The sequence below is a fragment of the Tenrec ecaudatus genome, chromosome 8 (genome assembly GCF_050624435.1).
Source record: "Tenrec ecaudatus isolate mTenEca1 chromosome 8, mTenEca1.hap1, whole genome shotgun sequence".
NCBI classification, from domain to species: Eukaryota; Metazoa; Chordata; class Mammalia; order Afrosoricida; family Tenrecidae; genus Tenrec; species Tenrec ecaudatus.
The window spans coordinates 58413713-58958402 of record NC_134537.1 but is presented as its reverse complement, the minus strand read 5'-3'; the positions used below and the strand labels follow the sequence as shown (position 1 = coordinate 58958402).

Genomic DNA, 544690 nt, shown 5'->3' with positions numbered 1-544690 from the left:
TTAAAGGATGGAAAATATATATCCAGCTAACAGCAGTCATAAAAACCAGGAGTAGCAATATTAATTTCAGACAAAATAGACATAATGAGAGACACAAAAGGTCAACTATATATTCATAAAAGCTTTAATTGAACAAAAAACATAACCATAATATGCACCAAATGAAAGATCTCCACAATACATTAATCAAACATTTACAGAAATGAAGAGACAAATAGACCATAGTATGGTAACACTCGGAGACTTCAACCATCACATTCAAGCAAAGATTGATGAACTAGAAATAAAATCGTCAAAGATACTAAGGAACTAAACAACACAGTTCATTAACTTGACCAGTTAGACATACAGAACACTTCACTCAATTTCGTATTTTCCCTAGTGCTCACAATATCTACTCCAGAGTAGATATTTTACACCATAAAGCAAACAAACAAAAACAACCAAACTCACTGCCACCAAGTGTATGCCAACTCATAGTAACCCTACAGAACAAGGTAGAACTTCCCTTGTGGGTTTCTTAGACTGAGCTCTTTATAAGAGTAGAAAGCCTCATCTAGGAAAATTGGAAAGATTTCTAGAAATGCATTATTTACCTAAATAACCACAGACTGATTTGGAAAATTTTAAGGCTATCCAATGAGAAGAAATATATCTAGTCATAAAGAAATAAAAATCTCCCAACATCAACAGTCTGGGAGCAAATGGTTTTACTGGGGATTTCTACCAAACATTAGTAAGCCTTCATGAACTATTTCATAGAACAGTAACAGACAATATGCTGCCAAACTCATTTTATGAAGCAAACTCATTTATTAAGCCAGGCAAAGAAATCAGCATAATTGAAAATAAGTAGACCAATATCTCTAATGAATGCATATGCCAAGGTTTTCATTAAAGTCCTAGTGAACATAAGTCAACAAATTATCCAAAAAATACATCATGATCAAGTAAGAATTTATACCACATATGCAACAATAGTTAAATATTAGAAAAACAATCATCATTCACTACGTAAACAAAAAACAAAATGTAGGATAAAAACGGTGATTATGTCAATCAATACAGAAAAGAAATTTGATAAAATTGAACATCCATCCTTGATTAAAAAGTTAATAAAGTAGGAACAGAAAGGAAATTCCTCAACACCGTAAAGGCCACACATGTGAGTCCAATGGCTGCCATCTCAATTAACAGGAAGAAATGAAAAACATGTTTCCTTCAAACAGAAACTGGACAGGTTGTCATTTATCACCACTTTTATTTAATATATCCCTGGAAATGTTTACCATGCCTCTAAAACATCAAAAAGATATCAAAAGCATCCTTGTTGGCACAGAAGAAACAAAACGGTATTTGCAGATGATATAATCTTGTATCGAGAAAATCTGAGAGATTCAATTAAACCAATTCTGGAACTAATTGAAAAATTTGGCAGTGCAGCAGAGTATATGACCAACATTGAGAAAAACAGTGAGATTCCTGAATAGAAAGAAAGGCGATGCCAAAAAAGATATTAAAAGAATAATACCATTTACCATAACTACACAAGGGATAAAATATTTAGGAATAAATCTTACCAGAGAAACAAAAGACATAGAGAAAGATAATTACAAGACACTCTTACAAGATACAAACTCACATAAACTCTTTTAGCAAGATTCAGAAGAATAGAAAATAGTAAATGCTACAGAGATGTGGAGAGTTTGGAAACTCATACATTTCTGATGAGACAGTAGAATTGAACAACAACTCTGGAGATCAGTATGGTTCTTGCCTAAACAAATGCAAATAGAATTACTTTATGATTTTGTAATCCCTCTACCGGGTATATGGCCTAAACAAAATAAAGAATACAACACGAATAGATGTATACACACCTTTGTCTATTTCAGCAATTTGCATAAGACCAAAAAAGATGGGAACAACCAAACACTCAGATATAGAGGAACAGATAAACAAACTCTGATATTTCATATAATAGAGTGTTATGCATCAATATAAAACAATGGCAATTTTCTTAAACAGCACCATACATGGACAAAACGAGAGGTCATTATGCTTAGCAAAGTTAGTTTAAGGCTATGAAGACTGAGCCCAGGTATGGATCGAGATGGGGGCAGGGAAAGGAGAGAGACATAAAATTATAGATGCAGGAGTGAGAGAGGGTGAGAGGTAAACAATGAGAGAGAAACATATTCATCTGGGTGGGGGTGGGAGCTTAACAGGATATTATTACTGTTTGATTTGATTTGACTTGTTTTGATTTGATGAGACTCACTGTGCGATGACACAGATTTAACAAAAATAAATAAGTAAATAAAGTTAAAATTTTTAAAGAGGGTTTTAAGACTTATAGTCCTTAAAACCCTCTAGATTCCCCTCAGATCTAAGCATTGGTCTGATTGGCTAAAAAAAGAAAAGGAGGAAAAGTAAAAGTGGAATTGAATCCTTTAGTGACAAAGAAGTTCATTTCAAACACGAAAAATAGTATTTATAAGAAAGAAATAATTTCATGTATGCTGGTGTCTCTTTAGAAGTTGATCACTCCTAAATGCATCGATGAAACAGAAGACTGAAGGTCCCTACAAGCTTACATTCCAATATCCATAGGCCAGGCAATGAAAAGTACAGAGTGAAGAGAAAGAGACAGAGTTCTGACAGAATGTCTATTTATAGTCTGGAGGAAGAACCCTGATGTTTCAAATTATTGCTTGATTATATTATGGAACATGCTTGTGTTCTGTCAGTTATGTTATAGCAAATGGACTATTATTTGGCCAGAGCACTAGAAGCCATATTCTAGATAAGTTGGCACATAAAATGAATCCTTACAAATGCCAAGTGCTCAAAACTGTGCCTGGCATAATGCAATACATAGGTTTTGCTACTCTGATTATTAGTTCAGGCTTTGATTTTTTGAGTACATCTTCTTGGTTACCAACTTCTTAATAAAGTGTGAAGTGGTTTTGAATTGAAAAATGAGCTGTATTTATTTCCTACTCATGCCATTGGTAGGAGCCCTGGTGGCTAGGGGGTTATGCATAAGGCTGCAATTTGAAAGGTCTGAGACTCCACAGGGAAAAGATGACGGGGCTTTCTATTTGCATATAGAGTTATACTCTGGGATATTCAAAGGAGCAGTTCTGCCCTGTACTACAGGGTCGCTGTAGTCAACATTGACTTGATGGCAGTGAGTTTGGTTGTTTGGGCAATGTTATTGAGTCAATATTCACTCCTACTGCCCCCAGAGAACAGGATAGACTGCTCCATAGGGTTTCTGAGACTGTAAACTTTACAGAAACACACAAGCTCAGCTCTCTGCTTAGCACTGACCTTGTGTCAAGCAGCCCCAAACTTAACCCATTGTGCAACTGGGGCACCTTATTTCAAGAAAGACATAGAAAATTTCCCATCAGAAAACTCTAAGAAATTGAGAGTTGTAAAATAATTTGCTTGAGTTCACATAGCCAGTAAGTTGTGAAAGGTTTCTGTTGAATTCTCAAGCAATATTTTCATATATTTGACCTCTTTCTACTTATCAGGAACCCTGGTGGTGTAGTGGGTTATGAGTCCGGCTGCTAACCGAAAGGTCAGCTATTTGAACCCACTAACTGTGAGAGATGGATGAGGCTTTTTGCTCCAGTAAAGATTTTGCAAACTTGGAAAATCACAGGTACATTTCTACTCTGCCCTATAGGGTCACTCTGAGGGGGAGTGGACTCAATCACAATGAGGTTTGAGACTCTTAGGCAGAGAGTATTGCTGGAGCAGAGGGCTGCTAATAAAAGAGCTGGTAGTTTGAATCCACCACCCATTCTGGGGGAGATAGATGAAGTTGTCTGCTTCCATATATACTTACAACCTAGTGAACCCTGTGAGACTCTGTCCTACAGGATCATTGCAAGTCAGAATCGACTTGATGGGAATGCATTCACATAAGAAAATTAACCTCGCTCCTGGAATTTGAAACCTGGATTGACTAACACTTGTGTTTTATTAAGCTGCAGTCCAGTGAAGTGAGTAGCTTTACTATAGATAGGAAAAAGAAAACAAAAACAAAGCAAAATCACAAAAAAAGATGGGACAATCCTATTGTAGAAAACCAACTACTCCTCATTTTCTCTGCATCTTGTCGGTGTAAAATCTACACTAATGTCTTGTAAAACCTCAGAATAAAATCTGAGTATTAAGTATTAAGGATATTACTATTATTAAAGTATTAAGGATATTACTTCTATCTACACTAGAGACATGTCTGATGAATTGATATGTCTGTCCATATGTGGCTAATTAATAAACTGTGTCTTGCAGATTTACTAGAAGACGCTAGAATTTCCAAGCGCCCTTGATTGGTTGAACTATGCTTTATTTTGTCTGTAAGCACAGTCACCTGACTCCTAGTTCTTAATGTGTGTGTGTGTGTGTGTGTGTGTGTGAAAGATGTTGGTTTATGATGCATTCATCTGAATTATAACCAACGGTTAAATTAAGCATTATGCCATTCTTGTATTATTGTTTTCTGTCAGGCAGTAGACTTTAAAAGTGAAGAGAATTGATCTGAATTAGATTTATAACTCTCTTTGTTACTTGGTGTGCAACTTCATGTGAGTTGCCCTAAGCTTTCTTATCTTGTTTTCCTTGTCTGTCATTTGGTGTTGCCCTACTTTACCAAGGACGATAGCCTTTCCCAGAGACTAGTATCTCCTTATAACAGGTCTGAAGTCTATAAGACAGTCTCATCATCCTTGTTTTTAAGGATCATTCTATTTCTTCCAGGACAGATTTGTTTGTGCTTCAGGCATTCCATGATACTTTCCATTTTCTTTGCCAGCCCCATAAATATCTATCAATTCTTCCTTGGTCTTCCTTATTCAACAACCAACTTTTACATGCACATGAGTTGGCAGAAAATACCATAGCTTGGGTCAGGTACATCTTAGTCCTCAAAGTAACCTTCTTGCTTTTCAACTCTTTAAAGAGGGCTTACACAGCGGACTTAACCAAATGCAATGCATCATTCTATTTCTTGACTTCTGCTTCCCCAAGCATTGATTGTAGACCCAAACATGATGAAATCCTTGAAAATGTCAATCTTTTCTTCATTTATCATATTACCCACTGGCCCAGTTGTGAGGATTTTTGTTTTCTTTATATTAAATTCCAATCTATAGTGATGGCTTCACTCCTTGATCTTTATCAGCAAGTGCTTTAAGATCTCCTCACTTTCTCTGCATCTTGCAGGTTGTTAATAAGCCTTCCTCCAATCCTGGTGCCACATCCTTCTTCATGTAGTCTTCTCTGATTATTTGTTCAGCATGCAGGTTGAATAAGTGTGATGAGAGGATGCAACCTGTATGCACACATCTCCTGATTTTAAACCAAGTAAATGCTTGTTGTGTTAGCACAACTGCCTCCTCTTGACCCATGTACAGGTTCTACATGAACATAATGCAGTGTTCTCACATCCTGATTCGTTTTTATTCTTCTTACTTTTATTGAGGACTCTTACATATCTTATCTATACCTTCATCCAGTGGGTCTTATAACTGACATCCTGATCTTTGTCAGGTCTATCCAAAGCTTGTTATAGTTCACATAGTCAATAGAAATCAAGTAAACATCTTTCTTGTATTCTATGTTTTTAGCCAAGATCTATTTAACATCAGAAATTATACCCCTTGTTCCCTGTCTTCTCCTGTATGTGGCTTGAACCTCTGACTGCTCCCTATCAAAGCAGCATTGTGACCATTGTTGCTTGATCTTCAGCACAATTTTTTTTGCATGTAATATCATTGATACGGTTCTATGATTTGAGCAGGCTAACAGGTCACCTTTCTTTGGAATGTGTACAAATATGCATCTCTTTGAATCAGTTAGCCATGTTTCTGGCTTCCTAATTTCCTAGCACAGACAAATAAATTCTTCTAGTGCTTCATCAGCCTGTTAAAACATTTCCATTGGTATTCCATCATTTCCCAAAGCTAATACTTTCAGTGCAGCTTGGACTTCAGTATCATTGGTTCTTGCTCATATGTGACCTCTTGAAATGTTGGAATGTCCTCTAGTTTTGGGGTGGGGGGGTGGTACAGTGACTGTGCATTATTTCCATCTTCTTTTGGGGGTACTTGACTAGGTCAGTGTTTTGCCTATAGAATTTCTCAATATTGTAATTCAAGGATTGAATATTTCCTTGTTTTTTTCAATATGCTGAGTATGTTCTTCCTGTTTCCTTTTCTACCTCTAGGTCTTTGCACATTACATTATAATATGTGACTTTGTCTTCTTAAGCTGCACTTTCACATTTTCTCTTAAACTCTTTTACTTCGTCATCTGTTCCATCTGCTTCAGCTACTATATGACTAAGAGCAAATTGCAGAATGTCTCCTTATATCCACTTTGATGCTTTTCTTCCTTTCCTGTCTTTTTAATGACCTTTGTGTCCTTTAGGTATGATGCTCTTGATGTCCTCCCACAGTTCATCAGATTATCTTTCAGGAGTGCTCCATGCATCAAGTCTGTTCAGGTGGGCTAGATCCAAGAGCATATTCTGGATCTCATAAACTTGTTTTAATTTTCTTCAGTTTTGACCTGACTTTATACATGAGGAATTGGTGGTCTGTTCCAGTCATCCCTTGATTTTGGCTGCTAATATTGACTTTCTCGATCATCTGTTTCCACAGATGGAGTTAATTTCAGTCTGTGTATTCCATCTGGACATATCTATGTGTATACGTATATGTAACCCTTTTTTTCCTTGTTGAAAGGGGGTTTTGTAATTAAGAAGTCATTGGCCTTGCAAAATTCTATCATGCAATCTCCAGCGCTGTTTCTATCACCGAGCCCATATTGTCCAAATACTGTGTCTTTCTCTTTGTTTTCAACTTTTGCATTACAATTTCCAGTAAATATCAATACATCTTGATTGCATATTTAATCAAGTTCAGACTGAAGATGTTGGTAGAATTCTTGAACTTCTTCACCATTAACTTTGATGGTTAGTGCATAAATTTGAATAATAGCTGTATTGATCCAGTTTCCTTGACTGCAAACAGACATAATCTTATCACAGGCAGAATTACACTTCAAGATGGATCTTGAATTGTCCTTTTTTTTGATGAATTAAAAGTCAATCCTCTTGATTCTTTCCTTCCCAGTATAGTATATCATAAGATTTTCTAATTCAAAATGTCCAAGACTAGTGTATTTCAGCTCACCAATGCTTAGAATGTTGATTTTTATGCACTCCATATCACTTTTAACAACTTCCAATTTTATTAGATTCATATTTCTTACATTCCAAACTTTGATTTTAATTAGTGTTAGCAGGCACTTCTTATAATCTTAAGTCATGCCCCATCAGTATATGAAGTGTCCAGACTTTACTATACAGTCTGTTATTAAACTGGAATGTCTGATGAAACCTGTTCACTTTGGGTGATCTTGATGGAATTTGAAATACCTTAAATACCAGTGTGAAATATCTTCCAGCATCACAGCAACACACAATCCTCTACAATACAAGAAACTGAAAAACAATTCATTGAATATAAGAATAGTAAGGAGAAAATATCAAAGTACATTATTCATTATAAGTGTCCATTTTATTGTGTGAAACACTTATTCCAATTTTATATAAGATGTCCCATGGGATCTAGTGATTAAGAAAAAAAAGCCTTAAAAGTTCTGATGTGGAAGTGTGTTAAGCTGGGTTGTCTAGAGACACTCATATATGTATAAGAAAGAGCTTTCTATCAAGAAAATGTTGACATAGTAAGAAGGTATCGCAGCTCAGTCCAAATCAAGTACATAAGTCCAATGCAAACTAGGGGCCTCTTCAGATGCACATAACCATGATGCAGAAAGGTGAAGCAGAAAGCAGCAAGATCACAAGCCAAGTCTCGTGGATCTAGATAAATGGAATCATGGCACAAAATCAACAGCTCCAAGGGTGGGATGGCCTACCTGGGTCTTGGAGGCAGGCAGAGTTGTGTACTAGTAGGCAAGAAGGCCAAGAGACTGGGTGGTTCCACGCTTCTCTATTTGTAAGAAGGCTACACCCCCAAGGATGCATCATCAGGCTGTGACCTGATTGACAGGCTGGATTCTACCCATCACTTTCTTAAAAATTCAGGGTGACATAAAAACATCCAATTTCTGTAAGAGGACTTAGCAATATGCTACACACTTGGTCTGGTCTTCAGTTTCTGGGTGAAATAAAAAGTTTTGATGAAATTATGATATTAAGGTAAGCACTTCATTAAAAATGCTTCAGGTAGGAAATTTGAAACATGAATTGTACATGCTCAGCATCTTTCCCTACCTGAACCATAATTTCCTTAAACTATGTGTCTATAAGACTATATACTTCTTCCAAATACATTGGAAAGCTGAGTATAAGACACAATCATCTTCATGTCCAACTCTGCATATACTCAATGACTTTCAAAACAACTAGGCATTTCACTGAAATGGTTGTAATATGGGGATAGAATATCTGACTAAAAATAAAGTTATGTAGTAGTTATTTTGTGGTACATAGTTCAGTCTCTCTTTCTATCTTTCTCTCTCTATTTCTTCCCTCCTTTTATGCCCCCATCCATCCATCCATCTATTGAACCATTCATCTATCCCTTTCCTATTAGAAAGCTGTGCTTGCTCTTGACAGAAAACAAATATTCAATAGCATTTTATTTTAAAATAATAATAATTAAAAAAAATAATAATAATAATAATTTTAATTAATGTATAAACTAAAGTCGTTTCTTAGTCAGAGTACATTTGTTATGCCTAATTTTCATTATATCTAAAGCTGTAATATCATTACATGAATGTATCTGCATATAAATAAAGTTGCTTTTATGGTGTAGTAAGGCAAATAATGAATGATAATAATGGTTTGTATCGTTAGGGTTCCCAAATTAAACATAGGACACACAGTTAAATGTGATTTTCAGATAAGCAACAAATCATTTATATGAAACATGTTATACAATTAAATTAATCTAATAAAAATAATTTATTGTTTATCTCAAGTTCAAATTTAAATATGTATCCTATAATTTTATTTGCTAAATTTGACCACTGTAATGCAGTAGGCAGAATTTTAAAAGTTTGCTTCCAAGATTCCACATTCTACTGCCTTAGCGTTACAGAATATGATAAACTATTACTCAGGGATTATGTAGTGTGATAATGCAATGTTAGTTTAAAGACAGGAAGTTTCCTGATGGGCCTGATCTCAGTACATGTGGTTTAAAGGGGAAAGAGAAACCCTAAGCATAAGAAGTTCTCAATGCCTCGGGCTGGCTAGGTAGCTAGAGGAGGCCACATGAGAAGGGATCTGGGAGCCTCTCGAAGTGGGAGTGGCCTCCAGCTGTCAGTCAGTTAGGAAGGGAAGGCTTCAGCTCTGCAACTTATGGAAAGAATCAAACTTTGGCAACAACCTGATTAAGCTCAGAAATGGGTTCTTGCTCAAAGCACTTAGACAAAGTGCAGTCCTGTGGACGCTTCATGTACCTGCTGAAGCCTGCTTGGCCAGCCTGTAGTAACACGTGCTAATATGTGGTATTGTGTTCAGTCCCTAAATCTGCAGTGCTTTCTTATTTGGCAACAGAAAAGAAATGTTCCTTATATTTATATTATTTTTAAAGCACTTCATTTTGGTTTTTATTTGATTTTTAATATAAGGGAAACACTCTAAGTATTATCGCAATTTTATATATTACATTGATATTCAGAGAAATTAAATAACTTGTCTAATGTCTTTAGCTGTAGAACCACAAATTGGAACCAGATTTTTAATAAAATTTTAAAAACCGAGAAATGTTGGACTAAAATATCCAAATAAGGTATAAGTATTGGTGAGACTCTGGATGATCATTTCTGCTCTTCACTTCTTTTATGTTGCTATACATTTTCTAGATATGGAGACCATTCTTTTGGTGAGAAATTTCCTTACTAGAAGCATAAGGGAAAAAAATGGTTGTTTTTTTTTTTTTTAAGAAACGTGTTTTAATAGAGGATTTAAAACTAAAGAAGGCGTGAGCCTGAAAACCCAAAATCAAAAAGCTTTGGGGAGATTAAAGATCTATGCATCAGATACTTGGGAACATTTCTAAATTGTTTCTGTCCCTCTGGTTGTAGAATTAATCTGATCAAAGTAAATTTTCAAAGTGGTCTATGCCAATCCGCACACTAGGTCTGTGCACAGCTGAAGAACAGGGTTAGGAGGAATTGAGCTATTGCTAATAGTCTGGTCTAGAGGGGCTTTGGGAAATTAATCCATGTTTTCATGGCGAAAGAGGACAATCTAGAGCATGCCGGTGGTGGCTTAAGGGTTTCTATTGCTGGGAGACACTGTTGCCTGAGTTGGAGCAGTTAATTACTCACAAGAGTCACCGACTCAGAGGGAGGATTGCACCATTTACCCTCTTCAGCTTCTTCTGATTCTACAAGAAAATGCCTTTTCATTTGCATGGTCTCCCATGCAATTGAAGAATTGATGCATTTGAATCGTGGCGCTGGAGAAGATGTTGAAAGTACTATGGACTGCTAAAGAACAAACCTGCCTGTGTCTGAAGAAGTAAGAGTTCTCTTTTGAGGCAAAGATGGGAAGACTTCTCGTATACCTTGGATATTTTGTCAGGAGAGCCAAGTTCCTGGAGAAGGACCTCACGTCTGGTAAAGTGAAGGGCCGGTGAAAACAGGAAGGCCTTCGATGAGATGGGTTGGCACGGTGGCTACACCCATGGACTCAGGTATAGGAACAATTATGAGGATGGCGCAGGACCCTGTAGTGGTTCCTCCTGTTGTGCACACAGTCACTATGGGTTGGTGCCAACTTGATGGCACCACAACCACAACAATGAAACAACAACAGCTCAGGAGTGCACGGTATTTGCGATAGAAGAGCCAGTTCTGCCCCTCACAACAACTTAAAAATTACTCAAAGCAATGGGCTTTTACACACAAACAAAACCACCATTATCTGAATAATAGCCTCTAAATATTCCTTTCTGTTTAAAAATTTTTTACTTTAAAGTCTCATGTATGTACTGAAAAACCTCATGTGGATTAGAGAAACAGTTTGCCAATCTATGCTCTAGTTCATGACCCAGAGACTCAAGAGTAGCCTCTCTTCTCTCTGCTTCTTTTAGCCTAGTCATTAAGATCATACGCCCGAGAGGCAGACAAACTTGAGTTGAAATACCGAATCTAGAAGGAATAGTCTGTGATTTTCAGCAACTTTCTCCAAATATCAGTTTCTATATCTGTGAAATTGAGTGATAACCAAACTCATAGGGTGCTGTAAACGTTAAATAATGCATCAATTATGGTTGCATTATACTTGGAATGTATTATATTTGTAATAATTGTCATCTCCTCCCTCTACTGATTTAATTACTACCACTTGGTTGTATTATAATTATCTATTCTTTTAAATTTATCTATTAATAGGTACAGAAGTCCCCAAATGCTGCAAAGGGTTGATATACTCAGTTGCTAAACCCAAACTTAAGAGTTATGAGTCCAACAAGAGGTGGTGCAGAAGAAAAGGCTGGCAATCTAATTAAAAAAATTAGCCATTGGAATCTCCTAGGAAAACAGTTCTACTCTGACACAGATGAGCTTGCCATAATTCAGAATTGACTCAAAAGTCACTGCCTTATCAGGCTGCCAATAAGTTGGAGACTAGGTAACAAATATCATCTCAATCAATTTCCCTGAACATCTAGCATGATATCTGGCACATAATAAAACAAAGAAACAAAAAATAAATAAATAACTTCACTGCCATAGAGCTGATTCTGACTCATAGCAACCTTATAGAACAGGGTAGAAATGCCCCTTTGAGTTTCCAAGACTTTGTTTATGGGAGTAGAAAGCCCAGTGTTGTTCCACAAAGTGGTTAGTGGTTTCAAACTGCTAATCTTGCAGATCAAAGACTAACAAAAAAAAACCAGTACATCACCAGGGTCACAAGGCAGGGATGAGCCAGCTAGGGCTCAGTATAACACAGATGGAACGCACACCTCTCCAATTCTGTAATGCTTCTTCACCTTTCCGCACCCCACCCCCCACTGCCATGACCCCAGTTCTAACTTTAAAATCCAGCTAGATTGTAGCATGTACACTAGTACAGATAAGACCTCTGAACACACAGTATCCAGGACAATGATGGGAGTAGTGCTACCCTGAGATTATGGGGAAGGTGGGGGAGAAAGGGAGACCCAATCACAATGATTGATGTATAAACACTCACCCACCCCAGAGGGACAAACAGCAGAAATGTGCATGAAGGAAGACAGCAGATAGTATAAGATATGAAAAAAAAAATTATAATCCATTAAGGGGTCACGAGGGTGGGAGGGTGGGAGAGGAGGGAAAAAAGAGGAGCTGAAGTAAAAGGCTCAAGTAGAAAGGAAATGCTTTTAAAATGATGATGTCAACATATGCAGAAATGTGCTTGATACAATTGAGGTATGGATTGTTATAAGAACTGTAAGAGCCTCCCATAAATGATCTATTTTAAAAAATAATAAAATCAATAAAATAAAACATTGGAAAAATAAAGATCATCTCAGGGCAATAGAAAAAATAGTAGAGACTTTGTAGAGAAATTGGCACCCTCATCCATTGCTGCTGGGACTATAAAACTGCACAATGACTGTGGTCAGCAGTATGAGGTTTCCTCAAATAAGTGGAATAGAAATAGCATATAACCCAGTCATCTCTTTCTCAGGACTGTAAACTAAAAAAAGAAGCAAAAATATGATCATATATATGCACATCCATGTTTATTTCAGTATTCTTTAAAATAGCAAGAGAAAGGAAACCACTAAAATGTCCATCAGTGGAGCAATGGATTAAAAAACTCTAGTACGTACATATCGTGAAATATTATACATCCCTAAAGATGACTGATGAAACTGTCAAATGCCTCGTGACACAGCTGGATATAAAAGATAGTATGCTCGGTGAGAAACCCACATTTATTTGTTGTTTAAATATATATATATATATATATATATATATATATATATATATATATATATATATATATATATATATATATATATATATATATACAATAAAAATACAAATGACCTTTGGCCTTCCCAAATATTTTCAGAACTAAGATGTGCCTGCCGTAGGCCACGGTACTTTCAATCACCTCATATGCATGTGAAAGTTGGACATTAAAAAGCAAGACAAAAAAGACAATATATTTGAATTGTGGTACTGGTCAAGAATATTGCAAACCATCATGGACTGTCAAAATAAGTTACACATCTGTTTTGGAAGAAGTACAGTCATAATGTCCCTTAGAAGTAAGGAGGGCAAGACTCGGCGTCACATACTTTGGACGTGTTGTCAGGAGAGACCAGTTCCTGGAGGGCATTATTATTCTTCGTAAAGCAGTGGGGCAGCCAAAACGAAGAAGACCTTAGACTAGATCGATTGACTGAGCGGCTTCAAGGACAGGATGAAACATAAGAATAATTGTAAGTATGGCCCAGGACTGGGTGCTGTTGTTTATTGTGTTGATATGAGTCATAGTGACTTGCCAGCACCTAATAACAACAATGTGCCAAGTGAAATTAATAAATCCCATAAATATAAATACTATACAAGACCACAATTATTAAAAAATAATTAAGGAGAATGATTTTTATATCTGAAGATGACTTTGATGGCTATGGAGAAACGGGAGCAAGTAGTAAGGGAAAAGCAGGGAGTAGAGGAAAATAAATAAATAGAAAATATTAAAAGAAAAGCCTTGAATGGGAGTGGACTTCATGTCAAAGAGTTTATTTATGTATTTATTTTATGTGTCTCCATTCACTCTCAACCTTGATTAGCCTCCAGAAGCATCTTTCCAAAGCTCTCTTGTATCACTCCTATTTCCATGCCTGTCCTTCTTTGACTAGAGTTCTCTATATATTTTCTCTTTATTTGATTCTAAAATCCATGAAAACCCATTTCCTTTGAGTCCGTTTTGACTCATAGAAATCTGTGTTACAGAGTAGAATTTCTATATAGAGTTTTCTCAGCAATAATCTATAACTAAGATAGATAGATAGATAGATAGATAGATAGATAGATAGATAGATAATAAGTTTTAAGACCTTTGATGCCTGTTAATGCTCCACTCTGAAAGTAATTCATGTACATCTTTCAGGGGTCAGTTTTCAAGTGACTTTTCTTGTAATATTTCTCATAGCTCATATCTCCAGAAACAGGTGGAATTCTCACCCCTAGGAAAAATATGAAAAATATCACCCAGTTCCTTTCTACATACCTTTGTACTTTCTCTGTACAAGAGTAGTAACTTACCTGCTGGAAACTTTGGAGAAAGAGTAAATGAATATGTTCTTTCTTCATTTCCTTAACTTTCCTGTGTGTTGTGACTGTCCATGAGTTGCAAGTGTTGATCTCTGTTTCTACTATCTGAAGCAACAGGATCAATACAGAGACCACTGTTGGTCAACAATTATTTTGTGCAACAGTTATTTTGTGCCTGGTTTGTAGGTAAATGTAAGTTACAATGATCAGAAGTTGGGAGCTCATTTATACCTTGAATTCAAGTCAAGTTCTCTAAACCATTATAACTAGTAATATAGCTATTATGTTGAACCATATTTGATTTCTGTGTCTATTTCTCAGTTGGCTTCCAAAACTCTACAGAAGCATGGGTTCAGTTTGACAAACTCACTACACCAAATTTTCATGGTATACCTCACACTTAATGTTTTCAGAAGCTTTCTCCCTCTTTAGACAGACAGGCATTGTATGGGTTGTGAGTGAACTTAGTGGATTCAAGTCCCAATTGTGTCATTTACTAGTTATATAACATATGGAAAGTTACATAACTCCTTCCTTTCAATTTTTGCCTATAAATGTATTTTTGTCTATAAAATATCTGCCTTATAGGGTTGTTGCTATGTTTAAATGAGTTAAGGGATGGGTAATAACTGAGACAAAATCTGGCAGGTTGGAAATTCACAATAAAGTATTATTAAGAGCACTGGGTCTTAGTGAGGTTAGAGGTGAGGTCTATATTTTTTTATGCTACTGCTCCTCTAGGCCTATCACGCTGTAGTTGTATGTAATAAACACTTGTTGACTGGCTAACTAGGAAGCTTTGTGGAAGAATGAGTGATCTCTAGCATATCAGATGCCTTCTCTAGCTTGCAGAATAATATTTTTAGTCTAAACTCATTCCGGTTCACAAACAAGGTGGAGATGACCCAGATAGTACACTGCAGCTACTTCTCCCGTGCACATTGACCTCCTTTCTCAATTCTCTTTGCTGACTTGCAGCCTTTATCTGTTCTTTTCCCCCATTAAGAATGGGAATGATGTATAGCCATTACTTTATGTATTTCATGAGTCTAATAGACCATGTTAACCCCTCAAGGTGCAAACAGTTTATATGTTCAGCTGAAACCTGAAATGTTGGAAATTTGAGTCCATCCATAGAATTCCTCAGATGAAAAGTCTGGCAATATGATGGGAGGCCAGGTGTGGAATCAGCCATTCAAAACTCTCAGGTGCAGAATTCTTCTCTGACACACCATGAGTAAGAGTCAAACAAAAACACAGTACATGTAATACATTCCGGCATCAGATGCCAAACAACTGTGTAAGATAATAGATTATATCTTTAACTATGTCATAAAGTCCTTGTGAGAGCTTGAGTTGGTCCTTTGATCTTACCAGCCCCTTTCTATCACCTTTAACATATGAGTAAGATCCCTTCCCCCATGAATGTCCTGTTAGGCTAAGAAATTGTGAACATCACAGAAAACATGTCCAGAAATTCTTATCAAAATGAATTCCCCCACTTTACCAGTTACCAGTTTCTGTCAAGTGACCCCATTGTGTTCACATAGAACTGTGCTTCATCGTTTCCAATGGGTGATTTTTCAGAAGTAAATCATGTGGCCTTTCTTCTGAGATTCCTGTGGTTGGACTAGAACCTCCAACCTTCCAGTTAGCACCCAACCATGTTAACTGCACTACCTAAAGCTTCCTTCACCACTTTATTAAATAAGAAGTACAATTTCCTCCTCAGTGGGGTTTCTTCACTAATGGGACATTCTTTCAACACCAAGCATAAATATTTTGGTTTTATACTCCATCTAGTGGTTACAAATCTGAAACATTTAAATTGAGAGGGGTTCTCCCCTGTCCTCTTTACTATCTGACCTTATTTTTTCCACCTTCTTTTAAATTTTACCTTAGTCTTATGTTGAGATGTCTTATAAAATGCAATCAAAAACTAAATGGAGAGAAACTATTTAAGTTCTATTTATTTATATAATTCCCCCCTCCTATTAGTTTCCTTGTAAAACTTATTTCCACTGAGGAGACTGGAAAGAGTAGGCTAGTAGGTAAACAGTTGACATTTATTCACTACTGTATTACAGTCTTGATCATAGTGTTACCTGTTCTAGAAAATATCAAAGGATGTTAAAGTATCTATATAAACTTAGGAAATATTGCATTTAATAATATAGAAGAGAGAGGAAAAAAGAAAAAGGACAAGGTCATCATAAGATGGAAGTGACCGCAAGAGGATAATAAAATATAAAATGTACACCACTTACTGTGAAGGCTAAAAGAGTGGTGCTAACATTTTCTTGTTGCTAACTCCTGAAAACAGATTTCATGATTACCAAAGGAAAAGAAACCAAATATTCTGATGAAGCACAACCATCTGTAAGAAATTATAATGCAACTATTGCCTGGTAATTATCAAAGATTGCCCAATGTTATATGGTGACCTATACCTTCCACAATGCACTTAAAAAAATCATTTCATTGGGTCTTGTACAACTCCTATCACAATCCATACATACATCCATTGTGTCCAGCACTTTTGTGTATTTGTTTCCCTCATCATTCTCAAAGCATTTGCTTTCTACTTGAGCCCTTGGTATCAGCTCCTCATTTTTCCTCTCCCTTCCCGCTTCCACATCCCCCATGAACCCTTGATAATTTATAAATTATTACTATTTTGTCATATCTTACAGTGGCTGACGTCTCCCTTCACCCACTTCTCCACTGTGCATCCACCAGGGAGGAAGTTATATGTAATCCTTGTAAATTTTTCGCCTTTTCTCCCTCACCTTCCTTCCACTCTCCCGATATTGTCACTCTCACCACTGGTCCTGAAGGGTTCATCTGTCCTGGATTCCCTGTTCTTCCAATTCCTATCTGTACCAGTGTATATCCTCCAGTCCAGCCGGATTTTAAATGTACAATTGGAATCATGATAGTGGGGGGAGAGGAAGCATTCAAGAACTAGAGACAAATTGTATGTTTCATCATTGCTACGCTGCATCCTGACTGGCTCGTCTCCTCCCTGCGGCCTTTCTGCAAGGGGATGTCCAACTGCCCACAGATGAACCCTGGGTCTCCACTGCACACTCCCCCTCATTCACAATGCTATGATTTTTTTTTTGTCTTTGACACCTGATACCCGATCTCTATGATGCCTCATGATCTCACAGGCTGGTGTGCTTCTTCCATATGGGCTTTGCTGTTTCTCAGCTAGATGGTCACCTGTTTATCTTCAAGCCTATAGGACCCCAGACTCTATATCTTTTGATAGCCAGCACCATCAGCTTTCTTGACCACATTTGCTTGTGCACCCGTTGTCTTCATCAATCCTGCCAGGAAGGTGACCATCCCAGACTGCCGACTTATTAGAAGAAAGTGTTCTTGTGTTGAGGGAGAACTTGAGTAGGGCCCCACTGTCCATCTGTTTCCTTAATACTAAACTTATAAATATATGTTCATGGGGCGATTTTCCACCATATCATATTTAAATATATTTACATCTGTGTATGCCTGTATTTAGATTTCTATAAATGACCTTTGCCTCTTAGTTGTTTCCTCTATTTCTTTGTACTTTCCTCTCATCCCACTATCATGCTTAGCCTTCATTTGGATTTTAGGAATTCTTCTTGGTTACATTGTCCTTGATCCAGCCTTGCCAGACCTCCTAAACACTCCTTGCTACTTATTTTGGATCACTTTTTGCTCCCTTGTCCCTGGGTTTGTCAACATCCATTTAGTTTCCCCCACCTCCCCCTCTCCCATGTCTCCCAGAACCATATCCCATTGTTCTCTCTTCTGGCTTGTTTATCCTGCCCATCCCTTCCAGGTAGACATGCAGTGACAACAATATGCACCATCACAGGAAGAGTGCAATGAAGCAACAATAGAAAACAAAACAATAACTACAACAACAACAACAAAAACCCTATAAACAGACTAAGGATATAGCTCAGTTTTACCTATATTGATTATTTGTCTATTACAGTTTGTTTTTCCATACACTTTGTCTCTATCAATACTTTTTAGATAACAATTCCATTTAAAATCAATTAATTAGAATATTATACCTATGTATAAAAACCACCAATACTTCAGTTCTTATAACAAATATAATACATTCTAAGTCCATTAATTACACTTAGAGCAGTGGTTTGATCTCTGAACTTATGCATCTGCTTGATTTTCAAAATATTTCTTCATGACATGATTGAAAATTCACGATGGTCTACAAATATCATCTGTGTGGTCCAACTCTGGTTAAATGAAGTGAGTAATTTTCAAACAATTGTCTAGTGGGTAAACCATGAAAATGCTAAATATTTACAGACTCATCACAGGGTGCTGGCAACAGTGCCTGGACTGTTTCTTAGAGCAAATAAACAAAGACCCTCCTATGACTTACACTTACAGGATTTCTCAGCCAGCTCCTCTTCACAATGACTATATACCACTCATTTGCAGCCTCATCTTGATTGTACTACTGCTAAGTTATAAACAACAGTTTAACATTGACAAGAGTTCTTCGCTTTTTCTTTCAACCATGTGTTTAGATTATATGAACTTTTGTGTTTATAGCAGTTAGTACTCTTTGCTTATTCCATCTCTAAAGGCCACCATAATGTTTGCTTTTGCTCATTATGGCTGTTTTTTTTTAAAAAAATATTTTGCAAAGCATTACCACTAGAAAAATATTTAAACCAGAGAAAATAGTAAACTGATCAAGTACTTTCATCTGAAATGAGAATGTCTAATTTTTAAGAGATTTGAACCTGGTGGAAAAATTATTTCATGAAATTTTCAAGACCTAAAATGAGCTTAATTTCTTGAAATACTTCATTGATTAACTTACAAAAACCATATCCATTGCAAGAATGAAAAGTTCATCTGTGAGTCTCCTTGATTCATCCTAGAATTTTACAGCTAGTGATGATTGTAGAATTCATCTATCTCGTCAAAATTCCACATTTGACAAAGAAACCAAGGTCCGAAAGATTAGTAAGGGACACGTTCCACGACCCTGAGACTTACTGACAATGTGTTATGTTTTTCTAAGACTAGCCTCCTAGCTTTCCTGATAACATCATTTCTAAAAATAGATTTTTTAAAGTTCACAGAGAAAATTGGTTTTCCACTCAACAATTCATACACATTTTGAATCCTGACATTGATTGTAATCTCCACAACATAAGAATATTCTTCCTCCTACCTCCCAGTAATGACTGGTTCCTAAGTACTAGTGAGCTCAAATGACTGAAAATCATATGGTTTGATATGCCAGGAATGACACCATCAAGAGTAATGGTTTTGCATTTGTAGTCCAAAAGAACTATTTTAAAGTACAATGCCATCTATGATAGAACTATTATTCAATTTATGCACCAACTACAAAAGCTAGCGATGAAAAAAATTAAAGAATTCTAACATCTCCAGGCAGAAATTGGTCAAATATGCAATCAAGATGCATTGATAACTCCTGGCAATTGAAATGCAAAACTTGTAGACAAAGAAGGGACAGTGGTTGGAACATAAGGTCCTGGTGATAAAATGATAACTGTCGATTGCATTATAGAATATTTCAAGAGTGACAACTTGTTCATGTAAATACCTTTTTGCAAAATACAAATGGACAACACATAAACAAATGGAACACACAGAAATCAACTGTAGTAAGAGAATAAAGTTGACTACAACTGTGGTAAAAGAAGAAAGAGGGGCTCAATATTTTCATCTAAAATCAGGCCCAGAGTCTGATTGTCGAACTGACCATTAATTGGTCATATGTAAGTTCAAGTTGAAGAGGAAAATATTAAAACAAGTCCATGAGAGCCAAAATATGACTTTGAGTATATCCCACCTGAACTTTGAGAATGTCTAAAGAACAGATTTGACACATTGAGCACTAAGGACAGAAGGCCTGATGAGCTATGGGAGGAAATTAAGAGCATTGATCATGAGAAAGCAAAAAGTCATTTAAAAGGCACTAAGGAAAGAGAGCATCAAATGGGATGTCGGCAGATATTCCAAACCTTGCTCTTTATCTTAAAGTACTCAAGGCACATGGAAGAAATGATGACATCAAAGAACAGACTAGAAATATCCAAAATGCAACGCAAGGAGGCAAAATATAATATTATAATGAAATGTGAACAGTCTTAGAGGTAGAAGCCCCAAAATGAAGAACAAGCCCAGCTTATCTTAATCTGAAAGAAATAAAGAAAAATGCAAGCCTTGATTGCAATATTGAAATATTCTATGGGCAAAATATGGAATGATGCAGGAAGCATCAAAAAAAATTTGAAATGATATGCAGTTACTATTCCAGAAGGAACTGGTTGACATTCCACTAGTTCAGGAGGAAACATAGGAGTAAGAACCAATGGTAATAGAGGAAGAAGTTCAAGCTGCACTGAAAGCATTAACCAAAAACAAGGCTCCACGAATGGATGGAATACCAATTAAATTATTTCAACAATCAAATACAACACTGAAAACACTTATTTATCTATGCCGAGAAATTTGGAAGTTAGTTCCTTAGCCAGTTGACAGAAAGAGGTCCATATTTGTACGCCTGCCAAGGAAAGATGACTCACCAGAAAGCACAAAGAATATAATAATATTGATATAACATGCAAGTATATTTATTTCTGAGGATAATTCAAGAATGTTTGACAAGTTGCTGCCAGAGGTTCAGGCCAGATTCCAAAGAGAATATGGAACAAGAGTTATCATCGGAGATGTCAGATGGATCTTGGGTCAAAGTGTAGAACACTACAAAGATATTTACTTATGTTTTATTGACTATGCCGAGGCATTCGACTGTGTAGTTTACAACACACTATAGGTAGCTATGACAAGAATGGGAATTCCAGAACAATTCCTTGTACATAGATCAAGAAGCGGTTGTGGAATCATGATTATCAGAGAATAGATTTAATATTTTAAGGATTTAATTTCATTTGTACCTACAATCAAATCTGCTGCACAAGACCTCTTTAAAGTATTGAGATCAAGCATGTCACTTTGATGACTTATGTGCCATGATCTTTACAACTGCCTCATATGCATATGAAGTTGGGACAATGAATAAGCAAGACTACAGAAGAAATTATCTGTCTGAGAAGTACAGTGGAGTACTTCTTATAATTGAGAATAGAGAGACATTGTCTCGTGTATTTTGACATATAGGCAACCCCTAGAAAAAAATCATGTTTGGTAAAGTGGAGAGTCAGAGGATCAGTGAAAAAGTAGGGGACCCTCCACGGAATGGATTAACACAGTGGTTGGAACAATGGTTTCAAACATAACAACAATCATGAAGATGTCACAGAACAAGGCAATGTTTCATTTTTTTGTACACCGGGTCACTATGAGTCAGAACTGAATCAACCTCACCTAACATTAACCACAGCAGACACTAAGTAACTTGGAGTTTTGAGAATCTAAATGGTATATATGTTTCAGCTAGGCTTATTCATTCCCTAGATATGGGTGGAAATATTACTGCGCACTCTTCAAAATGCACAGGGGGAAGAAATAATAAAGGCTATTGCCAAGAAGTCAAATTCCCATTTAATGTGACCCAACAGGAGAAAGTAGAACTGCCCTAGAGAGATGCCAATTCTGTAAATCTTTACGAAAGCAGACTACTTTTCTCCCACTGATCAACTAGTGGACTTGGATCATTGACTGTTCAATTAGCAACAGAGAGCCTTATTAATACATTATCAGAATTCCTTCTGGAATAAGGAATCTGTCTCCATCCTCACTGTCTTGAGTTGATTCCACATCATATTGGTCCTACTGAACAAAATAGAATGGCCTCTGTGGGTTTCTGAGGCTGTGAATCTTTACAGGAGTAGAAAGTTTCATCTTTCTCCAAGGAGAAGCTGGTGATTTCGAACTGCTGGCCATATGATTGGCATTTCAACATGAAATCTAGTGTACCATGAGGACCCCTGGAATAAAGGATGGGAACAGGAAAAAAATTCCTCCTCACAAGTATGCTTCATGTGATCATATATATTTTTAAAAACCCAACTAAAATAATGTATTATATATATATAATGGGTGGAAACATGAGTAAGTAGGGAGGGGAGCATGACAGAATTGCTTCCAAAGAACTGCAGTATTTAGAATCTCCTGTTTTAGAGTTACGTAGAACTGGTTTCAAGTTCTGGCTCTTCCAGCAGTGGCATTTTGTCTAGATTATGTCATCTTGCTGAGACACAATTCTTTATCTATTAAAAATGGAGTAATAGAATCTCATACTACTACTGTCTGAAATAAAAGAGAAAATGGCCTGTCACACTATGATTACTTGGTAACACAGTTAGGCACACCTGTCAGTATGTCATATTGAGGTTTCTTGTGTGTTGTGATCTGGGAAGTTATTACACTGGGATTTTAAATTCTAGCAGTATTACCCATGATGGACAGTCTTTACAGAACTGCCAAACTAAAACTAGGAAGGAATCCCTGACAATCTATTTGCAAAACTTATCCAATGAAATCCTCATGGATCACAATAAAACACCATCCAACTTGTTTGCTTTTGGACATGTCATATGAAGGAATCCATCACTAGGGGAAGAAATCATCCATGAAGTAGATAACCATCAAAGGTGAGGGCAACTTGGGTGAAATAATTGGTACAATAGTCACATGCTGGTTATTGAAAGGATGAAGCAGGACTGGACACAGTTTTGTTGTTTTATACTTAGGATTACCCATTATAATTTGAAGTAAACTCAATGGAATTTGTCTGCCTGACTATGTATATGCATCTAATGTGTCTCCATACCTGCCTACCTACATACCTAATGTAGGTAGGGGGTCATCTAGATAGATACAAGTCAGCTTGAGGATGCAGTGAATGTATTCAATTGTTTGTTTGGCCACTGTTCCTTGGGTGGTGTTGGGGAATTCAAGTCACCTCTCCAAATGTCAATCTTTTCTCTATAAAATATGGAAATTACATGATAGTATTCTTTGCAGCTCCAACATCCTCAAATGCTTCAACCGAGTGTTACCTTCCGTGGAACTTTCCTTTTCAATTAGGTGTAAAGGACGTTACTAGAAAAATTATTGGAAAATAAGAGATCATTTAGGATTCCACTCTTCCCCTCTTCTAAAAAATCAGCCTTGTTTTTTCAGAGCACAATAAAGAACTAAAATATCTCCTAATCTTCACACATTCTGTTTGGTCACCCACAGTATTACCGTTACTCTTTGCAGTCTCTGCACTTTATTTTTAAAATGTCAAATCAACTTCAACTTGACATTTAAAAAAGTACATTAAGAAATGCAGACTGCTTTTTGGATATAAAATTTTTATGGAACTATAAAATATAAATAAATTTCAAAATTTATACACCACGTACTCAAGTAGAGAAAGAAGCTAAATTTTTGTGCCCAATTTAGTCTTCTCTTAATAAGTATTTCAACAACAGTGAGACTGGTTTCTTTACCCTTTCCTTTTTGAATAGCAGGAGGAACACAGCAACTTATTCTGAAAATCTTGAAGAGGTATTGTGGGTGCTAAGAATAACATTACCTTTCCAATCCCTAGTTTTGAAAAGTTGGTTGCCATTTAATGGCCCAAACTAAAACTAGTTGTCAAGTGTGGAAAATGCATATACTAAAATCACCTTTTTGGGAGCTACCATCTATGATAGCAACTATATTTATAAAAATAGTCTTTACAACTCTTTAATCCTTCCTTGAATTCTATGCTCTTCAATTCACACCACATCCAAAGGGCAGCTTTGACTTCCTTGAGGGATGCATACTGTGTTCCTTATAAATGTTCTTTGAGTTTAAGAAATAAAACAGAAGTCTGAAAAGACAAAATCAGAGCTATAGGGTGAGTAAGGAAGGTTTTCTAATGATACTATCATAGCTATTGAAATTGGGATATCACATGGTATGGAATTTCAATTTTAAGTGAACTTAAAAAAATAGTTTTACTAATATAAAATTGACATATAATATACTTACATAGTTAAGTTGCTTTTAAAGAGTTGTATAACCCTACCCACCCAGGGTAATTAACAACAGAAGAATGTGTGAAGGGAGAAATCAGATATGAAAATTATAGTAATTTATAATTTATCAAGGTTCATGAGGGTGGGAGGGGGTAGGGAAGTAAAAATAATGAAGCACTGATACCAAGGGCTCAAGTAAAAAGAAATCATTTTGAAAAGACTCATGGCAATATATGTACAAATGTGCTTGACACAATGGATGTATGGATTGTTATAAAAGTACCCAATAAAATTAAATTTTTTAAAAAGTTGTATAGGACTTCTGGAAAGATGCCAACACATACCAGGGCACTCTGCAGGAATGAGCCAGGAGAGTTACTAAGAGGGAAATTCAACATTATCGGATTTCAGGAGCATCATAAAGATAAGTAGGCACAGATCCACAAGGTTTTCAGGGGTTGGGGGCTTTAGGTTTACCACAGTGGAGGCCAGCTAGGGTTTGACCTTAGGCCACCACTGTAGGCCAGAGCTGGAATCATTTGGAGTTAGTGTAGGAGCTTTATCTCAACACAGCTACAGCTTGCCACTGTCTCAGGGCAGGGAATAAACCCTTAACCCCACGGTCAGGGGTCAGGGCTCGGCTATCTTACTAATTTTGTTTCCCTCTCTTCTCTCTATCACCGACAGTCTCAGTGGGCTTAGTATTTTTCTCTCTCTTTGTATCTTCCATTTTCTCTCACACACCACTATCAACTTCCAGACCACTCCCCTTAGCCTAGAATGCTTACACCTGCACTCCACCCAGCTGAAAGAACTACATTCCATGCAGCGTAGCCTGAGGCTGGAGAAAGCCTGCCCACCCTCCACCAGGGATATTCTGCCCAACTTCTTCCCAGGGAATTTCTGCTTGTTGGGGGAGCTCCTATCTGTCCTCTGTGGTACCACGGAATTTGGGGAACTTCCTCCCAAATGCTTTATTACCTCACATGGCCAAAGGCAGCTCGGCCAATAGTCGCCAATGTTCCACGCTGCTGCTGACCCACTGCCCAGCATCGGCAGTGATTTACCTGACCATGGCAATTCTGCCCACCATTTGTAATGCCCTACAACAAAGCAGGCATTCTGTGGTAGATCCCTTGCAGCGGGTATCCCCACACACCTTCTGGGTTGCCCCAAGCTGCCGTGGGCCACACCATCAAAGCTTCTTTTGGGATCACCCAGTACAGCACCATCCTTGTGAGTCCACGACAACCCAACCAGTGTCCTCTGAGAGGAACATCCAACTTTCCCACTAACTAAAAAGGTTGTCTAGGGAAATAGTGAAAACACAAGAGGATAAAGTGGCAGGTCAATTCCACAGTGAAAATAGCTGCAGGCAATTTGAAAAAACAATCCTGAGTCTCCCAGAGATAGCCAGTGCTCTTCGACTCCCTGGAAAATGGCACCTGGCTCCTCTAAAACAACGCAACACAAACACCAATCAGCCCCAATGACCTCAATGAAAAAACAAGAGAAACAAAAGGCACTGACATATGATGTTCTGAACCTAATGACATGCATAGAAGAGGCAAACACTGATTTTCCACAGAAAGAAATTTTCAGAATGCTGCTTGGAGTTATACAGAATATGAGGGAAACAATACAGAAAAAGGAAGAAATAATAGAGGAGTAAAGTTCACACACCAAAATGAAATATAAGAACTAAGGGAGGAGATAGCAAAAACCAGTAGCAGACTCCTGAACCTCGTGAATTGACTGGAGGAAGCAGAGAACTGAACCAGTGACCTAGAGGACAGCCAAGAAGACCTTAAAAATTGCAAACAAAAATCTAATAAGATCATCAGAGAAACTGAAGAAAACCTATGAGCTCTGTCTGATGCTATGCATAGGAACAACATCAGAATAATTGGATAATCAGAGGAAGATACAATAAAGAAGTCATCTGCAACAATAGTGAGAGAATTCTAAGAGGAAAACTTCCCCAGTTTAATGAATGAAAACCAGGCAACCACTCAGGAGGCTAAAAGAACACCAGATAGACTGGATCTCAAGAAGAAGTCACCAAGGCACATAATAGTTAAACTATCCAACTTTGAGGAAAAGGAGAAAATCAAGAGAGCAGCTAGGGAAAAACAAAACATCATATATAAAGGTTCCCAAATAAGAATATGTTCAGACCTATCAGCAGATACTATGAAGAAGAGGAGAGAGTGGAGTAACATATTCTAAAAATTGAAGAAAAATACCGCAAACCCAAGAATACTCTACCCTGCCAAATCTTCTATCAAGATGGAAAAGTAAGAGTCTTCCTAGACAAGGAAAATCTCAAAGAATATGTTAGAAGAAACCCAGCGGTACAAAATATCCTTGCTTACCTAGTATATCAGATGAACAGTACTCACCACATATAAATAAGACACCGCCACATAGAACAACCTCACCCAGATGGCAAAAAAGAGAAAAGAGTCCCCAAGATAGCATTTGCTTAAGGGTGAAAAGCAGTAAAAAAAAAGTGACACACACACACATACACACACACATGCATAACACATGATAAGAAAGGGAGATAGGAAAACACCCAACACAAAAAGTATAAAATGACATTACAGAGTCAACAGATGGAGATAATAACCTTGAATATCAATGGACTGAACCCAGACATTAAAAAACTGAGGTTAGTCGACTGGATTAGAAAATACAACCCATCAATCTGCTGCCTACATGAGACACACCTCAAGGCTACAGACAAAAACAGATAGAGAATCAAAGACTGGAGAAATGCATACCAAACAAACAGCATTTCAAAAAAAGCAGGGGTTGCAATCTTAATCTCAAATATAATTGAACACAAAGTGCAAAGCATAAAAAGAGATAAGGAGGGACATTATATAATGCTCAAGGGAATGGTAGACAAAGAAACATTAAGTATTTTAAACACATATTCTCTGACTGAGAGACCCACTGAATACCTCAACCAAACATCCCAAAAGACGAAAAAAGAAATCACAGCCTCAACAAATACAGTGGATGACTTCAATACACCGCTCTCTGAGAAAGATAGATCACAGGGAAAAAAACTCAACAAGGAGGCTCGAGATCTAAACACTCCAATGAGACAATTTGACCTGTTAGATATTTGCAGAATATTTCATCCAAATATAAAAAAATTCGAAATCTTTTAAGGTCCACATGGCATATATTCAAAGATAGACCACATGTTGGGGCATAAGGCGAATCTACACAAATTTAAACAAATATCATAGAGACCTCTCTCTCTGACTTCTGTGCCATAAGGTTGGAAATCAAAAGGAAGATGAAGAAAACAAGATCAAACAATTGGAGGATGAATAACTCTCTATTTCAAAAGGAGTGCATATTAGCTCAGATCAGAGATGAAATTAGGAAATTTCTAGAAACCAACGACAATGAGAACACAACCAAAATTTATGGGACACAGCAAAAGCAGTTATCAGAGGAAGTTTCATAGCAATACATGCACACCTGGAAAAGGAAGGGAGACTCGTGATTGATATGCTGGTGCAAAATTTACAAGTAGAGCAATGTGAGCAGGACAATCCTACTAATAGCAAAAGAAAAAAATAATAAAATTCAAGGCTGAGATTCAGGAGAGAGAAAATAAGAAAACTATGGGAAAAATTAATACTGCTAAAAGTTGGTTCTTTGAAAGGATAAACAGAATCTATAAACCCCTGGCAAGCCTAACCAAAGGAAGGCAGAAACAAATTTCAATAGCAAGAATAAGAGATGAAAGAGACCTTAATGAAATAAAAAAGATAATTACACAATACTACGAAGGATTGTACTCCAATAAATTCAGCAACTTGGAAGACATGGACAAAATATTAGAAAAACAATCCCTCACTAGATTATCACCGATGGATGTCAAGAATATCAACAGACACATAGCAATAGAAGAAATAGACAAGGTTATAAAGGAATTACCAACAAAAAAATCCCCTGGACCAAAGGGCTTCACAGAAGAATTCTACCAAGCAATCAGGGAAGAACTGACACCAATCCTACACATACTCTTCCAGAACAAAGAAAATAAATGGCAAACTCCCAAAACTCCTTCTATGAAGCTAGTATAACTGTGATACCAAAACTGGGAAAGAATCGAGAACTACAGACCAATATCCCTAATGAACATTAATGCAAAAATCCTTTACATAATACTGGCCAATAGAATACAAAAGTATACAAAACAAATAATTCACCATGACCAAATGGGATTCATACTAGAGATTCAGGGATGGTTCAACAGATGAAATACCATTAGTATTATTCACCACATTGATAAGAAAAACCTTAAGAACCACAGAATAATATCGATAGATATGGGAAAAGCATTTGACAACATCCAATACGAATTCCTGTTTAAGACACTCGAGAATATAGGAATGGAAGGGAAATTGCTCAAGACAATACAAGCTCTATATGAAAAACTCAGCAGTCAAACTATTAGGGCCATCAATGAGGGAATTAGGACCAACCTGAGAACGCTGGCTCAGGGAATATACAGGCTATCAGAAATAGGGAAGGACACAAACACAGAGGGGGCACAAATTGACAAGTGGGATATAGGGAAGATAAAGCACCTGTGTACATTGAAAGAATTCACCAGTGGAGTAAAAAGAGAGCCCACAGACGGGGAAAACATCTTTAGCAATGACACATCAGACAAAGGCCTTATTACTAAAATCTATAATACTGGGCTAGCACTTCCAAAACGAAAAAAATGAATTGCTCACTGAGGAGGTGAGCAAAGGACCTGAACTGAAGTTTCACAGGGGTAGAAATCTGAAAGGCCAATAAACATATGAGAAAATGTTCCCAATCTTTAGCCATAAGAGAAATGCACATTTAAACACAAGATAGGCTACCTCAAAGGTAGTCTAAATCAAAAAATCAGAAAGCAACAAGTGTTGGAGGGACTGTGGGGAAACAGGAACCCTCACCCATTGCTGATAGACCTGTAGGTATGTACAGTCACTATGGAAATTGATTTGGCGATTTCTAAAACAGATGGAAATTGAACTACCACACAACCCAACAATAGCCCTACTGGGCATATACCCAGAAGAGGCAAGAAAAAAACACGGCTAGACATCTGTGCTCCAATATTCATCGCAGGACAGTTCATAATTGCAAGGAGTTGTAAACCACCCAAATTTCCATCAACAGACGAATGGATTAAAAAATATGGTATATATATATATATATATATACAATGGAATACTACGCATCACTACAAAACAGTGATGAATGTATGAATCACATTGCCATATGGGAAGAACTGGAGGAAATTATGTGAAGAGAAGTAAGCCAAGCACAAAAGGATAAGTACAACATGAGTCTGCTGAGGTAAGCTTTAAAAAATTGCAAACGAGTGTATAAGGAAAAAGGGAAAAAGATACTGTATACAAATATTCCTGGTGTGAGGTCCAGGTAGTATGGCAGAGGCCATACGTACCAGGGATACGTATGGTAGCCAACTAAAAAAGAGGGAGAAAAAATGGGGGGGGAAGGATATGTGTAGCGGGGGAACATGACATTAACCCATCCAAGAGGAGGGTATTGTTTGTATCTCCACAGGGAAAGAAGGACCAGACGTAAACCCGGTGCTCCAAGATGTGAACGCAACATACTGGCATGGCGTAGGGAACCAGTGGAGATGTCTGAGGGACCGGCCCCAATCCAAACTACATGGACACCTGCCTCCACTCTCAGAAGAATTTATTTCAGAGGACAGCACTAAAGCTGCAGCTCAGGGGGAGGGACGTGTCTGATTAGAGCACACAGGAGAAAATAAAGGGGGAGGAAGAGAGAGTGGAGCACAACCAGGCCCACCAATCCTTGAGGACGATGTCCCCGCTCAGAGCAACCAATCTGCAGATAAGACCATATGGATGGCGCCACTGTGAGACACGACACCCCACACTGACCCATATCCCTACAGGAGACAACACTCGAGACACAGTGGGGAATTGCTCCTGATCTGACTACACCACACCAAGAGACAACACTAAAAGCATGCAACAGAACAGCAAAGGGAAGAGAGCAATGAAGCCCCCAGGGAATACCAACAATAGACTTTGGGGTCAGGGCTTGGCACCCCATTAGACTCAACTGGAAAACACTCCTAAAGGCCAACCAACAGTCCTTGAACTATGTATAGGCTTTTTTATTTTTGCCATTGGTTTATTGTTGTTTTGTTTTCATTGCTTTCTTTTGCTCTGTCTTGTTTTTGTGCATTTTATTATCTCTACAGTTCTGTCTAAATAAAATAGTCTGGATGAACAATCTGGAGAAAACAATGGTACCAATGATTCAAGGCGGGACATATGAGGGAGAAAATTGGTGGGAAAGGAAGTGGTGTTAACAAACCCAGGAACAAGGGAACAACAAGTGATCCAAATTCGTGGTGAGGAGGGTATAGGAGGCATGGTAGGGTGTAATCGTGGGTAATATAACACAGAGGAATGACTGAAATGCAAATGAAGGCTGAACATGATAGTGGGAGATTAAAGTAAAAGAAAACAGGAAAGAAGTAGGAGGCTAAGGGCATTTATGGAGGTCTAAATAAGGCATGTAGATATGTAAATATATTTATACATGAGGATGAGGGAATAGATCTATGTTCATATATTTATAGGTTTAGTATTAAGGTAGCAGATGGACATTGGGACTCCACTCAAGTACTCCCTCAATAGAAGAGTACGTTGTTCTCTTAAATTGGCATTCCATGATGCTCACCTTCCCGGCACAATTGCTGAAGACAAAGTGGGTGCATAAGCAAATGTGGTGAAGATATCTGATGGTGCCAAGCTATCAAAAGATATAACTTCTAGGGTCTTAAAGACTTGAAGGTAAACAAGTGGCCATCTAGCTCAGAAGCAACAGGCGCACATGGAAGAAGAACACCAGCCTATGTGATGTCGAGGTGTCAAAGGGATCGGGTATCATGCATCAAAGAACAAAAAATCAAATCATTGTGAATGAGGGGGAGTACAGGTTGGGGACCCAAGACCTATCTGTAGGCAACTGGACATCCCTTTACAGAAGGGTCATGGGGAGGAGACAAGCCAGTCAGGGTGCAGTGTATCAACAATGAAACATACAACTTTCCTCTAGTTCCTAAATCCCCCCCCTCCACTATTATAATCCATATTCTACCTTACAAATTTGGCTAGACCAGAGGATGTACACTGGTACAGATAGGAACTGGATACACAGGGAATCCGGGACAGATGTCTCTTCAAGACCAATGGTGGGAGTGGCGATACTGGGAGGGTGGGGTGGAAAGGGGGAACCGCTTATAAGGATCCACATATAACCTCCTCACTGGGGGATGGACAACAGAAAAGTGGGTGAAGGGAGACGTTGGACAAAATAATAATATTTCACAAATTGTCAAGGGTTCATGAGGGAGAGAGGAGCGGGGTGGGAGGGGAAAAAATAAGGAGCTGATTCCAAGGGCTCACGTAGAAAAATGTTTTTAGAATACTGATGTTAACAAATGTACAAATTCGAATGACACAAGGATGTATGTATGGATTGCGATAAGAGTTGTATGAGCCCCCAATAGAATGATTTTTAAAGAAGAGATGTATCAGCCACCAAATAAATGATTTTTTTAAATAAAGAAAAAAAAAGAGTTGATATACATCATCATAATCAGTTCTAGTACTTCCTTCTCTCATGTTCATTATTTACTTCCCAGTTCCCTCACCCCAAGCCCCTAGCCCCCGATTAACCATGGTGTCTGTTATTGTCTCTGTGCATCCACTCCATCTGTGCTTCAGAAACTGGGAAATCAAAGAGAAATGATTTAAAAACACAACAACAAAGCAGAAAGAAATAATGCTACTGCTACTGATAATTCTATCAAGATAAAAAATTAAAATGAAGAATAAAAAAAGACCATCAGCCATAATTATTTTTAAAAAGCCAGCAAAGGTTAAGAGGAAGGTCAACTGAGCAAGTATCATACTCCACAATAGTTCCATTCACCATAATCAAGTTTACAATAATTTCTGTGTGGTAGCAAAGCAGTTCACATCCCTTGACTGCGGACTTAGGTGAACTTCTAGGCCTTAACAATTTTCAGCTCTACGACTGCCAAAAGTTTTGCACGAAAACCAAGTAGCTAAAATACCTGATTTTTACATCAATCTTTTCAGTGAATGGTAGTTCATGAAGATGGTTTTACACAATAAAGCATAACCGGGGATGAGTCTTGGATTTACCAATATGATCCAGAGAGCAAGGTACACTGAAAACAGTGACATCTGAGGCCAGTTAAATTCTGGAGAGAATGGTGAGCTCAGAAAGTGTTTAAGATTTTTTTTTTTCCCCAACGTGACAATGCTTGCTTCTACTCCATCTTCAAATCTTCAAGGGTGGAAAATGGTTGTCCTATGAGAATTTCAATGGGAAAACATATCCAGCATCCCTTTAGGCCAGTTCTTTCCCCTTGAGACATCTGGTTCACAAACTCAAAGATCATTTAAAGTGAATGCAGTTTGAGTACTTCAAGAATGCTAAAACTGCCCCTTTGGTGTGATATAATTCAAAGAGGGAAGAATTCTTCAGGAAAGCATTAGAGAAATGGTCAAGTAGCCAAGAAGTTTATCGACCTACATGGAAGATATGTCAAGAAACAATAGCTTGACATTTTAATGTTTTTATTCAATAAGTTTTTTTCTGATTTTATAGAAAACTTGCCTTATCTTCTTTATATCAGTCTTTTAACTGAACTGTAGTTAAGGTTTAAATTATGCTACTTCTAGTCTGTATTCCACATAAACATATTTAACAAAAATTATGAACCTTTACTGAGTCCCAGTGAATATTCAACTGGAATAGTGATGGACAAACTTTTCTGTAAGGACACATATCACATTATTTTATATTTTTACTTTAAGGGACACAAAATTTCTTGCAACTACCTATTTCTTATGTTAGAGTAAGAAAGCCTCTCCTGGGTTCCAATAAGACTGCTATCAAAAAAGAGGCAAAGACAAATTGGGTCATGGATCATAGTTTGCTCACCCCTCGACTAGTGAAGTATACTATTTCATTCATTGGATGAACTCATTTTTTTAAAAAGGAATATATAGTTGAACATTTTCCAAAATAGTAGCAAAGTGTACTTTTGCTAATAAGTCTTTTTGTGTGCCTATAAGTTTCATTTCTTAAAAAATAAGCTTTGAGGGGCAATGACTGTGAAACACATGATACAAAGTGAAAGACCACCTTTCAGAAAGGCTTGCCTATTAGAAGAGAGAGCGGCCGTGTTAGACACCTAGGGGTGCAGTCTATGAAGCACACGAGCACATACGGAATGGGAAGTCATAGACAACAGAACTCAAGGAAGGAAACAGTAAGACATTAGAAGAGTTTTAATGTTGGAAATAACTACTTAAGGATTTTTTGTTTTGTTTTGCTTTTCTTTAGAGGAAGCTTGAAATTTTGTTCAGTCAAATTCATTGTCTTTTTCCTTATAAACTCAGGGTTTGGTATTATGGTTAAAAAAGTTAACCTCCCAAAAGAAAATGGAGGCAAGCTCTAGGAAGCAAAGGTAAAGAGAGGGATATTAATAGAGGTGTAGACTTATGTAGATACATTAATCCATAAAAACAGAGGTATTAGTCTATGTACATACATTTATAAGGGAATTTATGAGGCTGCAGACCGGCCTTGGGCCTCGGTTCATACCTTCCCTCAGTACAAGAACACTTTGTTCTAACAAATTGGCATTCTGTGATGCTCACCGCCCCCTCCCCGCACCCACATGATCGCTGAAGACAAAATGCATAGGCAGATGTGGTGAAGACAGAGGATGGTGCCTGGCTATTAAACGATATAGGGTCTGGGGTCTTACAGGCTTGAAATTAAACAAGTGGTCATCCAGCAGTGAAGGAACAAGCCCACATGGAAGAAGCACATCAGCCAATGCAATCATAAGGTGTCATCCAGACCAGGCAACAGGCATCAGAAGATTCACAAGAAACAAAACAAACAAACAAACAAACAAAAATTTACTGGTGAGAATGAGGCAGGTTGGAGAGCAGAGAACCAAAGCCCATCTATGGACAATGGAACATCCCCGCACAGAGGGGTCACTGGGAGGGGATGAGTCAATCAGGGTGCAGAAGAGCACCAATGGATTTCACAATATATGTCTGATCCCATAAGACCTCCTCACCCCCCCACTCCACTATCATGACCCCAGTGCCTCTTCCCCCTCTGGTCTAGACCAGAGCATGTATACAGGATAGTCAAGAGATAAAACTCATGACACATGGAACCCAAGAACAGGAATGGGAATAGCAATACCAAAATGTTAGGGGAAAAAGGGAGAGAAGTAGGGAGTGGGGTACTGATCGCAATGAATGGCACATAACCACATACCCCCATCCAAGGGGAAGAATTACAGACACCAGAGGCGAAGGGAGGCAGCGGTTGATGTGAGATTTGAAAATAATTAACCATCTTTAATCTATCAAAGATCCATGATGGTTGGTAGGGGTGGGGGGAGAGAAAAAAAGAGGAGCTGATCCCAAGTGCTCAATGGAAAGTAAATGTCTGGAAAAGAACAATGGAATAAATGTACGAATATATCAGATACAATTGATGTATGGATTGTAACAAGAGTTTTGAGAGCCCCCAATAAAATGATCTTTTTTAAAAAATCAACTAAAATCTGTTGCAAAATAACTCCAAAACATTTAGCCTCCAATATATATTATTAAATTTATTTTATATGTTTCTCAAGTGCTATTGAATCTTCTTTCTGTTTTGTTAAAAAACTTCACTGGATTTGTAATTAAATTTGTGGTTTGTTTTCAAACCCAAACTTTCTTACCCAGTTATTCTCCCCCTTCCCTGTTCTCTTGTTTCTTTATAATCTCCCTCCTTGATTCTTGCTTTCCCTGCCACCAGAAATTAAACTACCTGTTATTAATTAACTATAATTTCTCAATGGTTTTAGTGTCACTTTTATCATTTTACTGATTATCATATACACATAGTTCTGTTTTTTAGCTATTTTTGCTATTCCATTAATGTATGACCACATATAAATAATATCTATTTTTTATAATGATAGTTTCATTATGTTTTAAAATTCCTACCAGTCTTTTTTCAGTGAGTTGTCTCATGATCATCAGTAATTAATTCTGATTCATCTTTGAGAAAACTAAGTTTATAAAAGCCATTCCAAGTTCATTGAGTGGGGTTGCCCACTCAGTGGGAAACCTTCTGCTGTGGCCTATGAAAGATATTGTGTGCCTAAAAGAGAACAAAGCCTCCAGTTCCAGTAGTCCTTAGCACTCAGCCTGGATCACCAAGGTCTGCATAGAAACTAGGTGCAAGGTGTTCAATTAGGAACGTAGTATTGGCATCTTCTCCCCTTGGTTTCTATATAATTATTGTTTGTTTGTTTTTCAATGAGAGGTTGCTACTCCTTGTTTTCCTACCAATAGAAATGTAGTATTATTACATGGCCCTGCTTGATGTTCATTCAGAGATCATTTGAAGATATGGGTGCTATAGCAAAGTGTGGTAAAGAAACCAGATGCTTCCCAATTATCAGAAAGAATAGTGTCTTGGATCTTGTGTTAGTCTGGGTAGACTAGTGAAACAAATTCATAAACACACATGAGTATACAAGAGCCATTGAACATGGAGAAAACATCCCAGCCCAGGCCAGATCAAGTCCAAAAGTCCAATATTAACTCATATGTCTGATATCAATCTATAAAGTCCTCCTCAGACTCATGAAACACATACAATGCAGCCAAATTCAGGATGATCACAAGCCAGTGGGTAAAAAGTCTTTTGGTCCAGTGCCGTTGTAAACATCCCAGCGCTGGCAGGGGTCTCTCTGTGGCTTCTCTGGCTTCAGAAGTCTGGTTGCATCCATGAGGCTTGTCTTCTGCAATGTCTCCCAGGGAGTGGCAGAGAGAGGGATGTTTTCCACCTCCATGGAGGAAGTACCAGATTTCCCAGAATTCTCAGGAGAAGGCCAGGCCCACACAGAAGTCTCATTGACTATCTCCAGATTGACAGCCTAGACTGCACTCCTACACTCCTAATCCTTAAATTGACACCAGAGTAGGTGACTGCCACCGGCCTTAAAGGCTTGTCTTCAAACAAAAGGATTATCAACTAAATCCACAAGGAAGAAGCACATTAGCCTGTGTAAGCCAAGGATTGTAAATAATATAGCCCAAACCTGAAAGAGAGTGGTACAAAGATTAGATTCTGAACCTCCAGCTTGCAAAAGCTAGATATGACAGTGGAAGCCCGAAATCCATTTGCAGGATTTTGCATGGATTAAGCTTCTGACAAATTCCCTCTGAGCATAGCTGGCAAATGAGAATCGCCTTGTTATGAGACAGAGAGCATTGTAAAGTAGACTCTGTGAGACATAATTAGGTGAAAATGTATTATCTTATCATTCTATATCTGTTTTGACCCATTTTAAAGTTGTCTCAGTCTTTTTAAAAAGTAAAGGGGAAATACACGTGGTTTCAGGCACTGGAGAGTCCTCTCTGACCATAGACCTGTGATGTGAATAGTCTTTCTGTCATGCAGAATGCATTAGAAAGTAGAATATTGCAGATGCAGATCAGTTAAAATTTGCCATCGTATCATTTAATCTCCCCTTTTACCCATTTAACATTTGTTTTAACTTTTAATATATTCTGCTCTTGTTTCAGTTGAGGTTTTTATGTTTTACTTTTTACTGTTGTTAGTTTTTGTTCTGTAATGTTTTTCTGTATGTGAAATCCAGGATAGATAAATGTATAAAGATAGTAACTGGATTTATGGTTCCTGGAGTTGTGTGTCCCATTTAACTAAGCATTATTAACGGGAAAGTTAATATGACGACTACAAGAACAAAGAAAATGTTCTAAAGCTGATGATGCTTGCACAACTCTTCCTTGTGTGATTGAACTGTTGAATTGTATGATATGTGAAGAATTGTGTGATATATAAATAAAACGGACCTTAACAGCCATTCCAAATTTTATAGCAATTTTATTAATTTGTAGACTTATTAGAAAGAATAACATATTTTCAATAATTTTTAATAGTTAAGTTTAAATTTAATCTCAAGGTTTTAGGTTAGTTCAGGTTAAAATACAATTTAAAGACAAATATCATTTTGTCCCATTTTTTATTTGTTCTAGTTTCTGTTATCTTTTGCTTTCTTTTGGATTGAAGTTTTTCTGCATTTCATTTTGTTGTTGTTGTTGTAAATCATATTATTGGGGGCTCATGCAACTCTTATCACAATCTATATATACATCCATTAGTCAAGCACATTTGTACATTTGTTGCCCTCATCATTCTCAAAACACTTGCTCTCTACTTAAGCCCTTAGTATCAGCTCCTCATTTCCCCCCTCCCTCGCCGCTCCCACCTCCCTCATTAACCCTTGATAATCTATAAATTATTATTATTTTGTCATGTCTTATTCTGTTCGATGTCTCCCTCCCTTCAGGAACTTTTCTGTTGTCCATCTCCCAGGGAGTAGGTTATATGTGGATCCTTATAATCCATTGCCCCTTTACACCCCACCTCCTGTCCACCCTCTGGTATAGCCACTCTCACCACTGGTCCTGAAGGGATCATCTGTCCTGGATTCCCTGTGTTTCCAGTTCCTCTCTGCCCCAATGTACATCCTGCAGAGATAATACTATGCACACCAAAAAACAAGACATAACAGACAAAGTGACAAAAGAAAACACAATGATAACAAAAAAACAGTGACAAAAAATGAATAAATAAAACATTTTAAATAAAAGGAAAAACCTGTAAATAGTTCCAGGTCTATTTGTGGACCTCTAGGAGTGCCCTCCAGTAGATTCTGATGGTCTCAAAATCTATCCTTTGCACTCCCTCAGGACCTACCTGCTCTGTTCCCCCTGCTGCTCTGCCGTGCACCCTTAGTGTTAAGCCTCAGTGTGGTGGGGTCAGACTGGACCAATCTCAACACTGATTCTCCAGTGTTTTCCCCCATAGAGCCATGGGACGTCATGTCTCATAGTGGGACCAGCCATATGGTTCATTCTGTGCATTGGCTGTTCTGAGTGGTTATATTTTCCTCCAGGCCTGGTGGGCCAGGATGTGCTCCACTCTCTCTTCCTCCCCCTTCATTTGCTCTCATTTGCTCTGATCAGACATGTCCCTCTCCCTGAGCTGTAGCTTCAGTGCTGTCCTCTCAAGTAAATTCTTCTGGGGGGGAGGGGCAGGTGTCCATGTAGTTGGAATTAGGGTCAGGCCCTCAGACCCCTCCACTGGCTCCCCATTCCATGCCAGCACAGTGCATTGACATCCCGGAACACTGGGTTTAAGTCTGGTCCCTTTCCCTGTGGAGATATAAACAATACCCTCCCCTTGGGTGGGTTAGTGCCCTGTTCCCCCACTACCCATATCTACCCACCCCTTTTAGTTGGCTACTACATGTACCCTGTGGATTTGGTCTGGCCCCTGCCATACTACCTGAACCTCACCTCAGGAATGTTTGTATACAGTAGCTTTTTCCCTATGCCCCTTTTGCATTTTTTTACATTTTATTAGGGGCTCATACAACTGTTATTACAACCCATACATATACATACATCAGTTGTATAAAGCACATCCGTACATTCTTTGCCCTAATCATTTTCAAAGCATTTGCTCTCCTCTTAAGCCCTTTGCATCAGGTCCTCTTTTTTTTCCCCTCCCTCCCCACTCCCCACTCCCTCATGAGCCCTTGATAATTTATAGATTGTTATTTTGTCATATCTTGCCCTATCCGGAGCCTCCCTTCCCCCCCTTCTCTGCCGTCCATCTCCCAGGGAGGAAGTCACATGTGGACCTTTGTAATTAGTTCCCCCTTTCCAACCCACGCACCCTCCACTCTTCCAGCATCCCCCCTCACACCCCTGGTCCTGAAGGTATTGCCCACCCTGGATTCCCTGTGCCTCCAGCTCCCATATGCACCAGTGTACAACCTCTACCCTATGCAGTCCTGCAAGGTAGAATTCGGATCATGGTAGTTGGGGGTAGGAAACATCCAGGATCTGGGGGAAAGCTGTGTTCTTCATCGGTACTTCATCGCACCCTGATTGGCCCATCTCCTCTCCTAAACCCCTCTATGAGGGGATCTCCAGTGGTCGACACATGGGCCTTGGGTCTACACTCTGCACTCCCCCCTTCATTCACTATGGTATATATATATATATATATATATATATATATATATATATATATATATATATATATATATATATATATATATACCATAGTATATATATATATATACCATAGTATATATATATTCTTTTTTTTTTTTGCATGATGCCTTATACCTGGTCCCTTTGGCTCCTCGTGATCGCACAGGCTGGTCTACTTCTTCCATGTGGGCTTTACCTTTTGCATTTTTTAAGCTTACCTCAGCAGACTCATGTTGTACTTGTCTGCTTGTGCTTGACTTACTTCAGTTAGCATAATTTCCTCCAGTTCTTCCCATGCAGCGATGTGCTTCTTACATTCATCACTGCTTTTTAGCATTGCATAGTACTCCACATATGTATGTACCACAGTTTTTTCATCCATTCGTCTGTTGATGTAAATTTGGGTTGTTTGCAAGTAACTCTTTGCGATTGTGAACTGTGCCGTGATGAACATTGGAGCACAGATGTCTGGCCGTGGTTTGTTTCTTGCCTCTTCTGGGTACATGCCCAGTAGGGATTGCTGGGTTGTATGGTTGCTCAATTTCCATCTGTTTTAGAAATAACTGAGTTGATTTCCATGGTGGCTGTTCATACCTACGGGTCCCCCAGACATCTAGTGTAAAGTGTGACTCTTCATTTATTAATGCTATTCATTATTCCCTTGGAAATACTTTATAGTTTTATTTTTAAACTGTGTATTTTTTCATATATTTATTCCAAAGACGTTCATATTTTTGTACAATTTTGAATGAATCATATTTCCTTGTATATATAAACTTTTAATGATAGCAGATACAAAGAAAATCATTGGAATTTTTGTACATACTTTTGTAATAGTGAGCTTACTAAACTTTCATTTGCTCTCATGGTTTTTCAGCCAATTTTCATAGGTCTTTATATAAACTATTTTCATATATTATTTTTTCTCCATTTTTCTCATCTTATTAGATTTTAGAGTGCTTTTAGAAAAATAGCAAATAAAGTTGTTATAGCAAAACATATTCTTCTTTATATATTTGTGTTATTATTACTTTTGACACTTAATATGAGGCTTGCTATTATTTTAAATAGATATGCTTTATCCTGTTAAGACAATATCCCTCTAATCACAGTTTATAAAGGATCTCTTAAAGTTACACAAGTATTTTCAACTTAATTGACATCTGTCATTCTTCAAGGTGAACTTCTGGTTCATCTGTTTTGATTCATTGATTTATTGATGTGATAAAGAATAGAAATATAATAACTAGTATTGGACTAGCTATATCTTTATTAGTTCATTTTGTATTGCAATATTTAATTAATATGTTTGCATCCATATTTATAAATTTCATATAATTATTTAAAATTAGAGTAAAATTAAAATACCTTTACCACAAGATATATGAAATAAAAGAAAATAAAATTGCAGGTTGATATTTTTCTTTTAAGATTTATTTCATGAGTGTATTGGTATAAATAAATAAAATGTATGGGAGGATGTATAGCTTTGGTGTAGTTAATTACTGAATCTGACTCTTAACCTTCAATTTTGTGTTGTATTGTACATCCTGGCCTCTATGATAATAGTTATACTCACTGCCACTGAGTCACTTGATTAGCAAAACTGAGTAGAATATCATCTTTCTCCCTTTGGAGTGAGTAGTGGGTTCAAACTGATGAATCTTGTGGTTAACAGTCCAATGCATAACCTAGTATACTACTCAGTCTAGTAATTTTTAAAAATGAGAGATCCCCATTGTCTTTCTGCACCTCCCCCAAATTCCACCCCACAGCCTTGCTTACTTTACCCCCTAGCTCAAAACACCTAAAACCTTTCAGTGTGGCCTTCATTAATTGTTCTGACCTCAAAAATGCTCTTAATTTGCTCCCCAAATTGTCAAAATAATAATAATAACATAAATATATAAGTATTGTCTTAGATCTGCAGATGACTTTGATTGCTTCCACATATGGGATTCCTCAAAAGTTTTGTGCTAATCAGGACCATATTTATAATTATCCAGCAGGATTTCAGGGGCACTCCATCAGAAATGTCACCCCTACGAAGAAGAAAATATGGAGAAAATTAAGAAGGGATATTTTCCATTGAGTATTTTTTGGAAATATGTGTATGATTCAGTGACAGACACTAACACCCAGAAGAAATAAAGGTTCTTTCTCTCCTGAGGAAGAAGTAAGAGTGCCATTTCTCAGAAGATACCTGATAAAGTATGCATAATAAATTAAAATGCCTGGCACATCCAGGAGTAAACACGAGAATTTTCCCACAGTCTTGTTTAGGCATCATCTTCAACAAAAATGTCTCTCTGGGGGAAAAACGTGTCTGCATTTCTGCTACCGTGTGTGAACAAATCATTATTTCATAAATCAGAAATAGGAAATGGGCCATGTTTTTAAATTAATTCATTGAACATCTCCAATTACTATTTTCAAAGCCTTGGCTTTGGCAAAAGCTCAAACTGGCTTTGTCGGCCATTTTTCCCTTTAGTTTTGAAATCCATGTGCATTAAGGAAAATTGAATCATGTTTTTGATTAATTTACACTTATCTCATCAAAATATTGTTTTTAAGTCATTTGACCTTCAAGAAGACTGGTGAGCTTTCTTAGCAGAACACAAATACAAACACACACAAATATGAGAGAACACAAGCTCTCACACAAATCCTTGGTTCCATAGAATCATGAGTAGTCATTATCTATCCCCGTCGATCCATTGTTTAGCCCATGTACTAATAGCTTTATCTGGTAAACCATGGCATTTAATTGCATTCTGTGGCAACAGGAAGGTTGATTTTTCACTCTTCTGTATTTCAAAGTAGCCATATTTAGGCTTCCCCACAGCAAGCATTTGCCTACGTCTGGACTTCATGAGCACTCCGGAGGGCTGATGTGAAGCAGCTGACACAGTTCCACCTTCCATCAGTTCAATTAACAACATAAAACAGCTGGTTTTAAAGGTGCATTCCAATTAGATTGGTAGAGATGATGAAAAAGAGCTGGGAAAAGGTGGGACAGGAGCATCTCCACCGAGATTAAGGGTTAAGGGAACCTACTTAACCTATGGGGAGGCATTGGATTGGGTGACTGTGCTGGCTTTATTTATTTATTCATTTTATTATTTTAAGCCTGAGCCTGAAGAAATTACTTACTTGAAATTCCATCATGGCAAACATATCAGAAGGGTTTCAACTACTATAGTATACAATTGAGAGAAGCAGTAAAATATGTGGACTACTTAACATTATGTCTCAGATTAGTGAGATGAATTCAAAGCCTTCTGGAGGCCTATAGAATCTTCATTCTATACATATTTTTAATAGGCAACTTGCTCCCATATGTCAGGAGGGAATTTGGAAGGGTAGTAAAAGAGACAGAAGAGGGCTTGTAATGTGTACAAATGGCGTATTCTTTCTTCTTTCTAATATAAGAGGTAACCACTGGATATTTCATGAGCTCAGTTACCATGTTTTACAAACCTCGAAAAACGTTGTCATTGGATCAATTTTGACTCATAGTGATCTTATGGGACAGAGTGTAACTGTCTGTAAGGGAGGAGATCTCGCGCTGAGTTCACACTGCTGCCCTTGGGGTTAGCAGCACAGGGAAATCCTACACCACCAGGTTTCCTTTTGTAAGCCTCCTAGGTAAAAACCTGCACTCAAAGAAAACTGGTTTTTGGAAGTCTTTAGACGTGGCTGGATGACAGGATCTTTTGTATGAACATCTGGTTTCCTATTGTTAATATGGCATTCCTTGTTGTGCCTCATTTCTTCACAACTTGTGCCCTCTTTTGTCAGGGAAATGGTCGTTGTGAATTGTTATGATGGGTGACTTTGTCAGACTCTAACTTTTTGAATATTTTGCATTTGTGAATATTTAAATTATTGAATATTTGAATCCTACTTCTGGACTATTTATAATGTTTCCTAAGTATTCATTTCCAAATGAAATTATACTGTTCTAATTTTGCTTAAGATTAAATAGTATTTATATTTTTCATCTAAAGTTTTGAAACAGAGTACCACTTAATGATTTTTATTTTAAAAATACATCTAACAACCAATTAGGTTAAGTATTAAATAAATTTTGGAGGGGAAATCTGGTAATTGTTTGATTTTACCCATCCTATGTATAAATTTTAGTGTTTTACAAAAAAAGAAATATTTACTGAAACTTATGTTCTTTTTAATTCTAATTGAAATTACTATTTTTAAGGAAAATAAAACAAAAAAAGGCAATAATTTCTCACCCAGTAGAAATGTGTCATGTGAACTATACATATTCTCCATTGATAGAATTTTACCCCTAGTTTTTTTAGTAGATGTGTGTTTTTTAAATCATAGCAATTCAGAAATGTTACTTTTTTAAAGCAAAGACATTAAGATATCTAAAACATTTGAACTTTGTTTCTGATCCCTCAATTTTACTCACTTCAAAGAAAGTTTTTTTTAATTCCTGCTTTCTCACTCATGTGCATTCACCCACCCGCTTTTCCTCTGGTACTGTGACCAGGATGTCCTAGATCTGCCCTATCAAATAAGGGATTAGCTCTTACTGTTTTTGGTGCTGTCAAGCTGATTCCAACTCAACAGCCATATAGAGCTACCCCACAGGTGTTTTCAGATGGAAATCTCTATGGAGCTAACCACCTGGGGTTTTTTCTCTTGAAAGGTTCCGGCTAGACTCAAACTGCTAACATTCTGTTTAGCTGCTGAGCACTTAACCATTGTGCCACTAGACTCCTTAAGGCTGTTTTTAAAAGATTAAGCAACATCAGTTCTCATCTACCAGAACAGTGCTATTCTCTCATCATAACTTTTATAACAACTGTGTTAGACTAGGTTTTCTATACATATAAAAAGTGATATTTATATAAGTTTAAGAAAGAACTTTATATCAAGACAGAATTTTAAATCATGAAAGCTTCCCAGTCCAGTCCAAATCAAAGGTCCCATGCTAGCCAGAGTTCCCTTCAGATTCATGTGCCTGTTAGTGGTCGAAGGAGGAAGGTGAATCAGGAGTTGGGTGATCACAGGCCTGGGTACAGAATCATGTGGATTCAAGGTCCACTGTAGGATGCTGACAGCTGGCAAGGACAGAAGACCACATGGGCTGCCGACTCTAGCCCTGGAATTAGATGCAAAATCCAAGAAAGTAGAAAGGTGAAAATGAGCAACAGAGAGCTCAGTCTTCCTCAGTGTTTCTCATAAAAAGATGTCACTCCCCAAGTAGACATGACCTGATTGAGAAGATGGAATCTATCCTAGCTCTGCACAAGAACCTTAATTTGACATAGATTTTGATCGTCACAACGTCACCTATCATCTACTATGGATAACATTGTAAAGACTGGGAACTCCAGAATCCTTCATTGTGTTGGTGAATAACTGATAAAAGGAGCAAAAGGCAGAAGGAGGTATTGCAGCATAGTTTAAATCGGGTTAGGTGCATGGGAGAGATGCATACTCTACTCAGTCAATCTGTATTGTGAGCGACTACTCTGAGAAGCGGGGCTACGTGTTGAAGAGTGGCAGCAGCATTGGAGGAGGGCTTATCAACAACTTGCAGTATGCAGATGGGACAACCTGGCTTGCCGAAAGCATCTGAAGCAAATGCGGGTGAAAATCAAAGGCGGCCGCCTTCTGTAAGGATTGCCACTCAATGTAAAGGAAACACAATGTTCACAACTGAATCAACAGACATAATATCGCAATATACAGAAAAATTGAAGTAGCTAAGGATTTAATTTTGGACCCACAATCAATATTCATAGAAGCAGCAGTCAAGAAATCAAATGATTGGTTTGGCTTAGGCAAACTCAAAATACCAAGCCTTGCGTTAGACACACCTTAGAACTCCAAGCTGCTTTTTTGTTCTTTAACACTTGAAAGAGGACTTGTGCCCAACAAAATATATCATTTGATTTCAGTTTCCTCATATGCATGTGAAACTTGGAAATGAATATGATGCATTTGAATTACAGTGGTGTCGAAGAATATTCAAAGTGTCATGCAGTGTAAGAATAAGCAAATCTGTCTTGGAAAAAGTGGAGCTGGAATTTTCTATAGAAAGAAGGGTGGAGATACTTCCTCTCACGCAGTTTGTACATGTTATCAAGAGACCAGCCCCAGGAAAAGGACAACATGCTTTGAAAAGCAGAGGGCCAGTGAAAAAGATGAAAATTCTCAGAGATGGGTGTGTGGTGGTTAGATTTCAAGTCAGTCTCTGTGTGGAGGAAGGGGTGTAGTCCAAGCTCTCAGTTAGGTCTAACTTGATGATATGGGGTGTGGACTCTTCATAAGTGAGGCACCGAGAGCTTCTCTTTTGTGCTACCTTATTTGTTGGCTCTTGCTTGCCTGGTTGCATGTCTGGCTCTAAGTGTGGCAGCCATGTGTCCTGCTGATCTAGGGAGCTGTGATACCCTGGCATGTTCTTGTGGATCTTGGGTCCTCATGACTCTGCACCCATAGACCAGTGATCTCTCAGCATCTTGCTTCACCTTCCTACTTTATCTATCAGCAGCTGCATGAGTATAAAGAGGGTTCAGACTAGCATCAGACTTGTGGATTTGAGTTGGACTGACCTAGGAAGCTTTCTTTTTTTATTATTGAGATAACCTCTCATATCATACAATTTAATTGTTCATTTTTATTAAGAAGATTTGTGCAACCATCACCACAATCAGTTTCAGAACCTTTTGTTCTTGTGATCATTGTCATTGGCTGTCCGTTTCCCCCCATTCTCCCGTGCCATGCCCCTAGGTGATTATCAATCCAGTTACTGTCTCTATAAATCTACTTATCCTGGGTTTCGTATAGAGAAAATCGTACGAAATACAAATAGGAAGTGATCAATCAAACAAACAAACCAAAGAACCATCAACAATAATGACTAGACAAAGCATAGACCTCATTCCAAAAGAATGCATAAAATATTAAAAAGAGAAAAACTTGAAAATGGGTCAAAGGGATATTAAATGATAAGATATTACATTTAACATCTGCCATAATCAAATTTTAATGCTCTCTGTCTGATAGCAATTTAGTGACATTCCTTAGCTGTGGTCAAAGGGGATTGACCAAAGACTTAATTTAGAGGCCATGTCATAAGGCCCTATTGTTCTTAGATTGGGGTAGAACTAAGTGCCAGTGCAAAATCTATTCATAAATCTGTGGTTTATGAGTGTCTCTGGTTCACTTTGGAGACATTGCCTTCATTTTATGACAGAGAACATTACAAATCATTCCCCTGAAGAATAAGGGCATTCCATGGACAATTTCATTAGTTTAGTCAATCGTATAGAATTTAAAACACAGTGGAGAAAAGGAAAGTATACATTTTCAGACCACAATACATGAATTGTTGATTTACACAGATTAAACTCTTGAGTGGCTGAGCACTAAACAAACAAAAGGTGAGTTGGTGATAGGGGGAAGCTGTCGATGCCACTCATTCACAAAAGCCAAACTATGTTTAACAGATTAATACATGCAATAAGAAGCACGCAGGATATTAAAATAGTAAATATGTGGTAGTCTTGGGCCAATTCATTGAGTACCCTCAAAGAAGGAGATGCTAACCAAAGTCCAACAACAGTCAACTTCATAACCCTCAAATACCTGTCATCACTCCTGCTCGCTCACACTGGGGTTTTCAGCCGCGAGTCCAAGGGAGTATGTTAACTCCTTAAATCTACTACAGGTGCGTTTAAGGTGAAGCCCATTTCACTTAGTGAGGACATCATATTGAATCCTTCTGGTGTGGTAAGGATGTTGTGTGTCTCAAATGAACAGAATCGAAAGTGCTAGAAATAAATAGACTCCACCCTGGGTTACCAAGGATAGGAAAGAAACTAGGTCAAAAGTGTTTAATTAGGATAGTATACCGGGTGTGTTCTCCCCTTTGATTGTTTATAACTAATGCTAAGCATTTTTCCTAGTGGGAGATTGCTCCTCATAGTTGACCCAGTGTAAAAATGTAATCGCCTGGGAGCTTGTGGCGTCAGTGCGTGCGGCCGTGTCCATGGAGAGAGGCTGAGCAGTTCGATCTCCTGCCGGAGGCACCAGGGCTGCGAAGATGTCGGCTTCATTACTCCGAGCCACCGTCCGGGCTGTGAGCAAGAGGAAACTGCAGGCCACCCGGGCCGCCCTCACCCTGACACCTTCAGCAGTACACAAGATTAAACAGCTTCATAAAGATAAGCCTGAAAATGTAGGTTTGAAAGTTGGTGTTCGAACCAGGGGTTGCAATGGCCTTTCTTATACTTTAGAATATACAAAGACCAAAGGAGATTCTGATGAAGAAGTAGTTCAAGATGGTGTCAAAGTGTTCATCGAAAAGAAAGCACAACTCACCCTTTTAGGAACAGAAATGGACTTTGTAGAAGAGCAATTATCCAGTGAGTTTGTGTTCAATAACCCAAACATCAAAGGAACGTGTGGCTGTGGAGAGAGCTTTAATATGTGAAACCTCAGGACTCTGCGTCTGTGAGCTCCAGGGATGTTCATGGGAACCTCGGGCAGAGAAGGAAATCACTGACTGTCACGAGCGTAGATTCACAGTGTCTGGCTGCCTTACAAGGAAAATAAAAGTAAAACATTTGAAAATGAAGCCAGTGTGTTGAATTCAAGAAGAGACACTTGCATTTTTAAGGGACAGGGAATGAGAAGTCATTACTCTTTGGGGATCATTTTCTGTTCTGTAAAGGAAAGGAAAAAAGAAACCCTACCCTACAATTAACTCTTGCATCCTTGCTGTTAACCAGTTTCATCTGAGTTGCCTTCATGGTAGGATTCTGGAAACCCATTCTTGCTTTGTGTCCACACATTAGGCCTTTCTTGAATGACATGAAATGTGCAACCTTTTAGCATTTGCTGACCAGTTTGGTGGCCCTTAAGATTCAAGAGCAAGAACTCTCCTGACTCAGGTCCGAATGTGACAAGGAATTGTTTTCTACCCAAACTTGGCCCAGCCTTTTTACATTTTTATCAAAAATGTCATTGCTGATGTCTCATTTATTGCCAGTTAGATGAAACCATTGGACAAAGACTTCCTAGAACTGTTGTGCAAAATAGTTCGGGTGTTAGTATTGAAAGGAAAAAAACATCACCCCACTTGTCTGCTTTTCATCCATTCCTCTCATCACCATTGGCTTCCTTGACCAAAAAACCAAGGGCAGGGCAAGGTGGCCTTTAGGAGTTCGTTCAGTAGCAAAAACTGAAGCCCAGAAAGCCAAACCCCAGGGAGCTGAGGCCTAGACCACCGCTCCTTGTGTTGCAAGTCCTGACCAGAGGCCAACTCTCCCAGACATCCTCTTGTAAGTGCCTGTGCCCTGTGCTCTCAGGCAGGTAAGGGAATTAATGGATGGCCTGGCAGCTTGCTCTCATCCACATATTTTATAAAATTTCTTAGTAATTTGATATAGATTGTATTAATTTTCTTTTATTCCAAGTTGGAAGAATTTTATTGTAAAACCCACTTATGTGAATTATTGCCTTCTTTTTAGAACTATAAGCAATGGTTTATGCCACAAGCAAGACCTAGCAGTCCAGTTAGTTCTTTTGAAGTGTATCGATTATTACAAAGCAGAACGTGGCATGCTTTCCACAACTTCGCAGCATGCTTAACATCTACTGCAAAAGTTCAAACCTAACGTTTTTGTTCCCAACTTTCCTTTAGTTTTCACTTAGTTCATTTTGTCATTTAGTTCTTAATTTTCCTGAGATTGCATAGAATTGTACTGTGAATTGCCAAATATACTTTTTTAGAGCGTTGATTCCACTGAATTGAAGTCGTGTTGTGAACCTTCATATTTGCTACTGTTCACTCTAGTACCTGGCATGGGTGCAGCAAATCTAGAGCTTTATACATTTGCTCGTGAGTTGGTTTCATGAACGTAATTGTATGGCCCACTTAAAATTTGTGCAGTACCATATCATGGAGAGATTGAGTTTAATAAAAAAGAAATGTGGCTTCTTGGTGATTGTAAAAAAAAACTGTAATCGCCTGCTTTGAGATGTACAGATCCCATCTCCCCCCATGTTTACTTGAGTTTCCAGTAAAGTTCCTATTTCACTTTGGTAGGAATTGTCTGTTGATTTTGGGTGACCTTTGCACAATGTTGTAGGACAATAACTGAATGATATTCTATCATTCCCTCCATATTAAAAAAAAGTCTCCAATTGAGGTGAGGTCTCCTATGTTAAAGCGGTTTTAAAGAGGAACCTACAAAGGAGGGCTGCCCTTTTGTCATATTGGGGTGGTTTGTGTGTTGCTGTGATGTTAGAAGCTATCTCATTGGTATTTTAAAAGGCAGTAGTGTCCCCCAAAGTCAACAGGCTTCAGTACAACTGTACTAAGAACAGACTAAACTCAGACGTGAAGAAGGACTAATCTCCCCACTTCAGAGGAAGTAGGCCCTGAAAACCCTATGCAGATAAGGTTTTGAAATGCTGTCAGATACTGAAGACCTAATGAATGGAAGCAGAACATTGTTGAAAACAGTGCCTGAGTTTGGGCCGCTCCTGTCAGAAGGCACTCAAAGTAGGACTGTGAAGGAACTGACTTGTCAAAGTAGAGTTAACCATGGTGACATGAAGCTGTTAAAGCCTGTAGAGGTGCAGTTTTCAGGATCTTCATTTGCTGATGGGGCACCACTCCAGCTACAGAGAAACAGCTGCAAAACTCTACTAGTGATTGGAAATTGGAATCCATGAATTATGAATCTAATAAAATTGAAAGTGGTCAAAAGTCAAATGGAAAGTATAAGATTGATATCCTAGGCATTCGTGAGCAAAAATGGAATGGGACTGGCCATTTTTAATCAGTAAATAATGTGATTTACTATGCCTGGAATAACACAATCGAGAAGAATGGCATACAATTTATTGTCAAAAGGACATTACAAAATCAGTCATGAAGTACAATTCTGTCGGTGATAGGATTATATTTATCTGCCTTCAAGGAAATCCAATTAATGCACTATTATTCAAATTTATGCACCAACTGCAAAAGCTAGTGAAGAAAAAAAATTGAAGAATTCTGCCAACAACTTCAGTTAGAAATTGATCAAATATGCAAATTGATTAAATCTCAAATTACCAAAATAATTATTAGGGATTGTAATGCAAAAATTAGAAACATAGATGAAGAAACAATAGTTGGAAAATATGGACTTGATGATAGGAATGACATTGGAAATTGGAAGATATAATTTTGCAACAACAAAGATTTGTCATAGTAAATACCTTTTTCAACAACAGAATACCTTTACTAACAATACACATGAGCTACTCCAGATGGAATACACAGAAATCAAATTGATGTTCAGGTCAGATTCAGAAGAGGACATGGAACAAGATATATCATTGCTGATGTCATGTCGCGCGCTCAGTCTCGCCAGCAAGAAGGACGCGCCACAACAGGATTCTTCCACAGGCGTTTAATGCGGGTTCGATTTGCAGATGCGGAAAAAGACCCCGAAGCCCCAAACTACTCCTGCTTATATGCGCTCTATGGGAACGTGCTGTGCATTGATTGGTGCGTTCGCCAGAACCCTTATTAGCATACTCCAGGGTGGAGTTATGACTACATCATCTAAGCAGTGCGCATGCTCTAAGTGGTTGTTTACCACTTAACTGGGCCACCGCCCTGACTGCCCGGCGCCATCTTGTAATGGCGGCGAGAGCTGCGGCTTCCCACATCTCCTCCTTTCTTATTTATTTTAGGCCTAATCCATCGATCCATCCCGGAGCCTCCAGCAGCCCCAGGAGATCAAGATGGATATAAGAACCCAAATCTGGTCACCCTGATGCGTGCAATGAGCAGAGCTCCGCATGGTGCAAGGGCTGGCCAAGATCCAATTTCTGTCACTCTTCCCAGTGCAATGGGGTCTTCCCCTTGGGGTGCGAGAGCTGACAACTTATGGGGGTTAGTTTTCTTTTAACAAAGAAAGCCAAAGATCATGGGAACCACCGCGCTCAATCGCTAAGAGCGCCTGCGCAATGATGATCTTGTCACGCCTTTGCTGAACTTTAAGTTTGCAGAGCAACCATAGCAACAACACTCCTCCACAGCACATTATTGCAGCAAATGTAAACACTCCCACCCACTCCTTAAAGTAGGAAAATGCAGATGAAAGCCAAGAAGAAAAATTTTCAAGGGTAAGGGGTTCCACACGTGTTCCATTCAACCGGACAACTTGATTCAGGAGGTCTTCTTGCAGCTGGTTCAACTCTTTGGTCCATTGTTCTGTGAGATACTGAGAAATATTAGCACTCAATGCACTAAAATTATCAGATAACACTGGAGTGATGCAAAGCGCTGTGGTGGAAGAGACACAGCTTAATTGTACCATAGTGGTAAGCTGGTTGATTTGCTGCTGGAGCAAATCTGTTTTTTGATTTAATAATAAAATGCCAGAGGTCAGATGGGCATCCACACGCTGACATTGCAGTAACGCTTCAGCGGTTTGAGACACAATACTGTTCTTAATTCCCTGTGCTACCGGGGCCCGTATCACCATTAGCGTCAATAGTAGCGCTGGATGGATCGCTGTCCTCTTCATTCTTTCTGCTCCCACGATCTTCATCCTCCTTCTTAATTAGTCTCACCAGTCTCTCTGGCACCCAGATGGGGTTTTCTTCTTCCTGTGGAAAAACACAAATTGCTCCCCTGGACCTGATTAATATGGGGTCCGGGCCATACCATTTGTTGTCTAGGACATTTTTCCACCGGGCCATTTCCTTTGGTGGCTTTGGCCATTGCCCGTGTCTGTCTGCAGCTGATTGGCCTTTCTCATCCAAATTTTAAAAATTTAGGGTGAAAAGGGTTAGAGATAAAACCATTCTAGGGGTAGTGACCGTCACAGTCTCTATTCCCCCTTTTTGCTTTGATAAATATTGCTTTAAAGTGCGATGACATCGTTCCACAATTCCTTGCCCTTGGGGATTGTACGGCAAACCCGTGAAGTGCTTCACTTGCATTTGCAAGCAAAACTGTCGGAACTTGGTGGAAGTGTATGCAGGCCCATTATCTGTTTTTAACATGGTGGGCTTGCCCCATGCACTCCAGGCTTCTAAGCAGTGTTGAATTACTTGGCTGGATTTTTCCCCCGTTAGGGGTGTTGCATGTACAATGCCAGAACTGGTGTCCACTGACACATGCACGTACTGCAACTTTCCAAAAGCAGATACGTGGGTAACGTCCATTTGCCAGATGTCGAGAGGACGGACGCCTCGAGGGTTTACCCCGACCGAGGGTTTGGAAATAAATTCTGCACACTTGGCGCACTGCAACACAATAGTGCGAGCCTCTGCGCGAGTAATTGGAAACTTAATGCGTAGGGTGGCAGCAGGCACATGATACAGCTCATGAAAGTCTTTAGCAAGTTCAAAGTGGGATTTAGTTAACACAGGGAAAGCTCTTGTAGCTTGATCAGCCAAATCATTACCTTTTACCATGGGTCCCGGGAGCAAGCTATGAGCACGTATATGCTGAATATAAAATGGGTGTTTTCGTTGCAAAATACATTTTCTAATTTGAGACAAGATGTCTGCTACCTTGCTGGATTGCTTAATGTAGCCAGCAATTTCCAGCTTAGACACCGCGTTGACCACGTAATGGGAGTCAGATATGATGTTAATTGGCTCCGTGAATTTCTTAAAAACTTCTAAGACCACCAAACATTCTACTAATTGGGGTGCATCAGCTAAAAATTGTAATGTAGTCACTTGATCGTTTATTACATAACATCCTTTGCCTGTTTTAGAGCCATCTGTATAAATGTCTAAAGCTTCCTTAATGGGGTTGTTAACAGTGACACGGGGAAAAATTACTGGATGAGCAGTCACAAATTGCAACAAGGAATGTTTAGGATAATGGTTGTCTATTAGTCCATTAAAACTGCATTTAAAAATTGCCCACTCATCCGTAGTGGCGCACAGTGTAGAAACTTGCTCACTAATTCCACGGGGACACAGATGGTTCTAAATGTCCTAGTTCTAGCTGTTACTTAACTAGCCTTTGTGCCGCAATTAATTTTTCTACTGGGAGCGGCCACTGTGGTACCCAAACTGGCTCTGCTGAGAGCCACGGAATGGGTAGCGGCTCCGCAGTGGCCCCTAGGAAAAACCCAGACCTGTGCGATCTTTCTTCACTGCTACCTCTACTGGTTCAGGACGACCCTGTAGGTGTTTCCCAACTCCCTTTCCCGGTACATATCCCATTTTTTGCATAAGTTCTTGACTTATAGGTGAGTAATCATTGGTTAGTACTAATCCTAGGTCTGTCAACATGTCCCTTCCCCACAAATTTACAGGTAAGGGGAGGACATATGGTTGGAACTGGCCTGATTGTCCTTCCTCAGCTTTCCAGTGCAACCGTCTGGTGCTTATCATAGGCATGGATGCATACCCGAGTCCTTGTAGAGACTGTGAAGATTGTGTTACCGGCCAGCAGGAAGGCCACCATTTGGTGGATATAATGCTTTTGTCTGCCCCTGTGTCTAATATACCTTCAAAGGTTTTCACTTCAATGTCCAATGTCAAAGTTGGGCGTTGATCTAACTGCACTGAGAAAAAGGCCCCAGCTTCTCCTGATGATCCAAAGCTCATTTTTTCTCTACTAACTTTAGTACTTGGGAACAGTGCATGCTTGCTAGGCAACACCAAGAGCTGCGCGATACGGTCTCCAGGTGAGATGGCATATATTCCTCGTGGGGAGGAGCACATTGCCTTTACTTGTCCTGTAAAATCCTGATCAATGACTCCTGGGTGCACAATTAAGCCTTTTAAGGTGGTGGAGGACTTACCAAGCAGCAAGCCCACGGTGCCTTCTGGAAGGGGACCATAAAAATCCATAGGGATGGGCTGGCATCCCTGCTGTGGCGTTAGTATTGCCCCATACATTTGCGGGCCCTGGGGACGAGGGCCCCGCTTCCCGTTTTTTGGCTCCTAGTCATTTTGCTCTAGGGGGCGCCCCTTGCTATCTTTCACAGATCTGCATTCGTTGGCCCAATGTCTACCCTTACCACACCGAGGGCAAACTCCCGGGGTCCTTTTGGTCCCTATCCCATTTTGACTCGTGGTGCCAGTAGGGCAATGTTTTTTAATGTGTCCTTCCTTACCACACTGAAAGCATTTTAGGGGGCCTCTTTTTTGGGCCGCCAATACTGCAGCAGCCAATTCTGCATTTGTCAAAGGACCGCCAACTTCCCTGCAAGCCTTCATCCATGCCTGCAGTCCTTTGGACTTCCATGGCGTTGTAACTGTTCTACATTCTTTAGTACACTGCTCAAAAACTAACTGCTCAATGAGAGGCATGGCTGTGTCCTGATCTCCAAAGATTTTTCCTGTCGCTTCCAACATACGGGCGACAAAATCTGAGAAAGGCTCAGTAGGTCCCTGTATAATTTTAGTTAAGTTACCTCTAACCTCTCCTTTATTAGGCAAGGTCCTCCATGCCTTGCTCGCGGCAGTATTTATTTGTTGATATACCTGTATTGGGAAGGCTGTTTGATTGTTAACCCATCTTCCTTGACCTGTCAGCATTTCAAAATTCCATGCGGGTTGCCCCGCCGCGGCATTTTCCCTAGCCTGAGCCATTAATAGGTCCTGCCACAAGGATTTCCACTCCAAATACTGTCCTGTTGTCAAGACTGCTTTTGTAACAAAAGTCCAATCAGCAGGTGTCATAGCATTGCCTGTAAGTCTCTCAATCAGGGACTGAGTATAATTTGCATTGACACCATAAGATCTTACTGCTTCAGCTAAGTCCTTCACTTGCTTATGCTCTAAAGGCGTATGATAACGAGCATTATTCTGGTCCTCAAATACTGGGTACATTTGTTGTATTGCTCTGTGGGTACCGGGTGGGCAAAAGGAGTATCCACACCCTTTCTGCCTGTTCTCGCTATAAGGGGGTGGCGCGGACGGGCTCACAGCGGTTACTTGAAAAGCATTATACCGTCCCTCCTCGTAGCGAGCGGCTGCCTCCTCTAACTGTTCCTCTTCTTCCTCTGATAACTCAAGAAGCTCTAGTTCTCGCCTCGGGTACAAGGGCTCCGAATGGCGGGCACGGCTCTTCTTTTGATCAACTTCCTCTTTTAATTTTAACTGCGCAGCCTCCTCATTTTTAACAGCTTTGTGCTGCTTCCTACGAGCTCCTTGTTCTTCCTCCCGCTCTGTTTCTGACATGCTCTCCTGAACATCTTCTAAAGCCTGCTGCCCTTGGCACAATGGCTGCTCACACTCTTTGTCCTCAATGCATGCTTTCACTAGCTTCCAAATGGGTCTAATCCCCGGCTTCAGCCGTCCGGCTTCAGCGGCTCGGTCTATGTCTCGCCCTAGCTTATTCCAGCTCGCGGATGTTAGCGAGCCTGTGGAAACAAACCATGGTGCTATCTCATCTATGTTTTTTACAAATTTACACAAAGTCTGTTCTGAAATTTTTAATCCTCTTTCTCAATAGGGCATCGAGAGCCGTAACCATAGTCTTTATTGCCGCGTTCCCCATGTTGCCTGCTTATGTATACAAGGACTTAACACACCGGCGCGCACGGATTTATCTACACCCGATTTATGCGCGATAAAGAAAAGGCGGCTGGCTGTTCGCCGTTAAAACCGAAAGCGGAAGTATTCACACGCCGACACTTAAGCACCAGCAAGCGGCTTAACAATCATTCAGGCTCATGTCTCTCAGAACTTACCGTTTCTTCCCACGCCGTGCGGTTCTGAATCCTCCCTGATGACAGGGGGTCTCCGCTCGTGCCGGAGGTAGTCGTTCCTGGGTTTCGGCACCACTTGTCGCGCACTCAGTCTCGCCAGCAAGAAGGACGCTCCACAACAGGATTCTTCCACAGGCGTTTAATGCGGGTTCGATTTGCAGATGCGGAAAAAGACCCCGAAGCCCCAAACTACTGCTGCTTATATGCGCTCTATGGGGACGTGCTGTGCATTGATTGGTGCGTTCGCCAGAACCCTTATTAGCATACTCCAGGGTGGAGTTATGACTATGTCATCTAAGCAGTGCGCATGCTCTAAGTGGTTGTTTACCACTTAACTGGGCCACCGCCCTGACTGCCTGGCGCCATCTTGTAATGGCGGCGAGAGCTGCGGCTTCCCACAATGTCATATGGATCTTGGATGAAAGCAGAAAACTTGTTTACTTGTGTTTCATTAATTTCTCCAAGGTATTTGAGTGTGTTGACCATAATAAACGATATATTATCTTGAGAAAATGGGGATTCCATAACATTTAATCACATTCATGCAGAACTTGTCCGTAGATCAAGAGGCTGAATTTGAAACAGAACAAGGCAGTACTGCATGGTTTAAAATCAGGACAGGTGTGCATCAGGGTTGTATCCTCTCACCATACTTAGTCAATCTGTGTGCTGAGCAAATAATCAAAGAATGTGTGGCATCAGGATTGGAGGAAAGCTTATTAACCTGTTATATAAAAATGACAAAATCTTGCTTACTGAAAGTGAGGAGAACTTGAAACACTTGCTGATGAAAATCAAGGATTGCAGCCTTCAGTATGGATTATGACTCAATTTAATGTAGACCCAAATCCTCACAACTGGTGACATCATGATAATTCCATAATTGGTGCTAATGGAAGCAGTTATCAAGAAATCAAAAGACTGCATTAAGTAAATAGGCTGGCTGCATGAAACCTCTTTAGAGTACTGAAAAGCAAGGAAGCTACTTTGAGGACTAAGGTGTGCTTGACTCAAGCTGTGATCGTTAGGTCTTTTGTGCCAACATGGCGCCTGTAAGAATATATGGCTGAATTTTAGCCTGTCCATCAGGTCACAGCTTAATGACCTCCTTTGGAGGTACACCCTCGATAAATGGCTCTCTGGAGGCCAGTCCCTCTCTGTCTGTCTTCACCTTTCTGTTCACAAGCCACGCTGAGACCAGTGCAAGCCCTGTGATGTAATCACTGCAGTTGGAGCCACAAAACTCTGCACCCAATTGACCTGCGATCTTCTTGCATTCTGCATCATTGCATGTGCTTGTGTGAGTCTGGAGAGGGTTTTATGGACTAGTGTCAGACTTAAGGACTTGAGTTGGACTGGCATGGAATGATTTATTGATGCATAAATACTATACTTCTTGATATAAAGCTCTTTCTTACACATATATAAGTGTCACTGAATTTGTTTCTCTAGTCAACCTAGCCTAACAAACAAGGCATGCTATTTTCCATTGCCTTGTATGCATGTGAAAGTTGGATGCTGATTAAGGAAGACCAAAGAAGAATCGATGCATTTGGAGAAGAGTATTGAAAGTACCACGACCACAAATAGGACAAACCAATCTGTCTTGGAAGAAGTACAGCCAGAGTGGATTTTAGAGGCAAAGATGACAAGACTTAGTCTTACATATTTAGTACATATTGGCAGGAGAGATTACTCCCTGGAGATAAACATGGTGCTTTGTAAAATGGAGGGCAGTTAAATAGATGAAGGCCCTTAATAAGATGGATTAATACTGAGTGCAACAATGGGTTCAGACATTTTGCAATGGACATGTATGGTATGCATGGAGCTAACTCAATGGCACCTAACAAGAACAACAAAAAGGAGTGGTATATGGTTCATAAGTAATGTACATAATCGACATTGGACCTCTACTCAAGTACTCCCTCAATGCAAGAACACTTTGTTCTAATAACCTGGCATTCTGTTATGCTTAGCTTCCCGACATGCTCACTGAAGAAAAAATGGGTTCATAAGCAAATGTGGTGATGAAAGCTGATGGTACCCGGCTATCAAAATATTTTGCCTCTGGGGTCTTAAAGGCTTGAAGATAAACAAGCAGCCATCTAGCTGAGAAGCATAAAGTCCACATGGAAGAAGCACACCAGGCATCAGGCATCAAAGACCCAGAAAAAAATATCATATCAATGTAAATCAGGGAGAGTATGGAGTGGAGACCCAAAGCCTGTCTGTAGACAATTGGACATCCTTTTACAGGAGGGTCACAAAGAAGAGACGAGCCAGTGAGGGTGCAGCATAGCACTGATGCAACATACAACTTTCTGGTAGTTCTTTAATGCTTCCCCGCCCTGCCCCTAATCATGACTCCAATTCTACCTTACAAATCCAGCTAGGCCAGAGCATGTACACCGGTACAGATAAGAGGTGGAAACACAGGGAATCCAGAACAGATAACCCCCTCAGGGACAATAATAAGAGTAACAATATCAGGAGGAGAAAGGGAAGGTGGGGGGGGGGCAAGAAAGGGGGAGCTGATCACAGTGATCTACATATATCCCTTTCCAGGGGGACAGACAACAGAAAAGTAGGTGAAAAGAGACATCAGTCAGTGTAGCATTAAAAAATGATAATTTATAAATTATCAAAGGTTCATGAGGGAGGGAGGGAAGGAGGGAAAAATTGAGGAGCTGATACCAAGGGCTCAAGTAGAAAGCAAATGTTTTGAAAATGATGATGGCAACAATTGTACAAATGTGCTTGACACAATGGATGTATGTGTGGATTGTAATAAGAGCTCTGCAAGCTGCAAAACTTATTTTAAAAAGAAGAAATGTACATGATGTGAGAGTAGAAGTTTGTCTTTGTATTGGTTCCAATTCTTATAATAGTAAGTAAACTAATGCAATATGTGTGCTTTTGTAATTTACTAATTTCACTTAACATGATGATTTCTAGTTGCTTCAATACCATGAGGTGATATTTGGTGTCAACTTTTGCTTTTTCTTGAATGTAAGCATTTTTTAAAAACATTTTATTAGGGGCTCATACAACTTTTATCACAATCCATACATATACATACATCAATTGTATAAAGCACATCTGTACATTCTTTGCCCTAATCATTTTCTTTTTTTTTACATGTTATTAGGGGCTCATACAACTCTTATCACAATCCATACATATACATACATCAATTGTCTAAAGTACATCCATACATTCTATACCCTAATCATTTTCAAAGCATTTATTCTCCACTTAAGCCCATTGCATCAGGTCCTCTTTTTTTTCTTCCTCCCTACCCACTCCCCCCTCCCTCATGAGCCCATGATAATTTGTATATTGTTGTTTTGTCATACCTTGCCCTATCCGAAGTCTCCCTCCCCCCCCCTTCTCTGCCGTCCATCTCCCAGGGAGGAGATCACATGTGGATCCTTGTTATCACTTTCCCCTTTCCAACCCACTCACCCTCCACTCTCCCAGCATGGCCCCTCACACCCCTGGTCCTGAAGGAATCATTCACCCTGGATTCCCTGTGCCTCCAGCTCCCATATACACCAGTGTACAACCTCTGCCCTATCCAGTCCTGCAACGTAGAATTTGGATCATGGTAGTTGGGGGGAGGAAGCATCCAGAATCTGGGGGAAAGCTGTGTTCTTCATCGGTTATATCTCGCACCCTGACTGACCCATCTCCTCTCCTAAACCCCTCTATGAGGGGATCTCCAGTGGCCGATAAATGGGCCTTGGGTCTCCACTCTGCACTTCTCCCTTCATTCACTATGATATATATATATACACACATATATTGCATGATGCCTTATACCTTATATATATACTGCATGCATATATATATATATATATATATATATATATATATATATATATATATATATATATATTGCATGATGCCTTATACCTGGTCCCTTTGGCACCTCATGATCACACAGGCTGGTGTGTTCTTCCATGTGGGCTTTGTTGCTTCTGAGCTAGATGGCCGCTTGTTTATCTTCAAGCCTTTAAGACCCCAGACACTATCTCTTGATAGCCGGGCACCATCAGCTTTCTTCACCACATTTACTTGTTCACCCACTTTGGCTTCAGCAGTTGTGTCAGGAGGGTGAGCATCGTAGAGTGATAATTTAATAAAAGAAAGTATTCATGCATTGAGGGAGTTTTTTTTTAATGGATGCATATTATTCCATTGTGTGCATATACTAGAGTTTCTTTATTCATCCATCTACTGGTGGGAATTTGGAGTGTTTCCAGCTCTTTGCTAGTGTCTGTTTGTGTTCTTTCTCCTGTACTTAGGTTTTATGCCCCAAAGAGGTATTGCTGGGCCATACGGTACTTCTATTCCTACTTGGACAGGTTTGCAATCCCACTTGCAATGTTTGTGAGTTTCAATCTCTCCACATCATTTATTGCACTCTGTTTTTTGTTTGTTTATTTTAAAATTTTGTTATATTTCTGGGTGTACCATGTCATGTCATTGTTGTTTTGATTTCTATCTCCCAACTGATAATCAATATTTCCTTATATTTTTGTTTGCCATAAAAATTTCTTCTCTGAGAAAGCTGATGGTGCCCGGCTATCAAAAGAGATAGTGACTGGGGTCTTAAAGGCTTGAAGATAAACAAGCAGCCATCTAGCTCAGAAGCAACAAAGCCCACATGGAAGAACACACCAGCCTGTGTGAGCGAGTGATCCCAAAGGGATCAGTTATCAGGCATCAAAGAACAAAAAAATCATATCATTGGCTGCACACCTCCATGATAGGATCGCTGAAGACAAATGGGTGCATAAGCAAATGTGGCGAAGAAAGTTGATGGTGCCCGGCTATCAAAAGAGATAGTGTCTGGGGTCTTAAAGGCTTGAAGGTGAACAAGCGGCCATCTAGCTCAGAAGCAAAAAAAGCCCACATGGAAGAAGCACACCAGCCAGTGCGATCACGAGGTGCCAAAGGGACCAGGTATAAGGAATCATGCAAAAAAAAAAGAATATGTGTGTGTATATATACCATATTAAATGAAGGGGGAAGTGCAGAGTGGAGACCCAAGGCCCAAGTGTCGGCCACTGGGAGATCCCCTCATAGAGGGGTTTAGGAGAGGAGATGGGTCAGTCAGGGTGTGAGGTAGTACCGATGAAGAGCACAGCTTTCCCCCAGATCCTGGATGCTTCCTCCCCCCAACTACCAGGATCCGAATTCTACCTTGCAGAGGTTGTACACTGGTACATATGAGGGCTGGAGGCACAGGGAATCCAGGGTGGATGATTCCTTCAGGACCAAGGATGTGAGGGGCGATGCTGGGAGAGTGTAGGGTGAGTGCGTTGGAAATGGGGAACTGATTACAAGGATCCACATGTGACCTCCTCCCTGGGAGAGGGACGGCAGAGAAGGGGGGGAAGGGAGACTCCAGATAGAGCAAGATATGACAAAATAACGATGTATAAATTACAAAGGGCACATGAGGGAGGGGGGAGGGAGGGGAAAAAAAAGAGGACCTGATGCAAAGGGCTTAAGTGGAGAGCAAATGCTTTGAGAATGATTGGGGCGGGGAATGTATGGATGTGCCTTATACAATTGATGTGTGTATATGTATGGATTGTGATAAGAGTTGGATGAGTCCCTAATAAAATGTAAAAAAAGAAAAGGAAAAAAAAGAAAGAAAGAAAAGAAAATGATTAGGGCAAAGAATGTACAGATGTGCTTTATACAATTGATGTATGTATATGTATGGACTGTGATAAGAGTTGTATGAGCCCCCAATAAAACGTTTAAAACAAACAAACAAAAAATTTCTTCTCTGGTCAATTCTCTGCTCATATATTTTGATCACCTTTTATTTAGACCATTTTTTTTCTTCTTGCTGAAATGTGTAATTCTATATATTTTAATGATTATCCCCTTGTGTATTGTATTGTTGCTAAAATGCTTCTCCTTTCTGTAGTTTCTCATCTTACTCTTTTGATGAAATCTTTTCATAAGCATAACTGTCTTATTTTTAATGAATCCAGGAATCTATTTTGTCTTTTAGTGTGAGTGACTCCTTTATTATGCTTAGTCACATGTGTATGCCCTGAAATAGTGCCCTTAAATTTTCCCAATTTTCACATTGACTATCCTTATAGGTTTGGGGTTTCCATTAAGCTCTGTAATCCTTGAATTTGTTTGTGTACATGGGTGTGATGTGGGTCTTGTTTAATTCTTCTGCAGCTATAGATAGATCCACTTTTCCCAGAATTAGTTGTTAAAGAGAGTGTTCTTTTCCAACTTAATGTTTTGGGATTTTGTTAAAATCAATTCTTTTTAGATGGATACTTTTATTTCTGGGTTTTCTATTATTTTTCAGTCATCTATGTGTCTATCATTTTGTTCATACAAGGCTGTTTTGACTAATAGATTTTGAGGTCAGATAGCTTGAGACTTCTTATTTTGTTCTCTTTTTGAGTTCTTTAGTTATCCTTGGTTTCTTCCCTCTCCACATGAAGTTGATTATTAATTTTTCCATTTCTTTAAGAAAGTAGTTGGGGTATGGATTGGAATTGCATTGCATTTGTAGATTAATTTTGATATTATTGACATTTTCACTATGTTGAGTCTACCTATACATGAACATGAAATATTCTTCAATTTGTGTAGGTCTCTTTTGGTTTCTCATAATAATATTCTGTAGTTTTCTTTGTTCGGGCAATTTGTTCCTTTGGTTAAGTGTACTCCTCAGTTTTTTATCTTTTGTGTGGCTATTTGTGATAGTTATATAAACTGTTGTCAATTTGAGGAAATTACGAGTGAAGGGGTATTTAGCCTGTCAATCATTGTATAGCCAGTGAGGCCTCTGTGTGGGCATGACCTTCCCCTGAGGGTTCTGGGTATTCCTGTATTTCCTCCTTGGAGGCGGAAGCCACTCTCTCGACTTGGAGACTTTACTGACAAGGCTCACTCTCTGCGAGACATTTCTGGTGAGAAACCACATGGACCTACCCTGATGTAGCTCTGGGAGCTGGAGAAGCGATGTGGAGAGCCTTGCTAGAGTTGATATGTTTACAATGCCATTGGGTCCACAAGACTTCCTATCCACTGGCCTGTGATCTTACTGCATTTGGTGTTATTGTATGTGTTTTGTGAGTCTGAAGAGGAATTTAAAGATTGGTATCAGAAACATGGGCTAATATTGGAATTATGGACTTGATCTGGACTGGGCTGGGATGTTTTCTCAATATTCAATTGCTCTTATATATAAAGCTCTTTCCTATACACATATGAGTTTCTGTGAATGTTTTTCTTGTCTATCCAGATGAACACACTATTGTAAATGGTATTGTTTCCTTAACCTCCCTGGTGGTCTAATTATGTCAGAAATTTTGTACCCAAAGTGGTACATTCTTTTGCATAAAATTTGTTGTTTTATATTGTAGGCCTGTAATTCTTAAGAAATTACTCCTTTTAATCTCTCTAGTAGACATTCCAGGTATGATAAAGTTTAATACACAGTTAACATTTACCCTGAGCCTCACTCGGGATTACCGCCGGGGATGTTAAATGTATTTTTCAGAGCTTTCTGCAGCGGTATATAGGACTCAAAATGATTTCTGCCTGTTAAGCTTGTATCCTGCTATTTTACCATTCCCTCCTTTTTTTTTTCCTTTTTGCAACTTTCTTTTTATTGAGTGCTTTGAGTTCTCTCTATGTAAAATTTATTATATGCAATTAACAAGAATTTCACTTATTTTCCCAATTTTCCCTTGATTTCTTTCTGTTTTCTAATGTTTTGGTCTAACATTTATGGTAATCATATGATTTTATGTCAACTATACACTCCTGACTAAAGTTGGAGTCAAACCTACCTATTAGGAAACAGCCTGATGGTCCTTCCTTCGGGGGGGGGGGGGGAGAGCATCTCACAAAGTGGAAACTGGGAGACAGAAAGACCCCTTTACTCTCTCTCCCACTTTACCTTCCTGCTTACTGGCCACACTAAGAGCTCCAGGATCCCTGCCTTATTCCAATGACCTTGGATCCATACAACTTTGCACCTACTGGCTGTGTAAGTCTGAAGAGGGACTTAGCAACTAGTAACAAATTCATGGACTTGAGTTTGACTGAGTTGGAATGCCTTCTTGATATAAAACTTTTTGTATACTATATAAGCGTCACTAGATTGCTTTCTCTAGTCAACCTGGCCTAACAGATTTATAGCATGGCTTTGAATACTAGCGGTGATGGGGGTAACCTTATGTAGTTCCCATTATCAGATGAAAAGTTTTCAGTCTATTTTTTGTTGACTGTGATGTTGGCCATTGGATTTTCATTTATTATCTTTATTCCTACTTTATTGATTTTTTAAAAACAGAAATGGTTCTGCATATTGTCCAATTGTCCAATATATTTTTCCATCTATTGATGTGATCATACGATTCTTATGCTTTATATTGTGTATGTGGTGGATCATATTGATAGCTTTTTGAATGTTGTATCATCCTTGCATCCCTGGTATAAATCCCACTTGGTCATGATGAATTTTTTTTTTTTTTGGATAGGTTGTGGAATTCTATTGGCCAGGATTTTGTTGAGAATTTTTGCACTTATGTTCATGAGACATATTGGTTTGTAGTTTTCTATCTTTGTGGAATCACTTACTGGTTTAGGTATCAACAATATGCTCACTTCAGAATGAGTTTGGGAGTTTGTTGTCAGTTTCTATATTCGGGAATACTTTGTGTCGAATTGGTGATGGTTACTCACTAAAGACTAGGTAGAATTCCCTTGTTAAACTATCCAGTCCTCTGCTTTTCTTGGTTGGAAATTTCTTGATGACCTTATCTATTTCTACTTTTGTTATGGATCTGCTGAGGTTTTCTACTTTCATCTGTGTTAGTTTGGGAAGATGGTGTATGTCTAGAAATGTGTTCATTACTTTCATGTCATTAACTTGCAGGAATATAGGGTTAAATGTTATTTTTATTTCAATTGGGTCTGTTGTGATGTTTCCCTTTTCAACTCTGATTTTAGATGTTTGCCTCTTGTATTTATTCCTTTGTTACCCTTTGTTATTTGCCTTTTTGTTTGTTTCCTTCCTTTTCCTTTCCCAGTGGAGTTTCAACTTTGTTGATCCTTTTGAAGAGCCAACTTCTTGTCTCCTTGATTTTTCACATTTTTTTCTGTTTTCCAGTTCATTTATTTCTGCTCTAATTTTTATAGTTTTTCAAATGTTGTTGGAGGGATTATGCTGTTGTCCTTGTTCTAATTGTTGCAAGTTTTGTACTAAAGTGTTGATTTTGGTATTCTCATTTTTCTTTTTTGGTGTTCTCTTTTTTCAAGTGTTCATTGATTGTTAAAAATTATCCACTGATAACTGAGTTCCAAAGGTTTGTTTGTTTTGAGTGACTTCTTAAATTCATGTCTTATTTTGACTAATATCCAGTCTTTAAAAATAGTGTGCTGTTCAGACTCCACATGTTTGTTTTATATGCTCCTATTCTGTCTACTGTTGATTTCCAGTTTTGTTGTATTGTGAACTTAGAAGTTGGGTTGTATGATTTTCATATGTTTGAATTTCTTATGACCCAGTACGTGGTCCATTTTAGAGTATGCACCATACACTCTTAAGAAGATTGTGTACTTGTTTCTTGTCTGTTAGAGTGCTCTAGATATAGCTAGGAGGTCCAGTTGTTTGATTGTAGTTTGTATCTCTTCATTTCTCTGTAGAATTTCATTCCTGATAATTTATCTTTCCTTGAAATTGATGTATTAAAATATTTTACTATTATTTGCCATCTGGTGATTGCTCTTTTCAACTTGTATTTGGTTGATGTATTTCGAGGGTATTTTGTTGGGCATGTTTATGTTTATTAGGTCTATATGTTCCTAAACTATTGATCCTTTATTCATTATGAAGTGCTCACTCTGTCTCTCATTATGTTAATTGCTCTGAATACTCTTTTATCGGAGTTTAATATTGCCATACTTGCCTCTTTTGGTGCCATTGATTTGGTAGACTTTTTGCCATCATTTGACTTTTAGTCTGTTTTTATCTGTGAGTTTGAGGCATGGCTCTTGAAGGCAGCAAATTGATCAGACTTGTTTTCTAATCCAGGAGCTTCTCTCTGTCTTTTGATTGGTGCATCTAGTCCATTGACCTTCAGTGTTGTTGTTATTATTATTCAAATTTTCACTGTTATTTTGTAGTGTTTGTGTTTGATACTTTTTGTACATGGATTGATTCATGTCTTTGTTCCCCTTCTAGATAATTGTTACTCTGTGTGTTTGTTTCTGGGTGTGTTGTCCTATGTGATAGTCTCATGTTTGTGTGCTGTTGTTGATTTTCTAACCATAACATTTATAATTTAGTTAATATTTTTTTAATGTTGGCTGTTTTGTGAGTTCTTTTAGTGTTTCCTTGTTTGAAAAAAACCTTTACTTCTCCTTTGTATTTGATGAAAAATTTTTCTGGATATAGGATTCTTCATTGGAAGGTTTTTTCCTTCAGTGTGTTATGTGTTGTTCCATTGCCTTCTTGCCTACATAACTTCTGTTGAGAGGTCCAAACCTATCCTTAGCAATTTTCCTTTGTAGATGACTGTTCTTTTTTCTTTAGCTACCCTCAAGATTCTTTCCTTTTCATTGAAGTTGAATAAATTGAGTATTATATTACTTAATTGCAGTTTTGTGTGTGTGTGTGGAATCTATTCTATTTGGGATTGTCTCAGCATACAGGAAAGTTATTATCTCTTCTTTTGTCATGTGGGAGAAAAATTATTCCATGATTCTTATTTTATTTTCTTTGTAAATTTGGTTGTTTCTTTCTTCTGGAATCCCAGTAAGATTTAGGTTGTTAGCCTTGTTGGTGTCCCATGTCATTCTCAGACTCTCTTGGGTTTCTTTAGCTTTTTGGATTGAGGGGAAGGTCAGAATAAAATTGAGGAGAGTCTATAATTGAAAGAGCAGAAGTTGGGTGGTGAAGAAAAAAAGAATAAAGATTAGGGGTGGAAAGAGTGCAGGAGTAGGTATTTGATTTGACTGTTGTTAAGGAGCTCTAGTGTTATAGGAAAGAACACGTGGGTGAGACTACATACATGGGAGCCTGCATTTGCCAGTGTCTAGGATGAGGGAGAAAGAGGTTCCTATGGCTTCTGAGAATTTTTTTAAAACTTTGTTTCTATGAGTCACAATTAATTTGGGGGTACTTAACAATGACATTTGCTAAATCTCTGTATGTACCAGCAATAGGTGGCTGATAATATTTGATGCTCTGTTCTAATGTGTAGGTACTACATGTTTATTTAAAATATTGGAGATAAAAATTTTATATTGGTCTGTTACATAAGAGATTCAGAGTTTCCTACAAATAGCCACAAAATATTAATTGTCTTTAATTTTCAAGCAAAGTCTATAGCAATGAAAATTTAAATATTATTCTTTCAGAATGGTTGGATTCAGTTATAGTACTTAGATTATTTGATTTACCTATACACACCTAGTAAACATTGGATCAATTATTTCACTGTAAAGTATATTCACATTTTTCCTTGCTTGATCATTCAGCAAATATTTGCTCATTTCATGAGCAAATACTTCTTGAACACCCATTAAATGGCAATCACCATTCTATGTGCATAATACAATATTCAACAGAAAAGAAAACATTTTGCCTCATAAATCTCATGAACATTGCATTCTATAGATAATAAATAATAAAGTTAATAAATAATTAAGTAATACATTAATCCTTTACTGGTTGATAAATTCTGTAGAGAAAAATAAGACAGAGCAAAAGGTAAAAGATATAAAGTGTGGATGTGTGGGTAAAATTGTTGGTTCCTTAGGCAAATGGAACAGAACCCAAAACTTCCACTATTCATGATCCGTGGGGGAATGTTGATTGCTCAGCCATTGGAGCTGATGAAGTTATTGCTGGCCTGTCTCCCTGCCTAAGATAAATGGACACTTGGCTCCTGTTCCCTGACTAAAGCTACAGATGGCAGCACTTTGCAAACTTATTAGTTAGTTCATGTTCCCAACCCTATCCTCTGCTCCCATCTGCCAATAACTTGGCAGATGTGTTAATGATTTTTTTCAAATCTTCAAAGAATTTTGAACTGTCACATTGTATAATCCTGTCACAAGTGGCAGGTTACATGCAGGAAAGATAGTTAAGGCTGCCTTTGATAAATTAGGGACCCTAGAGTGTATATAATGCAAGGGACCCCTGAGCCTCAACCTTTGGCTATCCCTTTTGCATGTTTTCTCTTGCAGATTGTACCCTCTCAAACCCATTTTATTTGTAAGATAAGAAGTCCCTATTTTATCTTACAAGTGGATGTTGGGTATTTGCTACAGAGTGATTACAGATCTGTTCCCCTTCCCCCCCACCCTCTTTCCCCTTACTCTCATTATTGGTCCTGAGGGGTTTATCTGTCCGGGATTCCCTGTGTTTCCATCTCTCATCTGTACCCACGTACGTGCTCTGGTCTAGCTGGATTTGTAAGGTAGAATTGGGGTCATGAGAGTGGGATAGGGAGGAAGCATTAAAGAACTAGAGGGAGTTGTACGTTTCCTCAGTGCTACACTGCACCCTGACTGGTTCATCTCTTCCTTGTGACCCTTCTGGAGATGTACAATTGTCTACAGATGGTCTTTTGGGGTCTCCACTTCACACTCCCCTTCATTCACATTGATATATTTTTTTGTTCTGGGTCTCTGATGCCTGATACCTGATCCCATTGACACTTCATGATCACATAGACTGGTGTGTTTCTTTCATGTGGACCTTGTTGCTTTTCAGCTAGAAGGCCACTTGTTTATCTTCAGGCCCCTAAGACGCCAGATACTATATCTTTTGATAGCTGGGCACCATTTGTTTTAATATCCTGGCATTCCGTGATGCTCACCTTCCTGACACAATTGCTGAAGACAAAATGGGTGCATAGCAAATGTGAAGAAAGCTGATGAGTGATCTTAAGCAGAGCTGAACACCCTTTGGCCCTTCACCTTCTACTAGAGTAGAATCCTACATCTTGCTCCTAAATGTTCTTTTGCATTGTCTGGTGATCCCAGGAGCTGTCAACGAACTACCAATGGTGGATTCATTTAGCTGATTTCAAGTTTATTTACTTCTTGTTAATGAGCTGTGCTCTAGTCTATACATCTTCTGCACTTTCACCCCATCATCTTACTTCTTGTTACTCAACTTCCACAGATACACATTTCAGCAGAAGCCTGACTACATTCAGACTGGACTAATCTATTTTACAGCAGAGTTCATTTCTTGATATTAATCTATTTCTATATAGAAACACATACAAGGGTCACTAGTTTTGCTTCTCTAGAGAACCCAATCTAGCAAAACAGTGAAGCCCAGAAGAAACTCTGCTGGTCCCACAAGTATGTATTCATTCTTATTTCAAGGCCCAAAGCCAATAACAAAATAAGCATCTGACTTCACAAAGATTCAGACTATTAAATATTCAAGTAGCTAGTATATATTCTAAGTTGGCTTAAACAGTTTAGATTTATTTTGTTCTTATGTGTACTAATTCAGTTTACTTTTTTATGTTGTTGCTGTTAGATGCCATTGAGTCAGTTCCAATCCAAGGTATCCATGAATGCATTATCAAGTCTAAAAATTTAGAATGTTGTATTTAGGAATAAACTCTCAATTTTACCTCTATCATTGTTCATAGTAACTGAACTTGTACGTATCATAGTTTATGATGTTCATACACACATACTGTATTAGCTTGGGTTTTCTAGAGAAACACAACCACGACACTCATATATGTATAAGAAATAAGGACCTGATGCAAAGGGCTTAAGTGGAGAGCAAATGCTTTGAAATGATTAGGGCAAAGAATGTACAGATGTGCTTTATAAAATTGATTTATGTATAAGTATGGATTGTGATAAGAGTTGTATGAGCCCCTAATAAAATGTTTAAAAAAAGAAAGAAAAGAAAGCCCACACAAGCCCAGTCCAGCTCTAGTCTGGGGGTCAATACTACTTGGAGACACTCCCTAACTTATGCAGTTGTGGACTGATAAATCAGGAAAATGAAAGAGGAGGTGGGAAGATCAAAGGCTTGTGGAGACAGAACTGAGCTAAGCATATCTATGGCAGGGAACATGGTAGGTCACGAGCATCTCCTAAGGGTTGGCAGGCCACATGTTGTCCACCAGTCAAATCTCATTTCCACAGTTAGAGGAAGAGGAGAAAAATAAACTTTCAGAAATCAGAATAAAGGAAATAATAAAGATTACAAATTAATCAGGAAACAGAAAAGCAATGGAAACAAATAGACAAGAAACTAGCTCTTGGAAAAGAATAACAGTGGAAACCAGGGAACAGTGCAATCTGAATAGATGGCTGCCTCAGGTGTTGCCACTTCTAAATCAAATTCCTCTAGCTCCTGGGCAATCATATGATATTCAGGTGCCATCTTCCTCACAGATCCTGAAGTCCCCGGGGAATACCAAAATGAGACTTTGGCACCAGGGCATAGCACCCCATCAGATTGGACTGGAATACACTTACAAAGGTCAACAAACAGACCTGGGACTATTTATAGGCTTTTTTGTTGTTTTGTTTTCTTTTGTTGTTTGGTTTTGCTCTGTCTTATTTTTGTGCTTATTATTGTCTCTGTATGTCTATCCAGATATGATAGACAGGACAAACAATCCGGAGGAGAAAACAATTGGACCGATGGTCCTGGGGGGACATGGAACAGGGGGAAATGGGGAAAAGTAAGTGGGTGTTAACATACCCAGGGAAAAGGAACAACAAGTGATCTAAAATTGATGGCAAGGAAGGTGCAGGATGCCTGGTAGGGCTTGATCAAGGGCAAAATTATTGAAACTCAAATGAAAGCTGAACATGATAGTGTGACAAGATCAAAAAAGAAATAAAGGAAACACCTAGGAGGCAAATTGGTATTTATAGAGGTCTAAATACAGGCATATACATATGTAAATATATGCATATACAATGATAGGAAAATAGATCTATGTACATATATTTTTATGTTAAGTATTAAGGTAGAAGACAGACATTGGGCCTCTACCCAAGTACTCCCTCAATGCAAGAACATTTTGCTTTAAAAACTTGGCTTTCCTGTATACATCTCCATAAATAAGATGTAATGAGTAAATAAGGAAAATTATAAAATTAATATAATAATTGCGACAATTTTTAATCCCATCAGCAATGTATCTGAGAGTTTGTGTGTTTCACACCTTCACAAAAATCCAATGTTGTTAGAGCTTCAAATATTGGGCAATTCTATAAATGAAAAAATGCATTTCATTATTTTCTTTTTTTTTTTTTGTTTGTCACGCTTAGATTTTATTATTCACTGCCTGCCATCGTGTATATGGGGATAAGGGGCTGAAGGTTCAAACATACGCCCTCCCTTCCCACCCTCCTCTCGCCACGCAGACCCTCTTCCTTTGTAAAGAGAAGTGATGGAGGGATGGAGGGATGGAGGGATGGATGGAGGGAGGGAGGGATGGATGGATGGATGGATGGATGGATGGATGGATGAGAGAGATAGAGAGACAGAGAAACAGAGAAACTTCGCGCAGGAGGGCCTTCTCTAGGCTCTCAGAGTGACTGGGAGTAGGAGGGAGCGGTGGCCGGTCCCACCGTGTGCGCCATAGCGCACGCGCGCGCGGCCTAAGGGACTCCCAGTGAATCCCCCTAGCGGCGACGAGGAGGACGACAGGATCTCTTCTAGGCAGCTGCTGGTCTACCCACCTCTCCGGGGGGCGGCCCGGGGTTCCTGGCCTCGCCCAGAACCCCGGGCCGCCCCTCGACTTTTTCCATACATATACGTACATCAATTGTATAAAGCACATCCATACATTCCCTGCCCCAATCATTCTCAAGGCATTTGCTCTCCACTTAAGCCCCTTGCATCAGGTCCTCTTTTTTTCCCCTTCCTCCCCATTCCCCCCTCCCTCATATGCCCTTGGTAATTCATACCTCGTTATTTTGTCATATATTGCCCTATTCGGGGTCTCCCTTCCCCCCTTCTCTGCTGTCCCTCTCCCAGGGAAGAGGTCACATGTGGATCCTTGTAATCAGTTCCCCCTTTCCAACCCACTCACCCTCCACTCTCCCAGCATCGTCCCTCACACCCTTGGTCCTGAAGGTATCATCCACCCTGGATTCCCTGTACCTCCAACCCTCATATGTACCAGTGTACAGCCTCTGTCCTATCCAGCCCTGCAAGGTAGAATTCGGATCATGGTAGTTGGGGGGAGGAAGCATCCAGGATCTGGGGGAAAGCTGTGTTCTTCATCAATACTACCTCATACCCTAGTTAACCCATCTCCTCTCCTAAGCCCCTCTATGAGGGGATCTCCATTGGCCGACACTTGGGCCTTGGGTCTCCACTCTGCACTTCCCCCTTCATTTAATATAATATATATATACACATACATATATACATATACACATATATACACATACATACACACACATATCTTTTTTTTTTTTTTTTTGCATGATGCCTTATATCTGGTCCCTTGGGCACCTCGTGATCGCACTGGCCGGTGTGCTTCTTCCATGTGGGCTTATTTGTTTCTGAGCGAGATGGCCGCTTGTTCACCTTCAAGCCTTTAAGACCCCAGACACTATCTCTTTTGATAGCCGGGCACCATCAGCTTTCTTCACCACATTTGCTTGTGCACCCATTTGTCTTCAGCGATCCTATCATGGAGGTGTGCAGTCAATGATATGATTTTTTGTTCTTTGATGCCTGGTAACTGATCCCTTTGGGACCACTCGATCACACAGGCTGGTGTGTTCTTCCATGTGGACTTTGTTGCTTCTGAGCTAGATGGCCGCTTGTTTATCTTCAAGCCTTTAAGACCCCTGTCACTATCTCTTTTGATAGCCGGGCACCATCAGCTTTCTTCACCACATTTACTTGTTCACACACTTTGGCTCCAGCCGTTGTGTCGGGAGAGTGAGCATCATAGAGTCCAATTTAATAAAAGAAGGTATTCATGCATAGAGGGAGTGTTTGAGTAGAGGCCCAAGGTCCTTCCGCCACCTTAATACTTGACCTATAAATATCGACACAAAGATCTATTTCCCCAACCTCCTATATATATATGCATGTACATGTCTTTGTCTAGACCTCCATGAATGCCCTTTGACTCCTAGCTCTTTCCTCCATCTCCCTTGACCTTCCTCCTGCCCTACTACCATGCTTCATCGCCCCCTGGGCTAGAGTATACCTCTTCTCTAAGCAACCTTACCCTTGATCATTTCCCATCAGGCCTGCCACTCCCCCTTCTCTACCCTTTGGGGTCCCATGTTTTTCCCTTGTCCCTGGGTTTGTTAACACCACTTCCTTACCCCCCCTACCCCCCACCCCAAGTCCCCCCGGAACTGTCGGTCCCGTTGTTTTTCATCCAGATAGTTCATCCAGCCTGTCCTATTCAGACAGACCTGTGGGGTCACTAACATGCACGAAAACTAGACAGAGGAACACAAAGCGACAGTATACAACCAGACAACAATACAACCAAAACAAACCACTGAAAAAGAACAGAACCAAAACAGTTCACAAGAGAAAAGCTTGTAGTTAGTTCAGGGATCTTTGCTGGCCCTTAGGAGCGTTTTCCAGTCCAGTCTGTTGGGGCACCACGCCCTGGCCCCAAAGTCCGCTTTCAGCATTCCCTGGGGACCTTGCCACTCCATTCCCTTGCTGTTCCGCTGCACTCCCCCAGTGCATTGCCTCGGTGTGGTGGGATCAGGTCAGGTGCAATTCCCACACTGTGTCTCCGGTGCTGTCCCCTGTATCGCCCTTAGTCACTGAGGGGCATCATGTCTCATAGTAGGGCCAGCCATGTTGTTCTCTCTGTGGACTGACTGCTCTACTCAGGAACATCATCATCACGGCCTGGTGGGCCAGGCTGTGCTCCACTCTCTCCTCCTGCCCCGTGATTTCTTCTGTCATTTTTTTAATAGTTTGTTTGACGAAATTTGCCGCACCATTATTAGGTGCGTAAATATTCAGTATGCTTATTGCTTCCTGGTTTACTGAGCCTTTGAGCATTATGTAATGTCCCTCTTTGTCTCTTTTTATGTTTTGGATCTTGAGATCCATTTTGTCGGAGATTAAGATAGCCACTCCTGCCTTCTTGGAGTTACCATTTGCTTGGTAAACTTTCTTCCAGCCCTTTATTCTCAGCATATGCTTGTCTGCTTGCTTAAGGTGTGTCTCTTGCAGGCAGCAGATTGATGGGTTATGTTTTCTAATCCAATCCTCCAGCCTCTTTCTTTTAACATATGAATTGAGCCCATTTGTATTCAAAGTGATTATTACAATCTCTGGCTTCATGGTTGCCATATTCTGTTTTGTGTTTTGGGTCTTTGCCTATCTTCCTTCATATCAGTGTACTGCGTTTGAGTGGAGGGTTTCTATCCTGTCCTCTTTTCCATCTGAGACCGTGTTGTCCTGGTGCGTGTTGCTGGCATGTTGGCTTCTAGATGGAGATGGGCTATATGGTGGTCTCCTGGAGGTTCTAGTTGGAGCTTGATCTTCTGGCCATAGTGAGTCAGCCAGTATGTTCTGCAGGGTCGGGTGACTTGCAGTATATTTTTTGAGTTCTTCCTTGTCCTGGAAGACCCTTATCTTACCCTCTATCTTAATGGATAACTTGGCAGGGTATAGGATTCTGGGGGAGGCATTTTTATCTTTCAGAATTTGGAAGATGCTGCTCCATTCTCTCCTCCTCTTCATGGTTTCAGCTGATAAGTCTGAGCATACCCTTACCTGCGCTCCTTTGTATGTGACTGTCTTCCTTTCTCTTGATGCTCGTAGAATTTTCTCTTTTTCCTCTAATTTGGATAATTTTACAATTATATGCCTTGGCGTGTTCTTCTTGGTGTTTAGCTTAGCCGGCGTCCTCTCTGCTTCCTGTATGAGAGTCGGATTCTCCTTTGTTAGGTTGGGGAAATTTTCTTCCAGGAATTCCTTTGCTATCTTGGCGGTCGATTTGTGTGTTATGTTGTGTTCCGGTAGACCGATTATTCGAATATTATTCCTCTTCATAGCATCTGTCATTGATCTCAGGCTGTCTTCTGTTTCTTTAATTTTCCTATCTGATTGTTTTTCTCGCTTGCTTCGTTTGTTTTGAGCGTCCTCGAGTTCACTGATACGGTTCTCAGCCTCCTCAAGCCTAGATATAGCTTCTGTGACCTTTTGTGTGGCCTCTGCTACCTCCTCTGTTAGTTTCTGCAGTTCCTTTTGGTGGATAGTATTCATCCCCTCTATTGTGGACTTCATCCCCTCTATTGTGCATTTCATCCCTTCTATCGTTGCATCCTTATTTTGGTTTTCTTCTCTTAGCTCCTGTATTACTGCAAGCAGAGTTCTGAAGATTTCCTTTTGTGGCTGATCTATATCTGTTTCTTCTATGAGTGACGTTAGGTCTGTTAAAGTGCCTCGTTTTTCTGATTTTTTTGTTGGGAGTGATGTGGTCTGTTGATTTTTCCTTGATCCTTTAATAGGCCCCATGCTTCTGGGAGACAGGAGTAACCTTATTGTGTGGAGGCTCAGGCCACTGTGCCGTCTCCTGGGGTGGCTGGGGCGGGCTGCGGCAGGCTTAGGGCTGGCACTGGGGACCCAACAGGACCCCAGGTGGTGAGAGCTGGCTGGAGCTCACTGAGGGCTCCTCAGGGACTGCAAAGCCGAGACTGCAGGTGGAGTGTTTGATCTGCCCGGGCTGTGAGCGGGCCCCTTGGATAGCTGCGCAGGCAGCTGCGGGACACTGCAGGGAACAATGGTGTTCGCTCTCCGCCCTTTTGGCGCGAAACCGCAGGGGGTAATGGCGCCGGCAAAGGAGGCTTGGCGCGAAACCGCAGGGGGCAATGGCGCCCTTCCTCTGCTCAGGCTCAGAGTCGCGGCCGCCGGGGTCCCCGCAGCACCCTGGGGAGGGCACCTACTCTTGTGCCTTGCGCAGGGGGGGGCCCTTGGTGGGCAGACTCAGCAGCGCGGGGCGCGGCGCTCCGCGGAAGCTCAGGGTCCGGGACAGGCGCGGGTTGGGCTATGGCTCCTGTTGGCGGGAAGTGCTCAGCGCAGGGTCCCCGCCAGGAGTGGAGCTGGCGCTAGGCTGCCAGGGGCTGGCGGGGGCGGGCGGGGGTGGGAGGCCAGCGCACGGAGGGCAGGTGGAGAGGTCCGCGGCAGCGGTGCGGGTGGATGGTCCCCCGTGGGGGTCGCCAGACAACCCGCGGGTCCGCTCCCCTGAGCTTGGATGAATGGAGGGAGGGACGTGGGCCCGAGGGCAGATCGCTGCCCTGCGGGGAGAGGGGAACTGCGGGAGAGGAAAGCTTCTCTCCCCGTGGGGATCCGCGTATGGGGAGTGGGGAGTGGGCCGCTGGAGTAGGCAGGGCAGGCAAGTGGCTCTGGGCTAGGCGCCGGGTTTGGGGATGGAGCCTAAGCCGGTCGCCAGTGAGCTCACGGCAGCTTAGTGGCCAGAGATGTCCCACTAGTCCGGTCCTCTTTCACCTAGACCCCTGCTCCGGACAAATACGTGGGGTAGGACTGGGGTGCTGACCCAGGGGGATATTTCACTCACCAGACTCTTACTATTCAGCTACCTGGTCGCCAATCCCGCTTTGTTTGGAGGAGCTCTCAGAGTATGCGGGTGTCCCTGTCGGCCATCTTCCTCTTCTCCTATTGATGTCGACTTTTTCCTTCTCTTCTTTCCCTCGCCCCTCTCCGCCGCCCTGGTCGACCCGGGCCGACCCAGGGACAGGGAGACAGGCGCGCCCGCGCGCTTCTTAGTCGGCAGGGCGCATTTCATTATTTTCATTTGAACTTTTCTGATTACTACTGACATAAAACTGAATTGATGGTAGTGAGTTTATTACTTTTGTTTGTTAAATTTATTCGCAGGATATTTTGGATTGATATGGTGGCTACAATAGCGAGATTCAATATGGCAGCAATAGTGAGGATGATACAAGACCAGGAAAGGTTTTGTTCTACCAATACCATAATGGCCTATTTGGATTTTGTGATCTGTTTGTGGCACACAGTTTTCACAGTTTCCTATTGTCTTTGTCTTCTTGATTTAGAGATTTCCAATGTTATACCTTTAAAAATAATAATTTCTCTTAAAGTTGTTTTTTTAACCCACTGGTGGATGGTCCTAATTTTATATGATGCTAAGTCAAAAAGTATTGCTGCTAAGGTCCCAGTTCATCTGAAGGAGCTATTAAAAAATGGAAAAGAATACCATCTTTCAATTCCATTAAAAAATCATTTTATTGGGGCTCGTACAATTCTTATCACAATCCATACATCCATCCATTGTGTCAAGCACATTTGTATTTTTGTTGCCATTATCATTCTCAAATCATTTACTTTCTACTTGAGCCCTAATATCAGCTCATTTCCCCCCTCCCTCCCCACTACCCCTTCCCTCATGAACCCTTCATAATTCATAAATTATTTTGTCACATCTTATACTGTCCCACGTCTCCCTTCGCCCATTTTTCTCTTGTCCATACCCAAGTGAGGAGGTCACATGCAGATCCTTGTAATCTGTTTCCCCTTTCTACCCCGCCTTCCCTCCACCTTCCAGGTATCGCCACTCTCACCACTGGTCCCGAAGGGGTCATCTGTCCTGGATTCCCTGTGTTTCCAGTTCCTATCTGTACCAGTGTACACCCGCTGGTCTAGCCAGATTTGTAAGGTAGTATTGGGGTCATGATAGTGGGGGGAGGAAGCAGTTAAGACTTAGAGGAAAGTTGTATGTTTCATCATTGCTACCTGGAACCCTGACTGGCTCATCTCCTCCCTGTGATCCTTCAGTAAGGGGGTGTCCTGTGGCCTACAGTTGGACTTTGGGTATCCACTCTGCACTCATCCTCATTTACAATGATATGATTTTCTGTTCTTTGATACCTGATACCTGATCCCTTTGACACCTAGTGGTCACACAGGCTGGTGTGCTTCGATGTGGGCTTTGTTGCTTCTGAGCTAGATGGTCGCTTGTTTATCTTCAAGCCTTTAAGACCCCTGATGCTATATCTTTTGATAGCTGACACCATCAGCTTTCTTCACCACATTTGTTTATGCACACATTTGTCTTCAGTGATCATATCGGGAAAATGGGCACCCACTGATGTGATTTTTAGTTCGCTCAGAAGCATTAATTCCATTTTTACATGAACATTTTGAAACTGTTGCTTTTGCCTGGGTTTACTCTAAACAAAATGTGTTTAAGCATATCTCTGAAATCAGTGAATAACTATACACATGTCTCTCTTGTTATCTTGCCCTTGATAATGTACATTCAAGTAAAAGTTTACTGGACATCTTACCAAATGACTAAAGCTTTAAAACAAGTTATGGGAACACTGCCTTATGTAAAACAAAACACAAACTAAAATTTAGATTGATTTCAAGAATTTTAAGGAAGGTCAGATAAACTTCAAAGATTAATTCAAGGCAAAGGATGAAGCTCAGTCTGTGATGGTAAGCATTTCTCAGAGATTCCAAAGGGGTCACCTTGAAAGATTTTATTGAAGGACAAAAGATTATAATGAAGAAGTTGTAATAAAATGGAAAAGTGCATTGCTAATAAAAAAAAAAACATTAGGAATGGTCATTGAAGAAATTTTCACCATCACAATGCACCTGTACATTCTCTGAGAGCAGCAAAGGCTGTGAGAATTTCATTTCGAAACCTACCCTATCCCTCTATAGCCTCTTCAAACTTCTTTTTTGCTCCCCCAAATTCTAATGAAATTTTAAAAATAATATGCTTTGTGACTAATGGAGTGTATAAACCTCAGTCTCCACAACGCAGAGGGCAACTGGTAGTTGTTGTTCTCAACTACTAGTGGGAACCTCTATGAGTCACATTAAAATATCCTAGAAAGCGTGGGAGAAAAATGTTAAACAAAATTCAAAATCATAAAAACATCAGGCTTGTTGGACAAATAGAGCTGTGTAGAACACTCAGTTATGTCCCTAAGTCACAGTCCAGGTGTAGAAAAGAACTCAACACTTCACCCCCACCACCATGGCTCAATTTGCAGCCAAACAATGGACAGATATGTAGGGAAACAATGACATACCTTAGAATAATCAAACATTTGAAATCCAAAGGGCAACATTTATCCAAGACAAAGCTCAGAAGGGTTAGAAGAGGGGGAGAAAAGAAAACAGGAAATAAAGGGAAACTTATATTACATTGTAAGAATTGTAACTGATGACAAGAAACAAACATGTATCAATTGCTGATTAGAAACATGATTTGCTCTGTAAATTTTCATCTCTATAAAATTCATAATAACAAGTTCAAAAAGTAATATGGTTTGAAGCCTTTGAGCATATCATAACTGCAGTTTGAATGTGGTATAAAGTGCACTGAATTCTTTGGGAAAGTTTAGAGAGGTGAAAACACTACTTCAGACATATATAGACTTAGATGGATGATATGTTGAGACAATAGCTTCATATCTTGACATATTTGCTTCATAAGCATTTCTATACTTTTGTAGCAATAATTTTTAATCTTCTCTCATATTTCTTACTTTTGATTATGTAAAACTTTTAATTCTGGTATATTCTACTCTCCTAAAGCTTTACTTAGTTTAATGCCTTGGAGTATAGGCAAATATCTTTCTTGTATTCTCTGCTTTCAGCTAAGATCCATGACATTGGCAAGGATCTACCTTAATCCACACCCTCTTCTGAATCTAGCCCAATTCTCCAGCAGCTCCTTGTAAACGTACTGCTGCAACCATTGTTTGTATGATCTTCAGAAAGTTCTTCACATACATGTGATATGTGTTAGACAGGGTTCTCTAGAGAAACAAAACATTGACACTTATGATTTTATATCTATATGTAGATATATGACAGATAGAGCATGAAGGAACATAACAGTTAATTAGTCTACACAGCAGTACAGAGGGCTTAGTTCAACTAATTTCTGTGAAACAGTTAACATACTAGAAGTCCTTCAACTCATAGGGCTGCTGGATCCAAGATCAAGGAAGCAGACAGCCGAGTTTTCCCTCAAGCAGTGCAGGCAGTTCTGCCACAGGCAGCAAACAGCAGAGCGGGTCACCAACAGTCAGCCAGATGACAGGATCAAACTGTTCCCAGCTCAAGCGATGTGTACACCAGCAGTGTGGCGAAGCAGGTCTTGAAGGAACCTCAAGTTCTAGGAACATGGTCCATGGGTTGGGTAGTGTTGATCACAAGTGGAGGCAGAGAACTAAGCTAAGGCAGCCACACACTGGTCTGATCACCAGAGAGCAAGAAAAAGAGAGGCGGGGCTTGCTGAGCCACTTATAACTTTGCCCTCCAATCAAACTGTGACCTTATGAATCCCACATGTTTCTATTGGCCAGTTTGGCATAATAAACCTACCTATCACATCATATTAATGATATTGTCCGATAATTTGAACATTCTGTTGGGTCACCTTTCTTTGGAATGAGTACAAATATTAATCTTGTTCAATTAGTTGACCAAGTAGCTGTATGCCAAATTTTCTGGCATAGACAAGTGAGTGCTTCCAGTGCTTTATCAGCTTGTTGAAACATTTCAATTGGTGTTCCATCAACTCCTGGAGCCTTGTCTTTGGCTAGTGGTTTTTCAATGCAGCTTTGTATTTCTTCCTTTGGTAACATTGCTTCCTGTTCATACTCATATACTATCTATTGTAGTGGTGGAATATACACTCTTTTTTTTGGTAGTTATGCTGTTTATTCTATCCTCTTTAATGCTTCCTGCATCGTTCAATATTTTGCACATAGAATTTTTCAACATTGATTCGAGTTTTCTTTGAGTTGTTTTCTTCTTTTTTTACATTTTTTCTTTGAGTTATTTTCAATTTCTATTTTGGTGGATATTTATGTTTGGTTTAAATTCTTGATGGACTTTTTCATCATTTTTATCTATATATAATCTCTTTTTTTACTTTGGTGAATCCTTTTATGTTGACTCTTTAAAGTGTTAAATAAACAGATTTTGTTTTGGTATTTGTCCTTTTTTCCCCCTAAATATATAATACTTCAATTTTCTGAGTAGTACTACTTTAAGGGTCTATTATACATTATATCCAGATATATTAAAAAAATTTATTGTTTTTACCATCTAACATGCTTTCTCTTTCTTTTGCCTTTAAGTTCTTTAGATCTATTTTTGTTCCCTATTTAATTCCTATGTTTTAGAAGTTATAGTTTCCACTTCTTAATTTATATTATGTACACTATGAATAGTATTTTATATAAGTCACTCCACTGTGTTCCTGCCTGCAGTTTCTGTTGAGAAGTTTGAACTTATTCTTACCATTTTTCTTTTGTACGAGACTATTCTTTTTTTCCTTAACTTCCCTCAGGAATTTCTTCTTATTTTTTAATTGTTCAGATGAATGATGATACGTAATGGTGATTTTCTTTTGGAGTTTATGTTTTTAGAGTTGTCTCACCTTCTTGACTAGTAGCTTTCTCGATTTAGTGATATTGGGGAAAACTGTAGATTTTTTTTTCTTTATCTAGAATTTTGATGAGACATAGCTTGTTTCTTTTTTCTTTCTTTCCACCAAAGAATAATATACATTTTATTGTTGAGGTAAAATAGCTTCAGAGTAAAATAATTAATAGCTAGCTTTGAAAATCCAGTCCAAATTTATTGGCACATATTCAAAATGTTATCCTAACTTCATTACCATGAAGTAGGTTCCAACTCAGAACAACCTACGGATAGGATAGAGCAGAACTAGCCCATAGGGGTACCAAAGCTGTACTTTATTTTAATCATTTTATTAGTGGCTCATGCAACTCTTATCACAATCTATACATACATCAATTGTGTAAAGCACATTTATACATTAGTTGCCCTCATTATTCTCAAAACATTTGCTCTCCACCTAAACCCCTGGTATCAGCTCATTTCCCCCCTTCCTCCCCACTCCATCTCCCTCAAATACCCTTGATAATTCATAAATCATTATTTTGTCATTTCTTTCTCTGTCTGATGTCTCCCTTCAACCACTTTTCTGTTGTACGTCCCCCAGGGAGGTCACATATAGATCATTGTTATCGGTTCCCCCTTTCTAATCCAACCTCTCTCTACACTCTCAGTATAGCCATTCACACGACTGCTCCCGAAGGGATCATCCACTCTGGATTCCCTGCATTTCCAGTTCTTATCTGTACCACTGTACATCCTCTGGTCTAGCCAGATTTGTAAGGTAGAATTGGGATCATGATAACGGGGGATGAGGAAACATTTAGGAACTAGAAGAAAGTTGTATGTTTCATCGTTGCTAAATTGCACCCTGACTGACTCGTCTGCTCCCTGAGGGGATGTCCAGTGGCCTACAAATGTGCTTTGGGTCTCTACTCCACACTCCCCCCCTTATTCACTATAAGATTTTTTTGTTCTGATGATGCCTGATAGCTGATCCCGTCGACACCTCGTGATCACACAGGCTGTTTTGCTTCTTCTGTGTAGGCTTTGTTGCTTCTGAGCTAGATGGCTGCTTGTTTACCTTCAAGCCTTTAAGACCCCAGATGCTATATCTTTTGATAGCCGGGCACCATCAGCTTTCTTTGCCACATTTACTTATGCACCTATTGGTCTTCAACAGTTGTGTCGGGAAGGTGCGCATCATAGAATGCCAATTTAATAGAATAAAGTATTCTTGCATTGAGGGAGTACTTGAGTGGAGGCCCGATGTCCTTCTGCTACATTAATACTAAACCTATAAATATATGAATATAGATCTATTTCCCCAATCTCATATAAAAATATATTTGCATATGTACATGCCTTTATTTAGACCTCTATAAATGCCCTTTGCTTCCTGGCTCTTTCTTCTATTTCCTTTGACTTTACTCTTCTCCCACTATCATGTTCAGTCTTCATTTGGGTTTCCGTAATTGTTCTTGGTTACGTTACCCTTGATCATGCCCTACCAGGCCTCCTACCCACTCCACACCACCGATTTGGATCACTTGTTGTTCCCTTGTCCTGAGTTTGCTAAAACCCCTACCTTTCCCCCCACCTCACCCTTTTCCATGTTCCCCTGGAACTGTCAGTCCCATTGCTTTCTCCTCCAGATTGTTCATCCAGCCTATCTTATTTAGACAGACCTGGGGAGAAAATAACATGCACACACACACACACACACACACACACACACACACACACACACAAAAGACAAAGAAAAAGCAAGCAACAATATACAAAAAAAACCCACAAGAACCGCAACCAATGACAAAAAATGCAACAAGAAAGAAAAGCTTGAAGTTAGTTCAAGGACTGTTGGTTGGCCTTTAGGAGTGTTTTCCAGTCCAGTCTGTTGGGACACCACGCCCTAGGCCCAAAGTTTACCTTCAGCATTCCCTGGGGACCTTGCCGTTCAGTTCCCTTGCTGTTTTGTTGCAGCCCCTTAGTGTTTTGCCTCAGTGGGGTGGGATCAGATAGGGCGCAATTCCCACAAGACATAGGTTGTTTCTTTGGGTCGTGTCCCACATCCTCAGGATTTCTTCTGATTCTTTCCCTTTTTTAGTTGATCATTTCTCTCCTTGGTTGCTGCCAGAGAAATTCTTTGAGATAATTTCTTCAATTTTTATATTCTTCTATTTTATCCCTCAGATCTTTTGCCATGATTCCTAATCTTTATATCTCATTACTTATCCTACTAGATTCCCTTTGGTTTACAGATTTTAGTTTTTCAATCTCTTCCTTTGTTATCATGAGTGTTCTCCACATCTCTTGAAAGGACCTGAACACCGTAATTCTGAGTTTTGTTTCTGGTAGTTCTTGGGCCTTTTTCTGAGTACTCCATTAGGTTTGGGTAATTTTTACTTGCTTGTGTTTGTCTTCCTTGTTTATGAGGAAGGGGCTTAGTATACTTGGCATCATGGAAGAGCTATTAGCAGTGTGAGAGCTGAAGAGTCATTCAGGAACTCTTTCTTGTGATGTGAAAGAGGACTAACAGGAGCCAAAACAAGTTATAACTGTGGTAGTAGAATGGAGAAATGAGGATGACAGAGATGGGTATGAAGGGACAGTGGGGAGAAGGGAGAGAAAAGAGAGAATAAGTAGTAGTCCTTTGAGTAGGCCAACCAATTTGTAAAAACAATGGAAAATTATATTTAGGGCATAATCAAAATTAATAGAATATTCCTGTTAGAATTAAGATTGTGCTCTTCTAAATCAAGACTGTTATATTTTTGTTTTATAGCATAATTCTGAGAAAAAAAACTTACCGTATATTCTTGAATATAAGCCGACCCAAGTATAAGCCAAGGTACCTAATTATTACCTGAGAAACCAGGAAAACTGAATGACTCGAGTATAAGCCCATGGTGGAAAATGCAGAAGCTATTGGTGAGTTTCAATAATCAAAACAAATGAAAATTAAATTACTAAAAATTGAGACATCAGTGGGCTAGTGTATTTAAATATTTATTTTAAATAAAAACATCAATAAAAGGACAAGTCCTTTAGCATTAGTAAATCAGCACAGTAAGTAGAAAATAGGTTCAACAAAAACAATAAGGTATCAACAATGATACCTTAAGAGTACTATTCCCTGAGCTCAATTAGCAACAAAGCTAAAATGTAAAGAGTTAAAATCCTTCAAAACTGGATTCCTCATCATCATCCGTATCCCCATGCAGAGCTTCAGCTGGTGTGAGGTCATCATAGACGCTGTCCTCACTGAGATCGCCGTCATCACCATCACTGCTGTTATTTTCATACAAAGCACAGTCTTCACTGACATCCATAGCATTACTAATACTATGTTTCTGGAAGGCACGTCATACCATGTCTTCTGGAATGTCTTCCCATGCATCTTGAACCCACTTTGCTATTAACTCTGTCAGGCTTCACGAGATTTCCTCCTTTTGTTAGTTGGGCTTGACCAGGTGACATCCATTCATTCCACATCCTTTGCACATCCTTTGCACCACGGTCTTTAAAAGGCTTATTCAAAGATACATCCAGAGGCTGCAGTACAGATGTAAGCCCACCTGGAATAACAGCTAAAGTAACTTTTCTAGATTTTGTCAATTTTTTAAATGTCATCTGATAGGTGGGCTCTGAACATATCCCAAACAAGTAACGATGGCTTTTTATTTAAGGCTGTTCCTGGTTGTCGGTTCCAAATTTCTTCCAGCCATTTTTTTTTCTGTCTCACTCCATCTAACCTTTAACATGTGGATGCACAGTAATTCTTGGTGGGAAATTGATCTTTTAAGGCAGGGTCTTTCTTTTAAAAATAATGACAGGATGCATTAGCCAAACATGATATAACATGATATAACAACTATAAAGTATTTTTTTGTCCATTTCCTTTGGTTTTGAGATAAATGTTTTTTTTTTTCTCCTAAACTTACCACAGTTCTGTTGCTTGGAAGATCAAAAGTCATGGCAGTTTCATCCATATTCCCAATATCTGCCAGGTCATAAGTTTAAATCCTTCTTTGTTTTATAACAAATGACTGGAATGACATATGGTAATTTTTTCTTCAAGGTCTTGTGGCAATTTCTGGGAAATCTTTGTTCTTTGTCTCAAACATAGGCCAAACCTATTCATGAAGCGGGTACAGCATCCTCCTGATGCTGCAAATTTTTCAATGCCTGGTGCTTTATGTCATCCTTAGCCATTTGGAGAGCATGTATGTGGATTCCCACGCGTGTTACACAGTAACCATGTTGATGACACTCCATAACCCATTTATGCAATTTACTCTCTAGTGCCCCAAAAAAGACGCTAAACCACGACGAACTTTTTTAGCTTTTGGAATCTGTTTCAATTCAGCCTTCGTTTTCCGCCACCCTCGCACTTGGTTTCCGTCAACACAGAATTCCCTACTTGCAATACTGTTATTGTTCTCTTCTGCTCTGGACACAACCTTCATTTGGAAACCAGGGTTTTTGGGTTTGTTTTTTTTTGGTTCAAGAGTATCCATTTCTAATAGGATAAAAAAACAAGACTTTGAAAAAGAACTTTCATGGTAATGCCCCTCCCTCCCCCACGATGTGTTAGCTGGGAGGATGGGGGGGAGTCCCTGCGGGCGGGTGATACAGGATATGAATCAACACAGAGATCAGAGGGGAGAGACAGAGCTCAGCCACAGACACATTCTTACCAGTTCAGCTGCTGGTGTAAGTGAATCACTACGGTTGCTTCTGCGAATTGGAGCCATCCACGTCATAGGACCGCTCTGATTGGTTAGACATGAGTAAACAAACATTCAAAGCCCTGCAGTGTCAGTGGGGCTTTGAATGGACAGTGGAGAAATGGCAATCACCCACGAGATAATAGGCGCTCGTCCCGTTATGTTGTGGGAGCAGGCAGCGAGATGTTATACCTTGCCGGGGTACCACTGACCCGTGTATAAGCTGAACCCCAGTTTTTCAGCACATTTTTTGTGCTGAAAAACTTGTCTTATACACAAGTATATATGGTAAATCAATATCCCCTGAATTTTTTCTCTTCTCTGCACATCTGCACTTTAAAAAATCTTTTTTCATAATTAGAAAAGTCATATAAATACTTTTGAAAGTGTAGAAGTCCAACTTGTTCTTCCAAGGATGGGCATAATGAATCCACTTTGTCAGTAATCTGTTGCTTTTTTTTTAGCTGTTTTTAAGTCATTCCTGACTCAGAAGGATTCACCCCGTCTCATGGGGAAGCAAAGCAAAACAAAATGTTGTCCAATCCTGCATTATTACCTTTGTTTTTTCCAGATAAATCCACTCTGATCCACAAGGTATTAATTGGCTGTTCTTGGGAAGTAAATTACCAGAGTTTTCTCTCTAGAGGTCTTTGTCTGGAAACGTCATTAAAACTTGTTTAAGAAAACCAAACACAAGCATCAATTGGCAAATAGATGGTGGCTGTGTATGAGGCTGGAATTCATACACAGGTCTCCTGCATGGAAGTTACAAGTGTACCCACCACGGCTATTGTTCCTGGTTGGCTGCCAATCTGCTAAAAGCTATTGCACAACCAAAGTCTATGTTGAAACACTGAAATAAACTTTTAGGGTGATCATCAAACCTGCACTTCTATATTTCTAGATGTTTTAAATAAAGTTAGTATTCTTTTTTACTTAGCACTGAAGTAAAAATTTACTACAACAAAGAGATTCTGTATCATTTAATGAAAGATAAATCAACAATATAAACACACAAATTTACAGAGAAAGGATCAACTTTAGTACATTTGGTAAAAGGTGTTTCTTATTTAAATGTGGTAAAAAAATAAATTCAAGAAACTTAACTGAGAATTTTCAGACAACAGATAATGACATGGGATTTTCACTGAATACTGATGAAATAAAACTTTCGGTGCTAATTTGTTGTTTAATAATGCAAAGCCATATACATACTTCTTATTATGCTTTTTTTTGCAATTCATCCAGTTTGTGACTGAATTTTTAGTAAACAGTGTCGAGCAGAAGCTTTGATAAGAGGAAATTAAAAAAATGATTTTACTTCACTTGAACTGTTAAAAAGGAAAGACACAGATCTAGCTTAGCACAAGAAGAAAGTAATCAGACATTTTGAATGGAGGCATTGAAATGGTAGCTTTGCTTAGAGATGGCAATGCCTTAATGTATACACACACACAAAAAACAAGTCAGTCTTTGCTCATGCAAAACCTTGGTCTTCTGCCCCAGTTAACAGCAAGCTATAAAATGTGTGAAGTGATTCCAGCTGGCATCTGTGGTTCAGTATGATCCATTTAGTAAGACTGAACGAGGCTTGTTAACCTTTTTGATGTGAGTGATTTCCCCTGAGGACAGAAAGAACACAAGAAAAAAATGAAAACCAGAAAACAGAATATGGTAACTGAAAATGTGTTCTGGTAACATGTATTTATTTATTTATCGAGCTGAAATTTGTATATGGGTTAAAACTGCACCCTTGAGGTACATCTTATTTCAAACATCATGATAATGATCCTCCCTTTGTCCCTCTCTCCACCAACATATCAAACAGGATGACCCACATCCCTCTTCCCATGAGTTCTCCTCCCTCATCTCCTTCATCCTCACTGCAACAGACTGATGATTTCACAGCACAGATTAACAAATCATAAAACATGTCCATAAACACTTCACTAAGGCTTAGTGATGATGCAATACCTAAGTTTGCAATTGTTTATAAATCTGAGTTACAACAAATCCTAGTAAGCTGCTCTGAAAGATAGAGACATAAATGTATTTTTGTTTAATTTCTGATATTAATGTTGCATTAACAAATATCTAAATTTATACAGGGTATAGTTTAATTTAACAATGTGCATTTTGAGTGTGTGACTGGGGGAAGTTTGAGAATACCCTCCCTGTCTTATATCATGAAAAAGGGGTCCCCGTACACCTATTTCAGATTATAGAAATCCCCCCAATATTTTCTAATGATTTCTTTTTAACATAAATAATCTCATTATTTAGATTCCACATATTGTGGTAACACCTATAGTATATTATTGTTAATCTTAGAGATCTTGCTAGTCAACATTGTTCCTATTAATTATAACTATTCTAGAAAGATAAGATATTTAAAATTTCTGATCAGGATAGTGGAGTAACTGATTTTTGTTCAAACTCGCACTTTATATTTGCTATCTAAAAATAGATAGTCCACTTACTGAATCAAATTTTACTTCTAGATAATAAGATGTATAGGAAGATGAAAAGCATTTTTGGTAAGTGTATGGGTTTAGAACACCTCACCCCATTGCAAAGCCCATGGTGACTCGGGGTTTGATAATAGTGTAGTGCTGTATTGGGAGAGAAATCATCATGTGTAGCCACGGTTTTGGAAATAACAATATGTTTGAGAATATTTCCAAGAACAACGCTTCTTTACAATTGATAAGGGCCCTTCTGCTGACAACAAGAAGAGCTATGAACATTACGTGGTTTTGTTTTAATTTTGGGAAAAAGGTTTGCTACTTAGCTTTTACTAACTAATAATGAAAGAAGAAAGGTATATATAAAATTTAAAGTATATTTATATAATTAAATAGGAAGAAAATTATTTTTAAAAGATATTTCCCATTGGGCTATCTTTTAGTAAAGTTGTGGCCAAAAATTTTACATAAGAAGAGACAGTTTGAGTAGATAGTAAAACAAAACAAAAACCAATTCACTGCCATCAAGTCAATTCTGGCTCATTGTGGCCCTATAGGAGAGGGTAGAACTACCCCTTCGGGTTTCTGCGACTAAGTCATTATGGGAGTAGAAAGTTTCATTTGTCTCTTATGGAGACGCTGGTGGATTTGAACTGATGACCTTGTTCTTGACAGCCCAACACACAGGCCATTATGCCACAAAGGTTTCTAGACCAGATGATAGAGGATTGTTAAAGGGAGTGAAGTGGAGGATGGCGGTCTACAAAAGGGGGAAGAGAATGCATGGGTGGAGGGATAAATTATTGGAGAGTTTGGTGGTTTGAACTGTTGAATGTAAAGTAGATCATCTGAAATATAAGGCTCCATCTAATTTATACTCTAAAAATAATAATAAATGACAATCTCACCTATTATTCTGGAACTAAAGATATGTAAAAAGTAAATGGTTGATTTACCATTTGAGTTGGAGAGTGAGCAACTGAACATTTGGAAGAAAAAAATGCATTCATATAGAGCTCTTCTTACCTTTCATTAATTTACAATTATAAACTTATTTGCAAATTGATTTGATTAGAGGAATACTTTACTTCTTTTCTTATCATCACATTCTGGGATAATGTTTATTATTGTACCTAAATGCTCATAAAACAATATACTATGTTCTACTAAGTGTATTACAATAAATTTTTCATAAATAAAAGAATAAAAGAATGTTTGCTAATAAGATACCTTTCTTTGCAATTTACATTATTTCTGTAAATGATATATGCATCTATTGCCACCGATCCTCCATTTCATTTTCCTCATCCATAAATGGGAATGATAACAGCAGCTGCTAGGGGAGCAGTGATATTAGGAGGGTAAGGGAAGGCAGGGATGGGTGGGAAGAGGGAACTGATCACAATAATCCACATATGGCCTCCTCCCAGGGTGGGAGGAGAGCAGAAAAGTGGGTGAAAGGAGACGGCAATCCATGCAAGACATGGGGAAATTTTTAAAAAATAAGTTATCAAGGGGATGTGGAGGAGGGAGGAAAAAAAATGAGGAGCTGATACTAAGGGCTCAAGTAGAAAGAAAATGTTCTGAAAAAGTTGATGACAACATATGGACAGATGTGTTTGACACAATGGATATATGTATGGATTGTGATAAGAGCTGTAAGAGCCCCCAATATTTTTTTAAAAGCTTATTTAGAAGTATAATACATGCAAATTGCTTAAGATTATTCTTCAAATACTTTGTTTACTCAGTTGATGTTGGTTTTTATTATTAGCTAAACTCATCAGAATACAGAGACACAAAGTCATTATTTTGACTAATTAACTACAAACTAATGGAAAGATTGTAATTATCCTGCTTTTTATCTCAATCTCTGGTGAACAGCTAATTAAGTAATTTTGGAATGATAAAAATAAAACAAAACTAAAACCTCTTTATACACAGTTGAAGACTATTTCTTGGAGCCCTAGTAGCACCATTGCTTATGTGTTGGTCACTAACAACAAGGTCTGCTGTTCGAAACCACCAGCCTTCTGCTTCTGCAAAGATTTCCAGCCTTGGAAGGGCAGAAGGGCAGTCCGACTGTATGACAGGGTTGAGTGTGTCAAAATCAACTTGATGGCAGTGCATTGAGATGAGATGCTATTTCTAACAGAAAGGGACATCAAAAAGCTCATGAAAAAGATCCACTATCTTTAACTCCATTTTTGCAGATAGTTTTTGAAGTAATCCTCATGACTGTATTGTCTTGTGCTCTTAATATAAATGAATGCACGTATGCATATATATACATATTTATTCAAACTGAAAACTTTACCTTTAAAAAGTGTTTATTCTTTCTAATGCACTTTGTAAGATGGAAGGTTGAGGCTATTCTTATATCGTAAATTCTTACATAGTGGAGAAGAAGGGCAGAGATGGTATGATAAAATTCTTTCTATTATAGCTACAGATTAATGTGAGTTGGCTCAAACTATTGGGACATAGTCTGAAATACCTATAATAAAACAGTAAGCCACTTACAACTTACATTAAAAATTTTAAACTGTAGTGATGATCGTAATTTAATCAAGAATAATACAGTTTAATTTCTACGTTCCTCTTGGAAATTTAAAATTACAAATGCTTGGCTTAGAATGAACTTCATTAAAAGGTGGTGAGGTCATCTTGTTGAGCTCTTGTCCTAGGATGTACGTATGTGACTAGTACTGCTGATTGTTCCCCTTGATAGTAACTGAGCCATGGCTATCATATCAGGGAACTGTTCTATGAGTCAACAGATTAAAAAATAAAAGTGAGCTCTCCCTGTTCCACGAACCAAGCAGCTGATATGTGAATTTCATTGTTTTCCAATAAAAACACAGTGTGGTTTAGAGACTGGGTTTTACATTTCTAGTACCATTTTATTAAGGTCTCCTTATGGTCTTTGCTGGTTGAAATTATCGGTGTAATTAGTGCATTTGGGTTTGTTCAATGTCTGCTCTTATAGCCCTTAGAGCTTGATCCAGAGGTGGGTTGAAGAGCCATGGGATTTTTCCTAATATGAGTTTACTGTGCGATACTTGCTAAATATATAAAAAGACACAGCAGGAGGCTTGTATGTATACACATAAATGTATCCACGTTTATAGATGGATTAAACTTAGATAAAGCTATTTAGTGTTTAGCATTTTCAAATGTCCTACTTTAATGTGGTGGTGCTGTTGGGTAAGTGTTGGACTAACTATAAATTCAGAATGCAAATCAACAGCCACTCTGAGGGAGAAAGATGGAACTCAGAAACTCTTTATAGGGTTGCTATGGGTCAGAATCAACTTGATGGTTGTGGGTTTGGTTTAGGGCTATTTTAATGTTGGAGTGCCTGTGTGGGACAAAGACTTAAAACATTTGGTTGCTAACTGAAAGGCACCTTAGAAGAATGGCCTGGCAATGTTTCTAAAACACAATCTTACAAATGTTGCTGTCCTTTTCTCAACAGTATTTTTAATTCTATACCATTGGCTAAATCAGTTAGGGAATTAATACAATTACCACAGTCTCATGAGGATTACTTATAATAATCCCCATAAAACGATAATGATTGCTCCAAAGCAGCCCGGGGCCATCTATAAATTTTAGATATATACATGGATTTTGAGTTTATACTTAATCATAAGTCCAAATCTAATAACAATTTTATTTTTATGACATAGCCCAACTCAATATTTGTGTTCTTGAAGAGATCACAAAAGCTATGATTGCTACAATAAAGTGTGGTAAAGAAATCAGACGATGATCAGGTATCAGAAAGAATAACATCTGGGATCTTAAATTCTTCTCTTAAAACAAGCAGCCATCTAAGCAAGGTGTCAGCTAAGTCCACGTCGAAGCAGCACACCAGTATGTATGATGTAAATATGGTAAATAATAAGATACAAGATCAGAGGAGAGAAGTGTATTAAAACTTAAATTTTGAGCACTGGGTTTGCAGAAGGTTATGGATAACAGTGAAAGTCCAAAATCCATTTACAGAATTCCAACTTCAATTCAGCCTCTGGTGAATCTCTTCGGACCATTACCAGGGGTGTGAGTAGGCTTGCTGTCATGGAGAATTCAATGGAAAGTGGACTAATGTGGATGTAGTAAAAGTACAATCTTACACAGTATTACTCGCTCTCCCTTTTGATCCATGTGAAATTTATTCTAGCTTTTATTATTTTCTGGTTTATTTTGAATTCTACGGGGCGTTATTGTTTGTTGGTTTTGATTTCCTCTGTTGTCATTTTCTTTATATGACACACAGAATAGGTAAATCTATTGAGACAGTGACTGAATTAATGTTTTCTTAGGGTTATGGCAAAGGAAGTTGGGAGTACACGGGAAGCTAACAATGAGTAAACGGATGAAGAAAGTGTTCTAAAATTGATTGTGGTGATGACTGCATAGCTCTTCAATGGACTTAAGCCAGTGGATTGCATCGTATATGAATTATATGTCAATACAACCGTTAACTATTTTTAAACCTAAGGAGAATAGTGATACACTTGGATTCCTTATGAGTTGGAATTGACCTGACCACACAAAGCTTTTATTTTGTTTTTTGTTTTGTCTGTCGGGTTATTTCCTCCAAGAACAAGTACAAAGTATGTGGTTGTTACATAATCTGGTATAAATTTGAGAGGATTATAAGTGAAGGGGTGGGGTCTGTCCTGTTAATCAAGATATAACCAATGAGGCCTCTGGGTGGGTATGGCCTTCTCCTGAGAATTCTGGGAATACCTGGATTTCCTTCTTAGAGGGAGTAGCCAGCCTCTCATTCTCTGGTAGTTACATAATCTGATGTCTATTTGGGATTTAAGAGTGAAGGGGTTCTGTCTACTCTGTCAATTGGGTCATAACCAATGAGGGTTATGTGTTGGCATGGTCTTCTCATGAGAATTCTGGGAACTCCTGTATTTTCCTCTTTGGATGCGGGAAACAGCCTCTCTCTCTGCTGACTTCCTTTGAGACTTCCCTAAGGAGAAGCCACATGGAGACCCCTGCTAGCACTGAAATGCTTACAATGCCACTGGATCCAAGACTTTCTGGCCACTGTCCTCTGATCATCCTGCATTTGGTGTCATTGCATGTCTTTCATGACTCAAAAGAGGACTTTATATATTGGTATAGGACATATGGGCTAATATCAGACTTATGGGGTTGGGCTGGACTGGGTTGGGATGCTTTCTTAATGTACAATTACCCTTTATATAAAACTCTCATACACATATGAATATCTTCATGGATTTGTTTCTCTAGTCTACCCAGACTAACACATTCTTTTGGCTCACACCCTTGGAGACTCTCTACTGACAAGGCTGACTCCCTGCAAGACATCCTTGAGGAGGAGCCACATGGACCTACCCTGATGGAGCCCTGGGTGCTAGAGAAGCCACATGGAGACCTCTGCCAGCACTGAGATGCTTACAATGTCACTGGATCCACAGGACTTCCCACCCACTGGCTTGTGATCTTCCTGCATTCTGTGTCATTGCATGTGTTGCATGAGTCAGAAGATGACTTTATAGATTGGTATCGGATGTATGGGTTAATATCAGACTTATGGACTTGATCTTGACCGGGCTGGGATGTTTCCTCAATATTCAACTGCCCTTGTATATAAACCTCTTTTTTATACACATATGTGTGTCCATGAATTTGTTTCTTTAGTCCACCCAGGCTAACACATTACAGTAGCATGCAAGTGGGGTACTAGAGAAACAAATCGTGAATATGGAAAAAGGATGTTTGTTTGATTTCTCCCTCATGATAGTATTTCTTCTTTGGCTAGTCAGATATTTCCATGCAGTTTGCTGGGTTGTTTTCTGGAAAGAACACGGAAAGGTAAAGTTTTGATACTTTTCATTAGTTGTAGTCTTTGGTTATGCCTGTATGAAATAATGAAGATGAAAGTTTTTAGTGTATATTTTGAGCTCTGGGTTAGAAATCACCTCTAGAATTTCTCAGAGACCAGGCTGGTTAGAGAAAAGTGTTGGCAGAAGGTCAAATGGCTGACAGAAATCCTAGATCTGGTTTAATGCTGTCAGATACCTAATCCCATATTTTTGTATAAATTGAATAGTTTAGATAAGGATTTAGATAAGCTAAATAAGGATTGAACTTGACTGTTTTAAGAATTTAGTATATGATTCTACTTCCTTTATACTGATTTCTTCTGCTTATTATTGTGGATTAAGGATTTCTAGAAATGATTTGGGGAAGTATGAAAATAGAGTTGGTAAGTGTGCTTACCTTGAGCCAGTAATAAGATCTTTAGATGGGTTTAGGACACACCTGCAAAGGAGTGATCTGTTGTAGTTACATAATCTGGTGTCAATTTGAAAGGATTATGAGTGAGGGGGGGGGGGTTGACCTGTCAATCAAGATATAACTAATGAGGACTCTGTGTAGGCCTGGCCTTCTCCTGAGAATTCTGGGAATTACTGGATTTCCTCTTTGAAGGCCGGTGACAGTCTCTCTCTCTCTCTCTCTCTCTTGGCCACTCCCATAGAGATTCTCTACTGGCTAGTCTGACTCCCTGTGAGACATTCCTAAGGAGAAGCCACATGGACCTACGCTGCTACAGCCCTGGGTGCTGGAAAAGCCATGTAGAGACCTCTGCCAGTGATGAGATGCTTACAATGCCACTGGATCCACAGAACTTCCCACCCACTGGTTTGTGATCTTCCAGCATTTGGTGTCATTGCATGTGTTTCACGAGTCATTAGAGAACTTATAGATTGGTATCAGACATATGGCTAATATGAGACTTGTGTACTTGATCTTGACTGGGCTGGGATGTTTCCTCAACATTCCACTGCTCTTGTATATAAGCCTCTTTCTCATACACATATGTGTGTCAAAGAATTTTTTTCTCTAGTCCACCTGGACTAACACATATAGGAAAGATGTAGATGGCCCCAGTGTAAACCAGATATAATCTGTGCTTGAGGATTACCTTCTCCTGTGCTATGCTGTTATAACAAGAAACTTCCAAGAGATCTTGCTGTACACACTTGCTCCTGCCTTTCACACAAGGTCCAATTATTTAGAAGGATGGATTTTTGCTTAAACCTGAATTCTGCTTTCTGCCCTCTCTTCCTTGTTTTAAATCATCAAAGCTTAACTTCAGGTTCAAATTATTCTGGGTAGCTAGTTAATTAACAATTTTCATGAAAGCATTGAGTGCACATAGTATAAGTATCCAAGAGAAATTGTTTCTGTTCATGTCTTCTGTCTTACAAATGATATTTTTCACTTGAGTGTCTTATTACTTCTGTATTCTCATATATGGAGCAAAGTGGGTGGTCCATAGTCGGGGTTCCATAATCATTGTTTCTCACTGGATGGATCACTGAAAGGATCCAATGAGTCTAGATATATCAGTGCTATCAAGTACGGAACACAGAGCCCCAGGCACATTACCACTTGTGCAGGTAGCTGGGAGCCTAGATTCTCTAAAGCACACCCAAGTTCTCAAGCACAATGGAGCCATACTGTGAGAAATGCTATTGAACTTTGGGGAGAAGTTTCATTGAGTAGAATGGGAGCAATCTACTCACATTTTAGTCACTGAGAATTCTTAGGAAACTCTAGGATTGAATTAGCTGCTCTCTTGATCAAAACCACTATATCATTTCAGTTTGAATGGCAACTTGAGACTTAATGATATTACCAGGGGAAAATAATTGCCCAAACTAAATTTCATTACAAATTTAGTTATATTGCACATCAGTCGATTTCTATCATGCTGCAGGGAATCTAAAATTGTTTTCTTAGGGGAGTTATCACTAGAACTAGTTTCAATATAACACGATGGATGGGCAAATGTGAACACCACAATGATAAATGAGATGAATTTCAGATACATGAACATAAAATGCTCCCATCTTAAAACTTCTCCCAAAATTTCAATAGTATTTCCCAAAATATTGTTCCATTGTACATAAGAACCTGTGTCTGCTTTAGGGAATCTAGGCTCCCAGCTACCTGCACAAGTGGCAATATACCTGGGGCTCTGTGTGCCGTACCCGATAGCACCGTTAGATCTAGATTCTACTGAATTATTTTATCCAAGAAACAATTCAATGTATAGAAGAGAGGATAAACAGTTTACTCTTGATAGGACCATTGTATGTTTGCTTGTAAATCTTGGTAAAGAAAATCATTGACTTAGAAATTCTCCTCACTTAAAGGTGTTCTAGGAAATTTCTAAGGTACATAGGTGTTAATTCGCTTACAATTACAAGCAATAAAATCCATAGCATTCAACCAGAAAATCCATAACAAAGTACTATTTAAGGTACACAGTGGCACATACATAAATTCCCAAACTTTCCTCTTATAATTCTCATTCTGCTTGTATATTATGATTTACTTTTGTGCGAATCAATCACCTTCATGGTACTAACCCACAACTGTTCAGTCAATTCTAACTTACAGGACAAAGTAGAACTGATTGAACACCAACCTCTCCCCCCAGTTTTTCGAAGACTGTAATCTTTATAGACAGATGCCAATGTTGGGTGGTTTCCAACCCCTCAGCATTGAGTTAGCAGCTAAGCACCTAGTCACCGTGCCATCAAGCTAAGCACCTAGTCACCGTGCCATCAAAGCTCCTTGCTTTATGACAAATGTTTACTTAATAAGCAGCCATCTAAGTGAGTTGCCAGCTACATCCACACAGAAGAAGCACACCAGACCCTGTGATTCACAGATTGTAAATAATAAAATCTAAGACCAGAGGAGGGAACAATTTTAGAGCTAAAAATTTTGAGCATCTAGTATGCAGATGGCTATAGGTGACAGTGAAAACCCAAAATCCATTTGCCAGGCTTTCACATGAATTAATCCTGGGATGAAGCACCACAGACCATTGATCAGGGATGTGAACAGCCTTGCTGTCAGAGTGGCTTGGAAAGTGGATTATTGCAGATGGGGTTAGGTTAATAGCTAACACTTTATCATTTGATCTCCCTTTGACCTAGTTAAATTTTTTTCTAGTTTTTAATATTTCTGCTTTCTTTTTTTCATTGAGATTTTTCTGTTTTATATTGTTACCATTGCTGATTTTACTTTTTGGGGGGTACAATTTTTTGGCATGTGATTACAGGATAGGTAGACAATAACTGGAATAATGGTCTTCTGGCTGGGATGGGGGAAGGTAGCAGAGGTCGTAGGGAGTAAATAGGGAGCTAATAGAAATGAGTTCAAGAAAAAAGAAAATACTTTAAAATTCATTGTGGTGATGATTGCTGTGATAGGTAGGTTTATTGTGCCAACACATGAACACATGTGGGATTAATTGAAGGGAGGAGAGATAAATGGCTTTGTGAGCCTCGCCTTTCTTTTCTCTTGCTCTTTGATGATCAGACCACTGTGCAGCTGCCTCAGCTTGTTCTCTGCCTCAATTTGAAAGCTACACTACCTGTGGGACACCTAACCTGTGGACTGTGTCACTGTAGTTTGAGGTTCCTTCAAGACTGTGTCACTGTAGTTTGAGGTTTCTTCACCACACTACTGGAGTATACATCTCTTAAGCTGGGGACTGTCGGGCCCTGTTATCTGGCTGACTGTTGGTGACCTGCCTTGCTGTTTGCAGCCTGTGGCCGGATAGCCTGAACTGCTCTACAAGACTCGAAGGAACCAGTATATTAGCTGTCTCACGGAAGTAAGTTTCACTGAGGCCATTTGTACTTCTTTATAGATTAATTATCTGTTTATTTCTTATGATATATATATATATATATATATATATATATAAAATTATTAGTATTTTGTTTCTCTAGAGAACCCTGTCTAACATTATTGGTACTGAGAGTGATTGTAGAGAAATAAAACCATAAACACGGGCTTCATAAATTGGCTCTCCAGCCTGATAAGGCTTAACAACACTGATAATGCTATTTCTGTACCCAAAGGCACGAATAAGTCTGCCACTTTTACTAATCCATGGCGTGAAATAGCAATCCTAATATCTACAGTATCGCCACCGATAGATGGAGGTGCTGGTTAGGGTGAGGCTCTGGGAGATCACATGTTTGGTATATTGCAGCAGTTTTGTCCAGATGACAAGATAGGGAAGCTGGTTGGCTGGTCCTTCTTGCAATGGAAAGTGTGATTAAAGAGAGGGATGATCTCAGAGCCTCAGAAGTGTGCCTCAGGTGCCGAATAACAGACCTAAAAGCTTCCGCCGGTGCTACAAAGGAGAGTCTTCTCTCCCCTAGTAATAGAGCTGACATTGCTGAGAACCAGGTCCAGAATCGTATCATGCGAGTGGCTGAATCACTATTTCAGCTGAATTGCAGATCTAGAGCAGCGTCTGATACTAAAGGGAGGGCGTTGATAGGAAACATTTGGGACCCTGAAACAGGATGGGAACATATGGGCTGAAGATCCAGAAGAGGAGGCTATTGAGCCCCTAGAAACAATTGAGCCACCCCAGTCAAAAGATCTACTCCTCCCAGCTGAAGGTATTAATTCACTTTCAATAAAACAACCCACACTTGAGCAGATTAACCAAACTGTTCAAGCTGAAATGCCAGGTGGGGCTGCATCTGTAGTACTGCCTGAGGGAGATGCCTTGCAAGGCATTGCTGAGAGAGAGCACCCAGGAAACACCCTCACCACCCATTATATCCTCTAGACCTGTCATGAAAATTAAGGCTCAAAACGTTCCTAAAGATAACAGTCAAATGGTTACTCAGGAAGAGGAGCTCTATATGAAAAAAGATCTCAACTTTTCTAATATGTAAAAGTAGAAGCCTGGGGAATATCCCTGGGAATGGTTACTAAGGGTGTGGGATACTGGTGTAAGGAATGTAACATTAGACCAGACTAAGTTTCAGGATATGGGGCCCCTAAGCACAGATTCTTCCTTCAATGTCTCAACAAGAGAGGTTAAGAGCGGATCTAATTGCTTATTTGGCTGATTCACTGAAGCATGGGCTGCCAGATGGCCTAGATTAGACCAACTTGAGGTACCTGACCTACCTTGGTACACTGTAGAGGAAGGCATCCAAAAGCTTAGGGAAACAGATATGCTGGAATGAACCTATCAGAATAATCTCATAGACCCAAAAAGGGGGTGTCCTTAGGACATACCTTTGGTCACAACCTTAAGGAACAAGTTTGTGCAGTGGGCCCAAGCATCTCTGAAGACTCCTGTGATCGCTCTTTTATGTGCACCAGGATTAACAGTGGGCACTGGCCTAAGCGAACTCTGACATTTGCCCACAATGGGGCTGATTGGTCCCCGTGATGGTAGAGGGCAGGTGTCAGCACTGAATCAACAGAGACAGGGTGGGCATGGTTATAATAGACAACAAGTTTTCAATAATAATCAAAGCAACCTGTCTCGTGTGGAATTATGGCATTGGCTACTTAGCCACAGTGTCCCTAGGAATGAAATAGATGGGAAGCCTACTAAATATTTACGGGATCTGTACAGGCGAAAGAATGGTAGATCAGGTGAACATCAGAATAGACAGTCACAATCGCTCCATCAATTCCCAGACCTGAGCCAGTTCACAGACACACCACCCCTTGCATGAGGGGGAGGCCGGGTCCCTTTGAAGGAGGACCCTGCTACATCACTCAAGGTTTATACTGTTAGTCTTTCTTCCAGCCTTCCCCAAAGGGACCTGCGGCCTTTCACAAGAGTGTCTGTTCATTGGAGGACAGGAAATAATCAAACTTTTGGGGGATTACTGGAGACTGGCTCTGAACTGACACTAATTCCAAGAGACCCGAAGTGTTTTGAAGGCCTAATGGTCAGAGTGGGGGCTTATGGAGATCAAGTTATCGATGGAGTTTTAGCTCAGGTCTGCCTCATTGTGGATCCAGTGGGCCCCCAAAACCATCCTGTGGTTATTTCCCCAGTTCCGGAATGCATTATTGGAATAGACATATTTAGTAACTGGCAGAACCTCCATATTGGATCCCTGAAATGTGAAATGAGGGATATCATGGTAGGAAAGGCCAAGTGGACACCATTAGAACTGCCATTGTCGAGAAAATAGTAAGCTAAAAGCAGTACCACACTCCTGGAGGGATTGCAGAGATCAGTGCCACCATCAAAGACTTGAGAGATGCAGGGGTGGTGATTCCTACCATATCCCCATTTAGCTCACTTATGTGTCTTGTAAGAAAAAAAGATGGATCCTGGAGAATGACAGTGGATTATCCTAAATTTAACCAGGTGGTGACTCCAATTGCAGCTGCTGTTCCAGATGTGATTTCATTGTTTGATCAAATTAATACTTCTCCTGACACTTGGTATGCAGCTAGTGATCTGCCCAATGCCTTCTTCTCAATATCAGTCTTGAAGTACCACCAGAAGCAGTTTGCCTTCAGCTGCTAGGGGCAACAATACATTTTCAAAACTCTCCTCAAATGTTACATCAGTTCTTCTGCCCTGGGCCATAATTTAGTCCAAAGGGACCTTGATCACTTGTCTATTTTGCAAAATGTCACACTAGTCCATTATGTTGATGACAGTATGCTCACTGGACCCACTAAGGAGGATGTATCAAAGACTCTAGATTCATTGGTACATTATCTGCATACAAGAGGTTGGGAAATTAACCCAGCGAAGATTCAGGCATGCTCCACCTCAATAAAATTTCTAGGGGTCCAGTGGCATGTAGAGATATTCCTATTAAAGTGAAGAATAAGCTATTGCATCTGCTCCCCACCCCCAACAACTAAACAGGAAGCACAACGCCTAGTGGGCCTCTTTGGATTGTGGAGGCAACATATCCCTCACTTGGGCGTTCTACTTCGACCTATTTATCAAGTGACATAAAAGACCTCCAATTCTGAGTGGGGCCCAGAATCAGAAAAGGCTCAACAGGTTCAGGCTGCCATGAAAGCTGCTTTGCCACTGGGACCATATGATACAGTTGACCCGATGTTGCTAGAGGTGTCAGTTGTAGATAAAGATGCAGGGTGGAATCTTTGGCAGACCCCTATTGGTGAATCAGTAGACTACTGGAATTTTGGAGTAAAGTCCTGCTCTCCTCTGCAGACCACTCCCCCTTTGAAAAACAGCTGTTGGCCTGTTACTGGGCCTTGGTAGAGATTGAACACCTCACCATGGGCCACCAAGTCACCATGAGGCCTGAACTACCCATCATCAACTGGGTATTGTCTGACCCACAGAATCATAAAGTTGGACATGCGCAGCAACACTCCATTGTTAAATGGAAGTGGTATATATGAGATCGGGCCAAAGCAGGACCTGAAGGAACAAGTAAGCTGCATGAAGAAGTGGCCCAAATGCCCACATTCTCCACTCCTGTCACATTACCTTCTTTCTCCCAGTCTGCACTTATGGCCTCCTGGGAAGTTCCTTACCATACTTTAACTGAAGACCAAAAATGTCATGCTTGGTTTACGAATGGCTCTGCACGATATGCAGGTGCCACTCGTAAGTGGACAGCAGCAGCGCTACAGCCCCTTTCTGGGATCTCCCTAAAGGACACTGGTGAAGGGAAATCTTCCCAATGGGCAGAACTTTGAGCAGTGCACCTAGCCGTTCAGTTTTCCTGCAAGGAAAAATGGCCAGATGTGAGACTGGATACTTATTCATGGGCTGTGTCTAATAGCGCGGCTGATGGTCAGGGAATTGGAAGAAACATGATTGAAAAAATGGTGACAAGGGAGGTGTGGGGAAGAGGTATGTGAATAGACCTCTCTGAATGGGCCAAAAAGGTAAATAAATTGTATCTCATGTGAATGCTTACCAAAGGGTTACCTCTGAAGAGGAGGACTTTAAAAATCAAGTGGATAAGATGACACGCGCTGTGGAGACTTGTCCTTCCCTTTCCTCTGCCACCCCTGTCATCGCCCATGGCGGCAGAGATGGAGGTTAGGCATGGGAGCAGCAACATGGACTTCCACTCACCAAGGTTGACTTGGCCACTGCCACTGCTGAGTGCCCCATTTCCCAGCAGGAGAAACCAACATTAAGTCCAAGATATGGGACCATTCCTCAGGGAGATCAACCAGCAAATTGGTGGCAGCTTGATTACATAGGACCACTTCCATCATGGAGGGGACAGTGCTTTGTCCTTACTGGAATAGACACCAACTCTGGATATGGATTTGCCTTCCCTGCACGCGATGCTTCTGCCAAAACTACTATTCGTGGACTTACAGAATGCCTCATCCACCGGCATGGCATCCCACATAGCATTGCTTCACATCAAGGAACTCACTTCACAGCAAATGCAGTGTGGCAATGGGCCCATTCCCATGGAATCCACTGGTTGTCTCATGTTCCACATCATTCTGAAGCAGCCGGCTTGATAGAACGATGGAATGGGCTCCTAAAGACACAATTACAGTGCCAACTAGGTGGCAACAACTTACGGGGCTGGGACAATATTCTCCAGGAAGCTGTATATGCTCTAAACCAGTCACCAATATATGGTGCTTTGTCTCCAATAGCCAGAATTTATGGAGCCAGGAACCAAGGGGTGGAAGCTGGAGTGGCACCACTCACTATTACTCCTAGTGATTCACTTGCAGCATTTTTGCTTCCTGTCCCAGCAATCCTGTGTTCCTCAGGCCTGGAGGTCCTGGTCCCGAAGGAAGGAACTTTCCTACCCAGAAACACAGCATGGATTCCACGGAACTGGCAGCTGAGAATGCCCCCTGGTTACTTTGCACTTCTCATACCTATGGATCAACAGGTCAGGAACGGTGTCACTGTCCTGAGTGGTGTGATTGATGGAGGTAAAGAAGAATCCAGGAGATCCCGTAGGCTGACTCTTAGTGCTACCATACCCTCTGATTAAAGTAAATGGTAAGTTACAGCAACCTAATCCTGGACATCTAATGACCCAGACTCTTCAGGAATGAAGTTCTGGGACACTCCAACAGGCAAAAAAACCCAAAAACAAAACAACAACAAAAAAAACCCACAGCCAGCTGAGGTGCTTGCCAAGGGCAAAGGTAATACAGAATGGGTGGTAAAAGAAGGTAGTTCTACCTATCAGTTACGACCATGTGATAAATTTCAAAACAAGATTTGTAATTGTCAGTGTATTTTCTTTATATGTGCTTATTGAATATCTTTCCTTTGTTCATGTAGGATATATCAGATACAATTAGACTCAGTGTGTTCTCATTTATATGTATGTTAAGTGTAGATGCTTATTGTTAAGTGTATGTGATTTCATTAATGTCTGGAAATTATATATGGATAAAGAATTGTGTACAGGTGCAATGTTGGCAAGGGGTAGATTGTGATAGGTAGGTTTATTGTGCCAACATGGCCAATGAACACATGTTGAGTGGAGACATAAATGACTCAGCAAGCCTCGCCTTTCTTGTGTCTTGCTCTTTGATGATCGGACCAGTGTTGCAGCTGCCTTGCTTGTTCTGTGCCTCAATTTGCAAGCTACACTGCCTGTGGGACACCTAACCCATGGACGGTGTCAGTATAGTTTGAGGTTCCTTCAAGATCTGCTTCCCCATGCTACTGGAGTATACATCTCTTGAGCTGGGGACTGTTGGACCCTGTCATCTGGCTGACTGTTGGTGACCTGCCTTGCTGTTTGCTGCCTGTGCCCGGATAGCCTGAATTGCTCTACAGAGGACTACCTTCTAGAAAAAATAATTCCTTCTTACTTGTTCTTATAGACATTTGGTGGCACAGTTCTTGAGTGCTCCACTGTTAACTGAAAGGTCTACAGTTTGAACGCACCATCCAGTCCATGGGTAAAAGATGTGACAGTCAGTTTCTGTCAAGATTTACACCCTTAGGAGACTATAGGGCAGTTCTCTCTGTCCTATGGGTTGTTGTGAGTCAAAATTGACCGAAAGAAACTGGCTTATTGGTATCTTCTTGAGTTAATGAATGAATAAATATAATAATGATAAAACAAATAGATAAGACACAGTCTTTTCCTTATAACTATGCATTCAATTTAACCAATAAATATGTTATTTCATAAATGTATCATGAGAAAATAATTGTGGTGGTAATTGAAGTGTGCTTACCACACTTTGATCAATAAAGATAGCTGAAAGATAATAAAGGAATAACTTAAATGCCTAGCAATAGAGGATTAGAAAAATACAATATGACCAAATACAATGAAAGGAATTTTGAGTAGTCATTAAGTAGGACCATGTAGAAAAATATAACATGGACTATAACTGGGGTCAGCAAACTGTGACTCAAGAGTCATCTAGGGCTCTTTCAGTATTTACATGTGGCTCTGAAGTAAAACTGAAAATTTTAAAGATTATTTTTCAGAAAAGGCTGATTTCATTGGCTTCTAAAAGTATATTTATGACTCAAGTAATTTTCAAATTGTGAGGGATAGGATTCGTTCTTCCATTTCAAAAGTTTACTGACCGTCGGCTTAAAAGGTACTTTAAGTATAAAAAAGCATGTTTCAAAGCATATTTAATCTATAGTGCCATATATATGTCAAATTATAAGAGTAGTTTTTCTACTACATAAAAATATTCGATAGAAACTCATTTTAGGCTTGAGTGAAATGTAAATATCCGCCAGCGTATAAAGTGTAGCACTGGCCTTCAAATGAAGCCTTACATGTCAACGCCTGTGTGCCTCTCGTTGCATCTCACTGTCTAGGCAAATGTCCATGTCTGGTTACATTAACCAGCGACCCCATGATGGGTGTTGAATGATAATTTAATTATAGCTATCTAAAATGTGCACTCTAAAAGAACTAAGAACTGTATCTTTCTCATAATTTTCTCATTTCAATAAATTATATGTTTATGTTTAAATTGATTCTTTTTAATATTTGTTATATAATGTATTAAAAGTTCAGCAAATAAAACTTGATTTCATAATCAATTAAGTACTTCTGTTAGAATTCTTTTAACTTGAAAAGCCCTGTGCATAGGAGAGGTGAACAAAGTAGAGGGTAAGATAGTTAAGGTCTTGTCTTATCTTTCTATTGATATTTAAAAAGGCTCTGTAAAAAATGTCTTATTGAAAAAGAGTAAAAATCTAGATGCGTTCCTGAGATTTAATAGTAAAACTACCTAATTTTCTACTTTTCTAGCCCAGTGCCAGGCTAATTTAATATCCACTTCACTCAAAACAAAGAGAGAGGTAAATAAGAGTTAGCACATTTGGACTGAAACGATAGTTAATTTGTCCACTCTCTCTTTCCTTCATTTCCTGTTGTTCCTTTCCACGTATCACAGTAGAGGCCGTGGTATTGTCCTCGGCGGGTTGGACGGGGAACGTCAGGTGTGATGGTGATGTGGCAAGAAAACTTGTTGTCATAATTAGTAAAGTTCGTAACTTTGTCAAAAGAAAACGTAATTGCTCTCTCTTCTGGTCTCTGGTTTGGGTGGCAGCAACAGGCATCACGGCAGACACGGCCAAGTCCAAGAACCTCGCCACACACAACACGTTCTGAACATGGCACAGAAATGGCATCAAGAAGCTCTGACCACAGTGATATGAATCTCTTAAAGGGGAGGGAGAACTCCAAGTTCCTGAGGAACATGCACGTTTCCAAGAAGCACAAGAAAGGCCTGAAGAAAATGCAAGCCATGGATGCTTGAGCAGAAGCCATCGAAATTCTTGTAAAGCACTAGGCAGTTAAAACTAAGAGTCCAATGGCTATCAACTAAAACTTAGTTTACAGGCCTACATTGCCCATCCCAAGCTTGGCAAGTAAGCTTGTCATGTCTGAGGCTCTGCTGGTCAAAGTAAAGTCAAACCACCAGCCAAGAATCCTACTTAAGTCCAATTTCTCAATGGTGCACAGGCTCCTACAGAGGTTACATAACAGAGTTCTCCGTCTGAAGACAAGAGAGGCAACTGTGCTTCCTAAGCTGCCATCTGCACGAAGCTGATAACTCCCTGTGCTATTTGTACACACAGTCCTGAGACAGGAAAGAAAGAGAGAAAGGTCAATTCAACGAGTATAACATTTGAAGGCATGATGGAGCATGGTAACTTTTGAAAGAACTTCAGAGATCTCTGTGGCACTCAGGAAAAAGAATAGATGAGCGAACCATTGAGGAGGATTTCTGAGAAAACATATCAAGGAGAGAACATTACAGAAATGAGAATTATTTTTATTCCACCAGATTTGGGCATAATAAAATATTAAGAGCCTCTAGAAAGAATGATGCACATTTAAAAAATAACATTTTGCTTCTAGACCTGGCTTTGTTGCCATAACTAAGGGATATCAACGAAGGGGTTTTGCCTCACTCTTCTCTGTGGTGATTTGTGAAAGGGAGCGAACATCTGCCTCTCGCTCCAGATCACCGGGTCTTTAAACACCAACCTGAGCCAAAGGAATGGGTGTCCCTGGGAGAGTCGTAACAAGTTCTACAATTGTTAGCTATGTGTCTAGAGTGAAACACTGCTACCATTTTCTGGAAACCAGACTATTAAAATTCCATGCTGGACCACGTTCCTAAACTTCCTCAAGATGACACAAATGGAAAATAGATTCAGAATTCCGAAGGGAAGATCACCAGGCGATTAATCTTCTACCAATTGGAAAAATATCAAGGAAGCAGAATGGATCAATGGAAAGAAATTTGGGGACAAAATTGGATTATGTCAATGCCATCTCCTTTCCTAACTGGAATGATTAAGTAGCTTCTCTAACCCTTCAGCTATTTACATACAAAGGGGTTAAATAAAGGTTAAGAATACTTCCTTTACAGACAAGTTCAATATAGGAATGAAATGAAATGCCTAGTTTATAGCCAACGGTGAATGACTGTGAATTAGGATCTTTGCCGGCACACTTCATTGCCAATGCTCTGCTTCCTTCATTTCCTGAGTGGAAGTCATCCTATGGGCCTCTCTCTGTCTAGCAAGGTACTCTGGACCTAAGACATCTTTAAAAATTTTTAAAGACCCTTTTCCCCCTCAATTATATCTACCCTCTTAAAGTAAACACACTCATTCTTTAATTTGTGTTAAGATTATCTTACTGATCTTACAAAAATATTCTAAAATATATTACAGTTGGCTTTCTTGGCTGAGAGAAATCCTTTAAATCCAACTATATATTTTTCTCTTTGAGAAACCTTCTTATCTTGCCCGTGATTCTCCAATACCAAGAAGAAATCATTTACCTTCTACATGTTATTAAGACATAACAGTGTTTGGAACATAGTCGGTCTTACATGAATGAACTTTGAAGGTGTCGATGTTTAAACTTCCCACTTTCTTTCATGACCAGTTAGCTCTTTTTTAGATTTTGTACTGTGCGACAGATGTGATGCTATTTTAAGAGTCAGGGAAATGGGTTGGATTTCAGAATGCTATTGGGGGAAGTCACCGTTCTGTTTCATCTCTGTTATCTGCCTCATTGTACATTATGATTTTTAATCACACCGCACAAATTTCCATTGCAAACTCAAGAACAACCTGCTGCAAGCATTACATTAGAAAATAATGGATCCAAAGAAGTCTTAAACAATGCACTGAGTGTTGTGCAAAATTCTAGGGCTTCAGCAAAATCTCAACTGCTTCTTTGACATTGTCTTCATCGCTATAGGGCATGTTTGAAAAAATACCATATTTTTTTGAAAAAATACCAGATATTCCTGTAGAATCAGCCAAAATTTTGTGAAGTGCATAGGATAGATAATCTCTGGAATCCCTGATTTTCCCCACATTTAATTCATGAAATCACACTGAATCGTCAAATATGTATTCATTTTTAAGTCTTTCAAATAATGCATATACATGGTCACAATTAGTAATTCAAAAATAGAAACAATTATCATTTACCACCCCAAGGATCCTTGAAGGAAACTGAAAACAAGAACCACATTTTTGTTAAATCCAGTTTGCTAACATTTCAACATACACAACCCAATTTAACTGATCACTACAGCAAAAGCCACAGCACATGCACACACACATACACACACCTACATATACACACACACCAGCACCAGCACCAGCACCAGCAGCAGCAGCAGCAGTAGCAGCAGCAACAGCAGCAGCAGCGGCAGCAACACCATGGAGTTAACCACACAATTCAATAGACAATGCAGACAAACTTGAGTATAAACCAAGATTTTTCTACCTCTTTTCATAACAGGTTAGTGCTGGCCCTCAGTGTTGGTGTACAGTTTTTATGGCATGGGAAAATAGGGAGGTTTCTGCCCTATAAAAATAAATGTGTTGAAGGCTTTAGTTTGAGCTTACACATGTCAAAGAATTCCAAAGCACTAGCACAACACACAAAAAGGAATTCCCCAAACAAATATAGCACCAAACACATGGCAAGAGACTGAGGAAATAGTGACAGGAAAGACTGGTGCCCGGCATTATTTTTGCAATTGTGTTCAATTCCTTTATGAAAAACAACGAGAAGCATTCTAGTGGGTCTTTGGTGGGACACATCTTGCCACTAATCACCATTCATACCAAGATTTTTGGTTTAAAAATTTTCAAGAATCATTTCCTTATTGAAGAGCCAGAGAGCACAAGACCCTCGTTCAACTTGATTTTGAAGCCTACAGCGAGTTAAAGGGATGCCGTGAAATGCATGTACTATCTGTAAGAAGTACATAGATAAAAATGAAAATATAGAAGGAAACGGGCCCTGGTGGTGGAGTGGTTACACAAATGACTCTTAACTGGGCGGCAATGCGAAACCACCAACTGCTCCCCGGGGAAAGCGGAGGCTTTCTTCTCTTGGACCACGTTACAGTCTCAGAAACCCACAGGGACAGTACGACCCATCCCCGAGTGCCACCAGAAGTCAGAATTGACTCAATGGCAGTGATTTGGGGGGGAAGGAAACTAACTGCTATTCCTTCACATTGTGCATTATAAAAATGCACGTCTTTCCAAGGGTGAGTTCTATACATTTGTCTTTCATACGTGACATCTTTCTCTAGGCTGGAAAGGGAAAGTATAGGAAGATAAAAACAAAGTGCTCGAAATTTGAATGAAGGCAAGATATAAACCTCCAAGGATGCCAGGTAGCTAAAAGTGTTACACATCTTGGCTGTTTCACTAGAATTCATTATTTGCAATTCCTCAAAGACGAAAACTTACCACATTGTGTGCAAATTTCTCAAAAGATGTTTTGCGCTCCATTGAGTATCCAGACTTATATGTATGGGGTCAGGGTAGGGCAAAGGGAAATAAAGAACATAAAAAAGAAAGCAAGAACAGAGCAGAAAGACAAGATGATGAAACGATGTATCGTGAATCCCATGCTCAAATTGCAAGGTCCAGTGACATAAGATAAATAGGAAATCTTGTCATGGGGCATGGGTTCTGTTTTCATTGGTGCTTTTATTTTTAACACAAAAAAAATTCTCATGTGCAAAAAAAAGTGGGACTTCAAGCAAAATAAAATTGAATTAAACAAAGTAGTTATATGAAGCTTTTATACTGATATATGCTATGTAGGAATGTTTGAATCTCTTTCATACTGATATATGCCATGTAGGAATATTGGCATCTCTTTAGAATGGTCTTCTAATTTTCTATCCTGGCTAAATTCCTGTAAAAATTGTCCTGTAATTCTATAGAACATCACTAGCCAATAAAGCTTTCTCAAAGGCTTGAAATGGTATTCTATGTCTGAGGCAGAAACTTCTACTGGTGGCTATCGAACCTATGAAGTTTGGCTGAAATTTTATGTAATTTAAATTTAAAACCCCATATGATTCGTGGCTACTTTATTGGACAATGTAATATTGAGTAATTAATTCTAGTTACAAAGGAAATGAACCTAGAAAAATCTCATTTAGCAAAAATTAATTGTAGAAAATCATAGTGTTATTTCAAAAAGCTAGAATTTCTGAAGAAGTTGTTGACACGGTTAATATTTGAAAGTTAATAATGTGTGATGTTGCGGTCTAAATCCAGATAGCCACACCATGCTCCATTGCTTGCAAAAGATGCGATGAACATTGAGACTGAATATAAAATTAATTAAATTAAGAATACTTCTGAAACTCTGCCTAAAATGAACTTATTTACCATATTAGGTAAGTAGTAGTCATTATAGGGATAATAAATAATTCAGGACAAATGACAAATTAAAGTATTCAAAGTCAAACTATATTTGGCTACAATCATTCATAAAAAGTGGCATTATTTTTCATTTGTGCAATATGTTACCTAAATACTCATTTGAGCTTACTGAACAAAGAACAGCCTCCTTAACTTTTAAATTACTGACATTATTTTCTTTATTGAATCTTTGATTTCCTTAAATTAAAGAAGACTAATGTGAAACGTGAAAATAGCTACTCATAAATACTGGAAAGCATAAATATTTGCAGAAACAAACGAAAGACTAAAATAATCAATCAAAAAACAAACAAACACCCCCCAAGAAAATGGCCCTTAACAAATGCAAAGGTTTGGGGAGGGTCTTGGAATACATTCACTTACCATTTGTCCAATACCCTGGGTACCAGAGTTAAATACTCCAAATAATTAGCATTAAAAACTAGGTCAAAAGGACAGAGCCCAAATACCTTTTTCTTTGCCTGTAGAAGCTCCTGATAGGCATTGGATCTTATAAAACGTGGGTACGAATCACTTTTCATAAGTTTGTAAATGTGCTCCTAAAAGTAAAAATAGTTAAGATGCTTTATCATTTCTCAGGATGGAAATCAGATGCTATGAGATTATATGCAACTGAAAAACAAATTTGGTAACAACTGGACATACAAATGATACTACTGATAATACCTTATGTTTATGGAACATGTAGATCATAAAATTCATTCTTTTATTCATGAATCAGTGCTTACATTGGCTTGAGAGTTAAAAAAGACAAGTAAATCACACCCAGGCATTTTTAAAAAAATGGGCTTTGGCTAATGAGAAAAATCACGAGGTCATGTCAAAGCAATGTGCTGATTTACATAACTCAGATGACAACGTAACTAAATCGTTGCTGCCGGTGGGTGGCGTGGAGTCAGTCCAGACAGCATGAAACACTGTCAGTTTGGCTCTGCCCTGACAATTTGTGTAGTTGAGCCCTTTGTTGTAGCCACTGTGTCAGACCTTCTTTTTTAGGGACCTTCTCTTGGTCTCCTCCATATCCAAAGGAACGGAGACGAGTCTGACTCTCCTTGCTTCTAAAAGGAGCACCTGGCTGTATTTTCCAGGACCGACGTGTTTGATTTTTAGACATCTATAGGACTTTCAAGGTCCTTTGCCAGCACCATTACTCAAATGCATCAGCTCTTCCCCAGTCTTTTAATTCAAGGCCCTCCTTACAGATGCTTTGAGGTGAATGCCATGGCTTAGGTCAGGTGCACCTTAGTCCTACAAGTAACATTCTTGCTTTCCAACACCTTCAAGTGCTGATCCCGTGACTCCTGCTTCTATGAGCAGTGATTATGGATCCAAGCAAGACAAGAACCTTGACAACTTCAATCTGTTCTTCCCTTCTCTTAATGCTACCTATTGGTCCAGTGGTGAGGATTTTGGTATTCTTTATATTAAGTTATAATCCATATTGAAAGCTGCCATCCTTGATCTTCATCAGGAAGTGCTCCAATCCTCTCCACTTTCAGCACACAAACTGGCACCATCTGCATATTGAAGTTTGCCTTCCTCCAAACCATTTTTCATGGGTTCAGTTCTTCAGATTATTTGTTTAGCATACAGATTTCATAAGGAAGGCGAGAGGAAACAACCTTCATCTACACCTACCTTGAATTGAAACCGTGCTGTCTTCCCTTGTCTGTTCATCTAACTGCCTCTTAATCCATCTAAGGGTCCCTGGAACAGTGGGTCAGACTGTGATGGATTGTGTATTGCTATGATGGCGGGAGCTCTATCATTTGTATTTCAAATAGGAACATTGCCCAATGTGAACTCATTTTAGCAGATCTTCCAGAGTAAAAACAGACTATGAAAAGGAATAGGCTGTCCACTTCTGAGGAATTAGCCACTGAGAATTCGTCTTCCCACTCATAGTCCTAGCAATGGAACAGATTGTTGTGAGCTCTGAATATCTTGCCAGCCCAAGAGAATGCCGTGAAGTCAAGAGCGAGCAGTCATCCCGAATACTGAATGTATTCAAATACAGGACTCAAGGAGAAAGAAAATGTTCTGAGAATGCTGATGGCAACAAATGTACAAATGCGCTCAACACAATGGATGGATGGATGGATTGGGATAAATGTTGTATGAGCCCCCAATAAAATGATTTAAAAAAATTTAAATTGCAAAAAAATATACTGAATGTAGACGACACTGACCACATTACTTATATCTTTTGTGCAAAGGATGTAGAAAATTATTGTCCACATCTATTTTGGTGTAACAAATTCTGTGATGTACAGTTGTCAAAGTTCCCAATTCTGTGTGTTTTCCCCCCTTTATATTAGTGACAGACTAGTTCAGTATTTACTATTTTCTTCTTCAATTTAGACTGCAAAGTTATATTTTAATTATTAATAATGGTATACGAAGAAGTATTAAAAAATACATTCGTAAATCAGTCTGAGTCCAATCTGAAGACATTCTGTTATGGTCTATTGTTGCCCAACCAAATCCACTGGCATTAAGTTGATTCTCACTCACAAACATCCTGTGAAATGGCATAGAGGGTTTCTATCGGTTTCCAAGGTTACAAATAATGACATAAGCAGACAGCTACCTATTTGTCTCAAGAAGCAGCCAGTGAGTTCCAATGGAACTCAGCCAGTGCTTAGTGAACTGGGACAGCAAGCATTCTCTCTTACAGCTCTGAGAAACTTATTGGGCTTCTTAGTTCTAGCCCAGTGAAATATCCCTTTTCAACTATATGAAACTATAATGGACGTTCTGTTCTCTTTTTGTTTGCAGAATGTACCTCAGTTTTCATGTTGTCAAACAAAGCAGCAATAATTTAGAGTTACTTTAAATCTGCATGGAGACAGCCAGGGTTAAGTCTCAAAATAGAGTCAAACTTTGATTTTCAATACTACAGTTAAATTTATAACTCTATTAGAATATGTTTTCTGAAAATTTCAGCAATGACTTGCTTTAGAACCAATATGTTTAATCGAGCTCCTCTGGGTATATTATTCAAGATCTATTTATAATTTAGATAATAAATAATCAATCTATCTCCATTTACTCAAGTCCTTGAAGTTAATTTTCTAATCTATAAAGCATGCTTGCTGTGAGGATTTAAGAAATGATAGACGTCTAGTGGAGTATGCACTGTGCATAGTAAGGGCTCACATATATTTGAGTATATGCCAAGCATACATCTAAGTACTAGTCTATAGTTTTAGTAGGTAAGTTAATTTTCACAAAACTCTTATTGAAGTAGATAACCTTTATTATATCCATTTAACATATAAAGAGACTAATGAATGGAGAACTTATAAGATGTCACACAGTAGGGTCTGGGTAGGACTCAGCAATTTGGATACAATATCTGGTTTGTTAATATGATATCTCCTCTAAAAATATTACAGAAACTTGTGCTACTATATCTAACAAGGAAAACTTTCATCAAAATTAGGAGCTAAATAACTAAGCTTATTTAAACAAACAAAATAATTAGAGGGTCTGGTGATATTTTTTGTACAAAAATGCAATTTTCATTTACTCGAGGATACCAATAAGAAAGGATACTTTTTAATGACAAGAAAAACAAAGAAATATTCTTTTTAAGACTTCAGGAGGGTCATTCTAAAGATTTTGCATATTGTTGGCTCTAGAAAAATGCTTCCAATTTTATTTTTAACTGAAAAAAATATATAAATCAAGTAATGAGCAGGGCTATAAATTTTGTTCTGTCCCCATCCCCATGCAATGATTTCCATGTGGGAAGCCAGAATAGAGGCACAGGGAAGCCCGGCTTAGCTGTTTAAACCAGTGTTTTGTGTGTCTTTTCTTAAAAGAAGAATTAATTTGTTTTAAGTAAAAATAATGGAATAACATTTACATGTCTCATTCTTTGAGGTGTAAATGTTCATTAGGTAATGCTGCTATTAAAAACAAGGGTTTTCTAAAGTCGATTGTCTTTTCTAAAAGAAATTTGCCAAATCATGAAGCATGTATACTGTGGTTTAAAAACCAATTTCAACACATCATGGGGAAATAATATCCCTTAATTATAGATTTGCCATTCTGCTTGAGCCACACTTTTTTAAACAGAAGACAGAAACTCAAATAATTTAAGGAGACCATTAGAGTCAGTTAAAGAAAAGAACGCAAAAACATTGCTATGAGATGTTAAAATTTCCTTTTAAGTTTTTCATGTTGTATATTAACTTGGGACATGAATAAATCCCCAAATCAATATTTCATTTTATGACAAGAGACTAAACTGGCTTGAGTTTCACATAACTTGAAACTTACTTAGATCTTATAAGTCATAATAATGAATAATTTATGAAAAAGAACTTTGACTTTCAGAATCTCCATGTTAGAAGACATTACAAAAGTAAAAAAAAGTTTCAAATGTACCTAATTGAAGGTGTCGTCATCATTAGGTAAAGGGTTACTAACATATTAGATAATAGTGTAGAAAATGAAGTAAAAATTTTCAAATGTACAACCTCAAAAATTTTCATAAAAATATTCAAAGTTATAAAACATGTCCAGACATTAAAAACGTATCCACTTTAAAGTATTTCTTTTCTCTTCTAGATCAATTAGAATTGCTTTAAATAAAAATAAAGTCTTTCAATTGTCCATATTCCAGGAACATATTCGTGACATATGTAAGGTTAACATGCGGACCAACCTGAGCATCTTCAAATGTATATCGTCCAGGTTCCTTCACAGTCTGCGTGGTCTTGTCATAACTCTTAGAATCCAGGTTAATGGCGCTGGGGGCTCCTGGAGCCAGAAACTCTTGCCAGATTTCCTGAACTCGGGAGGGGACATCGCTAATGGGCCTTTTCTTCAGGTCTTCCACCGCGAGCCAGAATCTGTGCAAAACGTGATACCAAGTATTTACTCGACAGGAGAACCAGTTACAAAGGCTTGTAATATGTGCCCATACAACCTACAATTCGCAATAATGCATAATAAAAAAAGCTTTGCTATTTGTTGTTGTTATGTGCTCAGAGGCGTAAAATTCTTTAGACCCACCCATCCACTGCCACTATTAATTTCAATTAATTTCCATTTACATAAGTAGAGAGCTAAATCTTTGCAGTTAGCAGTCCAATGCTTACCCAAGAGAACCAACAGGACACCTTCACACCCTTCATAAGGGAATTTAAACACAAAGTTACATTCTGCTGAGGATTCATACTGGTTGCCAAGAGGTCTTGGGAAAGTGATTCTAGACAGAATGACATGACACAACGACTTCCTCAAAGTGCGGAGACACTAGTAATACCTTCCCTACTAGGGGACACATGCAGCGTTTTAAGTCTTTCCTATATAAACCCATGCAAGCCCCCCAACAGCTGTAAAGTGTAGTTGCTATCCTTGCCTCCATGGGAGACGAAAAAGTAAAGACATATGATTTATGTGGCTTATTGGCACTGTTTCATTTGAGTGTCTTACCTAGAGTTTGTGCCCAGACAATCTTCAGAGAATGACTAAGGGGTCTACACTCTTGTTGCACTGCTCCCTTAGTAGACCAGTGCCTTCATCATCCTCATCGTTACTGCCAGCATTTTAATAACAGGATGGAAAGTGTGTCAGTAGAAATGCTCTCAGGAGCACAATGTGCAAACAATGCCTATTTTGTTGAGTTTCCATAGATTAGATAAAATTATTCATGTAAAAGGCACTCTGAAGTACCTGACATATTTATAACTCACTGCAATAGAGTCAATTCCAAATAACAAGGACTCCACAGAACAGGGTAGAACTGCCTCTGTGAATTTATGTGACTGTAATTTTTTTTGGGGGTGGGGGTGGGAGCAGAAAGCTATCTTTGTACCATGGAGTGGCTAGTGGTTTTGAACTACTGACCTTGCAGTTAACAAGTCAACGTGTAACCCACTATGCCACCAGAGCGTCTTGATAGACTCAATAATACATTTGATTGTCTGAGTATAAGTACACACGCATTTAGCGCATCTTCAGAATCCTAGTGGTGAAGTGAAGCTACATTTGGGCTGCAACAAGATCAGCAGTGCAACTTACCAGATGCTGTCTGATCCCATGACATTTACAGCCTTGGACATGCTATGAGTCAGAATCCACCGGAAGGCTGCATTTGAGCTTGTTTCATTTTGCTATATTAGGTAATGGGCAATAGTGGACTCCCGCAACACTAATGGAAGCACTCAGGAAATCAAATGACATATCACATGGGACAAATCTACAGCAAAAGACCTTTGAAATGTCAAAGATGTCATCTTGAGGACTCGTGCGCCCTTGACCCAAGCCGTGGTATTTTCAATGATCTCAAGTATACACAAAATAGGACAATGAGAGAAGAATTGGGGAATTATGGTGTTAGCAAAGCAGAGTGGCTATGCCACAGACTTCCAGAAGAACAGACATGTCTGTGGTAAAAGAAGTACTGCCAGAAGTTTCCTTAAAAGGAAGGACTGGGAGTCTCTGCCTCACCTCATTTGTACATTATCAAGAGGGACCAGACCCTAGAGAAGAACAAGATATTTGGTAAAATAAAAGTTCAGCAGAAAGAAGTAGCCCCTCCATGATACGGACTCACACTGGCTAAAATGATGTGCTCCAACATGGCAGCAATTACGAAGATGGTACCGGATGTGAAGTATTTCACTCGACAGATTTTTGCTGTGAGTCAGAGGAGGAGATGAGTCAGTCAGAGTGCGACGTAGCACCGATGATGAATACAGCTTTCCTCCAGTTCCTAAATGCTTCCTCCTCCCCCTCAGCCCCCACTACCATGATCCAAATTCTACCTTGCAAGTCCGGATGGAGCAGAGGTTGTACACTGGTGCAGATAGGAGCTGAAGGCACAGGGAATCCAGGGTGGATGATACCTTCAGGACCAGGGGTGTGAGGGACGATACTGGGAGGGTAGAGGGTGAGTGGGTTGGAAAGGGGGAACCGATTACAAGGATCTACATGTGACCTCCTCCCTGGGGGACAGACAACAGGAAAGGGGGTGAAGGGAGATGCCGGATAGGGCAAGATATGACAAAATAATAATTTATAAATTATCAAGGGCTCATGAGGGAGGGGTAAAAAGAGGACTTGATGCAAAGGGCTTAAGTGAAGAGCAAATGCTTTGAAAATGATTAGGGCAAAGAATGTACAGATGTGCTTTATACAATTCATGTATGTGTGGATTGTGATAAGAGTTGTATGAGTCCCTAATAAAATGTTTAACACAAACAAAAAGAATGTAATGATATATTGTAAAATATTTATTACTATTTACAAATAAATGAAATTTTGTCGAAGAAAAACCCCCCACAAATAACAAGGTGCTTTGACTGAAAAAAGGAACGAACAAAAACAGCAACAGGGTGTTTTTTTTAGAAACAACTAGTTGTCACTAAGCAGTATTCCATGACGTGTCCTTTTGTCATGACACCAGAAGAAAATGTTCATAGGAAAACCCACTCCCAACAATAAGAGGAACTTAAGGACTGCAGCGTAGAAAAAAAATATTATTTAAGTGCAATGCTGAGCCCTGCTGGATAACTTGACCATTTTTTTTCCTTTTCAGTTTGTCACCAGACACCAAGGACAAAGCAGTTTGCTTCAGATTTTGGAGTATTAGGAATAGCTTGTTCTTGGCTTATTGAAAGCCTAGAATGGTACTTACTAGCAGATTAACCTCAAAAAATTGCCTAATCTCCTCCAGTCAGCTTTTCTCATTATAAAAGTATCTAGATGTATGATAATTGGGAATAATGAATGCAAACAAAGAGTCTTGAATACATTTAGAAGTAGTGCATATAAAATATGTCATAAAGTAGGTGTTCAAGATGTACTATATCAATCCATCCATTTGCCTTTCTATATTGTCTTAGAATAAAGACATTTGATAAACATATAGTAGACAAATCATATATTTAAAATAGGGCCCAGGAAAGTGCTTGGCAACTAGCCGAAAGATCAGTGGTTCCATATCAACAGCTGCTCCACAGAAAAAAGATGTGGCAGTCTGCTTCTGTAAAGATTTAGAGTCTTGGAAACCCTATGATGCAGTTAAAGTCTGTTCTTCAGGATTGTTATGACTTGAACTTGATCTAATGGCAATACAAGCATATCTGTAATCTATTTTATATGTAATAATAGCGTGAAGAGTAGTGTGGCATAGAATTATCAATGTAACCATGAACTCAGTTTGCATATGCTGTTCTCTTTGGTCCCAAGCTTATTCCTGCTTCCTTTTTATCCCCATAATTACCTTCTTCACATTATCCTAGAAGGTCTCATCCTAGAAGGCATTTCCCCTAGAAAGCCTTTGCTACTATCCAGCTTTGGACTAGGTGACCTCTGCATTTCTCCTATTTAAATGCCCATGATTTCGTATAGTGACGATGTATTTTCTCATTCGTATCCTCCACCAGACTATGATTGTAATAACAGTATTTGGTTAGGCTTTATTCAGTTCAAAGATGCTATTGCTTCTCAGCCTTTTGGCTAAAATCAAGTGCAGGTAAGTGATGCTGATGAGGAGCATTATTTGTTTATTTCTTCATCATGATACCCATTATGTCAATATTTTCAAATACATTAGAGAATTACAATAAATCCACCTCCATGAAAATGCTAAAATTATCCTTTATTTTTGCTTTATTTGCATGCATAATTGTATTTAATAACTGATGAAGTGACCTCTTTATAAAGCATATTATTTGCCATATCCAGTTACAAAAAGAAAACAAAACAATTAAGCAACTGCAGACCTTGTAAATGCCTGTAAAGAAGATTCTGCTTACTCTATGAGCCATCTGCCCAAATATTAGGCAGTTCTGAATGATTTGGTATCAGGATCTGTTAAAGGCTCTGAAAAGAAAGTGACACAGCCTGAGACGGTTAACTTCCAGTGACAATAAATGAAGGCTGAGATTTTTCAGCAAATGAATTTCTTGGACCTGTATAAGTAATGTAAAAGTAGCAACAAGTATTTAGATTTCAAACAAATTATGCAAAAACTATTAAATTATGGAAAGTTATTCAATTTCAGTATCTTAGGCAAAGCCATTGGAATTCACCGCAATGTTCCACATTTAAAATAAAATTTTCAGATGTGTTTTAAGTTAGATAAACTTCCAAACTTCCAAACCAATTCAGAATAATGTTGATATTAACTGGAAAGAATGGGCACATGTGCGCATTAACAGCTCAGGGTGCCGATGCTTTCAGCTGCACATCCATTGAACTTCAACATCTGTAAGTCAATGAACGCCTCAGTAGGTTTCTCTCAAGGTACATAGGCACTCTGCCTCTTTGTCTCTAACTTATTTCAATGTGATATAGAAAGACGATCAATATTAATAAATAAGGAATATTTTAACTCCATAAATATATTTATTTTTTTTATTTGGGAGCTCTTACAGACATTATAACAATCCATAGTTCAATTAATCAAGCATAATTGTACAATTCCACCACCACTCAGGAACCATTATTATATTATACATTTTTATTATTATTGCTGTATCTTACACCATCTTATGTATCCGTTCAACTATCATTCTGTTATTTGTTCCCCTCAAGTAAAGTTACATAGTCATCATTGTTATCAGTTTCTCTTCCCCCTCTAACCCCATTTCTGTATCCTCAGGAAATCATTACTTCCTTTATTAATTCTGAAGGGTTTATCTATCTTGGATTTCATGCATAAAACGATCTTCATTGTAAAAATGACATATGCAGGGCTAACAAGATTAATGAGATAAAACTAAGACCATAATAGTAAGCGGACGGAATTATAAAGAACCAGAAGGGAGTTATGTGTTTCATCAGTGCTAGACTACACCCTGGATATATCATCTCTACCATGTGGCCCTTCTGAGAGGGACTGTTTAATTTCTTATGGGTGGGTTTGACTTTCCACTTTGCCTATGCTTCTTCATATCAATTTGATTGCTTTTTTTTGAAATTCTGATTCCTATTCCCATCAACACCTCGTGATCACACAGGCTGGTGCACTTCTTCCATGTGAGCTTTGTTGCTTCCCTGCTAGATGGCTGCTTGTTTAGCTTAAATCCTTTAAGGCCACAGATGCTATATCTTTTAATAGCCAGGCAACATCAGCTTCCTTCACCTTGTTTGCTTACACACTCATTTTGTCTTCAGCGATCCTGTTGGGAAGGTGAGTATCATACATTGCCACATTATCAGAACAAACAGTAAGATTTAAATAGAAGCTCAAAGTCCATTTACTTCCTTGTATTTATATATATACACACGTATATATGTTTGTATATATATACCCATCTTTATATATTTACATGTATACCTATCTATATATAATTTTTACTTTCTTTTTTCCTCTTTTTCTTTTTTATTTCTTTCCTCCAGTCCCACTATCATGTTTAGCCATCATGCATCTTTCAGTAATTCCTCTCAGATATATTTCAATTGGTCAAACACACCAGGAAAGCTACCCTTCCTCACCATCATTTGCTATCCCCCTGGCCCTGTCATTTTTGACTCAGCGCTCCCCTCCTTCCCCCGCCTCTCCCATACTTCGTCCTAACCCGCCCCACCCCCACAACACTTGGTCCCATTGCCATCTGCATGGATTTCTTATCCTGACGATCTTATGTAGATACTCACCAAAAGTGAACAAAAAGAGACCCTACAACTAGTTCCAAGTTTAACGCTTGCCTTGACCCAGAGTAGATGAGTATCCCTGTTACATAGTGTCCAGGCCCTGATGTAATCCATCAGTCCATTCCCCTTTTCTTTCAGAGATCTGGATCCCAGGACCTCGCATTCTTGTCTGAGGAGCAGAAATCCCATTGCTCTTCCTGCAGTCAAGGATAAGGAGTGGTCTAGTGCCCCAGCTCCCCCTCCTGTTACACCTTTAGACTTTCAGTGTGGCCCACTTGGGAATATCCCCCAACCAGTAGAGAAGAGGTGCCAAGTGCTTCCCTACCCATCCCTCACCCCACTTCCATCAAGTCTACAAGCCAGATTCCTCAGGGACTTGTGTCTTGGCTCTCATTGCTGGTCTGGTGCGTTTCTTTCATGGTTTGTCCCCATGGGTGGGTCAGACTGAACACAGCCCCTGAACTTTACCTTCAGGGTTGTCTCTGTAGCCATCATCGAGGGAGGGGCTTCATGTCTCCAGCAGCTAGCCTGCAGCCCTCTCTGTGAAGGAGCTGCTCAGAGCAGCAATGCACCCTCAAGGCTTGGCACACCTGAATGAGGTCAACTCCTCTCTCTCTGCCTTTCCTTGCAGACATAAACAATAACCCCCCCCCCTTAGCTGGATTAGTGTCCCGTTCCCCATTACCATCTTTTTTTCTTCCCCCACCCCTCTGTGGGCCATAAAGCATATAGGGGACACCGGGGGTGGGGGTGGGGAGATGTCTTGCCACACATTTGCTATTGGCATCTTCTTAATTTTACCTTTTCTTTCTTCTTTATTTTTTGATGGCATATTATTCTGGCCATTGCCAGAGTGTCTGGTCCTCAGTCCAGGAACTGTGTGATATGTACATTTTACCCTATGCCTGTTCCGCTGTTTGAACTTACCTCAGTGGACTCATGTTACACTTGTCCTTTTGTACATGGCTAACTTTGCTCAGCATAATATCCTCCAATTCTTTCCACCAGATGAAGTCCCTCATCATTTCATCACTGTTTTTAAGGATGTGTGTATATACCAGGATTTTTAATCCATTTGTCTATTGATGAAAAGTTAGACTGCTTCCAGTTCTTTACATTGTGAACTTCACAGCAATGAACATTGGAGGGTAGATGTCTGGTCATGGCCTTATTTCTTCTGGGTATATGTCCAGTAGTGGAATTGCTGGGCCATCGGGTAACTCGATTTCCATCTATATTAGGTATCACTAAATCACTTTCCACAGTGGTTGCATATATCTATAAGACCACTAACAGTGAATGACAATTCCTATCTCACCACGCCTCCTCCAACATTTGTTGCTTTCTGGTTTTTTTTAATTGGACTATCCTTTTTTGTGGTAAGTGGTATTTCATAGTTGTTTGGATGTGCATTTCCCAGATGGCTAATGATCAGGAGCATCTTCTCATATATTTATTGGCCATTCAGGTTTCCTCCTTTGTGAATCTTCTGTTCATGTCTTTTGCCCATCTTCTCAGTAGGCTATTCTCTTTTTTTCTTATTGTAAGGGCGCAGGGTTCTGTAGAGTTTAGTAATAAGACCTTTGTCTTATATGTCATTACTAAATATCTTTTTGAGGAGTGCTTTGCCAATTCTGAGTTTTTTCCCTTTTCATATAAAGCTGGTAGTCTGTTTTTCCATTCATTGAAACATAATGTTGGTATTTATATTGGTAATGAATTTAACCTATATAGCACCTTAGGTAGGATTGACATCTTTACAATATTGAGTCTACTGATCTACAACCGTGGGATATTTTTTCCATTTGTGAAGGTCCCTTTTGGTTTCTTGTAATAATGTTCTGTAGTTTTCCTCATACAGATCTTTTGTGTTTATGGTTAGGTAGATCGCTAGATATTTCAATTTATGCTTGGCTGTTGTAAAGGGTACTACTTTCTTTATTTCTTTTTCTGTAGTCCCATCTAAGTCCATAAATATTTTGGGGGCCAATCTTTACTCTGTGAAGTATTTGTCTAAATATTGTATTTATGCATAGGGTCCAGATTTATATAGTGAGAACAGACAGTGTCAAAATTAATCACTGCATACAACAAGGAATGTTTGATAAAATTTGCATTGGGTACATTTTATACCTCTATCACATGGGAGAAATTTAATATGCACATTTCTTCATGGCAACGTTATCTGAAGGAGTGAATTATTAAGTGTCAGATCATCTCTCTGGCTTACAGTGGAAGGTGTAGAAAATATGTCTTACCTTAAGTTTTCTGAGCTGAATTCTGACTCCAGAAATTTAAGAAACTGTTCTCTCCCAACTGGATCTTTTAAAGCTTCATCCATACCGAAACCCCACCGTTTCACTCTCTGCTGGCTTGGTTCTTTGCTATAGGAGATAAAACAAAGCCAAATGTATTCTTCTCATTACAACTCCTATTTTAATGTTATTAAATTTAACTTTGAAGTCATATATACTGTGAAGATCCCAAGTTTAATTTGTTTTTAAAAAATTTTCCTGTTGATCACTACATGAAAATATAAGGAGGCGGATATAACGTTTTAAAGAAGCATATACTACATGTTCTACATGAAAGATCTCTTGTTTTTGCACCAATTTTATGAGATATGTATCTTTTCCATTTCCATTTCATTAAGAAGGAAACTGAAGCAAAAGGAGTGTTACGCATTGCCAATGTGTCAGGCTGTTAAAGGTAGACGATTTATCAGCTAGTATACTATCCAGTCTTGTGGGGGTATGCTTTATGGGGTTCAGCAAAAGGCACACTAGGGACCAAGAAGCTCTGCTGTCAATTAAATGCATGACCTAGTCCTGACTTGGTCACAAAAGGATGTGGTCCCAGCTTCCTCAAGTACATCATTTATAAAGCATGAATGAAACACTGGCTGGAGCAGAAGAAACCACAACCACCAGTTGCCATTTAGTCAAATCTGGTTCCTGGTGATCCCAGCAGTGTTAGAGTAGAACGATGTTCCATTGGGTTTGAAATCTGATTGCTCAGAAACGGATCTAAAAGACCTTGTTCCAGAGGTAGTCTCTCTTCTGAAGCATCATTGATGAATTCACATCATAAATCTTTTAGTTAATAGTAAAGAGTATTAATGATTTGCATAATCTAGGAATTCCTTATAAAAATTGAGGCCCATAAATGCAATCAAGAGAAGTTCAGTATAGAACTAAATACACATTTTGTAAAGAGCCTTTTTTTGACTCTGTCAAGTTTATGGTATAACTCATGAAAGCAATGGGCTCTTCTAACTTACATGTTTGTTATCTCGAGAGGTCAGCCTCTTATCAGTTTCACTCAGAGCATTTATGATAAATTCATTTTGTTTTAAAATTTAATTTATGAAATACTTGAATTGGACCTAAGTAGATACAGATTCAACATTAATTTTGAATGAAAGCATGGGATTTTGACAATGTGAATTTTCAAGGAAGCAATGAGTTGAATTTCAATTTAAAAGCAATGAGCTGAATTTCAAGAACTGATGATTCCCAACTTTAACTAGTCCATCTTCAAAACCATTGCAACTCCGATTTTATTGCAGTCTTTCTAGCAAGACAAATTTCAATGCAAATGTCTAAGGAACAACACTCATCATCTTAACAAATTTATATCATGGACCAATGTGCACAAGTATAAAATTACATTTTCTAGTTAATTAATTATAGGTTTCTTCCTATATCACCCAGGCCATGAAAGGGAGTGATATATTTAGAAAGAGAAAAAATGCCCATACCTTGCTTCAAGTTCCCAGAAAGTAGTATCATCAGACAGCCATGGGTTAGAAGGGTCAGGTGGCACAAGAAATGGGTCATATTCTAAATACTGTTCCGTGTAACTTAGTAGACTAGGGAGAAGTGGGGAGGAAAGGTTTTTTTAGTTCTCTGACTGAGATTAAACTCAGTACAAAGTAAGAGAAATGAGATAAAAGTATCTGGTAAAGAATCCTGTTAACTTAAAACATGAAATTCAATGGTAGATTTTACATCCTAGCAACTTATATGCATCAACATGTGCACAATGGCAAGCACATGCAGTTAGGCATCCCCTCTCTTTTGACACTTAGGCCAGATGAGTCAACACTCCTCTATTAAAATGGAGCCAAATAGAAGAGGTCACTTTAAGAGAAGTGTTGAGTTAGCTCCAATCCTAACTAGCCCAGTGTACCCATAACTGAATTGATTGTAACCAACGTGGAGAAAGAAGGGGAAAATATTTGACAAAGAAATTTACATGGGAATCACTGAAAAAAAAAACAAACAAAACTTCATTTAAAAAAGTCTGTTTTAAAAAGAAGTAAAGAAAAAAAGATGAAATGAAATGGGGAAAATATTGGAAAGGAAAGATTTGATCATCAGTTCCCAAAGCTGAAGAATATATTGACCTTATAAACTGATTTAAAGGAAAAATAGAAAATACTCCTCAATTACTAATTCAAATTCTGACATCAAGCAATCACTGAATGGCATATATTCAAAAGAATTAAGAGAGAGGACCCAAGTTGCTGGAAAGTAATCAGTAAATTGAATGTATCATTTCTTTCAACTGCAGTATAACTCCCTGGAGATATACTCCATAGGATTCAGATCTCTTAAATGCCCTTTAGCTATTACTCTACAATGATTAGGACATTTGATTTCTACCAAGAGAGTTATTTGAAAGGTTTCTAGGGTGGGGGCATTCTTCCAGGAATCTGATTATTTGTCTCTGCTCCTCTCCCATTTCTCTTATCATTTTCAACTTATATTACTATTATTTGAAAATAAACATTTATGTAAATATTTTGAAATACTTACCTATCAGCAACTTTTGACATTTTTAACCGATGTCTATCTAATTGTATTTGCCAATATTTTATCTGAAAAAAAGGCTATAGATATAGTTACACAAATAATGATGTTTTCACACCTTTCATTTCTAAATTCTAACAGAAGTGGGTAATTTTTAACAAATGTGTATTCTAAGTCATAGTTTTTAAAAATGGCTTAGAAAATATTAACAAAAAATTTAAATCAGATTGAATGAAAGATGACCAATATCACTTTACAATGGCAACAATTTTTTGGTTTTATTTCTTGCTTCAGAGAATTGTGTATTTATACTACATATTTCAGCAAAATTATATTTAAAGTTTTATGAACTATTTAAAAACATCAAATATAGAATCACATTTTCTCTCAAGTATTTAATTCAAAAAATAACTTCCTTTTCATTTATTAGTATAATTTAAAAGTAAAGTCTACTACTTAAAAGTTTTCAAAAAAGCATCAATGACATGTGTTGTAAAATAATTAATTCTATCAATAATTCTTGAGAAATCTTCACATGAATAATAACACTAGAAAAAACCTTTAATTAAAAATACTTGGAACTACTTTTCTTTCATGGTTTTATAGATATACTAATAAAATATATTTGTTATTTATAAATACCATAATATTTTAATAAAATAATAAAAATAGAATCAAATGAAAATAAAGTTCCATGGTTCATCTAACCAAGAGATTGAATTATGAAATTATATAAAACCCAGAATTTTATTGTGAGTTAAAAATTAGAATCCAAACTATTAACTAATGGTTGGAAGAAGAAGCAACATGTATCATGAATCCAGTGCCAGTAATGGAGAAATTTTATGAGGTTTATAAAAGCCAGAATTTGCTAAGAATTGCTCTGGGGAAAATCATGTCATATCATTGGATGGAGGAAATGCATGACTCTATGTTTCCAACCAGTTGTCCTTTCCATTTTAATACAGAATCCAGGGATACAAAACAGCTAAAGAGTTTGAGATTTCTATAAATCAGTGATGTTTTTATTTAATTTGAGATAAAGGATATGAAAATTTAAGATAAAAAAGCCTTGAAAATTACTACCATACATTCATACAAATTCAGATAACTAGACAATTTAAAACTAAACAATTTCATTCCTTAGTAATTAAAATATTCTACAGGCTACAGTAAATCATGTTTAAAAAACCAACTTTCAAATATTTATTATTAACATTCCTTATCTGATCTTCACAGGAATTACTTTTATGGCCAAGTCATTTTAAAAGTTGACCTACCTGTTGGTGCAACTCATCTTCTGTTGGAGGCTTAGTTTCTGGGGTGTGTGTGTGCGTAGGGCTGTGACTTCTAATATCATTTTGTAAACCATAGACAGACTATATTGAAATTAAAAGAGGTATGTCAGTATAAAATTTCATTTACAAATTCACAGACTTCCTTTGTTAAATCTTCAGAATGTGTGAAAGTTACATAATTTTATGCCAACTTGAAGATATATAAAAATGTAGGGGTGGTATCCAAGCTGTCAATCAGGTCGCAGCCTGATGCTGCCTCCCTGTGGACATGGTTTTCTCATAATAAGGGCCTGGAGACCCTCCCCTTCTCTCTCTACCTCGACTTTACTGCTTGCTGGACACCCTGAAAGATGCCAAAGTCCTGCCATATTTCCACGAACTTCAGCTCCGTGCGACTTTGCATGCTCCAGCCTGTGGTCTTCCTGCATTCTGCATCCTTGCACGTGGCTGTGTGCGTCTGAAGAGGGCCTGATGGACTAGTGTCCGACTTAGGGGCTTGAGTTTGACTGGGCTGGGATATTTTTCCTGGATATTTAGTTAATTCTTGATATTAAAAATATGATCTTTGCATAGAAAAGGAATGGAGTACTGAAAAAGAAAGCCGGGTGAGGATTCTGATTATTATTTGGTTTCTGATGTTAGAATGAAAGACATTCCAAAGTACTCCTCAAGTAAGGAGCCTTAGCATGGGCAGCCACTTGTAGATATCAGTTAACCTAGAAGCTGTCCATAGTCTTGAATGCATGATGCCACAGCGCTTCTATATTGACTTTTTAAAAGGTCAAGCTCATTATTGGAGAAGACAGGTTTCGGTTTTTGGTTTACTCAGAAAGTCCCACTGCTTACAAGTAAAAACGATATAGCTGAGAACGTTAGGGAATCTTAAAAATTCATCCTTAATCCAAAATGTGAGATATCACATTGGTGACATCCTGGGGGAAACCAGATGAGTTATTTTTAAAATATCTTAAGTGCTATTACTTTAAAATGCATAACTTACCATGCATTAGCGGACACTTTAAAGCGCTCTGACGAACACAATAAGAGAAACCCTAGACTACTTATAACTGGTCACTAGTTTAAACCCACCAACAGTGATGTGGGACAAAGATGAGGCTCTCTTCTCCTGTGAAGATCTACAGCCTTGGAAACACTATATAGGGTCGCTATGAATTGGAACAGGTCATATGGTAACAACTTTGATTTATCATTCATGAAACTAGAAGCAAAAATTATCAACAAAATCCTAGTCAGCCTAACCAAACAACATATTAAAAAAATAACACATAAAAAAAAATAACACATAATGACTAAATAGAATTTGTACCAGGTATAACAGGATGACTTGCAGTAGAAAAGTAATTATCATAAGTGACAGCACAAATAAATCCATTTAATAAAATCCAACACCCATGCTTGATAAAAATGTCCAACAGCAACAACAAGAACAACAACAAATGAATAAAATAGGGAAACTCCCCAATACAATTAAAAGCATATAAACAAAACCAATGCTCAATATTATTCTCAGAGAATTTGCACACATGAAAAAGAGAAGGTTGCCCTTTATCACCACTCCTATTCTATGTTGTATTGGAAGCCCTAGCCAGAACAATAAGGCAAAAACAAAACAAAAGACATCCAAAATGGCAAAGAAGCAGCAAAGCTATCTCTATTTGCAGATGGATTGATCCTTTGCATAAGAACCACTACTACTAAAAAAAAAAAAAGAACCACTACTAATCTCAGTCTGTCATGTGGTGGTGCCCTGTGTGTGGCTGTGCAATCAGAAGCTGTGTCACTGATATTTCAAACCTAGCAGGGTCACCCAAAGTCAGCAGGTTTCAGCAGTCTCCATATGAAGACAGTGATCCATTTCAGAAGGATTAGCTCCCGAAAACTTTATGGATAGCAGCAGGCCATTGTCAGAGAGAGTGCTAGAGGATAAGCTTCTCAGGTCAGAAGGCACATAAAATATGACCGAGGAAGAGCTGCTTTCTCTGAGTTGAGTTGAGCTTAATGACATGGATGGAGGAAGGCCTGAGGGAAGAAAGCCTTCAGGAACTTCATTTGCTGATGGGGAACTAAAAATCTCAATAACCTATGAATAATTGTTACTTGGACTGGAAGAAGTATCAATCTAGGAAAATTAGAAGTCAAAATGAAATGGAATGGATGGAGATTGATATTCTAGACATCAGTGAACTAAAACAGAAAGGCGCTGGCCATTTTAAACCAGAAAATCATATCGTCTACTATGCCAAGAATAACAAATTCTAGAAAAATACTGACACATTCATCTTCAAAAAGAATGTTTCCAGATTTATCTCAAAGTACAACCTAATTTACTGTGATAGGATAATATCTATCAGCATACAAAGAAATTCAGTCATTACAACAGAAATAAATACCATCCACATTTATGGACTAACCACTAAAGTTAGTCGTAAAGAAAATGAAAAATTCTGCAATCTTCAGTATGTAATCAATCCAGCATTCAGTCCATTGACAATTACTGACAATGAGAATGCAAAAATTGTAAACAAAGAACAATAGTTGGAAAACATGGCCTTGGTGATAGAAATGAAGGAGGCGGTTGCATGACAGACTTTGGCGAGACCAATGGTCCTAAATATCTTTTTAGAAAAGCACAACACACAAAAATTGCTCCAGATGGAATGCATAGAAATCAAACTGACAAGATCTGTGGGAAGAGGTCACCGAGAAGCTCAATACCAGCAGTTAATCCGAGGCTAATGGCTGACTATGGGAAGAACATCAATTCCTTGTATGTAATATCAGGCTAAAGCTGAAGAAAACTTCAAACGAGTCAATGAGAGCCAAAATACCACCTTGAGTACAGCTCATCTGAATCTTGATGGTACCTCAAGAAAAGACTTCTAAAGCTCTAAAGACAGAAGACCTGATGAGCTGTGGGAGGAAATCGAGAACATCGTTTATGAAGAAAGCAAAACGTCATTCAAAAGGCAAAAGAGAGAGAAGAGGTCACAGTGGATGTTCGAAGTGACTTTGAAGCTTGCTCTTAATCCTAGAATAGCCCAGACAAATATAATAAATGATCAAGTAAAGGAGCTGAACAGACGTTTGGAAAGGGTTGCTTGAGAAGACAAAGGAAAATATGGCAATAAAACATGCAAAGACCCAGAGTTAGGAAACTGAAAGAAAAAAAAGAATATGCTCAGCATATCTTAACTGAATAAACTGAAGAAAAAATTAAGGCACAGGACGCAATATTGAAATATTCTATGGCCAAAATATTGAACCATGCAGGAAGCATCAAAAGATGAAGGAAAAAATACAGAGTGACTGTATGAAAAAGAGCTAGGAGTTATTTCAGCATTTCAGGAGGTAATACATGAATAAGGTGCTGAAGGAAGACGTCCAATGGTGCTGAAGGAAGACGTCCAAGCTGAGCTGAAGGCATTATCCCAAAACAAGGCTCCAGGAATTGATGGAATACATGTTGAAATATTTTAATAAGCTGATGAAACACTGGAAGCATCTGCTTGCTTATCTCAAGAAATTTGGGATAGATTGCTGCCTGGCCAACTGAGTGGAACAGATCCATATATGTACTACTTCCAAAGAAAGGCGTCCCAACAGTATGCTCGAATTACAGAACAATATCATTAATAGCACATGCAAGTAAAATTTTACTGAAGATCACTTAACAGTGTTTGCAGGAGTACATTGAAAGAGAGCTGCAAGAGGTTCCGGCCAGATACCACAAGGATATGGAAAAAGGAACATCATTGCTGATTTTGGATGTACTTAGCTCAAATCAAAGAACACCAGATGCCCGGCTATCAAAAGAGATAGTGACTGGGGTCTTAAAGGCTTGAAGATAAACAAGCGGCCATCTAGCTCAGAAGCAACAAAGTCCACATGGAAGAACACACCAGCCTGTGTGATCGAGTGGTCCCAAAGGGATCAGTTACCAGGCATCAAAGAACAAAAAATCATATCATTGACTGCACACCTCCATGATAGGATCGCTGAAGACAAATGGGTGCACAAGCAAATGTGGTGAAGAAAGCTGATGGTGCCCGGCTATCAAAAGAGATAGTGTCTGGGGTCTTAAAGGCTTGAAGGTGAACAAGCGGCCATCTCGCTCAGAAACAAATAAGCCCACATGGAAGAAGCACACCGGCCAGTGCGATCACGAGGTGCCCAAGGGACCAGATATAAGGCATCATGCAAAAAAAAAAAAAAAAAGATATGTGTGTGTATGTATGTGTATATATGTGTATATGTATATATGTATGTGTATATATATATTATATTAAATGAAGGGGGAAGTGCAGAGTGGAGACCCAAGGCCCAAGTGTCGGCCAATGGAGATCCCCTCATAGAGGGGCTTAGGAGAGGAGATGGGTTAACTAGGGTGTGAGGTAGTATTGATGAAGAACACAGCTTTCCCCCAGATCCTGGATGCTTCCTCCCCCCAACTACCATGATCCGAATTCTACCTTGCAGGGCTGGATAGGACAGAGGCTGTACACTGGTACATATGAGGGTTGGAGGTACAGGGAATCCAGGGTGGATGATACCTTCAGGACCAAGGGTGTGAGGGACGATGCTGGGAGAGTGGAGGGTGAGTGGGTTGGAAAGGGGGAACTGATTACAAGGATCCACATGTGACCTCTTCCCTGGGAGAGGGACAGCAGAGAAGGGGGGAAGGGAGACCCCGAATAGGGCAATATATGACAAAATAACGAGGTATGAATTACCAAGGGCATATGAGGGAGGGGGGAAAGGGGAGGGAGGGGCGGGGGTGAAAAGAGGACCTGATGCAAGGGGCTTAAGTGGAGAGCAAATGCCTTGAGAATGATTGGGGCAGGGAATGTATGGATGTGCTTTATACAATTGATGTACGTATATGTATGGATTGTGGTAAGAGTTGTTGGAGTCCCTAATAAAATGTAAAAGAAGAAAAGAGAAAAAAAAATGATTAGGGCAAAGACTGTACAGATGTGCTTTATACAATTGATGTATGTATATGTATGAACTGTGTAAAGAATTGTATCAGCCCCAATAAATTGTTAAAAAAAAAAAATAAATAAAATGAAAAAAAAAAAAAAACACCAGAAATATGTTTACTTGTGTCTTATTGACTATTCAAAACCATTCACCGGTGGGTATCATAAAAGACTATGATAACATTGAGGAGAATAGGAATTTCTGAAAATTAATTGTGCTCACGTATAGATCAAGGGGCAATTGTGTCAAAAGAGCGATGGGATAGTGCATAGTTTACAATTGGGAAAAGTGTGCATAAGGATTGTATCCCCTCACCATACTTATTCAATTTGTATGCTGAGTAAATTATCAGAGAGGCTGGATTATACGAAGAATGAGCCATCAGCATTTCATTGAGGACTGCTTAGTAATCTGAGTTATGCGGACGACACAATCTTTCTTGCTGAAAATGAAGAGGATTTAAAACACTTGCTGATGAGGCTCAAGGGTTGTAAACCTCAGTAGAGGGTTGTAAGCCTCAATGTACAGAAAGTCAAAATCCTCACAACTAGAGTTCTGGTAACATGACAAACAGAGAAAAGATTGAAGCTGTCAAGATTTCATCTTGCTTGGATCCACAGTCAATGTTCATGGAAACAGTAGCCAAGAGATCACATGATGCATTCATTGGATAAATGTGATACACAAGAACTTTTAGAGTGCTGACAAGCATGCATGTTACTTTGAAGACTAAGGTGTGGCCTATCTAAACTATGGTATTAAAAAAAAGGCCGTTGACAAGGAAGATGGAAACAGTTCACAGATATAGGTTCAAAGATAAGAACAATTGAGTCTCGGGGAGGAGACAAGCCAGTCAGGGTGCGATGTAGCATTGATGAAAAATACAACTTTGCTCTAGTTCCTAAATGCTTCCTCTCCCTGCTCCAACTATCATGATCCCAATTCTGCTTTACAAATCTGACTAGACAAGAGGATGTACACTGGTACAGATAGGAACTGGAAACACAGGGAATCCAGGGCGGGTGATCCCTTCAGGACCAGTGGTGTGAATGTCGATACTGGGAGGGTAGAGGGAGGGTGGGTTGGAAAGGGGGAACCGATTACAAGGATCTACATGTGACCTGCTCCCTGGGGGATGGACAACAGAAAAATGGGTGAAGGGAGACAATGGACAGGTCAAGATATGATAAAATAATAATTTATAAATTATCAAGGGCTCATGAGGGGGGGCAGCGTGCAGGGAGGGGAAAAAGAGAACTTGATGCAAAGGACTTAAGTGGAGAGCAAATGCTTTGAAAATGATTAGGGCAAAGAATGTACAAATGTGCTTTATACAATTCATGTATGTATGAATTGTGATAAGAGTTGTATGAGCCCCTAATAAAATGTTTATACCAATTGAGAAGGCAGTGCAAGACTGAACAGTATTTCAATCTGTTGTTCATGGGGTCACTATGAATCAGTAGCCACTTGATAAGATCTAATAACAACAATATATACATGTGAACATTTGACATTAAATAATGAAGACTGAAGAAGAAGCAATGCATTTAAATCATGGTGCTGTTGACGAACATTGAATATGTTATGGACTGCCCAAAGAATAGACATTGTCTTAGAAAAAGTACAACCAGAATGCTCCTTAGGGAAAAGGCATTGTGAAGTTTTATCTCACATCCTTTGGACATGTTATCAGGAGACACCAGTTCCTAGAGATGGACCTTACACTTGGTAAAGTAGAGGGGCATCCAAAAAAAGAAACTTGACAATATGGATTGATGCAGGGGCTACAACAATGATCTCAAGCAGAAGAACAATTCTTAGAATGGAGCAAGACTGGCCCTTACTTCATTCGTTGTACATAGGGTCACTGTGATTCAGAACTGACTCCATGACACCTAACAAGAACACTACATTGAAAACCACATAGCAACACAACAAGAAAATTGCTGGAACTAATGGGAGGATTCAGCAAAATGTCAGCGTATATGTCCAACAAGCAAAATTTATTAGAATTCATCTCCACTAACAAAAAGCACTCTGTAAAGAAAATCGGGAAGATATATAATTAACAAAACATAAATTTCTTAGTAATAAGTCTATCCAGAGCCACAAAAACCTATAGAAATAAAATTACAAGCAACAAAAGTAGACTTACATACCGGGATAAGAAGAACCACAAAAATATTTTCTTAAACAAAAACATCAATATGTGAAGTTATTTTCTCAAGGCAGCCTCCATCTAGGTCATAAATTCCCAAACTTATTTGGCCTACCACCCTTTCAAAAGTATAAAACAAAAGACCTCAGTCCTACTCTAAGACAATGAAGAAATTTTGTGCTTTGTACTATAATCCAGGATCAATTTTAGGTATCTGATTTTTCAGCCCACCTGCACCTCACTCAGTTTCATTACAACACTTTCCCGCCAGGTGGCAGCATCACTCACTTTGGAAAACATTGGTCTAGATGTGTACACATCTGAAGTTGGTGTTTCCATCATTCGAACCCTTTCCCCCCAAATTCTGCAGTCTTTGATTCACACCGCATATAAAGGGCAGTTTTGTTACCCTTGAGAATACTGGATTGTGTTCTTTGAATTATAAAAGCAATTATCTAAAGAGGTGAAATCAATGTTGTCGCTTGAATGAGGTAAGATTTCCTAATGGTGAGGCAGGGAAGCTTTCCCAGTAAAATTCTTATAGGCAATCATTGCTTACCTAAAGGAATGAGCAGGTGTTTGTTATGGAGGGAAAAAAAACAAACAAAAACTTCAGTGCAATTTTCTTGGCCTTTTCCCACCAATGCAGTTTGCAATTTTCTTAAGATTTCTTCCTAATTAAGACCCCATGACCATCCCATGTCCTTTGAGAAGGTCTATCAAGATTATTCCTTTGATAGATTTGCAAGAGTTAAAGGCAATCAGATGTAACTACTGTTCTATGTGCAATCCTGCAATAACTGTGATCTATAAGTGGATGCATGCATAGACATGTAAGTAGAAAAGTTTATTTACTGTCATGAATGGAAGTGTATATGTCACTTGGATCAAGAGGCCTGATACTGTGAAAATGTCAATACCACTAAAAGAAACCTATAGCTATAATATATTCCAGATATAGATTCCATCATCAATTCCTTAATGACCTGGAAAATTCAATGACTAACTTTATGTGGAAAAGAAGTAGACCTCAAAGAAGCCAAACAATAATAAAGAAGAACGAATGAAGAGAACTCGCACTTTCTGATCTCAAAACATTCTCCACAGCTAAAGGAATTGAAACAGTGTGGTACTGTACATTGACATATATATTGTCCAGTGAAATAACGTTAAAAACCCAGAAGTAAATCTATCTACCTCTGGATAGTTGATCTTTGGAAAAGGACGTACACTTATTAAATGGAAAAGAGGCACATCTACCCTGATTTATTTGCTGTTGATGATGAGTGATATGGCTCCTGATTCATTTTTCTGGCTGTGGATATCCAGTGTTATAGAATCATCTGTTAAAGAAATGCTCTCCTTTGCAAAATCTAAAATTACAGAAATCATTAATGAATAAATAGGGAGTAAGCTCAGAGACTTTAACATGAGGGAGCCCCAAAAAGTTTATGGAACATTTCCATTTAATTTTAATTTAATCTTTTCCCCATGAATTCCTAAAGACCCTTCATATGTAGAATGAATAATTTACCAAACATCTGAAACAATACAAACGATGAGAGACAGACTAGATGGTTGGCATCTTGAAACAAGTCTAACATGCACATCCATGAAAAGACATCACCAAATGAATAAAAAGAGAACCTAGCTTCAGGGGGATAATTCCTGGCAGCATTGTATTGGAAAAGAGAATATTTTCTAAAATTTATAGAACATTTCAACACATGTAAACAACAGCAAACAATCCAATTATAAAATTGGCAGAGTATACACTTCACCAAAGAAGATACTGAGGGGCTAAAGAACTCATGAAGAAATGTTTGACATCATTAGCCGTTCCTGCCCTCTGCTGCCAATCATGAGTCCTAGTGGCCCTATAAGACATAGTGGGATTTCTCCATAGGGGATACATCTTTACAAGGGCAGACAGCTTCACCTTTTCCCTTTAGAGCTGTGAGTGGGTTAAAATGCTGACTTTGTGGTGAGCTGCCTAATGCAAAATCCTATACCACCAGGACTCCACAGAAGTCAGCAATGAGTTCTATCAGAGCAACAATGGGTTATATCACACCTCATCATTAATAGTAATGTTTAAAAAAAAGAACAAAGAAAATAAATACTAGAGAGGATGCAGAGACTGGGAAACCTCATTCACCACTGGTGGGACTGTGTGGCAGTTACATAATTAACTTGCAAAGGGGTGGAGTTGAGCCTGTCAATCAGGTCACAGCTTGATGATCTCATTTTGGAGGCGCAGAGGAGATAAGCAGCTCACTGGAAACCAGACGTACGGAAACTCTCTGCGTCATCTTCCTGCTGACAAGACACATGGAGCTGGAGGAGCCACATGGAGACCCACACTAGCACAGAGATGCTCCTACCACCACTGGATCCACAAGACTTTCCACCAACTGGCCTGTGATCTTCCGGCATTCAGCATCATTGCGTGTGCTGCATGAGTCTAAAGAGGAATTTATAGATTGGTATGAGACCTATGGGCTAATATTGGACTAATGGACTTGATCTGGACTGGGTTGGGATGTTTTCTTAATGTACGAATGCTCTTTGCTATACAGTTCTCTCTTACATGGAAAATCACTGTAGGAAATGGTGTTTCCTTTAAAAGTGTGTCATAGAAGTACCACACAATCCACTATCCTATTCCTGGGTATGCATCCAGACAAAAGAGAAACACAAATGGATACATTCACAATACCGCATAGCAACTAAAGCCAAAAGAGGTGGAGACAACCTAAGTAACCATCAAGAATGAATGAATAAACAAACTAGGTACATACACAGGATGGAATACTATGTGGCACTGATGAATGACAGAGTCTGCGAAATACCTCATAATATTGATGGACTTGGAAGTGCAATATGACAGGATAACAGCTATCCAAATACAAGGAAATCTAGCCAACATCCCCATTATCCACTAAATACAAACACTAAAGCTAGTGATGAAGAAATTGAAGGATGTCTTAAGTCTGAAATTGGTCAAACAGGTAAGACGGTACAGTCCAAGCAGTGTTTTGTTGTTATATACAAGGATATTAAAACTCCGAATCAACTGGATGGAGCTTAACGACAGACAGAAAGTGAATGATTACAACTACAAATGCATAATGGGGACCCGCGCTCGGTGGTTGCCACGCCGGCAGTCTGGGGGCGCCCCTCGCGGGAGCCCGCCTCCACCTGGGGCGCACATCCAGCCTGGGCACGCGGCGCTCGAGGGCTGCGGGACCCCCAGGGCCCAGCCCGCCTCCCCAGCGCCCGCCCCCACCCCCCAGCTTCTCCCCCTGGAGGCGGAGCCACGGCGGCCGCCCGGGACGCGGATTGCGCCAGAGCCTGAGCCGAGCCCAGCCGAGCCCGAGCCGCCACGCACAGCTCCCGGGCTTCCTCCCAGAGCACCGGCGGTTGGCGGGCTGGAGGGGCGAGGGCGGGCGAGGGGGCGCGCCCTGGGGTTGGCGCTGAAGACAGGACCCTTGGCCACAGGGGGGAAATAGAAATCGGGGCCTCAGAAGAAAAACTTGAGGAAGAGTGTGTACGCTTCTAAAGGAAATGAATAAGAAGAGGGATCAGAAGGAACTGGAAAGATTAAATTCTGGAGTTCTGAGAATGGAGCGCCTGGGTGATGATGCAAGCAGTCCATATTCTTGATTTCCAACCAAAAGACTGGAGGGTCCTGTCTTCCCAGCGGTACCTCTGCAGAAAGGCCTGGTCATCACCTTCTGTAAACTGAGACATTGAAAACTCCAAGGAGCACAATTCTACTCTGACACACAGGATGTGGCCCTGCGTGAGAACTGACGCGATGTTAACTGAGTAGCTGAGAATGTAAGCTCCTGAAGGAGGATGGGCATACTATTATTAGAACTCAACCTTTAAGCGAGGGCTTACTCATAGTACATATTCTTAGTATTAAGTAAACATTTTTGAACTTATAAATAAAATTGTAGATATTCTCTGGTAATGAACAGATAGATCAGAAGTAGCTATCCATTATAACAAAAGAAAATTTTCCGTATATAAAAATATACTAACTTTTAAAGATATCCTATGAGCAAACTTAAGAAATATGTAAGTGGTCAATATAGGCTGAAATTATATTATTTTCTAGGCAAAATTGTGCAAGCATTTAGGTTTTAAAATAAACATAAGCAAATGTGGTGAAGAAAGCTGATGGTGCCCAGCTATCAAAAGATACAGCATCTGGGGTCTTAAAGGCTTGAAGGTAAATAAGTGACCATCTAGCTGAGATACAACAAAGCCCCCATGGAAGAAGCACACCAGCCTCTGTGATCACGAGGTGTCGGTGGGATCAGGTATCAGACATCAAAGAACAAAAATCATATCATTGTGAATGAGGGGGAGTGCAGAGTGGGGACCCAAAGCCCATCTGTAGGCAACTGGACATCCCCTTACAGAAAGGTTGCGGGGAGGAGACGAGCCAGTCAGGGTGCAGTATAGCACTAATGAAACAAACAACTTTCCTCTAGGTCTTTAATGCTTCCTCCCTCCCCACACCCACCCCACTGTCATGATCCCAGTTCTCTCTTACAAATCTGGCTAGACCAGAGGATGTACACGGGTACAGATAGGAACTGGACACCCAGGGAATCCAGGACAGATGAACCCCTTAGGACCAGTGGTGAGAGTGGCGATACCTGGAGGGTAATGGGAAGGTGGGGTAGAAAGGGGAACTGATCACAAGGATCTACATATAAACCCCTCCCTGGGGAACAGACAATAGAAAAGTGGGTGAAGAGAGACTGTCGGACAGTGTAAGACATGACAAAATAATAATCATTTATAAATTATCAAGGGTTCGTGAGGGGAGGTGGGGGAGGGAGGGGAAAAATGAGGAGCTGATACCAAGGGCTCCAGTGGAAAGAAAATGTTTTGAGAATGATTGAAACAAATATACAAATGTGCTTGACACAATGGATGTAAGTATGGATTGTGATAAGAGTTGTACGAGTCCCCAATAAAATGATTGGGGAAAAAAGCAAAAGAATAGCAATGGCGAATAACTGATCCATTTAGAAGGCTTTGTTATATTAATTAAAATAAAAATGCCTCTTTTAATATAAAAAAAGAAAGAAACTTAAGTGCCTAGAAAAGAACGATGGCAACATATGTAGAAATATGCCTGATACAATTCATGTATGGGTTGTAATAAGAGTGGTAAGAGCCCCCAATAAAATGATTTTCTAATTAAAAAAATATACATAATGGGTTTGACAGAGGTGGCCTTCAAAAAGTTCATGGAAAAATGGAATTGAAAGATAATAGAATTTTTCCATGAACATTTAGAAACCCCTCATATGCATTTATGTGCTGCAAATACATGCATGAAAAGCTACATGAATGGAGACACATATGAAAAGTTCTTAGTCATAGATAGCAAAGCACCCTGAGAGAATCAATTGCTTAGCTTTATGTCTCAGGGTCATTGTCTTGGATGCATAAATGTTAAATAGAGTAACATTATCCAACAAAGATGTAATACATCTTCCTTTGGTGACTAGGGACTAGGGTCTTTTCTTTTTCTTTTCTTTAGCTAGGGTATTAGAAGCTTCTAGTGGCCATCTGAAGTACAATTGTTGGTGTTTACTTGTCTGATGCAAAAATTGAAGATGTTTGAAAATAATTAGTCTAAAGTATTAATTGACCATTCAGACCTCAACATCCATGACTCTGAAAGCAGAAGAATCAGATGATGCTTCACCACTATTACTGATATACTAATTACTTATACTAATTTCTCTGAAAGAGATCACAATAGGAGTTCCTGGATTAAGTGGAATAAAAATGAGGACACAAATTAAAAATCAGTCTTACTGGTCCAATAGAGATTGGTGGAAGCTCTTAGATATCATTTAAGTCTATAATTGAAGAGGCCTCCATAGTTTAACATTCATACACAGGTCTACAATGTGAACATTAACATCAGTATCAAGGGGGTATGCATTCCTTAGAAAAATCAGCCAAACAAGGTCAATGAAAAGCAGCATTTACACAGGGGTAAGGTTCAGAAGGCAGGCACGGAGAGCAAAGAAAAGGGGAAAACACCTGAGAGCGAAGAGTGTTGTTTTATTGTGAGGACTGGCAGAACAGGAGGGCCACATCAGCTGGGATCAGATTTTTGAGAAGGGCGAGGGGAGAATGACTGTTTAGTGGCTGCCATGCAATGATATGACAAGGTCCCCACAACTAGCAGACCTTCCTACCACATACTGATAAGAAATGAAGTCAGGAAGGGAAAAGGGGAGCACACAGGAGGTACCCCCCAAAAAGCATAGCTCTTTTCCAATGCAATGTATTTAATTTGTTTTTCAAAACAACCTTATCACTTTCAAAATACTCTCCATTACACTTAACACATTCATCCAGTCTTCTATTCCATTCTTGGAAACATTTTTTAAACTCATCTGTTTGGATGTCTGAGAGCACCTCCCTTGTTTTTTTTCCTCACCTCATCTACATCTTCAAATTGCTGTCCTTCCTTATCCAACTTCACTCACAGGAGCAATAAGAAGTCCCATGGAGCAAAGTAAGCTGAGTAAGAGAGGTGTGTGGAGCAAGAGATGCAAGCTGTGTTTTGCCAAAAAAACTGGTACACTGAGATGGCTGCAAGAGCAGGTGCATTTTCATGGTGGCAAAACCCTCCCCAATCTGGCCTTTTTGTCACACACTTATGTAATCTTTCCATTACCTCTAAATAGAAAGCTTGGAAAAACTTCATCATAAGCACCTGTGGGCATACTGAGAGTGCTTTCGTTTACGGCAGGTCTGATGTCCAGCAGGACTAGTGGGAGGATTGTGGTGAGTGAGAGGACCCAATGTGGCCAGTGCCTGCCGATTTCCCACCCCCTTTGGCCTTATCATTGCAAACGGGGCTCCTGCACTCCCAGGGCACCAGCCACCTGTCCCAAACCAGCATGGCGTTCCCTGCCTATTGATGCAACTGGTGTCTGCACCAATGCCAGGCACCACAACCATGTGGAGGCTCTCCCCAGACACCTGCACCAAGGCGTAGGGTTTTTCACCCTTGATCAGCACCCCTTCCTGTGGCAGTGAGGCCTCCCCCACATTTGCCTTCTATTGGGCATCTTAACAAAAAGAAAAAGGCTGCTAATTGTGGCCTAACAGCCCAGTTCAAAGCATCCCAGGGGCCTGCATACAAGCTCTAGCCCACTCCAGTCACTGAAACTCCTCACCACTGTTGGCCACTGAATCACTGTGGAACCCTGACTACACAGTATCTAACCCACCTCTATGCTAAGCCACAGGCAGCCCCCAAAAGCACCCTTATCAGTAACACAAAGAAAGTTCATTGCCCCCTGGTCTCCCAAAACATGGCACCGATATCCACAAAGGGGTCAAGGAATCAGCAGCTAACCACATCACTCTCAACAAAAACCAAACAAACAGAGAAACAAAACACAACAGCAGAGTTAATGATGCTCATAGAAGAATTACAAGTGGATCTGTCACAAAAAGGAATATTCAGAAGGCTCCTTGGAGTAATACATGAGTGGAGGGAAGCAACACAGAATAAGAATGCAATGATAGAGGTGATTAAGTCTACAATTGAGAGGATAAACTCCACAATAGAAGGGATGAAGTCCACAAACCAAAAGAAAATACAAGTGTTAGTGGCTGAGGGGGCAGAAGCTACAAACAAGATCTTGGAACTTATGAATAGACTAGAGGAGACAGAGAACCATATCAGCAATCTTGAAGACACTCATGCAGAGTTCAGCAAATTAGAAAGACAGTCAAATAGGATAATAAAAGAGGAGGAAGATAACCTGAGATCAATGACAGCTGTTATGAAGACGAACAATATTCAAATAATTGGTCTACCAGAGCAGGACACTACGAACCATTCAACAGCTAAAATAGTGGAGGGATTTCTGGAAGCAAATGAATGAGAATAAGAAACTCATACAGGAAGCAGACAGGACACCAATTAGACTAAACCCCAAGAAGAACTCGCCAAGGCATAAAATAGTTCAAATATCCAAATTCGAGAACCAAGAAAAAAAAATTTTAAGAGCAGTAAGGGAATGGAAGAGGATCACGTACAAGGGAGCTCAGGTAAGAATATGCGCAGATCTATCATGAGAAATCATGAAGAGGAGGAGAGAGTGGAGTAACCTCTTCCAAAAGCTAAAAGAAAAAAAAAACCTGCCCAAGAATCCTCTAAGTTGCCAAAATATCCATTAAGATAAATGGGGAGATAAGGGTCTTCCAGGAAAAGGAAAAAGTCAAAGAATGTGCTGTAAACAAGAAACTCTGTGGAAGATACTGGTGGACTCACTATGGTCAGAGGACCAACATCCACCAAACACAAGTAGGAGACCACCATATAGCACAACTCCATCCAGAAGCCAACATGCAGACAACAATTACCAAGATAACAAGGCCTCAGAAGGAAAAGACAACAAGAATGAAGTCCCTCATACAAACACAGAGCACTGATATGGAGATAGGAAAACACCCAAAACACAAGACTTGGGAAGACAGCAATGAATCCACAGATCATGATAATAATTTCCAACAGCCTCAACTAATATATTAAAAGAAAAAGGCTGGAAGACTGGTTCAGAAAATATAACTCAATAAACTGTTGCCTACAAGAGACACATAAACTAAGCATAAAAGTCTGGCAGGAAGAATACCAGGCAAATGGCAATTTTAAAAAAGCAGGGGTGGCAATCCTAATCTCTGATGAAATTGACCTCAAGGTTCAAACCATAAAAAGAGAGAAGGAGGGGCACTATATGAAGCCCAAAGTACCAGTAAACCAGGAACCAGTTAACATGTTGAATAGTTATACTTCTAACAATGGACTGGCAAAATTTGTCACACAACCTATTTGAAAGTTGGAAAAAGAATTCACAGATTTAACAATCAGAGTAGGTAACTTTAATACACCACTATCAGAGAAAGATGGCTCACTGGGAAAGAAGTTCAGCAAGGAGGTTATAAAGATAAGCAATACAATTAGGCAGCTGAACCTGATAGACATTTATAGAATTTTCCATCCCAGAGCAAAAAATTTCACATTCTTCTCAATCTCACATGTCTAATTTTTGAGAATAAACCACATGCTGAGATATAAACCAAGCTTGAGTAAATCTGAACACACAGAGATTAGGTTACTCAGATGTCATTCTCAGATCACCATGCCATAAAGCTGGAGATTAGTAAAAGGATGACCAGAAAAACAAGGGCAAACAACTTGTGGATGAACAGTAATCTTCTGTGAGTGAATGGGCACTGGCCCAGGTTAGAGGGACATTAGGAAGTTTCTAGCAACTAAAGAGAATGAGAATACAATGTATCAAAACTTATGGGACACTGGGAGAGCAGTTATCAGAGGGAGCTTGTTATCAATAAATGCACATATGAAAAAAGACGAGAGGCTTATGACTGATACATTATCTTAAAACCTCCAGCAATTAGAACAGAGTCAACAGAATAACCCCTCCAATGGCAAAAGAAAAGTATAAAAATCAGGACAGTGGGAGAACAAAAGAATGCCGCACAAGATTAATTCAGCAAAAGCTGCTTCTATGAAAGGATCAACAGAATTGACAGACGACTGGTGAACTTAACTCAGGAACGGAAGGAGCAGTCATCAACAGCCTGGATGAGGGATGAAATAGGTGAAATCACAACAGACCTCAATGAATTAAAAGGATAATAACAAAGTACTATGAAGGACTGTGTTAGTCTGGGTACATTAGAAAAACAAATCCACAGAAACTCATATAGATAAGAGAGAGTTTTATATAAAGGGTAAGTGCATATCAAGAAAACATCCCAACCCAGTACTGCCCAAGCACACAAGTCCAACGTTAACCTATACGTCTGACACCAATCCACAAAATCATCCTCCATCTCACAATACACACGCAATGATGCCGACCTAAGGAGGAAAGCCGAATCAGTGAACGTGTAAGCTTTCAGCACTGGCAGGGGTCTCCACACGGCTGCTCCAGCACCCAGGGCTGCATCGGAGCATGTCCATGTGGTTTCTCCTCAGGGATGTCTTGCAGGAAGTAAGCCTTGCAAGCTGAAGCAGGAAACTGGCTAAGGCACCCTGGTCTGACTATCAGAAAGCAAGAGACCCGAGAACTAGAAAGGCAAGGCTCACTGAGCCATTTATCTCTCCACCCTTCAATTAACCCCACATGTGTTTATCGGCCAGGTTGGCACAATAAACTTTAACTATCTCAGACTGTATTCTAATGAATTAAAAAATGTGGGAAGCATGGATAAATACATGGGAAAACAGTCCCACCTTAGATTAGCCCAGACATAGGTCAAGAACCTCAACAAATTCATTCCGAATGAAGAAATAGATATGATTTTCAAAAAGCTACAAAATAAAACCAAACAAAAACAAAAAAGAAACTCAAAAAGGCCTGAGACCAGATGACTTCTCAGGGGAATTCTACCAAGAATTCATGGAAAAGCTGACACTTATCCTCCCAAATTATTCCAGAGCATATAAAAGGATGGTAAACGCCCAAACTCAGCCTACAAAGCCAGTATAACTTTGATACCAAAACAGGGCAAGGATCCCACAGTTATAGAGAAGTACAGACTGATTTCTCTAACGAACATAGATACAAAAATCCTTAACACAATATTGGCCAAGAGAATACAAAAGGATATGAAACATATCATCCACCATGATCAGGTAGAATTCATCCCAGGGATGCAGAGATGGTTTAACACCACAACTATTATACACCCCATTGATAACAAAAAGTATAAGAATTACATGATAATATCAATAAATGCAGAAAAAGCATTCAACAACACCTAACAACCATTCCTAATTAAGACACTCATAAAGCTAGGAATGGAAGGAAAATTCCTCAAATTAATACAAGCTATCTACGAAAAGCCAACAGCCAACGTCGTTGTCAATGGAGAAAGGATGAAAACAATCCCACTGAAAAACGGGGCCACACAAGGATGCCCCGTGTCCCCATTTCTATTCCATACTATACTGGAGGTTCTAACTAACAACATAAGACAGCAGAAGAACATTAAAGGTAGCCAACCGCGAGAGGAGGAGGTGAAACTATTGCTATTTGCAGACATGATTCTGTACATTGAAAATCCGAAAAGCTCCACCAGAGGAGTACTTCCAGTGATAAAGGCACATGGAAGTGTGGCAGGATACAAGATCAACAAACAGAAGTCTATCAGTTTGCGATGCACATCAGATAGGATCATGGTAGAGGAGATCAAAAAGGCAGTACCGCTCACAATAGCCAAGAACAGATGGATATACCTAGGAATATATTTAATTTAAAAAACCCTAAAGACATATACAAGGAAAACTACAAGCCTGTACTGCAGGAAGCCAAAAGTGACTTCCACAGAACATTCCATGCTCATGGATTGGAACACTCAACATAGTATAGATATCAATTGTACCCAAAGCACTTTATAAGTTCAATGCTATTCCGATTCAAATACCAAGAACCTTATTCAAATAATTGGAAAAACTGACCACCAATTTCATATGGAGAGGGAAAAAGCCCAGAATTAGCAGAGAACTCCTCAAGAAGAAGGACAAAGTTGGAGGACTCGCTTTACCTGATTTTAACACCTACTACTACACAGCCTCAGTGGTCAAAACAGCATGGTATTGGCATAATGACAGATACTCAGACCAATGGAAAAGAACCCAAAGTCCATAAATAAAACCATCAGCATATAGACAAATGGTCTTCGATAAGGGCTCCAAAAACATCAAGTGGGTGCTCTCATTAAGTGGTGCTAGAAACAATGGATATCCACATGTATTAAAATGAAACATGATATTTACCTTGCCCCATGCACAAGAACAAGCTCAAGGTGGATAACAGACCTAGAAGTACAACCCCAAACCATCAGGACCATCAACAAAGGAATTGGGACTAACCTAAGTCATCGGCCCAGGGAATTCATAGCATCGCCGCAATCGGGAAGTGTATACACACAGGTGAACTGGAAACTGACAAGTGGGATTTAATAAGAATAAAAGACCTGTGCACCTCAAAAGACTTCACCAAGAGGGTGATAAGGCAGCCCACAGACTAGAAGAGGAACTTTAGCAATGACACATCAAAGTGCTTATTACTAAAATCTACAAAATGCTCCTGGCCTGCACAAAGAAGAGTTAAAACCCTGAGGAGGTGGGTAAAGAACTGAAAAGAAATTTCACTAGGGAGGACACCCATATGGCCAATAAACACATGAGAAAGTGCTCCCGATCATTTGCCATGAGAAAAATGAAAATTAAAAGAACCACGAGATACCATGTAACACCCTTGAGGTTAGCCCTAACCAGAAAGTCAGAGAGCAACATATGTTAGAGGAGATGTGGCAAAATAGGAGATCTCCTCTACTGCTGGTGGTTATGTAGATATGCACAGCCACTGTAGAAAGCGATCTGATGATATTTAAAGAAAATGGAAATTGATTTACCTTATGACCCTGCTATCCCTCTACTGGGCATATACCCAGAAGAGATCAGAAATAAAACACGAGTCGTCTGAGTCCCAGTGTTTATTGAAGCACAATTTACAATCGCAAAACCGCTGGAAACAACCTAAATTTCCATCAACAGATGAGTGGATTAGTAAACTCTGGTACATACACACAATGGAGTACTATGCAGCACTGAAAAGCAAAGATGATCACATGAAACACGTCACTTCATGGGAAGAGCTGGAGGAAATTATCCTAAGGGAGGTCAGCCAATCACAAAAGAACAGGTATAACATGAGTCCCTGAGGTAAGTATGATCAGCACAGTAGGTATAGAAGGAAAGACACTTATCTCACAATATATAGGTGGAGGCACAGGCAGTCAGGTGGAGGTCAGACAAAACCCAAGGAGGTAGATGTGAATCCAACATAGAGAAGGGGAGGGGGGAAGGAGGAGGGAGAAAAGGAGTGGGGGGCTGAGATGATGGTATGGGGGGAACAGGGCACTAACCCACCTACGGGGAGAGTAATGGTTATGTATCCACAGAATTGGGAGTGTGCACACAGACCCCACCATGGCCCACCAAACCAGGAGGGCAACGTAATCATGTGGAGGATTGTATGAAAAAATTGGGCTACAGGGCTGGCCCCAACCAGAGCCAACCTGACCCCTAGCATAGAATTATGTGTGACAAAGAACAACACTAATTCAGGTGGATGAAAGGAGCTGACTTAACACACCCACACGGAAGCAAACAAAGAAGGAAAAAGAGAAAGGGTCAGTCGGCCTAGACTCCATACTGACACCCCCAGCCTGGAGGATGATGTCCCTGCACGGAGCTGCTCGGCACAGAGAAGACTGTAGGGCTGCCAACAACTCAAGACATGTTGTCCCCTCACTGGAGCGTGATGCGACGGTGGACAATAATGTGGACGCATGGTGGGGAGATAATGTGGCCTGAATCCCCCATAGAGGAACAAACCAAGAAGGGAGCATAACAGATCAGTAATTGGAGCAAAGCCAATCCACAAAGCCCCTAAAGAGGCCCCAAAATAGACTGCGTTAGGAGGGGCAGACCCCGCAACTCTCCCAGGCCCAGGGGACAGAGATTCATAACGGCCAGCAGACAGACCTGGAACTATGTACATTTTTGTTGTTGTTGTTTATTTTTTCCTCTTTTAAATCTTTTGTTGTCATATTGTTTGGTCTAGGACATTGCTGGTTTGTCTACTTATGGAAGACAGACATGGGGAGCAAGCTCAGGGAGATGGCAACAGGGCCAGTGACCTTGGAGGGTCTTGTGGGGAGAAAGTGTGGAGGGATGTGGGGGGAAGGGTGTGGTGAACCAACATCACCATAGACAGGGGAACAACTAGGGGATGAAAACCAACAACTAGGAGGTTATAGAGATCCTGTGGGTATTAGAGCAACACCAATGTAGCTGAGATGGAGTACTAAGAGGTGGAAGAAGGGGGAACATGATGGTGGGGCAGGAGGAGGCAAAGGGAAACAGCTAGGCTCTAGGAAGCAAAGCTAAAGATAGAGGTATTAACAGAGGTGTGTACTTATGTAAATACATTAATCCATAAAAATAGAGGTATTGGCCTATGTACATATATTTATAAGGCAATACACTGAGGCTTTGGATGGGCCTTGAGCCTCAGCTCATACCCTCTCTCAACCCAAGAACTCTTTGTTCTAACAAAATGGCAGTTTGTGATGCTTACCCCCAGCCCCCAACACAATCACTAAAGACAAGATGTGTACATAAGCAAATGTGGCAGATAGCAAATGGTGTCTGGCTATTTAAAGATAAAGTGTCTAGGGTCTTAAAGGCTTGACGTTAAACAAGTGGCCATCTAAAAGTGAAGTAACCAGCCCACATGGAAGAAGCACACCAGCTGGTGAGTTCATTTGGTGTCATCAGGACCAGGTAACAGGCATCAGAAGATTCATAACAAACAAAAATGGGGTGCTGAGAATGAGGGGTCAGAGCAGAGACCCAAAGCTCCTATGTAGACCATGGAACAGCCCCCCACAAAGGGGTTGCAGGGAAGGGATGAGTCAATCAAGGTGCAGTAGAGCACCTACGGATCATGCATTATACCTGTTTCCTCACCCCCCACTATCATGACCCCATTGCTGCTTCCCATTCTGGACTGGACGGGAACATGTACTTAAGTATTGGCAAGAGATAAATCTCATGACACAGGGAATCCAGGAAGAGGATGAGGAACAGCAATACCAAAAGGGTCGGGGGAATGAGGACAGAGGAGGGGTTAAGGGGAAACAGATAGAAATGAATGGAACATAACCATGTCCCCCCTCCATTTCAGGGGGAAGAACAACAGAAAGCAGTGGGGAAGGGAGACAGTGGTTGGTTTGAGATATGAAAAAATAACAATCTATCATCTATTAAGGGGTCACAAGGGTTTCTCCCACTTGTAAGCTGTGCTCAACATCACAAGAGTTTCTGTGGCATTTTTCCTGAGCAGGAAACAAATTTCACAGCCCCACAGATGGTCTCTTAAATCGGCCATCACAAAAAATGAGGTTAAAGCAAAATTGCTTTTACAAAAAAAAATTCACTGTGACCAGATAGAACCTTCCCAGGCGATGCCACTGGGTACACTAACTCAGCCAGTGCAAGTTGCTTGCTGCTCACCTAGGGTGGAAAGTGCATTCTATGATAGCTCCACCCAGCGACACTCTTTTCTGGTGTTGAGGGCGGGGTGACCACTTGTGCATGTCTTGAAGACATGTGCATATCTGTTGGTAGATAAATGGGAGAAACAACTTCCAAGCAAGGAGGTAGGGGTTGTGGGGTAGGGTGATGGTGATGTGGATTATTAATAATACTTTCAAGGACCCTTGGAGTCCTTAAATGGAGTATGCCTGGTACTGTGCTCCTAATAGGCCACATTGGTCCGAGTTGATGTACACTCCCTGGGAACCCAGGCCATGTGTCATAAAACACGTGAATATTGATCCCTGGATATTCAAAGCTCACAACACATCCCACAGGTCATAGCAGAGGGATGTGATGTGGAAACTCCACTAGGTAAATTAGACTCTATCTCAAACACACCTATAACCCGAAGAATTAAGGCTGAAACGACATGGTTTATGTAGGAATAGAACACGGCTGTACCAAGAGTATTTAACTGTCAGTAGGCTGAATAGCATTTACCTGCTACTTTGAGGCCCTACTTGCTGTAGTGAGATATGTATTGTTCTGGCAGACCTATGTCTTATAATGGCAATGAATATTATTGTAAATTTTGCATGTAAGCTTCCCATTGTTTATGTAAATAACACCCAGTCACATAAGGATTTATTCTGTATAATAATGCATATATTGAGATTTATAGTTAGTCTACTCTTGTTTAATCTCACTTTCTCAATTGCGTTTTAAATTATTACCATGGGATAACCAATCACACCATAAGCAGAAGCTCCTTATGCTGTAGGAATATGATTTATAAGATTCACTACCATAAAATAATAAGGATGTCTCTCAGGTTAACCAGAGGCAGATAAAAATATAGATTTAGGAATGGATTTTGGTCTCACACCTAATCCTAACACTAATCTGAAAACAATTAGTTCTTATGACATGGCCTTGCTCTATACTCACCCTCATGAAAAAAAACATGAAAGATATGGGTGCTAGAGCAAAGTGTGATGAGGAAATTTGATGGTGCCCCGCTATCAGATAGAACAGTGTTTGGGGACTTAAAGACTTGTTTCCAAACAAGCAGCCATGGAAGAAGCCCACCAACACCTATGCTCCATGGTTTATAAATTATATAATCTATAGAGTCACTGCGTTTTAACTCAAATGTACTAGGGACTCTCTGGGGTGCTTAAAGACACTGTGTCCTTATGATGTTTTCCAAATTCCGAGATGCCCTGTGTACACAGAGAACACAGCTGAATTTGTTAAGATAAGCTTAGTCACAAGGAATTGTTTGTGTTTAGAGCAATTTTATCACGGTGTTATTATTACAGTATGCATAGTATGCACCCTTGCCTCATCAATATGTAAAGCTGTACATTGGAAATAAAATGTGCCTTTCGGTCATCAGTCCACTGGCCATTCATTTTCTTCAGGTCGTCATGCACTGCAGGACCATACCGCTGGATGGCAACAATAATCCAAACCCAAAGGAGTAAACAATGTCAGTTAAACTTTGAGACTCCGGTATGCCGAAGGCGATGGATGACAGTGGAAGTCCAAAATACATCCACAGAATCTACGCAGGGAATAAGCCTCTGATGATTTCCTTCTAACCACTATGGAAGGACAGGCGTAACCTGGTTGCCAGACAGAGAATATTATAGAGGGGATTACAAAAGATTAAAATGATAAGGCTGACTTGAATGGTTAAAATGTAGTCATTTTACCTCCCTTTAGATACACTTTATGCATGATCTGGTTTTTAACATTTTCTGGTTTTGTTCATATTGAGGTTTATCTGTGTTGTACTTTGTCATTTTTGGTAGCCTTCTTTACTGAGTTATGTTTTTCTATGTTTTGGGATATATGAAACTCAGGATGGGTGAATCTATAAAGACAATAACTGTAATCGGGTTCATGGAGGGTGTGGCAAGGGAGTGAGGGGTAAGGGGAGCTGATATCAAGGAGTACAGGAGGCATAAAATGTTTTGAAACTTATTGTGGTAGCAACTGTACAACACTGCTTGATAAGACTGAATTATAGAATGGGATGCTAACAGATACTAACACAATGGTTTCAAATAAAACAAATGCAATAAAATATGTGTGAATTGTTTAATGGAAAATTGATTAGCTTTGTAAACTTTCACCCACATCACAGTAAAATTTTTTGAAAATCACTGACTGTGATCTACTAACTGTACATATCTAATGAAAGATTTTTTAAAGTATATTAAATTGCTGTCATAGGTTAAAATATTATAAAATATCTTTATCCTTTGCTCCCAGATATTATCTAACTTGAGCTAATATTAATTACTATATAGTGTCATTAATTAATAATTTTGCTGATTTATTTAAATAACATTCATGTAAATATTTTAAAAATACATTAGAATACAGAGATACTAAAATGCATTTAAAAATACATTATATAAACTAATACTATACATGTATATAATTATGTCAATGTGTGAGTATAAAATATATACACAATTTTTTTTATGCTAGCAACTAAGCCTATAAACTGTTTGTACTATCCAGGGTCTCCCTATGATAGAGGAACTTTGCTAAATCTTTTGAATGAATGATGAATGCAACATTCCAGTTCCTAACAAAATATGTGCCAAAATAGCAATGATAATGATTCTAACATATAAACCACTTTGTGGCTTAGAATTGTATAGTCATATATAAAGTCACATCATAATCAGTGAATATTTTAACAAGTTAAATATTTCTAATTATGATAAACTGTGTTTATCAATAGTGAGAAAAAATGTTTTGGTTGTAGCACATGAGAGTACCCATTCCATTTATTTTAGCATATTTCAAAACTTTCCTATTTCAGGTTTCATGTAATTTCATTTCATTACTATATAACTCTGCAGAGAGACCCTGTATCTCTAACTGTATCATGAATTTTACCTTGCTTTTCCTCATCTCCCCCCAACCTCACAGTTAAATGTGGGCTCATGGGATATAAAGAACAGGATTGTTAACTGGTGCCTTTCAGATTTTTAGAAATAAATGAAATATACACTTAAGTTCTATCTTGCAAATCCATTTGCTTCTCTCAAAACCACAGTATAGCTCGAGGAGTGTCGGTAGGGCAAACAGTCTGCACAGTGAGTTACGTTTCAGAACTCAGAAAGCAGGGAGAGGCAGCTTGATGGATTGTTGGAGGAGCAGATGACATGCTTGAATGTTGTTCCATAGGCAGGTCCTGGCATACTCAGAATGGGTGTGTGAGCAGAGGATGAGAGGTGCTGAGTGGGATAGTCCCAGGAGTAACCCCAGGGGCAATCAGGATTTCTTAAAAAAAAAAAATCTTTCTGAAGATGTAAAATAGTCTATTGCCTTTGAAGAAGAAACAATAATCTGAAACGTTTGTCACATTATATTGAAACTTGTTTTCCTGTACCTTGATGAATCAATTGTTCATATAGATGTCTTTGAAATGTAAACACATATATTAAAATACTTGCTAATTAAAAAGAAAACAAAAATGACATAATTTCCTAAATATAGAGCCATGATTTGCATTAAACACTTTTCTTTTAATAGCTTGAGCAGCTGGGAAAAAATATAAAAAGGTCCAAGGAACAGAGGACTTGGAGGGCTGCATCTGAATGGGTTTTGTACGCTTTTCCTGTTGGGTTCTTTACCACAACAGCAAGGCATATTGCCTTCAAAAAAAAAAAAAGAGAAAGAAAGCCTCTTTGGTGTATACTGGGGCTTTTGAAGACAATGCTCTGCTTGTAGGGATGGAAGGAAAGACAAAAAAATTAAAAAGTGCATTCCCAACAGCTACTGTGGAAAATGCTATTGTTACCTAAGAAAGTCTGTGGTTCGGACAAATGATTAAGGCTCAGCTACTAGCCAAACGATTTGCTGTTCAAAACCACCCAGAAACACCTCGGAAGCCAGACCTGGAGAGCTGCTTCCGAAAGCAGAAAACCCCACACAGCAGTTCTACTATGATAACACGCAAAGAGAAGCAAACCCCAAACAGAGAAAACCATGTTTGGAATAGTAGAATGCTTTAATCCAGTATTTTCAACCTGTGGATTCAGAATGACATAGACCCTAAATTTATATGTGTATAAATTGAATAGGATTGACTCTGTACAAATTGCTTTAAATGAAAGCTGCAACGCATTTTCAAGATTATTTAAAAACATCACTGATTTCAGGATCTTAGCCACAATCCTCACCCCCCTCCGCCACTTCCTAAAGTATTTTCTCGCTTATCAGACACTAAATATACAACCACTATCATATAAACGTTGGCCCTTAGTGGTGCTGTGGGTTAGGCATTATCAGTTCAAACGTACCAGCTGCTCCTGAGGAGAAAAATGAGTCCGTCTGCTTCTGTAAAGATTTACACATTTGACAACTCTGTGTTACGCGTGAGGACACTTGATGACGGTGCGTTCTGATATTATATGACTAGCAAACTCCCAGTGGCTCAATGCGAAAAGTCTGGGGATGTGGACTGAAAGGTCAGTGACATGAAGCTCCCTGCCACTCAAAGAGAAAACAATTGCTTCTGCAAATCATATGCTTGAGAAAATTGTGGTGCTCAAAAGAAGTCCTCAGACTCTACCTGTAGTTTGACATGGTTTACATCTCTCTCATTGTTTTTACCGATCTGCTTTACCGAATCTAAGGATTCCTGGTTGCACTGTTTATTAAGTACTGGGCTGCTAACTACGGGGTGGGCAGTTCAATTCTACCAGTTGCATCAAGGAGCACAGATGAGGCTGCCTGTTTCTGTGAAGCTCTAAAGGCTGGGAAACCCCATCTAGGGTCATTACGCATTGGAATCAACTTGATACCAGTGGGGTGGGTTGTTGGTTTTTGTGGCACAGTGGTTACACATTGGTCTGTAAACTGCAATGTCAGCAGTTTGAAACCACGGGGTACTCTACTGGAGAAAGATAAGAGAAAGGCAGGACTTTTTTACTCCTGTAAAGAGTTACAGCTTCAGAACCCCACAGGGGCAGTTCTACCCTGTCCTATAGGGTCACCATGAATTAGCGGACTGTGAAAGAGACAGTCTTCTCTGCGGATGGCTGGCTAGTGGCAGGGGAGAGAACCTTCTCCTCCTGGTCTCCTGTCAGCGCTAGTTAGCACCACCAAGGCGCCTCAAGAATCAGTCAAATGAGAGAATTAGGAATCCACGGGTGATGCAAATCATGAAGCAACCAGCTGCTGCCAAAATGGTAGCAGTTTGAGTTCGGATCTCAACATGTGGGTTGCGATCCCTTTTGGGATCAAACGACCCTTCCACGGGGCTCACCACAACACGAGAAACTGTATTAAAGGGTCGTAGCATTAAGAAGGTAGAGAACCACTGATTAAGAGCAACCTTGGAAGAAATTCTTGGTGATTTGCTTCCGAAAGATCAGAGCCTCGAAATCTCTGGGGCACACAGTTCTACCTCAATCCACACGGGTTTGCTCCGAATCAGAATCCATTTAACAGCAGAGGGAACCATGTCCCTGCGGAGAGAAAAGTGGACTGGAGCCCAGGATTGAGGCTCCAGGGGTTTTCCACAGCGCAATAAGGCAGAGTAAGTACTCCACAATAGGAGAACATGATGCTTTCTTTTTGTAAAGGCGAATGTCATGTAAAGAGTGCTTCTTATTATAAGAGCTGTAAGATCCCCCGATAAAATGATCTTTAAAGAGAGTGCAGCTTATTCTTACCAAAATTACCACAATGAAGATTACCTTTCGGGTTTTGTGTGGATTTCTCATTCTGGAGGACTTCTTAATGTCCACTTCAGTAGTATTTACACATCCAGGCTGGAAATGGAAAAGTACAGAGATACAAGAATTTTTACAAGGAAAACGAGTGCATTGTTTCTATTCAGTACATTTCTCTGTAGGTGAGAGACTCATTCACCAGAACCTGAGCAAATGCCAGGACAACAAAAATCACTGGCAGCTCTTCTGAAACTATCACAGCTAATTTATGAATTAAAAAATTATTTTGCTGAAAATGTATTTTAAAAAACAAGTAGCCATCTCAACAATTTCTACATGTATAATTTGATGACATTGATTACAGTCGTCAAGTTGTACAACGACTATCACTTATTCATAACTATATTATTCTTCCATCATTAACATAAACTCAAGGAGCCCTAAGAACAAGATTTCCCTTTCCGCATTCTCCTATCCACTTTTGTCACTATACATTTGTTTATTTCATAAAAGTGAGGTCACCCAATGCCCTTTTTTGACTGACTTAGTTCTCTCAGTTTAATCATTTCAAGGTTCTGTTATAGCAAGTATCAGAATTTCATTTCTCTTTAGGGTGAGCAATCTTCTATTGTACATATTTCCATTCATCTACTGATGAATGCTTGGGTATTATCCAAAGTACTTCAGTGAATATCACTGTACAAATTTTTATTTGCATTCCTGAATTGCCCCAGTTAGTTTTTTAAATTGTAGTCAGCAATAAAATAAACTTTACCATTGTAGTTCTCACACTTTGAAACCTACATTATCAATAACTCCAGAGGAATGGAAAAATAGACACTTGGTCTTTGCTAATGAAAGTTGATGCTTGTATCTATACCTTCTAAATGGACAGATTTAGCATTAGGGCCTATGCAGATCAAATGAGCAACATCCCAGCTTTACCTCTATGCTCATTTTCCCTCAGATTGTCTACTCTACTCTACTCCAGCATGACAGTGATTACATGCACGCTTGCTTTTTCCAAGTTTGCAAACCAAAATGGCCTTCAGTTGAGGCAGCCCATGTCCCATTATACATTTTAAAGTAATTGTGAAATTTTGACACGGATGGTATTTATTTTTCATAGAGAGAACGTACATAGATATGGTGGTTAAAATGTGAACTATGAAGAGACTGGAACTCAATGTACCATGCTTTTACCCATAAAATTTCAACTTTCATTTTCCATTCTTGGAGGCTAGTTAATTGTTTTAAATCAGAGAGTATTGGCATCCCATGATGCACACCTCCCCAACACAATCGCTGAAAACAAATGTGTGCATAGCAAATGTGGTGAAAAAAGCTGATGGTGTCTGGCTGTCAAAAGATACAGCATCTGGGGTCTTAAAGATTTGCAGGTAAACAAGCAGCCATCTAGCTCACAAGCATTCAAGCCCATATGGAAGAAGCACACCAGCCTGGGTGACCATAAGATATAGAAGGGACCAGGTATCGGGCATCAAAGAACAAAAAAATCGTATCAATGGGTGCCCACCTTCACGATATGATCACTGAAAACAAATGTGTGCATTAGCAAATATGGTGGAGAATCAAAAGATATAGCACCTGGGGTCTTAAAGGCTTGACAATAAACAAGCAGCCATCTAGCTGAGAAGCAACAAAGCCCACATGGAAGAAACACAGCTGTGTGATCACAAGCTGTTGAAGGGATCAGGCATCAAAGAACAAAAATCATATCATTGTGAATGAGGGTGTGTGCAGAGTAGAGACCGAAAGCCCACCTGTAGGCAACTGGATATCCCTTTACGGAAGGGTCACGGGGAGGAGATGATCCAGTCAGGGTGCAGAGTAGCAATGATGAAGCATACAACTTTCCTCTAGTTCTTAACTGCTTCTATCATGATCCCAATTCTACCATACAAATCTGGCTAGACCAGAAGTTGTATATTGGTACAGAGAATAACTGGAAACACAGGGAATCCAGGACAGATGATTCCTTTAGGATCAGTGGTGAGAGTGGCAATGCCAGGAGGGTGGAATTGAAAGGGGGAAGCGATTACAAGGATCTACATATAACCTCCTCCCTAGGGGATGGACAACAGAAAAGTGGCTGAAGGGAGATGTTGGACTGTGTAAGATATGACAAAATAATAATTTATAAATTATCAAGGGTTTGTGAGTGGGGGGAAGCGGGGAGGGAGAAAAAGGAGAAGCTGCTACCAAGGGCTCAAGTAGAAAGCAAATGTTCTGAGAATGACGATGGCAACAAATGTACAAATGTGCTCGACACAATGAATGGATGGATGGATGGATTGTGATAAGAATTGTACGAGCCCTCAATAAAATGTTTTAAAAATAAAAATCAGGAAGTCTGAAGGAGAGTAAAAACCTCAATCTGCCACAGTGACTGAGAAAACAGACTAGCTTTCAGTTGCCCCCAAGCCAACAGGCACAAAACTTCTTTTTAACTCTAGGAGGGGAGGAAGACAGACAGGAAGGAGCAGAGGGAGGAGGGAGGAAGAGGGAAACAGACAGGAAGGGTAGGAAGGAGCAGAGGTCGAGGAGGAAGAAGCACACATAAACCAGGAAACAGAGAAAGGAGATGAAAGAAGAATGCATGTGATCTTAAGCCAAAAAGGGACCTTAGTTATAATCTTTAGAAATGGCAGGAAGCTAATGATTAATTACACAGGTTGTGTTTTCCTTCATTTTTAAGATTCTGGCAGAGAGTTTAGACATCTGTGGTCTTAGTAAAAAGCACCATGTTACACATGGTTTAATTTCTCTGTTTTTTTCCGAAAGATTGCAAAAGTCATCATTAACCCTGGGGTGCAATTCCAGAGGCACTGTAACTGAGAAAAGAGGCCTTCACAGAGTTGCGAGTGTTGGCAAGAACCAAAGAGCAGTGACTGGTGCTATCAGAGAATCGTTAGGGAAGGAACTGGTCTTCACAGACATGACAAGCAACAGGGATGAGGCATTTTGATAATGAGCGTATTGAACATTTTCCTTAAAGACAGCACAGTCACTGTCACAAAACATTGTGATTCTAATAAACCACACACAAAAAAAGCACACAAAAACCCAGCATTAATATTGTAATGGCAAAGAAAGTAATGAAAACATTTTCTTGATTTATTTTTTGGAATAATTACATGTAAAACATATATACACACTACATACATATTACATTATAAAAATTAACTAAATTATAAATTTGGTTTGTATATTCAATTAAGAATGAAAACAGCTTGCTTATGACTATAATCTGCTTGTCTGTTTAGAAAGAAGGGAAAGTAAAATCCTGGCTGTACTTTATTTATTAAGGGATACTGAGCATTCACTTAGGTCTGTGGTTGATAAATTATCTGACATAACTGATTTAAGTTTTCTGTTATGGGTTTTAGGAATCTGTAGTGAATGTAATTTGTAGGCAGGCTTCACTACCACTTATCTAGGTGTAATAAAGAAAATGTTTTAAAAATATTGAAATGATGCATTTTCATTTCATATTCAATTTGTATTTCTTTGAAGTATCCAATCCTTAATATTTAGCTATTACAAAAGGGGGCTCAGATTCTTTCTACTGTTATATAATAGCCAAGCATGGCAAGTAAAAGAGATAAGCAAGCTTTCCCCTTATGTTAGTTATGGGGTGGGAATAACTAAGAAAAGTGTACAGTAAAAGACAAGCATGTCCCTCATATCTGCAGGGAACCAGGAATCAAAGTCAGATCACTTCTATCAGGTGGGAACCCCAGGTGCGGTGGGAAAGATGAACAGAAACACACAGAAAAGTTTGGGGGAGGCTACACATGTGGGGTGGGTAAATTGTCTCATGACCCTAGAGGACTCCCGATCACATAGAGCAGAAATCCAAATAAAGGAGGAGCTGGCAAGAAAGATGCCCATGGGGCCAAGTTTCCAAAGACGTCTAGGGACTTGACATTGATTGCACGCCTCAACAAAGGCCGCAGAGTTTCTGAAATGACTGCAGGACAGGAGTCTGAGGGGGGACAAAGGTTACATGGGTATGGATCCACAGCTAGAAGCAAGTAACTAGACATACAACCTCCAGCAGCGACTGCAGATGGTGCGTTAGCATCTGTTGCAGTACTCCCGGAGCCCACACCAGCCTCTAAATTCACACCCAATGAAACCCAGAAATGCCCTGTGGAATCAGCCCGCACCTTACTGCATGATCATATAAGCGATCGAACACTATCCAAAGTGGAAGAAAACTGAAAATGTGACATTCATCAAAAGCGATTGAGTTATTAGAGATTACTTAAATTACTGCATGTTAGCACATTAAATTCTATCCTTGAAAAAGCTATCTGAGGAACATAGATATCTATGGAGTGCAAATTGATGAAATCTCAAAATCTTGTTTAAATTTTTTTTCTTGTCATTTTATTGGGGACTCGTACAACTCATCTCAATCCAGATGTCCATCCATTGTGTCGAGCACATTTGTACATTTGTTGCCATCATCATTCTCGAAACATTTGCTTTCTACTTGAGCCCTTGGTATCAGTTCCTCACTTTTCCCCCTCCCTCCCCACCCACTATCCCTCATGAACCCTTAATAATTTATAAATTATTATTTGTCATGTCTTATACTGACCAACGTCTCTTCATCCACTTTTCTGTTGTCCATCTCCCAGGGAGGATATTATATGTAGATCCTTGTAATCAGTTCCCCCTTTCCACCCCACCTTCCTTCCACCCTCCAGGCATCACCACTGGTCCTGAAGGGATCATCTGTCCTGGATTCCCTGTGTTTCCACTTCCTATCTGTACCAGTATATATCATCTGGTCTACCCGGATCAAAATTCCTTCTTAATAAGCTATAAATCTAAATCAAGCTTAATACTATATGTTTGTTTTTATTGTGATAAAAATATATGTGCCAAATATTTGCCAATTCAATATTTTTACATGTACAATTCAGTGACATTGATTATATTGATCATGCTGTGCAACCACCAGTCATATTTGTTACCAAATTTTCTATCACAGTGATTTTCCTCCCCCTCCAGGTGAGTATTTTCAGTGGGGCTACAAATCGAGGACACAACATTTGAGGACATAATAAGATTGTTCCCATAGAATGTTTCTGACAGAACGTCCCAATAAGCATTAATATTTTAATCCTCAAAGTTTAACGTCTGGACTTTTATATTTAACACATCATTAACTGACATATAAACTTTATATTAGAGTAAATTTCTTTTTTAAACACCAGTAATCAAGTTAATAAAAAGCATTCAATCTAAAAATAAACAGTACTACAGACTAACTTGAGATATATTATGCAACCCTAGTCCTATCCTAGGCAAGTAAAGGCTTCTAATTCAAAATTTATTGCTATGAAACCCAGGACTGATGAACCTATCGAGACAACAACTAGAATAAGGTTTCCAGGAAGGGGCGGGGGTGGGTGTTGGGTGGGGAGTGGGAGTAAAGGGGAGCTGATATCAAGAAAAGAAGACAATGATTTGAAATTGGTGGCAGAAGCAATTGTACAATACTTCTTGGTGTGATTGAAGTATGCACTGGTAATAATATCTGCAAGAGCTCACAATAAAATGGTTTTGGAAAACAAAATTTATTACTAATAGTTACAATAATAAATTGGACCTGAGATTCTTGCCAGCATTATGGACCTTCGGAGTCTTTTGCATACAAGTTTTGAAGCACCTTCCACGTGACTGCTAATGGTTAGATAGAGCTATAGCATCTAAGAGAAATATGGGACTCGAAGATTAGTCTGTCTTCACCACCCAGTCAGGGGCTGTGTTATATGAAATTCAACAAAATATCTTGGCGCATTTAGCTGGCTGTCATGTCTGTAGCTCAAAATGCAGGATATATAAAGCAAGTTGGCATACTGGAATATTATGATCAACATAACAGAAATCTATTTTTAAATTTCACTTTTAAGTAGATTAAACTCAAAAGTCCATGTATATCTTTAAACAAAGGCAAGTATGTATTGAAACATACATAAAAGTACCATTAGTTGACATCAGTGCCAAGTGAAATGCCATATATAAATTTGTTTTCTGCAGCAATAAATATATCTTCTCAATAAGATAAATAACATTACCATGACCGAATAGGAACCGGATAAAAATATTCAAGAATGTGTTATTTGCTGGATTTAGGAGGAAGCGCATATGCGCTTATTCATCATATATACTTGGGCCATAGAAACCAGTCCCTGGAGAAGGACATCCTGGTAAAGTGAAGGGCCGTCGGAAACGAGGGAGTCCCTCACCGACAGGGATCGACCGTGGCTGCATCAATGGACTATGAGGCTGGCACAGACCGTGCAGTGCTTCCTTCTGTTGTGCATGGGGTCGCTCTGGGTAGAAGCAGACCAGAGTGCACTTAACAGCATTTTATTGAAGAATTTAAATGATAATGCAGTGCCCTTTATATTGGTCTAGAAGGCCATCAGGAGAAGGAGTAGGTTTTTTATCTCCATAAAGACTTCGTGTCAGAAAGCAGCAGGGGCGGTTCTACCCTATCCTATAGTTGCTATGAGTTCAAATGGACTTGATGACAGTGAATTTGCGGGTTGTGGTTTGGGGGTGGGGGGATGTTCTTTTTTTTTGTGTGTGTGTATTTGTTTCTTCAAAGTACCCGTACTAACACACCAAGAAACAAACTCACTGCCGTCAAGTCAATTGCAAGGTAGAACTGGCTCCTGTGACTGTTTACCATAATAGAAAACCTCATCTTTCTTCTGCAGAGTGACTGGGCTTTGAACTCTTGACCTTGTGGTAAGCAGCCCAATGTGTAACCACTATACCACTGGTTACTTTGGGAGGGTTGTTCTTTTTCTTTTGAGAGACAATCATGTTATTTCTAGTGATTCAGAAGCAAATTTATGCTCAACAATAATAAGCAGTGTTGTAACATTATTGTAATACTATTCATTAAAACATAGAATTCAATAACTTAGACCCCATTTCTGAAGTAGCAACACACATACCCATTAATTTCCATTCAAAATGACCCCATTCGATAGAGTAGATTTCGCATTCATGTTTTTGAGACTTTAAATCATTAGAGGAACAGAAATCCCTACTGAATGGCATGTTCAAACTCTCGAGCTTGTGGTTCGCAGGTAAATGCATGCTCCACTTCACTACCAGGGCTCCTTGACCTAGCAAAAGGAATTTATTATTGAGGAACATTACCCACAGTGCTCATACAAGTGTCTTAATGAGTTACGAAACAGAATTGGAATTCTCTATTGCTGGTTTCCTTATTGCTATTTTCTTTTAAAACATCTAAATTCCATCTAGTTCTTCTCATGGTAAAATATATTCTCATTCATTGCATTAGGAGCATCATTATATTTCAGAAAAATGACGGACCATTCAGTGAGCTGCCTCACTAAGAGACAGTAATGGAGTGTGGCTTCCGCCAAATTCACTCGTGGTGGCTTTGAAAAGCAGCGTTCTAAAATGGCAAATACATGTGGAGGCAACTAGAGCTTACAGTTAGAAATATGCACATACTTAGAAGTTACATGATTCTGGGAAAATTAAAATTTTAAATATCATTGAGTTCAAATATAATGACATAATTAAAAATAATCCATTCTGTAAAAAAGTTTACATTTGAAAATTTTAATTTGACATACACTGTACTTGAATGAAAACAATCCTTTGTGTAATTATAGATTTTGGAATTTTTAATCTGAGGATTTTTTAAAACGATTCTTTTAGCTTTTTATTCTATTCTGGGGCACAGGCCACGTGATTTGGCCTCTAATCTTTGCAGCCCAGTGACCCAGGCACTTAAAAACTCTTATAAATAAAATTGAGGATATTGTTTGGGACAATTAGCCTGTAGTTCTTTCCAGTGGCCTCCTTTAGAATATTTACTCATTTGATTGCTGCCCATTTTCATTTTCGGAGTTCAGATTTTGATAATAATTGCTATGGATGCCAGTGGGTCAAATGTTTGTCTTAGTTTATAATGTACTTTATATACAAATATAACAAAATTAAATAAATACACTTAGATATTTAAAACACCTATAACATAATTAAAGTACTGAGGAACAGAGGTGATTGTAACTCACAGCAAATGTATAGTGCACAGTAGACCATCCCCCGAGTCTGAGGCTGTGCATCTTTATGGGAGCAGAAAGTCTCATTGCTTTCCCCGTGGGTTGACTGGTGAGTGCACACTACTAACCTTGTGGTTAACAGTTCGACACATGCCCCAGTGCACCACATGAGCTCCCTTTTAACCGAATAATATAGTAATAATAGGAATTATATTTTGATGAATAACACAAATTAGTGCCTATTTATTGTTATGAACCATTCATGTATGTGGAATTTTTAATATTAGAGGCCATAAAGTGGTTTATAATTATGGGTTGTATGTACATAGGGTTTCCATAACCTGAGCTTGCCTATATTCAAAAATGACTGGGATTTTGGTTGAAGCCACTAGGAGAGGGAGTAACATCTACAGAGATGAGGGAGACTGGAACAAAAACAAATAAAAAAAGGAAGACTCAAGGAAGAATTTTGTGTTGTGTTTATAGAGAATATTAATATTTATGGAATCCATCAATTGGAAATATGTGCAGCCGCTATGATGATTAATGATCCACAGCATATTCAATATAAATACTTGTACAAATGGGCTTCCAAAAGTTCATGGGAAATTAGAATGAAAAGCTAATGGAATTTTCTCAAACATTTTGAAGCCCCCTCATACATACCTCTTCCTGATCCATTATTTTGCATTCTTACGTTTTTGCGTCAGCATCAGTTACATGAAGGTCTCAATGAATGTGAATCATTAATACCTAATAGCCAGTTACAAATGCCTGGTGGCGCTGCCTTCCATTGCTCAGACCTCTGCTACACTTGTTTAAGACATTGTCCAGTGAATCTTGACATACTGCCTCTATCTGTTACTGCAGAATCAGATCACTTTAAGCTAACATCTAAGAACTGCCTTTCAATGGCATTCTTTTTGTGTGTGTGACCACAATTCAGTAGTAGGAGAAATACAACCAGAATCCTTCCTACAACCAACGATCGTGAGACTCCATGTCTCTTACTTTGGACACATCATCAGAAACACCAATCGCTAGAGAAAGACATCACGTTAATAAGGTAGGAGGCTAGTGAAAAGGAAGGAAAAACTCAAGGAGATGTTTGACACAAAGGTCACAACAATGGGATCAAACATATCAAAGCTAACAGAGATGCGTGATCTTTCATTCTGTTATACACAGTTGGAACAAACTTGGTAACTAACAACAACATGTCATAAAGAAACAATTATTATCAGAATGCTAGAGTCTCAATAAGCTACCAGGTGAACTCTAAAAAATGTTTGCTTACAGGTTTTCTATGATCGCTGGTATTATCCATGGTTAATATTTGGCCTTAAAATCCTTACAATATTAGCAGTTAGAATAGCAATAAAGTTAAAAGAAAAAAACACTGGCTAGAGCAAATATGAACTCACTAGGGACGAGACAAAATCGCATTGCTTTTGTATTCTGAGTGCCTTGCACAGCCTTTGCTATGTGATAAATGCCTATCAAAGAGAAGGCTTTGGTATGGTAGTTTCCACCTTCACTGAATTGTTGAACATCTGAGTCCCTCTAAAACAGTGATTGGATTGAGTGGGCTATTTCTACACGAGATTAAAGGTCCACATGCAGGTGTGCAGGGACTTTATATTTCTTCTTTGTTAGTATCCGCAATGAACTAGCTGGATTATGTTTAGTGTGTCATCCACACAGGTGGATGACAAACATTCTATGATATTTTTTCTTCAAAAAAGCATAATGTAACATGATGACATGCAAATATTTTTATTTATTATTTCAACAAATCATTTTATTGGGGGCTTTTACAGCTCTTATAACAATCCATACATCAATTGTATCAAGCACATTTGTACATATGTTGCCATCATGATTTTCAAAACATTTTGAGCCCTGGGTATCAGCTCTTCTCTTTTCCCTTCCTCCCCCAATCTCCCACTCTCATGAATCCTTGATTAATTATAAATTATTATTGTTTTCAGATCTTAACCGCTATCTCTCTTCAACCACATTTCTGTTATTCATCCCCCTGTGGGAGGGGGTTGACATTGATCATTGCAATTGGTTCTCATTTCTCCCCAAACCTTTCTCCTACCCTCATAATATATCTACTCCAATTACCATTGCTGAGGATTTTACGTGTCCTGGATTCCGTGTGTGGAGAGCTCTTATCTGCACCAGTGTACCTGCTCTGGTGTAACTGGGTTTGTAAGGGGAACTGGGGTGACGATAGTGGGGCAGGGGGAGGATGCATTAAAGAACTAAAGGAATGCTGTATTTTATCAGTGTTATGCTGCAGCCTGGCTGACTTGTTCTTACTTTTGACTCTTCTGTGAAGGGATGTCCAACATCCCTTCAGTGAAAGGATATCTACAGATGGGCTTTGGGTATCCACTCGACCCCCATCATTTGCATTGATATAATTGTTTCCTTGATGCCTGATACTTGATTGTGTTGACACCCCATGCCTGGATGGTGTGCTTCTTCCATGTGGGTTTTGTTGCCCACTTGTTTAACTTCAAGCCTTTAAGACTCCAGACACTATATCTCTTAATATATATATGCATATTTATATAGATATATTATATAATATAATGTAATATAAAAGCTGGGCACCGTCAGCTTTCTTCACCACATTTACTTATGCAACTTTTCTTCAGTGATCTTGCCCAAAAGGTGAGCGTCTCCAATGCAAGGTTATTGGGACAAAGTGTTCTTTTATGGAGGGAATACTAATTGAGGGGGGGGGGGGCGGAATAAGATCCCTGTTATATCTTACAGCTTAACTTGTATGCTCTATCTTTTCTTGTTAGCCAAAAGGTTGGTGATTCAAGCACAGGAGTATGACTGCCTTCTCTTGCATTTTCATGGCCCATGAGACATTTGATAAGCACTGGAGAGTAGCGCTTTACTCAAATTGTGGTGCTATTCCTCTAGTGACTCAATGATGAGAAGCTGAGTAGCAACACAGAGCTTAATACACTCAACCAATTCCAGTGGCCACTGAATCAACCCAAACTCAATGCGATTCCATGTGGTAGAGTAGAACTGTGTTCCACAGGGTTTGAAGTGGTTGAGTATGCAGAAGTAGATCACTAAGACTTCCTTTTGAGGTGCTTGTTGGTTTGAGGTGCGTCAAACCTCTGATCTTTTGGTAGCAGGAAAGCATGTCAATTGATTGCACCACCCAGGGCTTACCATCAAACATTAAAAAAAATTTAACTTCACTCTGTATGTTGAGTATTGGAAATACATAAAACCTAGACTTACTCTCTAATGGCAATGAAAACCCTTCCAGTTTAAAAACTCACTAGCAAAAAGCAAGAAACTAGATGATACTGAATAGGTGAAAACAATTTTTAAGGGATTTTATACATCATTAGCTATTGTTAGTACTAGTGATATAAATAATATGCATCAAGCAGTGAATAGAACTAAATAATTATTTTGTATTTTAAAAATTAATAATTGGAAGTTAATACATATATCATATAAATAAAAGTCTCACTAATACAAATAACCACCACTCAGTTTGAGTACTTAAAATTGCTATAATGTACTTAATTGTTATAATGAGTAGCAATAGACTAGAAAATGAAAAGGAAGTCCATAAAACCATCATCTATTAGAATCACAAGGGTGAGTCAAAAGCACTGCTGCACAACATAATGATGGAATGACTGTGGCGTTCAATGACAGCCCAATGTAAACAGCAACAACAAATGATGGAGAGAGATTGGAACGCTGATACAATTCTGGTGGGTCTATAAATATTTACAACTATTGTGAAATCCAATATGGCTCTCCCACAAATTATTCTGAATAGGAATCTAGCAATACCTCTGCTGAGTGTATACATCAAGAAAGTAAGAGCTACATCATGAACAGACATATACATCCCCATGTTCGTTAGAGCACTGTTCACGATTGTAAGAAGCTGCGAACAGCCCAAACACCCAGCAGAACAGGAAAACAAACTTGGGTACTTAAACACGATGGGCTATTGTGCATTGCAAAAACCAATCATGAAACCAAGAAGCACCTTATTACATAGGTGGACCTGCAAAACATCATGCTAAGTGAAGTTGATTACAAAAGGATGAATATCATGTGAAACACTATTATAAGGGGAAAAAGAAAGCCAAGACTTAGATTTGCATATCAAAGGGAACGGAGTTTGGACATTCAAAGGAAGGCAGAGAAAGGGCAGGAAGACGAAGCAACAGACTAGAAAGTTGTCAGGTATTAATTTGGGTGGAAGAAAAGATGAAGTTCCAGAAAAGTGATATGGAAAATCAGAGTAGGGGGTGGGATAGAATATGGGGGAGCAAGGGGCTGATGAGTGGTTTGAACTGATGGATGCAGAGTTGATAGCCTGAAATGTAATCCTTGCACCTAATTCACACACATGCATGTGTGTGCACTCACATTAAAGAATCACTGGAGACTGAGAGAAAATAGCCACCATCGAGGAAACACAGAAGGAGCCCCCGTACGTCCAGGAAAGAGCTCAGCAAGTAGAGCTCCTTACTTCAGGAACACAAACTCTCCTCTTGGAAACTGGGCGCACCAAGATTTCTCTCTCTCTCTTTTAAAAATCATTTTATTGGGGGCTTGTACGCTTATCACAATACATACATACATACATACATACATACATTGTGTCAAGCACATTTGTACATTTGTAGCCATCATCATTCTCAAAATATTTGCTTTCTACTTCAGTCCGTGGCATCAGTTACTCATTTTCCCCTCTACCTCATAAACCCTTGATAATTTATGTTATTATTTTGTCATATCTTAACCTGTACCACGTCTCCTTTCACTCATTTTCTGTTGTCCATCCTCCCGAGAGGAGGGTATATATAGATCCTTGTAATCGCTTCCCCTTTTGTACCCCACCTTCGATCCACCCTCCCAGTATCACCACCCTCACCACTGGTCCTGAGGGGTTCAACTGTCCTAGATTCCCGGTGTTTCCAGTTCCTATCTGTACCAGTGTACATCCTCTGCTCTAGCCAGATTTGTGAGGTAGAATTGGGATCATGATAGTGGGGGGAGGAAGCATTTAAGAACTAGAGGAAAGTTGTATGTTTCATCATTGCTACACTGCACTGATTGGCTTGTCTCCTTCCTGCAACCCTTCCGTAAGAGGATGTCCAGTTGCCCACAAATGGCCTTTGGATCCCCACTCTGCACTTCCTCTCATTCACAATGATGTGATTTTTGTTCCTTGATGCTTGATACCTGATCCCTCCGACATGTTGGGATCACACAGGCTGGTGTGCTTCTTCAATGTGGGCTTTGATGCTTCTGTGCTAGATGGCCGCTTGTTTACCTTCAAGCCTTCACACTTGATCTTAGCCAAAAGGCCGAGAAGCGATACTTTCAAGCCTTTAAGACCCCAGATGCTTTATCTTTTGATATTTAGGCACCATCAGCTTTGTCCACCATTTTTGCTTATGTACCCATTTGTCTTCATTGATTGCATTGGAGGGGGGGCACATGATATTGAATTTTTGTTCTTCGATGCCTGATACTAATGCCTTCCACAACGCATGATCACAGAGGCAGGTGTGCTTCTTCCACAGTGGACTTTGATGCTCCTGAGCTAGATGGCTGCTTGTTTACCGTCAAACTTTTAAGACCCCAAACTTATGATAGCCGGGTACCCTCAGCTTTCTTGACCACACTTACTTATGCCCCCATTTGTCCTCAGCAATCATATAGGGAAGGTGAGCACACATTGATATATTTTTTCCTTCTTTAATGCCTGAAACCTGATCCCTTCAACACCTCGTGATCACATAGGCTGGTGTGCTTCTTCCATGTGGGCTTGGCTGCTTCTCAGCTAGATGGCCGCTTGTTTATCTTCAGTCCTTTAAGACTCCAGATGCTATATCTTTTGATAGCTGGGCACTATCAGCTTTCTTCACCACATTTGCTTATGCAACCATTTGTCTTCAGCTATTGTATTGGGATGGTGAGCATCGTGGAATGCCAGTTTAATAGAACATAGTGTTTTTGCATTGAGGGAGTACTTGAGTGAAGGCCCAAGGTCCACCTACTTTAGTACTGAACCTATAAAGATATGCACCTAGATTTATTTCATCATAAATATATTTACATATGAACATGCCTGTATTTAGACCTCTATAAATGCCCACTACCTCCTAGATTTTTCCTCTATTTCCTTTGACTTTCCTCTTGTCCCACTGTCATGCTCAGCCTTCATTTGGGTTTCAGTGTTTCCTCTCGGTTACATTGCCCTTGGTCACTCCCTACCAGGCCTCCCACACCCTCCTCACTGCCAATTTTGGATCACTGGTTGTTCTCTTGTGCCTGAGTTGTTAACACCACTTCCTTTCCCTCACCCCCCGTCTCCCATGTCTCCCCAGAACTGTTGGTCCAGTTGTTTTCTCCTCCAGATTGTCCATCCAGGTATGATCCCTTCTTGATTCGCTCCATTTTGGCGGATTCAGACCGTGCTGCTTTCCCACCATGTAACCCCAGAAATGTCCTCTGTCTCAGTCTGCTCCAATAAGAGGGCAGCATGACACATGCTGTTGTCATTTGCCCAGTCCTCTGTGTCCCATTAGCTCCCAGCAGGGCGGTCATCCTCTGAGCATCATGTGCCAGCATTGGGCCCAGTCTGACTCTCTTTCTCTTCCTCCCTCCTGGCCGGCCTCCATGTGGGTGTGGCATGCTAGCCTCTGTCCCCAACCTGTCCAGGGAGGAGGTCCGTTTGGCTCTGGTTGGGCCGGCCCTGTAGCTCTCTCTTTTCATGCATCCTTCCATGTGGACATGCTGTCCTCAAGGTTTGGTGCTTCATGGGAGGGTCTGCATGCCCTTCCAGGTTCTGCAAAGACAAGACCAGCCCTCTTTGCCTGGGCTGAAAGTGAAATGAAAACGGGGGAGCAGGGCACTAATCTCTCCCTTTTTTTGTTTGTTCATCCCCTCCCAGACATCTTAGGAAGTCGTTGTTGTGATAGGTGCTTTTAAAGAAGACACTGATGATATTAAGTTTTCCCTAGCCATTGGAACTAACCATTGCGTGTAAAAACTAGAACCTTAGTAGCAATACGTTTTTACTTACCCTGTGTCCTTGAATAGCAGCAACGGGAAAGGAAGTGTAACTTTTCTTTAAACAAATGAGACTTCCTGTAATAGCTCAATTTAGTAATGGAGAAGGACCAAGTCGTGAAAAGAGGGGATGTATTCCACTGCTAAATTAAAGGCTGTGCATTCAAGAACCTATGACTCATATATCTGTTGAAAACCAAAAGTTGACTAATGAGATATACAGGTTGTATCCTATAACACTATGATATTACCTGGCACATTTGGGAGAGAAAAATTGTTTATGGGCATTGCTTTTATTTGCTCCTAATATTTGTAGGTAAAAATGGAGACAGCATATAAACAAGATTATTAATGCGGAGGCACAGATGCTTCCAGTTCCCATAGCTTTCCTTCTCTATAACCAGTCCTTGTGCATTCCCAGTGTCCCTTTCCGATCAGCCACTCACACTTACCAACTGATGGGCTGATTATATTGCAAATGGAAAGGAGTTAGAGCTTAATAATTGTACACCAGAAACACTTCTTTTAAACCTAAATAAAAAATGAGACTCATTGTTTCTTGTCCACTAACTCTAAGATAACAATGATAAACAAGTACAAAATTGTCAGGAGTTTACACTGTAGTTAACAATGTTCTCAAACACACATACATGCCACATAATATACTATATTTTATATTCATGCACAAAATATACCCTTGAATGTAAACTGATGATCTGTTCTGTAAACCTTTATCCACTGTACAAGAAAATTAAAAAAAAATAAAACCGATGAGAACATTCAGAAGCATAATTTATAATCTTGGCTACTGCTACTCATTCAGTTCAAAAAACTATTTTGGTTGGAAATAGAATAAAGTCTTGATGTCACAGAGAATGTAATTTGAAGCATCATCTGTCTTTGTGAATCTGTCTTTGCTAACATCAGTAGATGTGTTAGGTGGGGTTCTCCAGAGACAAAAAACCAGTGCTTCTCATATGTGTTGTTCATGTAGAGTGATTTATATGAAGAATGACTTACACGGTTGTAGAAATAGTTAAGTCCAGGCTGGTTCAAGATAGGATTCACTTGACTCATGGACATTGATTAATAAGAAGCAGGATGAGGAAGCAGAGGCAAGGGGAGGCACAAGCTGACAGATGCCGAGAGAAGAAAACGAAGCAAAAATTGGTCAAATGAAGCCATCTTTTGTAGTCTGCTGACACCTCCTGGAATCAGCAGGCAATGCAATAGAAGACTGAAGAACCAGAAACAAGATCTGGTCCAGCAGAAAACCAAAGAGGATTCATCTCTGGTTGGTCTCTTTCTTTCAGAAAAGGCCACACCTTCAAGGAGGTGTCATCAGGCTCCAACATAAAGGATTATCATGAACTGGATGCTGGCTTTTATCAGATAGTCTTTATGTTCTACGAGCCAATGGTATTATTATGCTTCCTTGCACATTAGATGAAGAGTGGCTGACATGTATTGCTTATAGAATACTTAAGAAAAATCAAATAAGGTTATGTATGTGTACATGTATATTCATTCAATCATAGCCTGAATATGTCCTACAATGGCAGTACACTTCATTCTATAATGGTTAATAATTCCATTGGTAGTACAGTTAAAAGTATGGACCACGTAGCTTTTTGTCATAAGACTTCCCTTTTGACTCATCTTGAGTTCATTGTTTATAAAATATTTTCTGTTTTCATATCTATTGAAAATGGAAATCTGTAAACAAGAGAAAGTAAAAGGTACAGAACAGTTACATTATGAAGACTTCTATCAATGAACCAGAATATGTATGGATTAGTGAATGGAAAATCAATCTATTCTATAAACATCCAATTAAGTAACAATTAAAGATATTTTAAAAATCAATCATCTATTTTAATTAAAAATAATAGAAATCTTATTTAAATAAAGACTATGTAAATTTTGTAAATGTTAATAATTACACATAAAGCAAAACCACATAAATATGAAATAATTAAGATCGTGGGCTATAGATGGACATTGGGTCTCCACTCAAGTACTTACTCAATTCAAGAACATATTGTTCTATTACATTAGCATTCCATGATGCACACCTTCCTGACACAACTGCTGAGGAAAAATGTGTGCATAAGTAAAGGTGGTGAAGAAAGCTGATGGTGCCCAGCTATCAAAAGATATAGCATCTGGGGTCTTATATTCTTGAAGATAAACAAGCGGGCATCTAGCTCAGAAAAAACAAAGACCACATGGAAGAAGCACACCAGCCTATGTGACCACGAGCTGTCAAAAGGATCAGGTATCAAGCATCAAAAAAAAAGCTTATCATTGTAAATGAGGGTGGGTGCAGAGTGGAGACTCAAAGTCCATCCGTAGGCAACTAGACACCCCATTACTGAAGGGTTGTGGGGGAGGAGATGAGCCAGTCAAGGTTCAGAGTAGTAACGATGAAACATACAACTTTTCTCTAGTTCTTAAATACTTCCTCCCCCCCACTATCATGATCCTAATTCTACCTTACAAATCCGGCTACACCAGAGGATGTACATTGGTACAGATAGCAACCAGAAACACAGGGAATCCAGGACAGATGACCCCTCCAGGACCAGTGGTGAGAGTGGCGATGCCTGGAGGGTAGAGAGAGTGTTGGGTAGAAAGGGGGAACCAATTACAAGAATTGAAGTATAGCCTCCTCCCTGGGGGATGGACAGCAGAGAAGAGGGCAGGGTGAGACGTCGGACAGTGTAACAAACGTACATATGTGCTTGACACAATGGATGTATGTATGGATTGTGATAAGAATTGTACGAGCCCACAATAAAATGATTTTAAAAAAAGATTCTGGGCTGTATCTTTGGAAGTGTTAAACTACACCACTAAGCTCTTTTGCGTCAAACATTTAAAGATCAAAAGGGGGGAGCCATGCTCCTTTACAGTGAGAGTAACAGTAATCGTTCTGACCTCCTTGTACAAAATACTATTTATAAAGGTTTCAGAATAGCTCTTGAGACACAGTATAAACATATGTCAGTCGGTTACATGATAAGTAATATAATAACATGAATTAGTATTGTTAACATAGCTCCAAGATAGAAAGAAAATAACTATTTCATTATTTCAGATTATGTTGGTCAGAATTTTATGAAGTTATTTCTTAAAAGAAAACAAGTTGTATTTTACGTGAGGAAGCAAAAGCCACAATCAGAAAAATTCAACAATTTAAAGCTGTGCATCACACTAAATAAATCAATGAGCACCTTATTGGGACTAAGTATTTTGTGGGGTGCAGGTGAGATTGTGCTTTAACATTTTTCAGATATATCCAACCAGGTACCAAATGAATACATGGCAGGTCCATATCCTTAATATCACAGTAGTTTTAATGTTTTATTTCTGAGATATAAATATCAACTCTCTATATTTGATTATAAGTCCTAGAAAATAACATCATAGAATATAAGTCGTAAGTTATGTTGGGGTATTAAATCATAAAATATAGCTTGTTTTGTTCTTAAAAATCTAGTTTTTATTATGAAGACACACAAAAATTATTGTAAGAGGAAAAAGTAGAGGTGAGAGGTTGTCTAGTACTTTCTGGCTTGTAAGATGATTTATGTATCTTATTAATTATAGATTTCTTATAACATTAATGTTATTTTTCCCAAGAAAGAGAATCTGTTTGAAGCAGACACGTGGTATAAGATTCAAAGAGTACAACTTTCCTTAAAAAAATACAATCTGTGACATCTTGGTCGAAACAACATTAAAAATGAAAACAGCACATATCCAATTGCTACCCATGAAAACACCTGTGCAAACTCAGTCTTAAAAGGGGCAGATTAGACCCATTCCTGTTTCCTTTGAGAAGTTTGTCCTACCACATTCTTACAATGAGAACTTGCTATCTCTATCCTTATATTTACCATTTTCTTTGCTTTTAGCCATACACCTCCCAAGTCAGTACTGACCATATCCAAATATAGACTTTTACCAACAGGTTCGGCAGAAGGCATATTAGGACTTTTTCCCTTGATAACATTGAAAAACTAGGAAACCATGCTTCTCCAAATCATAAAACCCTGTAGTTGAGATCCACAATATTAGTTGTTAGGTATGTGGATGCGTGTATGTGGTTGCTTTTTACTTTGATATAGTTTTAAACTTAGAGAAAGAATCACAAGGATGTTTCAAAGATATCCTAGTCTTCCAGGTTGAATTGTTAACATTTTTGTCCATTCACTCTGTATGTATGTTTTAAAAATTTATCTGATTGAACTTTTGTACCTGCAAACAGAACTTTACTTCAACTATAGAAGATATGACGCAGAGGCTGGATGGTCTGTACTATATCAGGGATACTGGTAGCTCTTCCTTCCCAGGAATTTTCTTAGACCTGGGCCTATGGTGGCCACAATCAGTGGTGGGGATCAATATTTTTCTCCTAGCCACCTTGTATAGCTTTTTAAATTTAATGTCCAACTTTCATATGCATAAGGGGCAATTAAAAATTCATGGCTTGAGCCAGAAGCACCTTAGTCATCACAGAGACTTTCTTGTTTTTCAACACTTTAAAGAGGTCTTTCAGCATATTTATCCAATGCAACTGCTAGTCTGGGTAGACTAAGGAAACAAATCCATAGAAACATATATGTATAAGACAGAGCTTTATATAAAGGGTAATTGTACAATAAGAAAGCACCGCAACCCAGTTCAGTCCAAGCCCATGAGTCTGATATTAGCCCATATGTTTGATATCAATCTATATCCTCTTCAGACTCACAAAACACCTGCAATGACACCAAATGCAGGATGGTCACAAGCCAATGGGTAGAAAGTCTCTGGATCCATGACACTGTAAGCATCTCAGCGCTGGCAGGTTCTCCACATGGCTTCTCCAGTTCCCAGGTCAGGGGGTCTGTCAGCATGCTGCCATGTATCCTGTCAGGAGAGAGTCTCCAAGGAAGTGAGCCCAGAGAAAGAGGTGTCTCTGGCTCCAAGGAGGAAATACAGGAGTTCCTGGGATTCTCAGGAGAAGGCCATGTCCAGGAAAAGGTCTCGTTGGTATATCTTGATTGACTCCACCCCTTCATTCGTAATCCTCTCAAACTGACACCAGAGTATATAACTACCACTGCAACATATGATTTCATTCCTTGACTGCTGTTTCCATGAACATGGATTATAGAGCTAAGATAGATCCAATTACTGTATACGCATTTGAAAGTTGGACATTGAATAAGGAAGAATGAAGAAGAGTGGATGCAAGTTCTATGGGCTGACAAAAGAATAAACGAATCTCTCTCGGAAGAAATACAGCCAGGATTCCCGTCAGAAGCAAGATGCTGAGGCATCATGCTTGGTAAGGCAGAAGGGCAGTGAAAAAGAGGAAGACCATCATGAGAGAGGAAGACCCTCAAAAGATTGACATTGACTGTAAATATAACCATTGTGAGGATGGTGCGGGACCGGGGAGTATTCCATTTTGTTGTACACCGGGTCACTGCAAGTTGAAATCAACTTAATGATATCTAACAACAAGAAAGCCATCTCCTTGAACATTGGATGATGGTTTTCTGGGCCTGTACCCAGTATCATGCTAGCCATTGCCCACAACCTCATCACTCCATTAAAAAAAAAAAAGGTGACAGAGAGCACATGATTTTTAAAAATTGCCAACACATGGAAACACTGAATAATCAGGGAAGTAGTTTTCACTCTCATCCCAGGATTTTTGTAAATAGCATCCAAGATTACATAATAATAGAACATTTTATCTTCAAATCAACGGAGGGATAGAAAAAACAGAGAATGATAGATGTAGCCCTGGAATGGCTTCCTTCACACGGGTCCTTTACAATTATATTGTCAAAATATTTTTTCTGGTCAGAAGAAGTATGAATAATAGAGAGAAATACCATTCTTACTTTATGACACAGAATATTTAAATTTGGATGAACATATTTTGGATTTTCTAAAACAGGTAAAAAGAATCAGGAACGAAAATCTATTGTTCTATAGAGCAGGCATGAACTGATTTAGTTACTAAAGACGGAAAACCGGATCATTATTATCGAGGCTTAAATGATTTGTTTCTTATATATCCCCTCCAACTGACCAAAAGTTAAAGCCAGCACTGGGAGATCCATGATGTCTCTCAAGGAGCGATGTCTGCTACGCAAGACCTCTTTAGAGTGTTGAGAAATAAGGACGTTACTTTGAGGACTAAGGTGTGCCTGATGGAAACCATGGTACTTTCAGTTGCCTCACATTGAATAAAGAAAAGCAAAGAAGGATGATGCATTTGAATTATGGTGCAGGTGAAAAATAATGAAAATACCACGATTTCCAAAGCAACAAGTAAACTTTTCTAGGAAAAGTACAGCCAAAATGGTCCTTAGAGGAAACGATGGCAAGATTTTGTCTCATGCACTCTGGATATGTTGTCCTCAGAAACCAGTCTCCAGAGAAGGACATCCTGCTTGGCATTGTAGAGGCGCAGTGAAAAAGAGAATGATCTACAAATGGACTGACACAGTCACTCACTGATGAGATCAACCCCAAGAACACTATGAGGAAGCTACAGGAATGGGCGGTTTTGTTCTGTTGTGCATGGGGTCGATATGAGTCCGAACCAATTCGATGGCACCTAACAATAACAATTCATAAGCTAATCACTCTAGTCTTAAATATGAGAAGAATTCAGACAAAGTATGGGATAAGACAAAAAAGGTGAGAAATATTTGAAAAAGAATTACATATGAAATGTTTTCCAAGGGAAGGAGTATATGTATGGACCTACAGGGGCTAGCTGGTTGTGTACTGAGCTACCAATCATCAAGTCAGTGGGTTGGCCCACCCGTCACTCTGCATCCTTTAAGGTTTGGAAACCCAATAGGGCCAGTTCTTCTCTGTCCCATAAGATGCGTATGAGTTAGAATCAATTAGATGGTCAAAGGTTTTTCTTTTTGGTATCAGAAATTATGCGATATATATAGACACTACAAGGTAGACAGTGCAAAACCAGAACATAGCTTTAAAATAGTGCAAAGTAAAAAATAAAAGTGAAATGAATATGGAAGGTGTCAGGGAAATTTAGAATGTCAAAAATAAATGACTTTGTAGCAATTTTTATAAATAAATGGAATATCTAATTTCTTCAAATTATGCAATAAGCATTTCAGCACACAGCCAGGTAAACGGCAGCCCCCGTGTGGCACACTGAACCTCTGGATTTCACCCACAGGAAGAGTGATGGGAAAATATTTAAACTAAAAGAAATGCTAATGGGCATTACTCCAAACAACCAAAGTTGTAATCTCAGAAAAACAACTTGTTAAAGATAGGGTCCAGTTGGATAGATGCTTTTCTCAGAGGTCCACAGATAATCTGTAGCTCTGTTGATTTTCCTCTACAAAAATAAACAGTGGTATCATCGCACAACATCTTTGTTTTATATTATCACAAGTCCTTTATAAACATCCATAAGGTGAGCAAGGAAGGTAGAACCAATGGTTGCAGTATGACTTCTACCTCCAGGTCCTCTTTGGGAATGACTTTCTCACTAATGACTTCTACCTCCAGGTCCTCTTTGGGAATGACTTTCTGACTAATGACTTTCTGGATCATGCAAGGGCAACGTGGTGAGCACTGAGGAATATGTTTCCTTTGTGTGGGAAACAGAGGGCTAGAGGACAAGGGAAGCCGAGGGATTCTTTCATGATGGGACAGAGGAAGTGTGCTGCTGAAGCATTCATCTACGCTCTTTGACAGGAGAGAATTCTATGCAATAGTCTTGGGCAGTGCACCACAGTTGGCCCTGTGAGCTGTCCGAGGTTCCAGGAGAGTCCAAATAATCTAAGTTCAACGGGGTTAGATAGGACAGCAGATGCCCAGGCCATAACATGCATAAAGGGGAAAGCCTTCATGGACTGGGTCACACTCTCATTTCCTCTTGCCTATCAAGTTGATGCTGACTCATAATGACCCTAAAGGACAAGGTAGAAATGTGACTTTCCGAGACGGCAGCTCTCCACAGCAGTACAAAGTTGCCGGTAGAAGTGCTGACCTCTCGGATGGCAGTGCAATGACCGACCATCATGCCACCAGGTCTCCACTGATTGTTTCTAGAGGTTGTTTAAAACAATGAGAATCCTGCTTTGACAAATTATAAAAGGATCAAAAGGGATAATAAATGATAAGTGTAAAATTTTACTAGATCTGTTTTATTTTATTATTGTTATTCGGGTTTTTTGTTTTGTTTTTGTATGTTTCTCTCTTTAGAAACTCCAGGATAGGTAAATCTACAGAGACAGTAAGTGGATTAGTAGTTTTGGGGGGATAAGGCAAGGGAGGTGCAGAGGGTGGGGGTGGGGTGGGAAGTTAATAACAATGAGTAAAAGGAAGAAGAAAATGTTCCCAAATTGACTATAGTGATTTCGTGACTTTTAAAAATACTTCAAATTATGGAACTGTGTGATATGTGAACTACATGTCAACAAAACTTTTTTTAAAATTTCTGCTTTATGGCTTTCAAATACCTGTAGGTGTAATCTCACAGTCCTTTTTACGTGAGCAACGAAACTCAAACTGAATTGTGAGCAAGAATGTTAGTTAAATCTCAATTTTGATCTTTTGAAAATTTAATGTAGAATATAACACTCGAACTACTATTCGATATTGATGTATAAATATATTTAATAAATATATAAAACGAACCATTGGTGCTTTCTACCTTGGTCTGACCCTGAAAGTAGTTTAGAGGGAAATTCTAAGGCATCGCATCGATCTTAAGTTGTCTCCCATGTTGTAAACCTATTATTTATACTAAGAATATTTACACAATTATTGTCTAATATGCTTACTTCGTTTAAAAATATATAGTATAATAACAGAAAAATGTGGTTAGTTGTGTAGTCTTATGAATGCTCATGATCATGATTTAATTATTTCTGGAATAACATTTTCTACAAGTACTTAGGCACATTCATTATTTGTTACTTTGAGTCAGATGATCTAAAATAATTACTAATTAAAAATAGCTAAGAGATCATGTTACCACTTATATCATTACAAGTATAAGCTAAAATGAAATTGGTCCACCTAAAATATTAGTCAGCAAAGTCTATCAACTAAAGCTGGTTATTAATATGTTTTAAAAGAGAAAAATTGAGGACAAGATTAACATTTAGACTTATACTTTTAATATGAAGCCAGAAATATAATTTAAAATATATAAGCCATGTGTCACTATTTTTCTTTCAAATGTACCCAAAAGCATCATGGGACTCAAATGCAATGACCAAGGAAGCAAATTACATCATGCTTGAAAAATACATTCTTTGTAAATCAGATATTATACTATAAAATTCTGGTTATCTTACATAACGGCAACTTTTCCTTAACTAAAATACTGTGGGAAAAGCGAACAGTTGTCAGAGTAATTCCCTCTTTTTTTCAGACCCTTACCTACTAAGGCGGAAGTTATGATTGAAAATGGATATATTTGCTTACCACGGGCCTGTGCACATCCCAGAATGCTCTTTCTTGGCTGTCGAGGATCTTTCTTTCAATTTTGTCTCTTTTCTTGTCTACTCTGTCAACAGTATAAAAATGAATAACAAAAAGTGTTAATTGCAGGGTTTTTCTGGGGGAACAAAAAGACCACGACTTCAAATAATCCTCCAAAGGGATCACAAGAACTCACTTTGCTTGTGCTTCTGCCTGCATAAAAATGAATTCCCACTTCCGGGCAAATGCTCGCTGAAGCCTGGCCAAGCTCTCCTGAAACACAGCACAGGTTATGATGTTATGGCGCGCTCATCTGAACTGCTGCCTTCTAGCTTGCCAATAGCATGCATTGGTCAGAAAAGTAAAGAATTTATCAAAGACTATAGACACTATACATACAATGAAACAAGTGTGTGTATCATCATTAAGCAACAATCATGCTAATCTTCTCTGTATCATTCCAATTTTTGTATATACACTGTTGAAGCAAGCACTGTGTACTAGTTTTGAATGGTAAGTCATGTTCTCTGAATACAGAGGTTTCTCATACTAACACTCTTAGAGGAAAAGGGTAAATCTATTAAAATACCATTTTTTTCAAATAATTGACCTTGGAAAGTAAAATTGAAAATTAAATATATCTCTGTAAAATACTAAAAATTACCAATATAACAGAAATGTTAAAATACTAATCCATGGATCCTTTTCTGCCCACTTCATAAACAATGTATTCCTCCTATGAATTAACCTGTCTGTGTAGTTTCCCACAATCAATGCAAATTCTGTCAGCTCTAAGGAACCAAGCCTGGTGCCTTCCTTCACCTCTGACTTAGAGTGATCATGTAGAACGGTCGTTCAGGGCTTCCAAAGCTGTAAATCCTTTGACAGTATCTGACACATCTTACTCCCATGGAAAGGTTAGTGGTTTCAAACTTCAGACTATTTGGTGTGCACTGAGCATATAATCACTGTGTCATCAGGGTTCATGTCCAAACAATATCCCAAATTCAATAAATCATAACATAATTATCTGAACAATTATAGAAGCTTAATTTGATTGTTGATGGTGAGCAACATGTTTTGCAAAATTCATTATCCTCATGAAAAATATCTTTAATCTCCTAAATTCAGATGTTAAGTAGTATCAGAATTTATTACAGTTAATTTAACATAAAAGTTAACATGTCTTCAGGAATTTTGTCAGGATAGGCTGGTGTATTTCTTCCATGTGGGCTTTGTTGATTCTTAGCTACATGGCCACCTGTTTATCTTTAAGCATTTAAGACACCAGATACTATATTTTTGATAGCAAGACACCCCCAGCTTTCTTCACCACATTTGCATGTGCATCTGTTGATAAGCAAATGGGGTGATTAAAGCTGATGGTGCCCAGCTATCAAAAGATATAGAGTCTGGGGTCTTAAAGGCTTGAAAATAAACAAGCGGCCATCTAACTGAGAAACAACAAAGCCCACATGGAAGAAGCACACCAGCCTGTGAGATCACCAGGCATCGAAGGGATCATGTTTCAGGCATCAAAGACCAAAAAACTCATAGCATTGTGAATGAGGGGGAATGCAGAGTGGGGACCCAGGGCCCATCTGTGGGCAATTGAACATCCCCTTGCAGGGGGGTCGTGGGGAGGAGACGAGCCAGTCAGGGTGAAGCGCAGCAATAATGAAACACACAATTTTCCTCTAGTTCTTGAATGCTTCCTCCCCCCACCTATAATGATCCCAATTCTACCTTACAAATCTGGCTGGACCAGAGGATGTACACAGGTATAGATAGAAACTGGAAACAGGGAATCCAGGACAGATAAACCCCCCAGGACCAGTGGTGAGAATGGTGATACCGGGAGGATGGAGGGAAGGTGAGGGATCAGGGAGAACAGATTACAATGATCTACATAGAACCTCCTCCCTGGGGCACGGACAGCGGAGAAGTGGGTGAAGGGAGACATCAGACAGGGTAAGATATGACCAAATAATAATAATTTATAAATAAACAAAGGTTCATGGGAGAGGGGGGAGAGGGAGGGAAAGGAAAAACTGAGGAGCTGATACCAAGGGCTCAAGTAGAAAGCAAATGTTTGAGAATGATGACGACAACAGATGTACAAAAGTACTTGACATGATGGATGGATGTGTGGATTGTGATAAGAGTTGTACATGTCCCCAATAAAGTGATTTAATTATTAAAAAAAGAGTTGTATGAGTCCCCAATACAATTATTAAAAAAAACATGTTCTCCCACTTTCTATTCTGAGCTTGTGTGTTTAAAATGTCACCATCTGAAATGTGAATGGTATACGGCATCACGGGTCTCACGTGTGTGCTGCTTTATTTAGTGGCAAGTCCTCAGCACTTACAGCTTCATAGTCTGCAAGCTCCAGCCTCGCTTTGTTTTGCATGGTTCTCTTGCAGAGGTAAACAGCTGAAAGGAAAACATAAACAAAGCAATCGTTCCTTTCATGCTTATTAACAGAGTCAACAGAAATTAAAATACAAAAATCAATATGTGTAGATATGTGTTCCCTTTATCCATGTTGTATATATTATCTTTCTCATACAAATAAATATTTAACTAGGTTGCATAACAGCTGAAATTAAAAAATGGTGGCATTCATATTGTCTTAAGTTTAGAAAATTATAAACATTTCTTAATTTTTATTGAAAAGTTGTCACAATTTTAACTTCTTCAAAATATGTTAGGGGAATGGATTTTTTTTAAAGTCCATGAATTTCCAGATAACATGTCTATTCTTGATGAATAAATATGCTCAATGGTACCCTTCAATATGAATTTTTATAAGGAGAATTATGTATGGAAGCCTTGCTATATCTGTTTTATGTTCACTGGACACTTCAATTTTTGATAATGAAGTCTAACTGATATCACTGAATGAAAATCTTACATATAGACTCTAAAACCATTGCAAACATGATAGCATTTAATTAGTGTATATATACTCTAAGATTGTCTTGGGGGTGGGTAAAGGCAGAGGAATGCACCAATCATACAATGATAATAACATTTTGAAAGACAGTAATGAGTCACTAACCTCAAGATCAGCAGTTCAAAACCACCAACCATTATTCAGGAGCAAATGAGGCTTTCTACTCCAATAAAAACGTATAGTCTCAGAAACCCAGAGGGCACGTCTACCCTGTGCTGTAGGATTGCTATGCATCTGAATTGACTCTATGGCTGTGGTAGTTAGGTTTTATGTTAATTTGAATTTGTATGAAAGTGTAGAGGTGCAATCCAACCTGTCAATCAGGTCACAGCCTGAGAGTGCCTCCTCTCCCCAGGGGTTAGAGATCCCCCCTTTAAAGGAGAAACAGAACTTCCTTCTCGCTCTCTCTGCCCCTCCATCTTCTTGCTTGCTGGAACTCTGCCTACCTCCAAGAGCAGCACCATGTGGACAACCAAACTAGAGAGATATTGTGCCTTGCCATGTTTCCATCAACCGTGGAGCAACGCAACTCTACCCACCAGCCTGTGAGCGTCCTGCATCCTACTTCATCTTTCTGCATCATTGGCTTGCAGCTAAGTGAGTCTGAAGAGGGCCGGCGTGGCTTCCCTTAGTCTGAGGGACTGGAGTTGGAATGGGCTGGGATGTCTTCTGGAGATAAGATTACGTCTTAATATAAAGTTATTTCTTATGCATAGATGAGTGTCATTGGTTTTGTTTGTCTAGAAAACTCAGCCTAATAGAGTGGCAATGAGTTTGATTTTTTAAATAGATACTAATAGCACAAATTGTATTTTTCTACAATCTGCTTTTGTAATTTTATTTTCTATTCAGAGAAGCAATATTCAGAAATCATATTTCAAATAATAAAATTTAGATGGGTGAATTCTCTAATCTACAGGTATTTACACTCACCTCTGAAGATAATTTTATTGTAGAGGCCACTGTGACTTTAATGAAATATTTTAAATGTTCTCAATGGTTCTTCAAGCAGATATCAGTCTGTATGCAATATCTCTTCCAGGTGTCTCTTTATGAGAGAAAGATCGAATCTTCTTAAAGTTAAATAATTTCAGCTTTCCAGTGGAATTGGTCTTTAAGTAGATCTCAAGCCTCCACCAAACTCTCTATCAGCCAGCCCTTCTCCACATATTACATTTGTCTCTTCTTGCTTTATTTGCTGTAGTCATTTCACGTTTGTTCTCAAAATCACCCCCTTGGGGGAAATATACTTTTACCCTTATTATATAAGCTCCTAAATATATGGAGGAATGTGTTTTGTTGTTTTTTTTTAACATGATACTGCACAAACAAGTTCTGTATGTTCTGTTTTAGGTGTCCTATTAAACAATGTTTTACTTTTCTTTATACAACAAACTAAAGGAGTGGATTAGAAGTGCCTGGCATATATAATTTTTTAATGTTAAAAAAGCTTTTGGGTCTATTTGAAGTCATAGCAACATAAGGAATACTAGAATAGAACTATGCGCCATATGACTTTCAAATTTAGGAGCCTTGGTGGTGCAGTGATTAGATGTTGGGCTGACATCCTCAAGGTCAGCAGTTTGAAGCCACTAGCAGCTCCAAGGGTATAAGACTGGACTTTCTATTCCCATTAACTGTTGCAGTTTAGGAAACACACAGGAGATCACTGAGTCAGCATTGAATTAATATAATCTTTTGGAAAAGACCACCAGGTCTTTTTGTCTGCAATTCTGCTAAGTGAGTTTGAAATGATAACCGTTCAGGCAGTGAAATCGGGGCCACCCATGAGCCTGAGTAGGATAAAGTAGCTGTTTAAAAAATTAATAACTCATTTGTTGAATAAGTGAATAAATGGATGAATAAATAGACTTTCAGACAAAGCTATTTGGTAGTTCAGTCAAGTGATAAAATCTCCCTAAATTTCTCTTTACTCCTTGGTAACAAGAACAAAGAGAAATAGTACAGGCCGGAGTCACAGCCACTGTTAGCCTCTAGCTATTGCTCTGGGTTGAATTTTGTCCCTCCAAATATATATTGATATCCTAGCACCAACATATATTAAACATATGATTTGAAAATAAGGGTTTCTTTGTTATGCTAATTACATTATACCCGTGTATGATCCTTTCTGAGTAATAGAAAGCACACAGGAAAAACAAGAGAGATTATGGAGACAGAGTGTGTTAGATTGGGTTTTCTAGAGAGAGAGGAAAAAGTGACACTTGTAAGTGTGTGCATATAGAAAGAGATTCGTGTTCCAAAAAGGCTTGCACAGTTCTAGAAGTAGGTAAATCCAATCTGGTTCAAGTCCTTAGGTCAGATGGAAGCCGAAGGCTCCTCCTGACTCATAGCTGCAAGAGCTGAATAACAGTAAGTAGGAAGATGAAGCAGGAGGGACAGAGGGGAATGGATGCAGAATGGAATAAATCTGAGATCCATTGAATAAAACTAAGGCGTTCTGCTGAATGCTTCTGAGAGAGGCAGGCGACACAAGAGGAGATTGAGGAATTGGCCACACGAGACACAGGATCCAGATCCAGTAGAAGACAAAGGAGCAAGAGAGAACTCATTTCTGTCCAGAGATTATCTTATACAAAAGACCAAACCCCTAAGGAAGTTTCATCAAGCTGCAAACTGATTAATAGGTTGAATCCACGCCTACTTTCACCCATATTTGTCCAGTTGACATAAAACCTAACCATCACAGACCAGCCCTTGTCAACTTGACACCTCTACACAACCCTTTAACTATATATAATCTCCAGACAATAAAATCACATTTTACCTAACATAATGATTGACACATGTACAGCGAACTAAGCAACATATTAACCCCATTTTATCTTATATTGTATAAGTAAACAAAGAAAATTTATATCATGCTTACATACAAAAAAGAATTACTCATAACAATTAAAGTCCTCCTTTCTGCAGCTGACATATGGCCATATTTGGTATTTAGAACTACCTTCTTCCAGTACCCATTCCATATTTCCATTGTCTCAGCAAGTACCTTGCTGGATTGTAGTTCTTTGCCTGGAGTGATAACCCAAACATTCATTCCTGATAAGGCTGGCCTATTAGTAGTCATGTCAAAACTTGGGTACTGTACTTTACCATTAAATTCTATCAGTAGAAGGCAAAGAGCAAGAGTGATCAGCTTTGATCTGGTTCTCTCTCTCTCTCTCTCTCTCTCTCTCTCTCTCTCTCTCTCTCTCTCTCTCTCTCTCTCATATACAAAAGGTGTGGTGGTTACATAATCTGGTGTCAATTTGGGATTTGAGAGGATTAAGAGGGAAGGGGTGGAGTCAAGTCTGTCAATTGGATCACAGCCAATGAGGCCTCTGTGTGGGCATGCTTTTCTCCTGAGAATTCTAGGAAATCTGTTTGTTTGTTTTTTTCTCCTTCGAGGTGGGAGAGACTCTCTGCTCACTCCCTTGGGGACACTAATGACAATATACATGAGAGATGCTTTACTGGTAAGACACTTCTCTCTGCTAACTCCCTGTGAGTTATCCCTGAAGAAAAGACACATGGCGACCCTTGCCAGCGCTGAGATGCTTACAACGCCACTGGATCCAAAGATTTTTTACCCACTGGCCTGTGATAATCCTGCACTTGGCGTCATTGCATGTGTTCTGTGAGTCTGAAGAGGACTTTATAGATTGGTATCGGACTTATGGGTTTGATCTGGACTGGGTTGGGATGCTTTAATGTACAATTACCCTTTACATAAAAATATCTCTTACACACATGAGTGTCTATGAATTTGTTTCTCTAGTCTACCCAGACTAACACAAAAGCTAAACCCCAAGGAAGTGTCATTATCTTGAGCACACATTGATAGCTTGAGTTCCACCCTACTGCTGTCCAGAAGTGTCTAGTTGGCATAATCCTAATCATCAATGGCTACCTCTTGACAACCTGTACCCAACTCTTTGTCATTCATAACCTCCAAACAAAGACAACAATAAAATCACACCTGTGTCCAACTTGATACAAGTAACACACACACACCTGAATCACACTAAACCCATTTTCATCTTTTTTAATAAGTGAACAAAACAAAAATATTTGATGTCTACATATAAATAAAAATGACTCATAATCACTGCAGTCCTCCTTTCTGCTGCTGCCCACGTGGCCAGAGCTGGGATTTAGAAGTGCCTTTTCCACTATCCATTCCCTATTTCCTTTGCCCACAACAAGTCCCTCAGTGTGTCATGCTTCTTTGACGTGCTGGGCTACATAAACAATTCCTCAAGAGTATGGGCTATTGGGAGTAATGTGAAAGTTGGTGTAATTTACCATTGATTTTAATCACACGATATGATAGTACTAAGAGAAGACCTAAGGAATCTCCTGGACATCAGACATTTTCTGCTTTTCCTCCATTATTCAATACTAATCCAATTTCCCCTTGGTGATCAGGAACAATCACACCACTAGATACAGTAATACCCTTCTTTGCCTGTTGATCCAGGGACATGAGGGGCCCCAAGTGGCCAAAGGCATTCTTAAGTTCCAGTTCAATGGAATCAGTGCTGGGTCTCCAAGTGAAAGTACTCCTCACTTTGGAACTAAGGTCTTCAGACACAAAGTGCAGAGGGTTGCAGGAACAGGGGGAAAAAAGTGATACAAGGGTGTTTGGTGCTCTTGAATCAGTTTCAACCCGCAGCGACCTCTGTACAACAGAATTCGACACTGCCTTGTCCTGTGCCACACGCACAATTGTTCCCGTGCTTGCGCCTGAAGGGCTGTCCTCTGTTTTTGCTGCCCTTCTACTTTAGCAAACATGAAATTCTTCTTCAGGGACAAGTTTCTCCTGACTTCATGGCCAAAGTATGCAAGACGAAGGCTTGCCATCCTTGCCTCTAAGGAGCATTGTGGGTAAGTAGAGGAATAGTGAATAATGTCTTTCCCATTTCCACCCCTTGGTTCCTGAATCCTCAATTCTGGCTACTGGAGAAACAGCATCATATAGTTTATGGTTCTTTAAGGTCTAGACTCTTGGAAGAACACTGCCCCAACCCTCTGCAAAGTGTTGTCACCAAGCAGACACTGTAAGTGTGTCTTTAGAAGTACATTCCATCATTTTATCAAGCCAGCTGCTTCCAGATGCCAGAGAAAATTAAAAGGCCAATGAATGGCATGCAAGTAGGCCTACTGCTCACTTCATTTGTTGGGAAGTGAGTCGCTTGTTTTAAGAGGTGATTCTGAGCAGGCCATCAAGTCGGTGACTGAGAAAATCTGTTATGACCACAAATGGTAGTTTTGGCAGAAGAATTGCATGCAGTGACAGTCAATCCATAGCCAGAGTAAGATGCTTATTACAGTAATAACAAAATGCCATCCTTTTCAAGAAGGAAGTGGTCTTAGGTCATCAACCTGGCACCCATTGCTGGTTGATCACTTCAGGGAATGATCACCTCATCTTGGACTTACTGGTGGTCTCTGCTGCTGGCGTTTGGGGAACTCAGCAGTGGCATTAGCCAAGTCAACCTTGGTGACTTGCAGAACCCACACGTAACTTCCATCCCTGCCAACATGGCCACTTTGATCCTGTTGCCACTGGACAAAGACAAGAGTGGCTGGGGAAAGAGGTTGACTGGTTTCCACAAAATGTGTCACCCTATGCATTCACATGACACACAACTATCTGCAAGTTTTGGCCCATTCAGAGAAGTCTATCCAAATCTCTCTTCTCCATACCTCCTTGTCACCAATTTTCCAGTCATAATCCTTCCAAATGCCTGATCATCTAACCAAGCCATTGGCCACAGACCACATTTGGACATTTGACTTTCTAAGCAAACGGAATAATAAAGTGTACTGCTTGAGGTTCTGTCCATTAGGGCTCTTTCCCTTTACTACTGTCCTTCAGAGACATTCCACCAGGGGCCATCATGTCGCTGCTGTCATCGTTCAAGAGGGAATTGCTATTATTCTGACCCATCAGTAAACCAAGCACACGCGTTCTTTTCCTCTGCAAGCTGCTTGTATCCAAAGGTTGGGCTCTAGCGCAATCTTGTCGATCCCACTTTCATTTAATGCTGTGCATTTCCAACGTTATGGCTCTTTGGGTCAGTTAACTCCCAGTTCAAGTGTGCCTCCATCTCAGTTGTTGGAGGGGCCAGAGGCATTAACTTATTTTCCACTTTTGAAGTGATATATTGCCATATCCGACAGCACCGGACCACTAGAAATTTCACTGAGGTGAGAAGTTTCTGAGTTTTTGTCACGTTAATTTTATACTCTCAAACATTAGGATATTTTACTAATAAGTTTAAAGTCATTTATACTTCTTCATTACTAGGTCTCATCAGTCATCAATATAATGGAACAAGATGATATTTTGTGGAAGAGAAAGTCGATCAAATTCCCTGCAGATTATATTTTGGCATAGTCCTGGAGAGTTTGCATAATCCAGAGGGAGAGTTATCAAAGTGTATTGTTGACCTTGCCAACTGAAGGAAAATTGTATCTGGTGATCCTTCAACACTGAAATTGAGAAAAAGGTACTGGCCAAATCAAGAGTGGCCTATTAGCTTTAAGGGGAAGTATTTATTAGGTCAAGCAACAAAACCACATCTGGAATAGCAGTTACAATTGAAGTCACCACCTGGTTACATTTACTATAATCCACTTTAATTCACCAAGGTCCATCTGAGAAGACAACTAAGCCTAAATGGGAGAAGCACACCAAAATTCATGATCCACGGATGGTAAATTATATAATCCAAAGCTGAAGGAGAGAATAGTATCAGAGCTTAAATTGTGAGATTCTGGTTTACAGAAGACTATGGAAGCCCCAAATACAGTTACTATATCTACACATGGAATAAGCCTTCAGTGATTTCCCTCTAACCACAATTGAGGGTTGAGGAAAACCTGGTTACCAGGCCGGGAGTATTGGAGAGATGACTAAAGTAGATCAAAAGATAAATCTGACGTGAATGGGTAAAACATTGTCACTTGATCTCTTTTCTGATACAGTTTAGGCTTAATCTGGCTTTTAATTTTTTTCCCCATATAGGGGTTTACCTTTGTTGTATTTTTTCCATTGTGGGTAGTCTTCTTAAATCTTTGCTATGTGTTTGTTTGTTTTTTTCCTGCTTTTGGAACATGGAAAACCCAGGATCAATTAACCTATAGAGACAACAAATAGAATAAGGATTCCTGGGAGCTATTTTGGGGGCGAAGTGGGGGGATACGGGGGGAGCTCTTATCAAGTAGTTCAAGAAGGAAGAAAATGTTTTGAAACTGATTTTTGGTAGCAATTTTATAAAACTGCTTGACATAATTGGACCATGGAATGATATGATGCCTGGATTAGTTCCTGATAAAATGGTTTTGGGAAAAAAAAAGGTGGCTCTTTGAAAAGATTAGCAAAATTGATAAACCACTGGAAAACATAACAAGGAGAGGAATGAGAAAAATGATGTGAATGAAAAATTAAATGGATATTACAAAAGAACCAAATGAGATTTTAAAAATCACAGATTTATGAAAAATTATACTCAACACATTTGAAAACCCAGAAGTGTATGAATTCCTAGAAATTCATTATTTACCTAAATTAGCACAGAATGATGCAGAAAATCTCAATAAATCTATAACACGAGAAGAAACAGATCTAGTCATTAAAAAACCAAAGCAAGAACTTCCCAACCACAAAAACCCAGGTCCAAATGATTTCAATGGGAATTCTATCAAACATTAGAGAAGACTTAATACTAATTATATACATAATTTAATATATGCTATTGTACAATATAGAAACAGACAATATACTACCAAATTCATTTTATAAAGCAACTATAACTTTGATACGTAAAACAGGCAAAGAGCAACAGAATCAAAAACCATAGGCCAATATTTCTAATGAGCATAGAAGCTGAGATTTTAAATTATATCCCAGCCAACATAATTCAAGAAAGTATCAAAAATAAAAATCACTCAAAAAAAACAGCACTATCAAGTGGGTTCATACCAAATATGCTAGGACGGCTGAATATTGGAAAAATGATCAGTGAAATTGACCACATAAACAAAATGTAAAAACATTATCATATCTATGCAGAAAAGATATTTGATAAAATTTAATATCCTGATAAAAACAGATTTTTAAAAAGGGATAGAAGAGAAGTGTCACAATATAATAAAATTTATATATGTGAAACCAGTGGCCTGTATTTCATTCAATCCACAGAAATTGAATGCATTCCCCTTTCAAATGGAAACTGAACACAGTTGCTTTCATCACTATTTTTATTTAATATAGCCCAAGAAGTTTTAGCTAGAGCCATATTAAAATAATATTAAAGGTATCCACATAGGTGCTGAATAAATAATAATCTCTTTATTTGCAGATAACATCATCATAGGTATAGAAAAATCTCAAAGATTCAATTAACAAAATGCTCCAACTAATTGAAAAATATAATCCACAAACAGAAATCAGTTGGATTCTTGTATATTAAAGATGACGATAGTGCAAAAGGCATTAAATGAAAAATACCATTTAAAATAACTATACACCAAAAATGTTTAAATAAAGCTTAACAAAGAAACAAAAAAGGCATACAAGGAAAACTACAAAATGCTCTTTCAAAAAACCAAAAGAAACTTACGCAAATGGAACAAGGTACCATGTTCCCGGATTGGCAGACTAAACATTGCCAAAATGTCAATATTACCAAAAACACTTTACAAATTCAATGCAATTCAAACCAAATCCAATCACAATTCTCCAAACAAATGGAAAAACTAATCATCAAATTTATATGGAAGGAAAGAAACCTAGGATAAATAAAGCACCAATAAAATAATTTTTTAAAGTGGAGTCCTTTCATCCTCAGACTGTAAAGCCTCTTATATAGCCATAAAAATCAAATCAGGTTGGTACAATGATAGAGATCAAAATCAATGTATTAAAATTAAAAATGCAGAAATACAGCCAAGGATTTATAGACCCCGATCTTTGATAAAGTTCTAAAACACTAAGTGGAAAATAGATAGCCTTTTCAACAAATGGCGCTGGAAAAACTAGATTCTCTCCCTGCAGAAGAATAAGACCCATACCTCCCACCATGTACAAAAACAAACCCAAGATAGATAAAAGACATAGCTATTAACTACACAATTTTAAGGATCATCAATAACAAAAATAGGAATAAGCTTAAGAATGCTAATATAAGCCAGAAACACATGATCAAACATAGTAAAAACTGTCCACACTATAGTAAACCAAAGAAAGAACTAGAACCTACTAAAATATGACATATATACACATCAGAAGACTTCATCAAAGAGTTAACTGAGAATGCACATATAGAGAAAATATTTAGAAATAATATATTACATAAAGATCTAATCTCCATTGTATAGAAATCTACAACATCCAAACAAGAAAAAATACAAATAACCAAATTTAAAAATGGGTACAAGACATGAATAGACCATTTACCAAAGGCAATATTCAAGTGGCCAACAACTTATTGATTTTCAATAAGAGAAATAAAAATTAAAATAACAATGAGATAGCACTTCACACCAACACATTTAGCAAGTTCATCTAAACAAAAGAGAATGCACGCTGGAGAGGAGTCAGAGACACTGGAATGGCTTAAATCACAGCAGGACTGCAGAATTGTACAGCTACTATGGAAATCAGCATGAATTTCTGAAACAGATGCAAATACAAGCACCTTCCGACCCAGCAGTCTCGTCCCTGGGGATACTCCCTAAACAAATAAAGAATACAGCACAGACAGACATATGCACAATTATGTCTATTGCAGCAATTTCCATAATAATAAAACATGGAAACATCCTAAAATATTACTGAGAAACGGATACACAAATCATGGTATATCCCATGGAATATTATACATTTTAAAAACTGACAATTCTCTTAAACACTGCAGGACACGCAAACAACTAGAAAACATTATGTTTAGCAAACATAGTCTATCTTGCAAAGATAAATATTTAGTAATACCATTATTATTACCAAAAAATGCAAAGTAAACAATGGTGTATACACCAAAAGATAAGACTTTGATGACTACAGGGACGCGGGGACAGGAGCAGGAATGGGGAAAGGAGAACAAGATGTTGAGGAAGCTATTGGGGTGGGGAAGAAAGATAACCATATACAGGGAGGGTTTAACAGGATATGATGGGGTACCCCCACAGAAATTTACTTGGGGGGGTAAGAAAACAACCTTATCACGTTCAAAGTACTCTCTATTCCACTTAATACACTTGTCAAACCTTCAATTCCATTCTTGGAAACATTTTTCAAACTCAGCTGTTTAGATGGCTGACAGCACCTCCCTCGTTTTTTTCTTCACCTTTTCTACTTCTTCAAATCGCTGTCCTTTCATGGCCCTCTTCATTTCGTAAACAAAAAGAAGTTGCATGGAGCGACGTCAGGTTTGTGAGGTATGTGGAGCAAAGAGAGGCATGCTATATATTGCCCCCAAACTGGCACACTGAGATGGCTGCATGAGCAGGTGCATTGTCATGGTGGCAAAACCAGTCCCCTGTCTGCCACAAATCAGACTCTTTTTTGTCACACACTGTTATGCAATCTTTTCAGAACCTCTAAATAGAATTCTTGACGAACACTCTGACCTGGAGGAACAAACTCCAAATGCACGGCAAGTCGACATTTTCACCCATTTGGGAGGTTGATGGACGTCCAGAATAAGCTTTGGCATTAATCAATATTTCACCATTTTTGAAATGAGAAAAACACTTACATACTTGAATTCTTCCAAAGCATTGTCTGAGAAAGCTGTGTTCAGCATCACAACAGTTTATGTGGCGTTTTTCCTAAGCAGGACACAAAATTTCCCAGCCATTATGCTGTTCTCTTAAATCAGCCATCACAAAAAAAGAAGTTTAAGTGAAACTGCTTTTATGAAAAAATTCACTGTGACCAGAGAGAACATTCCCAGGTGATGCCATGGGGTGCACCAACTCAGAGTGAGTTGCTTGATGTTTGCTAGTGGGGAAAAGTGTACTAAGAAAGCTCTGCTCCACCCAGTGCAATTCTGAGGGTTTGCAGGGATGGTAACCCCTCGTATTGTTGATTTCCCTTCTTGAGGCAGGCTGTGTGTTTCCTTAAAAACAAACAAAAATCTCTCTAGATTTTAAATTTTTATTATTTATTTATTCAGATTTTAAAATGTTTATTCCTTAAGCCTAACTAGTTGTCTAAATGAAAAAGAAGGGAAAGTAAAACTGCAACAGACTTGTTCTCTTTGGTGACAAACAAATCCATTTCAAACGAACAACAAAATTAAGTAAGCAATTTTAACGGTTTCCGCTTGGCTTTTGCTAACATAGCAGGACTTAATCCTCCCTTAGGGGATCTAATATAAAGAGTCCGCAGTTGATGAGTATGTCTATTGCAAAAATGCATTCTGGAACTGGGGAAATTAATACAGGATGGCTTCAGGGTCTCCCTCGATCTACTGGGAGATGAACCTGATCTAAGACTTCATTGATAACTTGATTTCATGCTCTCACTCAGATAGGGAGGCCTTCAAATCCTGAGATTTATGTGAATTTAGAGCCAGTTTCCAAAAAAAAAAGAGTCTGATTATTTCTTTTTCTTCAGTGAACAACTACTCTTTTGAAATGCTACAGATTCCAATGGGGAGGATTGGGAGAAACACCCACAGTATACATCTTCAGTGTTATACTGGGGTCCTTCCTGACCTCCTTTTCTATCAAGGGGTCGATAATCTGGATCTCAAGGCTAGTGATTGAGGGAGAGGTGTGATTCTCCATTCTAGAGATTCAAGGTCGATTGGTGTTCATTGCTGTTGAGTTTCTCTGCTTGTATAAGTCAAGGAAATAGTTAGCAGGTATAGTAGTTAGATGATTTTATGTCAACTTGAAGATTATGAAAGTGTAGGGGTGGGATCCCACCTGCCACAGTCTGCTGATGCCTCCTTGAGAGTGTGAATCCTCTTATGATCTAGGAAAACTAGAACCTTCTCTCTCTTTCTGCCTTTCAACTTCATGCTTGCTGGAACTCTGCAACTGACCCAGAGAGCTGCCAATACCCTGCCATATTTTCATCAACATAACTCAGCGCCCATTGGCCCATGATCTTCCTGCATTCTGCATCATTGCATGGACTTGCTTTTATTATAGGTAATTACTTATTGATATACAGTATATCAAGTAGAGTTAATATATAAAGAATATGAAGTCAGGATTTTCTGATGGCAACTTTAAATCTACTGCCTATTACAGTAACCATGCACACTTTGTCTCTGTCCATTGACTGCTGCTATTTATTTGGCCCCTACACCCTTGGAGCCCAATCAGCTCCATCACAGGCAACTGTCTTAATTCAATTAGGGCAGTTCCCACTGTGAAGCCTGCCTAGCATAAGAGCAAGCACAGGAGACTTCAGAGATGCTGAGGTTCCCTTCATAATTGTTTTCTTACTGTTTTGGTAAAAGGTGCACCCTAAACGTACCCCCTTTGTGTTTTATGGGTATACCCCCAATAAATCCACTGGACTATGTCAATTTCCCTAGGCCTTTGGATATTTCCTCCAATTGTATACAAAGTAAGTCTGGCGCTTCATGCTGACTTAGTGTAGGCTCTCTTGAAATCCACGTGTTTGTGAACCAACCATAGAAACTATTAGACCAGTGGTTCTCAACCTGTGGGCCGTGACCCACAGGGGTTGCTTAAGACCATCAGAAAACACATATTTTTAATGGTCTTAGGAATTGAGACACCACTCCTTTAGCCATCTCCAGGTGCGTCCACTCACATGCAGATATACCCACATATGAGTACCCAATTTGAAGACTGTAACTCATGCTACACCATGCTTCAAGACAAAATTTCATTTGTAATTAAAATAAATATTTCACAATATATAATTACATAGTGTTTTGTGATGAATCACTATGCTTTAATTATATTCAATTTGTGACAATGAAGTTATTAAGAATTGGTTATGTCTTGCTATAAGACTCTTTTTGAATTCTGAAAAGTAAGGATCTACTTTGAGGACTAAGTTGTCCTTTACCCAAGATAGCAGTTTCACTTTCCTCATATGCATGTGGAAGTTGGACATCAAATAAGGAAGTTGGAAGAAGTACTGATGTGTTTGAATGAAGGTACTGGTGAAGAGTATTTAAAGTACATGGAAATGTCACCCATTCTGAAGACTGTAATGGTTGATCTTCATCAGCAAGTGCCTCAATTCCTCCTCGCGTGTAAGAAGAAAGGCTGTGTCATCTGTATACACCAGGAGGTAAGCCTCCCTCCAATCCCATGTCACATTCATCTTCATATAATCCAGCTTCTCTGATAGTTGTTCAGTATACGGATTGAATAAGTATAAGGTGTAAGAAGATGTACCGTGAAACAACCTTTCCTGATTTAAGACATGTAGAATTCCTGTTTGTTCTCACAACTGCCTCTTGATTCATTTACTATTTCCAAATAAATGCAATGAAGTGCTCTGGAATTCTCATTCTCTCAAATGTAGTTATAGTTTATTGTGGCTCCCGCAGTTGAATGCCTTCGGATGGGCAATAAACATACTTATGGTTTCTCTGCTTTCAGCTAAGGTCCATATAGTATCAGCAATGGTAGAATATCAGCCCTGGGTCCTCTTCTCTTCTGAATCTGGTAGCTTCCTGTCAGTGTACTGCTCTAATTGCTGCTGGATGGTCTTCAGCAATATTTGATTGCAATACGATGTCAGTGATAAATAGTCTGAGCATTCTGTTGGATGACCTTTCTTTGGAATAGGTACAAATGTTTATCTCTTCTAGATTGTTAGCCAAGTAGCTGTCTTTGAAATTTTTCTGGCATAGCTGAGTGAGTACTTCTGGTGCTTCATCAGTTTGTTGAAACATTTCAGTTGGTATTCCATCAATTCCTAGAATCTTGTTTTTGGCTAATGCATTCAGTGCAGCTTAAAGGTTTTCCTTTGGTACCATTGGTTCTTGCTCATAGGTTCTCTCTTGAGATGTCTTAATGTTGACTACTTCTTTTCAATACAGTGACTCTGTGTATTCTTTATATTGTCTTTTTAAAAAAATCATTTTATTGGGAGCTCTTACAACTCATTACAATCCATATATCATCTGTATCTGACATATTAGGACAAATATCGCCATCGTTCTTTTCTATACATTTATTTTTTATTGAGCCCTTGGGTTCAGCTCCTCCTTTTTTACCTGCCCCCCCAACCCTCATGGCCCCTTGATAGATTATAGATTGTTACTTTTTTCAAATCTCATACTGACTGCTGTCTCCATTCCCTTCTGGTTTCTGCTGTTCTTCCCCTTGGATGGGGGAGTGTGGCTATGTGCCATTCATTGGGTTCAATACCTCCTGCTTCCCACCTCTCCCCACCTTCCATCTACCCTCTACCCTTTTGGTATCACTATTCCAAATTCCTGGGTCCCCTGTGCCATGAGTTTTATCTCTTGCCTGTACCTATGAACACGTTTCCATCTAGTCCTGTGTGGGAAGCAGCATTGGAGTCATGAGAGTGGGGGGTGAGGAAACCTCATGGGATCAGAGGTATATTGCATGATCCATCGGTGCTCTACTGTACCCTGATTGACTCATCCCTACCCTGCGACTCCTCTATGGGGGGATGTCTCATTATCCAAAGATTGGCTTTGGGTTTCTGCGCCAATACCCCCATTCTCACCAAATACATTTATGTTTGTTTGTTGTGATATATCTTCCTTCAATGCTTCCTTCATCATTTGACATTTTGCCTATAGAATCTTTCAATCTTGCAACTTGAGGCTTGAAGTTTTCTTAAATTCTTTCAGATTAACATACCCTGAGTATGTTTTTCTTTTCTGGGTTTCTAACTGTTGGTTTTGTACATTTTATTATAACATTTTACTTTGTCTTCTTGAGCTGCCCTTTGAAATTTTCTATTCAGATATTTGACTTCATTATTTCTCAGATTGCTTTAGCTACTCTATGATTAAGAGCAAGTTTTGGGATTGCTAACTATAAGGTCAGTAGTTTGAAATTCCATGGGAGAAAGATGATGCTTTATATTACCATAAAAAGTTAGTCTCTAAAACTCACAGGGGCAGTTCTACCCTGGCCTGTGAAAAGGCATTAACTAATGTTTAGCAATTAGACTTTCAATCTTTATGTGTTCCATTTCATTTTTTACCCCTTCCAATTTTACTAGATTCATACTTAGTAAATTCCAAGTTTCAAGTATTAGATTTTGCATGTTTCTTCTTATCTTCATTTGCCTACCAGCAAACTAAGTTTTACAAAATAATCAGAAAACAACAGCAAGAACGTGATAGATACACAATCTGTTGTCAATCTGATAGAATTAAGAGTGAAGGAATGGAGTTTAGCTTATCAGTCAGGTTGCAGCTTGATTTACAGGTGCTAAGGAGATAAAGAGTTCACTGGCGGTGGGATACATACTCACTCCTATGACACCGGCCTCTGAGAAGCCGCATGGAGCTACCCTGATTCAACCAGAACTCTGGGAACTGGAAGAACCACCTGGAGATCCACACACGTGCTGAGAGGCTTCTAACACCACTGAATCCATAAGACGTTCACTGACTGGCCTGTGATCTTCCTGCATACATCATCATTGCATGGCTGTGTTCGTCTGAAGACAAATTTATGGGCTAGTATCAACATATGGGGTAATATCAGACTTAAGGACTTGACCTGGATGGGGCTGGGATGTTTTCTCAATACTCAATTCCTCTTGTATTCAAAGATCTTTCTTACACACATATAAGTGTCACACATATAAGTGTCTATTAATTTGCTTCTCTAGTCTAGACAGAATAACAAAAAGAGAGTGGGAAGCCTTAGGAAGAAATATTTCTTGGCTTATATATTAGCTTCTGTAACAAGAGCTTGACACTTCAAATGCCCCAAGAAACCATAGCCAAGGTCAATTCCTTAAACTGTAGCCTGACAGAATGTGTTCCATAACAATGATATAGTGTCATTATATTCTGAAATATTCTGATCATTGAATAATAAGTCTGACCCATGTCCTAAAATTGCCTCTTCCCTGAATTAGCATAGTTACTTTTTTCTATGTTCTTCCATTGCATTGTCACTTGAGAAAAGCCACCTGCTTATCTTAGTCAATTAATTAATAAATTAAGAATACTTTCTTTATCCAAAGATTTGAAGTAAGAGTACTTGTTAACCAATCCAAACCCCCAAATGTGTAATTTTCAAAACAAGCAAACTGCTCCCCTGGGGCAATGTGAAATAGGGTTTATTAAGTGTTTCAGTGCTTCCAAATTCATAGGGTCATTGCAAGCAAAGACATTACACTAAAATTTGGAATTCACAAACCAAAATTAGATGGTTCATAGAATGTATTGAGGTTTCTAATTCAGAGTTGACTTAGAAGCCTGTCACTTAACACTTGGCAATGCTACAAAGATATGAATGCTCATGTACAGAGAACTGGTATCCCTATAGCTTTAATACATATTTTCAATGAACTCAGTGATAGAAAAGCAGTAAGACTACAACTTGTTAGCAGCAGAAAACTTGCAAGTCTGGGAAAAACAAGTCAGGTCCACCAACTTCTGACTCTCACAAGTTTATCTGGATACTCATAAATATAATATACTCATATGTGTATGAATATTCTAGACAAGCAGTGAATTCTCACTGATATTTTAGGTCTATGTTTTTTGTTATGCTTTTAAGGACAAGTTTTTTATTAAAACTAATTTTATAGAATACTTAACAAAATAAATTACAATACTAATACTATTCTTCATAAAGATAGATATTGAAATATGTGAAACTAATATGGATTTTCTTTTTTATTAAGGGAATGATATGAGAATCAATAATTTTCAAAAATTAAGATATCAGGCTTCTTTAACTTGGCTGAGTCACTGAAGATGTCTAAAAATTTAATTGTCCCCAGATCAAATGTAATTTCTAATGATGATGAGATATTCCTGGTAAGAAACAATGCTTTCTTTTTCTTCCTTGATTCGTCTTTGATCTTGTTCCAGGACACATCAATTTAGAAACACTCATTGCTTACGAGTGCTTTGGGAAACAAATTCGGTAACAATACTTGCTAATTATGTATTTTACAAGTTTATGGTAGAAGATTAAGTTTAGAAACATGTTTATGTCTCCCTTAATAGGTCCTGATTTGTAAAGTGCAGTCTGATTTTGTGCCTATGCCCTTTGGCCATACCCCACTATGTCGGAGGGCCATATTTCTCTTTTATTCTGTTCCAGATCAGCTTCAAAGCAAGCGGGAAAACAACAACCACAAAAGAGACATTCTCCCTGGCACTCATCGCTGGATCTCAGACACGCACTGAATCACAGCAGGTAGGAGGAAGCATCCAGCTTTAACTTGCCCAGTACTCCCCTGGGAACAAAAAGGAAAACCACAAACAAAAGAAAGAAAAAATTTAAAACAAAAAAAATATTGTTTATCCTGCTCTTTTTAATCCCCTCCCTTATAAAACTATATTATCTAGATCATGATTTTTGGATTTACTAACATACCTGGTTTTAAATATAGACATAGCAGGAGTGAGTTCATAAAAAAACAGGTGTTGGGGAGGATGTGGAGAAGTCACTCTTTGTTTGCTTGTGGGAAAGTAAAATGGTACAGCCACCATAAAAACAGTTGTTATTTCCCCAGAGAATTAAACGTACTATTACCATACAACTTATAGTGGCCTTGTAGAACTCTTGCTTTGGAATTGATAACTCTTTATGGGAATAGAGAGCCCCACAGTTCTCTTGAGGTGTGGCTGGTGGCTTCGAACTGCTGACCTTGCAGTTAGCAGTCCAACACATAACCACTAAGCTACCAGGGCTCACTATGAGTCGGAATGGCTTGGTGACAGTGACTTTGGGATTTTTGGGTTTTTTTGGTACTATCATATGATCCCAGAAATCCCAATTCCAGAGTTTAAAGCTATGGGAAAAAAACTGAACGCAAGAATGAAAACACTTTTATAGACATGCTTATTGCAACTTTATTCACAATAGTCAAAAGATGACAATAGTGTAAATTTTCAACAAATGAGTAGATAAACCAAACACATTATATACTAAAGCGGCCATCTAGCTCAGAAGCATCAAAGCCCACATGGAAGAAGCACACCTGCCTGCATGATCAAGAAGTGTCAAAGGGATCAGGTATCAGGCATCAGAGAACAAAAAATCATATCATTGTGTGCTCACCTTCCCAATATGACTGCTGAGGACAAATGGGAGCATAAGCAAACATGGTGAAGAAAGCTGATGGTGCCTGGCTATCTAAAGATAGAACATCTGAGGTCTTACAGGTTTGAGGTAAATAAGTGACTATCTAGCACAGAAGTAACAAAGCCCAAATGGAAGAAGCACACCAGCCTCTGTTATCATGAAATGTCAAAGGGATCAGGTATGAGGCATCAAACAACAAAAAATCATATCATTGTGAAATGAGGGGGAGTGTAGATTGGGGACCCAAAGCCCATCTGTAGGCAACTGGACATCCCATTACATAAGGGTCCCAAGGAGGAGTTGAGCCAGTCAGGGTGCAGTGTAGCAATGGTGAAACATACAACTTTCCTCTAGTTCTTAAATGCTTTCTTCCCCCCATTATCATGATCCCAATTCTACCATACAAATTGGGCTAGACCAGAGGATGTATACTGGTACAGACAGGAACAGGAGACACAGGGAATCCAGGACAGATGAACCCTTCAGGACCAGTGGTGAGAGTGGCGATACCTGGAGGTTGGAGCGAAGGTGGCATAGAAAGGAGGAACCAATTACACAGATATAACCTCCTCCTTGGGAGATGGACCGCAGAAAAGTAGGTGAAGGGAGACGTTGGACTGTGTAAGATATGACAAAATAATAATAATTTATAAATTATCAAGGATTCAGGAGAGAGGGGAGACGAGAGAGGGGGGGAAATGTAGGAGCTGATGCCAGGGGCTCAAGTAGAAAGCAAATGTTTTGAGAATGATGAGGGCAACAAATGGGCTTGACATGATGGATGGATTTATGGATTGTGATGAGTTGTATGAGCCCCCAATAAAGTTATATTTTTTTAAAAGAGAGACTAGAAGTTCTGATATATGATGTAAAATGGATGAAATTTGAAAACGCTGAGTGAAATGAGTCAGATGCAGAAAGCCAAAATGTAATCTCATTTATGTGAAATATTTAGCAATTATATAAAGACTAAAGTTCAATTAGCGGTTATCAGAGATGGGTGTGGGGAAGGCAATCATGGAATGGCTCATTGCTAAGAGGACACTAAGCTGTGTTAAGAGTAGTAGGAAAAATGGGGGAAGATGGGAATGATTATTCAATGATATGATAAACATAATTAATATCAATGATTGTACATGTGAAAATGTTTGAAATAGCAACTGTTTTGTGAGAAACTTTTATACCATTTTTATGTAAATAATAGCATTTGGGAAGTTCTATAAAGCACTATTAAACATAAATAAAATGGGTCTATTAAAGTTCTCATCAAATAACTATGAAAACAAATTACCAAAAATAATCAGGCTGGGATTTCTCCACCTTCCAAAAAACATTTATTTAATGGAATGAAAATATTGGAAAACATTGCAATGTCTTGGGAAACATGTCCACTTAAAGAAAAAAAGTCTTCCATTTCCCCCAAATGAGAAATTTTTATTGTATCACTGTATAAAGACAAATGCACTGTTGTTTCAACAGCTATTCAATATTTAAGGCACAGTTCTAAAGTCATATAATCTATTAACATTGTTTTGCTTCTGTGTTTATTTCAGTGATTTTGAATAGACTCATTATTCATTTAATTTCTGTATTTGGACATTCCTCATCAGGCCTTCTCAAAACATACTTTGTATTTAATAAGCTTTCTAGCTACATTAGCTGCTAATACTATAAAGCTGAAAGAAAACTTAGTACATCGAAAATTTCATGTTTTGAGAAAAAAACTAATGAGGAATTTATGACCAAATACAGAAATCAAAAACATTTAATCATTACTTTGAAATACACACATATGCAAAACACAATTAATAGAATGTGTAGCTTCAGAACTAAATGTGTCTTAAAATTTCAATAGCTGTTAAAACAACAGTACCATTGTTTTTAGGCAATAAAACAAACTATGGATAGGTTTAAGATGAATTGAAATTCTAGAACATTTCATTATGCTCATGTGGAAGCTGTACGTGGATCAAGAGGCAGTTGTACAAACAGAACAGGGAACACAGAATGATTTAAAATCAAGAAAAGTTTTCATCAGGGCTGTATCCTCTCACAATACTGATTCAATCTGTATGCTGAGAAAATAATCAGAGAAGCTGGATTATATGAATACGTACATGGTTATCCAGATTGGCGGAAGGTTTATTAACAACCTACAGCATAAAGATGACACCTCTTGCTTGTTCAAAATGGGGAGGAATTGAAGCATGTGCTGACGAAGTGCATGGATTGCAGACCTCTATATAGACTGCAGCTCCATGTAAAGAAAACCAGTATCCTCACAACTGGGCCAATAAGTAACATGATAAATGGAGAAGGAACTGAAGTTGTCAAAGATTTTAACTTGTTTAGATCCCTAATCAATGCTCATGGAGCAGAAATTCAGGAACATAAATGGGTAGATTCAATGCACAAGATCTCTTTCAAATGTTGAAAAGAGTATACATATATAATTTATCAAGGGACCACGAGAAGCTGATAAGGGCTCAAATAGAAAGATAATGTTTGGAAAATGACTATGGCAACATATGTACACATTTGCTTCATATAATTGATTAATGGATTGTAATAATATCTGTAAAAGTCCAAATAAAATTATTTATTTGTTGAAGAGTGAGAATGTTACTTTGAGAACTAAAGTACATCTGACCCAAGCCATGACATTTTCAATTGTCTAATATGAATGTGAAATTTGGAACTTGAATAAGGACAACAATATGTTTGAATTTATGGTGCTGGTGAAGAATATTGAAAGAACCATAAACTGCCAAAAGAACAAGCAGACCTGCCTTGGAAGAAAGCATTCATCAGCCTGCTCCTTAGAAGCAAAAATAGTGGGACTTCGTCTTACATACTCTGGAGATGTTAGGAGAAACCAGTCCCTAGAAAAGGGCATTAAGTTTGATAACGCAGAGGAGCAGCAAAAAAGAGGAAGACGCTCCACAAGATTGATTGACACAGTGCCTACAGCAATGGGCTCAAACATAACAATTGGGAAGAAGATGCAGGGCCAGGCAGTGTTTCCTTCGGTTGTACCTAGGGAGACTACATAGGGTACATAAGGTCAGAAATGACTTGACAACATTTAACAACAACTGCTTAACACAAATTCTGTCGCCTAAGGAGAATTACAAGTTGTAAAAATTACAATTTTCAAAGCTAATATCATTATGTTAAAGGGGCCCAAATAATGTGCTGGATTTCCCATTGGGCTGCTAACTACAAGGTCAGCATTCTGAGCGCATAAGTCATTCCACTGGAGAAAGAGGAGGCTTTCAGCTACCATACAAGTTTGCAGTCCTGAAACACTACAAGGTTACTTTGAGTCAGAATCAACTCAACAGCGGCTGGTACTAATGAGTTATGGTTATTGTGGTGCATTACCATTACCAGGAACCCTAGTTTCTAAAAACAAACATCAAACAAACAAACAAAAAAACTCAACTCACTGCCATCCAGCCAATGTTGAGTCATAGTGACACCCTTTGTGTTCCCAAAGCTGTAACTCTTCACTGGAGTAGAAAGCCCTTTTTCTCCACAGAGTTTCTGGTGGTTTCGAACTGCCGACCATGCAGATCACAGCCCAACGTGGAACTAATATACCACCATAGCTCCATAGGGACCCTAGTTGTGCTGTAAATTCGGAGTTGGACTCCTAACTTACAGGTTAGTGGTTTAAATGTACAAACACCAGTGGGGGTTGGGAGGGAGAAGGAATTCTGCTCCTATAAGGATTTACTGTCTCAAAAACCCTATCCAGGATGATGTAGTCAAAATTGACTTGGTGACACTGAGTTTGAGTTTCTGGTATTATTTTAGGGGGCAATGGTGGTTAAATAGAATTCTCAACTTCCATGAAGGAGATGTGGGTTTCATTCCTACATAGCGTACCACGTGCACAGCTGCCACCTGTTTGCCATTGGAGTAACTTCAAGACTAAGAATTAACTTGGAGCTTTTAGACTATGATGGACTAGGTAGAAAGATCTAGTGATCTACAACTTAAAATCATCCAAAGAAAACCCCACATATCAAATTCCACATATCACATTTTAATGTATGAGGCCATAAATTGTGGTCAATTCAATGAGAGCTAGCAAAAACATTTGTTTTATGTTGGCATATAATTGCTGCAATAGATCATTTAGGACATTTTCAATTACTTATTCCTACTCTCCTTGTTATCATTTATGACAAATTACATAGTTCTCTAGATCTCTTTTACATTTCTTTAATGTGTCTTCATGTTGTGGCGGCTTGTGTGGTGCTATGATGATGAAAGCTCTATCACGTTGGCATTTGGTATTCCAAATGCCAGCAGGGTCACCCAAAGTGAACAAGTTTCAGCAAAGTTTTTAGACTAAATAGACTATGAAGAAGAAATCAGCTGTCAACTTTGAAGAAACTAGATGCTGAAAATCTTATGCATAGTATTAAAATATTGTCAGATACTGAAAGCCTAATGAATAGAGGCAGAGTATTATCAGAGATAGTGCATAAGATGAGCCTTTCAGGTCAGAAGTCCCTTAGAATGTGACTGGCGAACAGATGCCTTATGAAAATATAGTCAACTGGCGGAGAGAGGGAAGATGGCATCCAGGCAGATATACCCACCTGGAGCTCCTGCTGCCAGACCAGAAAATTAAGAGGAAAGGAGAATCAGACTGGGAAGTCAAGTCCTAAAATTAGAATCGGGGTACTAGGGTCTGGCTTAGACCCCCGCTTTTTAAAACTTTCACTCACAAAGCGAGCCCCAAACACACTGAGATGATCTTGGTTCATTGTGCTGGGCCTACAGGCTCTGCCAGACCCCAGCTCCTTCCCCAGCATCCTAATCCCATAGCGAGCAGTGATTACCCCAGGCTGTTGTCTCAGATGGTCATAATTCCAGACTTGAAGAGAGCCTCCGAAAGCTAGTAACAAGACCCCACACCTCACTGTTTGCAACTCTGCACTCCTAGTCCAGGGGTTGGCACAGGTAGCCATGTATTTGCAGCAACTGAAAAGACGTAGGGAAATTTACCTGGTCAGATCACAGATTGGCGGAGCACAAACAGGTAGTTGATAGCTTGGGGGCGGATTCAGTTCTAGTTGGCCAAGAAGAAAACAACCTCTCTGATAAGCTAGATATCCTCCCCTGGGGGTCAGCATGACAGCCTTGAAATCAGGGCACCCCACAAGTCCAATATAAAAAGGAGAAAAAATATTTTCTTGGTAAAAACTTCAAATCGCAGGCACATATATAACTCCAAGACAAACCTGCAGAACCGTTCTTTAGCATAGATTAACATAACAAGACAGCCAGAACTAAGGAAGGCCAGAAGTTAGCTACAGAACATAGCCCAGGGTCTTCCAACGGAACAAAGAGCCTCTGTGGCAAGCATCAGTTTCAGAACAGTTTCATGGAGCTAATTTAATTCAATTCTAGTTGTCCAGGAACTTGTTTTTTTTTTTTTTAAATTCGGAGCTACTGGGGCATCAGCAGTCTCAGCATAAACAAGGGAAATTCCACAAACCTAACTGGGGGAGCTACTGTCCGCCCTGGTAGACCTACACACAGCCGAGGAAATCCTGCCTGTCCCTTACAGTCCTTCTATTGGCTGGAGGATCCTTGCATGTCTGAGAGCCCCTAACGTGGCTGAGGGAACTTCCTCCCACCTGCTGCAGTGCTGCATACGGCATGAGGCAGCTACACCAGCAATCTTCAGCACTCCACACTGCTGTGGGAACCCCTGCCTGACCTCCGCTGTCATCTTGCCTACTAGGGTAATACCGCCCAGCATCTGTGGAACCCTACAACAGTGGGCACACCAACCTGCCACCTTGAGGCAGGGTTGCAACCCCTCCAGCCCAAAAGTCAGGCAATCAGGGCTTAGCTATCTCCTTATTTACTATTCTTCTTCTTCTCTTGATTCTTTCTCCCCTCTCTCTTTCCCATCACAGTCAGTCTCAGTGGGCCCAGTTTTTTTTTTTCTCTTTCTTACATTTTTCTTCTCTTTCCTTTTACATGCCACTTCTGGCTTCCGGGCCACTACCCTCTGCCTAGGGCAACTCTGCCGAAACAGTGGCGGGTGGGGGGAGGAGGTGGTGGTGGGGGGCTCCAGCCTGCCCTCTGTAGGAGTGCTGCACACTGCACAAGGCAGCTACGCCAGCCCTCCACACTGCTGAGGAGACCTCTGCCTGTGCTCCATGGTGACCTTGCTGACTAGGACAATTCTGCCCAGAACCCGAGGGACCATACACCAAAAGGGCACACTCACCCGCCACTTTGAACATGGTTTAACCCCCTCCAGCCCCATGTTCATGCAATCAGGGCTCAGCTATCTTATTCTTTATTTTTTTCTTGTCTCTTTCTTCTCTTTCTCAACAGTCCGTCTCAGTGGGCTCAGATGTGTTTTGTTTCTTTCTCTTTCTTTTCCTTTTTTTCCTCCTTCTCTCCCTCTCTTTCATATGCCACTACTGGCTTCCAGACCCCTACCCTCTGCTGAAGGCAACTCCACCCACCCAGCGGGGAGAGCTCCAGCCTGCCCTCTGTGGCAGTGCTGTGCACTGCACAGGCTCAGCTATCTCTTTATTTTTTCATTTCTTCTATCGCTCATCTCTTTCCCATCAGTCACATCACAATCACTTTTACTTTTCTGTTGTTTTTTTTCATCCTCTTTTTTATGGGTATGTGTTAGTTAGTTTTTATTTTTGTTCTTCTGTTTGTTTTCTCCCTTCTCTCTTTTTCTTCTCTTCCCACTTTCTCTGCTTTCACACACCACCACCTGCCTCCAGGCCACTCCCTTCTGCCTAGGGGAACACCGACTGCCAAGTAGGGGAAGCTCCAAGCCACACTTGTTGGCTTTACACGCAGGTAGGGAAATCACACTACCCACCACTGCACAGAAACGGCTGTGGAATCTTCCCTTTAAACACCTGGGGGAATGTCCGTCCACACCGGAAGGCGCTACAAGTGACTGGGGGAATACCTGCCCGCCATTCTTGGTGCTCTGCACTGCTGCAGCAACACCTACACAACCTCACGGCAATCTCTCCAACTAGGGTAATTCTCTTACTATCCAAAATGCTCTACAACAGTAGTTCTCAACCTTCCAAATGCCACAACCCTTTAATACACTTCCTTGTGTTGTGATGACCACAAACCATAAAATTATTTTCATTGCTACTTCATAACTGATTTTGGTACTGCTATACATCAGGGTCATTCAACCCCCAAAAGAGTCACATCCCAGAGGTTGAGAACCAGTGTTCTACACCAAGCAGAGTACACCTACCCACCCTCTGTGGCACTCCCGTTGCAGTGGGAACCAACACACACTATCCGAAGCATCCCAAGCCCTATAGGACACACCTCCCCGGCTTCCTGGGAGATCAGCCAGTGAAGTGCCATTCTCATGGGCCCACAATCACCTGCCCAGCGTCCCTTGAGAGGACTATCCAACTTACATTCCAAATAACGGAATATTGGTTGGGTAGGGTAAGACTGAAGCCACAGGAAGATAAAGTGGTAGGCCGACTGCCCAGTGCAGCTAGCTGCAGGTAGTTCAAAGAAGCACTCATAAAAGTCTCCAAAAGAGAGAGTCCGATTCTCTTTGAATCTAGAAGATGGTGCCAGGTTCCTCTAAAACAACACATAAACTGCAACCAGCCCCAACAGCTTCAAAGAAAAATCATGAGAAACAGAACACAAAGAAGTTATGAACCTAACAACGTGCATAGAGGTAGCAGACATTGACCTGCCACAGGAAGAACATTTTCAGAATGCTGCTTGGAGTCATACAGGATATGAGTGAAGTAATCAGAAAAAAGATGAAATGATAAAGGAAATAAAGACCACGCACCAAGGGAAATGCAAGACCTAAGGATGAGCTAATAAAATCCAGTAGCAACTTAACAGACATTTCCAACAGACTTGAGGAAGCAGAAAATCACACCAGTGACTAGAAGATAACTAGGCACACTTCAAAAAAGAAGAATTGATGCATCTGAATTATGATGCTGGCAAAAATATTTCAAGTATGATGGACTGTCAAAAGACAAACAAATTTTAGTTGGATGAAGTACAGCTAGAGTACACCTTCGAGGCACCAATTTCAAGACTTCATTTCACATATTTTGGGCATGTTATTGGGAAAGTTCAATACCTGGAAAAGGAAATCATGCTTGGTAAAGTAGATGGGCAGGAAAAAGAGGAAGGTCATCAACAAGATCGAATGACACAGTGGCTTCAACAAAGGGTTCAAACATAGAACAAAAGTGAGAGTACATTACTAGGTGGTGTTTCATTCTGTTGTACATGGGAGCACTCTTGAGTTGGAATTGACTCGATGGCATTTAACAACAACAAAAGAGGGATTTAACAATAGAACTTAGTGTTGTCTGTCTCCTTAGAGCTCACCAAGTATAATCTGCCTCCCTTGGTCTGTGGCCCTCTAAAAACTTCCTTAAGAAAAAAACAAACAAAACAGGGATTTGGTTCAATATTTACCGCAGCAACTGTAACTTTGTTATAGGAAAAAATGTCAGGCAATTTTCATTGTTAGAAAGTTTTTATATTGAGAACACATTCATCTTTTTGCAACTCTCAAGTGTTATAGTTGTTGTACATTCCAGTTGTTAAAGCATTCCAGACAAATCCATGTCCCTTCCATACATATGTAGCAATTCTTTGGTACAAAATCCTCCTTTTTTGGCTAAAGATTCCTGAATCCTTCTAATTGTCTTCCTTCATCCTGATTTTTAGACTCGTGTTCATTATCTTGAGTTAATTTATTTTTGGTGTTAGACCATGTTAGAGAAGAAAAAGTAGTGATGCTTACATGTGTATGCATATAAAAAGAGATTTATATTAAGAAATAGCTTGAACAGTTGTAGAAAATGGTAAGTCCAGTCCATTTTAAGTTGGTGAGTCAGATGGTAGGCTGGAAGCTTCTCTTGACTCAAATAGGTGTGGGACTGACAAAACAGGAAATAGAAAGATGAAGTACAATGATCAGAGGTGGATGCATAGTCGAATAAATCTAAGGTTGGCAATCTGCTTATCATTCCTGCGATTGGCAGGTATATGACAGGAGGTTCATGAAATGGAAGCAGGATTCAAATCCAGCAGAAGTGACAAACTTCCCACAGAGTCTGGTTAACTGAGCATGTTACACTCCCAAGGGGGTCTTTCTACTTAATGTATCAAGGCTGTGATCTAATCAAGGGTTCACTATACTATCAGTTGCTCACTGAGTTGATTAAATTAAGCTAGATCCCATTATGCAGTCAATTATGCTCTGTTAAATTGCACCATGGGGGATTACTTCCAAACTACTGAGAAACCGGGCCCAATCAAGTTGAAACAAACCCTATCACAGTCAGTAACATCTATGAATATCTTCAATAACCTTTGAAGATTGTCCCAAAGCAAAACCAAACCCATTGCTCTGGATTCAATTCTTATTCATAATCACCCTTTAAGAACAGAATAGACAGATCACATCAAGTTCCCAAGGCAATAAATCCTTATGGAAGCAAACTGGCACACCTTTCTCTTTCTCAGGTTGGTTTTGAACAGCCAATCTTTAGGCGAGTGGGTAAGTACTTTAGCCACTGTGCTATAAAAACTCCTTTATACAATGGTGAGGAAAACTAGCAAAAGAAACTCCAGTTTTATTAGCTGCTGAATGACATGCCTCCTTTCCTCTCCCATCTCAGAAAGCCCCACTAGTGACTGATTTTACAATGTACTCTCATCTTCTCAAGATCAGAACATTATAATTAATAATATTTTTCCTTTTGATGTGGTATCAAGGAAACAGGTTGTTATAATCAATGCTGTACCCTGTAATGTTCACTAACTGTAAATAATAGTAACATTTCTTTTGCTTCCTGCTTCTGTCCATGCGTGCTTAAGTCTTAGACAAATTATGAATTTTTTGCCTTAAAAGATGAACTCAATGTCATCTCAGGACTGCAGTCAAAGAACTGCTTTTAGATTCTAGCAGTCTGGTTATACTGAATAAAGATTCTTCTAACTTATCAAGACATCATAGTGGCTGCCATTTATTTGAACCCATAACATTCTGGCGTGTTGGCCAGGAAGTCACTGTGTTTGGGTGTCTTCACCGGCAACTGTTTCTGGAAGTATGGGGCGTATAGGGCAGGTGCCCAATGGTTTCACCAGGGCCCTGGACTACCACTTTCCCAGTTGAGCAGCTGCTTGGGGACACTGGAATTTTGGTATTCACTTGAGTCTCCTGTTCCTCTGGAGGTAAATTTAACTGTGGGACTGGTCTTCTGGTTGACTTGGGAAGGGAAGAGGACAGGGTCCACTTCTTAACAGGATGCTGACTGAGAAATCGAGTAATTTGAGCTGGCGGCTTCTTTTCAGACCGTTTAGTGACTTGTTACATTGGTAACTAGTTTGGTGACTTGGATTGGCAACAAGTTCTTTAACTTGTTAAGTTGGCAGCTTGTCTTTTCAGACACTTAACAAGTTTGGTATTTTGGTTTGGCCAGCCGATGGTTGTTTGTCTCTTTTTGTAACTTGGTGAGTCTAATTATGGCCTTTATGTGTGCAAATGTCTTTATATTTCTCCTACAACTCTGAATATATATACATCCCTTTTCTTTTTTCCTTTCCTTCCTCCTAGTGACTGGGCTGCTGGCCATTGGCTCCCAGTCACAGATCTGACTGTCTGGACGTCTAGACAGCAAATAAGCAAACAAAACTTCTTTTGGTTATTTTTGTGTTTTCTATTGATAGGTTTAAATTGTTGGTTAAAAGCAAACAAATTTTAATCAGGACCAAACATTTTTTTGTTTTGTAATTTGGAAGTTTTGTGCAGTACTTTTTAAAAGAGCATGGAGTAGTTTTATCCACAAACATGGGATTTGGACAGACTGAATGAATATTAAGCTAATCTGCCAGGGCACGAGGCAAAAGTTAGCAGGTAGATTTATTTGCTTGTGCTTTTGTTTTTATTGTGAAAATAAATAACAATTTTAAACAGCTTATATAGAAAGAGTCTGATCTGGTTTTCAGTTCTCCTGGTTTAATTTTTTGTACTGTCTTTTCAGGTTGCCTCCGAAGATCTTTTGCCTTTCTAAAGTTTTACCTGCTTTGCAGTGTTGTTAAATCAGATAACCTGTCGAGCTCCGTGTCTTTGCTGAAGGACTTTAAGTAGTTTCACCCAGAGGTTTGGGACCAGATTGTGTTTTTGAATGGGTAACTAATCTTTGCTTCCTAAAAACACTTGGCAAGTTTAGTCCGTACAAGGACTTTTTCTTTTTTCCTGACAACTGTCTGTTTATATTTTCTCATCTTTGGAAGGGAATTAATGGTTTTTAATTTTTTTTAATGTAGGTGTATTTGCCTCTAATTAAAGCTCCAACCTGCTGGTCAGGCGAACACCTGAAGGTTTTCACTCTCCTCTGATTTTTCTGCATCGTATCGAGAGGGTTAAAAATCAGATGAAATAACTACCTTTGAAATAAATATCTGTCTCCTCCTTTCCCACTGAATGCAGTCTCACTCATCTTTAGTTAGTTCTTGGGTTATCTTTTGGGTCACACTTTTTGGCTGCTCAGTGTCTCTGACATTTTTTATAAGAGCTTTCTGCCACTGCAAAGTGCTCTCTCCATGCTCAGCATCTCAGGGTGTTCTATGTAATACCCTAGATCCACCTGTACTCCAGAATCTCTGTGCAAAATGAAAAATTCTCTAAGGTGACCCAAAGCCCTACCCATCGACTGCAGCTTCTTGGGCAAAGCCCCCGCCCCTGCCTTGCCTGAACCTGTTTGCTATGGCCTCTGTCTCTAATCCCCCACAGGCAGCAGTTGCCCCCTTGTCTCATCTGTGGAGAGTGAAGAGCAGGCACACAGACTGACTGCTTGCTCTCACCTGTAAAGAGCAGAACGTGTCAGCAGACGCTGGCTCTCTGCTCTACAGAACTCTGGTAATGTCTCTGCTTTTTTTCCCTAAACTTATTGCTCACTTGAAATGACTGCCAGCAAAGAAGGGTTGTGCTTTTTCACATCAAAGGAGCACAGCTGTGTTCACCACAAGGACCAAAAAGCTGTGTTGAGCTTCAGTAGGGATGGGATGTGAAAGGCAATAGAAACAAATTTAAATTTTTAATCAGAATACATAGAAACTGCTCAAAGGATTTTTAATGCCTGAAGAAACAAGCAAAAGACTGTAGACTGAACTGTAGTAGCGGCCTTGAAATAAGGAGACCGGACCCTCAAAAGCCTATAAAACCAAAGACAGAGTTCAGGTTCAGAACAAGCAACTCTTAGGGAGGAACCAATGCACATACTATAAAGAAGAAAAGCATGAAATAATAATTAAAATTAAATAGTAACATCTTTGCTCAATCAAGGGAAAAGCTGTGTTTGTATTTCAACAGATAAAAAAGTGTATACATTTCTCTTTGATGTGTTTACCTTAAAGCAGTTGCCCAGAGATTCCTACAAGGACAGTTTCAGAGACAAGTAATTTCTCCTAAGACTCCTGAATGCATGTTTCCAGCCGAGCTGGCATTGCTGTTTGTTTTGTTTTTTTCATCTAAAGCAAGTGCAGATCACTCTGATTGGGCTCACATTCCTCATACAAATTGTTAAATAGCATTTGCCAGGGCCTGGGATTTCCACCAATGACACTCAACAAACTCCACGACCATGAGAAGATGGGAAAAAGTCGCTTTCTCAACAAGAAAGGACGTGTCTTGAAATTTACTTGGGTTGTAACACTTATCCATTGTGTGTGAAATCTGAAGAAAGGTTGTCATGAAGCTAAAGTGCACATACATGTAAATGTCTTGGTTATCAGTTAATCAAACTAATTATAGATTTTTCTCTGTAGCAGGAATAACTTTAGAATACTGCACAGCTTGGCAAAGAAAATAATATATTTTGTAAAGTTTTCACTTATCATAAAATTGTACAAAAGGAGTGGCATTAATTGTGCGGTCAAAGGCCACATTAAACATGTATACATATACATACATTGTTAATAATTCTGTCAATATTGTTAGTTGGGGTCCTCATAAAAATTGTTCTAAAATTATAAATGCAACTATTTGTAATTATGCAAACAATGCTATTTGGAATTATACACAATATTTTTTATTTGGCTACCAGTCCATCTTTTGTTCTCCTGAACAGTGAGACTTGTAAAAATTGCTTTTAGCTACACAGCAAGAGATCAGATAAAGGTCACATGTTTACTCAATAGTTTGCTGGAAAGAACATGGAAAGTTAAAGTTATAATTCCTAGAAGTTATCTTTGGTTAATCCTGTCTAAGATGGCTAAATAAATAAATGTTATCAATGAAAGTTGAAACCAAGGGGGCAAAAAGGGTCCCTAAGCCTCTCTGGCAGAAACTGTGCTGCTTGATCAAAGTGGCTGATGCAAAGTGAAGGTGGCTGGCAGAGGGCCCTGCCCTGGCTATATCAATCAACAGCCCAAAGCCATATTTCATCAATAAAAGTGTCTAAGTCAAAATAAAGTAAATGAAAATTAAATTTGTTTAAAAATTGAGTTTAATATCTGGCTTTACTAAGTTGACACTATTTTCTTTTAATTATTGTTATTCATACAGTAATGAATAAAAAAGATCATTGAAAAGTAAAGGAATAGAAAGTTTGCAAGTCTACTTGCTTGCACTATCAATCTGAATCTATAAAATGGGTACAGGTCAAGCCTGCCAAGAAGGCTCTGAAAAGGTAAGCATCACCCAGTGCTCTGGGTACTCTGAACATTTGCACTCACTGGTGAAGATCGCTGTTGGCAGAAGAAAAAGTAATCCATTTGGCTTTTTTAAAACTTTAAACTAGTGGTTTGTGCCCAAATTTAAGACATGAAGAGACTCTCCTCTCTAGGATTAAATGTTAAAAGGAGCCTGTAAGTAGCCTGAAATGCTTGCTAGGTGACCACTTGAGTCCACTTGTGTAGAAATGGAAAGGAATGCAGCAATAAGAAAATGGGTTCAGTCTGGTCACTAGCACCAGAGAACCCGGTTCACAGGAACTAATGAAGAAGAGCAGATTGGCTGAAGCCCATGGCCTAGTCTAAGAGGGTTAAAGTTGTTTACAAAAAAATGTGACTGGGCCCATGGTCAAAGGCAAGGCAACCAATGGGCACCCTGGTAGAGCCAAGTGAGGCAGCCCACAATGAGTTAACCAAAATCTGACCAGATGAAGAGAAGATTTTTGAGTTTGTAAACTGGTGCATATGCTGCTGACTCTATGGTGACCTCTCCTAATGTGACTTTGCTTATGGATGAAGGCTTACAAGTTTCCAATTGGAATTAAGATTCTTCACGCCAAAGAACTTGCTTGTTACCTCAGGGCACTAGGTTAATATAAGTATGCAGTATAAAAATTAAATGCCCCAAATTGGGTGGGGGATAAAGGCATAAGGCTTACAAACTTACATAGATAAAAATATATAATATTTTTTGTTTTGCTCACTTATAAAATATTATGTTTAAATAAGGCTGGTATATTTCAAACAGTATACATTTTAGTTTTACATTGTTAAAACTGTTGTCCCTGTTTTGAAAATTGTATGTTGCTAAAAAGTTGTGTAAAGGTGTCATGTTAATCTGACACCGGCCCAAAGACACTGTTCCAAGGAAACCTGCAGGCAAAAATTCATGCTCATAATTTGCTTAAGTCCCAGAAGAAAATCTTACAGATCATCCAGCACCAACTCCATAAATTCTTGAGGAAGGCAGAACCCCAGCCATCAGCAAGCAGCCTACCTGTGCACCCATTACAACCTGGTGACTTTGTCCCAGTAAAGCAGTCCATGCCCACTGGACTGGCCCATGGTGATAAAGGGCCTTTATCTATGTGGTGTAGATAAAGGCCCTTTATCACCATGATCACAACTTTGACCATGGTCAAGGCAAATGGACTTGTTGTCTGAGCTCACCACTCACACTACAAGGCTGCCCTGCTTGGCGCAGAATGAAAAGGTCATTCATCCATAAAAGACTCCTAAAACTAAGCTTAAAACTGTTATCTCAGTCTAGGTTTTCTGAAAATTGTAATAACACTATTAAATTGTGTTATAATAGTCCATAAGTGTATTTTAAGACTTTCTCGGAAATGTGGTTTTCTAGCTCTTTTGGCCTTACTTGTTTACTTGTGTGTTCAACAACTAGGTTCTGCAGCCACAGGAATCTCTGCACTCATCACCCAGAGTCATGGCTTTAAAGGTCTCTCTAGTATTACTAATATAAATATTAACAAATTAAAAGCCACCATTTAAATATGATCAACACAAATTAAGTCCTTAGCTGAAGTAGCCTTGCAGAATAAACAAGGTCTAAATTTGTTATTCCTCAAACAAAGTAAACTATTGCATGAGAAACTCTTGTTTTAATCAAAACTTGCTTAATTGCTCTCCTTGGGTCACTACCTTAATTATTAATAATAATAATAATAATAATAGAAAAATTTTAATTGGACCATGCATTATTAATGCACTAGTAGAGTTCATCCAAGAGACATATAAAAGCTGTTAAGCTTATGATACTGAGAACCCACTATACCAACCTAAGTGTAGAAGTTTCTGATGAAACAACAAATTGATTCCCAAATAAAAGGAGTAAAGGAGTGAGGTAGACTAGCAAAAGAAACTCCATTTTTGTTAGGTGCTGAATGACCTGCCTCCTTCACCCTCTGATCACAGAAAATGCCACTAGTGATTGATTCTATAATGTATGCTCATATTCTCAAGATGTGAACATTAAAATTAATAATATCATTCCTTTTGCTGTTATAACCAGGAACCAGGTTGTTATAATCAATGCTACATCCTGTAATGCTCACTAACTATAAAGAATAGTAACATTAATTTTGCTTTCTGTATCTGTCCACATCCACGTTTGTTTAAGTCCTAGACAAATGATAAATGAGTTATTTGCCTTAAAAGGTGGACTGAAATGTTGACTCGGGACTGCAATCAAAGAATTGCTTTTAGATTCTAGCAGTCCAGTTATAACCAATTAAAGACTCTTCTAAATTATCAAGACATTATAGTGGCTGTCATTTATTTGAACCCATAAATATGGCATTAAACACCAAATATAGCATAAGTATGATTATACTTAAGGGGAGCTTTCGCAGCAATTATCTAAAGAGAAATGCTTAAAACAGTGCCCAAACTCAAAAGTTGAGATGAATAATTCAATGCAATACTTTAAAATAAGTATAATTTGCTATTGGTAAATTATCAGAATGTTAAATACAACAGTATCCAATAGGACCAGAACTTGGGTGATGAGAACAAAATCAGTTATTGTGATGCACACAATGACTTAATATGGCCATTCTACTCATAATTTCTTGTGTGACGTATTATGCATTCAATCCCAATGCCTGTAGTTATATTCCCATTTTGGAGGGAGTTATCTTTTACAGGGTTGAGGAGGATTGATTCTACACCTTTCTAGAGTATGTGACTTAAGTCACTATGTTTTGTTTTGTTGGGGGTGATCTACTGAAGAAAGGTAAAATCCAGGGACTTCTGGGAGATGCTGACAGAGTAACACATACCTGAGGGACTGTGCAGAAATCAGCTCAGGAGAATTACTAAGAGGGAAATTCAATACTGCCAGATCATAGGAGGAGCATCATAATGATAGCTAGGCACAGATCCACAAGATTTTGAGGGGCTGGAGTATTTTGGCTTACGACAGTGAAGGCCAGCTAGGGTTTGACCTTAGCCCCGCCACTGTCTCCACCACAGCCAAGACCATTTGGAGCCCGGGCAGGGGCTTTATCTCAACACAACCACAGCTTGCCACTGCCTCCAGGCAGGGATTAAACCATTGCAGCCCCATAGGCAGGGATGAGGGCTCAGCTATATAGTTACTTTTGTTTCCCTCTTTTCTCTCTATGCCCCCACAGTCTCAGTGGGCTTAGTTTGTTTTTGTCCCTCTTTGACTATTCCTTGTTCTCTCACATGCCACTGCCAATGTCCAGACCACTCCCTTTATCCTAGTGCAGTTATGTCTGTCCTCTACTCAAGTATGAGAGCTCCACCCTGTGCAGCATAGCCTGAGGATGAGGAAAGCCTGCCCACCCTCCACCAGGGGATATTCTGCCTAACGTCTTTCTGAGGAATTCCTGCTTTTGTGGCTGGGGGAGCACCTATTTGTCCTCTGTGGCCCCAAGTGAGAGAGGGAATTTCTTCCCGCCTACTTTAGTGTCTCACACTGCCTAAGACAGCTTGGCAAACACTTGCTATTGTTTCACGCTGCTGCAAAAATTTCTGCCTAACCTCTGCAGTGATCTACCCAACCAGAGAAATTTCTCCCACCATTCACGGTGTTCTACACCACAGCACGCAACTTACCAGCCTTCTGTACACTCCCCTTGAGAGTGAAACCACAGGAGGATAAAGTGGTAGACTAATTCCATAATGAAATTAGCTGCAGGCAGTTTGAAGAAGCATTCTTACAAGTCTCCCAGAGAGAGTCAGTGCTCTTGGACTCCATGGGAAATGGCATCTGGCTCCTCTAAAATGATGCAATGCAAACAGCAATGAACCTCAATGTCATCAACTAAAAAATGGGAGAAGCAAAAGGCAATGGCAAAAGATGTTCTGAACCTAATGACAAGCATAGAAGAAGCAGACATTGATCTGCCGCAGAAAGAAATTTGCAGAATGCTGCTTGGAGTCATACAGGATATGAGGGTAACAATACAAAAAAAGGATGGAATGATAGGGGGAATAAAGTCCATATACCAAAGGGAAATACAAGAGCTTGAGGGGGAGATAACAAAAAGCAGTAGCAGACTCACGGACCTCGAGAATTGACTGGAGGAAGCAGAGAACTGCACCAGTGTCTTGAAGGACAGCCAACCAGACTTTAAAAAACGTGAACAAAAAATCTAATAAGATTATCAGAGAAGCTAAAGAAAACCTAACAACTATGCCTAATGCTATGAATAGGAACAACATCAGAATAAATGGATTACCAGAGGAAGACACAACAAAGAAGTCATCTGCAACAATAGTAAGAAAATTCTTAGAGGAAAACTTCCCCAGCTTAATGAATGAAAACTAGGGAACCTTCAGGAAGCTGAAAGAACACTAGCAAGATTGAAACCCAAGAAGAAGTCACAAAGGCACATAATAGTTAAACTATCCAACTTTGAGGAAAAGGAGAAAATCAAGAGAGCAGCTAGGGGAAAACAAGCAATCACATATAAAGGTTCCAAAACAAGAATATGCTCAGACATATCAGCAGAAACTATGAAGGAGAGGAGAGAGTGGAATAACGTATTCCAAAAAGTGAAGGGAAATAACACAAACCCAAGAATACTCTACCCAGCCAAATTATGAATCAAGATAGATGGAAAAGTCAATCTTCCCAGACAAGGAAAAACTCAAAGAATACGTAGAAGAAACCCAGCCCTACAAACGATCCTTGCTAACCCACTATGGGAAAAAGAACAACACTCACCAAGCATAAATAAGGGACCGCCACATAGAACAACCTCACCCAGAGGGCAACAAAGAGAAAACAGACCCCAAGATAGCATTGGCTTAAGGATGGAAAGAAGTCAAGAATCACACACACACACACACACACACACACACACACATGCACGCACGCACACGCACACACACACACACACACAAATTCTTGGTAAAACAATCCCTCCCTAGACTGTCCCAAGAATCACACACACACACACACACACACACACACACACACAAATTCTTGATAAAACAATCCCTCTCTAGACTGTCCCAAATGGACATCAAGAAGCTCAACAAACCTTCAGCAATAGAAGTAGACAAGGTTATCAATGGATTGCCAGCAAAAAAATCTCATGAATCAGATTGCTTCACAGGAGAATTCTACCAAGGATGCAGGGAAGAACTGACACCAATCCTACACAAACTCCTAAAGAACATGTAAAAAGACAGAATACCCCCAAACTCCTTCTATGGAGCTGGTATATCTCTGATACCAAAACTGGGCAAGGATCTCACAAGAATCAAGAACTACAGACCAATATCCCTAATGAACATTAATGTAAAAACCTGAACCTTACTGGCCAATAAAATACAAAAGTATATGAAATAAATAATTCACCATGACAAAGTGGGATTGATACCAGGGATGCACGGAGGGTTCAATATATGAAAGATCATTAGTACCATTTGCTACATTGACATGAAAAACTATTTGAGAGAACCACATGATAATATCGACAGATGCAGAGAAAGCATTTGACAATAAGCAACACCAGTTCCTATTTAATGCACACGAGAAGGTAAAAATGGAAGGAAAATTCCTCAAGACAATACAAGCTATATATGAAAAACCAACAGCAAAGTGGAGAAAACATGAACACAATTCCACTGAAAAAGGGTACCAGACAAGGATGCCCCTTGTCCTCACCCTTATTTAACATCCTACTGGAGGTTTTAGCTAACAGCATAAGGCAAAGAAAAGACACGAAAGGTATTCACCTGGGGAAGGAAGAGGTAAAACTATCATTCTTTGCAGATAATATGATTTTATCTATAGAAAATCACAAAAGTTCTACAAGGGGAGTACTAGAAGCAATAGAGGAGTATGGCAGAGTGGCAGGATACAAGATCAACAAACAGAAGTACATCAAACTGCTATACACATTGGAAAAGATCAAAAAGGTGGTACCCTTCACAATAGCCAAGTACAAATAGAAATATCTAGGGATACACCTGACTAAAAGAATTAAAGATCTATATGAGGAAAACTACAGAACACTATTACAAGAAACCAAGTGTGACCTCAACAAATGGAAGTATATCCCATACTTGTGGATTTGAAGACTCACTATCGTAAAAATGTCAGTTCTTCCCAAGGCACTATATAAGTTTAATGCAATATCGATACAATTACCCTCATCTTTCTTCAAAGAAATGGAAAGACTGATCACCAACTTCAGAATTAGCAGAGACTCCTCAAGGAGAAGGACACAGGGGGAGGGCTTGCTCTACCTGACTTTAGCACATATTATACCATCCACAGTTGTCAAAACTGCATGGTATTAGTATAATGACAGATATTCAGACCAGTGGAAAATAAATGAAGCCCCAGAAATAAAATCATCAGCATACAGACAACTGATCTTCAATAAAGGCCCAAAAAATATCCAATGGGAAGTAGATGCCCTCTTCAACAAGTGGTGCTGAAAAAAATGGATATCTACCTGCAGAAAAATGAAGCAAGACCCTTATCTCACTCCATGCACAAGAATAAACTCAGGGTGAACACAAATGAAATCACAGACCTCAAGGTAAAACCCTAAACCATTAGGACCATCAATGAGGGAATTGGAACCAACCTAAGAACTTTGTCACAGGAAATATGTGGGCTATCAGAAATAGAGAAGGACACGAACACAGAGGAGGCACACATTGCCAAGTGGGACATACTGACGATAAAACATCTGTGTACATCGAAAGAATTCACCAAGAGAGTAATAAGAGAGTCCATGGACTGGGAAATCGTCTTTAGCAATGACACGTCAAAGGTGTTATTACTAAAATCTATAATACTCTGGTAGTTTCCAAAAAGGACAAAACTAATTTCCCACTGAGGAAGTGGGCAAAGGACCTGAACAGAAGTTTCACAGGGGCAGAAATCTGAATGGTCAATAAACATATGGGAAAATATTCCCGATCTTTAGCCATAAGAGAAATGCAAATTAAAACGACAATGAGATACCACCTAACACCCTCAAAGATAGCCAAATTCAGAAAATCAGAAAGCGACCAGTGTTAGAGGGGTTGGGGGAGACAGAAACACGCATTCACTGCTAGTGGACCTGTAAGTATGTACAGCCACTATGGAAATCAATCTGGAGCTATCTAAAACGGATGGAAATTGAGCTACCATACGACCCAGCAACCCGCCTACTGGGCATATATACCCAGAAGAGGCAGGAAATAAGTCACAGTCAGACATCTGTGCTCCAATGTTCATTACGGCACAGTTCACAATTGCAAGGAATTGTAAAGAACCCATATTTCCAGCACCTGAGGAATGGATTAACAAACTGTGGTGCAAAGATACAATGGAGAAGTACGCATCATAAAAAGCAGTGATGACCGTATTGAGCACATCACCACAAGGGATGAACTGGAAGAAACTATGCTAAGCAAAGCAAGCCAAACACGAAAGGGCAAGTACAAGATAAGTCCACTGAGTAAGCTTACAATAATGCAAATGGGGCACAGGGTAAAAGATACTGTGTACAAACATTCCTGGGGTGCAGAACAGGAAGTAGGGCAGACCAAATCCAGGGATATATATGGTAGCCAACTAAGAAGGATGGGGGAAAAGAAAAAAAATGAAATTGGTAGCAGGGGAACAGGGCACTAACCCCCCACAAGAGGAGGGTATTGTTTATATCTCCACAGGGATAGAGGGACCAGACTTCAACCCAGTGCTCCAATATGTGAGTGTAACATGCTGGCATGGAGTAGGTAACCAGTGGAGAGGTCTGAGGGGCCGGCCCCAATCCCAACTATGGGGACAGCTGCCCCTCCCCACAGAAGAATTTATTTCCTTGGACAGCACTGAATCTACAGGGACATTTCTGATCAGAGCACACGGGAGCAAATGAAGGGCGAGGAAGTGAGAGTGGAGCACATCCTGGCCCACCAGGCTTTGACAATGAGATTTCCTGCTCAGAGCAGCCAGTCCACAGAGAGGACCATATGACCTGCCCCACTATAAGGCATGATACCCCTCACTAACCCATAGCCCTACAGGGGAAAAAACTGGAGACAGGGTGTGGGAATTGTACCCAATATGACCCCACCACCCTCAGGCAAAACACAAGGGTGTGCAACAGAACGGCAAGGGGAACAGAGCAAGGAACTCCCCAGGGAACACCAAAAATAGCCTTTGGAGCTAGGGTGTGGCACCCCATCAGACTGTGCCAGAAAACACTCCTAAAGGCCATCAAGCACTCCTTGTACTAACTACAGGCTTCTTTTTGGTAGTTGTTGTTGGTGTTTGTCATTGGCTTTTTGTTGTTGTTTTCTTTTCTTTGGTTGCTTTGTTTTGCTCTGTCTTGTTTCTGTGGATGTTAGTATCTCTGCAAGTCTGTCTAAATAAGATCGGCTGGATGAATCTGGAGAAGAAAACAATAGGACTGACAGTTCCACGGGGACATGGGAGATGGGGAGGTGGGGGAAAAGGAAGTGGTTTTAACACACCCAGGGACACGGGAACAACAAATGATCCAAATCAGTGGTGAGGAGGGTTTAGGAGGCCTGGTAAGGCATGATCAAGGGTAATGTAACCCATAGGAACTACTTAAATGCAAATGAAGGCTGAGCATGATAGTGGGCAGGAGGAAAGTCAAAGGAAATAGAGGAAAGAACTAGTAGGCAACTTATGTAAATACGTTTATATATGACCATGGGGAAATGATCAATATGCATATATTTATAGGTTTAGCATTTAGGTAGCAGATGGACATTAGACCTCCACTGAAGTACTCTCTCAATGCAAGAATACTTTGTTCTATTAAACTGATATTCCATGATGCACACCTTCCCAACAAGATCGCTGAAGAAAAAGCAGGTGCATAAGTAAATGTGGTGAAGAAAGTTGATTGCCTGGCTATCAAAAGATATAGCGTCTGGAGTCTTAAAGGCTTGAAGGTAAACAAGTGGGCATCTAGCTGAGAAGCAGCAAAGCTCACATGGAAGAAGCACAAGTGTGATCACGAGGCGTCTAAGGGATCAGGTATCAAGCACCAAAGAACAACATGCCAAATTATTGTGAAAGAGGGGGAGTACAGATTGTGGACCCAAGGCCCATCTGTAGGCAACTAGAAATCCCCTTATAGAAGGTTCCCAGGGAGGAGATGAGCCAGTCAAAGTGCAGTGTAGCAATGATGAAACATATAACTTTCTCTAATTCCTAAATGCTTCATCCTATCCCCTCTATCATGATCCCAATTCTACCTTACAAGTCTGGCTAGACCAGAGGATGTACATGGGTACAGGTAGGAACTGGAAACACAGGGAATCCAGGGCAGATGATCCTTTCAGGACCAGTGGTGAGAGTGGCAATACCGGGAGGGTAGAAGGAGAGTGGGGTGAAAAGGAGGAAATGATTACAAGGATTTGCATATAGGCTCCTCCCTGGGGGATGGACAATGGAGGGGTGGATGAAGGGAGACTGAACAGTATAAGATATGACCAAATTATAATAATTTTAAATGATCAAGATTCATAAGGGAGTGGGGAGTAGGGAGGGAAGGGGAAAAAGTGAGGAGCAGATGCCAGGGGCTCAAGTGGAAGGCAAATGGTTTGAGAATGATGTGGCAACAGGTGTGAAAATGTGCTTGGCACAATGGCTGGGATGTATGTATGGATTGTGATAGGGGGTTTTTGGGGTATTTTTGCTATATAATCCCTCATTGAATGTGGACCCACCACAAAGACAGACAGAAAGTGCATGGATTTTTCATTCTTTTGCATCCTAGTGGAAACCAGAAGAACAACAGTCAATTGTCCCAGGTCTATCAGAGGATGCTCGTGATAGGAGTTTTATGTGCCCCAAATAAAATGATTAATTTCAAAATAAAAGAAAAGTACCATCAAGAAGTTAAAACAATTAAATGCTAGATTCCTGTTTTAGTTATCAACTGATTATAAAAATATAAAACCATAATGGGTTTTGAAAAAATTTTTTTAATTAAAAAAAATCTAAAAACCAGACTTCCCAGTAAGAATGTGCCACATCAGACACAGGAACACAAAGCGAAATTCCAGGGCAATTGAAAGAACAGCCACTAGTGGAGCACAATCCAGACCTATTGCTGAAGTGGGGATGATGAGACCAGTAGAAAAGACTGTAGCATGTAGAACATGGGCACAACAAAGGATCCAAGTCAATATAAGAGGCAAGAAGGCAGACAGAAGCGAAGAGAAGAGAAGTACTGAGACTATGACACAGAACACTGGGCTATCATCCTGCTTCACACAGGCAGGGGCGTCGCTGAGAGGTTAAGGACTGCAGAGAGAATTGGCTGAGGAAAGGTGTTGCTGTGGACCAATGGCTCTATTCTTACTGTTTACTGATTTAGACTTTTGGAAACCTATTAACTTCCTCAGTAAGTCCCTTAATAGTGAGTATCTGACAATGTATTGGTGCTATGCCTAAGGCTTTCTGCAGCTATTTTCCCCAAAAGTGAGCCTCCAATTTGTTTTTTATAATCTGTTCTTAGTCCACACTTTGTGTGACCCTGCTGGCATTTGAAATACCAGTGACATTGCTTCTAGCATCACAGAAACACATAAACCACCACAGTACAACAAATTGACAGGCAGGTGGTGACAATGAGTAACTGAATTCATTGTCAGAAAGGACATTTTAAGATTTATTATGAACTACAATGCCATCTGTAATAGGATTATATCCATCTGCATTCAAGGAAATCCAATCAATACAACTACTATTCAAATTTATGCACCAACCACAAAAGCAAGTGATGAAGAAATTGAAGAATTGTACAATGTCTTCAGAGGAAAATTGATCAAACGTGTAATCGAGATACATTGCTAATTATTGGTGATTAGAATGCAAAAATAGAAACAAAGAGGAAGGCATAATAGTTGGAAAACATAGATTTGTTGATAGGAACGATGCTTGAGATTACATGATAGAATTGCAAGACCTGTTTACAGCAAATACCTTTGTTCCATGACACAAATTGTAACTATATACATGGACTTCTCCAGGTAGGATACACAGAAATCAAATTGACAAAATTTGTGGGAAGAGAAGCTGAATATCAGCAGTTAAAAAAAGGTTATGGGAAAAGACAATCAATTGCCCATATGCACATTCAGGCCGAAGCTGAAGAAAATGAAAGCAAGTGCAGAAGGGCCAAAAAACGACCTTGAGTTTATCCCCCCTGAATTTTGAGAATAGCTCAGGAACAGCAGTGACAGAAAACATGCTGAATTGGGGGATGACATCAAGAACATCATTCATGAAGACAGCAAAATGTTATTTAAAAGACAAGAAAGGAGGCCTGTAAGGCTTCATCAAGGGCAATGTAAAAAAGAGGAATTGCTGAAAGCCAAATGAAGGCTGAACTTGATAGTGGGACAAGAGGGAAGAAAAAGGAAATAGAGCAAAGAACTAGGACGCAAAGGGAATGTACAGATGTCCAAATACAGGCATGTACATATGTAAATATGTTTATATTTGAAGATGGGGAAACAGATCTATGTGCATATATTTATAGATTTAGTATTAAGGTTGCAGATGGACACTGGGCCTCCACTAAAGTATTTCCTTAATGCAAGAACACTTTGTTCTATTAAACTGGATTCCATGATGCTCACCTTCTGGCCATGATCGCTGAAAACAAAGTGAGTGCATAAACAAATGTGGTGAAGAAAACAGATGGTCCCTGGTTATCAAAAGATATCACGTCTGGGGTCTTAAAGGCTTGAAGGTAAATAAGCGACCATCTAGCTCAGAAGCAACAAAGCCCACATGGAAGAAGCACGCCAGCCTGTGTGATCACGAGGTGTTCAAGGGATCAGGTATTGGTCGTAAAAGAACATAAAATCATATCATTGTGAATGAGGGTGAGAGTGGAGTGGAGACCCAAAGCCCATCTGTAGGCAATTGGACATCCCCTTACAGAAGGATGTAGGGAAGGCGATAAGCCAGTCGGGGTGCAGTATAGCACTGAAGAAACATACAACTTTGCTCTAGTTCTTTTAATGCTTCCTCCCCACCCCACCCCTACTATCACGATCCCAATTCTACATTATGCATCTGGCTGGACCAAAGGATGTACACTGGTACAGATAAGAGCTGGAAACACAGGGAATCCAGGACAGATGCACCCCTCAGGACCAATAATGAGAGTAGTGAAATCAAGTGATATCTCCCCAAGGTGGGGGAGAAAGGAGGAACCGATCACAATTATCTACATATAACCCACTCCCTGGGGGATAGACAACAGAACAGTGAATGAAGGGAGACATCGGACATTGTAAGACAGAAAAAACAATAATAATTTATAAATCAAGGATTCATGAGGGAGGGAAGGTGGAGGCCGGAATGGAAAAATGAGGAGGCGATACAAAGGGCCCAAGTAGAAAGAAAATGTTTTTTTGAGAATGATGATGGCAACAAATGTACAAATGTGCTCGACACAATGGATGGATTGTGATAAGAGCTGTATGAGCCCCCAATAAAGTGATTTAATAAACAAACAACAAAAAAGACAAGAAAGCGATGGATCAGTTTGCATTGAAACCTGCTCTGTATAAGAGTAGAGCAGCTAAGGCAAATAGAAGAAATGATGAAATCACAGAACTGCACAGACAATTCCAAAGGACAGTTAGAGAAGACAAGTTCAAATATGAAATATGCAAAAACCTAGACTGAGAAAACCTTAGAACTGAAGAATATGTTCAGCATATCTTGAGCTATTCTTCTCCCTTTGTAGCCAAACCCCCAACCAGACTCATCACCACTGAGTTGATTCCGAGTCATAGGGACCCTGTAGGACATGGTAGAATTGTGCCCCCTGGATTTCTAAGACTCTTTACAGGGGTCGAATAAGCCTTATCATTTTCCCTACGATTGGCTCGTGCTTTCAAAGTACTGACCTTGTGGTTAGCAGCCCAATGCTTACTCACTAAGCCACTAGGACTCCAGCTTGCGAGGTCAAGTGTGCTTTTGTAGCAGTTCTGTAATCATCTAAGTGTTAGCGGTCTAACAGTAGGTTTGCTAATATATTTATGAAAAACCTAAGAGGTGGATTGGAAGACTCATATAGAAAAAAAATGTGCTTTTCCAAGAGTTTTTCCACCTAGCAGTAAGATAGCAAGCACAGGTATAAAAATGTCCATCTGTTGAGTATTCTTCAGACATATTACTTTGGATTTTTCCAACATCACTAAGAAATCAATATTATTATTCCTGCCTTTAAAATGAGAAAATTGGCCCATACATTAGTCTATGAAATCGTTTTACATAGTTGTGCTAGTATTTGAGGGCTCCTTGATTTTTTGCTAAGAGCTTGCTCTTAGCTATCTGAGTGCTCCCTCCACTAGAATGCTATACTCAACTCGCCAGTTCTTACTTCTTTATTCAAGTGCCTTAACTTTGATGAATCTCCTGACGATGGACCTGAGTTTTTGTGTGTTGGTTTGTTTTTATACATGCAAAAAAAAGTTGAGGTAGTTAGTTTATTGTGCCAACCTGGCTGATAAACACATGTAGGGTTAATTGAAGGGCGGAGGGATAAATGATTCAGTGAGCCTCGTCTTTTGAGGTCTTGAGTTCTGGGGTCTCTTGTTTTGTGATGGTCGGACCAGGGTGCTGCTGCCTTAGCCAGTAACCTGCTTCAGCTGGTAAGGCTCACTTCCTGCAAGACATCCCCAAGGAAAAGCCACATGAACATAACCTGATGCAGTCATGGGTGCTGGAATAGCCGTGTGGAGACCCCTGCCCATTCACTGACTCGGCTTTCCTTCTGCAGTTGGCATCATTGCATCTGTTTTTTGAGATGGAGGAGGACTTTGTGCATTGGTGTCAGACAAATGGGCTAACATAGGCTTGGGCAGCACTGGGTTGGGCTGTGTTCTTAATGTGCACTTACTCTTTATGTACCTAGGAGTTTTGGTTAATTTATTTCTCCAATGTACCCAGACTAACACAGGAGTCCTGGTGGCATAGTGGGTTATGCACTAGGCTGTTAACTGCAATGTCAGCAATTTGAACCCACCACAGGCTACATAGGAGAATGATGACCTTTTCTGCTTCTGTAAAGACTTACAGTCTCAGAAACTCACAAGTGTAGATCTGGTCTGCCCATAGGGTCTCTATGACTCTAAAAAAACTTAAGGCAGTGAAATACTTCTAAGGAACGAACCTAGTGCAGCTGTGTCTTTGGTGTTGGACTGTTAATCTCTAGGTCAATTGTTCAAATACAGCAGCTGGTCTTTCTGGGAAAGAGATGAGACTGTATGTCTTATAGTAAAGATTTATAATCTCAAAAGCCTGTTGACTGGTTCTACTCTGTCCAGTATGTTCACTAAATATAAGAATTGTTTTGAAAATCTAGAGGGCAGTTCTACTGTGTCCAATATGATCACTATGTGTCAGAATTCATACAATGCAGTAAATTTGTTTCTAGCTCTTTAATATTTAGTTTTCATTTATGATTAATGAGGGAACTATGTCACTGAAAAGTTGGCAATAAGTTTTTAGAACAACCAAACTAGATCATTCATAGATTTAATATAAGAAATATTGCCTTTCATCGAACATTACATGTTCATCATAACACACTGACTTTGGATAATAAAATGATGAGATACGGCACTGACCATAGTCTGTATTTTCTGGTTCCCAACAATTTGATGGCCAAAAATAGGGTGTCTATGGAAACAAAAAAGTGAAAAGCAAGTTAGACAAATAAAGGATTGCCAGAGTTTCTGGTTTATTTGGTTTTCTTTTCATCTTCAACAGTTAATCTGATTATTGGCTAATAACTTATTTTTGTAAATTCCAGAACAAGTGCCCAGAGAGGCAATGTAAGATTTTACCCACTACATTGGCTTTGATTCCAAATGTGTGCAAAATCAGCAGGTATTTAAATTGTCATACTTTTGCTATGATTTTATATCAACTGATCAAGGTAAGAGTCTGATTTCATTATTAATAATCTACAAAAAGCTTTAAAATAGAATACTCAGTAAGTCTCAGAGTAAAATGTGTTTAAATATATCAAATTACTTTCTGTGCAGCATGTAGCTCAACAGTTGTTAGTAGATCCAAGGCTTCAACTATCAAAATCCTTTCAAGAGATTTGGAAGTAAATTATCACACTCTGTTAAACATGAAAACAACATTTTCTTCTCAATTTAAAAACACGACTTCCTAAATACACCTATTACTCTAATTTTTTAAATGTAGAAACCAGAAATCATTAAAAAATTAGTTATATCTTAGTTGATTGATTTGATTAATATGCATAATTCAGAATCTATATAATTCTACAAACTGATTGAATAAACCACAAAGACAATATTGAACCAGGAAAGACACTATGATTATCAGTAGCAATTGAGTTTCTTTTATAGCCTTGCTAATTGTACATATTTAGGCCTATGAGTAAACTATAAACACTTGTTAACTTAAATATTAATCTCTAGGCAGATGATGCCATGATTTCATGGAGCAGTGAATAAAGCCCATCAGTGTCTTAGATATATTGCATTTATTATCCATATTTACTATGTGTGTGCTATAAGCATATTTATGGTAATTTTAGTCACATATAAACAATAGATTTGCTAGTCATTAATAATTCTTATTTATTAAAAAGTTAACCATAGGGTCACAGGTAATTCTAATTAAATACTGAACTATTTCAGCTACCATTGCTTTCAGTTTAACTGCATAAAAAATAAATCTCCATTGTTCAAATATTTTTAAATTGTTTGAATACTTAAGTCAGTATCACATTTTCACAAGACTGCTGTTTCTTAGTAATTCAGTGAAAAGGCATTCTTTGATTGAGATAGTTAAAGTTTATTGTGCTAACCTGAGTGATAAACACATGCGGGGTTAATTGAAGCGTCGAGGGATAAATGGCTCAGTGAACCTTTCATTTCTAGTTCTCGGGTCTCTTGCTTTCTGATGGATGGACAAAAGTGCAGCTGCCTTAGCCAATTCCCTGCTTCAACTGGTAAGGCTGACTTCCTGCAAGACATCCCCGAGGAGAAGCCACATGGACCTACCCGGATGCAGCCCTGGGCGCTGAAGCAGCCATGTGGAGACCCCTGCCAGTGCTGAGATGCTTACTCATTTACTGATCCGGCTTTCTCCCTGCAGCCGTCATCACTGCATTTGTTTTGTGAGAAAGAGGAGGATTTTGTGGATTGGTGTCAGATATATGGGCTAATGTTGGACTTGTGGGCGTGGGCAGCACTGGATCGGGATGTTTTCTTGATGTGCACTTACCCTTTATCTAAAACACTCTCTTATACATAAGAGATTCTGTGGGCTTGTTTCTCTAAAGTACCCAGACTGACACACTGGTTATTTATCTTGGGCTGTAAGAACACTGAAGCAGTGGAAGGCGCCTCGTCACCATAAAGATGGAAACTCAACTGCTGAAGACTCTGGGACAGAAGTCCAGTCAGGGCCAACTGGGAAGGAACGCCTGCGCCTAACTTTCACAGAACATGCGCCGTTGAAAACCCGGCGGAGGGCAGTTCTATTCTGCTATCCTGGGGTCACCAGGGTTCAAAGGTGACTTGAGGGGAGTTGGGAGGGAAATGGAAGAGATACTGTTTCAGGAGAAACTTTAGAAATAATTTTCCTTAAATATATTCGCTCCTTGTTTTCAGTTTTCTTAAGAAAGTGTTTAGGTACTCACACTAGGAATATACATAAACACACACACAGAGATACATGCACACACAGTCCAATTTTGACACACTTGGCATCATCGTGAGTTGGAGTTGATGTAATATCAGGTAAAACAGCTACAGTTAAGTCAACTCCAACTCATGGTGATGCCACATGCGTCCGAGCATCACTGTGATCCACAAGGTTTTCCTGGAGGCTCTCTCAAAAGCAGATCTCCAGGTCTGTCTTCCAAGACGTCACTGGGTGAATGCAAACCACCATACCTTTTTTTCCAAGTGTGTTCAACATCTCTACCACCAGCATCTCCCTATTTCTAAAAGTTTGTGTAAAATTGGGAATTAAAAAATAATACAATTTTTAAAGAACTTTTTAAAGCCCTCATAAAAAACAAAACAAACAATAACAACAAAGCACTGACATTGAAATAATTCCTATATGCAGGACAGAATAGAAGTGCTACGTAGTTTCTAAGGCGGTAAAGCCTTAGAATCCGACTACCTCCTCTGTCTCCCATACAACCGATGGGTTTATATTACTGACCTTTCTGTTAGCAATCTGATGCTTATCTCACGGAACCACCATGATGCTTCTGCTTAGATGTAGAGCATGTACTAGAACTCAGAGAGAGTGAGAAATATGTTCCAACAGCTAAACTTGTACAATGGTGGAAATCTCTTGAAATCATCTACAATGAATAATTTAGAGTTTGAATTCTAATACTATATTTTAATTTTATAAACTATAATCTGTCAATCAGTTACTAATTATTCACAAAGGGTAATCAAAGGTAGAATAAAGATTACTAGGAAGTGAAGTATCCACTGCACTCAAAATGATTCAAATTACAGTCTATAATCATTTACTGAAAGAATAATTGTGTCTTGTTGTTTGAAAATAATATGGAATGACTTTGGAAGTTTTCTAAGTTGTTTCTTTTTGTTTTAAGTTACCTTTAACATAAAAAGCAGATGCCTGTTAGTATGGACAGGTTTGTAGAAGAACCGCAGGCACCAACATACATATAGTATTTTTTCTTTTCTACTTTGGAGTTTCGAATATCCTTCTGAAAGCTTATTTGGACTGAAGATATTTGTGGATCATGATCAGGTATAAGAATAAATTCGGTTACATAATTTAGTTTCTCCTTGGTAGCTAAATGCCATTTATAGATGGAGATTCTCCCACAATCCTGGATTCTAATTGGTCATTTACTGAAATTCTCTTGTTTGTTTTATTTAAAATATAATTTTAACAATAACATAATTTAGCTTGCCTCAATCATCTTAACTAAGCACATTTTAGCTTTCTCTGTATTTATTGACTTTTCTGCCCTGATTGTAATATTAATTGGTTTCTAAATAGCCTAAATCAAAATAAAATGTTATTATTTTCAATATTTCTGAAAAGAAAGTTAACCAACAAGGAAATGCTGGCTATTATTTTACTACTAGAAAACATTTTCATTAAACTTACTTGAAACCGGTAAAAGGTACCATCATCCTTAAGTGTGAGGACATGATCTGAGATTGGAAAGAAATAGCCGTGGGCAGCCATTAATGTTCCCAAATGGAGTGCCTCCACTGTTTGTGAAAAACAAAAACGAACACACATACACACACAGAGAAAATCTTTAATTATTATATTTGCATTCTTGACTTTATAGGATACTTAAAAAAATTCCCCTTGAACACATGTAGTGAGGGTGTCAGTGATCAATAGCTATACAGTCCACCCACAGCCATGGTGACCAGTCATGAGAGCACAGAAGTGAAAAACTAGCAGCAAAGTTTGAAATCACAAAATCTGGTCCCTCATGTATTAGATGGAGCATCCATATCATAATATTCTTCTAAGAATAATTTTATTTGACATACATAAAACACTTCACAGTTTTAAAATGTTTTCACTGACATTGCTCCCAATCAATATAATAAACTTCTAATATGTAATTTCTAATGAAAAGATCATTGTTATGTGATCTGACAAAATGTTTATGTATGTAAGACCATTTATGCAGCACCAAGCTATCCTGTGACATTTGGTGAGTGAGTCTGCCAGTTTGTTGTATTGAAGTCACTTGTGTGTTCCTGTTAATTTGGAAGTTATGCCACTAGTATTTCAACCTCCAACAGTTTCACCCACTGCGGATATGTTTCAACAAAGCTTCTTGTCAAAAAGGAAGGCCTAGCTCAACTTCAGAAAATCAACCAATGTTACTTTATGGATCACAACAGAGCACTGGCTTTCTTTAGACATGTCACAAGTAAAGATCAATTGCTATTTTTGTTTTGTTTTTAAACAGGTTTGTTGGCATAGAAGTCACATATCGTATAATTCAATAGCTCGAGCACATTAAGAAGAGTTGTCCAATAATCACCACTTTCAATTTTAGAACATTTTCTCCATTCGTATTCACTGCTATTAGCTCCCATTTCCCCCACCTCTCCCTGCCATACCCCCAAGAAACTATTAATCCAGTTACTTTCTCTATAGATCTATATATCCTGGATTTCAAGTACAGAAAGATATACAAACAACATAACAAAGTGTTTTATACCTCAACTGAAAAGAAAGCAGAAGACATTAAAAACTAGACCAAATTTAAAATAGTTCAAAAGGGAGAGAAAATGGTAAGTTTTAAATATTAACCTGACTGTATCTGCTCCATTTTACTATGCATTCTGTATGATACCAAAGCCATTCCTATCCCTGGTCTATGACCTCTGGATTCACCAGAGGCTTAAGCCATATATATCTTCTTTTATTTCCATATTTTTCTATTGAAACAACTTGAAAATGGGTCAAAAGGGAGTTCAACTGATAAGATATTATATTTTCACCTAACAATATCTGCCATAATCAACTGTATATTGCTCACTGTGTGATATAATGACAAGACTGTTCACATTTCTTCACTATGGTCTCAGAGTATTCACCAGTGGTTTAATCCATGTGTGGATCAATTGCTAGGATTTAACATTAGCTTGGTAAACTGAAGGGTCAGCAAAAAAACACAAGGGCAACCTTTGGTGAGATGAATCAGCACAATGATCACAGTGATAAATTTGAATATGGGACAATCATGAAGATGATGCAAGATCCTAAAACGTCTCATGTGTTTCTATGAGTCGGTGTGACTCCATAGGGACTACTTATCTATCTCTAACTTTTACTATTCTGAAACAAATATCATAGAAATGTTTATGCAGATACTTATTTGACTTTTAAAAATTGTATTTTCCCAACACCAACATGCTGGAAATAGAATGTAATACTTATATACTTTATAATAGCCCGTGTTCTTCCCCCCAAAAATGGTTAATAAAGTTATACCAATGGAGTTATTTGACCAATGGAGTTTTTAGTGCATCCGTGAAGGGCAGGATAATATTTGCTAACATGGAGATTGAAAATTGCAGAACAATCCCAAAGGGGTTTCTAGTGTAACAAAATCGTATATATATATATATGTAAAAAGATAAAAGGAAAAAGATTTATTTATTAGTTTGTTTACCAGCTTCAATTTATTTAGTAGCTCTGGTGGCATAGTGATTACTCACTGGGCTGCTAACTGCAAGGTCAGCAGTTCAAAACTTTGGAAGATAGATGAGTTATAGTTTCAGAAACCCACAGTGGTAGTTCTATTTTGCCCTATAGGGTTGCCATGAATCAGAACTGACTTGAAAACAGTGAGAGAGAATCAATAGAGACAGAGAGAATATACCCAATTCATGCAAATATTTATATTTCTATCGTAGACAAGCAGCTAAAATGGTTCTTTAATGGTCAGATTCTTTTTTGATGTTTTAAAAATAGTTTTATTGGAATATCCTTCATATATCATTTAATTTATTCATCTAGTCATATCAAGGATATTTGATCACTTATCACCACAGATTCTTACAGGAGTTCCAGGAGTATATGGATCTAACAGGATCTTCCATCCTCAGCAGTGTGAGATTCATACGACAGTAAGTAGTCACTCACTAAGCTGCTTGCTATGGCACAGTTAACGATAATAATCCCTTTCAAAATCTCCACGCATGTGCCAATGTATTTAATAATAAATTAATTATTACATTTCTCCTATTATTGGGGTGCTATTATATTCCCCTGTAATTGATACTCAGCATTTTATATACATTGTAAACTTCTGACTCAAGCTCTAACACAATTGCTTTTGCAGATAATCAGGAGCAATGACAAATCATTATCTTAGTCATGTCCTTGGAATACTATTAAGTGTCCTAGGCATCTTTTCCTCCACACTGCCTATCAAGACAGTCTCTACATAGAACTTTCTCTTTGTACAAATAAGCAGACTTTTCATAAAGTATATACATAAAGACTATGTATACTATGTATATGCAATATGATATATAAATAATTACTGCATTTCAGTTATGGTGAATGCACTCTCACAGCAAGTGCTGCTAAGAGTTTGTGGTTTTTGTTAGTATCTGTCTAGTCAATTCTGACCCATAGCTACCCTATGTACTATAGAACAAAACACTGCCCAATCTTGTGTCAGCTCTTAACTGCTATATTTGAGTCCAATGTTGAACCCACTATCAATCTATCTCCTAGCTGGTCTTCATTTTTTTAAATTGAACCTCTACTTTACCAACGATGATGTCCTCACCATATTTATTCAATCTGTATGGTGAGTAAGTAATCAGAGAAATGTCATTACATGAAGAACAATGAGACATCAGAATTAGAGGAAGGCTTGTAACAACCTGTGACATGCAGATGACACAACACTGCTGACTGAGAGTGGGAAAGACTTGAAGTACTTGCTGATGAAAATTAAGGATAGCAATATGGATTATAACTCAATGTAAAGAAGAGCACAACTCTCACAAATGGGCCAGAAAAAAGAGCACTCTTTTCAGTGTCCATTTATACTGGTAGCAGGTCATAGTCCTGAGTAAATGTCTTTTCTTTTGATTGGCTGCTGCTCACAGCACCTCTTTATGGTGGGGATGAAATTATGTTAGATCTCATGCTAGGGGGATTGTTGTTAGGTGCTGTCAGAGTTGCATCCTGAAAGATAACACAATGAAACATTGTCTGGTCCTGTGCCATATTCATAATTGTTCTTACATTTGAGCCGATTGCTTCGCCGTGGTGTCAATCCCTGCCAAAGGTCTCCACGTTTTTGCTTCCCTTCCCTTTACCAAGCGTGAAATCCTTCTCCATGGACTATTATGTCTTGACAATATGCCCAAATATCTGAGATGAAGCTTCACCATCCTTGCCACTAAGGGTCATTCTAGCTTCTTAGATTATTTGCTCAGAATACAGATTGAACAAGTATGGGGAGAAGATGCAGCTGATGCCCATGTTCCCTATTTTAACCGTGCAGTATTCCCTGCTTCTGTTCACATAACTACCTCTTGATGCATGCACAAGTTCCTCATGAGCACAATGAACTGTTATGGACTTCCCATTCTTCTCCAGTTTGTTATGATCCACATAGTTTGCTATGTTTCACACAATCAAAGGCTTTGGCACAGTCAATAAAACACAAGTAAACATTTTTCTGGTATTCTTTGCTTTCAGTCATGATTGATCTGATTTCAACAATGATATCCTTTGTTCTATGTGTTCTGAATCTGGCCTGAAACTCTGGCAGCTCCTGTCAATGTACTGCTGCAACCATTGTTGGATGAGTCGCAGGACAATTTTACTTGCATGTGATAGCAATGGTCTTCTACAATTTGAGCCTTCTGTTTGGTCACCTTTCTTTGGAATAGGTATAAATATGGATTTCTTCCAGCAAGTCGGCCAAGTAGCTCTCTTGCAATTTTCTTGGCATAGACAAATGAGTCTTTCCAGTACTTCACCAGCCTGTTGAAATGTTTCCATTGGTATTCTATCAATTCTGGAGTCTTATTTTTGGCTACTGCTGTCAGTGCAGCTTGTACTTTTCCATCAGAACCATTGGTTCTTGCTCATTTGCTACTTCTTGAATTGGTTAAATGTGGACTAGTCCTTTTTGATACATTGGCTCTGTGCATTCCTATCTTCTCCTGATGCTTCCCCCATCATTCATTATTTTTCCCATAGATTCATGAAGTATTTGACACTGGAGGCTTGAGTTATTGTCAAGTTAATTCAGTTTAAGATATACTGAATATAGTCTTCATTTTAGTTTTTCTAATTCTAGATCATTTAACATTTTATTAAAATACTTTCCCTTTTCAAGTTGCCCTTTGAAATTTTCTATTTAGATGTTTGTCTTCATCATTTCTTCCATGAGCCTAACCTATTCCATGCTGACATCCATGCTGATGTTTTATTTTAAAAAATTGACTTTCTTTTAATGACCTTTTGTTTCTTCATAGGGGGTTTCTAGAGCTTAATTGCAAAGCCACCCAGGATCCTTAACCAGCCACATTGTCAGAAGACCATAATATCGCAATTCATATAATGCAAAAGCTGGATAATGAGTAAGAAGGGCCAAAAAAGAACTGATGCATTTCAATTATAGTTTAGGCGAAAAATATAGACCATACCATGAACTAACTGAAGAATGAACAAATGTGTCTAGGATGAAGTATAGCTGGAATGTTCCTTAGAAGCTAAGACAATGACTCTTTTTCTCAAATACCTTGGCGGTGTTATCAGAAGGAACTAGTTCTTGGAGAAGTGTATCATACTTGTAGAGGACAAGTGAAAAAAGGAAAACCTTCTGTGACATGTATTCACACCGTGACTGCAATTATAAGCTCAAACACAGAAATGTAAAGATGACTCAGAGGGAATAGGGCACTGACCCACCCAAGGGGAGGGTATTGTTTGTGTCTCCATAGGGAAAGAGGGACCAGATATAAAGCCAGTGCCAGACAAATGCAGCATGCCGGCAAGGAGTGGGGAGCCAGTGGAGGGGCCTGAGGACTCAGCCCCCATACCAGCTAGGTGGATAACTGCCTCTCCCCCCAGAAGAATTTACTTGAGAGGATTGCACTGAGGCTGCAGCTAGGGGAGAGGGGCATGTCTGATCAAAGCAAATGGGTGCAAAAGAAAGGAGAGGAAGAGAGAGTGGAGCACACCCTGGAGCATCAAGCCTGGAGGACGATATCCACGCTCTGAACAGTCAATGAACAGAGTGGACAATATGACTGATCCCACTAGGAGACACACCGTCCCTTGATGGCCCAGTGCCCAAAGGGGGACAGCACTGTAGACTCAGGGTCAGGACTGGCCCAGACTGACCCTGTGACACTAAGGCAAATCAATAAAAGCGTGCAAAACAACAACCATGGGAGCAGAGCCCCCGAGGGAGTACAAACGACAGACTCTGGGCCAAAGCATGGTACCCCATTGGACCTGACTGAAGGACACGCCTAGAGATCAAAAGTCAGATCTTTCATCTATTTACAGGTTTTTCAAAAAATTTTTCCTTTTAATTAATTTGTTCTTCTATGGGTAATTGGTTTCCCTTTTTATTGTCATAGCTGTGTTCTCACTCATTGCTTGTCTTGCAATGAGTTGATTTTTGGTGCATATAATTATCTCTACAGCTCTATCTAGATAAGATAGAGTAGATGAAGAGTCTGGAGGAGAAAACAAGGGGACCAATGGTTCCGGGGGTGCACAGGAGAGGGGAAGGAGGGGGCAAGGAGGTGGCGCTGACCAACCCAGGGACAGGAGAACAAGTGATCCAAAATCAGTAGCAAGGAGGGTGTGAGTGGCCTGGTAGGGATTCAGCAAGGGCAAGGTAACTGATATTTAGTAGGCTAAACACTTTGACATATTCAGGGACTACAAAATATATAATCATAATAATTGAATGCTTAAAACCTATTCTATAAAAACAGCTCCTAAAAATGAATCAGAACACACTGAAACGTTCTAAGTTCACTGTGTCTGCTTGTGGGCTCCACTACCTCCCCAACAGGTCCAGAAAGATGGCATCTGCCACCCCTTCCTGAGCCCTAGTCATGCAGCAAGCAGTAATTTCTCCAGACGCCTGTCTAAACGTAGTCATAATCCTAGGTTCATAGAGAGTCCCTGAGTACTAGCCACAAGACATCACTCTGGAATTTCCCATACTGCTAGCCGCCCTGTATTTGCAGTCTAGGGCATTGAAACTACACTCCCCAACAAGGAAAGCTGGAATGGAGTTATTATGACCACATCAGCTATCCCCTTCCCACCTATGCCCAGTTCCACCCCTGCCAGTGTTAGTAATGGTGATAATTAATAATTTGCAGCAATTGAAGGTCCACTGGGATATTTACCTCTTACAGAATGCAGTTCCACAGAGCACAATTTGATAGAAGGGAGGGACACAGTATGGCAGTTGGGGAGGAATTCAGATCCACTTGGCCCCAAACCGACTCTGCTAAGCTGATCCCCCCATTCCCTGGGGGGCAGAGCAGGAAAGCCCCAATACGAGGGCACCCCACAAGCCCATTATAAAAAGGTGAAAATTTTTTTCTTGGTAAAAATGCTTTCAATTCCAGGTTGTGGTCCTTTTTGTAACTTTGAATGTAAGCCTACAGAACTCTGTCCATTAGCATTTATTAACATAACAAAGTGGCCAGAGCTAAACTAGTGGGAAAGGCCAACAGGCCCTACCACTCTTTGACAAGTTGCAAACCGTGGCCTGTCAGCCCAGGCCAGACCCACGTGCAAGTTGTAACCCTGTCCCCTCTGGGCTTACCTACAGTCACCCAGCCTGTAGGTACCCATCTCTGAGGTACCCTGTCACTATTGGCCACTGAGTCACCATGGCACCCTGCCTACATAGCAGTCTGAACCAAAACCATAGTAGACCACAAACAGGCCTTGAAAATACACTTACAAGTCTCACAGAGAAAGAGCTCTGGGCCCCTTGGTTTCCCAGAAACATGGCCCACAGTTCTTCAAAAATGACATGCAAACATACCACAATGCCCTCAGCCAGAAAACAAGACAGACCACAACAGTGAGCTAACGACACTCATAGAAGAATCAGACGTGGTTCTGCCACAAAAATAACCCTTCAGAATGCTATTTGGAGTAATACAGGAGATGAGGGCAGCAACCCAGAATAAAGACTCAATGATCGAGGGGACAAAATCCACAAGTCCATGCACCAAAGTGAAATATCATACCTAATGGATGAGTTACCAGAAGCAAAACACAAGATCACAGATCTTACAGACTAGAAAAGGCGAAGAATTGTACAAGTGATCTTGAGGACAATCAGACAGGATTCAACAAACAGGAAAGACAGCCAAATAAGATATACAAAGAGGCTGAAGAAAACCTGGGATGAGATGACAGATGCTATGAATAGGAACAATGTTCAAATAATTGTTCTACTATAATAAGACACAGCAAAGAAGTCAACAGCTATTTTAGCAACTGACTTTCTGGAAACAAACTTCTCTATCTTAATGAATTAGAACCAGTCACTCATACAGGAAGAAGAGAGGACATCAAATAGACTAAACCCCAGGAAAAACTCACCAGAGCATATAGTTAAATCATCCAAATTTCATGAAAAATAGAAAATTTTAAGAGCAGCAAAAGAAAATAAGGTGGACACATACAATGGTGCTCAGGTAAGAAATATGCTCAGACCTATCAGCAGAAACCATGAAGAGGAGGAGAGAGTAGAGTAACATCTTCTGAACGCTGAAAGAAAAAAATGTCTGCCCAAGAATGCTCTACCTGCCAAACTATCTATTAAGTTAGAAGGTGAGATAGTAAGAGTCTTCCAGGACAAGGAAAACTTCAAAGAATACACCATAAGACATCCAAACCTGTGGGAAAACCCCTTGATGACCCACTATGTTCAGAAGACCAACATCCAGTAACCATAGGCAGGAGACCACCATATAGCTCAACTGCACCCAGAAGCCAATACACCAATAAAACTTACCAAGATAACATGGCCTCAGAGGGAAAATAAGGCAAGAAGGAAGCCCCAAACACAAACACAACACACTGCTATGAAGGGAACCAGGAACACACCAACACCAAAGGGATGCGAGGTGACAGCAATGGGTTTGGTGACCAGGAATGTCAATGGCCTCAATTTACCCATTAACCTCCTTTTGAACCCAAATTCTTCATTGTTTGTGAAGTGAAAAAATTTCATAATCAGGGAAAATCTGTATTCTGACGACGGTGCCAAAAAATGGAGTTGCAAATAATTTACTGGTGGTCCAATATCATTTCCACAGGGGTTTCCCCACAACTCCCTGAAGTATTATTAGGCCCAGAAATTTCCAAATGTCATCTTTGGTCACTGGTTCCCACTTTCTGCTTCTTGAAAACTTATGAAGCAGAGTAGCGGAATGTTGCTCTTTGTACCGGTTTGTCTCCACAATAATTTTTTCAATGACTTCATCGGTCAGAAATAATTGTAGGTACACCAAAGGGTTGTTGTGGTCAACATCAACTCTCATACCAGGTGCTCCAGTAAACAGGAATCTTGGGGGAGCTGCCTGATCTGTCCCACAGGCAATAGAGCACCAAGTTTGCACATCGCTGAACTCAGGTGCGGAACCATAACTGTGGTCACTTTTCTGACCAGTTTCAGTGTCAGATGATGAATTTCCCCATGAACCACTATCGCTCAATTCTGCGAGTAATTCTAAGTCACTGGCGCTGTCATATATCTGGTCTAAAACTCCTTTTGTGCTAAAATGACACTTTTTTGATGCATTGAACACAAAATTTGCAGCAAAAAAATTTCCAAGTGACAGTAAAAGGGCAGTCAGGACACTGGACACTGATCTAGGGACAAATCGGAGGTGATTTGCTTTGATACAATGTAATCCTCACAGATTACACTGCATCACTGTGTGTGTATGTGTGTGTGTCTTTTAGACTTGCAGTTTTGCATTTTCTGCCCAGTTCTACCCCATGCAGCAGTGACACTGCATGCAGAGAATGGAACAGAACGACGAGGAAATCAGATCACTTTGCGATCACAGCAGAGGACACCACTGGACCGGAGAGCAGTTAAGGGATTTCTCTGCGGTGTTATCCGAGTGTGGCTCGGGGTTACCACTTCTGATAGTTAACATTTACTGGGAGCCACGCTCGGGATTACCTCTAGGGAGGTTAAAAGACAACGGCTATCAGATTGGCTCAGAAAACATAAAACATCAATTTGGTGCCGTCCAGAGTCACATTATAAACTCCCAGACAAAAATAGACAAAGAATAAAAGTCTGCTGGAAAATATACCAGGCAAATAGCACCTTAAAAAGGCAGAGTTTGCAATCCTAATCTCTGACAAAATTGACCTCAAGGTGCAAACCTCAATAAGAGAAAAGGAGGGGCACAATAGAATGCTCAATAGATCAGTAAACCAGGAACCAGTAAGCATAATAAATGTATATGTGCCTAACAAGAGTCCAGTGAAATTTTTCAATGAAACTATTCAAACAATGAAAAAAAAGGCATCACAAATTCAATAATCATAGGTGACTTTAATACACCACTATCAGAGAAAGATAGATCACTAGGAAAGATCAGCAAGTGGGCTACAGAACTAAACACTACAATTAGGGCAACTAGACCTGACAGGCATTGATAGAATTTTCCTCCAAATGCAAAAGAATAATCACATTCTTTTCAAGTGCACATGGTTCATTTTCTAAAATAGACCACATGCTAGGGCAGAAGTTGAGCCTGAGTAAATTCAAACACAAAGAGATTCCTCAGATGGCCTTTATGGATAACCATGCCATAAAGCTGGAGATCAATCAAAGGATGACCAGGAAAACAAGGGCAAAAGTTAGAGAATGAATAACAATCTTCTGTGACACAAATGGGTACTAACGCAGATTAAACTGTTTAGGACGTTTCTGGAAACTAATGAGAATGAAGATTCAAAATATCAAAACCTATGTGGTACTACAAAAGCGGTTGTCAGAGGTAGCTAGATAGCTATAAATGCTTAGATGAAAAAGAAAGAGAAACTTATGACTGATACGCTAGCATGAAACCTCTAACAACCAGAACACAGTCAACCCTCTAATAGCAAAATGAAATAAAAACCAGGGCAGAGTTAAATGAGTGGGAATATAAGAAAACAAACCAAAAAACCTATACAGCAAAAAGCTGGCTCTTTGAAAGAGTGGTCAGAATTGACACACAGCTGGCATACCCAGCCAAGGAAAGGAAGGATCGAACATCAATAGCCAGGATAAGGGATGAAAGGGGGGAAATCACAATGGATCCCAATGAGATTAAAAGGTTAATCACAAAGCACTATGAAAGTCTGTATTCTAATGAATTCAACATCGTGGAAGACATGGACAAATAATTGAAAAACCAATCCCTTTCTAGATTATCCCAGGTAGAGATCAAGAACCTCAGCAGACCATAGCAAAGGAAGAAATACATATGGCTATCAAGAAACTACCAACAAAAAAGCTCCCAGACCAGGTGGCTTCACGGGACAATTCCAGCAAGCATTCAGGGAAGAGTTGACACTGATCATGCACAAATTATTCCAGGGCACAAAAAAGATGGCAAACTCCAAACTCATTTTACAAAATCAGTATAGCTTTTATATCCAAACAGTGCAGGACCCACAGGAATAGAGAACTTCAGACCAATATCTCTAATGAACATGGATGCAAAAATCCTTAACACAATATTGGCCAATAAAATACAAAAGTAGATATCCCACCATGATCAGCAGGGATTCACTCCAAGGATGCAGGGATGGTTTAACATTGGAAAATCCATCAATATTATACACCAGATTAACGCAAAAAAGTATAAGAATTTCATGATAATATTGATAGATGCTGAACAAGACAACATCCAACACCCATTCCTAACAAAGACATTCAAGAACATAGAAATGGAAGACAAATTCCTGAAGTTAATACGTTATCTACAAAAAAACAAGAGCCAACATCACAATCGATGGAGAAAAGATTAAAACAATCCCACTGAAAAAGGGGACCAGACCAGGATACTCCTTATCCCCCCCCCCCACTTCTACTCAACATTGTACTGGAGGTTCAAGCTAACAATGTAAGACAGCACAAGAAATTTAGAGGTATCCAATGGGGAGAGAAGGAGGTGAAACTATCCCTATTTTGCTGACAACATTTTCTATGCATTGAAAATCCCAAAAGCTCCACAACAGTAGTATTGACAGTGATAGAGGAATATGGAAGAGTGGCAAGATATAAGATCAACAAATAGAATTCTATGGGTTTGCTGTTTACATTGGACAAGACCATGGAAGAGGAGATCAAGAAGGCAATACCACTCACAATAGCCAAGAACAAATGGAAATATCTAGGGATATATTGAACCAAAAAAAACAAAACAAAACCCAAATACTTATACAAAGAAAACTACAGGGCCCTATTATAGGAAATCAAAAGTGACCTCCATAAATGAAAGAATATCTCATGCTTGTGGATTGGAAGTCTCAATATAGTGAACATGTCAATCTTACCCAAGGTGCTATATGTTTAATGCTGTCCTGAATCCAATACCAACAACCTTCTTCAAAGAATTGGAAAACTGATCACCAATTTCATATGAAGTGGGAAGAAGCCCAGAATTAGCAGAGAACTCCTCAAGAAGAAGGATCAAATTGGAGGGCTCGCTTTACCTGACTTTAACACCTACTACACCACCACACTGGTCAAAACATGGTGGTAGTGGTAAGATGAAAGATAATCACACCACTGGATAATTAAAGACAATCCAGAAATAAAACCATCAACATATAGACAACTGATCGAACAAGGGTCCCAAAAACATTAAGTGGGAGGTGGATGCCCTCTTTAACAAGTGGTGCTGCAAACAAAGATGATCACATGAATCACGTTGTTTCATGGGAAGAGTTGGAGGAAATTATGCTAAGCAAACCCAGTCAATCACAAAGGGACAAGTACAACATGAGTCCCCCGAGGTAAGTATAATCAGCACAGAAGGTATAGAAGAAAAGCCACTTATCTCACACTATACTGGTAGAGGTATAGACAGTTGGTTGGAGGTCAGACCAAATCCAAGGAGGTTTTTGGTTCAACACAAAGAAGGGGAAAGGGGGGACAGGGGAGGGAGAAAAGGTGGAGAGAAAAACAGAGACCATGGCATGGGGAGATCAGGCCACTAACCCACCCAGGGGAAAAGTATTAGTTATGTCTCCAGAGAATTGGGAGTGTGCACACAGATTGCACCACTACACACCAAACATCGAGGGCAAGCTAACCATGTGGAGAAATTCATGAAAAGATTGGGCTACAGGTCCAGCCCCTATCAGAGCCAAACTGACCCCTTGCTAGAAGTATGTGCTACAGAGAACAACACTAAACCGACAGGTTTTGGAGAGAGGCCAGAATACCACACCCACACTGAAGCAAACCAAAAAGGACACAGAGAAAAGGATTGCCTAGACCTCAGATTGGCACACCAAGCCCAGAGGACGACGTCCCTGCACAGAGCGGCTGAAGCACAGAGAGGACTGTAGGGCTGACAACAGCTCAAAACAGGTTATCCTCTAACTGGAGCATACCAAGACAGAGGACAATACTGGAGACACACGGGAGGGAGTTAGTTCAGTCTGAACCCCACTCCCCATTCCACACCCCCTGCAGTGGGGCGAACCAAGCAAAGAACATAACAGACCAGCAAAGGGAAAAGCAAAACCAGAAAGACCCTGAAGAGCCCCCCAAATAGACTTCAGGCTAGGAAGGCAGTTCCCAGAATTCCCCCAGGACCAATGGGGAGGTAGCCATAAAGGTCAGTAGACAGCCTGGAATTATGTATGTTTTTATCTTTTTCTCGTTGTTTCAATCTTTTGCTTTCTTTTTGTTCGGCCTCTGTTATTATCGGTTTGCCTACTTATATAAGATCCTCAGGAGAAGCAAGCTCAAGGAGAAAGCAACAAAATCAATGGTCCTGGAGGGAATTGGGAGAGAAGGAGAAGGCGGGGGGAAAGGAGCACTGAGCAAAACTGCCATAGACAGGGGAACAAATAGGGAATTAAAATCAACAACAAGGAGAACGGAGAGATCCTGGGGGTGTTGGAGCAACAGCAATCTAGCTGAGAGGAATTACTAAGAGGTGGAAGTAGAGTGAGCACGATGGTGGGGCAAGAGGAAGGTAAAAGGAAACAGAGGGACGATCTAGGAAGCAAAGCTATGGATACAGGTATAAACATAGGTGTGTACATATGTAAATGCATTACCTCATAAAAAGAGATATTGGCCTAGCCAGATATATTTGTATAGCAGTACACTGGGGGTAGTGGATGGACATCAGGCCTCTGTTCATACCCTCCCTCAATGCAAGAACACTTTGTTCTAGCATTCAGTGATGATCACCCTCCCATCACAATCGCTGAAGACAAATGGGTGCAAAGCAAATGTGAAGAAAGTGGATGGTGTCCAGCTATCTAAAGATTAGGGTCTTAAAGGCTTGAAGTTAAACAAGCAGGCACCTAACATAGAAGCAAAAAGCCCACATGGAAGAAGAACACCAGCCTGTGTTATCATGAGGTATCATCACAGGACTAGGCAACAGGCATCAGAAGACCCCCAAAATAACAAACATAATCAAAAAGCAATATCATTAAGAACAAAGGAGGTCAGAGCAGAGACCCAAAGCCCATCTGTAGACAAAGAGATATCCCTTTAAAGAAGTGTCACAGGGAAGGGATGAGTCAACCAGGGTACAGTAAAGCACCACTGAAAAACACAATATTCCTGTGGTTCCTTAAAGCTTCCCCCCCCCCCCCGCCACAATCATGACCCCAGTACTGCCTTTCACTGCATGTTAGACTGGAGCATGTGCACAGGTACAGATGAGAGATAAGCACTCATGACACGGATTCCAGGAACAGGTAGGGGTAAGGTGGGCAGAGAAGGGGAGGAAGGGGGAACCCATCTCAGTGATAGACACATAACCACACACATCCTCCAGGGGACAAACAACAGAAACCATGGGGGAAAGAAGACAGCGGTCAGTCTAAGATATGAAAGAAATAATAATAATTTATCAAGGGCCATGACAGTGGGGAGGGGGGGGAAGGAGAGTTGGTACCAAAGGCTCAATAGGGAATAAATGTCTAGAAAATAATGATTTCAACGTATGTACAAATATGCCTGATACAATTGATGTATGGATTGTTATGAGTTATAAGAGCCCTCAATAAAAAAATAGGCAAGAAACTTTTATGATAAAGTTAATTTTTTTGAAGCTGTGCCTGATAATAGGAATTAACACCAATGCTCTTACTTTAGAAACTGGTTGTCTAATTAAACATTCAATTCCTCGTGGTTTTTCTTTGGATTTTGTTTCTAAATCCTTATCAGGAAAGGAGTATTCCTTACTGTCATTTTATGCCAATGTAATTCTGTTAAAATTCCATTTCTTGGGATGTTTTCCTTCAACATCCTACTTTGGAGAGAATACATTACTCAGGTTATTTATTGCCTCTATTAATTAAAATATCTAGGTAACAGAAGCTTGTCTAGGAGGCAATTATGGATTCTCAGGCAAGCAATTGAATTAAAAACAACAGTCTAGTTCAGGAAGAACTGGGTTAAATTTAATCATTCAACGTTAGTCAAAAGGAGCTTTATAAATGTCTCCTTTGCAGTGGTGAGGCAGAGGGGGAATGAAATGAAGGATATCCATTGAGATAGATTGACACAATAGACACAATAAAATCATGAAAAGGGTGCACACAACAGAAAATGTTTTGTTTTGTTTTGTTATACATATCGTTGTGGTGACTTGGAGGAGAGACCAAGCGATGGAATATGACTTCCCTAAGTAGTCTCAGCCCTCTATCATCACCTACTGTCCCCTTTTTGTTTGGGATTGTCTTTAATGCTAAAAAAGGTGAGAGGGTTTATGAAAATAACTAGCCCATAACAATCAATATTTATTTAGAGCCATGGCCTAGTTATAAATTCCTGAATACTAACAGGTAGCAGCAGATAGTAAATCCACTGTAGTTATCAAATCTAGGGCCCATATATGAGGGAACTTCAAAATATCACAAAATTTTAGTTTTTTATTTAACTTTTTATTGAAAATTGAGTGAATACCTATAGAACAGATCAGTTTTCCATTCAACAATTCATATACATTTTCTATGTCATTGATTTCAGTCTCTACAATAAAATACAACTTATTCTACTCCCTCCCTGTGGTTCCTGGTTCCATTTCTCATTCTTTTGATAGGATAAATTTCAGAAGGGATAACTTTTTAATTTTTTCCATAAACCTTTTTGAGCTCTCTTGGAGGTTTTTATAATAATGATTATCCAGTTTATCCTCAGCAGTCCGGAGTCAAGGGAAATATTAACATGGCTTTCCAGAGAGAGAAACTAAGTTGTAGCACATGATGGAGTTTTCAGAGTAGAGAGACAAAATGGGAACCAAAAACCCTTTTGAACTCTAAGCATAGAAAAAATTAGGATTAAAGTTTTGATGAAGATAAGCAAAAGGTAGTGAAAACAAACATAGAGAGAAAATATACAGAAGAAAAGAACATTATAAATGAATGAGCAGAAGGGTATGACCATTGCTTTGATTATACTATGGATTATATACTTCTAGAAGACAAAATTTTCCTTCATTTAGACCATGATTAGACTCTGATAAATGTTCATTGATGTGAACAATAACTACTGAATTATCTAGTAATTTTCAGACCTCTTAATATATACTATCCTCTTTTTGTTTAATTTGACCATACCACTCATTTTACCATAACTTCTAGAAGTATTCATGATTTATAACTATGGTAATTTTGTTTTGATAATTTTCAGTATACTTCAAATACCATAAAAATATATCTGTGTGGATATTGATGCATTCAAAAAAGTATAGAAGTAAAATCAAAATATTTCTTTTCATATTTATAGATAATACATTTGTAACCACGAGCCCTGGTGGTATAGCGGTTATGTGTTCCACTGAGATACTCATAGTAGGCAGTTCAATACCACCAGCAGAAAGATTCGATAATACCAGGGAAAAGATTGGGCTTTCTACTCCTGCAAATAGTTACAGTCTCAGAAACCCACAGGGGGTCACTATGAGTCAGCATTGACTCGATGGCAGTGAGTTTGAGAACCAGGAATCCTGGTGGTGCTGTGAGATAAGGATCAGCCTCTAACAGAAAGATCATTGGTGCAAGCTCACCAGTAACTCCAAAGGAGAAAGATTAGGTGTTTGTAAAGAATTTCATTAGCAGAAATCCTACATAAGAAACCCTACATAAATCTATATAAGGTCCCAGTGAGTCAAAATCAGGGTGATGGTAGTAATGGTGCACATGTTTAATGCCTGACTATAAATGAAAGGTTGTTCATTTGAAACCATTCAGAAGTGTTGCTTAAAAAAGGCCTAGCAGACTCCAACAAGATGACTGACTTGCAGGTATTTTATACATTACAGCCCTTCCGAAAAAAAAGACAAGAAAACCCAAATCAAATAGGTACAGATGATACTACTTGAACTCTGTGCCTCAGACGACATGATAGAGAAGTGGATTGGTTATCAACTAGGGGGAAAGCTCAATGAAAATAATGAGAGAGGGTATAAATGGATGAATTATTGCCTAGTCTAATGTGCTCTCACCAATTTAAACTGGCAAGCAGAAGTCACTCAAGATAGAGTTTAATAGTCAGCCTTGCTTTCTCAGGACAAACACAAGTGCACACACTGCTAGCCGCCTCTGAGCAAAGTAAGATCTGCTTTGTTCTCCAGAAACTCCTTGTGACTAAATGAGTAACCAGCCCCCATCATCACCCATCCCAAACCAAGTTACATACTTGCACCCTGCACAGCCTTACTCTGCCTGCGTGAGATGAGAGCCGCATGCCTGTGCATGGGGTTTCTGGTGCAGCACTCCCAGTCCTGAGCGCCACCTCATCAGAAGAGCAGAAAGCATTTCTCTTATGGGTAGAGATCTGAAACATTTTTTTCATATATTTATTGGCCATTTGGATTTCTGCCCTTGAGAAACTCCTACTCAGGTCCTGAGAGAACAATTGTTTTTTATTCTTGTCGTAGGTTAGCAGAGTATTGTAGATTTTATTAATAAGACCTTTATCTGATGTGTCATTGCTAACTTGTTTCCCCAGTCCATGGGCTCTCTTATTGCTCTCTTGAAAAATTCTTTCGATGTACACAAGTTTTTTTTCTTAGTATATTCCCCTGGTCAATTTGTGCCTCCTGTGTGTTTGTGTCCTCTCCTATTTCCGATAGCCTATGTAATCCCTGTGCGAAGGTTCTCAGGTTTGTCCCAATTCCCTCATTAATGGCCCTAATAGTTGAGGGTTTTAACTCAAGGTCTGTGATCTACCTTGAGTTTATTCTTGTGCATGGAGTGAGGTAACGGTCTTGCTTCATTTTTCTATAGCTATATATCCATCTTTTCCAGCATCACAAATTGAAGAGGGCATCCGCTCCCCATTTGATATTTTTGGGCCCTTATTGAAGATCAGCTGTCTGTATGCTGATGATTTCATTTCTGGTTTCAATCCTTTTCCCTTGGTCTGAATATCTGTCATCATACCAATAGCACACTGTTTCGACCACTGTGGCTGTATAGGAGGCGCTAAAGGCAGATAATGCAAGCCCTCCAGCTTGTCCTTCTTATTGAGGAATACTCTGCTAATTCTCGATTTGTTCCCTCTCCAAATGAAGTTGGTAATCTATTTTTCTAATTCTTTGAAGAAAGATGCCAGAAGTTGGATCAGGAGAGTGTTGAACTTATATAGTGCCTTGGGTAGAAGTGACAGCTTTACAATATAGAGTCTACCAATCCACGAGCATGGGGATGCTCTTCCATTTATTGAGGTCACCCTATAGATGAGAAAAGTTCTCGATCTCTAGCCATAAGAGAAATGTGAATTAAAACATCCATGAGATACGACCTAACACCCTCAAAGATAGCCCAATTCAAGAAATCAGAAAGTAACAAGTGTTGGAGGTGATGTGGAGAGATAGGAACGCTTTTCCATTGCTGGTGGACCTGTGGGTATGTACAGCCATTATGGAAATTGATTTGGCGATATCTAAAACAGTTGAAAATTGAGATACCATATGATCCAGCAATCCCCCTACTGGGCAAAAAAATAAAAAACACCACAGCCAGACATCTGTGCCCCAGTGTTTATCGCGGCAGAGTTCACAACTGCAAGGAGTTGGAAACAGCCCAAAATTCCATCAGCAGATGAATGGATTAAAAAACTGTAGTACATACATACAATGGAGTATTGGCATCCCTAAAAATCAATGATGAACACATAAAGCACATCGCCACATGGGAAGAACTGGAGGAAATTATGCTAAGTGAAGTAAGCCAAGCACAAAAGTCCAAGTACTACATGAGTCCACTGAGGTAAGCTCAAAAAATCCAAAAGGGGCATAGGGAAGAAGCTACTGTATACATATGTTCCCTGGGCTGAGGTCCAGGTAATATGGCAGGGGCCAGACTAAACTCAGGGATACATAGAGTAACCCACTAAAAAGGAGGGGGTGGGAAGACATGAGTAGTCAAGGGAACAGGACATTAACCCACACAGGGGGAGGGTGTTATTTGTGTCTCCACAGGGAAAGAGGGACCAGACACTAACCTGGTGCTCTAAGAACACAACACATTGACATGAAGCAGGGAACGGATAGAGAGGCCTGAGGGGCCAGCCCCATTACCAACTAAGTGGACAGCACCACCCCCTCCCCCTCAGAAGAATTCACTTCAGAGGACAGCACTGACACTACAGCTCAAGGAGAGGGACTTGTCTTATCAGAACATACAGCAGCCAACGAGGGGGGTGAGGAAAAAAAGAATGAAGCACATCCTGGCTCACCAAGCCCTGAGGTCAATGTTTCTGCTCAGAGCAGCCAATGCACAGGGATGACCACAGGGCCAGCCCCACCATGGGACACAGTGCTCCTCAATGGCCCATAGCACCATGGGAGACAACACTAGAGACACACAGCAGGAATTTTGCCCATCCTGAGCCCAGTACTCAAAGCCAGCCACTGGGGGTGGGCAACAGAGCAGCGGGGGGAGCAAAGCAATGAAGTCCCCAGGGAATACCAGAGATAGCTATAGGAGCAGGGTACGGTACCCCATCAGACTCAACTGGAAAGCACTCGTAAAGACCAACAAATAGATCTTGAACAGTTTATAGGGTTTTGTTGTTGTTGTAGCTATTGTATTATTTTCTATTGTTGCTTTGTTGTACTCAGTCTTGTGGTGGTAAATATTGTTGCTGCTGCATGTGTACCTGGAAGGGATAAGTGGGATAAACATGTCGGAAGAGAGAACAATGGGATGACAGTTCCGGGGAACATGGGAGAGGAGGAAGTGGGGGAAAGGAAGTGGTTGTTGACAAACCCAGGGACAAGGGAACAACAAGTGATCCAAAATGAGTTGCATGGAGGGTGCAGGAGGTCTGGCAGTTCTGGATCAAGGACTATGTAACGGACAGGAATTCCTAAAATCCAAATGAAGGTTGAACATGATAGTGGGAAAAGAGGAAAGTACAAAGAAATAGAGGAAAGAACTAGGAGGAAAGGGAATTTATAGAGATCTAAATATAGGCATATACAGATGTAAAAATATATACGATGAGGAGGAATAGATCTATGAACATATATTTGTAGGTTTAGTATTAAAGAAACATATGGACAGTGGGCCCCTACTCAATTACTCCCTCAACACAAAAACACTTTGTTCTAAAAATTCAGCAGTCAGAGATGCTCACTTTACTGGCATGATTCCTGAAGACAATGGCTGCATAAGCAAATGTGGTGAAGAAAGCTGACGGTTCCTGGCTATCAAAAGATATAGCATCTGGGGTCTTAAAGGCCTGAAGATAAACAAGTGGTCATCTAGCTGAGAAAGAACAAAGCCCACATGGAAGAACCACACCAGCCTGTTCCAACATGATCGCTGAAGACAAAGTAGGTGCATAAGCAAATGTGGTGAAGAAAGATGATGTTGCCCAGCTATCAAAAGATACAGAGTCTGGGGTCTTGTAGGCTTGAATATCAACAAGCGGACATCGAACTGAGAAACAACAAAGCCCACATGGAAGAAGCACAGCAGCCTGTGGGATCATGAGGCATCAAAGGGATCAGGTATCAGGCATCAAAGGCCAAAAAAATCATAGCATTGTGAATGAGGGGGAGTACAGAGTTGGGAGGCAGGGCTCATCTGTGGGCAATTGGGCATCCCCTTGCAGGGGTGTCGTGGGGAGGAGATGAGCCAGTCAGGGTGCAGTGTAGCAATGATGAAAAACACCAATTTTCCTCTAGTTCTTGAATGCTTCCTGCCCCCCACTCTCATGATCCCCATTCTATCTTACAAATCCAGGTGGACCAGAGGATGTACACTGGTACAGATACGAAGTGGAAACACAGGACAGATGAACCCTTCAGGATTGGTAGTGAGAGTGATGATACCGGGAGGGTGGAGGGAAGGTGAAGGAGAAAGGAGGAACAGATTACAAGGATCGACATAAAACCTCCTCCCTATAGGATGGACAGCAGAGAAGTGGATGAAGAGAGATGGATGGTGTAAGACATGACAAATAATAATAATTTATAAATTATCATGGGTTCATGGGGGAGGGAATAGTGGGGAGGGGTGGAAAAATGAGGAGCTGATACCAAGGGATCAAGTAGTAAGCAAAAGTTTTGAGAATGATGAGGGAAACAAATGTACAAAAGTGCTTGGCACAATGGATGTATGTGTGGATTGTTATAAGAGTTATACAAGCCCCCAATAAAATTATTTAATTATTAAAAAAGCGGAAAGCACACTGTTAGACAAGTGGCCTTATGCCAGCAACTCTGAATAGCAAGAAGTTCTTACATAACTACTCTCACTGCTCCCCATTTTCTCTCTGGGTCCAGAATAGCTCCTTCTGGAAATATGCATCCTACGACATTCACCATCTGAGCCTGCATGGACTACTTCTGAATCAGGTCCGTATCCCTAAGCAGCAGCAAGATAAACAGGTGAACAGGACCTCTGTCAAAAATTAGGCCTGTCACTACATCACCTTTCCCCCCCACAACAAACACCCTGTGAGCTCTCTGGTTGGCAAAGGCTCTGACCCATACCAGGTTACCTGCTTTTCACAATTTTCTCCTCTGGAATCTGACTCCAGTTTTCTCCTTTCCTTTTTTAAAAATCGTTTTCTTCCATTCCCCACCCTTTTTTAAAAGTACATTATTTGTCAGCTTTACTATTTTCTTTCTTTACTTTAATTGCCCTTTTCTTTCCTCCATTCCCTTCTTCACTTTTTATGAGGTCATTTTTTAATTAATAAATCTTTTTATTGGGGTTCATACAACTCTTATCACAATTCATACATACATCAAATGAGCAAAGCACCCTTATACATTTGTTGCCCTCATCATTCTCAAAATTCGCATTCCACTTGGGTTCCTGGAATCAACTCGGTTTCCTTTTTTTTTAACCCTCCCCTCCCTCTGCGCTCCCCCCTTTCTGCTGCATCCTTAATAGTTTATAAATAATTATTTTATCTTACCTTACACTGCCCGGCGTCTCCCCTCACCCACCTTCCCATTGCCCAACTCGCTCTGAGTTCGTGCACCCACTTCATGACCAGAGAAGCTTCTCTCTGGTCACAGTGAACTTTTTTATAAAAGCCGTTTCATTAGAACCTTGTTTTTTATGGTGGTCAATTTAAGAGAACAGCTTGCAGCTGTGAAATTTTGTTTCCTGTTCAGAAAAAAAATGGCGCAGAAACTGTTGTGATGGACAGAGCTTTCAGGGACAGCACTATGGGAAAAACTCAAGGATATGAGTGGTTGTCTCATTTCAAAAAAGGTGAAATATCGATTAACGATAAACCTCTTTCTGAATGTCCGCTAACTTCCTGAGCAGACAAAAATATCGACAAATGCATTTGTGCTCAGACTGACGATGGGCCACTGAAGAGATTGGGAAGTTATCTAGTCTGTCTTGGAGCTCAGTTCAGCCTGTTTTAACAAAAGATGTGGAATGACATGTGGAATGAGCAGGGCCACTGCGAAATTGGTGCCTCCGGTTCTCACTGAGCAGCAGGAAACGTGTCCAATGGAAACGGGCTGTCCTCTGAAAGAACAGCTCCAAAGCAACCCAGACTTTTTTCCAAGGTCATTACTGGTGACACGACATGGTGCTATTCTTATGACCCTCTAAGCAAACATCAATCAAGGCAATGAAAGACACCATCATCACCTTGTCCCCCTAAATCTTAAGTGAAATCAAAAATAAAGATGATGCTCACTTGCTGTTATGACGTGGAGGATAATACATTTGCAGTTCACTCCACCAGGTCAGACTGTTAATCAAACTTTGTATTTAGAGGTTCTGAAAAGATTGCAGAACAGTGTGCAACAAAAAGAGGCCTGATGGGTGGCAGACGGGGACAGTTTTGCCACCACGACAACACATCTGCTCACACAGCCATCTCAGTGTGCCAGTTTTGGGCAAAAACACCTCCCAAAATACCAGCATGCCTCTCTCGCCCCAAGCACCTTACTCACCTGACCTCACTCCATGTGACTTTGCAAATGCAGAGGGACATGAAAGATTTGTTGACAAAGAAGAAGTGAGGAAAAAAAACAAGGGAGTAGCTGTCAGCCATGCAAACAGATGAGTTTGAAATATGTTTCCAAGCATGGAATTGCAGATTTCACAAATGTATTAAATGTATGGAGAATACTTTAACGGAATTAAGATGGTGCTGTAAAAATTTTTAAATACACAGCTTTAGAAAAAACAGTCCATTTTGGAGGGGTAGCTTCAAATATATTAAGATCAACATCCTAGGGGGTAGGGAACTGAAATGGACTGTTGTTGTCCACTTTTAATCAGAAAATCATATTGTTTACTATGCTGGATTGACACAATCAAGAAGAATGGCTTTGCATTCATTGTCTAAAATGACATTTAAAAATCTTTCTTGAAGTAAAATGTTGTCTGTTTTGGGATTATATCTATCCAAATTTTAGAAAATCCAATAAAAAATCCATTATTCAAAGTCATGCAATATATAAATATATCTAGAGATGAAGAAAATGGAAGAATTCCACCAACATCTTCAGTTGGAAATTGAGCAAGCATCCAATCAAGATGCATTGGTAATTACTAGCAATTGGAGTGCAAGAGTGGGAACAAGGAGGAAGGAACCATGTTTGGAAAACATGGTCTCGGTGAAAACTAACCCGTAGATTGCACGATATAATTTTGCAAGACCAACAACTTGTTCATGACAGATACTTTTTGTCAGCAACACAAAAAGCAACTATACACATGGACATCTCCAGATGGAATACATAGAAATAAAATTGACTACATATTTGGGAAGAGACAATGGAGAAACTCAATATCAGAAGCTAAAACGAGGCCCTGGTGTAGTGGTTGCACTTTGGGCAGCTAATTTCAAGGTAAACAGTTCAAAATCATCAACTGTTTCACAAGGGAAAGATGCAGCTTTCTACTCCTGTAAAGAGCTACCATCTCAGAAACCCAAAGGGCCAATTCTATCCTGCCCTATAGGGTTGCCATGGGTTAGAATTGACTTGATGGCAGTGAAGAAAGAAAAACCGATCAGAGGCTAACTGTGAAACAGACCATGAAGTTCTCACAGCTAAGTTCAAGTTGCAGCTGAAGAAAATTGAAATCAGTCCACATTAGCTAAAACATGATGTTGAATCTATCCCACCTGAATTTCAAGAGCATCTCAAGAACAAATTTGGTGCACTGAACACTAATGTTAGAAGGCCATATGAGCTGTGAGGATTTTCATCTGCTTTACATTGGCCTTTTTTACGCTGATTTGTGTCCATACTGAAGGACAATTGGTGATACCGTGAAAAACAGAGAAAAGTTTGAAGTCGTCAAGGATTTTGGTTTGCTTGCATGCCCAATCAACACTCATGGAAGCAGCAGTGAGGAGATCAAGTCACATGTTGCATTAGGTAAATCTGCTGCACAAAACCTCTTCAGAGTTCTGAATAGCATGGATATTACTTTGAGGACTAAGGCATGGCTGACCAAACCATGGCATTTTCACGTGCCTCATATGCATGTGAAAGTTGAATACTGGAAAAGGAAGACCAAAGAAAAATGTATGTCTTGGACTTATGGTGCTGATGCCGAACATTAAAGGCACCATAGTCTACAAACAAAACTGTCTTGGAAGAAATACGTCCAGAAGGAACGACGGCAAGGCTTAGTCTTACAAAATTGGGACATGTCAGCATAGAACAGGCCCTGGAGAAGGACATCATGCTTGGTGGCAACAAAAATGAGAAGTCCTTCAACGAGCTGGACTGATGCCGTGGCTCTGACAGTGACTCCAGCATAGGACATATTGTGAGAATGCAGCAGAGGCTTCCTTCTTTTGTGCATGGAGTCGCTATTGGTCAGGACTGACTCAATGGCACCTAACAACAACCATAAAAACTGTTTAAATGATAAAGGACACAGTTTGAATTGCATTAAAATGTTCAGAAATTTAAAAAAATTATCAATTGGAAAATTATGTGTTTACCTGGATCTTCTATAGTTAAGTTCTTTAGTAACCACTGAACAATGTCTGATCCTAGGAAAGGAAAAAAAAACACAAATAGAAGTTATCCCTTTGTATAAGTTAATTTTGAGAAATTTGAACTTCTAGTTATGTTAATATAAACATTTTAAATTGTAATATTAACAGATCAAACATCATAAGGAACATTGCAAAGATTAAGTATAAATATTTTTCATCAACAAGACAAAGTATGAACTCATACATTATGAAATATTAACTACTTAAATATAAATAAATATATTATTAGATAAAATTTTATACATTCATTCATTGAATGCAGTTTGTTTAATTCCTACTATGTTTGAGGCATTTCTTACCTTAACTAGTACTTTATAATATGAGCCCTCCCTATTTATAGTCTTCCCCATTTCATTCTTTTATCTACTTTCTGGTGAAGCCAACTTGGCTGTAGTTCTTTGAACACTCTAGGATGTTTTAAGCATCAGTACCTTTACTGTGCTATTCTCTTGGACTGAATTACCTTCCATTAAATTCTACACTCCAGATTCACCTGTGCACTGCGCCCTGGCTTTTGTTTTCGTGCAGTGAGTTTACAATGGGCTCCCCAGTGCTGTAAATCACAGTGCAGTTACAGAAGCTGTGCTATCTGTTTTTATAGGACTGATAATACAGTGAGACAATTTATCTATTTGTTTGTTTATTTATTTATTTATCTATCTATTTATTTGTTTATTTAAAGGCCTTCAAAAAACCAAACCTACTGCCCATTCAGTCCATTTTGACTTGTAGCAACCATGTGTGATTCTGAAACTGTAACTCTTTTCAGGGTTAGAAAGTCAAGTCTTTCTCTAGTGGAGCAACTGGTGAGTTTGAACTTGACCTTACAGTTAGCAGCCAAACACATAACCACTACATCATCAGGGTTCCTTTTAAAGCCCTAGAAAGAGTATAATGAAGCAGGCTATTTTACTTGCCTTTGTATGGTTGAAGAAAACAGTAGCTACAATAAATAAAAATGTGAGTGGATATATTTTTACTTCATCTAGAAGAAATCAGGGATATTCTGCAAGATACACAATACTTCAAATAGAGTTTGAAGTATATAATTTGGTGTATCCAAAAGAGAAAAGCATAATTACTGAAAAAAATCTATGTAAAAAGTTAAATGTTGGGAAACATCTAATTTAAAAGGTGAATAACAGTTATTGCATACTTTCTAAACACTAGGTATGGGGAATAGTAAGAACTGGAAACACAGTCCACAGTGCCTTTAGTCTTAGATTCTAGGAAGGCAAGGAACTTGGACTTTTCTATTCGCAAGACATAAAAGGAGAAACCCAATGTTTTTGAGCAGAAGGACATTTTCAAAGCCAATTTAAGGAATTTGATTGGAATTAAGAGGCTTTGGGACAAACAAGAAGAATGTAGGCTGCCAACATTCCTACTAGTTGTAAACCAGAATTGAAGAAGACCCAGAATTTAGTCTTGTTTCAGGGTTTTGTTACTTAGTGGTGGGGAAGAGAGAATAAATGCAAACTTTAGGTTTCTAGCCCATGAGGTGGATAAACAAAATGGTGATCTTATGAACAGAAATGGAAGATGTAGGGAATGAAGCTGATGCAATTGAAATGTTCATTACTACTTATATTTAGTTTTCAGCAAAATGTGTTATGCATATAACAGAACAAGAAAAAACAGGTACATAAGTAGTTATACATAGATGTAGTAAACAGTCATGGTTGAATGAATAAAATTCTGATGTGAACGGATATTTCACATCCTACTCCTACAGTCATGCCCAAGTTGCTGCCTACTCTCCACAGATAAATGCAACCGAGTTGGACAACATTGGAACACTCACTGCTTGAATTACAATAGTTATAAAATTATTTCCAAATGGTGCATGTTAATTCATGGATAAACTTTGAAAGCATTACACTGAGTGAAATTAGTAAGTTCCAAAAAGACAGATATGGTATGATCTCGTTTACATGAAATGATTGTCATGTATTAAAAAAAAAAAACCACTGTGCTTGAGTTGATTTCAATTGCAAAATATACTGCCCTCAGCTAGATTCTAATGCCTAGTTACCTATATAGGATTTCTGAAAGTGTAAATCTTTATAGGAGCAGAGAGGTTTACCTTTCTCCCACACAGTGGCTGGTGGTTTTGAACAGGCAATCTCATGGTTAGCAATTAATTGTTTAAAAGATTCTAGGTAACAAGCCTAGAATTACTATAGCCTAGAAAATCCTAAAAGGCAGCAATTTCCTATCACATCAGGTTGATAAAAGCTGGAATAGCACACAACACATAAAGAAGATCAAAATCATCACAACTGAACCAATAATAACATTATGATATATGGAGAAAAGATTGAAGTTGCATATGACGTTAGCTTACAATCAATGCTCATAGAAGAAACAGCCAAGAGGTCAGCAGCCACATTGCAAGCAGTCAAGTCACATTGCATTAGATAAATCTGCTGCACAAGACTTAAGTACTGGAAAGCAAGGATAATACTTTGAGGACTAAGTGCCTGACCCAAGTAGTTTCAATTGCTTCATATGCATGTGCAAGTTGGACATGAAAGAACAAAGACCAAAGAAGAATATACCATTTGAATTGCAGGGCTGGAGAAGAACAATGAAAGTACCAGGGACTGCTAGAAGGACAACCAATCTGGACTAGGAGGACAGCCCGAGGGCCCCTTGGAGGTTCGGATGGCAAGGCTTTGCAAATGTACTTTGAACATGTTGTCATGAGAGACCAGTCTCTGGAGAAGGACATCATGTTTGTTAAAGTCGAGGGGCAGCGTAAAAGAGGAAGGCCCTCAAGGAGAGGGACTGACACTGTGGCTGCCACAATGGGTCAAGCATGGGAACAACTCTGAGGCTGGCACAGGTTCAGGCAGTGTTTGGTTCCGTTGTGTCTAAGATGACTATGGGTCAGAACCAACTCAGCGGCCCCTAACTTCAACAACATAAAATGTTTGAGTAAACAAATGTCCTTATAAAGGATTAATTTTTAGATAGTTTTATTATGAAAATGTGTTTATAAGCACATTATCCCTTTAAAACAAAAAATATTCATAATAAATATGTGACTATGCAAAAATGTTTTAAAATTCTATTTAGAGGGCATATACTTGATGCCCTTGAATTGTGTGCGTTAGTGCTAGAGGAACACAAAATCAGAATCCCAAAATAGGATAGTATAGTTTCTATATTTGTACTTTTAAAAGATGACACTCCTGTATTTTCTATCTACCTGTAAATCATATTTCCAATCCTGCCGTTATCACCTTTTCCCCATTGATGCTTTCCTGGCCTCTGACTACTCCACAACATTACTCAGGCTCCAAATCTTCACAGAAGCAGCAGCCTCTGCTTGCTCAGTTGTAGAGTCTTGCAAATTTGAAAATCCCTTGTTGCCAGCAGTTTAACCCCCTAGGCCAATAGAGCTACTTCAACTCATTTATTAGTGGTTACCAAGGGTAGAAGAAAAAGAAAGAGATTTTGTTTTGTCTTTGCTAACGGGGCACTGCATTTATGTTAATGTTGGTAATATAATTTCTTAACAGATAATGAAAGTCATGGGGCACTGGGAAGATTCTAATCAAAATCATTAAATTATACATGTAACAATTGTTGAGATAGTATTTTGTTTTGTTTATTTTCACCATTAGCAAAAAGTAAACTTGATTGGTAAATTTAATAATAATGTCCTAAAGCTATTAAGAGATATTTACCTAGGAAAATTGGAAGATGTAAAATTAAAGAGAAAACATTTAGATCAACATTCCAAGCACTAGGAACTGAACGAAACTGGAACTAGCCATTTTGAACCAAAGCCTCAAATGGTCTACTCTGCTAGCAATGATAAGCTAAAGTATGGCACCTCGTTTATTATCTAAAAGAACGGTTAAAGATCTATCCTGAGGTAAAATGCCGTCAAAGAAAGGAACATATCCATATGCCTAAAAGTAAAATCAATTAATGGGTCCATTATTTAAATGTACCTGCCCACCACTGATGGCAAAGATGAAGAACTTGAATATTCTAACCAATTTCTGCAGCCTAGAATTGACAAATATACAACCAAGATGCGTTGATAAACACTGTTGATTGGGAACTAAGAGTCGGAAACAAAGAACAATCAGTAGTTGAAAAATAATATCTTGGTGATAGAGATTATGTTAAAATAGAATTTTGCAGGGAAAGAGGGACCAGACTTCAACCCAGTGACTCAAGGTGTGAATGCAACATTCTGGTCTCGGAGGTTGGCCCCAGTACCAAATATTAAGTGGATGCCTGCCCTCTCCCCAGAAGAATTTGTTTCAAAGGACAACATTCCTACTAAATAATAAGCTATTGCATCTGCCCCTTTGCTGCACCCCCCCCCCCGGCCAAAAAAAAACACCCAAAAAACTAAAGAGGAGGCACGCAGAGTGGGCCTCTGGATTTTTGAGGCAACATATGCCTCATTTGGGTGTTCTACTTCGACCTATTTATCAAGTGACACAAAAGGCCCCCAATTTTGAGTGGGTCCCAGAACAAGAAAAGGCTCTTCAACAGGTTCAGGCTGCCATGCAAGCTGCTTTACCACTGGGACCGTATGATCCAGCTGAGCCAATGGTGCTAGAGGAGTCAGTCAGATAGAGATGCAGTGTATAATATTTGGCAGACCACTATTGGTGAATCACAATGTAGACCATTGGGAATTTGGAGTAAAGTCATGCCATCCTCTGCAGACAACTACTTCCCTTTTGAAAACCTGCTATTGGTCTGTTACTGGGCCTTAGTGGAGACTGACCACCTCACAATGGCCACCAAGTCACCATGAGGCCTGAGCTGCCCATCGTGAACTGGGTATTGTCTGAACCACGGAGTCATAAAGTTGGACGAGAACTGCAACACTCCACTGTTAAATGGAAAGGGTATGTACAAGATCGGACTAGAGCAGGACTTGAAGCGGCATGAAGAAGTGGCCAAACACCCACAGTCTCCACTCCTGTCAGTATCTTCCTTCTCCCAGTCTGCACCTATGGCCTCCCGGGGAGTTCTTTATGATAACTTAACTGAAAAACAGAAAAGTCATGCTTAGTTTACTGATGGCTCTCTGCACGATATGCAGGTGCCCCTCACAAGTGGACAGCAGCAACATACAGCACCTTTCTGGGTTCGCTCTAAAGGACAGTGGTGAAGGGAAATCCTCCCAATGGACAGAACTTTGAGCAGTGTACCTGGCAGTTCAGTTTTCCTGCAAGTAGAAACGGGCAGATGTGAGACTGTACACTGATCCATGGGTTATGGCTAATGGCTTGGTCAGGGAATTGACAAGAACATGATTAGAAAATTGGTGACAAGGAGGTGTGGGGAAGAGTTATGTTGATAGAATTCTCTGAATGGGCCAAGAAAGTAAAGATAATCTTGTATCATGTGAACGCTCAGCAAAGGGTTTCCTCTGAAGAGGAGGACTTTAACAATCAAGTGGATAAGATGACACGCGCTGTGGAGACTAGTCCTTCTCTTTCCTCTGCCTCTCCTGTCATCGCCCAATGGGCACATGAACATAGTGGACATGGTGGCAGGGAAGGAGGATATGCATGGGCACAGCAACATGGAGTTCCACTCACCAAGGCTGACATGGCCACTGCCACTGCTGAGTCTTCCATCTGCCAGCAGCAGAAACCAACATTGAGTCCAAGATACGGGACCATTTCTCAGGGAGATCAACCTGAAACTTTTTCTTACTAGCATAGACACCTGCTCTGGATATGGATTTACCTTGCCTGAATGTAATGCTTCTGCCAAAACTACCATTTGTGGACTTACAGAATGCCTTATCTACCAGCATGGTATCCCACATAACATTGCTTCAGATCAAGGAACTCACTTGATGGTAAATGCAGTGCGGCAATGGGCCCATGCCCATGGAATCCACTGCTCATATCATGTTCCTCATCACCCTGAAGCAGCTGGCTTGATAGAACGATGGAATGGCCTCCTAAAGACACAATTACGTGCCAGCTAGGTGGCAACAAACTGCGGGGCTGGGGCAATGTTCTCCAGGAAGCTGTGTATGCTCTAAACCAGCGGCCAATATATGGTGCTGTGTCTCCAACAGCCAGAATTCATGGGTTCAGGAACCAAGGGGTGGAAGCTGGAGTGGCACCACTCACTATTACTCCTAGTGATCCCCTTGTAGCATTTGTGCTTCCTGTCCCAGCAATCCTATGTGCTTCAGGACTGGAAGTTCTAGTCCTGAAGGAAAGATCTCTCCCACCTGGGAACACAGCCCGGATTCCACTGAACTGGCAGCTGAGAATGGCCTCTGGCCACTTTGGGCTTCTCATGCCTTTGGATCAACAGGTCAGGAAGAGTGTCACTATACTGAGTGGTGTGATTGATCCTGATTTCCAAGGAGAAATTGGACTGGTGCTATATAATGTAGGTAAAGAAGAATATGCGTGGAATCCAGGAGATATCGTAGGCTATGTCTTAATACTACGATGCCCTGAGATTAAAGTAAACAGTAAACTACAGCAACCCAATCCTGACAGTGATTGTCAGTTTATTCTTTATATGTGCGTACTGAATATCTTTCCTTTAAGGTGACATACCAGATACAGCTAGATTCAGTGTGTTTTCATTTATATATATGATAGATGTTTGATGTTAGGTGTAAATGTGATTTCATTAATGTCTGTAAATTACATATAGCTAAAGAATTGTGTACAGGTGTCAAGGTGCCAAGGGGTGGGCTGTGATAGGTTAGTTTATTGTGACAATCTGGCCAATAGAAACATGTGGGATTCATAAGGTCGGTTTGATTGGAGGGCAAAGAGATAAATGGCTTGCTCTTGTTCTCTCTCTCTTGTTCTCTGGTGATCAGATCAACATGTGGCTGCCTTAGCTAGTGGCTAGTTCTTTTGCCTCAACTTGTCCCACTATCTGTGGGACACCCAACCCATGAATCGTATCGCTAGGGTTTGAGGTTCCTTCAAGACCTACTTCCCCACAATGCTGGTATATACATCGTTTGAGCTTGGGACTATCGGATCCTGTTTTCTGACTGACTGTTGGTGACCCACCCTGCTGTTTGTTGCTTGTGGCCAGAATTTCTGCATTGCTCTTTGGAAGACTCAGCTGTCTGCTCCTTAACTTTAGACTCAGAAGCCCTCGTGAATTGAAGGACTGCCAGTTTATTAACTGCTCCACAAAAGTGAGTTGAACTGAGCCCTCTGTACTGCTGTGTGGACTAATTAGCTGCTATATTCTTTCATGATCTATATTTTTATCCATACACACACACACAAATATATGTAAAATCATAAGTGTCAAGATTTCACTTTTCTAGAGAACCCTAACACAAGTATTTACAAAATCTGTTGTCAATTTGAGACTGAAGAGTAAAGGGGTGGAATTTAGACTATCAAGTTGCAGCTGGGTGACCTCATTTGGAGATAAATAGCTGTCAGCAGGCAGTACACACACTCACTGCCTGTGAGGCATACTTGCTGCAAGACACGTGGAGCTACCCTATAGCCCTGCAGCTGACGGAGCCACATGGGGACCCCTGCCAGTACGGAGATGTTTCTACCACCACTGCATCCACAAGACTTTTCACCCACTGGCCTGTGAACATACTGCACTCAGTATCACTGCATGTATTTCGTGAGCCTGAAGAGGAATTTATAGATTGGTATTGTACATATGGGCTAATATTGGACTGATGGACTTGATCTGGACTGGGCTGGGATGTTTTCTCCATATTCAATTGCTCTTGCTTATAAAGCTCTTTCTTACACACATATGAGTGTCTGTGAATTTGTTTCTCTAGTCTACCTGGACTAACACAAGCTCTCAGTCCATTTATGGTGACATGGCTAACCATCATTGTTACTCCATAGATGCTGTAATAGTTTTATTATTGCTTAATGTCATCAATATACTTAAGGATTCAAATTGAAATGAGATATATCCTAAAACTCACCATACTCACCTATTATCCATCTATAGCAACAAAGAACCTAACTCTCTGGTGTAAGGATACATAAAATATAGGAAAAAATCCATCTTTTAATGGTATCACAATATTGACAGAAAAATATTCAGCCAGAGCCACCCTGAAAGTTCTATTCAAAAGCAAAAGAACAGCACAGTTAGGGGGGAAATCAGAAGGAATGACATATTTCCAGTAATTTCTATGTTCAGTGAATAAATGAGAAATTTGCTTAAAATTCAGATGTACAAACATGTGGATACAAACTATTTCAGAGTTCCACTGGCCTATTCTTGGGATTGAAAAACAATTTGCTTCTTCTTCTTTTGTTCTTTGGGTTAGACTTTGTGTGTGTGTGTGTGTGTGTGAAAAGTGAAAACCACTTAAGAGATACAACAATATTTTGTCCCCTAACAGACAAACGAAACATTTTTTATCTACAGCCTATAGAACGTTTAGCCTGGTTAGAGATTTAGCCTTATTAGAGGTGCCTATCACTTTGTGAATTACAAAATTGTGTATAACTTAGCAGAAGCAGGTTTTATTATTGTTCAATTGTGACTTCAGATGCAAAGCAGCAAAAATTAAAATTCTGTCACCAGACTGCCCCTACTCCTTTTCTTACTTCCATGACTTTACTAATGTTAACAGGGTTTTTTTTGTTTTTTTTTTTTAATTTGGGCTCATTCCCATAGGCTATACAATGCCAAGGTCAAACATAGCAGGAAGCTTATTTGCCTTCCATCATCTACCTCAGCTGATAAGAGGTTTCTCCTCTATCACTGATCAAGATTCCATTCCTTCACTACATGTCTCAGTGGTTTTATTATTATTAATGTGTCGTGCTGTCTGTTTCCCATTTTGTACCATGGGTCTCTTGATGACAGGAGTGTGTGTTATTTGCCTTTTCATGCCAAATACCTAGACCAATGCCTGACATGTTTTAAGTGACCATTTAATGTTGAAAGAATAAGAGAGTGAGAAGAAAGATTCCTCTATCTTTAGCCCACTCAAAAACTATACAAAAAGTTAAATAAAAACAAAAAGCAACATTGGTCATATAAAAAACTGTGCTGGCAACTACCATACGCACATATGGAAGATGATTTTTTTCTTTTTCCAAGGCTGTTACTCTTGGCTTGGATTTATCAGAAGTGCCTCAGCACAAAGATCTAGTGGCCTTTTTCAGAAAAATCATCTACTTCCAACTCTATGGAGTACAGGTCTACTCTGACACACATGGGGTTGCTGTAAGAGTTGACTTCATGACAACTGGTTGGTTATGGGATGGATGTTACTGAGAATTGGAGAGGTAAAATGACATCCAGATCCACTGATCTGTTGCAGAGTTAAAAGGTTTGGAGAAGACATCAGTCTGAGTCTAGTATTACTTCTACTACAGTCAACACATTACTTCTATTCTCTCTAGACCACAACACTTTCTTCACCACAAGTGTCATCCAGTTCTTCATATTCTGACACTGAATTTTGAAGCTGAAAAATATTAAGAACTTATGAAAAGGAAAATATTGTTAAACTTTTTAAGCAACCAAGATATAAATTTTATCTGTATTACTTATAAAAACAAACTCTCATTGTAATTTGTATTAATGCTATTACTTAAAAATTTAACTCTTGAAGGAGGAAGTTAATGGAAGGGGATGATCTTGTTGGGGCAATTTCATGGACCTTACGGTGTTCTTTATTTCATACCAATAAGTTATTTTTACTGCCTACATAAGTTTATTTAGCCCTCAGAATCAACTAATGCAGGGATGACAACATGAATCTTTTAAATTACTAAATACCATTAATATTCCATTTTCAAATGGGATAACTTCTTAAAACTGTTTGTCAAAGGTAATATATATATTTCATCATTATTTTCAATTCCTTGAAATAGATACAATAAATGATGATCACTCTCATTGAGGAATACATAATAGACATGGATTTCATATGGAAGTAAAGTTGTGAACTTAAAATTTCCACGAAAAGAAAGAAAGAATACGGAATAAAGCAGATGGATTCATCTACTTTCCACTGGAGTAAAGTAACCCTGTATTGCCATAATCCCCTAATTCTCTCCAAATTGCCTCTAGTTTTAGTTGTTAAATTGTTCATGAAGATTTGACTCAAATACATTTTTATTGAATACTTTTATTGGGGGCTCTTACATATCCCATCACAACCCAGACATTCATCCACTGTGTCAAGCACATCTGCACATATGCTGCCATCATCATTCTCAAAGCATTTTCTTTCTACTTGAGCCCTTGATATCAGATCCTCTTTTCTCCCCATGTGTCCCCTACCCTCCCTCCCTCATGAACCCTTGATAAGTTATAGATTAAATTTTCATATCTTACATTGTTCTCTGTCACACTTCACCCACTTTTCTGTTGTTTATGCCCCTGGGAGGGGGTTATATGTTGACTTGTGATCAATTCCCCCTTTCATCTCCCACCTTCCCCTAATCCTCCTGGTATCTCTATTCTCATTGTTGGTCCTGAGGGGTTTAACTATCCTGGATTCCCTGTGTTGCTGGCTCTTATTTGTGGTAGTGTGCATGTTCTGGTCTAATCCAATTTGTAAGATAGAATTGAGGTCATGATAAATGGGGGAAGGAAGCATTAAAGAACTGGAGAAAAGTGCTATCCTGCACCCTGACTGGCTCATCTCTTCCTTGTGATCCTTCTGTGTGGGGATGTCCAATTGTCTACAGATGGGCTTTGGGTCTCCACTCCATGCCCCCCACCTTCATTCTTTTGTTCTGGGCCTTGATGCCTGATACCTGATCCCATTCACACTTCATGATCACACAGGCTTGTGTGCTTCTTTCATGTGGGCTTTGTTGCTTCTCAGCTAGATGGCTGCTTTTAGACTCATATACTTTACACACAGACAAGAGACCAAAAGCTGAAAAACCAGTTCTAACAGTGATTCCCAGGTGGCATTTTATGATGCCTCAGAGTATCTCTGACTGCTTTGCAAAACTCTCTTATGTAAGATCTATTTTCATTTGAAAATTGCAAAATTCCACTAAGGTTTGAGAAATCAAGAGATTATCTTACGCTTGAACTATAGCCTTTTACAGCTAAGACAATGAAAATAATTTGCCTTCCTCTTTTAATAAATAATTGCTAATATGTAGGATTAATAAAAAGAAACATTTTGTTTCTAATGATTACTTGTGTTATAGCTTGCCAAAGTCTTGAAAACTATTCAGTATACTCATTATACCCATTGACACATCAGAAGATTCGATAATGCTTTCAACAAAATGAGCAATAAAAATTGCATACTACATTCCCTACACCATCTCCTGCTCAGCTAAATTGTGGCTGTACCAATCAAGTTTTGTAAGAAGAGTAGAAACATAGATTTGCTTTTAGGAAATAAATGATGGCAATTCACAGAGAACATTCCTTCTAGTTGCTTCAGTGTAATATTTCCATCAAATAAAAAAAGAAAAAACAGTGAAGAGGTGGTGCTCAAAAGCATGATGCTAAAATCTGAATGACATCTGCATGATATTCTGCCTCATCATGACAATGAATGAATTTCATACTGTGAGAGAGCTACATTTCTGAAAAGCAGAGTGTGAGGACATTTTTACATGAATAAAGCCACAGACTGTTCGGCCATGAGAAAAGTATTCAAAGGAAGCTTATGTATGCATACGAGTGTATGTTTATGAACATCTTCCTGTATTTTTAAACTAAGAATGTATTTTCTAAAATGAATTACTAGCTTCAAATGGTTTTGTTCTATCTGTATTTTTATATATCAGCTTAACTGACTGCCATTGAGTTGATTCCCATTCACAGTGACCCATAAACTTCTGAGCAGTTTGAAATGTGATCGATTATGATATAGAAATATACTTTTAGTCTCCCATAGCTATGACCACCCATGAAATCCAAAGAACACTGGGAGAGTAATAATCAAAATAAAGATAATTCCTTTCAATCAATCTGAGACATAATTTAAGCATTTGGTACATAACTCTAAAAAAACAAAACAGAACCGAAAACAGGCAGGGAGGAGGATTTCAAAATGCTTTAATAGGAAGGATGGCAACGAGAAAAATACCTGGTTGAGTTTATTTTCTTTTCAGGTTGCTGCTCCTGAGATTGCAATGAATCTTGCTCAGAAAGCAACATCATAGATAATACTAGACTCTCAATATCTCAATTTGAAAATAAAAAATATAAGAACCAAAATATTTATAGCAATCCCTACAAGCACTGCTGTACTATGAAGATAGCAAGACTGAAATACACATTTCTTTAACCTCTGGGAAAGCAAAGTGGGATAGTCCTCCTTGGATATTTTTTAAGCAGATATGTAATCAAGATTATGTAAATTTAGCTGGAATATTTTTAGGTTTGCTACATTTCATAAACTACAAAAGATTTCTTTAGATACAAAGCAGGAACTGTGCCTCCACAAAGCATATGGAGCTTAAACACCAGCAACAAAAATAGGGCAACAAGGATGAAAATTTTGAGTGGATAAAAGGAAACTGAGATATGCTATGAATTGTTTTCCACTCACTGCCATTGCTGGTCAACTAGTAAAAACATTTTCCTAATTGCTTTCTCAGGAAGAGCACTGGTGACACTTGTGTGGAATACCGAGGGTAAGAGTGAGAGATGCTGCCGACTTAGCAAAGGAAAGAAATAGAGTCCCTTAGTGTTATCTTTACTGTAAAAAAAAATACACTTTTCCACAGGAAGAAATTATCAGGACCATTTTCAATGACATTTTCCCCCTTTTGGTTCTAAGTTTATTTAGATATAAACATAATTAATAAAAAAAGTAGGGCTACCTTGACAATCATGTATTTTTACTGGCTAAGCTTCAGAAGCAGATCAGCAGGTCTTTCTGTGTCTGTTTTAGTTGGGACGCTCTATATTCTTAGTCTCTCCACTTGAGAGACCCTGCTGGCATCTGAAATACCAGCGGCACCGCTTCAAGCACCACACAAGCAACTCTGGTTCCATATGCTGACAGTTTGCTGCTTTTGCAAACAACTTTACAGTAAAATGTCCATCTTCGTTTCCTTATTAAATACAAAAATATCCAGGATCAAAACAAGAATGAGCCTTGCAAAGCACGTATCTCAACATGTCATGCCTCTACTAAAAAATCTACAAAGGTCTTTTCAGTGATTGCTAGCTAGAGTGAGCAGTATGTATGAGGACTTTTGTGATTTGACCCCTATACCATCATTCTCAGAGAGCACACTTCCTTCTTTTTGATTTAGCAATGAAGGCAGCTGAAGATCAAGGATTGTAGCCTCAGGGTCGAACACAACTCAATGCAAAGACCGACACCTCACAACTGGACCAATAGTAACATTATGCGAAATGGATAAAAGATTGATGTTGTCAAAAATGTTGTCTTCTTTGGATCCACACTCAATATTCAAGGAAGTAGTTGTCAAGAGAACAAAAGATGCCTTGCATTGGGCAAATATGCTACACAAGATTTCTCTAGAACACTGAAAAGCAGGGAGGTTAATTTGAGAACTAAGGTTCACTTGATACAAACCATGGTGTTTTCCATTGCTTTCTATGCAGGTCAAAGGTGAAGACTGAATAACAAAGACAGAAGAAGAAGGTATGCATTCGAATTATGGTGCTGGCCAGGAACATTGAAAGCGCCATGGACTGACTACAAAATGGATTTCAAAAAACCTCATCTTTTGGGTAAAATGTAGACGCAGAGTGCTTCTTAGAGGCAAGAAGGATATGCCTTTGTCTTACATACTTTGGACATTTGTCAGGAGACCAGTCCCTGGAGAAGGTCAGCATGCTTGCTTGGTAAAGTGGAAAGGCAGTAAAAATTGGAAGATCCTCAAGAAAATGGATTGACGCAATCCCTTTGACAATGGTCTCAAGCACAGGAAAATGGTGAGAATGGCAAAGGAACAGGCAGTGTTTTGTTCTGTTGTGCACAGGGTCATTATGAGATGACTGGCCACCTAGCAACCACCACAAACAACAATGAAGGAGAAAAAAGGGGGGGCAGCAACATGATGCTTTCTTGCCATAGTATGTACTTTCATATTTTTGAAACTTTCTTAATGATTGTCTCCATTTAAGGCTCCGAGAAGTTGCCTTTCCATTAGAAGCTATCTTGGTTATTGCCTCTTTCCACACTTCTCGACACTGAATTGGCTAATATTAAAGGACATCCCTGTATATCCTGTAGTTCCATTTCCCTTTTTGTTTCATACTGCTTATCACGATGAGTTGATATTAGTTATCCATGAACTGTTTGCTCTCTAGACTTTAAGTACTCAAACGAACTCATTGCTGTCAAGTCAATTCTGACCAATAGTGACCCTCTACCATAGAGCGAACTGCCCTTGTTGGGTTCTCAAACTCTTTGTGAGAGTAGAAAATCTATCTTTCTCCTGTGGAGCAGCAGCTGATTTCAAAGTGCTGAATTTTCAATGAGCACACCAGCACCGAACCAGGCCAACCTTCAAGTACTAGCACTGTATTTTTTATGTCATTCACTGTTCAAAAATTCTACTAGAGACTTAAAAATAATAGATTTTGCATTAAAATTCTCAAATATCAAACATATTACAGTCTTCTTTAATACCCTGAATTCTTTCTTTCTTTTGAATTAGTTAACAAGAGTCTACCTGAATTTTGTACCTAAACAAAGATTAAGCATCCCTTGGTTCTTCTGCAATTACAATTATCAAATAATTAGATTGTCAAATTGGTAATAATAATGGTTCAAATTCAGATTGTAATTCAGCAAGTCTGATGGGGAGTGGGGTGGCAGGCGGCTGAGATTGCATTTCTAGAAAATTCCCAGGTGACATTTTTTATGTTGGTCCTGGAGTAACCAGAAACTGGATCACCAGTTTGAATGACTTAATCAGGCTTTTTTGTTAGAGAATTTAAGAAATGTTAACCAGATCTTAGGAAAAGATAGTGGAGGACAATGGCACTCTGCCTTCCTGTGGTGAAGATGTCTACCCTTATCTGAGTGCCCCTGTCTGCCCCACAGTCTTGGTGGATACAGTTCTAATAAGAGGCTCCATTCACAAACATCCCAGTTATCACTGGGCTTGAAATTGGCAGTATTAGCTGGCCCTCTAGAGATAGATTAACTCATGATGTCACACCCTGAAATGGACAATGGAATGCTCTTCTACTTTACAAAAGAATAGGCAACCTGTAGAATAGGCACTCTGAAGGCAAGCTGTAAATGATTTCAATGGGTGGAAAACTGGAAAGCAAAAGGAATGGTCAAATAAACATTCGAGAATGAAGAGCTGAGTGGATGGCATGGCACTCAGGCAAAACAAGAATATGTGGGCATGTGATTATCTGTACTTGGGTATCTGAACAGAACTTTTCTCTAAAGTTAATATACTGCTGGCACTGTAAATAAATACTTATGCGGGTACCAGGCCACTGGCTGGATGTCTGTGTTGTAGAACAAAGGAACCGAGAGATCTCTATTGATTAACATCACCAGCAAAATAGACAGATTTAAAATTTTAAGATGGAACCCTTTAGCAACATTATTTTTGATGTTGGAATATGCTAGATTTGCTTCTTGTAATCCAAACACAATAAGAGAAATTTCTAAAAAGATTAAAAACATTGCTCTGTTATAGTCTCCTTGTCCTATTCCATGGCTCCAAAAGAACAACTACCAACTGTTTCTGATATGCCAAGAAAGAAACAAATTTTATGTTATTTTATTCTGTTCTCCTCTTTAGGGGCCAAGAACATAAAGTAAATTAAAATTCACAGGTCAAAAGCTTAATATCTTCTCAGTCTATCCTTCAGTTTCTTACTTGTCTAAACAGTGGGTCTCATTTGAAACCTGAGTCTAGGGTGTTATCCAGGAAATGTGCACACTGCCTCATGGGAAGAGGCAATAGTCTATGAAATGCTTGGTCCTTGTTCTGGGAAGTTGCTATCTTCTTTTTCTTTCTGCCTGTTTCCCACTTTTATTATGTGGCTTCTATGTCTGATAATTATGTATAATTAAACAGTTTCATCAACCATGTATAACTGGTGTGTAAATTGTTTTGTCTTCTACCAAGGACTTTATATGTTTTACCATAACTAAAACTGGATGTCTAATTCTAATGAAATAAACGGAAAGTTATTTTTTAGCTTAAGCATAGAAATACCTTCAAAGAAGACTAAGAGTATATGTGCCCCTTTAGAAATAATCATTTTGGTTTGGTTAAAGAAACGTCAAATGATTCCCTTTTTTTTGAAGTTCTTTTGTTTCAATAGTTCACAGAAAATACAGTTGACTGCCACAGAAGAACAGAACCCATCATACCAGAATAATGCAGATAAGTTTGAGGATCAAATGGTGGAAAGACATAGGTGGTACTTCCCTCTTGGCATTAGGAGAAGGGTCAGCCTATGGACTGGAGGACAGCCAAGTGGAGCAGCCTTGGCAGTGAAGGACAAACAAACAACAACAACAACAAAATGTCTCAATACCATTGAGTTGATGCCTATTCTTTTATCTCTTGTTATTTTCCTCTTTTAATTTAATTTTTAACATTTCATATTTCTCTTTTCCCCTCTCTTTCTTCTTAAAAAGAAAAGCTGATACTAATCTTACAATTTTAATTATTATTACCCTTTCTTTTATTCTTGAAAATTAAGGATTTTTCCCATATTTTTTACCGTATAATCCACCACTCAACAAAGTTGAACCCCCCATGTTTTGTTTCTTTTTTATGCTGTCCTAGAATAATTTGATTATTCTTTGATCTCTTCCCTAGCATTTACTCTAACACTCTCAGTCAATTTTCGCTTTTAAATGTCTGCTATTTCTCTAATACATCATCCAACAGAGCTAACTATTCCAACACAACTCCACCTTCTGCCATCCTCAACAGCTACACAAAGATGTCAAGAAAAAAAATTTCTAAGAGCAGACAGAGAAAAAAGAATAGTGACCTAAAAAGGGGTCACAATGAGAATAAACTTGGATTTTTTTTTCCAGCAGAAATCATGCATACAAGAAAGTTAAGTGACATGTAGACAGTCTTAAAGGGTGGAAAATATGTTAACCAAGAATTTTATATGCAGAAAAATTATCACTCAGATATGATGCAGAATAAAATTATTGCCAGAAAAAGAGAAATGAAAGGAATTTGCAAAAACAAGACAATAAAAAAAATACTAAAAAAGTACTGTGGTAAGAATCATCAATATCACAAAAAACAGCACACTCAAAGCAACATCCAAAACAGAAAAATTCAGGAAGAACAAAGAAGCTAATCACATCACACACACACAAATTGACAAAAAAATCCATAAATATAAAAAAATCTCCATGAACATTAATGAGCTAAATACACCAGTAAAGAGACAGAAAGTAGCTGCGTGTATAGGAAAATAAGAAATCAAAACTCATAAATTTGATGCTTACAAGAAACAATTTCAGGAACAAAAACATAAACATTAAAATTTAGAGGCTAGTCGAAAGCATACCAAGTAAATGACAATCAAAGGAAAATGGGTATAGCAATATTAATCTCTGAAAAAATAGACTTCAAGGCAAATAGTGCAATAAAAGACAAGAATGGACTCTACATAATGATTAAAGAAATAATAATAGTGTAAAAAGATTTACTATAATAAACATATACACCAATATTAGACCGTCAAAATACATCAATCAAATTCTCAAAGAATTGAAGAAGGATTTAGACATTTCAACAATAATAATGGGAAACTTCAATACACCACTCTCAAGGAAAAGACGGAACATCATCAGGAAACAAAATAAAGACACAAAAAAAGAGCTCCACAACATAATCAACAAACATGGCCTCCTATACATAGAAGGTGGTACCCCCCCCCAAAAAAAAAAAAAAAAACAAGTCAGAATTGGGCTGAGTGTAGCAGCGCTTTCACAGTACACATTTTTCCTGCTGGGCAAAAATGCTTCAGAAACTGTTGTAAAGTTGAAAACAGTTTGCAAGGACAGTGCTATAGAAAAAACTCAAGTGTATTCGTTGGTTTCCTGGTTTTAAAAAAAAGGTGAAATGTCAAGTGACGACAAAGTTTGTTCTGGATGCAACTTCACAGGGTTTCTGCAGCCACCCCCGCCTCCTTCCCTGCAGTCACCAGGTTCGAGCAGTACTGGAGGCTGTGTTCTGGGTTTGGTGTGCCTGCACCGTTGGACTTCGCTAGAATCACTGGAGCCAAACACCGTTAGTGATTGCGTTCTGGGTTTTGTATGCTTGCTCCCTTCAACCTCCCTGTAGTCACGTTGCCAAGTGCCACTGGCAGCTGTTTTCTGGGTTTGGTGTGTCCTCTCTCCTACCTCCGCCACAGTCACCTGAGTCCATGCACCACTGGTGCTGCTTCCCAGGCATTCTTCAGCCACTCCCGCTTCCTTCTCCACAGCACTGGGGTCTAGCACCTCCTGCGGCTGCTTTGGGCTCGGTGCACCTACTGAACCCTCCTTCCCAGGCTGTTGCCTGAACCCAAGTGGCCCAGGCACCACTTTGAGTGCTTTCTGAAGCTTCTCATACCTCCTTCCCCATATTTAACAGAGCCAAGTGACATCAGTGGCTGCTTTCTAGGCTTGGTGAACTCTTCTACTTGAATCTTCCCTCACAGTAAACCAAACATGAGTGCCACCAGCAAATGCCACCCCTGCTTTCCTGAATTTGCTCTCCTCTCCTTCTCCCAAAGCTGCCAGAGCCCAATCTGTTACTTATGACACCTTCTTGGATTCATTAAGCCCACCAGAAACTCCCTGGACTTGCTAGCCTTGTTAACACACACACACACACACACACACACACACACACACACACCTACATCCTCTGGAAGCAGCCAGTATCTGATGACCACTTTCCAAGCTTCCCACATCCACTGGTCACTTCCCATGCCCACTAATCTCCCGGGGCACCATTATGCCTACCAGCTTAAATTTCCAGCAAAATGGCACCAAGTCCCAATAAAAGGACTCACAGATGACAACTCACTTCAGCAGCCACTACAAGAAAACAAGAGAAAACGTAATGTTGGAGGAGGACCTGAACCTAGCAACCCACATAGAAGGAGACTTTAATCTGCAACAGAAAGAATTCTTCAATGTGATGTTTAGTTATTCATTATCTAAAGGAATCAATACATGGAAAGGATGAAAGACTAGAGAGGATAGAGTCTGCATACCTAAGGGAAATACAAGAGTTAAGGCAGCAAGGTCAAACAACCCTTTCACAGTGGTCGCGCAATTCATAACAATAGCAAAATTACAGTTATGAAGTAGCAACGAAAATAATTTTATGGTTGAGGCGTCACAACAACATGAGAAACTGTATTAAAGGGTAACAGCATTAAAAAAGTTGAGAACCACTGAGTTACGGGATGATGCAGAAGAAACCAAGATGATAAAAGACCTCACCAATAGGCTAAAAAACCAGAGAACCGTATCAGTGACCTTGAAGATAACCAAGCAGAATTCCACAAATGTGAAAGGCAATCAAACAAGATAATTAAAGAAGCTGAGAAAAACCTGAGAAAAATGAGCTATAAAGAGAAACAATATCTGAATAATTGGGATACCAGTGCAAGATGTAAGGAAAAAACCCACAGGACAAAAAAAGCAAGGAATTTCTGGAAGAAAACTTCCCCAATATAATAAAAGAGGATCAAACAATCATTCAGAAACTCACCAAATTCTATAGTGGTCAAATTATCCACCACAGAAAAAAAGAGGAGAAAATCATAAAGGCATCAGAGAAAAAATGAAGTCATCTATGAGCATAACCAGATAAGATGCTCAAAGTTATCAGCAGAAACCATGAAGATGAGATAATGGAGTAACATCTTCAGAGAGTTGAAAGAGAATAATTGTAGCCCAAGAATCATCTAACCCGCCAATTCTTCTTCAAAATAGAAGGGGAGGTTAAAGTCTTCTCAGACAAGGAGCTCTTTAAAAAATACGTTTAAAAAAAACTAACACTAAAAGATCACTTTCTCACTCATTTTGAACTTAGCCCAACATCCACAGAACACAAACATGAGACCATTGCTTAGTGCAACAATATCCAGTAGTCATGGCACTGTAAGAAATGTCCAAGTATTATTTGGTGAAATGGAGGAAATAAAGCAAGTATGAGTCCTCCACACATACACAACATACAGTTAAGGAGGTAGGTAAGAAAATAAATAAAACAGAAGGAACAAGATGGAAGTAAAGAACACACAGACGGATTGGAATTACTCTGATCACCAATGGTGTGAACCCAGCCTTTAAACGACAAAGACTTGCAGACTGGATTAGGAAACCAAACCCATCAATCTGCTGTCTTCAAGGGACACATCTCAAGTTCACAAACAAACACAGATTGAGAACCCTCAAAGGAAAGTAAAAAGTACATTAAGTGAATGGCATCCTAAAGAAAGTAAGATTTATAATTTTCACCTGCGATAAAATAGATCTCAAGGTGCAGGGCATAACAAAATATAAGAATGAGCAGATCAGTGGGGAAAAAGTTAACCTAAGAGGTCACAGAACTAAATGCTACAATCAGACAATTCAACCAATAGATCAGTGTTTCTCAACCTGTGGGTCGTGATCCTTTTGGGGTCAAATGAGTCTTTCACAGGGATCACCTAAGATAATCAGAAAACACATATTTCTGATGGTCTTAGGAACCGAAACACCACTCTTCTATCCGTCTTGAGGCGGTTCTACCCACATGCAGATATGCCCACATTCAAGTAACTGGTGTGAAGATTGTTACCCTTTCTACACAATGCTTTGAGACAAAATTTCATTTATTTGTAATTAGAAAAAATATTTCACAATATATAATTACATATTGTTATGTGATTAATCACTATGCTTTATGTTCAATTTGTAACAATGAAATTACATCCTACATATCAGATATTTACATTATGATTCATAACAGCAGCAAACTTAAAGTTATGAAGTAGCAATGAAGATAATTTTATGGTTGGGGGTCACCACAACATGAGGATTAAGAAGGTTGAGAACCACTGAAATAAGGAGAAAATGAAAAAAATCAACTAAGCAAAAAGTTGGTTATTTGATAGGATCATCAGAATTGACAAACTGCTAGCAACCCTAACAAAAGATAGGAAGGAGCAGATGTAAATTTCCAGGATGAGGGATGAAACACAGGGAAATTACTATGGACTAATTACACAGTACTATGAAAGATTGTACTCCAACGAATTCAACAACTTAGAAGACATGACAAATATCTTGGAAAAACAATCCCTCTCCAAGCTATCTCATATGCAACATCAAGAACCTGAGTAGAGCCATAGCAATTAGAAAAAATAAATAAGGTTACTAAGGAACTCCCTACTAAAAAATCCCAGGCCCTAATGGCTTCGCAGGAGAATCATACCAAAAATTCAGGGAATAGTCGACACAAATCCTACACAAACTCTTTCAGAAGATAGAAAGGTACAATAAACTCCCAAACACATTTGATGAAGCTAATATAACCCGGATACCAAAGCTGGGCAAGGATCCCACAAGAATAGAGAATTACAAGCCAATACTTATTATTTACATAGATACAAAATTCCTCAACAAAATGCTGGCCAATAGAACACAAAACTATACATAAAAAATAACCCATCATGACCAAGTGGGATCAGTACAAGGAAAACTATAGAACATTATTACAAGAAACCAAAAGGGATTTTCACAAGTGGAAGAATATTCCATGCTCATGGAAATAAAGATTCAATATTGTAAAGATGTCAATCCTGCCTAAGTACTATGTAAATTGAATGGAATCCCGATACAACTTACAACATTATTTTTCAAATTAATGGAAAAACGACTACCAACTTCATATGGAAAGGGATAACGCCCAGGATTGGCAAATAAATCCTCAAGAAGGACAAAGTAGCTGGTTTGCATTACCTCCTTTCAAAACGTATGATTCAGCCACAGTTGTCAAGTGCATGGTTCTGATACACTGATAGGTGTTCATACTAATGGATGAGACCAGAAAAAGCAGAAATATAAACAACATCGTATAGCATCAAACAGCAACTGATCTTTGAAAAAGGTTCAAAAAATATCAAATGGGAAACAAATCCCCTTTTCAATAAATGGTATTGGAAAAACTGGATATTAGTCTTCAGACGAATGAAACAAGATGCTCACCTCAATTCATGCACAAGAACAACAAATTCAAGGTGGATCACAGACCTAAAGGTGAAACTCAAAATAATTAGGACTATCAATGAGAGGATAGAGACAAAGCAAAGAACCTTAATGCAGGGAATGTAAGGGGAGGATAAAATAGATGAGTGCGGTGTTTTAAAGATAAAATACATGTGTGAATCAAAAGACTTCATCAGGAGAGTAACAAGGTAGCCCACAGACTGGGAAAATATATTTAGTAATGACATATCAGACAAAGGGCTTATTACTAAAATCTATAGAATCCTGCAAGCTTACAACAAGAAAAAAATGAATTGTCCACTGAGGAGGTTGGTAAGAGTTGAACAGACGATTCACAAAGGAAAAAACTCAAATGGCCAATAAATATATGAGAAAATATTACAAATCATTATCCATCAAAGAACTGCAAATCAAAACAACTGAGATAACCACCTAACACCCATAAAGATAGTCCAATTAAAAAAAACCCAGAAACCAACAAATATTGGAGTGGGTATAGTGAGATAGGAAATCTCATTCACTGCTGATCTTGTAGATATGTGCAGCCACTATGGAAAGTGATTTGGCGATGCTTAAGTCAGATGGAAATCGAGTTACATACAACCCAGCAATACCACACTGAGCATAGACCCAGAAGAAATAAGGAACAGACCATGACTAGTAATCTGCTCCACAATGGAAACAGCCTAAATTACCATCAATGGACAAATGGATTAAACACACACACACACACACACACACACACACAATGGAATACTATACATCCCTAAAAATTAATTGTGAAATGATGAAACTCCTCATCTCGTAGAAAGAGTAGGAGGATATTATACTGAATGAAGTTAGTCAAGCACAAAAGGACAAGCACAACATTAGTTCACAGAGGTAAGTTCAAACAGCAGAATGTGAATAATGGAAATCACGTGTAATGCACAATTTGTGGGCTAAGGAACAGATATTAAGGCAAGAGCTATACCAAACCCAAAAATCCATACATCATCAACAACCGATGAAGACAGTACCTGCAATGAAAGGCATCTCCCTACCCCCATATGCCTTTAAGGTCCATATAGGGGTGGAGGAAGAAAAACGAAGGCAATGGGGGTTCAGGACACTAACCAACCCAAGGGTAGGGTATTGTTTGTGTCTCCACAGGAAAGGGAGAGGAGGAGGGGACCTCATTTCAGTGTGCCAATCCACGAGGACAATGATCCTGAGTGGAGCAGCTCATTCCCAGGGATGACAGCAGGACCAGTCTCAGCCCGAGATGTCATGGCCTCTCCCTAGATGACAGTGTTGCCAAGGACAGCCCTGAATTATATATCTCAATAAAACTCTTGGGGGCGGGGATACATCCCACAAGATCAGAACCCTCTGGAATGGTTAGATATGCTACTAAATTGTTTAAGGATTTATAGCTAATTGTTCAATTCCATTCCAAAAATAAGAGAATCAGAACATCTCAGAACTGAAATTGTAAGACTGAAAAAGAGTATATGCATGGCTTTTAATTGTATCTGAGCTAGTAAACGAAATTAATGCACTTTCATCATCCAATTTAAGTCTATTTCTGTTTCCAAAGAATAGACTAAGTGGATATTTAAAAATGAGACTAGTTATCCTTTGCCTCATTATAATAATTATTCCTTATTTGCAATCAACACTTATTATTTCTAGTCTCTTGAGAGTTAAAAACATTTAATCTCTTATGCTGTGAACTAATCAAGAAAGATGTGTTAGGCCTGATCTGGTTTTCAACATTTTCCGTATTTATTTTCTTTTACCCAAGAAAATTCAGATATTATTTTATGTAAAACTTTACTATAACCTTTGTATGTTCAAAAACATTTTAGCCAGATTTATACATTCATGGAAATCAATCATTAATATTTCCCAAATGAGTCTAAAGTTGCATATTGAGAATGTAACTTAAGTTATATCATTGTCAGAGCACTGTGGGGTTAGGGAAGAAAGCACATAGCAATATTGTTGGTATTAGGTGCCACGAGTCAGTTCTGACCATAACCCTATGCACAACAGACAGAAGCACAACACTGCCCTGTAGCATTTTCACATTTGTTTCTATGACAGAGCCTATTGTTACAGCCAGTGTCAGTCCATCTTCTTCAGGGCTTTCCTATTTTTACCTGGGCCTCCACTTTACCAAGCACGAAGTCCTTCTCTAGGAACTTATCTTTCCAGACAACATGTTAAAAGTAAGTACGACAAAAGCTTCATTCTGACCTATAAGGAGGACGCTGGCCAGACTTCTTCCAAGACATATTTGTCCTTAACCAGTCCTCGGTACTTTCAACGTTCTTCCCCAGCCCCTCAATTCAAATGCATTGATTTATCTTCAGTTTGATTTATTCTGGTCCACCTTTCATGTGCATATGAGATGACGAAAAATACCATGGCTTGGGTCAGGCACACCTTAGTCCTCAAAGTAAAACCTTTGCACTTAAACACTGTAATGAGGCCTTGTGGAGCACATTCACCTAATGCACGATGTCTTTTAATACAATGACTGCTGCTTCTATGTGCATTTAGAATGGATCAAGTAAGACAAAATCCCTAACTTCTTGGGCTATGACCTGCGACTTTTGCAGTTCAAAACCACCAGCTGAACTGCAGGAGGAAGATAGGACTTACTTCTGCTGTCAGCAGTTAGTTTCAGAAACCCACCCACAGGGGCAGTTATACCCCATCCTGTAGGGTTGCTAAGAGTCTGCATTTACTCAATAGCAGTGAGTAAAGATCATAATACATAATTAAAAACTATAGAACAATATCGGTTCTTGCTGTAAAATATGCTGAATATGTAACAGAATGCAAATCATTTTATCAGTACTATTTATCCGAAATGCCTTAGGCTATGTTCTTTAGGGAACAGTAAAGAGGTTCCCATTCAGTGATCCAGATAGAATTTATTGAAGCTAGATGAGGAAATTAAGTAGATTGAATGCTAATGTTAACCAAACTGCATAGAGAGATTCACTCTGTTTCTATTTCTATACTCTAATGCAGCAGTTCTCAACCTGTGGGTTACAAACCCTTTGAGGGTCAAATGACCCTTTCACAAGGGTCTCCTAAAACCACTAGAAAAGACATACTTCTCATTTTCTTAATAACTACTGCTCGCTCTACTTCTCTAAATTATTTCATATCAAGAAAAAAGATATTTATTAACAGATCAGCATGTTGGTTTCAACCCTTTGCTCTTCATTCAATTTGCTTAACATTAGCATTCAATCTACTTAATTTCCTCATCTACCTTCAATAAATTCTATCTGGATAAATGAATACAGAATTTCTTGACTATTCCCTAAAGAACAGGCCCATATGCAGATATGCCCACATGAGAACCTGGCATGACGACATCATCACACCAACGCCATCACATACACCCCGTAAAAATACCGGTGTGCATGACAGGATTGGCACCATAATGTACTTATGTGGACCAGTCACACATGTTTAGAGAGCAGCTACTCTGTAAAAAGCAGTTACTGTCTAGAGAGCAGCTACTGTGTAAAAAGCAGCTCCTTTGTTAAAAGCAGCTACTGTGTTGAGAGCAGCAGTATTGGAGGTAAAATGACACTTCATGAAATAGAATTACTGGATAAATGTAAAGTCATGTACTGTAAAATCATCAATTACTGCAATATATAATTATCTGTTCCATGGGAACTTAATCTCGATGCTATCTGTCTTTCTAGATTCAGCTGTGGTTGATGTGAATACTGTCCCTTGTGATAGTAACAAGTATGTAAAAAACAACAGAGAATGATAAATCATACGAAACTTTAATGACTTGAATTGACGGAACTATGCCATGCATTATCTTTAGTCTTATTAAAACTATTGCTATATATTATTTTCATTAGCAAATCATCCCATGACAATGGATCGTGTAAAAAAGAATGTTTAGAAAATATAGTGAGGATTTTTTACAGTATGGTTTTACATCAATAATTACAGAAAGAATTGAGAAACAGAAATGTGCTATTTGTTGTAAAGTTCTCTCAGTCGAATCTACGAAGCTGAACAAACTAAAATGCCATTTTGATACCAAGTATCCAAGCTTTGCCGGCAAGGATACCAACTGTTTCAGAAGCAAAGCTGATGGACTCAAGAAAGACAGACTTGACACTGGTGACAAGTACCACAAACAAAATGTAGCAGTCATTGAAGCTTCATATTTGGTGGCACTCAGAATTGCCAGAGTTATGAAAACTCACACAATTGCTGAGGATTTATGGTTGCCAGTGACCAAAAATGTTGTTCGAGTTATGATCAGAAACGAATTTATGATGAAATGTTGTACAATTTCGTTATCTAAAGACACTGTCCTCAGAAGAATAGATGCCATGTCTGCTGATATTCTTGTTCAGGTTATCCAGGAAATTAAATCTGCTCCACTTCCAATATTTAGTATCCAGCTTGATGACTCTACAGACATTGCAAACTATTCACAGTTACTGGTTTATGTGATGTTTATTAATGATGGCAACTTTAAAGAGAGTTTCTTTTTTGCAAACCCCTTGAAACGACAGCTACTGCGTGTGATGTATTTGACACAGTAGGTTCATTTCTGAAAGAGCAGAAGATCACTTGGGAAAAGATTTGTGGTGTTTGCACAGGTGGTGCTCCAGCTAAGGTAGGATGTCCATCTGAATTTCAACCTTGCCTTTCTAGTTCTTGGGTCTCTTGCTTTGTGATGATCGCACCAGAATGAAGCTGCCTAAGCAGTTCCCTGCTTCAGCTGGCAAGGCTCACTTCCTGCAAGACATCCCCGAGGAGAAGCCACATGGACCTACCCCGATGAAGCCATGGGTGCTGGAGCACCTGTGTGGAGACCCCTGCCAGCGCTGAGATGTTTACACGCTCACTGACTCAGCTTTCCTCCTGCAGTCGGCATCATTGCGTCTGTTTTGTGAGATGGAGGAGGACTCTGTGGATTGGTGTTGTACATATGGGTTAATGGGTTAATGTTGGATTTGTGGGCTTGGGCAGCATTGGGTTGGGATGTTTTATTGATGCACATTTAACCTTTACATAAAACTTTCTCTTATACATGAGTTTTTGTGGATTTGTTTCTATAAAGTACCCAGACTAATACACTATGCCTTAATCATGTTCAATTTTAACAATGAAAATACATCATGCATATCAAATATTTATATTATGATTTATAACAATAGCAAAATTACAGCTATGAAGTAGCAATGAAAATAATTTTATGGTTGGGGGTCACCACACATGAGGAACTGTATTAGAGTGTCGGGGAAAATTGAGAACCACTGGTCTAAATTTTTATGGGGACAAAATGCTTCATCTTTCTCTCCCACACAGCAGCTCATGTGTTCAAGTTGCTGACTTTGTGGTTAGCTGGCCATTCATTGCAGAATTCACTGCACTAGTAGAGCCCACGGACAATAACAAATGTTGACAAGGATTTGGAAAGACCAAACCTTTTCTCTATCGCTGGTAAGACTGTAAGTGTGGACCACTGTGGAGAACATTAAAGCATTTAAAAACAGAGAGAATTAATACTATCGCATGATCTAACAATCCCATTTCTAGGTAACTGAAGTAAAATGAAATTTAATAACTGACTCATGGCAACTCTATCTAAGGTTTTCAAGACATACATCCTTGTGGGAGCAGACAGCCTTGTCTTTCTCCCAAGATACATACCCTCAAACAAACAAAAAAGGAAAAACACTCACATCCATTGAGTTAATTTCAATCCCTAACAACCCTACAAGACCAAAAAGAACAGCCCCTTTTGGGTTTCCTAGACTTTTATATCTTTAAGGAATCCGACAACCTCATCTTTATCAGTGGAGCAAACGGTGAGTTTAAACTGCGGCCCTTGTGATTAGTAGCTCATTGCATATCCCACTATACGGCTAGAGACCGTGATTTCTCAAACTATTTTCTTTGCAGGTTTCTTTGTTTCTTCTTGTTTGGAGATCCTGATGAGAAGCAGGCTGTTTCTCTTGATAGTGTTCCAAATAATTTTGCAGGCTTACCTCAGATCCCTTCACTTATTTTGTAGATTCTCTGTTTGATTGTAGTCAGATTGATTATCTTTATAATCTCCGAATCAATTATTCTTTTCTTTAATTTTATGTCCTTAGTATTTTCATTTGCTACCTAAATCTTTTATCTCATTGCTTGTTTTTCTGAGGTTCCATTTCATTTATAGATTTTAGTTTTCCAATTTCTTGTCTTCCTCATGAGTGTTCCACACATATCTTGGAAGGACCTAATCATTATTCCTCTGAATTCTGTTTCTGGTAGTTTCATGGCCTCTGCTTCATAGTACTCCATTTGGTATGGGCTATTTTGGGTTGTTTCTGTTTGTTTTCCTTAATTTCGAGGGGAGGTTGATTGTGTTTGACTATTTTTCCTTGTCATTTTGGTACTGCTATTTATAGTTTTTGAGCTTCTGGATCATGTAGATGTTGTTGGCTCTATCTAGTGATATGGGAGAGGTCTATTCAGAGTTTACAAACATGATGGTGAAATGGAGAGAAGGGGAGAGGCATGGTTAGGTGGGCAATGTGGAGAGAGGGGGGAAGGAGCGAATAAAATAAAAGTAATGATAGCAATAATAAGTGGCTATGCTAACATATTTGACAAAATAATGGGAATGTGTATTTTAAAAGAGTGGTAATCAAAATTAGTGGTTTTCATGGAAGTATTTTCCATGAAGAAAGAAGAGAAACAGTTATGGGTGAATGTGCAGTGAAGTGGTATAATAGACAAAGGAGTCGATGTGACTTTAGTGTATGTATGTTGAAGATTTGTTGCTTTGGCAGGATGAATGTGAGTATGCCTGTACCATAAACAAGCCCTTGTTAGAGTTGGTGTACCAGAGTCTACAAGCTGGCCCGTTTCTGCTAGTGGGAAATACATATATTCAAGAAGGTGGTGTTACATGGTGTTTTAGTCTGGGTGAACTAGGGAAACAAATCCAGGGAGATGACTCATATGTATATAAGAAAGAGCTTTATATGTAAGAGCAACTGAATATTGAGTAAACATCCCAGTCCAGTCCAGATTGAGTTCATAAATCCAATATTAGCCCATATATATGATACCAATGTATAAAGTCCTCTTTAGACTCAAAAATATGTGCATTGATGCCAAGTGCAGGAAGATCACAGGCCAGTGGGTGGAAAGTCTTGTGGATCCAGTGGCAGTGGAAGCATCTCAGCACTGGTAGGGCTCTCCACATGCCTCCTTTACCTCCAGGGCTCTAGTATAGCTCCCTGCATTTTGTCGTCAGGAATGTCTCCCAGGGAGTGTATCAGTGCCCTGCCTTGAGCTATCTATTTACCTCCTTAGTGGCATCAAATAAGGTCATCAAGCTGTGACCTGATTGACATGCTAAACCCCACCCCTTCATTCTTAAGTCTCAAATTGACAACAGACTAGGTAACTACCACACATGGGAAGAGTACTCAAGGAGAGGAAGTAGAAGTACAAGGAAAAAGAGTAAAAATTAGACTATCTTCTGGGTGCAAATTTCTGCTCCTTTAGTAATATTATTGTATATTACATGTGTAGCTTCAGTACTGAGTACTGCACCAAGCTGCCCAAACTGCTATCCACAAGAGCTCCAAGAGGTCAGTGAGATGGGTTCTTGGCTGACTGGATTTCCTCAGGAGCCAGGAAAACTCTGCTGAGCTGGAGAGGAGCAAGGCTTACACAGTGGCTCATGCCACTGTTCAGCAGTACAGAAAAGAGTCATTCAGCAAGTGCTACCTCTCTCCCACTTTAAGAAACGAGCCTACTTCATTTTTTAAGTTGAATTTCTCCCTGTCAAGTGCAGTATTTCCCTCCTAATGGAATCTTTACAATGGTTGCTGAGAAGATCTTACAGTGCTTGCTATATTATGCCATCTCTATTGAAGTATTCGATATTTGTTTCTTTCCTACAAACACTAGTCCTTTGTCTTCTGATATATTAGGGTATCCAGATAATTTCAACCCCACAATTCACTTACTCCACCACCACATATTAAACCTGAATGCTATTTCCTAATTGCATATGCATCTTACAACCAATTCTCAATAAACTTGTAGGAGTTAGAACTAGCATTATCTTCTCAATTGTCACTTAGCCATTTTCCCATTACTTCATATATCAAAATAATGAATGCTAATATTCTATCCACTTCGCCAAATATTATTTTGAATTTTAGTGGCAGATTTACTTACTGTAATATGAATTGAAAGTGAACCAGCTGAACATTCATTAGTTATCATTGCCAATTAGCTTCCATTTTATATTTTGTTATGATTTAATTTTTATACCAGCCATTAGTAATTTTGAGTATAACTTATTAAAATGTTTTGCAGTATTAAAATTATTATCTTGTAAAATATACATGGAGAAAAACCTCTCTGCAGAACACCATTAAAAATGACTGAGGCCCTTTGCCCCACCATCCACACCACACCCCAAACTGATATTGTCATTAAATGATTTCCTGATATTTTATCATTAACTGTATTTTTCAGATATGTTATCAATATCTATTCCAACATGATCTTTTCTTATATATTTAATTCATTAAGTGTTTGTCTACATATGCATACCTGTATTATTAAACATGCATTCTTTTGTGTAGAATCCACATTAAGCTAATAACTGTATGCTTATAAACAAGTAAAATTTGATTTATGATTAAAAGCTACCTACATTAAATTCCATATCATACTTTCACAATAAGCTTATTTCACCCCAAACCTAGTTATAACATTTTATAGATATAACTAGCTTCTGCATATCAAGATGTCATCAAAATAGTAAATCTTTAGCAAAAGACACAAAAGACAAGGGACTAATTACAAAAATCTATTGAATTCTGAAAACCTTAATAAAAAAAGGTGCACTAAGGACACGAATAAACCTGATGGATTATTGGAGCCCATTTCATGAAGAAATAACAAGTTAACTATTGCTAGGGCTTCTCTAATAAATGGTAGGATAAAGTAGAAAGTGAAAAAGATGGATGAGGGTGGTTTTATCAATGGAAAATCCAAGTCGGATCTATTTTACTAGATCATTCGCTGTGATAGGTATGTTTATTGTGCCAACCTAGCCAATAAGAACATGTGGGATTGATAGGATCGCAATTTGATTGGAGGACAAAGAGAAAAATGACCCAGCAAGCCCCACCTCTCTCTCTCTTTATCTCTGGTGATCAGACCAGTGTGTGAATGTGTTAGCTAGTTCTCTGTCTCAACTTGCAAGATACACTATCTGTGGGACACCCAACTCATAAACCATCTCACTAGAGCTTGAGGTTCCTTTGAGACCTGCTCTACCACACTGCTGCTGTATACATCACTTGAGCTTTTCCTGGAGCAATTGTAGAGATCACTGTCACCATCAAAGGCTTGGAGGATGCAGGGGGTGGTGATTATGACCACATCCTTGTTTAGCTCACCTATTTGCCCTGCAAAGCAAACAGATGGATCCTGGAGAATGACAGTACAGTATCGTAAACTTTACCAGGTGGTGACTCCAACTGCAGCTGTCATTCCAGATGTGATTCATAGCATGAAGGAATATAACAGCTAATTAGTCCACAGAAGAGTACAGAAGGTTCAGTTCAACTCACTTCCATGAAATAGTTAATATACTGGGAATCCTTCAACTCACAAGGGCTACTGGGTCCAGGAAGCAGACAGCTGAGTCTTCCGTAGAGCAATACAGGCAGTCTGGACAAAGGCAGTAAACAGCAGGGCGAGTCACCAATAGTCAGCAGATGAACAGATCAGACAGTCCCCAGCTCAAGCAATGTATGCACCTCAGTGTGGCAAAACAGGTCTCTAAGGAACCTCAAGCTCTAGCAACAGGGTCAATGGGTTGGGTGTCCCACAGGTAATGTAGCTCGCAAGTTGAGCCAGAGAAGTAGCTAAGGCAGCTGCACACTGGTCTAATCACCAGATAGCAAGAGAGAGAGAGGTTGGCTACGTATCTCTTTGGCATCCAATCAGAATGTGACCTTTTTAATCTCACATGTTCTTATTGGCCAGGTTGGCACAATAAAACTACTTATCACTGTCCCTATGTAAAGGATAGCTGAAAGGGTATTTGTAATGACAATAATACCTCAGGAAGATATTTGTCCTCATGGAATAATGTAGCCTAAAAAATTGTTGGTACAAGAGAAAAAAGAAGCATAATTCCAGTATTTCATGTTTTAAAAAAATAAGTAGGAACCAAATGAATTCCTCATCCAACATGAATATTGGCAGATAAAAATAGTGGAGCTTCGTTGGGAAGATAGGGAACAATTCAATCACTATTTACATGCAGTAAATATGAATAACTGAAGATAATGAAGTTATTGTGTCTGACGCATGGCTAAGAAAAGGTCTCTTAGTACATATAGAATGCAGCAAACTCCAAGTATTGATCCAAATTTTCATAATGCTGAATATTTGATAGAGTCAGTAGGTCAATTAAAAAGTGGTTAATAATTTATTTAGAGGGTGAATTTTGCTAAGGTTGGCCATTAAGAGTTCTTTTTGTTGAAATACAATGGTGGATTTTTTATCATTGGCTAAAGCTCTTTTTGACAATTTATGCTATATGAAAGTGTTTTAAAAGAAATGTGTTTGTAATTAGTTTTGTGGCATCTTTTTCCTAAGATTTCTATTATGGGGATCTAGGTTTGATTGTTAACAGTGGTGTATGATGTGAACTTGTATTAAATGTTGGTGTGTGTGTTAGTCTGGGTTGACTAGAGAAACAAATTCATAAACACATATGTATAAGAAAGAGCTTTATATACAAAATCAGTTAAATATTGAAAAAACATCCGAGGCTACTCCAGATCAAGTCCATAAGTCCGATATTAGCCCATATGTCCGATACCAATCTATAAAAACTCACAAAACACTTATAATGTAGTCAAATGTAGGAAGATCACAGGCCAGTGGGAGGAAGGTATTGTGGATCCAGTGGTAGTATAAGCATTTCTGTACCAGCACGGGTTTCCATGCGGCTCCTCCAGCTCCAGAGCTCTAGGGAAGTTCCATGAGTCTTGTAAATGGAAATATCTCACAGGGAGTGAACAAGTGTCCAGCCTCGAGCGAGATATTTTTCTCCTTAGTGCCTCCAAATGAGGTCATCAAGCTGCGACCTGATTGACAGGCTAAACTCCACCCCTTTACTCTTAAGTCTCAAATTGACAACAGATTTTGTAACTTCCATAGTGCTTTTATTTTTTAAAGACTAATATTTTTGTTGTATTTAGGGGATATTTTAGTAGTATTTGGCTGTACAAAATTTATAGAAACTGAAGGATACTCACAGGCCTTAGTATCTAATGCTACAGTTTGGTTTCAAAAAACACGCAACCAGATTCATATGAAAGGAGTGGATGTAGTAGAGACCCAAAGTACACCAGTAAGACAAATACACAGTGTCTCTCAGAAAAGGCCACACAGAAGAGGTGGTAAATCCAGGGTGCAGTATGGCACTAATGAACCACGTAGCTACTTTCTAGTCCTTTAAGATTTCCTCCTCTTACTGTTAGGTCTTTAGGTGTCATACCTAATTAATCATGTTAATTTTGCATTTGTTTATTTATATATTTAATATTTCTTAGTACATGGTAGTCAATATAGATGACCCCTCAGAGATAGTGACAGGAGTAATAGTTCCCTGAGGATACGGGAAGTGAAAGGGGAAGGGCTAGGAAGGGAAATTGATAGTATTGATGATTTATAACCCCACCCAATGGGATTGAACAACAGAAATGTATGTGAATGGATATATTGTAATGAATAAGATATGTCAATAAAAATATTATAATAAAAATATATAATTATGAAAATTATCTGCCTTGGGTTATAAGAAGTATCTAAAAAGAACAGTAATTAATATATTTGAACCTATAAAGCAATATGCTAAAATTGATTCATGAAAACGGAGATAGAATTATGAAAAGTTGTCTGATTGAGTTCATTCTGAGTGGTACGGCTAGATGTGTTAAGCTAGCTAAAATTCATCAAGCTGATGTTAAGGGTTGAAGGGTTTGGAGGTCTCATGCCAGGATTATATTTGGCTGTGAATGCATGCATAGTTGGTATTTGTGAGGAAGAATAGTACGGAGGAGGTTTTTCCATGAGCAAGAATTGCAATGGCTCCTATACAACTTCAAAAGATTTGAATTGAAATAGTCACAAAGTATGATTATATAGCTTATAGAAAATTATGCAATGAGAAATTTTAAATATTTGTTATAAACAGGAGTCTTGGTGGTATAGTGGATTATGTGCTGGACTGCTCGGTGCAAGTTCAACAGTGCGAAACCATCAACTGCTCAGGGAGATAAAAAGGAGAGTTTCTACTCTCCTAAAGAATTATAGTCTCAGAAACCCACAGAAGAAGTTCTATGAAGTCACTGTATGGTCCCTGTGAGTCAGAATAGACTCTGTGGACCGCGAGTTTGAGTGGTTTGATCCTAATCAGATAGTGCTAGTTATAATTATGTCTCATAGGGAAAGTATTATGAAAGGGGGTGCGATAAAGTGTGTTAAAGGGTCAAGGAGAATAAGAATTTGTAGTATTCAATAACCACCGAATTTTAGAAGAATAGCAGTAAGAATTATTGGGGGTGTGACTTGGGCTTCTATACATGCTGGATGAAATCATAATTGAAGCCCATAAATGGTATTTTAGCTATAGATGCTATTATACATTCTAATATGAATTTCAAAGATCAGAGTGAGAGTATTATATATATGGACTATCTTAAATCATATCATCTATTTTACTTCTCTATTGATTTCTCTCAGTTTTAATATCCATTGTGATTGCTACACAGAACTCACCGAAAAAATTCATGATTAAAAGTATTAATTAAGGAAGTTAACAATTTGTAATATCGATGAGAAATGCTCAGTGTAATTCTTTACCAGCAGATCCTACACAGCTTTGGGTCTATTAAGAAATACCCAAAGTGCATACCACTGTGCTGTAAACCTCAAACAGAATGAATCCAGCTCAAGCTCTGTGGGTCAGCAAACGTAGCTCCCTGAATGAAGTGAAGAGGCACCTCTACACCAGTAAACCTCAGCCAACTTTCCCAACCAAGAGCCGAGAGGCACGCAACTCTGCACGCTAACCTCATGCACAGAAGTACTCATATTAACTTGCTCTGTGGGTTGGAGAATTCATCACTCTGTTCCATGCTCTGCACTTGGTCTCTGATAATATGGAATTATGTCGATCCAGGAGGTTCACTGTACAGAGTTCTCAAGTCCAGAGGCTGTACTTCACTCCTAGCTCTTGCTAGTAATAAGATCCCTCCTTCTACTTCCCCGATGATTCATTTTATGTGTGGCAGAATCTCATTCCAGGGAGTTTACAATTACTCATAAGTAAATTCTGTCAGCACTTTCCCCTGCATTCTTACCAGACCCATAGAGGGAAGCATCCATTGGTAGGAGTTAGAGACTTTGATTCGAAAAGCTACATTAGAGAGTTCACTGCTCCTGGCAGCCTCCCCTGGCTCTTCTAGTCACTGTCTCTTTCATACTGATGGATTCAGTTGCTTCTATCCAATCTATAAAAAACATTTTATGAACACATCCATAAAAGCTTATAAGCCGGCCACTTACTGCCTATTTCTTCCCCTATTTTAAAAATCCAAAATACAAATTCTCTGTCCCCCAAAATCACAGTGCGAAGGCTTGATGTAGTAAATCTTCCTTTCTGGTTGGACCTTTGGTCATCTGCACACATATGCAAAGTTAAGTCTACAGCAGGCTAATCATAGAAACTGGCAACGAGCACCAGCTCACAGAGTTGAGCATATGTCTCTTCATTTGACTGGGTTTGGTCATCTCAGCCCTGGCTATCCATGCTAAGTCAACTGGTACCAGCTGCAAGCTTTGGGAATCCATACACACCTCCCTACACTTCAGACCAGCTATCCCCTGGGGCTAATCCACACCCATAGGCTCAATAATCACACAGTATTTTCTGCTTCAGACCGACTAACTCCTCCTCTTTCACCTTTCGCCTCTGTGGATGGAGTACTGAGGGAACATGTCCAAATCAACCTTATCTCTTCACTGATGCATTTCCTGCCACTTGCACTCAGTAAGTGGATCCCGTTAGTTGTCCTAATGAGCACACTAAGCTCAATGCTCCCTGTAATTTTCGGTCCTAGAGGGGGCTTTTTCTGCTGGGCACAGACTTTCCTGCTTTGATACCTCCAATGGAAAAGTGCTTGCTCAACATTTTCCAAAGTGAAAGAGTCTCTTTTCTGCAGGTCTTCCCTTCAAATTTAAAATTCCTGTTCTCTCAGCAGTTCTTGGTGGGGTTTTCTTTCTAAGTCCCTTATTATACCTTGGTTTTTAACAACAACAAAAAAATCTTATCTATTAAATCTTATTAGGCAATCCTTTACTCCCCTTTGAGCATATTTAATCAAATATAGGCTTAAAGCAGACTTTCAAGACTTGTAATGATTATTAATGTCCTGCAACCATGATTGAATTCCTATAATACAATACCAAGTAGGAAAAATATTGAGAATCAGTTGTGAATCCACATAAACATATAACCTTTTACCTTTTAAATAATACTCAAATACAATGATGCATTCTGCATCTCTGGACCATTTCTACTGATGTACATATGACAGAGGAACTCTGTAGGATGGCTCCTACCAGAAGGCCCTGGCCTCCTATTCATCTTGATCAACCAGGCTTTTGTCCTAGGCCACTCCGGAAGCAGCTGTTTTCTTCTCAGCTGCAGCTTATCATTCTTGATATTCAAAATAGTCTTCTACTAGGAATGAAATGCTTAACTGCGATAAGTGTGAGTTTGGTGGGTTGGTAGGTGTTGTCATGCAGGTAAAGGCTTAAGAGAAGCATAAACACAGACTTGAACAAGTGCAACTGCAAATTGTAAGACAGTAGGTAAAAGAAGAATAACTGCAATGAGAGCTGATGTAATACTAATTGATTTTAAAACTAATGTAGCTCCACCAACTAAGTAAATTAATAGATAGTTGTTACTTGTACAGATAATGTTATGGGTTGAATTAAAAGGCCACTAGTTTCAATGATAATGAGTATAGCAATTAATGGTATAGTGATTTCTTGTGGGAGGAAATGGGTGAGTGAAGATTTAGTTTTGTGACTAAAGCACAAGATTATTGCATCTGTTCATAATGGGCTAGCTTTACCTAGATTTAGTGAAAGTTGAGCTATAGGTATAAATATATGTGGAAGAAGATCTAAAATCTGATAAATAAGATGTGGTAACTTGTATTAGAGATCATTTTTTGGTCTTTGAAGATGTGAACAGGTAATGTTCTTTATAATCCACTTCACAATTCATTCTTTTAGGGAAATGCATTGATTGTTAGTCATTTTGAGGTAGCAAGCCAAATACATGAAAAGCAACAATGAAAAGAAGGTCAGACTATCCTATTACTGTTGGAGTAGTAAATGAGGCAAATGGGGTTTTGTTCACCTTGTTCTCAAGTAGTTTGGTTTTGGATGAGGCTCTGGGGGAAAAAGAGTTTTGGGTAATTTTATTTGGAATATCCAAAATGCTACCTCGTGGGAGCAGACAACGCGGGCTAGAAGCAGATGCAGCAGATCCTCATGTCCCTCCATCAGAAGGCCATGGTGCTGATGGGCAAGAACACCATGATGTGCGAGGCCATCTGAGAGCACCTGGAGAACAAGCCCGCTTTGAAGAAACTGTTGCTTCATATCTGGAGAAATGTGGGGTTTGTGTTCGCCAAGGAGGACCTCACTGAGATCAGAGCCATGCTGCCTGGCAAACGAGGTTCCAGCTGCCGCCCATGCTGGTGCCATTGGTGAGGTGACTGTGCCGGCCCGGAACACTAGCCTGGCTCCTGAGAAGACCGCCTTCTGCCAGGTTTTGGGCATCACCACGAAGCTCGCCGGAGGAACCATTGACATCCTGAGTGGCGTGCAGCTGATCAAGGCTGGAGACAGAGTGAGTACCAGCGAAGCCACCCTGATGAACATGCTGAACCATCTCCTCCTTCTCCTTTGGGATGATCATCTAGCAGGTGTTTGACAGTGGCAGCCTCCCCGGAAGTGCTTGACATCACAGAAAAAGCTCTGCACAGCCGCTTCCTGGAGGATGGCTGCAATGTTACCGTGTTCCTGCAGATTGGCTACCCGACTACAGCTTCTGTGCCCCATTCGGTCATCAGTGGGTACAACTGGGTCTTGGATTTGTCTGTGGATACTGAGTACATCCTCCAACTGGCTGAAAATGACAAGGCCTTCTTGGCCGATCCATCTGTGTTTGTGGCCATTGCCCATGTGGCTGCTGCCACCACTGCTGCTGCTCCTGCTGCTTATGTCCTGGTCCATCAGGAAGCAAAGGAGGAATCGGAAGAGTCAGATGAGCATATGGGATCTGGTCTCTGACTAGTCACCAAAAAGCCACCAAAGTAGCCAACTTTATTTGTGAAATGAGGAAACAAAAATAAATGTTTAGTTCTCAGAAAGAGAGAGAGAGAGAAATACTATGACTTAGGTCATGTGCACCTTGGTCCTCAAAGTGACATCCTTGCTTTTCAATACTCTAAAAGGGTCTTGTGCAACGTGTCACTCTTATGACTGCGGCTTCCACAAGCATTGATTGTGGATCCAAGCAAGGACAAATCCGTGACAACTTCAACCGGTTCTCCGTTTACAATGATGTTGCAGATTGGTCCAGTGGTGCAGTTTTGGTATTCTTTACACTGAGTAGCAATCAATACTGAAGGCTGAAATCCTTGATCTTTACTAGCAACTGCTTCGAGTTCTTCTCACTATTAATGAGCAAGGTTACGTCATCTGCATATCACAGGTTGGTTAGTACTAAGCTTTACTCCAATTATGATTCTTCATCATACAAACCATCCTTTCTGATTATTTGTTCAGCATAAAAATTGAGTGAGAATACAACACTGATACCCATCTTTCCTAATTTTAAGCCATACCTTTTTACCTTATTTGATTATCAACAGTGTTTCTTGATCCACATACATGTATAAGTATGATTAAGGGTCTGGAATCCCCATTCTTCTCAATGGTATCCATAGTGTATTATGATCCACATAGTCAAATGCCTTGGCACAGTCAATAAAATACAAGTAAGCATCTATCTGATATTCTTTGCTTTCATCCAAGATTCATCTGACATCAGCAATAATATCTCTTCTGAATCCAGCCTGAACATCTGGCAGCTCTGTATCAATGTACTACTGCAAACTTTATTGAATAATGGTCAATAAAATTTAACTTGCATGCAATATCAATGATGTTGTTCAACAATTTGAGCATTCTGTTTTGTCCCCTTTCTTTGGAATGTGAACAAACATGGATCTCTTCCAGTGTAAATAGCTGCCTTCCAGACTTCTGACCATACATAAGTGAGTGATTTCAGTGCTTCATCATCTTGCTGAGACATTTCAGTAGATAATCCATCAATTCCTGGATTCAGTGCAGCTTGAACTTCCTCCTTCATGTTGCCTCCAGAAGTGGTAACATTGACGAGTTCTTTCAGATACAGTGAGTCTGTGTCTTCTTTCCATCTTCTTCGGATGCTTATTGCACCCTTAATTGGTTTTCCATTGGGTTTTTCAAGTCTGAAACTTGAGGACTGAAGTCTTTTTCTTTAGTTCTTTCAGATTCACATATGATGAGTATATGTCTCAGATATGATGAGTGCGTTCCCTTTTGGTTTTTAAGTCTAGGTATTTGCACATGTATTACTATAATTTTTGGTTTTCTTTTCTTGAGCTGCCATTTGAAATTTTCTATTCACCTCTTTGAATTCAGTATTTCTTGCATTGTTTTAGTTACTCTACAATTAAGACCTAGTTTCAAAAATTCTCTTCCGACATCCACTTAGGCCTTTTCTTTCTTTCCTGCCATTTTAATGACCTTTTGCTCTTTTCATGAATGTTCTTGATGTCTTCCCACAGCTCCTCAAGTCTTCTCTCATTGGTGTTCAGTGAATACAAATATGTTCTTCAGCTGTTTTACAAATTTAGATGGATAGACTCAGGTTTTATTTTGGCTATCATGGATGGACGTATGTTCATTTTCTTTGGCTTCAACTTGAAATTCACCCTCTCAATAATTTTTTGTTGCATTGTCAGTGGACGAAAATGAGAGAGGGAGATCTAAAATAATCCTGGAGTGCTGACGATACAGGTCCTGTGTCTATACTCCCCAAATTGGCCTCCTCAACTCTCTCTGGGCCACACAAAGGGAGTTCTAGGCAGTGGACTGTTTCTCGGTGCAATCTTCTGCTGTCCTTGGACGTGTTTTAATTTTCTTCCACTTCAACATAAATTTATATATGCGCAATTCACAGCATCTTCCACGGTCCTGGCCTTGTTTTAACTGATGATCTTGAGCTTCTTTACCACGTTTTTCCATCATGTAAACTTTTGATGTGTATTCCATATGGCCAGGGCCACATGTATGGCTGTCATATATATAGGGGAAAAAACCGTATTTACAAAGAATTAACTATTGGTCTTATAAAATTATTATGCAATCCCTGGTATCATTTCTACTTCCAAGGCCATATTTTCTAATAATACTTCCTGTTTCCCACTTTTTTAATTCCAATCACCAGTAATCAGCAATGCATTTTTATTGTTGATTTTTTAATCAATTTCAGAATGCCGAAGTTGGAATAATTTTTCAATCTTTTCATGATTAATTTGAGGGATTGGTGTGTAGATTTGAATAATAGGCCTATTAACTTGTCTCCCTAGTAAGTGTATGGATACTATTGTATCACTCTCAGTGTTGTGCTTCAGGAAAAACCTTGAAATGTGCGTTTTGTGACTGATGAGTACAAATCAATGACCTTTAAGACAGTGGCCAGCACTTAACCATTGCACTACAATGATGATAGCATTAAGACAATTCTTCCTGAACACTTGCTTTTTGTGTGTGAGTAAATATATTTAACTTTTTATTTTTAATTGGATCAAAGTTTACAGAGTGGATCATTCAACAATTTATATACAGTTTGTTTCAAGTAATTCATTAAAATCCCCTCAATATAGCATCATTTAACCCACTTTCTCCTGGAGTTTCCTGTTTCATTTGCCCCTTCTTTCTAATATGTCTGAACATTACCCGTTGGTGAATTCTTCCCAATGGATCTCACGTGGTTGATTATTCTAAGGTGTGTGTATCTCATTAGTTTTAATAGTCACCTTGTAGACCCACCCTTAAGGCAGAAAATTGAGTCATGTGTGTGAGTTCATTTAAGAGCTGAAGAGTTCATTAACGGTCATAGTCTCAGAGATTCCACCAGTCTGTCTGACCAGTAAGCCTGGTTTCTTTTGGGATTTTGAGTTAGGGTCCACATTTTCATTCTGTAGCTATCCTAAACTCTTTGATTATAACACTGTACATAAGCAAATTTGAATATCTCCATTTCTTTCCATATATAAAATCTAAATAATTTAGGTGGTTTTCAAAGATCCTCATGATCTGACCCTCTTCTATCCATTTCATCTTCATTCTTTCAATATTCTGTCTACACTATCTTTTCTGCAATTTGTCTCTGCAGGGGACAGCAATGATCTCCAGCTAATATAACTCCTTATGTTCCACCCTAGGCTCGTTTCTTCAGCAAGGATTTCCTGACTCCTTGTTGACTTATTCATATACATATCATATTACATCACATTACCTCAGACATGTTACATTTGTTTTTGTATGTTTGTTGTTATGTCACATTTGTTCATTATTGCTTTACAACCAAATTTATATTCCTTTAAAGTAGGGCCAGAATTTTATTAGTTTTGCTTTTTAAAAAGTCAATAGTGATGATTTCAATTGTCTAACATGATGATGAACATACCACAGCATTTTATAAGTGATTCATTAATTAGGGCAAGAGTATGACTAGTGAATGATCAGAGTAGGTTTTAAAGAGTTAAATAAATACTACAAGAGAAAGCAGATATAGTGAAAGTGAACTTACCAGAGAAGACACTAGGTATCTTGGAAAGAAAGCTTTTGACTGTACGAATAGGAATTCCATTTTTGTCATCTTGCATGCGGGCTATGACGTCTTCCATCTAAACAATAATAATGTAATTAAAATATTTTTAAAATCAAAAGCCAATATTTACAGAAACCAGTGTTAGATGCTACTTTTGCTGAACTAAATGATGTTATTTTTGCCTAGGAAGACTTTACCACATCATTAATGTGTTCCATTTGGTTAAGTTGATAGAGATAACAGAAAAAAAGGCCACTTCAGGATCCATTCAATTACTGATAGGAAGTTTGTGCTTTGAATACTGCCCTCATCCTGTTTTCATATTCTTTGGTTATAAAAGTTGTTAGAGACTATTTACTTTTGAGGTGGTTAGAAACCATTTTCAAAGTAAAAATCACACTTTGTTATCTCAATTGAATTTAGTGAAAAAGAAAATTGAAGGCCCAAAGTCATCTTCATTTGTTTAAAGTATCTTGCAGAATGTAAAGATTTCCTCAATGAGGGTCTGTTGTAAAGTAAAACCATAACATCTATTGTCTAACACTATCTCCATCCCACCCTAAACAGGTAACTGTTATGGTTGGACTCCAATTCACAGCGACCCTAAATATAACAGAAGAGACACTGTGCCATCCTCACAGGACTGCTGTGTTTGAGACCAGTGTTACAGCCATCATGTTAACCCATCTTATCAAGTTGCTTCTTTTCCACCGATCCTCTGCGTTTCCACGCATGATGACCTTCTCCAGTGACTAGTCCCTCCTGATAGCATATCCAAAATCTGTGAGGTGAAGTCTTGCCAACCTCATTTCTTAGAAGGGTTCTGGCTGTACTTCCTCCAACACAGATTTTTTTTCCCCTTCTGGATGTCCACTGTATATTTAAAAGTCTTTGGCAAAACCTTAACTTAAATGTATCAATTCCATTTCCTTATTCATTGTTCAGGCTTCCTGTGTAGTCAGGGTGATTGAAAATACCATGACATGAGCTAGGCACACTTGGGTGAAGGGAGATACTATTCAACGAGAGAGATAGGTCAAAAAAAAAAAAAGAGGGAAGCACAGAAAATCATTGAGAAATTTCTTAAGTTAATAAATGCAAACATGAAGAACTAATCTAAAAGCCCTCACATAATTCACAGAAAAAAAAGGTTTTTAAAAAGCCCAAAGTGATATTTTTGTTTTTAAATACTTAAAGAGAAATGTTGTCCAAAATAATGTAATTTGTTTTCATAACTGCTGATTCCATGGATGTTGACTCTGGGTCTGATTAAAATTAAATCCGTCTCCACTTTATATACACATAATACTTATATTATTGGGATTCACCTTAGATCAAGAGAGTGTCTATGGAATGATTAACATACACTTGCCTAGAAATATAATTGTCACAAATAGCTATTTCTGTGCAGGCATTTCCATAAGGTGGAAGAAAACACATGTCTTCATGAAAGGAATATGACACACAAACATCTGTCCATTTAGTGGGATAATTGTATCTACTGTTCTTTCTATTTTTTTAATCTTTTTGGGGGGCTCCTACATCTCTTATCACAATCCACACATACATCAATTGTGTAAAGCACATTTTTACATTTGTTGCCCTCATCATTCTCAAAACATTTGCTCTCCACGTAAGCCCCTGGCATTAGCTCATCCCCCTCCCCCATATACCGCTCCCACCTCTCTGATGAACCCTTGATAATTTGTAAATTATTATTTTGTCATATCTTTCATTGTTCGACATCTCTCTTCACCTACTTTTCTGTCATCCATCCCCCAGGGAGGAGGTTACATGTAGATCCCTGTAATTGGTTCCCCCTCTCCACCCCACCCTCCTGGTATCACCACTCTCAGCACTGGTCCTGAGGGATCATCTGCCCTAGATTCCCTGTGTTTCTAGTTCCTATTTGTACCAGTGTACATCCTCTGATCTAGCCAGATATGTAATGTAGAACTGGGATCATGATAGTGGGTGGGGGTTGTAAAGCATTTAGGAAGTAGAGGAAAGTTGTATGGTTCAACATTGCTACACTGCACCCTGACTGGCTCATCTCCTCCCTGCGACCCTTCTGTAACGGGATGTCCAGTAGCCTACCTATGTATGGGCTTTGGGTCCTCCCTCCACACTCCCCTTCATTCATGATAATATGTTGTTTTGTTCTTTGATGCCTGATACTACTTCATCCCTTTGACACCTCATGATCACACGGGCTGGTGTGCTTCTTCCACATGGGCTTTGTTGATTCTCAGCTAGATGGCTGCTTGTTTACCTTCAAGCATTTAAGACCCCAGACACTATACCTTTTGATAGCAAGGCACCATCAGATTTCTTCACCACATTTTTTCCTGCACCCATTTGTCTTCAGCGATCATATTGAGGAAGTGAGCACACAATGATATGATTTTTTGTTCTTTGATGTCTGATACCTGATCCCTTCGAAAACTCATGATCACTCAGGCTGGTGTGGTTCTTCCATGTGGACTTTGTTGCTTCTAAGATAGATGGCTGCTTGTTTACCTTCAAGTCCTCAAGATAGACGGGCTCCACCAGCTTTCTTCACATTTGCTTATGCACCCACTTTGTCTTCAACGATTGTGTCGGAAAGGTGAGCATCATGGAATGCCAGCTTAATAGAACAAAGTATTCTTGCAATGGGGGAGATCTTGAGTGGAGGTGCAATGTCCATCTGCTACCTTAATACTAAACCTATAAATACATGCAAATAAATCTATTTCCCATCCTCATACATAAATGTACTTACATATGTGCATGCCTTTACTTAGACCTCTATAAATGCCCTTTGCCTCCCTCCTAGTTCTCTCCTCTATTTCCTTTTACTTTCCTCTTGTCCCACTGTCATGCTCAGCCTTCATTAAGGTTTCAGTAATTCCTCTGGGTTACATAACCCTTGATCATGTTCTACCAGCTTTCCTACACCTTCCTCACCACTGATTTGGATCACTTGTTGTTCCCTTGTCCCTGGGTTTGTTAACACCACTTCCTTTCCCCCCACCTCCCGCTCTCCCATTTCCCCCCAGAACTGTCAGTCCTGTTGTTTCCTCCTCCAGATTGTTCATCCAGCCTATCTTATTTAGACAGACCTGTGGAAATGATAACATGCACAAAAACAAAACAGAACAAAACCAAGCAACAAAATAAAACAAAACAATAACAAAAAGCCAATGACACAAAAACACAACCCAACACAACAACATCAAAAAAGAAAAGCTTGTCATTAGTTCAAGCACTCTTTGTTGGCTTTTAGCAGTGTTTTTCCATTGAGTCTGATGGGGTGCCAAACCCTGGCCCCAAAGTCTAATTTTGGTATTCTCTGCAGACTTCATTGCTCTGTTCCCCTTGCTGTTCTGTTGCAGGTCCTTAGTGTTTTGCCTCAGTGTGGCTCAGATTGGATGCAATTCCCACATTGTGTCTCCAGTGTTATCCCCTGTAGGGCTATGGGTCAGTCAGGGATGTCATGTCTCCTAGTGGGGCTGGCCATGTGGTCTTCTCTGTGGATTGGCTCCTCTGAGTAGGAATATTGTCCTCAAGGCTTGGTAGGCCAGGATATGCTCCACTCTCTCTTCCTCCCCCTTCATTTACTCCTGTGTGCTCTGATCAGACATGTCCCTCTCCCTGACCTGCAGGTTCAGTGCCGTCCTCTGAAGTAAATTCTTCTGAGAGAAGGGTTTGTTGTCCATGTACTTGGGGTGGGGGCTGGTCCCTTAGACTTCTACACTGGTTCCCTACTCAATGCAGGCATGTTGTACTTACATCTTGGAGCACCGGATTGAAGTGTGGTCCCTCTTTCCCTGTGGATCTATCTTCACAGTTATTACTGAAATCAATGGTGACATTGAATAAGATCTATAGTTTAGCTAATTGTGTTGAGCCTCAATGAAAAATAGGTTTTGTGTCAACTTGGCTGGGCCAGGATCTTCCTATGATGTTATCTAACATAATGTAATCAACTACATAATGTGAACAGTCAAGCAGTTGTGTAAAGAATAGGGAGCAATGTTGTCAGCTGCCATTCTGTCCACACACAACAGAAGGAAACTCTTCCTGGTCTTGCCCCATCTTCACCGTTGTCCTTTGCTTGAGCCCATTTTTGCAGCCACTGTATCAATCCATCTCCCTGAGGGTCTTCCTCTTTGTCGCTATGCCTAAATGCCAGCAGGGTCCCCCCAATGCAAACAGGCTTAAAATGCCAACAAAGTCACACAACGCGAACAGATTGAGAGGGTAGCACTTCGCCCTCCTAGACTTGTAGTATGAATCTACTACTACATACCTGAAATCTAGGAGGGCAGAGGTCTACCCCTGGGTCACAGCATGGGAATTTTTTCAAGGGTGTGATCTACTCTTAATATCAGTTGACACTGTAGAGAAGCTAGCTCACTTCTTTTTGTTGTCCTGGGTCCTACATCTAGCTCATTATCTGTTAAACCTGGATGATCATTGGCCTGCCTACTGACAGAAAACAGTGGATTGGCCCATCTCTGCCTCCATCCATATGTGGTCTTCCTGCTTCCCCTCTACTTAGTTCTGCTTTGTGCTTCCTGGTTTTTTGACCCAAGAAGGAAAAACAACCAACATAACATCTGGCCCATGAATTGGACCAGACTGAATGCAACTGCTTCTACTACTGTGTGGACCACTTTATTGATGTAAAATTATTTTATACAGGTCTTGGTTTTGATAATTATACTACATAATTACATAATATGCTAGCTTTAGGGAAAGTTAAGTAAAGGGCATATGGAAATTCTCTGTACTATTTCTGACATTTTCTTTATGTGTAGGATCATTTCAAAATAAAATACTTTTAAAAATTGCAAGGTAAAAAATGCCATATCAATAGCTTATCAAATTTTCAACAACATGGGTTCAGGATGGTTTCTAGCAAAGAAGTCTTACTTACTTGGATAAATAATATGTGATTTATTAATATGTCAAGCAAAAATTGAGATATGGGGAAAAAGGGTTTTTCTTGGTTGTTTTTTTTTATCAGACAGGTCTGCATTTGATGTTTAGCTTCAAGCCTTTAAGACCCCAGATGATAGCCAGTTGCTGAAAGGAATTACTGAAAGCCAAATGAAGGTTGAACATTATACTTGGACAAGAGGAAAGAAAATAAAACAGAGGAAAGAAGTAGAAGGCAAAGTACATGTATAGAGGTCTAAATACAGGCATGTACATATGTAACTATATTTATATGTAATGATAGGGAAATAGCTCTATGTACATGTATTTATGTGTTAAGTATTAAGGCAATACACATAGGGCATAGGCCCTCTACTCAAGTCCTCCCTCAACACAAGAACACTTTGTTTTAAGAACCTGGCATTCTGTGATGCTCACCTTCCTGACATGATTGCTGAACACGAAATGGGTGCATAAGCAAATGTGGTGAAGATGATGATGCCCAGCTCTCAAAAGATATAGCGCCTGGGGTCTTAAAGGCTTGAAGATAAACAAGTGGCCATCTAGCAAGGAAACAACAAAGCCCACATGGAAGAAGAACATCAGTTTGTGTGATCATGAGGTGTCAACAGGATCAGGTATCAGGCATCAAAGACCCAGAACAAAAAAATCATATTGATGTGAATGAGGGAGAGGGCCGAGGGGAGAACCGAAGCCAATGTGTAGACAATTGGACATCCCCTTACAGAAGGGTCACGAGGAAGAAACGAGCCAGTCAGGGTGCAGTATAGCACTGATGAAACACACAACTTTCTTCTAGTTCTTTAATGCTACCCGTGCCACCCTCCGCCCCGCCCCCTCCACACCCCCAACTATCGTGACCCTAATTGTACCTTATAAATCCGGCAGGATCAGAGAATGTACACTGGTACAGATAAGAGTTTGCAACTGAGGGAACCTCAGGACCAATAAGGAGATTAGCGATACCAGGTGGGAAAGGAGAAGGGGGGGGGGGGAATCTATTACAATGATTGACATATAATCCGCTCCCAGGGAACAGACAACAAAAAATTGGGTGAAGGGAGACAGCAGTTGGTATACAACATAAAAAAAATAATAATTCATCAATTGGCAAGGGTTCATGGGAGGGGTAGGAGAGGAGAGGGAAAATGAGTTGATAACAAGGACTCAAGTAGAAAATGTTTTGAAAATGATGATGGCAACATATGTTCAAAGTTGCTTGGCACAATGGATTTGATAACAGCTATAAGAGACCCCAGTACAATTACTACAAAAGAGAAGGAAAGAATAAAATCAGGGTATAAATAAGTAAATATAAAATAGAAAGAATTAACAAAACCAGAAGTTATTTATTTGAAATAATCAATAAATTAATAAACCACTGACTATTGATAAATGGGGAAAATGCAAACAAACACATAGGTATACAGACACATACAAAAGAAGAGAAGTGGCAAGTAATAAAATTAAGAAAAAAAATTTTAAGTTCCTAGAAACCAACGAGAACAGTACAACATACCAAATCCTGTCGAACACAGCAACACGTTATTGCAATAAATGAACACATGAAAAAATAGGAGAGAAGTATGGTCAATACCTTAACTTAGCATGTTCAGCAGCTAGTACAGAGCCAACAACACAATCCTCCTAATGTCAAAAGAATATATACTATAAAAATTATAAAATAAATTATAAAAATTACTTTAAAATTATGAAAATTAGCATGGAGAAACCATAGCTGAAGACAATGGGTGCATAAGAAAATGTGGTGAAGATAGGTGACGATGCCTGGCTATTGAAGATATGGGTCTTAAAGGCTTGAAAATAGACAAGCAACTGTCTAGCAGGGAAGCAACAAGACCCACAACAGCCTGTGTGATCATGATGTTTAGACAGCAATAGGTATCATAAATCCAAAAACAAGCAGTAAAATTAATGTGAAGCGGCATGGACAAAGTGGAGACTCAAAACCCACCTTAAAATAATTGGACTGTCCCTTACAGGTGGGCCACATGGAAGGGATGATGTTTCTAGGGTGCAGTAGAGCAATGAGTAAATACAGAATTATCATCCAGATCAGTAATATTTCTTCCCCCTTATCATTATGGTCTTAGTTTTACCTGATTATTCTTGTCAGACCTGATAATTATATTTGTAAAATTAAGATCATTGGATGCTTTAAAGCCAAGATAGATAACCCTTTAGAAACAGTCATGAGAGCAATGATCCCTTGAGAGTATGTGGGAAACAGGAAGGTTATTCCCCAGGTTGTCCCCCCATATTATATGCCAAACCTAAGGTGCTGCTTGGTAATACATGGTCAATGACCACACCCTTGGAGGTTAACTGCTTGTTTATCAGCCATTTAGATCAATCAGACCCTATAGTCTGTCCCACTCTAGGGAGGGGGCCCACCCATCCTGGTAAGTACTCATTTTGATAAGTATAGTGGATGGTTCCCCTGAAGGAGAGCCCAATGACAAGGTCAAGCTAACTCAAGGACCAAGGTTAGGCTGCCATCTTGACTCCAGAGTCCACCCATCCTGTCACATATATGTCTCCAGTATCTCCCCTTCCTATTGTGTGTAAACTCCTCCCTAGCTCATTCACTTCCTGATGCACGTATGCCTATTAAACAACTCCTTCCTCTTACGATGTAATTAGGGGGGTTTGTACATCCCCTAAGTGTATATAAGCCCGATTGTAAATATATTTGCTTGCTCTTTGTGGACCTGGGTGCTAAGATTATGGCTTTACCTTGTCTGATGTCTCTTTAATTTTACCCCTAAATTACACATCTGCCCCTTGGACCCATTCAATTGTGGGGGCTTGTACCCCACAATTTGGCACCCCTAGCAGGGATGAGCAAAGGCCTGTTGGAGGAAAAATTACCCTGTGCAACAGTTGTATAACCCCGTTGGACGTGGAGTGAGTCAGGAAAATTGTTTGAAGGGAGGATCCAGTTGGGGGATTAGCAAATATGTAGTAATAGAAATGATCACAATAATAATAATAGAATTAGCATTTTAAGGAGGACAATCAGGCAAAGTAAAAGTAATCATGAAACTTACGGTATTACGCTTAAACACCTACTGAAAAAACACGGTGTAAAAGTGACAAACAAAAAGATGCACGGTTTTCCAAAAGTAATAAAAAAGCATAATGCGTGGCTCTCAGAGAAAGGAACTTTCAATCTAGAGACCTGGGAGAAAGTCATTGTGAACTTTTAAAAAAAGCATACAGAGATAGGGTGAATATCTTGGTGGAGACAGTCTCCCGTGGGCTCAAGTTAAGATGATTTCCAGGCCCCTATAGACAGAGTAGATAAGGAAAGAGCAATACTGACCTAAGGCCTGAAATAAACTACCCAACATTACCAAAGCAGGCAAACGTGATCCCAAATGAGTATCAGACAGATGAGAAGGGTTTTGAGAAAACTAAGCCTGTATCAGAAGGGGACATCACAGTTCAAGCATTTGCTCCCCCACTGGAACTTAGTGTACAAAAACCTAGGGATCATAAAACAATAAAGCAAGCCAGTGCAGGGGGTAAAGATGAGAGATTAGGCCCAAGGAAATGCACCCTAGGAGAGCTAATACAGAAGATGAGGATTAGGAAGTGAAGTTTAGTGACATAGAAAATAGAAGCAAAGAGCTGAAGTGTAGAAAAGCGCCTTTGCTTTCACAGGTAGAAAGGGGTATTGCAGAAGGAGATTTAGCAACCAGACTAGCCTTTCCTGTTCATGTAATTGAAAGGCCAACAAACACAGGCAATCCTCAGGAATGTCAAGAATGACAATATGGTAGCTTCCCCTTTAAGATTCTAAAGGACAGCAAACAGGCAGTGGCAAGCTACAGACCAGATTGCTTTTGTGATCAGCATGATTAGATCACTAGCTGAGACTGAATGTCTAATCCCTGCAGATTAGAATTCATCGACTAAAGCATGTCTCTCTCCTAGGGAATTTTTGCAATACAGAATCTGGTGGACTGAGGAGCCCAGATTCATGCTTACAAGAATGCAGAGTAGGGTAAACCCATAGGGTTGGATCAGTTAATGGGCAGTGGTAATTTCATCACAGTGGAATTGCAACTACAGTTTACTGAACTGTCATTTGCACAGGTACGAGATGTTTGCTTAAGGGCCTGGGAGAAAATTAATACCATCAGGATAGAAATGGTGGAGTTACACTGCTATACAGCAATGGATTAATGAGTCTTGTATAGACTTTGTATCCTAAAGAGGATGCTCTGCACCAAAGTGTCAGAAATGAGCAGGCAACGTAAGATCTAGTTCACAAACTATCTTGGGATTTTTCTCATGAGTACTGTAAAAATGCCTTATGTCCCTACAGGGAACAGGGCATGCTTTTAGATTCTTGGAAAATGCAGGAAAGTGGGACAGATGAAAACAAGGCAGACCTTCTAGCTGCCACTATGGCCAACTGCACCAGGCCTGAAGGGAAACGCTTTAGCTGCAGGAAGAGAGGTCATTTTCAAGGAGAGTGCAAGCAGTGCAGGCCAATCAACCTGGCTGGGAAAAGCCTTCCATGGCCTGTGCCAGATCATGGGTCAGGAGCACCAAGGTCGGGTTTAAAAGAAGACAGACTGTGTCCCTGCTGCAGGAAAGGAACTCATTGGGGAATCAATGTCGCCCAAGACACAGCAATCAGGGATTTCCATTAGCAAACACCACCCAGCAGTGCACAGGTCAGCCTTCTGCCTAACACAACAGAAGAATAATTAAACAGCAATCACGGGATCACCCAGCCTCATGGCGAGAATATGACCTAACCAAACTGGCCAAAGCCCAGTCTTTGTTCTCCCTGCAGTAAGTTTGACTAACCAAGAAAAGACTCACAGCAGTCTGTTGATACCAAAACGCAGGAGTCTCTTGTTGAAAGAGCAGTACAGCTTTTGTAAGAGAAATTTAACCTAAGTACTCAAGGCATTAAACTGATACTGGAATTATTCAGAGGAGTGAAGAAAAGTCAAAGACTGCAATTAAACCAGAATTTATTAAGAATGGATCTTGGGGTCCACTCCCTAAAAGAACTGTAGGGCTTTAATTAGGAAGGTCCAAAGAAACTATTAGGAAATTCTCAAGGTGTTCAGATTGTTACTAGAGTTATTGATCAGGATTATGAAGGAGAGATGGATTAGGGCAGTAATTAAATCTGATGTACCAAGGTCTGTAAAGAAGGAAGATCCCTTAGGCCAATTTTTGCTTCCGTGCGTTTCTAGAGATAAATTTTATACTTATCAGGAAAGAGCATCCGAGATGCTGCTTCCCCTGCAGCCTCACAAGGAATGACTAGGCCTTTCTATATCTGAGGCAAGAAAGACCATGGCCATGTCTTCCCCATCAAGGGAGGCACAAGCGGTATCAAAGAATGGGTGTATTCATCTCACCCCTCTGCCAGTGAATACGGTCCCAGCTATCTTAGCAACCCAACAGGATAACCTCTGGTGGCTCTAAAATCCATCAAGGTTGGTCTTGGCATCTCCTACTAACCAGCAAGGAAGGCCCAAGTCATCCCAGAAACTGTGAAAGGAGGGCAACAGGTATTCCTGAATAATGACAAGGAAGATTCTAGCAGTTCTAGAGATCCAGCAAAGAAGGTCCCATGTATCCCCAAATCCCAGCAAGGAAAACCTCCACTGTGTTTAATACCCAACAAGGAAGCCCCTAATCATCTCCACCTCCTATTAAAGAGAGCCCGGAACTATTAAGATTATCAAAAAGAAAATAGAGACTAAATTAAGGGCTCTATTTCAGGACACAGGAACACTATCAATAAGAAAAGAATCAAATTTTAAAATTCAGGTATTACAAAGTCCCTGTAACTCTAAAGCAGTGGTTCTCAACCTTCCTAATGCCATGACATTTTAATACAGTTCCTTGTGTTGTGATGACCCCCAACTATAAAATTATTTTCATTGCTGCTTCAGAACTGTAATTTTGCTTCTGTTATGAATCATAATGCAAACATCTGATATGCAGGATGTAGTTCCATTGTTACAAATTGAACATAATTAAATCATATTGATCACAAAATCAATATGTAATTAAGTATTGTGAAATATTTCTTTCTAATTACAAATAAATGAAATTTTATCTTGAAGCACGGTGTAGCATGGGTAACAGTCTTCATATAACAACAGTAAACTACATGGCGACACTTTGCAACAGGATGCGTAAAAAGCCAACGTCAGTGTGAAGGTTGAGAGTGTTTCTTTCTCATCAGATCAGAAATTCTCAGGGCAGTCTTTGCAAGAAGAGCACAATGAAGATCATCTTCCACAACAAGTCTATTTCTGTACTTAGACTTGACAACCAACCAGCTGGAAAACCCGGCTTCACAAAGATGTTGTTCGAAATGGAAGAAGAAGGTGCAACAGTCTCAGACAGAACAGGATGACTGCAAACACTTGATCCAGAATTTTGTAACTGGCATTGTAGAGAAATCAGTTCTCACCACATCACTGTTAAATAGTTCAATGAATTAATCTTGTGCTGTCTCAGGAACATCTGCAACTTTGACTGTGAATGGGCTTCTGGCAAGTGCAAATGGGGTGTCAAGTAGATTTCGAAAGTACGATGAAATTTCATCTGCCAGCATGTGCAAGTGTTCTTTCACAGAAATTATCATCGTAATCCTTTTGTCTGGTTCAATGTCATGTTCCTCAAAGAAAGCAGATAAGGTAGGCAAAACATAAATTCTATTTTCATCCAATGTTTTTTGACTTAGCTGAAGTTTCATTTGAAATGATTGAATCTTTTCAAACAAATCAGGGAATGTTGTGTTTGGTCCTTGCAGTGACCAATTTAACTCATTCAAGATGCAAAGATGTCAAACAAGTGAGCTATTTTCTACAGTTCACTTTTATCACTGAGAAGTGCTTCCAACTGCGGTCATGCTTTCTCATTACAAAATGTTTTGAGTTTATCACGAAGCTCAAAACATGTTTGAAAATTTTCCCTCTGGACAACCATCTCAATTCAGTGTAAAATAGCAGAACATTATTCAGCACATCCAACTTGTTGCACAGTTTTGAAAACAGTTGACTGTTTAAATAACTATCCTTTAAAATATAGACAGAACTTATGGACTTTTAATTATTCCTTGTAACTCTCCTGGCAGCGTCTTGGTTGCTAATATTTTGCGATGAATCATACAGTGAGTTCCGATGACTTTGGTGACTCACTCAGTACCAAATGTTGAAATCCAGATGGACATCCTACCATGGTTGGAGCGCCACATGTGAAAACACCATAAACCTTTTTCCAAGAGATCTTATGCTCTTTTAGAAATGAACCAACTGTGTCAACTACATCATATGCAGCAGCTTTCATTTCAAGAGGTTTGCCCAAAAAACCCTCATCTTTAAAGTCACCATCATTAATATATCTCATGTAAACCAGAAACTGTGAACAGTTTGTAACATCTGTAGATTCATCAAGCTGAATGCTAAATACTGGAAGTAGAACAGATTCAATTTCCTGGATTACCTAATCAAGAATATCAGCAGACATGTCTTTTTCATCTGCAGACAGTGTTTTAGAAAAGGAAATTGCATTCAATTTTGCAACAAATTCATATCCATTCATAACTTGAACAATGTCTTTGGTCGCTGGCGACAGTAAATCCTCAGCAATGGTGTCATAACTCTGGTGATTCTGAGTGCCACCAAATATGAAGCTTCAATGACTGCTACATTTTGTTTGTGGTACTTGCCACCAGTGTCAAGTCTGGCTTTCAGCTTTGCTTCTGAAATAGTTGGTATCTTTGCTGGCAAGGCTAAATGCTTGCTATCAAAATGGTGTTTTAGTTTATTCAGCTTGGTAGATTCGGCTGATAGAACTTCCAATAAGTAACACATTTCTGTTTCTCAATTCTTGCTGTAATTATTGAGTTGAACCATACTTTAAAAAATCCTCAGTATATTTTCTTAACATTCTTCTCTAAACCATCCATTATCATGGGATGGTTTGCTAATGTAAAAATATATAACAATAGCTTTAATAATACAAAAGATGATACATGGCAGAGTTCAGTCAATAGAGATCATTAAAGTTTCCTATGATTTACCATTCTGATGATTTTTTTACATACCTGTTACTATCACAAGAGGGCAGTATTCACATCAACCACAGCTCAATATAGAAAGATTAAGTACCCATGGTATGTATGTATGTATGTATGTATGTATGTATGTATAGTGGTTGATTATTTTATAGTACATGATTTTACATTAACCCAGGAATTATAATTCATGAAGTGTTGTTTTACCTCCAATACTGCTGCTTTCAACACAGCAGCTGCTTTCTACACAGTAGCTGCTCTCTACACATGTGTGACTGGTCCACATAAGTGCATTATGGCTCCAACCCTGTCATATGCACCTGCATTTGTACGGGGTGTCATGTGATGAGTTGGTGCAAGGATGTCATCACGCCGAGTACCCATATGTGGGCGTGTCTGCATGTGGGCGGACCGGCCTGGCAACGAATAGAGGAGTGATGTCCTGGGTCCTAAGACCATAGGAAATATGTGTTTCCCGATTATTTTAGGCGACCCCTATGAAAGAGTCCTTTGACTCCAAAAGGGGTCGCAACTCACAGGCTGAGAACCACTGCTCTAAAGGACATGACACTTAAAATAAGTTACTCAATTTCTCATACATGGAGAAAAATAATGATTTCTCAAGATTGTCAGCAGCATCTTTTTCCTTATAAGTTTATGTTCATATCTCTCCTCCAAATGTCAGGAGAACTAGATGATGTTTGGTACATCTATTTGGAAGACAGACAGGATTTGGCAATAAAAACACATGCAAAGAACTGAGTCTTATGACACACTGATAGATGCTGTATGTTTCATACTCTGGTGACAAAGATCACAGAAATCTTTTTCACAAGCTTTACCAAAGTCACGAAATTGATGTCATGTTCAATGCTCATGTGAAAGTTCTTCACAGCAAAATCTTTCCAACTGCAGAATTAGTTGAAGTGAGGTCCGTTTTACTCTTCAGCTTTGAAATGTGGACAAAAAGACTGGAAGCACTTGGAGGTACAGCTGCAGGCTGCCAAAACACTTGTGCTACATTTAATAAGATGACTTCATTTCCATGGAAGTCTCCACTTAAAGGGATAGGCAAATATCATGGAAATTCCGTTTAAAACATTAGTAGATGACTATATCTCAGACATATTTTCATGTTAGCATGCATTGGTATTGTGGATTGAATACCAGGTTGTGATGCCATGTGCTCATTTCAAAAAACTCTTTCTTTAACTTGGACTATAGATGACCAAATTTTGCAAACTATGCAAGTGATGCTTTCACAACAAAGCTATTATTTTGTCTTTATAATCTGAGACTTGATTGTGTAAGTAGCATTATCATTGATTTCAAAGAACATTAAGACGGCCCACAGTTACATAAACCATAGATCCCATGAAAGAAAGGAAAATGTAGAACTTAACAGTGCCTAATGTGTCACCTTGATCATTTTCAATCTAAGGCAGGAAAAAAAAAGTAAGTCCAGGTTGAAAAAGAGCATCAGTGAAACACCCTATCTTAATATCATTTAACACATATTTAACAGGAAGTACAAGTCTCGGATGATATCCCTTTAAGCCATTTTTGAAAATGGTATTGCACATTAGAAATAGGGGTTCCATTAGGGGTCGTTGAATCAGCTTCAACAAAAGCACAGAACAAAACACTCTCTGGTCCTGTGCCATCCTCACAATTGTACTTATACGTGAGCTCATCATTGCAACCACTGTGTCGATCCATCTCAAAAAAGATCAGCCTCTCTTTCACTGTTCTGCTACTTTACTAAACAGGATGTCCTTTTCCAGGGACTGGTCTCTCTTAAGAATATGTTCAAAGTACGTGAAACGAAGTCTCACAATCTTTATCTCTAACCAGAACGGACGGTGTTAGATCAGTTTGTTTCTCGGGTAGTGCATAGAACGTTCAATGTTCACCACAATTCAAATGCACAAACCCTTCTTCAGTCCCCCTTATTTGATGCCCAACTTTAACATGCATCTGGGGCAACTGAAAATACCAGGGCTTCAGGACGGTCATCCTAGTCCTCAAAGTAAAATTCTTGCTCTTCAACACTTTAAAAGAGGTCTCGTGCAGTAGATTTACTTCATGCAATGTGTAATTTGATCTCTGGGCTGCTGCTTCCATGACCATTGGTTATATAGCCAAGCAAAATGAAATCCTAGACAACTTCAATCTTTTCTCCATTTATCATGTTACAGAATGGTCTATTTTTGAGGATTTGGGTTTTGTTTATATTATGTTATAATCCATACTGAAGGCTGTAGACCTTGATCCTCAACAGCAAATGTTTCTGGTCCTCCTCCCTTTCATCAAGAAAGGCTGTTTCACCAGCATATCAAAGCTTGTTAATATATCTTCTTCCGAGTCTGATGTTGTCATTGTTCTTCATGCAATTCAGTTTCTCTGATGACTTCCTTCACATCCAAATTGAAAGAGTATAGTGAAAGGATGTAACACTGGCTCACACCTTTCCTATTTTCAAACTATACAGTAATCCCTTGTTCTATTTGTATAATTTTTCTTGATCCGTGTACAAGTTTCTGCATGAAAAAAATGTAGTGTCCTAGGAATCTCATTCTTCTCAAGGTCATCCAGAATTTACTATAGTTTATACAGTTGAATGCCTTAGCATGGTCAGAAAAACAAGTGAACAGATTTCTGGTATTTTCTGTTTTCAGCCAAGATCAATATGACATCAGCAATGATATCCCTTGGTTCACATCCTCTTCTGAATCTTCTGAATGTAAGAACTTTTTATCAAGAAGTAATTTCATATCAAGAAAAAATGGTTTAACTCAGTCTAACTCAAGTCCATGGGTCTGCTGCTGACTGAAGCCCTTTATACATTCACATGGCCAAAGGCCAATGATCCCAAAAGGTGAAATGATGCAGGGAGATTACAGACCAGTCATTGATGGATTCAAGGTCAGTGGAAACCAGGCAGGTACAGGCACCTCAGAAATTGGCTACCAGGGTCAGAAGCCCACATGGGACCATAACTTGAGGCCGACACAAGTTCTAACCAGGAATGAAAGGGAAGGATCAGAATGAGGATCAGGTGGGGTTCCCTGTGTCTCTCTTATAAAAACACCACAATTTCCAGGAGGTATCATCAATCATGGATCTGATTGACAGATTGGACTCCACTCCTACACAAGTGTAAATTGGAATAAAATCCAACTGCTATGCCTTCCAAAGTAGGTGAAGGAACCTCACACATGGCCCTTTCCTCAATGACTCATAGTATGTACATGAGTTTCTTCCAATTGGTAAACCAGAAGATTAAAAAAAGGACTTACCATATATACTCATGTATAAGCCAAGTTTTTCAGCTGAAAAACTGGGGTTCAGCTTATACACAGGTCAGTGGTACCCCCAGCGAGGTATAGCATCTCGCTGTCCCCACCCCCCCAAGGTAACGGGAAGAGTGCCCATTATCTCACGGGTGATTGCCGTTTCTCCGCTGTTCATTTAAAGCCCCACTGACACTGCAGGGCTTTAAATGTTTGTTTACTCACATCTAACCAATCAGAGCCGTCCTATGACGTGTATCTTTGAATAATCCTTTTAAAGACCGCGTGCAAAGGATGTGGCATGAATGGATGTCTAGTCAAGCCCGACTAACAAAAGGAGGAAATCTCATGAAGCCTGACATAGAGTTAATAGCAAAGTGGGTTCGAGATGCATGGGAAGACATTCCAGAAGACAAGGTGCGACATGCCTTCCAGAAATGTAGTATTAGTAATGCTATGGATGGCAGTGAAGACTATACTTTGTATGAAAATGACAGCAGTGATGATGATGACGGCGATCTCAATGAGGACAGCGTCTATGATGACCTCACACCAGCTGAAGCTCTGCATTGGGATAAGGATGATGATGAGGAATCCAGTTTTGAAGGATTTTAACTCTTTACATTTTAGCTTGGTTGCTGATTGAGCTCAGGGAATAGTACTCTTAAGGTATCATTGTTGATACCTTTTTTGTTTAACCTCTTTTCCACTTACTGTGCTGGTTTACTAATGTTAAATGACTTGTCCTTTTATTTATGTTTTTATTTAAAATATATATTTAAATATATTACCCCACCGATGTCTCAATTTTTAGTAATTTTATTTTCATTTGTTTTTATTATTGAAACTCACCAATAGCTTCTTCATTTTCCACCCTAGGCTTATACTCGAGTCAATCAGTTTTTCTGGTTTCCCAGATAATAATTAGGTACCTCGGCTTATACTCGGGTTGGCTTATATTCGAGTATATACAGTAGGTTTGGTTACCCATTTCCCTCATTCTCTCATTCCTGTTTCTCTCTTCATCTCTTAGCCTGTTTACTTAAGTGAGTTTGAGGTCCTACCAGTAAAGCAGATTTAATGATAGTTTCAAACTTACAATTACTGTCTTTTACTAACTCATTGTGTTAGTCTGGGTACTTTAGAGAAACAAATCCACAGAACTCATATATAAGAGACGGTTTTATATGAAGTATAAGTTCACATCAAGAAAACATCCCAACCTAGTGCTGTCCAAACTCACAAGTCCAACATATGTCCAACACCATATATCCATATGTCCAACACCAATCCACAAAGTCCTCCTCCAACTCATAAAATGCACACTATGAAGCCGACTGCAGGAGGAAAGCCGAAGCAGTGAACGTGTAAGCATCTAAACGCTGGAAGGGGCCTCCACACGGGTGATCCAGCACCCAGGGCTGCATCGGGGTAGGTCCATGTGGCTTCTCCTTGGGGAGGTCCTGCAGGAAGTGAGCCTTGCCAGATGAAGCAGGGAATGGCAAAGCAGCTACACCCTGGTCCGACCATAACAAAGTAAGAGATCTGAGAACAAGAAAGGTGAGGCACACTGAGTCATTTATCTCTCCACCCTCCAATTAAGCCCACATGTGTTTATTGGCCAGGTTGGCACAATAAACTTTAACTATATCACTCATGGTATCCAGTGTACAAAAAAATGCAATCTTATTTTTTATGTTCCATGATCATTTGCATGCTTGAATCCATTGCTTAAAACATTTTGAGTGCTTTCTATCTTAAGATGTTCACCTAGTATTAGGGATGTGAGAATGTAATAATGTATGTGTATTTAGTTAGGTATTATTTTAAAGTGTAAATATTATAATTTTAAGTCTAATATACACACTATACTGATTCTTCATGCAAGACCAACTGATAAGTCTATCTACTCTCATACAAATTTACAATCCTGAAATCTCACAGGAGAAGTAGATGCTGTCCTAATGGGTCACTATGAGTCCATATTGACTCAAAGGCAGAGAGCGTTGTTTTGTTTTTAAAATATGCGTGTGTATATACACATATGCAAAATATGAATGCATATATACATATGCAACATTTGTGTGTATGTGTTTTTGCATATATTTCTTTGTAAGAAATAAGTTTAGGTTTTTCTATGTATGCTCATATGTTTGCATGTACTCACTAACATAAATGCCACCCTCAATGGTTAGGATGGTTCTATGTCATACTATTTCTCACATGTACCTTACATGAAAACAGGTAGCTACATCAATAAAAGTATACGCCCAGTGACAGCTGGTGTCTTTGTAGCATCCCTAATGAAATCCTACACTGATTCTGTTAGACAGTCACTATGCAGCTGTCCTTTCACCAAGACCATCATCCATCAGCATAGGGGGTGGCTGACTATATGCTGTTGACTATAATATTCAATATCATTGCTCCCATAGTTGGGTTTTAGGGAATTCTCTTTGGATATTTTGACTAACTATCAGGACAAAATTTATATTCTCTGTATAAGGTATTCCTATATTCACTCATACTTTAGCATTAAATTAATTTCCAAAGATCTAAAATAAATAAATGGATCTTCATTTGTGTTGTTTTATTTCTCTCTTATGTAACCCTAAAATTTTTTAAATGTAATGTAAGATGATTTCTGAATTAATCATACAGAATTTGATAAACAGAAACATTTACTCTTTACAGATTTTGTTAAATTTGTAACCATCCTGAAAAGATACTTATCAGCTCTATGTGGAGAGACAAAGACAAAGAATCTGCATATCTCCAGTACCTTCATATTTTAAAAATATTATATGTATCATTTATAATAAATGTATGTTAAAAATAAATGCATATATAAAAAGATATATCATTTTAAATTACATTTGTTTAAATTTTAGAGAGATATGTACAACAGAAACCATAAAAGCGTTATGTGCTACTGGATAACAGGATATATATATCATGCTATCATGAATGACACTTGCGATCATGGATGACACAGGCTGGTAAAATCATGATGGAGTGATAGATTTTGGTTAGTGTGCAAACGGCCAATGAAGATCAGAGGGGCAACATAAAGTGACTTATTCTGTACAATATGGGAAGATCTACTCTATTTGGCAGCACAGACAGGTACAGGGGTGAAATTATTTACTTAATTTTAAATGAATTTATATTTGTTGGCTGTCATTGAATAGGCACTGACGCATTGCAACCTAAAGTCTTGCCCCGCTTTTGGCATGCTCATGTGTATTTGAGTGCCTTCCAATCAAATTGGTTCATCTTCCAGTACTACATCAAACAACATCTACTGTGATCCACAGTAAGTTCACTGACTAATTTCTTAATCTGGGAATTCTGCTGAAACATGTCCACCATGGATGACGCTGCTGGTATTTGAAATACTAATGACAGAATTTCCAATACCATAGCAACACACAAGGCTTCATGCTATGACAAACTTACAGCTGGGTGGTGGGCAGCTAAACTAATATTACTCCTATTTTACATGAATGTTTGTTTTCTCTTTTTCCATATCTCATCAAAGATTCCAGAGAAGAAAAGATTTGAATCATTAGTATAGCCCATTTTAGAGTCAGAAATTATAGTCAATACAAAGAATATAATTAGACTAGTGAAGCACTCTCAGGAGACTTGGGGCACATGTCACTGACCTTGTAAATTTTAATATTAAGAAAAATATAGAGTTCTCCGTGCAGTTTGTAATAACCATGAGTCATTAAAACAAGATTAAAGTATGTTCATTACATTCTGCTTAATAAAAGAAACATGTATTATAGTCAAGAAATGGTATTTTCCATGGGCAAAAGATGTAAGAAATATGATTTGGGGGATAGCTTCCTTGTGACTACCAACCTTACTTCACATCAGAGACTTCCTATGGGAGACCGACCCCATAAGTGTGATGAATGTAGCAAAGTCTTTAATTGAACTTCAGTTCTTATTCGTCATCAGAGAATCCACACTGGGGAAAAGCCCTATGAATGTAATGAATGTGGGAAGGCCTTCAGCCAGAGCGCACACCTTATTCAGCACCAGCGAATTCACACCGGTGAGAAACCTTATGAATGTTATGATTGTGGGAAGACTTAGGTGCAGCTCTGCTTATTCTGTATCTGCGAGTTCACGCTGGGGAGAAACCTCACGAATGCAGTGAATGTGGGAAAACCTTCAACTGGAGCTCCACCCTTACACATCATCAGCGCATCCACACTGGAGAGAAGCCCTATGCCTGTAATGAACGTGGGAAGTCCTTCAGCAGGAGCTCACACCTGCATCAGCACCAGAGGATCCATACTGGAGAGAAGCCCTACAAATGTATGGAATGTGGAGGGAAGTTTACCTATAATTCAGACTTTATTCAACATCAAAGAATCCACACCGGGGAGAATCGCCATGAATGTAATGAATGTGGGAAAGCCTTTAGGTATAGTTCAGCTCTTGTTCGCCATCAGAGAATTCACACTGGAGAGAAGCCTTTGAAAGTAATGGGTATGAACAAAAGTTCTGCTGAATTAAATTCCAAAAGTCTACATGAAAGAGAACGCCACACCAATTTTCCTCATGTCTGAATCTAAAAAGCGCATGCCTTACTCTAAATGGTTTAGGATATGTCCCTTCAACTTAAACCTTTCGCTTTGTTAGTTGTTGTTAGGTTCCATTGAGCCGATTCAGAGCCATAATGACCCTATGTGTGACAGATACAAACACCGCCCAGTCCTGCGCCATCCGCACAGTTGCCCTCATGTTTGAGCCCCTTGCTTCAGCCTCTGTGTCAGTCCATCTCGTCGAAGACCTTCCTCTTTATCATTGCCCTCTACTTTACCAACCATGATATCCTTCTCCAGGGACCTGTCTCTCCAGATAACACATCCAAAGTATGTGAGATGAAGTCTGGCCATCCTTGCTTCCAACCAAGGGGCATTTTGGCTTTACTTCTTCCAGGACAGATTTGTTTCTTCTCTCGGTAGTCTGTGGAACTTTAAGTGTTCTTTGCCAGCACCATAATTCAAGTACATTGATTCTTCAGCCTTCCTTACTCAGTGTCCAACTCTCACATGCATATGAGGTGACTGGAAATACCATGGCTCAGGTCAGGTGGAACTTAGTCCTCAAAGTAACCTTTCATTTTAGCAACTGACAATTTGGAAGAATTATCCAACAGAGATCAGCCATCTAGTGAGTTTCCCCAGATGCTTCCAGCCTCATGAAAACATGTAAGACAAGCAGCAGCATTCAGTGCTGGGAATAGGGAGTCTCCAGAACTAGTCACCTGTTTCATAAGGGAATTTGCACTAACCCATTCTTTTCACACCAGAGGACCCTTTTTTTTCCCCCAAGGTGGACATGGAAGCATAGTAGGAACAAAAAGTCTAAGGATTCCAGTTATCAGCATTAGGTAGTAGTGGAACACGTGTTCTGAGTCCTGCATTTTAAGACGAAATGGAAGCTGTATTTTAAAGTCACTGTTCCTGTTATAGCTTTAAGCTTTTATAGGAAATGCACTGTTTTTCATAAATTTTTAAAAGTCCCAGTCGTTTTGGTCCTTTAAATTATTTTAACGGTTATCCATTAATGTATCCATCTGATTCTTATTTACAAAGAATTATTGCTCTATGCAATAATACCTGAAAGTTTAAAAGAAACTAATTATAATATAATATGATAAAAAACCTTTGGAAACAAGGGTTTGGGTAATAAGTCAAGCCTAGAGGATTTTAAGATCATTTATAGTGGAATAGTACTTCATATTGAGTTATATGTGGAGATGCTATGGATATTTTGATAAACTGATTCATTCTATATCCAGAACATAAGTGATATGTGTAACAGTTACACATAGGCGCATGAAAGGAAGTTTTATTTTTCAATTCTTGCTCTTCAGATAATCTTTAATGCAAACAACTTTGTAATTTTAAAATATTACTCAATTTAATGCGTGGGGGAAAATAAGTTCAATATTTGAATCCTTTAAAAAACCAAATGAATGAACTATGTTTCTTTTCTAAACTAAATATTTAATATTACCTATATACTCGAGTATAAGCCGACATGAATACAGCCAAGGCACCTAATTTTACCACACAAACTGCATGAAAAAGTGCTGAAAGGCTCAGCTGATACGCAAGTGCATACGGTATACAGACTTGGTGCTTGTGCTCTATTTGAAATAGCCCATTCAGATACCCCCCAAGAGTACATAATTTACTGATAGCATTAAAAAGGTTATATGGACTGATAACACTCAGATTTAGCAAATTAGGATTCTCTACCAGGGGTCAGTGTGCACTAGATGGTACTTTGAACTTGTCCCGTGCTTTATACATCCATCTCTGAACTATGAAGTTACTCGGTTTTGTTTTCTGTTTCTGATTCTTCAAAGTGCAGCATATGTAACAATCTGGACTAATGGAAAATATCAGACACTAGGAAAAGCTAATATCTTAAAATTAAACACCTAACAGATGGGTGTTTAATTAAATACCTAACAGCAATATAGAGCTATGGGAATTTTACGTTTCCTTTCATTCATTGGCTAAAATTAAGGTACAACTCTCAGTTTTAAGGTATATGGACATTAAGTTTCATTCACATTATTGTGAATTTGACAGGCTTTGAGCTAAAACATAGGAAAAAGTAAATCTGGTTTGTGCCTGAAATCAGCCTTGATTTTGATGTCAGTTCATTTACTGGAGACTTTGGAAATGTTACATTGTTGCCATCTTCACATCTTGAGAAATGAGTCTTCTGTCAAGTAAAAAAGGGCAAAATCAGCAGGCAGGGAAATCTTATTTTCAAAGCTCAAAGAGAATGTAATAAACAGAACAGATTATTTAATATAACTTATACTATTATTCTACCCATCCCAACCCAAAATTTACTTAGTCATCAGCGTTACAATGAGTCCAAATACACTCTATGGCTGTGAATTTCATTTTTTAATTTGGCAGTCATCGAGCCTGCTTTCTGTCTATTTTTTTAAATAAAAGGGAAAAAAGAATTTTCTTGGAAAAGCTATCTGGTTCTAAAAATAAAAGTACAAATACCCTCCTTATGTTAAATAAGTTTTTAGCAGAATTGTAGTTTCCAAATTATATTTGTTATAATAATCATGCTTAAAAATAATATTATTCTCATTTCTCAGATATGCAAGTTCAGGCTTACAGGTTTTAATCACTTGCCAAAGGACCCACCCATAAACTTCAGGTCCAAGATCTGAACTATATAGTTACTGGAGTGCATATTGTTTGATGAATATGCTAGACAAGGTTCTTTAGAGAAACAAAACCAGGACACTTATGAATATATATGCATACATACATATATATACCACAATGAAATAAACAGCTAATTAGTCCACAGAGCAGTAAAGAGGACTCAGTTCAATTCAGTTCCGTAAGACAGTTAATATACTGGAAGTCCTTCAACTCTCAAGGGCTAGTGGGTGCAAGTCAAGGAAATAGAGAGCTGACTCTTCTGTACATCAATATGGGCAGTCGAGCCGCAGGCAGAAAACAGCAGGGCAGGTCAACAACATTGAGCTAGATGGCAGGGTCTGACAGTGCCCAGCTCCAATGATGTACACACCAGCAGTGTGGCGAAGCAAGTCTCAAAGGAACCTCAAACTATAGTGACATGGTCCATGGGTTGGGTATCCCACAGGTAGTGTAGCTCACAAGATGAGGCTAAGAACAAGCTGAGGCTGCCACACACTGGTCTGATAATGAGAGAGCAAGATACAGAAAGGTGAGGCTCAAAGAGCCATTTATCTCTTTGCCCTTCAATTGAACTACAACCTTATTAATCCCACATGTGTCTATTGGCCAGGTTGCCACAATAAACCTACCTAACACAGTGAACTCCATTCATTTTCTCCTTGTACTGAATCTAGATATTTTGTTTTCCTGAATCTAGATTCTCTTTTCTTTACACACCAATAAGGCATGGTTCAAACATGCCCAGCTACATTGCCTGGCAGTCTACTTATGTGCAGATTACAATCAAGAAAACTCCATAGAGTATTTCTCTGTAATATATGAATTTGGCATGACTTGGGATCGCAATTTAATTGTGTGCTGGTTTCTTACCCAAGTAACTGGGTTTTATAAATATCCAATTTGTGCTGTATGTGAATATGCTTTAGGAATTTAGTAACCAAATATCTTTATTTTGATGAAAAAAAGAAGGTAGAGGTAATCTGTGAGAGAAAGTTGTTACTGGGCTTGAGACTGATTACTTCTATGTTAAACTAAGAATTTACAGTTTTGCCTTCCCCTGCCTACCACACTCATCAATCCATATTCAAATGAGAGAATTATAAGTTTTATGTTAAGACAGAACATCTTTGAGGGCATTCTGGGAAGCAGGGGTCCACAACCTACCCTTCTAGAGCACAGTCATTCATTATATTACTCATTTTATCAGGAAAAACTAGTAAGAAATACTGTCCATGCTCCTGTTAGTTTAAACAGCTATCCACAAGATAAAGAAATTTGATTATTACAGATGCAAATTATTTCCATTTGCATTGATGTCATCTGATCAATATGACCATCTGATCATCTAGTGGAGAAAAAGAGATGAACAACATGAATCAAAAATTCTGTGGGAATTTGAGTATATTGAGGTTTTTCCTAACATCTTTAACACTCCTAAAAAATTAAGACATGATTAAGTTTGCAGTTAAGATGGTACGATTGGGGCCTTGATTGATGTACTCCATGAGAAAATAAAACATGTAAATGACAGTACTGGGTGTCAAGATACAGCCATATTTGTTGTTATTCATATTGTGGTATTATGTCTCTGTCCTATAAATTCATCCTCCATTCCTTTCCTAGTCTTAGTTTATCCAGAGTTTTTAAAACAGGCTTCTTGCCAGCACAGCACCTCATACTGTTTGTTTCCCCAATGCCCTCGTTGCTTTATTATGACATGCATAACTCTGGAAGGCGTGGCTCAAGTTTTGTGAGGGAATATTATTGAAGGCTTTGCACTATCACCAATCCCCATTTTTGGTGTAAATAATGTGCAGTCACTTAAGAGTTTAATATGTATAAGTCAACAATTCCAACAATGTTTTAAATTCTAAACCACTGTCTAAATTAATGATACTATCCATAGAATTACTTTATGTCCCAGTGGGGTGATTTAGAATATTCTAGAAAAATTATATAAAATAAACTTATATCTTTAAGGTGAAGCATACTGATACATCAAAACCACAGATACATGGGTGGCTTTGGGCTCTCACTCCTAAATCCACAGGGATGAAGCACACCAGCCTCTGTAATCCAAGGACTGTAAATAGTAAAATCCAAATGTGAAGAAGGGAATGGTATCAAGAGTTTAAACTGTGAACACATGATTTTCAGGTTATGGATGACAGTTAAAGCTCAAAATCCATTTGGAGTAAACTATGAGTTAATCCCCTCTGACCGTAATTGAGGGATGTGAATAGCTTTGTTACCAGATAGATAGAATTGGAAAGTCAATCATGGAAGACGTAATTAGATTAAATGGTAACATCTTATCATTTGATCTCCCTTTTGACTCGTTTTAAAGTTGATTCCATTTTTTTTGAAGGTGAAAGAGAACACTCTAGTACTCCCTCAATACAAGAACACATTGTTCTATTAAACTGGCAATCCATGATGCTCACCTTCCCGACTCTATCTATGATGACAAAGCAGGTGCATAGCAAATGTGCTGAAGAATGCTGATGATGCCCGGCTATCAAAAGTTATACCGTCTGGGATCTTAAAGGCTTGAAGATAAACAAGCAGTCATCTAGATGAGAAGCACACCACCTGTATGATCACAAGATGTCAATAGGACCAGCTATCAGAAATCAAAGAACAAAAAATCATATCACTGTGACTGAGGGGCAGTGCAGAGTGGAGACCCAAGGCCCATCTGTGGGCAACTGGACATCCCCTTACAGAAGGGTCACAGGGAGAAGATGAGCCAGTCAGGGTGCAGTGTAGCAACGATGAAACATACACCTTTCCTCTAGTTCTTTAATGCTTCCTCCCCACCACTGTCATGATCCCAATTCTACCTTACAAATCTGGTTAGGCCAGGGGGTGTACATTGGTACAGACAGGAACTGGAAACCCAGGGAATCTAGGACAAATGAACCCCTCAGGACCAGTGGTGACAGTGGCGACACCGAGAGGGTGGAGGGAAGGTGGGGTAGAAAGGGGATCTACATATAACCCCCTCCCTGGGGGATGGACAACAGAAAAGTTGGTGAAGGGAGATGTTGGTGGACAGTGTGAGACATCACAAAAGAATAATAATTTTTAAATTATTAAGGGTCCGTGAGGGACGAGGGGAGCAGGGATGGAGGGGGAAAATGAGCTGATATCAAGGGCTCAAGTTGAAAGCAAATTTTGAGAATGATGATGGCAACAAATGTGCTTGACACAATGGATGGATGGATGGATTGTGATAAGAGTTGTACGAGCCCCCAATAAAATGATTTTTTTTTTAAAGGTGAAGGAGAAATACATGAGGATGAAGCCTCTGCTGAATCCCATTTGATCACTGACCAGGGGATATGAAAAGCATAGTTCCAATCATGCAGAATGAATTGGAAAGTAGATGATTGCACAGGCAGTTAGAATAAAATTTAACTATCATTTTATCTTGCTTTTGCCCATTTTAAATTTCTTCCAGTTTTCAATATTTCTGCTTTCTTTTTGATTGAGTTTTTTTCTGTTTCAATTTGTTATTGTTGTTCTCTTCATAAATGATTTATGGTCTGTGTAATCCAAGATAGGCAAACATATTGAAACAGTAACTGGATTCGATGGCTCTTTGAGGATCAGGAAAGGGAGCTTGAAGGGAAATATGGAAGCTAATAATGAAGATTACAAGAACAAAACACTTGCTTTAAATGGATTGTGGTGATAACTCTCAATTCTTACTGGTAGGAATGATCTATTGAATCAGATGTTTGTGAATTATATGCCAACAAAACTGTTATTAGAAAGCTGAATATGAATTGTTTCATGTGCTTGCCCCCAAATCAAAGTTTTGTGGTATATCATTGCTTTTCTTGTTATTGGTAGTAGCAAGAGTATTATGTGCAACATCTTACTAAATCCTCACAACCGAACTTCTTAATAAATACTATTCTTCCCACATTTCAGATGAGAAAGCTGGAGCTCAAACTCAAGATTATGTGGCTTTGTCAAGGTCACACAGCTAAGAGTTAAAGCAACAAGCCGACCGTGACTCTGACTAACACTATTGTTTATGCCTGAACCTTCGGCAATGAAACCTAACATGAACCATAACAAAATGTTCTGATATAGGTAAACAGGAAGCTCATTGTTCATATAACCATCTCACCTTTGTAGTATTGCATTTAATTCCCAGCACTCTAGCTTCAAGGGTGTGATAGTAACAGTCTATTCAAAACTGTGACTAGATTTCAGGAAATATTGCCAAGCAAATTCTGTTAAAGGACTAGATGAAAAAATATGGAAGGCTGGGGCCATTTAATGTGCAAATTTAATATGGAAAGGTGGCATTATTTTCTTCAAATACTGTAGTGGTTATCATGTGAAAGATCAGTTTATCCAACATAGCTCCAGAAGATTAAATAAAGATCACAAGGTGATGTCACAAAACAGAAAGCTCTGCTTGAAAGGCCCTTCAGTTGTTGGAGGTGAAAGAAACAGAGTAGGGAGGAAAATTTCACCAGAAAAAAATTTATGAAAGTAAGTATACATGGTGGATGTTTCTGTTTACATTATTATATAATTTTATTATATATAATATATATAACTATATATTATTTGTGAATGTCCTAACTATTGCAATAGGTACAGACACTATACTTCTTCCACAGAAGGGAATATGGTAAATAGTGATTTAAGCCTATCCCTACTCTAAAAGTCTATCTTTTATGTATCTTTTGGTCTCAAGACATGTTTTGTGAAATGTGCTAGGACTGTCTCATGACACCACGCAATATTGAAAGATTCCATGGGCAATATATAGAGTTATGCAGGAAACATCAAAACAGGATGGAAAGAATACAGAGAGTAACTACACCAAAAGGAACTAGTCCACATTCCACCATTCCAGGAGGTAGAATATGAGCTGACGAAAGAAGTTCAAGCTGCACAGAAAACATTAGCTAAAGTCAAGGCTCCGGGAACTGATGGAATACCAAATGAAATGTTTCCATTAGCTGGTAAAGCACTGGTCTGTGCCTGAACATTTAAAAGGCAGCTACTTGGCCAACTGACAGGAAGAGATCCATCCATATCTGTGTCCATATAAAAAGAGGTGACCCAACAGAATATTCAAACTATAGAACAATATCATTGATACTGCATGGAAATTTAAGTTTGGTGAAGATGAACCAACAATAAATGCAGCATAACGTTGCCATGGAGCTGCCAGGGGTCCAAGATGGATTCAGAAGGGGATGTAGAACAAAGGGATATATCATGGCTGATGTCGAATCAACCTTAGATCAAAGCAGAGAATACCAGAAAGATGCGCTTTCCCTAAATTACACATATTCCTAATTTCTTACTATGCTGGAGTGCAGAACCACAAACAGCTTCTCTGGGTCCAAGTCGTTTTAGACCCAAAGTAAAAGATGTTTACTTGTGTTTTATAGACTATGCCAAGGCAGTCAGGTATGTGGGTCAAGTTGTGGCTAGCCTTGAAAGAAGGGAATCCAGAACCAGGATGGCAAGATTTCGTCTTAAAAATTTTGGACATGTCAAGAAAAACCAGTCCCTGGAGAAGGACATCATGCATGGTAAAGTGAAAGGGCAGCAAAAAAATGGCTCTCAATGAGCTAGATTGTCAGAGTGACTGCAACACTGGGCTCAGGCATAAGAATTGCCAGGAGGGCAGTGTAGTGGTTTGTTACGTTCTGCAGTCACTACGAGTAAGAAGCAACTGGATGGCCATAAGCACAACACTAGCAACAAACTTCACCAAGAATAAAATTGTTAATGTAAACAGTTTTTATTTCCAGCACAGTGATGATGGCTTTCAATTTTCTTCTTTTTCAAGCTCTTAGCTTTATCCTTGTGGAAGTAAGTAGGTCAGATTTCCTATTTCATACATTTCTAATATTGCTTCATAGCACTTTATAGCATTTTCCATAATCTAATTAAATAAAATATTGAGTAATTCCTTGTTGGTTATATTTTACCTCTGCTTTTTAGTTAACTTCATGAATACATGGGTGGCCTAACTCATCAAATTCCCATTTTTCATTGCCAATGGGATGCTAGTGAGTGCTGAACAAATGTAATGTATGCATGAAGAATGGAAAGACATCTCAAATTTTGGATTTGCACCTGGAGTCTATATAAGACTTAACCAGAGCAAGTGTATATAAACAAGGATGCTACCCTCCTCTGACCTTCTAACAAAGCCTGAAACTGTGATAGGAGGATGCTTGTTTAAATTTGCATTGTTGTTATTGGAGATGAACTTGGTTGTCACCAAAGCCTGCAAGTCCATTTCAGCTTTACTTTCCTCCTCCTCCTCTCCCTCTTCTTAAGATGAACATTCCGGTTGGAGGGATAAGGAAGCTGGAGGGATGTGTTGTTTAATGTGTATATATACTTACACATTCCATCTCAAGAAAGGAATTCCACACAAATATCCTTTGAAGCCTATCTATGTGGCCCTCCCTCCACCCATTTCACATATCTTTAAGGACTGCTTAATATTACAACAAAACATTTTTACATTTCTTATCCTAGAGGATAAGAGGGATTTCTTGTTTCTATTCCTTTTTCTGTAATACTTCTTTATTGTACTGACATAATTCTCTTATTTTACAAATGAGCATTTTAGGGAATTTCAAGGGCTTTGGTCTACTCTCGTCTTTATCATTCTTGGTTTACTATCTCACCGCAGAAGTGTTCTTATAGATGAAATAGTTCCTTATTGACTATGTACAAACTTTCCACTGACTTCAAGCCTGAGTTTTGAGCAATTCTGCAAATGCCAGCTCCTCTGAGGAAATCTCGAAATGGTGAGTACCAACGGATAACATTTTCCTTACTCCTACCTCTGCTACACAGCTGAAAAATAGAGAAAAATTAACATGGAAAGTGCAATTTGAAAGTTAGCATACAGCTCCTGTTTACATCTCACTCTGGCTAGCCTGTTATCACTGTTGACATTAGTGCATAGCAAGTCAGAAATAACTGAGCTCAAGAAAGTATTCAAAATTTCACCCTCTATGTCAACATGAACTTTAAGGTGCTAAATAAGTCATGATCAAAGAGAATCTTGGTTGAAATATCATAAACACTCAAATAATGATAGTCACTTTCTAAAAGATGTCAAACTGCCTGGATCTAAAGCTTATCTGCTTACTAATCAAGTTATAAAGTCACTATCTGTGGAGCAGGTGGTATGAGCCAGATTTAGGGGATGTAGCAGAGAGCATGACAAGTGTCCCTCATGGAGACAGCATAGTCTATTTTTTTAAAAGGAGCTGAGCATAAAATTATATTTTATAACATTCTTATGGTGTCAATAACAAAGATAACTTAAATGTTGGGTCTATGTGCCTTTTTGGTGAATTATATGCATTATTTAGGTAACTTAAGGCTAATTATTTTACTTTCCTCTTTATTTAGAAATTTTAAAAACTAAATCAATCTGAAAATGTTTTTCCCCTAAATTACACATTTTCCTAATTTCTTACTATGCTTGAATGCAGAACCACAAAGAGCTTTTGGGGGTATAAGAAATTTCTAAATCAGACTTCTACCATAATATACCCTGTGGAGGATCTAAAACTGTCACGATGCTTGTTTGAAAGAGATTCTCGTGGAGATAATAAGATAAGAACACACTTACTTGCTAAATGGAAAATTCAACTATGGGTGAAAATTCAACTATGGGTGGGTGATAAAAAGAAGGATAGGGACTTCCGTCCTACCTCAGCAAATTCTTTACCAATTGTGTGTATTATGAAACAGTTGTAATCAAATACAACCACCCATTTGTCGGTTCGTTGTACTGTGGTCGCCTGCATGTTTCATAGATGCTGTAAACTACGCTACCAGTATTTCAAAAACCAGCATTGTCACCCATGGTATATCAGAGAAGCTTCCAGAACATGATAGACTAAGTAGAAAGGCCTGATAATCTGTCCCTAAAAAAAAATCACCACAGAAAACTTTATGGATCACAGAACAATGTGGGAGCAATTGAATTACTTTGGATTAGACATACTGTCAGTAAGGACTGATGCTGGAAAACGACATTATGTTTGGTAAAGCCAAGGGAAACCCTCAATAAGAGGGATTGTTACAATGGTCTTAACAACAAACTCAGACATCTCAACCACTGTGAAGATGGTGCAGGACAGGGTAGCATTTCATTCTGTTATAGGGAAGTGGGGTTGTCACCATGATTAGGAATTTCTTCATTGACAACTAACAACAAAACAATTGACAACAACAATATAGCTAAAAGAAGTGACTGCTAATGGAAGCAACCTCACAATAAGTCTTCATCAAGTCAAAAATGACTGAATAGTTTCTCCAGATTTCCACTTAGATTTAATGATGGAAAGCAAGGCACTGTGTATCCTACAAAATGGCTTTACAAACCATTCCCTGTTGTTAGGTGCCATCGAGTCAGTTCCTACCCATAACAACCCTATGCACAACAGATCAAAACACTGTGTGGACCCCTACCATCCTCCCAACGGTTCCTGTGCCGAGTTCATTGTTACAACCACTGACTCAAGCACATTTGTACATACGTTACCATCATCGTTTTCAAACATTTTCTTTCTACTTGAGTCATTTCTAGCTTGAGTCCTCAGCTCCACATGTTTCAAAAACACGTTTGAAAATTTTTTCTCTGGACAACCATCTCAATTCAGGGTGAAATAGCAGAGCATTATTTGGTGCATTCAACTCGTTGCACAGTTGTGAAAACAGTTGACTGCTTAAAATGCCCGCTTTTACAAAATTGACAGAACTTACGACGTTTTTCATTACTTCATGTAACTCTGTGGCAGCGTCTTTGTTGCTAATATTTGCCGATGAATCATAGAGTGAGTTCTGATGACTTTTGGTGACTTAATCAGTACCAAACATTGAAATCCAGATGGACATCCTAGCATAACTGGAGCACCATACGTGCAAACACCACAAACCTTTTCCCAAGAGATCTTATGCTTTTTTCAGAAAGGAACCAACTGTGTCCAATACATCATGTGCAGTAGTTGTCATTTCAAGAGGTTTGCAAAAAGGAAAACTCATCTTTAAAATCACCATCATTAAAATATACCAAACTGTGAACAGTTTGAAAAGTCCGTAGATTCATCAAGATGGATACTAAATATTGGAAGTGGAGCAGATTTGATTTCCTGGATTACCTGATCAATAATATAAGCAGACACATCTCCTATTCTTCTTTGGGCAGTATCATTAGATAAAGAAATTGCACTCAATTTTGTAACAAATTCACCTCCGGTCATAACTCGAACAATGTCTCATGTGAACACTCACCAAAGGGTTTCCTCTGAAGAGGAGGACTTTAACAATCAGATGGATAAGATGCCACACACTGTGGAGATTTGCCCTCCTCTTTCCTCTGCCACTCCTGTCATCGCCCAATGGGCACATGAACAAAATGGACATGGTGGCAGGGATGGAGGTTAGGCATGGGAGCAGCAACATGGACTTCCACTCACCAAGTCTGCCATGGCCACTGCCACTGGTGAGTGCCCCATTTGCCAGCAGCAGAAATCAACATTAATTCCAACATATGGGACCATTCCAAGGTGAGATTAACCAGCAACTTAGTGGCAGGTTGATTACATAGGACCATTTCCATCATAGAGGGGGCAGTGTTTTGTTCTTAATGGAATAGACACCTACACTGGATATGGATCTGCCTTCCATGCACACAATGCTTCTGCCAAAACTACCATTTGTGGTCTTACAAAATGCCTCATCCACCGACATGGCATCCCACATAGCATTGTTTCAGATCAAGGAACTCACTTCACAGCAAATGCAGTGCAGCAATGGGCCCAGGCCCAGGGAATCCACTAGTCATATCATGTTCCTCATCATCCTGAAGCTGCTGGCTTGATAGAATGATGGAACGGACTCCTAAAGACAAAATTTCAGCACCAGCTAGGTGGCAACAACTTGTGGGACTGGGGAATGTTCTCAAAGAGGCTGCATCGGCTCTAAACCAGCAGCCAATATATGGTGCTGTGTCTCCAATAGCCAGAATCCATGGATCCAGGAACCAAGAGGTAGAAGTTGGAGTGGCAACACTCACTACTCGTCTCTGTTATCCACTTGCAGCATTTTTGCTTCCTGTCCCAGCAACCCTGTGTTCCTTGGGCCTGGAGGTCCTGGTCCCAAAGGAAGGAACTCTCCCACCTGGAAACACAGCATGGATTCCACTGAACTGGCAGCTGAGAATGCCCCCTGGCCACTTTGGACTTCTCATGCCTTTGGACCAACAGATCAGGAAGGGTGTCACTGTACTGAGTGGTGTGATTGATCCTGATTACCAAGGAGAAATTGGACTGGTGTTACATAATGGAGGAAAAGAAGAATATGTCTGGAACCCAGGAGATCCTGTAGGTCATCTCTTAGTACTACCATGTCCTGTGATTAGAGTAAATGGTAAATTCTAGCAACCCAATCCTGACAGGATGCCTAATGTCCCAGACCCACCAGGAATGAAGGTCTGGGTCACCCTACCAGGCCAGAAACCACAACCAGCTGAGGTGCTTGCTGAGGGCAAAGGTAATACAGAAAGTGTAGTAAAAGAAGGTAGTTCTACCTATCAGTTAAGATCATGTGATCAATTGCAAAAGTGAAGTTTGTGATAGTCAGTTTATCTTCTTTATATGTGCTTATTGGATACCTTTCCTTTGTTCATATATGATGTATCACATCCAATTCGAGTCAGTATGTTTCATTTATATGTAAGATAGATGTTTGATGTTAAGTATAAGTGTGAGTTCATTAATGTCTGGAAATTATATATTGCTAAAGAATTGTGTACCGCAGTGTGCCATGTTGGCAAGGGATGGATTGTGATAGGCAGGTTTATTGTGCCAACCTGGCCAATAAACACATGTGGGATTAATAAGGTAGCAGTTTAACTGAAGGGCAAAAAAATAAATGACTTTGAGCCCACCTTTCCGTCTCTTGCTCTCTGATTATTTACCTCAGCCAGTTCTCTGCCGCAACTTGTGAGCTTTACTATCTGTAGGACAGTCAACTCATGGACTATGTCGCTATAATTTGAGGTTCCCTCAAGACCTGCTTCACCACACTACCGGTATATATATCACTTGAGCTGGGGACTGTCAGACCCTGTCATCTGGCTTACTGTTGGTGATCTGACCTGCTGTTTGTTGTCTGTGGCCGGACTGCCTGTATTGCTCTACAGAAGATTCAGCTCTCTGCTTCCTTGGCTTGCTCTCAACAGCCCCTGTGAGTTGAAGGACCTCCAGTATATTAGCTTTCTCACAGAAGTGAGCTGAACTGAGCCTGTGTACAGCTCTGTGTACTAATTAACTGTTATTTTCATTTTGTTTTATATATATGTGTGTGTGTGTGTGTGTGTGTGTGTGTGTGTGTGTGTGTGTGTGTGTGTGTAAAATCATAAATGCCCTGGTTTTCTCTAGAGAACCCTGCCTAACACAGTAAGGGATATACTGATGTGCACACATGCAGTAAGAGAACATCAGAGCTGTAAGAATGTTGAGGAGCTTCTGAGCCAAACTTGTCAAGAGTGGTTGTTTCAAAGAGGCTAAAGAGATTGTCCATGCCATTCAGCTAACAGTGGCACATGCTAAAGGCACTGCACATTGAAGGAAATGTGCTAGAATCCATCTGCAGGTGAAATAAACCCTCAGAAACTATTAATGGAAGGGAAAGGTAAGATCCTTTAGGTAGATTATAATTAGACTGGAGCTCTAGCTCGAGAGGTTAGGATAGATTTTTCCTTTGATTTTATTATGACAAAAAAAGATACATGGGTCAATAAAAGATATATGCTCATTTGAATACCTACATAACTCTAGAGCTTTAACAGGTAATGACTTGATTAACAGGGTACTTCAAGGGAATATTCTATTTGGCTTGGGATCTTTATTATCTTAGCCAAATTACCAAATACTACTCAATATTAATAACTAATGTGGAAGCTAAATGTGTTTTCAGAAGATGACCACAACAATATTTACCATAACACATGCTCTTCTACAGGGTTCTCTTGCCATTTCCCCATTTTATAGATTGAATTGTGCTTCTCCCAAGTATGTGTGAACTTGGTTAGGTCAATTTTCAATATGTTGTAATCACTCTCCAGTTTGTGATCTAATTTAATTATCCTTTATGTTATTAATCCTTACCTCTTTGATGTTAATGAGATAGAGCCAGTTGTGTTAATAATGAGCCATGAAACAATGTATAGGATTAGATTATATCTTGAAATAATCTTTTCAGACATTAAAAAAGATTAAACAAATGAGCAGATATCAGAGGTATCCAATTACCAACAAGAAAGAAGATCAAGGGGAAGACAGTGTCCTTTAGATCCAGGGTTTCTATACCGAGGATGTCCTAGACTGGAGAACCTTAATGCCTTATTGAAAAGGCCACATATGGCCATGCTCCAGGTTTTAGTTCCAGATGAGTCTGGCCTTTCATCTACCCTTGTGAATGGAACAAATATATAAGTGAAGAAACCAATTTAGTATTTGATCCTGTCCACCTCCAATGCATTTGATTCTTTCCAGCTGTGCCCCCAAACATCATACAGCAGAGGCAAGCAATGTCCAAAGTTGTGTGTCTAAATTCCTGACCCACAGAAAGTGTAATCATAAGGAAATAAAATAATATAAAAATAAAATCCATCAGGTTAGCAGGGTTTATTACACAATTACTGAAAAAAAGTGTTGGTTTGTGTATTTTACACATGTTATCATGGGAATTGGGCCTTTTTCACAAATGAAAAACCAAAAGTTCAAGGAGATTAAGTCCAAGAGAATACTACATCATAAATATCACCACAGAAGTAGGACAATGAAAGGTAGCAGTTTGGAGGACATTGGAACCCAAAGAAAAATTATTTTGATAAACATACACAGTCAGTAAAGAAAGATCCAAGGAGTGGGTGGAGTTCCTGATGAGTCCAGGGACCCAGAGTTCATTCCAAAATTCTAGAACAAGTAAAATAGTCACAGACTTTGTAATCAGACCAAGGCCGATTATGTCCCATTATCTCATTACCTTAGTGGAATCAGCTTTAAAATGGAGGAAAATAGGAAAGATGTTTGTTAGAAAATGAATGACAGTGGAATGTAATCTATAGTTTAATACCCATGTTGCCAAACTTTGTATTATCGCTCATAATCCAGGATAAAGTATATGGACCAGCTTTGGACGATTCCAGAAGGAGTCCTAATTGTGCAGTGACTGTGTGTTGGACTACTAACTGCAAGGTTAGCAGTGTGAAACCAACAGCCATTCTGAGGGAGAAAGGTGAAGGTTTTTTATTTCCATAAAGAGTTACAGGTTTGGAAAATATGTCTATCCTGGGCTATAGAGTCACTATGAATTGGAATCGACTATGGCAGTGAGTTAAATTTGGCTTATTTAAGCACCCCCAACAAGGGATTATCACCCACTATGGGAAACACTGGTGACAGAACAGTTCCAATGATCAGATTACTGATTTTAATTGTTGACTTATGGCTATATAAGATGTTGGTATTAGTAGAAGTTGAGTCTGAGGTAAATGAGAATTTTCTGTCTTACTTTGTAAATTATTGTAAGATTAAAATTAGATAAAAAATAATAAGTGAAAGAAAGACAAAGTAAGAACAGTAAAAGTCTTATTGTTGCCAAATGCTACCCAGCCGGGTCCTAAGCCATGACAAAGCAGAATGAACAAACTTTGCCTAGTCCTGAATCACCTCACAGTTCGTGGTGATTTCGACCACTTTGTTCCACAGAGTTTTCACTAACTAACATTTAAAAGAAGATTGCCAGGTCTTTTTATCTTTTTCGAGCCCATCTGATAGTTCTGCTGAAACTAGTTCCATATCATAGCAACATGCAACCTTTCATTGATAGGTGCACTGAAGTGGATTGGCAGAGATCAACCCAATGCTCTATCCTAGAAGATGAGAATTTCAACACTAGGTCACAATTGTCATGCCACTGGTGTGTAGAAGGAATTCCAATACAAATTCCTTTTGCCAACCCCACCTGAACACAATGAGACCCACAGCTGATGGTCTGCTAAATTTTAGATATCTTCTCTCCTGGTTTTCTGAGAACAAGCTCTCATATAATATAGCTACAATCTAGCACATTCCAACCAAATGTTTGTAAGTACATGAATTGAGAAAGTTGGTGATGGAAACTCTTTTTTTTGGTGGTGAAAACTTTTATTTTCCCCAATAAGTGCTACAAGTTCGGCAAGCAAAGTCATCTGCGTATTGAAGGCTATTATTAAGTCTTCCTCCAAATGCTGAAACACAAATGAAGGCTCAGCATGATAGTGGAACAAGCGGAAAGTAAAAGGAAATAGAGGAAAAAACTGGAGGTAAAGGGCATATATAGAGGTCTAAATAAAAGCATTTACATTTGTAAATATATTTAATTATGATGAGGAAAAAATCTATGTGCATATATTTATAGGTTTAGTACTAAGGTACCAGATGGACATTGGGCTTCCACTCAAGCAGTCCCTCAATGCAAGAACACTTTGTTCTATTAAACTGGCATTACATGATGCTTACCTTCCTGACATGATCGCTGAAGAAAAAATGGGCACATAAGCAAATGTGGTGAATAAATCTGAGGGTGCCCAGCTATTAAAAGATATAGCATCTGTGGTCTTAAAGGCTTGAAGATAAACAAGCGGCCATCTAGCTGAGAAGAAATCAAGCCCACATGGAAGAAGCACACCAACCTGTGTGATCACAAGGTGTGTTGTAGGGATCAGATTTCAGGCACCAGAGAAGGAAAAATCATATCATTGTGTTGCTCGCCTTCTTGATACGATTGCTGAGGGCAAATGGTGGCATAAGCAAGTGTGGTGAAAAAAGCTGATGTTGCCTAGCTATCAAAAGATAAAGCGTCTGGGGTCTTAAAGGCTTTAGGGTATACAAGTGGCCATCTAGCACAGAAGTATCAAAGCCCACATGGAAGAAGCACACCAGCCTGTATGAGCACAAGGTGTCCAGGGATCAGGTATCAAGCATCAAGGAACAAAAATCACATCATTGGGAATGAGGGTGAGTGCAGAGTGGGGACCCAAAGGCCAATTGTGGACAACTGGACATCCCCTTACACAAGAGTCCCAGGAAGGAGACGAGTCAGTCTCCCCAGTATAGCAACAATGAAACATACAACTTTAGTTCTTAAATGCTTCCTCCCCTCATTTATCATGATTCCAATTCTACCTTACAAATCCAGCTGAACTGGAGGATGTACACTGGTACAGATGGGAACTGGAAACACAGGGAATCCAGGATAAATGAATCCCTCAGGTCCAGTGGGGAGAGTGGTGATACCGGGAGGGTGGAGGGAAGGTGGGATAGAAAAGGGGAACTAATTACAAGGATCTGCATATAACCTCCTCTCTGGAGGTTGTTCAACAGAAAAGTGGGTGAAGGGATACGTTGGACAGTGTGAGGTATGACAAAATAATAATGACTTGTAAATAATCAAGGGTTCATGAGGGAGGGGGAAATGGGAAGGGAGGGGGAAAATGAGGAGCTGATGCCAGGGGCTCGAGTGGAAAGAGTTATTTTGAGAATGATGATGGCCAAAAAATGTGCAAATGTGCTTGACATAATAAAAAAGTGTATGTATTTTGATAAGCATTGTACGAGCCCCCAATAAAATGATTTAAAAATAAATACATAAATAAATAAATATTCCTCTAATCCTGATGCTATTTTCTTCATATATTCTAGATTTTCAGATTATTTTGTGAGCATGCAGATTGCATAAATATGATAAAATGATTCAAACCTAATGCTCACCTCCTGAATATGAATCATGCTCTCTAAGCAATGCTTTATTATTTTCTTGTTCTGTTTGAACAACTCTCTTGGTCCTATGAGCAAATGAAATATTCTGGAATTCCCATTTTTCTATATGTTACCCAGTCATCTGGATCCATAAGCATAGTTAAATTAAGCCTAATAAAGCAGAGGTATTTTGAATTCTGATTCTTTAAAAATTATTCTTAGAAGAATAACCCAGGGATCCATATGACAGCCAATTAAAAAGGAGGGGAAGAGCAATAAAACTAGAGGACATAGATAGTAGGGGAACAGGACATTTAACCCAACCATCGGGAGGGTATTGTTTATGTCTTCACAGGACATGGAGAAAGGGAACAGACCTCAACCTGGTATGCCAAGCCTTGATGACAACATACTGGCAATGAAGCAGCAAACTCACAAATCTAAGCTACGTCAACCCCTTACCCAGAAGATAGCACTACTAATGAGAACAGTACTGAAGATATAGCCCAGGTAGAGGAACGGGTCTGCCCAGACCACACGGGAATAAACTAAGAGGGAAAGAGATAGAGAGAGAGTGGACTGCATCCTGACCTACCAAGCCCCAAGGGTAACACACCTGCTCAGTGCAGCCAAGGCACAGAGAGGACCATAGCGCTGACCCCACCACAAGACTGAGCAGCAAGGGGAGTAAACCAATGAAGTCACTGAGGAATCCCAAAAATAGACTTCAGATTCAGAGGGGCTTGGCACCTCAACAGACTTGAGTGGACTCAATTGGAAAACATACATAAGGGTCAGCAGACAGACCTGGACTTATTCACAGGCCCTATTTTCCCCCTTCTTTTTTTTCAAGTCTATCTATATAAAATGGACAAGATAAACAATCCCAAGCATAAAACAATGGACTAATGGTTCTGCAGGGACAGGGGAAGGAGAGGTTGGGAAAAGGGAGGGGGGACCCAACAAACCCATGGACAAGGAAAAAGAAGAGATACAAAATTGGTGGCAAGGAGGGCGTAGTATGCCTGGTGGGGTTCAATCAAGGGTGATGTAGCCAAGAGGAATTACTGAAAGCTGAATGAAGGCCGAACATGATCAGGGGACAGGAGAAAAGTAAAAGGAAATAGAGGAAAGAACTAGGAGGCAAAAGACATTTACAGAAATTTACATTTACAGAGCAAAAGACATTTACAGGACATATATAAATATATTAATTTATAACAACAGGGATATAGGCCTTTGTACATATATTTATATGTTAAGTAGTAAGCGAAGCAGATGGACAATGATCTCTACTCAAGGACTCCTTCAATGCAAGAACACTTTGTTCTAATAGCCTGGCATTCTGGGACACTGATCCTTCCTGACACAATCGTTGAAAACAAAATGAGTGCATAAGCAAATGTAGTGAAGAAAGCCAATGGTGCCCAGCTATTAAGATACAGAGTCTGAGGTTTTAAAGGCTTGAAGTTAAACAAGTGGTCATTCATCCAGCAGGGAAACAACAAAGCCCACATGGAAGAAGTATACCAGCCTGTGTGATCTTGAGGTTTTGACAGGATCAAATATCAGACATCAGAAGATCCAAAATAAACAATACATATCAATGTGAATGAGGACGTTTAGAGTGGGGACCCAAAGCCCATCTGTAGACAATTTGAAATACTCTCAAAGAAGGGTCACAAGGAAGGGATGAGTCAGGGTGCAGTACAGCACAGACAAAACATACAACATTCCTCTAATTCTTTAATGCTTACCCCCCAATATCATGACCTCAGTTCACCTTACAAACCCGGCTACACAGGAGCATATACACAGGTACAGGTCAGAGATCTCGACACACAGGATTCAGGAAAGACAACCCCACAGCAACAATAATGGGAGTAGCAATACCATGAGGGTGGTGGTAAAGTGGAGGATAGAAGGGGGAGAAAGAGGGAACTGATCTCAAGGATCAACGTATTAGCTCCACCACCACTACCCCACCTGGGAAGGGAAGAAGAACAGAAAGGTGAAGGAAGACAGAGGACAGTGTAAGATGTGGAAGCAATACTATATAATTTATCAAGTGTTCATGAGGGTGGGAGGGATGGGGAAGGAAGGAAAAAAGAGGAGTTAATACCAAGGGCTCAAGTAGAAAGAAAATGTTTTGAAAATGATGATAGCAATTATATGGTACAATTGATGTATGGAATATCATGAGCTGTTAGTCTCCAATTAAATGATTTATGAAAAAATTATTAGATTTGTATCAAAATCTCTCAAGCAGAAGGGTAAATTAACTAAAAGATACTATTCTCCAACTGTAGTATATATATTATGGTAGTTTATGCAAATATTATCTATTTTAGCTCATTTGATATCCTGGGATAAATCTTTTCTCTCTCTCATTTAATATTTTTAATTAGGTAGGGGTTTACATTTCAGGTCATCAATGTTGTATTCAACAACGTAAGCGTCTTTTTAAACTTGCCGCTACCTGACCCTGCCCACTCCTTTTTTTCTCTCCTTCCTCTTGAGGAACGTATCTTCCTCTTCACCTTAGTGGGCATCTGTCTACTCACACGTACATTGCTTCCTCCTCCTTCCTCTCCCTTCCTGCACCTGGTAAACATCAAATTTTATTTCTTTGGTAGGAAAAATCTTTATCTTTTTAGCAGTGCTTTCACACAGCATTTGACCTTTTCTAAAGATTTCATTCAGCATCATTTCCTCCAAATCTACCCGTGCTTTGGGGGTTCCACAGTTTCATCATTAGTCTTTAATGATGCATAGAATTACAGTGTGTGTATATACGTTACTTAGTTATTCTTCCACTGATGGGCAATTAGGTTGCTTCCATGTTCTTGAGCCTGGTGGCACAGTGACTAGTGCTGTGATGAACATGGGTGTGCAAGTCTCTTTGTGTTACAGCTCTTTTGTGGAGTGTAATCAAAGTCATGGGACTGCTGGGTCATCTGGTATTTCTACTCCCAAATGCTTGAAAAGGCGCTACACCATGTTCCACAGTGGCTGCACATTTTCACCGTCCCAGCTGCAGTGTGAAGATTAAAATCTCTCCACATATTCATATCCTCTGATCTCTTAAAAATTGGATTCTTCCTCTTTTTCTTGCTGAGGTGTTGCAGTATTCTGTAGCTTTTAGAGATTAGTCCCTTGTCCGATATACCACTGCCAATTTTCTCCCATCTATGGGTTCTCCTCATACCCTTTAGATGCAGCCTTTTGATAGACATAAGAATCTTTTTTTAAGGAGGTCCTAGTCACTGTTTTTTCAATTGCTGTGTGTGTGTGTGTGTGTGTGTGTGTGTGTGTGCGTGTGTGTGTGTGTGAGAGAGAGAGAGAGAGAAAGAGAGAGAGAGAGAGAGAGGGAGGGAGGGAGGGAGGGAGGGAGAGAGAGAGAGAGAGAGAGAGAGAGAGAGAGAGAGAGAGAGAGAGAGAGAGAGAGAGAGAGAGAGAAGGGAGATGGTTACATTTGGTAATATGCTGTGCATTGTGGCCCTTAAGATTTTCTCTATTTTTTCATTGCTGATATTTATAGTTCTAGGGTTTATATTTATTTATTCCATCTTGAATTCATTTTTGTATATTGAATAAGCTATAGTTACTGTTTACTTCTAATGCAAATGTAAAGCTAATTATTCCAGTACCATTTGTTAAAGAGATGATCTCTTTCCCCTTTAATGTGTTTCAATGCTTTCCTGAAAGTCAGTTGTCTGTAGGTGGATGGATTTATTTCTGGACTCTTTATGCTATCCCAGTATACCTAGATGAGGAAGTTTTGACTACTGTCGCTTGTAGATTTCAGTCAGGAAGAGAAACTCTCCTACTTTATTCTTCTACTTCAGTAGTCCTTTGCCTATTTAGGGTCTCTTTCTTTAACTCTCCATATAAAGTTAGTGATTAGTTTTTCCATTTCTTTAAAGAAGGATGCTGGATCTGGGTCTGAATTGCATTACATTTATAAGTTGCTCTAGGTAGTATGGGCATTTTCACAGTAATAGCTCTTCCTACCCACGAACATGGAATATGTAGGTCCCTTGGTTTCTTGTAGTAGTGGTTTTTAATTCTCTTTGTACAAGTCTTTTGTTTCTTTGATTAGGTTTAATCCTAAATATTTCATCTTTTGTATGGCTACTGTTAATGTAACTGTTTTCTTGATTTTATCGTGAGGACACTCTTCCTTAGTATATGCAAGAATTCGATTGATTTTAATATGATGATCTTTAACCCTACCATGTTGCCAAAGCTTTCAATTTTTACCAAAAATGTTCTTTTCAGGATTCAGCGGTTTCTAGATATAGATTTGTATCACCTTCAAATCAGGTTTTACTTCTTCTTTGCCAATTTCTATGACTTTGTGTTAGTCCAGGTAGACTAGAGAAACAAATGCATGGCACTCATAAGTGTATAAGAAAACGCTTTATATAAAAGAGCAAATGTATATTGAGAAAACACCCCAGTCTTGCCCAGATCAGGCCCACAAGTCCAATAACAGCCCAAGTGTCTGATACCAGTCTATAAATTCCTCTTCAGACTCACACAATACATTCAATGACACTAAATGCAGGCAGATCACAGGTCAGTGGGTGGAAAATCTGTGGATCCATTGGCAGTGGAAACATCTCAGTGCTGGCAGGGGTTTCCATGTGGTTCCTCCAGCTCCAGGGGTGTAGCTCCATGTGTCTTGTCAGCAGGAAGACGAAGCAAAGAGTGGGTGTGTGCACCTCCAATGTTTCCAGACTTCTCAGGAGAAGGCCATGACCACTTGGCTTCATTAACTGTGATCTGATTGACAAACGAGATTTCACCCCTTCCCAAGTTGACAGATTATGCATCTGCCACAGTCACTGATTAATTTTTTTGTTGCTGGCAAAGACTTACAGCACAATATTGAAAAAGCGTGTTGACAAAGGACATCTATATCTGGTTCTCATTTGTTCAGGTTCTCCACATTGAGCAGGAGGCTGACTGTTGGTTTTGTATTTATTAGTCTCTATGATATTAAGAAGTGTATTTGCTGTTAATATTTTGGTTTTTGGTGGCTATTATTAATGATATTGTTCTTTTCATGTCCTTTTGGAAGTCCTCTTATTTAATATACAAGATCCTAATTGATTTTTTATGTTGACCTCAGCCTGGTGTGTGCCAAAATTTTCATTTAATTCAAGCAATTTTTATTGAATATTTTGGGTTTTCTTTACATAAGATAATGTCACCTGCTTTATAAGCAGAGAGTTATGTTACTTCTTTGCTAATTTAGATGGCTTTAATATTTTTAATGTATTACAGCTCTGGCTAAGGCTCTAGAAAAACCCTGGAGGTTGGGAAAATTTTTATTTTTTTTTCCATTGAGTGAGATGCTGACCACTGATTTTGCATATTTGGTCTTTATTATGTTGAGGAATTTCTTTTCAATTCCTATTTCATTAAGTGTTTTTATAAAGATTGGATGTTGAATTTTATTGAATGCCTTTCCTGCACTGATCGATGCAATGATATGTTTCTTTTGGTTATGTGGTGGATTCTATTGATTGTTTTATAATACTGAGATACTCTTGCATACTTGGTGTGAATCCCACTCAATAGCTTTTTAATGTTTTGTTGAATTCTGTTAGAATTTTGTTGAAATTTTTCATATGTATGTTCACAAGAGATATTGATCAATAGTTTTCAATTCTGATGATATATTTGCCTGACTTATCAGGGATCAGGTATCAGAGTTTTCTTTGCTTCATAAAATGAACTTTATACTATATTGTCCTTTTCCATAGCTGAAATATTTTATGTAACATTGGTGGTAACTTTTCTCTCAATTGACAGAATTCCAAAGTAAACCAATCTGGTCATAAGCATTATGATATTGGAAAATTGTTAATGACCCGAACTTTTTTGGTCTTGTGTTATAGATCTGTTGAGAATTTCTACATCAATATGTTCATTTAGGTAGGTGATGTGTTTCTAGAAATTGGTCCATTTCTACTAGGTTTACAAATTTGTTCTAATACAATTTTTCACAATGTTGTGTAACTATCATTTTTTAATTTGGTTGGTTCTGTTGTGATATCACTCATTTCATTCATTAGTTTTAATATTTACCTTTCCCTTTGTTCCATTGTTAAGTTTTCCATTGGCTCATTTTATTAGTTCTTTAGAAGAACCCACTTCTTGTCTTGCTAATTTTTTCTACTTAAAAAATATATTCTGAGTAATTTATTTCTGCTCTAATCTTTATTATTTAACTTATTTTATTATCTGAATGTTTGTCTTGCTGGTCTTGTTCTACTTGTTGTAGGTGTTAAGATGTTTATTTTAATTCTTTCCGCTCTTTTGATTTGTTCACTTCTTGCTATACATTTCTCTCTCAGTACTGCTTTTGCTTTGTCTCAGAGATTTTGTCTTATTTTTCATTCTTGTTTCAATAACAATTTTTATTGTGTTCTTTTTTCCTTCAACTACCCGGTGGTTTGTAAGTAAACTGTTGTTCAATTTCCAAGTAATTGATGTTTTTTGATTGATCGTCCTACTGTTGCATTCTAATTTTCTAGCATTGTGATGGGAAGAGATTGTAGTAGCATGTCAATAATTTTATTAATGCTTGCTTTGTGACTGGGCTAACTTTTTATCTATTTTGGAGTGCATTCCATGTACACTGGAAAAAAATAAATATTGTGCTGTGGATAGGAGATTTTGTATATATCTAAGAGATCAAGTTGATTGTATTCTTTAGTTCTCTTGTATCTTTATTGATTTTCCTTGTAGTTCATCTCTCATTGCTCGTAAGGGATGTACTAACATCTCTGGTACAATCATATTATGGTCTATTTGTCTCTTCCACTCTACAGGGAAACTTCAGTTGTCAAACTGAATCATTCCAAATTTGTGTTTGAACACTGAAAAGTCTGAGAACTGAACATATTTTTATTAGAAATAATAGAAAACTAAATAATTGGTTATAAAGCCCCAAAATCGCATGTACAAAGTCATTTTCCCAGGACTGACAATCCCCATTGAGGCTTTTAGTCTCTCACATATCACTGCTGTCTTGGACATACTCGTCATATAGTTGTTTCTGAGGACCCAAAAAACAGTAACTTTTCCCCTTCTTTAGTGGTCTAGGTTCTTTGTTTCATGGTTAAAGGTTTCACACATTACACAAAATTAGCCTTTTAAATCACATTTTCTTCCCCAAGATGCTCATAATGTAGACTTAGCCATATTGTTTTCAGTTGCCAAATCTAACCGCAGTTTGATTCAAATTTTGCAATGACTTCTTTATTTCACACTATCATGGTTCTCACAGTTGGTCTCTTAACTTGACTACTATTAAGGATTTTTCTTCTCTTCCATTTCCTCATCTAGTATCGGTTTATGGTGGAACCCCTACACTCGGGAGAGGTGCATTTCTCCTAGAAAAAGCCAGCAGGCCTGTAGTTTCTGGAGCACCCACTAAAAGAAGAGCTTCTTCTTTGTACCCCTCTCAGTGCATTGCCGAAATCATTCTGCCACAGCAGCTGGACCTCAGCAGCCACACCCAAGCCACATCAGAGTCTTCTGCAACTTTGTCTCTTTTACCCCCTCTTTTTCCCTGTGCATGTAACCCATCTTCTTTTTCTGCTCTCTCTCTTTTCCCCATGAAATATATTTCCATAAAACTCATTCATGTCAAGTTTTGTTGTTCTTGTTAGGTGCTTACATTCTGTTCCGATCTATGACTCCACAAAACAAACCAGTGGCTGGTCATGACCCATCTTCAGAATTGCTCCCATGCTTAAGCCATTGTTGCAGCCAGTGTTTCCATCCTGCTCCCTGAACGGTTTCCTCTTTTTCATTGACCAGCTACGACACCCAAACTGATGTCCTTCTCCAGGGACTGGTCTCTCCTAACATGATGTCTAAAGTATATAAGACAAAATTGTATCATCATTGCCTCTATCACGAACTCTGGCTCTACTTCTTCCAAGACATGTTGGTTTGTTCTTTTAGCAATCCATGCTCCTGTCAATATTCTTCTCCCATACCAAAATTCAAATGCACAGATTTTTCTTCTGTCTTTCTTATTCAGTGTCCGGTTTTCACATAGATATAGGGCAAAGAAAAAATGGCAGGGCTAGGGTCAGTGGCTCCTTAGTTGTCAAAATAACATCTTGGCTTTTCAATACTTTTAAGAGTTTGTGTGCAGCAGATTCATGCAATGCCACTTGTCTTTTGTTCTCCTGACTGCTGTTTCCATTAGCATTACTTGTGAATCCAAGCGAGACACACACAATTCTTGACAACTTCAATCATTTCTCCATTTAACAACCTATTGGTCCAGTTGTCAGGAAGCTGGTGTTCTTTACATTGAGTTCGAATCCATACCGAAGGCAGAAAGGTTCACTTTCATCAGCAAAATTTTGTGTCCTCCTCACTTTCAGCAAGCAAGACTGTGTCATCTGCACATCACTGGTTGTTAAGAAGCCTCCCTCCAATCCTGATGCCACATTCTCCTTCATATGCCCCAGCTTCTCGGATGATTTGCTCCACATAGAGATTGAATCCATATGGTTGGTGAGAGGATACAACCTTGATTTTAAGGCAAGTATTATGTCATTGTTCTGTTCATACAATGACCCTCAATCAACATAAAAGTTCCACATGAGCACAACGAAGGGTTCTGGAATTCCCATTCTCAAGATTGTCCAGAGGGGTTTTTTTGATGATTCACAGAGTCAAATGCCTTCTCATAGTCAATAAAACACAAGTAAACATCATTTTGGTTTTGAGATGAGATTCACCTGACATCACCAATGAATGTTGTTCTACCTGTTCTTCTGAATCCAGCCTGAACTTCTGGCAGTTCCATGTCAATGTGCTGATGCAATCATTGTAGTGTGATCTTTACCAAATTTGACCTGCATGTGATATATTCTATGTGCTCTGTTGGGTCATCTGCCTTTGAAATAAGTATAGTATGGATTTCTTCCAGTCAGTTGGCCAAGTAGCTGTCTCCTAGCTTCCTTTTACCATATATTTTCCCATCGTTTTTACAAATCCATTGGCCTATCCAGACAGCTGCTTATTATTCTATTATTAGTTTCACTTTGTTCTCTCTTTTTGGTCCCTGACAGTCATCTCCATTTCACCAACATGCGTTTTCCAGCTCCTCACAGACTACTCCCACATAACTATACAGAGCCAACTACCTCTACATGACCCAGCAGCTCACACACCCCTAGTAGCTGAACCACGACGCTGAGGAAAAATCAATCAACCACAGTAAAGCCAAAATTAAGAGAAACAAGCACAAACAATAACAATAGTCGCTCAAACCCATTGAGTACTCAGAAGAAGAGGCCATGAAACTAACAGATACAAAATTCAGAATAATGATGTTTAAGTCTTTTCAGAGATGTGAACTTTCATGACGTTGACAATTTGAAAAACTAAAAGTCATAAAGCAGAAAGAATACCAGAAGATAAATAATGAGATAACATAGGAAAAGACCCGAGGAATAGAAGAAAAGGAAATTTTAATCAATGAGCTCAAAGAAGATTACTTTGACTGCCATTGACAAGAGAAAAAAACAACAACATAAAAAGACAGATTGAAGGAATCAGAAGAAAGCCTGAGAATGGTGTGGTATTCTATCAAGAAAAACAATCTATGTCTCATCGGGGTCTGAGACTAAGTAGAAACAAACAAACAAAAAATCTACAGAGAAAATAATGCACACAAAGAAAATAACGTACACAAAAACCATGGCGGAAAATCTCTCCTACATCATAAAGGATAAGAAATAACCAACCATTCAAGAAGATGAGAGAATACAGACGAGGAGAGTTCCTAAGAAAGCATAACCCAAAATTCATAACCTATCATAATCAAGCTGTCCAATTTCAAGGAAAAGGAGAGAGTCCTAAAGGCAGCTACATAAAAATAGTAGTAATCTACAAACAAACAAATAAACCAACTAATAAGCTCAGACTTCTCAGGAGAAACTCATCAGGCAAAAAGACAATGGGGTGAAGGCACCAAAACCACCAAAAGAAAAAAAGGTAAATAAACCAAACAAAAACACAGCAAAATGCAAAATGACAGCAATAAACTTGCATCTATTAATAATGATAAGAAATACAGAAGGAGTGGATGCATAGAGGCAAAAAGTGATGTAATGGTTTATCAGGGACATGGGGGAGGGGTGTTGGGATTGGGGAGCAAACAATGAATGTGGAAGGGGGAAGGAGCACTAAAACGGATTGTGATGATCTACATACAATTCTTTTTTAAAATTCTTTAATTATGAAAGTGTATGATATGTGAATATTGTATCAAGAAAATTATTAAGAAAGAAAAAGAAACCAAAGTTAATCAATGGTTACCATGGGTGGAGGAAGAGTTTTGCTTAGGGGGTATTGAATTTATGTCATTAAATAATTTGGAAAAGTATATCAATAATGATTGTACAACCCAAGAATATAATCAATGGCATTGAATTATACATGTAGAGTTGTTGAATTGGGGGGGAGAGGTGGCAAAAGACTAATACAAAGAAAACTACAAAACATTATTACAAGAAACCAAAGGAAACCTGCACAGATATAAGACTATCCAGTGTTTATGGATAGGAAGACTTAATATTATGAAAATACCAGCACTATATCTACAAATACAATTCTGATCCAAATTACAACTTCATTATTTAAAGAAATTACCAACTTCATAAGGATAGGGCAAAAGAATTTCTCACAGAAAACAAAATAGGAGGCCTTGCATCAGCCAAACTCAAAACCTAATACACAGTCATAGCAGTCAAAACAGCCTGGTTCTGGGATAGTGATAGATACATAAAATAATGGAACAGTATAAAAACACAGAAACAAAAGCATCCACCTACAGGCAATTGATTTTCAACAAAAGACCAATAAATATTAAATGGGAAGGGAACACCCTCTTCAACAAATGGTGATGGAAAAATTGGATATCCATCTGCTAAAGAATGAAACAGGACCCATATCTCAGCCCCCTGCACAAAGCCGAACACATACACCAGAGACGTAAATATAAATCCCAGTGCTGTATCATTGATGAGAAAATTGGGGCAATATTAAGAGCCCTATTTCAGAGCATACACAGGTAAGGAAATATAATAAAAGAAACACAGACACAATGGAAGATAAAATAGATGACTCGGAACTATTAAAAATAAAACATGTACATCAAAAGCCTTCATTAAAAGAGTAAATGATAACCCATGTAAACTTTTACCAAAAACAAATAATCTTTCTACCTTTCCCTAAAATCTCCTCAACTCTTGTACAGGGGTGGTATTTATGAAAGGAGCCTTTTAATACAGATCCGTATTACCTTAAATGGTAAAGCAATAAACAAAACAAAGAATAAGGAATAAAACAGGAATGAAAGAGAAACTCTTCACAGTAAAGGCCATACATGAAAATCCAATGGCCAATATCACACTCAATGGGGAAACATGGAAAACCTTTTCTCTGAAAACTGGAACTAGACAAGGATGACACCTTATCACCACTCTTTTTCAGTATTGTTCCAGAAGTCTGAGCCAGCACCAGGAGACACCAAAATAAATCAAGGGAATACAATTAGGCAAAGAAGTGAAGCTATCGATATGATTTAGCTGAAGCCTGCCTAAGCTACAACGTGTGCTTCCCTCGTCCCAAACAGGAAAGCATTTGATTTCATTCCCTTTCCTGCCACAGGGTCTCTGCCATGTCTCCAGGCTGGACTGGGTACTCAACAGGACACTTGCACATGTATTGTCTGCCACGGCCCTCATGCTCCCTGGGGTTTATGCTTTGCTTTCAGGGTGCTGTGTCTTTCTCGGTCAGTTCAGAAACCTCTAAATCTCTACATCTCATTCAGCTTCCTGTTTATCCCAGTATTATCCTAAAAAACCAAAACCACTAAAAAAAAACATACAAGATATATAAAATACTTTGGCTAGGTTAGGAATAAACCTAACCAAAGAAAAAAAGACCTGTACAAAGAAAACTGCACAGCACTATTACAAGAATCAAGAAAAGACCTACAGAAATGAAAGACTATTTCATGTTCACATATAAGCAGACCTGACATTGAAACTCCTTGGTGTGAGAAGAAATAGATGACTGCCAGCCCAAGGTTACTGAAGTGAAGGTTGCTAGACTTAGAGTTGGAAACATGGCTTTAAGGGTAGCCAATGGAAAGATACCGAGAACCACCATGTATTTACTAATTTAATGTCCTCCTTGACTTTCTATGACATGTATTAATCTGACAGATATGGTGCTGCCCTTTTGAATGAATGTTAGGGGAAATTTTGCCATATGACAAACCCCATTGTCAATGTAAACAATGCTCAATCATTTAAAAGTTTAATCTGTGTAAATCAACACTTCATGTAATGTTGTTCAGTCTATACTTATATGACTTCCTTTTATCAACAGTGAGTTAAACTCTACACCATGAAACTATCAATAGAATTGTCGTAAACTAGAGGAATGGTTGATAACATTCTCTGGCAGAAGGTGACAGTGAGACCTCTAAAGTAAGAACTATATAAACCATGTGTGATTGATACATAATTTCATGTCAACTTGCTAGAGTGTAGGGGTGGATTCTTGTCTCTCAATCAGGTCACAGCCTGATCTTTCTCATAAGGAGGGTGCCCCCCTCTCCCTCTGCCTTCACTCTCCTGCTGTTGAGTCACTCAGAGAGCTGGCAGAGTCTTGCTAGAAACCTGCCAGAGCCCTGTGATGCTTCAACCACCATTGGATCCACAAGGCTACACCTACCGGCCTTTGATTAGCCTACATTCTGCATCTTTGGGTTTGGCCACATGAGTCTAAAGAGGAATTTATGGACTAGTATCAGACTTGTGGAGTAGTATCAGACTTATGGACTTGATTTGTATTGGGCGTGGATATTTTCTTGATAGACAATCACATCTTAATTTTAAGCTCTTTCTCTTCCCTTCCCCCACACTATCATGATCTGAATTCTACCTTGCAAGTCTGGCTAGACCAGAGGATGTACATTGGTACAGACAGGAACTGGAAATACAGGGAATCCAGGGCAGATGATCCCTCCAGGACCAGTGGTGTGAGTGGCGATGCTGGGAGGATAGAGGGAGAGTGGGTTGGAAAGAAGGAACCAATTACAAAGATCTACATGTGACCTCCTCCCTGGGAAGAAAAGTGGGTAAAGAGAGACGTCGGACAGGGTAAGATATGACAAAATAATAATTTATAAACTATCAAGTGCTCATGAGGAAGAAGGGAGCGGGGAGCGAGGGGGAAAATGAGGACCTGATGCCGGGGGCTTAAGTGGAGAGCAAATGTTTTGAGAATGATGAGGGCAATGAATGTACAGATGTGCTTTACACAATTGAGGTATGTATGGATTGTGATAAGAGTTGTATGAGCCCCTAATAAAATGATTTTAAACATTTTAAGCTCTTTCTTACACATACATGAGTGTCACTGGATTTGTTTCTCTAGTTAACATGGCCTAAAACACCATAGATATTTTGGACTTTCACTTGATAAAACCAACCATTCCTAGCCCCAGACTAGGACAGGAACCTTCCATTCCCAGCCCCAAGTTAGGACATGACCCTGCTCAATGCTCACCCTCATGAAGTGATCACTGAAGATGTTGGTTCTGGAGTGAAGTGGTGAAGAAAAAAGGTGCATGTGGCTAATAGAACGAATAGGTTATGAAGTCCTAAAGGCGTGTTTTCAAACGCGCTGCCATTTAAGGGAGGAATCAACTAAGTCCACCTGGAAGAAGCACATCAGCCTGTGTGAGCGAAAGATGATAAATAATGAAACCCAAATCCAAAGGAGGGAATGGTACAATTCCTCCAAGTCAGTCCTGTGACCCTCCTCATCGAGAGGAGATTTTTCATCAATAGATATTTTGAGCACATATTTCTTCTCTAAGGGGAAATAGGATGAGGATATATTCCCTGCATTTAAAGATACTGGTATTTATGATTCCCTGGTCTCCAGCAGTAGCACACACACACCCCGCCCCCATTAGGACACACAAATACACCTTCAGACAAGGCCAAATATTCCCTAAGGAGCTAAATATTCTCCACACAAGGGTCAATGCCCTATAGTATGACAAGTTCCTCAAGACCAGAATTTCCCCAGTTCTGTTTCCCTGGGTATCAAGCTATAGGCTCCTATAGAAGCAAGGGTAAGTTTGGCTGGGGCAGGGGTAAGAAACAGGAGTCTAAATCATCACTATAGTCATTTTCTTATAATTCTTCATCCTTTCCCCATTCTATTTGTGGCACCAGTAGCTTCTCATAAAGGGATTCTGAGTTTGCCAAGTGCTGCGTACTGATCTCTGTGGGAAGCAAATTACAACATTTTCTCTTCATCAAAGAAGTCTGCACCTTTCCCACCATTTTACATATTCCAGAAATATTTGGACATCCTTAGTCCACTGCTGATTCCTCTCTCCTTTACTGTTGGCCTTTGGTTCCTATGCCTTTCCTAGATTTGATGTAGATTTTTGGAAAGAAGCTGAGATAAAGCCTGCTCCTAATGCACAAATTTTACTTAGAAACCTAGGTTATCATTTCAAAATTATAGTTGTTTGCTTAGATAAGGAGTTCTGGTAGCATAGTGATGATATTTCATATTTGCACGTTCCTAAGGATTAATTTTGAAACTTAAAGAAAATGGAAGAGTTGACAGATGCTTGGGTCTTCAACCAAAGGAGAAGAAAAGAAAATATATATTCCAATAAGCCTGAAGGGTGTGGTTGAACATGATAAGAGAACTATGAAGGTGTCATAGGTTGTACGCCAGGGCCATATTCTGTGGGAATGTAGTGGACAGCTCCTGGCACGCGCACACACACACACACACACACACACACACACACACACACACACATGCCTAGAGGATGCCGGTAAGCAGAATACGTAGAATGAGAGCTGGTTTCAAGCCCACATTCCATTCCAGTGGAACCTCAAGCGAAACCTCATTATGAATCACAAATTTGTATCATGATAGATTCTACTGGGTCTCTGGAGAAATAATACCATTAACACCTTAATTTCCAAAATATTTTCCAAAAATAATTGCCTAAATATACATCATCATTCGGTGCCCAAATGCCTGTTCATATTTGGAAACACAGCAATAAGGACAGAGGAGGCTAAGTCACACAAATAGAAAAGTACTGAAAAGGAAAATCGGTTCTGATGGTGGGCAGGTGGGGGTGGCAATCTGTTCTTCTGTGAATCAAAAGCATGTTTCTTCTCTCTAAATGTCATCACGTTGATTTTTTTGGTGTTAGCCCCTGACTTCTGGTGACCCCATCGTGAATCCCATGCACAATGCAATGAAACAGTGCCCAATCCGGAGCCTTCCTCATATCAGCTGCAGCTAAGAACCTTGTGATCCCCAGTTTTTCGTAGTTGATTTTTGGAATTAAATTGCCAGTCTACTCTTTCTGATCTATCTTGATCTGGACGCTCATATTACAGCAGCACTCAAGCGTCCACTGGCAGATGGGTGGATGTTGCACACGAGGTACACTGACTGGGAATCGAACCTGGCTCTACTCTCATGAAGGCATGGATTCTACCACTGAGCAACTAATAGACCTTTTTCTTTTTTAGTACTTAATCTGTGGGCTTTCAAGTAGAAAGTTATAATGCTGTAACAATACAAGCAAGAATTTTCCACCATTGTACTTCATCCCAGTCAAACTATGCATTACAAAGCTAAATTAAGTAGAGCTCGTAATTCCAGAAGTCATTGACTTTTGTCAGTAAATGAAGTAGTTTCATAGTACAAAGGAATTGATATATATTTATTATTTTCTTTAAAACACACACACACAGATGCTGTATTGTAAAACCATCCAGGATTTACTTCACTTCCGTTAGGACTTAAGGCTCCTCCCCTCTGCGAGGCTGCCCTTCTGAATAGATGCCTATCTACTGAACATCTTCCACTACTCCTCAATTCCAGAAAGTCCTTCTCTTATCCCCAAGGGCCAAATCTACTAACCTCCTTCACTTTGACTGGGGCTAGATACAGACGGGTTAGGGACAGTCGTGCCTTTGTCGTAACTACAACATATTTTAAGCTGAACACATGGCCAAATAAAACTACACTCTTCCTTCTATCCATCTCATAGCACAAAAAGGCTCCAGAACTGCCCAGGTGGAGAAAATTCTTTGAAGGAATATTTTGGTGTTTTCTCTGCAAATCCGACCAAGATAAATCATCATCAAAAACCTACTTAAATGTTTTGCGGTCTATGAAATCCAGGATAGGTAGATCTATACAGAGACTGAATAAATTAAAGACTTATTGGAGCGGAGATTGGAGGGAAATGGGGAACTTTACAGGAAAAATGGAAATGTTCAAAACGGATTCTAGTGATTATTATACAACTCTTTTTAATATAACTGCTATGAAAGTATATAGTATGTGAATTATACTGTTTAATTAAACTATGCTTAAACCTATCAAAACTGCTTTTTACACACAATATTTACTCATAACTTAAATGGAAAGTGAAATAATTCATTCAGTGCCAAAGAGTTTGGGTAAATGTCATGGTGGCACTATGGGTAAGTGTTCAGTTGCAATTGAAAGGTTGACATTTCAAACCCAAAAGCCAAGCCTGTGGAGAAACTCTTATTCCATAAACAGTACAACCTTGGAAACCCTACGGTGCGTTGTGGTTATGTGTTAGGCTGCAAGCCGCATGGCTAGCATTTAAAATTAACTAACTGCTCCAATAAAGACTTCCAGCCTCGGAAACACAGGTGCAGTCCAACAGGTGGATATCTACCTGCAGGAAAAAATGAAGCAAAACCCTTACCTCACTCCATGCACAGGAATAAATTCAAGGTGGATCACAGACCTTGAGCTAAAACCCCAAACTATTAGGGCCATCAGTGAGGGAATTGGGAGAAACCTGAGAACCATCACACAGGGAATACATCGGCTATCAGAACTAGGGAAGGACACAAATACAGAAGAGTCATAAATAGACAAGTGGGATCTACTGAAGATAAGCCACCTGTGGACATCGAAAGAATTTACCAAGAGTGTAATAAGACAGCCCACGGACTGGGAAAACATCGTCAGCAATGACACATCAGGCAAAGGTCTTATTAATAAAATCTACAATGCTTTTCAAGCTTGCAATAAGAGAAAAACTAACTGCACACTGAAGAAGTGGGCAAAGCACCTAAACAGAAGTTTCACAGAATCTGAAATCCAAATGGCCAATAAACATATGAGAAAGTGTTCCCAATCATTAGCCATGAGAGAAATGCAACTTAGAACAACTCTGAGATACCACCTAACACCCTCAAGATAGCCCAATTCAAAAAGTCAGAAGCAACAAGTGTTGGAGGGGCTGTGGTGAGACAGGGGCTCTTATCCACCGCTGGTGGACCTGTAGGTATATATAGCCACTATGGAAATTTTGATTTGGCGATTTCTAAAACATGGAAATTGAGTTACCATACGACCCAGCAATCCCCCTACTGGGCATATACCCAGAAGAGGCAAGAAACAAACCACGGCCAGACATGTGTGCTCCAATGTTCATTGCGACACAGTTCACAATTGCAAGGAGTTGGAGAAAACCCCAAAATTCCATCAACAGACGAATGGATTAAAACACTATGGTATCTACATACAATGGAGTACTATGCACTGCTAAAAATTAGTGATGAACACATGAAGCATGTTGCTGCATGGGAAGAACTGGAGGAAATTATGCTAAGTGAAGTAAACCAAGCACAAAATCACAAGTACAACATGAGTCCACTGAGATAAATTTATAAAAAGAAAATAATAAAGAAATGTAAAAAAAAAAAAAAAGTACTGTATTCAAACATTCCAGGGGCGAGGTCCAGGTAGTACGGCAGGGGTACAAAGCCAAGGGTACATACGGTAGCCAACTAAAAAGGAGGAGGAGGGAGGAAAAGAAAAACAAAAGAGATGTGTGGCAGGGGAACAGGGCACTGACACACCCAAAGGGAAGGTACTGTTTGTGTCTCCACAGAGAAAGATAGACCAGACTTAAATTCTGTGTTCCGAAATGTGAATGCAGTGTGCCAGCCTGGAGAGGGGAGCCAGTGGGGGGTCCCAAGGGCTCCGCCCCAATCCCACCTACATGGACAACTGCCCCTCCCCCCCAGATAAATTTACTTTAGAGCACAACACTGAAGCTGTAGCTAGAGGAGATGGACATGTCTGATCAGAGCACATGGGAGCAAATGAAGGGGGAAGAAGAGAGAGTGGAACACATCCTGTCCCACCAGGCCTGGAGGATGATATCGCTGCTCAGAACAGCCAATACACAGAGTGGACCATATGGCTGATCCCACTATGAGACACAACGTCCCTAACTGACCCATGGCCATATGGGGCCAACATTGGAAACTCAGGGCCATATGGGGCCAACATTGGAGACTCAATTCGGATTAGGCTGTCTGACCCCACCACACCAATGCAAAACACTAAGAGTGTGCAGCAGAGAACAAGGGGGAGCAGAGCAGGGGTCTACCAAGAGCATGGCACCCCAGTGGACTCAACTGGAGGACACCAGTAGAGGTCAAAAAACAGACCTTAATCTATTTATAGGTTTGTTTGTTTTGTTTTTCATTTTTTTTAATTAGTTTATTGTTTTCCTTGGTCATTAGCTGTCTTTGTTGTCATCATTGTGTTCTCTTTTGTTGCATTGTCTTGCTATGCATTGTGTTTTTGTGCATACTTTTATCTCTGCAGATCTAGCTAGATAAAATAGGCTGGATAAACAGTCTGGAGGAGAAAACAACGGGACAGATGGATCCAGGGGAACATGGGAGAGGCGGAGGTAAGGGAAAGGAGGTGATGGTTACAAACCCAGGGACAAGGGAGCAACAAGTGATCCAAAATTAGTGGCAAGGAGGGTCTAAAAGGCCTGGTAGGGATTCAGCAAGGGCAATGGAACCAAGAGGAATTACTGAAACACAAATGAAGGCTAAGCATGATAGTGGGACAAAAGAAAAGTAAAAGGAAATAGAGGAAAGAACTAGGAGGTAAAGGGCATTTATACAGGTCTAAATATGGGCATGTACATATGTAAATATATTTATATAGGATGGTGGGGACATAGATCTATGTGCATACATTTAAAGGTTTAGTATTAAGGGAGCAGATGGACATTGGACCTCCACTCAAGTACTTACTCAATGCAAGAACACTTTGTTCTATTAAATTGGCATTCCATGATGCACACGTTCCTGACATGATCACTGAAGACAAATGTGCACAAGCAAATGTGGTGAAGAAAGCTGATGGTTCCCGGCTATCAAAAGATACAGCATCTGGGGTCTTAAAAGCTTGTCGGTAAACAAGCAGCCATCTAGCTCAGAAGCAACAAAGTCCACCTAAAAGAAGCACACCAGCTGTGTGACCATGAGGTGTACAAGGGACCAAGTATCAGGAATCAAAGAACAAAAAATCATATCAGTTTGCCCACTATCCCAATATGATTACCAAAGACAAAGGTGTGCATAAGCAAATGTGGTGAAGAAAGCTGATGGTGCCTGGCTATATCAAAAGATATAGCATCTGGCATCTTAAAGGCTTGAAGATAAACAAGCAGTCATCTAGCTCAAAAGCAACAAAGCCCACATGGAAGAAGCACACCAGCCTGTGCGACCACGAGGTGTCAAAAGGATCAGGTATCAGGCATCAAAGAACAAAAAATTCATATCGTTGTAAATGAGGAAGAGTGCAGATTGGAGACCGAAAACTCATCTGTAGGCAACTGGACACCCACATACAGACGCTCTTGGGGAGGAGACAAGCCAGGCAGGGTGCAGATTGGCAACAATAAAACATACAACTTTCCTCTAGTTCTTTAATGCTTCCTTTCCTCCCCCCCCCCCCCCAAATCATGATCCCAATTCTACTGTACAGATCCGGCTAGACCAGAGGATGTACACTGATACAGATAGGAACTGGAAACACATGGAATCAAGGGCAAATGATCCCTTCGGAACCAGTGGTGAGAGTGGTGATACTGGGAGGATGGGGTAGAAAGGGGGAACCGATTATAAGGATCTATATATAACCTGCTCCCTCTGGGATAGAGAACAGAAAAGTGGGTGAAGGGAAATGTTTGACTGTGTTAGATATAACAAAATAATAATAAATTATAAATCAGCAAGGGTTTATGAGAGAGGGGGGAGTGAGAAGCTGATATCAAGTGCTCAACTAGAAAGCAAATGTTTTTGAGAATGATGATAACTACAAATGTACAAATTTGCTTGACACAATGGATGTATTTATAGATTGTGATGAGTTGTATGATCCCCCAATAAAATGATTAAAATAATAATAATGTACACAACTAACCACTAATGGCAAAGAAGAAATTAAAGATTTTTTATCAACTCCTAACATAATTTGCAGTGACTGGATGTGAAAGTTGAAAAGAAAGAGGAAGGCAAGGTACTTGGAAATTACGATGTTGGTTAAACAAACAAAACAAAACAAATGAGAAATTGTAATAGAATTTTCCAATCCTCTGCAGTTGTTTTTTTTTTATTATGATGCTTGTTTGTTGCTTTGCTCCTGGATGTTATGCCATAAGAATTCCAAATGATCTATTCACGGGACATCCTTGCCCTGCACACCCCCTCCCATATAAAGAGTGCTTGTAACGCATGAATCTCATTGGATGGAATATACAAGAAAAAATTGACTATATCTTTGGAAATAAAAGATAGAGAAGCTCAATATAATCATTCAGAAAAAGATCTGGAGCCCAAAGCAAACCAAACCTTCAATGTGTTCACATGCAAGCTCAAGACCACAAGGATGTCAGAAGAGACCGAAACATGCTCTTCAACGTAGAAAAGCTAAAGTAAAGGAAGGAAGCAAAATTTATCAAATGATGAATCAAAAAGACAAAGTATTATAATTAAGTGTATAAAGACCTAGAGGTAGAAAATCATTGTTGTTAGTTGTTTGTGGTTGTTGCTGTTGCTTTTTTGTATTGTATGTTTTTCCATTTTGATATTCAGGATAGGTAAATCTATAGGGCAGTAACTAGATTACTGCTTTCTTGGGAGTATGGCAGAGGAGGTTGACCGAAAATGGGGAGCCAATAAGTAAAAGAAAGAGAAAATGTTTTAAAATTTATTTTAGTAGTGATTGTACAACTCTTTGATATGATTGAACTATTAAATTGTATGATGTGCATGGATTGTGTGCCAATAAAACTAGTTTTTTTAATTTAAAATAATGTCCTGGATTAAGGTGGGAAAATATGTGGAGCAGAACTCAAAATCATAAAAGAGAATACGTTTACTGGTCAGACAGAGACTGATGGGACACCCAAGACCATAATACTTACTCTTCAAGACTGAAAATAACCTTACATCCACATTACAATAGTTAACATTTAAGCTCTAGAGAGCAGAATTCGCCCACAGACGAAGTTCAGAGGGTTAGGAAAACATGTAGAATGGAAACAGGAAGGAATTGGGGTAAAGGACTGATTACTGAAGGTACTACAATGGAAAGGTTAAGGCCAAATGTTATGAAGTGTTGAATATAAAACGGATAGTGTTCTCTGTAGACTTTCAGCTAATTTACAATAAAGTTTAAAAAGAAAAGAAAATCAAAAGGGAAAAACATGGCTTGTATTGCTGCTTAAATAACAGAAGAAAAATTCAAGCATGATGTTGTAATCTTAAAAGATTCTCTGGGCAAAATATTGAATGACACTGGAAGCATAAAAAGAAGGAATATGCAGAGTCACTTTACCAAAAAGAACTTGTTGAAGTTCAACTATTCAGTAGGCATTCAGGTGGTGCTGAAGGATCAAGTCCAACATTCACTGAAGCATTGGTTAAAATCAAGCCTCCAGGAATTGATAGACTACCACAGGAGTGGTCCGGACAAATGGATACAATACTATATACACTCTCTTGTCTTTGCCAAGAAATATGAAAGACAACTACCAAACAACTGAAAGTGATCCCCATTTGTGCCCGACCCAAGTAAAAGTAATCCAAAATAATTCAGAAAGCATTGATTAATAATGCATGCAAGTAAAATTTTGCTAAAGATAACCCAAACATGGTAGCAACAGTACATGGACAAGGAATTGTTCAAAATTCAAACAGGACTGAGAAGAGGACATGAGTAAGGCATATCATTACTGATATGAGATGCTTCTTGATGGAAAGCAAAGGATATCAGAAAGGTGTTTATGTATCTTTTATTGACTATAAAGACATTTGACTGTGTGGATCATAACACATTATGGACATCATTGTAAAGAATGGAAATTTCAAAATACGTAATTGTGCTCACATAGAATGTATACATGGAACAAGAGGTGTCAGGGTATAGTTTCTCACAATACTTGTTCAATATATATGCTATAGAAGTCCAAGAAGCTGTATTATATGGGGAACACAACATCAGGATCTAAGATCCTGACAATTAACAATTTTTGATATGCAGTGACACAATTTTTCTTGCTGAAAGTAAAGTGGACTTGAAGCATTTACTGATAAAGATCAAATATTAGAGTCTTCAGAAGGGAATATAAATAAATTTAAAAAGCAAAGACATCGTTTTTAAAAAATTATTTTACTGAGGACTCGAATATCTCATCACAATGCATCCACATTTGTACATATGTTGCCATCATCATTCTCAAAGCATTTGCTTTCTACTTGAGTCCTAGGCACCAGCTCCTCATTTTCCCCCCATCCTCCCTGCTATTCCCTCCCTCATGAACCCTTGATAATTTATAATTATTATTTTGTCATATCTTACACTCTCTGAAGTCTCCCTTCTCTGCTGTCCATCCCCCAGAGAGGAGGTTATATGTAGATCCTTCTAATCTTTCTACCCTACCTTCCCTCCACCCTCCCAGTATCGCCACTCTCACCACTGGTCCTGAGGGGTTCATCTATCCTGGATTCCCTTTGCTTTCAGTTCCTATCTGTACCAGTGTACATCCTCCAACCCAGCCAGATTTGTAAGGTACAATTGGGATCATGATAGTGGTGGGGAGGAAGCATTCAAGAATTTGAGGAAAATTGTATGTTTCATCATTGCTACACCACCCTGACTGGCTCATCTCCGTCCCACAGCCCTTCTGCTTGCCGCAGCCCTTCTGCAAGGGGGTGTCCAATTTCCCATAGATAGGCCCTGGGACCCCACTCCACACTTCCCCTCATTCACAACGCTATGATTTATTTATTTATTTTTTGGTCTTTGATGCCTGATACCTGATCCCTTCGATGCCTTGTGATCTCACAAGCTGGTGTGCTTCTTCCATGTGGACTTTGTTGTTTTTCAGTTAGTTGGCCCCTTGTTTATCTTCCAGCCTATAGGACCCAGATTCTATATCTTTTGTAAGGCTAAGGTATACCTGAGCCAAGTCATAATATTTTCAATTACCCCCTAAGCATGTGAATGAACGATGAATAAGAAAAAGAAGAATGCGTTCCTTTTAATTATGGTATTGGAGAGGAAAATTAAATATACAAGTACCAAGGACTTCCAGCATAAAGAACAGGTCTATGTTGGAAGAAGCCCTGCCGTTTGGGATCCAACAGGGGATGTGCTCAGGTTGTTGGAACAACATAACTCAAAACGTGGATGTCGGACCAAATCACCCAATTTATAGCAACAATATGGATGACAAAATTAAAAAGGAAGGTATTGTGGATTTAAAAACTATGAAGATGAGGGGATGAGGCCTTTGTTATTGTTAACAAACTGGACTCATCCACAAATGCCTTAGAACAGTCACAAGGATTTCCATTGGATGGCAAACCAATATGAATCTAGTATGCAAAAACTGATTCTGATACACACACTAAAATATGTAGCATTTTGCCAACAAAGCAAAAAAAAAACCCATAACAGTGGAACGGACTGCAATAATCACAAACAAAAAAACTTGGCCCAGGAATACCAAATTCAACTAACACTCAAGGAAATGGAATCCCAAGTCCTCATGTCCCTGATTACGCCTACCGGAAGAGACCAATGGGATGATGTTATCCATGCTGTATTTTGTTTCCTGGATTTAGGAAGTAACATTGTTACCTAGAAGGCATGACATTACTTTTGTTTGATTTGAAAATGATGAACAGATGGAGCTGCCAGGGATGCATTTCAGGGATTTAAGATCAGATGCCATGAAGCTCACCTATGCTAAGAAACAACATCTGGGGAAGTCTTCTTTAAAGGATGTGGCTTTATTTATTATAATATTTGTTTTGCTAACTTTTAGTCACGCCATTTTAAAATTGAAAGCGGAGAGAATAGTGAACTTAAAACTTTGTGAACTTAATCTTTTGTTAGCCTTTGTGAGCTGCGAAATAAAGAGGCCTTAATTTTCTACAATAATATTTTATTTGTATTCAAAATAAAAGAAGTTCAGCCTAAATACTTCTTAAAAATCAATATAGAGAAATTTTGCCTTATGTGCTCAGGAGCAACTAGCTCGTGGAGAAGGCTATCACATCTAGTAAGGTTTAGCAAAAAATGGAATCTTCAATAAAACAGACTATCTCAGTGCCTGCAACAATGGGCTTAAATGTAGCATGGAGTGTAAGGATCGCACAGAACTGAGCAGTTTCAATCTTATATACATAAAATCATTGACCTGGAAGAACCCAACAACAACCAACCAGAAATAACAATACCTGATGACAAGGAGGTTTAATGCATGTGGCTGCTACCTAAATTGCTACTGTTAGAAAATAACAGTTGCTTCACAGGAAAAAGATGTGTCAGTGGCTGCAAGAAAGATTTAAAGCCCAGTAAAGCACATGAGGCAGTTCAACTCTGTAAGTTTGGCTTTGGTTTTAGTACCTGGAGATAACCATCAGGATCTCTTAGTTTCTCATACAGCAGTAGCTTCTGAATTGCTATGATGCTGGGTGCTATTCTACCAGTACTTCAAATGGTAGCAGTCACTAATAGTGAAAGGTTTCAACTACTGGAGGGGGTATGAATTAATAGGTAACTTTTTCTATTCGCCTGTTTCTATTAAAACCTCAAGAGAAGTTTCCATGGTGAAGGAAACATTCTACTTGCTATGTTGGGTGATTATTACACAAGTAAATACATTTTTGAAGGTGTAAAAGGGACCAGTTATCAGACATCAAAGAACTAAAAATAATACCAATGGGTGCTCACCTCCCTGATACGATCAATGAAGACAAACAAGTGCATAAGCAAATGTGGTGAAGAAAGCTGATGGTGCCCAGCTATCAAAAGATATAGCATCTGGGGTCTTAAAGGCTCGAAGATAAACAAGTGGCCATCTAGCTCAGAAGCAACAAAGCCCACATGGAAGAAACACACCAGCCTGTGTGACCACGAGCTGTCAAAGGGATCAGGTATCAAGCATAAAGGAACAAAAAAATCATATCATTGAAAATGTGAGTGAGTGCAGAGGGGAGACTCAAAGCCCAATGGTAGCCAACCGGACACCACTTACTGAAGAGTTGTAGGGGTAGGAGATGAACCAGGCAGGGTGCAGGTAGCAATGATGAAACATATAACTTTCCTCTAGTTCTTAAATATTTCCTCCCCTCCCCCACCCAATCTCATGATCCCAATTCTACCTTACAAATCTCGCTAGTCCAGAGGATGTACACAGGCACAGATAGCAACTGGAAACAGGGAATCCAGGACAGATGACTCCTTCAGGACCAGTGGTGAGAGTGGCGATGGCTGGAGGGTGGAGAGAATGTGGGGTAGAAAGGAGAAACTGATAAAAAGAATCTACATATAGCCTCCTCCCTGGGGGAGGGACAGCAGAGAAGAAGGCGGGGGGAGACGTTGGACAGTGTAATATATGACAAAATAATAGTAATTTATGAATGATGAAGGGTTCATGAGGTAGGGGGGAATGGGGAGGGACAGGGAAAATGAGCAGCAGATATTAGGAGCTCAAGTAGAAGGCAAATGTTTTGAGAATGATGATGGCAACAAATGTACATATATTCTTGACACCATGGATAGATTGTGATAAGAACTGTACGAGCCCCCAATAAAATTATTAAATAAAAAGAAAAGTCATTCACTGAGTACTTCAGATCTGAGTGTTTTAAAAATGGAAAAAGCCGAAATGTCCATCAACAGATGACTATATGAACAAAGTGTGCCATAACTTAAATTCAGGTAGTGCATATTCCAATTTTTTGTCTATTATAGTTTTGAACTGTGCAAAAATTTTATCATGAAATTGCTAGTTTCCTCAAGAAAAACACTTCAGAGTGTGCATATGTAAATTTTCATGGACATAGTAACAGTTTTTCAATTAATAACCATAGTATATTAAGTTCATTTAAATTTAATTATTGTTATGGCTGGGTTTAAATCTGCCATCATGCTAAATTGTTTTCCATCTACTTTTCCTCTGTCCTTGGTTCATGCTTTCCTTTGATCTATTACTTTTTAGTAAATTGATTTTTAAACATTTTATCTGGACTATTGAATAAGTAATTATATACTTTAAAAGTTTTCACTTCCAACTTATTAATCTTTATTAATGTCTCCCTTCAAGTAATTTATGTTACTTAATTAAAAATATAAAAACCTCACAAGGGTTAAAAAGTTCATTTATGTCCCTCTTCGTGGCCCTATTATCATGTATTTTACTTTAACATATTATATTATTCAATAACACATTGCCATTAATATTATTAAAATAGTTCATTGTCTTTTAAAGAAATGCACACATAAAATAGAAGTAACGAAATGATCTCATACTTGTCCTCTCTGGTTTATTTATTCCTTCTTACCCAACAATCTACTGACATTACTTCTCTTAAACTTGAAGAACAACTTTACAACTTCTTACAGCGCAAGACTGCCTGAGATAAATTCTTTCAGTTTTCATCTGTGGGAAATGTATTTAATACACTTGTATGGTTTAAAGAATATTTTCACTCAACATAAATTACAGGTGGTCTGTTAAATTTCTTGCTGCAAAGCTTTTAACATATATTTTAGTCTTCTGAAATCCATTATTTCTGATAAGCCATTGCTAATAATTTTTATCATTATTTGCTAAATGTACTATTTACTTGTGTTGTTTTAAAATTCTCATTCTTTATATTTAATTGAGTTGACTTGATTTATTGTTGTTGTTGTTGTTGTTGTTGTTGTTGTTGTTGTTGTTGTTGTGTCTCATCAAATTGGTTCCAACTTATATGGTAACGATCCACCGCATGGCCGTGCACCGTCCTCGCAATTGTGATGTTTGCGTCCCTTGCTGCAGCAACTGTTGAGGGGCTCCTGGCCAAGCGCGAGTCCTTCTCCAGGAACGGTGATGACGGGTCCAGCATACAGCTGCTAGGAGCAGTCTAGCTTTACTTCTTCCAAGAGAGTTTTGTTTTCTCCTCTGGCCCGCCACAGTACTTTCAATATTCTTTATTCTGATACTTAGGCTTTCTGTCAACGAGGCTGCACCAGGAATCGTGAAGATTTGGCAGTTAAGGTTTAGTAACCCACCGTAATATGACCTGTGGTGGATTTATTCCATTATGGGACAAATTCCAAAATGGAACCTGCTATGGGCAGCCACTCAGTTGTAAAAAGCAGTGGTGGAATGCCACACCTTCCTCAGATTGCAGCCCTGAACTTATTGGAGGGAAGTTTCATGAGTGTGGCATAATTGCTATACAAATAAATGTTATAAAAATGCAGGTTCCCTTTTTTTCTGGTGTTTGTGGTTCCTACATCTGACTCATCTGACTCCAGTTTTCTGTGCCTGATGTAAATTGTCAGAGGCTGTATTAAGCCGGTTTGACTAGAGAAGCAAATCCAATGACATTCACATATGTCTAAGAAAGAGCTTTATATATCAGGAAAACAGCCCAGCCCAGCCAACTCAAGTCCATAATCTGACACTAGTCCATAAGACCCTCTTCAGACTCACACTGACACATACAATGATGCAGAATGCAAGAAGATCACAGACTGGTGGGTGCAGTCTAGTGGATCCAATGGCAGTGAATGCATCTCCAGGGCTCTGTCAGTTCTCACCAGCTGGAAGGCGAACGCAGAGAGAATGAGGGGCTGGCCTCCAGAGAGTCACTTACCTTGGTGATACTTCCACAGGATTTCATCAAGTTGCAACCTGATTGGCAGGCTGAACTCCACTCACATCTTACAGGTGCCATGTTGGTGCTAAAAACCTGTCACAGAGGTCCTCGATCAAAACTGGCAACTTTGGATTTCTCAAGTGCATTAAGCCGGTTTGACTAGAGAAATAAATTCAGTAACACTCATATGTGTATAAGAAAGAACTTTTATCAAAAGCAGTTATCTACCAAGAAAGCATCACAGCATCACAAGTGAGGGCAAAAGGGGAAACAGATTACAAGGATCTACATATAACCTCCTACCTGGGGGAAGGCCAGTGGAGAAGTGGGTGAAGGGAGACATTGGATGGTGTAAGACATGACAAAATAATAATAATTTATAAATTTTCAAGGGTTCATGGAGGAGGGGGCGGGGAGGAGGGGACAAAATGAGGAGCTGATACCAAGGGCTGCAGTAGAAAGCAAATGTTTTGAGAATGATGATGGCAACATTATGTACAAATGTGCTTGACACAATGGATGGAAGGATTGTAATAAGAGTTATACGAGCCCCTAATAAAATTGTTTTTTTAAAGACACATCAAGAATGCCATGTGACAAAATAAGTAGAGATTAGAGTGATGCAATACAAATAAGGAACACCAAGTTGATCGATAACTTTCTCAATGCACGCACATATATACAAACTTTGGTTGAGATTGCCAGTTCATGAGTGGTTGTTGCTTTTGGCCTACACTGTGTTAAGATGATAAGTAGGTTAAGTTTCATGCTACTCACAATAATAAGCGACAAGTAGTGAGTGTAATTAATATAGGAACTCCGTGTAGGTTTGATAAGGAATTATTCTTTTTGGTTAATGATAAAGATGCTAAACAAAATATTAGCACAGAAATATTATTTGCATTAATAGAAATTATTCAATTGGGGAAACTTATTTGTTCAATGTAGAAGAATTTGACCATACTAGCTTTGAAAATAATGAAGAAGACAGTTATATTTCATTAGGTGATGTGTGCTGTGATAAATTTTATGCTTAGCAATGATAACGGAAGTATGACTAGTGTAAGTAATAGAAATACTGCAAATAAGACAAGGTTACATGGGGGCACTTCAACTCCAAAAGCAGTATACCACCTAACAATGGCAGAGTATTCCCACACACAGGGAATTTGATTTTAATATTTTCAAATCTTAAACTATAAGCAAGATGGCAAATTACACAGGCCTTGAATAGATCTTCCTAAAGATATATACCATACCATATCAGGAAAGGAATGAATCCACACTGGACAGATTGGGCTGATGTACCTATTAGCTACTGGTAAAACTCTAATTTCATAAGTGAATATGCTTATTCGTGTGGTTTTACTAGTCCAGGCTTAGTCAGACTAATTTGTTTGACTGACCAATGCCATGAAGGAAGCATGGGATATTGCTCAAATCCTTTTGCCTGTTAGATTACCAAGGATTAACATACAGTGAATAGACAAGCTTAACATACAGTGAAAGACAGCACATAGATCCATATGTAACATCCCACCAGAAGGAACATTTCTAAGTAAGGATACAAAATAATAAAGTTTACCACATCGTTCAGCACAGGTATTGACTATGTATTACAATTGTATGGATCATATATGAAAATACAAATGTTATTTTAGAAACAAGACTATTTTGATTATCAATATATGATTTGGAAGAGGTAAATGAAGAGGTCCAGATGTATTATAAGTAGTGCTATAGCAGGACAATATTTACCCAAATTGCCTGAATGAATTTACCTCTACCAATAGGCTTGCCATATTGATGTCTCAATGACTATAAATTAGCTATAGACGAAATGGGATAATGTACTATCAACATAGACTAACAGGATTTCTGAATTTTCCGTTTTATAAATGTTGGCATGGTATAGTGTGACAAGTTCTCACATATAAACACCCCACTTGATGAAACTTTGATACTAGAATATTATAAATATATATTTAAATTCTAGAAAAAGATTGTCACTGATAATACTGACAGAAACATATGTCAACACTGGGGTAATAGATATCTACAAAATATCACCCACCACAAAGATGCTGAATACATTAAAGACATAAGCATAATGGGAATGGCTACAAATCTACATTGGAATAAAGAGATAATAGAAAATAAGACATACAGCATATTGGTAGGACTGATATTAGCCTTCATTCCCATAAATCAAAGACTACATCTTAGTCTAGCCAAAATTGTTTTTCCTCACCAGTGCAATGAATAGCAATTTATCAAATTCAACCCAAAAAAAGTATACTTAACCCAAATATAGAGAATAGCATATACACAGATTGGAAATACAACAGCAACAATATTACTAGAAAAACACATAGAACTACCTTCATAATTCCAAATATCAAACTCTCCAGAAGTAATATAACTTTTCACTATGTATCCAGTTGAAGAATATGCTGGAATAATGGATAATATGTGGATGAATGCTGCTTATAAACACCAAATTACAGCTCTGTTAGCATGGCCAAATTTCCTTGATACTATATCCCAAAAGAATGTTATGAAATACTAAGAGATGGGTCTATGTGGTAGTTATATAATCTGTTGTCAATTTGAGACTTAAGGGTAAAGGGGTGGGCTTTAGCCTGTTGATCAAGTTGCAGCTTGATGACCTCATTTGGAGGGACTAAGGAGATAAATATCTCACTGGAGGCAGGACACATGCTCACTCCCTGCAAGACATTACTGGGGACAAGACACATGGAGCTATGCTAGAGCCATGGAGCTAAAGAAACCACATGGAGACCCCTCCCAGCGCTGAGATGTTTCCACTGCCACTGGATCTACAGGACTTTCCACCCACTGCATTTGGCGCGATTTCATGTGTTGTATGAGTCTGGAGAGGAATTTATAGATTAGTATCTGACCTATGGGATAATATCAAATCTATGGACTTGATCTGGACTGAGCTGGGATGTTTTCTCAATATTCTATTGCTCTTATATATAAACCTCTTTCTTATTCACATATGAATCTCCCTGGATTTCTTTCTCTAGTCTACCCGAACTAACCCATCTATTCAACACAAGGGTTTCAGATTAGTAACACTTCTGCAGGCATAACCATTCACTGCCATGGAGTAAATTCTGATGAATAGCGACCCTATAGGGCTGAGTAGAACTGACTCTGTGAGCTTCCAAGACTACAACTATTTTAGGAGTAGAAAGCCTGATCTTTCTCCCATGGAAAGGTGGGAAGTTTCAAACTGCTGATCTTGCGATTGGCAGTCCAAAGCATAATCACCATGCCACCCCAGCTCTTCTTCTGGACAACTACTCATGAGTAGTTACATGAGTATTACAATAATAGCACCTGAATGCTCACTACTGTACCGAGCTAGAGAGGCAGAGTTCAAGCAGTGCTATATACCACTTACAATGCAACTCTATGCCTCCGGATATTGCATTATAAGCCAGCATTTACCTTAGGACTCAAGTTATCTGCACCTGAAATTAGGCAGGTTCAATCCTATGAATCTCTATATAATTACCTAGTACAAAGGACTACATTTTCTTTCACCAAACCACAATTTTGAATCACATAATTTTACCTGGATGTAAATTAGTTGCAAATGCTTACACATTCCACATACTGCCAAATAGGTCAAATAGGCCACCACCAGATAGGAAACCTTTACAAAGACCTGTGCGATTACTTTTTGGATTAGAACAGGCTATCAACTTCTTGATAGCTGGCAAACAGGAGCCATTAATACAGGAAATGAAAGCAGATCAATTACACATGGAAGATGCAATGCTGAATATTAATTCTTTACAAGCAAACATGAGCCAATTGGCAAACAGTTTCAAAATAATTTGCACAACTGTATATAGTAATATCATACATACAAAATGTCAACTTTAAACGTAACCCCTGAAACATTTTCAAATTAAACTAGGAGAGCTGCAATATGAATTGGAGACACTGAAACATCACTCAATTGATAATAGGTTGAAAAGTACTTGTGAAAATACACATAGCCTACTTAAGGATACGTAGATGGACATAAGGAATATTATCACCAATGGAAAGGGATATTTAGTACATGGAATGAAGTAGTAAAGCTAGATCTTGAGGGAGGTGGGTGAGGGGAGACGCCGGGCAGTGTAAGATAAGATATAATAATTATTTATAAACTATTAAGGGACCAGGGGGAAGGGGAGAGCGGGAAGGGAGGGAGAGGGGGAAAAAGGGAAAACGAGCTGATTCCAGGAACCCAAGTGGAAGGTGAATTTTGAGAATGACGAGTGCAACGAATGTATAAGGGTGCTTTGCTCAATTGATGTATGTACGGATTGTGATAAGAGTTGTATGAGCCCCAATAAAAAGATTTTAATAAAAAAAAATTTTTTTAAGCTAGATCTTGAACCATAAGCAGATTTCTGGTGACTGCCAGGATTTCAGCTGATAGTTCATGTATTGCACTATGGCAATTCCGACCATGATCGACAATTACGCTGTACCACTAGAAGAAACAATATATACAGTTAGATGGCGATACCCCAAACACACTTATATACAAGGGACTCACAAACCTTCACTACATTTGGAACCACAGAACCACCCCTACAAATCACTAATACTAAGATCACTGGCACGCCTACAGTGTTTCTAAATCTTGGATGGTGCACAGAATTAATCTATGGTAAGGGTAATTTAACTTAGGATGGCCTCAAGGAAAACTCATATGTTCATCACTTCTTAGATGAAGGATACATAAAAATTATAAATGCTATCAATAGATCCTTCAATATAGGAGATAAGACTAAATCCACATTAACATGGATACCAAATGAAAGACAAATACAAAATCTACCACTCCTACTTAAGACAAGTGTAGACTACATAGGTTGGGTTATCTCAAACCTGACAAATAAACAAATAGAAGGCAATATAAAGCAGCTGGGGAAAATACAGAATATTACTAAGGAGTAGAAGATGATCCTAACTTGAACAATGTCTTTGGCCGCTGGCAACAGTAAGTCCTCAGCAATGGTGTGAGGTTTCACAGCTCGGGTGATTCTGAGTGCCACCAAAGAGGAAGCTCCAAGGGCTGCTACGTTTTGTTTGTGGTGCTTGACACCGTATCAAGCCTGGCTTTCTTGAATCCGTCAGCTTTGCTTCTGAAATAGTTGGCATCCTTGCCAGCAAAGCTCAGATGCTTGTTATCAAAATGGTGCTTTAGTTTTAGTTTGTTCGGCTTCATAGTTTTGGCTGACAGAACTTCACAACAAATAACACACTGCGGTTTCTCAATTCCTGCTGGAATTATTGAAGTACATCCATACTGTAAAAATCCTCACTATGTTTTCCTTTCTAAGGTTCTTAGCTACACGATCCATTGTCGTGGGATGGATTGCTAATGGAAATAATATATAACAATTACACAAGATGATATATGGCAGAGTTCAGTCAATACAGACATTAAAGTTTCCTATGATTTACTATTCTGTTGTTGTTTTTTACATACCTGCTACTGTCAAAAGGGGACAGCATTCACATCAACCACAGCTGAATATAAAGACTGATCAGCATCCAGATTAAGTTCCTTTCAACACAGCACCTGCTTTCTACACAGTAGTTGCTTTCTACACATGTATGACTGGTCTGCATAAGTACATTATGATGCCAACCCTGTCACATACACCTGTATTTGTACAGGGTGTACATGATGTGGTTGGTGTGATGATGTCATACACCAGTTACTCTTATGCGAGCATATCTGCATGTAAGCGGACCCGCCTGGAGATGGATAGAGGTCCATTGTCTCGGTTCCTAAGACCATCGGAAATATGTTTTCTGATGGTCTTAGATGACCCCTGTGAAAGGGTCATTTGACCCCTTACGGGGTTGCAACCCACAGGTTGAGAACCCCTGCACTAACGTACCACAAACTGGCAGATAAAATGTGGTAATGAGTATAGGAATATATGATCAATCATCTTCATGTATAGCTTGAATATAATTTTGAATTTTAGCATGGGTATAAATCAATAATAAACTCTAAAAACTGCATTTCTGAAATTTAGGAATCCTTTGACCAATTAACTGCAGTCCTATGATAGCAGCATCACGACCAGGTGAAAAAGATGTAATTGGCCAATGGAAATCATGTCATAAAACTTGAGCTGCTGTAAAGTATGCAAATTACATGGCTGAACTCTTGATATGAAAACAGATGGTAGACCTGAACCACCGATGGTGAGAGCATCTTGACTTCATCAACCCTCCAAATCAAATCAGTTGCTGTTGAGTTTATTCCAACGCATTCTAACCCCATGTGTCTCCCAGTAAAACTGCCCCATAGGTTTTTCAATGGCTAATTTTTCAGACCTTTCTTTTGAGATTAATCTGAATGGACTGTAACCTCTATCCTGAATTTAGCATCCAAGTGCTTTACCTGTTTGCGTGACTGGGGGCTACATTAACCTTATACCCCAATTTAATATGGGCTTCGATATTTGTTTATGTAAGGAGTGACAACATTATTTTAATGGCAAAAAATCTTGTGAGGTATGTTAGTATGCAGTGAACAGAGATTTCTTTTCTAATGAACAAGGTGAAAAAGTAAAATAAAGCAAAGTGAGTGGTAACTTCACCATTAACCTACTTAAAGTCAGAAGACCCTTGTAGTAGTTACATAATTTGGTGTCAATTTGGGACTTAAGAGGATTATGAGTGAAGAAGTGGAGTCTACCTGTCAATCAAGACATAACCAATGAGGCCTCTGTGTGGGCATGGGCTTCTCCTGAGGATTCTGGGAATTCCTGGATTGTCCTGTTTGGAGGCCCTTCTCCCTCTCTCAGTTCACTTCCTTGAAGACTCTACTGACAAGGCTCACTCCCTGGGAGACATCCCTGAGGAGACACTACATGGACATATCCTGATACATCCAGAACCCTGGACCTGGAGAAGCCACGTGGAGACCCCTGACAGCACTGAGATGCTTACAATACCACTGGATCTACAAGACTTCCCACCTACTGACCTGTCATCTTCCTGCATTTGGCATCCTTACATGAGTTTTGTGAGTCTGAATAGGACTTTATAGATTGGTGTCAGACATATGGGCTAATATCAGACTTATGGACTTGATCTGGACTGGGCTGGGATGTTTTCTCAATATTCAACTGCTCTTGTATAGAAACCTCTTCCTTATACACATATGGGTGTCTGTAGATTTGTTTCTCTGGTCTCCCTGGTTTCTCTGACTAGAAAACATTTTAAAACCTTTAATATGTTGCAAAGTTTTAATTACTGTTAGACTCATATCAAACACTGAAACACAGATACGCTACAATTATAAATGGCAATTAAATATATTAGTCTTCTTTAAAAAGTTAATGATAAAACCATCAAAATAATTACTAAAAGGAGCTCAACAGCATAGGAAAATTTTCCAGTGAAGTTGCATTAATTTCCTACTGAATCTGCTACCAGTATATTAAATTATTCCCCTTGAAGGAGAAGCTGGTTAGAAAGGTAATAACTGGAAACAGAAGAGTAATCATAAATGATGGGAAAATACTGAAGCTCAGGATGATAAAATAAAATAACTCCCTGATTAGAAATTACTAGGGAAGACTGATATTAAATGGAAGACCAAAAAATTAAAAATAAAGAAATAGGGGAGGGGAATATCATTCTAAGTCAATGTTAAAGCCCATTTTAAGATTTCTGAGGACAGAATTTACTGTTTTGAAAAGCACTGAAGTAAAGCCCGTTACTCCTAGTAGGATTTTCCTGATTTATGCCTTCTTGTTCTTCAGCATCCAGTTAAACTCACCACTTTGTTGAGGCCTTCTCTATTCCCCCTAACAAGATCAGCTTTTTCCATGCAAGCAATGTCATCTTCAAAGGTTGCTTCATAGCAAGAGTTGTTGTAACTTATCCTCAAGTTGTTGCCCGGCAATGGCATGTAAAGAGGAATGAAGCACTGCCTGATTCTGTGGCATCCCCATGAATAGTGGCAGATCATTGAGAGCATAGGAATTTCACTGACTGATTTTTGGATTTTGATGACCAGGCCTTTCTTCCTACGCCATCATACTCTGGAAGCTCCTCTAAACTTGTTTAGCACTTTTGCAACCAAAAAATAAACCTCCATTGTAGCTGTGCATGAGATACAGTGATAGTAAAACCAGTTCTATTGCATTGAAGTTAATAATTCTACCATTATAACATAATTGTCCCACAGAGTGGTCAAACATAACTTCATGTGTTATCATAGAAATATTTGGTTGCTGTGGAAAACAAGACATAATTTTAGAGAAAATTCTATAGATCCTACTGGAAATAAACTTGTGGGGGGGAGCACATCAAAAAGAATTTTCCCCAAGTAGGCATTCACCTTTCTATATCAAATGTTAAGCAAACCCTGGGCAGTACCAGTCAAAAGGGAAATGTTGGCAAATGTCAAGGTTCTTTCAAACTCTCGAGGAATCTTCATCATCTTTGAAGAGACCTCGCAGTAGTACATAAGCAGTTTAGTGTCTATTGCTTTAATTCCCTTAACAATACGTTGACTGCCTTAGGGTGATCTTAGTCCCTTAGTGTTTCCAATAGTTAACTTGCTGGGTTGCTCATTGAAAGACTGGCGCTTAAATCCACAGAGGAGCCTCAGAAGAAAGTCATGGTTGGCTCCTGTTTTAAAAAGCAGCTACTAAAAACCCTACGGTTCACAGTTGTGCCCGGACACACATGAGGCCGGCGGGAGTCAGTTACTCAAAGACAACTCATAGAATAACTTTTCAGGCGAGAAGCATAAAAAAGACAGCAAGGTCAAATGAGAAATGAGTTTTGCCCAAATCTAGAAACACTTGACATCGTTTTTTTTTTAAACTTAAGCAGCAGCCTGTGGTGGGGTGAGGGTGCAGTGGCTGCAGGATCCCATGGCAGGGGCATGCACTGCAGCTCTGGCACCTCCATATTAGCAAAACAAAATATAAAAACCACATGATCATATTGATCAACACAGAAATAGCATTTGATAATATCCAATCCCTGCTTTAAAAAATAAATAGAAAAGACATATTTTCAAACCTATAAAGCCATATATGCAAACAAATGGCCAATATCGCATTCAACTTGGAAAACTGAAAGGATTCCCACTGAGAATGGGAGCAAACAAGGATGCCGCTTATGATCACTCTTATTCAACATTGTGTGGGAAGTCTTAGCCTGAGTTATTAGACAACAAAAAAAATAAACGGAATACAAATTCACTAAAAATAAAAGAAGTGTTTACTATTTGCAGATGATGTGATTTTGTATGTAGAAAACACAAAGGACTGGACAAAAAATTGTTGAAAACAATCGAAAATTTGGCAATGTGCCAGGAGCAAGACTAACATGCAAAAATTCATCAGATTCTTGTAGACTAATGAAGAGAATCCTAAAAAATGAAATCAAGAAAACAATACCATTTGTGATAACCAAACAAAAGATGAAATTCCTAGGAATAAACCTATCTACTGAAACAAAAGACTGGTCCAAAGAAAACTACAGAAACGAAACCGTGGTCAGGAATAATAAGGTTTAACATTGTGAAAATGTCAATATGACCCAAAGCCATCAACAAAAACAGGGCAATTTCCATCAAGATCTCAATTCCATTCCTTAAAGAAATGGGGGCGGGGGAGAGGGGAAGAGTGTTACTAGTTTTATATGGAAAGGGAAGAGTCCCAGCAAAACAAAGAACTTCTCATAAAGAACAAAATAGGAGGCTTTCACTTGCTGATGCCAAAATCTCTTCCACAGCCGCAGTAGTTAAAGCAGCCTGGGACAAGTAAATCGCACGTAAATAGACCATTATAGCAGAATAGAGCATCCAGAAATAAATCCATCTACCTGCAGACAACTGATGTTCGACGAAGGGACAAAAATATTATTTTCTTCAACAAATAATGCTGGCAAAATTGGATCTCAAACTGCAGAAAAATACAGCCAGACCTATACCTCACCCATGTACAAGAATGAACTCAAAATGGATCAGAAAAAAAATCCCAGCGCAATAAGTACCATCAATAGGAAAATAGGGGCAATCGTAAGGGCCCTAGTCCAGGGCACAGCCACAGCAGCAAAGAAATGACGGCAGGGAGTGGGGGTGATTGGCCATCACACAATGGAGAAGACATTAATCTCTAAAAGCTACAGGAAAGTGCAGTACTTCGACAAGAGAAACTCTACTAGCCCAGTTAAAAATCAGGCAAAAGACATGAACAGACGTTTCAGCCAAGATAACATGCAAATTGGTAACAAACATGAAGACATTTTTGACAATCACTAGGGATGTCTAATAGCAAATCAAAGCAAAGAACAAATACAGCCTGCATGTTCTGTCATTCAAACAACACTCTCTACTTTTTAATTTAGCTTCTACTGTTTGATGCAATGGCCAAACAGAACTCACAGGCAATCTTCATGATTAAAAGGCTTCTTAAGGAAGCTAACAGATTCTAAGGCTGGTGATAAATGTTCAGGACACAGACGTTCAGTCAGGACGTGTTACAAAGTTCATTCAGGGCTGCTAATACATGCTCAAAGGCACACCGTTCCACTGAACATCTCGACAGAAAGGCTTCCACTTACGTGCCATGGGTCAGGGAACCCAGCTCCCCAAATTATGTCCTGAGAGGTACCCCTTTCCAATAAGCCTCAGCCTGAAGGCACTGCCCTTCACCTCCATGAGTCAGCAAACCTAGCTCCCTCAAATAAGTGCCCAGAGGCTCTCCAGTCCACAAGGATGTTCGCTGTATAGGAATTTTAGGATACAAGATGTTCTCCACAAAGGTGCGTTCTTGCTGGTAACAATATTCCTTCTCCTCCTTCCCAGAGGACATCTTTCATACAAGCATAACGTACTCTGTTATCTGATCCTCAAATCAAGGCCTCTGCACATCTTCCCCTACCTTCTTACACACACCCATGCAGGAAAAGGTTATTGGGTGTGAGTTACAGAGACTCAGACTAGAAGAGTCACATTAAATAATTCACTGTCCCTGTACCGCTTTACATTGACAATGACATTCTAAGTTTCAAACACATCAAACAGAAAATAAATTCTGAAGAAGTTGTGGAGAGATGGAACCCTCCTCTACTGCTGTTGGGACCAGAAACATGTCCAACCACTCTGAAGAGAGATAGGACACTGCCTCAAACAACTGGGCATAGAAATTCCAAATAATTCAGTCTTCCCTCTGATGGACGTATACCATAAAGAAGAACAGTCATAACAGGAACAGACATATACACATATGCACATCCATGTTTACTGCAGCACTATTCACAATAGTAAGGACATGGAAACAGTTTAAATGACAATCAACAGCATGAATAAAGAACTTTTTAGTATAGCAACATAATACTATGCATAACTAGAAAACAATTATGAAACCATGAAACACCTCACAGCACGGATCGACCTGGAGAATATTTATCTGAGTGAAATTAGTCAATTATGAAAGGACAAATATTATGAGACAGTTGTTATTAAGAAGGAAAAAAAGACAAAACTTTCATACAAAAAGTTACAGACTAAAGTGATTATCCCTTTAGGGAGGGTAAGGAAGGGAAGATGAAGCAGACTAGAGGGTTGGCAGGTATTAACTTGGCTAAAGGGGATGATAGTAATCCACAAGACGAGAAATCTAAGGAGGGGTAGGTAAAGTTATATGAGGGTGGTTGATAAGAAACTTAAACTATTGAATACAAATGGATGATCTGAAAGGTAAAACTACCAACTAATTCACAATTTTTAAAAATGTTTTAAAAACTGAACAAATAGAATACCACATAGTTCAAAACTGTATCTCTAAGATACTGGGATGTCAGAACTGGCAAGACAATCTCCGAAAGTGCAGAATACTTTCCACTCCACTTTATTTTTAATTATATTGTATAGAAGTTTAAATATAACTTCAATCCTAGATAATTGTTAATATGTTTAAAGAGACAGATGGACTAACAAACTCAAGCTAATACACTTCTGAACTCTTGAGATTCCTTTTCTATAATCTGGCACTCCTGGCCTTGCTGATATGCTCCATAGATGCCAGAAGAATAATTCAGTGTTTCTATCACTACTCTCTCCTATTACGGCACTAATAAAGCAATGAGTGTGACATACATAACTGATAGATATGCTATTCGTTTTTCAAATTCTGCCTTTTGTATTTTAGTTTAAAAAATTAACCCTCCGACTTCCAGAAAGATGGTGCCAATGTAGAATAGTCCTCATGCTGAGCTCACTTTCGGATCAGCTTTGTGAGAAGGCCAAGTTGAAGGGCTGTGGCATGAAACTGGGTGTCATAGCACCCCAGGGTTCTCTTGTCAGTTTACCCACATAGGACACAACGTGCTTGTCACAGGCACATCCCTCTCTCAGAGCATGCACTTTCCTCCCTTGTCGGGAAGGTGGTAACTCCTGCCTTTTACCCCTCCCCACATACACACACAACCCAATTGGCATCTCGCCAGCATGGGGAGGTGACTCAGGACACCCTAGATCTCAGGGAATCCCACAGACCCCTGGAGGTCCTGGGTGCTGGAACCTGTGGTGGCCCTCGAAGTACAGTTTCCATTGGGCATAATCCCCAGCCAAGACACTTCCCCACTGCTAGCAAACCAGCCTAAGGAACCAGTGGGGAGCCAGATTGCCCTCTGATTAAAATTCCCCTCTTACCTGAGACATCCACTAAAATAGCCCATACCCTCTATAGGACCACGTGTAATAAGTGGATAGTTCTAAGTTGTGCAGGGATCCACTGTTATAAGCACAGTAACAGAAGGACTGTACTCTTCCTATATAATATACAGGGTCATCAAGGGACTATGGTAGACTCAATATACCCCTCATTATCCCAACTACCATAACCTCTGGAACCTGTTTCTTCTACCTCAATAACATACTCTCCTTTAACTTACCAAGTAAAATCACATCTCCAATAACTCAATGGGAAGGCTCCCTATGATTAATACCACCACCTAAAACTTACTTCACAGCACCCAGACCAAAATCCACCTATTCAATCAACACTCGTTCCTCATCTATACACAATATATTTTCTACCCCTAACACAAAGATCCAGTCCTTCCAACCGTAAACATCCCAGAAAACCATGTATCATGTTCAGCTCAACCAAGATGTAGCGCAAACAACAGTTGACACTAGCGGGTACATTAAAAATCTAGAGAACAAAAGTCAATTACCGAAGATGATCCAAACGCAATGGTTTTCACAGAAGAAGCGCCAACCCCCCCCCCCACCCCGAACTGCCAGAGATACACTGCAAAATAATGCTGTTTAGGGATATACAAGAAATTAGGGAATCGATCCTGAAAACTGATGAAAAAATAAAGATACTAGAATCCTCACAACCAAGGGTAAACTAGAACTTAAGGAATAATGTAACAAAAATCAAGAAAAAGTTGAATGATCCCACCAACAGTATGGAAGAAGTAGAAAACCGAATCAGAGATCTTGATGATAACCAAGGAGAATTCAGAAAATAAGAGAAACAATCAAACAAAAATGCAAAAGAATCTGAAGAAAGCCTGAGGATACTGTGAGATTCCATGAAGTAAAACAAGGCTCAAATTATTAGGTCCCTGTGCAGGAGGAAATGTTCAGTTAAAATAATAAGGGAATTTGGGGGTGGGGCGGAATTTCCCCTAATCCACCAAACAGGGGACAATAACCATTCAGGAAGCAGATAGAATGTCAATTAGATTAAAACCAACACCACCATCCCCTTAAAAAACAAACACATAAAGGCATAGTCAAATTATCCAATTTCAAGTAAAAGGAGATAATCACAAGCTCAGCTACAGAAAAAAAATGCAGTTACATAAAAAGGTATATAGAGTACAATAAGCTCAGACCTCTCCACAGAGACCATGAAGGAAAGAAAAAACTGGAGCAACGTATTCCAAAAGTTGACAGAAAACAATGTAATCAAAGAATCCTTAATCCAGAAAAGTGCTTCATCCAATTTGAGGGAGAAATTAAAGTTTTCTCCAACAAACACTTGCAGAATTCATAAAAACAAAACCAGCATTACAAAAAAACACTTTTCAGTTTTTTATGGGCAGAAAACCAACAACTGCAGCACACAAAAATGATGCCACCACAGTGTGTAACACCACCCAGAAACCAACGCTGAAAACACTCAGAGCATTACAGCTCTGATGGAGAGACAAAGGCAAGCAAAAACTCCTCGCATGCACACACTAGCCTTGAAGAGGGGAAGAAAGGAAAATATCTAACACAAATGGTATGACATGACAGCAGCTAATCTATATTTAATCACACTTAATGCTAATGGTTTAAATGCACTGATTAAAAGACAGAGTAGCAGACTGGATTAGACAACAAAATCCATCAGTCTGTTGTCTTTAAGAGACACACCTCAAACTCCCAGACAAAAATAGACCAAGAGTCAAAGGATGGCAAAAAGTTTACCAAGCAAATGGCAATCAAAAGAAAAGGGTGGCATTACTAATCTCAGACAAAATAGACCTCCAGGTACTATAAGAATTGGCATTATATAATGTTCAAGGGATCAATAGACCAAGAACCCCTAAACGTAATAAACATATATGTGCCAAATGAAAGACCCTCGAAATTCATCAATCAAGTCCTCAAAGAGATATCACTGGATCAACAATTAGAGTCGGTGATTTCAATACACAGCTCTCAATGAAAGATAGATCAACGAACGGGTAAGAAACTCAATAAAGAATGTAAAGAGCTGAACAATACAAACAAATCAACCTTATAGATATTTACAAAACTCTCAAGTCAACAGAAAAGAATGCACATTCTTCTCCAATTCACACGGCTTATACTCAAAAATAGACTACATGCTGGGACACAAGGTAAATGAGATAATTCAAACACATAGAGATCATTCAAACCACCTTCTCTGATCACAGTTCCATAAAGCTGGAAATCAACAATTGAAAGAACCAAAAACACAAAGACAAACACTTGGAGACTCAACAACACTCATCAAAAAAGAATGAATATGAGCCCTTATTAGAGAGGAAATTAGGAAGTTCCTAGAAATCAATGAGAGCGACAATACATCATAATCTGTAGGACACAGCAAAGGCAGTTATCAGAAGTCACTTTTTGCAATATATGCACACATGAAAAACAGAGGAGAAAATTATGGTCACCATCTTTAGTCATCAACTCTAGAAGCTAGAGCAAAGTCAACATCGTAATCCTTCCAACAGCAAAAGAAATGAAATCATTAAAATCAGAGCAGAGGTAAATGAACTGGAAAACAGAACAATGGAAAAAAATCAACAGAGCAAAAAGTTGGTTCTTTGCAAGGATCAACAAAAGTAACAAACCTCTAGCAAACTTAACAAAGGAAAAGAAGGGCCAGATGTCAATTATCTAGAATTAGGGATGAAACAGGAAAAGTCAAAACAAACCCTAATGAAACAAAAAGATGAATTATACAGTACTGTAAAAGACAATATTCCAAAAAGTTCCATAATTTGGAGAACATGGGACAAATAGCTGGAAAAGCACTCTCGCCTCAAATTAATGCATATGGACATTAAGAACTTGAATAGACCCTGACTGCGCAAAAGAAGAAATGAACAAAGCCATCACGAAACTCCCAACTAAAAGAAAGGCCAGGTTGAGATGGTTTCATAGATAATTCTACAAGCATTCACAGAAGAACTGACAGCAGTCCTACACAAACTGTTCCAGAACACAGAAAGGGACAACAAACTTCCAAACTCTTTCTATGAAGCCAGCATAACCCTGACCCCAAATTGGGCAAAGACCCCACAAGGATAGAAAATTAAAGAATGATATCTCTCATGAACATAGAAGCAAAAATCCTCAACAAAACTTGACCAATAGAATCCAACAGCATACCAAAAAAATAATACACCATGAAAAGTGGGATTTGTACTAGGGATGTAGGGATGGTTCTACATTCAAAAATCAATTAAGGTAATCCACCACATGAATCTGAAAAAGGACAAAAAAATTTAAGATCAAATAAATTGATGCTTTTGATAATATCCAACACACATTCCTAATAAAGACACTCAAGACAGGATTAGAATGAAAAATACTCAATAAAAATGATATATGAAAATCCAATAGCCAATGTTACACTCAATGGAGAAAAGAAGAAAAAAATTCCACTGAATCAGGGAAACTGACAAGGATGACTCTTATTCCCACTTCTATTCAACATTGTGCTAGAAGTCCTAACCAGTATAAGACAACAGCACGATATCAAGGACATTATGATTTTATATGCTGAGAATCCTAGGGGTCCACCATAGGATTGCTGGAAACTATAGAAGAGAATAGCAGAATAGTAAGATGTAAGATTAATGAGGAGAAACCAATTGGATTCTTATATATCACTGATGAGAACACAGAAAAAGGTATCAAGGAATCATAATAGACTTACAAAAGCTGAAATACCTAAGAATAAACCTAATAACAACAAAAAAGACCTGTATTAAGAAAACTACAGAACATTACTACAAGAAACCAAAATCGATCTAGAGAAATTGAAGCATAGTTTGTTTTCATGGATCCAAGATTCAATATTGTAAAAATATCAACACTACCTAAAGCAATCTGCACATTGAAAGCAATCCCTACCCAAATTCCAGCATCGTTCTCCAAAGAAATAGAAAAACGGATTATCAACTTCATATGGGAAAGGAAGCCTCCGATAGGGAAAGAACTCCTCAAGAACAACAAAGGAGGTGGGTCTTCTACTTCCTAACCTCCAAACCTATTCGTTGTCAAAAAAGCCTAATACTGGTAGAATGATAGATGCTCTAATAATTGATCAGGACAGAAAATCTAGAAATAAAATCAATCTGCCAACAGACAATTGATTTTTGACAAAGCACCCCACCACCACCACCACCACCAAATTTAAATGGGAAACAGATGTTCTCTTCAAGGAATGATGTTGGAAAAGTAGGATATCCATGTGCAGAAGAATGAAACAAGATCCATATCTCACTCCATACGCTAAAACAAACTCCATGATTGGATCTATGAACACAGAATATACTTCAATTTGTGTAGCTCCATTGTGGTTTCTTGTAGTAATGTTCTGTAGTTTTCTTTAGGTAAATCAAAGGCATAAATGCAAAGGCTATCAGGATCATCAGTGAGAAAATTGGGACAAAGCTAGAAGCCTTAGTGCAGGGAATCTGCTGCCTATCATAAATAACAACAACAACAAAAAACACACCCCATGGAGGATAAAATACATGAATGGAACCTATTAAAATTAAAACACTTGTGTATAGCAAAAGACTTTCTTAAAAGAGTAAAAAGAATGCCCATAGACTAGGAATAGTTAGCAAGGACATAAAAGACAAAGGACTAGTTACTAAAATCTACAGAACTTTAAAAGCTTACAACAAGAAAAAACTAATAGACCTCCGAGAAGGTAGGCAAAGACCTGAACAGATGATTCACAAAGGTTGCCACTTGACTGGCTAGTAACACATGAGGAAATGCTCCAGGTCATTAACCACCTGGGAAATGCAAAACAGTGAGATGCCGCCTAAGGCCCATAACTGTAAACCACTTTAGAAATACTGAGAACAACAAATGTTGGAGAGGATGTGGTGAGATAGGAACATTTTTTTAATTTTTTTAAATCATTTTATTAGGGGCTTATACAATTCAACACAATCCATACATATATCAATCGTGTAAAGCACATTTGTACATTCATTGCCCTCATCATTCTCAAACCATTTGCTCTCCACTTAAGCCCCTGGCATCAGCTCCTCATTTTTTCCCCGTCCCTCCCCAGTTCCCCCTCCCTCATGAACCCTTGATAATTTATAAATTTTTATTTTGTTATATCTTTCCCTGTCTGATGTCTCCCTTCACCCACTTTTCTGTTGTCCATCCCCCAGGGAGGAGGTTATATGTAGATCCTTGTAATAGGTTCCCCCTTTCTACCCCACCCTCCCTCCACCCTCCTGGCATCGCCACTCTCACCACTGGTCCTGAAGGGATCATCTATCCTGGATTCCCTGTGTTTCCAGAGATAGGAACTCTTATACACTGCTGGTGAACTTGTAAATATGAGCAGTAAGTGTGGAAAGCGATATGGTGATACCAAAGAGATTGCAATTGACCTACTGTATGATTCAGTAACACCATTACTGAGCGTCTACCCAGAAGAAATAAGAAACTGGCCACAGGCATTTGCTTCACCACGTTCACAACAGCAAGAAGCTGGAAACAGCCTAAATTCCCCTCAACAGAAGAGTCGATAAAAAGTTTTTTAAAAAAACCTCTGATACATACCCACAATGGAATAATACTACGCATACCCACAATGGAATAATACTACGCATACCCACAATGGAATAATACTACGCATACCCACAATGGAATAATACTACGCATACCCACAATGGAATAATACTACGCATACCCACAATGGAATAATACTACACATACCCACAATGGAATAATACTATGCATACCCACAATGGAATTATACTACGCATCCCTTTAAAATAACAACGAAATATTGAAACACCTCAGCTCATGGGGACATCTGGAAGACATTATACTGAGTGCAGTCAAGCACAAAAGGACAAATATTGTAATTGTCCACTGTGGTAGGAGCAAGCTCAAGCTTGTAGGACATGCTGTTTTCGGGCTAGGGACCAGACAGTCTGGTAAAGAGCCACACCTGTGTAAATGGACCACACATTATCTGCTCCAGGTAAGTATAATGTAGATCACTTGGCCAGAGGGCGCCTCACAACTGCTGTGATCAAGGGTGGGGGTTAGGATGGACGTTACTGCCTGCTGAGTGACAGCCATGTGAATCTTGCGTGAGGGCCCTGGGAGAGAGAGGCAGCCCTGTCTAAGGGATGAAGCCTACTCTTGGGGGTGCAGGACAGAGAAGAGGGAATGGTCACAATTGGAGGAACACGGGTTCATATCAGTTGAGGGGAAAGGAGGGAGGACTAACCAAGTAGGACACTGAGGATGCTCTTCGGAACATTAGGTGTCTTTAGAGATGTGCAGTGGGTGGGTAGAATTGACCTAGGGCATCTGGGGGTATCTTGAGAACCCAGGCTGAGTGCTGTATAATGCTGGAAAATTGAGTCCTGGATCTCTGGGACACAGAGAATGCTCCAGAGCAGGGGTGTCAAACTCAACTAAAACGCGGGCCATTTGTTGCAACAGGCAAGTTTCACGCGGGCCACATCACATTTACAAATTTTGTTAAATTTATATTTTGAAGTGAGGATTCAGGAGTATGAATAGGAAAATTAAAACACTACATAATTGCTTTTATTTAAATATTTATTTTATTTAATGTATTTAGAAAACTAAAATTATTCTTGTTTACCCAAAACTGGCCAGTGCTTTCTTCCTACTAGCTTTCACTTAGCTCTTATGTTGTGACCAGAAAATATAACAAATTAACTAATAAAAAACACAAAATGTTGGACAGCTAATAAACATGATGCACAATTATAATGGCTTCCCTCTAAAAATGTTAACTAGCGCTGCTGCTAGGTATGATTCATAACAGCACAACCCAGAACGCTCTCTTTTACCTTTTCGCTATTGGAATCTGTTTACATATGTGACACTGAGAGTGGCAGACATATCGCTTCCAGACGTCGCCAGAACTGAGTCAGTGCATGTATACATGTCCACAGGCCCCCAGGAAAGGCACTGGGCCACGTGTATACTCGTTTTCAGTTATTAAAGGGTTAATGAGGGAATTGTGTGTATATTATTGTCTTGATTTCCCCTAAGCTCTATTTTCTTCATAACAATTTTTTCTATTTTCATTTTATTTCAGAGCATCGTGGGCCACAAAAAATTACCTCTGGGCCACCTGCACCCCATGGCAGCCAGTTTGACACCCTTGCTCCAGAGTCTACATCAGTGGTACCCCATATGGGAACTCCACTGGGTGAACTGGATTCTGCCTCAGACACACTTGTAAACTGTGCACTTAAGCCAGAAGGCACATGGTGTCTGAGGAAGAAAGCTGTACCAAGAGCAGTGTACTGTTGACTGGCGTGCGAACAGGATCTTGCTACATCAATGCTCAGTATGCTGTATTAAGATACGCACTACTCCAGCAATCCTATGATGGTCACTCTGTTGTCTTGTGGTTTTAAGTTTTTAAATCGTTTTATTGGGGGCTCTTATCACAATCCATACATACATCCATCGTGTCAAGCACATATGTACATATTTGCCATCATCATTCTCAAAATACTTTCTTTCTACTTGAGCCCTTAGTATCAGCTCCTCATTTTTCCCTCCTTTCCCCACCTTCCCTTCCTCATGAACCATTGATAAATGATAAATTATTTTAATATCTTACATCATCCACTGTCACCCTTCACACACTTTTATGTTGTTCGTCCCCCAGGGGACTGAAGTGGTGGTGTTATATCTTGATCATTGTGATTGATTTCCCCTTTCTCCCCCAAATTCTCCCTACCCTCCTGGGATCCCTACTATCATTGTTGGTCCTGAAGGTTGATCTGTCCTGGATTCCCGTGTTGTGAACTCCTTTCTGTACTAGTGCGCATGCTCTGGTCTAGCCGGATTTGTAAGGTAGAATTGAGTTCATGATAGTGGAGGCAGAGTGAGGGAAGGAAGCATTAAAGAACAAGAGGAAAGTTGTTTGCTTCATCGGTGCAATACTGCACACTGACTGGCTCATCTCCTCCTTGTGACAACCTCTGAAGGAGACGTCCAATGTCTTCAGATGGGCTTTGGGTCTCTACTCCACCCTTCACCCTCATTCACATTGATAAGATTTTTCTGTTTTGTGTCTTTGATGCCTTACACCTGTTCTGATCAGCACTTCATGATCACACAGGTTGGCGTGCTTATTCCACGTGGGCTTTGTTGCTTCTCAGCTAGATAGCCGCTTTTTTATCTTCACGACTTTAAGACCACAAATGCTATATCTCTTGATAGGCAGGCACCATCAGCTTCCTTTACTACATTTGCTTATGCACCCATTTTGTCTTTAGGGATCGTGGAAGGTGAGCATAACAGAATGGCCGGTTAATAGAAAAAAGTGGTCTTGCATTGAGGGAGTACTTGAATAGAAGCCCAATGTCTGTCTGCTACCTTGATACTTAGCATATGCACATAGATCTGTCTCTCTATCATTATACATAAATATATTTACATATATGAATGCCTATATTTAGACCTCTATAAATGTCCTTTCCCTCCTAGTTCTTTCCTCTATTCCCTTTTACTTTCCTCTTGTCCCGCTATCATGTTCAGCCTTCTTTCGGTCAGTAATTTTTCTCAGCTACATTGCCCTTGATGAAGCCCCACCAGTCATTAAATGCCCTCTTGGCCATTGATTTTTGATCACTTGTTGTTCTTTGTCCCTGGGTTCGTTGATATCCCCCTTCTTTCCCTGCCTCCCCATCTCCCATGTCCTCCTGGAACTGTAGGTACTGTTGCTTTCACCTCCAAATTTTTTATCATGCCTGTCTTATCTAGATAGACAAGCAGAGACAATAAATAAGCATAAAATCAAGACAAAGGAAAAAAAACTAAAAGCAACAACAAAACCAATGACAAAAAAAGAAAAGTCCACAAATAATTCCGGGTCTGTTTGTTGACCTTTAGGAGTGTTTTCTTGTGGAGTCTGATGGGGTGCTATGCCCAGGCCCCAAAGTCTATTTTTCGTATTCCCCAGAAACGTCATTGCTTTGCTCCCCTTGCTGCTCTGTTGCACAGCCTTAGTGTTTCACTCCGGTCATTCTGTTACGCTTTGTTTATGCTTGTTCATATTAAGGTGCATTTCAGAGGTGCATCGCCATTGGGGTTCACCTTCTTGTTTGTTTCTCTGTTTTTTGGCAATTGAAACCCAGGGACGTTGAGTCTATAGGGAAAGCAAATACAACAAGGGTTGGGGGTGGGTGGAGTATCTAGAGGGGTGGGAGAAATGAGAGAGATAGATGGTGTCAAGAAGTCCAGGAAGGAAAATCATTTTTGAAAACTGATTGTGGAAGCACTTAGACAATTCTGTTTGATGTGATTGAACTAAGGAATGATATAACATATGCATTAACTCTCAAGTTACAGCAAATTATAAAATAAAACATAGATTCAGGAGTGGGTTTGGGGCTCACACTAAATACTAGCTCCAACTTAAGAACAATAAGTTCTTACATTATGGCCCTGCTCGTTCCTCGCCCTCAAGAAGGGAACACAGAAGATGTGGATGCCATAGCAAACTGTGGCAAAGAACTTAGATGGTGCCCGGTTATCAGATAAAATAGCATCTGGGGTCTTAAAAGGTTGTCTGCATGCAAGCAGTTACCTAAGTGAGATGTCGACTAAGTCCACATGGAAGAAGCACACCATCATCATTCACTGAAGGATTGGAATCCATATAATCTGAAGTCGAAGGATTGATCCATATCAGGGCCTAAATTGTGAGAATTTGATATGCAGAAGGCAATGGATGATGGTGGGAACCCAAGATTTGTTTGTAGAGCTACTTAGGAAGTAAGCCTCCAGAGAAGTAAAATTGAGGGAAGGACAAAAGTGGTCACTAAATGGGAGTGCGTGAGAAAGAGGAGTTAAGAAGACCAAAGGTATAAATCTGACTTGAACAGTCTAAACTTTGTCAGCAGATCCCTCCTATATGTGGGTTAGACCTGATCTGGTTTCAAAATTTTTTCTGTATTTTTGGTTTGCATTGTTCTGGTAAGTTTTTGTTTGTTCGTGTCAGACTGTAACTCGGAGGTGTTATGTCAATGAAGGCAAGCCTCTTGAAGCTGTGTCATATGCTTTCCAGTATCTGAAACTTAGGATCAATGAACCTAGAAGGACAGCAGAGTAAAATAAGGGTTGGGGGGAACGGGTACAGTGGTGGAGGTCCAGTAAAAGGGAGACGATATCAAGGAGTCCATGTAGAAAAAAAAATGTTCAAAAAATTGATTGTGGTAGCAATTGTACATTCTACTTGACATGGATGAAATTTGGAATATTATATCTATGAAATCCCAATTAATTTTAAAAAGATGAAAAAGAAAATGGAGAAACATATCGATTATTTTTTTTAATTACTCTCAAAAAATTCACTGCCATAGAGTTGACTTTGACTCAGAGTGACTCTGGAGAACAGGATAGAACTTCACTATGGGGTTCTGAGACTGTTACTATTGATTGAAAGAGAAAGCCTGATGTTTCCCCCATGGAGCCGTGGGTGGTTTCAAACTCCCATGGAGTGGTGGGTGCTTATCGTGATGCAGAGGAACTTTAACTTTAAAAAAACCATCTTTGAAAACAAGCTATTAAAAAACAACTATCTGGAGCAATTTGGAAGAATTTTTTGGCAAATTTCTAATCTGAGAGCATTCCATGATCAACAGCTGCTATGGCAACTGGAGTATTTTGGAAATGTTTGAAGCAAGTATCATTCTATATCCAACATCTTTCTCAGGAAATAGAAAGGACCATGAAATCTAATTTACACTAATTTTCAAACTATGGCATAAAATTTCATTCCTGAGTCTATTTATGGTCATATGGAGTGGCTTCAAAAGTTCATGGAGAAATGGAATTTTACACAAAATTTTTCAAACACTCCTATATTTGTACATCAGTAGATAACAACTTGCTACAATTATATATTAGCACAATGGTAGAACCTTTTATTTTGTTCCATAATTACATTAAAGCATCACATAGGTACCATATTTTTACAACCATTTTATTGGGGGTTAACATAGATATATCATCCCATAGTTTAATCACATCAAACAGTATTTTAAAATTGCTACCACAATTAATTTCAAAACATTATTTTCCTTCTTGAACTCCTTGATAGTAGCTCCCTTTTATGCCCACTACCACCACCATCACCACTGTGCCCTTCAGAAACCCTTATTCTACTTGCAGTCCCTACAGGGTTAAAGATTACACCAAATATATGGTTATTTTCAAACCATGTTACTTTACCTTACATTCGGTTTCTATGCATACTATATCGATTGTATGTAGAGTATCATTATTTGCATAGGTGCATTTGATTTGAGAAGTGGGGAACTCTATGACTTTTTGTTTTCCTTTGTAAGTCACATCATATGCCAGGGCATTGGTGTCCCACTGAACACTGTGCAGTAGAGTGACAATAAGCCCATTAGTGGTCTGTTGGCTGTGATTTCATAAAAGAAACAGCCGTGGTTCTCACAGTCCATACTGCCAAGTTCCTGTTCTTTGACCACTGAAAGAGCTCACTGGGTATTTTTTAACAACAACCCAAAAAAGCTGTGTAGAAAGGAAGCACAATGAAAGAGCTAAACAACCTGATACAACATTTAAGCCCGTGCACCCTAGTAGCCTTGTTTTAAAAAAATCTCAAATACATTGTAGTCCATTTAGAACCATTGGGGTTTAATTGAAAATCCCAACGTAAGCTATATTCCTTGGAGTCCTCATAAGATTACCCCTGAACATGCAAGCATGATGGCTAGAGGTATGAAGGTTACCTATCTGGAGGAATCTGAGAAAAAGAATAAGTTGTCTAAGTGTGTGTTACAGGAAAATGAGGGGAAGGCAGATCTCTGCTCTGAGCGAATACGCTGGAATCTAAAGAAACTAGTGGAGCCCTTGTAGGCTGTCTGTCTTCCCTCTATTCCTCCCAAACGACATGCATTTATGTTCACCCTGATATGTTTGCTCCCTTTCCCCTCTCCTGAGTTGTTTTTCCCAACTGTATCCCTCATCCCTCTGATAGGGCTGTCTACCTGTCAAGAAGAACCTCATAGATTTACATGGTACTAGGAGTCATCATCAGGTTGTGACCTGAATGAAAGGCTAATAATCTCCACTCCTTCCCTGTCATTACCCTCAAGTTGACATGAGATTATGTACACTCCACTGTACCCATTGGTTCATCAATCTTGGCTTTCATATAACAAAACACAGAATACCATCACAACTTTGAGTGGGTGACGTCCAGTGACATAACACCTCTGAGATACACCCTAATATGAACAAAGGAAAAAAACACAGAAAATGTTTTAAACCAAATCAGGTACAGCGTGCATCAGAAGGGAGATCAACTGACTATTCAAGGTTTAACTAGTCAAGTCACATATATGCCTCTGGTCTCCTATACTCTTCTCTCCGATGCACTCTGTTTAGTGACCACTTTCCTCCCACCCCTCCATTGTGGATAGAGGAAATTCATTGGAGGCTTATTTCCTGGTCATGGTTCCCACAAAGAAGTCTGGGGCTCCCACCGTCATCCATAGTCTTCTGCAAACCAGTCTCTCACAATTTATGTTCTGATACAAATCCCTCCTTTTACTTCAAATTATATAGATTCCAGTCCCTTAGCAACGGATGATAGTGTGCTTCTTCTGAGTGGTTGATCTCTCACTTAGATGGCTGTTTTTTTAAAGATGCTATTTTATCTGATAGCCTGGCAGCATCTCATTTCATTGCCACATTTTGCATATCTTCTGTGTTGCCTTCCTGAGGGCGAGTATTGAGCAGGACCATATGCACAAACCAATTGTTCTTAAGTTGGAGCTACGATTCAGTGTGAACCCAAAACCCATTCCTGAATCTATGTTTTGTTTTGTTTTAAAATGTATTATTGATTAGACATTACTACATATATTATAAATTCCATAGGTAAATCACATCAATCAGAATTTTACAATTGCTCCCATAATCAATTTCCAAACACTTTTTCCTCCAGATTCCTTGACATCATCTCCCTTTTACCCCATCACCACCCCTGTCCCACCCCACCCCACCCCTACCTTTGTGCTACTTGCTGTACCCATAGGTTCATCAGTCCTCAGTTTCATATACCAAAAAACGGGAAAACACATGATACAACTTCAAGAGAGTTACTCCCCAATGACATAGAGCCTCTGAGATACACCCTAATATGAATAAACAAAAACATAATAAAACAATACAATATCTGCAACAGGTTTACTGGACTAATACATTCCTTAATACAGCATAGAGGATAATAATATAGCAAGACCATGTATGTCAACCGAACAGTTCAACAATCTTTGTACAGCTGTATTCTGCTTCCCCAGAAACCATGTATTTTCTGACTTAAGTCCTCAGGTTACAAGTGTGTCTGAGATAGAGCCCAGTTCACCCTAGGTTATTTTCACATGGGATCTCACTGATGCAGTAAGCTGTGTGCCTTGAATATCGAGGATTCAGTGTCCCAGTGTTCCATGCAACCTGGCCTGGGTCCCCAAGATGCACCAATAAGTCAGTCCATTTCGTGCATACTCCCCAAAACAAACCCCCACTGGTGTCCCCACCAACATTTTCAAACATGCTTCTCACCAACTGAAGGTCGGTCCTCCCCCTTGTCCTACGAACCGACATGCATTTGTGTTCACCATGACATGTTTGCTTCCTTTCCCCACTCCTGAGTTAATTTTCCAAACAATATCCTTCACCCCTCTGATAGGGTTGTCTACCTGTCTAGGGGGACCTCATCACAGATTTACATGACAGCCAGTAACTTCACTAAAAAGGTTGAATTCATTAAAATAAAGGGCAAGGTGTTTCAAAGTAAGCTATATAAAACTATTGTGTTTTTAATTAAAACTTACTAATTTCATTTTTAATATACTTGTAATGCCACAAGAGTCACTATAAGTGGCATGAATAAGTACACATTCACCTATAAGTACCTCTAGGAGCCCTGGTCATATGGTGGGTTACATGCTGGGTTGTTAATCACAAGGTCAACAGTTCAAATTACCAACTACTCAGAGGGAGAAAGATGGGGTTTTCTGCTCCCATAAAGAATTAATATGAGCCAACACCCATTCCTGTTTAAGGCAATTCAAGAATATAGAAATGGAAGGAAAATTCCTCAATGTAATAAAAGTTATATATGAAAAAACAACAGCCAATGTGGTAGTCAATAGAGAAAAGGCAAAAAATCCTACTGAAAAAAGGGACCAAAAAAGGATGTCCCTTGTCCCCACTCCTTTAGCACATCATACTGGAGGTCCTAGGCAATGGAAAGACATCAAAGGTATTCGTCTCAGGAAGGAAGAAGTGAAACTATCATTATTCACAGATGATATGATTTTATACATGGAAAAACCCAAAAAGTTCCACAAGGGGAGTGCTGGAAGCGAAAGAGGAATATGGCAAACTGGCAGGATATGAGAACAACAAACCAGAAATCTATTGAACTGCTATATACATCAGGGGAGACCACAGAAGAGGGGATCAAAAGTGCCCTTCACAATATCTAGGAATATACCTTACTTTAAAAAAATTGAAATATCTAGGGATATAATTTCCTTTAAAATGGGGTAAAAAAGAATTGTACTAGGAAAACTATAGAACACTATTAAAAGAAAGCAAGAGTGACCTCAACAATTGGAAGAATATCCCATGCTCATGGAACAGAAGACTCAATATACTAAAGATGTCAGTTCGGCCCAAGGCAGTATATGATTTTAATGCTATCCTGATACAAATACCATCATCTTTCTTCAAAGAATTGGAAAAACTGATTAACAACTTCATAGGGAGAGAAAAGAAGCCAAGAATTAGCAGAGAACTCCTCAAGAAGAAGGACAAAGTCAGAGGGCTTGCTCTACCTGACTTTAGTACCTTTTATACAGCCACAAGAGTCAAAACAGTACAGTATTAGTATACTGACAGATATTCAGGTCAATGGAAAAGAATTGAAACCCGAGAAATAAAATCATCATCATACAGACAACTGATCTTTGATGAGGGCCCAAAAAATATCAAATGGGAAGCAGCTGCCCTGTTCAACAACTGGGGCTCAAAAAAATTGGATATCTACTTGCAGAAAAATCAAGCAAGACCCACATCTCACTCCATGCACATGAATAAACTCAAGATAGATCACAGACCTCGAGGTAAAACCTCAAACTATTAGAGCCATAAATGAGGAAACTGGGACAAACTTGAGAGCTTTGGCACAGGGAATATATAGGCTATCAGAAATAGAGAAGGACACAAGCACAGAGGAGGCACAAATTAACAATTGGGGAACACTGAAGATAAAACACCTATGTACATCAAAATAATTCACAATGAGAGTAATAAGAGAGCCCACAGACTAGGAAAACATCTTTAGCAATGACACATCAGACAAAGGCCTTGTTACTAAAATATACAATACACTGCTAGCTTTCAATAAGAAAAAAATAATAGCCCACTGAGGAGGTAGGCAAAGAACCTGAACAGAAGTTTCACAAGGGCAGAAATACAAAAGGCCAATAAACAGATGAGAAAATGTTCTCAATTATTATCCATAAGAGAAATGCAAATCAAAACAACTATGATACCACCTAACACCCTCATGATAGCCCAATTCAAAAAATCAGAAAGTAACAAATGTTGGAGGGGCTGTGGGGAGACAGGAACTCTCATCCACTGCTGGTGAACCTGTAGGTATGTACAGCCATTATGGAAATCGATTTGGTGATTTCTAAAACAGATGAAAATTGAGCTACCATACGCCCCAGAAATCCCCCTACTAGGCATATACAAGAAACAAACATCTGTACTCGAACAGAAAACTGTGCTCCAATGTCCATTGTGGTGCAGTGCACAATCACAAGGAGTTGGAAACAACCCAAATTTACATCAACGAATGAATGGATTAAAAACGGGTACATACATACAATGGAGCACTACACATCCCTAAAAAACAGTGAAGGCATGAAACACATTTCCACATAGGAAGAACTGGAGGAATTATGCTAAGGGAAATAAGCCAAGCACAAAAGGGGAAGTACAACATGAGTCCACTGAGCTAAGCCTAAAAATGCAAAAAGGCATAGGGGATAAGTTACTATATACATGCATTCCTTGGATGAGGTCCAGGTACTATGGCATGGGCCAGATCCAATCCAGGTATATGTTAGGCAGACAAGTGCAGGGATGGGAATGTCCGTTAACGCATTCCCAGAGAGTCAAGCACGGGAACAAAGAGCGGCACACTGCACATGCTCAGAGGCTCAGGTTTCCTACCAGTGGGCATGGGTGGGTGTTAAACCTGGACCGGCCCACCTGGGCCAGGTGAACTCAATTCAGCCAATGGAGTCGATCAGGGGTCGCCCACCACACCTCCCCATAGATTCCCGGTGGATTCCTAGTAAAGGCAGGAGCCAAGAGTCGGGAGGGGGAGAACTTGGAGAGATCTAACATAGAGTCGCAGGGAAAAGGAGATCTTTGCGTGATGCTGAGCAGTCTCTGCCAGGCTGCATGGACGGGAGGAATCCTATGGGTGCTGTGTAAAACCTGAGGCTTCTTCTAACTCATAAAACTCACTTGGATCATGAACCAGGCTTCGGCGTGAATTCTTTCTCGCGCACAGCCAAGGGCGGAGGTACAACTCTATCTCCAGAGAGATCTAACAGTAGACAAATGGCAGCCAACTAAAAGGAAGGTGGAAAGGGGAAAAAAAAAAAGACATGGGTGGATGGGGGGATATAAATGCACTAACCCACTCAAGGGGAGGGTATTGTTTATATCTCCACAGAGAAGGAAAGAGGGACGAGACCTCAACGTGGTGCACCAAGACGTGAATACAACATAAAGCAGTGAACCTATAGAAAGTTCTGCAAGGCCAACCCCAATCCCAGCTATGTGGACAGCCTCCACCCTCCACCCTGTCCCCCAAAGAATTCACTACAGAGAAGAGCACTGAAGCTATAGCTTGGGGAGAAGGGCATGTCTGAGCAGAGCACACAGGAGCAAACAAAGAGGGAAGGAGAGAGTGGAACACAACCTGACCCACCAAGCCCTGAGAATAACATTCCTCCTCAGATCAGCCAATGCACAGAGAGGACCATAGGGACAGCCCCACCACGGGGCAGGACATCCCTCACTGACCCATAGCGCTAAGAGGGACAAAACACTAGAGACACAGTATGGGAATTGTGCTTGATTTGACTCCACCACACCGGAGTGTGTGCAACAGAGCAGCAAGGAGAGCAAAGCAATGAAGTCCCCAAGGAATCCCAATGTGGACTTTGTTGCTTTTCAGCTAGATGGCTGCTTTTTTATCCTTAAGCGTTTAAGACTTCAGATGCTATATCTTTTGATAGCTGGACACCATCAACTTTCTTCACCACATTTGTTGATGCACACATTTTGTCTTCAGCAGTCATGTCTTGAAGGTGAGCATCACAGAATGCTGGGTTATTAATACACAGTGTTCTGGCATTGAGGGACTACTTGAGTAGAGGCCCAATATCTGCTGCCTTAATACTTCACTTATAAATATATGTACATAAATCTATTTCCCCACCATTGTAGTACATAAATCTACTTACATATGTACATGCCTGTATTTAGTCCTACATAAATGTTCTTTGCCTTCTAGTTTTTTCCTCTATTTCCTTTTTACTTTCTTGTTCCACTATCACGTTCAGCTTTCATTCGTGTTTCAGTAATTCCTCTTGTCTACATTGCTCTTGATCAAGCCCCACCAAGCATCTTACAACCTGTCAGGAGAGCCAGCTCCTAACAAATCATCTTCGGTCCAATAGGCGTAATTGTACAGCGGTAAGTAAAGATTATAGTAAAGTCATGGAAAGCACAAGAGATAGAAGAGAGATAGAAATAATGGAGTCAGACACATTTCATGGTAGCATGCTCACCTCAGCTCCTCTTGGTGGTACAGGGCAGGAGAGAGAGTGATTTATTACTTACCAATGCTTATGTCTCTTTTGGGGATGAGCAACCCCCCTAATTACAGGTAAAGACAGTCACAGGAGGGGTTGTGTATGATATTTGAATATTAGATCAAAAAAAATTCGGGGGAAAAAAGAAGAATCCAAACTTGACCCATGGTTACAATGAGTGAAGCAAGAAGAGTGCATGCTTAAGGACATGAGTTATGGGAATGGTGGTGGAATGATTTGGAAAATTGTATCAATAATGATTTACAACATCAATGGCACTGAATTATACATGTAGAAGTTGTTAAACTGTCATGTATATTTTTGCCAAAATTAGAAAAATAATAATTACATGAAACAATGAATATAAGAAGAAAACGTTCTAAAATTGACTGTGGTAATAATTGTGCAAATCCTCTTGATACGACTGAACTATTGAATTGTATGATGTGTGAATGAAGTACCAATAGAACTGTTTTAAAAAAAATGATCTACAGTTTGGGAACATATCGTATAAGGTCACTATGAGTAGGTATCACTTCATTAACATGGAGATTATTTGGTTGGTGTTGTTTGTTTGTTTGGTATAAGCATCTCAAAATAAAGGCCTGGTAAACAATGTCTGAAAAACTGCTGATTAAACATACTACAGGGCACAGTTCTTCTCTGATACACTTGAATTTATCACAAGTTAAAATAAACTCCATGGAAATTACCCCTTGCACTTAAGATGAAGCAATAGGCTAGAGGGTAGACAAGTGTTAACTTGGGTGAATGGGAGACAGTAATTGACATGAAGAAGAAATCAAAGGTGGGGGGAGGGGGGGTTAGGTAATCTATTGGGGGGTTGGGTAAATAGTGTAAGTTGTTGAACATGAACTGATGATGTGAAATGTAAACTCCCACCTAATTCTCAACAAAAATGTTTCAACAGTTTTATTAGCATATAATTCACATATCACATAATTCAGTAGTTCAATCACATCAAGGAAGAGTTGTACAATCATCACTACAATCAGTTTTAGAACATTTTACAAAACCATTTAAAAAACAACCAGCTTATGATGATCCTTTGAAAAGAATAAAGAGTTATGTGTACTCTATTGTGAAAATGACAAGGCCATATCTGACATCCAGCTTCACAGGGAGAAGAATCCAGTTCATGAGATCAAGGTCTATTGTCACAAGGCAGAAATTATACATACCTCCACTTTCAGTCATTCTTTATCCTATTCTGACACCAATCATTCTTCAAGCAACACTCTACTTTTCCGCTGGGCATGATAATTCATTGCAGTAGCCACACAGAATTCAGACAATACTCAAAATTATGTAGATTTATTAGAGAACTACAGCCAGAATGCTTCTTATACACAAGGATCATGAGAGCTCATCTCACAGTCTTTGGACATGTTATCAGGAGAGATCAGTCCCTGGAGAAGGACATCCTGCTTAGCAAAGAAAACCCTCTGTGAGATAGAAAGACGTGCTAACTGCAACAAAGGGATCAAACACAATAACTAGACTAGCACAGGATAGGGCAATATTTTATTCTGTTGTACACAGGATAGGGCAATATTTTATTCTCTTGTACACAGGATAGGGCAATATTTTATTCTGTTGTAGCCATCAGTCAGGACAGACTCCATGGCACCTAACAACAACATGAATTAAAAACGCAATTTCTAATATCACAGTTATAACCTATTGTAAGCCTCTGGATATAGGCACCCAAAAAAGTTGTTCTACTAATTGCCCACCAATTTTCCTCATAAACTCCAGCAGGTATATATTTGGGTCTCGTGAGGCCTCTGATAATAATCTGTATACTATTACTTTTAGCTCCTTGTGTGTTTAAAATGTTTGCAGGAACAAATGAAAGATATCTCATCTCCAACCAGCTCTTGCTTCACCCCTACAATCAATCCACTGCCGACTGGCCCAGGCCCCGAACCTCTTGACTCTTAATGCCTCCCCTCATCCCCCTACCTCGGCAGGAAGTAGTTAAGACAAACAATGAGGCTTATTGCAACTAAGGGTTTGGAATGTTAGGACTGGATCCAGACCAGGCAGCTCCACCTCCTCAGCCTCTCAGAAAGATGGATGACCTGCTGGACTATGGAGCCCCTAGCCCCAGCATTTCAAGGAGCTTATCTGTCCAGGCCAGACCTGTGCAGCCCCTCCCAGGCCTGTGCAGTCCCTTCCCCCAGCACTCCAGGAAACAAGTTTGTTGAAACAAGATGTTTTCTCACGGACTACCTCGGCTGCAGCTGCAGTGCAATCCCTTCCTCTTACAGCACATACAGCCTTGGCTCGGGCCATATATACGCCCCACCACCTCACAGCCAGGTGCAACATCCCTAACCTAGGGCCATATATACGCCCCACCACCTCACAGCCAGGCGCAACATCCCTAACCTAACTCGTTAGGTTGTAGAATCCACCCAGAGCTCCTCCTTTAACAAAGCTGACTTTTACTTTTCATCCCTGCTGAGCCCTGTCTCCTTTCTGCAGCTCCGTCTCAACCTCTCAGTATATTGTGATTTTTTTAAATCATCCCACTTGCTATTTGTGACAGGTGTCACAGCCTAAGGAGCCATGCTGGTGGAAGGGTTAAAGCACTACTATGCTAACTTAGAGATTGCTGGTTCAAACTTAACAGCTTCACAGAGAATGATGTGAAAGTCTGTTTCTGTAAGTGTTTACAAGCTTGGCAACCATGAGGGCCAATTCACAGGGCTTTGAAACTTTTTCTGCTCTTGACCTCTTTACACCTGAGAAATTTACAACATGCTGCCAGAAATACCTTGAATTCATTAAGCATGTGAGTTTGAATTAACTTTCCGTCACTGCATGTTCAGAAACACTGTTCCCAAATTTTTCAAGCCCCTCGCATTCAGCTAAGAATTCCCAAATAGGTTCTCAACGCACAGTTTAAGTTTTATGTAAGGTCACTACAAATTGGAATCAACTCAATGGAAATTTGTTTAATGGGGGCCATCATCAAAATTTCTCCAAATATCTTTCATGATTTCTCATATTCTTTCAGGAGTTTTTAACCTCACAGGTTAATTTCCTTGTCCAGAGTTTCATAAAATTGTATGCAAATGCTTACATTCTTTTGCTATATTGTTTCTTAATATACTAACTAGTTTTCTCTAACTTATTAATGGGAAACATATAACATGCATTAATAAAACACTGATTTGCAGTTCTACATACTTTTTAATCTTCAATTTCTATGTCAAGCTCTATATCATCGATCACCCAATCTCAAGCATGCCCACTGTTACTAATGCCCATGTCAGGTTATTAGGGAATGGTTGCATAGAACTTGGAGAAGACACTTAGAAAAAAATAATTGTATACGTTGGTGAGCCTCAAAGGTCTTCCTTAATAGAAGAAAATAGATTCAGAGAAATAATGCAACTTTCTTTAACTGAAGCAACTTCCACTGTCAGTAGACATGGGTTTTAAGGTCTTCAATCATGAAGAGTCTGTGGGAGGCCAAACAGTTATGCTTGATTGCTAAGCTAAGATTGATGAGTCAAAGCTACCCAACAGTACCACTGAGACGCAAAGCCTTGCACTCGGTTTCCATTGAGATCACTTTGTAACACATGGGACATCATGAACTGGAATAGCTTCAATGGCAGCTAACAGCAATAATAATACTGGAATTTAGATCCGAATAAAAGAAAGATTATTTTGGCTGCAAGAACATATGCATGCATGTACACACATTAACACATGCCAAACATACACCCCACACTGACACACCCACAAATACTCATTATCTTTGAGTTGATGCCAATTTCTAGGGACTACATAGGAATAGTAAAACTGTCCCATTGGGTTTCCAAGGCTATAATCTTTATAGAAGCACACTGCCACATTTTTCGTCTGAAGAACATCTAATGGATTCAAACCACCCATTGATCTAGGAGCCAGTAGTGGAGTGTCTGACCACTGTACTGCCAAGGTTTTTTACGCATGCGCAAACACACACATATCCACCTAGACATCAAACAAGGAACTAAAGAGGTTACCTGCCAAACCCAGTGTTATGTGGCTGGACGTTCCACTGATTCCTTTTATTTCACAGAGATGAGGTAAGGTGATTGTTTGTAAGGGAGAATGGCTCTAAAAAATTAAATAATAGCCCTTGGCAGGAAAATCCATGTTTGTTCACTTATTGGGTGTATTTTTGCTTAAATAACTTTTTTATTCCATTGTGTTTGGCATGGTTGGGATATTATTGTTTCATATTTATTTTAAATGTAGCCATAGACAAATATTATTATTGTCCAATCTCTATTTCCAATTTGTGGAATGCATCATTTCTAGAGCGTATCAGGAGCACATTCAAAATGATCATCCCTGAAGTGTCCTCTCCCCCCACCTGCGCGGTGAATTTAAAAGTGGTAAAAGGGGAACTGGTTACATTCATTGGCCTAAGAATGCCACAGTGAGGAAGGGTCCAATAAAACGTAGGTAGGACCAACTGCCGTAGGTTATAAGTAACAAATGTTTTTATATAACAGTAAACATCAGAGTGCTCTAATATTTATACATCCGTCTGCTAACCACAAGGTCAGTAGCTTAAAACCACTAGCTGCTCCAAGAGAAAAAGATGGGGTTTTCGGCTCCCATGAAAATTTACAAACTCAGAAACCCACAGGGCAGTCCTACGGGTTTGCTATGAGTAAGAATGTACTTGATGCCAGTGGAAAAATGTTGTCAAATACGGTAAATAAGCCTTTCATGTTCCTATTAACTCACCAATCAACCTCAACAAAATACGGGGGGGGGGGGGGGGAAAGCCTTGCAGGTATTAATTTAAATCAGCTGAAAGACAGACATTCTTGATGAAATCCAAATGTAAGTAAGATAAAGTAAGAAGTACGATTGCTGGTCAGTGATCACACATAAGAGGGGTTTTTTTAGTCGATAGTACAAACAGCTAAGCTTTAGGCTACCAAGTAAAAGGCTGGTGGTTAGAACTAAATCAGAGTTGCCTCAGAATAAAAATCAGGGGATCTGCTTCGGAAAGATTCGCTATTAAAACTCTAATTGACACACATGGAAGCACCATCAGGCAGAATCAGCCCAGCTCCAACTCGTTTGTTTGTTTTTCATTCAAGATCTATAAAGCCTTGGTTGGTGTAAATGGTGAAGTGTTCAATTACTGACCATCAGACCTGAAGTTTGAACACGCCCAGAGGTGATTTTGAAAAAATGTCTGACACTATTTTCAAAAGACCATGAAAACCTTACGAAGCACAGTTCTGCTTTGCAGCAACTAGAGGTGTTCATGACAAAACTCAAAAGCACAAACAAGAATGTTTCTACCAGTAGAATAGATGCTACCACAGCAGGAGCTTTGTCTTGCTCTCTTCAAGCATGTAAAGTGTTCTCAGTCAATGTGCTTGGATGAAAGCCTGAGTGAATGAGACACGGCTGCTCAAAAGTAGAGGTCATCTCAAGCTCCTCGGCCCTCCAGAGGTACCTTCAGTGTCAGAGTGAGGAAACGGCTGGCAATAAAGAAATGTGTTCACTTGTATGTTGACACAACTTTATCTCATTGCAAGAATTAATTTCATTCTGAAGACTTTATGCTTAAACTGTTTGTGTACATAAATGTATAGGTCTCTAGTGGAAATTAGGAATAGGGATACAATGATCTTTTTTTCTTTTTCAAGAGCCTCTTTTAGGCACTGATGTTACTTGGAAACAGTGTCTTTGAGGTTGCTATGGAGATTAAGGGAGTGGGGAGTGAGAGAATTGAATGCTTTCTTTAGCCTGGTACCTAGAGCACAGTGACCAAATTGGAGAAATAGGGCTGGCCCAGCCTCCCAATAAAATACTTTAAAATCCACTGAGGATGGAAGGAGCTGAGCTGCCATTTTAGTATTAGCACAGAGCCACCAAAATAACAGCTTAAGATTCCAACAACTTCTAGAGCTCCTGAGTTTCATTTAACTTGTCAGTTGCTAAGAAGCTTGTCAGCTAAAACTAAGCAAGTTTTTATTTTTACATCATGTAGATTAAGCACTCGGGTAAAGGATCACACTTCAGAAATCTGCCCTACATGATGACAGCAGCAAGCCTGAATGAGACAGCACCAAGTGGTACATTTCCTGAGACTCTTGAGAGGGCTATGTTAGACTAAGTATTTCTGAGGGCTTCGGCTAGACAATTTCTGTGTATTCATTGAGTATTTTTGGCCTGGATACAAGTGTTCTTAAAGTAGATGTGAGCATAGCTCTGTTTTTTATAACATGCTTCCCAGGCAGATGTAATTGAATCCATATCCTAAATCTTCACAATAGAGCCACTCTCTTAGCCTAACAGGTACAGAAAAACACAGTGGGTGCAGCAAGGAAAAGAAAGGTTAAGGAAGGTTAAGGAAGATTAGCTAATGCAAGTAGGCATTGGTGGCTCAGTGAAGTTCTCATCTTCCACATGGAAAACCTGGATTCCACACACCTAATGAACCCCCTGCACGGCCACCACCCATCTCTTAGTGGTGGTTTGCATGAGCTATGATCAGGTTTCAGCAGACCTTCCAGCCTAAGATGGACATGGAAGAAAAGCATGAAGCTCTACTTTTGAAAACCAGCCAATGAAGACGTATGGATCACACAAATTGAATCTACAATATTTGGATCCACAAACTATGGAGATGACACAGGATTGGCAGTATTGTTTTTCTGTTTTGTCCTGTTGTGCCATGAGTGAGACAATGACTCAATGGTAGTTAACAACAACAACAACAACAACGTGTTGCCGAAATTTCTTTTTCAAAAGTGTTTAGAGTCTGATAAATTATAGGAACTAATTCTTATAATGATTTAAGAAAATCAATTCTTTATGTGCCTTAGCATCTGCTGTTAAGATTTTGGTCACCTGACATTTGCCATAGATATCTTACATAATAAGCTTATCTTTTAAATCATTACTAAAATATATTATATCGAAAAATTGATATGGCTTATTGCAAAACTTATGATAACTGCAAAATTTGCTTCCCAGGTGCATATGGCAAGTCAAAGTGCAAATGTTAAAATTAAAATGCAACAACCTTACATTTCTCATGGGAACTGAAGTAGTACACATTTGTGGGAGTCGTGATTGCCTCCGTTTGAGAGTGTCTACATTTAACTTAATTCCAAAGAACTTATTTGTCATACTGGCATAGATATCCTTAAGAACGTTCATGAATGTGGTTGTAAAATCGTGTTTGAAGTTACTTGCAAAATTAAATTCGTACTCCAGGACAAGATAAGAGCCCTGTCATTCCCCAAACATCGTTAATGTTGTCCTATTGGTAGTTTCATCACAAGTTAATGAGGTAAATTTCCCAAGACTCACAACATATTTGTTTCTTCCTAAGGTCTAAAAAGTAGTTGTATTTATTTTTATTATTGTTTATCAGTCAAACAATTTTAATTACAGAGAGAGAGAAATTAATGCTTGCAGACATTCTTATCTTTTGATAGAAAAGTAAAGTCAAGAATTTGTGATATTGATTGCTGGTAGGAAATATCTGACAATTTACTCGAGTCAATAAATATTCATCCAGCATATTCCTCTTATAAACTGTACATTAAGACTTGTAGAAACCTGGTTAGCAGAGGATGCACAGCGGTTCAGATGGGATCTGGAAACACAGGAAATCTAGGACAGATGAACCCCTCAGGACCAACAGTGAGAGTGGCGATACTGGGAAGGAAGGTGGGGGTGTAGAAAGGGGGAACCGATCACAGGGATCTACATATAACCTCCTCTCTGGGGGACAGGCAACAGAAAAGTGGGTGAAGGAGATGCCTAGCAGTGTAAGATAAGATAAAATAATAATTATAAATTATTAAGGGTTCATGAGGGGGGGAAGCGAGGAGGGGGAGGGGGGAAAAGGAAAATGAGCTGATTCCAGGAACCCAAGCGGAAGGCAAATTTTGAGAATGATGAAGGCAACAAATGTGTAAGTGTGCCTTACACAATTGATGCATGTATAGATTGTGGTAAGAGTTGTATGAGCCCCAATAAAATGATTTTTTTTAAAGACTTGCAGAAAGAAAGGTGTATGCAATGAGCAGAAAATATATACAAGAAGTCATCCTATAAATGAGAATATTCTAAAACTCCATGGAAAATGGTGGGCATAATAAGATTCCTAGGGGCCACTGAACATAGAAGAAGGAAACAAGTGATGAACCCTGGAAAGATGTGACTTTGAGTCTTGATTGTGCTTCAGGCATTTTTCTTAACTTCTCTAACTGTGTAATTAGTTTAAAGATTAAAGTATGTAGAACATGTAAAGTGCTTAGCATAGTACCTTACACATGGTAAAGGTACAATATCTGTCTCTCTTACTGCTATCAGGTCCATGCTGACTCACATCAACCCCTGTGAGTTTCCAAGACACTAACTGTTAAGGGGAGTAGAAAGTCCCATCTTTCGCCCAAAGGAACAATACATTTTAGCTATATTATATTACTGTTATTATCATACATATTTACTTTTGCATGTTATAAAATTAAACCTTAAACCTCAGGGCTAGCAATCACTTTTCTTATTTTTGAGTTTCCTTAATCCTCAATCTCTCCTAAAAGGATAAATGCACTGAAACAAATATTCAGGGAAAACTCTAAGCAATTTTATGAAGCTGCTAGAAACCTGGCCTAGAATATTTCACAACAGAGCATAATGTGTGAGAGCTTATATTCAGATATCAAAGCAAGAAAGATAAGGGGAATACAGAGATGAAAAATGATCATGAGACAATTCCATGAGAGAAACAGCAAAATACTACTGGGGAAGCTTAGCATAAAGAAGAGGAACATTTTTGGTCCAGAAATATTAAAATTAGAATGGACTGAAACAATCACCTCCTAAAATTTTTCTTAGTTCACTTTGATTGCCAAATCTCCTTTCCACCCACAGCAGCCTAAGCCTCCACTTCAATACTTAAAATTTTATTCTGTTTTTAAACATTATTCCTAAGAGTAGTTGCAAAAAGTCATCACATGAGGATTGGTAATACAACTTGTAAGGTCAGTTAAATGGAAGTTAAATAGAATTAAGGTAGGCATCATTCATTAGACTATGTGCAGAGAATGCCCAAAAGAAGAGTGATGGATCCTAAACCCACATCAGATGAGGCATGATTAAATGAAAACAGAAGGGTAGAAGAAACCACAATTAATGTTTTTGGATAAGTGATGTACTCTTGTGTGTGAAGGCAGTTTATAAATCTTATGTAAATCAAGAAATATAAAAGAGGACCATAGGAATTATCAGAAAATTAGACTTTTTAGACTAACATATGGAGATAATTTATGATAGTTTAAGTTATCCAACCATTAATTTCTTTTAAAGGGAGAACTCCATTCCACTAAAAGAGGTCCTATAGAAGAAGGAGGATAATCCTAACCTTAGCCTGGGGAAGAAGAACACAAAACAGGAAAAGGATGAGTTAAACAACTTTATAAGAGTCTCTGAAATATCTAAAACCATGAAATGTTCTCTTTCGCGAATCTGTGAGTTGGAATCAAACTAAGAATTTGGGGGGAGGGGGTTGAAAACTTGTTTTTTAAATCTCCTATTCCCATATCTAGGAATCATAATGGCACTATGGATTAAAAGTGTTGGGCTGCTAAATGAGAGATCAGCAGTTTAAAGTCACAGGAAAATTATGTGGCAGCCTGCTTCTATGAAGACTTACAGATCAGCTATCCTGTGAGACCATTCTACTCTGTTCTACAGAGTCACTGGGCATCAGAATCCACTTGAGGGCAGCTTGCTTGGTTTTATTTAGTTATCTGAAAGTCTGCATATAAATGAAAAGCAGAAATAGATTGGTAACAGGACCTTCCTTGGAAAGTCCAGGTGTCATGCTCATAAAGTCTCCTTTATGACACAATGCAAATAAACGGCAACCCAATTCCAACCCATAGCAATCCTATAAAACAGAGTAGAACCACTCCTTGGGTTTTCAAGGTTATAATTCTTTATGAGATCAAAAAACCTATATTCTTTCCCTGTACCACAAAGGTCACTCCAGACCTAGGTTTCCAGACGTGTTTCCCTGGGACACACTGGAACCATCCGGTATATGCAAAGGCACAGTCCTATACTTTATCCTGGGTTACGGGCTGTAAGAAAAGGTTCTCATTTCTAAGAAGGCTCTGAGTAATTCTGTTGTTGTTGTTGTTCCTGAAAGGGGGCGGTGAGGCAATGTATGACCATGGGTTGCTTTCGTAATTGCAAGTTGTTATTAGTTGCCTTCACATAGGCCGTAACTCATGACACCTTCACATATAACATAATGAAGCATTGCCAGGTCCCTAGGCATCTTCATAATTGCTGTTTGTATGTTTGAGGTCACTGTTTTGGCTACTTTATCAAACTCTCTATTGAAGATTCCCTTCATTCCAATGACCTGCAAGTGTACACTGGTAACTGCAAGTTCAGAGGTTCAAATCTACCTCCCAATTCAAGGGATAAAGATGGGAATACTTGCTCCCGATTGGAAAAAACGAACTGCCATTGAGTCAATGCTGATTCACAGGGACCCTCCAGTGCAGGGGAGAACTGTCCCGGTGGGTTTTCCAGACTGTGGATGTGTATGGGATTTGAAAGGCTCCCTCGAGGAAAGGCTGATTGATGGTTTTTGAAATGCTGACCTTCCAGATTGCAGCAAAATGCACAACCACTATACCACCAGGGTTCCTGATAGCCAAACTCAACTGCCATCAAGCCAATCCCAATTAATGGTGACCCTATAGGACAGAGTAGAACTGCCCCCTGTGACTTTCAAAATTGTAATTCCTTTTGGGAGTAGAAAGCCTCATCTTTCTCAACAGGAGCAGCTGGTGGTTTTGAACCACTGACCTTGTGGTTAATAGTCCAACACATAACCACAACAGCATACTATAGGAAGGAATGCTCTACAGCAGGGGTATCAAACAGGGGGAACCCAAGGTATTTTTTGTGGCCCATGATGCTCTGAAATAAAACAAAAGTAGTAGAAATTATTATGAAGAAAATCACACTTAGGGAAGATCGAGGCAATACCGACACACAATTCTCTCGTCAACCCTTTAACTACTGGAGACAAGTATACACGTGGCCCAGTGCCTTTCCTGGGGGCCTGTGCAAATGTATAAATGCACAGACTCAGTTCTGGCGACGTCTGGAAATGATATGTCTGCCACTCTCAGTGTCACATAATGTAAACAGATCCCAATAGCGAAAAGGTCAAAAAGAGCACTCTGGATTGTGCTGTTATGAACCATACCTAACGGCAGCCATTATGATTGTGCATCATGTTTGTCAGCTGTCCAACATGTTGTGTGTTTTATTAGTTCCTTTGTTATAGTTTCCGGTCACAACATGAGAGCTAAGTGAAAACTAGCAGGAGGAAAGCACTAGCAAGTTTCCGGTAAAAAAAGAATAATCTCAGTTTTATAAATACATTAAATAAAATAAATGTTTAAATAAAAGCAATTATATAGTGTTTTCATTATCCTACCCTTATTCCTGAATCCTCACTTCAAAATATAAATGTAACAAAATTTGTGAATGTGATGTGGCCGCGTGAATCTTGCCTGTTGCACCAAATGGCCCGCGTTTTCATTGAGTTCGACACCCCTGACCTAGAATATTGAAAAAATCATGGGCTTCCAGAAGAAACGCCTTACCAGTCTTAAAAGAAAATAACCAGAATGCTCCTTATAAATAAGGATGGTGATACTTTGACTCTCGTAATTTGTGCATGTAAGTTAATAGGAAACACCAATCATTAGAACAGGACTTTGTGGGAGGTTAAATAGAAGAACTGACTGCTCTCATGTCAATTTCAACTAACAGCAATCCTGTAGAGCAGGGGCGTCAAACTCAATTAAAACGCGGGCAATTTGGTACAACAGGCAAGTTTCAAGCGGGTCAAATCACATTTACAAATTTTGTCAAATGTATATTTTGATGTGAGGATTCAGGAATATGGAAAGGATAATTAAAACACTATTGTAAGGTGTTCGAGAGGCGCCGGAGACCAAATCAGTCGAATTTGAGTAAACTGGCTTTATTGGGGAGAAAAACCCAGCCTGGGTGAAGTCCCACAGTCCAGTGCCCGGGCGGAGAGATTTCTTTCCTATACTGCATGGCAGTCACTTAATAGGAATCCAATCTGTTATCAGATAGCTGAGTACACTCATTGTTCTATCCAATTATTTTTTTCTGTCTCTCACCTCAACAATTAAGATATTTGCTCAATAATAGTAAAAATCTCAAATCCATTTCCAGAGTCCCCACTTAGACTAAACCTCCATGGCGCAACACCTGATCATTAAATATAATCTTTTATGGTGTTGAGAAAATTGTCTTCCATGACTTCTTAAGCTATGTTCTCTTATGCTCGCTACAGATTTTTTCATTTCTTTCTGCTCTAGGATTCTGAGATGTAGGTTTGACCTCTTAATAGTGTCCACCGTCATTCTCGGGCTTTCTTTAGATGCTTTCCCCTTTTTTGTTGACTCTCATCATTCGTAGTTGATAGAATTATCTTCGAGCTAACTAATTCCGTTTTCCTTCCCTTACATTCATTACATCATTTATAGCGTTGTCTACTGCAGTTATCTTGCTGTTTTCATTTGGTGTAGTTTCTAGTTCTTCAATACTTCCTATGGTTTATACAAATATTCCCTCGAGGACCTCTTCTTCACAGTAATCCTTTGGATTGGGGTGTTTTTCAGTTGTTTAAGCTTGTTTCTCTTGGTTTCTTTTGGGTACTGTGCTTGATTGCTTCCATAGCATCTGATGCAGAGATTAGTTGATGGGTGGGCTGTAAGGTCATTGATACTGTTAGGTGGTGCAAGAGTGGATTAAGAGAAACCACGTAACAAACAGGGGGGGGGGACAGTGGGAAAAGAGAGAGCAATAAATAAGAGGAAAAGAAGGAAGAAGAGAGAAAGAAAATAAGGGGACATATGAAAGGACCCTGGGCTGCAATCCGGAAATACTGAAAAATGCATTTTAAGAGGGGTAGTATCATTTAATAGGTATCATAAAAACGTATTTCATATGGGAAAGGAGAGAGCGATCAGAAAGAGATAGCAGGTCAGGAAAGAGAAAAGAGTAAGCAAATAGACAATCCTACAACAGCATATGGTGGCATAGTGGTTAAACATTGGGTTGCTAACAAGAAGGTCAGCAGTTCAAAACTACCAGGTGAACCACAAGGTCAGAAGTTCAAAGCCACCAGCTCAACTACAAAGTCAGCAGTTTAAAAATACTAGCCATTCCTTGGGAGAAAGATGAGACCTTCTAATACCATAAATATTTACAGTCTCAGAAATCCACAGGGGTGATTCTACCCTGTCCTAAACAGTCACTATGAGCCAGAATCATCTCAACTGCAGTGAATTTGATATGTACAGAAGAAGTAGATTTAAAGAAAAAAGAAGAAAACAAAAACTAGAAGAAGCAAGGAGAAAGAAGAAAAACAAAAAGCCAGGGAAGTCTTGTGTGGTTTGGGGACACGGGCCCAAGGACATAGTGGACACACGCTGATCCTTGGTAGGGGCATATAGGTAAATGATGGTAGGGGTACACCGGGCAAAGTAGAGACCAAAGGAGAGCCGTTTGGGAAGGGATGTATGTGCCTGTTGTCTGCTCCATGCTGAGTGGACAATGGACCCTCTGCAGCGAGGAACCAGCGCAGTCTGACTGAATGGAGGCAGAGAAAGGGGTGCAAAAGCAGGAAAGGAGACGCCAGTGCTGGGTCAGTGAGTGCCCATGGTATGTGTGAAAGGGGGGAGAACACAGAAGCCTCTCAGACTGATAGTCAGTGGTGAAAGGGAGGCACAGCCAGGGCGGGTGGCTCCTGAAATATAACCTAGACAATACAGACTCCTGAGTTCCTCCCTTCAGTTCCCCTCAAGTTGCTTAGTGTTAAAGTTGGCATATAATGCAAGCAAAGCGATAGGAGTTCTTTTTCTGGGTTTGCTATTACAAATGCTGTCTACCCTCTGACCCTTCTTGTTAGTAGTTCAACTTTCTTTACCTCTATTCTATACTGCAGATTTCCTCTCATCTACTGTACAAAGAAACTATGATATATATTTTCATATAATTTGATTTCAGAATTCTGTCACCTTATGTTGCATATTCTTCCACAATGCATTTTCCCAATAATAAAATCAAGTGGTAGCTTCTAATTTAAGATTGCAATTTACTAGAGATATAAGCAATAAGTCACTTCCAAAAAACAAACAAACAAACAAAAAACTCACGGCCATTAAGTTGATTCTGACTCAGAAATTCTATAGGACAGAGTAGAACAGTCTGGCAAGTTTCCCAGACTGTAACTTTTATCATCTTTCTCCTGTAGAATAGCTAGTGGTTTTGAACTGCTGACCTTGTGGTTGGCAGAACAATGGATAATCACTACTTAGCCTCCATGAACCTCATCTATGAAACAGAAATGGTTAATAATGAGCATATGGGTTTCTTATATATAAATGAGATTCTATAGCAAAAATGCTTTGCAAGCTGGAAAACACAATTTAAATGTCAACTACATATTAAACCTAAAAGATTCAGTCTATAAAAGAGTAATATGGATGGAACTTTATATGATGCTACATCTTTAAACAACTAGGGAAAAGGGTTAGAAAGAAGAAGAGGCGGAGAACAGAAGAAAAGTAAAGAGAAATAAACAGATGAAAGAGGTAAGGTGGGAAACGAAGAAGGGAGAGAGAAAATTGGGGCTCAGGACAAGAGAAACAGATTTAATCATATTCCCAAAGACTATGAGTGATGGAGCCCAATAATGACTCGCAGCATTTCCTGGGCGCTCCAAGTATAGTAACGAGCTCTGCGGGCACAACGAGTCCACGGAGGTCAATTTAAAAAGTGTAATGGGCCTCGGGGAAAAGCTACTAAAGGCATAAATTCCCGGGGCCTGGCCCAGACATTCTGGCAAGTGTCAGACCCAACCCAGGGACGCCTGTGACAGCTGTGTTAGTCAGCGTTGACTAGAGAAAGAAAAAACTAGGGAACGAGCTTTATATACAAGCTCAATCGCATATTGAGAAAACATCTCAGCCCAGTCCAGATCAAGTCCATAAGCCCCATACTGGCCCATATGTCTGATACCAATTGATAAAGTCCTCTTCAGACTCAAAACACATGCAATGATAGCGAATGCAGGAAGATTGCATGCAAGTGGGTGGAAAGTCTTGTAGATCCAGATTCAATGCTGGTGTGACTCTCGACATGGCTCCTCAAGCTCCAGGGCTCTAGCATATCTCCTTGTGTCTTGTCAACAGGAATGTCACAGGGAGGCAAGGAATGTATCTGGCTTCCAGTGAGCTATTTATGTGTCCGTGGTGCCTCCAAATGACCTGACTGACAGGCAAAATTTCACCCCTTCACTCTTAATAGTCTCAAATTGACAACAGATTATATAACTACCACAGCATCCAACTAAAAAGGTAGGGAAAAGGAAAAAAAAAAGGATGTGGGTAGTCGGGGAACAATGTAGTAACCCATTCACAGTGAGGGTATTGTTTATGTCTCCACAGGAAAGGCAAAGAGAGAACAGACTTCAACCTGGTGTGCCCAGACTTGAGGGCAACATGCCGACATGGATCAGCAAACTAACAGAGAGTTCTGCGGTGCGGGTCCCAATCCTAGCTACATTGATCCCTTCCCCAGAAGAATGAACTACAGAGGACAACACTGAAGACGTTGCCTGGGGCGATTATTGGGTCTGCTCAGACCACACAGAGCAAACTAAGAGAGAGAGAGAGAACTGCATCCTGGCCCATCAAGCCTCAAGGACTACATTCCTGCTTGGAGCAGCCAAGACTCCAAAAGCCAAGACTGTAGGGCTGACCCCACCAAAAGACACAACATCCTGTCACTGACACAGTATGAGAATTGTCCCCACACCAGGGCGAAACACAAAGGGTGTGCAACAGAGCTGCAGGGGGAACAAGGCAATGAAGTCCCCAAGGAATCCAGAAAATAGACTTCTGACTAAGGGGGCAGGGCTTGGCACTTCATCGGATCAATAAATATATTTAAGGGTCAGCAGACAGGCCTGGAACTATTTATAGCTTTTTTTCCCCTTTCTATGTCTTTCTATATAAAATAGACAGGATAAACAATCCCAAGGAGCAAACAACAGGACCTATGGTTCCAGGGTAACAGGGGAGAGGGAAGCAGGGGAAAGGGAGTTGGGAGTCAACGAACTCAGGGACAAGGGAACAACAGAGATTTAAAATCAAGGGTGAGGAGGGAGTAGAATTCCTGGTGAGGTTGGATCAAGTGCAATGGAGCCAAGAGGAATTACTGAGAGCTGAATGAAGGTCTAACATGGTAGTGGGACAGGAGGAAAGTAAAAGGAAACAGAAAAAGAACGAGGAGGCAAAATACAATTTATAGAGGTATAAATATAGGTATGTATATATCTAAATATATTAATTTATAATGAAAGGGATATAGGCCTATGTACATATATTTATATACTAAGTATTAAGGTAGCAGACAGACATTGGGTCTCTACTCAAGCCCTCCTGCAACACAAGAACACTTTGTTCTAATAACCTGACATTCTGCGATGCCCATATTCCTGACACAATTCCTGAAGATTAAATGGGTGCATAAGCAAATGTGGTGAAGAAAGCTGATGGTTCCTGGTTATTAGATGATATAGCATCTGGGACTTAAAGGCTTGAAGTTAAACAAGCGGTCATCTAGCAGGAAAGAAACAAAGCCCACTTGGAAGAAGCACACCAGCCTGTGTGATCACGAGGTGTCAACAGGATCAGGTATCAGACATCAGAAGATCTAAAATAAACAATCATATTGATGTGAATGAGGAGGGTTGGAGTGGAGACCCAAAGTCCATCTGTGGACAACTGACCATTCCCTCACAGAAGGGTCACAAGGAAGGGACAAGTCAGCCAGGATGCAGTATAGCACCGATGAAACATACAACATCCCTCTAGTTCTTTAATGCTTCTCCCCCACCCTCAATATCATGACCCCAGTTCTACCTTAAAAATCAGGATAGACCGAAGCAGGTACATTGGTACACATAAAAGCTCTGGATCCACAAAATCCAGGACAGATAAAATTCTCAGTAACAGTAATGGGAGTAAGTGATAGCCTGAGGGTACAGAGAAGGTGGGGGAAAAGGAGAAACCAATCCCAATGATTAATGTATAATATCCCCCACATACCACTGAGAGGTAAGAACACCAGAAATATGGCTGAAGGGAGACATTGGATGGTGTATAATTATAACAAATAATATTTCTACAGGAAACTAGATATTATAACAAACTCATAATATTAACAAGAATGGGAAAATAAGGCTATAAACAAAAACCACACGCACTCCATCAAGGTGATGTGGACTCATAGCAAGACTATAGAACAGGGTAGAACTGCCCTGTGAGTTTCTGGGATTATAGCTCTTTCTGGAAATAGAAAGCCCCATCTTTCTCCTGCAGAGCAGCTGCGGGTGTCAAATCTGACCTTGCACATCAAAACCCAACTTGTAACCACTACACCACCAAGGCTACTCAGCAGCAGGTAAACACATTCTTCCCACTGAGAAAGTCCATAAATTCTATTTTAGTGCCCAATAGCAATAAAAATGATCTTGGAATCCAAAAGCATTCGTTACTTCAATAAGACTACCTGGAGTGGCACAAGAAGAGCTTCAGCTCCATGAAATTACTACAATTGTAAATGAAATGACAAATTATTCTGTGGCTGAGAGCTCGGATTTCTTAGTGCATACTGTGCTACTAGGCAACTAGAATTTTGCAATAACTTTAAAGTATTAGCTAAAATATAAGGTCATTTGGGAGCAAGATGGCAACTAAGAGGCACACATAGGAGGGTCTCTGCAGAGACCAGCAGAGAAATGCCACGGAGAGGGATATCCTATACTTCCAGACTGCGAAATTCTTTACATAAAGTAGACACAAATTTATTAAAATAAAATAGCAGCAACATCTGCCAAGAGATCCCCACCTTGCCACGGCTCTTGGTACTAGCCAGTAGAGCACAGATCCCCAACCTTCTCAACCAATCGGAGCCTGTGCAGGAGCTAGCTGCTGGGGTGACTGATGGGCTGAGCCACCAGGATATGAGGCTACACGACCAGCCTGGGGCAGATAGAAGCACTAATCCATTTCTCGAAGCCCTACCTCTGCAACTGCAGGGATAGCACAGTCTTCCAAGCCCTGTGGAGATAACTCTGCAGGGCAGCCTGGAGCAGGTGTAAACAGTGAATAGACTAACTCTCCACACAGAAGCTGTGGGAGCTCCCGCCGCGCTCAGCAAAACGAATCTCTGGTCCCCAAGTACAGTTTGGTACAACCCACAGCCCCCTCCTTAGGATAGAGCCATTCATACGCTTTTTTTTAACTTCTTTGTTTAGCAGTTAACACACCCATGGTTTCATTAGCAAGTTATTAGCATAACAATACAAGTAGAAACTGTAACAGTAGTTTTAAGAAGCACAGGAAGGGAGTTTGGGTATGAGACTGACTAAAAGCCTCAGGTCCCAGAAGCTGCTCCTGGCTGACAAGTGGATAGAGCTAACTATTCACCACCTGTCCCAAGAGACTGGTTAGCACCCCAAGCTGCCCAGACAAACAACCTGCCCTGTGAACAGGTTCATTTTGCCTTCCTGGAGAACCAACATAGGTACTAGATATAGACCCCACGTGTCCACCCCAACTTGGTCACTTCCATCATCCAACAAACCCATCCTCTCTGACCTGATCAATTTGCGGTTGTCTTTAAGATAATTAACCTAAATTATGAGAATACAGAACTCAGCCATACCAGACACAAAAATCATAAAGTAACTATTATTACTTTAATTTTTTGCTTTCAATTTACTTAGTTTTCTAGTCTGTCCACATATCATCAATCCACAAGTTAGCACCCACATCAGAGACAACGTTCTTGGGCAACCCAAACAAACATATGAGGGGTACCCACCAGGCCAGACTGTTAATTAAGCTTTCTATTTAGAGGTTCTGAAAAGATTGCACAACAGTGTGTGACCAAAAAAGGCCTGATTTGTGGCAGACGGAAGACTGGCTTTGCCAACACGACAACGCACCTGCTTACACAGCCATCTTAGTATGCAAGTTTGGGGCAAAGAGTAGCATGCCTCTCTTGCCCCACCCACCTTACTCACCTGACCTCGCTCTGTGTGACTTCTTTTGGTTTCCATCAATGAGGAGGGACATGAAAGGGCAGTAATTTAATGACATAGAAAAGGTGAAGAAAAAAACAAGGAGGCTGCCAGGCATCCAGATGAGTTTGAAAAATGCTTCCAAAAATGGAATCACAAATTTGACAAATATATTAATTGTAATGGAGAGTACTCTGAAAGTGATAAGGATGATTTGGAAAAAAAATTATATACATAGCTTTAAAAAAATTCCATTGGTGGGGGATGGGGCAACCCCGCTGTATGTTAAGAGCTCTCTGCTTTCTTACTCTAGCGTCATGTTTTCTAATTTTATTTTTAAGACTTTGGTGCCTTGTCCTTTCCTTCTTTGTATTTAATATCTAAATTTCTATTTTAAAGCACCTTTTGTCTAACTTTTTCAAGTTAGGATCAAACCATGGTATAATAAAACATGTGGTCAGTTGACCTTTCTCTAAATACAACCTCTATTGTTCTAGGTACAAATTTCTCACTTGTTCCATGAGAGAAATTTCTTCTATGGATTTTCAAGTATTGTAGGTGGTCTTTTCTTTCTTACTCTTTATTTTTATTTTTATCTTTATATTGTTATTAGTATTATCTTCTTTGTTTCATTTTGTTTTTTACTGCTTCTGTTAGGTTTCATAGTTTATGAAGCACAGAACGAGTGGATGCATGGAGACAATAACTGATGCAAAGGTTTATCAGGAATGGGCGTGGGGAAAGCGAGAGCAATGGGTGAACTGACTGTGGCAATGTATATACATCTCTTTTCAAAAGCTATTTAAGTATGAAGTGAATGATATGTGAATATTAAGAAAACTCCTTTAAAAAATAGAAAAAAACCCAAACTTGATCTGATGCGACCATTGGTTAAGGAGGAAACATTTTTATTTTGGGGGCACTGTGTTTATTTTAATGGCAATAGAACAATTTGGACAGGTATATCAATAATGATTGTACAACATGAAATGTATAATCAATGACACTGAATTATACATGTTGAAGTTGTTGAATTGGTGAATGTTTTGTGTATATTTTACCACAATTGAAAATAATAATTGCATGAATAAAATTAGTTCAAGGCAGAAAAAAATGTTCTAAAGTTGATTGTGATTATTATTGTACAACATTTCTTGCTATGATTGAACTATTGAATTGTATGATTTGTAGATGAAATGCCAATAAAACTGCTTTAAAAATTAGCTTAGAACCCCCCCTCAAAAAAAATCAGATTTTTGATTAAGGAAAAATCTAAATGTTCATATATTTAAAAAATAAGAAGTTACTGAGGATCTAACCTGTCTTTTAAAAGTTGTTGGAATAAGATTATTTCAAGGAAAATAACACAGTAATTATCATTCCAGTTATCTTAACCTTCAAAAAGTCCACTATATACATTGAATCAGGGCATTGGTGATGTCGTGGGTTATGCTTTAGACTGTATTAACTCATCAGCTGCTCCACAGGGGAAAATGTATGGTCTCTATAAACCAAAGGGCCAGTTTTACTCTGTCCTTAGGGTCACTGTGAGTCAAAATCAACACAGTGACAATGAAAAGTGTCAGAATTTATATCCTAAATGAGAATAATCTCTAACCTGCTTAGCCCTGTGTAATACTGTAAAATGTGTGTGTGTGTGTGTGTGTGTGTATGATTGCCCATCATTAACCTTTACTTTTCTTCCTGACAGTCTATTTCTTTTGAACCCTTTCCTCCTTTGAAAATATTCCACTACTTTGGGTGAGTATCAGTTTTACCCAGGTCTGGCCCACTACATATGCAGACAGGACAAGTACAACCTACAGTTGACCCCAGAAGAAAACAACTAATCAAGGGTCAAAGACTCACCAGAAAGATGTAAGCAGACCATGCAGACAACATTTAAAAGTGAAGGGTTCAACAAGCCATTTCCTAACCAAGATTCATAACATAAAGCCTAATACACAGCACCCCCAGGGTTCCTTACAGCAACGCATTAAAAACAAAAACACCAACACTGAATCAGTTTCTCAGTGAATCTTTTCAGGAGCAGGTCCATCTCATGCTTGTCCCATAGAGCTTGTGGGCTTAAACAACCAACATCACAACTAGCAGTTGAACAAATACCCAACAGAGACACCAGAGCTCCTACCCACAGCAAACAATTGGCCACACCAACCATCTTGAGTACTTTGAGGGAATTCATAGCTGGGCCTGGGACTCAGAACAAGTCTCAGGGCCTATCAGAGTCAATTGGTATAACATAGCCCATAATGACAACTTTCTACATCATGGCACAGTAAGTATGACTGAAATATTAAAAACTTATAAGCATCCATCTAAGTGCAAGTACTGGTCTCTCCATAGCTGAAACAAAGGCTAGTGAATGAAGAAAATGACGGATGCATGGAATCTACTAGTTCAAAGAACTAATAGACCACCTGAATATTACCCTCCGTGACCACAGAAGATGTGGAAAGTGCCCTGCTACCACTGCCAACTGGAGGAAGAGGGATCACATTAGAAGATCTTGATAGAGCAAGAAGAAAATGTGGAGCAAAATTCAAGAGCATAAAAAAGACAATGCTAACCTGTCAAAGAGAGACAGGTGGACTCCCTTCCTGCTCCTAAGAATATGGACATTATTTATCCTTCAATCCTCAAATAGAACTAACTTCCCATTGCTCAACTTTCAGACGACAATAGAGCTTAACAGGACCCCTAGTAGCATAGTAGTTACACATTGGACTGCTAATCACAAAGTCAGCGGTTCTAACTGACTGGAGGCTCTGAGGGAGAAAGATAAGGCTTTTTTTTTTCCCCCTTAAAGATTCATAGCCTCAGAAACTCCAGGGAATAGTTCTACTGTGCCCTATAAGGGCACTATCACTTGGAATGGACTCAGTGATAATGTGTTTAGATTACATAGTTTCAAGTACTGTGTATCAAATGAAAAGCTACATATTAAAAAAAAACCTCATTGCCATCTAGTTAATTCTGACTCTAGGTCAGAGTAGAACTGCATGTGTGGGCTTCTGAGACTGTAACTCTTTTATAGGAGTTGACAGCCTCATCTTTCCAATGGTGGTTCTGAACCACTCACCTCACATTTCACAGCCCAATGCATAACCCAGCTATCAAAAAATATAGTGTCTTGGATCTTAAAGGCTTAAAGGTAAACAAGCGGCCATCTAGATGAGAAGCAACAAAGCCCACATGGAAGAAACACACCAGACTGTGTAGTCACAGGTGTTGAAGGGATCAGGGATCAGGCATCAAGGGAAAAAATATCATATCATTGTGAACGAGGAGGAGCACAGATTTGGACCCAAAGCCCATCTGTGGGCAACTGGACATCCCCTTGCAGAAGGGTCCCGGGGAGGAGATGCGCCAGTCAGGGTGCAGCGTAGCAACAATGAAACATACAACTTTCCTCTATTTCCTAAATGCTTCCTCCCCCTGCCCTACTATCATGATCCCAATTCTACCTTACAAATCTGGTTATACCATAAGATGTACACTGGTACAGATACAAATTGGAAACATAGTAAATCCAGGACAGATAAACCCCACAGGACCAGTAGCAAAAGTGGTCACACCAGAAGGGTAGAGCAAAGGTTGGGTAGTTGGGGGTAACCGATAACAATGATCTACATATGGCCTCCTCGCTGGAAGACAGACAACAGAGAAGTGGGTGAAGGGAGACGTCAGGCAGTGTAAGATATGACAAAATAATAATAATTTATAACTTATCAAGAGTTCATGATGGAGGGGTGTGCAGGGAGGGACAGGAAAAATGAGGAGCTGATATCAAGGGCTCAAGTAGAAATCAAATGTTTTGAGAATGATGGTGGCAACAGTTGTATAGATGTGCTTGACACAATGGATGGATGTGATGTGTTGTATGAGGCCCCAATAAAATTATTTTTTTAATGCATGGAAAAATTTCATTATCTTTTCACTCCATTTTTCCTTGAACTGTGTGAATTACCTTCAAATGTGTATGTATATGTGAGTATACATACAGCAATATATATTTATATATAAAAGTACACAGAAGCACAGTTATGGAACTTCTTAGACATAATCAAATACATTGTGAGATTGGTTTTCTTAGCTTGAAACATTAGGACCATAGTCATAAAATTTATGGTCAACACCCTACTTTGGTCGTAGTGTCTGGGATGTTAAAGGCTGGAGTACTGTCAAGTTTTCTTGCCTAGAGAACAAGAGAAAGAAAGAAGGAAACCAAAGACTAAAGAGAAAAAAGTCGTTTACAAGAGTAACAGTCTAAATGAAGCATGGCAACATTTACCCTGAAGCTACAACTAAGGACCATTCTGATCAGAGCCACAGTGATGGATCCTGATAGAGGAGGAGATAAAGATGGAACAGAAGTTAAGTACTAAAAAGGGACCAGTTGAGACGAGAGGACTACTGAGACACCTTGATATACTTCATAAACCTTGATTGAAAACTACACCCTGAAGGTATCTTTTAGCTAAAAAATAGATGTCTCATAAAAGAATATGAATTACTAGTGAATACTGCCTGCCTTTGAAAAATCAACTGAGAGCAAATGGGCAATACTTACTCTTACAAAAGATGGAAGTATAAAGGAACAAGGAAACCAGATTGCTGGAAGGGAAACACTCTGAGGCGAATTAGTGAGGATAGTAAAACACTGTCAAAAGAGTAACCACTGTAGTCGTTTTTTGTGTACAAACTGTTAAGGAGGAACCTAACTTACAATGTATACCCTTCACCAAAAAATACAATAAAATATTCTTTGTAAAACATAGAACTAAAGGTTAAACATACATATAAAAAAGATAGTTTACTACTGGAGTTAGAGAGGTGTAATGTTGACACTCTCAAGATGTACCTGAACAGCCAATCATAGAGACAAACAGATTGAGCTAACACAAATTATGTCAGCTAGTCCACCACCAAGACATTAGTAATGTCTGTAGCTCCTTCTTCTCAAAAAAAGGAATCAAGCCATTTTCCTTTATTGTAGGTAATGTCTATTCCTACAGAGCAAAGTAACTTCAGAAATAGCTTTCAAATATAACATAGCTTGCGTTGTATTTTCTTGTAAAAGGTCACTGGTCCCATCTTGCTCTTCAAGAATAACAACAATAAAACCTCACTGCCAGACTCCTAGCAGTCCTATAGGACAGGGTAGAACGTTCCCCTCCGAGTTTCCCAGACTGTAACTCTTCACAAAAGTAGAAAGTCTTTCCCCTTCTTCAAGAAAGGAGGGGTACTCATCTTTAAATAATAACATTTTGCCACTACTTCAATCAGATACTATGTTTAAAAGTACCAGTGACTATGTCTATAGGAACTATCTGTTCAAACAAGGTACTATCTTGTCTCTTCTCCAAAAGAGGTCAATTTATGAAATTAATCTTAATGAGTATAATATGTCACCTTTATGTCTATATTTAAGAGGGGAAAAATCAATATAAAGAATAAAAATATAAGTGCCCACATGGAGAATGAAGACAGAGAGGAGAGAATAGACATGGAATGGGAGATAAGAGTACGTAAGGGTACATGGGGTGAGGAGAAACTTAAGGATGTGAATGTTTAGGTATTTCCAAAATACAATCATTACAGCAAATTATAAACAAAGAAAATGTCTTACTGTTTTTCTAGAAGCTATAACAAAAATTGTTGCTGTAATGCCAAAAATGATTGGTATTTCTCACTAATGAAAATTTAGTATTCTAGACCATCTGAAATATGGACATCAATATGCCCTGGAAATTTCGTTTTTTCTAATGCAAAAATGTTACCTGCTGGTCAAAATTTAAAAAAAATAGATGTGTACTGCCTAGTGGACAACATGCTGACCAGAGTATATTTCCCTGTATTCTGGATTCAAGTTCAGGTATCACTGAAGTCAAGGCTAAATAGAAGTAGTGTTAGAGGCCATTAACCAAAACCAAAATCAGATCAGAATTATCACCTGATTCAAGAAGGGTGTAAATGCAAAACTAGTTGGAGTTACTAGGCTCTTAGAGTAGATCGACAATTTGACATATTTAAGGACATCATAAGTACGTCAAACTATCTAACCATGCTAATTTAACCATCTTCTGATGAAAGAGATGACATTATAAGTCAAAGATGTGGTAAAGTGAATACTGTGCCAATATGGATGCCCAAGGAAGATATGAGTGTTTCGTTGTACTTACCAGGGTACAGGGACTGGAGATAAAGGAAAATCACTGTTTATGTAGCAAAGACTTTCTTGTTAAACAGGAATTGAAAATTTGGCAATGAATACCATGATTGATGTAGGTTTACTAGATTATGCAATTAAACATGTTGAATTGGCAAGTGTTGCATTTTTTATATTCTTACAATAAGTATTTCATACAAAATGGATACATATATTAGGTTAGGTACTGTCAAGTCAGTTCCTACTCATATTGACACTATGTACAACAAAATAAACCCGCCTTGACCTGTGCCATCTCCACAAGCATCTTATGTTTACGTGCATGGCTGCGTGCACCGTGTCCATCTTGACAAGGCCCTCCTCTTTTTCACGCCCTTCTACTTTATGAAGCAGGATATTTTTTTCTAGGGAGAGATCTCTCCTGGTAACATGTCCAAAATAATGCACACACGCCTGTGTGTGTATGTGTATGTATACACACAAAAAACATAGTTTTGGCAGCGCATTCTTAATTATTGTAGGAAACACACACGTATCAATAGGAAAAGAATATCAGAAGTTGGATTTCATAAAATCCAAATTAATAATTTTCATATATCAAAATAAAAAAGTAACAAGATAACCTGTGAAATTTGAGGAAATACTTCTATATGCAATTTATGCAGTTGATAATAGTTCAATACCCAAAGTATAGAACGAATCTTACAATTTTTTTAAAAGGCAAAGAACATTAGCCTTATCTCCAAATGATATATATGTTGTCAATTATGTCCTGAAAAAAAATGCTCATCTTGGCTAGCAGATATGGCTTAGAAAACATAACCCATTGATCTGGTTCCTACAGGAGAAAAACAAGCAGAGAATCAAAGGCTGGAGAAAAATATACCCAGCAAATAGCAATTCAAAAAAAGCAGAGGTTGCAATCCTAGTAACAGGCAAATTTCATCTCAAGGTACAAGTGATAACAAGAGACAAGGAGGGGCACTGTATAATGCTCACAGGAACGGTAAACCAAGAACCAGTGAGCATAATAAATATACATGTGCCCAACGGGAGACCCATTAAATTCATAAATCAAACACTCCAAAAGATGAAAAAAGAAATTACGGGCTCATTAATTATAGTAGATGACTTAATACAACACTCTCCGAAAAGGAAGGTTCACAGGGAAAGAAACTTAACAGGGAGGCTACATATCTAAACATTGCAACTTGACCTGATAGTTACAGAGCTCTTCGCCCAAGTGCAAAATAATTCACATTATTTTCAATGCCAAATGGCACATACTCAAAGAGAGACCACATGCAGGGACACAGTCTAATCTTTAAATTCAAGCAATAGAGCTTATACAGGCTTCTTTCCCTGATCACGATGCAATAAGGCTGGAAATCAACAAAAGGACAATTAAGAAAATAAGGGCAAATAATTAGATGATTAATTTCTCTATTGCAAAAGAAGTGGGCATCGGCCCAGATAAGAGATGAAATTAGGACATTTCTAGAAACCAATGAGAATGAGAATACGACGTACCAAAGGCATTTATCATAGGAAGTTTGATGGCAATACATGCACATATGAAAAAGGAAGAGAGACTTATGGTTGATATGCTGGCACTAAACTTATAGCAATTAGAGCAGAGTCAACAGGACAATCCTACTAGTAGAAAAAGGAAAGAAATTATAAAAATCAGGGAAGAGATACAGGAGAGTGAACGCAAGAAAACTATGGAAAAGTTAATGCAGCTGAAAAACTGGTTCTTTGAAAAGATTAACAGAATTGACAAATCACTGCCAAACCTACCCAAAGAAAGGAAGGAACAAATTTCAGTAGCACAGATAAGGGATAAAACAGGGGACATTACAATGGACTGTGATGAAATCAAAAGAATAATTACACAGTACTACGAAGGCCTGTACACTAATGAATCCAACAACATGGAAGATGTGGAAGAATACTTGGAAAAACAAACCCTACCTAGACTATCCCAGATGGACATCAAGAATCCCAAAAGACCCATAGCAATAGAAGTAATAAACAAGGTTATTAAGGGATTACCAACAAAAACACCTGGGCCAGATGGCTTCACAGGAGAATTCTACCAAGCATTATATGGAAGAACTGACATCAATCCTACACAAACTCTTAAAGAACATGGAAAAAGACAACAAACTCCGGAACTCTTTCTATGAATCTCCCTTAACTGATACCTAAACGGACAATGATCCCACAAGATTTGAGAACTACAAACCAGTATCACTAATTGTGGTAGTTACATAATCTGAAGTCAATTGGAGACTAGAGAGGATTAAGAGTGAAGGGGTGGGTCTAGCCTGTCAATCGGGCCATAGCCAATCAGGCCTCTGTGTGAGAATGGCTTTCTCCTGAGAATTATGGAAAATCTCTGCTAACTTCCTGTGAGACATCCCTGAGAGAAGCCATATGGACCTAACCTTATGCAGCCCTGGGAACTAGAAGAGCCATATGGAGACCCCCGCCAGCGCTGAGATGTTTACATCACCACTGTATCCACAGCACTTTCCACTCACTGGCCTGTAATCATCCTGCACTCAGAGTCATTGCATGTGTTTCATGAGTCTTAAGAGGACTTTATATATGGGTATGAGAAATGTTGGCTAATAGCAGACTTATGGGTTTGACTGGACTGCATTAGGATGCTTTCTTAATGTTCTGTTACCCTTTATATAACTCTCTTATTTTTTTTCACCCGCTGCCGATTATATAACTCTCTCTTTTTTTTTAATTTTAACAATTTATTAGGGGCTAATACAATTCTCATCACAGTTCATACATATACATACATCAATTGTATAAAGCACATCTGTACAGTCTTTGCCCTAATCATTTTTTTCTCCTCTTTTCTTTTTTTACATTTTATTAGGGACTCATACAACTCTTATCACCATCCATACATATACATACATCAATTGTATAAAGCACATCCATACATTCCCTGCCCCAATCATTCTCAAGGCATTTGCTCTCCACTTAAGCCCCTTGCATCAGGTCCTCTTTTTTTTTTCCCCTCCCTCCCCTTTCCCCCCTCCCTCATGTGCCCTTGGTAATTTATACCTCGTTATTTTGTCATATCTTGCCCTATCCGGAGTCTCCCTTCCCCCCTTCTCTGCTGCAAATGTGGTGAAGAAAGCTGATGGTGCCCAGCTATCAAAAGAGATAGTGTCTGGGGTCTTAAAGGCTTGAAGGTGAACAAGCGGCCATCAAGCTCAGAAGCAAAAAAGCCCACATGGAAGAAGCACACCGGCCAGTGCGATCACGAGGTGCCAAGGGACCAGGTATATGGCATCATGCAAAAAAAAAACAAAACAATGATATAAGTGTGTGTATGTATGTGTATATATGTGTATATGTATATGTATATATATACCATATTAAATGAAGGGGGAAGTGCAGAGTGGAGACCCAAGGCCCAAGTGTCGGCCAATGGAGATCCCCTCATAGAGGTGTTTAGGAAAGGAGACTGGTTAATTAGGGTGCGAGGTAGTGCCGATGAAGAACACAGCTTTCCCCCAGATCCTGGATGCTTCCTCCCACCAACTACCATGATCCGAATTCTACCTTGCAGGCCTGGATCGGACAGAGGCTGTACACTGGTACATATGAGGGCTGGAGGTACAGGGAATCCAGGGTGGATGATACCTTCAGGACCAAGGGTGTGAGGGACGATGCTGGGAGAGTGGAGGGTGAGTGGGTTGGAAAAGGGGAACTGATTACAAGGATCCACATGTGACCTCTTCCCTGGGAGAGGGACAGCAGAGAAGGGGGGAAGGGAGACTCCGGATAACTCTCTCTTATGGACATATGTGTTACCATGAATTTGTCTCTTTAGTCCACCTGGATCAACACATTATGGTACCTTGGAAGTGGGGTACTAGAGAAACAAATCATGAATATGGAGAATGGATGTTTTTGATTTCTCCCTCATGGTAGTGTTTCTTTTTTGGGTAGCCAGAAGTCAGATATGTCCAGGCAGTTTACTGGGTTGTTTTATGGAGAGTTAAAGTTTTGTTAATTTTGTTTGGTTGTTGCCTTTGGTTATTCCTGTGTGAGATGGCAAAAAAAAAAAAAATGAATGTTGTTAATGTGTACTTTGAGCTCAGGAGTAGAAATTGCCCCCTGAATTTCTCAGAAACCACGATGCTTAGGGAAAATGACTGACAGAAAGCCTGGATCTGGTTTGATGCTCTCAGAAGCCTAATGCCATATTTTGTATCTGAAGAATCATTTAGATAAGGATTTAGATAAGATAGATAAGGGTTGAAATTAACTTTTAAGAGCTGAGTTTAGTATATGATTCTACTTTGTTTATATTGATTTCTTCTGCTTATTTTTGTAGATGTAAGGATTTATAGAAATTATTTTGGGAAGTATAAAAATAGAGTGCTTGTAAGCCCACTTGCCTTGAGCCAAAAACTTGATCATTAGGTAGGTTCAGGAAAAAAGAAAGCTTTGAAAAGATAAGCCTCACCCAGTGTTTTGGAGTACTCAGGATATTTTCATTCCAAGAGCTCTGCCTAAGGGCAAGATTGACAGATTGTGAAAGGAATAAAAAAAAAAGGAACTCTGGATATTTGAAGTTTTGATTTTTTCCAGAAGCTGAACAAAATCTGGAGCCGTGAAGAAAACTCCTCTCTGGGACTGAACGTTAAAGGGAGCCTGAGGGCAGGCTAGGTCACCATCTGTATCCATTGTTGAGTAGAAGTGCACCCCGGTGAGGCTCTGTGAGGCAGCCCACATTGAGTTGAACAGAACCCAACAAGATAAAGAGACGATATTTGAGCCTGTGAGCTGGTACATGTTGCTGCAGACGTTATGGACGGCCTTTCCTCGTATGACTTTGCTTATGGATGGGACTTCACAAGGTTCCAACTGCAATGAAGATTCTTCATGTCAAAGATTATGATTGGCTCCTCAGAGATGTTGTAAGGTGTTGTAGCACACTAATGAACATCAATGCAAAAATCTTTAACAAAATACTGGCCAATAGAAGACAAAAATATATAAAACAAATACTTCACCATGACCAAGTGAGATTCATCATACTAGAGATGCAGGGATGGTTCAACACACAAAATATCATCCGTATTTTTGCCACATTGACATGAAAAATCATAAAAAACACACGATAATTTTGATAGATGCAGACAATGCATTTAACAACATCCAACACCAATTCCTATGTGATACACTCAAAAAGGTAGAAATGGAAGGAAAATTCCTAAATATAATATACAAGCTGTATATGAAAGACCAACAGCCAACATAGTAGTCAATAGAGAAAAGATTAAAACAATCCCACTGAAAAAGGGGACCAGATAAGGATGCCCCTTGTCCCCCCTCTTATTTAACATCATACAGGTTGTCCTAGTTAACAACATAAGGCAACGGAAAGACATCGAAGTATTTGGGAAAGGAAGGCGTGAAACTATTCTTATTCACTGATGGCATGATTTTACATGTTGAAAAGTCCAAAAACTCCACAAGGGGAGTACTAGAAACAATAAAGGAATGTGGCAGAGTGGCAGGATACAAGATCAACAAGCAGAAGTCTATCGGATTGATATGCATACTGGACAGGACCACGAGAGAGGGGATCAAAAAGGCAGTACCCTTCACAATAGCCAAGTACAAATGGAAATATCTAGGGATATACCTGACTAATAAAAAATTAAAATATTTATATGAGGAAAACTACAGAGCACTATTACGAGAAACCAAGCGTGGCCGTGGTGACTGGAAGACTACCAGAAGATAATCAAATGGAAGACATCAAAATGTCATGGATCAGAAGGCTCAATCTAGCAAAGATGTCAGTTTAGCCCAAGACTCTATACATGTTGAATGCTGTCTTGATACAAATACCATCATTTTTCTTCAAAGAATTGGAAAAACGGATTACCAACTTCATATAAAGAGGGAAGAAGCCCAGAGTCAGCAGAGAACTCCTCAAGAAGAAGGACAAAGTGGGAAGGTTTGCTCTACCTGACCTTAGCACCTACTTATAGCCATGGTGGTCCAAACAGTGTGAGGATGGTACAATGATAGATACTCAGACTAATGGAAAAGAACTGAAAACCAGAAATAAAATCATCAGCATGCAGACAACTGATCTTTGATAAAGGCCTAAAAAATAGCAAATGGGAACAGATGCCCTCTTCAAGAAGTGGTGTTGGAAAAAAATAAATGGATATCTACCTGCAGAAAAATGAAGCAAGACCCATACCTCACTCCATGCACAAGAATAAACTCAAAGTGTATCACAGACCTCAAGGTAAAACCCCAAACTATTAGGGCCATCAATGAGGGAATTGGGACAAACCTGAGAACTTTGGCGCAGAGGATACATTGGCTATTTGAAATAGGGAAGGACACAGTACAGAGGAGCAACAAATTAACAAGTGGGGTACACTGAAGATAAAACACCTGTGTACATCGAAAGAATTCACCGAGAGTAATACAAGAGCCCATAGACTCAGAAAACATCTTTAGCAATGGCACATCAGAAATACTAAAATCTACAAGGTTACATGCTTAAGATCTGCTAGCTTACAATAAGAAAAAAACTAATAGTCTACTGAGGAGGTGGGCAAATGACCTGAACAGAATTTTCACAAGGGCAGAAATCCAAATGGCAATTAAACATATGAGAACATGTTCCCAATCATTAGCCATTAGAGAAATGCAAATTAAAATAACTATGAGATACCACCTAACACCCTCAAAGATAGCCCAATTCAAAAAATCAGAAAGTAACAGTGTTGGAGGGTCTGTGTTGAGACAGGAAATCTCATCCACTGCTGGTAGACCTATAGGTATGTACAGCCACTATGGAAATTGATTTTGAAATATCTAAAACAGATGGAAATTGAGCTACCATATGACCCACCAATCCCCCTATTGGGCATATACCCAGAAGAAACAAGAAACAAACCAGGGTCAGACATGGGTGCTCCAATATTCATTGTGGTGCAGTTCACAAACACAAGAAGTTGGAAACAACCCAAATGTTCATCAATGGACCAATGGAGTACAATGGAGCACTAAGCATCCTTAAAAAGTAGTAATGAATGCATAAAGCACATCACTACAAATTATGCTAAACCAAGTAAGACCAGCACAAAAGGACAAGTGCAACATGAGTCCAGTGAGGTAAGCTTAAAAAGTTCAAAAGGGGCATAGAAGGAAAGCTGCTCTATACATACATTCCTGGGGTGAGGTTCAGGCACTATGGCAGGGGCCAAACCCAATTCAGGGATACATATAGCAGCCAACTAAATAGGAGGGGAAAAGAAAGAGGAAAAAAAAAAAAGAAATGGATAACAGGGGAATAGGGCACTAACCCATTCAAGGGGAGGGTAGTGTTTATATCTCATCTCGACAGGAGAGGGAGAAAGGGACCAGGCTTCAACCCAGTGTGCCAAGACATGAATACAATATACTGGAATGTACCAGGGAACCAAAGAGAGAGGTGGGGGGGGGGAGCAGACCCAATTCCAACTATGTGGACACCCCACTCCGAGAAGAATGCACTTCAGAAGACAGCACTGAAGCAACAGCTCAGGAGAGGGGCACACAAGAGCAAATTAACTGGGAAGGTGAGAGAGAGGAACACATCCAGGTCCGCCAAGCCCCAAGGACGATATTCCTGCTCAGAGCAGCCAATGCACACAGAGGACCACAAGGCCAGCCCCACCATGAGACAAAGATATGAAGTTCCTCACTGACCCATAGTGCTATGGGGGACAACACTGGAGATACAGTGTGGGAATTGTGACCACTCTGACCCTATCACACTGGGGGGAGTGTGAAACACTAAGGACATGCAACAAAGCAGCAAGGGGACAAAGTAATAAAGTCCCAGGGGAATCCAAATATAGACTTTGGGGCCAGAGCATTGCACTCCATCAGACTTGAATGGAAAATACTCCTAAAGGTCAACCAACAGACCTGGAACTATTTATAGGCTTTTCTTTTTTGTTGTTATTTTGATTTGTCTTCTTTTGTTGTTTTGTTTGGCTTTGTTTTGTTTTTGCACTTTTTATTGCCTCTGAATGTAATCCAGAGGAGAAAACAATGGGACTGACAGTTCTGGGGGGCATGAGAGAGGGTGAAGCAGGGGAAAAGAAGTGAATGTTAACAAACCCAGGGACAAGGGAACAAGTGATCTAAAATCCAGTGGCCAGAAAGGCAATAGGAGGCCTGGTGGGGCTTAATCAAGGGCAGGTTAGCCGAGAGGAATAACTGAAACCCAAATGATGGCCAAATATGATAATGGCACAAGAGGAAAGCAAAAAGAAATAGAGGAAAGAACTAGGAAGCAAAGGACATGTATAGAGGTCCTAAATACAGGCATGTACATGTGCAAACATATTCATATAAAATGATAGAGAAATATATATATATGTATGTATGTTAAGTACTAAGGTAGCAGATGGACATTGGGCCTCTACTCTACTCAACACAAGAACACTTTGTTCTAATAATCCAGCATTCAGTGATGCTCATCTTCCTGACACGATTGCTAAAGACAAAATGGGTGCATAAGCAAATGTGGTGAAGCACGCTGATGGTGCCCAGCTATCAAAAGATATAGCGACTGGGGTCTTAAAGGCTTGAAGATAAACAAATGGCCATCTAGCTGAGAAGCAACACAGTCCACCTGGAAGAAGCACACCAGCCTGTGTGATCATGAGGTATCAATGGGATCAGGTATCAGACATCAAAGGCCCAGAACAAAATATCTTATCAACGTGAATGAGGGGAAGTATAGAGTGGAAACCCAAAGCCCATCTGTAGACAATTGGACATCCAGTTACAGCAGGGTCACAGAGAAGAGATGAGCCAGTCAGTGTGCAGTATAGCACCAATGAAACATACAACTTTCTTCTAGTTCTTTAATGCTTCTTCCCTCCCACTATCATGACCTCAATTCTGCCTTACAAATCTGACTAGACCAGAGCATGGATACTGCTACAGATAAGAGCTTGAAGCACAGGGAATCCAGGACAGATAAACCCCTCAGGACCCATAATGAGAACAGAAATACCAGGAGGGGAAAGGGGAGGTGGAAGGAGAAAGGGGGAATCAATCACAATGGTCTGCATATAACCCCTTCCTAGGGGGATGGACAACAGAAAAAAGGGTGAAGGGAGACAGCGGTTGGTGTAAGACATGGGGGAGTAAAGTGAAAATTATAAATTTTCAAGGATTCATGAGATCGGGAGGGTGGAGGATGGGAGAAATGAGGAGCTGATATCAAGGACTAAATAGAAAATGTTTTGAAAATGATGATGGCAACATATGTACAAATGTGCTTGACACAATGGATGTGTGTATAGATCGTGATAAGAGCTGTAAGAGCCCCCAATAAAATGTTTTTTTAAAAAGGAAAAATGTTCATCTTTAAATAATTATGGAAATTCATATTAAAAATCACAAGATCACTTCGCATCCACTAGGATGCCTATGGAAAAAGTAAGAAATAACGGAAAATAACAACAGTTAATGAGTACTCAGAGAAATTGGAAACCTGGTTAGTGGTAAAGCTTAATGGAAACATTTAGGGTCCTCAAATAACTAAATATGGCATTACCAAATAAGCTAGTAATAAGAAGAAACAGGAATTCAAGGAGATGCTTGTACACCAATGTTCATGGCAGAACTGTTCACAACAAAAAGTGGAAGCTACCTAAGCGTTCACCATTAATGAGTAGAAAAACAAAGTGCATCATAGATGTACTATTCTCACTGAGGTGGATCCATATGGAGTTATCGTAACCCTATATGAGTAGAACTGCCCCAATAGGTTCATGGAGGCTGACTGGCATACCTTTCTCTTGGTTAGCAGCTGAGCATTTAACCCCCAGGGTTCCTAATAGACTAAAAGGAATTAACATCGATACCTGCTCCAATGGGGATGAGCCTTGAAAATATGTTACATAAAATAAATCAGACCCAAAAAAGGCAAACGCCACATTTCACTTACATGTAACATCTTTAAAAAAAGAATACTTACATGTATTTCCCTTACTTGTAATATTTAAGAAAAGAACATCACTGAATGAAATAACTGGGTATTTGACAATTCTAGGTGGATTTGGTTCTAAGCAGAAATATTTTGGGGGATTTTATGTGAGTTAAAATATTAAAATGTCTCTTTATTGCTCACATATTCAAGAAAATAAGCTATGAGAAATTTAAATCCTGTTTTATATAGTATAAGCAGTGTATAATGTTAGATTGGAGTTTGAGTATAAATTCTAGTAATAAATTACTTTTTTTAGGTCAATCAATTGTGTTCTTTTCCTATATCTCTATAAAAGAAGAGAACTGAATTAACTGGAATAATTAGAAAAAAAGTTAATATGACATCAAACTTTGCGTCTCATTCATGAATTATCATGAGAATAAATAATGTACATAGGGCAGGCATTTTAGCAATAGCTGTTTGTTTAGTATACCTTAGCCTCTTATTGCTTCGATTTCATTTTTTCTATAAATTGTTAGTTAACATCAAGTTGATATTATTGCTGTTTGTAAATTAGCACACTATAATGATCTCAGAGAGTGAATAGTTATTTCTAGTGTTATTGTTTTTCTCTTCTTTTATTAGCCCTTGGTTAGTGTTAATAACACACATCTTCTCATTCAAGCAATAAACATTATTCCCTCAACCATATTTATATTTATAAGTTATGTTGGGTCCTAGAGAGCTTACATTGTAATTGAATACAGATCAAAGCAGTGCATAATTCTTCACCTTCATTCATCATCAGCTCTGATCCTCCAACAGAAGCAACAAATGCAAACTCATGCTGGACTCAAAGATGGGCTCATGCTAATCTAAATACTCAACAATTGTCTAGGTTTCAAATAACTTCACTTTTACCATTGCTAATGTCAACCAAAGAAACCTTGCCTAATACATATTCAAATAATGATTTTTAAAAGGGCGCAATGAAAAATACATTGGAAATGGGTGATGCAGAAGTTAGATAAAAAGTACTGGTTCCTTATACTTAGTATGATTGTTGACTATAACCCAAATAAAGTTAGCCCAGCAACCGCTATGAAACACATACAATGTTCAAATGCATCATTATTCACGTTTCGGGAAATGTACTGCAGATAACATTACTATAAAATGCACAAAGCTATCAGATCTGTTTATGGCAAAAAGATTTTTTTAATCACCTCTGGAAAATGAAGGTTTATTTCACTAGAATATGACACTAGCATATAAATATCCATAAGCAAAGTCATAGAAATAATACTCGGGGAAAAATCCTAGGCTTAATCAAGCTGGAATAAAACAATTAAAGCACTCAAGTGTTCACACAGCAACATTCACTCTTAACAAAGAACACCAAAGCAGTCGATGTTAATTAACAGTCCTAAATATTTAGGAAAAAAATACAAACCAAGTTCTTAGAAATTATGGATTCTAAGTCACGTGTGTAACAAACCGCATAAATGTTCAACTACCTGCTACTGATACAACAGATTAATTTATGTAAAATATTCGGGAAAGATTGAGGACAGAGTATGACTAGACTCCATTTATTTCATTGCCGTGGTACGTATATTTATCACTTAAGAATTGCAGATTATTTTCCAGTATATTGTGGAGTCCTTAGTGAAATGCAGCATCCAACAGTCACAGGCAAGACCGAAGTTTCCCTACTGCCAAGAAAGTGAAGAAACTCTTACCTTTCTGTACACCAGCATGTTGGGTGAGTCATCTGCCACACCGTTACTGGTTTGTCCATAATTATTCCCCTGGGCCATGTCGCCCCCAAGTTCCGAGGCTCTCAGACACAGGAAATACCAATCTGTCCTGTAAAGGGTTAAAGAGACTTCCTTGAGATCCTGGTGGTGGGGCTGGAGGAGGTTAATTACTTAGAATCCTCTTCAGCATTCACACCCTGAGAAAGGCTTCAGCTGGAGGAAGTGGCACAGAATGGATTTATAATAAAACAAACCTGAGTTTATCCTCAGGGAATTAAGAGATCACAATTTCCTTGTGAGAAAGAATCTGTCACAGAGTGGATTGACGTTATTTTCTAAATATTCATTTTAAAAAGCACAAAGTTACGGCTTCCAAACCAAGAAGGGCTCTGCCTCCCCAATACTCGCATAGACACGTAAGGCCTTCTCAAAGGGTCGGAGGGCAACACCTTGAGCCTGCCGACTTAGCTGCCAGCCTTGGTTCCCCAGAGGCAAGCCAATCAAAAGGCCCATTCCTGTTCTCCAGCACATGCAATGCATTTCCTCTTTAGTCCACTGGGACAGACGGACACACACTCACACACACACACCCCTCCACCCTCCGCCCCCCACCCCGGGTACGTAGCTCCTACTTCCACCTGCTCTGACTGCTCGCCTCGGGCCCTGCGCCTCTCACCCACTCCGTGTGAGCGAAGATGCAGTCTGACCTAAGCTGTGCAAGCAGGCACCGAAAAATGTGTTCCAGCAACAAAAACTGGTGGGGAAGCCCTTTGGAATGATTACTCAGGTCACCATTGTTGGCACGCTGTGTGCACAAGCCTCCCAGCAAGCAGCACAAGAGAAGCCCGGGGTCCGCGCACTCGGCGTTCGCCACCGGGCAGCAAATGGCAGGCGAGCCGTGCCCGAACCGCCGCCGGAGTCCCCAGCGATGTCACCCCGAGAAGCATCCAGCGAATGGGGTCCGCAGCACAACAGGGCGCCGAGCTCAGGAGGCGGCCGCTCAGTGTCCGCCCCGCTCCCGCGGTGCAGGGCGTCTGGGGTGGGGGCGGTGAGGGGGGAGTGCACGCCAGAGGGCCCCAAAGACTGGCTTCCCTCGGGTCTCCTGTTTACCTGCTCCGCCAAGGTCACGTACAGGCCGCCTAGGTGCAGTGGGGTCGGCTGGCAGCTAGCGGAGGAGCGCTGCAGGGACGCCTCATCACACTCGGCAGACGCGAAATCCAGGCCACCCGCTTCTTCCCGCAGGCGATCCCCGCCCTCGCCGCCGGCCGGGCGCCCGCGGCTTCGGCAGGCCGTCGCTCGCCTGGCTCGAGCCGGGTCCCTCGGCGGCCTCGATGACTCGGGGGCTCCTTCGCTGCTCCCCGCAGGCACTGGGACCAGCAGAGCGCGCGAGGGAATCCAGACGTCCGGCTCGTGCGTGCGCCTGGGGCGGGCGGCCGCGCGGGGGGCGGGGAGGGAAAGTCACGTGGTCACCCGAGAAAGACGCATCTGAAAGGTGCCGGCTGCGTTGGGCTGAGCTCCCTGGCCCTGCTGACCTTCTGGAAGACACCGCGCTTGCTCTTTCACACTGCAGCCAGTGGAGGTTGAGCAGATCTGAGCTGATTAATGCATAAACTAAGCCGGAGCGCAAGAAAGTGCGGCAGGATGGGGACCCTTGTAGCTGGCATATTCCATGGCATGCTTGATCGCTCTGCTAAGGAAGCAGATGATTCATTATTGCTATGCCTAAATAACAAGGTATTTAAGTGCAGTGTATTGAGATATCCAAGGACAGAACTAAATGTGTCTTTCAGACTAGTTTTCCTGATGCGTTCTAGTTTCCTCCTGTAATGAAAAAATTAGGCCAGCCAAATGGAGGTGAAAATCTAACCATTTGGTGAAATGAAGAACATCTCCACGGCCTAGGTTCTTTTTCCAACAGAAGGGGCTCGGAGTAATGTTCCTCTTACTCCCCAGGTGGAGCAATCTTCAAAGAGGATCGGAAGTGTTAATCATCAGGAGGTTTTCTTTAAGTTACTGCAACTCACTTTTCTTTAAGGATCGGAAGGGCATAAAAGAGAAAAATAAACATTGTTGTATGGCGGGAAAGCCATCCCCTGTATTTGTTCCTCTGACTGCAGTGGCTTGAACTGTGCCACTAAGATTTCAAATACTAATGGGGTCACCCAAAGGACGGGTTTCAATGAACCTTTCAGAATAAATTCAAAAAAATAGAACCTACTGCCAAGTTTCAATATATATGAGGCCATTGAAAATCTTTGCTCTTTAAAGAGGTCTTTCGAAGCAGATTTGCCAATGAAATACATCATTTGTCATTTTTGACTGCTGCTGAAACTGGTCACTGGGAGTCAGCATTGAAGTGATGGCAGGCTGTAACCCAGGGCTGGTTGTGGGTCCATCTAAAATGAAGTCCTTGGCAACTTTGATTTTTCTCCGTCTATCTTGATGTTCTTTGTTGATATTATTATGAGGAGCTTTGCATTTTTTTTCAAAGTGAGATTCAATTCATACTGGAGGATATGAATCTGATTCCTTTATTTTCCCCAACAGTTTATTTTTTGCAAGTAGCTTACATACTATATAATTCAGTAGTTCAATCATTCAATCTTATTGTGGAGAATTGTACAATCAGCCCCACATAAATTTTGAGCACCCGCCCCTCCCCCCCACCCCATAGTGAAATCTACCTTAAGAAGACTTTTGTAATCACATCTGTTGTAGTGCTCACTCCCTCCTCCCATCCTCATTAGTTACTCCAGAACTCTCCTTTCCCTTCCTATCTCCCTCTCCCCAACCGGTGTTCCCCATGTCCCCTTGTATCCATTATTACCAATATGCTCCCGAACCTCCTGTGCTTCACAGCTGGGAGACCCAACAGAAAACAATAAAAAACAAAAACACGCTAAAGTGGTAATGGTAAAGGCATAGTAACATACAGACAAAAATACCAATCGGGGGTAAGAAGGAAAAGACAACTAACAATAACCAAAAAGCAAGGGAAGACATTTCTGTCCTGGAAGCACTAAGAAATACTTGCACCCAAAACAAATTCAAATTGTATCTCTATGTTGGTCAACTGGCCAAGGGTTGAGATGGATCCAGCAGCATGGGGATTATAATGGTCTCTGCCTGGTAGAAAGGCTGATGGAGACTCTTGCCTATGGTTAGAGTGGACTTGCAAGTGGCTCTGCAGATAGGTTTGGGGCTCTCACAATCCCCCATAGTTCTACACAAATTGAGTGTTCATAATTTTTGCTCTGATGCTTTTTTCCTCACCATATTCCAGTTTTGTAATTGTCATCTTTGGATCACATTAGGTGATGTATTTCTTCTGTGTGTACTTAGTTGGTGACTCCTTGCTTAGATGACTATATGAGTATAAGCCTTTAAGACCCCAGACACTATTCCAGTGATAACCAGGCATCATCTGCTTTCTTAACTACACTTTGCGGTAACTCCTTTATCTTCAATAATTATTTCATGAAGGAATCGAGCAGGGCCAAGATGTAAGAACTGATTATTCTTAAGCTGGGACTCGGATTTAGTGTAAAACCAAAACCCATTCCTGAACCTATGCCTTTATGTATTTATTTATTGAAAATAATTTGCTCTAATTTTGGAGCCAATACATATTGAGGTAGTCAGTTTATTGTGCCAACATGGTCAATAAACACGTGGGGTTAATTGAAGGGCATAGAGATAAATGACTCGGCAAGCCTCAACTTTCTTGTCTCTCACTCTTTGATCATGGGACCAGTGTGTGGCTGCCTTACTTGTTCTGTGCCTCAATTTGCAAGCCACACTACCTGTGGAACACCTAACCTGTGGACTGTGTTGCTGTAATTTGAGGTTCCTTCAAGACCTGCTTTGCCACACAATTGGAATTTACATCTCTTGAACTGGGGACTGACAGTTGGTGACCTGACTGTTGGTGACCTGCCTTGCTGTTTGCTGCCTGTGCCAGGATAGCCTGAATCTCTCTACAGAGGACTACCTGGCAGCCCTCAAGACTTGAAGGACTGCCAGTGTCTCACAACTCTCTCATGGGAGTGAGTTGCACTGAGCCATTTGTGCTGCTTTATACTTTAACTGTTCATTTCTTGTGTTATTTATCTATCTATCTGTACATAATTTAACTGTTCATTTCTTGTGTTTTATATATATATGGCTGTATAAATATATATATATAATTATTAGCAATCTGGTTTTGTCTCTCTAGAGAACCCTGTCTAACACACATATGTCATATCATTCTATAGTTCAATTATATCAAACCCAATTGTAAAACTTCTTGCATACTCGTACATGTTTTCCAAAACATACTTTTCCTTCTGGACTTCTTGACATCATCTCCCCCTGCTTCTCCCAAACTCTTGTTATATTTTCTTTCGCTGTAGGTTCCATATCCCTGGGTTTCATTTTCTGAAATTTCATTAAAAAAATAACAGTTTCCACAGGGTGACCCCAGTGGCGACGCACCTTTGAGATGCACTCTAATTTAAATGAGCATAAGCAGGCTACAACAGGATGTCCGGCATAGGTTTGCTGTGATATGTGCCTTAATACAGCATCTCCAGTGTTTTTATACCAAGACTTTGTTTGTTCGCCAATCTGCTTTCTTCTGCTTCAGACATCATGTGTTTTCTCAGACATCATGTGTTTTCTGGCTTTAACTCCTCAGGCTACAAGTTTGTCTGGATAGAATGCAGTTTCCCGTTGGCGCTCCCATCTGAGGTCTCACCGATACAGCCCCTGGAGCACAGCATGTATTCCTAAAGTCAGGATTCAGTGTCCCAGTGTTCTGCAACACCTGGCCTGGGCCAGTTCTGTTCTCCTGCTGCACATGCTGCACGTCACTGAAGGTTCTCCCCACCTAATTATCCCAAGAGCATCCTCAGTCTCTCCTCCACACATCTTGAGGTCAGCCCTTCCTCCCCTCCCCCAACAGATATGCACCTGTGTTCCCCCAGATTTGATGGTTCCCTCTCCCGTCTCCTGTGCTGCCCCTCCCATCAGTAAGTCTCATCCCTCGGACAGGGTGACTTCCCCTCCAGGGGACCTCACCCCAGGTCTGCATGGCTACCACTCAGCAGACAGCATCTCCGCAACCCTCTCTCCCCTGGCTATTTGATCCCAGCTGTTGTGAGGTGCCCTTCAGCCAAGTGATAAGTTTTTCTATCCCACTGCACCCTCTCCAACATTTGTTGTCTCCACTTGTTGTGGTGGTGGGTTTTTTTTAATTGAGCTCCAATAATGGAGGCCAGGTGGTATCTCATTGTTGTTTTCATTTGTATTTCCCAGATGACTAATAATGACCTGGAACATTTCCTCATGTGTTTATTAGCTATTTGAGTGTAATCCATTATGAATCTCTGTGCAGGTCTTTTGCTTACCTTCTCAGAGGGTTATTAGTTTTTTTTCTTGCTGTACAGTTGTAAAATTCTGATATATAAATAAAGATATTAATAATTAGGCCTTTGTCTGTTATGTTCTCACTAAATATCTTTTCCCAGTGTGTGAGCTCCCTTTTTACTCTTTTAATAAAGTCTTTTAATGTACACAAGTGTTTTATTTTTAATAGGTCCCATTCATCTATTTTATCTTCTGTGGACTATGTTTTCTTTTTTAATTCTGCTAGCCCATGTATTCCCTGCACTAAGGCTCCTAGTTTTGTCCCAATTTTCTCACTAATGATTCTGATAGCTTTGGGCTTTATATTTCGGTCTTTGATCAACCTTGAGTTTGTTTTTGTGCATGGGTCTTGTTTCATTCTTCTGCACATGTATATATAGCTTTTCCAACACCATTTATTAAAGAGGGTATCTGCTTCCCATTTAATGTTTTTGGTCCTTTAATTTTCTGCATGTAGATGCTTTTATTTCTGGGTTTTCTGTCCTGACCCATTGGCCAGAGTGTCTTTCATTATACCAGTACCAGGCTGTTTTGACAACTTTGACTGTATAGTAAGTCTGGGGGTCAGGTACTGCAAGGCCACCTACTATTTTCTTCTTGAGGGTCCTTTGCCTATCCTGGGTTTCTTCTCTTTCCACATGAAGTTAGTAATTTTCCAGTAATGATGCTGATATTTGGATCAGTATTGCATTGAATTTGTAGATTGCTTTAGCGCTCAATTGGCCCTTGATCCATGTACAAGTTCTGAATGAGCACTAGCAAGTATTCTAGAATTCCCATTCTTTTCTAGGTTATCCAGAGTTTATTATGATCCATGTTGTCAATTTCCTTTGCATAGTCAGTAAAATACAAGGAAACATCTTTCTGGTATTCTCTGCTTTCAGGCAAAATCCGTATGACTTTAGCATTGATATCCGTTGTTCCACATCCTTTTCTGAATCTGGACTGAACTTCTGGCAGTTCCTTGTCAAGGTACTGCTGCACCTGTTGTTGGATGATATTCAGCAAAATTTTGCCTGTGTGTCATGCCAATGATATTGTTCTGGAATGTGAGCATTCTGCTGGGTCACCTTTCTTTGGAATGGGTACAAATATGGATCCCTATCAGTCAGTTGGCCAAGTTGCTGTCTTCCAAATTTCCTGGCACAAACAGTGAGTACATCCAGTGTTTCTTCAGCTTGCTGCAACATTTCAACTGGCATACCATCATTCCTGGAATATTGTTTTTGGCTAATATCTTCAGTACAGACTGAACTTTTTTTTAATAAAACACTTTATTGGGGCTCATACAACTCTTATCACAATCCATACATACATCAATTGAGTAAAGCATCCTTATACATTCGTTGCCTTCATCATTCTCAAAATTCGCCTTCCACTTGGGTTCCTGGAATCAGCTAATTTTCCTTTTTTCCCCTCTCCCTCCCTCCCCATTCCCCCCTCCGTCGTGAACCCTTAATAATTTATAAATTATTATTTTATCTTAGCTTACTGTAGGAGGTATGGGCTGATCAAGGTGTTTACTGATGGGCGACCAATTAATCCCCTGTGCCTCTGTGTCTTTGCAGACAAAAGCATTGCAAAATGACTGTTATTTGTGACCTTGCTGCTAAAAACATTGAGAGATAACTCCGTTATTTAAGATCCGTGTGATTGTCTTAGAACATAGTGCTTTTATTATTCAAATGTTAAGAAAGTGTGACTAGTTAAGTAATATTTGCATAAATAAGAGTTTAAGAATATTTTTTAAGTTTCTTGATATTTGCATTGTAACCAATCCCTTGTAAGAAGAGTGTAAAAACCAAGATTTGAATGTAATCCGGACTTCAGTCCATCAGATTGTTGTCCTCCCAATCCCATACTTTGTATATATCTCTGTCTTTTCCTTTTATCCGCATGCCTCATTTCAGATGCAGCTTGATGCGGGATAGCTGGTCTAATCGCCCGCATTTTGGGCGCCCAAAGTTGAGGCTTTGAAAACTGAGGATCCCGTGATGGACAACACTTTGTAGCACAGCCGTGAATCTTTACAAAGAAAATTAAAGGTAAGTGGTGAAAAGTTGGGAATAATAAATAATGGGACAGACTTCTAGTAAATGTATGTATATAAATATGCTATATCATATATTAAAAATAGAGGAACTAGTGTTAGTAAAGCACAGTTGGAACAATTTATTGGCTTTATACAACAGTTGTGTCCTTGGTTTCCTGATGATGGTTCAGTTGATTTAAAGATTTGGAAAGAGGTTGGAAAAAGTTGCAGGATTTTTATTCTGTCAATGGACCGGCCAAGGTTCCTGTTTTTGCTTTTACTTTATGGGGCTTAATAAAAGACTGTATAGATCCTCGGCACGAGGTTGAAAAATTGACTATAGAAAATAATATTGATGAAAATAAGCCTTCAGTCCCTGGATATAAGAAGTTAGTAAAAACAGATGGATTAGATACATCCAGTGAACAAACCTTAGAAGAGGCAACAGCAGAATATGAGAGAGATAAATATGATCAAGTGTTTATGATACAAGAAGAGGGAAGTGAAGCAAACAAGGAAAAAGGAGAAGAAACAATGTGGCAGACTTTAAATGCTTTACAAGAATCTATATCATAATTAGTTATAGGAAAACCAAAGGGTTTCCGTTTAGGTAAGGCTTTTGAGCCCCCCAAATCAGCCTTACAACAAACCGTAGCTTTAGCAGCAGCACAGGGAATCGATTTAGGAATTCCAGGATGTTACCCAGTTAGGGCACAAAACACTCAAGGACAGGGGCAAATGTTCGCCCCCATTCCATTCAAAACTATAAAAGATTTAAAATCTGCTTGTTCTCAATATGGTCCTCTGGCTCCTTATATGATGGAGTTATTAGAAGCCGCAATAGGAGATGATATGTTTTGTGCAGGAGACTGGAAGCAGCTAGCTCGAGCTGTTTCTCGGGGGCGACTACTTGCTTTGGAAGTCTGAGTTTTCTGAACACTGCAAGATGAGAGCTAAATTAAATGCGGATAATGGCCAACAGCAAATAAATTATGAGATGTTAGCAGGTGAAGGAAATCATAGTGACATGCCAAATCAATTAAATAATCCTTTAGGAGCCTATGCTCAAACAGCGGCGGCTGCTCGTAGGGCTTGGAGAAAACTGCCATCAGGAGGAAGAAACACAGAAGTGTCCAAAATTATACGGGGTCCTAATGAACCTTTTTCAGAATTTGTTAATCGGCTTTTGCAGGCTGCTGGACGAATTTTAGGACAGTCAGAAGACACTAATATGATTGTAAAACATTTGGCTTTTGAAAATGCTAATAGCCCATGTAAAACTGCCATACGCCCTCCTTATAAAAACAAGGCTAGCTGAATGACATGATTAGGCTTTGCGCTGACATTGGCCAATCATACATTCAGGGATTGGCTATGGCTGCTGCTCTACAGCGGAAAACATTACAACAATCTTTAGATTTCCAGGGAAGGTCTAGTAGTGGAGGGATGGGACCTTGCTTTGCCTGTGGTAGACAAGGGCACCTTGCAAAAAAATGTCCCGACAAAAATGGAAATAATAGAGGGGATGCTTCCCTAAAAAGAGGCCCAAACCTTTATCCTAAGTGTCGTAGAGGACCACATTGGGAAAACGAGTGCAAATCTAAGACAGATACAGATGGAAAACTGTTAAGTGGGCCGTCGGGAAACTGCCAGCGGAGCCAGCCTCAGGGCCCAACAAACTGCAGAGCGGCAGCAACAATCCGTTCACAACCTCTATAGGGCAACAGCAGGAAGTGCGGGACTCAACCTCAGTCCCTCCACCCGCTCCATATAAACAGGAGATATGGGAATACAAGCCATTCCTACTGGTGTATGTGGGCCTTTACCTCCAGGCATGGAAGGGCTCATTTTGGGAAGAAGTAGCACCACTATGAAGGGATTGCAAATTTCTCCTGGGATGATAGATCAGGATTACACCGGAGAAGTTAAGGTCATGGCTTCATGACCTACTAAAGTTAGTGTTTTGTCTCCAGAAAATAGAATTGTACAATTGTTACTATTGCCGCTTCATAAAGTAGGAAGGAAACATAATAAAGAACGACGAGACCAAGGTTTTGGCTCTTCGGATGCCCTACTGGATCAGAAACTTTAAAGAAGGAAGGTCTGAATTAATCCTACTCATAAAAGGAAAACAATTTAAAGGATTATTAGACACTGGAGCAGATGTATCTTGTATAGCAAAAATACATTGGCCACTGGAGTGGCCTCTTTCTACTGCAGATACATACTTAGAGGGCATAGGAGGGCAGGCTCAACAGCCCTGTAAAAACTCTGATAATTTAGAATGGAAAGACACAGACCGACATAAAGGTATCTTTAAACCTCTTATAGTTAATGATTTACCCATAAACTTATGGAGCAGGGATGTATTGAGTCAAATGGATGTAATGCTGTTTGGGCCTAACCAACAAGTCACAAATACGATGTTTGACCAAGGATATGTTCCTGGTACTGGGCTCAGAAGTAAAGGACAAGGCATTACTGAGCCCGTACAAGCCCAGGGAAACTCAAACAGATTGGGTTTAGGAAGTTTTTTATAGCGGCCACTGACAAGTCTGCACCCCATGCAGATGCTATTACTTGGAAGTCTGATGAGCCTGTGTGGGTTGATCAATGGCCACTTAATGAAGAGAAGTTAAAAGCTGCCAAACTCTTAGTGCAGGAACAGTTAGAAAGGGGACATATAGAACCATCCAATTCGCCTTGGAATTCTCTGATTTTTGTTATCAAGTGAACATCAGGTAATTGGCGATTATTGCAAGATCTGAGGAAAGTTAATTGCACCGTAGAAACCACGGGAGCTTTACAACCTGGCCTGCCTATCCCCTCTGCTATTCTCAGTAACACTATTATTATAGATTTAAAAGATTGTTTTTATTCCATTCCCTTGGCTCCCAAAGATTATAAAAGATTTGCTTTTAGTGTTCCTAGTGTTAATTTTAAAGAACCTATGTAACATTATCAGTGGAGAGTTTTACCTCAGAGAATGTCTAATAGCGCCACCTGATGTCAAAAGTTTGTAGCTGCAGCTATAAAGTCAGTAAGAACCTCTGAACCATCGGTATGTATCATTCACTACATGGATGATATTTTGATGGCTCATAGGGACCAAAAGGTGGTTCTCTTTATTTTTGACTTATTACGAGAAGCATTAAAAAGGCATGGGTTAGTTATAGCAGAAGAAAAAGTACAAGTTATTGAACCTTACAAATATTTAGGACATATTTTACAGAAAGGTTTTGTTAAACCCCAGAAGATAGAAATAAGAAAAAATCACTTAAAAATTTTAAATGATTTTCAAAAATTATTAGGAGATATTAATTGGTTTAGACCATATTTAAAAATAAGTACTGGAGAGCTTAAGCCTTTATTTGATATTTTAAAAGGAGATCCTGATCCAAATTCGACTAGGGAAATTTCCCCTTTAGCAGAACAAACCTTAAATTTAGTAAATGTACGTATTCAAGAACAACAAATTATGTACATTAATTATGATAAACCTTGGTACTTTTACATCTTGCCCACTCATCACACACCTACTGGTGTGTTATGGCAAGAAGGACCATTATTGTGGGTGTATTTAGCTTCTTCAAGAAAGAGTTCTAAAACCTTATTTTGAAAAAATAGCTAAATTAGTGATGAAAATTAGATCCGTGTCCATTAAATATTTTGGAAAAGACCCTAATTCCATAGTCATACCTTATGACAGACCCCAAACTTATTGGTTATGGGAAAGTTGTGATTCATGGGGATTAGCATTTGTTGGGCTTTGTGAATTGGTGAACAATATTTATCCTCCAGATAAATTGTTACAATTTGCTAAAAAACACTTATTTCTTTTCCCCAGTATTTGTAAAAATAAACCCATACCTCATGCTCTTACAGTATTTACTGATGGGTCCTCCAATGGAACTGCACCTATTTCTTATAAAGGACATATTATGGTTAAAAAATTTCCAGCTCAATCTGCACAGTTAGTTGAGCTACATGCAGTCGTCATAGCAGTTTTTCAATTACATACTGAACAACCTTTTAACATTTATTCAGACAGCCTATATGTTGTTTTTGTATTAAATAATTTAGAAGCTGTTGCTTGTATTCAATCACAAAATGAACCTATTTTGGCTTTATTTGGTGAATTACAACAATTAATTTGGAACCGCAAATATCCCTACTTTGCGGCAAATATCAGAGCTCATTCTTCCCTACCTGGGGCTTTGGCAGAGGCGACAATTTAGCTGATTGCCCAACTCGAGCTGTGGCAGCATTTGTCAATTTATCTGAAGATCAAATTACTTTAGCCCAGCGTTCTCAACAACTACATCACCAGAATAGCCAGGCTTTAAAACATCAATTTAACATATCTAAAGAAGCAGCAAGGGACATAGTAAAATCTTGTCCCGTTAGTGCTCTTCATTTACCAGTTCCTCATTTAGGTGTTAATCCCAGAGGACTGCTCCCTGGACATCTGTGGCAGATGGATGTTACTCACATTCCTTCATTTGGTAAATTAGGTTATTTGCATGTTACGGTGGACACTTACTCTGGATTTATTGTGGCCACTCCTATGACTGGTGAAAAAATGTTTTTAGTTATTCAACACATGTTACATTGTTTTGCTATAATTGGTGTACCTAAATGCTTAAAGACAGATAATGGATCCGCTTATATTAGTAAATCATTTGCTCAATTTTGTGTCACTTTTTGAGTTAAACACATAACTGAAATCCCTTATAATCCTCAAAGCCAAGGTATTGTGGAACGTGACAATGGGACTATTAAGTGACAATTAGATAAAATGAAAAGGGGGGAGATATACCCTTCTACCCCTCACACTTTAATTAATCATACTTTATTTATTTTCATTTTTTGAATTTGGATGTGCACGGTCAGTCTGCTGCTGACTGCTGTTGAAAAAAGATTCCCAAATATAAAGACAAAGCATATGTAAAATGGAAAGATTCACTTAATGGACAATGGCAAGAACACGCTCCGTCCTGATTTGGGGGCGAGGGCATGTTTGGGTTTTTTCCCACAGGATGCTGATGGAGCACAGTGACTGATGGAAAGGGTGGTGCAGTTGCAAACCATGCAGATGATATTTTGCCTCCAAGTGCTTCTGAGGACTTCACGCAGTGAGCAGTACTAGGCTTAAGTTCCTGATCCACCACTCTTACATCCTGCTGTCTGGGAAGTCTGGAAATCACGGTGTGGTTTAATGACTCACGTCTTCCCTGTACAAGGTGAAGGAAATGTAATCTCATCCACTCAGCAGTATTTTTCTTCTTGTGGACTTGAAAGAATAATAAAACCATATTGTGGAGATCATGTCTCATGGACAAGCCCATCCGGTATAACATCACAAAAGAGAGATATATCATCAATTGATCCGGCAACCAGAACAAAACTAAAAAAAAAATACTGGCAAATGGAAATTAAAGACTACTTTGGAAATGTGAAGCTTATGGGCACTTCCTGCAAGCCACAGGGAAATGCCACTGCCTGCGTACCATCGCCTTATGTACTTTTGGCAGAGAATATTACTATAGAGCATGATGATTCGAAGTTTAACATGTCTTGTAATAATTGTAATTTGTCTAATTGTATTACCTAGACCCCTGAAGGTATTGTCATTGCAATTTTGTATTAATCTTCTTTTGTTATACTGACAGTGAATTACAAACTGCCCACTTTGTTAATAAGTTATCCAAAAATGTGACTAATGTGTAGGGTACTTAAGAAAATATAGACAGAAAGTTAGAACAAAAAGTTAATGCTCTTTATGACATAGTCACAGCAGAAGTGTGTGTATTGTTAATCCTATACATACTTCCTATGATACTGTGCAAGGTTATGATTGAATTATTGGCCTTAAGAACAAAGCTTTGTGAAGTGGGGTGTAAGGCAGAGGCTGGTAAGATCGAGTCTGAGTCTCCCAACCTAAGAGAGGTCATAGTCGCCTGGAGGACTGTGACTAATGACAGGTAAGGGAGATTTCAGGACTCGACAACCTAAGACAGACACAGTAATCTGCCGACGTTTTGAGTAAAAACATCTTCAGTAAATAAAAAAGGGAGAGATGTTGAAGGCCATTAAGACTCAGCCTTAAAACAGCTGAGAAGTCTCATGACCTATGTGTTAGTGTTTGCTGATTTCTTCTGTGACAACATTTTGAACAGACTGTCAAGAACAAGAAAGTACGCAAGGTCTGGAAAAAGAGGTGTTTTAATTTTCTCAAGGATGTCTAACTTGGCAGAAGATAGAATTACTATGTGTATCAAATGTGCTTGCTTAACAATAAGATAATTAGCCCTGTTTTGTTTCTGCATGAATATAAGGAATATGTTATTATTATTATTATTAATTTTTTGGAAATTATTTGCGTTTTACTACCTTGTTATCTGCAATGTCTCCAAACCATGCTAGCATGAATTATGGCACAAGTTCATCTGAACAGCCTTGAGTTGAACAGAGTTCATGGAGTTACCCCCCTCCACAAAGTCTGAAGGACTGGCAGTCAATGACGGGTAAGAGGATTGAGTTCAGATGCATCAACCTAAGACAGGAAACTGTTTTTAAATAACAGTAGACCCAATGGCGGGTAAGATCATCAGGATCTCTCCCAACCTAAGACAGATGCAGTCCCGCTTTGCTCATTTTTAGGAAATAAAAAAGGGGGCTATGTAGGAGGAATCAGCTGATCAAGGTGTTTACTGATGGGCGACCAATTAATCCCCTGTGCCTCTGTGTCTTTGCAGACAAAAGCATTGCAAAATGACTGTTATTTGTGACCTTGCTGCTAAAAACATTGAGAGCTAACTCAGTTATTTACGATCTGTGTGATTGTCTTAGAACATAGTGCTTGTATTATTCAAATGTTAAGAAAGTGTGACTAGTTAAGTAACATTTGCATAAATAAGAGTTTAAGAACATTTTTAAGATCCTTGATATTTGCATTGTAACCAATCCCTTGTAAGAAGAGTATAAAAACCAAGCTTTGAATATATTTCAGTCCATCAGATTGTTGTTCTCCCAATCCCATACTTTGTATATATCTCTTTTTTTTCCCCTTTCATCTGCACACCTCATTTCAGATGCAGCTTCATGCGGGATAGCTGGTCTAATCACCTGCATTTTACACTGCCCGGCGGCTCCCTTCACCCACTTTCCTGTTGCCCATCCCTCAGAGAGGAGGTTATATGTAGATCCCCGAGATCAGTTCCCCCTTTCTACACCACCTTCCCTCCAGGTATCGCCACTCTCACCATTGGTCCTGAGGGGTTCATCTGTCCTAGATTCCCTGTGTGTCCAGATCCCTACTGCACTGCTGTGCATCCTCTGGTCTAACCAGGTTTGCAAGGTAGAATTGGGATCATGATAATTGTGGGGGAGGAAGCATTTAAGAACTAGAGGAATGTTTTGAGTTTCATTGTTGCTACACCAAACCCTGAGTGACTCATCTCCTCCCCACTACTCCTCTGCAAGGGATGTCCAGTTGTCTACAGATGGGCATTGGGTCCCCATCACAGACTGAACTTCTTTTGGTGCCACTGGTCCTTGCTCATATGTTACCTCCTGAAAGGGTGAACTGTCGACTAGCTTTCTTTGGAATAGTGACTCTGTATACTCTTGATGCTTCTTACACCTTTCAATATTTTGCACATAGAACCTTTGACAATTGCAACTCCAGGCTTGAAGTTTGCATGAGTTCTTTCAGTTTCAGGTATACTGGGTGTGTTCTTCCTTCATGTTTTCTAATTCTAGATCTTTACACCTTTCATTTTAATACTTGACTTTGTCTTCTCGAGCTGCCCTTTACATTTCTCTATTCAGCTCTTTGACTTCATTTTTCTTTCATTTGCTTTAGCTTCCTTACTATTAATAGCAAGTTTTAGAGTCTTTGCTGATGAAATCCACTTTGATCCTTTCTTTCTTTCCTGTTGCTTGGATTTTTTAAAATGACCTTTTGCTTTCTTTGTGAAAGATCATCTTGCTGTCCTCTCATAGCACAGCAGGTATTTGTTCATTAATTAGTGTTCAATGAATCAAATCTCTTCTTGAGATGTTCTTGAAATTCAGGTGAGATAGACTCAAGGTCATATTTTGACATTTGTGGATTTGTTTTAAATTTCTTCAGCTTTAGTGCTACAGCTCTTTTAGAATTTGTCTAGCAGGTTTTCTGGTCTTCCCGGAAAACCCCTAAAATATATATATATAAATTTCTTCAGCTTTATCCTGCAGTGACATGTGAGCCCCTGGTCTAGTTTTAGCTGCGGACATTGAGATTCTCCCTTGTGTCTTTCCACATAGGTAGTAAATTTGATTTCTGTGTATTCCATCTGGGGAAGTCCATGTGTTGTTTTAAAATAAGGTATTTGTAATGTACAAGTCATTGAATTTGAAAAAATACATACCCATAGCTCTCCTGTTCATTTCTGTTACCAAGTCCAGTCACTCCAACTACCGTTCCTTCTTTGTTTCCAACTTTTACATTCCAATCACCAACCAGTGTATCTTTATTGCATTTTTTTGTATTTCATGGTGGGTTTAGCAAGACCCTTTCTGGCAATGCATGCTGCAGCATTCTTCTTGACTGCGTTATTCCTCTTGATTGTGTTATTCCCAGCACAGTAAATCATTCTGATTCAAAATGGCCAATGCCAGTCCCCCTCAGCTCACTAATGCCTAGAATATTGATCTTTATGCATCCCATTTCCTTTTTAACCATTTCCAATTTTCCTAAATCCATACTTTGAACATTCCAAGTTGTGAGCATTAGAAGGTTTTTGCAGTTGCTTCTCATTATCCTGAGTCATTCCCCAAATGAAGGTCCTGAGGCTTCAGTCCACAGGCTTTACCTAACTCAGCTCACCGTGTTTGACTCTCCTCCATGGGATCAGTTTCTTGTCAGTCACATTTCGAGTGTCCCCAGGCTTCAGAGACCCATCTCTGGCAGACAGTGTTCTACTTCCTTTATGTAGGCTTTCAGTATGTGACAATTCTTAAAAACTATGCATAAAACTTTCTAAGGCTTCTTCCTTCTAAGTGGGGAGCCAAGTCCTTCTTTGTTGTCTGTTCTTAGTCTGGAAGCTCTGCTAAAACCTGTTCACTTTGGGTGATCCTGCTGGCATTTGAAACCCCCATGACACAGCTTCCAGCATCACGGCAAGACATAAGCCACCACAGTATAACAAACTGACAGACACGTGGTGGCATTCCTTTATAGGCAGGCCAATTAGAAAATAGTCATTGTGTTTGACATATTAGAAACAGCTGATTTCTCATTGCTGAACATATTATGTTCATCTTGAAAATGCCTTTCTCCTTCTGCTGAACTTACAAAAATTGTTCTGAGAATATTGTTAGTTCTTTGAACACTTTCAGGGAATTGCATAATTCACTCCTAATGTTTCATAGGAGTTAGGTTTCAAAGCTGAAACGAATGACAATGGTTCACCCTTTGGTTGTTTGATACTTTTTTTTAAGTTGAAAGTTTTTATTTTTACAAAGATTTGGAAAGTTATGAACATGGACATTTTGGATTCTTCTAAGCTTTGTTCTTTTTTTCACATAACTGAGGTTCACAGTCAGTTATTAATTATTAACTATTATGTACTTAACAGAAGAAACACAATACTATCCCAAATGGAGAAGAAGGCATTGGATTTGCAGGCAGGTAGCAATGAAAATGCCCAGCCTGAAATATCTGTCAGTGATCATTTTCTTACAGTTTGAGTAAAAGATATAGACTGCAGAATAGAAACAAAAATGAATATAAAACTGATCTTCTAGAAATACAACTATTTTATACAAATCTTGATTTATCTAACACGTCTATAAGAATGAACTGGAAATTAGTTCTCCTAAGGAAAGTATATGTAATTTTAAATTTGAAAAAGTGGATGGTGATTTGCAAAAAGGAGAGTCAATAATAAAGTGTTACATTTTAACCTAACTACTATACGTCTGCCATTAAGGCCTTGCAATGCTTTCTAAGAGCAGGGCTCTTCACATGCCTCAACTATAATCAGAGGGGATTCACCAGAGGCTTGCGGATTAGATAATTTTGAAGAATATTGAAATATTCACTTACAGAAATAAAGAGCAGAACTGTATTAGAAATAGAATGAGGATGTTCTTAGAAGCAAGGATGGTGAGCTTCTATCTCACATACTACTATGGACAAGTAATTAGGAGAGACCAGTGCCTTGAAGACATCATGCTTCCTACAGTAGAGGATCAGAGAAAAGATGAATTGATACAGAGGCTGCAGCAATGGGCTCAGACATAACAAATTGTAAAGTTTGTGCACAGGCCGTGTTTCGTTCATAGGGTCACTATAAATTGGAACCAACTCACTGATACTTAACAACACCAACCCACCAGTAAATTTTAGAGTTGAGATTGAAGAAATGAACACATGCCTTGACATTTTTTCCCTAGACTCTTATATTGATATTTTTAAAAGTATGAGGAATGAAAGAAAAATGAATGAAAAATCTAAAGACATACATAATTAAAAACTACCACCATTGAGAATTTTTTTAATTAAATTGTTTAACGATAGTATTTAGGAGGACTTATTGTCTTCCTATTTATTCTTTGTTAAGATTGAAAAACAAGGAAATCAGGGGGGCACAAGGTTGAAGTACATTTGTTTATTAAGGCACAGGTATTCTATAAATTTTATTAATAAATACAGTTATAAAAATAGATCATTAAAATAAATTTATCATCAGAAAATAAAAAGAAAGAAACCTAAGGATTACATCCTACTTTTTACATTTGTTGTATTCACAGGTCAAACAAAAATGTTTTTCTTACATAAACACTTAAAAATACATTTTACTGTATTCATCCTGTGGGAAAGTTATTTCTGAATCTAGAAATGCTCCATGAAGCAAAATTAATTTATCTTTTCATCGGCCAACTGGCCTATGATTCAGATCTTTAGTAGAAGCCATAGCGTCATTATGGTTTATCATACTATCAATGGTTTCCCCTAGAGGCAATCCTTTCTCATGATACTGTATTGAAACAGAATCTGGTATGACTTCATAGCCATGAAAAAAAGCCTAAGATTTCATTAGCTTTAAATGGAAGATTCACTATTTTATTAGACGCTTCTCTATAAGAACAGCAATTTAATTTTTCTTTACATTCTGTGTTTGTTAACTGAAGTAACAAATGGGAAGTGATAAAAATGTAGAATTCCGTGGCACGCGGCAAGGGCAGCGGCTATGACACAGAGGCCACAGGACCTAACTTCGCCCAGCGCTGTCATCACCAGGATCGCGATGAAAGGGAAGCGCAAGACGCTCAACTGCAGTGACATGCTCTCTGCCATGGAAGAAATGGAGCTCCAGCGGGTGTTACTCCCCTGAAAGAGGCCGGGGCAGAAAGGCAAGAAGGAAGCTTCCGAACAAAAGAAGGACAAAAACCTGAAAATAGATGCAGAGGAACAAGAAAAGGCAGGGATGAGGACAACGAGGAAGAGGAGGAAAGACTAGACTAGAGAAGAACAGAAAAAGGAGGAGGAGGAGGAGGAGGAGGAGGAGGAGGAGGAGGAGGAGGAGGAGGAGGAGGAGGAGGAGGAGGAGGAGGAGGAGGAGGAGGAGGAGGAGGAGGAGGAGGAGGAGGAGGTAGACAACTGAGAGGCACGGGAAGACCGTGGCCTCTTGGAAGGTGCCACTAGGAAGGGTGGGACACAGTTCTGGGAGCAGTCTTCAGCGGACGGACGTGAACAGATGGAGCTAAGACTGGCTAGAAATACAGCACAGAGCCTGCACTTCCTGGACCGAAGGCACCTTGTTTCCTTTAATCGAACTGAAGGCATGACATTCTGACCTGAGGGATTCCTAGCAGCTAATTCAATTAGCCAATTGGATCTCTCTGATTTAGTGCTCTGGTTATATGTATGGTTAGGCTGTTTTTGATCCCTTTCCATCTTCCTCACCCGCCCTCTCTACCTCCCCCCACCCCCACACACACAAAATAACTTTCATCCTACCCGCTGTGTTCCAGATCGCAGCAGAGGCTCAGGAAAAATGGGCTTTGATCACAACCAGCCTATATTTGATTGGATAATATTTTAGCTTACTTATTTTAGCGTGGGTTAGTCTTTGGAGACTATTAAAAAAGTCATTGGAGAGAAACGAAAGCAGTTGTTTTGCTACTTGACAGATAGATTGACTGGACTAAGAACCGTCCTGTATTGTTCTTAGTAAGTCTGTGGCTTGCTGGATGGTTGCACCCTGGGAAGACAGGCTTTGAAATGAGTGCTGCAGTGTGTATTTAAGCAAGCAAGGATGCCAATGCCTTATTCTTACAAATCAGATGTCTCAGGTGAACCTCCCTGCCTGCCTGCCATGTACAGCGTTTGTCTTCACACACACGAAGGGTTTGTCTTCACACACACGAAGGTGTAGAATTCCAGGGTTTGTCCTGTAGTCTCACCTCCCAACTCCTCAGGCTTTAATTCATGACCCATTCCTAACTTCATAACCTCAAGGCACACTTTTTCCATCGGCCTCTCGCCCTGCCTCTGCCCTCTTTCCCATTCCCACTTCCTCCTCTTCTCACTTCTGCCGCGCCAGGAAAGCTGGTCAGCTGCTTAATAGCTAACAGGGTAGGTTTCCCTGGTTCCCTAGTTACAATCTCATGTCTTTTAAAAACTGATTCTCACCCTTTCTCTAACCTTAAGGATGGTGCTCAGGAATCTAATTCCCCCAAACTATCACCCCTCTCACGGCTCGGCTCCGAATGGTTTCCTTTAGGCTGCCTTGGCATTCCCCCCGCGCCCCCCCCCCCAGCACTTTTTGCCTCTTTGTGGAATGTTCGGAGTTTGACACTTAACTTGTCCAGTGAGTAACAGAAAAAAACTTGATAAGTGAATCAAGAATCTTGAGAAACCCATAATGTGTTTTATAAATAAAGAACATTCTTATTTTTTTTAAATGTAGAATTTCATCAAAAGCATCAGGAGTTTTATGAAATGAATAAATGCTGCAAGCATAACTTTTTATACCTATAGACAGAATGAACATTAACTATGGGTACTTAGACTCTGCGTGCTGTTGTGCAGATGAATGTTAAAAAGATAGTAAAAAAATGTAAATTTGTGATTTCAACATTGCCTAGCTGCCCAGGTTAGAGAATCCTGATTACAAGTGCCATTTAACAGCCTGTCCATTGGACTCAACAAAAAAAATCAGCTATCGTTCTGCTGAACTGGTTCAAACCTCCACTGTATTAACCCATCTGGAATGAATGATGACTCAATTTGAGAATTATTCTCTTCAAATGGAGCTGGCTAGAGAAAACAGGCTTTCCCCTTTGCATTTCTTGGTAAAAGGCCTGTCCCATAGACAGGCCTTCTAAACTTAACATTGTCTAGCTACTATATCATTAGGAAGCTTACATGCAGAATAGCATTCAACTGAAAATTTGAAAGTCAATCTCCTTTATTCTTAGGTTCCATATTTACAACTACTTACTAACATTTATTAGTAGCCCCAAATTAATTCTTGCAGTGTTTCCACCATCATTTATGGAAAAAATTTAGTCGTTCAGCACAGACTTCCTATGGTTAAGCAAGGTGGCACTCTAATTTATAACAGTTTTCATGTTAAACAATTGTCCTTTTCTCCATGTAGTATGATGTTTCCACATTTTGTGCCCCCCCTTTTTTTTCTGGGGAGGGGAAGGCAACTTTGTTAGATCTCTCGGGGGAGAAATATACCTCTCTCCTTGGCTCCGTGTGAGAAAGAATTCATGCCAAAGCCTGGTTTGTAATCCCAGTGAGTTTTATGAGAATTAGCAGAAGTTTCAGGTTTACACAGGCAATGCAGGGCCCCTTACCCAGTGCAGCCTGCCTGGAAACTGCTCAGAAAGTCACGCAGTCAGCTTCGGGCTCCTGCCTTTTTCAATTATTCTGCGGGAGGCGTGGTGGATGACCCTGGTTGGCTCCATTGGCTGAATTGAATTCACCTGGCCTAGGTGGGTCAATCCAGGTGCAGCGCCCACCCAGGTGTACCTCCCCTTCCTGGCCGGAAGCCTGAATTTCTGAGTGCATGGAGTATACCACTCCTTCCTGGGCCAGTAGCTCAGACCTCTGAGCATGCGTAACGGACTTCCCAGTCCCTAAGCTAAATTACCTAACAACTTCATGGTATAAATGCCTCCACGCTGTTGAAGGGCTGTTAGAGAGCCTTATGGAGAAAATGCATGTGTAAGGGAAATTTCATTCAGGAACATTATAATTCTTTTGGCTAATAAAACCAAAATGTCAAGTAAATAATCTATATTTAAACAAAAACACACATAAAACAAGAATATTTGACTTGTCAAAAATTTTGTGACCAGAAGCGCTCAAAAACCTAACCCTGTATTAACTAGAAGAAATGATTCAGCATTCATGAATTCAGTGTTTGTGGGGACATTAACAACTTTCCCCTAACCCACCCCCCCAAAATCTCCATTATAATAGAACTGATTTCAACTCAACCATCCTGTATAGGTTTCCTAGACTGTGCATCTTTATGGGAAAAGAGAGCCTCATATTTCTTCCTAGGAGGCAGTGGATGGGTTTGAACCACCAACCTTCCAGTTAGTGGTTAGTAGTCCAACACTTACTAATAAATACCACCAGGACTCTTGATGACGTTATAAAACATAATTATCACAAGTAATGAGAATAACTATATCTGTCTGTTAGCATATTTTTTTACATCTCTTTCTACCAAAAAATGTCCTCTCTTTTCATTTTGTATTAAACACTTTCAGTTCAGGCAATAATTCCCACCACTCCAGTGAAACACAACTTACCAAGATCATAAAGACTCACATGTTACCATACTAAAACCAAAGCCAACTCACTGCCTTTGAGTCAATTGTAACTCATAGTGACCCTGTGAGTTTTGAAGACTGTAACTCTTTAGGGAAGTAGAAAGCATATCTCACCATTGTCTCAGTGCATTGCTAATCTTTCTTCAAAACTTCAGTTTGTGGTACAAAATATTGGGAACTTAATTATGTCAATGACATTAACTTTTACAGGACTCCCTCTGATCTTTGGTTTCTCAGTCACATGCCCTCTTGACCTCTGTCATACTGGTGGGGGAAAAATAAAAAGCTTTTTAGGGTTGCAAATAAATGCCCAAAGGACATAGCACACTACCTTAAACCTCAGCCCAAAGTACTCAGCTGTAGTTCTGTGGGTGCAAAAGTTTAGCATTTCTAAGTAAGTGCCTAGAGGTACCGAATTCAATGGGCCAGCATCCTGCCTGAAGGCACTAAGCTTTACCTGCTTAGTAGGCTAGGAATTTCACTAGTTCATTTTGTGACCTTGGTTCTAAATGGCAAATGAGATCCAGAACAAGAAAAAATCTTGTTAAAAACATTTCAACGTTTCAAAATAAGGTTATATCCATAAGTCCAACCCTTAGCACTGACTTTTGGAAATAATATGATTAGTAACATAAAAAGCATTATAGAGGAAAAAAGATAGCACAAACTGGATGGTTATCTAGAACCCATACCTGAAACAAGGACTTCATTGGGAAAATTCAGAGCTCTGCTCTTAGAGTTGTCCTGTTCTATACAGTGTCCTGTTTTATACAGTGATGGGGTAATGGTGCAGAGAATACACATACAAATACATGAATGGCACAAGGCTATGAGAGATTGCTTATGCCCTGCCTAATGGCAGGGTGGCTCAGGAAGGTCTGAGCTGGCTAGAAAATGAACTGCACTAAAATAACATTAAAGTTAACAAGGATCAGTGTTAAAACTTGTACCTAGATGGGAGAAGGTTGAATTACCAGGAAGTACAGAATTAAGGAATCTTGGTGATGCTGTCAGCTAAGCCTTAAACTGCTAACCGCAACATCTGTAGTTTAACCCCACCAGCTTCTCTGGAGAAAAAAGAGTAAGCTATCTGCCTCACAAAGATCCACAGCCTCAGAAACCATGCACTGGGGTCACTTGAGTTGGAATTGGCTCGATGGCAGTGGGTTTGAATTGGTTTGGTTTGGATTGGGATAAAGGAGCAATAACGAGACATCATGTCAACTTAAAAAGTCACCCAGTATTTTGGTGTTTTAATGGTAAACAAACTCAATATTGTTCAAAAAGAGCACACAATTGCCAAGAATGATGCTGTAATCTCCAACTGCACTGCTAGAAATGTAATGGCTGAGAAATACAGACCCAATGGTGACGTATTGGGGACTAGGTCTGTCAAAGTACTGCTCTGTGGAGTCCTGGGCCAATCCTTTGCTGATGAGTACATAAACGGTGTCTTGCTGTCACCATTAGTTTCCTAGTGCTGCCGAAAGAGAAATATCCTGAGTAGCTGGCTTTAAAGAACAGAAATTAATTTTCTTATAGTTCTAAGTATGAAAGTCCAAATCAGGGTCTCAGCCATGGAAATCGCTGCCTTTTCAGTGTCCCTGGGGACTCCTTGATTCCGTGGTGCTTTGGGGCATAGAATCAGCGCTCAGCACTCACGTGGTTTTTGTCTTTGTGTGTGTGTGTGTGTGTGTGTGTGTGTGTGTGTGTGTGTGTGTGTAACAGAGAGGGGGTGGGGGAAAGAGAGACTTAAAAGTATCTATTTATAGTCTGGATACAAAAAATACCCGAGAGAAACTCCCTTTCCTTTTGAATACATTGAATTAAGTTGCATTATGGATAGTGATTACATTGTATTGCCTGGAAAGAAATTGAATTATAATCTATAGAAAACACATAACTAACCCTTGACAACAACTAGACTACTGTGTGGCAAAAAAAGAGATGTATAACTTATAGAAATTGACAAAATTAGACATCACACTATGTCAGCCTCAGTGAATTCAATGAATACTTCCTGAAAAAAAATGTTTATATTGATCTAGAAGCAAGCAGCAAGGATTTTGAAAGAACAATGACCACTTAGTCATAGGAGCACTGATGGAGTAAATGGAGATATTCTGTCTGTAAAAGAGAAGGCCTGGCTGGTTTGTAATGGCTGTTCTAAAATATTAAAGATTACTACATGGGGAGAAAATCATATATAATTATTCAAGCCTGGAGTGGTGGAAAGAGTCCAGGTTAAACTCTCAACTGCTCCCCAAAGGTGGGCAGTTTTAACCCAACATCTGCTTTGTGAGAGAAAGAAATAGCTATCTGTTTCTGGAAAGGTGACCACTTTGAATGCACTATAGGACAGTCCTATTTTCTCTTTGAAGGACACAAAGAGTCAGAATAATTCAATAGCAACAGGAAACACATTCCTCAACCCCACAGCTATTAAATCTAGCTTCTATTTCTTTTAAAAATATATATAAATGACTAATGTAGCATGTTCACATGTATAATTTAATGACATCAACAACTTTAATCATGTTGTCCAACGATTGCTAAAATTTCCATCAACATAGACGGAAACTCAATGCCTCATCCCACCCTTGGCAAACACTAATAAACCTGCATTCTACACATTCAATCTATTTCTTCAGTGGAACAAAATGTTTGTTTGTTTTCCCATCAATGTCTGTGTATTGAGAAAGAGCTAAAACTATTTGCAAGTTCAGTCAGGAAGAAACTGCCCTGGATGAAGGATTTCACTTCCTATTCCGCCCGCCAGGTTCCTCCTGGCATAAGTTTTCTCCTTATAGTCACCCAGCATCAAATGTGGTCATCTCAAATATCGAAATGCCATGAGAAGTCGCGTTGGAGTTCTTATCCTCAAGAAGTCAAACAATCGAGTCTCAATTAGGGCAGATACGATTCTAGCTGACCACATGCAGAATGTGGAGACTGGAGTTCCTTCCGGAGGGAGGAACTGAAGATTTCAACTGTGCCACTGAGTAGGGAATCTCCACAGCCCAGGCGCAAGCTTTGGTCACTCGAGAAGCAGCAGTACCATTTCTCCAGTCACTCGAAATTTTAACTAGACTCTAAACTCTTTTGGTGTATTGAGACTACCCCAATGATAACATGTTTTACAAAAAGTCCATTATTTATTCATAAGGCACTTTTAATGTTCCTGATAAGTTTCAAAAAGCTCACAGCCCTTCCCCCCCCCACCCACCAAAAGCAAATGAAACGTAGGCTGGACTCAAATAGGAACACCAGAAACAATTTTAAGTACTGTTTGCTAGCTTACCTTATTTGCTTGCCTCAGATATTCATTCATTCTGTCTGTAAGTCCCTATCTCTTCCTTCATTCTATTCGTGGCCTCATCTGGTTGCATGACTTTAAGTACAATCTATATACTGGATATCCCAATTTATATCTTTAGTTCTGATTTCCAAAATTCCAAATCCAAAGCAGACTTAGTATCTTCATGAGGATACTAAACAGCCTTTTCTATTGTTGTTGGGAGCCTCACGCTGACTGTGATTCTTAGTGACCTTATATTAACCAGAACACAATGTTTCCTGGTTCTATATCATCCACACAAATATTATTATGCGTGATCCTGTTGGTACAGCTGCTGTGCTAATACATCTTTTAGAGAGTCTCCTATTTTTTGCCAAGCTTGTGCTCTACCACGCATGGTTTTCTTTTGAAACAACTGTCCCTTCTGATGATGTGTCGAAAGTAAGTAAGGCAAAGTCTTGCTGGCCCTGCTTCCAAGGGGTATTTTGACTCTACTTCCAAGCATTTCTATTTAAATGAGTTCAGAACAGAACTACTACCATTCCAGAATAAAACAAATCAAAAGCCTACAGTCAGTGAGTTGATTCTAACTCACAGTGACCCTATAGAATAGAGTGGAATTGCCATTTTGGGTTTCCAATACTGTGCATTTTTACAGGAGGAGTCAAGCTCGTCTTTCTCCCGTGCGGTAACTGTTGTGTCCAAATTGCTGACCTCGCAGTAACTCAGTACATTAACCACTGCATCACCAGGTCTCCACATCCACAATAATTCCTTTCTCAGGATTCCACACGAGTAATTAGGATATTTACACCCTGCCAATACACACACATCTAGGAGTCATTAAAAATCATAATTCTGCTCTTTTTCTAACTCCTTTATGTAATCATTAACAAATCCTGCCAATATATAATAAAATAAATATCACATTAAGATAATCCTATCCACTACCATCCTGGTCAAAAAAGAAAAAAAAAAAACTAAACTCACTGCCATAGAGTTAATTCTGCCTCAGAGCTTTCAAAAAAGACAGGATAGAACTGCCCCTGTTCATCTCTGAGACTGCAACTAGTCATTGGAGAATAAAGCCTCATCTTTCTCCTGAGGAGCAGCTGTTCGTTTTAAATCCTTTGCTCAGCATGTGGGTTGAGTAACTATGGTAAGAGGGTACGATCCTGTGCACCCCTTTCCTGATTTTAAACCATGCAGTATTCCCTTGTTGTGTTCCCATAAATGTCTTTTAATCCATGTACAGGTTCCCCGTGAGCACAATTAAGTGTTCTGGAATTCCCAGTTCTTCTCGAGTTTATCCATAGTTTGCAATGATCCACATAGTAGAATGCCTTGGCATAGTCAATAAAATACACGCTCCATCCGACATCTGCAATGATAGTCTTTGTTTCACTTTCTCTTCTGAATATTTCCTTAATTTCTGAAGTTCCATGTAATTGTACTATTGCAACTGTTATTAAATGATCCTCGGCAAAATTGCACGTGCATGTGATATCAATGACAATGTTCTATAATGTAAGCATTCTGTTGGGTTACCTTTTCTTGGGAATAGGTACAATTATGGGTCTCTTCCAATTGGCCAAGTAGCTATCTTACACATTTCTTGGCATAGATGAGTAAGTGCTTCCAGTACTTCATCAGCTTTTTGAAGTTTTTTTTTTAATTAGTATTCATCAATTCCTGTACCCTCGTTTTTCGCTAATGCCTTCAGTGCAGCTTGAACTTCTTTCAGCACCATTTGTTCTTGCTCATATGCTATCTCCGGAAATGTAGGAACGTCCACTACTTCTTCTCAGTACAGTGATACTTAAATATTCTTCCATCTTATTTTGATGCTTCTTGCATCATTCAATATTTGGTCCATATGGTTTTCCAATGTCCATAGCGTAAATTGTTTCTTCAGGTCTTTCAGTTTAAGATGTTCTGAAGTAAATGAAAATAATAAAACCATTATTATGTGATCCTGGGATCGACAATCCATCCTACTTCCCTTTTCTCTCTGCCCCTCTACTTACCAAACATGGTGCCCTTCTCCGGGGACTGGAAACTCCTGATAACCTGTCCAAAGTCTGTGAGAAAAAATCTCAATAAGCGTGCCTCTCACGTGCATTCTGGTTGTACCTCCTACAGGACGGATTTGGGTGGGTTTTGGGGGGGCAGCCCAGGGTTCTTTCAATATTTTTGCCAGCATTGTAATCAAACACATCAATTCTTATTAAATCTTTATTATTCAATGCCAAGTTCCCATGCATATGAGACAATTGAAAATACCATGAATGGACCTGGGTGGTGTGGGAAGATAACATCCAGGTAGATTTACCAGACTGGCACTCCTGCTGACAGACCAGAAAATTAAGAGATAAGGAGAAATGAGACTGGGAAGCTGAGTAGTAAAAATAGAATCAGGATAGTAGGGTCTGGCCCATACCCTCACTTTTTTTGATTTTCACTCACAAGACCCAAGGAAACCAAGAACACACTGAAATGCTCTTGGTTCATTGTGCTGGGCTTGCGTGCTCTGCATGACCTGAGGCCCTCCCTGCATCCTAGTCACGCAGGGAGCAGCGAAGACGCCAGGCTACTGTCTAAAGGTGGTCATAATCCCAGAGTCCATGAGAGCCTCTGAAAGCTAGTCACTAGACCCCAAACCAGAGCTCCCTGGGCTGCTAGCTAGCTACCTTGAGCTCGCAGTTTATGGGTTGGCATAGGTAGCCATAGATTTGCAAAAATTGAGACTTGGGGAAATTTACTTGTGTTGGAGCGCAGTTTTGCAGAGCACAAGCTGGTAGCCCATAGACTGGGGTGGTGGTGGTGGTGGTGGATTCAGTTCAAGTTGGACAAGAAGGAAACAACCTATCTGATAAAGTGTATCTCCTCCCCTGGGGTCAGCATGACAACCCCAAAATCAGGGCATGACAACCCCCAAATTAGGGCTAGGTCTAAGTCTAGAGCTTAGGCTAATTTTAGGTTTATAGCCAGATTAGGTCTTAAGTGATAACAACTGTTTTAAGGATTAAGAGTTTAGGGATACAGTTAGTGTTAGGGTTAGGGCTTGGGGTAGGGCTAGGGCAAATGCTAGGGCTAGGGTTAGGCCTAGAGCAAAGGTTAGTGTTGGGATTAGTTTTAAAGCCAGGTTAGGTATTAAGTGATAATACCTGAGTCATAGATAAAGAGTTAAGAGATAGAGTTACAGTTAGGGCAAGGACTAAGGCTAGGGCTAGGTTTGTGATTAAGATTAGGGCTAGGGCTAATTTTAGGTTTGAATCCAGGTTAGCCATTAAATGATAACACCTTAATTAAGGATTAAGATTTAAGAGATAGAGTTAGAGTTAGGGCTAGGGCTAGGGCTAGTGATATGTATAGGGATAGGGTAGGGAAAGGGCTATAACTAGGGTTAGGTTTCAAACCAAGTTAGGTCTTAAGTGATAACACCTTGGTTAAGAATTAAGAGTTAAGTGACGGATTAGGTCTAGGGCTCAGGGTAGGGTTTGGGGTGGGGTTAGGGTCAGTGTTAGGCTTAGGGTTAAGACTAGGGTGAGGGTTAGGGCTAGGGTTAGGTTTAGGATTAGGACTAAGGTTAGTGATAGGTTTAGGATTATGGTTAGATTTAGGGCTAGGGTTAGGGCTAGGGCAAGGGCCAGATCTAAGGGTAGGGCTAGGACTGGGTGTAGGGACAGGGTTGGGATTAGAATTAGGGTTAGGGGTAGGGCTAGGGTTAGGGGTAGGGCTAGGGTTAGGGATAGCGCTAGGGTTAGGGATAGGGCTAAAGTTAAGTTTAGGTTTATAGCCAGGTTAGGCCTTAAGTGATAACACCTGGGTCAAGGCCTAAGCGCTAAGGGGTAGGTTAGAGATAGGACTAGCGCTAGTGCTAGATTATGGCTAGTTGTTGGTTTGAATTAGGGTTAGAGTTAGAGCTAGGGCTGGGGCTAGGGCTAGACCTAGACATAGACCTAGACCTAGACATAGACCTAGACCTAGGGCTTGAGCTACGTTTAGAGCGAGGGCTAGGGAGAGGGTAAGGGTTAAAGCCAAGTTATCACTTAAGCGATAATACCTGGGTTAGGATTAAGAGTTGAGGGATAAAGGTAGTTAGAGCTAAGGCTATGACTAGGGCTAGGGTTTGGTCTAGGGACAGGTTAGGATTAGGGTAAGGTTTAGGGTTAGGGCTACTGCTAGGGCTAGGTCTAGGACTAGGGCAAAGATTAGGCTTAGGGTGAGGGCTAGGGATATGGATAGGGCCAGGGATAGGGATAGGCTAAAGCTAGGGTTAGGTTTAAAGCCAAGTTAGCCCTTTAGTGATAGCACCTTGGTTATGAATTAAGATTTAAGGTATAAAATTTGCTAGACTAGGACTAGGGCTACGGTTAGAATGCTGGGGTTAGGGCTAGGCCGAGGGAAAGGTTGAAAGTCAGTTTAGGCGGTAAGTGATAACAGCTGTGTTAAGGGTTAAGAGTTAAGGGATAGAGTTAGCGTTAGACTAGGGCTAGGTCTGGGTTTAGGGTTATGGTTAGGAATCGGTATAGGTTGGTATAGGTCTAGGGCGAAGGCTAGGTCTAGAGTTATGTAAGGGTTATTGTTAGGTCTAGGTCTAGGGTTAGGGTTAGGTTCAGGGTTAGAGCTAGGGTTAAGGCTAGAGCTAAGGTTAGGGTTAGGGTTTGAGCAAGAGTTAAGGTTAGGGTTAGGGCTAGGGCTAGGGCTACACCTAGGGCTAGAGCTAGTTTGAGCGTTATGTTTAATTACAAATTAGAACTTAGGTGATAGCATTTGGGTTGAGGATTAAGAATTAAGGGATAGAGTTAGAATTAGGGCTAAGGCTAGAGTTAGGATTAGGTCTATGGTGGAGTTAGGGTTAGGGATAGGATTATGGTTAGGGTTATAGCTATGGATAGGACTAGGGCTAGGGCTAGGGCTAGGGCTAGGGCTAGGGCTAGAGCTAAACCTAACCCTCTAAGGGTTAGGGTTAGGGTTTGGGGTAAATTTAGGATTAGGGTTAGAGCTAGAGTTAGGTTTAGGGTTAAAGGTAGGTTTAGGGTTAGGGTTAAGGCTAGGGTTAGGGATAGTGTTAAGGTTATGGTTATGGTTATGCATATGGTTTGGATTGGAGATATTGTGAAATCTAGGTGTAGGGTTCAGGCTAGAGCTAGAGCTAGATTTAGGGTCAGGGTTAAGGTTAGGTTTAGTGTTAGAGTTAGGATTAGAGCTAGGACTAGGTTAGGGTTAGGGTTTATTTAAGCCTAGGACTGAGCTAGAGTTAGGGCTAGAACTAGGTCTAGGGCTAAAGCCAGAAATAGGTTTAAAGCCAGGCTAGGCTTTAAGTTATAATACTTAAGGGATACAGTTAAGAGTTAGGCTAGGCCTAGGGCTAAGGCTAGGGTAGGGCCAAGGTTAGGGCTAGGATTAGGGTTAGGGTAAGTGTAAGTGTAAGGGTAAAGGCTAGGGCTGCAGCTAGGGTTAAGGCTAAGGCTAGGGTTAGGTTTCAAACCACATTAGGCTTTAAGTGATAACACATGGGATAAGGATTAAAACGAAGGAATAGAGTTAGGGTTACTAGGAATAGGGCTAGGGTTAAGAATAACTTAAACTATCTCTAAACCTAGCCCTAACCCTAACCCTAGTTCTTTTTCTTAACTCTTAACCAAGATGTTATTACTGAAGACCTAACCTGGATCCAAAAATAACCCTAGGCCTAGCCTTAGCCATATTCTGTTTCCTAGCCATAACCCTAACCATCACCCTAGACCTAACTCTAATTCTAACTCTATGTCTTTACTCTCAATCTTTAACAATGGTGTTATCACTTAATGCCTAACCTGTTTTTAAAACTAACCTTAGCCTCAGTCCTAGACCTAGACTTCACCCTAATCCTAACCCTAATGCAAATCTAGATCTAATCCGAGTCCTAGCCATAGCCATAGCCATAGCCATAGTCCTAACCCTAAACATACTTTAACCTACCACTAGCCCTAACCTGCCCTACATCTAACCTTTCTCCTAGTCCTAGCCTTAGCCCTAGCCCCAACTCTAACCCTAATCCTAACGCTAATCTAACCTTAGCCCTAAACCTAGCCCTAGACCTAGTCCTATCTATTACTCTATCCCTTACCTCTTAATCCTTAACCCAGGTGTTATCACTAAAAGCCTAATATGGTTGTAAACCTAAGCCTAAATTAGGCTCTAGTGGCAGCCCTAGCCCTAACTCTAACCCTAACCCTAGCCCTAACCTTAACCTTAACTTTAGCTCAAAGCTTAACTCTCACAGTAGCTCTAACCTTAACCCTAGCTCTAACCCTAACCCTACCTCTAACCCTAACCTTAGCTCTAACCCTAACCCCAACCGTAGCTCTAACCCTAACGCTAAACCTCACATTATCCCTAACACTAACTCTAAATTTAACCTTAGATCTAACCCTCACCTTAACAATAGCCCCAATCCTAGGTAACCCTAACTCTAACCCTAACCTTAAGCCTAACCCTAACCCTCATCCTAGGTCTAACCCTAACCCTAACCCTAGCACTAACCTTAAACCTACCCTTAACAGCATCCCTAACCTTAATCTGAACCCTAATATTTGCCAGTACAACTGTGCTTCCTGCAGTTAGTTTCTTTTCCTTCTGAACAATATTACCCCTTGGAGATTCATGGGTCCATCATAACCGTGAATCCTTCAGGATCATGTTTCTCAGAACTACAAAGACTCATGTAGTTTCATATGTCTCAGGACGTGTGCTACATGGAAATTCAGGTGTCTCAGAACAACATTGCCCCACAGTTTCAACTGTCTCAGGACAACTGCGCTACAAGGGCTCTGAGCAGTTTCTCTTCTCTCAGAAACACATTGCCTCATGGAGATTCATGGGTCTAACATAAAACAGTGAATCGTGCATCTTCCTGGGTCTCTGAACTCCATTGGTTCATGAAGGTTCATGAGGCAGGAAACCACTGTGCCTTCTAGAGGGTCATGTTGCTGGAGAAAAATGAACCTCACAGGGTTTCACTAAATTTCCATAAAATGGAGATTGATGGAATTCTTGAGCTTCTGGGCTTAAGCGCTCCTTGAGGATGGTGTTTGCAAGTACAACAGCGCCCCCTGCAGTAAGTTTCTTTTCCATCAGAATTACATTGCTTCTGAGATTCACGGTCTAAGGAAAAACTTGAATCCTGTAGGTTTGAACGTACAACAGCGCCTCCTGTAGATATTCTTTCAGACCTCAAGGGTTTCTGGGAAAACCGTAAATCCTGCAGACTTCTCAGTTCAAGCATGCCTCCCGCAGTTTCTTCTGTCTCAGAACAATATTGTCCTGTGAAATTTGTGAGTCTCCTGAAAACTCTTTGTCATAGAGTTGTGTTTTTTCCATAATAACGTGGCCTCTTTGAGGTTCTATGATGACTCTAGAACTTTCATTTCTCTCTGTTCAATTTTACCTTTCTTTCAGAGTTTACGAAATAGATGAATCATGAAGGTTCCTGTGCTTCACTCCCCCAAGACCTCACGAAGATGTTTGTTTGTATGTACCATGGTACACCCAGCAATTTAATTTCCCTCAGATGAACCTTGCCCCATGAAGATTCCTTATTCTCATGAAAACATTTTGTCCTGGAAGTTCAGGGGTACACTACAAAGTTGCCTTTCTGAGTTTAAGGAGCATATGCTCAATGGTGCTTTGAGTCGTTTCATTTTTCTCAGTTCCACTTAGCGTTCTGGAGATTCAGGAGTCAAAGGAAAAGAGTGAATTGTGCAGGTTCACCATCGTGGAAGTTCAGTTGTCACAAAACAAACTTTATAGGGTTGCTGATGATTCCGGAGAAAAGTGAACTTCAGTGTGTTTGACAGTGTCCTTCAAATTGTGAATCTTGGCAGAGAAGCGCCTCAGGGCAACAGAGCTTCTACAGCAGCGTGTTTCTCAGTTCAAGAGTGCCTGGAGCACTTTCTTTTCTGACACCCAGGAACCTGCAGGATTCATGGTTTTCCATAGACTCCGGAATCTCCATGAAGCAATGCTGTTCAGAAAGAAAAGAAACTAACAGCAAGAGGCACAGTTGAACTTGCAAACAACCACCTCTGGGAGTATATTAGCCCTTGAAGCTCAAGACCTTCCACTAATTTCCATTAATGGAGACACGTGAATCAATTTGATTCAACGATGTTCTGAGACCCTAACCCTAACCTTTAACATAACACTAACCATAACCCTAACCCCAACCCTAAATCAAACCACGAACCTAACTCTATCCCTAAGTCTAACACAAACCCAAATGCTTACCCTAAGTCTAACACAAACGCTAACCCTAACCTTAACCCTAACTTTTCATCTAACTTTAACAGTGTAACACAAACCCTAACCCTAATATTTGCCAGTACAACTGTGCTTCCTCCAGTTAGATTCTTTTCATCAGAGTCCACATTTTCCTGAGAAAACAAAACTTAACCTCCATAACAAAGAGTTTTCAGGAGACTCACAAATTTCATGGGGCAATATTGTTCTGGGAGAAAAGAAATTGCCAGATACATGCTTGAACTGACAAATCTGCAGGATTCACTGTTTTCCCACAGCTCCTTGCGTCTCAGAAGCAGTGGAATTCTGATGGAAAAGAGACTTATGGCAGGAGGCGCTGTTGTACTTGCAAATATCAACCTCAAGGAGCATGTTAACTCAGAAAGTCAAGAATTCCATTAATCTCCATCTTAAGGAAACTCAGCGAAACCCCGTGAAGTTCACTTTTTTTCCCAGCAACATGACCCTCCAGTGGTTTCATGCCATGTGAACCTCCATGAACCAATGGAGTTCAGAGACCCAGGAAGGTGCACGATTCACTGTTTTATGTTAGACCCATGAATCTCCATGAGGCAATGTGTTTCTGAGAGAAGAGAAACTGCTCAGAGCCCTTGTAGCACAGTTGTCCTGAGACAGTTGAAACTCCGTGGGGCAATATTGTTCGGAAACCTGAATTTCCATGTATCACCGTGTTCTGAGATACGCGAAGCTACATGAGTCAATAGAGACACGTTTTCCTGAAGGTTCACCTGCTTCTGTTCAGTGGAGCCTCCAGCAGTTTCATTTCTCACTTCAACTTAACTTCTGGAGCTTCATGGGTCTAAGGAAAACGGTGAAGCCTGGCGGTACCTGGGCTTCCCAATTGCATTGCCTTATGGAAATGGATGCTTCTCAGTACAGTCGTACATCCATCCATTTCATTTCTCTCAGATCAACATTTCCCCGTGAAGAATCCTGCTTCTCTAGAAATCTTTTTTCAAACATTGTATTAGGGACTCATACAACTCTTACCACAATCCATACATATACATAATCAATTGTATAAAGCACATCTGTACATTCTTTGCCCTAATCATTTTCAAAGCACTTGCTCTCCACTTAAGCCCTTTGCATCAAGTCCTCTCCCTGCTCCCCTCTCCCTCATGAGCCCTTGATAATTTATAAATTATTATTTTGTCATATCTTGTCCTATCCGGCGTCTCCCTTCACACCCTTTTCTGTAGTCCATCCCCCAGGGAGGAGGTCACATGTATATCCTTGTAATTGGTTCCCCTTCCCAACCCACTCACCCTCTACCCTCCCAGTATCACCTCTCACACCCCTGGTCCTGAAGGTATCATCTGCCCTGGATTCCCTGTGCCTCCACCTCCTATCTGTACCAGTGTACAAACTCTGCTCTATTCACACTTGCAAGGTAGAATTCGGATCATGGTGTGAGGGGGGAGGGGGGAAGCATTTAGGAACTGGAGGAAAGCTGTATTCTTCATCGGTGCAACATTGCACCCTGACTAACTCATCTCTTCCTCTAGACCCCTCTGGGAGGGGATCTCCACTGGCTGACAAATGGGCTTTGGGTCTGCACTCTGCACTTCCCTCTTCATTCACTATGGTAAGATTTTTTTTTTTTTATGATGCCTTATACCTGATCCCTTTGACACAGAAGTTCAGCTGTTTCACACCACGAGGTTGCCTCTCTGCGGGTAATGAGGCTTGCTCCATGGGGCTTCCAGCCGGACCATTTCTCTCGGTTCCACTTTACCCTCTGGAGATTCATGAGTCTAAGGGAAACGGTGAGTCATCCAGGTTCACTCTGTATTGTGGAAGTTCAGAAGTCACAGAACAAACTTAACTTAGGAGATGGATGAGTCCAGAGAAACGTGAACTTCAATGAGTTTGGCAGTTTCCTTAAAATGCTGAGTCCTGGCACTTCTAGCACCTGAGGGCAACTGAGTTCCTGCAGCATGATTGTGTTAGTCCGGGTACTTTAAAGAAACAAATCCATAGAGACTCATGCATAAGAGACAGTTTTATATAAAGGGTAAGTGCGCATCAAGAAACATCCCAACCCAGTGCTGTCCAAGCCCACAAGTCCAATATTAACTCATTAACCCATATGTCTAACACCAATCCACAAAGTCCTCCTTCATCTCACAAAACAGATGAAATGATGCTGACTGCAGGAGAAAGCCGAGTCAGTGAATGTGTAAGCATCTCAGCACTGGCAGGGATCTCCATACGGCTGCTCCAGCACCCAGGGCTACATTGGGGTAGGTCCATGTGGCTTCTCCTCAGAGGTGTCTTGCAGGAAGTGATCCTTGCCAGCTGAAGCAGGAACTGCTAAGGCAGCTGCACCCTGGTTCGACCATCAGAAAGCAAGAGACCCGAGAACTAGAAAGGGAAGGCTCACTGAGCCATTTATCCCTCTGCCCTTCAATTAACCCCACACGTGTTTATCAGTCAGGTTGGCACAATAAACTAACTACCTCAATGATGCTTCTCAGTTCAAGCTTGCCTCTGGCAGTTTCTTTTCTCTCAGAACAACATTGCCCCGTGAAATTCCCAAGTCTCATGAAAACTTTGTCATGGAAGTTCAGTTGTTTCACAAAAAACGGTGCCTCGATGATGTTCACTTACGTCTGTATAAGGACGCTTCCAGCAGTTCCTTCCCTCTCAGCTCCACGTTATCTTTTATAGATGCCTTGCTTTACAGAGACGGTGAATTGTGTAGGCTCCTCGGTACAATGGTACACGCAGCAGTTTCATTTCTCTCACTTCAACCTTGGCCTTTAAGATAAGATTCCTTATCTTTGTTCCTGGAAGTTCAGGTGTTTCACTACAAAGTTGTCTATCAAAGCTTCACCTGCCTCTGTTGAATGGAGCCGCCAGCAGTTTCATTTCTCTCACTTCAACTTCAACTTCTGACGCTTCATGGGTCTAAGGAGAACGGTGAATCCTGCAGATTCACTATCGTGGAAGTTCAGAAGTCACAGGACAAACATCTCTATGGAGACAGACGATTGCGGAGGAAACTGAGCTTTAGTGAGTTTGGTGTAGTTTCCTTAATGGCTCTTCCAGCACCTGAGGGCAAGTGGGCATGAGGTAGGGTTGCACTGAAAATGTAAGTGCAGGTTTCACAGAACAAACACTAGGGAGGTTGATGTTTCCGGAAAAAAGGGAACTTTAGTGCGTTTGGCAGAATTTCCTTAAAATTCTGAACCAGAGTTCTTCTATCATAGCGCCTGAGGGAAACACAGCTCCTGCTGTTTTTCAGTCCAAGCATGTCTCCAGCAGTCTCTTTCCACTCAGATCAACACGGCCTCTGAAGATTCCTTATTCTCATGAATACTTTTTCTCAGTTCCACTTTGCATGAGTCTAAGGGAAACGGTCAACCGTGGAGGTACCCGTGCTGCGCAATTGCACTGATTAATGGAAATTTATGTTTCTCAGTACAGCGGTACACCCAGATGTGTAATTTCTGTCAGGGCAACATCACCCCTTATTCTCATGAAAAGCTTTGGTGCTGGAAGTTCAGGTCTTGCACCAGAAAGTTGCCTCTCTGAGTGTAACAAGCCTGTGCTCAATGGTGCTGCCAGCAGTTTCATTTCTCTGACGTCAACTCTACCCTCTGGAGATGCATGGGTCCAAGGAAAATGATGCATCTGGAAGGTTCACGCCCTATCGTGGAAATTCAGGTGTCACAGAACAAACATGGAGGTTGATGATTCTGGAGAAAAGGGAACTTCAGTGCATTTGACAGTGTTCTTTAACTTGTGAGTCTTGGCACAGAGGCGCCTCAGGAAAACAGAGCTTCTGCAGCAAGATGTTTCTCAGTTCAAGAGTTCCTGGAGTACTTTCTTTTCTGACACCCAGGAACCTGCAGGATTCACAGTTTTCCATAGACCCATGAATTTCCATGGGGCAATGCTGTTCAGAGAGAAAAGAAACTAACTGCAGGAGGTGCAGTTGTACTTGCAAACAACCATCTCTGGAGCACATTAGCCCTTGAAGCTCAAGAACTTCCAATATACTCTATTAATGGAGACACATGAATCAATTTGATTCAACGATGTTCTGAAACCCTAACTCAAACCCTAACTGTAATGCTACTTCAAACAAAAACCCTAATCCTAATCCTACGTCTAACCCAGGCCCTGACCATAAATCCAACAAAAACCCTAAATCTAAACATAACCCTACTCCTAACCCTAACCCTAACCCAAAGTCTAATACTATCACTAACCCTAACCTTAACCATAACCCTACATCTAACAAAAACCCTAAACCTAATCCTAACCCTAAATCTAACACAAGCCACAATCTGAACCCTAACCCTAAGCTTAAAACTAACACACATCAAACACTATCCCTAAGCCCAGCCCTAACCCTAACCGAAAGGCTAACCCTTGACCTAATGCTAACCCTAAGATCAACACAAACCAAACCCTAACACTAAATCTTACCCTAACTTTAAGTCTAACACAAATTCGAACCCTAACCTTAATGCTAACTCTAACTTTCAGTCTATCCCTAACAGTGTAACACAAATCCTAACACTACCCTTCCTCTAGTTAGTTTCTTTTCATCAGAGTTCTCCTGAAAAAACAAACCTGAATTTCCATGACAAAGAGTTTTCAGGAGACTCATGAATCGCATGAGGCAATATTGTTTTGAGAGAAAAGAATCAGCAAGACACAGTTAGGTTAGGGTTAAGGTTAGGGTTAGATTTAGGCTTAGAGTTTGTGTTTGACTTCAGGTTAGAGTTAGAGTTCAGGTTAAAGTTAGGGTTAGACATAGGGTTAGGGTTAAGGTTACTGTTAAGAGTTAGGTAAGGTTTTGGGTTAGGTTTATGGATAGGTGAAGAGCTAGGCTTAGAGTTAGAGTTAGGGTTAGGGCTGGGTTAGGGTGAGTGCTAGACTTAGGTGTGGGCTTAGGCTTTGGGTTGGTGTTAGGTTTAGGGTAAAGGTTAGAATTGGTGTTAGAGTTAGGGTTAGGGTTAGGGTGGGTGTTAGGGTCAGGGTTCAGGTGAGAGGGTTGGGGTTGATTTTAGGGTTAGGATTAGGGTTAGCTTTAGGGTTAGGGTTAGCATTAATGTTGGTGTTAGACTTTGGGTTAGAGTTAGGGATAGGGGTAGCATTACGGTTAGGGTTTGTGTTACTCTTAGGGCTAGGGTTAAGGTTGGTGATAGAGTTAGTGTTAGGTAAGGCTTTGGGTTAGGTTTATAGTTATGTGTAAAGTTAGGCTTAGAGCTGGGTTAGGGTTGGTGCTATAATTAGAGGTAGGGTTAGAGTTAGGATTAGGATTAGATTTAGGGTTAGGGTTAACTAAGTTAGACTTAGGGTTAGGGTTAAGTTTATGGTTGGGATTAGATTTAGGTTTAGGTGAGCATTAGAGTTATGGTTGCTGTTTCATTTAGGGTAAGAGTTAGGGTTTGTGTGAGAGTTAGGGTTAGAGTTGGTGTTAGACTTTAAGTAAGACAGTGTTAGGGTTAGAGTTAGGGTTAAGGTTGGTGTTAGGATTATGTTGAGGATGAGGGTTAGGGTTAGTGTTAGATTTATGATTATGATTAGGGTTAGGGTTTGGGTAATAGGTTTAGAATTAGGGTTAGGATTAGGGTTGTTGTTAGACTTAGGCTTAGTTTTAGTGTTAGGGTTAGAATTAGAGTTCCGATTGGGGTTAGGGTTGGTGTTTGATTTAGGATTAGGCTTAGGGTTTGTGTTAGAGTTAGGGTTTGTATTATTGTGTGGAATAAAATTAGGGTTAGACTTAGGGTTGGGTTAGAGTTAGGGTTGTTAGAGTTAGGGTTGGGCTAAGGTTAGATTTAGGGTTAGGATTAGAGATGGTGTTAGACTTTGGGTTAGGATTGGAGTTTGGTTTAGGGTTAGGGTTTAGAGATAGGGTTAGGTTTAGGTTTACGGTTTTGGTTAGGGTTAGGGTTTGTTTTTGACTTAGGGCTAAGGTTAGAGTTCGGGTTAAGGTTACTGTTGGTGTTAGACTTAGGGTTATGGGTAGGGTTAGAGTTTGTGTTACAGTTAGGGCTAATGTTAAATTTGGTGTTATACTTAGAGTTAGGCAAGGTTTTGGGTTAGGTGAAGAGTTAGCTTTAGAGTTAGGGAAAGACTGGGTTAAGGGTGAGTGTTAGACTTAGAAGTAGGCTTGGGGTTAGGGTTTTGGTTGGTTTTAGACAGGTTTAGAGTTAGGGTTAGGTTTAGGGTTGGTGTTTGAATTAGGGTTTGGGTTAGAGTTCGAATTAGATTTAGGGTTAGGATTAGGGCTGTACTTAGGGTTATAGTTAGAGTTAGGGCTAGGGTTAGGGTTAGGATTGGTGTTAGGGTTTGGGTTAGTGTGAGGGTTATAATTGGTGTTAATCTTAGGGTTAGGGACCAGGGCAGAGTATAATTGCCCCTGTGAGTTTCTTGTGGGTAACAGAATAGAAAGCTTTTTCTTTCTCTTTATTAGAGGCTGGTGGTTTTAAAATGCTGGCCTTGTGGTTAGGAGCCCTACGTGTAAACATTGTGCCACCAGGGCTCCTAGGGTAAAATTAAAGGAAAGTAGAATCCTAATCAACTGAGATAAATACTATTCTAAGCAGAGGAATGGTAGGAAAACAGATATGGATGCTAGAAATTGTAGGTAGATTTGGATAATGTTGCTTAGTGTTAAAAAGGTCCCTAATCTTACGGGGATTCCCCTCCATTCATATCCATATACAATGATTCAAGGTTGACTTCCCTTTCTGCGAGGTAGTCTGCCTTTATCCCAGGGTGTACGAGGATGCTCTTATGCTCATGATCTCTGTTCATTCCCATGAATTCTAAACCACTTCATTGATGGGTTCCTGCCCACAGCTGCAGTCCTTCCACACTCTTTCTCCCAACGCTTCCTTCAGTCTGGAAACACCACTAACATAGGCTTTTATGTAGCAGACTTTACTTACAGCGTGGAAGCAATAAAGGGTGCTATATCCCAGGAGATTTCGGATCTCGATTTTTGGAGGGTGTGGCAGTTACATAATCTGTTGTCAAGTTGAGATTATTAAGAGTGGAGTTTAGCCTGTTAATCAGGTTGTAGCTTGATGACCTCATTTGGAGGCATTCAGGAGATAAATAGCTCGCTGGAGGCAAGACACAGATACACTCTCCCAGCAAGACATTCCTGATGATAAGTCTCATGGAGCTACGCTGATGCAGCCAGAGCCCTGGGACTGGAGAAGTCACATGGAGACTCACACCACCACTGAGAAGCTTCACCACTGGATCCATAAGACTTTCCACCTGCTGGCCTGTAATCTTCCTGCATTTGGCATTATCGCATGGTTGCATGAGTCTAAAGGGGAATTGATGGACTAGTATTGGCATATGGGATAATATCACACTTATGGACTTGATATGGACTGGGCTGGGAGGTTTTCTTAATGTACAATTGCTCTTTGATATAAAGTTTTCTCTCACACACATGAGTGTCTATGAATTTGTTTCTGTAGTTAGTCTGACTAACACAGAGGGATACATCCTGCTACTGAAGTTTTGTTTTGTTTTTTTCCTCCCTACGAGGCTTGCCTGATGCAATCACATCCATATTGACTCTGTCTTTAAAGCCCTTTCTCTCACTCTTTATTTTCCCCTTATCTTGGAGAAGCAAAGAAATATCAGTGATTCCTATTATTCTCCTTACAGAAAGGTTCGTTTTCTTTTCTAAATTTTGCCCCTTTACACCCAACAAACCCTGACAGTTATTGCCACACAGGCATGTTAAAGTCTTTTCCCTAAGTGAAATGGCAGTTCTTCCCCAGAGGCATTTGTCTTTTTTTTTCAGACTGCTGAATCTCAATCCTTACGTTCATTAGATGTAGTAGAAAAGCTCTTAGAAATAGCAGTCCATCTCTAGAGATTTAAAATGAATAGGTCTAGGGTGGTATTGGGAATTGTCATGTTTTAAAATCTACCCAGGTAATTATAATGTTGTAAGGCTGATATCTTAGACCAGGGATGAGATATTTAAGGTTTATTGTGCCAACCCGGCTGATAAACACATGTGGAATTAATTGAAGGGTGGAGAGATAAATGACTCGGTGAGCCTTGCTCTTCTAGTTCTCTTAGATATATGAGTTTCCATGGATTTGTTTCTCTAATGTACCTAGACTAACACAAGGGGTTAACAAATTATTTTCTGTAAAGGCCATATAATAAATATTTTACACTTTCTGGGTCATTTTATGTCTATGTTGCATCTTCTTTAACAGTCTATTGAAAACACAAAGTCTATCTTTGGTTTAGCATTGTACAATGATGAAATGTGGGTATTGCTGACTTGAATTTTGAACAGTAAATTCAATTTATTGCCTGCTTTTCATATAATATTATTTTTCTTTCATTATGGATCATGGGCTTTAAAGGACTGGACATTTTCAGATTTCTTCTCTTGTATTAAATGTTGCTGTTTTTAGTAGCCACTGAACTGATCATACTCATAGAAATCTTATTCTTAGCAAACAAAATGAAATTAAACAAAACAAAACACACAGACTTTGATGTCGAGTTGATTCTGACTCACAGCTACCTTATAGGACAGAAAAAACTGCCCCATAAGGTTTCCAAGAAAGTAAGCAGACTGTTACATCTTTCTCATGGAGGGTTGTTTGTGGGTTTAAACGACTGGTGGGCATTGCAGTTAGCAGCCAAGCAATATCCCTTCATCTTATGTATAACAGAACAAAATGTTTGTGCTTCTGTGTCATCTTCATGTTCATTGATATGTTGAAGTCGAATTGTTGCAGCTTCTGTGTATTTTCAGTGCCTTCCAGTCTACAGGATTCAGGCACTATGTGAGACTTGTTCTTTTGAAATTCATAGGGCTTTTAGTCAGCACTTTTCAGAAGTATGTGTGTAGGTCTTTGCTCACAATCCATTCTAGTCTGAAAACTCTAATATTGGTAATAGATATTTAATGTAAAGGGATCAAAGAATGATAGGAAGATGCTTCTTGCAGGCGCTCATTTCTTTACTAATTTATATCTGTGAGCGCTCTTTACGTCCTTGGATGGCACACAGTTACTGTGCACACTGCTAATCCAAACACTGGAAGTTTTAGTATAGTTGAGGTACCTCCAATGAAAGGCCTGTCAACTTCTTTGAAAAATCAGCTGTTGAAAAATCAGTTACTTAAAAGCCTTTGAAGCACAATTCTGCTGAGCACATGGTGCTGCCATGAGGCAGCGTCAACCCAATGGCAACGGGTTCTTGTGAGAGCCCTGCTTTGGGTTTTCCCTTCTTCATTCTTTGGTGGAGAGGAGACATTCATATTATCAAACCCCTTCACGTTTAACCAGTTCATCTAACCTTTACAACTGCTCCCAGAAGCTGTATCCCTCTATGCATTTTTACAAATTAGGAAATTAAGATTTAGAAACTATACTTTGTCCAGAGCTATATAATAAGGTGGGGGGGGGGCAGCATTTTAATCCCTATCTTCATTGCAGATCAAATCCCTTTCAGGATCCTATGGCATTTTCCTACTTGTCTCCCAGATAATTTAGTTTCGATACTAAATTACCCAAAGAAGTCCGATGCAATTGAGTTGATTCCACATCAGGTTTCTGAGACTCTAAAACTGTTATGAGAACAGGCAGGCATATTTTTCTCCTGTGGGGCAGCTGTTGGGTCTGAATAGCCAACCTATGGTTAGTAACACAATGCCTAACTCATAGATGTAAGAGAATTGATGGTATTTATTGAATACATGGTCACTCACTGTATATACTATGGCTTCATGAGATTCATGAGAGAGGTTTTATGAGGTCCTATTAAAATGTCTATTTAACAGAAGGAAGTTAAATAAGTTGTTTAAGGCACTTGAACTAGTTCATATTTGAACTAGTTTATCTTTTCAATCTCTATCCTATATAATATCCTTTACTATGATTTTTGTCTCACATTTTCATTGCATGGTTGAGAGTTGAAACTCTGTTGACAAACTGAAATAATTATCTAGAGTCTTCTGGCCTGAATTTCTAATAATTCATGCAAACACCTGTCTGTTACTGAAGATAACACATCTGCCACATGGAAAATGAAAGCAGGAGCTCATTCTTATGAAAACAAAAATAAAACCAAAACAAGAGCAAATCCTAACTCCTTTCTTGCTGCACTCATCTATGTAAGACTTGAGGGGACGCTGTTTACAAAACTTGTTTATAACTCTCTAACTCTACTCTAGGCTGGAATACCCCGGGTGAATAAACTTCCCAGATGAACTTTCTGCTTTTTCCTTTATCATTCCTTAAGTCAAGCCGTGGCAATAAAAATTGCATGTGAGCAGCAATTGGAAGAATCCTCATTTCATGTAATTTAGAAACAGTCTGAATGGCTTGCTGGTTTAATTATAGGATGTAAAAGTGGGTGATACATGGCACTGACGGCTGATGGAGGTCTTGGCTAGATACCCTTGTTTTCATCTCCTGAAATCATTCTGAGAAATATCACGGGGGTATTTTGATGTGACAATAGTGAACCGCTATTTTTCTTTAACTGTCAGGGTAAATTACCAGGTAATTTTGGTGGAAACTTGTGTCAAAGACTTCATGCCTTTCTTTTTCTTTTTTCCTTCCTACAACATTTCAAGACAGTCTCTCTGTTAGCAAAACAAAGCTAAGAGGAAGAGACAATTTCTCTTTCATAGGTGCTTCCTTAGGAGGCGATGTGTTCACATCCAGGCGTTTCACACCAGCGTGGTGACAAGTGTGGTGCAGCTGCAGCTGTCGGAGCGCTGCCATCGGTGGCGATGTGCAGACCAGAGGGGAAATAGCTGCAGATGTTACTCATAATATTGTGTGGTGAAGTGAAAATTTTAATGTGGCTCTTCTCTTCATGACTCTATAACTCACATCAGATGAAGGGGTGGGACCATGCAAATAGGGTGTATGTAACTAATAGAGGAAATTAGTCAGTTTAGTTGCCACTCCCCTGGCTATAAGAATGAACCATCTTAGAAGCAGAAGTGGAAAATTTCATCAAGGAAGAAGAGCCACCAAGGAAGCATGTTGGAAATCTCTGCCTGAAGTAGCATATTGCCGTGCCACACTGTGACCAGAGCCTGAGGCAAGGAAACTATGAAGCAGAGCAGAGGAGTTCAAAGACTATAGGGCAGAGCAGCAGCTGGCTCCCTGGCCACAGAGGCAGAGGCCAAGGCGCCATGTGTCTAGAGAGAGACTTGACTAAGAGTTTGCTAAGGAGTTGTATTGCTGTGGACTGATGGTTGTATCTTTAATGTTTTCTGATTCTGGCTTGTGGTAACTTGATAAAGCCCCTAATAAGCCCCTATAATTGTAAATATTGTCTGTAAGGTCTGTGTGGCTGTTACAATGGATAATCAAACCCATCAGAGAAGTAGAGTGCTGTGGGAGGAATGGTTGGTGTCAGAAGAGGGTGAAAGAAGGATGGAAGGTGGAGGCATGCGTGACCTCTGCCTCATGGCAGGAGTCTTGGGCTGGTGAAGAGTCGGATTCTAGTTCTGCTTTCTAAAGCCAGAGGAGGACTGCCAGGTAGTTAACACTGTTTACCGAACTGTTAGCCCTCCAGCCAATTTAGTAGCTTAACCTCAGAAGATCTTATTTACTTGGAGCTCAAGATGAAAACCTGTGGTAACATTATTCTCTGAACTTTTTATTGTGAGACATGGGGGCTCTGCTTGGCAAGTTCTGCACAATGGATAGATATCCAAGATTTGAACAAACCATGGAATTCAATCCTATCATCCACACCATTCATCATGACTCCAGTAGACCATTGGATCACACCCTCGTGCTAAGGTCTATTGGCTAGTTCATCTCCTCTGCTCTGTCTTTCGTTGCAACCACGGTCAGAGCATTTCTTTAGTGGGAATTTTCTGTGGTTTCTTAGATTAGCGCTTTTAAAATCTAGCCAGGTGGACCTATGTAGATGTATCATTAACTACATGATCAGTGGTACTCATTAAGTGATGTATTACCGAATGAGAAGAAATGGATATTACACCCGCCACTTATCTATCAGTTTTCTATATCGTGGTGTCTTCTATGTTTCCACGATACTAGAAGGCATACCGTTAATATTTTAAATACCAGAAAGGTCACCTAAGGTGGAAAGTTCCAATGGAGAACCCATACTAAGACAGAATAGAAAGAAATGTTTGTCAATCTACTTTCAAAATTTAGGCAATACAATCCTAATGAATTGCAACAAAATGGTATTCTCTGCAGTGTTGGCAGACGAGGCCCCTCGTTTGGAAGGAAGTGCACAGTACTGAACAGTATTTGTTTCTGGTGTAATTGGGATTGCCCTGAGTTGGAGATGACTCGAGGAAACTAACACCAAGGGATTACATAGGAGAAACTTTCCAGCAAGAAAATTGATAAATCGCAAAGACAATTGTTCTCTTTTTATCTTGCACGTCCTCTCCCGCATCTAAGGTAGAGGTCACCCACCCACTTCCCTTTCTTCTGCTGCCTTCGTTATGCTATCGACATACATTCAAGCGTCTGAATTTTCTCTTATCGGTCACAGGCGTCCCCCCCTTGGCTCCATCTCTGGGTCAGCTTAGATCAAGACAGCCATAGAAAACCCTCTCCAATCGAGCTGCATCTCTGGCTTTTAACAGTCTATTCTGGTCATTTCACAGTCAGCCATTTGGTGAGCACTACTCACTTTTGGGGGTTTTCTTTCTGCTCTCAGTTTTGATATAACTAAATGATATCACTGGAACCTGATTAATGTTTTTCTTTCCTATGTGATAAATTCCACGTATCCTTCTTCTTCTAGAAGAGGCTAGAGTTTTAGATCACTCCAGAAGCTTGCTTTGACTTCTGAATACCCAAGAAGTATAACAGCAACAACATAATTTTCCATCCTCTTATATGAGCAGAATTCTTATTTCTCCTTCTAGATTAACTGAAACACCAAGATGTTACTATCTGCCTAAAATATCACATTTCATTAATTGTAAAGATAGTAAGCATTAACTCTGAGTCCATATTGAATTGATGGAAACGAATAACAATTGAGTGCCACACATAGAGGCAAGGTCTTTATATGCGTTATCGTATTTAATCATCAAATAGTTCTATGTGAGAAGCACTGATTTGTATCCCATTTTCGGACAAGGAAACAGAAGTTAAGTGGCTAAGTGATAATACTGTGGTAGAGTCAGAATTTGAACTCTTATGAATGAACTCTTACGAAATATTGCCTGTCTGGCTCCAAAATCTATCGTTTTAAACATTTTCCTAAAATAGTTCAATATATGGTAGCTACTAGTATCGTTACTTTAAAAAAAGGTGTTAAAGTCCTGGAAAAATACTTCTGCTCTATATATCCCTTATGGCTCCATTTCAAATGAAATCTACCTAGGCATATGTGAGAAGCAGATTTGTTGCATTTCTCAGTGATTTGGCTACGGTAATGCATATTATTATTATTATTCATGTTGATTCAAATACAAAGTTGACTGGACAATAGTAAGAACTGGAAGTAAGTTAAACAACCCATTGTCTCACTTTACATTTGCTTAATCATCTTTGTTGACATATAAATGTATCATTTAAAATATAGTACCAACACACTCTCATTTAGCATTTTTATTTCCTGGTTAGAGAGATTTTTCTGTCTCTAAGTAAATGTTATATACTTCAGTGCTTTAGTAATTGCCTTACCCAAGCTGTGTATGATAATGACAATAAAATAAGGAATCATATATACTCAATTGTATGTCATAGGGTTGTAATTCCATGGAGAGATGCCTGAGTACTTTCCTAATGTCATGAGAAATTCCACATGGAATGTAGGAGTTAGCTATTGTGTAGGAGGATTTCATTGGTGTCTCTGTGTGTGTGTGTGTGTATGCGTGTGCATGTGTGTGTAATTTGAATGGTGCATCTAGCAGGATGCGGCTCTCTTTTAGAGAGCAGAGCTGATAGGGAAATGGAGGCTTAAGGGTCAATCAGCTCCCACAATGTCTTAGAATACTCTGTTCCTGTTTGGTTCAATACTCTCATCCTGCCTGTACAGAATAGGGATCCAGGGATCTTTTTGGGATACAGTGTATTCAGTGGAGTTTGGTATTTCCAAATAATATTTGCAAAGTTAATTTCAATAGGGTTTACTTCTAAGATTTTTAGGAGTTCTAAGATGGTGACTATAGCTAATATGCTCAACTACTAACTAAAAGGTTGGAAATTGAAGTCCACTCAGAAATGTCTCAGAAAGTAGGGCTGATGATTGACTTTTGAAAAAATTAGTCACTGAAAACCCTATTGAGCAAAATTCTATTCTGACACACATGGAGTGACCATGAATCACAATTTACTAAACAGCAACTATTCCAGTTACTAAGAATTTTATTAGTGACCAGAAATAATGAACTACACACTCAAACTCTTGAAGATCATCTTACACTAATAAGCTTTTTGTCACAATAAAAAGAATGCTGTTACATCCAGCAATCACTAAAAGAATATTTTCTGCAAGATTAAATTACACTGCCTTGGGAATCTCGGATATTTAAGAGTACTGCAAAGAAAGCACCACTGGTAACGTTAAAAGTCAGGTAATCTAGGACATCAGCTATATTGCTGGATATTAAACGTAATAAAAATATTTTCATGAGGAACCAACATATTAGCCAGAGAAAAGGGGCTGCATGTCAAGTATAATGAAAGGCCAATAATGAAAGAACAAGTAACTTAGATGGAAATTACAATGTTTGTAGTCAGAATGAGTTCAGCTATATTGTCAGGGCCAGGGACAGTAGTTCAGAGCCAAGAATGAAGATGACCCCCTACCTCCTCTTAGGCGTACTTGCTATTAAGAAGCCACATAAGAGGCAGGCAATGTGGAAAAAATAATGAACAATAATGGCAATCATTTATGTTTTATAATATACAGAGTACTCTCACATATATGATTTCTTATAATACACACACACACACAATTGCCAGAAGCCTGTTTAGGTTGTTCATATCTTACACTTGCACTTTAAAACAAAACCTAGACCAGTAATTCTTAATCAGAAGCTCATAAATCTCTTAAATTCCACATTCATTTTAGCTTCAGTGCACTGCAGTAGTTAAGAGCCTAAGGCTTGAGGCCAATTCCAATCCATCCTGGTTCCTATCCTGATTCTGCCATTTTTCACTGTGAGCTCCTGGACAAGTTGCCTAACCTCCTTGGCACAGACCTTTCATATTAAAAAATAGAATCAAAATAATACCTTCCCCGTAGTGCTGTTTAGATAATCCAATGAGTTAATATCTGTATATTTCTTAGCATTGTATTTGATAAATAAGTCAATTATCATTGGATACATTTTTCTGTAGAGAGAGTCTATATTTATTATCAGGTTCTTAAAGAGGTACAACCTTCATGCACCAAAAAAGTATCAGGAGGAAAATGTTGATACACACAGTTAATTAAGCTGCCCCATTGTTGTACAGTTTACAAGATGTATAATGTTTTCTGAACATGGGTGAACAAGGGAAGGCTTGTTAATAGCTTGCACTATTCTATTCTAAAAGAATAGAATCTAGTCACTGGGTACCAAACAAAAGAGAGGCCTTTGCCCATTTTCTTAAGGAGGAGTCAGGGTGAACAGGCTTGTGGTATTACATCGTGATAAATTATGGTGATACATTTTCTACACATAGTATGGCATTTACTTCTCAAAAGCACTATACAGAATGGTTCTCTTATTGTCCTTATTTTACAAACGAGGCATCCGGGCTGAGAGAGGGTAAAGCGACAGGTCAAGAGCTTACAGATAATGAGTATTCCTGTCAAACCCGAGCTTATTTACATTCATTTTTTCACTAGACAGTGGCAGTTGGGCTTCCAAAGAAAAGCAGATTTTTGAGTTAAACCTCAAAGAAGCCTTAGCAATCGCCAAACCAAACTGATATGATGCGATAGGGTACTAGATGATGGTGAGTGATTGCAGGAGTGGTTACTAGCAGGTTCTAGTGGCGACTTTGAGGAGATTGTTTTGGTTGGGGACTCAGAAAAGAAAGCAAAGAGAGAGCTTGCATATTTTCTTTGACTCCTCTCCATCCTTCTTGTTCTTTATTTTTATTTGATTTCTACTTCAACCTCATTATTCTATGCATTTTCATTATTTAAACGGTTTTATTGACATTTCATCCATACACCATACAATTCAATAATTCAACCATATCAAGAAGAGTTGTACAATCTTTATCACCAGCAATTTTAGAACATTTCCTTTTCCTGTGTACTCATTGTTAGTCACGTAATTTTTCCCATTTTGGCAAAAATACGCATATGAAAATATTCACCAGTTCAACCACTTCTACATATATAATTCAGTGCCATTGATTATACTCTTTGTGTTTTATGATCATTATTGTTATCTCTCTCTAAAATGTTCCATCACTATTAAAATGAACTCAATGCCCTCTAAACAGAAACTCTTCCTCCTTCACCCATAGTAACCTTAGGTCAAGCTTGGTTTCTTTCTTTTTCTTTTTAGTAGTTTGCTTGACATAATATTCACATATCATATGCTTGTATAGTTAAGCCATGTGGTAGTTACATAAGCTGGCGTCAATTTGAGGATTAAGATGGTAAGGGTGGAGTCTAGCCTGTCAATCAGGATAAAGCCAATGAGGCTTCTGTGTGGGCATGGGCCTTGTCCTGAGAATTCTGGGAACTCCTGTGTTTCCTTCTCTCTCTCTCTCTCTCTCTCTCTCTCTCTCTCTCTCTCTCTCTCAGCCCATTTCCTACAAGACATTTCTGAGGAGCGGCAACATGAAGCTACCCTGAGACAGTCAGGGTTTCAGAGCTGAAGGAACCACGTGGAGACCCTGGGCAGTGCTGAGATGCTTACAGCACCACTGGATCCACAAGACTTCCAACCCTGTGATCTTCCTGCATTCAGCATCATTGCATGTGTTTCACGAGTCTGAAGAGGATTTTATAGATTGGTATCAGAGATATGGGCTAATATCGGATTTATGGACTTGATCTGGACTGGGCTGGGATGTTTTCTCAATATTCAATTGCTCTTGTATATAAAGCTCTTTCTTATACACATCTGTCTACAAATTTGTTTTTCTAGTCTACCCAGACTAGCACAAGCCACTTATAAAAAGTTAATATACATAATCACAATTAACTCTAATCCTCCCTCTTCCCTCCCAAATCCACTGATCACTCCCCAATACTCCTCTCCCTCCCCTCTCCCATACACCATTGCACCAGTTATTGTCTCTGTGCATCCATTCTTTCTCTAATTCCTAAACTGTGAGAACTAACAGAAACTATAAAAAACAAACAAAACAAAACAAAAAAAAAAACAGAAAGAAGGAAACAGTGATAATAATCTAAAGATGAAAATAAGGAGTAAGAAATGAAACCCACCACCATTATTAAAAAAAGCTAGAGAAGAATTCTCTTTCTTGGAACAATTGAGAACTATCTGAGCTAGAGCAAATTCAGGTTGGGTCAAGAGAGAGGTCCAAGTATTATATTATACCATGGTTCGATCTACCTTAATCAAGTTTACAATAATCTCTGTCTGATAGTAAAGCTCTCCCCCACCTGTGACTAGAGGGGACCTGCCAGAGACCTAAGCCAACCAGATACTCTGCAGATGGATTTGGGGCTCCCACCATTCTCCTTAGATTTCCACAAATTGAGTGTTCACAATTTAAGCTCTGATACTTTTCCCTTCATCATATTTAGTGACCCCCATCATTTTTAGTCTTGAAGACACACATCTTTCTTTACATTTTTGGGCTTTAAAATCATTTTATTGGGGGCTCGTGCAATTCTTATCACAATCCTTACATCCATCATTGTGTCAAGCACATTTGTACTTTTGTTGACATCATCATTCTCAAAACATTTTCTTTCTACTTGTGCCATTGATATCAGCTCCTCATTTTTCTTCCTCCCTCCCTGCTACCCCTCCCTCATGAAACCTTGATAATTCATAAATTATTATTTTGTCATATCTTACACTGTCCAACATCTCCCTTCACCCACTTTTCTATTGTCCATCTACCAGGGAAGAGGTTATATGTATATCCTTGTAATCAGTTCACCCTTTCTACCTCACCTTCCCTCCACCATTCCTCCAGGTATCGCCACTCTCACCACTGTCCCTGAAGGGATCATTTGTCCTGGATTACCTTTGTTTCCAATTCCTAACTGTACCAATGTACATCCTCTGGTCTAGCCAGATTTGTAAGGTAGAATTGGGATCCTGATAGTGGGGGCAGGAAGCATTTAAGAACTAGAGGAAAGCTGTATGTTTCATCTTTGATACCCTGAAACCTGACTGGCTCATCTCCTCCCCATGACCCTTCTGTAGGGGATGTCCAGTTGCCTACAGATGGGCTTTGGGTCTCCACTCTGCACTCACCCTCATTTACAATGATATGAATTTTTTGTTCTTTGATGCCTGATACCTGGTCCCTTCTACACCTCATTGTCACACAGGCTCGTGTGCTTCTTACATGTGAGCTTTGTTGCTTCTGAGCTAGATGGCTGCTTGTTTACCTACAAGCCTTTAAGATCCTAGACGCTATAACTTTTGAGAGCCAGGCACCATCAGCTTTCTTCACTACATTTGCTGATGCACTCACTTGGTCTTTAGCGATTGTGTCGGGAAGGTGTGCATCCTGGAATGCCAATTTAATAGAACAAGGTGCTCTTGCATTGAGGAAGTACTTGAGTGGAGGCCCAATGCCCATCTGCTGCCTTAATACTAAACCTATAAATATATGCACATCAATCTATTCCCCCCATCCTATATAAATGTATTTACATATATTTATGCCTGTATTTAGACCTGTATAAATACCTTTTGCCTCCTAATTTTCTCCTCTGTTTCCTTTTGTTTTCCTCTAGTCCTACTATCATGCTTAGTGTTCATTTGGGTTTCAGTAATTTATGTTGGTTACATGGCCCTTGCTGAATCCTTACCAGGCCTCTCACACCCTCCTTGCCACTAAATTTGGATCACCTGTTGCTCTCTTGTCCCTGGGTTGGTCAACACCGCCTCCTTTCCCCCACCGCTCTCTCTCCCATGTCACCCTGGAATCCTCAGTCATGTTGTTTCACCCTGCAGACTGTTCATCCAGCATATCTGAACTAGATATATCTGCATAGATTATAATATGCACAAAAAAACAAGGCATAACAAGACAAAGCGACAAAAGAGAACACAACGATGACAACAAAAAAGAAAACCAATGGCCTTGGAGAAGAAAAAATTAACTTAAAAAATGAAAAAAAATTTACATTTTAAAAAGAACGAAAAACCTGTAAATCGATCAAGGTCTGTTTTTTGACATCTAGTTGTGTCCTCCAGTCAAGTCCGATGGGGTGCGATGCTCTGGCCCCAAAGTCTATACTTTGCACTCCCTTGGGAGCTCCCTGCTCTGCTTCCCCCCACTCCACCGTTGCTCTGCCTTGGTGTTGTCCCCCATGGGGACATGGGTCAGTGAGGGATGCCATGTCTCATAGTGGGATCAGCCATATGGTTCACTCTGTGCATTGGCCGTTTAGAGCGAGGATATAATCCTCCAGATCTGATGGGCCAGGATGTGCTCCACTCTCTCTTCCTCCCCATTCATTTGCTCCTGTGTGCTCAGATCAGACAAAAAGAAAGGAAGAAAAACGAAAGTGAAGGAGAGAATTTTTTTTTAAAAGATAAAGAGATAGCTGAACCTCGTGCCATCCCATTTGTAGCACTGTCTCGTGCTATGTGCAGCACTGTCTTAGGGGCAGGCTGTAGCTCTCCCCACTGGGAGGGAAAACTTGCCTAGGCAGAGGGTAGGGGCATGTAGAAGGAAAGAGAGGGAGAGGAAAGAATCACAAAAGCAGAGAGAGAAGAGAACAAATAGAGAAGAAAGAAATAAAAAAAGAAAGAGAAAGAAGGGGAAAAAACAACTCTGCTCAGTAAAATTGGCTGTGATGGTGAAGAGGGAAGAAAGAGAGGAGGAAATAAAGAATAAAGAGATAGCTGAACCCTGATTGCCTGAATGTGGGGCCAGAGGGGTATAAACCCTGCCCCACAATGGCATGTTGCTATGCCCTTTCATGCAGGGACCCAGTGAGGCTGGGCAGCATTGCCCAAGTTGGTGAGATCACTTTAGAGGTCTGGTGAAGGTCCCCTTAGAAGGATAGTGCACTGTAGATAGTTGTCCCAGCTGCCTTGTGTGGTGTGCAGCACTCCCACAGAGGGCAGGCCAGAGTGCCCCCTGCTATTTGGGTTGTCTTTCCCTAGGCAGAGGGTAGTGACCTAGAAGCCAGTAGTGGCGTATGATAGGAAAGAGAGGGAGGGAAGAGGAAAAATAAGAAAAAAGAAAGAGAAACAAACAAACGAAACAACCCTGAGCTCGTTGAAACCGATTTTGGTGGGAACGATAGAAGGGCAAGCGAATAAAGAAGGAAAAGATAGAGTGGTAAATAAGGAGATAACTGAGACTTGATCACCTGTCTATGGGGCGGAGGAGTTCCAACTCTTCCTCAAGGTAGCGGGGTGGTGTAGCCGCTTGCTGTAGGGTCCACAGATGCAGGGTGGGATTACTCTCAAAGGCAGGATTGCAACAGCAACCCGGCGTCAGTTCTCACCACAGTACTCAGCACTGGAATTTACTGGTGTACCTGCCTTGTGCTGTATGTAGCACTACAGCGGGGGCAGGTGTTCCTACAACCCCATGTAGGGCCCCAGGACAGGCAGGACTTCCCTAGCTGTGTGTAGAATCACTGAGAGGGAAGCTGGGCTTATTGGCCTACCTAGACTGCTGGTGCCCTACTAGATCAGAGGATTTTATTTTTTTAAATTGTTTCCCCTGTCCAGTTAGAATAGAATAAAATTAAATTGTCTCCCTGACTCTGAGCTATAGCTCTGTGTTCTGTTAGAAGCTTAGACTTGCTTCAGTGGGCCTTTGTTATGCAAAAAGCCTCCTGGCCCTGTAGCTGAGTTCTGGCATTCCTTAGTGTGGGTTTCTTCTTATGCTGATTTATGTTAAGGGACCCCTTCTATGTGCTCCTTGGAGCTAAGTAACAAGATTGGGGTTTGAGTTTTACCAATAATATATATTTCACTCTTTTTTTATATTATGCTTGTGACGTGCTCTGATTTAGGGGATGTCACACTGACCTCCTTAGGGGGAGATCCCGTTTATCTCGGCCAATTGGAACTAAATTCGCCCCCTGGACTTTGACTCTCCACCTATTTTCTTCCACACCATGATCTGCCTCAGGTAAAATCCTGCTTTTTCTTCTACTCCTAAATATAGCTACCCACCTCCACCCCCACCCCCCATCCCCAGGCTATGAGTTCAAGACACCTAACAGTGTGGAGAGCTCTGGTGTGGGGTTCTCCTCATGTCTGGGATTATGGCCCCTTTCCCGTGTCAGCCTGGAAAAATCGCTACTGCTGGTGAAACGGTGGGAGGAGCTTTTCAGCTGAAGCCTGTGAGCCCAGCTTGCTGGACCTAGAGTGATTTAGAGCAATCTTGGTTCTCTTTGTGAGTGGAAGTCTACAAAAAAGGGGGTTCCGGAGAGACCCTAGTACCCTAATTCTAATTTCAGGACTCTACCTCCCAGTTTTCTTCACCTTACCTTCCAACTATCTGGTCTGGCAGCGGGAGCTCCGGAAGGGTGAGTCCTAACTATTCTCCATTTTCCCTGAGTCCTTATGATTTTGGGCTTTTGCTCATGAATGAGGTGCTTGTGTGTAGTAAGAGAATTGAGGGAGTCATGTGACTTGAAAAAAAATATTCCAAGAAATAAATCCTATATAGAAGAAAGCTTTGGGATGCAGGTCACTGGACTACTGCTGCATACGTTTTGTTTTGGAAAATAAGTCTTAACATGGTAATACTTTTGTTGGTCGTCAGTCTGTGAGCCTCTGTTTCTAAGGGAGGGGTTAGGTTGTCCTGGATAGTGTGCTATTTCCTGTCTGTGAAAGGAAGAGCTGTCTATGGCAGGTCTGTCCTTACAAGGACTTTGCTAGTCTAGTCTTTGGCTGGCTTATGCTGAGTAGAGAGATTCTACTTTGTAGATCTAAAAGCATCAAAAACAATGCCCTTTCCTTGGGAGCTCCACTCCTTGGGCCCCCCTGCCTCGCCATGCTCAGTGCATGCCTCCCTGGCCTACATGTTGCCTTACACTCTACTTTCTTTTACCTCACCATCCTCTCTCCCAGAATTACCAGTCCATTTGAATGATGTGTCATGGATTTTAAAATTGCATAGATTTTTCCCTTCCAAAAGAAACTTAATGACAGTAATGAATTCATGTCTTTTGTCCTCATATTTGCCGTCTTCCAGTACTATGGCTAAAATCTTCATAATTACTCTCATTGCTTAGGTCCTTTTTGCTCCAACTAGCAATTTCATAAGCTTTGCTGTTAAGCTTCAGATTTTACTTTAATTTGCTAAATTTTCTTCTCAAAAGGTGCACCGTTCCTTTTGTAGCTTATACCACCATTTTATTTAATTTCTCCTGACATTTTGCGGTTTATGCTGTGAATGTACTTTTTTCCTCTTTTCTATCAATCTCTTTCCTGGTCATCCTATCTGTACTATAAGCTGTAACAAGAAACTGCCTTCTTATTATAGCATTGTTAGATTTTTTTTTAAGCCTGCCAAAATAGTCCCAGAAGCTTGGGGAGGTGGAAGGAGAACACAGAATTGGGTAGACATTGTGAAGTACTGCCAAGTGCAAGGATTTACAGTTGGATGAAATTCTGGTTCAGTTCAAACTTTGCCACTCTACCTGTGTAACCTTGCGTAACTTATTTGAATCCGAATTCAATTAAAGTTAAATTTAAACAAGCCTACCATATTGAAGGCTTTCTACTCCCATAAAGATTTACAGCCTCAGAAACTCAAAGGAGTAGTTCTACCCTGTCCCATGAGTTGCCGTGGGTGGGCATAGACTCGTTGGTAATGAATATGTTTTGGGTGGTGACCATATTGAATTATAGTGAGAATTGAATTAGACTATATATGTAAATAATCAAGCACAGAATTTAACACATGTTAACTCTTAAATGTTATCTTTTTGCCTTAATTTTCCACTGAGCTCATCAATATTTCTCTTTCTGGTGCCTTTTCTCTATTTAATGGATTAACAAACCTTGGCACATGCACGCAGTGGAATACTACACAATATTAAATAATAACAATGAATTCATAACATGGACACACCTGAAGGACATTTTGCTGAGTAAAATAAATCAACTACCAAAGGACAGATATTTTAAGAATGTACTACTGTAAAAAGTCAATAAAAGGTTTTCACACCAAAAGAAACATGTTGATAGGTGTGAGGTGCTAGTAGTGAAGAGAGGGCAAATCTTTAGCTAGAGGGTAGGTACACACAGAGAAATGTTTTTCCAATAAAAGAAGATAGGGTTTATCACAAAATAAATAAGTAAAACTGCCAATCTGGCAGAAGTTTTTGAATGCTAGTGAAGTGCCCTACCCCAGGAAGGATTTGTCCTGATATGTATGAAAAGCACCACAGTTTAGTTTTCTTTGATCATTGAATAGATATGAATTGTTTTCTTATGCAGTATACCAAGCGCATGCACAGGAATTTGCACTTAATTTAAAAAAAATCACTAAAGAATGCATTAGGTAATGAAGTTTCTTTGTTCAGAGTTTCTTTGACAATGACCGTGGAAGTCACAGCCAAGTCACTGGCCAAGTAAGTTAATCCCAGCTTGTTTCAGAGAAGGATGCACCAGTGGTTGGATATAGATGAAGTGTGTGAATAATGGGGGAGTGTAGAGTACATGGAGATTCCAGAACGTATCTCCCATAATGTCTGCTATCCACCAAGGAATAAACCTCGGCTTCAAAGTGGAGATCCAGTCAAGACCGAGAATACCAGCACACAAAAAGATGTACAACAGACAAGGAGGAAACAGAATAGGAACCCTAGAGCTCTTTCCTGAGCACTGTGCCTGACCAGGAAAAGTTGCTTTTATTACAGACAATGTTCCCAGGGGTCATCAAATTTCAAGCTTGGGATTTTACTGGAATTCAGGGGTACTTTTGTTTGGGTGAAGCAGACTCTCTTTATGAGACACTTTTATTTGAGAAAACTAGAAAAGTGTGGACAGGACCAGAACAGATTACTCCGTCTCCCTAGAGTATCCTAAAATACACTGCAAACACTAGTCATAAAAGTCACTCCACAAAAAAAGAAAGAAAAAACATCACCCCACCAAGACTTTATGTGACACCTCCAGTCTTGCCAGCTTTTCTCTGCCTCCCAGTTGCAAGAGTAATTTTAATGCTTTTTTTTCAGAGGAAGAAGCTAGACAATATGCTACATTTGATTAGGCTCACTTTTTAATTGAATTAGCCTAAGAAATACAGTGAATAGAATCCAGAGCTAAGAGGACTGATTTTAGCCGGTCCTATCCAAATCCTAAGTGAAGACAGACTTTATTGTTTTAAGTATCTGTTATATATGTACACATTTATGTACTACTATGTATGCACTCTATGGTACATATGCACAGTGATTTATTTTACATTAGAACAGACCTAGAGGACAATGGTTATTCTATAGTAGAGTTTTGTCTTTCATGAAGGAGACTTAATTTTGACTCCTGGCCCAAAAATTTCATGCAAAACGTCCACTTTCTGTCAGTGGAGCCTTTATGTTTTAAGCGCAGAACAGGCTTCAGGGGGACTTCTAGCTGAAGACAGACTAGGGAAAAAGCGAGCCAATCGAATTCTGAGTTAGCCAGGGAATACCATATGGAAATAAGTTTACCATGTGTCAGGATTCCACCTGACAGCTGGGGGTTCCACCACAACTAACAATAATAGTAACAACTCTGCAAGCCTACTATATTAACCATGTTATTGCCAATGCGATTTAAAGCAAATTCCACAACAACACCTGTTATGATGTAAGTGTGAATTACACAAAGTAAAGATTTAGCAAGAAGAGATAACATGCTGTCATCCTATTGCTGACTGTCCTCACGGATAGGAACTCTGAGTCAGGACTCTGTGCTGATGTGCAGTGTATGTGCGCACACCCGGGGAGGGGCCACTCTCCTTTGCTGCTTTATTTTCTTAGGGGGTTTATTTAAGCAAAGCTTAAATACAGCTTTGCTACTTTATTTTCTTAGGGTGCTTATTGCTGAGTTGTGTAGTAAACAAAATAGGTGTAGGGCCCTAGGTAGTCTATGAATATGAAGACCAACTTTGTGGGTTTTTTTTAATTGATGGACCTTATTGAAATTAGGTTTTGACTGATTCATGACCCAATCCCCATGTGTCCCCACCATTTGTGAAGTGTTGAGTTCATTATAGACTCCAGCCCCAGTGCAAATTATCCTGGTCAATTCATTGTTAGGCAACCTGAACCTACAGGCTTGTTCATTAGAAATCTGTCAGTTTCTCTTCACAGTGAATGATGAAGAATTTTAAGGTTTTGTTGTTAACTTCTATTAGGCATACTTCTGACTCATGATGACACCATACACAGTGGGATGAAACACTGCCCACCATTCCAATGATCAGTTTTAGATCACACAGTTGTATCACCAGGTTTGTCTTCCTACTCTGACTTAGTCTGGAAGCTCTGCTGAACCTCGTTCCAGTGTCACAGTAACATGCTCATCTCCGTGGACAGATGCGTGGTTCCTATGTGAACGTAGGTGTGTTAGACAGGGTTCTCTAGATAGACAAAACCAGATTTCTAATAATTTATATGTTTATTTATAAAGATAGATATATATCACAAGAAATGAACTGTTAAATTATAAAGCAGTACAAATGGCTCAGTGCACCTCACTGCCGTGAGAGAGTTGTGAGACACTGGCAGTCCTTGAAGTCTTGAGGGCTGTCAGTTCATCCTCTGTAGAGAGAGAGCTAGGCTATCCCGGCACAGGCAGCAAACATCAAGGCAGGTCACCAACCATCGGTCCCCAGCTCCAGAAATGTACATTCCAATCGTGTGGGCTTAAAGGGACCTCAACTTACAGCGACACAGTCCACCAGCTAGGCATCCCACAGGTAGTGTAGCCTCTAAATTGAGGCACAGAACAAGCAAGGCAGCCACATACTAGTCTGATGATCAAAGAGCGAGAGACAAGAAAGGCGAAGCTCACTGAGACATTTATCTCTCTGCCCTTCAATTAATCCCACATGTGTTTATCGGCCAGGCTGGCACAATAAACTAACTATCTCAGTAGGAAATCTAAACTGGGTCCCTTGGTGGGAAATCTAACCAGGTCGTGTTCATGGAAGGTAAGAATTCTGCCACTGAAACACCATTGACTAATTAATTACCCAATATCACACAACTCACAGTGAACCTATCAGACCGAGTAGAACCGCCCCTGTGGGTTTGGTGACTGTAATTTTTACAGGAGCTGGAAGCCGAATCTTTCTTCCACAAGGTGACTGTTGACTCCAACCAATTTACCTCGCGGTTAGCAGCCCAACTCACAACCACTGTGCTATGAATCAAAATGAACTTTTGGGACTAAGGTTGGTGTTTAGTGAGCCCCCACAACTAGGAAACCTTGGAATGGAGTTTCAAACTCAGGTATTGGATTCCAAATGGTATGTTCTTTGCATTATATCATATTGTCTAAAATCTGCTACCATGTAGAAAGTTGAAAACAAGTTAGCAACAGCCAGAAAGTGCATTTGTTTAACTAGAAGAGAAAGGCTGGGGGACTGTGAGAATCACTATCAGAGGCAGACACTACAGGCATCTTGAGCTATAAACAGGCGCTCCTTCCCATGGGGCCCGCTCTTTATAGCAGCCATCACCATAGCTGCAGCAGAAAGAACTGGTTCCAGATCTGGCACCAGAACTAAGTGCCATTTAGGAAGCCCACTGCATCGGGATGGCTACTTTTATGAACAATGAGCCAATGGTGCTCACAGGAATCATAAGTGACCACAGCATGGGGACCAGAATGATTCCTTCGAGCCCTTTATCCTACCATTTCTGCTGGTGAATATTCTTTTACATCTAGGGAAGGTGATAAATCTTTCAAGGCACTCTTCCTGAGGAGTGAGCTTAGCAGTTTTCTCTTAGGAAATCTGGTGTATTAAAGAACAGGAAGTTCTGGTAGTGAACCAAGGTCACCAAGCCTGCTGTAGTAGAAAGATGATGAGTTAGGTGTTTTGTATGCCAGCTGAATTTGAAAAACTGCATCAACCTCAGCAAGTTCTGTGAAAAGTTTCAGTGCTCCATTCCATGTGCCTAAGAAGAGAACAACAACGCCTAGTTTAAGGGGATGTTGTGAATTGGGTGAATTGAAATTACTTATAGCATAGCATCTATGGTCTTGCCATGTGCCAGCACATCATTTTACTCTTATGTGGGATGCCATTGTCTCCGCCAAGTATTTTTTAGCTTCCTGAGTCTGGTTTAGATAACTGCATGAGGAAATGTGTTAGACAGGGTTCTCTACAGAGAAAAAACCAGGTTGCTAATAATTATATACATATATTTATACAGATAGATACATAACATAAGAAATAAACAGTTAATTATATTATAAAGCAGTACTAATGGCTGAGTGCAACTCACTCCTGTGAGACAGTTGTGAGACACTGGAAGTCCTTCAAGTCCTGAGGGATGCCAGGTAGTCCTCTGTAGAGCAATTCAGGCTATCCGGGCACTGGCAGCAAACAGCAAGGCAGGTCACCAACAGTCAGCCAGATGACAGGGTCTGACAGTCCCCAGCTCAAGATATGTAAATTCCAATTGTGTGGCGAAGCAGGCAAAGGAACCTCAAATTATAGCAACACAGTCCACGGGTTAGGTGTCCCACAGGTAGTGTAGGTTGCAAATTGAGGCACAGAACATGCAAGCCAGCTGCACACTGGTCTGATGATTAAAGAGCAAGAGACAATAAAGGCAAGGCTTGCCAAGCCATTTATCTTCCGCCCTTCAATTAATTCTGCATGAGTTTATCAGTCAGGTTGGCACAATAAACTAACTACCTCAATCCACCCCTTGCCATCTTGGCACCTAGACACAATTCTTTAGCCATATATAATTATGTAATTTCTGGACATTAATGAAATCATACTTTAACTTATCATCAATCATCTATCATATATACAAATGAAAACACACTGAGCCCAAATGTATCTGATATATCATACATAAACAACAGAAAGATATGCCATAAGCACATAAAAAGAAAATACTCTTGACAATTATAAACCTTGCTTTTGCAATTGATCCTATGCTCATAACTGATAGGTAGCACTACCTTCTTCTACTGCCCCCAGCAAGCACCTCAGCTGGCTGTGGTTTTTTGCCTCGTGGGGTGACACAGACCTTCATTCCTGAGGAGTCTGGGTTCATTATAAGTCCTCTTAGGATTGGGTTGCTGTAATTTATCATTTACTTTAATAATATAGTAGCACTAAGAGTTGGCCTATGGGATCTCCTGGATTCCAGACATGTTCTTCTTTACTTCCATTATGTAGCACCAGTCCAATTTCTCCTTGCTAATCAGAATCAATCACACCACTCAGTACAGTGACACCCTTCCTGAGCTGTTGGCTAGGGGGCATTCTCAGCTGCCAGTTCAGTGGAATCCGTGCTGTGTTTCCAGGTGGGAGAGTTCCTTCCTTTGGGACCAGGACCTCCAGGCATGAGGAACACAGGGCTGCTGGTACAGGAAGCAAAAATGCTGCAAGTGGATCACTAGTAAAAATAGTGAGTGGTTCCACTCCTGTTTCAACCTCTGGGTTCCTGGACCCATGAATTCTGGCTATTGGAGACACAGCACCATATATTTGTCATTGGTTTAGAGCGTATACAGCTTCCTGGAGAAAATTGCCCCAGCCCCGCAAGTTGTTGCCACCTAGTTGGCAGTGTAATTGTGTCTTTAGGAGCCCATTCCATCGTTCTATTAAATCAGCAGCTTCAGGATGATGAGGAACATGATACGACCAGTGGATTCCACGGGAATGGGCCCATTGCCGCACTGCATTTGCTGTGAAGTGAGTTCCTTGATCTGGAGCAATGCTATGTGGGATGCCATGCCGGTGGATGAGGCATTCTGTAAGTCCATGAAGAGTAGTTTTGGCAGAAGCATTGTGTGCAGGGAAGGCAAATCCATATCCACAGTAGGTGTCTATTCAAGTAAGGACAAAACGCTGTACTCTCCATGATGGAAGTGGTTCTATGTAATCAACCTGCCACCAAGTTGCTGGTTGATCTCCCTGAGGAATGGTCCCATATATTAGGCTTAATGTTGGTTTCTGCTGCTGGCAAATGGGACACTCAGCAGTGGCAGTGGCCATGTCAGCCTTGGTGAGTGGAAGTCCATGTTGCTGTGCCCATGCATAACCTCCATCCCTGCTGCCATGTCCACTTTGTTCATGGGCGATAACAGGAGTGGCAGAGGAAAGAGGAGGACCAGTCTCCATAGTAAGAGTCATCTTATCCTCTTGATTATTAAAGTCCTCCTCTTCAGAGGTAACTCTTTGGTGAGCGTTCACACGATATACAATTACCTTTATTTTCTTGGCCCATTCAGAGAGGTCTATCCACATACCTCTTCCCCACACCTCTTTGTCACTAATTTTCTTTTTTTATTTTATTTTATTTAAAAAAAATTTTTTTATTTTAACAATTTATTGGGGCTGATACAATTCTTTTCACAGTTCATACATATACATACATCAATTGTATAAAGCACATCTGTACAGTCTTTGCCCTAATCATTTGTTTCTCTTTTCTTCTTTTACATTTTATTAGGGACTCAAACAACTCTTACCACAATCCATACATATACATACATCAATTGTATAAAGCACATCCATACATTCCCTGCCCCAATCATTCTCAAGGCATTTGCTCTCTACTTAAGCCCCTTGCATCAGGTCCTCTTTTTTTTTTCCCGCCCTCCCTCCCCTTTCCCACTCCCTCATATGCCCTTGGTAATTTATACCTCGTTATTTTGTCATATCTTGCCCTATCCGGAGTCTCCCTTCCCCCCTTCTCTGCTGTCCCTCTCCCAGAGAAGAGGTCACATGTGGATCCTTGTAATCAGTTCCCCCTTTCCAACCCACACACCCTCCACACTCCCAGCATCGTCCCTCACACCCTTGGTCCTGAAGGTATCATCCACCCTGGATTCCCTGTACCTCCAACCCTCATATGTACCAGTGTACAGCCTCTGTCCTATCCAGCCCTGCAAGGTAGAATTCGGATCATGGTAGTTGGGGGGAGGAAGCATCCAGGATCTGGGGGAAAGCTGTGTTCTTCATCGATACTACCTCACACCCTAATTAACCCATCTCCTCTCCTAAACCCCTCTATGAGGGGATCTCCATTGGCCGACACTTGGGCCTTGGGTCTCCACTCTGCACTTCCCCCTTCATTTAATATAATATATATATACACATACATATATACATATACACATATATACACATACATACACGCACTTATATCTTTTTTTTTTTTGCATGATGCCTTATATCTGGTCCCTTGGGCACCTTGTGATCGCACTGGCCGGTGTGCTTCTTCCATGTGGGCTTATTTGCTTCTGAGCGAGATGGCCGCTTGTTCACCTTCAAGCCTTTAAGACCCCAGACACTATCTCTTTTGATAGCCGGGCACCATCAGCTTTCTTCACCACATTTGCTTGTGCACCCATTTGTCTTCAGCGATCCTATCATGGAGGTGTGCAGTCAATGATATGATTTTTTGTTCTTTGATGCCTGGTAACTGATCCCTTTGGGACCACTCGATCACACAGGCTGGTGTGTTCTTCCATGTGGACTTTGTTGCTTCTGAGCTAGATGGCCGCTTGTTTATCTTCAAGCCTTTAAGACCCCAGTCACTATCTCTTTTGATAGACGGGCACCATCAGCTTTCTTCACCACATTTACTTGTTCACCCACTTTGGCTCCAGCCGTTGTGTCGGGAGAGTGAGCATCATAGAGTTCCAATTTAATAAAAGAAGGTATTCATGCATTGAGGGAGTGTTTGAGTAGAGGCCCAAGGTCCTTCCGCCACCTTAATACTTGACCTATAAATATAGACACATAGATCTATTTCCCCATCCTCCTATATATATTTGCATGTACATGTCTTTGTCTAGACCTCCATGAATGCCCTTTGACTCCTAGCTCTTTCCTCCATCTCCCTTGACTTTCCTCCTGCCCTACTACCATGCTTCATTGCCACCTGGGCTAGAGTATACCTCTTCTCTAAGCAACCTTACCCTTGATCATGTCCCACCAGGCCTGCCACTCCCCCTTCTCTACCATTTGGGGTCCCATGTTTTTCCCTTGTCCCTGGGTTTGTTAACACCACTTCCTTACCCCCACTACCCCACCACCCCAAGTCCCCCCGGAACTGTCGGTCCCGTTGTTTTTCATCCAGATAGTTCATCCAGCCTGTCCTATTCAGACAGACCTGTGGAGTCACTAACATGCACGAAAACTAGACAGAGGAACACAAAGCAACAGTATACAACCAGACAACAAAACAACAAAAACAAACCACTGACAAAGAACAGAAAAAAACAGTTCACAAGAGAAAAGCTTGTAGTTAGTTCAGGGATCGTTTGCTGGCCCTTAGGAGCGTTTTCCAGTCCAGTCTGTTGGGGCACCACGCCCTGGCCCCAAAGTCCACTTTCAGCATTCCCTGGGGACCTTTCCACTCCATTCCCTTGCTGTTCCGCTGCACTCCCCCAGTGATTTGCCTCAGTGTGGTGGGATCAGGTCAGGTGCAATTCCCACACTGTGTCTCCGGTGCTGTCCCCTGTATCGCCCTTAGTCACTGAGGGGCATCATGTCTCATAGTAGGGCCAGCCATGTTGTTCTCTCTGTGGACTGGCTGCTCTACTCAGGAACATCATCATCACGGCCTGGTGGGCCAGGCTGTGCTCCACTCTCTCCTCCTGCCCCTTCATCTGCTCCCGTGTGCTCTGATCAAATATGTCCATCTCCCATAGCTGCAGAGTCAATGTCGTCCTTTGGAACAAATTATTTTTGGGGGAGGGGCAGGAATCCACTTAATTTATGGTGCTGGGGCCAGCCTCCCAGACCTCTCCACCGGTTCCCTCCTCCACGCCGGGATATTGCATTCACACCTTGCGACACTGGGTTGAAGTCTGGTCCCACTTTCCCTGTGGAGATATAAACCATACCCTCCCTTTGGGTGGATTAATGCCCCATTTCTGTCATGCTGATTGTACTTACCTCAGGGGACTCATGTTGTACCTGTCCCTTTGGGTCTGGCTTACCTCGCTTAACATAATTCCTTCCAGCTCTTCCCATGAAATAACGTGTTTCATGTGCTCATCGGTGCTTTTCAGTGCTGCATAATACTCCATTGTGTGTATGTGCCAAAGTTTGCTAATCCACTCGTCTATCGATGGAAACTTAGGCTGTTTCCAAATCTTTGCTATTGTGAATTGTGCCGCAATAAACATTGGAGCGCATATGACTGGTCGTGTTTTATTTGCTGCTTCAACCGGGTATATGCCCAGTAGAGGGATGGCTGGGTCGTAAGGTAGATCAATTTCCATTTTCTTTAGGTATCGCCAGATTGCTTTCCACAGTGTCTGTACAAATCTGCACGACCACCAGCAGTGGAGGAGGGTTCCTACTTCACCACAGCCCCTCCAACACTTGTTGCTCTCTGATTTACTGATCTGGGCTAGCCTCAGGGGTGTTAGGTGGTATCTCATGGTTGTTTTGATTTGCATTTCTCTTATGGCAAGGGACTTCGAGCACTTTCTCATATATTTATTGGCCATATTGATCTCCTCTCTAGTGAAAGTTCTTCTCATTTCTTTTGCCCACTTCCTTAGGGGGTTAACTGTTTTCCTCTTTTTGCAGGTCATGATGGTGTTGTAGATTTTAGTAATGAGCCCTTTGTCTGACGTGTCATTACTAAAAATCTTCTCCCAGTCTGTGGGTTGCCTTGTCACCCTCTGGGCAAAGTCTTTCGAGGTGCACAGGTGTTTTATTCTTATTAGATCCCATTTGTCGATTTCCAGATCACCTGTGTGTGTCCCCTTCCCTTTTGCAGTGAGCCTATGTGCTCCCTGGGCCAGTGCTCTGAGATTAGTCCCGATTCCCTCCTTAATGGTCCTGATGGTTTGGGGTTTGACTTCTAGATCTGTGATCCACCTTGAGTGTATTCTTGTGCATGGGGTGAGGTAGACGTCTTGTTTCAACTTTCTACATGTGGATATCCATTGTTTCCAGCACCACTTATTAAAGAGGGCATCTGCTTCCCACTTGACGTTTTTGGGACCCTTGTCGAAGATCAGTTGTCTATATGCTGATGATTTTACTCCTGGGCTTTCTATTCTTTTCCACTGGTCTGAGTGTCTATCATTGTGCCAGTACCATGCTGTTTTGACCACTGTAGCTGTGTATTAGGCATTAAAATCAGGTAGGGCGAGTCCTCCAATTGTGTCCTTCTTCTTGAGGAGTTCTCTGCTAATTCTGGGTTTCTTCCCTCTCCATATGAAGTTGGTGGTCAGTTTTTCCAATTCTTTGAAGAAGGTTGATGGTAATTGGATTGGTATAGCATTGAACTTGTAGAGTGCTTTAGGAAGAACTGTCATCTTTACTATGTTCAGCCTACCTAACCATGAGCAGGGGAGCTTCATCCATTTGTGAAGGTCACTTTTGGTTTCCTGTAATAGGGTTTTATAATTATGCTTATAAAGGTCTTTAGTATTTTTTGTTAAGTATATTCCTAGGTATTTCAGTTTGTTCTTGGCTACTGTGAAGGGTACTTCCCTCTTAATCGCCTCTTCCATGGCCCTGTCCGATGTGTATAGAAACCCTACCGACTTCTGTTTATTGATCTTGTATCCTGCTACTCTTCCGTATTCCTCTATTGCTGTAAGTATTCCAACTGTGGAGTTTTGGGGGTCTTCAATGTATAGGATCATGTCATCTGCAAATAACGATAGTTTCACCTCCTCCTCTCCCAACTGGATCCCTTTGATGTCCTTCCGCTGTCTTATGTTGTTAGCCAGAACCTCCAAAACGATATTGAATAGAAGAGGGGACAGGGGGCATCCTTGTCTTGTACCCTTTTTCAGTGGTATTGTTCTTGTCTTTTCTCCATTGACTATGATGTTGGCTGTTGGTCTTTCATAGATAGCTTGTATGAGCTTGAGGAACTTACCTTCCAATCCTATCTTCATGAGTGTTTTGATTAGGAATGGATGCTGGATGTTGTCAAATGCTTTTTCTGCATCTATGGATATTATCATATGGTTTTTATCCTTTTTCTTCTCGATGTGGTGTATGATATTGATGGATTTTCGGATGTTAAACCATCCCTGCATCGCTGGGATGAATCCTACTTGGTCGTGGTGAATGATATTTTTGATGTTCCTTTGTATTCTATTGGCCAATATTTTGTTAAGCATTTTTGCATCTATGTTCATTAGAGATATTGGTCTATAATTCTCTACACCTGTGGGGTCTTTTCCCTGTTTGGGTATCAAAGTAATGCTGGCTTCGTAAAATGAGTTTGGGAGCTTGCCGTTCTTTTCTATGTTATGGAATACTTTGTGGAGGATCGGTGTCAGCTCTTCCCTGAATGTTTGGTAAAATTCTGCTGTGTAGCCATCTGGCCCTGGGGCCTTTTTCCTTGGTAGGTTTTTGATGACACTCTCTATTTCTTCCTTCGCTATGGGTTTGTTGAGGTTCTTGATCTCTGTCTCAGATAATCCAGGGATAGATTGTTTTTCTAAATATTTATCCATGTCTTCCAGGTTTCTGAATTCATTAGAATACAAACCTTCATAGTACTTTGTGATTATCCTTTTTATCTCATTGGGGTCTGTTGTTATTGCCCCCGATTCATCCCTCATCCTGGCTATTGATGATTGCTCCTTTCTATCTTTGGTAAGCTTTGCCAGGGGAGTGTCAATTTTATTAATTCGTTCATAAAACCAGCTTCTAGTTGCGTTAATCCTTTGCATTGTTCTTTTGTCTTCCCACTGGTTTAACTCCGCCCTGATTTTTATTATTTCTTTTCTCTTGCTATTGGAGGGGTATTTCTGTTGACTCTGTTCTAGTTGTTGGAGGTTTTGTGTTAACATATCTGTCATACGCCTTTCTTCTTTTTTCATGTATGCATTCAGTGATATCAAGCTACCTCTGATAACTGCCTTTGCAGTGTCCCATAAGTTTTGATATGTTGTATGCTCGTTCTCATTAGTTTCTAGAAATTTCCTGATATCCTCTCTGATCTGGACCTTAACCCATTCATGTCGCAGGAGATCGTTGTTTATTCTCCAATTGGTGGCCCTTGCTTTTCTGGGTGCCCTCCTATTTATCTCCAGCTTTATGGCATGGTGGTCTGAGAAAGACGTCTGGATAATATCTATGTGTTTGAATTTACTCAGGCTGGCCTTGTGCCCCAGCATGTGATCTATTCTTGAGAAAGATCCGTGTGGATTGGAGAAGAATGTGAAACCTTTTGCTTTTGGATGAAAGGCTCTATAGATGTCTATCAGGCCCTGTTGCCTAATTACATTGTTTAGCTCTCTGGCCTCTTTGCTGAGCTTCTTTCCCTGTGACCTGTCTTTCTCTGATAGTGGAGTGTTGAAGTCCCCCACTATTATTGTTGTTTCCGTGATTTCTTCTGTCATTTTTTTAATAGTTTGTTTGACGAAATTTGCCGCACCATTATTAGGTGCGTAAATATTCAGTATGCTTATTGCTTCCTGGTTTACTGAGCCTTTGAGCATTATGTAATGTCCCTCTTTGTCTCTTTTTATGTTTTGGATCTTGAGATCCATTTTGTCGGAGATTAAGATAGCCACTCCTGCCTTCTTGGAGTTACCATTTGCTTGGTAAACTTTCTGCCAGCCCTTTATTCTCAGCATATGCTTGTCTGCTCGCTTAAGGTGTGTCTCTTGCAGGCAGCAGATTGATGGGTTATGTTTTCTAATCCAATCCTCCAGCCTCTTTCTTTTAACATATGAATTGAGCCCATTTGTATTCAGAGTGATTATTACAATCTCTGGCTTCATGGTTGCCATATTCTGTTTTGTGTTTTGGGTCTTTGCCTATCTTCCTTCATATCAGTGTACTGCGTTTGAGTGGAGGGTTTCTATCCTGTCCTCTTTTCCATCTGAGACCGTGTTGTCCTGGTACGTGTTGCTGGCATGTTGGCTTCTAGATGGAGATGGGCTATATGGTGGTCTCCTGGTGGTTCTAGTTGGAGCTTGATCTTCTGGCCATAGTGAGTCGGCCAGTATGTTCTGCAGGGTCGGGTGACTTGCAGTATATTTTTTGAGTTCTTCCTTGTCCTGGAAGACCCTTATCTTACCCTCTATCTTAATGGATAACTTGGCAGGGTATAGGATTCTGGGGGAGGCATTTTTATCTTTCAGTTTTTGGAAGATGTTGCTCCATTCTCTCCTCCTCTTCGTGGTTTCTGCTGATAAGTCTGAGCATATTCTTACCTGCGCTCCTTTGTATGTGACTGTCTTCCTTTCTCTTGATGCTCGTAGAATTTTCTCTTTTTCCTCTAAGTTGGATAATTTTACAATTATATGTCTTGGCGTGTTCTTCTTGGTGTTTAGCTTAGCCGGCGTCCTCTCTGCTTCCTGTATGAGAGTCGGATTCTCCTTTGTTAGGTTGGGGAAATTTTCTTCCAGGAATTCCTTTGCTATCTTGGCAGTCGATTTGTGTGTTATGTTGTGTTCCGGTAGACCGATTATTCGAATATTATTCCTCTTCATAGCATCTGTCATTGATCTCAGGCTGTCTTCTGTTTCTTTAATTTTCCTATCTGATTGTTTTTCTCACTTGCTTCGTTTGGTTTGAGCGTCCTCGAGTTCACTGATACGGTTCTCAGCCTCCTCAAGCCTAGATATAGCTTCTGTGACCTTTTGTGTGGCCTCTGCTACCTCCTCTGTTAGTTTCTGCAGTTCCTTTTGGTGGATAGTATTGATTCCCTCTATTGTGGACTTCATCCCCTCTATTGTGCATTTCATCCCTTATATCGTTGCATCCTTATTTTGGTTTGCTTCTCTTAGCTCCTGTATTACTGCAAGCAGAGTTCTGAAGATTTCCTTTTGTGGCTGATCTATATCTGTTTCTTCTATGAGTGACGTTAGGTCTGTTAAAGTACCTCGTTTCTCTGATTTTTTTGTTGGGAGTGATGTGGTCTGTTGATTTTTCCTTGATCCTTTTATAGACCCCATGCTTCTGGGAGACAGGAGTAACCTTATTGTGTGGAGGCTCAGGCCACTGTGCTGTCTCCTGGGGTGGCTGGGGCGGGCTGCGGCAGGCTGAGGGCTGGCACTGGGGACCCAACAGGGCCCCAGGTGGTGAGAGCTGGCTGGAGCTCACTGACGGCTCCTCAGCGACTGCAAAGCCGAGACCCAGGCTCCACTGCAGGTGGAATGTTTCATCTGCCCGGGCTGTGAGCGGGCGCGGGGAGGCCCCTCGGACAGCTGCGCAGACAGCTGCGCGACACTGCAGGGAACAATGGTGTTCGCTCTCCGCCCTGCTCTGAGCTCAGAACCCCGCGGACCGTAGTGGCTTGGCGCGAAACCGCAGGGGGTAATGGCGCCTGCAAAGGAGGCTTGGCGCGAAACCGCAGGGGGCAATGGCGCCCTTCCTCCGCTCAGGCTCAGAGTCGCCGCCGCCGGGGTCCCTGCAGCACCCTGGGGAGAGCACCTACTCTTGTGCCTTGCGCAGGGAGGGGCCCTTGGTGGGCAGACTCCGCAGCGCGGGGCGCGGCGCTCCGCGGAAGCTCAGGGTCCGGGACAGGCGCGGGTTGGGCTATGGCTCCCGTCGGCAGGAAGTGCTCAGCGCAGGGTCCCGGCCAGGAGTGGAGCTGGCGCTAGGCTGCCAGGGGCGGGCGGGGGCGGGCGGGGGCGGGCGGGGGTGGGAGGCCGGCGCACGGAGGGCAGGTGGAGAGGTCCGCGGCAGCGGTGCGGGTGGATGGTCCCCCGTGGGGGTCGCCAGACAACCTGCGTGTCCGCTCCCCTGAGCTTGGATGAATGGAGGGAGGGACGTGGACCCGAGGGCAGATCGCTGCCCTGGGGGGAGAGGGGAACTGCGGGAGAGGAAAGCTTCTCTCCCAGTGGGGATCCGCGAGTGGGGAGTGGGCCGCTGGAGTAGGGGAGCGTGACCTGCTGCGCCTGTCTAGGCAGGGCAGGCAAGAGGCTCTGGGCTTGCGTCCGGTTTGGGGATGGAGCCTAAGCCGGTCGCCAGTGAGCTCACGGCAGCTTAGTGGCCAGAGATGTCCCACTAGTCCGGTCCTCTTTCACCTAGACCCCTGCTCAGGACAAATACGTGGGGTAGGACTGGGGTGCTGTCCCAGGGGGATATTTCACTCACCAGACTCTTACTATTCAGCTACCTGGTCGCCAATCCCGCTTTGTTTGGAGGAGCTCTCAGAGTATGCCGGTGTCCCTGTCGGCCATCTTCGAAATATCCACTAATTTTCTAATCATGTTCCTTCCAATGCCCTGACTATTTAGCCAAGCCATTAGCCACAGCCCATGAATCAGTATATAGTCTCACATCTGGCCATTTTTCCTTATATGCAAACTGAATGGCCAGGTACACTGCTCGAAGTTCTGCCCATTGGGAAGATTTCCCTTCACCACTGTCCTTTAGGGAGATCCCAGAAAGGGGCTGTAGTGCTGCTGCTGTCCACTTACGAGTGGCACCTGCATATCGTGCAGAGCCATCTGTAAACCAAGCATGACTTTTTTTTTTTTGCTTCAGTTAAAGTATGGTAAGGAACTCCACAGGAGGCCATAGGTGCAGACTGAGAGAAAGAAGGTAATGTGACAGGAGTGGAGACTGTGGGCATTTGGGCCACTTCTTCATGCAGCTTACTTGTTCCTTCAGGTCCTGCTTTGGCCCGATATCATATATACCACTTCCATTTAACAATGGAGTGTTGCTGGCACGTCCAACTTTATGATTCTGTGGGTCAGACAATGCCCAGTTCATGATGGGTAGTTCAGGCCTCCTGGTGACTTGGTGGGCCACGGTGAGGCGTTCAGTTTCCAGCAAGGCCTGATAACAGGCCAATAGCTGTTTTTCAAAGGGGAACCAGTTGTCTGCAGAGGATGGCAAGACTACTGCAAAACCCCAACGGTGTATGGTGTGATTCACCAATAGGGGCCTGCCAAAGACTCCACATGGCATCTTTATCTACAACTGACACCTCTAGCACCATGGGGTCAGCTGAATCATATGGTCCCAGTGGCAAAGCAGCTTGCACAGCTGCCTGAACCTGTTGAAGAACCTTTTGTTGTTCTGGACCCCATTCAATATAAGACGCTTTTCATGCCACTTGATAAATAGGTCGAAGTAGAACACCCAAGTGAGGGATATGTTGCCTCCAAAGTCCAAAGAGGCCCACTAGGCATAGAGCCTCCTTTTTAGTCTTTGGGGGACCAAATGCAGGAGCTTATTCTTCACTTTAGTAGGACTATCTCAAAAAGCCCCACACCACTGGACCCCTAGAAATTTTACTGAGGTGGAGGGTTCCTGAATCTTTGTTGGGTTAACAACGCTTATACACAGATATTGTACCAATGAATATAGAGTCTTTGATATATCCTCCTTAGTGGGTCCAATCAGCATAATGTTATCAGTATAATGGACCAGTGTGACATTTTGTGGAATAGACAGGTGATCAAGATCTCTTCGGACTAAGTTATGACACAGGGCAGAAGAGGTGATGTAGCCCTGGGGGGAGACTTGTGGAAGTATATTGTTGCCCCTGCCAGATGAAGGCAAACTGCTTCTGGTGGTCCATTGAGACTGGTATTGAGAAGAAGGCATTAGCCAGATCAATAGCGGCATACCAAGTACAGGAGAAGTATTAATTTGCTCAAGAAATGAAATCACATCTGTAACAGCAGCTGCGATTGGAATCACCACCTGGTTATGTTTATGAAAATCCACTGTCATTTTCCAGGATCCACCTGTCTTCTTTACAGGTCAAACAGGTGAGTTAAATGGGGATGTGGTAAATCACCACCCCTGCATCTTTCAAGACTTTTTTTGATGGTGGCACTGATCTCTGCAGTCCCTCCAGGAATGTGGTACTACTTTTGGTTTACTATTTTTCTAGGGAATGGCAGTTTTAATGGTGTCCACTTGGCCTTTCCCACCATGATAGTCCTTATTCCACATTTCAGGGATCCAATATGGAGGCCTACCAGTTACTAAGTATGTCTATTCCAACGATGCATTCTGGAACTGGGGAAATAACCACAGGATGGGTCCGGGGGCCCACTGGACCCACAGTGAGGTGTACCTGAGCTAAAACTCCAGTGATAACTTGACCTCCATAAGCCCCCACTCTGACTGGTAGGCCTTTGAAACACTTTGGGTCTCCTGGAATTAGTGTCAGTTCTGAGCCAGTGTCTAGTAATCCCTGAAAAGTTTGATTATTTCCTTTCCCCCAATGAAAGATCACCCCTGTGAAAGGTTGCAGGTCCCTTTGGGGAAAGCTAGAAGAAAGACTAACAGTATAAACCTTTGGTGATGTAGCAGGGTCCTCCTTCAAAAGAACCCAGCCTCCCCCTCATTCAAGGGGTTGTGGGTCTGTAAACTGGCTCAGGTCTGGGAATTTATTGAGCTATTGTCACTGTCTATTGTGCTGCTCATCTGATCTACCATTCTTCTGCCTGCGTAGATCATGCAAATATTTAGTAGGGTTTCCATCTGTTTCATTCCTAGGGACACCGTGGCTAAGTAGCCAATGCCATAATTCCACATGAGACAGGTTGCTTTGATCACTATGGAAAACTTGTTGTCTATTATAACCACTCCCACCCTGTCTCTGTTGATTCAGTGCTGACACCTGCCCTCTACTATCACGAGTACCAATCAGTCCCATTGTGGGCAAATGTCAGAGTTCGCTTAGGGCAGTGCCCACTGTTAATCCGGGTACACATAAAATAGAAATTACAGGAGCCTTAATAGATGCTGGGACCCACTTCAAAAACTTGTTCCTTATGGTTGTGGTAAAGAGTATGTCCTCAGGGCACCCCATTTTTGGGTCTATGAGAATATCTTAATAGATCCATTCCAACATACCAATTTCCCTAAGGTTTTGGATGCCTTCCTCTACAGTGTACCAAGGTAGGTCAGGTACTTCAAGTTGATCTAATCTAGGCCATCTGGCAGTCCATGCTTCAGCAAACCAACCAAATAAAGAATTAGATCCTCTCTTAGCCTCTCTCACAGAGACATTGAAAGAAGAGTCTGTGCTTAGGGGTCCCATATCCAGAAACTCAGACTGGTCTAATATTACATTTCATGCACCAGTATCCCACACCCTTAGTAACCATTCCCCGGGATATTCCCCAGGCTTCTGCTTGTACGTATTTGAAAGCTCGAGCAGATCTTTTGGAGTATAGCGCACTTCTTCTTGGGTAATCGTCTCAACTTCACCTTTAGGAGCTTTCTGAGACAATTTGAGTGACAGGTCTAGTGGAATAATGGGTGGTGTTCACCCCACCCCCACCCCCACCCCCCGCCCCCCGTGCTCTCAGCAATACCTTGTGAGGCATCTCCCTCAGGCAATGCTACCAATGCAGCCTGGCATATCAACTTGAACAGTTTGGCTAATCTGCTCAGGTGTGGATTGTTTTATTGATAGTGAATTAATACTTTCAGCTGGGCGGGGTGGCTCTATTGACTGGGGTGGGTCAGTTGTTTCTAGGGACTCAATATCCTCCTCTTCTGGGTCATCAGCCCATATGTTCCCATCCCATGTTTCAGGGTCCCAACGTTGCCCAATCAATGCCCTCACTTTGGTTTCAGACACTGCTCTAGAGCTGCAATTCAGCTGCTGTTGTAATTCAGCCACTCGCATGAGACTCTGGACCTGGTTCTCAGCAATGTCAGTTCTATTATTAGAGGAGAGAAGGCTCTCCTATGTATCACAGATGGAAGCTTTCAAATCTGTTAGTCTGCACCTGAGGCACGCTTTGGAGGCTCTGAGACCATCCCTCTCCTTAATCACACTTTCCATTGTAGGAAGGACCAGCCAACTAGCTTCCTATACTTGTCATCCTCACAAAACTCCTGGAAACTACCAAAGATACAATCCCTCAGAGCCTCTCCTTTAACCAGCACGTCGTCTATCAGTGGTGCCACTGAAGGTATTAGCTTTGCTATTTCACACCATGGATCAGTAAGGGTAGTAGAGTTATCCATGCTTTGGGGCATTGCAGTAGCATTATTAGTGCTGTTAAGATTAATCAGGCTCGAGAGCCAATTTAAGAAGCCCATACTTATTATTTTATTTATCTAGAAGCACTTCTGGTACCAAAATATGTTAGACAGGGTTCTCTGGAGAGACAAAACCAGATTAATGGCCAAGCCATTTTTCTCTCCACCCTTCAGTTAACCCCACCTGTGCTTATTGGTCCGGTTGGCACAATAAACTAACTACCTCAGTTAAGAATACATTTGGCTAAGCGTGATGAAAGAAATAAATATTAACTTATATTTTACTATAAATTTTCTCAAAAATCATCACATTTTGGTAATGAAAACAATGGAATTGATGAGACAAAAATGGGATTAAGGATACAAGACTTATAAACATTGTTCACAGTGGAGGGGGGGGAGACTTATTGATTTGATTGTTGTTAGGTGCCACTGAGAGTTCCAAGTCATAATGACCAAAACCTTCAATGGAATAAAACACTGCCTCGTCCTCCTCCATCATCACATTGTTGTTATATTTGCATCCATCCTTGTAGTCACTGTGTCAATCTATTTTATTAAAGGGTTTTCTTTTTTGCAGATCCTCTACTTCATCAACTATAATGTCTTTTTTCCAGTGACTAGGTCTCTCCTGATATGATATCTAAAATACACGAGATGAAGTCTGATCATGCTGACTTCGCAGGAGCATTCTGGCTGAACTTCTTCTCAAGACAGATTTGTTTGTTCTTTTGGAAATATATATTTCAAAATTCTTTGCCAACAGCATAATTCAAATGCATCAATTCTTCTTTGATCTTTCTTATTCATTGTCTAGTTTTAACATATATATGAGATGACTGAAAATGGTTTGAATCACCTTAGTTCTCAAAGTGACATTTTGTTTTTAATCCTTTAAATAAGTATGGTGCAACAAATTTACTCAATGCAATACAGTCCCGATTTCTTGGCGGCTGATTCCATAGAGTTCATTGTAGATGCAAGCAAACATTTTCCTCCATTTATAATGATGTTGTTATTGTTTTAGATGTATTTTAGTTTTCTTCACATCAAGTCGCAATCCATACTGACGGCTGAAGATAGAGACAAAAATCTAATGAAAATAGACTAGTTTTACATACTATTTCCCCCAAAGTAAGACATCCTCCAAAAATAAGACCTACTTACAGTTTTGCTTCTTGCTGAAATATAAGGCTTCTGCCTGAAAATGAAACCTCCCTGAAAATAAGACCTCCCTGATAATAAGTCCCCTCCCGAAGTTGCCATAATTCTGGACTCTGGACCGTAGCAGCGGCATCGCCGCACAGCTCACTGTTGGCCACCGCACAGCTGGAGCAGATAGGAAGTGCGAGGTCTCTTTTAATCAGAGAGTTGGTGCTGCCGCCAGGACAAGCTGCCGTCTGCTTCTCGCTCTGCCCTGATGGAGTCTGGCTGACTCACAATTAGACAGTGAGTCGGGTGGGGTAGGAGTTTGGCACATTGTGTGGACACACACGGGTGACTGAGGTAGAGGGGGAAATGTCTGATAAAGGGGTGGGGGGGCATGTCTGGTGAAAGTGTGCACTGGCACAGGGGTGAGAGAGGGGGATCACTTAAACTGGCACTGGGATATCACTTAAAATAACACACGAGGATCAGAAGGGTTATAAAATGGTAATCTCTCCTTCTGATCCTCCTGTGTCATTTTAAGTGATCCTCTTTCCCCCACCTGATACCCCAGTGTCATTTTTTTTTTTACCCCTAGAAATGAGCGCAAAAAGAAAAAGCTGCTCCATGGAGTACAAGAAAGGAATGGTGGAAGACTCTTGGGGCCAAAATCTCACTGCTTTCTGCAAAGAGAAGATGTTCAGTATCCGATTGGTCTGAAAATGGCGATTAGAGTATGGTCACCTCATGGAACAAGTGGACAAGGGAAAGGCTAAAAAGCGCAAGTGTGGATCAGGTCGGCAACCATTATTGCCAGTTTGAATCTGAGCCCTATTCACAACCAAAGCCTTTGCGCTCCTGTCAACAACCCATTCACAGATTGTGCATGTAAATGAATGCCTACATTGAAAATAGAATGGAGAGAAACCAGCGTGGAAACTTTGTGAAACCTAAACTTCAAAGGGTTGTGACTTGGTGAAGAATTCATGGGAGAGAATCACCGACAATTGCACTGCAAATGCACTGCACACAGGCTGCCTTGACAAGAAGTCCTCAGTTAAGGACGGTGCTGTTGCTAAACATGAGGGATTTGGTCCACTGATTCTGAAAGAAATGGAGTCACGAGAAATTCACCAGGAAATTCAAGGTTTGGATTGTTATGATGTTGTTCCAGAAGATGATGACTTGACTGTCATTGAATAAATGAGTAAATGTACCATAGATTGTTGCACATGGAAATACTGGTAGTAACAAGAAATTCTTGATACTGTAGGATTCACAGTTTGTCTGGTTATGCTGGTTTGTGATGACAACTACTTCTGTACCATATACAGGTAATAAATTTCCTTTTTTTTGTTCAACAATAAATGTGTACCATATTCTTCTTCATGGAAATATAAGACATCCCCTGAAAATAAGACCTAGTGCATCTTTGGGAACAAAAATTAATATAAGACACTGTCTTATTTTTGGGGAAACAGGGTATGTTCAATAATACATATACATATTAAAGTAAATGTGCAATTTTATTTATAAATAGGCGTGGAGTTTGTTGAACTAGGTGTTGGAGGAACGCTTCTATGAATTACAGGTCAGTGAGGGAAGAAGGATAATCCAGAATCCAATGGAAATTTTATCATCAGAGGGGTGGGTATGGTTCATGGCACAGTGTTGAACTGAGGTAATTAGTAGATGTCTGAGGTGTGTGTTTATATATATTTTATGTGTTTATAAGCTAAAAACAGCTCTTGTAGTTTTCTGTTTTCAACAAGTGTTCTTGCAAATGAAATTATACATGTGTAAACAAAAAATTCACATTATATTAAAATTGTTCCTTAATAAGGAAACAAGTTTACATTTTCAAATCAAGTGCTGGAGTAGAACTGACTACACTAAGTGCCAACTGACCCTTGTGCCGTGACTCCCTGTCTTATCAGACAGCATTCCTCAGGGACGCACGGGGAGGCCATGCTTCTGAGACTGATAATGACATTACGCTCGTCATTCTTTTTCGGCCTTAGTCATTGTCAGTTATTTTAGTTCACTTTTCTCTGGTAAAAGTTTACTTAACGATGATATAATCTAGTTTTAACTTGACTAACCCTCAAAATTGATAACAATCTTCACGATGACATTGTCAAGAAAGTTTTGCTTGAAGCTAGCACTGGTATTGTAAGTACAGGTGAACAACAAGAGTGCTAAAACCTATGCATTTCCTATTTCTTTAAAAAAATTTTCAATTTTATTTTATTTTGCATTTCCTAGTTCTAATTCAAGTTATCCATTTTTAAAAGCTTGATTAATAACCATGACATTCTCTAAATACATACAGAAATGAATTTAGCAAAATTCAACACCTTTTCATGATAAAAAGTATTCAGAAAGCTAGGAATAGAAGGGGAATACTTAAATGTGATAAAAGACATTCATGAAGACCCATAACTAACCTTATGTTTAATGGTGAAAAAGTGAACCCTTTGACCCGATGATTAGTAACAGGACAACCACGTACGATTTTATCACTGTTATTCAATTTTGTCTACCATTTGTCTCTCATTTTGTCATCCTGTGGTGGCTTGTATGTTGCTGTGATACAGGAAACTGGCACATTATTTCCAAATGAAAAATACCAGCCTTCAAAAATAAAATGGACCGTATTAAGATCAATATCCTAGATATTAGTGAACCGACATGGACTTTTCCTCTTTTTTTATTAAATACTTTTATAGGGGCTCTTACATCTCTTACCACAATCCATACATTCATCCAGTGTGTTAAGCACATTTTCACATCATTTTCAAAGCATTCTCTTCCCACTTGAGCCCCTGATGTCAGTCCCCCATTTCACCCCCCTCCCTTCCCTGCCTGCCCTCCCTCACAAACCCTTGATAAGTTATTGATGATTATTTTAGAATGTTTATTTAGATATTATTATAGATTATTATTTTCGTATCTTACATCATCCTGCATCACCCCTCACCCACTTTTCCATTGTTCGTCCCTCTGAGAGGAGGTTATAAGTGAATCTTGTTGCTTAATTCCCCCTTTCTCCCACCACCCTTCCCTAATCCTCCTGCTGTCTCTACTCTCATTGTTGGCCCTGAGGGGGTTATTTATCCTGAATTCCCTGTGTTGCAGGCTCTTGTCTGTAGCAGTGTGCTTGCTCTTTTCTAATCTGATTTGTAAGGTAGAATTGAGGTTCTAAAAGTGGAGGGAAAGGAAGCACCAAAGAACTAGAGGAAAGTTGTGTGTTTATCAGTGCTATACTGCACCTAGACTGACTCATTTCTTCCCTGTGACTGCAGGGGATGTCTAATTGTCTACAGATGGGCATTGGGTCTCCACTCCATATCTGCCCCGCCCACAATTCACCTTGGGTATGATTTTGTTCTGGGTCTTAGATGCCTGGTACCTGATTCCATCAACACCTCATGATCACACAGGCTGGTATACGTCTTCCATGTGGGCTTTGTTGCTTCTCAGCTAGGTGGCTGCATTTATCTTCAAGCCTATAAGACTTCAGATACTATACCTCTCAATAGCTGGGCACCATCAGCTTTCTTCACCACATTTTCTTATGCACCCATTTTGTCTTCAACGATTATGTTGGGAAGGTTAGTATCACAGAATGCTGGATTGTTAGAACAAAGTGTTCTTGTGTTGCGATATTACTTGAGTTGAGGCCCAATGTCCATCTACAACTTTAATTCCTAACATATCACTATAAGTACATAGTTCTATTTCCCTCTTGTTATAAATATATCTACATATGTACATGCCTGTATTTAGAGCTCTATAAATGTCTTTTGCCTCTTGGTTCTTTCCTCTATTTCCTTTTATTTTCCTCTTGTTCCACCATCATGTTTGGCCTTCATTTGGGTTTAGTAATTCCTCGCTGCTACATTGCCCTTGATTAAGCCCCACTAGGCATCCTACACTCTTCTCTCCATCGATTTTGGTTCACTTGTTGTTCCCTTGTCCCTGGATTGGTCCCCACTGTCTCCATTCCCCCACCTCCTCTGGAACCATTGGTTCCGTTCTTTTCATCTCCGAATTGTTTATCCCACCTATCTTATCTAGGCAGACATGCAGATACAATAATAAGTGCAAAAAAAACCGTCAAAGCCAAATAAAACAACAAAGGAAGTCCAGACCAACAAAACAACGACGACAACAACACAACAAAAAGAAAGCCACCAATAAAATGGAAAGGCCTTTAAATATTTCAAGATATGCTTGCTGGCCTTTAAGAGTGTTTTCAGGTCGAGTCTGATGGGGTGCCACACTGTCTCCAAACTGAAATGGACTTGTATTGATCATTTGAATGAAACAAACATATGGTTTATTAGGCCAAAAATGAAATACTCAAGAAGAAGGGCATCCCATTCATCATCACAGAAGACACACAAGGTGTACACTATTCGTCATAGGCCACACCAGAGGGATTTGATGTAGACACTCCACCAGCAAACTGGCCTTTACTTCAAACTCACCTGTAACAGATTTAAGGAATTAACATACTTTCTTGAATTTAAGGATGAAATGCCATAGCAGTAACTGTGATCCAAAGCTCATGGAATTGATAGTGGTTGGACTCTGGTTCAGAAATCTTTCTTTGAGAGTTCCCAATGAATGGTGGCTTGGGACTCCCATATATTTACTGTTTTAATGCTATTATTGTTTTTTTATGGCATGCATTAGTCTGGTAGGCATGGTTCTGCCTTTTTGAATGTGTGTGTGTGTATTTGTTAAATTCATATGTATGAATCCATTGTCAAATTCAGTATAATTAATATTCATTATTAATTAGCCCATTCTGCTAATCATAGGGTGAGCAGTTCAAACCCACCAGTTATTCTAAAGGAGAAAGATGAGGCTCTTTTATCCTGTGAAAAGTTGGTTTCGCTTTCGTCCAGCCAGCCAACATGCCGAAAGGGAAGAAGGCCAAGGGCAAGAAGGTGGCCCCGGCGCCGGCCGTCGTGAAGAAGCAGGAGGCCAAGAAGGTGGTGAACCCCCTGTTCGAGAAGCGGCCCAAGAACTTCGGCATCGGCCAGGACATCCAGCCCAAGAGGGACCTCACCCGCTTCTTCAGGTGGCCGTGCTACATCCGGCTGCAGCGCCAGCGCGCCCTCCTGTACAAGCGGCTGAAGGTGCCGCCCGCCATCAACCAGTTCACCCAGGCCTTGGACCGGCAGACAGCCACCCAGATGCTGAAGCTGGCCCACAAGTACCAGCCAGAGACGAAGCAGGAGAAGAAGCAGCGGCTGCTGGCCCGGGCCGAGAAGGCTGCCGGCAAAGCGGACGTGCCCACCCAGAGTCCGCCTGTCCTGCGAGCGGGGGTCAACACCGCCACCACGCTGGTGGAGAACAAGAAGGCTCAGCTGAGGGTGATCGCGCACGATGTGGACCCCATTGAGCTGGTGGTCTTCCTGCCGGCCCTGTGCCGTAAAATGTGGGTCCCCTACTGCATCATCAAGAGCAAGGCCCGGCTGGGGCGTCTAGTGCACAGGAAGACCTGCACCACCGTCGCCTTCACACAAGTGAACTCGGAAGACAAAGGAGCCTTGGCTAAGGTGGTGGAGGCCATCAGGACCAACTATAATGACAGGTTTGACGAGATCCGCCGCCACTGGGGTGGCCCCAGATCAGTGGCCCGAATCGCCAAGCTAGAAAAGGCCAAGGCCAAAGAACTCGCCACCAAGCTGGGCTAGCTTGTGCATGGCTGGTTTTTGTACGTAATAAAACTAGTCCAAAAAAAAAAAAAGTTGGTTTCTGAAACCCATAGGGACAAATCGACTCTGTCTTATAAGGTCACTATGAGTTCGAATCAATTAGATGTTAGTGAGTATAGTTTATGTATGTGTGTATATACATATATGCACATAGATATATATTTATGAAGAGACTTTAAACAGTGTTTGAAAAAAATGAATTAAAAAGATGGAAACATTCTTCAGACTTTTTGACGCTCCTTATATATTTACTCACTGTCCACTAACATTGAGTCAATTCCAACTCATCGCTCACCTATAGAATAGAGCGGAATTGCGGCACATGTTTTCCACGGCTGTTAATCTGTATGAAGCAGGCTACCTCATCTTTTTCCTGAAGCTGGTGGGTTCCAAATGCTGACCTCTTAGCAGCCAAGCACTTAGCTACTGTGCCACCAGACTGATTTTATGTGTAACTATGCACATATGCATACGTACATACTTACATATGTGTGTATATTTACAAATCAATACCTGCTCGTTGTCATCAAGTGGACACTGATTCATAGTGTAAACCTTTATGGCAGTCAATAGCAGCTGGTGGCTTTGAACTGCCAACTTTGAATGACCAGTCCAACACTTATCCAATAGTACCATCAGGGATCCTTTATTTGCATACATATATGTGTAAATATATACATATAAGTATACACACGCATATATACCTATAAATACCCATGTGTGTTTGAATGTTTGTAAGAGAGTAAGTTAAAAATAGTATTGTTACAAAATCATAAAACCTTTATTTAAAATTTTAATAGTTTATTGATTTATAGTTCCATGATTCACATGCCATAAAATTCAGTGGTTTAAATACATTAAAAAGAGTTGTTCAATTACCACTGCAATCAATTTTAGAACATTTTTTTCATTTTTATACTCATTATTCTTAGCTCCCCATTTACTCCCAGTCCTCACTACTGTAAGCCTATGAAACTACCAGTCTAGTTACCATCTCTGTATATTTAGCTATTCTGGATTTCATACAGAGGAAAAAATATAGAAAAACCCTTGCATCCACAATGCCAAAATAATGCAAAGAAAAACCTCAATCTAAAAGAATACAGAAAATAATAGAAACTCGAACAAATTTAAAATGGGTCAATAGAGACAAAACTGATAAGGTATTATATTTTAACTTAACTACATTTGCATTAATCCATTTTCCAATGTACTCCATCTCGTAGCAAACTTAGTCACATTTCTAGTCAATGGTCAGAAGAGATTCACAAGGCTTATTCCACTTGGGAACTTGTTTGGGGGCTTTAATTTTCATCCATAGCCTTCAGGAAATTGAGTGTTCAGAATTTAAGTTCTAGCACAGTTCCCTCCTCTGGTTTTGATTTTAATATTTATAATCTATGGATTTCATAGCCTGGTGTACTGCTTCCTTGCGGATGTAGCTGACACCTAACTTAGATGACTGCTTGTTTTAATTAAGACAAGGCTTTAAGACTCCAGACACAATCTTTTTGATAAATGGAAACCACCTGATTTCTTCAGCACATTTTGCTATAGCACAGACCTGTCATAAAGCTATTTGCGTTTAGATTAGTGCTTACAATGAACTATGAACTCAAAATCTATATAAATATCTGTGGCTTACATATGTTCCTAGTGTACTTCCGAGACATTATTATCATTTTAGAGGAATAATGACTGAAATAATGTAGAGAAAACAACTTGGTACACACAAAATTGTACGTTTGTCTTCAAATCCTTTTGTAAAACACATAAAAATATTACTGAAAATTTAAAGAAACCATCATGAATTAATTACTCAATATGGGAGGTTTGCTATACAGCTGTTCCTAGCACATCTGAGCTTCTGGTACTTGCTAAACTAGTTCCAATAATGAACTACACAAAGAATAACTTCTTTATGATCTACTGAGTAAATATGTATAAGAAAAGGTCTTTTCTGAACGGCAAATAATTCATTTAAGAAAAGAATGTTTGATGGGAAACACACACACACACACACACACACACACACACACACACAACTATGTGAGGATAGCCAGAGATGTTTTTCCTATTTATTGACAACAATAACAACAGCAAACGATTATGGCATGTAGAATACATTCACAGCTCTATTTCTGGTAAGATAGCCTTTGAAACTTTGTAAGACATTTTAAAGACAAAGAGAATAAAATTTTAAAAATTGGCAACACAGATGTTTATTGTTTTTCTCATGTGAAATTCTTAAAAGAGTTGTCAAACTTGAAACTTACTTATAAATGTATTTATTTTTAACACAAATGATGCTTCTGTGGAGGAGGAAAATGATGAGCAGTAGCTGTCAGCAGAGTAGCCATTTAAAAAAATATACAAGGAAACTCTGATCTTAACTATATGACTCCAAACCCAAATTAACTTTTAAATATTGAACAAGAAAATATATGCTTCTTGAGAGAAACATACAATATTGAGATAGATCAAGTGTCAATTTGACATCAGAAAGATTGGAGTGATCCTATCTTGATGTGATTTTATTCACAAATTATACATGTCAACAACAACCACAATACCCTCATAACCACACTTTATGAACACAAAATGTGCTTTAATTTAATACTGTTTTGAGCCCCTTTGATAAAATTTCAAGTGTCCAAACTTTTAAATTAATTTGGAGAGCAACTGATTGACACTCAAGGATAAGGAGTAACTGAATTGCAACATCAATGAGAAATGTTTGTGCAGGTAAAGGAGATTAAAATATGATACTGTGATTTAGTAAGCACAACTAATGGTTCACTACTGTTTGGATTTATGTATTTTCATGCGGAGTCTTTTTCCGATGTGACAACCATTAATACCAAAAATCCCACTAAAAAGAAAACCCAACTAAAGTTAGAATTTTGTCTTCTTTGTATCAAAAAGATCAGACCAACATTTAAAGAACTCATTTAGAAATTACCATAGTATTTAATATTTCATTAAATATTATTTTAAATAAATTATTTCTATATGAAGAGACTGAAATTCTCATTTTACTTATAAATAACAATGAAAACAAACAGATAACTAGTGTTCCATTTTATTTCATCTTTTAAAATGTCTAATTTTTAACAGGTTTTATAATGCACATATTTTCAGCAAAAGAAAATTTATGTAAATGAATATGCACAGGACTTAAATTTTTTTTCTGAGATTGCTTAGTGCAATAGATGCCGGATTATTTTCATGAGGACAAAACACAAGTGCACAAAGAGAAACACATGCGAGGGCAGCAAATGTTCTGAACACTAGGGAAACTCATTTTCGCCCTGCAGACATTATAAAATGATGATGATGTATTAGATGTTTGGTAGTTACACATTACTTTCAAGAATTTGATTCTGTATGTGTTTAGGGGCTAAAATAATATTTACATTGCCTCAAATTCCAACTTTTAGCATTTTAAAATATTTTTTTCATAATTTTGTCTTTTTCATACAGATTTTTTTTATAATTTTAAGATAATTACATGCTATTGAAAAATGAATAATAGCAAGATTAATATATATATGTGTAAATCACCAATAATCCTCTTGGTTTGTTCTAATGTCACTTTTTTAAAGATAATCAAATTTATGTGTCCACTTACTTTCACTCTTACTAAACGTCAAGAAGAGTAAACTCCTTAGTTAAGGACACACACCCACTGGAGATAGAAGTTGAGTCCAGAGCCCAGTGAGTGAAGCCTGATGTGGAGCTGCCTTTCCTTCCGCTGTGATGCAACACTTCCCTCTGGCTTATTTGAGTACTTTTGTACAGAGACTTCGTGATCCCACGCGGCTAAGTGATCATCATTGTCCCCCATATGCAAGTCAATGCTAAGGTTAGAAGTGGTTCAGTAGCATTCTCATCTTCCATGCAAGAGACACCGAGTGGGATTCCAGGCCAATTCAAATGGTGTACCCAGCACTTGACTGTCATTGGAGGCTTGCTTATTGCTATGACGATGACCGGGTTTTAGATTAAGACAGACTGGAAAGTAAGGCCTGGCTATCTTAGTTTAGTCGCTATAAACCCTATGGATAATGACATTCTGATGTTAGGCTGCGCAGTGAAATGACTAAGACCAGGTGGACTCTGAAGAATGGCTTCAAATCCCAGGTCTGTCACTGACCAGCTGTGTGACTCAGCCAATTTCTTAAATCTCCTTGTATTTCAGGTATCTCAATACACATTTCGAGAGGATGAGGAGTAAATCTGGTGGGTGGAGAAACTGACTTGTACTTTGGATACATTATCAGGAAAAACAAAGAGCCACAATAGTCGCAACAACTGTGGCAAAGATGGCCCAGGAGCAGACAATGTTCTGTGATCTGAGTAAGTTAGAAAAGTATTGCCACTAGGACTCCAGTTCATGCATGTCTCTGACTCCGCAGATGGCTGGAGAGAGTGCTGCCAGTAACACACTCATCTTCATTTTATTTGGCTGAATTCCTTAATAGATCTCGTCCAGACCCATTCATTATAACTTCACCAAACAACTTTTTCCTGAAGAGTTTGGGTAAGAGAAAGTGGGGGGAAATGTTGATAGGTCTTTACGATTTTGTTGGTAACAGGATAGTTGTGGTGGTAAAACCTTGGGATGCTAATGTGGCATGCATCAATTTCACTATTATGGTGGGTGTAAAATGAGCCCATTTAGCAGCAACAGAAGGGAGAGGTCACTACCATGAAGAAAGAAGGGCCTGGAGTGCAGCATATCCTCTGGACCCCGAGATCTCGCACATTGAACCCCTTTGATACAGGAGACAGAGACGCCACAGAAGCTTAGCCAATGAACCAGCACTAGAGCTAAGAGTCAGAGCATAAGAAAGACCCACAAAGCAAGAAATGTTGAGTGCCTTCAGGCAAAAGGCGTGTGTGTGTGTGTGTGTGTGTATGTGTGTGTGTGTGTGTGATGCTCCCAAGCATTTCACTGCAGAGCCAGGTTTGCCGACTCAGAACTAGAACTGAGTGTCTTTGGGCTCAGGCTTTGAAAGATTGTCATGCCCTTTAGGCATTTATAAACAACCCTGAAAGCGTTCTCTAAATTGCCTGAGGGGGCAAAGGCTGAGGAGCCAAGTGGCTGACAGGCCACAGACCAGAGAGGGGTAACTTCCTTCAGGTACAACTTAGAAGAGGCTGCCAGACTAGAACAGTGTTCTAAGCATTTTTTTAATCCAAAATTGTAGCTTGCTAACGTCCCTAATAAGCTTCATAACTGTCAGTATTATCTGCGAGTTCGGTGTGGTGACTGCAAGTAATGAGTACACCCAAGGAGGGTGTGGAAAGCGCGGGCTGAAGTATGAGTGCTGTCAGAATTGCTCGCTGGGTTCACTTTCCTTCTCCGAGGGGCTGCCCTCAGGGTGTTGGATTGGATTCTCCTCTCTGTAGTGCAGCCACCTCACCCCACTCCCTTTCAACAAGGTACTTAAAAAAAAAAACAAAAACAAGTTCAGGTCACAAAGTGGTTTCTGAGAGGATCTGTTCCCGAGAACTGTTTTTAAAGATTCCAAAGGGCTAATCTTGATAGAGTTTTCTCAAGAACAAAGCATGCAGGTGGCGCTTTATTAGGAAGTTTTAAGAAAATGAAAAACTGCATTGGTGTGGAAAAAAAGCCCGGAGAGCTGAGTTGAGGAACTGCTTCGCATCTAGACAATGCACCTGCTCTTTCTCCAGGGTAGCAAGAGCTGTCCTGAGAATTTCACGGGAAACCTCACCCCAATCACCCTACAGCAATAAGCTTGCCCTTTCAGGTTTCGTTTTTGTTCTCCAAACTCAAAGACCATTTACAAGGAACACAATCTGAGTAGCTTGAGAATGCCCAGGCTTTTGTTTTGATGGTGAGCAAATCGAAAAGCATGGAATTCTTCAGGGGAATTTTAGCAAGATGGAGCCAGCACCTTCAAACATAGATAAGCCAAGATGGAGGTTTCCTGAAAAAAATTGTTTTACATTTTGATATTTTTGTTTAACAAAAATTTGTATGACTATTTTAGCAATATGTTTTGACTTACCCTACTACATGACACTGCCTTGACTCACAGTGAACACAATGGCAACTAACCATAACAAAGGATCGGCATTTTTTAGCAGTGTGCCTGAAAAATAATGTGTGTTCATTGAATGACAATTATTATTGTATAATTCATTGTCAAAGTAAACTGTTGACTCATATACCTTTGTTCTCCCTCAAAGGCATGTTGTTATTGTTTTCCTGACTGGGACAAACACTTTAGTAACAACTACAGGTAGTAACAAATTGATAACACCAGGAGGGTAGGAACATTGCCAATCATGTTCATTACAATGACATTACAATCACCTAGTATATAGTAGTCTCTCGATTAGTACTTATTGGTAGATTGAGTACAACCAACTCAGCTTAGTGATCTAATTTTCTAGGAAGAGATATCCTAGGCTATGTCTTATAAAATCTATCAATTTTAGTTACATTTGTTATAAAACAATTTTACATGGTTGAGCATGTAATTTCCAGTGCTCATGAAATATTCCTTTCTAAATTAGCTATGCACAATTTTAAAGTGCTGCCATAGGTAATTAGTTGATTCTTCTTAGAAAAAGAATGAAACCTTAAGTTTAAAGTTTCCCCTCCACCCCCAGACCACCTTTTTATTCTATATATTAAATAAAATCAAAAAGGTGAAGTGATTTCCCAAGCTGATGGAGAGATAAGACCAGAGACATATTTCATTCTAGATCCCAAGGCTGAGCCATTGTATTTTCTGCCTCAAAATTAAGGCACATGTAATCTGAGTACAAATCTCTTCATCAACAATGTGGTCAAGAAATGAAGGAGGTAGGAGAATACACACTGAGAAACAACTTCACAACATGAAATAATCATAATCATAAAAGAACTACATATCGATTAAAAACACTTGTGAGACAGGATGGGTCTGAAGCTTAGTGGAAGAGGGCAGGATTTAAGATAAGCTTTCTATGTTGTGAAGGAGACGAGAGAGAGCAAGCACAGAGAAAGGGATAGCAAGAACACCAGCATCGTTGTGAGGCAAGAGATTCAAAAGGAAACATAATAACAATAATTCTATTTGTATTGCCTTCATCATTTAGAAGCACTTTCTTTGCAATTTTATTTCACAGGCGATCCATTACACAGATAAGAAAACTGAACCATTAACAAAGTAAAATGATTTGTCAAAAGGTCCTTTTTTTAGTTTTAGTTTTTTTAAAAAATCTGTGTCTATTTTACTGAAACCTGCGCTTAAAAAATTTTTTTTATCAGCTTTTCTTTGTACGGCAGTTGGGGTGATTAAATTTATATAAGCAAATAAATCTTCAGTTAGTCAGATTTTAAAATTAAATTGTGGAAGATATTCCCAAAGGTGTACAAGTGTATGTATTTAACGTTTATTTTCCCTGAATGATGTAACCATCGGTTTGCTGTTAGGGAAAAAATAAAACGTTCCTGTTTTGTATATCCTCCCTTTTATGGGCATTTTTGGATTATACCATCAAGGTGGCTTTGAATCAGTACCAGGCCTTCTTTAATGTGAATAACGATTTAAAGATGTGATATTCAGGGCAAGTGGTTCACAGCAATTCATTTGTTCTCTGTCATCTCCCAATGTACTCAGGAAGAGGACAGGGAGTAAAGGGACGGAGTCCAGAGGATTTGCCGCTAGGTGGCACTGTTGCTCCATGGAGTTTCTTTGGGGCCTCCAAGGACCCGCTGAAGGAAAAAAAGCACAAAGGCAGGGTGTTTTTTTTTTTTTTTAAGGTGTTCACAGTGATGAGTTTCTTAATGAATATGCCTCATGTATGAAATATTACTTTTTGAGTGTCTCTCTGTTTTCAAACCGGTTTCTGATTGTGTTCAGTGTTGAGGAGCCCGGCATTCTGAACTGTTATTCCCTGTGCAGTCATGGTCATCAAAGCAGATCCTGAACATTGTGGAATTTCCCAGATTTAGGCCTCTGGGATGACAATAGGAATTGAAATCATTAGAGGCCTCGCGAGTTTTGGCAGGGTCTGATACGGAACAGGGGAGAGTTTCGAGGACTGCGGAAAAGCACCGTCGAAGCAGCGGCGTCGGCCTCCATCTCTGAGCGGGGAGGCACCGTTGTTTCTGAGTCTGTCAAGCAAGAGATTCGGTTGCTATGCAACACACATACTGCCCTTCTCCAAGAGGGGGCTAACGCTTCGGTAAGGTGTCTACACATAATTTTCCTGTTCCGGTTATCATTCCAGGCACCCATATATTGAAAATTGCAGTTTGTTCTGGTTTCCTGGCTGAACCTGAAAGTTTAGGTCTGAAGCCCTGGAGCAAGCCTTCCATCAAATCAAGAGTCATAAAGAACGGAACTTCATATGTCAGACAGGGTAGCAGTCCTTACGACATCACTTAGAAGATTAAAAACAAATGGAAGCACATGTCACTTCAAAGGGAGCACAAAAAAGAACATCTGCATGATTTGATGCATTAATGAGAAAGAGCTGCTGGGTCTTGATTTGAACTGTGTGGAAAGAGATAGGATTTAAAAGCTTGTAGGTTGCTAGTATTTAGAAAGGAATGACTATTTGTTATTATTTAAATTAAAAAGCATGTCCATCTGCCAGGTCTTTGCACTTTAATTCTTCTCTGTTTGATTTGGGTATTATCATTAATAGGGGGAGCTTTCTTTTGAAAACTGGGGGCTTTTCTGTGAAATGAAATGCGATCGTGTCTGGGAAAGTTGAGGCCAAGATTCAAATGGGCCCCAAATCTCTGAGGCCCAGTTTCAGTGGAGTCTGAAACAACAACCGCTCTCTGTGCCAGGCAGGCCTTTATCAGGCCTGAGCATCTGTGCTGTGGACGCCATCTATCCATGGAATGGCCTCAGTCTGTGGGCCTTGGGAGCACCACCCAGAAGCATCCATCTCTGTCTGGTCCTTTGTTTCAGGGACCCTTCCCCAGCAGCCCCACGCCTCCCCTTGGCTGAAATCCACATGCACTCGCAGCCTCCTATCCGTCACTTTCTGGCTGATGGGGACCTAGGCCCAGCCATTCTCGTTTTTCATGTCTTGTCAGGAGGCCTGAAAGGACTGAGAGGGGGGAGCTCCCTCCGAGTGGAGCATGGGCAGATGCCCTCATGAAAAATTTACAAGGGGTAATCAGAGGCTTCTGCTCCTCCCTTCCCGGGCCAGTGTCCCCCTAGGCTTGCTTCCGTGCCCACTGGAAGAATACTGGAGGTTGCCTCTGTCCTCTGAAAGCAAATCTGGCTTCTGGTAGGGTGCGGTACGCTAATGCATCCCTTTGATGCACTTCACCGTCCTCCTGAGACTGGGTTGCAAATGCAGTTCAGGAGAAATTGATGAAGTATCAGTTAATCTAGGGCTGACAGTTTAGAGAGGTCACAGCTGTGCGGGGCTGCCAGGTCTCAGCGAGACAAGACTCAAAAGAGTTAGAGAGAGAGAGAAAGAGCCGTGAAAAGGAAGCATTTATCTTCTGCACATGGGCATTTCTCCACTTGTTTATTGTCAGTGTCTCTGACCCTCGCCCTGGAGGTAAGGGTTTGTGTCAGGAGGAAATTTCCTGGTTTCCTTTTCTCCCTCCAGTTTTGCACAATTACACATCCTCCTGCAAAACCCCCAGCCCGTCTCTTCCAGTTCTTCTCTCCTTAGGAAGGAAAGAGGAAGGAGCTGCTATTTCTAATTGAGACAGGCAGTATATCTCCTGATGCAAATTTCCTTTTTAGATTGGCATTCTGAGTCATGTCTGCTTATTCCTACATTTCCTGAGACAGGAAGGTTTGTCTAGGTAAATGGTATGACTGCACCCAGAGGGCTGCGCTAAGAGGACATTTTCTGGGAGTAGAATCAACACTCTGGAAAGAGTTCAGGAAAGATATGAGTTCCGGTTGATCCCCATTTATTGTTTCATATGTGGAAAAACCAGGACTCTCAAATTCAGCAACCTCATAAACTAGCAATGGTTGCTCAGTAGCTATAGCATCTTATTGTCTTATAAATAATGAGGTGACTTTGAAGGTTAGGTTGTGGAGAAGTCACACGGTCTGGGGCTTGGAATCAAAGAGCCTTGGGTTTGGATTCTGGCTTCCCTGGGCTTGACAAAGATTTTGTTAATATTGCGTTCTGTCATTCTTTCTCTAGCTTAAAATAGCATATTTATTGTTGTTAGCTGCCATTGACTCAACTATTACTCAGGGCAAACTATGTTCAATAGAACAAAACATTTCACAATCCTTCCTCACCCTCACAGTCCAAGCATGTTCATTTTTACTGCCATTTTCTATCAGAAAATGGGGCAAGTTATGGATTCAATGACTGACAAGTTACAGACTTAGCATTTGAACTTAGTTTCTTAAATGCTGCTTCCTTCTCTCACCGTCAATAACAAGAATGGTAGTAATTCCATCTGCGGGAATTAACAGCATTGATGTTGTGCAGCCTGTGCGAAGCCTCCCACAGCTCCGAGAGAATCAGGCAAGGCTTTCTATCCCCATGAAGAGGTTCAGCTTCGGAATCACAGAGACCCATTTCTGTCTTGTCCTATATGGTTGCTGTGAGTTGGCATTGGCTCAATGGCAGTGAGTTGGTTTTTATTGTTATACTAAACATGAGCCATTTCCCCTTTACTATAAACTCCCGAGGGAGCTATTATTATTATCAGCTTTAGTATTATTTACTCTGTTTAAAAGAAAGAGAAATTGAAGTTTACCAAGAGGTGGCTAAAACCTATTTTTTTTCTTTCTACAAGTCTGAGAACCTTTTTCTTTTTCTTTTTTGAAGGGTGGGGAGAGGATTCGTTCAATGCCAAAGCAGTCAATATTCAAACTAGATAGAAATATTCATTTGGGTGATTTTAGTCCCATTGAAATTACAATCATTCTTAGTAAGTTGAGGTCTATTTATGATCATAAATTTGAGTGTGTTCCACCAAATTTACTTGGGGAAAAATACACAAATCCAGGACAGCCCTTCAAAAACCAAAACATTTTCTCAAAACCTGAAATCCTCCCCACATTTGGACTCTGCCAGCTTCAGACTTAACAGTTTGTGCATTATAGTTTGATGAGGCCACTTAGGACCTCTACACTCTTTGTCTAGAAATGGAGCTGCACATACCCTGAAATCTTTGCTCCGTGCACGTGCTGAAGTGTATTTGTAAGAGGAGTAACTGTTTTGCATTTACCACAATTATGTAATGTGTATGTACCTTGATAAGTCACATTGCTGAATGCGTGCCAGACCTCATCTCTTCAGCTGTGCGAGTCTGCGGGGGTGACTCCCTGCTCTGGACTGTGGTCGGCCAATCTTCCCTAGGAAGTGAACGGAGGAATTTAACTCGGGGCGCCCTGTATCCCGTCATTCGTGCCGATATCACCATCCAGGGCTGCCTGATGCCCGGTATCTGGAAGTCATGGTCTCATTGATCTTGCCAGGCTTTCTGACTCTTTAAAGCAAAAGGCAAAGGCAGCCACCGTGACTCTACTAAAACAATTATAGATAATCCCAGGGAGCTCCCTTTGCTTTAGTCCCATGTACTCACACATTGCAAACACTTTTTTAACCCAACATCGAAATACTGATATATAATTCAGTGTATATTCAGCCATAGGATAACATAAATAGCACGAAGTGCCTAACAGGTAGCTGTAATTTTACTGGAAGTGATTTTGCCCCTAAGGGGGCAGGTGGGAAGGTCTAGAAATATCTTCTGTTGACCCAGGAATTGCTGGGGAGCGAATGCTACTAGCGTCTCAGGGGGTACAAGCCAGACATGCTACTGCTACACATGCAACAATGAATAGGATTGCGCCCTGCCCCCCAGCCCCAATACAAAGATCAACCTGACCCCCCAAATGCCAATAGTGCTGAGGCTGAGAAACTGATATATTTCAGAGTAAGGAGGGAAAAGGAGAGATTTCGTCATCTAAATTGACATATACAACACAGGAACTAAGCGTCCTAGCTCTTATATTGGTTTTATCTTTTTAAAAAAATGACATTTGGCAAGCCATTTTGCATTTTTGGTCACAGTTTGCATGGTGACAGAAGAGCTATTTTAACTATACGTCTGAAGGAAAACTAGAGATGCTACATGGATATAAAAGATGGAAGAGGATAAAAAAAGAGTGCTAAGATCTTCTGTACCATGGGCACTGTTTACGATGGAGAACTTTTATAGCTGGATTGCAACAAATGCCTTCAGAGACAGGGGAGTCCACTTCCTTCTTGCTGGTTGCTTGAGTCGGATTTAAGGGCAGAGAGGCCCTTTGTGACTAGTGGTGAATCTGGGGAGCAAAATACAAAAACAATTAAATCAGATACAGCTAGTGAACCTCTTGGTGACTTAGCTATATATTTTCCACCACAATTTCATAATGTAAGCCTTGTGTTCCTTTAATGTTCATAGGAAAGAAATAGATGAAAAAAAGAAAGGAAGAGTTGATGAATCTACAAGCAAGTTTCTGAATGTTAAAAACACAAAACAAGCGGTATGTCGTACACTATTTCTTTACCCGCTGGCCTGTCAGTTTTTCATGCTGTGGTGGCTCATAGGTTGCTGTGCTGCTGCAGCTATGTCATCTGTATTCAGACACCAGGAGGCTCTCTCACAGTTTCAGCAGAGCTTGCAAACTGAAACGGAATAGGTGATGTACTTCTTAAAACCTGGCTAGACCAGAGAATGTACACTGGTACAGATAGCAACTGGAAACACAGGGAATCCAGGAAAGATGACTCCTTCAGGACCACTGGTGAGAGTGGCGATGCCTGGAGGGTGGAGGGTAGGTGGGGTAGAAAGGGGGAACTGATTACAAGGATCTACATATGGCCTCCTCCCTGGGGGATGGACAACAGAAGGGTGGGTGAAGGGAGACGTTGGGCAGGATAAGATATGACAAAATAATAATAATTTGTGAATTATGGAGGGTTCATGAGGGAGGGGGGAGTGTGGAGGGAGAGGGATAAATGAGGAGCTGATATTAAGGGCTCAAGTAGAAAGCAAATGTTTTGAGAATGATGATGGCAACAAATGTACAAATGTGCTTGACATTATGGATGTATGTATGGACTGTGATAAGAATTGTATGAGCCCCCAATAAAATGATTTAAAAAATTAACTGATGAACGAAATGCACAATATAATGCCTGAGCTATGAGTCACTTAGGTTGGAAGGTACTCAAAATACATAGTAGGTACCATCATGGACTCAAACATAACCATTCTAAAGAAGATGCTGGACCATGCTCTTGTACATGAGTGTCATCATGAGTTCACGCTAGACTCAAAGAAGCCTACCAACAACACCTTTATTTCTGATCCCATATCAAACATGAAAGTGAAGACTATAAAGAATCAACTTCACCTTGGGTGTAAGAGCAAATTCACTACTTGTGACCCAAGGGTGAATATCCACATCGTATCGTGACGGACACTATCTGGTTCCAAGTTAGCTTTAGGCAACCTTGGTGACTAGTGAGGTATTTCTAAGGAGTCAAAACAGAAATAAGTTCTATGCACTTTTATTAAAGAGAGATTGCTTTTGTCAAACTCCTAATGCTGTAGTTCTCCAAGAAACTATACTGGAAGAAAAGTCTCAGGGCATATTGCCAGAGGGTAGTGTGACTTTCCTATAGGCCAATTTTATTTTGGGGGTAAGCTGAGCAATACTTTGATGACTACACACTTTCCTCACTGATTGCTTGATACAGTGTCTAGACACAGTGTTCATTAATTATTCAATCTTTCGTTATTTTGTTATTTGTGGTCAGCAAAAATGAGTCCCTAACATATCCTAGGAGCACTGGCGGTGTAGTGGTTACACACTGGGACTCTGATTTGCAGGGTTGGCAGTTCAAAATCACCAGCAGCTTCATAGGAGAATGATTGGGTTTTCTGCTCCTGTAAACAGTTATAGTCTTGGAAACCTAAAAGAGGTTGGTATGAGTAAGCCTGGACTCAATGTCAGCTAGGAATTTTAGCTAGGCTTTTGTATTAGAGGATTCTTTCATAAAAGGGAATGCAATAGAAGACCTGGATATAATGGCTAATGATTTCAAGTTAGAATTCGAATTGGATATATGTGATGTCTAAGTGGGACCCACAGAGCAGAAGCATCAGCATCTCTTGGGAGCTAGGTAATGATATAAATTCTGTCATGTCATAAGACATCCAACAATTCCAATTGATAGTACTTCTAGTTTTTTGGTTTAAATATTTAAATTTATTTTTGCTTCATTTTCACAAGAATACAGTTAAAAGTTCAAGGAGATCTATTTAGAGAAGTAAAGGCAGGGAATCATATTGCATTTCAAGGTCCTTAGAATCCTACATGGAACTCCTGGTAGTGCAGGTAGGTAACATGCCTGCTGCTAACCACAAGTTTGGTGATTCGAGTCCACCTAGAAGTGTCTGATATTAAGGCCTTGTGGTCTATTTTTGGAAAATCAGTCATTGGAAGTGCTATGGAGCATAGTTCTACACGGAACCAATTTTGGTCTCTATGAGTCAGAATGGACTGGGTGAAAACTAGATTTTGGGGGGTTTTGTTTTTTACTGTTCAGTTTCCTACAACTTTAAGATTTTCTTAAATAAAAGAAATCATAATGTAACATTATATAAAATACTTTTAATAAATTTTAAATCCAGTCATCTTGCTCACTCATATGTAAAATTGAGAAAAAGAGAAGCAAGGTAAAGAACGTTTCTAAGGTCACATACAAACACCCTTCCCAGACAAGAATCCAGTTCTTTTCCTTCCAATTACAAATTTTTAGGTTTAATCTTCTTCCTATTGTAATTTTGAAATTAGCTAAAAAGAAGTGCAAAGATATGGAGAATAGCATCATAAAGTATTCCCAAAGATAGGCATCAAAGATCAGTGTTTGCCTACTTTCGGTTTAATCACAGCTATCTTCCACACTGGATTGTAGAATGATGGTTAACTTCATTAATTGCTTTATGCTTACCCTAGTGGACTTTGTAAAACTAGGAGAGACTGGGAGCTTTTTAAAGTGCTGGGGACTCTACAACCACCGAGGAAAGCAGTGAGGCATGTCCTCAGACAATGAACAATGGGGTGGGGGGAGAGAGAGCATAGGACCCAGCAATCCCTTCACTCAGTATATAACCTAAGGAAATAGAGGTCACAACACAAGTAGTCATATGCACATTCGTGTTTATTACAACACTGTTCACAATAACAAGAAGACCGAAGCAATGTAAATGCCCACTGGCGAGAGAATGGATACAAAAACTGTGGTATGTACAAACAATGGAACACTGTGAATCATGAAAAAATATTGGCAAAATTATGAAGCACCCTGTGATATGGATGGCCTTGGAGGCCATTATCCTGTGAGTCAATTACAAAGGACATATATGATATGGGATGACTGTTATAAAAATACCCAACATGCCAATAGAAACAGACATTGATGGTTACCAGGGGCAGGAAGGGAAGGGCAGAGGGAGTAACAGGTGTTAAGCTGGTAAAAAGGGAAACTAATATCCTGCTACAGGGAGCTGAACAACAGAAAGAAGGAAGGTGGAAGCTTGACAAGTTGCTTAGGTTAATGGATGCAAAAATGATGTTCTGATATGTAAGCCCCCACCCAATTCACAATAAAATTTAGAAAAAAATACTTCCATGACAATGGATTTTCTCATGGCTTGAAAAATTCTAACAGATACTTGAAAAGATGAAATGCATATTTATTTATTTTTAAACAAGATATTAAACATAACTCACAGGAATTTGGGGGCCATGCAAATCTGCTAGAAATGCCTTAGGATTTTCTTTACCTTTGAATCACATCTGACATCTGGCAACTCCATGAGTGTGAGAGTAAAACTTGTCTCTGGAAGAATGCTCAGTGACTGTGAACGTGTGGAAACAGATCGCCAAGCCTTTCCTCTGTGGAGCCTCTGGATGGATTTGAACCACTAGCTTTTGGGTTCATAGCCAAACCTCATTTAGAGTACAATGATTCTGAGACAGGAAAAGAAAAGGGTCTCAATTAGCCAAATTCATAGATTAGAAGGGCTTTGAGGGGGGCGGGCGCTGAACTAGTGAACTCTAACCATCTTAGGCCGTAGGAGTTTAGATCAAGCTTCTTCGTGGCAGACCTTTCTGAAGTGACGGCTTGTGAGGAACACAATTAGATTTCATAACAATGGGTCTAAAATATGAACTCCCAAGATATAAGCCTGTTGTGGTGGTTGTTAAAGGCTGTCAATGGTTCTGACTCACAGTGGTCCTACATATATCAGAATGAAAGGCTAACGTGGGCCTGCATCAGCTTCTCAGTTATTTTCATGTTTGCAAGAATCAGCAATTTGAGAAATAAGTAAAAGCTAAAATGTGTATGTTTTGTAATGACAAAACTAAATTGGAATGTGTAAGTCATCAAGTGGGCAAGTTGGTTTGATAGTTTTTGCTCCCTGATACATGGTAGAGATATTTTAATACAACATGCAAAAGATATCTTTAAGACAGTGATTTCCTTTAAATGTAGATAAATACCTTCAGAAATATAGTTTGCATGTGAATAAACGTGGAAAGCACATTAGCCTATATTTCTAAATTGCATTGGAGCATACCCATTTCAGGGAGTAAATTTTAACATGTGTTCAGGGGTGATAAGAATTGTGCCTATTCTCTAACTCTGATATGTACATAAATTATGGAATAGTCAGGTATTGACATGTAAATCAGAGGCAGGGAAAATTTAGTTTCACTATGGGCTCATTTACATGTCAATGCTCAGAAAGCATTTGCAGACCAGGGCTGTTTGATTACTCTGCTGTTGTCTGAGTTCTGAGAACAAATAAAAACAAATCGACAAGTTTGTGTATCTGGAATTTCTTTCACATACACACAGTTACCCACACACATACACACATTAAACAAATGAGAATATGAGAATTCTGGAAGCCTTTTCTCATTGTTATTGAGTTTATAGCAGTGAATGACATGGTTGCTTATCATTTGGGCAGAAATGTGGAAATTGTGTATGAGACCCCTGGCAAATCATTTAATTAAAAAATTATTTAGCAATGTCAAAGAAAAGTATCTAAACCATTGTAACTTCATTGATTATTTTCTAAGTGACATTTTCTTAGGTTCCTATTGTCTATCCAAACACTCCAGCAACTGTTAATATTGGACCTTGTCTTCTCATAGTAATATTTCTGGAGAAAGTTCTCTGTTCTTCAGCTCAAACTGTAGTCACCTTTGACATTGATTTGGTAGCAAGTGAGATAAGAAAAGTTGTCCTTTCATTGGACAAGCAGGGCAGACAGCACCATGCCCGTAGCAATGGGTTCAGACACAGCAATGATTCTGAAAATGGCAGACTGGGCTGCATTTTGTTCTGTTGTACAGTCAGTCATTATAAGTCAGAACCAACTTATTAGCACCTAACAATAACTTTAAATTGGGAAGTTTTACAAAGGGTGTATAAATTATAAATGTTGAAATATGCCACCTAATTTGAATTTCTATAAATGGAATAAAAAATATATAACTTACTCTGTTACTGAGTACTTTAAAAATAATTTTATCGGGAGCTCATACAACTCTTATCACAATCCATCCATCCATCCATCCATTGTGTCAAGCACATTTGTACATTTGTTGCCTCATCATTCTCAAAACATTTGCTTTCTACTTGAGCCCTTGGTATCAGCTCCTCATTTCCCCCCTCCCTCCCCGCTTTCCTCTCCCTCATGAACCCTTGAAAATTTATAAATTATCATTATTTTGTCATGTCTTATACTGTCCGATGTCTCCCTTCACCCACTTTTCTGTTGTCCGTCCCCAAGGAGGGGGTTATATGTAAATCCTTGTAATCGGTTCCCCCTTTCTACCCCACCTTCCCTCCTCCCTCCTGGTATCACCACTTTCACCACTGGTCCTGAAGGGTTCATCTGTCCTGGATTCCCTGTGTTTCTAATTCCTATCTGTACCAGTCTAAATCTGGTCTAGCCAGATTTGTAAGGTAGATTTGGGATCATGATAGTGGTGTGTGTGTGTGTGTGTGTGTGTGTGTGTGTGTGTGTGTGTAGGGGGAGGAGGTATTTAAGAACTAGGGGAGAGTTGTATTTTTCATCTTTGCTACACTGCCACCTGACTGGCTCGTCTTCTTCCCGTGACCTTTCTGTAAGGGGATGTTCAGTTGCCTACAGATGGGTCTTGGGTCCCTAATCTGCACTCCCCATCATTCACAATGATTTGATTTTTTGTTCTTTGATTCCTGATAACCAATCCCTTAGACACTTTGTGGTCACACAGGCTGGTGTGCTTCTTCCATCTGGGCTTTGTAGCTTCTGAGCTAGATGGATTTGTTTACCCATATCTTTTAAAAAAATCATTTTACTGGGGGCTCGTACAACTCTTATCACAATCAGTAAATCTATCCATTGTGTTGAGCACATTTGTACATTTGTTGCCATCATCACCCTCAAAACTCTTTCTACTTGAGTCCTTGGTATCAGCTTCTCATTTTCCCCCTTCCCTCCCCCACCTTCCCTCCCTCACAAACCCTTGATAATTTATAATTTTTTCCCCACGTCTTACACTGACCTATGTCTCCCTTCACCCACTTTTCTGTTATCTATCCCCCTGGGAGGGGGATGATTATAGATAGATTTTATGATTGGTTCCCTGTATCTCCCCCCACCTTCCCCTTCCCCTGCTGGTATGACTACTCTCAATATTGGTCCTGAGGGGTTTATCTGTCCTCAATTCCCTGTGTTTCCAGTTCTTATCTGTACCAGTGTATATCCTCTGGTCTAGCCAGATTTGTAAGGTAGAATTGGGATCGTGATGGGGCAGGGGGAGGAGAAAGGGAGGAGGAAGCATTCAGGAACTATAGGAAAGTTGTATGTTTCATCATTGCTACACTGCACTCTAACTGGCTTGTCTCCTCCACCCTTCTGTAAGGGGATGTCTAGTTGCCTACAGATGGGCCTTGGATCCCCATTCTGCACTCCCCCTTATTCGTAATGATTTGACTTTTTGTTCTTTGATGCTGGTACCTGATCCTATGGACACCTGGTGATCACACATACTGGTGTGCTTCTTCCATGTGAACTTTGTTGCTTCTCAGCTAGATGCTCTTTGATTCCTTTTTATGGCCTTTTCCACTCTGGTCTTGAAAGTCCCACCGAATGACTATGGGAAATGATTCTTATGATCCACCCCACCAATTGGGTTTCTGAGACTTTGAAGGGGTAGGACTCTAAAATACCATTTATGGAACCTTCTTTGAGGAGAGTGGTCAGATTTGCTATCCCTTTAGTTTTAGAAGAGAGCCAATTCCAAAGCAATGTGGGGACCTGATCACCACCAAGAAGAAGCAATGAGAGTGGATCACATTTGTTTTTGACCTTTGCTTTCCGCACTGGGAACCTTCTAGACACAGTAGACAGAGAGTAAACATTGGCGATGCTGAGAGTTTGCAATAAGCAGTGGCAAAGAAACAGAGGCAGCAGAACTGACAGAATGGCAGGAGACAGTGCAATGGAAGAAGCAGAACTGAATGCTGCCCTCTGGTGGCTTGCTGGTGTAGTGTGTGCTTCCAGTCACTTGTCAGTGCTGCGCTAGTGGACCCATGCAGCAGAGTTGAGCACATTTAAGGTTGGGGGTTCCTTGCAGAGTGCGGTAGTTCCAGGCACTTATCAGCGGACCTAAATAACTCTGTAACATATTCTCAAGTACCCAGAGGCTAGTCAGCTAAAAGACCTGAAGGTAGGAGGGCTACAGAGACATGTGCTTGCTTATAGACATGGCTAAGAAGGGTCTATTCTTATCAGAGAATTATGTCTGGATAACATTTCAGAAACTGACTTGTAACTTGTTATTTCCCTAATAAACCCCTGTGTAGTGAGTCTTATCTGTGAATTCTCTGGGGCCATTACTAACCCATTATGAAACACAGCAACAAATTAGAGAGTGCTGTGCGAGAGATAGCTGGTGTTAGAAATGGTTAAAAAAAAGAGGATGGCAAGGAGGAAGTATTTCTGACTTCTTCTTCTTAGGAATCAAGCTTGCATTGATGTTGATACTTATTCTCTCCCCACCACAAGAAGTCAGAGGAGATCAGAAGTGTTCACTATGCCAATTTTAGAGAAGTGAATCTAACATTTTTAATAATTCATGATTGTTCTACATCTTAATCAGGGTAGTTAGAAGGTTGTATATGTTTGTCAAGCTGATTAAACTATACTTAGGATCTATGCATTTATTGTATATAAATGTCTAGGAAAACCAAGTTGCTGTTGTGCTTATGAATGGATGCTAAGATCTAGGAACTTGAAGCGAGCAAAACATATGACCTTCTAGTTCCTAGTCACTGAGGATGGACTTACTCCACTTCCATCCTATTTGCTACATTTATCACTACTTTTCTTTAGGTGAAGAGTCCTGATGACATAGTGAGGTAAATGTTTGGTTGCTAGCTGTAAAGTCAGCAGTTTGAACCCACCAGTGTGAATTAGAATGGATTTGATGGCAGTTAGTTTGGTTGGGGCTTATGTTTAGCACTCTTATGTGTCTACAACTTTAAATTGGAGAAATCCATCTATCATTTACGTCCCCATCCATTTATCTACTTCTCACTTGTGAATTCCAGATTCCTATAGACAACCACCTTTTTACAAGATATCCACTTGAGTCTTCAATATCATCAATTCTCTTGCTTTTTTCCCCTCATTCTATCCAGTCCAAAACCAAGTCTGGCAGGTCTTTCATCAAAAGAATTATATATTTATCTTCATTTCTACTTCTAGTATCCCAGAGAAAATTATTCTTATTTTTAGCTTGAATGACTGTGATTACTTATTAATGTGTTCTCTTGTTTTCACTGTTTCCCCTCTTGCTCACACCCGGTCTTCTAGAACCCACTTTCCTGAACATATTTAAAAAAATAATATTTTAACAAATATAGACATAGCTGACACCATTTTAATTTCAATCCTCCTGTGATCTCTCAATGCTAAGAGAATAAAATGATAAAAATCTAAATGTTTCACCATGGTCTAGGGATAATCTATCTCTTACTTTCATGGTACTCTCTACTTCTAGCTTCCGCCCCGCCCCCCATCTCATTTGCCTCCTATCTAGGCAAAGTGTGTTATCATCTTAGACTTTTAAAGTAGATGTGGAAATAATTTCCTTTGAAAGACTTCCATCACTACTCTTTCTAATTTGATCTCCACTGTCATATTGTCATGCTTAATATCATCTATCAATATGAGTAATTATCTCATTGATTTATTTTTGTATTAGTTAAATATCTGTTCTCCCACTATATATATATCATCCACGAAGAGCATTCAATTCTGTCTTATACACTGTTGCTTCTGTTAACTGTGCCTGGAAAATGGTTGACTTTAAAATACATGGATAAATAAATTAGTGTATAAATGAATGAATTAATGAATAAAGACAATAAATGTGGATTATCTGAAAAGCATAATCAGTGCACATATAAATGTGTGCACACACAGCTGACCTTTCATCATTATGAGGACAAGTTATATTTTAGCAAAATTTTTAGTTTTGCATTGTTGGTATGACACATCTGGGACTTTCAGATATGGGTGCTGAAGTACCACAAAAATCTGTTGACCTCTTAAAGGAGACATACAGATGAAGAACACATGATGAAGGGACCAAAGAAATTGATTCATGTGCTAAATTAAACATACTAAATGCATCCAACTTGCCTAGAGCAATGTAAAAGATGAGTCAGTCACTGTATAAAATTTGGAAAATGTCCAGGGTTAGGAGAAAGATAAATTATGTAGCTCTGTGAAAGGTTTTATAATTATTTGACATTGCCTGAATTAAACCAAGAGAACTATTATATTAGGGAATTGCCCTCCCAGGACTGTCAACTGTAAAGTCAATCCTTTTATTGTTGAACAGAACAACAACAAAAACTGTAGATGGCAAAGATGGGAATTAGGGTTTACTACTTTCAGCTTTTCCTAAGGAAGCAAACATTCTGAAAATCGTTAAAAGATGAAAACAATATTTTGAAAGGTGTTATCCCTTTAAAAAGTTTTAATTACGTATACTTCACATATCATACAATTTAATTGTTCAATAATATTGAGTTTGGCACTGGTCACCACAATTTCAGAACAGAATATTTTTATGTTCAATATAATTCATGTGAGTCGTCTAGACCAAATTCAAAGTATGTGAAATTCAAATTCAGCATAAGTATTCCAAAATTAAGTAAACTCTTCCCCATCTCCAGCTTCCAGGGGGGTTAGGAGGGTGGGGATGTGTGATGGCCTATTTCTTTCTGTTCTACTTTGTTATTAGTTTCTTGCTGATGCTGTAACAAATTACACAAAGTTACCAGCTTATTCAAGAAAAATGTATTATCTTACAAATCTGTAGGAGATTAGTCCTACATGTGTGTGTGTCTCACGGAACGGAAAGCAAGGGGCCTGCAGACCTACATGTCTTTCTGAAGCTTTAGGGGAATGCACACTTCTTGATTTAACTTGATGAGAAAGCGCATATTCTCTGGGTCATATTCCCCTTTCTTCATCTTCAAAGCCAGCAATGACATATCTTTGTATATCTTTCTTCAGCAATCATATCTCCCTTGAACTCTTCTCTTTTGCATTCCTCTTAGATTTTGAAGAACTCACTGCATTATATTGGGTCCACCAGGACAATCCAGTACAAACAAATATTTCAATTTTAAGATCAGCATATGAGTACCCTTAATGCTACCTGCAACCTTAATTTTTCTTTTCTATGTATCTTAACATGTCTTAATGTTTTTACAATTAGGATTTGAAGGTGGGCCCCCTTGGAGGGTCATTATTCTTCTCACGCCATACACTAAAGAATTTAGAGAGAACTGTGGCATGGAGTCAAAAGGAGACATTTTAACACAGTATTGTAGCTTTGAGCACTCTGGCTTTCCCAGAAGCCAATTTCACTGTTAAGCTGCAGATATTTCTTTTTACTGGCTACACATCTGTCATCAGCATGCTCTGAGTAGGTATTCAGTATATATTAGTATTATATTCCAGGTGAGTAGATATTCGGTATATAATAGTATTATATTCCAGCTTCTATGGTGCCAAAATGGCATGTGTGACTTGTGTAACTAGCCCAGTCACCAAAGTGATGAAGAAGTACAAGTTAATAATTCACGTAGTAGAGTCTAATAAGATGTCCTCAACTTAAATAAAAACCTTTGCACATCATTGCGTCACCAATGACTATAATAATATTAATTTCAATAGAATTACCTTCAGCCCTATTGGGATGATTTATAATGTACTACAATAAAATTGTAAATATGTCTTTAAGAGTGAACAAGGGTCATATAGAAACCATAGTTACACAAATGGATTTTGAGCTCTCACTTCATTATAGCCCTAATATAAGAATAATTAGTTCTTGTGACAGGGCCCCAGTACTGGCCCTCAAGAGAAGATCAATGAAAGTATTAATGCCATAGGAAAGTGTGGTGAGAAATAAAAGGGTGCCCAGTAAAGGGGAAAAAATGGTATCGACAGTTATGTCAGACAGGATTCTCTAGACAAACAAAACCAGAATGCTAATAGTTTTATATCTATTTATATAGATATCTAAAATAAGAAGCAAACAGTTAATTAAATTATAAGCAGTACAAATGGCTCAGTGCAACTCACTCTCATGAGACAACTGTGAAATACTGGCAGCCCTTCAAGTCTTGAGGGCCAGCAGGTAGTCCTCTGGAGAGCAATTCAGGCTATCTGGGCACAGGCAGCAAACAGCAAGGCAGGTCACCAAGTCAGCCAGATGACAGGGTCCGACAGTTCCCAGCTCAACAGATGTAAATTCCAGTGGTGTGTCAAAGCAGGACTTGAAGGAAACTCAAATTACAGCAACACAGGTGTCCCACAGTTAGTGTACCTTGCAAATTGAAGCACAGAACAAGCAAGGCAGCCACACACTGGTCCGATGATCAAGGAGCAAGAGACAAGAAAGGCAAGGCTCACCAAGTCATTTATCTCTCCATGTTGGCACAATAAACGTTAACTATCTCAGCAGTTTTAAAGTCTTGTCTCCAAAGAAGCAGTGATCTAATTGAGGAGTCAGCTAAGTCCAAACAGAAGAAGCATTCTAGCTTATGGGATCCAACGATTGTAAACAATAGGATCCAAAGAGGAGGAGAGAATGGTAGCAAAGCCTAAATTCTAAACACTCAGTGAAACACTATGGACCCCTCAGGTTGTAGCAGTTGCTCACTGGGCTGCTCACCACAAAGTCAACACTTGGAAATCACCAGTCCACCATGGGAGAGAGATAAGACACTACTACTCTCATAAAGAGTTACAGTCTTAGAAACAAATAAGGCCCTTATCTATAGGGGCAAATGAAATACAATGACTTTGACTTGGATGGATGATAGTGCAAGTCCACAATCCTTTTGCAGTGGCCCTACATGGATTGAGTTCCCAGTGAATTCCCACTGTCCATAGGGTAGGAATATGAATAGACATAGTATCATACAAACAACACTGTAGAGTTGTTGCTAGCAGTTAGACCTAGATTGGAATGTAATACAATGTCACTAGATCTCGCTTTGGACCCACTTACAATTTATTGTAAATTTTTAATATGGTCTGCTTTTCCTTATGTTGAGATCATTCTCTGTTTCATAAGATTGTTGTTGCTGACCCCTTTTTCCTTTTTGTCCTGCTTTGTAGGTTTTTATATATAGGGAATCAGGATGGGTGGATTTATAAAGATAGTTACTGAAATAACAAATATTTGGGGGCATGGTATGGAAGGGTGGGGGAAATGGAAGCCAACACAAGAAGGAAATAATCTTCCAAAGTTGAATGTGGTGATGAATGCACAAGCCTTCTTAAGATGATTGAACTATTACATTGTATGATGTTTTAATTTTAGCTCAATAAAATTAGTTAAAAATAGTCTATGGGGGTTGTGGCTGATCAACTCTGGTTTCCCTGCTACCACAGGCAGAGAGAGAGAGTAGACATATCTCCAAGCTCCATCCGTCTTCACCGACTCTGACACCAATCATTTCTCTCACAGCACTGTACTTCTGTGCTAGGTGCAATAATTAACTGCAATGGCCACATAGAACTCAAAGACAACATTCAGAATTAAGGAGGTTAATCATTGTTGTGTTGGGAGGTGCCATCTAGGTTGCTCCAATTCATAGTGACTCTATGCGAAACACAACAAAACACTGTCCTGTCCTCACAA

The 544690-nt window shown here is 39.6% G+C and overlaps 1 protein-coding gene, 3 non-coding genes and 4 pseudogenes across 4 annotated transcripts; 5 read left to right on the top strand and 3 right to left on the bottom strand.

Annotated features, from left to right (window-relative positions):
* Window positions 1–47641: 47641 nt before the first annotated feature.
* Window positions 47642–48181, top strand: LOC142454322 (iron-sulfur cluster assembly 1 homolog, mitochondrial pseudogene; annotated as a pseudogene).
* Window positions 48182–87794: 39613 nt separating this feature from the next.
* Window positions 87795–436546, bottom strand: RGS7 (regulator of G protein signaling 7). The gene is made up of 16 exons (XM_075555677.1): window positions 436428–436546; window positions 300943–301039; window positions 258689–258739; window positions 233632–233738; window positions 230109–230160; window positions 182853–182917; window positions 180678–180754; window positions 180485–180566; window positions 155832–155906; window positions 127721–127819; window positions 126447–126508; window positions 125387–125497; window positions 123885–124010; window positions 115682–115868; window positions 111456–111545; window positions 87795–88112 (listed from the first exon to the last, which is right to left on the bottom strand). The coding sequence occupies exons 1-16, from the start codon at window positions 436503–436505 to the stop codon at window positions 88062–88064; spliced, it is 1410 nt and encodes a 469-aa protein (XP_075411792.1). The 5' UTR covers window positions 436506–436546; the 3' UTR covers window positions 87795–88061.
* On the bottom strand, window positions 180869–180973 carry LOC142455744 (U6 spliceosomal RNA). Its single transcript, XR_012785884.1, has one exon. It is a non-coding gene; the product is annotated as a U6 spliceosomal RNA (small nuclear RNA).
* LOC142455818 (small nucleolar RNA SNORA31) lies at window positions 225149–225281 on the bottom strand. Its single transcript, XR_012785941.1, has one exon. It is a non-coding gene; the product is annotated as a small nucleolar RNA SNORA31 (small nucleolar RNA).
* Window positions 296496–297368, top strand: LOC142454586 (putative ribosomal protein uL10-like; annotated as a pseudogene).
* LOC142454585 (U2 small nuclear ribonucleoprotein B'' pseudogene) lies at window positions 363931–364752 on the top strand (annotated as a pseudogene).
* A 15480-nt stretch (window positions 436547–452026) lies between the features above and the next one.
* On the top strand, window positions 452027–452087 carry LOC142455753 (U7 small nuclear RNA). Its single transcript, XR_012785892.1, has one exon. It is a non-coding gene; the product is annotated as a U7 small nuclear RNA (small nuclear RNA).
* Window positions 452088–518596: 66509 nt separating this feature from the next.
* On the top strand, window positions 518597–519410 carry LOC142454320 (large ribosomal subunit protein eL8 pseudogene; annotated as a pseudogene).
* The last annotated feature ends 25280 nt before the right edge of the window (window positions 519411–544690 follow it).

Excerpts from the sequence above, each read along its gene's own strand:
- RGS7 (XM_075555677.1), bottom strand. The coding sequence starts at position 436,505 with ATGGCCCAGGGGAATAATTATGGACAAACCAGTAACGGTGTGGCAGAT. Across the intron at positions 180,755-182,852 it reads AGCTTGCAGACTATGAAGCT|GAGAGCTTGGCCAGGCTTCA; the intron begins GTAAGTGCTGAG and ends GCTGTGTTTCAG. Across the intron at positions 155,907-180,484 it reads GGGATGTGCACAGGCCCGTG|CCTGGATGTGTAAATACTAC; the intron begins GTAAGCAAATAT and ends TTCCATTTCCAG.